This window comes from Schistocerca piceifrons, chromosome 9, assembly GCF_021461385.2.
Source record: "Schistocerca piceifrons isolate TAMUIC-IGC-003096 chromosome 9, iqSchPice1.1, whole genome shotgun sequence".
In the NCBI taxonomy this organism is placed as follows: domain Eukaryota; kingdom Metazoa; phylum Arthropoda; class Insecta; order Orthoptera; family Acrididae; genus Schistocerca; species Schistocerca piceifrons.
In genome coordinates, this window is record NC_060146.1 from 127,583,271 (window position 1) to 128,159,986 (window position 576,716).

The 576,716-nt window shown below is 43.7% G+C and overlaps 1 protein-coding gene and 3 non-coding genes across 4 annotated transcripts; 1 reads left to right on the forward strand and 3 right to left on the reverse strand.

Annotated features, from left to right (window-relative positions):
• Positions 1-18,722: 18,722 nt before the first annotated feature.
• On the reverse strand, positions 18,723-343,391 carry LOC124716751. The gene is made up of 33 exons (XM_047243294.1): positions 343,278-343,391; positions 298,419-298,648; positions 292,808-293,027; positions 274,602-274,959; positions 267,752-267,947; positions 263,585-263,893; positions 256,626-257,031; positions 248,329-248,602; positions 225,418-225,748; positions 215,244-215,429; positions 200,173-200,377; positions 195,772-195,974; positions 185,342-185,856; positions 184,967-185,076; positions 184,465-184,839; positions 175,945-176,270; positions 160,122-160,324; positions 134,814-135,145; positions 125,424-125,662; positions 123,944-124,099; positions 116,637-116,800; positions 111,217-111,404; positions 101,869-102,046; positions 95,776-95,909; positions 77,281-77,507; positions 67,930-68,164; positions 63,478-63,646; positions 56,290-56,404; positions 54,629-54,795; positions 50,995-51,146; positions 45,873-46,083; positions 39,261-39,415; positions 18,723-20,372 (listed from the first exon to the last, which is right to left on the reverse strand). Exons 2-32 carry the CDS (start codon positions 298,581-298,583, stop codon positions 39,265-39,267), a joined length of 7,200 nt encoding a protein of 2,399 aa, XP_047099250.1. The 5' UTR covers positions 298,584-298,648; positions 343,278-343,391; the 3' UTR covers positions 18,723-20,372; positions 39,261-39,264.
• Trnat-ugu lies at positions 144,225-144,299 on the reverse strand. The gene has a single exon. It is a non-coding gene; the product is annotated as a tRNA-Thr (tRNA).
• On the reverse strand, positions 176,842-176,916 carry Trnas-cga. Its single transcript has one exon. It is a non-coding gene; the product is annotated as a tRNA-Ser (tRNA).
• A 152,236-nt stretch (positions 343,392-495,627) lies between the features above and the next one.
• Positions 495,628-495,702, forward strand: Trnaw-cca. The gene has a single exon. It is a non-coding gene; the product is annotated as a tRNA-Trp (tRNA).
• Positions 495,703-576,716: the final 81,014 nt, after the last annotated feature.

Genomic DNA, 576,716 nt, shown 5'->3' on the forward strand with positions numbered 1-576,716 from the left:
TACAACTTGTCTGTGCTCAGACACATATGTTTTTGCTGAAAGCATTTATTAAAATGAATGCCTGTGCTGCAATTTTCAGCATGCATGTATGATGAAAACTTCATTGTCTCTGAGTAAAAGTATTAGTTCATCCACAAAGAACTGAAAAATTGCACAACATAGTTTTGAAAACTGAAATGTAATTACAATTTATTGTGCTGCAGCATGTCAAAAAGCAAAAAAATTACAGAATGAATATGGTAATATGCCCCATCTTTGTTTCTGCATTACAGTGTTGTTTCTCTCTTGTCTGCAACAATTATACATTATTTGATATGAATTAACATTTTGTCAATAATGTGAATGTAATGTTAATATTGATGAGTGGTGGAAATAAAACTTAGTTTAATACATAGCCCATTTCATTTGTCATGAGAGTTCAATAAAATAAAGAAAAAATTTGGCCAGTAGTAATATGCAAAATGGTACACATTTTGATATATCTTCATTCTCCTAACTTCTTTATCTACTATGATGTTGAAGCAGCTATGATTTCTTTAAATGGGCCAATGAACTGCTTCTCTAAAAAGAATATTTTTACACTTTTCTTGTTTCTTTTCTGCAATAGGTTTCACCAAAAATTTCAACAAGATTACCACTGCACTTACTATCTTAAGATGTATTCAATGCTGTTTAATAAGATGGCAGATTTCTTTAAAAAAAAACACCAGTTATGTTCACATTTCAACAGAGTATGGAGGTATGAGTATGAGATGTATTGCAAAATACTTGCCCTTTTGCATATGGCCATTAACATCAAACCATGTTTCAGTATTTTGAATTATTTATGAAACAATGAGTGTGTTGATACATACAGAAAGAATATATAGTTTTGAGGTACAATAGAGAGCAGTGTGTAGACTCCACAGTATTTTATTGTGATAGCTTTGCAACATTTAGAGATATCATCTAACTGCCCCAATGAAGTACTGTGGAATTTAGATAATGTGATAGCCATACTCAAGGGATAGATCCGCTGGGAAAACTGAAGAGATGAAACACAGCTCTGCTGAAACTTGACTGAAATGAGCGATTGTATTGCAGAGATGAAAATGGGCATCCTTTTAAGGCAATGCCTGCCTTATAGTATATGACCAAAGGTAATAACTGAAGAGGAAGTTTGCACACAACCACCAGACTGCTTCACATGGCCAAGAACTATGCATTTTAGCAGAGCTCTCAGCCAGTACTGCATAAGTGCAACAAGGAAGCACAGAAATAAAAGGAAAAGCACAATTTTGAACTGAAATGGTACTACACTTTTCTTATATCATTGTTACTGTTTCTTATTCCCACTGAAGATTATGGAAGATTCTGAGGTGCATAGAATATGCTATTAACAAGTGCTGTGAAATGAAACTCAACTTGCAAAACTTATAAGAGAGCATCAATAAGGAACTGATCAAAGTAGTGGTATTCTATGATAAATGAGGAGAGCTCATTAAATATCTTTATGAATTAGCAGTGTCCAAAGAAATAATCATATCTTAACTTTAGTTTTCAAAAATTACTTTAAAAAAATATTGATTCTTGAACTTTTATGTACTTTTTGACAAAAATATCACGATTGCAGAGAAAAATTGAAATGTTGTTATACTGTACAGTTGTCTATATGAGAGTAATTTTTATGTTTAATTTTTTCTTGTTGGTGGTGAATATGAGCATCTTCCAGTGTCAGGGTCATATACCACCACCAACAACCTGGATCATTACTTGTAACAGTTTAATGTTAGTAATTTTTGTTATAATGCAAAAAGTTACAATTTCATAGGGGTTCCTTATGTCATATATACAGGAAGGTAGCTTCTACAACAGTTCCTGAAAGTGTTAACTTGTTTATATTTATTCAGTTTGTGCAGTGTTAATGACTACTATGGGAACTGCTGTAGTCGCATCATCATCTGTAACAGTGCTGATTCAGATATGTAATAAATACATTTGGATTAAAATCCTAAATTTTATATACTTTACACCTCGCTTGAAAGCATGTGTCATAAGTCTTTCAAAAATATTAATTCAGTTCAGTTCAGAGCTATGTTTTTACTTGCTTTTGTAATTTTCTCCATATCTAAGGTTAACTTCATGTGTCAGCCTTTACAGAATTACTCCTAAAAACACTGAAAGACTGAAAATGTTCTCCAACATCAGACTTTATGTAATACACACTTACTACTGTCATGCAAAGTGAAATGTGATTAATAAAAAAATTTGTTTTAGTATTATTAATTAACCTATGTGTGAAATGGTAAAGAGCAAAATTTTCATAACAGACCAAAGATCTCTCTGTTGTACACTAATTCAAGATGTAAACAAGTATCCAGCCTATCATACAATTTTGGGAGCAGCTTCTCTTGAATATCCTGTACCTCAGCATGATGTACTTTGTTTCTCATCAACTTTTGTTTTCACAATAACAAATGACTACACTGCACAGCCGCTGTAGTACATGATTAATGCATTTCAAAATTACAGTTAGCATCCATTATACTTATAAACTATAATTTAATTTAGCAGTATTTTTCAGAAGATGAATGATATTGCTTTGTTTGGCCATAATACACATGCTGAATTGTTTGTAAATTCTATTACTGCATTGCAGGGAGCAAAAATTAACTATATTTTGTACCTAGATTAGTACAAAATGTCTCAGTAGTACGCTGTCAGCTTCAGGTACAACAAAAAGTTGCCTGAAGAGGTGAGCATCCTTCTAAAAAAATTACATTCATAAACAGCAACTGAAATGTTAACCTGTTCATTGATACCTCAGTACAGTAACAGCATCTGATTATTTATTTTAACAATACATTAAATTATATGCGAAAGCTTTCATGAGATAGAAATGAAGTATACGACTACCAGTTGTCTGAAATGGAGCAACTGGGCCATTGATGGAATAAAAGATGACGAATCTTGAGAGAGTGGAGGTGGCAGCTACTTTAGCAATCTCCAGAAAAGTAGGAAGCAAAAATATTTTGTTAAATATTGCAGGTTTGTGGATGAACAATGTGCCACAGTAGACTCCTATTATGTACTTTCCACATGTCTCCCTCTTGACCTTTGCTTTCAAATGATTAGTTTCCTGAGAAGAATCTGCTGGTTCTGTGTACTTTACCTATGGCACCTTTGTCACAGTAGTTCTAGTTAGGCAGTTAATAATGCGAAACTTTCTTCTAATTAAAGGTAACTTCTAAGTTATGTTCAAAATTATGTTTTCTGTCACTGCTTGGCAGTATACCTTTATATTTATCAACAAAAACAACTACTGTGGATAACCTAAGTCTACAGTATTTAGTTTTATTGTTATAAGCAGTTTTTGATTTAGAGGACCACCTTTTGATTTAGAGGGACATCATCAAGGGATAAGTAAACATTTTCCTCAAAGACAACATCTTGCTACACTCCTAAAGCTGTTCATCAGCATTGTCTTCAGTGAAAGTGATCGATTATTGCCTAATGATTACTTTGTAAAACAGAGACAAAATAACAAAATAAATAAATGCTGTTGAAGCAGCTTAAGTTTGGTTTTTACATTGACAAAAATTTAAACGATCAAATAATTCATCATATTGTATTGGGATAGTTGGTAAAATATGTTCCAGTACTTTGATACAAAAAAATCATTCATCCTCTGAAAAACTGCACATTGCTCCACAATATTAGCAGCACAGTTACATTGAGACTAGAATGACTCATCTTATGTACATTATATGACTAGATGCACTCAGATCTCCACATTTCAAACTGGAAATGGGATTCATGTAATATGAAAAATATATAAAAAAGTAAATATAAATTAAATGTAAGTATATATACAGGCAGTATGATGAATACATTTTACTATTTTATATAAATATATCTTACAAAGTGTTAAATACATTATTTCTCAGTTATCACCTATGACGCAATGCAGCATCATGCAAGCATTCTATATATAAAAACAATGAGGTGTTACTGCCAGAATTATTACTTGGGGAGACATAAATAACAAAATTTTAACAGGAAGGTTGTAACTAGGTGTAGAGAGTATATGCTCATGTGAGGTGACTATCGGAAAACCACCATTAAAACAACATTTTTTTCTGTGAACAATGACTAAAATAAAATTTAGCAGCAACTTAAATATTCCCATATGATAATGTCTGGAACAAGTCATTACAGACTGAGAAACAGTGCTACTATATGCATTTGCATGCTAATTTACTGGAACCAGTGGGGGGGGGGGGGGGGGGGGAAGCAGCATATGAATAAAATGTTAGTATGATTTTAGAATGAAGAGCTAAGGTATACCTTCAAACAAGCATAAATGTATGAACTATTGTTGCACAGTCTTGTTGTTATAGATACTACATGCTGGAAGTTTGTTACATACATAAATTTATAAAAAACAAATAATTTATATTGAGATAGTAACTGGTGTCCTTTCTTATACCTTTATTTGTGAGATTTAAACTGAGGATGGCTCTGACATGAGGATGAAACATCTTTGGTTAACATAACACAGTAATTATAAATACAATACTGTATTATTTATTTCCTGTAGAATTTCATATATGAATGCGATCACAACTAACCTTTTGGTTCTTCTTAATCAATCGGTACGAAAATGACTACTTGTGGAAAATCTAACTGTTACGTTGCAATGACTAATGTATAAAATGAAAATGTGCCAAAAGAATTCAAGACATGCTGTTACAAAAAAGTGTACTTACTGCAAAGAAAATCCTACAATCAGTTATTTTTTGCCAACCAAAATGAGAGTTGCATATTGCTGCATTACTGTCAACTATACATACATTTATGTACAATAACATTTGTAGTCATTAAACTACTCTAAATAGTACAACAAATGGTAAAAGGTAATTGAGAAGCTTACTGTTACACAAAATTCAGTTTCCCTATGACTACTTTATAACACAGTTTGCCTTTCCATAGGACACTTTGGCTAAATGATAGCTTATGAAACCCATATGAGTAACACATTTACAGTTACACATGTAACATGCAAGATTTTACACTAACAGATTATATTAATTATAGACTGACTCTGAATAATGCAGCAGAGTACCATTATGAACAATACACTTTACACATTCGATCTATGCATAACAGTTCTCATGTTACAATCAAAACACAAAATTAGGAACAACATTGTAAAAGTAAATGCATATCAGTCAGCTTATTCTCTTAGTGTTATTGGGCTCATACAGTGCTCCGCATACAATTTTTGATACTAATTTGAATGTCAAATAAATTTTTTTCCTACTTTTCTCTGTATACAAGAAAACTGATAGTAGTGTGTGGGATTATTTGCTGACTCAAGAATGACACAATATTTTGATAAAAAAAAAAAAAAAATTAGATGTAGGCCTAAATGTCCTGATTATGAAGGAAGAGATGTGTAAGAAATAGGCTAGTGGCTTGAGGAGGTGGTGGTGTTTATTTTTGTGTTCTTGGAAACCTGATTTTTGAAAGATTTAGTCTCTTGTGATGTACTATATTATATCTGTTTATCACCCCTTTAAACTGTTGAAGTTAAGTCCATGCATATATTGCATAGATCCTGGACCCAACAGGGAATCTTCAGGAATGGGAAAAGTGTTTTAATAGACAGCCATTTTGAGACTACTATATTACTTTGTTGTGTGTATTTTTCTCAAGTCTAGCTTGACTTGTAAAAGGGCTGACAGATTGCAGAAAATCATCAGTAATTTTGTTAGTTAGGTACCATCAGATACTAGAACTGCTGAAATGTTATATTTTGTAACATCACATCTCTCAGACATTCATCAGTCAGTAGTAGTTATGGTCCATTTGTTCCAAATATTTACTGGCATTTGAAAACGCCTTTACTATGATTAGTAACATGTTTTGATGCAAAAATATGTGCCACACCAACAAAATATTGTTCTGTCAACTGCTGTTTTGAATATTTCTTAAATGGGCACTACTGGAATACACACTCATTCATTCTCTCTCTCTCTCTCTCTCTCTCTCTCTCTCTCTCTCTCTCTCTCTCTCTCTCTCTCTCTCTGCTAGTATGTTTGATCCCTGATTCAACAATATGAGCCCATAACAAAAATAGTACAAATTATTGAAACACTGTTACACAACTGAATAATACTTTTTGATGCACCAATACATGTAACTACTTTAAAGAAAAGAAGCTCAAACTATAACAGGTAAACAGATACAAGCAAAGTGGCTGTGTTAACTAATCTTGAGGCAATGAAGTGATCCAGTGTAATTGTGGTGATGAGAAGTATTATGTGAAGAAATGTTAGAGGCTGTGGAAGACAAGCCTAAGGATAAAAGACTATGGAACACAGTACAACATGTTACTAATGTTGCCTGAAAAGTTCCAGAAGTACAGAAAACTGTTAAAAGGACTCTAGAGAGGGAGAGCACATTAGAAGATAAAGCAATGCAACAAGACAAGCCAGTCATTCCAAGTATTTTTATCACAGTTTAAACCTTCAGTTTTACTATTATTTCAGTATTTTGGAATTGGACATAACATAGTATGTTCTGCCTAACACTTGGGCTTCTCACACCAGATAATGATTATATTGTAGTTAACTACATGACACAACCTAATTGCATAAATATTTTGACCTACACATTTAGCCAATAATTTAATGGATCTTTATATCAACAACACTGACAACAACAACAACAGTGGCAACAATCACAACAACATCAACAACAACAGTAACAATAACAACAGAGATATTACTGATGGCTGCACAAAGCAAATCAGGAGATGGAAAGTGGTTCAGGAAGGCACAGTCAGTATTACTGTAGGAAGCCTGTACAGCTGTGGGAAACCCACACAATTATATACACACACAATGAAGAGTGGGAGGTCCAGGAGCCATGTATTAGTCTTCATCTTTTTTGCTTCAGTCATCTTTGGTATCCTGCTGCCATCGGAGCCCATGTTGGGGCAAGCCGGAGAACACGCGGAGGCTACCTATGGGCAGCTTCCAGGAAAATTAAAAAAAAAGAGTCACTTAAAAAGAGAGGGAGCCCTGAACATGGTCTTCAGCTGACACAAACACTGCTACTGCTGCTGCCGCCGCCGCCGCTTGTTCCGATGTGTTGCTTTTGCATTCACAGTAAAGGCTACGTAGTAATACGATTTCCAGTATTGCAATATGTGAATTAGATGAGGGTGACACACTCTTAAAAAGTTATTTGATAATGACGATACTGAAGCTTCATCATAGTTCACATTTACATTCATAAATATGGTAAGGAAATTTCTGGCACAATGTAAATAACTTAGAAGTAGAGGAGACAACTCACTGAAATGTAAACGTGTCGACTCCTTTACTCCTAAATTATTTACATTTACATCTGTACTTGTTTCAAACACTGCTCTGTGTTGCCTTAAACTGATTATTTTCATCATTATTATTCTGTTTGTGACTCTTTCCAGGAATGAGTGCAGTGGCAGACACATTGTGGGTGTATGTGAAGTAACTTTACTACAAAAACGTGTGCTCAGCCTGAGATGTAGGTTGGCCTAATCAAAAAATGTAGAATACATAAAAAGGAAATAAGCTACGAGTTTGTAAAGAGAGAAAATCAAAGTGACCTGAACAGTCTATGTGAAATGAAAAGGATTCTGTACAGTATTCAAGATTTTGTTAAAGTAAAAGAAAGGCGTAATAAAGTATTCAGAAATTGTTTATTGCCCCAATAATTTTGTTTGAGAGAGGACTAGTTTGAGGTTGCAGTCAAAAACATGCTGGAAGAATTTGCTTAAAAAGGAGGTAAGGCACCAGCTTCACCCATTAGAATTGTCACATTGAAACAAAGTAGGATTTTTAAAATCATAGAATAAAATAATTAAAATTTGAACAGCCAAGCTACAGCTTCCATACTGAGACAGAATCATTAACATATAATTATATTATATGTTGAAACTGAAATTCTTGTTTTTTTAAAACGTTACATACATAGTATTTTTAGAATAGCTCCCTTACAGGATATTGTACTGATCCATTCCTTAGAAAACAATATGACTAATGACATGAACACTGAAATTTGAAATGGTTCCAAGGAATCATATCTTGTCACCTAGAATGCTTAAAATACAGTATTTTGAAATGCTGTGTTGTAGTTGCAGCTCTTTAAGCTTAGTTACTCTTAAAACATCTGTTTCAATTCAAAAACCATTGTTATAATACGTTAAAAAGCTTTGTTGATGTAACTGGACACCATAGCATCTTATAACTGAAGATAGAAAATTTCCAGCTGTCTCCATTCTCCACATGAAGTTTAAGTACTTCCAGTGACTGAGGCAATGGTCAAGCTTGTAACTTTAATTTGATAGTCAAAGTCTCTCACTTATCATGTTGGATACTAGTGTGAAATTACATGTGAGTATTTTTCCGTTCATAATTTTTTTTATTTATCTCTTGCAGTTATTGATATTTTAGATAGGGTGTCCATGATAAGTCTGCATGCAGTTTGTAGATTAATGTAATGTCTATGCTATTTTGTTTCCCAGTGCATTTTAAACGAATCTGTATTTATGTATGTTAAAGAAAATCCCTATGAAAACACTAGGCTTGTGTTTATGCATTACTGCAATGATCTCATTAGTATAATATTGGAGCAGTTATGTACAGTGACCCAAATCCATAAACCAAATTGAAACAGTCCTTTTATGTACTCTGTTTGCAGAATGGAAAGTCCCCCCTACATGCTGATACAGTGCTAACAAGAGGTGTTTCTACAAATGTACAATACATATATCTGAACTTGTGTTTATTTACTTAGCAGTAATTCATTAGATATATAATATTTCAAAAATGTAAGATGATTTAATAAACAGAATATGTAAGTCCAATCTCTATGGATGGTTTTTAAATTTTGTAATTCTCACTTCATTCACAGTATGTTTTATGATATTCATAATGGTTTTTATTCCCATCTCTGACAATGGTAGGATGAAATGTTAACTAGCAAGCACTGCCACCTGTCTGAAAAATTGCATTTTTATTTTTATTTAGGTGTAAAATATGCATTTCACAGTACAACTTTTCCCTAGGATTTGGACTTTGTGCTGAGGAAACTGCCAGATGTAAGGATGAAAAACTGTATATGGAAAGTTAAATTTAAATGGAAAAATCCATGAAAGTGATGTTAAATCATTCTGAAATCTGTCAACTTGTTATTGCATCATGGCATATGGTATCCCACAAAAGTACACTCCACAGGAAACTGAAATCCTGTTGAGGCATTACTTCAAAATACACCTTGATTACTATTAAAAAGTTCTTTTAGACTATTAATGTAGTCTATCATTTTACATTTAATTTTTTTGTATGTGCTTGTTTCAGTAATATCTGCCTTAGCTACAAACGTGTATTTTAGTGTCCCAGTAGAAATAATTATTTTATGAAAGTAGTTCAAGAATGTTCTCCAAGCAGTAACTGGGATTTATGGCAGGCCATAAAAGCTGTTAGTATTACTTCAGTATTCAGATGATCTTGCATGAGAAAACTAGGTAAGATTCCTACAATTTCCTGAAAGTATAACTTCTGGGAAAGCTGATAAAAGAAGATGACAAGATATGGTATGTCCATGGCATTTTCTGAATTACTTTGCACATACGAATCTGTTGGTGTTATTATTTGGTCATGTTTGCTTGGAGACAGGTTCAATATCTACTTTTTGTAGTTCACATCATTACCATTCAATAAAGAGATTGGTGTGGGTGTGGGGAAAGGGGGTGAAATAGGGATACAAGAATGCCAAACAACCATTCTATAATAAAACTACAGATGTCTTGTGGCAAAGCTGAATAACACTGACTCTCAGTAGAATGCTGTTGGGGGTTGAAATTAAATACTTTAAAATTTTATTATTCATCAATAACTTGCAACTTACCAATGAATTATAAATGAGGATTTGAAAAATATTATCATTATAGAAGCAGCAAAGAATATCTTTAAGCTTACTTATTCACAGTTTCTGCAGATAATTTTGCATGCTTTATGGTATCTTTAAAAAAAAAAAATTTCTTAACATTGAGGAATGACAGCCACAATTCACAATTACATCATCTTATGAAACAAGGGGGTAATTAACAGGTGGTGGTGTCTGCACATAGAGATTTGACTTAATAGTAAACAAAACATATGAAAAACATATTGGAAAGGAAAGCATGAATGTATCAAAACAGAAACAAATTTGTATTAACATTCTCGAAATGCTAGTTCCAGATGTTCGAAACACCTAAATGTACTAAATGTGGTTGATCACCAATTTTGTTCCCAGAACTATTTCAAAGAATCTTCTGCGTTTTTATTCACATAACTTAGTTATTTTATCTGTCATTTTATTGGCCAAATTATATTCTAAGAATTACTGGTATGTCTCAACTGTAATGCAGATTGTTCTGGCACATTGAATATCTTTTATGAAAAATTCTTCCCCTGATATTGTTTATTGTTTTTATTGGGCTACACATTCACAGGATAAAACATTTCAAAACATGAAATTAATGCTAACAATTCCCATATTCACTCTCAGAAAATTTAATAGCAAGTAATTAAACAGTATTGTAAGTGGTTGGGTGAAGAGAACTGTGTGCAAATTGAAGAAATACCAGTAAAATGAGAAATCAATTGAATAAACCAAGGTGTAGGTCTAAACCTTTTTAAGTTGGGAATGTCATATTTCATGTCACAGGTGTGATTTATTTTTGTAGGCATTTGCTAAACAATCTGAGTTAAAAGTTTCTTTTGCACAAGAAACATTCATGATTAAACATGCGAGTAGTTGGCAGATTGGTCTCAAATGAAGAGCAGATGCTTAACTTTTGAGTGTTTGTGCAATGAAAGTTTTAAAGATAAATGATACAGAACTATTGTTAATGGTGTCTGCTGTATTCTGTGTTAAATTTTATACTTGTTTCCTAATATACATAAGAAGTTGTACAGTTCTAATGTCGGTATTAAAATTACCATCTTGTTTAATTCAAATTGACATGTTAGTGTTAAAACTGCAGTTGTATAGTTTTGCTGTGATAATTTTTACTCCTGACTGAAATATTTCATTAGATTGAAGGTAATTTGGAAATGTGAGGAGTTTATTTTGAAGTAAAACATTGCAACAGAATTGATGTGCATAACCATTGTAAGAACTGTTTTTCTTCAGTGAGGGTTAACTATTGTACAAAATGTGTCAATGATTGTGACAAATTTTATCAGCTGCCTAAAATATCACAGTATAGTTTCAGAGTTCCCTGACTTTCAAACTAACACACACACACACACACACACACACACACACACACACACACACACACACAGTATCCCTGGTTCTCAAGTTGAGGTAATGAATGCAATCTATGTGAAAATATTATGAGCATACATTGTATTTCTCCCGAAAATGACAGCAGACAAGCAATCATTTACTGCTTCATACAAGTGGAGTGTGTGACTGGCTTTCTTTCATTTAAATTACAGTTACAGGGAACATTAATGTTGCTCAAATCTTATGTGACTGTGCTATGTGGGGTCACTTAAAGTTTGCTGTCGCTTCCTTTTGGCATGTTTTTCATCACAAAACAACTCTTATTGTAAACAATCTTTCTTGATATCAAAGAAACAATGCTGTGGAATGATTATAAGTACAACACATTTCTTTGAATATTTGTATGAGGGTCATACAGAATGAAAATGACCATTTAGTTATACAAAACAGATTATTTATTGGAAAAAAGTACTGTTACATATAAGAAGCAACCTTCATTTTTCTACACAATCTCCTTCTAAATTTGTTGTATCTGGTCACGAACTTCAACATTACCATATTATACTCCACTGCCACCAGTTCATTAAGCCAGGTGGTCAACACAAATCGTTAATGTGACGCTAAGAAAACTATGGTGAGCCATTCAACATAGGAGGTGAGAAATGTCTTCTGGAGGAATTTTGCTTCTTCATGACAATGCTTGCCACCACACTGTTGCTGCACCTAAGAAAATGCTGGATCAAATGAGATGGGAAATTTTTGATTATCCACCCTATAGTATGATTCCTACACCCTACAGTATGGCTCTTAGTATTTTCCATTTATCCCTAAGCTGAAAGATTTGTGGGCAGTAAATATTTTGTAAGTGGTGAAGAGTTGGAGAATGCAGTTACTGACTAGTTTAATGAACTGGCAACTGTAGAGTATATAACATGGGAATTCTGAAGCTCATAACCAGATACAACAAATGTTTAAAGGCAGGAAGTTATGTTGAGTGGTTGGTTGGTTGGTTTTGGGGAAGGAGACCAGACAGCGAGGTCATTGGTCTCATCGGATCAGGGAAGGATGGGGAAGGAAGTCGGCTGTGCCCTTTGAAAGGAACCATCCCGGCATTTGCCTGGAGCGATTTTAGGGAAAACACGGAAAACCTAAATCAGGATGGCCGGACACGGGATTGAACCGCTGTCCTCCCAAATGCGAGTCCAGTGTCTAACCACTGCGCCACCTCGCTCTGTTGAGTGGTGAAGGAAGCTTTATGTATGTTACAAAACTGTTTTTTCTTATCAATAAATATTGTATTTTTAATTTTGTAGAACTAAATAGTCTTTATTTTCTAGCTGACCTTCATATTTTTAAATCCTTGACATTACTGGTTTGACCTATAATCAAATCTCAAAAATGTGATCCTGTATCTGAGTAATATTTTTTTTTAATATTGCATGGTCAGTGATCTACAAGGGCACCGATTCTCCTGCATTGCACATTGGATGCATAACAAACATGAAAAATACTTTAGTGCAGCTACAGCTTTTTCACAGTTTCCTTCTGAGGTATGTGTATGTAATCATTATTATTGTGGTACATGATCCATCAATTGTGTACACATTATTTCAGTGAAGTATAACAACACTGTATGATTTGGTGCCTACACTACCTAACTCCGTTGCTATGTTATGGGTGTGTTCAGTGAAATACTTGTATTAGTGGTAATGCAGTTATGATCCACTTCAACAAGAAAAATAGATTAAAAATTAGTTAGGATTTGTGTGTCCATGTGTGGGATAATCTCCACTGCAAAATATTGATTCACAAGCAGTGACTATTTCGTTTTTCCAATGTCAGTTGCGGATAGTGGATATACGTTTCACAGAAATATCATGAACAGTTACACTAACAGTCATCTGTGAAACATTTTGAACAGGGAATACATTTGAAAAACTGTGAGTTCATTTGCACTTACAGACTTGTGAAACAGAGTGCAAAGCTTGAAATTAGGAACAAATACTACTACTACTACTACTACTACTACTACTACTACTACTACTACTACTACTAATAATAATAATAATAATAATAGCTTTAAAAAACAAGTTGCCCACCACTGGATTAACCACATAAATGATGAAAATGAGGCTGAAAAATCAATGGTTATCTCCAGTTTCTAAGATGTATGGAAATTTATTAGACTTATGTTAGTATTATAATTTCTATTACTTTGAATGTCACGATGTTACTAAACTGTAGCGTATAAACCTGACACATAAGTTACATCATTTTTTGAGATGGGATATATACTTTAATTATTGTACCTTACCATGTTTATGTGTTACTGTTTTCTATTTCTATGTACATGACTTTTCCCATGTCTTTGGTACACCATTCAACATAATATTCTTTGGACCAAACTACATAAATAAATCAAACATACAGCAAACTGTAATGTCCACTCCAGGAAACACGTTAAGTATTGTGACTAAGTTTCCCTCATGAATTGAATATTCCATCAGCTGGGATATTATTAATTCTTGTACCTATATTGTGGCTTCCACCCTCTCAACCATTTTAGGTGAATCACTTGCAGGACTTTTAAGTACTTTACATTGCAGAGTAAATGTGTATTGGTTGAGTAAGAAGAAAGAAATGTTAAGTCTACAGCCTTTTCACTGTACATTGGAAATATTTCATCAAAAATTGGAAGAATAATGAAGAAGCATGAAGTAGATGTGATCTTTCCATCCATCTACAAAGACAGCAGTTTTTCTAGGGTCTGTGAAGGATGATCTGATGTTATGAAGAATGACTATACACAAAATTCCTTGTGAGTGGCATAAAAAGTATATAGGACAAATGACAAGCTCTGTAAAAGAATGTTGCATTGAACAGGAGTGAAACACTCACTCTGCAGTGGTTTAGCATCATATTTCCACTGTCCAGAAAAGTTAGGATACTGGTCACAACTTCATCCTACTTTGTTTCAGTGGTCAAGAAAGCTGTAGAAATACAATTAGCAGACAACTTGCTCAACTGAGACTAGGGTTTCCTGTCTGAAAAATTATGAAAAATCTTTATTTTGCATATGTGATCTCAAAGGCAATCTTGTTTTATATCTACACAGCATGGCATTCCAACATATGCCATTTTTAATCAACAACCAAATACTTTGTAATCACTGTGGATTCATTGATTCTTCAATTGCTTTGTTAGGTTGACAGCCAAAATATCAGTATAAGATTTAATAATAGCCTGCAAGCTCTCCCAACAGATGATGAACTATGTGAAGTATCATTGGTTGGAACCAAAGTAACCACTAACTACCAGGGAAGGAAGAGGAATTAAAACACAGTCTACATCTGGTGGTGCTCTGAAGCATAGTTTGAGTCTGCTTATGAGAAAATTACTCTAAAGAGGAATATGAATTTTTTGTGATCTTTTAGGACTTGTGTGGGTGATATAGGCAAGGTTTTTGTGTTACTCTATAAAACTGCAAACTGTTTTAGAATAAAGAAATCAGTACTATTCTCATGGGTTATTAGGAGATAGAATGGAGTTCTTTTGTTTAAATGTTCAGTCTCCTTGAACGTACAAAACATGTGCGTGCCATTTTACTTGAGGTTGTTTCATTGTACCTTGACATGATATAAACTGTCACCTACAGGCTGTTGTGTAAACTGAGGCAAGAATTCATACTTAGTATCAAGTTGCACATACCACGCTGACACAGATTAGCAACACAAGTGACTTTGCTTAACGTCTCAAAAATATTAAAACCATTCACACCACTCAGTTTTTATCACAGCCAATGTGTAAACATTCAACTGGATGTAGGATTGTAATTTCCATCCTTGAACATTGAAGAACTGTTAAGGTACCAGTGCATATGATATACTGCAGTATGTTCTATGAATTGCTAATTCTGAAGACTCCAAAATGGAAATTTTGAAACTAGTCATTGCTTAATGAATGTTATATGAATTACATAGGCAATTAACTTTGTTTTAGAAATACTCTGCTTACAGAGAGAATCTGAAATGTAAATGTCACCACAAATACTCTCCTTATTAGCCACTATGAAAAACAGAATTACGTTCCTGTAGTACTCTGCCAAAACAGCCACGCAATCATTGTTATAAAACTGTTTGAGCAAAGAAAGAAAACTAATTTTGTGTCATATCCAGAGCAAAACTCTTCTCTGAGGGGCAGAAATTATTAAATAATATAAAGAAGCCATAGATACTCCAGAAAAAAGAAAAAATAGGAAAACAAGGCTTTTTTAACTTGCAAACCTCATGCAATTGTTAATATGACAAAACTGCCCTGAGAACTTAAATGATTTTTTCCTTCATGGAGGTGCACTATCATGGAGGTGCACTATCATCTTGAACTTATTGAAAGGAATTGTTGCCATTTGACTGTAGATTGTTATTAATTTATTTCACAAAATCATGATTTGAGTTCTATAGCCATTGTCAATTGGAATTTGAAATATCAAAAAATGTCTAACTTGCCTGAAATGACATGTCATTCTTGAAATACATTTATCTATTAATGTTCAGGACAGTTCATGAGGCACATCTTTTTCATGGAAGGGAGTCGGAAGCAAAGGGGTATTGGTACACTTCTTGTACTTTTGAGAAAAACAGTGTGTAGCATTTTCTGTTTGCTTCTTGGAACAACAGGTTAATGTACATGATCAGTTTTGCATCACAATTCATAGAAGTCTGTATGCGCTTGTATCCCTTTGTTTTCAGAAAATTATGAATTAAGAAGAATGTGATTCATGCTTTCCCTGTAATGTTTTGTTATTGGTTGTTATCAATTCTAATCAAAAACTGCTATTTTGAGCTATAACAAAGAATTTATGTAATGCTACATGAACACCATTGCTTTTGTGGCTTACAATAAGAAAGAATAAGAAATAATAAGAATGGTCACTATTGAATGTGGTTTTCACCATCTGCTTTACTTCCCTCTATTCATAAACCACAAAAGGGTCAATTAGATAACATACTACACAAAAAATCAGTAACCCTTTATGAACGTAACTGTTTCATGACATACTGTAATTATTTTGTTTTTCATTTACCATAGAGCACAGACTGGTTTTTCACTTTAATTTGTTTGCCACAATTCTACATGCCATACTATGCTTTAGACAAACTTATTTTCTGCGAAATTTCACTTCTACCCCTTTGCTTCTGACCCTCTCATACGTAATGTAAACTATTTTCTTATAACATGTATAGGAAATATTGAGTGCAATTTCGTGTAAATAAGGAATGAGAGAGTTTTTGACTACATATTGTGTAATGATTAAAACTGATTCAGCAGATGTGCACTACACGATTTAACTGTTCAGTCCCTAGTGCTAAGTCATCTTCTCTGGAAAGGAAGACAAAGACAGAGAGAGAGAGAGAGACAGACAGACAGACACACACACAGAGAGAGAGAGAGAGAGAGAGAGAGAGAGAGAGATGGCAGTGCAGAATAGTGAAGGATAATGTACTAACAATTCTTTGGTGAGAGATACACAAGGCACAATGTGGAACTGAATGAATATATTCATACGATGTTTGCAATAGCTAAAATCTTTAATGTGAATGAATGCTTTCCCGGGGTATACAGCTGGTGAAGAGTTCTTGGGCTTCCAGCCAGGTGGTGGTGGTGTCTTCAAACTGCACCTCACCACAAGATGTCACTTGTCGAAACATCGCAGTTTGAAGACACCGCCACCTGGCTGGAAACCCGAGAACTCTTCACCAACTAAAATCTCTTATTCATTAATGCCACATAACTAAAGAGGTGAAAAACTTGTCAAAGAAGGTTACATTGCCATAACATATACAGTATTTGAAAACTGAAACTTAAGTCTTTAGGAAGATTGTTCATGTTACCGTACTCCCCCAGTAACTCGGATAGCACTGTGAATGTGTTTGACTGCTGGGCAAACATATTTTGAAAAATGGACACAGGAATATGTATAATGAACTAATTGTGTAAAAATGATCTAAATTATTAAGAATTTCCATGAATCTGTGAGAACAGCTTTATATGGATTTGTGAATTTTGATCTCATTTGTATTAAGTATTTTAGCTTTTCTTTTACTTGAGGAAAGAAATATTTTGGAGTTACTCTGGCAGACCCACATTTAACAACTAGGAAAGTAATGTTTGTGTGACATTTAACTCATATTTATCTCTGTCAGCAGAGCCTGAGACCCACAACCCACCCATCTGGTTGTACTCATGGTTCTGAACTGTTATCAAACCACTGAATACAAGCAGAGAACCAAACTGAAAATATTTCTTATGACAACTGATAGTTATCTACTCAGCATACAGTAAACCAAGAATATAGTGTGAATCTAATCCTGGGCATAGCATCTGCACTGAGACACATAAGTTTGTAAGGTCTTTAACAAACTATCTTAAAGTGACAGAGATTTCAGTTGCTATTTTGCTTTGGCTATACTATGGCTTTCAGAAATACTACTTAAATTTGAAATGTCTTTTGTTTCTGCATGTGTATTTTATATGAGAGACAGATATGATTATAATATAGATGTACAGCTAAGATGAATTAAATTTGAAGGATGAAATGGTGAGATCTTTTATCTTGTTACTAAAAAAAATTGTTAGCAGAATGTCGGATAAGCAATTTAGACAGAATTAGACTAACTTCTCATTCAGAACTAAACCAAACTTAGATGTGCTAATTACAAGAATGATTTAATAACTTGTTAAATTTTCAACATAAGTAATTATATTAGCTGTAATATACCCATCCACTCTGCTTTTAAAGTCTATTTCAACATATATCGAATGTAAACTCAATCTTATGTAGAATACCAAACAATCAAAGTAGAGTGTTACTCCTGTGTGCCATGCATACTCACTCTTCCTTTTCAAAATTTGCAAGTCACAGAATTTAATATTTGAAATATCTGTATTTGAAGAGTAGAGTTGTTCAATGATATTAACAGGTTAAACATTATCAAAGAATGAGTGTTGTGAACTAGCAAAAAGTGTGGAATCTGCATATAAATGTTTCCTTTATTGTTTCTCCCCTTCTCTAATACCTTTTGTGGAATCAAACTGTGTACACCTGGACTATAAAACATGTCAAGTTTTAACCATGAATAATGGTTGACATTCTTTACCTTTCAGTGTCATGGAAATTTTGGAAGAAGCATGTACAGAGAAAAAAGTCAGCAGTAGCAGCAAGTCAGCAGTAGCAGCAGCAACAGTAGCAGAGTATGTATTAAATTTCTTAACTCACTCTTAAGTAAATGTACAGCTAAAAGGCATGCAAGGCTGAAAAATCTTTTGACCTTTTCATTTCACATTTAACGTCCTTCTGCATAAGCTTTCATTTGTGCTTTTAGAACATTTCACTACTCAACAGGAACTCTAATAGCATTTAGAAAGTGTATACACTGTATACAGAAAAATCTTTTCTTTAAACTAATTGAAGTTGTCCTAAAAATTAAGTTATTTTAAAACCATGCATTAAATTTCAACAAATATCTTTTTTAATGTTACAGCATTATTATTTCATGATTTATTGTCAGAAATCAGATGCTTCCAGGGATAGTTGCGGTGGAGATGAATCTTTTTATGCACATCCTTGAAATATGATCTTAAAGAACTGACCTTAAAGTAAATTTTTAAAATAATAAACTGCTGTGAAATGATCCAATGTTTAAATTAGTCATCAGAAACCACACATTTATAGTTAATGCAATTAATGAACACATTACAGGTTTAGATTGAATTTTACGGCATAAGTTGCACTTATTACCACATTTCTTTTTAATTTACTTTTGTTGATAGTTGCCTTAACCTTGGAAAATATTCTGAAGTGTTGCAGCTTGATTTGAGACCTGTAATGGTGAAGAAAAAAATTTACCCTGAGTTGAATCAACATAACCATTGTGAGATAGACACGTGTAATTTTCTTGTTTTGTATTATGTATGTTTTAGAGGAGAGAGCTGTGCCTTCTACTATACATTTAGTAAAGCGTGTGTTAGAAAAGGATAGGTTAACATTAAACTTTGAAATCTGGTAACCATTCGATATTTAGTAACAAGTAATTTCAACTTTTCCACATTAAACAACTCTCATACACACAAACTGAAAGGGAATATTGTACATTGTTATATCTCACATTGAGATCAGATTATTTGAGCACTTAGTCATGGTAAAGCATAGAAAGAAAAGACATCAATAACAATCAATACATGTACATGCATAATTACATGATTATGTATAAGTATTACTACATACACTGGCACGAGATTTCTCTTCTGTGCCCCTTTGCAACTCTAAGAAATAAACTTCAACTTATCTTAAAGTATTCTATTAATGTTTGCAGTCACGTGAGAACAGTGTATCCTAGGATGTCTGGTTCATGTGACTGTACATTGCTACTAATATATTTGCCTCTTGCATTGTTGTGCCTCAGGTAAATGATGGGAACCATCATTCAGAAATAAATCGCAAGTTCATTACATATGTTACAGTCTGAAGGACTTTAAAATTTAAATATGTTCAATACATTACATGCATGTACCATTTAACATCAAAAACATACAGCTATTTATATTGTCCTGTACAAATTATGCATTGAGTAATTGTTAAACATCAGATTAACAAGTGACGCAGCTCTCGTATGTGGAAACACTTATTATCAGCTGAGTCTAAAGTTATGCAAACATCTCCCCCACTCTGGCTCTTGAGGCAATATAGTCAGTGGCTTCAGTGAGGTGCTGTTGAATAACTGAATAAATATCATGAAATAAAAATAATCCTCTGACAAAGTCAACAAAAATAAACATCTAATCCATATAAACATGACATTAATTTACATCATTAATGATACTGTTTTCTATCACTACGTTATTAAATACAACAATGTTTTCCTCTCATCAGCAACACATAAACTTACATGTATATAACTGTTTGTATTGTCCGTATAATGAGTGGTGTGACTCAAAGCACCAACCAGTCCGGTATAATCCACAGGTGAACTGTGAGCACTTACCTTACTGCATCATTTGATCACCTGCAATAATAAAGTGAACTTCTCAGAAGCTTAAAGACTATGACATGATAACACATTAACTGTTGAGAGCAGTATTTGTATCAAAAGTAGAAAAAGAAGAGTTCAATGGAACAGCAGTCAGGAAAAATACGAACAGTTGATTATCTTGGCTCATTATTCAATTGTTGAATGAATCTTCTATTATCCAGATTTGAGAATTACAAGTAAGTCCAGAATGAGATTTTTCACTCTGCAGTGGAGTGTGCGCTGATATGAAACTTCCTGGCAGATTAAAACTGTGTGCCCGACCGAGACTCGAACTCGGGACCTTTGCCTTTCGCGGGCAAGTGCTCTACCAACTGAGCTACTGAAGCATGACTCACGCCCGGTACTCACAGCTTTACTTCTGCCAGTACCTCGTCTCCTACCTTCCAAACTTTGCAGAAGCTCTCCTGCAAACCAGGTTCGCAGGAGAGCTTCTGTAAAGTTTGGAAGGTAGGAGACGAGGCACTGGCAGAAGTAAAGCTGTGAGTACCGGGCGTGAGTCGTGCTTCAGTAGCTCAGTTGGTAGAGCACTTGCCCGCGAAAGGCAAAGGTCCCGAGTTCGAGTCTCGTTCGGGCACACAGTTTTAATCTTCCAGGAAGTTTCATTGCAAGTAAGTGTTTGCTATTATCCATCAAACGATCCTCACTGTAAACAGCCCTGCATTGCAAAAATACACTCTAAGAATAAAAAAATGATGAACCATGAAGGCACTTATCATAATGGGATAGAAATCAGTACATGTGATGTCCATATTCAGAGAAATGATTTCAGAAAAATTAAATGATTTATTCAATAGAAAGGACTTCACAAATAGAGTGAGTGTCCGCCTTTGTCCCTTATAGAAGCAATTATTTGGCTTGGCATTTATTGATGTAGTTATTTGATGTCCTCTTGAGAGATATCATACCAAATTCTGTGCAATTTGTGCACTAGATAATTAATATCCTGAGATGGTTGGTGCCCTTAATGCTCCAGATGGTTCTCAACTCAGCAGAGATTTAGCGATATTGCAGGCCAAGCTGAAATTCGGCAAGTGTGAAGACAAGCAGTAGAAACTCTCACCATGTGCCGGCAGACATTATCTTGCTGAAGAGTAAGCCCAAGATGACTTGACATGAAGGGCAACAAAACAAGGCCTAGAATATTGTCAATGTATTGCTATGCTGTAAGGCTGTCACCGACAAAAACCAAATGGGTCCTGCTACAAAAAGAAATAGCCCCCCAGACTATCACTCTTGGTTGTCAGGCCATATGGGAAGTGACAGTCAGGTTAGTATCCTACTCCTGCCAGGAGAGTGTCCAAACAAGGCTTCAACCTGGAATCTCATTGTCTGGAGTAGACTTGTATTCAGTGATGAGTTCTGCTTCAAATGGAGCCCCACTGACCAGCTAAGAAACGTCTGGACACACCCCCAAACAGCAGTGGGATAGCAACCTGACTGCCGCCAGCCTTAAGGCCCAACAACCAGGAGTGATGGTCAGGGGTGTCATATCTTTTCATACCAAGACCCCCTCGGGTTGTCGTCCACAACACCCTTACCGCACAGTGGTATGTCGACGATATTCTGCGCCCTGTTTTGGTGCCTTACGCGAGACGCCATCCTGAGCTTACATTTCAGAAAGGTAATGGTGACCCACACACAGAAAAAGCCTCTGCTGGTTTCCTCAAGCTTACCAAACCCTACCTCGGCCAGCAAAGTTGCTGGATCTCTTCGTCTTCTGAGAAATTTTGAAGCATTATGGGCTGGGTCCTCCAACCAGCTTAGGATTTTGATGATCTAAGGTGCCAATAGGACAGAATTAGGCACAAGATCCATCAGTAGGACATTCAATGCGAGGCTGAATAACCGCTTGCGTGAGAGCCGGGGGTTGATTAACACATTACTGACACAGGTGCAGCAATACTATCAGTCTGCTATGTAAGGCAGAGCAGAGAACATCTTCATCAGTCCTTGATGTCTCACATGAAGACGACTGGCAGGTGTCCAGTTGAAATATCGTGGAATTAAGTTTACAATGACCAGCTTGTGATTCTAAAATCTCCTTTAACATTTAATTTGCTGGGAAGTTTTTTAATTTCACAACACCTTATGTATCAACTACATTTACATCTAATTGCTGATATATCCCTTTGTATTGCATTTGGGGTTTCTTCTGATTCCATTCACATACGTAGTGTGGGAAGACTTACTGCTTAAATGCCTCGTGTATGCTGTAATTAGTCCAGTCTTGTCCTGACAGTCACTGAGGGAGTGATAACAGAACTGAAACTGGGCTTTTGAAGTAAGGTTGGTATTTGTTTGAGTTTTTCAGCACTTTTATGAAGTCAAACAAGAGACTACACAAACTGCCATTCAAACACACAATCAATATTTTACAATGTGTTGCATGAGTGTTTTGTAAGTAATCTCTCTTGTGGACTGGGAGCATGTTCCCAACGTCCTACCAATTAACTGAAGTCTGCTGCCTGTTTTTATGAACTACTGAGCCTATTTAATCATTAAAATTTTATATCCCCCAAACTGTTACATCCAGGCTGAGTTGATTGATTCTGTTTGTGACTCATTGATATTGAAGTTATAGGCCACTATTGTCTGCGTTTTTAGATATTTAAAGCAACCTCACAATTTTTGAGATTACTGCTAATATTATCTGCCAGGATATTAATGTACAACATTCTGGTATCTGACAGTGGTTCAGATTCCCTGCCAATGGAGTCTTTGACACTGCACATACAGTGCAAGCAGATGGAACAGTGGGTGCATTCTCTGGGAAAGTTCTGCACTTAAATACATGCATTGTGTCACATATGGCTCTTACCTTGAAAGCACCGGATCAAGCTGTTTGATATGGTGTCTGACTATTGCTTGTTGCACTGTTTCTCCTTTTGGTATTCACTCTGGAACTAATCTTGTCTGCTTACAACCACTTTGCTGTGTTTCAGACACTGGTTTTAGCCATTCATTCACTATGTGAATCAAGTCATTACCAACCACTTGAAACTGCCATTTGTTCTATCACTCACCCCATCACTACATTCTAAGTGATTTTGACCTTTTGATTCTTATGCCAAGTAGGATAGTCAAGTGGCAATGAAGCTGTAACTGAAACTAAACACATGAATGTTGAAGATCCTAGCACACTTCCCTGGGACACACCTGAAGTTACTTCTACACCTGTAGCAATAACTATTTCCAATACACTGTCATTAAACTGTTGTATTCTATTTGTTTGGATAGGCTAGAAGCAGACATAATACTGTTAAAAGAGAAGCTGCTACTGTGGAAAACATGAATATTTTTGCTTTCCTAATTAAAATAACTAGATGCTGTTGCTCTGATATTTGCTTAATGTTTACCTGTTGTTGCTAATGATAGACAACAATGGAAAAAATAGTTGCTGTTTACATTGAATGTTGCAAAAATGCGTAAATGGAAAAAAATGTGTCCTAATGTGACTTCAAAAACAAAAAGAAAGAATATTGTGGAAATATTCCCTGGGTCTACATGTGTTGCCAGAGTCACAAGTGAAACAGAGGCTTTATGAACAATACTTAGCCTGGAAATGATTGATGTAATTGTAAAATACAGAAACACATACATTCAATCTAAGAAAGAGGTGTACAATATTCCAGAGAAAGGTACGCTGAGGAAACTACAAAGTGTGAAATAATGGTATTGTTGGGATTACTGTATCTCATCGGGACTGATAAAGCAAACCACACATATGTCATTGAACTGTGGAGAGCAGATGGTACTGGTATGAAGATTACAAGAGCTGTGATGAGCTAGAGGAGATTTCTGTTCCTTTTACGATGTATCAGTTTCAACAACAAGAGTACAAGGCAAGAAAGAAGAGTAAGTTGCTGCAATAAGATAAATATTGGACGCCTTGTGGTGAACTGCTAGAACGCTTACAGTGTAGGGCAGTGTAGATGAAAAGTTGCGAGCTTTTCGGTGTCACTGTGTTTTTGTTCAGTATATCCCAAACCAACCAGCTAAGTACAGGATAAATAATTTTGTTGAACCAGATGCTAAAACATTCTTCACTAGTAATATTGAAGTATATTGTGGAAAACAACTTAAAGGACAATACAATGTTTCTAATTCTCCCTGTGATACTATAGGAAGGCTAGTTACTCACACTGAATGCTCAGGAATAAATGTTACAATGAATAATTGGTACACTAGCTATTCCTTAGCCAACTCCTTTTTGAAAAAAGTGACTAACACTCATTGGTATGCCAAAAGAAAAAACAAACACGAGATCCCACAAGAATTATTACCTGGGAAAAGTAGGGCCACCAGCTCCTCTTAATTTGGTTTTCAGGATGATATACCACTAGTTTCCTATGTGCCAAAACAAAGCAAGGAAATTATAGTATTTTCAGCTATGCACAATATTGGAACCCATGATGAAGTTGCAGGTACACCAGAGATAGTTTTGGATTACAGTATAACAAAGGGAGGAGTCAACACATTCGATCAAGTTGGAGATGCGTATTCCATCGCATGGGTGACAATAAGATGGCCATCGGTTGTATTCTTTGGTCTAATTGATATAGCAGGGATCAATATTCAAATAATTGTTCATGAAAATGTGGCAAATTCAAAAAAAGAAAAGAAGAATTTTCTTTAATGATTTAGCCTGATGATGAAGCCTGGACTAGTGGAAAGAGCTAATATTCCTTCATTTCCCGCTGACATTGCAACTTTGCTCGTGAAATAAAAAAAATCAACATGTTGTAAGAACTGAGGAGCCTACCACCAAGAAAAGGTGTCAGTGTGTCATGTGGATGAGCTAGAAACACATCTACTGCCATAAGGTGTAACTCATGCCATAGCTTTGTTTGCAAAGGACACGTAAAAACAGTGCATACATGTGAGAAGTGTACAGCATTTTCCAAAAATGCACAAGACAACTAACTGTGTAAAGGGAAGGAACTTGGTGATAACTTCTTCTATAGATGTCCTTTTACATTACAATGAAAGAATGTTTGTGTTCAGTCTGTGCGTAAAAAGTGTTGGAATAGATTGATAATTAGCTGCAGCAATAGAATGAAGTTTCTTATTTGTTTAATCAAATACACTACTGGAAATGGAAAAAAGAACACATTGACACCGGTGTGTCAGACCCACCATACTTGCTCCGGACACTGCGAGAGGGCTGTACAAGCAATGATCACACGCACGGCACAGCGGACACACCAGGAACCGCGGTGTTGGCCGTCGAATGGCGCTAGCTGCGCAGCATTTGTGCACCGCCGCCATCAGTGTCAGCCAGTTTGCCGTGGCATACGGAGCTCCATCGCAATCTTTAACACTGGTAGCATGCCGCGACAGCGTGGACGTGAACCGTATGTACAGTTGACGGACTTTGAGCGAGGGCGTATAGTGGGCATGCGGGAGGCTGGGTGGACGTACCGCCAAATTGCTCAACACATGGGGCGTGAGGTCTCCACAGTACATCGATGTTGTCGCCAGTGGTCGGCGGAAGGTGCACGTGCCCGTCGACCTGGGACCGGACCGCAGCGACGCACGGATGCACGCCAAGACCGTAGGATCCTACGCAGTGCCGTAGGGGACCGCACCGCCACTTCCCAGCAAATTAGGGACACTGTTGCTCCTGGGGTATCGGCGGGGACCATTCGCAACCGTCTCCATGAAGCTGGGCTACGGTCCCGCACACCGTTAGGCCGTCTTCCGCTCACGCCCCAACATCGTGCAGCCCGCCTCCAGTGGTGTCGCGACAGGCGTGAATGGAGGGACGAATGGAGACGTGTCGTCTTCAGCGATGAGAGTCGCTTCTGCCTTGGTGCCAATGATGGTCGTATGCGTGTTTGGCGCCATGCAGGTGAGCGCCACAATCAGGACTGCATACGACCGAGGCACACAGGGCCAACACCCGGCATCATGGTGTGGGGAGCGATCTCCTACACTGGCCGTACACCACTGGTGATCGTCGAGGGGACACTGAATAGTGCACGGTACATCCAAATCGTCATCGAACCCATCGTTCTACCATTCCTAGACCGGCAAGGGAACTTGCTGTTCCAACAGGACAATGCACGTCCGCATGTATCCCGTGCCACCCAACGTGCTGTAGAAGGTGTAAGTCAACTACCCTGGCCAGCAAGATCTCCGGATCTGTCCCCCATTGAGCATGTTTGGGACTGGATGAAGCGTCGTCTCACGCGGTCTGCACGTCCAGCACGAACGCTGGTCCAACTGAGGCGCCAGGTGAAAATGGCATGGCAAGCCGTTCCACAGGACTACATCCAGCATCTCTACGATCGTCTCCATGGGAGAATAGCAGCCTGCATTGCTGCGAAAGGTGGATATACACTGTACTAGTGCCGACATTGTGCATGCTCTGTTGCCTGTGTCTATGTGCCTGTGGTTCTGTCAGTGTGATCATGTGATGTATCTGACCCCAGGAATGTGTCAATAAAGTTTCCCCTTCCTGGGACAATGAATTCACGGTGTTCTTATTTCAATTTCCAGGAGTGTAGTAAATTATCATTATAATACAAGTTTCTTGTATTGTTGTTTAAATAAACTAAAATTAAACTGTGATTTAGCTCATACATGTTTCCGTTGGTAGCATAATGACAGCTTTTGACTACATGTGTACAAAGTGCATCGCACACTCGCTTGTGTTATGAAAATCGGCGCACCTGCTCGAGGGTTAATAAACTTTTGGAAACGTTCGCTTGCTGTGTTTTTTTAGTTTCCTGTGCGTTGAAGTCGTTTAGTAATTTTTGTGCTTTAGTTTTCAGCTGCTGTTTCTCATTGTTTCTAGTGAAATATTTCAGTAAATTTTTCATTCAGTGTTTTAACTTCATTCAGTGTTCCAGTGGCTGCTTGAATTTTTGGTTTTAGCTAATAATTTTGTGAAGTTTTGTAGGTATTGGTATTAGTTGTGGTTTAGTAATATTAATACAAGTAGTTGCTTCCTTAGTAGACAAAGAAGTTTGAGACCACTATTGTTAGTTTTGTAAATAGTTCTACTGCTGTAATTGAACTTAGGTAGTGTAAACATACAGTTCTTTTCAGTAACTATAAAATTTTAGCAGGAGAGAGAAGTGTGGGCTCTGTCATAGGTTTGTGAGTAGTGGGTTACAGTGTGGGATTTGTTCAAAGAATTTTCATTGGGGGCAATGCAGTGGGGAATTCAGTGGGCATTCTAGTGAGATCCTCTCCTGGGAATACAGAATATGTAGTAGAAATAAGCTGATAGAGGAGCCGGAGCATAAGATCTGTGCCCTTCTGGTGTAGTCACAACATGCAAAGGAGGAACTAGATAGGTTGAGGAGGGTGAAGGGTACTGGGGATTGGGGACTGGCAGTTGGCAAGAAGGTAGCTAGGAGGAGGAGATATTCAAACAGCTGTATGTTGCGTATATGCAACAGATTTGATCAACTGTCAGAGTTGAGTGGAGAGGAGCCTCTTGTAGCAGTACGTATAGGGAACACGCAGCAGTCCTCAGCAGTTAGGATGCCTAGATCAGTTGCACAGTCTAACAGAAAGGAGGAGGTTCTGCTGCTAGGTAGTTTGCACGGAAGAGGTGTGGGCCAGCAGCTGCAGGAAGTGTTGGGGAATGAGCACCAGGCCACCAGCATTGTGAAGCCTAGTGCAGGGTTGGCTCAGGTGACTGACAGCATAGGGATGTTGTGTAGGAATTTTACAAAGGAGGGTCAGGTAGTGATTGTGGGTGGAGCAGGGAACAGTGTTGATAGGGATAGGGAATGTGATGTAGGTGGTGACCTGGTAAAGATAGCAATTCAAACTCGTGGCACTAGTGTGCATTTCATGCAACCGTTTCAGTGTAATGATCAGCCTCATCTTAATGCGGCTGTTAGTCACGTTAACAAGGGGCCGGAGAAGGCACTTCTAGCAGATGGCATGGTTCACATTTCAGTGGTGCCAGTTGGGTCTATCAGTAGATCCGGTTTCACTAGGCATGGCCAGCACCTCTATAGTATGGGGAGGGGAGGCTGGCAAAGCTTATAGGTGACAATGTAGTTGGTGGTGGTCGGAACACTCACTCATGTTAAAATTCCTGTAGTAGTTGGTGTTAAAGCTGCACCTTTTTTTAGATTGAAATCAGCTGATATGTATACCTACTTAAAGGAAGTCCCTCTAACTAAGGGCTCACCTTCAAAGGACTTCATGTTTGTGAGTAGAGAAGAAATTAGTGCATCTCATCAAAATATAAGAGGTGTTGGAGATGAAGCTAGTGAATTGCTTATAGATGTTGACTGAAAATTATTGGTATATCGGAGCACCACTTAAATAATTTGACACTTTAGAGGCTTCCTTTACCAAAGTATTCCATTTGAGTCCATAGACGTATCATGGCACTGCACTAAACAGATGTTTGAATGTTGTGCCGTTGCAGTTGAATTTAGTGAAACTGAACTTCTAATTGTTGTTGTTTATAGGTCCCCTAACATACTTTAGAGCATTCCTGCTCAAGCTAGAGAGGTTTCTTGATTCACTTTATAGGAAGTACCAGAAATTAGTTGTATGTGGTGATTTCAGTATTAGTTTTGTACATGACAGTGCAAGAGAAAGGATGTTGGTAGATCTCCTAAATTCAAATTATCTGATGCAGAATATGTTTTTTCCAACTATAGTGCAGGGGAACAGTAGTACAGCCATAGACAATACTTTTATTCATTTTTCATTACTAGATGGGCATTCTGGTACTAAAAGGGTGAATGGCCTTTCAGACCATGATACACAAATATTAACATTAAAAGGCTTTTGTGCTCAAACAAATGTCACTTATAATTACAAACTATGTAGGAAAGTTAATACAACAGCAATAGAGAGATTTTAAAACCTCGTCAAGGAACAAGAGTGGCAGGATGTTTATAGTCCTGATAACACAGATGACAAATATAATGCTTTCCTTAAATCATTTCTTATGTTCTTGGAGAGTTGCTTTCATTACAATGTTCTAAATGGGGTACTAGCAGTAAAACGCAGCCTGGCTGGCTGACTAGTGGGATACGAATATCATGTAGAACAAAGTAGGAATTATATCAAAATTTTAGAATAGTTACAATCAAGCCACAGTAGCCCATTACAAACAGTACTATAAGGCACTTAAAAATGTTATTAGGAAGGCAAAGAGTATGTGGTATGCAAATAGAATAGCTAATTCACAGGATAAAATTAAAACCATATGGTGAGTTGTGAAGGAAGTATCTGGTCAGCAGCACAAGTTCAATGATATAAAGTCAGTTCATAGTAAAATTTTTTCTGTTACTGATAAATGAGATATATTTACAGTATTTAACAATCATTTTCTGAGCATTGCTGGTGAATTAAATAAAACTTTAGTTTCTACAGGGAATCATATAACCCTCTTGGCAAATGTCTTTTTGAGATTGATGTCTGAAATACTCCTCTGTGATACAGACAAGAGGGAGATTGAGTCAATAATTAGATCACTGAAGACTAAGGACTCTCATGGACATGATAGAGTGCATAGCAGAATATTGAAGTACTGTGCTGCCCATGTTAGCTCTGTATTTAGCCATACTTGTAATTTTTCCTTTACGAATGGTCAGTTTCCTGAACAGTTAAAGTAATCAGTAGTAAAGCTACTTTTTAAAACGAGAGAAAGAGATAATGTAGACAATTTTAGACCTATTTCTGTGCCATCAGTGTTAGCTAAAGTTATTGAGAAGACTGTGTATGTACGAATAATTGATCATTTAATATTACACGATTTGCTATCAGATGAACAGTTCAGCTTTGGAAGTCATTTAACAACTGAAAATGGTATGGCCTTGTGACGGGCCTGAAGGGAATCACAGAGATGGGATCTTGATGGCAGATGCTGTATGTAGAGGTGTCAGATAACTGGCATAGACCTTCACTAACATATTCCTTTCGGTCAAGTACTACAATGGTAGATCCTTTGTCTGCTGGGAGAATAATGATGGGTTCATCAGCTTTTAGGGAATGTAGAGCCTGGAGTTCTGCAGAGGACAGGTTAGGGTCATGATGTAGGGACCTGAGGAAGGGTTGTGAGGCAATGCTGGATGTGACGAATTCTTGGAAGGCTTGTAAGGGATGATTTTGAGATAGTGGTGGTAGATCAAGTTGGGATCATGGTCTGAACTGTTCAAAGCAGGGTTCAATGTGAGGTTTCCAGTTGGAAAGGTTTTGGGTTAGGGTTGCAAAGTGATATTTTCAATGGATATTACTTGTGAAGGCAAGGAGGTCCTCCACCAATCCAGCAGGATCAGATGCACGTTTAGGGCTAGAAGTGAGGCCCTTAGATAATACAGATAATTCAGGATGGGAGATAGCTTTAGATGAGAAATTAAGGACACTGTACTATTGTGACTGGTCCTTGAGATTATGGGCTATTCTTGGTCTGGGAGGCTGTGGTGAAGGCTGTGGGATGTTAAGGCGGCTGGCCAAGCTTGGTTTGTAGGAGAGGAGTGGTGGTTGAGGATGTGGCTGTTTATGGAGCTGCAGGAGGACAGGAAGGGGAATACCACTGTTCAGGTACTTCAGGAGAAGGTGTGATAGCTTTTTGAGGCGAAGTCTGGCATCGGAGACTTTGCCTTCTGTTTGTCTGTTTTAACGACTTTCCCAATTGATTTTTTCCTTTTATTTTTCTTTCATCATTTTCCGTATCAATATAGATTGCATAGATTGCCCACTCATTACCTCTTATTAACGATTTCCATGTGAATCTTTCTAATTTTTCTGAGTATTTAAGTTGCTTTTCTTACATTTTTCTATCCTTCACACCCTCTGCTTATTTATTTATGTATTTTTTTTTGCCTCTCTCATGATTTTTAACTCCGCAAACAGTGCTCTCTTGCCATGTTGAATCCCACCTCATATTGCATCCATTCCTTTTGAAAATGTGCTTGTGCACTATCAAAACTAAGGTCCCACATTCTGTTTCTTGAAATCTGCTTGTCCCTTGGAGTTACTCCAAAAGGCCGAACATTGAAAGTCCCCATGTTGGGATGCAATCCTACCATAGCTCAGGCTCTTCTACAGTTTCAACTACAGCAATCCCTTGCTCTTACCCAGCTAATCTGTGGCCTATATGCCACATCAACAAGTTTCCACTCTACTGGACTTCTCTCCTCCTACAAAATCTTGCAGTTATCTGCCCCTCACGTATCCTCGAATGGTATCATCTACCAAGCCAGCTTCAAGCTGCAACAACATGCCAGAATTCACCTAAAAAATCTGTCACACCTTCTCCTAAACTACCTGAACAGTGGTATTTCCCTTCCTGTCCTCCTGCAGTTCCCTAAACAGCCACACCCTCAACCACCACTCCCCTCCTACAAACCAACCTTGGCCAAACTCCTTAACATCCCACAGCCTCCCAGACCAAGAATAGCCCATAATCTCAAGGACTAGTCACAATAGTACAGTGTCCTTAATTTCTCATCTAAAGCTATTTCCCCTCCTGAATTATCTCCATTATCTAAGGGCCTCACTTTCACCCCTAAACATGCATCTGATCCTGCTGCATTGGTGAAGGACCTCCTTGCCTTCACAAGTAATATTCATTGGAAATATCACTTTGCAACCCTACCACAAAACCTTTCCAACTGAAAACCTCACATTGAACCCTGCTTTGAACAGTTCAGACCATGATCCCAACTTGATCTACCACCACTATCTCAAAATCATCCCTTACAAGCCTTCCAAGAATTCGTCACATCCAGCATTGCCTCACAACCCTTCCTCAGGTCCCTACATCATGACCCTAACTTGTCCTCTGCAGAACTCCGGGCTCTACATTCCCTAAAAGCTGATGAATCTATCATTATCCTCCCAGCAGACAAAGAATCTACGATTGTAGTACTTGACTGAAAGGAATATGTTAGTGTAGGTGTACGCCAGTTGTCTGACACCTCTACATACAGCGTCTGCCATCAAAATCCCATCCCTGTGATTCAAACTGACCTGCAGTCCATCCTTAAAACCTCAGGCCCCTCACAAGGACTAATACCTCAATCCATAGAACTTCTCACCCCATCCAAACTACGCACCCACAACTTTTACCTTCTTCCTAAAATCCACAAACCCAATCATCCAGGCTATCCTATAGCTGCAGCTTCAAAGCACCCACCAAATGTATATCTGCCTTATTTGACCAACACCTGCAACCTGCATAGCACAAAAACTACCCTCCTACATCAAAGATACCAACCATCTCCTAGATTGTCTGAAATCCGTGCCCATCCCACTTCCACCATACACCTTGCTTGTCATCACTGATGCCACCTCCCTCTATACCAACATCCCACACATAGATGGTCTGTCTGCTGCTGAACATTTCCTCAGACAGCTGCCCCTGATTCCAAACTTATGACATCCACCCTACTCACCTTAATCAACTTTATACTTACCAACAACTACTACATCTTTTAGGTTCAGACATGCAGACAGATCAAAGGTATGGCCATGGGAACTAGGATGGCTCCTTCCTATGACAACCTTGGGTCACTTGGAAGGGACTTTCCTTGGATCCGTAAGTTTTCAGCCCCTGGTTTGGTTTAGATACACTGATGACATCTTTACCATATGGACTCATGGTGAGGCAGATGTGCTAAAATTCCTGGAATTTCTGAATACCTACTCCCAATTAAATTTCACATGGTCCTATTCCGAATCCCATGCCACTTTTGATGTTGATCTCATCCTCACTGAAGGCCAGCTACACATTTCCATTTACATTAAACCTAACAACAAACAGTACTTATGTCTTGACAGTTGCCATCTTTTCCATGTCAAACATTCCCTCCCATAAGGTCTTGGCATCCAAGCCAAACATATTTGTTTGGATGCAGACTATCACAACACAACACCTCAGCCTTCGCTGCACGTAATTACCCCACCAGCCTAGTTAAAAAGCGTGTTTCCAGGTACATCACATCTAATCCCTATACTGCTGATCCCTCCACAAAACAGTTTCGGAGCACACCTTTGGTGACTCAGTATTCTGCTGGTCTGGAATGTGTTAATCAGCTACTTTGAATGTGTTAATCGGCTACATGCCCTGAAATGAGATCCATTCTGTCTGAAATTTTGCCCAACACACCCAGAATAGCTTCCCATTGCCTCCCAATCTCTGCAATATTCTTGTTAGACCCTATGCTGCTCCTGCACCCATCTCTGTACCCTACGGCTCCTACCCCTGTGACTGTCCTTGCTGCAAGACTTGCCCTATGCACCCTCCTACCACCATGTTTAATAGCCTTTAATTGGCAAAACATATACTTTCAAAGGGAGAGCCACTTATGAAATGACACATCATAACCAGCTATTGTGTAAACCCTGTTCAGCCTTCTACATTGGCATACCCACCATCAAATTATTCATTAGGGTGAATGGGCATAGGCAGAGGGTATATACTGGCAACATGCAATATCCAGTTGCAGGGCATGCTCTGCAACATGACATTTGCAACCCCGGCATCTGTTTCACCACACACGCCATATGGAATCTTCCCCCTGACACCAGTTTCTCAGAACTCCACAAGTAAGAACTGGCACTACAACATGTCCTTTGTTCTCAGCACCCACCTGGCCTTAATTTAAACTAATTTCTTCCGTATCAGCTTTTCTTCACTGTAACTACTCTTTGCTTCACTCCGTTTTAATTTCGTACAGCTTCCATTGTCTTTCCCATCTATTTTTCACTGCCTGCTCCCACCTGCGTTTCGTACAATGCACTTAGCTTCTCACTCTTATTAACTCATCTCTGTCTTGCATATTACCCTGTCTTTCACTGTTAAGCTCTCAGGTTTTCAAATCTCAACAGATGTAGTCCTCAACAATCAGTCTTCCCTTCTCATCCCATATGGTAAGTTTCCCCTGCCCCACAGTTATGGTGACTTTTCCCTTTTCCTAGACTTTTCCAGTCCTTTTCCTTCACCCTTCCTCCTTACCCTTCAACCCTTCTGCCTGAAGAAGGAGCCACTGGCTCCGAATGCTTGCTAATCATGTCAGTCTTTTATGTGTGTGTACAGCTGCTGCTTGGTGAGAAGTTCTTTTATCTATTTGATTAAAGAATTTTATCAATAATTCATTGTTTTCATTGTGATATGATGATTTGTGTGTTGGGACTATCACTTTTTAAAACTGTAATTTATGTCCTTTTTCAGGCAATATTCAATCATGGCCAACTTCACAACTTCCCTTTGTTTAATACGCTGTAAGTGCTTAGTGCAACGGTCAGCAATAGTTGGTCCTGTTTATCGCTACTGCATATGCATGGGGCTGCATGCATGCCAGGAACTCTGACCTGTATGTTGTCTTTAATGTGGTGTAAGATAAATCGTGTCCTGGAGGAAGGCTGGAACACTAGTCTCAGTCCATGTGTCTGCAGCATACATCCCATCTTGCTAGTGGTTGCCACAGAGTGTGGAATGAATGCAGTCAGCTTGGCCTCTTCCATTGATTCAAGAGGCATCTGTCATCGGTGGCACCTGAAAGCTTTTGCAGTCTCTCCTATGCTGTAACCATATTCCCTGAACACACATCCTAACTGCTGATATTCTGACTGTAGATGGTTGTCATCGAAAATAGTCTTTGTCAAGTGTACTAAGGGGTCAGGAACATTTTTTTGTTTACAGGGTGGAGGAAACTATTGGTGCTGGAGTACAGGTCAATGTGCACAGATTTCCTGTACACTGAATGAGCAAGCTGGCCTCCTGTCTGACTCAACTAAAACATGGATGGCGTCCATCCCACAATTAAATTTACTGTTGAGATTAAAAGTGATAGTTTTCCATTCTCAGAAGTTCTTGGATTAAAGACAAAGTAGATCTTATGAGTTCCTGGCATGTATGGCATACCCTGAAAATGCAGTAGCATTTATGTTGGGCAAATTATTCAAACTTTTGTTGAATGCTGCACTGAGCACTTGTGACACACAAAACAGGGACCTTGAGAAGTTGGCCATGGCTCAACATTGCCTAGAAAACAGATGTAGAACACTCTGAAAAGATGAGAGTCTTTGCTCTTGCAACATCATATTCAGGTTCTGTTATAAAGGAAGCAGCCAAAATTAGAACAAACAGTAACAATTTTAACAGAATCAGGGGCACACACTCAGTGATGTGTTGGTATGGGCTTTGGATACCAAGTGAAAGGAAAGGTGGACATGTGATGCTTGTAGGGAGGTGGGAGTGACAGTTTCAAACATGGAGCCAACCCCGTTTGCTACCTGATCTCACTTGGCCCTGCAGTGAACTGGAGCTGCCATGAGCAGTCCAACCCACCTTCCATGCATGCATCACTTCTGCCCTCTCAGGAATATTCCCAATGCTGCAATGACACCTATATAAGCATGTGACCTGCTTTGTATGCATTCCTGTTTCACGTGTTAAGGTCTATACAAAATTTTTGCTAATTTTCTTTTCAAAATTCATGCACATTATCCAAATGGTAGAAACAAATTCCATCCAAAAACCTTCATTATGCAGATCATTCAGTTTGTTGCCTGGTTGCAATGAGTTAATTAGTTCCATCAGAAATAATGGTTATCACAAGTTATTGCCATTATCAAGTTTCCTACATGCAGCCATAGGGAAAATCTTATGAGCTAATAGGCAAATTCAGGAGAAAAGACCACTTCCAAATTAAACAGTTAATTTTCCTATTTTTGGTGAAGTTTTTATAATAACCCAAATATAATTAGTTTAAAAGATTTTGTTAATTATAGATTTCACCTGGTCCAAACTTTCAGTGTCCGTTATAGGTAAAGTACTATAAATTCCTGTGATTTGTTGATATACCTTTGATTGCATGATTTTTCTGAATCTATTGACACCTATATTAATTAGAAAGGGTACTTAATTTTAAAAAATCACTAAATTTTCAATAACTAAACTTTAACATATGAGATGGCTCCCATAGTCATAAATCCTGGATTCCCAGTGTGAAAGCATAAATTAGTACTGCTTACTTTAATAAATGCTGCTGATAATAAATAATATACAAACAAAATATGATGACAAAATTAACAGCCAACAGAATATTAACTTTCTGACCTATAGAATTTGTGAACTATTATAAATGAACAAATTTCAGTAATATCATGGAGCAAGACTTTATAAGGACAAAGTTCATGCCATTTCAGTCAGTCTCACTCTTGTCTTACTTTACTTTTTGTTTAGATTTGTAACAGGCTACATACAGGGCTAATCTTTCATCTGTTTGTTCTTTAGCCCAACCTCAGGAACCTTTCAAGTTGCATCTCCATTCATGTTATCAGAGTTAAGAGAACACGATTTACAGTAATGAATAACAGACAATCAAACTGTATGTTTTGGTTCATTGGAATAATAGTTGTGAATATCGTATCTATTGTGTGACTTTTCTGTGTAACTGTGTGTGTAGCAAACTATGTTACTTTATCTGTGCTGTGTGAAATTTTACTTCTATATTCTGCAAACCACTGTGAAGTGCATGGCAGAGGGCGCATCACATTGTACCAGTTATTTTTCCTGTTCCATTCACACATAGTGTGTGGGGAAAATGATTGATTGAGTGCGTCTTGCTTGCTGTAGTTATTCTAATCTTATTGTCATGATCCCTATGTTGGTAATATGTAAGGCATTTTAGCATGTCCCCAAAGTCATCACTTAAAGACGTTCTTGAAACTTTCTTAGTAGACTTTCTCGGGGTAGTTTGCACTTGTCTTCAAGAGTCTGCCAGTTCCGTTCCTTCAGCATCTCTGAGACACTCTCCCAAGAGTCAAACAAACCTGTGACTATTCATCCTGCCCTTCTCCATATATATTCAGTATCCCCTGCAAGTCCTATTTGGCGTGGGTCCCACACACTTAAGCAATACTCTACAGCTGATCACAAGAGTGATTTGTAAGCAATCTCCTTTGTAGCCTGATTGCACTTCCTCAGTACACTACCACATTCTTCATCCACAACTTAGCCTATGTGATGATTCCATTTCATATCCCTACAAAGTGTTACACCTAAGTATTTGTGTTATTTGGCTGATTCCAACAGTGTCTCACTGATATTGTAGTCACAGGATACTCTATTTTCTTCACTATTTTCTTCACTTTGTGAAATGAAAAATTCTACATTTCTGAACATTTAGAGCAAGTTGCCAAACTCTCACCATTTTGAAATCTTATCAAGGTCTGATTGAATACTTATGCAGCTACTCTCAGATAGTACTTCATTATAGACAACTGTATCATATACAAAAAGCCTGATTTTACTATTAACACTGTCTGCAAGATCATTAATATACAACATGAACAGCAAGGGTCCGAAAATACTTCCCTGGGGCACACCCAAAGTTATGTCTACATCTGACGAAGACTTCCTGTCAAAGTTAACAAGCTGTGTCCTCTCCTCCAAAAAGTCCTCAATCCAGTCACAAAATTCACTTGATAACCCATATAATCATACTTTTGACAATAAGTGTAGATGAGGTACTCAATCAAATGCTTTTCATAAATCAGGAAGCGCTGCATCTACCTGAATGTCTTATCCCAGTGCTTTCAGCATGTCACGTGCGAGAAGCACGAGTTGGGTTTCACGTGAGTGTTTTCAGAATTCATGTTTGTTGGCAGGGAAGAGGTCATTCTGTTCAAGATGCCTCAGTAAGTTTGAACTCAGAATATTTTCTAAGATTCTACAACAAATTGATGTCAAGAATATTTGATAGTGGTTTTGTAGGTCACTTATATTACCCTTCTTGTTGATGGGTGTGACCTGTGCTTTTTCCCAAGAACTGGGCACAGTTTCTTGTTTGAGGGATATATGATAGATTGTAGGTAGGAAAGAGGCTAACTCAGCCACAGGTTCAGTATAGAATCTGAAAGAGATTCCGTATGGTCCTGGAACTTTGTTCAGTTTTAACAACTGCAGCTGTTTCAAGCCACTGACAGTAATACTGTGAGGCTCAAATTGGGGAAATTCTCCTGGGTTTTCCTTTATGAAGGAATTTTTGAAAACAGAGTTAAACATTTCAGTTTTTGCTTTGCTACCCTCAATTTCAGTTCCTGTCTCACTAGCGACTGCACACTAACTTTAGTGCAAACAGACTTCACACTTTGAAATTACAATGAAATCCAGATAATTAGCTGCTTACAGGCATTAATAAATATCAACAGGGATAGTTGAATGTGTGTGCCCCGACTGGGACTCGAACCCGGGATCTCCTGCTTACAACTGTCACCATTGATATTTATCAATGCCTGTAAGCAGCTAATTGTCTGGATTTCATTGTAATTTCATTCTTCAAGAACTGCAAGATCACCAACGATATCTGTTTTTTTGGACATTGCCGAAATATCATTTTTTAAGAAGTAAGAACTATTATGCTCCACATATGTCTGAGCTAGCTACCTGTTCATAAACATTAGAAACTGTAAGAGACCTGGTCATCACTGCTAGAATCTTCCAATTCTGAACTATAGGACTAGGACAGATAGGACTAGTTTACGTGACAGGCAAAATACAGTACCTGGCCAACCCCAGCAGTTAGTGATTTTAACTCCTGATGACAATGGCACAGCCAGCTATTGAAAGCTCCAATGTTTTATTTGAAGTGACATGGCTTGTAAATTGAGAAGATTTTACCACCATAGTGTTTGTTGAATGGATCACCGGGTCATTGACAAATGTGAGTCAGTTGAGTCAAGCACCATTCTTTCAACCTCCAATGTAAGCTTCATTCAGTAACACTTTATTGTCCAATTCATTTTCCAGCTCTCCAATATACTCATCTAACATGCAGTTGAAGAGAACTGCAGATGAGAGTATGTTATGTGACTAATAAATCAAATTTTACGTTAAAATTATGATATAAATAATATATGACTTACGAGGTTAACTAGATGAGTCTGAATCCGAGTCGGCAGCTGGTGCAGCTTCCTTTTCTTCGAGTGTCTCCAACTCTGCTGGTGGAGGCTTGGTAGTCGTGATTGTGGCTGCCACATATGCCCCTGGGCCTTCACCCTGTGTGTGCTCGATACCCACCCTGTGAACACAGGATGATTCTTACAATATTTCTCCTTGTATTAATGAACATGGTGTCCCTTGCCTGTGACAAGTCGAAAGGAAGACAAAGTCACAGCAAACTTTTCAGATCAGTGAAATGAATTTGCACAGACTTATATCAATGTGCTAGCTCTTATTTGTCAACTGTCAAGGCAGCACCAAATGCATCACAGCCAACAAAAACACACTGCAATTAAAGATGGCTAATTTTGAGGTTTTTGTATTAAGACAAGACAAAAAATTAGGAACATTACCAGGGAGAGAATATAACAAGGTACAGAAAAGGAAATGAATGCAATTTCTTCCTTTTTCAGTTTTGGCTGGTGTTCTGCTCTTTGTGTTGCCTTTCATTTTTCCCCTCTTTTTGTAAGCAAACATGACAAAAAGTTAAGTCACCCACAGGAGATGACATACAAATAGTATTGCTCTAGCCACAATTTGATGGGGAAGAGTGTCCAAAAGTTTCTTCACATGTCACATCTCATTAATGATCATACCTTGTACAGCTACCAAATTACATCAATACTGAATGCCATTTTCCACTCACTGTTTGTCATGATCATAAATCATTCTATGATATTAAGGGTGAGTGATTTAGCAGGTTAATGGAGATGAGATTTAATATATGCATGCAGCCTGTGAATATGATTGATAGAACTAGCAACATATTGTTACAGAGGATATTTAAATGAACAACCTGGTTCATGTTCATGGTAACCTAAATGAGTGAGTCCAAGTCTTGGCATGAAAAATTCCCCCAAAACATAAACCACCCAGACCTTGTGTGTTACACACAGCATTTGGCCACTAGTGCATTTCACACCGTGCATCACTTGAAAACAGAGAAAACTGTGATTCGTTGGAACTGATCAACATTTCTCCAGTTTTTGTATTTTTGGGTCCACTGAAGACGCACTGTGAGCAATGGCCTTTTGTGAGGTACCTGACTCACAATGTCCATTGCACCCAATTGCATCTGGAATGTTTGTTCAGAAAATGGAGGATACAGAGCTGCATTAACCGAAAATAGCAATTCCAGTCCGGTTTTAAATCAGCCGTCATTGCCAAGTGCATCATTTTTGCCTGCCTATTGGATACTACAATGCTAAATCAGGTCATTTATCAGATAATACTGAACTATTTGCCATGTATCAGATTTTTTACTAGAAGTTTGCACACTCAGTTGTTGGCATATAATATACTTAAGCCCGGTCCACACACACACGATCTGTCTGCGCAGACATCACTGCAGATGTCTGTACATGCAATAGATTGCTGCAAATGTGGTGTGTTCACACTACACAAACCCCAATCTACTACTCGCCCACCATCTGTCGGTGTAGAAAGCGACTACGCTCCCCGTAAACGTCAAAAATTTAATTAAGTTATTTTGAAATATAGAAATGGAGGAAGTTCTATTGTGGTCTGTGTTCTTAACTTGTGTTGCAAAAAAACATTCATACCAGCTGCAGGAAACAGAGAAAGCGGTCAAAATGGTGTAGACAGTGGCTGCTAAAGCGAAAGCAGTTTTCTCACTTAAATTTACTGCGAGATTTGCAGGGCGAACCTTAAGAAAGCCAAGCAGATCAAAATACCATAACGTTGGCTGGTATACTTGATCTACTCCTACACCAGATGATCTAGATTTCTGAACTTTGGATAACTCTTTTCGGTAAACAGTTCGCAAGGAAATTATTTTTTTGTTACTGTTTCTCTGTTTGCCGAGGCGTCAACTGTCTGCAATTTTTCAATTAGAGCATTGTATAGTGCTGTCTTTTTGTCTCTGTCACTATATTCTTTACTTTTAATCTTCCACAAACATGGGTGTTTTCTATATATTTCAGTGAATTCACTAACAAACTTTCGAGAACACTGACGAGTATCAGCCATTTTAATGTCCTGTGCGCACAAATACAAACACTAGACTGAGCAAACAGCTGTTCCGCACCAGATTTGCAGTGATCTCCTGTCCACACGCTCCAACTTGTCTGTGCAAATGTGGTTTGAACCCACAGATTTGAGAGGTTTCGCTCAAACCTCCAACTCCAACTTCGAGGTTTGCACACACCTCAGGTTGGTGCAAATCTTCTGTCCACTCGCAACAATCTGTCTGCGCAGATGTGATGTGTGCAGACATTTACGCAGACAGATTGTTGCATGTGGATGGGCTTTTAGATGAAGAAATAAACACCAGGATGCTATCTTTGACATTTATGCTTGCACAATTTTATAATGTTCAGTTTATATTCACTTAATACAAGAAAGAAAGTGCTCTGACGAGCACTAATTACAACCACAACCTTGGTTGTGACACATATATTGGAAAATAACAACTTGAGAACGAATTTTACTGTGGATAATACTTGACTGACTTCGACTATGACCACACCTTGTGTAAAAAGACGGAAAACCAATCAAACTGTTATGGACTATAAATTAATATATAATCTGAAATGACATATAACTTCAAAATTCACACAAAAGTTACTACCTTTCATTAATTTACAGCTCATTCCACAGATTAGGAGATGGTGCATAAGTTTTTAGCATTTTTGTTCTGCATGATGTTACTCTGGTTGCTATGGATTTATTTATCAATTGTCATTTTTTGTTTGTAGATCACTGTTGTCATTTGAGCTTACATATTGTCACTTTGTCATTTGGAGACAATGAGTGGAGCTGTGGATGCTAGAAAATGGAGTGCTAAGTGAAGAAATCTGAACACTTTTGACAAGGTCTTCTGCTTCAATTGAATAGGGGTGTGACAGCAGTGGAGACAGCCAGATATATCTGTGCCATGTGTAGAGAGAATGCCATTGGACAAAGCATGGCAAGAAAATGGTTCTCTCATTATAAGGAGGATCGTTTTGACATCAATGACTCTCCACATTCAGGAAGACCTTTGGGGTTTGAAGAAGATAGTATAAACACATTAATCCACAGCTATCCACATAAGTGTACTCAAGAACTGAAAAATGGGATGATCTGTGATCATTCCTGAGTCATTTGAAATTTGCATGCAGTTCAAGAATCACTTGTATGGGTGCTGCATGCTCTAAACAAAATCACAAAAATCAGTAGGTGGCCATATATGCATCTCTTGCTCGTCATCAATTGGCTTGTGAACAACACCGACCATTCATATCCTGTATTGTCACTGGTGTCTTTATGCTAATGTAAGGGAAATTAAGGAATGGCTGACCACAAACAGTAACAGTACCCTATACAAAGACCTGCGCATTTCCACCAAGGATAATGTTATGCACCTGGCGGAACAGTGACAGTGCGATGTACTAAAAATTGCTTCCCCAAGGGCTGACCATAACTGCTGACATTTACTGTCAACAACTGAAATGTCTTGCAGATGCAATCTAGGGATGATGACCAGGAAGGCTGCATAAAGAAATGCTACTTCATGATAATGTCTGCCCTTATTCTGTTAGACTGACAAGGAACAGTACACAGGATTCGGACTGGGAAGTCATTCCACACTCACCATATTCGCCCGATCTTGAACCACAGATTTTCAAGTTTTCGGTTTTCTACTGAACAACCTTCAAGGAGCTTCCTTTCTGGATGAAAATCTACTCAGAATGTGGATTGATGAGATGTTCATCTCAAAATCACATGATTTATACAGTCACAGAAATGAAAAGATACCCTGGTATTGGCTGACTGTCGTAAATAGGGAAGGATAATATATCAAACAATGTAAAATCCTTTCCTTTCCTAATATTCAAAGAGAATATTATTATTGATGACTAAAATCTCAGTTATATGTATCTCTTGGGTTTATTAAATGTATGGAAAAATGCTATGAACATATCTACTAACACAATATATTTGAAAACAATATTTCCAGGGGTATATTGTCAAGGAGTTTTGTAGCTGTATATTTTGCCCTTTTTTGCACTAAAGTTAGAGTCATTAAAGAGTAATGAAGATACTTTTCTTTCTAGTATTGTAGTTGTGAATCAGTATGTTACTCTCATGCTCAGATTGTTGACAACAAATTTCAAAAGTAAATAGATGTACTGTGTGCCTGTGGTTAATAATCCCAACCACTTAAAGAGATGCCTGTAAGACATATGTGGAATAACACCATACCTACTTCTAATTACTTTCTTTCACGCGATGAATATTTTCTACAAGTGAGGAGTTGATGACACTTTATGTACATATATGTAGGTTGGAACTTAAATAGGGGCAACACTGCAGTGGAGACACTATGCAATGGAATCTACTATTGTCACTGATTGCACACGTTGTTGACAAAACTACTGTACTCCTGAGCAAATGGACTCACCAATCCCATGCCACCAGCATGTGCACAATCGAGCGAAACACAGTCACTTGTGAGCGAGTAGTCTAATGTAACGGTGTCACTATTTTTTCGAAACAGGAACAACGGAACTGTATCAAGATTGAACATGCCAGAGTTTGTACAGCACGACATTGTCATCAAGGTCTTCAAGAGGCATGCGGGGAATCGACATTGCCGTACAGAACAGTGGCACATTAAGTAAAAGCCTTCAACAAAGGTCAGCAAACTGTGGCAGACACACATCGGGCAGGTCATCCTAGCATCTCTGAAGAACAAGTGCATGCTGTTGCTGTGTTAGTGGACAGTGATCGATGCCATATGATTTGTGAGCTTGCCCACAAAACCGGTTTAGCACATATGACTGTGCTTCACGTCCTGAAGGAATGCCTGGGCATGCGAAAAATTGCATCATGATGGGTTCTGCATGACTTGATGGAAATGCAGAAATGGATGCGTTACAACACTGCTCAGATGGACTTGGAGCACTATGAGCACAAAGGAGAGGCCTTCTTATGCCATATCATAACATTGGATGAGACATGGGCCATATTGTAAGAGCCAAAACGGAAGAGCCAATCCAACAAATGGTGTCATTATGGGTCGCCGTGAAAGTCGAAAGTGCATCAGAGCCCCAATATGGTGGAAGTTATGGTGATTCTCATGTATGACTGTGGTGGTGGTATCCTAACACCTTACATTCCTCCACTGCAGACAGTCGATGCACAGTATTACTGTGTTTTTGGAGCATCACCTGTAACCAGCTTTGTAAAAGAAGTGGCGAAACTTTCTGTGCAACCCACCCATCATTTTGCACAACAATGCGTGGGTGCATGCAGCGCGAGCTATGACTGCTCTGTTCAGTTGATGGGACTGGGAAGTACTGTACCATCCACCATACTCCCCAGACTTAAGACCTTGTGACTTTGTGGCATTCGCTTCAGAACTGTTCCAGGGATTCGGCAAGCAGTAGACCGCTCGATTCACACCATCAACAGAACAGGCTCAGCTAACAGTATACTACACCTTCCACATCACTGGCAATGGGCTCTACACAATGCTGGTGACTACTTTGAAGGACAGTAACAGGTGCAAAGATGTAACTCTTTTGTATCGGTTGTGAATAAATAGTTCCCACTATTTAAGTTCCAACCCTTGTATGTTCAAATTTTTTCAGAACACTGCGGGAGGGATGTTTTCCCATATGACTCACTTTGCAAAAAGACATTAGGTGAAGCTCTTCAATGTCTGCTGAGAAGTGACTAAGACTGGTCATGTACACAAGTGATGACCATCAGTTACTAGTTGCCAGTAGCCACCACCATGATCAATATTTGGGAATTTTGCACATATGCATGAAGTGTTATGAGTGTTGTAACATCAACTTACCACCACACATCACAGGTTAAGTAACACACATTACAGTATTCCAATAAAAATCCATCAGCTATAGTTCCATTTTTCTCAACATAATAACTAACAGCCATGAAACACAAACCTGAGATAATAATCAACAAAATGAGAATTTATTTCTTTTTATTTTTTATTTTTGTGTGCAACAGAATATATTTTGCCAAGGACAGGTGTAATAAATCTATTTACAGTCTGAAACAGTTATTTTGTGGAAATAAAATGATTTTAATGTTCTCTATTTAGGTTCCTGCATCTGGCACAAATAGTCCTTTATTGTTATTAATTTCAGATGCTGGACTCTAAATTTTTTCATAGTCACTATTGTGGTTAATATAAATTAGCTATGTAGCATGGGATTTAGTAAAACCATTAGCACATAAATGGTGTTGCATATAGGGCCAATAAATTGATCACAGCAAACTCCTGTGAACTCTATAAAGAAATGCCCTAACTCATTGACGCTACTGCCTTGCCTCACTATATTTCTTCATCCACTCATTCTGATATGAAACAATGAGTTTGTTCATGAAACATCAGTAAATCCTCAGACACTTGCTTCAACATATCAGAGAGTACTGCCATTCTATGATAAAAACATACCCACCAACAGGCGCCATCGAAGGTAATAGAAACAGATGTAGAAATGCTTTTGTAAGAGCAAGAGTACGAGCAAGAGAGAAGAGGGCATAGGTATCAGACTGACCTGTATTCGTGTCGGGCGAGGTAGCGCACGTACTTCTCTGGGGGATCATCCTTGGCACCGTTGCAGAGAGATACGGACCGCACCGTCGTGTGGGACACCTGCGTGGCAGGCATGGTGAACTCCACATAGCAGTACTCTGCCAGCTGCTCTGGGATCTGGTCATACGATGTCAGCCCCAAACGGCACACGAACGAGTGTGTCGTGTATGCACCTAAATGTGAAAAAGAGGAGTTGCGTAATGTAATTCACAGCACCTAAACTTCAATTTTCTTAGCACAATACACCAGCATTTGCAATTACTAGTCACAATAGAAACTAAACTAGCAAATGTTTGAAGTATGTTACTGTGAATATGATCTTAAACCTCATAATACATCCTAGTAAATGAAAAATACAAAAGTGTAAGTCTGACATTTTCAAGTCACGTTGAATAATTTCTGCATGATACATTTCATTCAATAAAATTTTAAATTTTGGATATGCTAACACTTTATTCCATCCTCTTCATGAGTAAATACTTTCCCAAAACAAGATATCTGCAGTTTAACAACTTTTTGACAGTTTAGACTGTGTACCGGGCTAGACTAAGTGCCATCTCTTCTTTTCATTGATCAAATGGTCAGTTAATACACTCACACATTACTTCAATCTGCATTTGAAAGACAAGGACTTTAACACAGTTTCTGATGAAACTCGTGACAAGCAATTATGTCTTCATTATTCTGAATACCTTGTTCCAACAATATGTTTACCAAATTTTTAGTAGCAAATTGTAAACTACCTCCATGATGCTGCAGTAAGTTTTGTCATTGTCTGCCGATGCAGAGAGGCTATGCTTGTTTTCAGATTCTTGTATAATACCTGTCTGCTGTTGTATGGAACACAACAGGGTCTGGTCAGTTGTATTAAGTCATACGGTAGGCCTACAAGAACAGGAAGCAGCAATATACAATAGGCTATTTTCTTCTGTTAAAAATATGGTTCAGCTGTTGTTACTCTGATTGAATATATCATTCAAATAGGATTCACAGTCAATATTCTCACAAAATATATGTTAATTTTATGTAATTAAAGTTTAAAAGTAATTAAATATCAAGACTTTGTCACATGATCAACAACACACTTTTACTGGCTGATTCTCTGTTGATATCACAGACTAGCAATCAGACGAAAGCTGTACTTGTGTTATATGAGTGTTATCAGAGGCTACAAGGTTTTTACATGCTTTGTCTGCAAACAGTTTAGATATTTAGTGATGGAAAGTGCAATTAATGCTTTTAAATAACAATTGAAAGGAATTTTGTGAACACATAGTGGAAGCCTTGCGAAAGTTGATGCATTTATGGTCCATCCATTTAGAGCAGCGGTGGACATTCTTTTCCCTGTGCTCCATGCAGTATCATTCAACTCACTCTAAACTAAGGACTTGAACTTCTGTAAATGGGTCAATATATTATAACCAAATTGTAGACTATCAATCATGAGTTACAACCCAAAGCATCATAAAATTATTCTTAGCAAATCTTAGTGCCGATTCCCTGTATAGAAGACACTCAGCACAGACAGTGCTCTGACAAAGCACTCAGTGGTGCAACGGATATTGCAGATGACTGGATAATGTCATCACATGTTCAAGTCCTGGAAAGGTCATATATTTTTAAATGTTTTACACAAAATAGGAAAATAGCATTAGCAAGAACAGAGTGTAGCAGTTTATTTGATGTCGGGATGTATTACATGTAGCTTTACATTAATCATAGTCTGAGAAACAGACAATAGAGGAAAAATACATTTACTTTGCAAATTCACTTTTTTGGAGAGCATGGCTAGTAGTGAAGGTATCACCACACGCCCACACAAGCTGTCAGATGACGAGGTTTTCTAAAAAAAAAAAAAAAAAAAAAAAAAAAAAAAAAAAAAAAAAAAAAAAAAAAAAAAAAAAAAAAAAAAAAGAGTCAAAAGTGTGTAGTCACATTAACAAGAGAACTTCTTTTTGAATGTGATGTATGTGAACAGCTATTGCAAATGCAAGCATATGTAAACAGCAAGGAAAACACAATAATACTCCATTTATGAAGGTTCATAATTTTGATTTGATTTGTGGAGTCATTATACAAATAAGTTAAAACATTCATTCAGGTTGAATTCAAACCAGGATCTATGGACATTGTGTTACAAAATTCAATGGTCTACCACTCTAATACCTGGGTCAAATGACAATTTTCACTAAGAGTTTAATGTCACTGAATGACGCTATCCTTCCTTGTAACAGTGGGAAGCATATCTCAGAGGTAAATTAATGTCAATCACATGGAGCATTTTAGTGGGCTTTGAAACTATTTGAATTTCATTTCTATTTTTATAGCAGAGTACTGAAATTAAAGAGGAAAAGAGCTTGTAAGGAGCATAAAGTGACACTACAATCATTTAAGACGATTTCAAGAAGCAGTCAACTACCCAATATCAATAGAAGTGAAGAGGTCAGTAGAAAGGGGAAAACGAAATTAAACTCCATGGACAGAGGGGGTATGTGATGTTACTTCATATTAAAAAAATCGAGTCAAATTTACAAAGAATTTGGCAGCATAAGTCCACCTACCAGCATGTCATTGCACACTCACTGATTTGAATGCACAAACTGACTCAGGAGGGAAGGATATCACAAAGCCACTGATTCCTCTCCCGAGACAAGCTGGTGCACAACTCTCGCAACTGGTCCTCGATACCATGAATACTATCTCTGACAGGGAGGTGACATCTGAGCTGGCCCCACACAGGTTGCATCAGGGACAGATCTAAGAATTTTGCTGGCTACAGGAGTACTTCTACCTCATGCAGATCATTCAGACACACGTGCCATTTGCGGACGAGCACTGTCCTGTTGAAAAATACTGTCGTGTGACAGGTAACACATTAGGACATTGGGTGCCTGTGATGGGATCATCCTTGACCTAGTCATCTCACTGCTTCCCCACACCACAACACTGGGAGTAACACTGCTGTAGCTCACCAAAATATTGGAAAAATGGGACCTTTCCCTAGGTCACTGCCATAATCACCAGAAAAGGTCACCTAGGGTAGTGAAGAACTGTGGTTAATTGCTAAAGATGATGCAATGTCATTCCTCAGTAGTAGGTGCCTCTACAACAAAAGCAACAATTTGTGTTATGGTGTTCATGGCAGCTTGCACATGGGACAGAAATTCCCTATTCAGTGTGCTACTAGTCACTGACCTATAGTGCAGGACAACACAGAATGTCACAGGAAGTCCTTTACTTGTTCTCAGATCGTGTAAGAGTTATAATGTGCCTGTTACACAATACAGTGATCCCCCTTTTGTGGCTGTTACATGTAGTTGACCAGAATAAAAGTATGATGTGATCAGCTGGCCAAAGGGAGTCCCCTAATGAGGCCACTTTAAAACTCTTTCAGGTGCCAATAATGATGTTTCACACAAGTACACAGCACCTTTGTGTGCACTTTACAGCAATCAGTCAACATCTTTAGCTGTTCACACCTCTTACATTCCCTACCAGGTCTGGCAACAACATTGAAAATTACCACCACTTAATGCACTCTGCAGGGCATTCTACCTGGTACAAATAACTGCAACTCCAATTACCTACATAACCACCAATGGTATGTACATTACAAAGCTACACTGACATCAGACCATATGCTCTGGGTGCTTCACTTTTTTTGGTCAGGCACTGTACATATAAGCAGCCCAAGTGATGGCAAGTAAAAAAGACTGCCATTTAATATCCTTTTCTCCACCACACTAAAATGGCTTAAAATGTTTTGATTTCGAAAACACAGCCTGACATTATCAGGAATCAAAAACAGGGAATTAGAGGCTGTCCACAGCTTGAACAGGACCTCATTACTGTTCTAAAATGTTAAAGTCATACAAATGAGGCAATAATTTGGAAGCAAATGAGAAAGGGTTGCTGCATATTTCACATTTTATTCAGTTTGTATAATGATAAAGAGAGAAACAGAGGGGGTATTTGGAATGGGAATTAAATTCATGGAGAGGAAAAAAAAAGCAGAAACTTTAAGCTTCGCCAACTATAGTGTTCTGTCAGGTGGCAAAAGATTTGGAAAACCCGTCGAAGAGAATGGGTAGTGCCTTGAAAAAAGTTATGAGATGAAGATTAATAGAAGTAAAACACAAGTTATTGAGTGTAGTACAATTAAATCAAGTACTGCTTGACACCAGTATGACATTAGGTGATGTTCATATTAGGAAATTAGATTCTGATAGAGGTAGGTGTGTTTTGGAATTTGGGTAACAAATTAACTATTGATGATAGAAGTAAAGATGATATAGCACATGGACTAGCAATAGCAAAAAAATTTTCCTGAAAAGATAGATGTTGACACCAAATATAAACTTAAGTGTTGGAAAAACTGTGCTGAAATTATTTATTTAGGGCAAAGCCTTGTATGTGAGATACACATGGACAACAAATGATACAGGTAAGATGAGAACAGAAGACGCTTAAAATACTGTGCTACAGAAGAATGTTGAAGATAGATGGACAGATGCACTAACTAATGAAGAGTTACTGAATTAAATTGTGGAGGGGGGAGGATTTATGGCATCATTCGGCTAAAAGAAGGGATAGATTGATGAAACACATTCGGAGACATAAAAAGGTGTAAAAATTATAGAGTAAGATGAAGCAGGTTGACTGAATGTCAGTTGCAGGAGTTATGCAGAGATGAAGAAACTTGTGGAGGATAGAATAGCTGAGAGTGTTTCCATCCCGTCAGTCTTAAGGAAGGAAAATTAGGGTTTAATGTCTTATTGATCATGCTTTCACTGGACAATACACACACAAGCTTGAACTGGGAAAGGAAAATGGCCACACTCTCTCAAAGTAACCATCCAGTAATTTAGATTATGCAATTTATGGGCATCACAGGTAACTTGAATCTGTATTGCCAGACATGGGTTTCGATTGCCAGACATGGGTTTCAATTGTCATCCTCTGCTAGTCCAGTTTCTTACTCCACACCATATTGCATGGTAATTGAGTCTTAAGATTTATGATGATAATGGCACTACATTCAAGCTGAGAGCCTCTGTGTGAGATGGACTCTCAGACACACTCACCCTGACCCTCCTTGGGCAGGCGCGCCATTCTCCACACGATGGAGCGGTGCTGGTGCTCATATTTGGCTTGTCCCGACGTTACCTCTATCAGTGATGGTTCCAGCGTCTCCATGGCTCCCAAGATTCGCTCAATGCCTTTCACCTTGCCTGTCCTGCAACACACACATTGTAAAGTATCAGGGAATAGCCTGAATTTCTAATATGAAGAGACTTATACCAAATATAAATTGTACCACAAGATACAGTTTTGTATTAGTAGTTGGCAATACATGTTTACAGCCAAACTGCATGACATTTCAGTTATTAGAGAAGTAGCTCTGTGTGAACTTGTCATCAATGTGGTAGTGTGAGTAACCCTTTCAATTATGACTTGGCGTAATGCGTAATATAGTGTTTTTATAGCAAAGTTCATCATCTTATAATTTCATTTGGAACAAACAGCTACAATAGGAAGAAAAGAACTAATTTACATGGAGTTAGTAATGGTTTTCTGAGAATATGTTATTAAATAAAAACAGGGCTATTTTTAAAAAAGGAACAGCTTTCAAACATTTATTGCTTCCAAACTACAGAAGATAGAAACACAATTCCAACATTCCTGGAAAGAGGAAAGTTCAAATGTTTATGCTTTCAATGTGAGAACCATGTGCTGCATGACAAATATCAAAATGGTGGCTAATTTCTTTCCACACACGAAATAGCTGATCTCTCGTTATCAAATTCACAGCTTCAACAATCCAATGTTGCAGACTTTCAAGAGCGTCAGGCATAGGGGGGGATAAAAATGCAGACTTTTATGTAACCCCACAGACGAAAGTCACAAGGTGTGGGGTGTGGGTGTTAGATTGGAAGAGGAGGAGCAGAAAATGAACTTCATCACCAGTGTCCTCCCAGGTCTCCAGACCTCACACCTTGAGACTTTATTTGTGGGATTATGTTAAAGAGCACATTTTTATCCCCCAAATGCCTGACACTCTTGAAAGTCTGAGACATTGCATTGTTGAAGCTGTGAATTTGATAACAAGAGACCAGCTGCTTCATGTGTGGTAGGAAATGAGCCATCATTTTGATATTTGTCATGTAACACATAGTGCTAACCTTGAATGCATAAACATTTGAACTTTTCTCTGTCCAAGAATGTTGGGACACTGTTTCCACCTTTTGTACTTTGGAAGCAATAAATGTTTGAAATCTATTCCTTCTTTTTGATAGCCCTTTATTTCCAATGCACTAAACTACTAATTTGTAAAAATTAAATTTAAACATGTTTATATAGAAATTTATTACTGAAGTCTTATTTTTCACTTTGGTGTATACAACACTACAATTTATCTGATCCACAACACTTAGTTTAAGAAAAAGTAAGTAAACACTGTTATGCAAACACACTGGTATTTCATAAACTTTCTGTGTTAAAGGGAAAGTTAATTTAGAAAACAAAAACTGTACTTTTATCAATATAATAGAGGGAAACATTCCACGCGGGAATAATATATTTAAAATAATATAAAACTGTACTTTTGTTACATTTAAATTATAAATTCAGTTTATACCAACACTCACTGAAGTTCAATTTTCAAAGTAAAAGTGTCAATAATTTGAGAAGTTTGTCCTCAAAATTTCGCTTATAGCAACAGTCTGTATAAAGAATTAAGGCATGACAGCTGGAGGTAAGTTGTTACGTAACTGCCAGGTACCTGAACTATGTCATTTGTCTCTTATTACACAGATGCAAGAAGAGTAATTTGTATGACTCTTTCATAGCTTTTCAGATGAAAAGACTAGGTGTCATTTTGTTTGTGATGAATTCTTGTAATATTTTCTGTGGATTGTTTTTTAGAAAACGCGTCGAGAATAATTACAACGAATGAATTTCTTGGAAATTATTGTTTTAATAGGTACGTACTCCAACTCAGGACTACTGGACAATGAAATTTCAGTAGCACCTACAAATGGCATTAGACTCACCAGTACAGAAGTTCTAAGTACCAGTACTAAAATTAAATATTGTAACTAACTTTCAGTTGCCACAAAGGCATAGCACACTCAGACAGTTGCAACTGAGCCTCAAATAACACTAAAAAGTGATCATGCATTGTTAAGATATATGAAATCATATGTAGGTTATCCAAAAGTAAACATTACAGTATATATAATGCAAGAGGTTATGTGGAAATAACAAATATTCCAGATCAGCAAACCAGCTGTTTTGCAGTTACACAAGATGTACAGAATACAAACCAAGTTAAAACACTATTTTGCCACTACCAGAATATATATAAGTGTCATCAAGTATGAGCATACAGAATGGCTACAGGTGGAATTCTGATACTGCTGACAGGCATATTTAAAAGCAGAAAAAGTAATGCCTAACTTTCAAAACTGTCAGTTCTTTCCCCAGATATGAAAAATAAAGTCTGAAGGAAGATCAGTAAAGAAGGGAAGGTAACACACACCCCAGGTTGATAGGGTCTCAGGGTTATTATTATTATTATTATTCTCTCTCTCCCTTCTCCTTACCCTGTCCCTCCTCTGAGGAAAGAACTATCAGTTTCAAGACATAGGAGTTGGTCCTTTTATTTGAAATGTAACAAGGGGGAGTTACTTGTTTTGGTACCATTCTACTAATTAGATTTTTTCCCCTTTTTATCGTAAAATGTACTGGCAGTTACATTCCATTTCTACGTAAAATATTGAAATAATTATTTAGCCCATATTTCACTCAGTCTTATTATTCAAGGACTCGTGTAAGCTATGCTGAGTCAAATGATTCATTTGAATGAGGATTTGGTTACTGAATACATTATCATGGCAGCTCATCATAAAAATGTTGCAATCTAATAGTGGTTTATTTGTTAAAAGATGCAGCTCACTATATAGCCCTAAGTAAGAATTTATTTGTAACTTAAGTTCTGACTTACCTGAAAATACTTCTATTATTTGAGTCTTCTTCAAGCATTTAATTCTCAGATCTGACAAACTTTTGTTGCCGTAATCATTCTGACTCGGGTAGTATGTTTTATTATCCAAATCATTCACTATTTAAGGAATTGAACTGACATGGTACTAACAGTTCACTAAATGTTACTACTTTTATAGTTGTTTTTTAGGCAGCTAAACAAAATTACTGTTGAGTTTAGTAGAACGAGATCACTACCAAATATGACTCTCATATTATTATAAAGTAGGATGTAATAACTGATTTTTTAAATTAACAATAGTCTGCCTTGGCTAAACAATTCATTTCTGGAAACTGCCTGGTTACCATCTCAATATAAGGGTCTGTCACTAGCTATTGTCTGTTTCAAATCTCAATATAAAAGTTCAGCTATGTGAAAGTCCATGTATAGCTACCATGTCCTTCAGGACCTGCTCAGCTATTGAGATGGTTCAAATGGCTCTGAGCACTATGGGACTTAACAGTTGAGGTCATCAGTCCCCTAGACTTAGAACTACTTAAACCTAACTAACCTAAGGACATCACACACAGATGCCCGAGGCAGGATTCAAACCTGCGACCGTAGCAGTCGCGCTGTTCCGGACTGAAGCACCAAGAACTGCTCAGCCACTGCAGCCGGCGAGAACTCAGCTATTCCATTTTCACTGTAAGGTTATCGAAATATTTGTGACTCACCTCCTGTGGGCCGACTTGACAGAACCATACCGGAAGTGCTTCTCAACACGGAACAGGTAGATCCAGCACTCTGGGATGGGGAAGCGCACCATGATGTCTTCACATGGAATCTGGCCCAATTTACGGCTCGAGAAGCCAGGAACCAGAATCTCTGACTTTATCTCAACCTATAGATTGGCACAGAAAAGCACAGACATCAATAATTTATGATCTGCACAGCATTGCATCTTGGACTGTGTACTCTGAGGAATCAAGAAAAAGAAAAGAATGTAAGCATTTGAAATGTGGTGTTACAGAAGGATGCTAAAAAGTAAGTAGACTGACAAGACAAGAAATGAGATGTTCTCAGAAGAATCAACTGAGGAAGGAGTATGTGAGAAATACTGACTGGAAGAACAGGCAGGATGTCAGGACATATGTTAAGCCATCATGGAATAACTTTCATAGTGCAGCACAGAGCCTTAAAAAGCAAAACATTGTAGGAGGAGATAGACTGCAATCTTTTGACCACCCAAAACAACTTTCTGTCCAGAGACAAAATAAAATGCATTCAGCAATTACGTTATCAGTGCCCATATAAAAATTAGTAGAAACAAACGTTGTTAGAACATAGAAAATGTGATGAGTGAAATAAGAAGCATTGTGAAATAAAGTTGCGTTCACTCTCTCCCAATCTCTCTCACCCATGCAACCACACTACCCTACATCCTGTTAGATAGTTTTAAAATAGTTATTCATTCTAAAACTGTCAGTTAAGACACAAGTGAGACAAAAGAAAAGTAAAATATAGTCACAGAAAAAGTATAAATAAAATAACGTTTAGCTACCAGTAGGACACAGCCAGCCCAGTTGCCTTTCTTTCAACATGTTTTGTTACGAGCATATGAGCACAACCCAATATTTTTTTTTATTTGATAGTCAACATGCTCTTCTCAAAACATGTGGAGAAATATATCAATGTACCATTCACACAAACAAGGTGTCGTTAAAAATGTAACACAAAACTAACTGACTGTTCTACACTATAAAGCTCAGGTACTGTGAGAAATGTAACTCATACAGTTACCAGAGCTGACAGTAAATAGATGGAAACACACGGAAAATGTGTACTGATCATTCAGTCAACTGTCTCCTATTGAAGGCTGGTTGAGTACAATGTACACCAATAAAGAGAGAGTAGTAATGCTCCTTGTCTGGGGTAGTCAAGATAAACTGAATTGAAGACGTGCTGCGTTTCATATCTGCAAGCTACAATAACAGACAAACACAAAATACACAATATCAGTAAAGCAGACCCACTACTGTAATTCTACACAAGAATGCAGAGATGAATTAAAATAACTTAAATGTTATTACTTCTTTATTTTCCATCTCAGTGCACTGACAATTTGTGTTATCGGTGACTAGTTTCAGATGTGTTTGTTCATTACCAAACCATTAGCGTGGCAGTTACAAAATGTTTAATAAAATAAAATTTTTACATTTTGGAATACTCACAACCACTCAACTCTGAACGTCCTGTGTCCTAAATGACAGTTCTATAAACTGAGTCACCCATCGTCAGTCCACTAACAGATGACTGTGTTGTGGATACTTTTGCCAATGCAAATGATTGAAATGGCTTGGTACACAGAGTAAAAGGTAGTCATGGAGGAACTCACCTTGTTTCCAGTGACACATATGACGGCCTTGACTTGTAGAGGCAGTTCCCTGTTTCGTGGAGGTCGCACCCGGAACCTCATCAGCTCGATGTAGCATGCGTCAGGAGGTTTAAACCTGTGGGGGTTGGTTAGTGTGTTATATAGCATGCGTTAGTTAGCACAAGCACTATTAAGTAACAAAGTGGTGCCTTCCTGTGAATGAATCTAAAAGATAGCAATCAATATTTAGAAATGAAGGAAATTTGAAGCGTAAGCAATTTGTGTTCTATGATTGTCTGAGGGAACTGTTGTTCCTGTTGTGCATGTAATGAATGAAAAAATTGTACTGTTCATTGTCAAAGTACAGTCTGCCCATTACATATGTTGCTCTGTTAGAAATGAATGCTGAGTTGAGTAAAAATCTTACTGTCTAGGTCACTAAAACTGAACAGTTAATCCTTTACAGAAAGACAAGCGAAGAAAGTATCCTGAAAAACTTCTGTAGGTATTTAAGGAAACCACAGAAAATGTCAATCATTATGAAGATCTGAACCCTCTATCTCCCAAACCACTGCACAGCCTTCCTTGACTCGACTGCCTAGGAAATGCTGCACATAAACTTGACTGTACATGTGAACATTGACTTCTTGTGCCTTAGTAATCATTCTTGCTGTTGCCTTCCTTACAGTATTCCACACAATTTTCAAAAGTCTGCTTGAAATATGATTAGGGGTGAATGTCCCATTGATGAAAAGATGATTACAGACAGTCTCATAAGAGATTAGGGCGTACTTTTGCATTTACTGGCTTGGAAAAACCATAAGAAACTTAAATAAGAATGGTGACACAGGGATTTGAAACTTGGTTCTCCTGGGTGTGACTCCAGTACCTTAACAACTAAGCCACCATAGTCACACATAATTTCAGTGGTGCAAAAGAAGGTATGACAAGAGATGAAGATGGTGGTGTAGTGATCATAATGCAAGTAGAGTGATTATGATGATGATTTGGTGATCACTACAAAGATTTGGTGTTAGTATAATGATCATGTGACAAGCAAGAGAAGTTACAGAAACTGCCATCAAACATTGAAGAAAAATTTATTGCAATGAGACTTGTAATGTGTTTGAATGTGTTATTCACATAACTATGTGGTTTGTTGAATCTTTTAATTCTGAACAGAATAGTGTACCTCCATAAATAACTGTTATTGCTGCCTGCTTGGGCCACATCTTTTGCATCTCACCAGATGGTTTACAGCTACCAGTTCCTAGCATGCACATCTTCCACTGTGAAACTCCGATCAGCCTCACATCCTCTGGCTCGAAGCATTTCATACAAGGGCCTGTTCCACATCTGATTTTCTTGCCTAACGTCAGAGTATGTCCAAGCCCACTAACACCTATGCTGCCCTGTGTGCTCTGACTGGCAGTCATCTCAAAGCTTTATATTAGCTCTACTGTTTGCTCCTCATATGCTCCCCAGAACCTATATGTTGGCCATTCTTTGTTATTTTTCCCCAATTCACACCCATAGAGGAAAACTGTTTAGAGATTTCTGTTAATATCTGGAATCTGACACTGCAATGACATGTATGAGGCTTTTAGACATGTCTTAGTTGTCTGAAGTTGTCTTTTAACTTTCAGATATGTCACTAAACATCTACTATGGTTCTATTTTCTATGACATCTGTTGAGGTAACAGTACCCTTTCTCTAGTCTTCTTCTCCAGCTTAAGTTTCTTAGGTGATGCAGTATTGATTAGGATTTCTACTGATGTTAATTTGTTCTGCACAAGTAGTTTCCCATTTTGTGCACTCAAACATACCTGATATCTCTCTCGAGCTGTGGATGAGCAGTTGCAGATCATATTCAAGATGACAAGTGAAGCCCTTGTGCATCTTCACAGCAATGTCAAGCACCATCAGGAATAATATAAGTGATAGTAAATACCTTTAATTTACTGCCAGTTCCACACTGGTGATGTACAAGTGGTTCTTCAGTGTAATAATATTTTCCAGTATCCCAAAAGTGTTCATAAAACAAAGCCATATGTTGAAGACTATGAAGTCTAAAGCTTTCTCAAAATCCACAGACACTAAGTATGGAAATGTTTGAAATTCTAAACTGTCTGATGGTATTTCAGAGAGTAGTGATGTGGGCTACACAAGATATTACTTTTAGCAATCCATCTGATACGGCTGAATTTACAAATTATGAGTATTTTTGAACTGCAGAAAATTTTCTGTTTTATCACAAGAAGTAACATTGTTGCCATCAATATGCTGTGATAAAGCCATTTAAGGAAAAATGTATCCAGATTAAATTGAGCAGTCAGACATTGGGCACTCATAATCTAAGAAAGTAGTTTACTGGTCAAATATTTTTTGTCATAATGCTAGGTAAAAGTGCAGTTAATAATAAAACTCTGAAATAAACAAAATAGCTGGAATGGCTACTAAAACAAGCATGTTCCATGCTCACCAAATTATTTAGTGCTTATTCACATGACATAGCCATTAAAAAAATGTTAGTCTGATTAATGCATGCTGTTAGTTGTTAGTCCATAATCATGGAAAGTTTGATGGATTATCTATAATCAAACCAAAGAAAACAAAGTAATATAATACCTCATTTATTAACATAAATATTTTTTGCTGAAGGTACATTCTGTCTTCACAAAGAGAGTTACAAATGTGAGATTACAGCAGTCTTTCTTTTAAAAAGGAGAAGTATGCCTGGCACTGCACATTTAAAAATACTTTACCCACCTGTAAATCAGTGACTACCAACACATACCTTCTGTAAGAGCTACTTTCAGATACTAATTTATTCCCTGTTAAAATTTACTCAAATGTATGCATATCTAACATTATGTCACTCTATGAACTACATTCTCACGCAACACCAAGAAATATACAAGTCATTATAGACATTAAGGAGGTCTTTCCAGTCTTGAATGATATTAGTTGAACGTTTTTGCAACTAGCTGAAATGTAAACTGCCTGTAAGAAGGATATTTTCACTTTTCTTGTGAATGTGTTTCTCTATGTCTGAAGGTAACATCTACACTCACAACAATGTTTTCTTTTTTTTTGTCATTTGTATCTTTTCTGTTATCCTCATTATCAGTACAAACATATTTGCAAATCAGTACAAACATATTTCCACAATGAAATTTTTGTACAACAGTTGTCTGTTTCCTTCATGCAAAGAGATTTGCTTATACTATTTAAGTCTCATTGATACACAGTATTTCATGTAATGTCTATACCTTTAATTGAAACACTTAAAGAGTTCTGAAAATAAATTATGTAACTTCTATGTAAAGAACAAATATGAGCCAAAAATAAAGCCTTATAGGATACTGTCTATTTCTCTGTAATCTGAGTATCACTATTAACTTCTGTCCAGAGTAGCTTTGTGCTGAAACTGTGCTCCTACAAACTACTTTTTCTTCAGATTACACTAATATCACTTCTTAAAATTAATGGGAAAAACTGTGACATATCTGAAAGTGGTGTTTACTTATGTAAGTCTGTCACCCTATGCCAGAATAGTATATAACAGATATGTGGATTGCATTATTGAAATTTTGCATTTGTAGCACAATACGATTGGTTTCAAAAGTCCATGCATCTAGTGCAACAACAGCAACAACAGTGCTTAGGCAATGCCAAAAGTGCCAAATCAAACCATGCTCCCAATAAAATATATCCCTCCATTTGTAACATCAAATTTGATGGCACTCGACAGCTGCTTCGAAATGAACTGTTCCCCTCAGCCAAGCAGCTTATCCCATACAGTATTTATTGTATTTTAAGCTACAATTATCATTATGTACTCACTCTCTACATTCAATTCTTGTTTCTGACACCTCATTCTACTTCAGGATGGAGACAAGGGCCTCACTGGTCTTTGTTACACACAATACTGCAGCAAATAAATAGGACTTCATTTGATAACATCTTCAACAGTTGGGTTCACACATGATAAATATGATGGATGATATACTCAAAATGTTGAGATATTGCTATGAACTGCTGCAGCTAGATTACTGAACATCTTTTATCTGTGTTATATACAGAATATCCAATGAAGGAATCCCTGATTTCAAAATTAAATATCTTGTAAACTAATACTGATAGAGGAGTGCAACATATGGTATATTTATTGTAAAAGCTGTAAGAATTTTATACAGAAGTTACAAAAGAAGTTTCGAAAAGCCGCTAACAGATGACACTATAGTCACAGCTCAGAGTGATCAGTTCCACTATTGAAACATGTAAGGAGTTAGTGTACTGAAAGAAGAGGTTGAACACATGCATTCCATTGAACAACGTATTTTTTCAGGTATGGGAAAACTGCAGGTTAGACCACTGCCCCACACAAAAAGGCACAGTTTTCAAACACAATTTAGAGTCCTGATAGGACTCAAAAAGAAGAACAATCATAAGCTCTTCGCCAAATTCCAACAGACAGCATGCTGATTATCAAGTGGGGAATGTTGACCCCAGGAAAACTGTAGTTACTCCTGAAAAAGTCACCATGTTTTCTGAAATTATTCAGCAAAATCCAAGGAACCCAGTCCAAGGAACCCAGTCCAAGGAACCCAGTCCAAGGAACCCAGTCCAAGGAACCCAGTCCAAGGAACCCAGCCCAAGGAACCCAGTCCAAGGAACTCCATTCAAAGAATAGCAGTGGAGGCTGGCTTGCAGCATTCAAGCATGCAGAAAATACTGAGACAGAGTCTACAAGTTTCCATTCAAAATCCAAGGCCACCAAGCCCTATCTATGAGCCCTGTGACAGAAGGCCTCATTTTGCAAACCAGATTCTCATAATGATTGATAATAAATGGCTGTGTTGGTTGCTTTGTATCACAGATGAAGCACATTTTCCCCTGATTGGAGTTGTACGTGGAACTGATGATTCTGGGGTTCTGAAAAATCTCCATTCATTTGAAGTGAAACCAGAATTACTGTTTGGGCATTATTTGCCCTTTTTTCATGTGAGAAATGATCACTAGTGATGGTTACGATGCAATTTTGGGAAAAATTTTTTGCCACACTGCTAGCCAAACCACATCACACCAAACAGGTGTGTCACTTTCTTGGGAACAGAATCATTGCAATGGATTATTTCAAATTTTATAGTGCAGAGATGGACTGACCACCATATCTGCCTGACCTGACCCCTTGTAACTACATTTTTTTAGGGCACACTGAAATACACCGTGTACTGGAATCATCCCTCGATGCTGGATAAACTTAAATTGGTGACCTATGTGGCATCTGAATCCACTTTGTAGACACACAACAGGGTGTGATGGCAAATTGCAAATTTCATTGTTCATTGCACTACCTCCATAATGAGAGTGGTGGACATTTCAAAATGAGTGTGATGTGATTGTGAATATTCCCTTGAGAGGATGAGTTAAATTATGCCCACTCATACTGTCTGAGATGCAAAACATATAGTGCCATGTGTTAGCAGCTTTTCAACCTACTTCAAAAATTCTGTACTGTATAAATTCTTACAGCTTTCACAAAAAACATGGCTTTTGTTGCATTTGTCTGTAAGTTTTTGACATAGTTAATTTTTAAATCAGGGACTCTTTTGCTATACACCCTGTAGATTATGCAAGAGCAGATTATTAAGCCCAAAATAGAAGCAGCTAGAAATTTTGTCCTGCAGTATGACTCTTGGTAAGTTTGTTTAATGTGATGGTGAATGCAATTCTGCTTATGAGAAAGAGTGCATTATGTGTGCCACCCAAAAGTGAATACTTGTCAGTACGACTTGGGTGCACTGGATGAAGAAGATGAAAAGTAGTAGTGATCCTCCTTTGTTTTATTCAGCTATTATCATCACAGATAATTATTTTAGGAACAGTGATGAGCTCTTTTTATTCATTGTTGTTAGCCTGTCTGCATAAACAAATTAAAAAGAAGCAACAAAGATTAACCTGAAAACAACTGCTCTTGCACTTTATCAACATTCCTGATTGCGCATAAGCAAACCATGAACGCTATGCCATCCTGATAAAGGAGTATTTCAAGAGAAATTATCTTTCTACTGTTGAATAATTTATACACAGCAGACATTTGACCACCTGACAGCTGGAGAGAGGGTCTAGCACCCTACGCTGTTCGTAAACTGTATAGGTGAAACTCTTCATTGGAAGCCTGTCTAACTGTGAAAACAGAAAGGTACATGAGAAAACTCTAATTTTGGCTGAGTAAATCTAAAATCAAACCAGATACACAGAAGAGGCAGTTCATATTATTTCAGCACTGACATAGGAGATCAAAAGCACCACCAACAGACTTAGAAGAAACGGGACCACGCTGGGAAAAATGGCTCAGTTCCTAGTACTGTTAACTGAAATTTCTCTTGGTGTCAGCTTATGAAAATTATGTGTTGGAGCATGCAACAGGTTTAACCTTATAGAACTAAGAAGTGGCAGAAATAATAGAACCAAAACCAGAACACTCAAACAATTTTGTAGTGGTCAGCACTAGCAGGGGTACAATATCATACGCTCATTAACAAAACAGCAGTGACCAGAACAAGAATCCAAGGAATGTGCTCTCAAGCACCACTCAACAAAAAAATTGGAAGTAATCCACAGGAAATTAGGAAAAAGGCAGTCTGACACTTTTAATATGGCATGTAGCAAAATTTGGCAAATACACATCAAAATATACATCTTCAACAGGAAGCGTACTAAGAGAGACCATAGCAACTTATAACTTAACCAGGTTTAAATACCTGTATACACACAATAATTATACAGTGCATCAACCATCTTGACCATGACAGAGGAACAAGTTCAGCAGCAAACGGATCAAAATTTGATTGAGGACCTAACAAATCTGGAACCAAACCTGAGAGAAAAAGGATCTACCTAGGAGTATGGACACCTCTCAGCATTCAGGCATAAGATACTTCCATGAGAACCTCCTCCCATCCTGTTCAAGAGTATGTATGTAGCTGTAGATCTTTTATGAAGAAATGCAGCAAAAGGGATCTAGATGGCCCACATGCTTAGAGGGCGTTGTTCATACCTTGAGAAAAGATAATACATTTTTGTAAAATGTTAATGAAGTTTACCAAATTCATCAGTTCACCATCAGAATGGTACATTTTCCAACTTTAACATTTCCATTATGTGAATACTGTCCCACATTTATTCTGGCCCGGACTCACTTGATGATGCGCGACTTCTCGTACTCGTCCTGCTGGACGCAGCTGTGGAACTCAACACCCTCCAGGCGGATCCACTCCTCTGTGATGACGGGGATGATGTCGTGCCGACCCACCACCTCCTTTCCCTGCCGCCAGAGGTCATTCACTCCCAGCTCCACATCTGGCATGCCTGTCACCGACACAACCACCAAATGATTTTCCCTGTATCTGTCATAGAATTTCACTACACAAATGAGCTTGTTAGCAGGCATATAGCATGTGCTGTTGAGCAGAGTAATTTTTGAATTAAATGCCTACGATGCAGTATTCGAGGATAATTTCTTAATTGTCTAAGATTTTACTGTACAGTTGTATGATTTAATCAACTGATGAAAAAACAAGGACAAGTGATATTATTAAGGTGTTCTATAAGTTTTATTAATTTTGTTATTAATGACTACGCATTTTAAAAAGAAGACAAAGTTGAGATTCATGTTCATACAAAAATCATTATTTCAATTTAAAAAAAGGGCACGTAGTAACTATAACTAATTGTTAGGGGGTGGTGGTGTAAAGTGGCCACTCTACAGGAGACCGAGTTTTCACCTAATATTATTATTATTATTATAACTATTATATTATTACTATAAGCTTGCCACTTATACATTTTGAATCTATATAGAATAACGTATCATGCTAAATTTTTAAGTGAAAAAGGAAGTAATATGTAGAATTATATGCATTTTAATGAAGGCTTTTACAGAGAGATCAACAGTGGTGTGTATTAGAACTAGTATGACCACTTCTCAGTGGGCAGGCAGCCGCAGTGTTCTGGATAAAAAACATGTGATAGCCACTTTTCCTGTCCTGGTAACTTTACCCCACAATCTGCTAGAGCATACTTTTTACAACAAGAAAGTATTTTTATAAATTGATGATCTTTAGCAAAGAAATGCTTTTGTTTTACTTTTGAATTTCCTGTCCCCTAGCAGATTCTATTCGAAACTGTGTAAAAGACTTGCACATGGCACATTCTCCTTTTTGACTTCTTCTCGCAATGCACAACAGACATCTAACACCTACAAGGTGTGGACAATGTCACAGCAGATTCCCTTTCACAGATAAATGCTCTCTCAACAGATACTGATTTTGACAAACTTGTGACAGTGCAGGTAAAGGATGTCCTGTTATGTAAACTTACACATGGCAACACAATGGGATTGCACATTCAACCCAGCAACATGCCTAGCTCTTCTAAATGAGTATTATGCAATGTCTCTGAAAACTGCCTTCATCCACTGGTACCACTCACCATGAGATGAGCCATTTTCAATAAACTAAACCGGCTTTCACACCCCAGGATTCGTCCAACAGCAAATCTATTATGCAAGCAAGCACTGCCACCAGTGGTCCATAACAGGACTGCACGCACAGCCATGATTCAGCCATTATTCCATTCCTAAGGGCCATTTTCAGAACGTCCACTTAGTGCTGGGCCCTTCCCTGATTCAAATGGTCTATTGTTGTATTTTTTCAACAATTGACAGAATACTGAGCAGGTTCTGGATTACTTGAATTTTGTACATTGTTGCTAAATCATTTGTCAACCTATACATTTCCCATTTTGGTTGTCCTGCCACTACAACAACAGCCCAAGGCAGACAATTTGAGTAAGTACTTACTGAACACTGTCACTTATGCGGTGCCCTGCACTTCTGAACAGCAGCTCACCAAGCACAAAATAATGGTATTTTAGAACACTGGCACCAAATCCTACAGACTGCTCTCACATGTCATGGAGGGCTATGGACAGATTCCCTGCTATGGGCTCTTCTACATATACCATGACTTACAAAAATCCCTGTGTGTCTCTCAAGGATCTCCTTTATGGGGATACCCTCACTCTTCTGGCATGTGCCATAAAAAATAATTACTGAAGTGATTACGTAGGCTTTCCTGGCGTAATAAGTCACGAAAGTCTCTTCAGGTTTGATGCCAGATTCTAAAATCAACTTGACTCGATATTTCGGCGATCCAACTGATCGCCATCTTCATCTTCAGGAAAATGCTGCTTCTGCTGATGAGTCCCGCTGAGAACTGACGCCAGGTTGCAAATCGACGTCCTATATAGGCCAGCGTTCTCCGGAGGTGTATGAAGAGGAACATAGATCTGTGGCCTTTGTTCCTTATGCTGGAGGCTTATCGTTTAAGATTGGACGAATTTTAAGGAATTCTAACATTAAGAGTGTGTTCCGTCCACCTTCTAAAATTAGGGCTCTGCTCGGCTCTATGAAGGATGATTTGGGGCTTACAAAACCCAGGGTGTATGAAATTCCGTGTCAATGTGGGAAAGGTTACGTTGGCCATTCTATTCGCACAGTGCGTGACAGGTGTGTGGAACATCGCCGTCATACGAGGCTACAACAGCCGGAAAAATCGGCGGTAGCAGAACACTGGCTAAATGAGGGACACAAAATGAAATTTGAAGAAACTGTTGTAGTTGCCAACATTTCCAGTTTTTGGAACAGTGTCTATAAAGAGGCGACTGAAATTAGGTTGGCTGATAATTTAATCAACAGAGACAATGGGTTTCCTCTTAGCAAAACGTGGAATCTTGTATTATCTCGCATCAAAACTGAACGTTCTTCGGTGCGGCCTTGATTGCGATATATCGTTGCTAGCAGTGTTTCACTAAAGGCGGCGCCACCTCCCTGTTTTGGAAGTCAGAAACCGCGATGGGCGGCGCATGCGCCGTGTACTGAACGGTGGCCTATATAGGACGTCGATCTGCAACCTGGCGTCAGTTCTCAGTAGAGATGGGCAAAACTGTTCTTTTCAGAGATCGGATCAGAACTGTTCACTCCCTGAAATGAACTAGCTCTTTTTCATGGCTCACCACTCACTCACAACAGAAAATAAATGGAAGGCACATTGACCTTTAAACTTGGTTTATTCCAGTACTATACCTGTATTTTGATCTTATTTGATCCTATTTTGAAGTAACGCAGATAATGAGTAAGAATTTTGTATTGTTTATTGAAATTCCCACGATATGACAAGTTTTTGATTATTAATATATTTTGCACTATCGTGGTTTTTTGGGCGATCGGAAAATGTAACTTGAGATTTACATTAACAATATATTTGGCTATAATGTATTAAAATTTCATTAACCTCGTACAAATACATCGCAAGCCATATATTTTTAAAGTGAACATTTCCATCCGAAGACGCCTAAAATCGCAAAATCCACACTAAAATAAGAAAAAAATATATAAATTTGACTGTAAGACCAAAGTGCTGCATATAGCCTTCCGCAGATTAAAACAAGGAAAATATTGGTGTATCACTTTTGCTATACGTGTATCGGTTCGCTCGTAATTAAAGTGTAAATTCGAGAGACCATAATAAAAAATCCTATAGTAAGAGGAGCCGTCAGGAACCTAATCTGATCAGTTTAAACAAATAAAAATAAAATAAAAACAAATGATGTATACATAACATAATTATGTAATATATGTAACGGTATTACTAGGAAGAACAATATCCAGTAGAGACGAACTCCGATGCAGAGGCGCCGAGTCAAGCAGGTCGAGACGCGAGCTGTATTACTGCGTGAGCTAAGACCGCAGAGACCAGAGTGACACCTGAGTTGCTTTGCTCAACGCTCTGGCTAGAGTCGAGAACGGTGGGGTGAGCGTTGAGCTGGCGAGTTCCGAGGGTGGGGGGAGCGGTGAACTGCCACCACTCACCCGCTCGGAGACAAATCGTCCGTTCTCTTGCGAGAAGGTTGTTGCAAGTAGTTCTTATGTTCTCTGCTAGGAGGCTCTCTGTCCTGTTGCTCGCATCAACTGCCCAGAGGGCAGGACGTGCGACTGAAATGATCGCCGACGGAGTGCTATGCTAAGGTGCGCCAGACACTGCACGCGGCAGAGGAAGCACAGAGAGGGCACGGCATATGTGAAACACAAAATCCAATGGGGCACTGCACAATGCAGGCAGCCAAGGCAGAAGCAGGGTAGGGGCCGGCGTTGGCTGTGTTGTGTGGCGTGCAGTGTGCTCTGACCAGCAGAGGCCCCACTGATCTGCTCCGACTCCCTCTCTCTCTCTCTCTCTCTCTCTCTCTCTCTCTCTCTCTGCTGTGGGAAACGTTTGGAGCTACCGTTCTTTTTTTCTGAATCACTGATTGTTCACTCCTTTGAAAGATTCAACTCTATGAATTAGTTCAGGAGCGGATCCCCCATCTCTAGTTCTCAGCGGGACTCATCTGCAGAAGCAGCATTTTCCTGAAGATGGCGACCAGTTGGACCGCCGAAATATCGAGTCAAGTTGATTTTAGGATCCGGCAGCAAACCCGAAGAGACTTTCATGACAATGATTACTGAAGCTTGTCTGCAAAGTTAAGGACATGTTGCACACGCGTAGATGTCTACAAAGCGTCCAGAATTAATGCCACTACTGTGAGTGAGTTACCGGCGAGGAAGCCGAGGAAGAAGAGTCGCACGCGGGCGATCTGCTTGTCTATGTGTCCGTGCGCGTCCTGCTCGACGTACAGCTCGTCGACGGCGGTGATCTGCACCTCCTCCGTCTTGTAGTTGAGCGCGCGGTCGCGGTGCGCAGACAGCCGGAACAGCGCCTCCTCCACGCACACGCCGAACTGCTTGATGTCCTCGTAGTTCTGGCAGCCGATCTTGAATAGCTGCGATATCTGCCGGCAGGCGAGAGAGCACGGTGTACACTTTCCTGCAGAGAGGTTTTCATTACGAGGGCAACACTGAAAATTTTTAGGGAATCATACAACGATTACTTTAAAATAGCTGTTGTTGTGGTCTTCAGTCCTGAGACTGGTTTGATGCAGCTCTCCATGCTACTCTATCCTGTGCAGGCTCCTTCATCTCCCGGTACCTACTGCAGCCTACATCCTTCTGAATCTGCTTAGTGTATTCATCTCTTGGTCACCCTCTACGATTTTTACCCTCCACGCTGCCCTCCAATGCTAAATTGGTGATCCCTTGACGTCTCAGAACGTGTCCTACCAACCGGTCCCTTCTTCTTGTCGAGTTGTGCCACAAACTTCTCTTCTCCCCAATCCTATTCAGTACTGCCTCATTAGTTATGTGATCTACCCATCTAATCTTCAGCATTCTTCTGCAGCACCACATTTCGAAAGCTTCTATTCTCTTCTTGTCCAAACTACTTATCGTCCATGTTTCACTTCCATACATAGCTACACTCCATACAAATACTTTCAGAAATGACTTCCTGACACTTAAATCTATACTCGATGTTAACAAATTTCTCTTCTTCAGAAACGCTTTCCTTGCCATTGCCAATCTACATTTTATATCCTCTCTACTTCGACCATCATCAGTTACTTTGCTCCCAAAATAGCCAAACTCCTTTACTACTTTAAGTGTCTCATTTCCTAATCTAATTCCCTCAGCATCACCCGACTTAATTCGACTACATTCCATTATCCTCGTTTTGCTTTTGTTGATGTTCATCTTATACCCTCCTTTCAAGACACTGTCCATTCCGTTCAACTGCTCTTCCAAGCCCTTTGCTGTCTCTGACAGAATTACAAAGTCATCGGCGAACCTCAAAGTGTTTATCCCTTCTCCAAGGATTTTAATACCTACTCTGAATTTTTCTTTTGTTTCCTTTACTGCTTGGTCAATATACATGTTGAATAACATCGGGGAGAGGCTACAACCCTGTCTCACTCCCTTCCCAACCGCTGCTTCCCTTTCATGTCCCTCGACTCTTATAACTGCTATCTGGTTTCTGTACAAATTGTAAATAGCCTTTCGCTCCCTGTATTTTACCCCTGCCACCTCCAGAATTTGAAAGAGAGTATTCCAGTCAACATTGTCAAAATATTTCTCTAACTCTACAAATGCTAGAAACGTAGGATTGCCTTTCCTTAACCTTTCTTCTAAGATAAGTCTTAGGGTCAGTTTAAAATAGCTGGAACTGTGTTATTGTTTCTCAAAATATTCCACTTTACAATCAATACATTTTTTGAATTCAATGAAAACAGTCAGTAAACCAATGATGCACTCTTCCCGAGGCAGTTCAAAAACCAGTGCACTGGCTGCTCTGGGAAGAACAATACTTATTGATACGGAATAACGAACAGTATAACGAATTGAGACGTTGAATGTTTCGCACGCTGACACTTGTTGATGGCCCAGCAATGAAATCTGCAGCAATTTGCGGAACGGTTACACTTCTGTAACGTTGAACGATTCTCTTCGGTCGGCGTTGGTCACATTGTTGCAGGATCATTTCCCAGCCGCAGCGTACGTGAAATGTTCAGAAAAAAATTATCATTCAACGTAACTGTGTTTAAAAACAATATCGGTTTTCATCAGGTTACCTTCCACTCGGAAAGTGGGTGCACTCAGCGACTGTTATGCGATTTATAAATTGTAGAGCGCAGCAATCAGTTGTCTTTTTTTGCAGCTTTATTACGCAAATCTAGATTTCGGCTAGTGCCTAGCCATTATCAACGCACTATTTGGTAATATCGATGCATGTTAGTAGCCTGTTGTTCGGGTGTCACTCACAGTTCTTTGAATGCATCGAGATCAGAAAATAGTGCATTGATAATGGCTAGGCACTAGCCGAAATATAGATTTGCGTAAGAAAACCTGCAAAAAAATGACAACTGATTGCTGCGCTCTATAATTTATAAAACAATATCGGTTTATTATGTATACCAGCATTTGTTCTACGTTAAAAATATTATCAGCTGTGCAACAGTGGAATGATTTTATGTGGGCCTGATTAATTTGGTCTCGGATGAGGAAAGACGTACTTGCACTGCATTTTGGTTGAATATGTGTGTTTACTTCGTCTTAAAATTTGTACGTGTCCCTACATTGCAGAAAAGTAATGACTTTTTTTTCAGAATAACAGAAACTGCAATACAGTGCAAGCCTACAACGATTGTTGTCAGCCATTTGCGTGGCCGCAACGTCTTACTTGAATATTGCCAATATTAAACATCACAGAGCCGCGGCAATAACTAACGAAGTTTGCATTTTGATTATATGATTTAACTTTAGTCTCATTTTAATTTATTTGCAAAGATTAATTATATTATTTAATTATTTAACTTAATTTATTGCAAAAATTAATAGCAGTTTTCAGTAAATTCTTGCGGTTGCCGCATAACAACTATCTAATCTCAGATACGTACATTCACATAAATTATCTTACTCCGCAATGATAAATGCGTCACATAATAGTATTTCTCTACGAGAACCCATAACATTAACGTAACATTAATTTCAATAAAATTGCAATGCAAAAAGAACCTGGGACCATACCGCTCCTTACGTGTTTCATATTGCGGGCATTAAACCTTCAAATAATATTTCCATAAAAAGACTGTGTAACTTGCCCGTGATAAACTGTGTTGTCACTTTAGTGCGTGCTGCGTCATTTGATGTGTAACTATGTGTATGTGCCTACAAATCCTACAGTTTAATGAACTGCACATGTACACACAATTAAAGCACACTAATTGCCATACAGAACGCAACTCTACATACATATTAAAAAACAACACCAGGCTTATTTAATGTCCCATGATTCACCTAATATCGAAAAATCAGTAACTGCAATCGGTTCTAAAAATCGTTAAAAGTTACAATATTAACATGCTGAGTGAATCTTCCGTTGGTTAAAGAACGACATTATAATAAGTGAAAAGCACTAGCTTGCTTTCGTTCTACAGGTACAACCAAAGCAAACTAGCGCTTTTCATTTATTATAAGATGATGATTATTATTATTATTATTCATTTGGCATTGTGTTGTAATTATTGTCGTTATCATTACTATGTTATAGTTTACGATCATCCGGTACTGTGTCGCGTCACGCCTTAATATTAAGAAGGGTGTAGACGGGCACGTATCGCTGGCACAAGTTGACCTACGCACGTACAGATGCGCGTGCAAACACGCAAAGTCGCACCTCATCCCAATTGGCGTCCACCTCCGTATCGTAGCTGTAGCGTTATCGCCTACCACGCAGGGGGCCCGGGTTCGATTCCCGGCAGGGGACTGAGTGTTGTGTGTGTCCATCATCATTGACTCACAAGTCCCAGATGTGACGTCACCTAAAAAGTACTTGCAATACGGCGGCCGAACTCTCCCGAATGGGGCCTCCCGACCAAAAATGCCATACGATGATTCCATTTCCATCGCAACTGGAATGTAAGTTGTAGCTGGGGCTATTATTTACTTCCGTAAGTTGGCTACCCCCTACCGCGTCTTTGGAAGACGGCTCTTCTTGCCGAATGGTATACAGTCTGATTTTGTCCGTTCGATAGTTGACATCATATACTGATGAAAGTGGAGTAAATGCCAAAATCCGAAATTGACGAAATGCATACATGATAGACAACAACGAAGTTAAGAATTCAGTGAGGAGCGGATCTTCAGTTAGCGCAATTTATAAGCCAACATTGCCGTCATTTTCTACTGCTGGTCGCTATGAAGAACACTGTAGCAGCAAGAGAAGCCAAGAACCGTTTGGTAAGCATCCCGCATCAGGGGGATCTCTGAATATAAGTGTTGTGGACTGGCAAGACAGCCAATCCACTAGGACGGGAGGCCGAAAGGCACGCGTTTGAGCTCACGCAGGATGGCGTGAGGTCTGGAACAGGACAAGGTCTTTATAGTACCAAAAATAGTACGTAGCTTCTGGAATACTTAACTTTAATCCATAATTGGTGAACATCGGTCTGACGGTACATGCATCACAAGATAAATAGCGATTGATAATGGCGCCTTGCTAGGTCGTAGCAAATGACGTAGCTGAAAGCTATGCTAACTATCGTCTCGGCAAATGAGAGCGTAATTTGTCAGTGAACCATCGCTAGCAAAGTCGGCTGTACAACTGGGGCGAGTGCTAGGAAGTCTCTCTAGACCTGCCGTGTGGCGGCGCTCGGTCTGCAATCACTGACAGTGGCGACACGCGGGTCCAACGTATACCAACGGACCGCGGCCGATTTAAAGGCTACCACCTAGCAAGTGTGGTGTCTGGCGGTGACACTACAATAAGTGCCTACGATTTTCGGTAAATATTCAAAACTCCATCTGTTCATTCAAAAAATGGCTCTGAGCACCATGGGACTTAACATCTGAAGTCATCAGTCCCCTAGAACTTAGAACTACTTAAACCTAACAAACCTAAGGACATCACACACATCAATGCCCGAGGCAGGATTCGATCCTGCGACCGTAGCGTCTGTTCATTCAAAAATGGCTTTCAATGGAAGTTTCGTCCTCACTTTCCCTAATTAGCATTCTAGACGCTCCTAAAATATTTCCCCTCGCAGCCCACTTTAGAACCCAATATCTGCGTCTTCTTTTTTCCCAATTCAAGCGTTCTGTAACTTTTTGTATTGCAGTTAACGATACGAATCGAATGAACGCGCGTATTAATCCAGTTAGCGCCATATTGAAAAACTGAACTGCACTTGCTTGGACTGAAAATTTTCAAGCGCTCTGAACGGTCATTGGCGCACGTCATTTTTTGTCAATTGGCGCACATAAACATGCCCGTGTAAGCCCCGCCTTACACAGAACTATGCCTTATACCGTCTATGAAAGAGCAAGCCCAACCTCGTCAAGGACAGGCCTACTGAGCGATACCGAATTCTTGAAAAATACTCGTTATTTCATCTACATGATCAAGATGATATTAAAAGTTCCGGTGCACACAGTTTTATTTATATTTGAGGTCAATTTTGTGATCCTTCTGATCGAAAACTTCGACCACAGAGTCGCAGAATGACGTTGTTTCTGGACTTGAACAATCTTTTTTGAAGTGCCAACAAACCGACTGTGTATTTAGAAGATACTACTTCTGAACATTTGATATGAAGGCATTGTTGAAACAAAAATGTATCCTTCTAATGCCAAATTTAACGAGTGTTCATACAGATGTAGTATGGTCTAATGAATTTTCGTGCACATGTCATTCACGCCATTCTTTGTCCACAACACACAGCAAGAAAACAAAACACGTGACCAACTACAATTCTTTTGTCTCTTTACAGCCACATAACCGTCTGTAAGAGAAGCACCAAGATTCTTGAAAATGTCTGACAATTTTTAGTTACTATATTTAATATTTGGTGTAGGTAGTCCCTGTTTGACCAGTTGCTTTTCTCTCAAAACAAATTTCCCCAAACGGATTTTCCAGAGACTTTCCTGCCCACATTTACAATCTTCTACGTTTGTATCTTTCGAGAAGCCCGCTACTTCGTACACATTGGTTCAGCAACCCAACTTCACACACAGAAAAAATATGAAATCACTAAAACTATAATGAATAAATAATAACATGCCCGAATACACTATGAAACACTAAAATATTTACCCTCGTTTACATCTAAAGTACTTTCAGCACTGTAGCGCGCTAAAGAATAGAAAAACACTCGTGTCTTTAAAAGAGCTAGAGAATCGTAGGAACTGCATGACTCCCAACTGCCTGCAACAGCTGCACTGCCCCCCTAATTTCTCTGTGGTGGAAGCTAGAGAAGGGAAAGAACCTTGCAATGGGATGCGCGCGCACCGTTATTCGCTGTGGGCTGGGAAGTTACATGAATGTCGCGTGTAGCTGATCAGCGCCTGTGGCCTTGCAAACTGCCGCCTATCGCACTGACAGTCGTTAATGCTTTTAATTACCTCCGGTTAACTGTGCGTTTTACGATTATAAAGTATGCCGGCAATTGATATTGTAAAAAGTTTATACCAAGAATGTTTAAACGTAAAAAACGAGTGTACAGACCCCCGATTGGTCAGTCTGCAATTTGTCTGCACCAGTCTGTAACAGTCTCCATTAGTCTGTTCCAGTCTATAGTCAAGTTTCAGTCTGCACCTAATGAGATTACCATCTTCCTGTATATAGCCATCAAGATAAATGGACACTTTGCCAAGTATCAGAGATTGTGAGAATAAGATTAACCTACCAAGACCAAAGGACCTTCAGATTGTCAATTGTAAACAGCATCCAGAATCAAGTTAGGTAAGGTCTACGCTTTTTATTACTTTTAATAAATGTGTGTGAAAATTAATGAAGTTCTGTTTAAAGTTGGTCACTGTCAATCTGCTACTCTAAGCGTGCAAGTGGCATTTCTATAGTCTGACCTAACAGCAGAAGATAAACACGCCACGATAAGACCACGAGACATATTGCTGACACTCGCCTACTTCGTTAGAGCGACAAGTCAAATAATCTGATGGTGTGTGTACCAAAGGTCTTACAGTACGCACACCACATTGCCATTCTTCCCCGAGTCACGCTTCATTTCTAAAAAGCTCTTCAGATACATATATTCCTGAAAACAGCTGTTGCCTGAAATTTTCACTCTACTTTTGTCAGGTATGTAATAGTGTTTTCAATCACCCAATCTGGAGTTTCAGATAGTGTCATACAATCAAATACCTGATATCTATTAAAAGAAAGCACATTTCTCTAAGTAATCAAATGCTATGATATAGAAAGCCATTGTCTCTTCCTCAAATTTCGAAATGAAATTAATTATTTCTTGATTAGGATTCCGAGTCTTTAATTTATTCAGATTCATCTTGGTTTGCACGCCGATAAAATTGGCAGTCTTCCCTTCATTCAGACATCTATCAGTGTCGATTAATATATCTCTTATTTCAATTACCGAGACTTTCTTGTCCATGCTTTTTGTATTTTTTCAAACAAAGCCAAGTTTGACCGCAGAAGCATGAAGTATATTTCACTGATAGAACTACTGAAAAAATAAAATTGCTTTAAAGGAATATGAAGCTCAAAAATTCTGTCAACTGTGGGCATTACCGACAGCAATCTTGTTTTGAGTTAGGTAGAAGAGTCTGATGATTGACTTAAGCATATAAACAGAAGTGGACGAAGTAGTAGTTGATGTTAATGACGAAGCAATAATGCCCATTAATTTTCTGTCACACTTCCTATCTTTCCAGTCTTGGATCTCCAGAGAAAAGGAGAGCTCGGCACAAAGACGAAGTGCATGGCGAAAGAATTTCTCCATGGTTTGGCACCTGGATCAAGTCAAGGGACGTGTAACAGACTACTGAGAACACATTAACACTGAGAACGTGTTTTGTGAACCTAAATAGCTCTCTGGCCATTTGATCATCTTCTGTGCGAATGCACACACATTGCCCGAACTCTTACGGGAATCGGTAAAGCCGCGAGTAATGAGTGTAATGGGCGGGACACTATGAATATATAGTGCGGGACAATAAATTGGGAATGGGGAATGTGTGTCTCAAGAGGAGGGGGGGGGGGTGGCGTGCCAGAGCTTAGTCCCAGCAGTCAGTCGCACTATCCTCTGTGTCCTCGGTGACTCACATGGGCGCCGGCACGGTAGCTCAGCATGTTCGGTAAGAGGGCTGCATGCTCTCTGTAGTAATAATAAAAAAAAAAGCAAAGTGAGCCGTGGTAAAAATTGCTGTTTTGAAGAGCGCGCCGCAGCGCGTAGTGTGAAGCAGTCGCCATCCATTTCTGGCGGTGGCGCCGCTGTGGCAATCGCGGCTTTGGTGTCTCCCTCTGGTGGGAAAGGGGAAAGGCTGCCTGTTCACGTGCATTTACGGGGCGCTATGAGCTCGCCAGGAAGTCAGTCTGGGTCTGTCTCTCGTCCGCATTTGTTAGGCAGTTAGTGTCTGTCTGTCGTTCAGAGTGCTAGTATGTCTGTCATTCAGATCAACCTTTAAAGTCGACAAAATGAGAGTCTTTCCACTCCACAAGTAAAAGAACTCAGCGAGTAGTCGCCCGGATTGGATTGGATTGGATTGTTTGGGGGAGGAGACCAGACAGTGAGGTCATCAGTCTCAGATTAGGGAAGGATGGGGAAGGAAGCCAGCCGTGCCCTTTCAAAGGAACCATCCCGGCATTTGCCTGGAGCAATTTAGGGAAATCACAGGAAACCTAAATCAGGATGGCCGGACACGGGATTGAACCATCGTCCTCCCGAACGAGTCCAGTGTGCTAGCCACTGTGCCACTTCGCTCGGTGTGGTCGCCCGGTCGGGGCTTAGTTCCTGCATCTGAGTCTGCGTGTTAGGCCGCCAGTCTGCTCCAGTTCCTCAGGCAATGGTCATTGGCGGTTGGATCGATCGGTTGGTCGGTCACACACTGAGACACAAGACGAGGTCGCCACGTGAGTCCAGTGGGCCGCGGCGTATAGCGAGGGGTAGCGACTTCGCGGTCGACACGAGAGCAACAGGAGTCAACCCACGACATCAGTCTAGCCGGGAGACGGGATACTGGCATGATCAACTTGAACGGATATCTTGTGACGTCCGCCCAGACCAAACACAACGAACAATATCGAACAAAATGAATTAAAAAAAAAAAAAGATGGATAGAGCGTCTGCCATATAAGCAGGAGATCCTGGGTTCGAATCCCGGTCGGGGCACACATTTTCAACTCTTCCCGTTGATGTATAACAACACCTGTGTGCAGCTAAGGGTATTCGTTTCACAGTACTGCTTTAATTGTAAGCCCTTAGAATGTTCTGTATTTCCGTTTACCCTTTACTTTTGATAGCCAGTGCGAACAGTGTTCGCGAATGGTCCGCATTGAAGCTCTGTATAGGGAAAGTACGGCCAACTAGCTAGTGGCCGCCATTTTGGGCCCACTGCGCCGCTGGTGATACATGATGTGTCACCAGCGGCGAGTGGGCCCAAAATGGCGGCCACTGGCAAGGTGGCCGTACTTCCCCTATACAGAGCTTTAGTCCGCAGTGCAGCTACTGGACTCTGGGGTGACGGCCTGTCAGCCTCGGCTCACCTGCGGCGCGTGCTCGACGGGGAGTCCCAGCTTGCGCAGGTCGCTGCCGAACTCCTTGCAGCCCTGGTAGTCGCCCTGGATGGCGTGGTGCGCGAACTGGCTGATGCGCGTGGTCAGCCGCTCCGCCTTGGTCACCTGGCCCGGCCGAACGCCCGGCCGCTCCTTGTAGAACACGTACTGCAGCTTCACCGTGAAGATCTTGCCGTACTGGTCGAACTGCTGCGCCCCTGCACAGTGCACGCAGCATCCACTGCACAACACTGCTAAAATCCATACACATTGTAAGACGTCTATATTTCTATTGGTTATTGTCAAACCACAATTTATGAAAGATGTTTATATTTCATTAATAGGACTAAGTAGGAATTCGCAAACTAGCGGGAACACAGTGGGGATCACATCCACAAACTATTTTCTACTGCTGAATATGCTTCTCCAGTCCGGTACAGGTCATCTCATGCCAGACAACGAAACCTGCAGGCTGATCACCTACCCCAACTCATAAGCTCTACTGCCTGGCTGGAATAGCGCCACCATGGATACGCAGAACAGTGGCTGCCAACAAGGAGAGACTGAAAGTGGAACAGGACAGTGCCCGTCCACTGCATGGACATAATCCACCACAGCAACGGCTGAGATCGCGAAAGAGGTTCCTGAGAACATCCGAGAAGCTCACGATTTCACCAGAGAAAGCAAGGCTGGAGTTATGGAAGAAGTCGACGCCTCATCTGCAGACGCTAGAAGCTGAAGAACTACCACCTGCACACAACGAGAGCTGGCTGGTGTGGAAATCTTTAAACAGATTACGATCAGGAGTTGGACGATCCAGAGACAACCTGAAGAGATGGGGCTTCATAACAGAAGATACGTCCTGTGATTGTGGACAAGAACAAACCACAAGCCACATGCTCCAGCGCCTTTTGTGCCCTACATCCTGCACGAAGATTGATCTCCTGCAAGCCACTCCAAGCGCCTTGGAGGTTGCAAAGTACTGGGCACATGTAATATAAATACAATATGTACATATTTATTGATGTGTATGGTTACTGTAAATTTGTATGTTTCTGATTCGAGAATAAGTAGGAATAATTAATATTTGTCATTTTGGAAATAATTGTGGCAGCACCAAAGTATTGTTGGCGGGAGAGAATGCACATTGATATAATTTTAAAAAGGGCGGGAGAGACCGCGTATGGATACATTTTAAGAAAAGAGCGGGAGAGACCGTGCATTGATACATTTTGTAATGGTAGCAGGGATTGTCTGCACCAGAAAGGATTGTTGGCGGGAGAGACCGCACTTTAGCATTCGAAGGAAGTCAGTAGTAAGCGAGATGTGAAGCGAGTCGGTAGCAGGTCTGATGCGAGAGGTTGAGAGGAGCGGTGTGCCTGCCAGCCACCAGCTATGATTTACAAGAGATTATAAACGGATGTGCAGAGACATCAGCTAACTATTATCATAAGAGGAACTAATACTATTGATTTTTTAGAAACTCAAGACTGTTGAAGGTATGTTTGCGCAATGCTAGTTGTAAGATTATTGTAAAAAGTCCCATTTGAACGTTTGCAAAATCATTTCATTACCAGCCGTAAATATTTGAAGAAACGTTTTCAGAATATAATTAATTTTTGCCAGCAATATTGCATTGCTGATTAGCCACTTATTATGACAGCCCACCAGCAGCTAATAGAGTATAGTAAACCAGAGTAAGTATATTCATGTCGCAGTTCGATGTAGCAGTCAGATGGCGATTCAGTAACAGTAAAAAAAGGTAAGGAAAAGAATTGGGTTATTGCAGGTAACCACTGCGGGCCATGAGGACGACACATTCTGTGTTTCGTCGAAATAATCAGCAAATCACTTTTAATAATCGGCATTTAAATTTGTATGCGAAAATTGCACTTACTATTATTGAGAAAGAGAATTAATTTGAAAGGGAAGATTTCATTTGTTGTTATTAAGCAAGAGATAGAAATCCTAAGGGAAGGTTTCATAGGTTATTGTAGAAGGGAAGGTTGCGTAACAAAAGAGATATTGAGGAGACGGGGAGGTTTCAATATTATAAAAATGTGTGTCACGAGTTCTTTATAGAAGAATTGAAAAACTGGTGAAGCCGACTTCGGAGAAGATCAGTTTGGATTCTGGAGAAATGTAGGGTCACACGATGAAGTACTGACGCTACAACTTCTCTTAGAAGATAGGATTAAGGAAAGGCAAACCTACAGGGGATAGGCAAAACAATGTGAACACCAGTACTTACTTGGGAATGGTTTATTAATAAGGGGTTAGACCCACATTTGACCATAATATAGCTGCGATTTTTCTTGCAATACTGGCATATAATGATTGTGTAGTCTCCAGTGGAATGTTATGCCACTTTTCGATCAGAGCCCCCTCTAACTCCTGTAGTGACGAGGGAGGCGGAAATCTGCTCTGGAGTCTGCGCTCCAGTACCATCCACAAGGGTTCGACAATGTTCAAGTCAGGGAACTGTGCTGGCCAGGAAAGACTCTGCAGTTGCATGCTCCTCATACCACGATTGTACTGTTCTGGCTGTGTGAATGGGTGCATTATCGTCCTGAAATATGGCATCATTGTTGGGGAACAACATTTGATTCACGGGGTGCACCTGATCACCTAAAATGTTCACATAATCGTTGGCTTAACTTGGCCTTTGAGAGTAACGATAGGACCGGCAGAATACCACAATATGGCTGCTCACATCATCACACTTCCTCCTCCATGTTAACCATTGGAATCAAACAATCGGGACTGTAGGCTTATTTTCGCGTTCTCCATACGCAAACCCGGCCCGATGTTGGAAATAACAAAAAAAGCTGATTTGTCGGACCATTTGACGTGTTTACACTGATCAGCCGTCCAGAGTTTATTCTCCTGACACCATGTTTTATACTTCTTTGCGTTGGTTGTCGTCACTTATGTTTTCGGTATTGCAGCTCGTCCATGAATATTTGCATTATGGAGTTCTCGGCTGACAGTGTCGATAGATACGGGGTCTCAAAAATGGCTATTGAGCTCAGTAGTCACTTAAGCCGCCGTAGTTTTGTGGTGTTGTGACGCAATTCATGTGAGCGTACGACGATCTCTGTCATTTAGTTTTGATCTGCGACCACTATTACGTTTACACGATGATGTCTTTCTATGTTTTGTGTAGGCTGTCATAACTGTTGAAACAGTTGCTCTTGAAACATTCAATAAGTTGGATGTCTTGGTACTGATGCTCCAGGTAATTGGGCCTCCACAATCTGCCCTCTTTGGAATTCTGTTAGGCCTTTCATTCAGAGGCGGATGTCGCCGTCAAACACAACCATCCCAATACTGCCACTGTTCACATTATTTTACCCACCCCTGTACATTTATAGCATTTGTAGACTCAGAGGAAGCTTTTGAAAATGTTGACTGGAATACTCTCTGACATTTTGCAGGCTGCAGGGGTAGAATACAAGGAGCCAAAGGCCATTTACAGCTTGTACAGAAACCAGAGGGCAGTTGTAAGAGTCCAGGGACCATGAAGAGGAAGCACTGGTTGAGGAGGGAGTGAGACGTGGTTGTAGCCTATCGCCGATACTATCCAGTCTACACTGAGCAGGCAGTGAAAGAAACAGAAGAAAAATTTGGTTTGGCGAAGTAATTAAATCAGGGAGAAGTAACGAAAACTTTTGGGTTTGATGATGACACTGTAATTCTGTCAGAGACAGTAAAAGACTTGGAACAGCAGTTGAACGGAATGGACAGTGTCTCGGAAGGAGGATGTAAGATGAACATCAAGAAAACCGAAACAGTGATAATGGAATGTAGTCGAATTAAATCAGGTGATTATGAATCAGATCAAGTGAGGCACTTAAAGAGATAGAAAGTTTTTGCTATTCGGGCAGCAAAATAACTGGTAATGGCTTAACTAGATACTATATAAATTGTAGATTTCCAATGGCAAGAAAAGCGATTCAGAAGAAAAGAAATTTTACTAACATCGAATATACACTAATGTGCCAAAACATTATGACCACTCGCTTAATAGCTTGATCGTCCGTCTTTGGAACGAAATACATCACCGATTCTGCGTATCAGAGTCCAGACAGTTCGTTGGCAGGTTTGTAGATGTAGAAAGCTTTAGATGTCTGCACACAGGTCATTTAATTCGCATAAGAAGCGCGCCGCTGATTTACGTATGAGGCGATGGTGCCCGATAGCGACCCAAATGGGTTCCACAGGATTTACATCAGGAGAATTTGGTCGCCGAAACAACTTGAACTCATTACAATCCCCCGCTCAAACCACAGCTGTACGGTACTGACTCCGAGACACGGACAATTATACTCCAGAAAGATGACAGCGCCGTCGGGGAAGACATCAAACATGAAGGGATGCACGTGGTTCGCAGCTGTCAGCACGTCTTCGATTACTACTATAGGTCCCATGCAAGCGCATGAGAATGTCTCCCATAACATACGAGGTGCATTCAAGTTCTAAGGCCTCCGATTTTTTTCCTCCGGACTGGAAAGAGATAGAAACATGCGCATTGTTTTAAAATGAGGCCGCATTCATTGTCAATACGTCCCGGAGATGGCAGCACCATATGGCAGATGGAATTTTACCGCCAGCGGCGAGAATGAGAACCGTTTTAAATACTTAAAGTGGCGACGTTTTCCTTACATGAACAGCGTGTAATCATTCGTTTTCTGAATTTGCGTGGTGTGAAACCAATTGAAATTCATCAACAGTTGAAGGAGACATGTGGTGATGGAGTTATGGATGTGTCAAAAGTGCGTTCGTGGGTGCGACAGTTTAATGGAGGCAGAAAATCGTGTGACAACAAACCGAAATAACCTCGTGCTCTCACAAGCCGATCTGACGACATGATCGAGAAGGTGGAGAGAATTTTTTTGGGGGATCGCCAAATGACTGTTGAACAGATCGCCTCCAGAGTTGGCATTTCTGTGGGTTCTGTGCACACAATCCTGCATGACGACCTGAAAATGCAAAAAGTGTCATCCAGGTGGGTGCCACGAATGCTGACGGGCGACCACACGGCTGCCCGTGTGGCATGTTGCCAAGCAATGTTGACGCGCAATGACAGCACGAATGAGACTTTCTTTTCGTCGGTTGTGACAATGGATGAGACGTGGATGCCATTTTTCAATCCAGAAACAAAGCGCCAGTCAGCTCAATGGAAGCACACAGATTCACCGCCACCAAAAACATTTTGGGTAACCGCCAGTGCCGACAAAATGATGGTGTCCATGTTCTGGGACAGCGAGGGCTTAATCCTTACCCATTGCGTTCCAAAGGGCACTACGGTAACAGGTGCATCCTATGAAAATGTTTTGAAGAACAAATTCCTTCCTGCACCGCAACAAAAACGTCCGGGAAGGGCTGCGCGTGTGCTGTTTCACCGAGACAACGCACCCGCACATCGAGCTAACGTTACGCAACAGTTTCTTCGTGATAACAACTTTGAAGTGATTCCCCATGTTCCCTACTCACTTGACCTGGCTCCTAGTGACTTTTGGCTTTTTCCAACAATGAAAGACACTCTCCGTGGCCGCACATTCACCAGCCGTGCCGCTATTGCCTCAGCGATTTTCCAGTGGTCAAAACAGACTCCTAAAGAAACCTTCGCCGCTGCCATGGAATCATGGCGTCAGCGTAGTGAAAAATGTGTACGTCTGCAGGGCGATTACGTCGAGAAGTAACGCCAGTTAATTAGAAAACAAAATCGGAGGCCTTAAAACTTGAATGCACCTCGTAATACTGCTGCCACCAGCCTGCGTCTGTGGCGTGCTGCACGTTTCGATCAGCCGTTCACTTCGGTGGGGTTTGCGGAGACAATCATCGACCTTGTATACTAAAAATGTGATTCACCTGAAAAGCCGACACTTTTCCACAGATTGACGGACGAATCCCGATAGTCCGCGCCGACTGCAATCTTAATTGATGGTGTCGTTCGGTCAACATATGAACACGTTCTGCTGTGGAGTTCCATGTTCAAAAATGTACGATAGACGGTGTGCTGCGAAACATTTGTGCACGCGCCAGCAGTGTGCTCTTTCGGCAGAGATTCCACAGATGACCATCTATCCTGCCGAGCAGACAGGCCTCCGAACCCCCATGTTCTGTGAGGTGTCATGCACGTTCAACCATTTAGCGCCTAGTGTTAGCATCACTGTCGTACCTCTTTCCGTAGATGCTCATGGCAGTAGCTACGTGTTCGACCATCTTCGCCGTTTCCGGGATACTCGTTCACAGGTTCTAAGCAATAATAATCTGTCCTTTGTCAAAGCCGTTCACCTCAATGGATTTCCCGATCTGTAACCCGTACTTTCGCTGGAGTAGTCCCTCGTCCGTGTCTGCTCCCCTTACATACTTTTGTTACTCTATCACGTGCCCACAGCGCCACCAGGTGGCATCCAACGCCGCTGTCAGCAGTGGTGGTAATATTTTGGCTTTTCAGTGTATATTTAGGTCTTAGGAAGTCATTTCTGAAAGCATTTGTATGGAGTGTAGCTATGTATGGAAGTGAAACATAAGCGATGAACAGTTTATACAAGAAGAGAGTAGAAGCTTTTGAAATGTGGTACTAGAGAAGAATGCTGAAGATTAGATGGGTAGGTCACGTAACTAAGAAGGAGGTACTGGTGGTGGTGGTGGTGGTGGTGGTGGTGGTGGTTAGTGTTTAACGTCCCTTCGACAACGAGGTCATTAGAGACGGAGCGCAAGCTCGGGTTAGGGAAGGATTGGGAAGGAAATCGACCGTGCTCTTTCAAAGGAACCATCCCGGCATTTGCCTGAAACGATTTTAGGGAAATCACGGAAAACTTAAATCAGGATGGCCGGAGACGGGATTGAACCGTAGTCCTCCCGAATGCGAGTCCAGTGTGCTAACCACTGCGCCACCTCGCTCGGTCAAAAGGAGGTACTGAACAGAATTGGGGAGAAAAGAAATTTGTGGCACAACCTGACTAGAAGAATGATCGGTTGATAGGACACATTGTGAGACACAAATCGATCACCAATTTAGTATTCGAATGACGTGTCGAGGATTAAAAAAGTAGGAGACCACGAGATGAATATGGTTAGCAGATTCAGAAGGATGTAAGTTACAGTAGCTATTCACAGACGGAAAGGCTAGAGTAGCAAGGAAAGCTTCATCAAATCAGTTTTCGTACCACATCATGTATGTACCACGTGTGGTTATGAAATGACGAGACTGATGTCACAGAGTAAGTACGCAGGCGCCAAAGATGGACGATCAATAGCTGCGAAGCGTGAAGCCTTATCTCTGGTGTGTGTAGATGAATCAGTGTGGCTGTGGCCTTCGTTTATGTAAGAGTTGTTATTTTGTTTTGCTGGAAAAATGGTAAGCGTAATAATAAAAATGGTTCAAATGGCTCTAAGGACTAGGGGACTTAACATCTTAGATCATCAGTCCCCTAAACTTAGAACTACTTAAACCTAACCAACCTAAGGACATCACACACATCCATGCCCGATGCAGAATTCGAACCTGCGACCGTAGCAGCAGTGCGGTTTCGGAATGAAGTGTCTAGAACCGCTCTGCCACAGCGTGCGGCAAAATGTTTTACAAGAACAGTCCCGTCACTTTATAATCGCACCTCGTATTGTTCCACATTCCCTCTTCCAACCTCTAGCCAGTTTTTAGTTGAACTTTGTACACATATTACTTACTGTCTGAAAGAATTAATTGGGAGTGAGAGCCGCCTACATACCAAAGAGGTGAGGATGGGGTGAATACGAAGTATAGCACAAGATGTGCGAATACCCATACTTTATTAATCCGTCATTTGAGAATGAAAGTAATTAGTGACTTGGAACTAATTTTACACACAATTTCAAACCATTACGGAACGTTTTCTCACTAACAATCCACACAAAACGATGAACGGAAAAGAGTTATCTAGTACGCCATTTTCGTTGTTCGTGCACTAAAACTGTCGCATCGGGCATTATCACGTTTTAATTTATTAATACCTTACTGCTAACTAATTCGTGACGCAATGTGCAGATAGTATTCACATATACCTCTGAATGTACCTGCAAAATTATATCACTGCATGGCAAGTAACTCAGAAGATACGGCGTCATAAACACTGAGATGAGTGAAAACTGCTACAATATGCATGACGTTTAAATTTATTACTTCTTTATCCCTAACGATATTCCCGAAACATTTCGCAGACATTATCCAGATATGTCACCGAATGGTCATACGAAATTATATCGCTGTATGAGACAATTCAGGAAATGTGACGTCACATACATTGAGATGTGTGAAAACGAAATTGCATAGCGAAATTCGCTAGAGATACAGGTGAACTGTGTGTAAAAAATAAGCGTAAAATACTCTGTGAAATAAATGTGACCTGTGCGTACGCGGGCAAAGCTGAGGGAAAGTAAGCTCCTCCTAAAACACTAGATCGATTTCAACCAAACTTATTACCTGGAAACAAATACTGTAGCCATAAGAACAAGCAACCTCATGCTGGGGTAGGACTGGTAACATAGAAAGAGACTGGGATAGGAGCAGATGAACAGGCAGAGACGGGCAAGGAGGAGACTGATACAGAGGAGCCGGGGGGGAGGGGGGGGGAGGAGGAGGAGGAAGTGAATGATTGATTGGTTGAGGGGGGTTATGGGACTAATGGGACTAAACAGCGAGGTCACCAGTCTCGCAGTTCGAAAGTTACGTGAGTAAAATAGAGGCGTCCGCGAAAAGTGGGCGGATCCAGTCAGAGGGGTCAAACCAGAAAGCGAGGAAGTTAAAAACACACACAACAGAAGGCATAAAAGGGTAGGTCAAATCTAAAAACTGGAAAAACACAGGGATGAAAGAGCGGCCTTTGCACGGGGGAGCAGTCATGGTTCCCAGACCCATAAAACACGAAGAGAGGCCGCAACCGTAACCACTCTCCAGGAGGAAAGCAAAACCTTAACACTGGAAAATAAAAACCACTTTTACGAAGGAAACTGGGGACCAGTTCAGCCATCCGTGACTCGTCTGCGAATATTAAAGACAAGGAATTTGGAAGGCTATACTTAGTACGAAGGGCCAAAAGAAGGGGACATTCCACCAATATATGAGATACTGTCAGTCCGGCTCCGCAAAGCCATTCTGGGCGCGGTTTGTTACGCAACAGAAGAACAATGGGTGAGCATAGGCGGCATAAGATAGTGGACTCCTTTCAAAAGGAGCGGAAGGAAGAGCGCCAGACTGCAGTAGTCTCCTTGATTGTGCGGAGTTTATTACTGACGAGGGAAAATCCCCATTGCCCATCCGTCAGATATTCTGGTAAGATGACCCAGATTAATCATGAAAACAGGAAGGTGTACTGAACTGTGAAAAAAGAAACAAAATAGAAACAGTAAATGGTCCAAGCATAAGATGTGCAACATCGAGCGAACTTCACGAATCCGTTGTTGTTGTTGCTGCTGTTGTGTGGCCACGACGACGGACTGCAAAGCGGGAGACCTATGATCTGTGTTCATATCTCACTCGTGTCTTTTCTTTTTTTTTCACAAAATTATGACCTTTCCATCTGGTCACTGTCGTGTCTGTTCTCTTTCTGTAGTCTTGGCAATTGTCATACTATACAATAGTTATAGAATGAAGGAGCCTCCCCGAAGATTGCGAACAGCAAGATACAAACGAGAACCGCAATCGGGCGCACCCCAGGCTAATTCTTCAACAACCAGAACGGTCTTCTGAGAAAATGAAGACCAATAGACCCTATCCAAACGGTCTTTTCTAAGGCCACTTGTGACGATGTCGATAAACATTGAAGCAATATCGAGAGACAAAGAAGTTTTATTATCTGACTTGTGTAAAGAATATCAATGTGATTTCCTCCTGATTCAAGAAACTCATCGGGGCAGTACAAGACCCACACCCAAAATAGATGGAATGAAGTTGACCTTGGAGAGACCACATGAACGGTACGGTAGTGCCATCTTCGCCAGGCCAGGAATTAGAGTCACCTCTGCATCACTGACTGACAGGCAAGACATTGAGATATTAACCGTTCGAACTCCGCAGTATAGCGTTACCTCTGTGTACAAACCCCCAGAATCAGATTTCGTCTTCACTGAGCCTGGAAATTTCAGTTACCAAGACTTTAATTTTGTGTTGGGCGATGTCAAGTGTCAGAGCACTACATGAGGCTATAAAGAAACTAACAGCAGCGGAGTGGAACTAGAGACCTTGGCTGAGGTACACGATCTACTGCTCATATATGACCCGAAACTGCCTAGCTCCTTTAATAGTGGCAGAGGGAAGAAAGGGTACAATCCCGATAATATCTTTGTTAGCAAGAAACTCGCTGGCCAATGTGGAAAACTCATTGTGAAGCCAATTACCCATACGCAACATCGGCCCATAATTTGCACGGTCAATGCAGTTGTTAAGCCTGAACAAGTTCCTTTCAAAAGAAGGTTCAATTTTAAAAAGGCCAATTGGAAGAAATTTAGAGAGCTCATTGATGTAGAAATAACAAAAATCCCCCACAACCTGAGATGTACGACTCTTTTGTCAAACTCGTCCAGAAGGTGTCTAGGAAAACAATACCGCGAGAATGCAGAACACAGTACATTACGGGACTCTCTGAAGACGCAAAGCCACTACTGGAAAGATACCAGAAGCTCTTCGATAACGACCCATTTGATGATGAGACGCTACTAGCAGGCGATGAACTCATGTCAGTCATAACTGAGAACCGCAAAGCCAAATGGTGTGACCTCGTGGAGAACCTGGACATGAAAGTGAACAGTAGGCGGGTTTTGTTGAAGAACCTTAACGGTGAGGCAACAAAGTCAAATGATAAATTTACTAACGTCTCGGCAGATAAAGTCGCCACTGCACTCCTTATGAATGGCAAAACCCACGGCAGAAAGTACAGGGAACCATTAGCACGTGATCCGGCAGAGGAAAATCACCACCTCAAGACACCATTTACAATGTCAGAACTTACTGCAGCCATTTCCAGCTTGAAGATTAACAGAGCTCCTGGTATCGATGAACTTAGAGTCGAGCAAATTAAAAACTTTGGCAGTAATACCCTACAGTGGCTGCTAGATTTCATAAACGCATGTGTAGAAAGGCTCCATATCCCAAAGATGTGGAGGAAAGCCCGAGTGGTTGCACTTCTGAAACCAGGAAAGGACTCTGATGATCCAAAAAACTTCCGACCTGTGTCTCTTTTATGTCACTGTTTTAAGATCTTGGAACGCCTGACGTCGCATAGAAAGCGTCTTGGAACAACAGATCATCCGGCAGCAGGCAGGTTTCCGACCAGGCAAACCGTGCTACGGTCAAGTCCTGAACTCGACCCAACATGTCGAGGATGGGTTTTGAGAGGAAAGAGATCACGGGAGTGGCATTCATTCATAGACCTTTCAGCTGCATATGATACTGTAAACCATCGGAGGCTCCTTAGAAAAGTATATAATGTGAGAAGAGATTACCATTTAACATCACTGATGGGTACTTTCCTGCATAATAGGAGATTTTACGTCTGTCTCCAGGGCAAGAAGAGCAGGTGTAGAAATCAGAGGAATGGCCTACCTCAGGGAAGCGTCCTCGCCCCAGCGATACAAATGACCAACCGGTGCCAAACATCACGCGCCAATTTATGTATGCCGCTGACACTGCAGTTGCAGCCCAAGTTAACAAACTTTATGGATGTAGAGGAGAAATTAACCAGTACCTTGGAAGCTCTCTCCCAGTATTATGAGGCAAACCACTTAAGGCCGAACCCTTCCAAGACGCAGGTCTGTGCATTCCATCTAAAGAACAGGGAAGCAAATCGCGAATTAAACGTAATATGGAGAGGTGATCGTCTCGAGCATTGTAAAACGCCCAAATATCTTGGTGTCACGTTGGATTGCACACTGACCTATAAACATCATTGTAATGCCACAAGGGAAAAAGTCAACTAGAAACAACATCATCAGGAAACCAGCGGATCCTGGGGTGCAAACCCAAAAGTCCTGAGAACTTCAGCCCTTGCGCTCAGTGTGTCAGTCGCGGAACACGCCGCTCCAGTATGGTCTGCATCAACACACGCGAGAAAAGTTGATGTCGCGGTGAATGAAATGGCATGGATTGTTACCGGATGATGCTTGAGGCCAACCCCAGTACACAAGATGTACTTAATCATGGGGATCGCACCGCCCAACATACGACGTGACATCGCTGCCGAAGCCGAAAAAACCAAGCAAGAAAAGGACATGCGTCACCCTTTATATGGACACCAGCCTGTTGACCGACGGGTTTGTTCGAGGAAGAGTATCCTGTCACGTACCCGAGCCCTGGAAGGGTCGGCTGCAGGGAATCGTTTGAAAAGGTGGGAAATCGACCTGAGAAACCCCTATAAAGATGTAAAAGAAGAACTGGCGCCTGGTGGAGACCTACCATACACAGTCTGGAGAACCATAAACCGTATGAGGGTAGAAGTTCCAAAGTGCAAGACAAACCTGCAGCAATGCGGTTTCCTAAAAGAGACTGAGAACACTGTCTGTGTGGCTCTGTCCAGGATCCTCAACACCTGCTTATCTATCCATATTTAGACCAACCCTGCACAATGAATGACTTATGGGAGGCAAATGACAAGGCCATATTGGATGCTGATTTTTGGAAGTTTGAAGTCTAGTTCCGGACACGAAAAGTAAGTAATAGTTATAGAATATGAGTCACGTGGTAAGAATATATTACCGTCGCAATGAAATGTTACGAATAGCGAGAACAGGCAAGATGCCACATAGACCTCTCACAGAAATGAAAACAACAATCGAACGGTTGTGAACTACGTTACAATAAAGGAATTCAAGGGTCAAAACTTCCAAAACGGAACCCAAGACTCATAACATGTGATACTTAAGTAGAACAAATAGGGGATACCTATCTTCTGGATATCCCTTCCAGGCACCTCGCTGTTGTAAACAGAAGTTCAAACTCGACACAGACACAAATCTGAATTCAGTCAACAGGCATAAATGACTAGACGGACAGTTCAAAATTTTGAGAAAAAACTGCAGTGGGCACGAGAGAAATTTGAACACGTATCTCCCCCGTTGCAGCCCAACACCATGACCACATAAACACAACATCACGAATTTTTATGTTCGCTCGACGTTGCACTTCGTGAGTTTGGACCATTCACTTTTTCGATTTTGCTTCTTTTTTCACAGTTCAGTGCACTTTCTTCCTGCTTTCATCCTTTATCAGTGTTCAGTTTTTGACAGCTATCTGCTGGGCTATCTTATGTCTAAATCTGAGGGAGGCGTGATGGGAATTTTCCCCTGTGGGAGCAGTGGCGCACCAGATGTCATTTCATTTTTAGGAAAAAAAAAAGAGATTTGATGTGAATCCGCATATCTGCACCTGGAATCATGAAATGGGATTGAGGGGGGGGGGGGGGGGGTTTATCTGCCCCTCTATCCAAACAGTCAGCCGTTTCATTCTCTGGGATACCCACCAGACTTGGGACCCAGAGAAAGACAACTGAACAGGCGGCATGACCAAGGGCAGAGAGAAGGTTATGGATGGCACAGTCCAAAGAGTGACGAGAGTAGCCTGTAGGCTACTCATTGAGTCAGTACATATTAAAACATTGCGGGGAGTGGCTTGGGTAACAAAATGGGGGCCATGTTAAAGGCTAGCAGCTCTGCTGTGTACACACTACATGATACCAGCAGTATATTGTGTTCCATGCCAGTGGGAGACATGAAAACGTAACCAATCTTATCTATTGTTTTAGAACCATCAGTGAGGAAGAAAACCATAGAGGTGACAGAGAATTTAGGACTCTGGAAGAAGTCAGTCCCAATCTGGTCAAGGCACCACCCAGGATGTGGGAAGAAATACATCGTGCACTTCCCGGGGAGTGGAGACGGAGACCCCTCCCAGAGAGAAGTGACACACATTCCAACCAGCAATCCCACCCAAGGAGGGAGACCTCCCTCGTTTGCAGAGAGGACAGGATACATGGGATAGTCAGAGAATCGTCGAATGGCGATTGCATTAAAAACTAAAAGTTGGCTCCATCGTATTTGTAAAGGGGCAATACCCACTTCTGTGAGGAGGCTGCTACGATACTCGTGCAAAAGGCACCAATAGCCAAGTGCACCCCATAATGATGAACGGGGTCAAGTGGTTTCAGAGTGGAAGAAGCCGCTGAGTCATAAACCTGAAAATCATAATTTAGTCTGGACAAAGATGTAAAGATGGAGAAGAGTAGCATGGTCTCCACCCCAAAATGTGTGGGCCAGGAGGTGGAGAGCATTAAGCTTCTGCATGCATGTAGTCTTTGGATGGCGAATATATGGCAGCCACGTCAGCTTTTTATCAAAAAGAAGGCCCAAGAAACAGGACTGCACTATAATTCCTAGGTTGGTTGCCTAAATAAAGTTCTGGACAGGGGTGTACAGTAGGTCTACAGCAAAAATGCATAACCCGCGTTTTGGAGGGAGAAAACTGGATGCCACATAGAACCCCATTGTATGGCGCCTTGGAGCTGGCATTCAGCAGATGCTACCGAGGGGGAGCTGCACCAGATGCAACAACATACAACGCTGGGGTAACCACAGGCCCAACAGAAAGTAAAAGCCCACTGATGGCGATGAGGAAGATTATGACAACACAGTACCCTGGGAAATATCATTCTCCTGGGTCCGAGAGGTTCTGCCAACTCTAACTCAGAACAGCCGGTGGGATAAAAACTCGCAAATAAACGTCGGAAGGGGACAGTTAAAGAACCACACAGAGTCAAGGCCATGTCATCTAACCTTATGTAGGTCAAAGACCAGAACAAGGTTTCAGCAATTAGTGAAGGCCTGTCAGATTGCTGTTTCCAGTCCGAGTAAACGGTCAGTTACAGATTATCCTTCCCAGAAGCCACACTGATACAAGGACAAAAGATCCTGAGATTCGAGTACTCAACATAATCTAAAGTTAACCATCTTTTTGAGCAGTTTACAAAGTACATTGGTCAGGCTAATCGGTCAGTAACTTTTGAGAGACAATAGGTTCTTCCTGGGCTTAAGGATGGGGATAACTATGCTGTCTCGCCATTGAAAGGTGAAGGTACCCATAAGCGATGTGCAGATGAAGACCCTGTGTAGATGTTGCCTCTGGGTAACGTCTAGTGTTGGATCATATTATGTGGATTGAATGTGAAGAGGTAAAAGCCTGCACGAATTCCCATTCAGTGAAGAGTTCATTATAGGCTTCAGCTTGGTGGGGGTTGAAACAGAAGGGGTTTCTTCAACTTGTCAATTTTGCTAGAGAAAGGTAGCAGGATAAGAAGAAGACGCCGATGCTTTAACAAAGTTTGTTGGGGCTTTTCTGCAAGGACCAACGGATCAGTACGCAGAACACCCTGTAGAATAAGACTCTGGACAGCTGATTGTCGCTGGCGACCCAGAAGGCTACAGAGCTCGGACGGAACCTGCGCTGAAGAGGTACACTTCCTCAGGGAGGAAACATAGCGCTCCCAACTTTCCTTTTTACTCTCCTTAATAAGGTAGCGAGCCTTAGCACAGACACACTTCAAAGCGATAAGGCTGGTTTGCGAAGGGTACTGTTTAAATCATTGCAGCTCTCGTCGTCGGTCCTGGATAGCAACTGGTACGTCCTCAGTCCACCACAGTACTGGTGGATGACGAGGGGGATCTGTGGATAGGGGGGATAGCAATTCCAGCGTCATGAAGGTTAGTGTCAGAGACGTCTTGCACGAACACATCAATACAATCAGAGAGCGAGAGGAGAGGGGGGGGGGGTGGAAGTGCACAGCAGACATATATAAAGGGGAATTGGTTCTGCAGAATGCCCAACATGGGGGCCTGTCTGCCTGGCAGTGGCAGGTGAATGATAGAATCACAGGCAAGTGGTTAGTGTCACAAATATCATCATCATCATCAGGTGACCAGTGTAAGAAAGCCAGAAGAGCAGGGAAGAGGTTCGTGAGATCAACAGCAGAAAAGGTGTCATGAGAGGCACTGAAAGTGGGTAGAGGAACCGTCGTTGAGGAGACAGAAATCGAAGTCTGTAATAAATTCATCAGTTAGAAAACCTCTACCCATCGAAGTGGCACTCTCTCGCAGAGGGTGGTGTGCACTGAAGTCTCTGAGGAGGAGATACGGGGATGGGAGTCGCTGTACTAAGGTAGGCAGTTCAACATAAGTAGCCTAACTGGAGGTAGGTAGACATTCCAAATGGTGATTGCTAGGGTCGTACACACTCGTGCCGCTATTGCTTCCAGGTTGATATTAAGGGGAACGATATCTCTCTTAAAGCCAGAATAAAGGCACTGGTATTGGTGTGGTTGTCTTTATGACCCTTCTGCACACATTAAACGAAGTGTACACCGCATCGCTCCAGATTAGCTTGGAATTTGTAGCTTGAGGTCCCAATTAAAAAAAAACACTCTCTGGACCTTATTCAGTGACTGCTGAGAGGTAATAGACACCAGGACATCACCAAGACGATCAGAAGCACGAAAAGCTGGAGACTGGGCTGGAGATGAAGCTTTGATCAACAGAGAGTCCGACGGAATCTTACTAAGAAACTCCACTTCATCAAATTTCTCATCGATATTTTCCACAAAAAACAATGGCTTTCTGGTGGTGAATGTATCCCCATCTGTCCTAGTACAGATCAGGTAGCGGGGAAAGTGTTTCACATCAACACAACGAGCCTGTCCCTCCTCCCAGGGTACAGCCAGGAAAGGGAAGGCTGCAGGGTCAGATTTTTGCAGCTTAATACGCCTAATGCACGAAGCATCTACCCTGACACCACCCACTCCGCTCAGAGGTCTCCCCATGTGCATCATCAAGCCACATCAAGCGCCACCTGGCACAGTGGACATTGCCAGGAGTTCTGATGCTCCAGGATGACAAGCAATCACTCTTTGGCAGACATGGGGAGGCGACAACTCAGGCACCAGTAGCGATCCCTGTGTTGTCAGGGGGGCTCAGCCAAATGGGTACATAACAGCCTCACCACACAGACTGGCTACACTTGCTGATGGGCTAGTGGGGTGGAGGGGGCTATGGGGGGGGGATGAAGAGAGAAAGGAAGGGGGGAGGAATTCACTCCATAGACGTTAGGGAGGAAGTTTTTCCACAAATGGTTCAGACTAAAGAAAGAAAATTTAGAAGTGAAGGTCAAATCCCAAGGGGGGACCAAAATGGCAAGAAGGATGAAGAGAACAGAGAAGAGGAACAAAACTGCAAGGGACACAGGGAACCATATGGATAGCCATGTAGACATAAATCGTAACCCTGAGAGAGGGGCAGGAGGGAGCAGCGGGAAAGGAGCGAAGACGTGGAGGGGGGAGGGGGGCACAGTAGCCAGGGAAGAAAGAATTAGCCAAAATAGCTCAGCATCCTGTGTGCGCCGCACACGAACTTACCTTGTGGGGGGTTAAGTGATGTGAGGGGGTGAGAGAAAGAGATGGGGGGGAGGGAGGGGGAGGGAGGCAAAGAGAGAGAGAAAAAGGAGGGGGGAGAGAGAAAAGGAGGGGGGGAGATGGACAGAGCGAGGGAGCGAGGGAGCGAGGGAGGGAAGGAGCGAGGGAGGGAAGGAGCGAGGGAGGGAAGGAGCGAGGGAGGGAAGGAGTGAGGGAGGGAGAATGAAGAGATGAAATAATAGAAGACTGGAATAAAAACATACCCAAGCAACGATGGGTACTCAGCTGGTATTAAAAGTGCAAGAAATACTTATAAACGTTTGTGAAATTAGGCTACAGCCACACATGTTCTTTTTCCAGCAGGTTTTGAACTGGAAAGAATGCGACAGTAGTTTTAGAAAGTGTGTCGGCCACACAGGCAGGAAAAGCGGCTGAGTGGTGGCAGTCTGGCAGCCAGGTACATGCACCAAAGAAGCAATTCCTCGAGACCAGCAATGGACTGTGTTTCGTTACGTGGCTATACAGTTTTCATTCCATGTTTATTATTCGTTCATCTTCGTCGACTCGAAGTCAGAAACTATAGAGGAAAAGGTGAATCCACCCCTATACTAACAAGTGAAAAGTCAAGAAACGGAACGTTGATTCTCTTACATTAGGAATTAAAGCAATATCTAAATATACATTTTTATTATTATCGAAAGTCAGTTAATTCACTCGAAGAAACTTACGTACAGCAAAAACTGACATTTATAAGACATATACGGTGGTCAAGGATTGTTCTAGCAGCTGAGATAGCCAGCCACTGTTTTCCAGTTACTTTGATGCTAGAGGCTTTTGAAGACACTTATCTTCCTCCACAACACAGCGATTACCCTTGGTTAAAAAGTTTATTGAGAAAGTTTTCTGTAAAGAAATACAAACTATTGAAGTCAGTAGTGCCGATCGGCAATTTCCTTTAAGCAGTTTGCTCATTTACGGGTATTCCGCGACTTTCGCCACTGCCCAAATACCGGTGATACTCGGCCCAAATGCTTTTCGCGGCCAGCAGACTCACCCACGTCGGACACGGAGTAGCAGGGCTGCAGCGGCAACTCTTGGAATGGATCCTTGTCGTCCTTCGTGTTGAACAGCTGCAGCACCGGGCTGTCGCCCTGGTACACCAGCCGCACGAAGACTTTCTTCCAGAACCTGCGCACACGAGTGAGGCGACATCAGCTATGAACGTAATACGCACAGGACTTCAGTAGCTACTGGGGTTGGACAAAAATATGGACGAGAAATGCATGCTTTAACACAAATGGTGATGCTGGCCAAGCTTGCAAGTTGTGCTGTTGCATCTGACAATGAACGGCATTTGTACCATGTCCTCAATACGTTGAAAGTATCGGTCGCGGTTAGAACTGTCTTCTGAGTAGTAGTTAGTGTGTTATGTCGGAGATGAGCGACTTCAAACGAGGGCAAATTATTGATGGTTGTATGGTGTGTGTTCCTGTAAGCAAGGCAGCCGCAGTATTTTGTATTCAAAGAGACATATCTACGATTTATACGGCATACAGGAAAAGCGGTAAAAGATCATCTGCTAAGTCACAACACGGAGGGATGTGTGCACTGAGTCGTCATGAAATACACTGAAGAGGACTGTGATGAAAAATTATGCGAAAGCTGCATAAGTCACAATGCATGCACGTTTGCTTGCTTGAACTCAATAGTCTGACAGCTACACTGTTTATTAATGTGCCACCATTTCACATTTTCAATGGTTTATCTCACGCTTACATTAACGTGTGAACTTGGGATGTTAATTACCTTAATGTGTTACCTAGACAAATGTATTTCCGAACTTTCATTACTCTACATTTAATGGTAATATTATCTTCGTCAGTGTGTAACGAACACAATGGACCCAAAATTGAACCGTGTGGGTCTCCTTTTGTGTGTTTCTCCCCCCACAAATAAAATTTTCTACGTTTCTGCATTCTGTTTGTGAAGTAGCACACTGAAGCGCCAAAGAAACTTCTATAGACAAGCGTATTGAAACACAGAGATACGTAAACAGGCAACGCCTATATAAGACAAGTATCTGGCACAGTTGTTAGATCGGTTACTGCTGCTACAATGGCAGGTTATCAACATTTATCTGAGTCTGAACCTAGTGTTATAGTTGGCGCACGAGCTATGGGACACACAGTTTCCGAAGTAACGATGAAGTGGGTATTTTCCCGTACGACGATTTCACGAGTGTACATGAATATTACCGATCTAGTAAAACATCAAAACTCTGACATCGATGTGGCTGGAAAAAGATCCTGCAAAAACCGGTATTGATGACGCCTGAGGAGAATCGTTCAACGTGACAGAAGTGCAACCCTTTCGCAAATTGATGCAGATTTCAATGCGTGCGAACAATTCAACGAAACAACATCGATATGGGTTTTCGGAGCCGAAGGCAACTCGTGTACCCTTGATGACTGGACAACACAAAGCTTTACACCTCGCCTGGCCCAGTCAACATCGATATTGGACTGTTGATGTCTGGAAACAAGTTGCCTGGGCGTACGAATCTCATTTCAAATGGTATCGAGCGGCAGGACGTGTATGGGTATGGAGGCAACCTTATGAATCCATGGACCCTGCATGTCAACAGGAAACCGTCCAAGCTGGTGGAGGGTAGTGTGGGGACCCTTCATACGTCTAGATACGACTCTGACAGGTGAGACGTACATAAACATCCTGTCTCATCACCTGCATCCATTCATCTACGTCTACATCCATACTCTGCAAGCCAGCTCGCGGGGTGTGGCGGAGGGTACCTTGAGTACCTCTATCAGTTCTCCCTTCTATTCCAGTCTCGTTCGTGGAAAGAAAGATTGTCGGTATGCCTTTGTGCGGGGGCTCTAATCTCTCTGATTTGATCCTCATGGTCTCTTCGCGAGATATACGTAGGAGGGAACAATATACTGCTTGACTCCTCGGTGAAGGTATGTTCTCGAAACTTTAACAAAAGCCCGTACCGAGCTACTGAGCGTCTCTCCTGCAGAGTCTTCCACTGGAGTTTATCTATCATCTCCGTAACGCTTTCGCGATTGCTGAATGATCCTGTAACGAAGCACGCTGCGCTCCATTGGATCTTCACGATCTCTTATATCAACCCTATCTGGTACGGATCCCACACTGGTGAGCAGTATTCAAGCAGTGGGCGAACAAGTGTACTGTAACCTACTTCCTTTGTTTTCAGATTCTATTTCCTTACGATTCTTCCAGTGAATCTCAGTCTGGCATCTGCTTTACCGACGTTTAATTTTATATGGTCATTCCATTTTAAATCACTTCTAATGCCTACTCCCAATTAATTTATGGAATTAACTGCTTCCAGTTGCTGGATTCGCAGCACATTACACTTGTCTACATCGAGATTCAATTGCCATTCCATGTAACATGCGTCAATTCGTTGCAGATTCTCCTGCATTTCAGTACAATTTTCCATTGTTACAACCTCTCGATATACTACAGCATCATCTGCAAAAAGGCTCAGTGAACTTGCGATGTTATCCCCAAGGTCATTTATACAGGGTGTTACAAAAAGGTATGGCCAAACTTTCAGGAAACATTCCTCACACAAAGAAAAAAAATATGTTATGTGGACATGTGTCCGGAAACGTTTACTTTCCATATTAGAGCTCATTTTATTACTTCTCTTCAGATCACATTAATCATGGAATGGAAACACACAGCAACAGAACGTACCAGCGTGACTTCAAACACTTTGTTACAGGAAATGTTCAAAATGTCCTCCGTTAGCGAGGGTACATGCATCCACCCTCCGTCGCATGGAATCCCTGATGCAGCCCTGGAGAATGGCGTATTGTCACAGCCGCCCACAATACGAGCACGAAGAGTCTCTACATTTTGTACTGGGGTTGCGTAGACAAGAGCTTTCAAATGCCCCCATAAATGAAAGTCAAGAGAGTTGAGGACAGGAGAGCGTGAAGGCCATGGAATTGGTCCGCCTCTAACAATCCATCGGTCACCGAATCTGTTGTTGGGAAGCGTACGAACACTTCGACTGAAATGTGCAGGAGCTCCATCGTGCATGAACCGCATGTTGTGTCGTACTTGTAAAGGCACATGTTCTAGCAGCACAGGTAGAGTATCCCGTATGAAATCATGAAGGTGAATCGAGGAAGTACAGTACATACTGACTTAACTAAAATGAGGTCTAACATGGAAATTAAGCGTTTCCGGACACATGTCCACATAACATCTTTTCTTTATTTGTGTGTGAGGAATGTTTCCTGAAAGTTTGGCCATACCTTTTTGTAACACCCTGTATATATTGTGAATAGCAACGGTCCTACAACACACCCCTGCGGCACATCTGAAATAACTCTTGCTTCGGAAGACTTCTCTCCATTGAGAATGACAGGCTGCGTTCTGTTATCTAGGAACTCTTCAATCCAATCACACAATTGGTCTGATAGCCCTTATGCTCTTACGTTGTTCATTAAACGACTCTGTGGAACTGTACCAAACGCCTTGCGGAAGTCAAGAAACATATCTACCTGGGAACCCTTGTCTATGGCCCTCTGAGTCTCGTGGACGAATAGTGCGAGCTGGGTTTCACACCATTGTCTTTTTCGAAACCCATGCCGATTCCTACAGAGTAGATTTCTAGTCTCCAGAATTGTAATTTTATACTCCAATATAATACGTGTTCCAAAATTCTACAACTGATCGACGTTAGAGATAGAGGTCTATAGTTCTGCACATCTGTTCGACGTCCCTTCTAGAAAACGGGGATGACCCGTGCCCTTTTCCAATCTTTTGGAACGGTACGCTCTTCTAGAGACCTACGGTACAACGCTGCAAGAAGTGGGCTAGTTCCTGCGCGCACTCTGTGTAAAATCGCACTGGTATCCTATCACGTCAAGCGACCTTTCCTCTTTTGAGCGATTTTAATTGTTTTTCTATCCCTCAGCCGTCTATTTCGATAGCTACCATTTTGTCATCTGTGCGACAATGTAGAGAGGGAACTACAGTGCAGTCTTCCTCTGTGAGACAGCTTTGGAAAAAGACATTTAGTATTTCGGCCTTTGGTCTGTCATCTCCATTGTGAAATTGCAGCAGGACAATGCGACATCCCACACATGCAGAATTACTACAGAGTGGCTCCATGAACACTTTTCTGAGTTTAAACACTTCCACTGGCCACCAAAATGTCTGACATGAACTTTGAGTATGTGTGAGACGACTTGCAACGTACTGTTCGTAAGAGAGCTCCACCCCCTTGTACTCTTACGGATTTATGGACAGCCCTGCAGGATTCATGGTTTCAGTTCCCTCCAGCACTACTTCACACATTAGTAGAGGCCGTGCCACTCTTGGGGGCCCTACACGATATTAAGCAGATGTACCAGTTTCTTTGGCTCTTCAGTGTATTACCTAGACAAACGTATTCTCGAAGTTTTATTACTCTACATTGTGTGCTACGATTTTTTTTGTCAGTGTATGAGGAACACAATGGACCCAAAATTGAACCGTGTTGGACTCTTTTTGTGAATCTTCCCCCGTCACTAAAATGTTGTACCTTTCTGCATTCCGTTTTTAAGTATTATACCCTACTGGCCATTAAAATTGCTACACCAAGAAGAAATGCAGATGATAAATGGGTATTCATTGCACAAATATACTAGAACTGACATGTGATTACATTTTCACGCAATTTGCGTGCATAGATCCTGAGAAATCAGTACCCAGAACAACCACCTCTGGCCGTAATAACGGCCTTGATACTCCTCGGCACAGAGTCAAACAGAGCTTGGATGGCGTGTACAGGTACAGCTGCCCATGCAGCTTCAACACGATACCACAGTTCATCAAGAGTAGTGGCTGGCGTATCGTGACGAGCCAGTTGCTCGGCCTCCATTCACCAGACGTTTTCAATTGGTGAGAGATCTGGAGAACGTGCTGGCTAGGGCAGCAGTCGAACATTTTCTGTATCCAGAAAGGCCCGTACAGGAACTGCAACATGCGGTCGTGCATTATCCTGCTGAAATGTAGGGTTTCGCAGGGATTGAATGAAGGGTAGAGCCACGGGTCGTAACACATCTGAAATGTAACGTTCACTGTTCGAAGTGCCGTCAATGCGAACAAAAGGTGACCGAGACGTGTAACCAATGGCCCCCCATACCATCACGCCGGGTGATACGCCAGTATGACGATGATGAATACACGCTTCCAATATGTGTTCACCGCGATGTCGCCAAACACGGATGCGATCATCATGATGCTGTAAACAGAACCTGGATTCATCCGAAAAATGACGTTTTACCATTCGTGTACCGATGTACGTCATTGAGTACACCATCGCAGGCGCTCCTGTCTGTGATGCAGTGTCAAGGGTAACCACAGCCATGGTCTCTGAGCTGATCATCGATGCTGCTGCAAACGTCGTCGAACTGTTCGTGCAGATGATTGTCGTCTTGCAAACGTCCCTATCTGTTGAGTCAGGGATCGAGATGTGGCTGCACGATCCGTTACAGCCATGCTGATAAGATGCCTGTCATCTCGACTGCAAGCGATACGAGGCCGTTGGGACCCAGCACGGCGTTCCGTATTACCCTCCTGAACCCACCGATTCCATATTCTGCTAACAGTCATTGGATCTCGACCAACGCGAGCAGCAATGTCGCGATACGATAAACCGCAATCGCGACAGGCTACAATCCGACCTTTGTCAAAGTCGGAAACGTGATGGTACGTATTTCTCCCCCTTACACGCGGCATCACAACAACGTTTCACCAGACAACGCCGGTCAACTGCTGTTTGTGTATGAGAAATCGGTTGGAAACTTTCGTCATGTCAGCACGTTGTAGGTGTCGTCAGCGGCGCCAACCTTGTGTGAATTCTCTGAAAAGCTAATCATTTGCATATCACAGCATCTTCTTCCTGTCGGTTAAATTTCACATCTGTAGCACGTCATCTTCGTGGTGTAGCATTTTTTAAGGCCAGTAGTGTACAAACCTGGTTAGTATAAAGCTGTCAGTTCCATAGAGCTTACGTGTTTCTAAGAGAGTAACACGTTTTATGGAATCGAACGCCTTGTGAACATCACAAAGTAAATACCAATTGGTGGAAGGAGTGACTGACCTCTGGCCGGTGATCTTCTTCTTGTTGGGCTGACGGAGGTGCATCTCCCAGCCGTCGCCCTGGTAGGTGGTCCTGGGGAAGGGCTCCAGCGGCTGCGACACGTCCTCGTCGAACAGCGGCGTCGGCGGTGTCTCTTGGGAGTCTGTGCGCTGCAGCATCCCGTCCGGCACCTCTGCCCCTGTTTGTGGAATGCGATACGATCACCACGCAGCGCAGAAAATCCGGAGTCTGACGGTGAAACTGCTTCAGACCTACTGGGGACTGTGGAATACGAGGGCTATCCACAAAGTACATTACGTTTTGGAATTAAAAATAAATAATGAATTTGAAATTTTTTTTATTATATACAGATGAAATCCACACTTAAATACTACTTTTCTACATAGTTGCCATTTAAATTAAGGCACTTATCGTAGCGATGGACGAGCTTGGAAATTCCTTCGTCGTAAAATTCGGCCGCCTGCGCCTTCAACCATGTGGTTACCTCTTCTTTTGGAACAGAAAAGGTGTGATTTTTGTGGATTTCCTGGAAAGAGGCACTACAATAAACTCTCAAAGGTATTGCTAAACTCTGCACAACCTCAGAAGAGCTGTACAAAACAAGCGCAGGGGAAAGTTGGGCTCAAAGATCTTGCTGATTCACGACAACGCCCGGGTCCACACGGCAAATGCCACTCGTGAAGTTCTCGAATCTCTTAAGTGGGAGTTGTTTCCTCATCCGCCGTACAGTCCCGACCTGGCACCGAGCGACTTCCACTTATTCCCAGCATGAAGAAGTGGATGGCTATGCAGCGTTTTGATGACGACGCACAGCTTCCACGTGGTTGAAGGCGCAAGCGGCCGAATTTTACGACGAAGGAATTTCCAAGCTCGTCCGTCGCTACGATAAGTGCCTTAATTTAAATGGCAACTATGTAGAAAAGTAGTATTTAAGAGTGGATTTCATCTGTATATAATAAAAAACTTCCAATACTTTATTTATTTTTAATTCCAAAACGTAATGTACTTTGTGGATAGCCCTCGTACTGAGGGTAGTCCCAAAAGTAAGGTTTATTTTTTTATAAGTACATAGACCTGTTTATTTCTACAATGGCTTACTTCAGTTTACGGCTTGAACATTCAGCTGCATTTTTGTAGACGCTGTGGCATTTTTTGTATGACCATGTCATACCAGCTCGCCGCCATGCTGTTCAGAAAGTTATGAACCTTTTCTTTCACCCTGTCGTCAGAGCTGAATCTCTATCCGGCCAAATGTTCTTTATAATATAATAAAATAATGGATTAAGTGATAATAAAATGTTGAAATGCGTGGCTTTTTAAAATGTACTGAATTAATGAGATTAATTTTTCGGCATGAATCACAAGCACAATAAGCTGAGCTATGCCTGGAAATAAGTTCGTAGTCGTTCATATTATTTTTCAGGGCGAAGTAGTTTCTTTCTCCGCTGTAGATTTGTGCTTACCATTCTTTATAATGCTACGTTTGGTCACCGTGTTCACCTTCGAAGTCTTGACCGTGTTCCCATTGAGCTTATCGGATCTTCGTAATTTTCCAAAGCACACTTCAGTTCTTGTAATTATCGTACTATTTTGAACAACAACTCACACGACCTTTCTGTTAAAAAACAATACTGTATTTTTCTAAACGGTGCACATATGAAATACATACTCCTCACTTATTCATAGCGCCCCCAAAATGGCGGTCTACAATTACTCGCTAAAATGGCCTGCTTCTCACTCGTTCACTAGCTGAGTGCGAATCCTTCCTTCCTCCTTCTGGTACAAGAAAACTTCCTCAGTTTTGTAACAACTGAAAATCAAAAATACATGACGGTAGGCATAGGCTCCATGATGGGCTACCGCTTCATCTTCTCTCTTTGCCTTCAAAGAAGACGAAAACATAAAGGAAATGCAATAGGTTTATCACATCTTTTAACCAAGGGAACAGGTTATAGTCACTGGGTGCTGAGTCACGACTATAGGGTGGGTGATTATGTTCCACTGAAACTGTTGCAGGAGAGCAACGGTTTGCCGAGCGATGTGTAGGCGAGCGTTGTCACGGAGAATGTGTACGCCCTTGCTCAACATTCCTCTTCTCCGGTTCTGAATTGCCAGTTTGAGTTTTTTCAGAGTCTCACAGTACCTGTCAGCGTTGACTGTGGTCCCAGTGGGCATTAAGTCGACCAACAATACCCCTTTCCGATTCCAAAAAAAAACTGTTGTCGTGACTTTACCGTCTAACAACCCTACCACAACAAACGTCAAAATTTAATCATGATTGTGATGTTGCTCACGCTGCTAAATACTGCATTTTCGGGCAACAACAAAGTTATTATGTGGCAGGTGTCATTAGAGCACAGTTAATCAAGTCATATCATGTAATAATGAATAAACTAGGCACTCATCTTTTAGTGTTTCCCACGCTGGTCTCGTTGTAAAATCATGACTCAATCGTCGAAAATCTAGGTGGTGATGCTTCCAAGCTCAGATCCAAAGAGGCCTAGGTTTTATTGTGCTATATTCAAAAGTTTTATAGATGTGTTTCACAAACCATTCTTGAAGATTAAACTTTTGAAAGTTAGCACAATGTTGATGTAAAAAATAATCAGCACTCCGAATTTAAGTTACACTTCCTTTTTATTGCTTCTGTTGCAATATCGCGCAACACACAAAACATCACTTCACAATACAAAACATACTTGAAAACATCTTCCTCACTGTTAGAGTTCACATTTTATAAGCTGACTACGTTATGCGTCTTTCCAACATGACGTCCAAGACTTTACTTTTTCAAGGTCCGACACTAACTGCTTGCGCGCCCAAAAATCAGAGTTACAAGTACGTCAAAGATCATAGTGACAAAAGAAAGAATACACATAAGAATAATATCATTGCAACATAAACATATCGATGTATCAAAGTACCTCTACATTAATGAAATCAAATCTGAAAGTTGTCCCAGAAATATGTCAACTACTTTACAGAAATACAGTAGAATATTGCTAGTATCGAGAGGTTCAGGTGAGGCGCCGTAATGGTTACGTAATTCAAGTACCATTACAACCGGCAGACTGTGTTTGTTTGAATTTCTGCGGCTTTGGCGAAGAGGGATGCCGCCACTGGCGTGATTGTTGCTTGGTCTCAGGTGTAAAGTGGTATGCCCAGGTTTCGTCACCCGTGACAATTGAGTCCAGAAAGTTGTCCTGTTCGGCTGCAAGGCGGTGAAGAAATGCGCGGGAAGAATCAACTTGCTGCCGCATGTGGTCCTTAGTCAGCATGCGTGGCACCCATCTTGCGGCACACCTTCCGGTAGTTCAATGTTTCCGTTAAAATTCTGTGAGCAGTGCTTCGGGAAACCTCAGGAACCAACGTGCAGAGATCATCCAGGGTGATCCGCCGATCTCCACACATGCTTTGCTCAACCTTCAACACTGTCTCCTCAGAAACTGACGGTTTCCCGCTCCTTTGTTCGTCGTGAATTTCGGTCCAGCTACAAACACTCTGCACCACTTACGAACATTTTTGACATCCGTGCACGACTCACACTTCCGTCAATTGGCGATGGATTTCAATCAGCGCAGTGTCCTTTGCGTTCAAAAACCGAATAACTGCGCGCAATTTGCACTTGGCAGTAACATCCAACGGGAGCTCCATTCTCAACGGCTGCCAAGCCAAGACTGAGCGCCTCAGGGCGGCGTGCGCATGTTTACACCCAGCGCGTGAAGCACTCTTCATAAGTGTGACCAACTGCCACACAAACAGAGTTCTATACTTATAAAAAAAGGAGACCTTACTTTTGAGATTACCCTCGTAATTTGTGCACGGCTATCAGTGAGTATTTATGAGGGTTCCGTACCACAATCGGTAAGAACGAAACCCTTTAGCACCACTTTGTTGTCCGTCTGTCTATCCAGCCGTTAATAACCCATTTTCTCAGGAACGGGTAGATTTATCTAGTTGAAATTTGAGTCTCATAGTAACGTGTATAGTCGCTTGGCGGTGTAAATACTGAAGATTCTAAGTCAATGCTATCAAAAGATACGGCCATTTATGTCAAGCATTTTGATACTCGGGAACTCACTCAGCAAAACCTATAGCTTACTTCCCGTTGACTTAGAACACTGAAATTTGGCAAGAAGCACAGTTTCATAGTACAAGTTAAGGGAGGAAGTCAGAAAATTTTTAATCTTTGATTGCATGACAAGAAAAAATATTTCTTTTGTCATTTTTTATCTGACTTAAGAATTGAAGTTAAAACCGTCAGTGATAAAACCCGCTACAGTTGTAAGGGCTATTTATTCCTGAAAAGCAAAACGCAGCCCATTTTCAGGACCAGTTTTTATTTGAGAAACATTGAAGTGTAATGAGTTTAGAAGAGAGAAACAATAGGTTGTATTTATGGATTATGCTGTGCCATTTGTAATGCTTAATTCGTTGAGAGAAATTTCAATTTGGTTGCTGATCCTGACAATTACTGACTTTACTCTGGCATGTTTATTACTCAGTAACCTTATGTGCCATGGCTCGAGTTCACTTATGTCGTCAACATTTTGTAGCCCTTTGCGAAGGAAAGTTTCGGCTACTATCTATGTAAAACACATCCTGATAAAAATACAAACACTTGTTAACTTACGTCGCTATATGCATCTTTCGCATACATATATGTTTCTAGGAACGAATGTTACACCTCGTGCTCCCCCATGACACTCCTCGTCTAGAGAACATTCGTATGACAGGCTTTAGGTTATGACATGTTCGATATGCCTGTAATCATTGGCGATGATGTGGTGCACGTGAATAGCGAAATTCTGCACGACCCATTGTAGTGTTGAAACATTGATGCTGTCGATGACGTCCTAAATGGCTGTTTTTAGCAAAGCATTGGTTTTGGGGTCATTGCTGTACACTTTTTTTCTTTACCATAGCCCCACAAGAAGAAGTGGTATGCGTTCAGATCCGGAGTATATGGCGGCCAGTCGAGGCCCATGCCAGTGGCCCCTAGCCAGAATGCGGGCCCCAAAGTGCTCCCCCAGGCATCAAACACATTCCTGCTTCGAACTCCGTCTTACATGAACCTCATCTTCTCGAAATCGGGGTCACTTTGCACAATGGGGATGAAATAATCTTCAAAAACCTTCATGTACCGTTCGGTGGTCACCGTGCCATCAAGGAATATCGCACCCATTATTCCATAACTGGACACTGCAAACCACGTAGACACCCGTTGAGGGTGAAGAGACTTCTCGATCGCGAAATGCGGATTCTTAGTCTCCGAAGTGCGCCAATTTTGGTTATTGATGAAACCATCCAAATGAAAGTGGGCTTCGTCGCTAAACCAAATCATGCATGCACGTACTAATTCACATCATGCCCTGCTGCCTAGCGTGCAGTTTGACCGTCCCAATGCAAACCGTTCGGAAAGTTACAACGATTTTATTTCATATAGTGCAATAACTGTCACACTGTATATGCGTAGGTTTCGGAATTCGCACCTGTGTACAGTCAATGATATGAATGGCACTTAAAAATTTACGTTTTTCTAGCCACTCGTTTCTTTTCGAGAAGCACATGTGTTGACGACAGTTGTTTGATCCACAAGTGAGCTTTTTCCATTATCTTTTCAGAAACACTTCACATTGTTTTACTCACTATAGTTTGATGACTCCGCATTTATTCTGCTACGCTGGACTGGAAACCTTGACCAGCTGCATACCTAAAGAAAATCTTCACCCTCTGCTCTAATGATAGTGCTTCACCTCCTCTTTCCCTGTGCCTATCAGAAAATGATTCAGAATCCATTTAACATTTTCTTCGTTGAAATGATACTGTGTTTTATAATGCCCTCCAGGTGGACATTGACGCGATCTGTTGCAGTTTTCGCGGCGTGCACGAGCTGTCAGTTGACCCATATCTGCACTCCACAGACGGGAGTCTACTGCTAACCAGCCTCCACATTTCAGAAACTATTGCATCCAAAATCAACACATAGCTTCTCTTCATTCATAGAGTTTATCTAACGACGAAGCCAGAGCCTAAGGCGTAGGAAAAGCTGGAGCTCTCGCTTCACATTTTGTTCATAAATTCCAAAGCCTAAACTTCAAAATTCGAAGGAAAAGCATTTGTTTTGCTTTATTCACATCACCGAATGGGTCGTTGGGCACAGAGGGTGAGGCCATCAGACGGTGGTTCGGTGAAGCTCCGCGATTTGCGGGTAGCGGGGAAATCATCCACTGCTGTCAAACCTGACATGGGTCACCGTGCTGATGTTCTCATTCGCGAGGATCGACGCATTGCGAATCAGTAACGACCCAGTGGGTATTTTGATTCAGCATGATAATGCTCGGCCTCACGCGCGTTTGAGGATATCTGAACACATCATGGAACACAGCTGGACAGTGTCTGACGTACCTCCCTCGGACTTGCACTTATTTGGACTATTGAAGAATAGCATTCATGGAATGTATTTTGAGGGCAACGAGGATGCGATCCGCACAGTGAAGAAATGGCTTAGTGACCAAAAGAAGGACTGGTGTTAACACAGTATATGCATCCCTGCTTGTCACTGGAGCAAGGCCATAGCAATGGAAGGATATTACGAGGAAAATTAGGGTGTGCAGATAAAGCGTAAGTCCTTCATGTGCGTAATTTTCATCATCTGGAATAGACGACCGTCTAAGAAAACAATGTGGTTAATTATTTTCTGGGCGAGCCTCGAATGAATTTTATGGATTGAGACTGGAGCAGGGTTGCAGCGTAATTAACTTGTGGCACTGAAGGACATACACTGCAGTTAACTGTACTGCGTCCTTAATTTTATACACTGGACTCAGTAGTGACACCGAATACTTACCTAGCAGCTGCGAAGTACTGATACCACACTGAAATTTATTGAGTCTTTCAGCTAACACTCGGGAGCTGAGTAGAGAACTGGTGTGGAGAAATTTCTCTATGTAAGTGAAGAGTTCACTCTGTACTGTACTGTACTGAGTCCTTTAATTGGCATATTGGATCACAGCAGAGCATAGGTGTAGAATGATTGCCTTGCGGCGGTGAAAGGTCGATACCAATCTGAGTAGTATCGAGATCTTTAGCTGAGTGGTGTCGTAGAATAGTTACCCTGAAGAGTGATTTGAAGTACGAGGTGAGACAAAGTAATAAGACTTATTTTCTTTGCAATATGTGGCAACCCTGCATGCTTGCATAGGCACAATATCTTTGACCTTGGTCTATAAGCAGCTTCTAGGCCAAGTGGCACATCGATGCAACTGCTCAGTCGTGAGTTGTGCTGCAATAAGTTGACAAGTGTTTGTGTCTCTCGTCACGCAAATGGAACGGCATAATACTGCGCAACGGTATGCCACTTCTTTCTGCGTTAAATTGGGTGAAAACGCGATTACAACTTACGGTACGCTTCAGAAGGCTTTTGGAGAGGAGGCTATGTCAAGAGCTCAAGTTTTTCGTTGGCATAAAATTTTAGTGAAGGCAGAACGAATGTTGAAGATTGAGACCGCAGTGGACGACCATCAACCTCACAGACGGATTTCAACTTAGCCAGGGTGTGTGAATTCGTACGATCTGATCGAAGATTATTGGTTCAAATGATTACAGAAGAACTGAACATCAAACGAGAAATGGTTCGTCTAATAATAACTGAAGATCTTGGTATGAGAAAGATTTGTGCAAAAACGGTCCCCAAAAATCTCACACCACAACAGCGAGAAACATGGAGAAATGTGGCAGCCGATCTGTTAGAACAAACGGAAATCAATCCAGAATTGTTGAGCCGTGTTATCACTGGTGATCAAAGCTGGTTATTTCAGTGCGATCCAGAGATAAACGCCTAAGTTCGTAATGGTGCTCAAAGGGATCACGCAGAGCAAAAAAGCTCACATGTCAAAGTAAAAAGTGAAATGCATGCTTGTGTGCGTATTTGATTCCAAGGGAATTTGTTCATAAAGAGTGGGAGCCTCCTGGACAAACAGTTAACCAATATTACTACAAAGAAATTTTGGAAAGACTTCTTAAGAGAGCTCTTCATAACCGTGCCAACATTGCTGATAATTGGATTATGCATCAAGGTAATGTGCCATCCTATACTGCTCTGTCAGTACAGCAATTTTTAACCTCAAAACAAAGTTCAGTACTACCACAGCCACCTTATTCACCAGATATCGCTCTGTGCGACTTTTTTTCTATTCCCAAGACTCAAAACGGCGGTCAAGGGACACCATTTTCAAATAACACAAGACGTCCAAAAAGCTGTGACAAGGCTCTTTGAGATATTACAGAAGATGAGTTCCAGAAATGTTACCATCAATGGCAGAAGCGCTGGAAAAAGTGTGTGCAATCAGAAGGGAACTAACTTGAAGGCTACAACGCTAAACTTGACTAAAACGGTGGGCAACTTTTTTTTTTTTCCAAATCAGTCTCATTACTTGAAAGTCTCTTCGGGTTTGCTGCCGGATCCTAAAATCAACTTGACTCGATATTTCGGCGATCCAGCTGGTCGCCATCTTCAGGAGAATGCTGCTTCTGATAAGTCCCGCTGAGAACTGATGCCAGGTTGCAAATCGACGTCCTATATTGGCCACCGTTGAGTACACGGCGCATGCGCTGCCCATCACGGTTGCTGCCCTCCAAGACGGAGGTGGCGCCGCTCTTAGTGGAGCAATGCTGGCAACGATATATCGCAATCAAGGCCGCACCGAAGAACGTTCAGTTTTGATGCGAGACAATACACGATTCCACGTCTTAGTAAGAGGAAACCCATTGACTGTTGATTAAATTATCCGCCAACCTAATTTCAATCGCCTCTTTATAGACACTTCCAAAAACCGGAAATGTTGGCAACTACCACAGTTTCATCAACTTTCGTACTGTGTCCCTCATTTAAGCAGTGTTCTACTACTGCCGATTTTTCTGGCTGTTGTAGCCTCGTATAACGGCGATGTTCCACACACCTGTCATGCACTATGCGAATCGAACGGCTAACGTAAGCTTTCACACAGTGATACGGACTTTTGTACACTCCGAGTTTCCTAAGCCCCAAATCATCTTTCACAGAGCCGAGTAGTGCCCTAATCTTAGAAGGTGGACGGAACACACTCTTAATGTTAAAATTCCTTAAAATCTCAGCGGTACTCATCAGCAGAAGCAGCATTTTCCTGAAGATGGCGACCAGCTGGATCGCCGAAATATCGAGTCAAGTTGATTTTAGGATCCGCCAGCAAACCCGAAGAGACTTTCAAGACTTATTACGCCGAGAAAGTCTATGTAATCACAGTCTCATTACTTTATTGCCGCACCTTGTATATTAGGTGGCTGAGTAGAGTTGTAGAGAGCAGTTACCTTGCGGCAGGGCAGGCTCTCCACCAGGTGCGGCGACGGCGGTGGCGGCGACGGCGACGCCAGCGTCCTCGCTGCTCTTGTCGAACGGGTTGAAGCGCGACGGTTCTGCCGCCGAAGGGGCGGGCAGCGGGCTCTTGGGGGGCGGGGCCAGCTGCGGAGCCACCTCGTTTGACTCTGCACCCTTAGGCCTGGGAACAGACAGAACAGATCGCGTCACACCCAACAACCACTCCGCAACAAACGTACAACTACTAAAATAATTAATATCCTTAGCACAACTTGAGACATTTTGTCCTATACTGCCGAGCTTCACCTAGCGTGACCCAGAAGATCCATTATCTTTGTCAATCCCAGTCCTAACCATCCAGCCTTCTCTCACCCAACTACTAACTCATCCATTTTTCCCTCAGCCACCTGTTCACTCCTCCAGTCTTCCATCACCCAAAAGCTCCCACTTCCTTTCTTCATTCACCAAAATGCTTGCGCTTCTATCCTTCCTTCGCCAAATTCCTCACTCTTGCTACCTTCCCTCGCTCACCCACTCGCTCTGCCAACCTTCTCTCGCCAAACTGCTCACTTTTCTAACCTTCCAACCTTTCCTCACCCCTTCGTGCACCCTTCCATTCTTTCCTCGCTCATTCTCTCAGTCATTGATCATGCTCTCATCCAACTAACCACTCTTCCATTCGTCCCACATGTAATCGCTCACTAACCAGCCTTCTCTCAACACATTCACTCCTTAGATGAGGTAATCTCCTCAGATACGAAAAATAAGCTATACTGCCGAGCTTCACCTTGCATGCCCCAGAAGATCCATTATCTTTGTCAGTCACAGTCCTAACCATCCAGCCTCCTCTTACCCAACTTCTCTCACTCATCCACTTTTCCGTCAGCCACCTGTACACTCCTTCACCCTTCCCTCACCCAAATGTTCCCACTTCCGATCTTCCCTCACCAAAATGCTCGCGCTTCTGTCCTTCCTTCATCAAACTGTTCACTCTTCCAACCGTCCCTCGCTCAACCACTCGCTCTTCCAACCTCCTCTCACCAAATAGCTCACTTTTCCAACCTTTCCTCACCCCTTCGTGCACCCTTCCATTCTTTCCTCACCCATACTCTCAATCCTTGATCCTTCTCTCATCCAACTAATCACTCGTCCAGTCTTCACATGTATCATTTGAGAAATCTTTCACGCAGTAAGATCGTACAAACATCCCGCTGTGAGAGTCTCTTACAGATTCCCGTATGGAGGACATACTGATAGACATCCCTGGGGTTGTGAAGCAGCTGAATGGGTTGAAAATAAGTAAATCGCCAGGTCCTGATGGGATTCCAATTCGGTTTTACACATAGTACTCTACTGCATTGGCTCCTTAGCTTGCATTTATCTCGAATCTATTGCCCAACGTAAAGTCCCGAGCGGTTGGAAAAAAGCGCAGGTGACGCCTGTATATAAGAAGGGTAGAAGGACGGATCCTCAAAATTACAGACCAATATCCTCAACATCGGTTTCTTGCAGGATTCTCGAACATATTCTCAGTTCGATTATAATGAATTTCCTTGAGGCAGAGAAGTTGCCGTCCATGCATCAGCACGGCTTTAGAAAGCATTGCTCCTGCGAAACGCAACTCGCCCTTTTTCACATATCTTGCGAACCATGGATGAAGGGTATCAGACGGAAGCCATATTCCTTGACTTCCGGACAGCCTCACTGCAGACTCCTAACTAAGGTACGAGCATATGGGATTGGTACCCAAATATGTGAGTGGCTCGAAGACTTCTTAAGTAATAGAACCCAGTACGTTGTCCTCGATGGTGAGTGTTCATCGGAGGTGAGGGTATCATCTGGAGTGCCCCAGGGAAGTGTGGTAGGTCCGCTGTTGTTTTCTAACTACATAAATGATCTTTTGGATAGGGTGGATAGCAATGTGCGGCTGTTTGCTGATGATGCTGTGGTGTACGAGAAGGTGTAGCCGTTGAGTGACTGTAGGGGGATACAAGATGACTTGGACAGGATTTGTGATTGGTGTAAAGAATGGCAGCTAACTCTATATTTAGATAAATGCAAATTAATGCAGATGAATAGGAAAAAGAATCCCGTAATGTTTGAATACTCCATTAGTAGTGTAGCGCTTGACACAGTCACGTCTATTAAATATTGGGGCGTAACACTGCAGAGCGATATGAAGTGAGACAAGCAAGTAATGGCAGTTGTGGGGAAGGCGGATAGTCGTCTTCGGTTCATTGGTAGAATTTTGGAAAGATGTGGTTCATCTGTAAAGGAGACCGCTTATAAAACATTAATACAACCTATTCTTGAATGCTGCTTGAGCGTTTGGGATCCCTATCAGATCGGATTGAGGGGGGACATAGAAGCAATTCAGAGGCGGGCTGCTAGATTTGTTACTGGTAGGTTTTATCATCACGCGAGTGTTATGGAAATGCTTCAGGAACTCGGGTGGGAGTCTCTAGAGGAAAGGAGGCGTTCTTTTCGTGAATCGTTACTAAGGAAATTTAGAGAACCAGCATTTGAGGCTGACTGCAGTACAATTTTACTGCCGCCAACTTACATTTCGCGGAAAAACCACCAAGATAAGAGAGATTAGGGCTCGTACAGAGGCATATAGGCAGTCGTTTTTCCCTCGTTCTGTTTGGAACAGGGAGAGAAGATGCTAGTTGTGGTACGAGGAACCCTCCGCCACGCACCGTTTGGTGGATTGCGGAGTATGTATGTAGATGTAATCGCTCTCTAATCAGCCTTCCCTAACACATTCACTCCTTAGATGTAATCCCCCCCAGATACGAAAAATAATCTACTTTTTTTAGTAGTGTCTGGACCATAGATGCTGCAGACTAGGAGCATTCTGCCTTACCCTCTCTTGTAACTGTTCATCGACTGTTGTATACACATCACTTGTCCCCTCATCTGTCACCGTATCTCTCACTTTTCTTCCTTTATGGATTCGTCATTCACCAGTAATGTTCCCTGTGTGGTATCGATAGTTCCGATGCCACAGCGTAGGTACACGCTAGTAGGTTGGCACTACGAGAGCGGACGAACTACGCCGACCACAGCGCCCTCTAGCCGACGCTGTGGAGCTCAACGAGGGCCGCTATGCTTTCTGCCAATTTCGTCAGAGCAGACGGCCTGGATACATCGCTTCAACTTCCGTGTGTAGGCTTGCTATTGAGACTTTGTACTACTTACGGCGGGAATACGGCTTCGCACCTACGTGCTCATCATCGCGAAGTTATGCAACCTTTTGTTAACTTGTTTTTGCCTATAGTAGATGTGCTCTTACTTTAAACGCAGTACCGAAGTGATTTACCTCACCTGCTCATACTCGCTTCCATCATTCGGCCTATTTTGCAGATCACAGGAACAGACCCACGCGCCGCCTTCCAGGCGGGATTCAGAACCCTGGATAAAACATTAGTCATCAACATAAAAGAGCGCCCTGGTCGCTTTGGAGCACTGTAGGTGGTGTACAAAGGAGTTAGCATGTTTGGATGTGGCGATGGCACCACGGATGAGACTGCCTAATTTCTTGTTGTATCGACTTGGGCAGTCCAACGCGTCTACAACCAACGTTATATGACTCGCAACCACGTAACGTGGGATAAGAATAGCGATCAGAAAATGACGCTAGCTGACAGGGACTGGACACAAGTGCAACACCTAGTGAATGCCGATTGGTTTCAAACCCAACAGGAATTGACACTGTCTGTGAATGTGGCTCCATTTCAATCAGCTTCACAGCGGACACTGCGAAGGGAATTGTGTACACTGGACACTTGGACTCAGGTGCCTCACAAAAAGCAATTGCTCACAGTGGCATATACGAGGGTTGAACTTTAATAGTGTCAACTGTTTATTTACAGCTTGTGCAAAATAGATACGTGTTTCAAAGTTTTATTGACCTTCAAAGTTGTCACCAGCAATGTTGCCAGCGATGTGGAATTCGTAGGATACTCTTAGCGGTGCCAGTTGTGTTGACAGTTCGAACAGCGTGGTCTATTGTCCGACGAATTTGTAGCAGTTCTGAAGCGAATGCCGTGAAGTGTTTCCTTCAGTTTCGAAATCGAGGGCTTGAGTCAGGGGAGTGTAGTAGGTGGTATAGGACTTAGCAGCCCCATCAGTCAAACAAATCAGTAACAGCTTGCACTGTACAAGCTTGAGCATTGTCCTGCAAAATGATGGTCAGGTCCTGCAGAAAGTGTCACCACTTCTGTGTCTGAGTTGGTCGTAGGTTGTGTTCCAAAAATGAATATCAGAGAGACAGAAGTGATGACGCTTTCTGCAGGACCTTACCATCATTTTGCAGGACAATGCTCAAGCTCGTACAGTGCAAGCTGTTACTGATTAGTTTGACTGGTGGGGCTGCTAAGTGCTATACCACCTATTGCACTCCCCTGACTTACGCCCTCGTGAGTGCAACTCGATTCCTAAACTGAAGGAAACCATTCGCTTCATAACTGCTATAAATTCGTCCGGCAATTGGCCGCGCAGCTCGAACTGTCAACACAACTGGCACCGCTAAGAGTATCCTACGACTCCCACATCGCTGGCAACGTGTTATGCACAATGCTGGTGACTGCTTCGAAGGTCAGTAAAACTTTGAAACACGTATCTATTTTGTACTAGTTGTAAATAAATAATTGCCACTATTAAAGTTTCAACGCTCGTAGAACATCTCCAATGGCCACAAGACGCAAGCTGGACAGTAGTTGAATGAAGGCGTGTATTTTGGTCCGATGAGTTGCGATTTTCTGCTGTTCAAATCTTGAAAGGCGACATATGCACAGTCCGTCCATGAAGCGTTTAGCCTGCAATGCGAGGAGGGTGTATCTCAGGCCAGAGGTTGCTCTGTGACGCTTTGGGGTGTTTCTCACTTCGTGATATAGGTCTGTCACGAACATGAACCAGGACGTGTATTCCAACGTTCTCAGTGAGCAGGTGTTGAATTTTCTACTACACCTTTGTGATGAGTATGCTGTGGACACTCCTGTCTTCTAAGATGACAACAGCAGTGTCTGCAGGGCTGCACACTTACACTCAGTTTGATGCACATTTGAGCACACTATTTGACTTCGACTGGGCCGCTAAATAGTTCTATCTTAATCTCATAGAAAATATCTGGGACTACTAGGAACAGCGAATGAAAGATTTAGTAAACTTCCCCACAATTTAATAGGTCAATCTCTAATCGCCAATTACTGGCTTCAGCTTGATATGGCACACATGAAAAAATTGCGGGATCTCTTCTTCACCGATTTGAAGTTATTCTCAAACGACTCCTAGTCATGATTTTTGTCTGATGTGCTTACCGTACCTTACCTCCCGCCCCCTGCCCCAATTACATCCTCACATCCCTCCTGTGTCCCTTCCACTCAGACGCATTCCCCTGGAGCTCACGTACCTGATGAAGATGGAGAAGTCTGGAGCGTCGTCGCTGTCAGCCGAGCCGGTCCTGTTGAAGCGCGCGGGCGTGCCCTGAGGCGGGGGCGGCGGCTCACTGAGCGAGAGGAACGCGTCGAAGCTGTCCTCCGCGCCAAAGCCCGCCCCCGAGGCGTCGCCGCCGGCACTGGCGCCACCTCCGCCGCCTCCGCTGTCGCCCCACACTGCCAGCACACCAGACACACTCGTCGTAACAGTGCACCTTTTTTGCTGCAGCATCCTTGAATAAAATCTTCTTGCTGTTCACATCGAGTCAGATTGGTGTTACAACTCGAGCTTTCGAAGGTTAACACAGTCTTCTTCATCAGGAGATTACTGCCTGGCGGGAGCGAAGCCTGATTCCTGTATAGTGGCGTTAAGGCTTGTGATGGCTGTGGGGGAGCCTTCAAAGGAATTCAACCAAAAATCGCAGAGAAGAGAGGGTGGTCTAGTCCCCTTCCGCGCCTCAACGGAAGTCCTGGTGAGGAGAATGGGAGGGGGGGGGGGGTCATACCGACGCATTACCAATTTTCTGCATGTGTGCATGCGAATCCCGCCCTCCACATGTCATGCCCAACAGAATTTAGAACTCCATGTGATGTCACCTGGCCAATCACAAGCCTAAACGCCACTATAAAGGAACCAGACTTTTCTCCCTGTAGACAGTCGTCTCCTGACGAGGAAGATGGTGTTCGTCTTCGAAAGTTCGAGTTTGAACTCCATTATGACGCAGTCTGAACACTGAGAATTTTTTTACATTTGTTGTAGTTCACCAGCTGATTCGCTAAGTCGTTTTCGAGCCTTTACAAGAGGTATTAGTTGAGAGCAAGCAGCCGGAGTTCCACTATGAAGCCCCTTTGCAGCTGTCAGGTAATGATAACGCTGCCTCACACGAGTGCGGGGCATCTCCGTGTCCTTCAGAGTGATCACTCAACATCTGACACTGCTCAGGCCTCATATACCCAACCAGGCCCGGCAATAACACTATACACGAACAGTACGAATGCAGTCTGGCGGTCATTCTACCTCTCTGAAGGAATCATGTATTTGGTGGCCGATGATGTGTACACCGTAACACTTATATCGATTACAGGTAGGTTTATATTATGTAACTTTCTATCTGTAATTATGAAGTGTTTATTCTTTGTTAAAGTCATTGAATTGTGACAGGAAATTTAAAGTTTGTAATATACAGGGTGCTACAAAAAGGTACGGCTAAACTTTCAGGAAACATTCCTCACACACAAATAAAGAAAAGATGTTATGTGGACATGTGTCCGGAAACGCTTAATTTCCATGTTAGAGCTCATTTCAGTTTCGTCAGTATGTACTGTACTTCCTCGATTCACCGCCATGATTTCATACGGGATACTCTACCTGTGCTGCTAGAACATGTGCCTTTACAAGAACGACACAACATGTGGTTCATGCACGATGGAGCTCCTGCACATTTCAGTCGAAGTGTTCGTACGCTTCTCAACAACAGATTCGGTGACCGATGGATTGGTAGAGGCGGACCAATTCCATGGCCTCCACGATCTCCTGACCTCAACGCTCTTGACTTTCATTTATGGGGGCATTTGAAAGCTCTTGTCTGCGCAACCCCGGCACCAAATGTAGAGACTCTTCGTGCTCGTATTGTGGACGGCTGTGATACAATACGCCATTCTCCAGGGCTGCATCAGCGCATCAGGGATTCAATGCGACGGAGAGTGGATGCATGTATCCTCGCTAACGGAGGACTTTTTGAACATTTCCTGTAACAAAGTGTTTGAAGTCACGCTGGTACGTTCTGTTGCTGTGTGTTTCCATTCCATGATCAATGTGATTTGAAGAGAAGTAATAAAATGAGCTCTAACATGGAAATTAAGCGTTTGCGGACATGTCCACATAACATATTTTCTTTCTTTGTGTGTGAGTAATGTTTCCTGAAAGTTTGGCCGTACCTTTTTGTAACACCCTGTATATACGGAAACAGATAAATGTTTAAAATAATGAAATTGTATCGTATGTGTAAGTTTATAAGATGAATAATGTCTATTGGAAGCTGGTTCATGCTTAGGGTGCTTGCATTGTAAAATACAAGAGGTGTGGTGATGTCCTTCATCAACGGAAGTGGCATGGCGCGATGTAAAAGGTGGTTTTGGTGGTCTAACTTGACGGCTCCTTGGTGTGAACGATACGCAGTCAGTGGCTAGAAGTTGTACGGTACACCTCGACGGTGCCATGAGAGGCAATTGGAGGCAGCTTTGTATGTAATTTTGTCTCGGATGTGGATTTGGCTGTTGCTTGGTACTCTCAGCAGTAAGGAATGGCTCTAGTAAGTTGGATAACCGTCACCAATAAGAAATTTTATAGAGCATTCATTCAAACATCAAGAGCCGTGAGTACAGTTAGCCGCCATGTCGCTTGTCACCACAATTTCGCCACTGCTCGACTAACTTCATGCACACAGAAATGTATCAGAGCATGGACCAGTTGATTTGTGAGAGTGATTTTAATAATAATCCAAATGCTATAAATCTGTTTGGGACCGTATCGTCTATCCTGATCATGAACCTATGGAGGGTACTCTCCTAAGTGTTTAAAAAACCGAGTGTCCTGTTTCAAATGAACTAGTGATTTATTTATGTTTGTCATGTTCAAGGATCAATCAAAGTGAAGCTAGTTAGTATTTTGCTAAAGTACTCCCAGCGTATTGCAAAGTATCGTTTTGCAAAAGTACTGTGCTAGATTGTGTACATGTTACTGTCTAAAATACCTGCTTCACAAGTGATGAAAAAAACAAATGGGTTAACCTCGTTTCAAACATAATTTAGCCCTGAATACTATTATGGATGATTTTTTAAGTTAATTTAGCTCAGTTTTGAATAATTTGCCTTGAAAAGTAATATATAAACTATCCCAAATGAAATTAAGAAGTGACTTTGTTTAAAGTAAATTTTGCTACTGAAATAATCATGGAGTTTGACGAGTGGTACTATACCAGTTTATGGGTCCCCACCATATTCTTCTCATTTTAGAAAGATAACTGGAACATTATTGCTGCTAAGGAAAACAAATATAAGCACAAGGATATGAAGAGTGTAATTGTGGTATCAATTATCTTTATTTGTGGTATTTACATGCCAGTTAAGACAGAGGCTCCTCAGGTCCATCTTTAGTCCTACATATCTTGCATTAACATTTCAGTACTGATCTTGAGTGTAACGTATAGTTTTGGTACAATTTTTTCTTTCTATGATTACTAGTTTGTGCATTACTGGTAACTGCTGCCACCCACAGCTCAGAGTGCTCTGCTGCCCCTTAAATCCTGTGTGCTATGCAAAGGGAAATATTAATGAAATTAACTTCAATAACTAACACTCAGTTATCTTGAACATATTTCCAAATTCATCTGTCTAATTCGGCTGGCGACCGTTTACTGTTTCGTCCGGATATGAATTTTTCTACATTCATTAACCCCAAAATTTGAAGGCTGTTTAGTTTTTGTATTAATTGCAATATCTTCAATATTACAGTCCGATACCTTCATCCATTAGATACACACGCGGTCAAAATTTCCATATCCTCTCAGAGGGTAACATTAGCGTGTTTCACAGCAGGTTAGTGTTATACGTGGCTTTTCCCGTGACAGGACTTGAGGTTAGCTTGTTAGGGAAGAGTGACGTATAACGAAGCTATATTAATATACAACCATGTCTTTAGGTGCTTCACTTTTTTCTCAGGCAGTGTATAGTCTTTACAGTTTGGAAGCACTGTAACAAAAATTTATGAAATCGACGTTTAAAAAGTTTTATTTAGCGCGTACCAGCGACCACTGTATAGCAATTCACACACGTGTCCTACTGCAGACATATTACAGTACATGAAGCAAGGTTGAACACCGAACCATAGCTGGCATCCAGGTAAGTTGTGCGAGTCGATTAATTCATTTCATAGAATGATTCAAATCGGGTTGAAATTAATGCTCAGCCAATGGCATCATTTGTATGTGCATCGTTGGGATTTTATGTGCAAAAGATTGCAAAAACACGTGTCTCGGGAGGTTTTTGAAGAGTGTCACTTCTGTACTTTAAAGCAGTACGAATAGGTTCAAACTTTGCACGAAGGTAAATAAACAGCATAAGTCGAAACTAAATTTTTTATTCAATAATCTTCCTCCGTTGTCGAGATGCACTGGTTTAAAGTCCAGCTACAAGTAGCATGTAGAATTCTTTCTTACGTTGCCGAATACGCGGATGCGGTTTAAAGTGGATGAAATAAACTAAAAAAACGCATTCTTACGGTAAAACTGACTACTCGCATTCAAAAATCTATCTTCATTCGCATTTTATGTCGTAAAAGCATGTTTTTGTGCATTTTTACGCGCACCGCTTCTGTGTTTCGGACTTGGGCGAGTCAGTTGAAATTTTGTAAGAAGGTGGACAAATACATGTAATTAATAGTCGCCCTGTTGTTTTGTGAAAGCTTTATCAGTTACCTCGATGTATGCAACATGGTTCGAAGAACAATTACAAAAATTATCTATATTGGATCAATCGCCACCCGTGCCAACAAAAGTCTGCATCGGTTGTCAGGCTATGGCGGTCTAATGTCAAATATATGGTAGAGTAAAAGTTGGGAACCAGAAGGAAAAATGCTCCTACCATAACACAAATAACGCGAACATGTCCTGGGCAGAGTTAGGGATGTAAATGAAGCGAAGTAGATTTTAAACATATCTGGAAGCTTCAAAGACAATTAAATCAAAACGTCACGAAGTATTTGCGCTGTTTTACGAGTTAACCCTACTTGCAGTGAGCTCTCTTAGCTGCAGAGTTGTTCTTCACCTGTATTTGCAGTTTATAGTAAGATGCTCCTGTGGCCAAAACCCAAAAGATTACGCCATCCGTAGTAAATAATATTTAGTACCATAAGGCTGAAGACCATTGATGTAATAACGAAAAAAGCTTTTTTGGGGGTATAAAATTTCTGCCAGTACATTTTTTCCTAAAACAGCTGTTTTGTTTTCTGGCTGGGAAGGGGGGGGGGGGGTGACTTTTTTCCCCGAGGGAAGCATTTCTCCCCGAAACCTAATCCATGTTACACGTGTGATTAAGAGTGTAAGAGCAAATAGATACAGATTTATGTGCTTTCAGAGAGTGTGAAATGTTTCCACTTTTGGCTGGGATCAAATATATAACTTGAGTTATCTGCTTCGTATAGCTAATTTATTTATGTTGCTGTAGAAAAGGAATGAGTTGAAGTATTGGTATAGGGAACGAAGACTGATCAAGCGGGTCGTAATACCCACATTAATCTGCCATACTTGTATTTGAGTTTCATCGGCGTTTATTTTTGTGTTGAAGTCATTCCCGCAATAAGACAACCCATGGTACAACTGTACAGTGTTGGCAAAGTGCGTGTTTTTAAGAATCGATTACGTAATTACAAATCAGATCGGCACAGAGGCCGAAACCCTGAGAAAAACTGGGGGCACAGTAAGGGCTCTGCAAGGACTTTATAGACTTTATAGACGCTTTGCTACAATGATGTGACTGCCAAAAACAGAAAACAATACAATGAATTTTGACAGACATCAGAACAGTAAATGGCTTTGTACGAATCGTACTATAAAATAATGTTGAAGTAGTATATGAATTTCGTTACAGCTCAGTCTCATTCAGAATAAAAATTGTGAAATATGTAGATGTAATAATACACGCTGTGTTTTAGTGGATTAATAGTAACATATCGAATATAATTTCTTCCTAGCGTTTCCTAGCTTTAGTAAGAATGTACTTCATTTCAGTAATAACTGTTTTTCGAAAATGAGGCTGGTCGACACGATAATGCTTTGCAAAGACTGATTTTAATTTGATTCTGTTCTTTACTTTCAAATAACATCTGATTTAAAATATGTGTTTTAGACAATACTCGTAAGTGTATTTTAGCCCGCCCGGTTGGCCGTGCTGTCTAGCTCGCGGCTTTCCGGGCGGGAATGACCGCCAGGTCCCCGGCACGAATCCGCCCGGCGGATTTCTGTCGAGGTCCGGTGAACCGGCCAGTCTGTGGACGGTTTTTAGGCGGTTTTCCATCTGCCTCGGCGAATGCGTGCTGGTTCCTCTTATTCCGCCTCAGTTACACTACGTCGGCGATTGCTGCGCAAACAAGTTCTCCACGAATGCGTACACCACCATTACTCTACCACGCAACAATAGGGGTTACACTCGTCTGGTCTAAGACGTTCCCTGGGGGGCCCACCGGGGGCCGAACAGCACAATAACCCTGTGTTCGGTGTAGGGCGAAGGAGGGGTGAAGTGGACTGCGGTAGTCGTCGTGGGGTTGTGGACCACTGCGGCTGTGGTGGGGACGGAGCCTCTCCGTCGTTTCTAGGTCCCCGGTTAAAATACAACTGTATTTTTGTGGTTTTAAGAAAATGGTATGGTTTCAAACATTCCTATTAGTTAGCGTGTCTGCTTGAGGCATGAGAAATACATCGTACAGGTTTATTTTATCGTATCAGTTCCTAAAGTGCAGTATTACGTATACTGCCCACATTTGGCTATGCTTAGGATTTCTGTTGACGTTTTATTAGCTTTTCCATTAATTAATGTAAGAGAGATTCTGTTGGTAACAAATGATAAGAAGCGGAAAGATCCTAGCTGTTAAGTTTCAAGTGTGCTGCACATACGATAGGAAGCACCCGAGAGTGGGGGTTCATCTAAAATAGGAGTCATCCCAGACAGACGCGTCATAAACTGTAATGGTACGTTGTGTCATATTGCACGACATGACAAAAGCTATATCTGACGATACGATGGCACGTGTCGTGCTGAATGGTAGGATATCTCATTACTTTACTTCACACCATGCATTATATACTACATGAGATCAGTACTAATACTAACAAAGCACGAATACATCAAGATGTTTTGATTTCAATGTCTTTTAAGTTGCGGGTAAGTCCAAAAGCTAGTTCCCTTCTTTGGCATCCCTAACTCTGCCATTTTTTGTGGTGTGATAGGAGCATTTTTGATTCTGGTTACCATATGTCGCAATATAATGGGAGAATATGGAATGTGGTAGGAATACGACGAGGAGGGGAGAATATGAAAGATTGGCATCCTGCCAACGTGACGTCACTGAAGATGGTGGCTGAATGGTGCCACCCCCGACAAAGTGAGTCCAGCACTTACCGTCATCAGCACTGGTGTCCATTGCAGTGACCCCCATCCCGCCGCCGCCGCCGCCACCTCCGAAGGGGTCGAAGGGGTCCTCCGCGGCACCGCCGCCCCCGCCGCCCACCTGCACCAGCACGCTGTCCGGCTGTTGGGCGGCGCCGGCGCTCTCGAACTTGGCTGTGAAGGCGTCGAAGTCGTCCGCCGCTGCTGCTGCCGCCGCCGTGTCTGCGGCGAAGGGCGAGCCCGGGTTGTAGGCCTGCGGCTGCTGCGGCGCTGACGGCTGCCGGTCCGCCACCGCACCCCCCAGCATGTCGTCTCCGCCCCCACCCCACTGGTCGCCGCCCCCACCAGCAGCCGGCGCCGCTGCCGGGGGCTCGGGGGACAGCTTCCCTGGAGCCGGTCCTACCGGATACAAATCCGTAGTCAGGGCAGCCACAGCCTGGATACATCATTATGAAGGTGATCTCAATGGTCAAGTTGAGCTTAGACACCGTGGTTTTTTAGCCCCGTCCACTGCATCAGTGTTTAAGGATTGCTTACTAATGATTAGTTATCTTCTGTTATCTTTCTTATTATCTTTAATCACCCTGCTCTGGCAATTCGGTACCCCAGGAAAAATAATTTATTTACTTCAGGTTGTCCCTCCATTGGGTTACATAGAGCAGCAATCAGTCGTAGAATTAAGTTGCTTATAGTCAAAACGCAGATCAGATTTCGACCTGTGTTACGTCATTATCAATGCTAAAACAAATATAAGAGTATATATTACAATGTGATTTACAAAAGTTATAAGTCCATCACATCGTTGTCTTTTAATGTTAACATTACATACCAGTGCGGAAGTGTAGCAATTGTTCGTGCTCAAGTGAATGCTTACACAGTTCAACCATTACTGTCGTAAAATTATATGTTGGTTTCACAGTACACATCGGTTTTGCGTATAGCGCCCTCTATGAGCTGCGCCTGAAGTTTATAGTTTTGACGACATTTTTTGTAATATTTATGTTGTATGGAAACTAAGTAGTAACATGAAATTATTATGAGCAAAACTAAATAAAATTACAATTCTTACTTTTTCTCATGTCTGTAATGTGCTAGATGTTTAAAATTACTACAGCACGTAACAATGACAGTTTACGCCTCATGGGCTAAAATTAATTGTAAAACTGATATGGCTACGTAAAGTACGTTATAGAAAGTATTGCATATTTTGTCGTGTTGGGACCTGTCTTAACTTACTTAGTTGTTATTTTCATCCAACAGCAGCTTTCGAAATGTGGTGGTACAGAAGAATGTTGAAGATTTGATGGACAGATCGCGCCACTATTATTATTTATCGTATGGAAATACTCATGCAATTTATAGCTATATTTACACAAGACAAAAGAAATATTTATACATAACAAAAGGAATGTACAAGAGTTATGGTCCCTAATTATATCACAACTGATATCCAGAGAGTCTATCCGATCGAGTGCTGTTGGCGAGGCGTTGGTTATGTCGCTCCAGCCTCCACTAAAACATCTATTGGAACATTCCTCTACAACGTGTTTAACAGACTGCTCTGCTGCTCCACAGTCGCACATCGGGGAGTCTTAGAGTACCAAAGGCCTTAGTTCTTCCATGCCCACATCGCCTTCTGTTGAGTACACACCAGGTTCTTCTAGATAGTTGGAAGCCTGATGTGCATGTAGGCTCTTCGAGGCCACGGTGAAGTATGCTAGTGTCGTTTTTCCATTTCTCCATCCACACATCTTCAGTCTTGAATGGCTCGGGTACTCTAGCTTGTCCAGAATGGTTTTCTTGATTTGTGACGCGTGCAGGGTGAACTGAGCAGTATTTCCTGGGCGGGTAGCCTTTGGGGGAGCTTTTCGTTATTAATCTTTTCCCGTTCGGGGCTGCTGCTTCTTGTCTCAAATGTGGTGGGGCGATGCCACAGAGCAGTGAGGAAGTACTGAACAGACTTGGATGGACAAGAAATTTCTGGCACAACTTGACCAGAAGAAGGGATCGGTTGATACGACACATTCTGAGACATCAAGAGATCATCAATTTAGTATTGGAGGGAAGTGTTAGGGGGTAAACATCTTGGACACCAAGAGATGAATACAATAAGCTGATTCAGAAGGATGTAGGTTGCAGTAGTTAATCGGAGATGAAGAGGATAGAGTAGCATGGAGAGCAGCATCTAACCAGTCCTCGGACTGGAGACCACAACAAAACAACAACATCCAATCTCCTCTGATTTTTCAGAGGAAAGAAATTATCTGATTCCATGCAACCCCCTCTATGGCCTTAACTCTGTCAGTTTGTATATAGTACCGGTTTGTCACGGTTTCTATTTGCGTGCTTTTTTTAAGTTTTAAAATATTCTTTTCTTGCGATTTTTTCATCCATTTTCCGAATTTTAAATCAAGGACGATTCCTGGAAAGCTTATCACGCTAGTCTAAAACCTGGCCCTTTTTGAACATAAATTATCGTTGTACGTCATAGTTTAGAAGTTTTAATATGTATTCTCTTGAAGTACAGAACTACTGATAGCCTTTGGAGAGCTAGCCATGACAAAACACCTCCATCTTGTGTCCAAGACGTATGAGACAGGAAAAATAGCATCATATTTGAAAAATAATGTAATATTTACAATTCCAAAGAAAGCAGGTGAATTTCACCGAATTATGTAGTCCAATGAAATCAGGTGTTGCCGAGGGAAATACATTAGGAAATCAGACACTTTAAGTAGTAAATGAAATGAAATGTCGTGTGGCTAGGGCCTCCCGTCGGGTAGACCGTTCGTCTGGTGCAGGTCTTTCGAGTTGACGCCACTTCGGCGACCTGCGCGTCGATGGGGATGAAATGATGATGATTAGAACAACACAACACCCAGTCCCTGAGCGGAGAAAATCTCCGATCCAGCCTGGAATCGAACCCGGGACCTTAGGATTGATATTCTGTCACGCTGACCACTCAGCTACCGGGGCCGGACACTTTAAGTAGTAGATGAGTTTTGCTATGTGGGCAGTAAAATAAATTGTGGTCCAAGTAGAGATGATATAAAATGGAGACTGACAATACGCCAGAACAGTGCTGACAGCGTTGCAGAAAAAGATAAGTTCGTTAGCACAGAATATAGGATTTACGTGTCAGGAAGTATTTTCTGAAAGTACTTGTATTGACTGTAGTTACATATGGAAGTGAAAGATCAACGACAGACAGTTTACACAAGAAGAGATTAGAAACTTTGGAAATGTGGTGTTACAGAAAAATGTTGAATATTAGATGCCTCGATCACGTAACTAATGAGGAGTACTGAATAGAATTGGGGAGACAAGACGTTTGTGGCACAACTTGACTAAAAGAAGGGATCAGTTGATAACACATTCTGAGACATCAAGGAATCATCAATTCAACATTGGAGGGAAAAGAGAGAGAGCGCGCGAGTGTGTGTGTGTGTGTGTGTGTGTGTGTGTGGGTGTGTGTGTGTGTGTGTGTGTGGGTGTGTGTGTGTGTGGGGGGGGGGGGGAGGGGGTAAAGGTCGTAGAGTGCGATCAAGAAGTCAATGTGAATAATGTGAATAATGTGAATACAGTAAGCAGATTCAGAAGGATTTAGATTGCAGTAGCTGTTCGGAGCTGAAGACGCTAGCACAGGATAGAGTAGCATGGACAGCTGCATCAAACCGGTTTTCGGACTGAAGTTGACAACAGCAATAAAATCAACACGAACGTCCAGTCCTCTCTATGGCCTTAATTCTGTCAGTTTATATATATAACCAGTTTGCCTCGTTTTCGATTTCGGTTTTATTAAAAAAAATTAAATTACTTTACCTTTTGAGTTTTCCGTCCTTTCACTAAATTGTAAATGAAGCATGATTCCTGTGAAGCGCAACACGCTACTCTGGATCCTGACCTTTTTATAAATTTTCGTTGTATGGTTTAGAACTTTTCTTATCTTGAACCATTTTACATCCATTAACGTGCTGGTTTTCGTGGGCAACATTGACACTAATAATAATTTTCATGAATTTATATCGGTTTTAACACATTGTAAGGTATCATACAGCTTGCCCATCAGCCCAACCATCGTGCTGCATGTCTGTCTATCCGTGGATGCGCATGCGTGCTCCACACGAACTTTTTCTACACGTCTCTGTCTGGCGCTTCCGCAGTTCCATCTTGACACGCAACCTGTGAGTACACATCCATTGCGCGCTTGTGTTGGTTAAGTGCGACGTCCTGATTTTTGCCGACTGTTCAAGGCCCTTCCTTGCTAACTCTTAAAATAGTTTTATACTCGATCATTTTGGGGGTATGAACTACAATTTAAGAATGAATAACTGGGTCTTCACCATTACGTTTTTCAGTCCTTCTTAGGTAAAGAAGGGAACGTGAGCCGCTTAAATTTACATAACCTCATAGATGAGCATAAATGGTCGGTTTCTGATTATTTATTCGGTATATGGGGACCCTTCAGCTCACCAGACAGTGTGGCTAAAGGTGAGTGGAATTTATTACCACTTTACGTACCCGATATTTTTATTAGAATTTTTTTCTATTTAGTTTTCGTCCTTTCTATACATCATCGTGCGATTATGTTATTTTATGCTTGACATCTGCTACTTGGCGAAAAATTTTTGACTGTACGTTGGGTCATCCCATTCTCTCTTCTCCATCGGAAAGTGGTTTGCTTTGCGTTTTCATCCCGTATATGTCTTCGTCTTAGTTACTTTTCTTGCATTACACGAGTTTCTGTCAATTTGTATAGATTACACCTGATGATGCAGCTAAAATGCTCTGAAACCGGTCTTGTCTATAAATTAAGGTCTTACAACTGAAGCGGTATTCTCAGAGGGGGACAAACGAGAACAATCCTTGAAAATTACCGTAGCAGAGTATTATCGAAAGATTTATCACAAAACCCAAAGACATTCTGGTCATACACAGTGTGGTCCATGAGAAAAAGTACGTCAACACTGCATACTGTAATGCAATCAAGCCAATGATATAGCAAGAATCCTGTGATTCCAGAGGGGACTGATATCTTCGGTTATAACTTCATATATGTCAATTTTCATAAAAACTAGTTATTTCATACTTAACCTAGATGACTAAATCCCCACAAAATTTACAACTGCAGTTGGTATGGCTTCGTGGCTCTCACCATCTGGGGACATTAGCGACACGTGCTCTTCAGTACCTTCAAGGCGAACTCTGTCGTTAACAACTGCTGAATTATTTGTTGCCCGAATCCAGCGGTTTGCTGGCACTGATGACCTTTTCGTAAATATTACGAATTTTTAGTAATTGTGTGACTGATTTTCTAACAGGCGACATACTTGTTTTATCGCTTGCAATTTATCCCAGTGTAGCATCGGACGTGGAACATCAATCACAGAAGAGTGTTAACTTTATTATATTGGCCCTCTTCGGTACCAATTTCGTCTTTTGTCACTGAAATTAGCACAATGCAGACGGCGCTGAGTTTGACACTAAGATGCAGGATGATTTGCTTCAAGAAACTGATATAAAGACAGACAATGGGGAATTAGTGAAGGGGAAGATGTTCAAGATGATAATACCGTGTGTACAGATGAAAGTGATGTAGCCTCAGAAGCTGAAGGAGGGAACTATAGCATAGCCTCCGGAAAAAAAAGTAATGTAAATTAACTTATCGATATTCATCAATAATGGAAGCGCTCTCTGCGCCCTTAGATGTGCAGTAATTACTATATCTGTATCGTAGTATATAAGAAAGGACATTTTGTTTCTTTGTCTTCTTCTTGGTCTTCCTGGTCTTGTTGCTTCTGATGTCCTATCTGACAGTCGTATAGAGATCACGGTCTGTAAATAATTAATATACTTATCTGTAGCGTTATTATCAATTATGTCAAATATATATGCAATTATTTATGGTAGAATGTGTTTTTGTTGGTAGCAAAGAGTGCCTTCTCTGATCTATGATTCATTTACGTAATAATTAAATGTTGCCCTGGCCATTTTGTGTAAGTTAATCGTTGTAGCGACGCTTTTAATAGTCATTTCTTCCAATAAGTATTAAAGGTAATAATCGTAATAAATACATAACGGCGTCCTGTAATATTTTTCATTTCATTTTTTAGGCCAAAGGTACAGTTTTATGAATAATAATTTTTATTAATGTATACGCTGCCATTGCGCAGAGGCAGCTATCTGGAGCATCAAGCCTCACAGAGAAAGAAATAATTAAGCAGTTTATTTAACTGGTTTATCGCGTAACATAAATGAAAGATTCTTTTTTTAAACCCATCGTAAGACGGATGTCTTCACGTTGGAATACGTATGGTATTTCTGGCGATAGCGCCCTGAGAAAGAATTAGCCGTGGCTTTTAACCAACATTAAAGAGAATTTTTAATAAAACATTTTCATTTCCAATCATCAGAATAATTTTTTTCATTCTCTTTTAAAAGAAGGTTACGCGATAAAAAGAGGAACCCGATGAAGAATCTTTGGATGACTGCCGAAGAAAGCAAAGGGCACTCATTTTGTGTGTAAAGTACTCTGAGTCATATTTATAACAATGTGTAATTAGCGCATACCTTAAATTATGACTTCTTTTTCCCGTAACATTTTGAGCAGAAAAATTGTCAATGTGGGTACAAAACAGGATAATTTGTACTTATTTTGTATGTGTAACAAACAATACACTGACGTGATGGGATAGTGATATGCACATATACAGATGACAGTAGTATCCCGCACACAAGGTATAAAAGTGCATTGTTCTGGCGGAACTGTCATTTGTACTCAGCTGATCTGTGTGAAGAGATTTCCGATGTGATTATGGCCGCACGAAGGGAACTAACTCTGAGAATCTCGAGTTGGAGCTAGACGCACTGGACATTCCATTTCGGAAATCGGTAGGGAAATCTTGACTTCATAATTATTAGAACTTTTATACTAATTTGAATGGTTATTGTGGTGTCACCGCCAGACACCACACTTGCTAGGTGGCAGCCTTTAAATCGGCCGCGGTCCGGTAGTGTACGTCGGACCCGCGTGTCGCCACTATCAGTGATTGCAGACCGAGCGCCGCCACATGGCAGATCTAGAGAGACGTCCTAGCACTCGCCCCAGTTGTACAGCCGACTTTGCTAGCGATGGTTCACTGACAAATTACGCTCTCATTGGCCGAGACGATAGTTAGCATAGCTTTCAGCTACGTCATTTGCTACGACCTAGCAAGGCGCCATTATCAATTGCTATTTATCTTGTGATGCATGTACCGTCAGACCGATGTTCACCAATTATGGATTAAAGTTAAGTATTCCAGAAGCTACGTGCTATTTTTGCTACTACGAAGACCTTGTCCTGTTCCAGACCTCACGCCTTCCTGCGTGAGCTTAAACGCATGCCCTTCGGCCTCCCGTCCTAGTGGATTAGCTGTCTTGCCAGTCCACAAAAGTTATTCGGTGTTGTTATTCAAACTATCCTTGTCCTTGAAGGTGTAGATTTTTTCCCAGCATTGTAGCACGGAGGGCTTGTTAGTTACCTGCGACATAGCCAAAACTCTATTGTACCGACACTGTTGAAGTAATATTACTTTTACTTCTTTGATTTCAAATCTATCTGCTGATTGTAATGATAATGTGTTACACTAATAAAATTCGATTTTTCATAAAAAATTGGTAATTTTTTAGAAACGAGAAGCTAAATTTGGCAAGAAGTAAATAAAATACGAGGTTACATCTTAACAAGCAATGTTTCGACTCTTGAAGAGGTAGTTGTAGCATAATGGAGGTCATCACTTTTGTTCACATTTGTACGTTCTCGAATCACATTTATGTGATCACCGCATATGTTCAACGTCCATGTGCAATCATCATTCACACATGGTAGGTGGCAACACTAACAGCGGAGGATATATACGAGGGTTGGAACTTAACTAACTCGATATTGGCTTTCGGAGCAGTACGGGTATGCAGAGAACCTCGTGAATCCGTGGACACTGCATGCCAGCAGGAGGGGACTTTTCAAACTGGTGGAGGCTCTATAAAGGTGGGAGGGGGGGGGGGGGGAGGCGGAGATGCGCGGTTGGTTTGATATGGGACCCCAGATATGTCTAGATACGACTCTGACAGGTGACACGTACGTAAGCATCCTGTCTGATCAGCTGCATCCATTCATGTCCATTGTGCATTCGGACGCACTTGGCCAATTCCTGCAGGACAATGCGACACCCGACACGTCCAGAATTGCTACAGAGTGGCTCTAGGGACACTCTTCTGAGTTTAAACACTTCCGTTGACTACCAAAGTACCCAAGAATGAACATTATGAGCGTATCTGGGATCCATTGCAACGTGCTGTTCAGAAGAGACCTCCACCCCCTCGTACCCTTACGGAGTTCTGGACAGCCCTGCAGGATTCATGGCGTCATTTCCCTTCAGCACTACGTCAGTCCATGCCACCTCGTGTCGCGCCAATTGTGCGTCCTCGTGGGGGCCCTACACGATATTAGGCAGGTGTACCAGTTGGGTCTTCAGTGTATAATTGTTCTCTTATTTTTACATACTTAATTGGCATTTGTGCCTATCTTTAGGCGAGTCTTCTGAAGTGAAGACTTGTTGATGTTTAACATATGGACTTGTATTCGTGACTCAGATTCTCCTGGAAAAACTAAAGGTTGCTGTTCTTTCCTTATTCGGGTCTACATATTCTGTGAACAATCATTTTCAACCATGAACCTTATCAGGACCAAACTGAGACATGGTCCTATTGCTTATATTACCTAAAATTAAAAACAACATTCAAAACTCATTTACCCAAATATTTCAAGGAATGCGAGGTCACTGTCATGATTTAATTTTATGGATACCCTACAGTCTAATATTGTCCAAAAATAATACGGTTATTAAGTGAAATATCTTACTCGATTTTACGGAGCATTGTGGAGTGTAAAACAATGTACGTTGAAGTTCTGAGAAAGGCATTCTGAGATTGTGTGGACATACCGCTAGGATGAACCTAAGGAAGCAGGCGAACTAAGTAAACAAGTAAGAGTTCACTGTTATTACTCTCTTCACGGAGGCTCTATTTATAAATGGTAGCGGAGAAGACCCGATCCTGGCCTACCTTAGCATTCATATCTCCTATCAACATTTTTATCATTTATTGGACGCTGTCTATAAGCTTGCTCCAGTTCCTCATAGAAGATCTCCTTTTCTTCTGCGGTCTTCTCCTCAATAGCGGCATGTGCATTTAGGAGACTGTAGCTAAAGAATTTCCCCTTTATTCGTATGTAACATATCCCTGGACTTACTGCTTTAAATCCAGGAAAACATGGGGAGGGGTCGACCTCGGCGAATTTGTTTCGATTAGATTGAGGAGGTTCTTGAAAAAGCTAACTTATAAATATCCTAATTAAAGTAAGGCGAGTGCACCACCTACATACACTACTGGCAATTAAAATTGCTACACCACGAAGATGACGTGCTACAGACGCGAAATTTAACCGACAGGAGGAAGATGCTGTGATATGAAAATGATTAGCTTCTCAGAGCATTCACACAAGGCTGGCGCCGGTGGCGACACCTACAACGTGCTGACACGAGGAAGGTTTCCAACCGCTTTCTCATACACAAACAGCAGTTGACCGGCGTTGCCTGGTGAAACGTCGTTGTGATGCCTCGTGTGAGGAGGAGAAATGCGTACCATCACGTTTCCGACCTTGATAAAGATCGGATTATAGCCTATCGCGTTGCGGTTTATCGTATTGCGACATTGCTGCTCGCGTTGGTCGAGATCCAATGACTGTTAGCAGAATATGGAATCGGTGGGTTCGGGAGGGTAATACGGAACGCCGTGCTGGATCGCAACGGCCTCGTATCACTAGCAGTCGAGATGACAGGCATCTTATCCGCTCGGTTGTAACAGATCGTGCAGCCACGTCTCGATCCCTGAGTCAAGAGATGGGGACGTTTGCAAGACAACAACCATCTGCACCAACAGTTCGACGACGTTAACAGCAGCATGGACTATCAGCTCGGACACCATGGCTGCGGTTACCCTTGACGCCGCATCACAGACAGGAGCGCCTGCAATGGTGTACTCAACGACGAACCTGGGTGCACGAATGGCAAAACGTCATTTTTCGGATTAATCCAGGTTCTGTTTACAGCATCATGATGGTCGCATCCGTGTTTGGCGACATCGCGGTGAACGCACATTGGAAGCGTGTATTCGTCATCGCCATACTGGCGTATCACCCGGCGTGATGGTATGGGATGCCATTGGTTACACGTCGCGGTCACCTCTTGTTCGGATTGACGGCAGTTTGAACAGTGGACGTTACATTTCAGATGGGTTACCATCCGTGGCTCTACCCTTCATTCGATCCCTGCGAAACCCTACATTTCAGCAGGATAATGCACGACCGCATGTTGCAGTTCCTGTACGGGCCTTTCTGGATACAGGAAATGTTCGACTGCTGCCCTGGCCAGCACAGTCTCCAGATCTCTCACCAATAGAACACGACTGGTCAATTGTGGCCGAGCAACTGGCTCGTCACAATACGCCAGTCACTATTCTTGATGAACTGTACACCTGTACACGCCATCCAAGCTCTGTTTGACTCAATGCCCAGGCGTATCAAGGCCGTTATTACGGCCAGAGTAGTTGTTCTGGGTACTGATTTCTCAGGATCTTTGCAACCAAATTGCGTGAAAATGTAATCACATGTGAGTTGTAGTATAATATATTTGTACAATGAATACCAGTTTATCATCTGCATTTCGTCTTGGTGTAGCAGTTTTAATGGCCAGTAGTGTAGTTTTGATTTAAAAATCTGTACCTCAAAAGAGCTTTCAATCGTTGTGCCGTTGATATATGGCACTTTTTACTAACGAGTTTGCCGACCACAGGGTTATCCCACCACTTGCCCGAACACACGTCGAATTTTTGACATTATCGATCCTTTTCCTCTCTGAAAACAGGTTACGAGTAGAGGATTGTCTACTCACCTCCAAGGAAGTCGAAATCCGCCACTGGGTGGTCGCTCTCTGCAGTCGCGGGCCCCGTGGGTACGCCCGTGAAGTCCATCACGGCAGACGTGTCCTGCTGCTGCTGAAGTTCTTGGGCCGACGTCATCGGCTCCCCAAAGGCATCGCCCAGCAGCAGGTCTGCTGCTACGGGCGATGCGCCCCCGGAAGGCTGCCTGGGTGGCTGCTGCTGCTGCTGCATCATCACGTCGACGTTGGCGGCAGTGGTGGCTGGGGCGGCGTCGAACAGACCCAGGATGTCCGAAGTGCTGGGCCGCGCTGGCGCCTGGTTCGTCTGCAGGCAAGAGTCTCTGCTGTGGCCACAGAGTCGATGGTTGGTAGGTTAAGGGAACAAACAGCGGGATGATCATTCTGTCGTTACAGTGCTAGTTCATCTGAAGTTAGTGACGTCAGCTAGAAATTTGATCAAAGTGACAATGTGAGACCACGACGGCTGGATCAAGGATTTATTTCAAACTTTGTACGCTTTCGGTAGTTAAGTTGTAAGGCATTCTACTTAACAGATTTCGAAAAAAATCGTGGAAGACATTTTGAGTGTGAGTGTGATGTACCGGTGCGTTGCGACCCTGAACAGAAGCTGGCGACGATCATGTGATGGCGTTGATGTTCCGTAATCGGTGAATCGCTGGATCGAGTCCTGTACAGCCTTTTCTTATTTATATTTATTCAACACTAGTAATTTACACTCAAGCGCCAAAGAATCTGGTATAGGCATGCGTATTCAAATACGGAGATATGTAAACAGGCAGAATACGGCGATGCGGTCGGCAACGCCTACAAAGGCAAGTGTCTGGCGCAGTTGTCAGATCGGTTACTGCTTCTGGAATGGCAGATTATCAAGATTTGTGATTTTGAACGTGGTGTTACAGTCAACGCACGAGCGATGTGATACAGTATCTCTGAAGTAGCGATGAATCGGGGATTTTCCCGTACGAGTGTACCGTGAATATCAGGAACCCGGTAACACATCACATGCCCCACATCGCTGCGACCGGGAAAAGGTCCTCCAAGAACGGGACCAATGACAAGTGAACAAAATCGTTCAACGTGACGGAAGTGTAACCCTACCGCAAATTGCTGCAGATTTCAATACTGGGCAATCAGCAAGTGTCAGAGGGCGAACCATTCATTCAACGAAACATCATCGATTTGGGTTTTCGCAGCCGAAGGCCCACTCGTGTGCCCTTCATGATTGCGCGACACAAAGCTGTTAGGTCTCGCCTGGGCAAGTAGACACCGACACTGGACCGTTGATGACTGAAAACATTTCAAATTGTATCGGACGTACGGGTATGGAGACAATCTCAAGAATCCATGGACCCCGCATGTTAAGCAGGGGACAGTTCAGTTCAAGCTTGTGGAGGTTCTGTAATGTTGTGGGGCGTGTGCAGCTGCAGTGGTACGATTCCTACAGGTGACAGGTACGTAAGCATCCTGTAATCACCTGCATCCATTGATGTCCATTGTTCATTCCGACGGACTGCCGGCCGAAGTGGCCGTGCGGTTAAAGGCGCTGCAGTCTGGAACCGCAGGACGGCTACGGTCGCAGGTTCGAATCCTGCCTCGGGCATGGATGTTTGTGATGTCCTTAGGTTAGTTAGGTTTAACTAGTTCTAAGTTCTAGGGGACTAATGACCTCAGCAGTTGAGTCCCATAGTGCTCAGAGCCATTTGAACCATTTTTAGCCGACGGACTTTAGTAATTCCAGCAGGACAATGCGACACTCCACATATCCAGAATTGCTCGAGGGACACTTTACTGAGTTTAAACACTTCCGCTGGCCACCAAATTCTCCAGATATCAACATTATTGAGCATATCTAGGTCTTGCAACGTGCTGTTCAGAAGAGATCTCTACCCCCTCGTACTCTTACGAATTTATGGACCGCCCTGCGGGATCCATGGTGTCAGTTCCCTCCAGCCCTAATTGAGACATTAGTCGCGTCCATGCCACGTCTTGTCGCGGCACTTCCGCGTGCTCGCCGTAGCCCTACACGATATTAGACAGGTGTACCAGTTCCTTTGGCTCTTCAGTGTTCCGAGTTGGCTCAGTGGCTAGCACAATGGACTCGCTTTCGGGGGACGACGGTTCAAATCCGCGTTCGGCCATCCTGATTTAGGTTTTCCGTGATATCCCTAAACAGCTTCAGGCGAATACCGGGATGGTTCCTTTGAAAGGGCACGACCGACTTCCTTCCCCATCTTTCTCTAACCCGATGGGACCAATGACCTTGCTGTTGGGTCAAATCGGCGAAATCAACCAACCCTTCAGTGTATGATGAAAATATATATGTATTTACATGAACTTTTATTCTGTTTCCAATGTTATTTCGCTGTTTACTAATTTTAATTATTACAACAAATATTATGCTACTTTTGTTTCTATGGGTAAGTTAAAAACTTTATCCAGCGCCTTCAGACTTGCTCATATTTTGTTGACAATGAACGAGAAACCGATTCTCGTGAGGATGCTATTAAAATACTTTGAATCGAACATCGTCAATCTGTGTATCGATTTTTACGAAAATCTTGCGGTAAGCACGGTTTGTATCCAAAGTGTGGAGAAAAAAAGAGAAATTTTTCAAAATGTCAACGTGCTTTGTTTTTCCTTGGAATCACTGTATTCCTTGTGTATGCGCGAAAACTATATTCATTCGATGTAATACATAACACTTTATTTTGACCATGTCTGTGAGAAAAATGTCATACTGCAACTTGATATATCGAAACAACACCAGACGATTAATAGTATGTTACCCTCATATTCTGGCATATTATAATTCGTTGTATTATTCAATGAATTTATTTACACCTTTATTTATCGATTTTGACTTGGACTTTCCAGGACATTCCCTAGTCCTTGAAACGCTTGTGTGCGTTTCGAAGCGTCCAGGTGCAAAGCAGTTCTCGGAACCTTACCCGAATGGATGTACAATGCATTTTGGAAATCACATCAGGTATACATTAACAGGTAAATTTTATGCGTTTGGCCGTTTACTTGTTCATAAATATTTGTTGTCATAATAAAAATTATGCAAACGACCGGATAACATTGGGATTTCTGTAAAAGTTCATGCAAATTCACTTGCCTTTTCAACGTATTAGCTTTCCAATGTAATGCATGAAATAAAATGACTGGTACAAAATTATAAAGTTATTCGTGGCCACTTGTTGACAATCTGCCTGTTGGCCCCAGTCTCGGGTTCTTCGGCTGATGATTGTTCTGACGTTGCGCCAGCACTAAAGTGCGCGTCATATATCTTGGCGGCCGAGTTTAGGTTCGTTCTGCGCATCTGACGTCACAAAACACAGTCAGCCAATGAACAGAGAACGACGTTGCCAGATCTCGACAGCAGTGCAGAGCAGGACGAGTGTCTTCAGTTTTAGAAACGTTCAGTCATAAATAAAGTAATAGAACATAAGCAATGTCTTGATAGCAGACTTTCTTTTACAGAAAGTTTGGAAAAAGCATTCTTTATACCAATTGCTTCATATTCTATTAATTAATTAAACCAAACAAGCAATAAGACTCGTAATTCAGGCGATAGCAAGGAAAGGTGTTTGCTTCAATCTCACGAACTGCTTTTTCGCAATAAAGAACAGCGGTAATTGTTTATTTCCTACTGTACTTCGACGAAGCGTGAGTAATTCATACTCATACCAACAGTGTTTATAAGTAGTTGCGTGAGGTGCTAGAGTCCTTATGGAGATACACTGTTCGATGAGCTGAGGTAGCGGAACGTTTAAGGTGTTAGGCTGCCAAGTGAAAGGTTATGAGTTCAAACCTTGTGCGGTGCTTAATATTTTCTATATTTAAAAACAATATTGGAGTGCCTTACTTCACGAATTTTATTCGTTTGAATTAAATTTCTAGTGCTTTGCCTCTTCATTAACTTTTTCGCTGCTGCAGACACGTGCTCCCCGCATTCCGCGCTGTGCGCGATTTTGTCATCACTGCACTTCTCGCCTGTGCAGACACATGGTGTTCCCACTGCTTTGACACATTTATCATTCGATTTCACAAAAACTATTTGGCCAAAAAATTTGATCTTTACACGTCTTCTTGCCTGATACCTTCCCCCCATAAATGACTTAATTTTGTTTTGATGTGCGGCATTAAATGTAGTAAACCATTGCACGAAATTTTGAAGAGTTTGCAGAGGTAGAAGTCCATAGCGTATACTTTCCGTATGGTCGATTTTAGTTGCCACAATGTTGAGAATGAAATGTGGACAAGATACCTAAATTTCATATAATATTTACTGTATAACAATATCTCATTTAATTTAAGTACCACATAGGTGTCGTATGTAATATTGAGAAATATTCCGTCTTTCGCGACTGTAATAAAAGTTTTATGTACACACGGTGCGTATGGCTTTATTTTAAAGCACTTCCATCGGTGAAAGGTATGGCACATACACAATGGTATTCATGTTCTATTTCTTGTTTTTGTTCCACAGTCGCAGTTTTACCAATGGTATTGAAATATATCCCTCTTCTGCAAAAGCGACTTATTTAGACCAGACGCGTTTCTCTCTTTTGAAGCATCATAAGAGGACTGTATTTTGTGTCCTCCATTGCCAAGTTACCTTTCGTAGTTTTGTGCTGTGGTAGCACAATATTCAACGTTTGTGTTGGCTCATCAGTGTTTTAGCAAATAAATGCTGTATTTGTGTGCCACACACAAAATTATATTTGACATAGCTCTGAGCACTTCACTGACAGACGGTATATTCAAGTCCTAATGTTTTTGTAAGTCCACAGTTTTGTTTAATGTATTTTGTCTACTTCCTTTTGATTGATTGAAGTTCTTTAAAATAAAGGCAAACGTGCCCAGTGTAAGAAAAACTTTTGTTACAGTCGCGAAAGGTGGAATATTTCTCAATATTACATACGACACTTATGTGGTACTTAAATTAAATGAAAGATATAGGTATCTTGTCCACATTTCATTCTCAACATTGTGGCAACTAAAATCGACCATACGGAAAGTATACTCTATGGAACGTTTACCTCTGCAAACTCTTCAAAATTTCGTGCAAAGGTTTACTACACTCCTGGAAATTGAAATAAGAACACCGTGAATTCATTGTCCCAGGAAGGGGAAACTTTATTGACACATTCCTGGGGTCAGATACATCACATGATCACACTGACAGAACCACAGGCACATACACACAGGCAACAGAGCATGCACAATGTCGGCACTAGTACAGTGTATATCCACCTTTCGCAGCAATGCAGGCTGCTATTCTCCCATGGAGACGATCATAGAGATGCTGGATGTAGTCCTGTGGAACGGCTTGCCATGCCATTTCCACCTGGCGCCTCAGTTGGGCCAGCGTTCGTGCTGAACGTGCAGACCGCGTGAGACGACGCTTCATCCAGTCCCAAACATGCTCAATGGGGGACAGATCCGGAGATCTTGCTGGCCAGGGTAGTTGACTTACACCTTCTAGAGCACGTTGGGTGGCACGGGATACATGCGGACGTGCATTGTCCTGTTGGAACAGCAAGTTCCCTTGCCGGTCTAGGAATGGTAGAACGGTGGGTTCGATGACGGTTTGGATGTACCGTGCACTATTCAGTGTCCCCTACGGCACTGCGTAGGATCCTACGGTCTTGGCGTGCATCTGTGCGTCGCTGCTGTCCGGTCCCAGGTCGACGGGCACGTGCACTTTCCGCCGACCACTGGCGACAACATCGATGTACTGTGGAGACCTCACGCACCACGTGTTGAGCAATTCGGCGGTACGTCCACCCGGCCTCCCGCATGCCCACTATACGCCCTCGCTCAAAGTCCGTCAACTGCACGTCCACGCTGTCGCGGCATGCTACCAGTGTTAAAGACTGCGATGGAGCTCCGTATGCCACGGCAAACTGGCTGACACTGACGGCGGCGGTGCACAAATGCTGCGCAGCTAGCGCCATTCGACGGCCAACACCGCGGTTCCTGGTGTGTCCGCTGTGCCGTGCGTGTGATCATTGCTTGTACAGCCCTCTCGCAGTGTCCGGAGCAAGTATGGTGGGTCTGACACACCGGTGTCTGTGTTCTTTTTTCCATTTCCAGGAGTGTATATTTAATGCTGCATAATAACTGCGTTGAACATCGAAACAAAATTAAGTCATTTATGGGGGGAAGGTATCAGTCAAGAAGATAGGTAAAAATCTAATTTTTGAGCCAAATAGTTTTTGTGGAATCGAATGATAAAGAGTGTCAAAGCAGTCGGAACACAATGTGTCTGCACAGGCGAGCAGTACAGTGACAAAATCACCCACAGCGCGGAATGCAGGGAGCACTTCTTCGTAGCAGCGAAAGGGTTAATGCGGCCGTGGTAGCTTTACTTCATGAACTGCGCGCTCCTCCCTACACGTAAGCTTGCGAACTATGCTACACTATGGCGCTGCTTCTATTGGCACGTGCGTCGTGTGCAACTGGCAACGCAGCAATCTCCAGCGTCTAGGCGGGCATGCGCGAGCCGCCAAGATAAAAGAATTGAACTATAGTGGCTGGCATTGTCAAAGTTTCACCCTCCATTGCTGTTTGTCAAAATGGTGTTGAAAACAAATTAATGGGAAAAAGAACTCAAAAAAGAAAAGTACTGGAAACCAATATCACTGGGAACCAAAAAAGATGACCTACAAATCCCCTACTTAGCCTACGCAGACGATCTTGCAATAATGGCAGATTCTAGTGAAATGACAGTCAAACAGATAGAAACCTTAAAAGAGTGTGCAGGAAAAGTTGGCCTACAAATATCTTTTGAGAAAACGGTGTTTACAACAACAAATCTAGAAATTTCTAAGTTACAAACCAAATATGGAGAAATTAAGAGGGTATCATACTTTAAATATTTAGGAGAGATAATTTCTGAAAAATACTCACAACAAGAAAGAGTATTAAAAGCTCGTAGGGGTCTAGGGCTGGTCCAAAACATTTACAATAAAAAATGTGTATCTATAAATACAAAAATTAAACATTATAAGTCGGTAATTAAACCAATAATGCTATATGCCAGCGAAACCTTGACACTCAAAAGGAAAACAGATATGGAAAACCTGAAGAAAGAGGAAAGGAAAATCATTAGGAAAATTCTGGGACCAAGATGGACCAAAGAGGGGTATAGATTACAGAAAAATTCTAAAATTGAAGAATATTCTAACATAGAGATAGACATGAGGAAGAGGCGTCTAAAATTCTATGGCCACATAATGAGACTTCCCGATCACAGACTTACAAAAAAAATAGTAAGATACGTAGCATCCCTTGTTAATGGAGGAGAATGGATCAAAAATGTAAAGAAAGATCTGGAATTAGCCAACATTACTACTGAAGACATGAACAAAAGAAACAATTTCAAACTTAAAGTTGACAAATGGGAGGTCAAACCAGAGACAAAAGCGCCGAGAACTGGAACAAAATGGAGCGAAGAAAGAAAAGCTGAATTCTCGCAAAGAATGAAGACCTGGTGGGCAAACAAGAAGAATAAGAAGCCCCAGAAGTGAACCATCTTTACTTAGCGTCTTCCATGTTGGGAGCTTTACGACTAATAATAATAATAATAATAATAATAATAAAAGAAATCGATCTAGCGGGCCACCGATTACGGAGCGTGAACGCTAACCACATGACCGCCGCCATGTCGCGTTCTGGATCGCATGCACTGGTACATCACTGAAGCGCACAACATCTCCTGCGATTTTCTCGAAATCTGAAAGTGCACAGCGTTTGAAGTAAACCCGTTATCTGAACGTCGTGGACTCCGCTTGTGAAATGATATGTAGGACTGGTAAAATTACCGGAATGCGTGTCAGAGAGCAGGCGACAGTCCCCCAGGTCTCATCTGTGGTGAAGGAAATCCAGTATTCAATGAAAACTTAAATTCTTAACTAGCGAGTTTGTTTATAGATCTTTGTTGATAAAGACTTAGGAATTAAAAATATAACGATTTTTTTCCTTCCTCGTGCATTTTACACTTCACGGAAATGCTCATGGAACATGCACCTTTTGTTGCAAAATACCAGGGCAGGGAATCGAACGCGTACTGCCCACTTGATAGACAAGCTTTCTACCACAGAACCACGAATCCAAGCGAAAGATACCACCGCTTCAGTGCATTAAAGATGCCTGGTAAACTTTAAAGTCTTTTTTATACCGAATTTTCAAGTTCACTGCGTTCAAAGTTATGATCATAGGAAGTGACGATACGACAGCAGACGTGCACACAACCAAATGAATCGGCACAGAAAACTATGAACACAAACGATAGCATCACTATCTCCAACAGACTTCAATGAAACCGTGAATAAACTATTTGATACAGTGAATGTTAGCATTCCTTAAACTTGATTGTGTATAATAATTGTGTGTTGTTTATGGTTGTGCATAATAATTATGTCCGCAACTCGTGGTCTCGCAGTAGCGTTCTCGTTTCCCGAGCACTGGGTCCCGGGTTCGATTCCCGGCGGGGTGAGGGATTTTCACCTGCCCCGAGATGACGGGGTGGCGGTGTGTCGTCGTCGTCGTCGTCGTCGTCGTCCATCCATCCATCCATCCATCCATCCATCCATCCATCCATCCATCCATCCATCCCCATTACGGTCGGAGGAAGACAACGGCAAACCACCTCCATTACGACCTTGCCTAGTACGGCGGTGCAAGTCACCCGCATCGTTCCCCTACGCTCTTGCAAGAAGCATGGGACTTCATTTTCATTTTCCATAATAATTATGTGTTATTTATGGTTGTTCAAAGCAGAGACCAGGCAGAAAAATACGTGACACTTTAGACATTTTGACATGTTTAGCCACCATATTCGGTAGCGGCAGTAGATGAACTAGGAGTTCGATGGACAGTGGGGTTGGCGCAGCAGCAGTCAGCACTTCGACGGCTCAACGAACGAGCAATGCTTCCAAGAAGAACAATGACCAGCGCAGTTCGCACATGAGCGGTCAATGCTCCAGGAGCTGTCAGTATACTAAACTCTCATGCGTGACGTATCTGGCGATGCGGAGGACAGGGAAATGCCCTACCGCGCCAGCATAGAGTTAAAACAAGGAAAGCCGGCACGTGTGTCGACATTGGTCACATTTCTGCCCAACGGGAGAAGCATAGATCGATGACCAAAGAGTCAGTCACCGCCATTAAAACTTCGCAACATTGGCGAAAACACCAAATAAATACCTCTGACAAACGGGCATGAGGGGATCCTCTGAGGGGAAAAGAACAGACAAAGAAACAGATACATGTCCGAAAGAACAGACACCATTTATGACCTGCAGCCGTCTAGGACGACATTAGAATTATATATTAATACCTTCAGCTGCTGACGGGCGTTGATATATATCAGCGGGGACAGTTGAAAGTGTGTGCCCCGACCGGGTCTCGAACCCGGGATCTCCTGCTTACATGGCAGACGCTCTATCCAGCTGAGCCACCGAGGGCACAGAAGATAGTGCGACTGCAGGGTCTATATCTCGCACACGCCTCCCGCGAGACCCACATTCTGACCTTGTATGTCCACACACTACATTCGTTCAAAATGGTTCAAATGGCTCGAAGCACTATGGGACTTAACAGCTGAGGTCATCAGTCCCCTAGACTTAGAACTAGTTAAACCTAACTAACCTAAGGACATCAGACACATCCATGCCCGGGGCAGGACTCGAACCTGCGGACCGTAGCAGCAGCGCGGTTCCGGACTGAAGCGCCTGGAACTGCTCTGTCACAGCGGCCGGCCTACATTCGTAGTGTCCCTACACAACACACTCATTACTCGTGGAAGACATTCTTATCAAGTCCCGCAAGAGTTCGGGTAAATGAGTGTCCATGTGCACAGAAGTAAGAGGTCCTGGCCGGTATTGCCAGAACTATATATTTATATGGATATGGTGTCTGTTCTTTCGGGCATGTCTGAAAGAACAGACACCATTGATGACCTGCAGCCTAAATTAGAATTATATATTAATACCTTCAGCTGCTGACGGGCGTTGATATATACACTCCTGGAAATTGAAATAAGAACACCGTGAATTCATTGTCCCAGGAAGGGGAAGCTTTATTGACACATTCCTGGGGTCAGATACATCACATGATCACACTGACAGAACCACAGGCACATAGACACAGGCAACAGAGCATGCACAATGTCGGCACTAGTACAGTGTATATCCACCTTTCGCAGCAATGCAGGCTGCTATTCTCCCATGGAGACGATCGTAGAGATGCTGGATGTAGTCCTGTGGAACGGCTTGCCATGCCATTTCCACCTGGCGCCTCAGTTGGACCAGCGTTCGTGCTGGACGTGCAGACCGCGTGAGTCGACGCTTCATCCAGTCCCAAACATGCTCAATGGGGGACCGATCCGGAGATCTTGCTGGCCAGGGTAGTTGACGTACACCTTCTAGAGCACGTTGGGTGGCACGGGATACATGCGGACGTGCATTGTCCTGTTGGAACAGCAAGTTCCCTTGCCGGTCTAGGAATGGTAGAACGATGGGTTCGATGACGGTTTGGATGTACCGTGCACTATTCAGTGTCCCCTCGACGATCACCAGTGGTGTACGGCCAGTGTAGAAGATCGCTCCCCACACCATGATGCCGGGTGTTGGCCCTGCGTGCCTCGGTCGTATGCAGTCCTGATTGTGGCGCTCACCTGCACGGCGCCAAACACGCATACGACCATCATTGGCACCAAGGCAGAAGCGACTCTCATCGCTGAAGACGACACGTCTCCATTCGTCCCTCCATTCACGCCTGTCGCGACACCACTGGAGGCGGGCTGCACGATGTTGGGGCGTGAGCGGAAGACGGCCTAACGGTGTGCGGGACCGTAGCCCAGCTTCATGGAGACGGTTGCGAATGGTCCTCGCCGATACCCCAGGAGCAACAGTGTCCCTAATTTGCTGGGAAGTGGCGGTGCGGTCCCCTACGGCACTGCGTAGGATCCTACGGTCTTGGCGTGCATCCGTGCGTCGCTGCGGTCCGGTCTCAGGTCGACGGGCACGTGCACCTTCCGCCAACCACTGGCGACAACATCGATGTACTGTGGAGACCTCACGCACCACGTGTTGAGCAATTCGGCGGTACGTCCACCCGGCCTCCCGCATGCCCACTATACGCCCTCGCTCAAAGTCCGTCAACTGCACATACGGTTCACGTCCACGCTGTCGCGGCATGCTACCAGTGTTAAAGACTGCGATGGAGCTCCGTATGCCACGGCAAACTGGCTGACACTGACGGCGGCGGTGCACAAATGCTGCGCAGCTAGCGCCATTCGACGGCCAACACCGCGGTTCCTGGTGTGTCCGCTGTGCCATGCGTGTGATCATTGCTTGTACAGCCCTCTCGCAGTGTCCGGAGCAAGTATGGTGGGTCTGACACACCGGTGTCAATGTGTTCTTTTTTCCATTTCCAGGAGTGTATCAACGGGGACAGGTGAAAATATCCATATAAGCATATAGTTCTGGCAATACCGGCCTTGACCTCCTCCTCCTCCTGTGCGGATGCACACATATTCCCCGAACTCTTACGGGACTTGGAAAGAATGTCTTCCACGAGTAATGAGTATGTTGTGTAGGGACAATACGAATGTAGTGTGTGGACATATAAGGTGAGAATGTGGGTCTCGCGGCAGGCGTGCGCGAGATAGTCCTTGCAGTCTCACTATCCTCTGTGCCCTCGGTGGATCAGATGGGTTGAGAGAGTGTCACGTAAGCAGGACATCCCGGGTTCTAGTCCCGGTCGGGGCACACATTTTCACCTGTCGCCGTTGATATATATCAACGCCCGTCAGCAGCTGAAGGTATTGATATACAATTCTATGATAAAGAAATGTCGCCTGGACGGACGAACTGATGGTTAGTCAGCTTACGTCTTACTTCATTGGAACTTTTTTTTTTTTTTTTTTTTTTTTTTTTTTAGCCACTATGCTGCTCGACTGAAGATGTCGGCATCACGCCAATAGGTCAACGCGGAAGATACCATCCCAGATGTTACCAGAAAGGAGTTCGCGTGGCACTTACCCAGGTGGCTGTTGAGGACGAAGGGACTGCGGTCTCACCAAATGGGTCACCTGTGAACTTATAGTTTGATGAAATCCGCCAGAAGACGCCGAACCTGAGGGTCACTGATTCGCTTCCGGGGCGGAGCACTCTGCGCCATACCGTGGTCACTTGTTAATAACGCAACAAGTGAATTCACAAGGAGAAAACCGCGCCGCGCCGAAGAGGATCACGGGCACGGTATTGAAAGAACAACACGTCGCGTAGCCCTCCGCTGCAACTCGAGCTGTCGCCATGTCAGCAGTCACTGGAATCTGAAGCTGCGACTCGGCGCCGCACCACTGCCATTAGGAACTGAGTGTGTTAAAACACACTACATTATTCTGTTTGTTCAAAGGTTCTTGTGTGTCAGTAAATGACTGACAGTGGAACCACCAATGTGTTTCACTCACACCTCACCCACTGATCCAAGTAGAGAACCCATTCCACCGCCCACAAAGTGTCGCTTTCCCTCCCACCGTTCCTGAAAAGTAATGACATTTTCTCCCCTCTATCACTGACGCTCAATATCTAGTGTCATAAAGCAGTGACCCGCTACAAACTGGCAACCCATAGTCCATTTCAATTACGCAAACTAAGGCCGTAGTGATAGTAATAATGACCAGAAGTTGATCTACTCTCTGTCAGCGTAAGCACAGACTCAGTCTACAGTATTTCCAGAAACACTACCAACTGCTAACAGTCCCAATTAGATTTGATAATCTGAAGCAAGGAGTTAGTACAAGATTCTCCACTGACTTCATGATAATGACCACAGTGTTAGTTCGCGGCTTACCCAAGACCTACGGCCTCTATCCAAAACCTCACATTGTTGTTGTTGTGGTCTTCAGTCCAGAGACTGGTCTGATGCAGCTCTCCATGCTACTCTATCCTGTGCAAGCTTCATCTCCCAGTACCTACTGCAACCTACATCCTTCTGAATCTGTTTAGTGCATTCATCTCTTCATCTACGATTTTTACCCTTCACGCTGCCCTCGAATACTAAATTGGTGATCCCTTAATGCCTCAGAACATGTCCTACCAACCGATCCCTTCTTCTAGTCAAGTTGTGTCACAAACTCCTCTCTCCCAAATTCTATTCAATACCTCCACATTACTCATGTGATCTACCCATCTAATCTTTCAGCAGTCTTCTGTAGCACCACATTTCGAAAGCTTCTATTCTCTTCTTGTCCAAACTATCGTCCACGTTTCAATTCCATACATGGCTACATTCCATACAAATACTTTCAGAAACTACTTCCTGACACTTAAATCTATACTCAATGTTAACAAATTTCTGTTCTTCAGAAACGCTTTCCTTGTTATTGCCAGTTTACATTTTATATCCTCTCTACTTCGACCATCATCAGTTATTTTGCTCCCCAAATAGCAAAACTCCTTTACTACTTTAAGTGTCTCATTTCCTAATCTAATTCCCTCAGCATCACCCTACTTAATTAGACTACATTCCATTATCCTCGTTTTGCTTTTGTTGATGTTCATCTTATATCCTCCTTTCAAGACACTGTCCATTCCATTCAACAGCTCTTCCAAGCCCTTTGCTGTCTCTGACAGAATTACAATGTCATCGGCGAACCTCAAAGTTTTTCTCCTCCATGGATTTTAATACCCACTCCGAACTTTTCTTTTGTTTCCTTTATTGCTTGCTCAATATACAGATTGAATAACATCGGGGATAGGCTACAACCCTGTCTCACTCCCTTCCCAACCACTGCTTCCCTTTCATGCCCCTCGACTCTTAACTGCCATCTGGTTTCTGTACAAATTGTAAATAGCCTTTCGCTCCCTGTATTTTACCCCTTCCACCCTCAGAATTTGAGAGAGAGTATTCCAGTCAACGTTGCAAAAAGATTTCTCTAAGTCTACGAAGAACCCCACATGAAATGATTAAATTACAACAGCGATAGTGACTACGCCTGGTGGCGCTGATATCAGGTTTGAACATGAGCTAACTGATTAATTTCAAGCCCAATTAACACTTAGATCCACGTTCTAACAGAAGCTTGCGTACTCATCGAAGCTTGGAATAAGAGTGTTATTCCCCAACAGCTTAACAGCCGTCCGGCTGCTGGGCGTGGTCTCGGCCAATCCCCAACATCCACTACAAAAGGCGACACGCTAAGCGAATCACATGGCTGGGAAAAGTGCACGACGCTTATGGCTTCTGTGGCTTGAGAACAAGGGAAGTTGTAGTAAATCTTGGACGCTTCCTCACGTGATCTCCCTTCAACCAATCAAAAGACTGGTTATGAAAACGGCGGGAAGCATGTTGTCGCCTTTGTGACCTCGCTCCCACCGGTCGAGTTTGAAGAAGGTGAACGAATCTCCCTTGTCCCAGGTGAGGGGGATGCCAAAGATGCCATGTTACTGTTCTCATGCAAGTGGCTGCATAAGGAGCCGGCGTGTGGTAGAGAATGAGGCGACTGACCTCAGTAGTTACACGAGCAAGTTAAATGCAATAAAATTGCTGATTAGAAATCCTTCCCCAGATGTCAGCAAATGCCAAGACAATCTGCGTTACATAAAGATTAATTATAAACCCGCAACAGCTAGAAAGTCAAAATATAAAAGATACGTGTCAGTAACATCGACTTTTCACTGATACCTTGTCTCTAATATTGCCGGCGCGTACGGACAGATGATTAGGTTGGTTGTTTCCTCTGAGACAGTGGTTTTTATTACCACACTTGACGTTGTACGAAGGGACTCTCAGCAGGCCAGTCCATTTGAGCTACACTATTGACCACAAACCGTTAACTTGCACACATTGCTCTATGACTGGGTGCACTGCCACAGTGATGCAAACATTTATCTCCAGACTGTTTATGAATTCTATGTAACACCTATTGCTGTAAAATGTGCCCATATGTTTCGGCATTTCTGTTTTTCAAGCACAAAACGGGATCATAGGCTAACCACGAAAAACTCCCTCATACCAAAGCTTAACTCTCTCTGTACTTCACTGTTGGCAATATACACGTTGGCAGGTAACGTTGTTGAGGAATTCGCCACATGCAAACTGTTCCATGAGATTGTGACAGGATGTAGCCTCATTTATCGCTGCAAATCACTCTTTTCCATTCATCCGCTCTTTACACACCACCTCAAGCATCGCTTACCATTGAGTGCAGAAATTTGTGGCTTATGAGGAACTGCCCGACTATTGTATCTCACGCTTTTTAACTCCATACGCACAGTGTTTTACCAGATGGACTGCTGGTAGCATTTCCGGACTCACTTTGGGACCCTCAAGCGATTCCTTTCGTTGTTTTCATGCGATGTTTTACCCCACTGCTTTCCACAGTACTCAATCGTCCTTATCCATCAGTACGTAAGTTCTTGGTTGAGCCTTTGTCGCTCCTCCGCTTTTCCACTTCACAATCACATCGTCAGCAGTCGACGTGAGCAGCTTTAGAAGAGTTGAAATGTCCCTGATGGTACCCTTACTGAGGAGATATCCAATGACTAGTCCATATTAGAAGTCATTGATTTGTCTTGTCTGATCCAGTCTGTGTTATTGCGTCTCCACTGACAAAACAACACTACCTGTCTCCTCCTGTATTGGCGGATCAGCTCTCGTGGCATCTAATGATCAGTTCCGCAATACATATGGGTGCCCTGATACTTCTGATCACTTTTCCTCAGTAACGGCGCAGTCAGCGCGGCGGATCGCTAACCGAAGGTGCCCGGATTGGATTCGCGGCTGGGTCTGGGATTTTCTCCTCATGGGAACTGGGTGTGGTGGTGTTCGCATATTCGTATCGTCATAATTGACATTCCACTATTGAGAAGGCTGTACTGGCACGTACTGAAAACCAACAGATTTAAAAATGCTTTTGATTAGATATTGGAGGTTGTGGGTCTCCACCAAACAAGATCGTGCCAAGCAGAGATAGAGCGCCAGAAGAGCGGACCCCACTTCATTGCGAACGCTGGGAAAGAAGTAGCCTGTACGTCTAATAATTGCAAGGTGCGATCTTACCTGCGCCAGGGATACACTTGTTGGAGGCTGCTCGTCAGCAGTGCCGAAGATGTCCATGAAGTCTTGCTGTTGCTGCTGCTGCACCACGGCCGGGGGCGGCGGCTTCTCGGGTCGCGGAGGCCTCTGCGGCGGGCCGGCGGCCGCCTGCGTTGGGGGCGGAGCAGGCTGCGGCGTAGGCGGCGGCGCGGGGGCGGGTCCCGAAAGGTCGAGGTCGTCGTCGTCGACGCCGAGCAGCAAGTCCCCCGCGAGCTGCGACTGAGGCTGGAGGGTCTGGGGCTGTGGCTGCAGCTGGTGCTGGGGCAGCATCATGTCGGGCGTGGGGCTGGGAGAGTGCAGGTCGCGCATCGGCGTCGGGCTGGGCGTACGCGTCGCCTTCAGCCTGCCAACAGGGGCCACCGGTGATGGTTCAGGCGGTTGCCGCTAGGCGACGCTAGGAAGCGGTTCTAGACGCTTCAGTCTGGAACCGCGCGACCGCTACGGTCGCAGGTTCGAATCCTGCCTCGGGCATGGATGTGAGTGATGTCCTTAGGTTAGTTAGGTTTAAGTAGTTCTAAGTTCTAGGGGACTGATGATCTCAGATGCTAAGTCCCATAGTGCTCAGAGCCATTTGAACCATTTTGAAAACAACTGCAGTGGTTGATGGATAGGGTAAAAGGTCAACCACTCAACTACAAACTAAGAACCTCCAGCTAGAAAGCGTTGATAGAGGTACCAACACAACTTGTTACCATAAAAGACACTATTTTGGTATCCATATCACAATTAAAAGTCGCTGCAGTGGGTGTAGCCTGAGAAATCATGCGATAGCGCCCACACTAGAGAGTGATAAAACCCAGCTGCACGGATAAAACGCAAAACTGAGTCAACTATAGAAGTATCGTCACCTAGGATTAAAGGAAGTGCAGCTGGTACATTGAAGGACTGTCTCAAGGGGGCTAAAAGGGGCGGTGCATCAGAATATGGACCACTGTCAGCCCTGCATTACAGCGACACTTGGGCGGGTCCTCACGGCGAAGGAGATAGCTGTGGGTCAACCGCGTCTGTCCAATTCGGAGATGGCAGAGAACAACTGAGTCCCTACGCGTGCTCCTCAAGGATGAGTTCCATACGTCCGCGGACGACTTCACCAAGCAGAGCTTATTTGGCGTGATCAGATCCACCTTTGCCCCTTATGCAAGCAGTTATTCGGCTTGGCACTAGTTGATAGAGTTCTTTGATGCCCTCCTGTGGGATATAGTGCTAAATCCCGAGATGGTTGAAGGGCCTGCCAAAGATCTTCGCGCAGTGGTAACATCGGTCCCCGTCAGATCACCGAAGCTAAGCGCTGTCGGGCTGAGATAGCACTTGGATGGGTGACCATCGGGTTTGCCGGGCGCTGTTGGCAAGCGGGGTGCACTCAGCCCTTGTGAGGCAAACTGAGGAGCTGCTTGACTGAGACGTAGCGGCTCCGGTCTCGGATACTGACATACGGCCGGTAGAGCGGTGTGCTGACCACATGCCCGTCCGTATCCGCATCCAGTGACGCCTGTGGACTGAGGATGACACAGCGGCCAGTCGGTACTTTGGGCCTTCATGTCCTGTTCCGGAGGAGTTTTTGAAGGGCCTGCTCATTATGCTTCAAACGTTCTCAATTTCAGAGAAAGTGGTAGAGTTTGCATAGCACGAAGACAAGCAGTGGTAAAAATCTTGCCGTGTGTGAGGGATATTATCTTGCTGATATGTAACCTAAGGTTGGCTTGCATGACGGCAACAAAACGAGGTGTAGAATATCTTCGACGTACTGCTGTGCTTTAAGGGCGCCACTCATGACAACCAGTGGAGTTCCGGCACCCGAATCATCACTCCTGGTTGTCTGGCCGTATGGTAGGTGACAGTCTGGGCGACTCTAGACACGTCTAGGTTTCGAAGTGGGACTCATCACTTAAAAAATTAAGCTGATTCCTGTGTTATATTGTTGATAGCGTTTACATACGCTCATGGCTTGTCTTTATTTTATCTGTTATTACTTATATGTTGTACTTTTATGTAATGACACGTTCCATCAACTTTGAGATTTGCTCCTCAATTTGGTCCTGCGGAACCAGACGTGTAAATCAAGAAATGGAAACTGAACTCGGCGGCTTACGGAAGAAGGTCTTCCCGCGCACCACGAACGTAACAGAATAAGGCAAAAATCTTTGTGGGTCACAAAATACCTTCCGAAGCACACAGAGTAACAGGCTTCCCGGAGAAGAGTCTAGTAACTCTATTGCAGTCTATGAGATTCCAGGCCGAAAACGTGTGTGCAGAGGCCCCAGATAGCGTTGGGCTACCAACCCGACTATCTCCCGCCATACGGCTTGACAAGATCTGGGGTACCATTTCATTTCATTGCAGGACCACTGTGGCTGTCAGCCGTGATACCCTTGCGTAACAGCAGTGGATCGACGACATTCGACATTCACACTCAGTTTTGTTGCCTTTCATGACAATCCGTCCTGGACTTACATTTCAGCAAGATAATGCGCGCCCCCCACATGGCGAGAGTTTCTACTGCTTGTCTTGATGCTTGCCAAACCCTACGATGGCCACCCTGAAAGGTCGACGGATCTCTCCCAACTGAGGGTCCGCCCTGACAGCTGGGTGGTCAGCGTGACGGCTTGCCGTCCTACGGGCCCGGGTTTGACTCCCGGCTGGATCGGAGATTTTCTCCGCTTAGGGACTGGGTGTTGTGTTGTCTCCATCATCATTTCATCCCCATCCGGCGCGCAGGTCGCCCAATGTGGTGTCGAATGTAGTAAGACCTGCACCAACGCGGCCGGACCTGCCCCGCAAGGGGCCTCCCGGCCAACGACGCCAAACGCTCATTTCCATTTCCCAATTGAGGACGATTGGAGCGTTATGGGCAGTGCCCTCCAACCACCACAGGATTTTGACGATGTAAGGTGCCAATTGGATAGAATTTGTATGATACCTCACAGGAAATCGAACAATTCTATCAATTCCAGGCCGAAAAATTGCTTGCACAAGGACCAGGAGTAGACCAAGACATTGACTTGCTCAATTTATGAAGCTCTTCCTCTTTGAACAAATCATCCAATTTTTCTGCAATTGTGATCATTTGTTCGTCTCTCCACTAAACGACATCTACCGATTTCCGACCCATTGCGGTATTTTCTTTGTGGTGCTTCGCTTTTTCTTAGAGTGTAAATAATATTTTGCAGGACATCAGGAAAGCGTTTCCTATTTAATACTGATTTTTGTTCATGTCTTCTGCATGGCCTCAAGGAAAAAAATTACAACTGTAATTCCCACTAGTTTAAAGCCGTTCCCAGTACCAGCACAGCAAGGCCATGTGGGCTGATGTTACGATGCCAAATCAGGCAGTCATCTGGGATGTTGCGTCTGCAACTAATGAAAACGCTTTTGTCGCATATTGGTCTCACGTCTCCATAGCTGTCCATCCAGTGCGGTTGCACCTATGTTAAAGCTATGTGCAGCGTCAAGCAACGCAAGCCACCACACTTCGGCAAGACCTATATATGCTTCATAACATGTCCTGCAGAAATCAGTGCATTTTTTGAAAAAATTTAAAATAAAGCTTTGTACGGGTCTCGTTAGATTCTGTGTTACACTGCCTGACAAGATACGTGAAGTACCAAGTAGAAATGGTTAGATATCAACGTAATTTAGTACATGTACACACCATTGATGGTTATGCTAATGATTACAGTTGCAGTTATCTGTTACAGGTTGAACTGTCACCAAGATGCAGTAGTGTTTTTTCCAGGCCTGGTAAGACATAGAAGGATAACAAACAGCATCAGAGATTGAGGGTGGAGCACACATTGGTACCATACAATCATGTGAGACAGCCTTATCAGCACTTGTCAGTTTGAAAGGGGCCTCATTGTATGTCTCCATTTGGCAGCCGATAACAGCTGGAGGTGCCGTGCATCGCAGAGCGACCAAGGAGGTCATTTTCCTCCCCACAAGTTACTGGTTTGTTCCCAGCTCATAGCCAAAGAAGTCTACATCTACATAAACTGGATGATTCAAGAGCAACAGTAAACATTTCAAGAGATGCTAGCACAGAGTAATGAGAATAAAACATTCAGTGTAAGATGTGTCCAACTTTTATCGGTTACGGTCTTACAGTTGTTACAATGTAACCCAAACGGGAACCTTTACTACCAAGAAATGTGACCATTTATGCCAATACATATTCCGTGGAATGTTACGTTTACACTATGTCACCGACGACTTGAACGTGCAAGGGCGCCGACATGGTAGAACAATATACCCATCCTCGTAGGCAAACGACCCTCTTCCAGTAATGCTGAATATTGTTTCAAGGAAGTGTAAGTGAATAATCCCCTTAAGACAGGGGGTCACTTTGTGGAAGCAGAGGCTAGCGGAGGGCTGCACCTTTTCAAATGACTGCATACATCCGTTAACTTTGCAGTTCAGAAAAGGTATAAATTTTTAAATAAAAAATTCTGATTTTCTTACTGGACCGCACAAAAACCATTATCGAGCTGCTAGCAGCCTGCGGGCCGCTATTTGCTCACACTTGCCTTAAGACGATGCCATAACACAACAGGACCAATCAACTTAATTGTAACATACAGTAAAACACATTTACAGATAAGAGTTCTTTAAAATGTGCCTCAACGAAAGGATGTGGATTTCATTCCTACCATCGATGTGAGTTACGAGTGTTAGTGATACCATCACGCATGAAAGTGTCTTTGTCAATAGAAAGTATTGATGAGAATACTTGGATATTTGTAATCAGTCAGCGATAAAATTCCAGTCGCCTTCATTTCCTTCTCGAATGTGTTGAATCGTCGGCCAATGATAAGGGTAGGTGCCGCCCATATGTTATATCCACCATACTCTCGTATGTGGAACATACACTACTGGCCATTAAAATTACTACATCACGAAGATGACATGCTACAGACGCGAAATTTAACCGAAGGGAGGAAGATGCTGTGATATGCAAATGATTAGCTTTTCAGAGCATTCACACAGGGTTGGCGCCGGTGGCGACACCTACAACGTGCTGACACGAGGAAAGCTTCCAACCGATTTCTCATACACAAACAGCAGTTGACCGGTGTTGCCTGGTGAAACGTCGTTGTGATGCCTCGTGTGAGGAGGAGAAATGCGTACCATCACGTTTCCGACTTTGATAAAGGTCGGATTGTAGCCTATCGCGATTTCGGTTTATCGTATCGCCACATTGCTGCTCGCGTTGGTCGAGATCCAATGACTGTTAGCAGAATATGGAATCGGTGGGTTCAGGAGGGTAATACGGAACGCCGTGCAGGGTCCCAACGGCCTCTTATCACTAGCAGTCGAGATGACAGGCATCTTATCCGCATGGCTGTAATGAATCGTGCAGCCACATCTCGACCCCTGAGTCAACAGATGGGGACGTTTGCAAGACAACAACTATCTGCACGAACAGTTCGACGACGTTTGCAGCAGCATGGACTATCAGCTCTGACACCATGGCTGCGGTTACCCTTGGCACTGCATCACAGACAGGAGCGCCTGCGATGGTGTACTCAACGACGAACCTGGGTGCACGAATAGCAAAACGTCATTTTTTCGGATGAATCCAGGTTCTGTTCACAGCATCATGATGGTCGCATCCGTGGTTGGCGACATCGCGGTGAACGCACATTGGAAGCGTGTATTCGTCATCGCCCGCCGTGATGGTATGGGGTGCCACTGGTTACACGCCTTGGTCACCTCTTATTCGCATTGACGGCACTTTGAACAGTGGACGTTACATTTCAGATGTGTTACGACCCGTGGCTCTACCCTTCATTCGATCCCTGCGAAATTCTACATTTCAGCAGGATAACGAACGACCGCATGTTGCAGGTCCTGTACGGGCCTTTCTGGATACAGAAAATGTTCGACTGCTGCCCTGGCCAGCACATTCACCAGATCTCTCACCAATTGAAAACGTCTGGTCAATGGTGGCCGAGCAACTGGCTCGTCACAATACGCCAGCCACTACTCTTGATGAACTGTGGTATCGTGTTGAACCTCCATGGGCATCCAAGCTCTGTTTGACTCAATGCCCAGGCGTATCAAGGCCACTATTACGGCCAGAGGTGGTTGTTCTGGGTACTGATTTCCCAGGATCTATGCACCCAAATTGCGTGAAAATGTAATCAGATGTCAGTTCTAGTCCGTTTATCATCTGCATTTCTTCTTGGTGTAGCAATTTTAATGGCAAGTAGTGTAGATACGTATAGAAATGTTGTGTCTGCTACTTGAAGGCATACATTTTGTCAATGGGTGTGCTTCTCCATCCACATTCTGTTCATTTGCACTTTATGATGATGATGATGTATGGCTGCTATAGGCTGCAACATTCTCTCACAGTTTATTGTAAACTCGAGTATACATTTTTCAGTCTGGTGCCTGGGAAATCGTGTGCTATATTCTCTAGAAGCAGCAACAAAGTTTCAGTTACAAAATCTGTACACAAATACCACATCATTATGCTCAGCATTTGTGAATATGTGTGGTATGCTTAACGGTGCAGTAGATTTGGCCAACACATCAAAATCACAGTTGAAAAACTCAAACATGCAAACGCAAGCTGAAGTTGACAACCCTAATTTTAAAAAAGTGGCAATCGACGAATAAACCCATAACAACTGGGGTACCAAGACACGAAATCAAAACTTATCACTGTAACCAGCTGCATCTGTGTAACCAACAGATGCTGGACGTGTGTTACAGGGAATTTTTTAAATTCAGATTACGCCCCCCCCCCCCCCTCCCGCCGTAATCTAGTTACTTTTCCTCATGAAGCAACCAGCATACGAGCCACTTGGTACAATGCATGGTGGTGAGTATTTGGTACCAACACGTGTTTATCGATTGTCTCCCCTATTTCATTTACGACTGAGGGGAGAAGGAAAGACTGTCTATTCACCTCAGTACGCTTCCTACTCCCACATATCCTATTCTGTCCCTACACGAGACATTACTCTAAATATTGTAATAATTAGAATTGCTTCCACTAGAGTATTATATGCAATTTCTTTTGCTGATGCAATACCTCATTCCAAAAATCAAAATCTTCTCTTCACTTTCCCTAATACTGATGTTAAGTAAGCATCCCACTTGATACTACTTAGTTATACTTCTTACTTGTACTACGCGTAATACTCAGGACCACTAGTCTTGTAATCTCATATTTTCAGGTTCTCTCTCTCTGTTGTAGGAATTGTATTGCTTTTATCCACACTTACAGAGCGCTGCCAATTTTTACTCCAAGTGGGAATTTTGTTCAAGTATTTCTGCAATTCCATACGCTCGTCCAACGATGGTACTTGCATATGGACAATACAATCGTCTTGTATTGCTACCGATACTATGTGATAAATCTGTTTTATATATAAAGCAGTGTTATTTTTTTACGTCTATGCTCTCCTCTGAAACCCCTGCATCCATTTCACCCAAATGTGCTGCAGGAACAGCAGGCCTCACGAGATCCCGCACTGTGGTGTTTGTAACCTCCTACCTATTACAGGAGCGGAGACACAGGCAGCCACTGGGCCGATAACAGTGGCGAAAGTGCATGAATGGGCTTTCAATTGGTTCCTCATCCACTCTGTCCACCATACTTCATCCCGAACGACATCTTCCTGTTTCCTCACTTGAAAATTTGGTTTGATGGGAAGAAATCTTCATCAAATTAGTAAATGATACTTGCAGTCAGTGAGTGTTTTGCAAGGTTTGACAGAACCTATTTTTTTAGATGGGATGAAAAAGCAGGAGGATCGCTGGACCAAGTGAATATTCCTCAAAGAAGACTATGTCGAGAAGTAAAGTGAGTTGTTTATGAAACATTTTTTCTTACCAAGCCACCCTTGTACAAGGTATAGCTGTGATTCAAATTAGTTTCATGGGACACAGCTGTATATGGTAATAAATCCTACCATTATACAAACTCCTGTTGTATTTGGACTTATTGAAATAAGAGTTCTCATACGCAATTCATGGACACCGTATATAGGTATTTACGGTAATTTTGTAAAGTGAAGCTAACAAAGACGACAGTACCGTCCTTCAAAAATATTACTTGAGTTTCCATCCAATACAATGTTTCAGTCATTTATCTATTAGAGACTGTAATAATTTACCAACTTAATTGAAAATGAGCATTTCGATCCATGTCCACACATTAGAATGACTTGTACAAAGTTACCTGTTTTTAATCATGTTTATAATCAAATGTTATTACTCAGATGAAACAAGAATCAAAATTAATTGGGAACTGAATGCCTAATCAACAAAACAAATAGTGTTAAATTGACTTCAAATGCAATCGCAAGAATGAGTAACAGTGGCAAGACTCATTGTAGAGAAACTGCCAATAGATACCACTAGTTTGCAGGACAAGTTACAGCTCGAGAGTTTATTTATTTATTAGTGTCTCTGTATACACATGACCTGCACTCTATAAATAGTGCTGTGTGTGTGTGTGTGTGTGTGTGTGTGTGTGTGTGTGTGTGTATGCGCGCGCGCGCGTGCTTTCACAGCTCTCCTACTTTACCACAGTACAGATTTGAAACGAATTTAGTACACATATTACTTGTTGTCTGGGAACAAGTACTGTGCAGATACTACCATCAAGCTCCCATGCTGGTGGTGGGGGTGAAAGAGGGTTGGTAGCACCTGGGCTTCTAGGCTGTGCTGCATGACAGGCATGTTGTGCAGGTAGTATTGGAATGCATTACAGGGGATATACATGTGCACAGGCAGTGATTTTATATATATATATAGTGAGAGAGAGAGAGAGAGAGAGAGAGAGAGAGAGAGAGAGAGAGAGAGAGAGAGAGAGAGAGAGAGAGAGAGAGGGGGGGGGGGGGGGGAGGAGTGTGCAATATGCTTAGACTTTCGAAGCTCTGGATAAAACGCTATTATGTTAATAAGGCTGTAACACATCATAAAGATTGTATCAACAGAAGTCGCCAGATTGTGTTGCAGTCGAAAGCCCGAGGAAAGTTCAAGGATTCTCGAACCTGGTCAACTACTCGAAGAGACGAAATCAAGCTCAAGCGCAACACTGTTTAAAACACCACATAATCGTCATGAGGTTAGCACTACAAGAAGTTCTACGAGTCATCTGGGGCGTCAAAACAGGTTGATGAAGTTTCAGGTTGTCAGCACGCTAGTTAAGATGGAGCAGCTGGGCCTCACCTGTCTAGCAGGTGCGAGGACGTGGCCTCCATGGCGCCGGTCACGCTGAGGATGAGGTCCTTGGTCTCCTTGGGCGGCTGTGGACGCGGGGGCGGGGGCCGCCTGGGAGCCCTGCCGCCGCCGGGCGTGCTCGTCCGCGAGGAGGGCGCGGGCGGGCAGCTGGCGCTGTCCACGTCTGCGTTCGCGAAGATGTCGGACGTCTCCTGCCGAAACAACACGCGCCGGGCGGAGTTAGCCGAGCTGCCGGCTGCCGGCCTACTAAGTACGCATCCATCATCTCCCTGGTCCCAACTCAAGCTCACAGTAGGGGAATTCATTTCAGTCTACATTAATTTGTCGACAAACGTGTAGTCTGGTTTTCTGAAAACGCTACATTCTCTTTTTCTCTGTGAGTCACTGGACGGATTAAACACAAAGCTGCGAATATTAGGCGTCATCTTGGATTTAACTCAGGCGTTTGATTGCGTTGATCACTGCGAAAGTTGGACCATTACGGAATCGGCGGTGTAACTCATAACCATTTTCTCTCATACTTTAAGAACAGACAGCTGAATTTCATTTTTCCACATCAATGGGAACGGCGTCTGATGGGGCCGTGGTTAATCAGGAGGGCGCCTTAGGAATCAGTGCTGGGACCATCATTATTATACGGTGTCCCTCCTAAGAGTCGTCTCCAGTGTTTCAGCAGGTACTCGCAATTTCGTTTTTCCATTGCACAGTTGGAGTCCGCCCAAACACATAGTCCTCGTCACGTCATTCAGGCGACGATTTTTGAAGTGCAATTGTACGTGCCCATTTGATAGAGCGGTTCCAGATTAGATTAGTGTGGTATTTAATTTATTGGTCCGTTTTAACAGGAACAGTAATACACGATTAACGCCCAGTACTTCAGCAACAACATCACCGTCCTGGGCCGTGCTGACTGCTGCTGCCAAGCACACAGCACTACTGAGTAGCTGGATTCCTCATGATGCTTTTGCTGTGCCATTCTTACACACCGGTGAGATGAATATCTGTCTACACTAATGCTGAGGTTCGCCGATGACATTGTAATTCTGTCAGAGACAGCAAATGACTTGGAAGAGCAGTTGAACGGAATGGACAGTGTCTTGAAAGGAGGATATAAGATGAACATCAACAGAAGCAAAACGAGGATAATGGAATGTAGTCGAATTAAGTCACGTGATGCTGAGGGAATTAGATTAGGAAATGAGACGCTTAAAGTATTAATTGAATTTTGCTATTTGGGCAGCAAAATCACTGATTATGGTCGAAGTAGAGACGATATAAAATGTAGACTGGCAATGGCAAGGAAAGCGTTTCTGAAGAAGAGAAATTTGTTAACATCGAGTATAGATGTAAGTGTCAGGAAGTCGTTTCTGAAAGTATTTGTATGGAGTGAAGCCATGTATGGAAGTGAAACATGGACGATAAATAGTTTAGACAAGAACAGAATAGCTTTTGAAATGTGGTGCTACAGAAGAATGCTGAAGATTAGATGGGAAGATCACGTAACAAACGAGGAGGTATTGAATAGAATTGGGGAGAAGAGGAGTTTGTGGCACAACTTGACAAGAAGAAGGGACCGGTTGGTAGGACATGTTCTGAGGCATCAGGGATCACAAATCTAGCATTGGAGGGCAGCGTGGAGGGTAAAAATCGTAGAGGGAGACCAAGAGATGAATACACTAAGATTCAGAAGGATGTAGGCTGGAGTAAGTACTGGGAGATGAAGCTTGCACAGGATAGAGCAGCATAGAGAGCTGCATCAAACGTCTCAGGACTGAGGACAACAACAACAACAACAACATCAACAACAACAACAAATGGGCACTAAAAATTACGACTTAAATTCATTTTGTTTGTAGTGGAAAACCAATCGACGCTTTCTGTTGACAGTGAGAGTCATATGAAAGAAGTGAAGGGCAGTAACTGTTTGGACCGACGACCATTACACAATTCAAAAACGAAACAGCAAATATCTGCCTAAACATCAGATAAAATGCGCCTGACGACGCTTAGGAGACACATCGAAACAGTCTGTAAAGCTCGTAACAGTGCTGAGAAACGACTGTTAAGAAAAAATTCGACAGGTTTTGCGGTTTCCAAGTCAATAAGCATTGTAGTTGCCTAACCAGGCCGTTGCGCCTGCAAATTCAGGCGGCCCGCCACATAGTTAGTGTCAGTTGTTCTCATAGCGTAAATGATAGCGCACGAGACTACTCAGCCTTCAGCTCTAATTCGATGCTTACTGCAGTCCCCAGCTCGTGGTCTTGCGGTAGCGTTCTCGCCACTCGCGCACAGGGTACCTGGTTCAATTACCGTCGGGGTCAGGGACTTTCTCTGCCTCGAGATGACTAGGTGTTCTGTTTCCATCATTATCATCATCATCATCATCGCAAGTCACCGAAGTGGCGTCAACTAAAAAGGACTTGCAATACGGCGGCCGAACTCACCGGAATGGAGCTTCCCGGCCAACAATGGCAACAGACACATTACGTAGCTCCTCCCATTTATGTATTAAAAATTACATCGTTCGTATCACCACCCATGGCCACGCGGCAACGAATAATGCGTTCACTGAAGTCCTCGATGGCGCATCCACAAAGATGTAATGTGATGCTGTTAATAACCCTTTTAATTGCATCCTTCAGTTGGGGTACTGTTTGTGGTTTGTTCAATTACATTTTTGATTTCACAAATCCGCACAAAAAGTCACAAGGAGTATGATCGCATGATCTGCCAGGCCATCCCTGGTTGCCACGCAATGAGATAATTTTTTGAGGAAACTTTCCATTCAGCAGACCGTCTCACAGAATACCTGACATCTCGCACCATCTTTTTGAAACCGTAAATCGTCACTTTCATCAATAAGAGGGGAAAAACCAATCAGAAAGCATGTTTCGGTAACGGTCGCCATTCACAGTGACGGCAGCCACGTCATCATTTTAAAACAAGTACGGACCTATCACTCCTCCTGCTCAAAACCCACAACAGTCATGCGTTGTGGATGCGTCTCATCTTTCACAGTCACTCGCGGATTTTCGTTACCCCAAATTCTGCAGTTCTGTTTATTGACGCACCCACTGAGAAAATTATTCTTTTTGTAAATCCCGTTCTCCGCTTGTCGAGCCAAGGACCATGGAGCAAATTGATATGTCTTCCCACGATCTGCAGGCTTCAATTTTTGCCTAATTCAATTTTATGCGCATGCATTTTCAGATCTTTTTGAAGGATTTCATACAGTAAACTTCGTGATAAATTCACTTGGTGAGTTCGTCGGCGAACGGTTTGGTTCAAATGGCTCTGAGCACTATGGGACTCAACTGCTGAGGTCATTAGTCCCCTAGAACTTAGAAGTAGTTAAACCTAACTAAGCTAATTACATCACAAACATCCATGCCCGAGGCAGGATTCGAACCTGCGACCGTAGCGGTCTTGCGGTTCCAGACTGCAGCGCCTTTAACCGCACGGCCACTTCGGCCGGCGGCGAACGGTTTTCTGGAGCTTACTGGTACACCGTCACGCACAACAACAATGTTTTCCTGTGTTCGAACAGAATGCGGTCGTCCAGTTTTCTTAACGTTTGAGACAGAATCCGTTATCGCAAACTTCCGAACAACTTTAGAGCTGATGATTCGATTGGAGCAGCGTCACGTCAGCGTGTCACACGCAATTCACGGACGGTTGCCGTTCACTGTTTTTGTAATAACTTTTTATCACTTCGATCTGTCGCTCAGTTATCTGCTCCATGACGAAAATAAGCCTCACACAACAATGCTCACCACACAAAATCTATCAGGCTACTGATGGGAAGGATCGCGGGTAACAAGCATGAAAAAAACCAAGGCTGTTAACCGTCGTATGACGAAAATAGCGCAAAATGCAAATTAGTCATTTTCCGGACAACAGTTACAACCTTTTCAGCCTTTTACTGTTCACCATTTCTTTATATATAGCCAGTGATGAAGCCTGTAATATGCAATGAGAAACCATTCAATACAAAACAAAGAGTAATATACAATGTTAGAGAGCTTTTGCGAGTGATACGTTTCGTGTAAACCGCCGAGAGTCAGTTCGCCGGCAGTGTCCGAAAGTGGAGCGAGGTCTCAGCGTTGTTCTGCGAGTTTAGGTCTCTTGTGTAGGCGGCAGCCTCCATCTCTAGAGAGCTGCTCGTTGTAGATCTGAGACTGATGACCGGTCATATTGCATACCAGATTTGTGCGCATTTCACAGTTTGTACGCTATCATATCTTCGTAATATGCTGGGTGTATCCGATTTTATAAACGGGAAACTCAAAAAGCTTTTTTTCGTACTCGTTCAATATGCCCCCCATGAGATGCACGGCGTATGTCAAGGCGGTACCCAAGTAGTTCTCACACTGCAGCCAGCATGTCTTGAGTTACAGCTTTCACAGCTGCTGTTATGCAATGTCTCAGTTTATTCATTGTTGTTGGTTACATAAGCACATAAGCAGTCTTTTATGGAACCCCACAAGAAATAATCATATACAGTCAGGTCCGATGACCTTGGAGGCCAGTAATGTAAGGCTGAATCATTTGTCCAGTGCGACCGATCCATCGTTCAGTAATCCTTTGATTTAAAAATTCCCCTCCTTCCAGATGCCAGTGTGGCGGTGCCCCATCCTGTGGTAAATGAAGTCGTTCGAATCAGTCTCCAACTGTGAGAAAAGAAAGTTCTCAGGCATATCGAGACATGTGCTTCCTGTAACAGTGTTCACGCCAACGAAAAATGGGCCATACGCCTTCCGCGTGAAACTGCACGAAACACATTAAGTTTTGGAGAGTCCGTCTCATGTTGTACAGCTTCGTGTGGTTGTTCCGTACCTCATGTTCTCGCATTATGACGGTTCACCTTTCCATTTAAATGGAATGTTGCCTCGTCATTAAACACTAAGTGTGGAAGTAAACTGTCATCCTCCACCTTGCGAAGAACGAAATGACAGAACTCCACACGTCGTTGTTTGTCACCTTCAGGAAGAGCTTGCAGTAGCTGAATTGTGTGTGGTTTCACGAGAAAATGTCGTCGCAACACAAACCAGACGGACATCGGGGGACATGTTGAGCTGTCGAGCTTCACGGCGAACGGATTTCTGCGGACTCCTAGTGAAACTGTGGCGGACGCGTTCGACGTCTGTGTCAGACACTTCGAGACGACCCGGCGATTTGCCTCTACACAAACAATTGTTTCTGGGAATTGATCGTGCCATCGTCAATGCTCTGTGCTGTAGGAGGATCCACCGCATACCTAGTACGAAAGTCACAGTTAACGTAGAACAGAACGCTTTCTGTTGTCCCGACACCATTTTTACTAGAACTGAAGTGGGTGCACACTGGTGCTACCTATCGGGAACCGTGTAAAGTTCGAGAGTTTGCTCTTCCCAACAGTACGTTGTTCACGCACATATCTCAAACAACATAATAGTTATGATTTTTTTCAATCGGATAATTCTTTTTGATACAACCTATATTTTTCCGCAGTCATTCATACGAAAAATAAAATTACCCACGAAACTGCGTGTTTTGAATCATAATATGTGCTCGTCGCATGTTTCTCAGCGAAGAAATTGCTTGTTTTACCTCCAAAAGAAACAGCACTAACAGCACATTTCGGAATTCTTGACTTAACCAATGCAACGCAGCAAAGGACATAAAGCAACACACAAAAGATTACGGGCTAATGAAAATGCGCCTACAGTATGGCAACAAGAAATAGACCTTTATCATTTTATACGCCCGCTCGAATGGAGGCAACAAAAAAGACCCTAAATAAACAGAAAAAATCTGTACAACATTACAGACTCTGATGGCCAAGATGCCCAAAGACGACGTAAAACCTCTGAAAGGTGATTTCAGCTCAGAAATCGGCAGAGAACAAATGCCACCAGAGAACTGTGGGAAAGTTTCCCGCGCACAAATGTACAAACAAAAACGGCATGAGACTCATCGAACTTTGCCATCAGAACAACCTGAAGATTCTGTCAACGTCCCTCAGGAAAACCCCGCGAAACCTGATAACATAGGCAACCTATACAACTGACGGTGGAATTCCAACCCAGTCCAGAAAGAGACTTTCAAGTTCGCAGAGGCGCGAATGTTGAGTCAGACCACTACCTAAATCCAATGAAAATCACCGAAAAAAAAAATCAGAAAATAAATTTGAGAAGATAAAGATCATAAAACGGAACAAACCAGAAATGCGGATGGTAACAAGCAAATACATGAGAAGAATTCCACACAAATATCACAGAAATATCACAGAAAAAACAAAAGAACCAACACCACAGAAAGAAACACCACCCATGGTGGGACTCAGAATGTGAATATGCACTAAGACGACTCAAACTAGCCTTCTAGGAATACTACAGTAAAAAATCCCCGGAAAGCCTATATCGTTTTAACGAGTCCAGAAAACTCATTACGCAAACCAAGAGAAAGTACATGAAGGAACAACTGGAAGCTTCAGAGGAAAACTGCCGCAACAAGCACGCGAGAGATTTCTTCATGACTTTCGCAAGGAAACATCCGCGGCACCACATCTCAAAACTTACGCTTCAGGAAACAAGATGCCGGCCGAAGTGGCCGTGCGGTTAAAGGCGCTGCAGTCTGGAACCGCAAGACCGCTACGGTCGCAGGTTCGAATCCTGCCTCGGGCATGGATGTTTGTGATGTCCTTAGGTTAGTTAGGTTTCACTAGTTCGAAGTTCTAGGGGACTAATGACCTCAGCAGTTGAGTCCCATAGTGCTCAGAGCCATTTGAACCATTTGAAACAAGATGTTACGCTCGCATTAACTAATCAACAAAGTTGTTAAGAACTGGCTTGTTATTTCTCTGATTTCCTTAACTGTCCTGGAACCTGAAACAAGATTATCAACGCAGGAGTGCCACTCCACACACCCAGAATCACTTTAACCAATATGTCAAGAGATCCACAAATATGTACTTAAATAAAAAAAAGACAGGACATCCGATGAAGACGCCATCATAGCAGAACTACTACGAAACGGAAGACCAAAGTCCTTACAGGAACTTATGCAAATAATCACTACCATCTGGCAAACATTTACTGACGAATGCAAATGTGCACTTGTCCACCTGCTTCAAAGGGAAGAAGATAGGGTGAACGTGAACAAGTACAGAGGGATCTTCCCGCTGCAAGTAACCTACAAAATTTTCTCAGCGTGCTTACAGCAAAGAACGCAAGAACAGTTAAAACACAAAACTAAAGAATAGCGGGAGGTCTTCCTCCCCGGACGTTCGTGCAATCATTTGTACTTTCATAGATTTCGAGGAAGTCTACGATTCTGTTCACCGACATTCCTTGTTCAACATGTTGTAAGAATGGGGCGTCGACCTAAAAACACCTTGACTAATCAAATAGACACTGGCTGGGAATATATCGGAAGTTAAATTCATGATTGAAATCTCTGGTCTCTTGATGACAAAAACTGGAGTAGGTCAAAGCGAATCAAATGGAGTAGGGCGAAGCGACGGATTATCCCCATTATTCAGCTAGTCCAGGACGAAGTAATGAAGGAATGGCAATAAGAACTAAAAATCCAATGACATTGGATGATCCCTGGACAGGATAGAAATATCAGCTTTCGCAGAGGACCCGACCATACTCGCAGATAACGAAGCAATAGCAACCAGAGAAACGGAAATACTGAAATAATGTGCATAAAAAATTGACCTGCAAAGCTTTTTCCAGAAGGCTACATTCTTCTGCTCAAAATTAGACAATAATTAGACACAAAATACGGCAAAATAAACTGAGTTATACATGTCAAATATCTAGGTAACCTCCTGGAACCTAAACGAGAAAAAAATCGCACAGAATACTCGACTACAAGAAATGAAGAGAGCATGCGGCGAAACAAGGCATATCTATAGGAAATGTAAGACTACTCAAACAAAGGTCAGACACCACAACAAAATAATCAAGCCCGAAATACTGCATGTAAATGAGACACTAACACACCATACGAAAAGCGACATGGCAACCATACTGAAGGAAGAGCGCGAAATCATGAGGAAAATAGACTAAATCTCACAAAAGAGGGTTACAGATCACATTCTACGAGATCCACAGACACGATGTCAAACCTAGTACCTGATGCCAGAAAAATAAGGTTTAAGTTCTACAGGTACATCAGCAATCTACCACCAAGATTCGCCAACAAAATTCTGATACACATACAAGGGTTCAAGTGAACAATACCATGGACAAGACAAGTCACACTTGACTTAGAAAAAGCACAAATCAAACAGTTATTGAAAACAGAAACGTACACAGAGACAAGATACACAATTGTAGTGTTAGGGCAGAGAATAAAGTCCCGAAGCAACCAGGGCGAAGTGGGCTGAAGATAGACTTCGTGACGAAAAACTGACATAATCGTGGAAGATCAGAAAGAATGCTAGAATGAGGCAGGAAGCTTTGTGTAATCCAACAGGATCTCGACGGAAATTTTACACACACACACACACACACACACACACACACACGCACACACACACACACACACACCTCTTCCCCGTCTCTGTACATCCTCTCCACCTCCACACACTGTCCATCTCCTTCCTTTCGCCCTGTCCATCTGTCCCTCCCCCCCCCCCCCTCCCTGTCTACCCGTCTCTTTCTTCTCCCATCTCTGTCCATCTCCTCCTCTTCCCTCACTCTGCCTGTCCATCTCCTTCCTTCCTCCTTTCCTCTCTCTCTCTCTCTCTCTCTCCCCCTCCCAAGTGTTCACCCTTCCACACAATAGAAGGCTGGAGGTTCTTATCGGCACAGTATTTCTTTCCAGATTTAACTAATATGTCCACCAAATTTGGTTGAAATCGTTCCAGGGATTTAGCATGCGTTCTGTACCATTCTTTGTCTTCGTACACACATCACATATATTTCAAATATATTTGACATTTTAATCATACGATTGTAGACGTAGTTCACTTGTACCTCTAGAGAATTTAGCCGTGCAACTTTATTTTCCCGCAGCTCAACGTTTAAGACGACGTGTCTCCTAAGGTGTGTGTCGTACGATGATAAAATTTTGTTGATGCATCCTGTGGGGTATATCTGGGTACGGTCTGCGAAATGTGTTGTGGAAAGAGATTGTAGTGAAGAAGTAATGAAAGCATCATGCGTAATGCTGCAGTTTTTCAGGCATCTCGGTGTTTACGATGTCGTATCTCCTGAACTGTGTGTCCTACAATGATATTTTTGCAGGTACGTTCAGCGGAATATGTGGATACACTCTGCGAAATGTGTCGCGAATAGAGTTAGTAGTAAATACACTATGTGACCAAAAGTACCCGGAACCCTCACAAACATATGTTTGAATATGAGGTGCATTGTGCTGCCACCTACTGCCAGGTACTTCGTATCAGCGACCTCAGTAGTCGTTAGACATCGTGAGCGAGCAGAATGGGGCGCTCTGCGGAACTCACGGACCTCGAAATTGGTCAGGTGATTGGGTGTCACTTGTGGGTGGTTGGTTGGTTGGTTGGTTGGTTGGTTTGAGGATTAAAGGGACCAAACTGCAGAGGTCATCGGTCCGGTGTCACTTGGGTCACACGTCTGTACGCGAGATTTCCACACGTCCCTAGGTCCACTGTTTGCGGTGTGATAGTGAAGTGGAAACGTGAAGGGACACGGACAGCACAAAAGCGTACAGGCCGATCTCGTCTGTTGGCTGACAGAAACGGCCGACAGTTGAAGAGGGTCGTAATGTGTAATAGGCAGACATCTATCCAGACCATCACACAGGAATTCCAAACTGCATCAGGATCCAATGCATGCACTATGACAGTTAGGCGGTAGGTGAGAAAACTTTGATTTCATGGTCGAGCGGCGGCTCACAAGCCACAGATTACGCCGGTAAATGCCAAAAGACGCCTCGCTTGGTGTAAGGAGCGTCAACATTGGATGATTGAACAGTGCAAAAACGTTGTGTGGAGTGACGAATCACGGTACACAACGTGGCGATCCGATGGCAGGGTGTGGGTACGGCGAATTCCCGGTGAACGTCATCTGCCAGCGTGTGTAGTGGCAACGGTAAAATTCGGAGGCGGTGATGTGTGGCCGTGTTTTTCATGGAGGGGGCTTTCACCCGTTGTTTTCCGTGGCACTGTCACAGAACAGGCATACATTGATGTTTTAAGCACCTTCTTGCTTCTCAGTATTGAATAGTAAATCGGCGATGGCGATTGCATCTTTCAACACGATCGAACACCTGTTCATAATGCACGGCCTGTGGCGGAGCGTTTACACGACAATAACACCCCTGTAATGGACTGGCCTGCACAGAGTCCTGACCTGAATCCTATAGAACACCTTTGTGGTGTTTTGGAACGCCGACTTCTTGCCAGGCCTCACAGAGCGCCATCGATAGCTCTCCTCAATGCAGCACTGCGTGAATAATGGGCTGCTATTCCCAAGAAACCTTCCAGCACTTGATTGAACATATGCTTGCGAGAGTGGAACCTGTCATCAAGGCTAAGGGTGGGCCAACATCATACTGAATTTCAGCATTACAGATGGTGGGCGCCACGGACGTTTATATCATTTTCAGCCAGGTATCCGGATACTTTTGATCACATAGTGTAAGTATTACATTAAAACGCCGTAGTTCATGCGGGAGTTTTTCTGCGTCAACAGCAAAAATGTAGTACGCAATAAACGTTTCTCCTTTCATCATTTTGTTGGAGTCATCTGCGAGAAAAAGTTTATGAAAGGTTTGAAAGAATGTGTAAAATTTGCTGTAAGTGCTCTCATTGCCGAATAGTGCATGAGCATCGTGGGCTACACATTCTTTTTCACACCCCCCCCCCCCCCCTTTGAGAGGGTGGTGCTTCTTATCCCCACATCGATTCTTTCCAGACAGCAGATGATACGTGTACCAAGTTTGCTTGAAATCCGTCAAGTGATTTAGGAGGCGTGTGTGTGTGTGTGTGTGTGTGTGTGTGTGTGTGTGTGTGTGTGTGTGTGAGAGAGAGAGAGAGAGAGAGAGAGAGAGAGAGAGGAATGCCAGTTTCATCGAAGTTTTAAAATTTTGTTTTAACAAAGGCGTGCAGGAAAGTAATGGCTCCAATTTTTTCACGTGAATACTCTTAAAGCAGACTTTATTGACATTCTACATCTTTATTATTAGTCCCTAGATTTTTATTTTTCAACACTATCTCCCTGGTGAATACCATGTTTCTCCCAATGAGAGACCAGTCTGTTGACTGCGTCACGTAGAATGACTTCGTTGACGGTGCAACAACCTCACTTCTGCTTGCACAGCTTCATTTCTATCCAAGGGAAGTCCCCAAAGGAGTTCTTTAACCTACGAAAAAAGATGGGGCCAAGTCGGGACTGTACGGAGGATGATCGATGACAGTGAACCCTAGGCCTCGGATTGTTGCTCATGTTGCAGCACTCGTGTGCGGTCCGGCATTGTCATGCTGAATCTGAGCGTGCTCCATGTGTGGACGGACTGTTCGCATTCGTGTTTTCAGTTTGCTGAGGGCCTCGCAGTACACAGGCAGAATTACGTTACACCCCGCCATGCCCTCTAGCGGCACAGGGTTAAGACTTGCGTCAGAAAGGTGGTAAAGCCGGCCGAGTAATATCAATGACATGTAACATCTTACGCGATCTTGGAAAGATAATAGAAAATTCTCAAGTATTAGTTTTCAGGACATCCTCGTATATGCAGACAATGTCACCATTTTGGCAGCGGTTGAGAATGACATGCAAAGACGAATTTACATTCCAAGCAATGTATCTGAAGAGAACAATGTGACGGTATCTGCAAAGAACACTAAAAAGGAATGGTTTTTATAGAATCATACCCCGTAGATGAAGATGAAATGGGAGATATGATACTGTGGGAAGAGTTTGACAGAGCACTGAAAGACCTATGTCGAAAGCCCCGGGAGTAGACAACATTCCATTAGAACTACTGAAAGCCTTGGGAGAGCCAGCCCTGACAGAACTCGACCGTCTGGTGAGGAAGATTTATGAGATAGACGAAATACCCTCAGACTTCAAGAAGAATATAATAATTCCAATAAAAAAGAAAGCAGGGGTTGACAGATGTGAAAATTACCGAACTACCAGTTCAATAAGCCAAGGCTGCAAAATACTAACACGAATTATATTAGAACAAATAAGCCCTGGGTCACAAATATTAAGTCAAAATTGACCAGGTTTCGACGCTACTATGAGCGTCGTCTTCAGAATTTAACTGTTCTAAAACATATTAGATATATAATATGTGATATATACCTAATACCTATACATATTATGCACCTAATATGTTTTAGAACAGTTAGTTTAATTCTGGAGACGACGCTCATAGTAGTGTCGAAACCTGGTCAATTTTGACTTAATATTTGTGACCGAGGGCTGATTTGTTGTAATATAATTCTGACACGGTCACTGAACCTTGGCATCTATGTTCAAAGTTTTAACTAACACGAATTCTTTACAGACGAATGGAAAAACTGGTAGAAGCTGACGTAGGGGAAGATCATTTGGGATTCTTAGAAATGTTTGAACAGGTGAGGCAATACTGACCCTACGACTTATCTTAGAAGATAGATGAAAGAAAGGCAAACCTACGTTTCTAGCACTTGTAAACTTAGAGGAAGCTTTTGACAATATTGACTGGAATACTCTCTTTACAATTCTGAAGGTGGCAGGGGTAAAATACAGGGATCGAAAGGCTATTTACAATTTGTACAGAAACCAGATGGCAGTTATAAGAGTCGAGGGGCATGAAAGGCAGGCAGTGGTTGGGAAGGGAGTGAGGCAGGGTTGTAGCCTCTCCCAGATATTATTCAATCTGTATATTGACCAAGCAGTAAAGGAAACAAAAGAAAAATTCAGAGTAGGTATTAAAATCCTTGGAGAAGGGATAAAAACTTTGAGGTTCGCCGATGACATTGTAATTCTGTCAGAGACAGCAAAGGGCTTGGAAGAGCAGTTGAACGATATGGACAGTGTCTTGAAAGGAGGATATAAGATGAACATCAACAAAAGCAAAACGAGGATAATGGACTGTAGTCGAATTAAGTCGGGTGATGCGGAGGAAAGAATGCTGAAGACTAGATGGGTTGATCACATAACTAATGTGGAGGTATTGAATAGAAGTGGGGAGAAGAGGAGTTTGTGGCACAACTTGACAAGAAGAAGGGACCGGTTGGTAGGACATCTTCAGGGGATCACAAATTTAGCACTGGAGGGCAGCGTGGATGGTAAAAATCATAGAGGGAGACCAAGAGATGAATACACTAATCAGATTCAGAAGGATGTGGGTTGCAGTAGGTACTGGGAGATGAAGCTTGCACAGGATAAAGTAGCATGGAGAGCTGCATCAAACCAGTCTCTGGACTGAAGACTACAACAACCCCATAAGAAAAAAAAGTATGGCTAACAATACAGCACCTGAGCACATCAGTCATCTTAATTATCAGTGATGTGATAGGCGTATGACAAAGATGTACGCAAAGGAGTAGTAAAATTTGGAAACTTGACACAGAAAACAAGGCAAACGAAGTTTTATCAAGTAATGGACGTCGCCACATTCTACGAAGCTGTGATGAGTTGTGGAAGTATGTACCGCAGCAGACAGATCAAGAAACAGCGAGCATTAAGAAAGAAGTGTATTTGATGTAGAAAAACAAAACTGAAGACAGAGGAAATGCAGTGAACATCTCGACAGAACGCATAGTTGCAGACATCCTCACAAGGTCAAACGTTGTAATCCAGTAGGCCGAAAAACCCTGGAAAGGCGGAGGAAGACATGGGCACTGATAACAATGGAAGGCCTCATTCAGTGTTTCCGAAAACTGAGATTCACAAATTGAACACGGTACTCATATCAACATGGAACAAATCGCCCTGGAAATGCGACAATTCGAAAGAGAATGTTAAGTTTCACGCTCATTAATTGCTGAGTGTAATATACAACGATTAGGGAAATGTGAACTAGGTATTCTTCTCTAAAAATTCAATGAACAAGAACTCGTTATTGTAGACCCACGAAAGAATGAGTTTATGTCAATTGCTCTTGACGAATGCACCCTTTACTGTTTGGTACGGCAAAGATGCATTTATGAATCGACAAGCAGAAGTTCAACACCGACCAAAAACTTATATTGCACACAAATTTTAAATAATAATGACTACCAGAGGATTCATCTTCTAGCAAGAACAAAGATTTTCTTTCGATTGATCCCCAAACGTGGTTCATCCCAGCTGTGGCACCGTCAGTGCTTTTTTTCGTTTTATTGTGTTGAAATACTCTATATACATACGAATTTTATGTGGATTAGGAATATCTTGACATTTTATTTTGTTGAAAGTAAGTAAATACTGTCAAAAGTAGGCAACACAATCTATAAGTAAGAAATCGTAACAGTTTTCAAAGCCTAAGCTTCACGAAATTTTATAGACATCCAAAGGTCATTTGAAATGTAAAAATAACAACGAAAACCCTTTTAGTAGGCAAATGAAAACGAAATACAGCTCAGGCCATGTTGAATACAGCAATCCTGAGAGCAAGGAAGCGGCATGTGACACTATTTTACGTATGTAGCTCTAAGGTTATATTCTAAACAAAAATCCAATTCAGACGTTACCGTAATGTCCCTGTATTGCAGATGACACGCTGCACCTGTGACTGATTTTTGTTGGCAGCTGTAGGGCACACACAATTTGAGAAAGGCCGTTTCCGAGTAGGGCCCGCGCACTGCGGGTTTTGAACAAAATTATGTGTGTAGACAGTTCATTCATTCTGGGAATTGAGAATCTCTACGATTTTTGACTCATCAACATTGATACTGGCAAGATACTAACCCAAGGATTCTGGGACTGTAGAACGTTTTAGTTTCAAGTTCGATGTCGCATAACAAATAACAGAACTGTGTTTTTAGTATGATACAATTACAAATTAACAATTTTCTGATTTCCTTTGTGTGTACTGTGAAATCTTTTTTCTTGGAAAATGTCATTACACTACGTCGAGAGTAAGTTCCCCAAACATTTTAATGAGTCATTTTGCGAGTTTCAAAATACGTGACATAAATGGCCGTATCTTTTGATTTCACTGATTTAGAAGCTTAACATTTTTACACCACCAAACGGCTACAGACCTCAGTAAGTGACAAATTTCAACTTGAAACATCTAACACTTCCTCAGGTAAAGAGTTTTGAACAGTTAGGTGGACGGATGGACAAAGTAATCCTATCAGAGTTCCATTTCTATCGAATGAGGTACAGATCATAAAAAAGGTATAGTACATATGTAATCTGAGGTCAACTAGTTTACTGCACATATAATTTGTATGTATATATTTCAGGTTTCAGTAAGCAAGGAAAGGTATAACCCACAGGAGATACCACCACTGTGGTGTACATATTGGGAGTATTAGAAGAAAAATGAAAAATCATGTTCTTGTAACTAAATTTGTTATTTATTATTACAAATTTTAAATGTGAGATATCGTATGATGATGTTATGTGACAGGAAATCTAAGTGCGCTTGCTCGCATCTGTTCTACTTTTTCTACCATGTGACAAAGTGTTGTCGCGGGCCGATTTAGTCGCGGGCCGATTTAGTCGCGGGCCGATTTAGTCGCGGGCAGATTTAGTCGCGGGCAGATTTAGTCGCGGGCAGATTTAGTCGCGGGCAGATTTAGTCGCGGGCAGATTTAGTCGCGGGGCCTATTCCCCCGGAATCCCCAATCCCTGTCATTAGTTTTTTTCCTGCAGCTGGGTGTGTAGGCGGCGCCAGCACGGCAGACACTCACCTTGCAGAAGTCGCCCGCATCGTCCGCCAGGAGGTCCGCCGCTGGAGGCTGGTGAAGGGCGGCGACCGGGGGCGGCGCCGGCCTGGGAGGCGGCTGGTACTGCTGCGGCTGCGCGACAGGCGCCGGCTCCGCACTGCCCCCGAAGAAGTCGAGGGCGCTGGCGGCGGACGTGGTGACTGCGGAGGCAGGCTCCGCGGCCGCGAACAGGCTGCTGTAGTCGCTGCCGGCGCCAGAGCCGAATGAGTCCGCCCCCGCCGACGCGGAGGACGGCGCTGTCGTCACCGCCACCGACGAGAAGAAATCCAGGTGGTTGATGTCACCTCCTGCTGAAAAAGGGCACCGCATTAACTCCAGTAGCTATACCAAAAAGTCTTCTGACTAGCAACAAATCTGCACTGGTCTTCCAGAAGGTCTGATGTTGAACTGAAACTATGTGTGAATGTGTCACGAGTAATGAATGTCTGTGCCAGGCAGGGACTCTGATTTTGATTTACATTTCACAGGCAGTCTTAAATTTCAGGATATGTGAGTACGCATCCAGGCTTTTATAGTCACTACGTTTTCCTCCTACTGCTCCCCGACATGCATAGGTGGTACTCCACTCAAGTATACATCCACCAGCAGAATTGATACGGTGGTGCACTGCCGTTTACCACCCTGCCATAAAGGTCACCCGACAACTGTACTTATTTCACTGACACAAAATAACTGGAGATAATAGGCATGAAATCACTGGAGATGCAAAACACCCTATTCCTAAATCTTCTCCACCAACATGTCCGACACCTTACATCCACATTCAAATACTTTGAAAGCATGGCTGTGGTTCCAGAATGAGATTTTCACTCTGCAGCGGAGTGTGCGCTGATATGAAACTTCCTGGCAGATTAAAACTGTGTGCCCGACCGAGACTCGAACTCGGGACCTTTGCCTTTCGGGGACAAGTGCTCTACCAACTGAGCTACCGAAGCATGACTCACGCCCGGCACTCACAGCTTTACTTCTGCCAGTATCTCGTCTCCCACCTTCCAAACTTTACAGAAGCTCTCCAGCGAACCATGCAGAACTAGCACTCCTGAAAGAAAGGATATTGCGGAGACATGGCTTAGCCACAGCCTGGAGGATGTTTTCAGAATGAGATTTTCACTCTGCAGCGGAGCTGCAGGATAGCTTCTGTAAAGTTTGGAAGGTGGGAGACGAGATACTGGCAGAAGTAACGCTGTGAGTACCGGGCGTGAGTCGTACTTCGGTAGCTCAGTTGGTAGAGCACTTGCCCGCGAAAGGCAAAGGTCCCGATTTCGAGTATCGGTCGGGCACACAGTTTTAATCTGCAGGAAGTTTCATGCCTGTGGTGTTCCATTTACGTTACTTATATTGTCAGCCATTGTTCCACGTCCACATGAAGGACTTGATTTCACAAGTTGTAAGTACTGTCACCAATCAATGACCTCAAAGGTCTTTGGTTACGAAAACTAGAATCAGCCATTTTACATACCCAATGCACCATCATCCTATTCTAAAACACTAAGTATTGAGCATGCCATGTCCCCTGTTTTTCCTCAGATACTAAGTAATGTGTGTACTGTGTTCGGCTGAAGTTGCTCCTAACATCCCTGATTTATGCTCTGTATGTCAGCCAGGTATCGAACATAGGCCTTTACTTGAGGAAGAAATTTCTCAGAATGTACGTTTGGAACACAGCATTATATGGTAGTGAAACTGGAGCAGAGGAGAACAGAAGCATTTCAGATGCTGTTGCTACAGAAGAACGTCGAAAATTAGGTGGGCACATATGGTAAGGAATGAGGAGGTCCTTGGAATATAGTCCAGGTAAACCTCTTCCCGTCTCAGGATCCATCAAACACCAAGGGGTTAGGTTAGATAGAACAGTCGACACTAATATCGTTCGTTTTACATTACTTTTCAGTGTCACCTGCTTTCCACGCCTGCACCCACCCCAAGGGCTGTAATGAGTGTGTGTTCATACCAGTATTAGCGCTCAGCCCACCGGGTAAAATATTAGTGGTATTCCCCTTAACTAGTCACTGGTTCCCTCATCCTTAGCCCCCACCTCTAATAGTCACGCATCGGCTCACTCCGTCCTTTCTTCACGGATTCCCGCATTGACTATGCAAGCTCACTGGACAAAACCAACTCTTATAAATTCCACATTGGTCACTTTGGAGCGCTGTAGATGCTGCAGAGATGGCACCAGGAGACTATGTGATTGTCCACCGCTGATGTGTCGTGATAGTGAAGTGTTGTGTATGCATATGTGTCAGTCGTCTACGTGGTATCAATATACAGGGTGCAAATTTTGACAAACCAGAATAGCTCGAAAAATAAGCTTCACACGAAAAAATGTGAAGAATCCAAAGTTGATTATTTTCGAGGGCTAATTCTGCTGGTGCTAAAACTAGCCCGCTACCCCAACCCTCTGGGGTTGGGGCGGGAGGCAACTTTAAAATTTCAAATGGGAACCCCCATTTGTTTTGGATCTTGGTAGTTGGCGCTGTAATTCAAGAAAATCCATGTTCTCATTTTTGCGTGGAAAATGGTTACGGATAAATAAATACTTATTTACTTCATAAATTTTGATTCGCTAAAACTAAAACTCTCCCTCTCCACATAGGGTGGGATTTGAGAGACCACGAAACAAATCTTATCCGAATCTGCGGAAAAAATTAATATTTGGATCACCATTTGTAAAACTCTAATTCCTCTCTCTCAAACCCCACCCTGTGGGGAAAGGAGGAGTGTTTTAGTTTCAGCGAATCAAAATTTATGAAGTAAATAAGTATTTTTTATTTATTCGTAACCATTTTCCACGCAAAAGTGAGAACAGGGATTTTCTTGAATTACAACGCCAACTACCAAAAATCAAAACAAATGTTTAAGACAAAATGTACGTAGTTTTTTATGTAGACTCTGATTCTGCAATAAAAAATTGGGTTACCATTAGAAATTTTAAAATTGACTCCTGGGGGCTGGGGTGGCGGGCTAATTTTAGCACCAGCAGATGTCCACCTCGAAAATAATCAACTTTGGATTCTACACATTTTTTGTGTGAAGCTTATTTTTCGAGTTATTCTGGTTTGTCAACTTAAAATTTACACCCTGTATATTTATGTCGGTCGACGTGCAGATGTGACAATGATAGAACGGTTCGTACTTGAATGCGCCCATGACTACACTGTCAATGACGTTGCTCAGTCCGCTGTCATATCAACACGGGCTGTCCAGCGCATCTACAAAGAATGGTTTACCACTGGCAACAATGTAACACGGCTCGCGACAACTAGGTTCGTAAAGAAGATCTTAACGGACAGAGACCGGAAACGAAGTTGACGGCTTATCAATGACAACAGGGTTGAAACTAGGCATAGTTTGCTGCTGGCAGTCTCTATTAAGCAGCTTCCGAGGAAACACCGCAATGGGATTTCGAATCGGATGCCTTGCAAACGGCTGTTGCACACAGTTGTATAAAAGGCTGCTCGTCTACAGTGGGCAAAACAAAACGGTACCTGTCTGGAGGCGTGTAGAGTGGTACAACGCCTCTTCTCAAATCATGCGAGACCTCCAGATGTCAGACACTCAAATCGGTACCAAACGTTGTGTGTCGATAGTGTGTCAACCAAAGTACCAATTAGTTTGTACTGTGTGCTGTCGCTCAGTAGAAGAGTACAGGGAAATCATTTCTGTGAGCTCTGAATATGAAGATCTCTGGTAGGTATACAGATTATCAACGGATTTCTTTCACTTATATCAGACCAGCTCCTGATGTAATTATACCACCTTAAAATATCATTGCATACTACTAATGATATGAGTACCGCCGTCTGGGAACACCTATTATATGGGAACTAATCATTAATGAGTCTTATAGGTGAATATGGACCAAAGTGAATAAACGTGTGGAAGCTCTACTTCGACAAGCTGAGGTCATTAGAAGACTAGACACGGTTTTTACATTAGTATCATGATGTCTCGAGGTAGCGGATAGTGAATGAGATTTTGCCCAATATACTTCTATACAATATCTGATCAAAAGTAGAGTACAGGATGGGCGTATGGGAAGGCGGTGGGCGTTTTGGAAAGAGCAGGTCAAAATTTAGATGGTCATTTATTGGCGAAAGCATGTTAAAAAGTGGGTCACACAGCCAAGCCTAGGGAGGTGAGGGTGAGCCGGAGCGTAGAGTTTAGCAAAACACAGTTTGCGAAGCTAACGAAAGTTGGTGTCTGCCAAAACTAAGTCTACAGTGCTGCAGCACTGGGAGAAGCGAGAAGGTCTACACTGCTACAGGGCGTGCGTCCGACTCGCGGGTGAGCAAGAATACAAGAGAGCGGGCCCAGCGACAGGCGGCCGGGTATATTCGACGCACCACGCAGCTTCCTCCGCCCTGATTGGTCGGGGCAGAGAAACCCGCGGGGGCGGCAATGGGACTTTACAGAGCGTTGCCTGCTAAGCGACGCTTGGGGCGGCGTTACCTTGTCAGCACATTAGGGTGGCGCGTAATCAAGGTGCCCTTCCTCGGTACTGACTTCCTGTTACTAGACCGTGGGACGAAAAAATTTACAGGCAGCTAACACTGTCGGCCGTGGCTTGGCCGTAATGGAAAAATGAAGTTACCCTTTGAAAGCTCATATAATAAAGTAAAATCTCCTACCGTCTGGCTCATCCTTTACAGTAGCCGGAAAGCCCTACGTTATGCCAGATATCAGGAGAGGTGGACTCTCCAGTACAATAGGGGCCGCAGGAGGGGTTGGGGGAGTGGGTGGCGTTTGGTACTGTGTTGCCAGTAGGGAAGCAGTAACAGAAGACTCCATTGATCAACAGATATCAGTGACTTCGAAAGTGGGTTAGTTACTGGATGTCTGCTAGCACAATGACTGCGCTTAGGAAGTTAAAGCATGGTACAAAGATCAAGCAGCTCCTCATAAGCCACATTTTTTTCTTAGTGCTAGGCGACGCTTAAGGTGGTGAAAAGACCACACACCGCTGGACACTGGATGACTGGATATAAATTATTTGGAGTGACGAATCACTGTACCCTGGGGCAGTCTGATGGAAGGATTTGGGTTCAGTGAACACTTGTAGGACATTACCTGTCATAATGTGTAGTACTAACAGTGCACTGCAGAGGAGATGATTTTACTGTATAGGGAGTGATTTCTGAGGTAAAGGTACAGTCCCCTTAACTGAACTTCAGAAAACGCTAGATGTGGCAAGATATGAACAAATTTCACCATATTGTGTACTGCGTACAGCAGAGGAATAGTTCAGAGACGGTGACTGATTGTATTAGCAATGAATATTGCACCCTCCTCATAGTGCCACATCCGTTTGGAAATGGTCTGTGGAGAATAACATTCCTGAAATGGACTGGTCTTCCGAGAGTTCCTAACTGAACCCAGTGGAACACCTTTGGGATGAGTTATAATGTCGACTTCTCTCCAGACCCCAGCGTCCGACATCACTACCTTCTCTATTTTCGGCTGATGAGGAGGAATGGGTTGCCATTCCCCCCACAGGCATTCAGCCACCTGACAAAGATCCCCCACTAGAGATGAAGACGTCGTAAAGGCGAAAGGTGGACTCACGCCTTATTAATGTCCACTAATGCACTGATGAGCCAAAACATTATTACCACCTGCTTAATAGCTTGTTTATTCATCTATGGAACAAAATACTCGTACATCGCTGATTCCGCATATCGGAGCTCCGGCAGTTTGTTGCTAGGTTTGTGGCTGTTGGTTGGTTGATTGATTTGGGGGAGGGGAACAAACAGCAGGATCACTGGTACCATCGGATTAGGAAAGGATGGGAAAGTAAGTCGGCTGTGCCCTTTCAAAGAAGCCATCCCGGTATTTGCCTGCAGCGATTTAGGGAAATCATGTGAAAACCTAAATCGGAATGGCTGGACACGAGTGTGAACTGCCGTCCTCCCCAATACGAGTCCAGTGTGCTAACCACTGCGCCACCTCGCTCGATTTTGTGCAGGTACGTGGCTTTAGATGTCAATGCACAATTCGCGTATACAAAGGGCTGCTGATTTGCGTACACGGTGATGGTGCCCGATAGCGACCCAGATGCATTCCATACGATTTACATTACGCAAGTTTGGTCGCCGAGACATCAACGTGAGTTCGCTATAATGCTCTGTAGCAAGGTTCTGGCCCCGACACACAGACCGCTGAAGGATGACAACGTCGTCGATGACATCAAGCATGAAAGGATGCATGTGGTTTGCAGAATGTCTTCAATTACTGCCACAGGCCCCATGCAACAGCAGGAGAATGTCTCCCATAGCGTAATACTGCTCCTACCAGCCTCCCTCTGTGGCGCGCTACACGTTTCGAGTCGCCATTCACCTGGATGATGGCGTTTGTGACGACGACCATCGACCTAGTGAAGAAAAAATTCCTTTCGCCTGAAGAACCGACAGATTTCCACTGATCGACGGTCGAATCCCGATGGTCTTGTGCCCACTACAATCATAACTGGCGATGTCGTTTGGTTAAGAAGTGAAAATGTCGGGGTAGTCTGCTCTGGAGTCCAATGTCAACAATGTACGATGAACGGAGCGCTCTGAAAGACTTTTTTGTGAAACAGCATTGTGCTCTTTCGGCGGAGATGCCACAGATCACCATCTATGCTACTTTACGTTGTAGACAAGCCTTCCAACCCCCACGCTCTATGGAGAGCCGTGACCCTCCAACCCTTTAGTGCCTAGTGGTTGTTTCACTGTCCTATCTCTTTCCATAAATGCTCACTACTATTCGAGTAGCTTTGCCATTTTCGAGACACCTGTTCACAGGATCTGCCTAATAATAATCTGCTCTTTGTCAAAGTCAGTAATCTCAATGGATTTCCCCATTTGCAGCCAGTATCTTCGCTTGGGTGATCTCCCTCCCCCCCCCCCCCCCCCCATCCCATCCGTGTCTGCTCAAACTACACTACTGGCTATTAAAATTGCTACACCACGAAGATGACGTACTACAGACGCGAAATTTAACCGACAGGAAGAAGATGCAGTGATATGCAAATGATTAGCTTTTCAGAGCATTCACAAACGATGGCGCCGGTGGCGACACCTACAACGTGCTGACATGAGGAAAGCTTCCAACCGATTTCTCATACACAAACAGCAGTTGACCGGTGTTGCCTAGTGAAACGTTGTGATGCCTCGTGTAAGGAGGAGAAATGCATATCATCACGTTTCCGACTTTGATAAAGGTCGGATTGTAGCCTATCGCGCGATTGCGGTTTATCGTAACGCGACATTGCTGCTCGCGTCGGTCGAGATCCAATGACTGTTACAGAATATGGAATCGGTGGGTTCAGGAGGGTTATACGGAACGCCGTGCTGGATCTCAACGGCCTAGTATCACTAGCAGCCGAGATGACAGGCATCTTATCCGCGTGGCTGTAACGGATCGTGCAGCCACTTCTCGATCCCTGAGTCAACAGATGGAGACGTTTGCAAGACATCATCCATCTGCACGAACAGTTCGACGGTGTCTGCAGCAACACGGACCATCAGCTCGACGACAGTGGCTGCGGTTACCCTTGACGCCGCATCACAGCCAGGAGCGCCTGCGATGGTGTACTCGACGACGAACCTGGGTGCACGAATTGCAAAATGTCATTTTTCTGATGAGTTCAGGTTCTGTTTACAGCATCATGATGGTCGCATCCGTGTTTGACGACATCGCGGTGAACGCACATTGGAAGCGTGTATTCGTCATCGCCATACTGGCGTATCACCCGATGTGATGGTATGGGGTGCCATTGGTTACACGTCTCGGTCACCTCTTGTTCGCATTGACGGCACTTTGAACAGTGGACGTTACATTTCAGATGTGTTACGACCCGTGGCTCTACCCTTCATTCGATCCCTGCGAAACCGTTCATTTCAACAGGATTATGCACGACCGCAGGTCCTGTATGGGCCTATCTGGATACAGAAAATGTTCGACTGCTGCCCTGGCCAGCACATTCTCCAGATCTCTCACCAATTGAAAACGTCTGGTCAATGGTGGCCGAGCAACTGGCTCGTGACAATACGCTAGTCACTACTCTTGATGAACTGTGGCATCGTGTTGAAGCTGCATGGGCAGCTGTACCTGTACACGCCATCCAAGCTCTGTTTTACTCAATGCGTAGGCGCATCAAGGCAGTTATTACGTCCAGAGGTGGTTGTTCTGGCTACTGATTTCTCAGGATCTATGCTCCCAAATTGTGTGAAAATGTAATTACATCTCAGTTCTAGTATAATATATTTGTCCAATGAATACCAGTTTATCATCTGTATTTCTTCCTGGTGTAGCAGTTTTAATGGCCAGTATGCCCACAACGCCACAAGGAGGCATCCAACGTCGTGGTGGTCAGTGGTCATAATGATTTGGCTTGTCAGTGTAAGTGGTTGGGTAATTTTGATCGTGTTGACATACATTGATAAACATATTTATATAAACTCTTGCTTTGTTCCAAGGTTGTAATGTGACACTCGACCCTACCTCCAGTGGCAGCAGAGCTGAACTGTGCGAAGGGGTTGGTGGAGGATATGGCGCCACTGGCCCCGCTGGGCGCGTCGTCCAGCAGGAAGGGCGACGAGACGGCGGTGTCGCCGCTGAGGAACGGGTTGTCCCCTGCAGGGCCGGCAGCAGCCGTGGTCGGCGGCGCCGGCTCCGATCCCGCTGCAGAGAAGTCGAAGTCGCTGAGGAATGGGTTGGACGACGTGCTGGTGGGCGCGGTCGTGGTCGTGGTCGTGCCGAAGATGCCGCCGCTGCCCAGGGGGTCGCTCGCGGATGACGCCGTCGGGAAGTCGTCCATCAGGAACGGGTTGCCTCCCTTGCTGGCCGTCTCGAAATCCATGGCTAGCGGCTCTTGTGCTATTGGGTCCAATATATCTTACTATAGTCTCACTCAAGAGCTTTCAGGAGAGGTATCCGCTTCTGGACAAACGTCTGCCTTCCTGTAGGTCTGTATTCTGTCAGCAACTTACAGCTATGGTATTACTAGGAGGAACTGGTGAGTCTGCTAGACCAAGATGACCCCTGATGATATTACATTTGACGAGATAGGCATGTGCTTTGATTACCAGTTGTATTAGAAAACGTTGTTGTACACTGATAGTAGCAATCACACAGAGCCTATTGTTTAGTAACAAAATTTGGGACCAAAGTTTTGATTTTACACCATTCTACTGTTTCCTATGTTTAATTTTCTTACTCTACTACTTGTCCTGTTGCGTAGGTATAGCACCGTAACTTATGAGAGGTGAATTTTGACAATGACTGTTCAACTAGGTAAAACGGAGATGAATGGTCGAGTGCAGAGAGATTTGGAAATACTGGGAGGGTTGGGTGCTTCAGACGGACCACTTGTCACTACCCGATGAGTTCAGATTCCAGCGCTCTGAGCTCGGCGCGGCCCGGGGCCACCAGACCGTCGACAATTGAGGTGTCGAAGGGGTCGTCAACGTCGCAGCCGTCGACGGGTGGCGCGGCGGATTCTGGGAGGGAGTCTGTCGGCGTGAGCGGCTTGTGGGCGAGCTGGGACTCGGCAGGTGGCAGGTTCAGCAGGTCGGGCCTGTCGGGTGTGGCGGGTCGCTGGTCTGGGTGAGCCTCCTGGGACTGCTCGGGCCGGTCTGCGTCCTCCTTATGATCACTGGCCCTGGGGTCGAAGTCGGGGTCGGTGTAGCTGCGCTTCAGAGGCCCGCCGATGAGTTCGCTCTCGAGCACCTTAAGCTCGGCCTTCCCAGGCAGCAAGTTGCCAGCGACTGCTGAAGTGTCGAACGGGTCGTCTGACACTGGGAGTGCTGGTTGTCCTCTGGATATTGGCGTCAGTGGCTTGGCTGTTGCTGCTGCGTCCTCTTCCTCGACGAGCAAGAGGTCTGGCCGCGATCCCTGTTTTGGTCCAAACACAAATAATAATAATAATGTACAAAAATATCGAAAGTATTCCAAATATTTTGTTCCTAACTATATAATTACGAGAATAATCAGACTGAAAATATCCACTCCAGTTGTGACTTTTTAATGATAAACACCGCCAGTTTCGGAAAAATTATAATACCATCTTCAAGCGTACATATTTACTGAAACAAGGGAGGAAATAAAATGTAAGTCAGTGTAGTATACATGGAATTGTAAAAAAGTAACTAGCGATGGTAATTCACTTTCAAACATAATTAAGAATGTACGAGCTGGTCAGTCGGTTTGGAAAAGAGTGAATACAGTTTTCAGTTTTAGTTTTAACTGCTTGTGAGCATTCGGACTAGTCTGCTGTCATACTTCATTTCCCTCTCCTGCGATTTGCTGTCTCTTCTTTCTCAGCACTCATACCGGTTGTTAGTTAACCTTTCACGCCACGCTAGCCGCTCATGGCACAACTCTGCACCACACTTCAATTCAGCCTGTTCCACAGTGCATTCCAGTGCCTATGGCATGCAGCCACCTCGCAGCTAACTACGTGGGTTCCTCTTTCTACTGGCCGGTTGTAAGTATTTCAACTTTTGTTCAGGTTTTCACTCACATACTATGTGGCCACGTACAAATGAGTTTCCTTTCTATTTACTATCAAAAACAGTCTTGATCACAATTTATTTATTACGGTCACCGGTTTCGACCACTACGGTGGTCACCTTCAGACCTACAAGTCGTATGCAAAGCTTTAGAGGGCTACACACATTAAAGAAAATACACAAAGTTATAAAGCTATAAAACGATGAATTACCAATGAGTAAGAACCTCCTCCTGCTGGAGAATCACTACTGGGGTAAACCAGTGCACGTCTTACTACACTCCTGGAAATGAAAAAAAGAACACATTGACACCGGTGTGTCAGACCCACCATACTTGCTCCGGACACTGCGAGAGGGCTGTACAAGCAATGATCACACGCACGGCACAGCGGACACACCAGGAACCGCGATGTTGGCCGTCGAATGGCGCTAGCTGCGCAGCATTTGTGCACCGCCGCCGTCAGTGTCAGCCAGTTTGCCGTGGCATACGGAGCTCCATCGTAGTCTTTAACACTGGTAGCATGCCGCGACAGCGTGGACGTGAACCGTATGTGCAGTTGACGGACTTTGAGCGAGGGCGTATAGTGGGCATGCGGGAGGCCAGGTGGACGTACAGCCGAATTGCTCAACACGTGGGGCGTGAGGTCTCCACAGTACATCGATGTTGTCGCCAGTGGTCGGCGGAAGGTGCACGTGCCCGTCGACCTGGGACCGGACCGCAGCGACGCATGGATGCATGCCAAGACCGTAGGATCCTACGCAGTGCCGTAGGGGACCGCACTGCCACTTCCCAGCAAATTAGGGACACTGTTGCTCCTGGGGTATCGGCGAGGACCATTCGCAACCGTCTCCATGAAGCTGGGCTACGGTCCCGCACACCGTTAGGCCGTCTTCCGCTCACGCCCCAACATCGTGCAGCCCGCCTCCAGTGGTGTCGCGACAGGCGTGAATGAAGGGACGAATGGAGACGTGTCGTCTTCAGCGATGAGAGTCGCTTCTGCCTTGGTGCCAATGATGGTCGTATGCGTGTTTGGCGCCGTGCAGGTGAGCGCCACAATCAGGACTGCATACGACCGAGGCACACAGGGCCAACACCCGGCATCATGGTGTGGGGAGCGATCTCCTACACTGGCCGTACACCACTGGTGATCGTCGAGGGGACACTGAATAGTGCACGGTACATCCAAACCGTCATCGAACCCATCGTTCTACCATTCCTAGACCGGCAAGGGAACTTGCTGTTCCAACAGGACAATGCACGTCCGCATGTATCCCGTGCCACCCAACGTGCTCTAGAAGGTGTACGTCAACTACCCTAGCCAGCAAGATCTCCGGATCTGTCCCCCATTGAGCATGTTTGGGACTGGATGAAGCGTCGTCTCACGCGGTCTGCACGTCCAGCACGAATGCTGGTCCAACTGAGGCGCCAGGTGGAAATGGCATGGCAAGCCGTTCCACAGGACTACATCCAGCATCTCTACGATCGTCTCCATGGGAGAATAGCAGCCTGCATTGCTGCGAAAGGTGGATATACACTGTACTAGTGCCGACATTGTGCATGCTCTGTTGCCTGTGTCTATGTGCCTGTGGTTCTGTCAGTGTGATCATGTGATGTATCTGACCCCAGGAATGTGTCAAAGTTTCCCCTTCCTGGGACAATGAATTCACGGTGTTCTTATTTCAATTTCCAGGAGTGTATATATAATGAGTCTCCACCCACTTCTGACGGAATGAGATCATTACTAACCAATGGGTTACAGGTCGAACAACAATGTTAAATTTCTTAGTTAAAACAACGTTGTCAAGAAAGAAAAATAAACACACACTAAGCTTATTTACCAGCTATTGTCAATTAAGAAGCGTTAAAAATATTTAAACATGTAGGATAAAGAAACTCCATTTTGCCAGTACATGGGTTGCCCTCTGAAGGCCTGTTAGTGAACCATTTTGAACCACCGGTTGCCATGGTGAAGCTGGACGCCGTTCCAAAGATGAGGCACCAGGCTTCTTTCCACTGAAGTTGGTGTAAAGTCGATAGGCAAAGTAGTGGTTGCCATGGTGAGGATAAACGCCAGTGCAAAATACTATGTAATGACTGTGAGAAACAGTATATTGGCTAACCTGGCCGTAACTTTCTAACACGTTTTAAGGAACATACTACTGATACTGCTCTTACCAAATCAATATTTGTTCAACATCTTAATGGTTCAAATGCCTCTGAGCACTATGGGACTTAACATCTGTGGTCATCAGTCCCCTAGAACTTAGAACTACTTAAACATAACTATCCAAGGACATCACACACATCCATGCCGGAGGCAGGATTCGAACCTGCGACCGTAGCGGTCACGCGGCTCCAGACTGAAGCGCCTAGAACCGCACGGCCACACCGGCCGGCCAACATCTTAATGGCTACAATCATTCTGAGGGTTGCAATTCTAACAATTTGAAAATATTACATACTGTTCCAAAAGGACTATTGCTAAATACTTGAGAAGAAATTGAAATCTATTCACTTCACAAAAGTAATCCGTTATCTGTTTTAAACGAACAACTTCAATTCAAAGACAAACATTTCTTGGAGCTTTTCGATGATCTGCTTTAGAATGTTCACTCTTCTGTCCGTCGTTTTTAAAATTATTAAGACCTTTAGGAAATATTTCATCTTTTACTTTGTAATTTTATGTCACCAAACATTATTTTATGCCAGACTGTGTGTTTTTAGAATGTTTCCTTACATGCTTTTAGACTGCATATTGCTAATTTACACTACAGCTCATAATATTACAATTCTAAATTCTTTTCATTTTCATTATTTTTATTTGTTTATAAGACTGGCATGCAACATAAGAAATAGCAATGCCTTTTTAAAAATTGTCACATAAAAAGAATGGAATCTACATACGAACTTCATTGACAATATTTCATAAATATGCACAAATACTGTGCCCTCCTGATTTTATTTTTTTTTCCTCTTAGTATTGATCTGTAAGAATTATTATGTAATCTATGTAAATGAAAGTCTCTTATTACACCAGTAAATAGTATCTGTGCAGCATGTACCATGCATGTCAGCTAGAGATTATTGCAGCCTACTCATTGAAAACCGTTTCAATAAAGACATGTTGCTGCTCAATAGTACATCGTCTGACGTGACAGTCTTTGCCATTCCACTTTCGCAACACCTTCGTTAGAAAGAAGGCTGCTGCCACATCTTTGCACTGGCGTTTATCCTCACCATTGCAACCACTAGTCTGGCTATCGGCCTTACAACAACTTCAGTGGAAAGAAGCCTGCTGCCACATCTTTGAAACGGCGTCCAACTTCACCATGGCAACCAGTGGTTCCAAATGGTTCACTAACAGGCATTGAGAGGGCAACCCATGTACTGGCAAAATGAAGCTCATTTGTCTTACATGTTTAAATATTTTTAATGCTACTTCATTGAAAATAGTTGTTAAATAAACTAAGTTTAGTGTGTGTTTATTTTTCTTTCTTGACAATGTTCTTTTAACTAAGAAATTTTACATTGTTGTTCGACCTATAATCCATTGGTTACTAATGATATCATTCCGTCAGAAGTTGGGGGAGCCTCCATTATATGTAGTAAGACGTGCACTGGTTTACTCCAGTAGTGATTCTCCAGCAGAAGGAGGTTCATTGGTAATTCATCGTTTTATAGCTCTATAACTTTATGCACTTTCTTTGATGTATGTTACCCTCTAATTAAAGCTTTGTGTAAGACTTGTAGGTCTAAAGATGACCAATCGTTTTATAGCTCTATAACTTTATGCACTTTCTTTGATGTATGTTACCCTCTAATTAAAGCTTTGTATAAGACTTGTAGGTCTAAAGATGACCACAGTAGTGGTCGAAACCGGTGACCATAATAAATAAATTGTGATCAAGACTGTTTTTGATAGTAAATAGAAAGGAAAATCATTTGTACGGGGCCACAGATTACGTGAGTGAAAACCCGAACAAAAGTTGAAAGCATTACAAACGAGTAGTAGAAAGAGGAATCCACGAAGTCAGCTGCGAGGTGGTTGCATGCCTAGACTCTGGAATGCACTGTGGAACAGGCTGACGTGAAGTGTGGTGCAGAGTTGTGTCAGCGGCTAGCGTGCCGGGCAAGGTAAACCAACCGGTGTGAGTGGTTATGAAGAAGAGCCAGAATGTCGCAGGAGAGGGAAATGAAGAACTATGACAGCAGACTAGTCCGAATGCTCACAAGTAGTTAGAACTAAAACTGAAAAGAAGGTGAAAACAAAAAAGATAGTAAATCTATAGTGCCATAATGAAGTATTAAAAATGCTACATTTGCAGTAAACTACTAGTACTAATGTCATATGAGTACAAATATAATAGTTTGGTGACAATACATGCATAACAAAGAGATTAGAAAAAGAAGTGGATAGTTCCTGTGAATTATTATGGGTGGAGGTTACACTAAACAACCGAACTAGGTTAATAATTGGCTGCTTTTACCGACCTCCCGACTCAGCAGCATTAGTGGCAGAACAACTGAGAGAAAATTTGGAATACATTTCACATAAATTTTCTCAGCATGTTATAGTCTTAGGTGGAGATTTCAATTTACCAGATATAGACTGGGACACTCAGATGTTTAGGACGGGTGGTAGGGACAGAGCATCGAGTGACATTATACTGAGTGTACTATCCGAAAATTACCTCGAGCAATTAAACAGAGAACCGACTCGTGGAGATAACATCTTGGACCTACTGATAACAAACAGACCCGAACTTTTCGACTCTGTATGTACAGAACAGGGAATCAGTGATCATAAGGCCGTTGCAGCATCCCTGAATATGGAAGTTAATAGAAATATAAAAAAAGGGAGGAAGGTTTATCTGTTTAGCAAGAGTAATAGAAGGCAGATTTCAGACTACCTAACAGATCAAAACGAAAATTTCTGTTCCGATACTGACAATGTTGAGTGTTTATGGAAAAAGTTCAAGGCAATCGTAAAATGCGTTTTAGACAGGTACGTGCTGATTAAAACTGTGAGGGACGGGAAAAACCCACCGTGGTACAACAACAAAGTTAGGAAACTACTGCGAAAGCAAAGAGAGCTCCACTCCAAGTTTAAACGCAGCCATAACCTCTCAGACAAACAGAAGCTAAACGATGTCAAAGTTAGCGTAAGGAGGGCTATGCGTGAAGCGTTCATTGAATTCGAAAGTAAAATTCTATGTACCGACTTGACAGAAAATCCTAGGAAGTTCTGGTCTTACGTTAAATCAGTAAGTGGCTCGAAACAGCATATCCAGACACTACGGGATGATGATGGCATTGAAATAGAGGATGACACGCGTAAAGCTGAAATGCTAAACACCTTTTTCCAAAGCTGTTTCACAGAGGAAGACCGCACTGCAGTTCCTTCTCTAAATCCTCGCACAAACGAAAAAATGGCTGACATCGAAATAAGTGTCCAAGGAATAGAAAAGCAACTGGAATCACTCAATAGAGGAAAGTCCACTGGACCTGACGGGATACCAATTCGATTCTACACAGAGTACGCGAAAGAACTTGCCCCCCTTCTAACAGCCGTGTACCGCAAGTCTCTAGAGGAACGGAGGGTTCCAAATGATTGGAAAAGAGCACAGATAGTCCCAGTCTTCAAGAAGGGTCGTCGAGCAGATGCGCAAAACTATAGACCTGTATCTCTTACGTCGATCTCTTGTAGAATTTTAGAACATGTTTGTTGCTCGCGTATCATGTCATTTCTGGAAACCCAGAATCTACTATGTAGGAATCAACATGGATTCCGGAAACAGCGATCGTGTGAGACCCAACTCGCTTTATTTGTTCATGAGACCCAGAAAATATTAGATACAGGCTCCCAGGTAGATGCTATTTTTCTTGACTTCCGGAAGACGTTCGATACAGTTCCGCACTGTCGCCTGATAAACAAAGTAAGAGCCTACGGAATATCAGACCAGCTGTGTGGCTGGATTGAAGAGTTTTTAGCAAACAGAACACAGCATGTTGTTATCAATGGAGAGACGTCTACAGACGTTAAAGTAACCTCTGGCGTGCCACAGGGGAGTGTTATGGGACCATTGCTTTTCACAATATATATAAATGACTTAGTAGATAGTGTCGGAAGTTCCATGCGGCTTTTCGCGGATGATGCTGTAGTATACAGAGAAGTTGCAGCATTAGAAAATTGTAGCGAAATGCAGGAAGATCTGCAGCGGATAGGCACTTGGTGCAGGGAGTGGCAACTGACCCTTAACATAGACAAATGTAATGTATTGCGAATACATAGAAAGAAGGATCCTTTATTGTACGATTATATGATAGCGGAACAAACACTGGTAGCAGTTACTTCTGTAAAATATCTGGGAGTATGCGTGCGGAACGATTTGAAGTGGAATGATCATATAAAATTAATTGTTGGTAAGGCGGGTACCAGGTTGAGATTCACTGGGAGAGTGCTTAGAAAATGTAGTCCATCAACAAAGGAGGTGGCTTACAAAACACTCGCTCGACCTATACTTGAGTATTGCTCATCAGTGTGGGATCCGTACCAGATCGGGTTGCCGGAGGAGATAGAGAAGATCCAAAGAAGAGCGGCGCGTTTCGTCACAGGGTTATTTGGTAACCGTGATAGCGTTACGTAGATGTTTAATAAACTCAAGTGGCAGACTCTGCAAGAGAGGCGCTCTGCATCGCGGTGTAGCTTGCTCGCCAGGTTTCGAGAGGGTGCGTTTCTGGATGAGGTATCGAATATATTGCTTCCCCCTACTTATACCTCCCGAGGAGATCACGAATGTAAAATTAGAGAGATTAGAGCGCGCACGGAGGCTTTCAGACAGTCGTTCTTCCCGCGAACCATACGCGACTGGAACAGGAAAGGGAGGTAATGACAGTGGCACGTAAAGTGCCCTCCGCCACACACCGTTGGGTGGCTTGCGGAGTATCGATGTAGATGTAGATGTAGATGGTGATTCGTGGTGGATAAAACAATATTCGTAAAAGACTGTTATATACGACATTACTATCATTGGCTAGAAATGATGAGCAGTGAACGGAATAAAGATGGAAATGAAAGAAAAAAAAGAGGGAGGGGAAAGGTTACTACTATTACCAGTTTGCTTTCAATAACAATATTCAGTACAATTCTAATCTAAAAGAATGAACAACAATAAGGAAACCGAAAATACTTTTCTTCCAGTTCCATGTATACCACACGGACTTATACTGTATTTCCTCTCTTATTTCAGTAAATCTGTAAACCTCAAGTTGAGAATTTAATTTTTCCGAAACCGGTCGTGTTTACAACAAATGAAGTCACAACTGATGCGGATATTTTCAGTCTCACCATGCAGCTTAGTTGTGGATTTTCTGCTAACAAAACGCTATGCGATTAGGAGAACAACCCAGCTGTGCTCACTGTTTGGTTTTAAGACGTGTGTGTACCCAGTTCTTGAAATTTTAACTTTGCGTGGAAAACTTCAAGAATACACTGAAATACCTCTACTTACTCGCAACTAGCTGCGACCTGCCTGCTTTGTATTGTTGTTGACGAGCAAATTCCCGATTAAACTGTCCAACTCCGTTTTGTGTACAACACATTCAAATTTGTGATTACTTTACAAATGAGATAATGTTTTAAATATTTGATGTTGAGCACATAAGCGAGAATACTTTAGGAAAACTTTGAATTACGTTTAAAGTTGGCTGGAAGACGTTACATACTCCATTCGTGAGTCTCTGAAACTAGTCGCTTCAGTCTGACGACAGCTACAAGTGGACTACACGAGTGTAGAAAGGAGAGCGAGGCACGTGTTTTACAACTGAATAGTGGAGACAGTACCGATACGTACGCAAAAGCTGGACATGACGATAATTATATCTGCAATTCACAATAAATTAAATGTCTGGCGGAAGATTCATCGAACCACCTTCAAACTGTTTGAAATGCAAGGGATTAAGTCCCCGCAGTCGCACTATCCTCTGTGCCCTCGGTGGCTCCGATGAATAGAACGTCTGCCATGTAAGCAGGAGATCCCGGGTTCGAGCACTGATTTTCAACTGTACCCGTTGATATATATATCAACGCCCGTCGACAGCGCAGAGTCTTTAATTATCATTTCATTCTAGAGCGTTGTACGGTCACCGATGGTATCTGTTCTTTCGGGCATGTTCGAATTGCGGTGATCATTTATACCTATGTAGACGGGCGCTAACAAAATATTTTCGCATTCCGGGGAGCAAGTTGGTGATCGAAATTCTGTGAGACGACCTTGCCTCGATGAAAAACGCTTTTGTTTTGGTGTTGCCATCCCAGTCCGCGTATCATATTTGTAGCACACTGTCTCCTACCTCGCGATAATACAAGAGGAGCTGTCCTTCATTGAGTATTTTAGTCAGCTCTATCTGACGCAGATCCCATATCGCGCAGCAACAATCCACATGAGGGCAGACAAGCGTCGTGTAGGCCGTCTCTTCAGTACCCCTGTTGCATTTTCGAAGTGTTCTGCTGCTAAATCTCAGTCTTTGGATCTCCTTTTTCACACATTATTTATATTATCGTTGCAATTTAAGTTATTCGCAAATGTAATCCCCCAGGTATTTAGTTCAATTCAGAACCTTTGTGTGATTCGTCCTGTAACAGAAATTTAGCAGATTTCTTTTAGTACTCATGTAAATGACTTCACACTTTTCATTATTCAGAATCAGTCATTAGATTGGACATGAATGTACGTACGTATGTATATTATGCATGTATAAAAAATTCCGAAGACTGTTGTAAATTTGTTAAACAAGAGTACAATCATTTCTTTTGCACTGGCTGAAGTTAGTTTGTTTTCAAGCCAGAACGTAGACTATAGCACAGAACGTTTTCCAAGCTTCACTCTTCCTCTTATGGAGCAAATTTGCAATTTTATACACTGTATCAACTCTTTTTCATCTTACAGCGTCCAGTCTTACGAAGCATAGCTATGTTATACGTCTCCTGATTCATAGAGATGATCATTTTTGCTCTCTCACTGCTACACTGAAACTGCATGACTGACTGCTATGTCATGCATGTCATAGCTTCACGCTCCTGCACGAGTCGACGACTAGGAAGCAACCGTAGAGTCACCATTCTCACCCTTGTCATAATCGCGGCAGTACAGAGACACAAGAAGTTAGTATTGCGATCAAGTAACCATGGCGCCTTGATTTGGAATGCATGCAACCCTCAACACTCGCTCGGTTTCTCATCTGTAGTTCAAACTCTGGGCGGCGATTACAATAGAGCTGTGAGGCCTGAACACTGACCTGTATGGGAGAGAGAGCCAAGGGAAGGCTGTCGGGTGGCTGGAGAGCCCTGGCTCTGGGGCCGCGGTCTCCTGTGACGTCAGAGAAGCGTCTGCGGAGGGCAGAGTCCGCTGGAGGTGGTGCTGGAGTTACCAGCTCAGAGCGACGCCTTCCAGCTGCTCCTGCCGCGGTGGTCACCGGCTCTGGACTGCTGTGCTCTCCTCCTACGGGAAACACGTTTCTATTGTATCCCAACCCACACACTGTGCACAAATGATGGCAAAACTTAAAGCCCAGAGCTGTTGGTAAAAACAACACATGGTGCTATTAGAAATTCAGACATGCAAGAGCCAATCATACACATACACTCAAAGATAAAAAGGCAAGACGCACCACGGACGAATTATGCTAAACCGTTGCAAATCGGTAGATTTGATGTTCATGTTGAGACTGACAACCGGTTACAGTTTCAGAAAAATTGGCTGATTTAGCAAGAGAAAATGGTTCACAAATTGAGCAAATCAGTAATGTGTTGGCTCACTTCTGGGAGTTACACAACCTGTTATTCAGCTCCGCGTTGATTGATAAGAGTTGTTGGGTGTCCTCCTGAGGATATAGTGCCAAATTCTGCCCAACGGGCTCCTTATATCCTCAAAATCCCGAGCTGGTTGGAGGACTCTCCCAATAATGTGTCGGAAGTTGCAGCATTAGAAAATTGCAGCGAAATGCAGGAAGATCTGCAGCGGATAGGCACTTGGTGCAGGGAGTGGCAACTGACCCTTAACATAGACAAACGTAATGCATTGCGAATACATAGAAAGAAGGATCCTTTATTGTATGATTATATGATAGCGGAAGAAACACCGGTAGCAGTTATTTCTGTAAAATATCTGGGAGTTATTTGGTAACCGTGATAGCGTTACGGAGATGTTTAGCAAACTCAAGTGGCAGACTCTGCAAGAAAGGCGCTCTCCATAGCGGTGTAGCTTGCTGTCCAGGTTTCGTGAGGCTGCGTTTCTAGATGTATCGAATATATTGCTTCCCCCACTTCCCGAGGAGATCACGAATGTAAAATTAGAGAAATTCGAGCGCAAACGGAGGCTTTCCGGCAGTCGTTCTTCCCGCGAATCATACGTGACTAACAGGAAAGGGAGGTAATGACAGTGGCACGTAAAGTGCCCTCCGCCACACACCGTTTGGTGGCTTGCGGAGTATAAGTGTAGATGTAGAATGCTCCAAAATATCTTAATTGGATAGAGATCCAGCGACCTTCCTGGCCAAACTACGGTTTATTAAGCACAAATACAAGCAGTAGAAACTCACACAGAATGAGGGTAACAGGCAGAGAGACAGCTGTCACTGCATTCCTGTCAGTAACTTAAGGGACCGAGTTGACGTGACAAAAATCTCCACCTCGGCGAGAAAGCAAGTTTGGCTGCCACACGTCTATCCTCTCTACTTGCTGCCGAGGCTGCAAAACAGTCGATGCAGCACAGCCCAAAGGCCAAATAGTTCAAATGGCTCTGAGCACTATGGGACTTAACATCTATGGTCATCAGTCCCCTAGAACTAAGAACTACTTAAACCTAACTAACCTAAGGACAGCACAAAACATCCAGTCATCACGAGACCCAAAGGCCAGAACGATACAATTGTGACCTGGATTATATCACACGTAGTCTACTGCTGCGCCGCTTCCATGTTCTACGCGATCAAAAATGATGTACTACCATAACAGGGCTGGGTTATGAGGCCATAAATACTGCCTGCTCTGCCTACGAAGAATCTATCAATTTACGCAGCCAGCACTGAGAGGTACTCCACGTCAGTCGTCGACTTGATGAGCGTCATCCAGCCTCATGTACGAGGGCTGCCCACAAAGTAATGCACCGTATTTTTTTTCTCTGCCGAAAACAATTCTACGCATGTGAAACGTTACGTACGTATTATTTGAAGTCTCCTCAGTGAGCGCGCCATGTTCCCGTCACATCAGACAGATAGCATAGCTGCAGGACAGTTTCAAAATGGCGCCTGTAGGTAATGTACGCTACAGGCAAGGTAAGGTGCCTTCATTTAATTTCTCACTGCAGAAAAATAAACTGTGGGTAATATTCACAAACGCTTGTCTGAAGTCTATGGAGCATCTGTTGCCGACGGAAGTACAGTCAGTCGCTGGGCACGGAGGGTGAGGTCATCGGAAGGCTGTTCGGCGGAGCTCCACGATTTGCAGCGGTCGGGGAGACCACCACGGCTGTCGCCCTCTCGGACTTGTTTGGGCCGTTAAGGGATGCCATTCGTGGAAGACATTTTGAGGACGATGAGGACGTTATTTACACTGTGAAGCACTGGTTCCGCCACAGTGACAAGGATTGGTATCAATAGGGCACACACGCCCTATTTCGCGCTGGAGGAAAGCCATAGAACGGGACGGAAATTAAGTAGAAAAAATGGATGTTTTATCTAAACACCATCCTTTCATGTATGATTTCATTATGTTCAATAAAGAAGTATTGAAAGGAAAAAAGATGCGGTCCGTTACTTTCTAGGCAACCCTCATTCTACTAGACCGGTAGTCATCACCCTGAGGGTTATTACAACTGAGGGGAAAAACGTAATTTTCTGAGGCATAAAAACAAGAGTTCAATTGTGTTTCAGTCATGGAACTAATGTATACGTACATTTACAAACGACCCCGCGTATACGTACATTTACAAACGACCCCGCGTATACGTACATTTACAAACGCCCGCGCCTATATCTTTGACGCCATGTAGTCTCGTTGAGTGACGTTTACGGACGTGGGTTCCTATTCAAAATACGATGTACTCACTCCCCTCTACAAGCCCTAGAAGGCTGTAACGGGAATTTTCGACTAACCTGTATATTAGAATATGAGTGGACCCACAACTGAACCATTTGTGACTCCCTATGTCTGTTTCGTTTTCTTTTCTTTTCGGGGGCAAAAACAACTGGGGCCACACGTGCCCACGTCAAAACCATTGAACACGAAAACAGAGAGGAGTTAAAAACGACTAAACGTCAATCCCAGTTGACATAAGAGAAGACAGCTAAAAACAGGGACGTGGAGAAAGTGCTACTAGAGGCACCTTTCAGAAACGGAGGTCCAAAACTAGAAATTAAATAGCCTTCGCCATATTGCTTCGGTGGATTAAAAGTAAAACGCGGTCGTCATCCCATGCGTCATTTGCTAAAATGGCCTGTAACTCAGACAGCAAATCCAAGCGGGAATGTAAACGGTGAGAAAATGTGCATTCCGTCAGGAAATGGCGGACAGTTAAAACTTGGGCGCAATGTGTACGAAGTGGTCGGGTAGTGTCACTCGTCAGATGACGATGGCTAAAAAGGCAGTGCCCAGTATGCAGCCTAGTTAAGATTACCTCCTGCCGGCGGGAGGGCCGAGGGAGGTCGTCCAAGCAGCTGGGAGAGCCTTAATAAGCCAGAGTTTATTCCCGTGGAGGGAGGACCATTGGCGATGCCAAAGGGACACCACTTCCTGACTGACGGCAACAGAGAGATCATTGGAGGGAATATAGGAACTCGCGGGCCGAGGTAGGAGGACTGCAGCCTTGGCAGCAGCGTCAGCAGCCTCGTTTCCTCGCACACCGACATGACCAAGAACCCACAGAAACATCACACTGGCTCCACCAAGAGTGAGCAGGTGACAGTTTTCCTGGACCCGCTGCACTAAGGATTGGGCAGTGTACAGCGCACATAGACGTTGAATGTCGCTGAGTCTGAGCAGAGGACACAATTGAAAAGGCTTTGTCGCCGGATGTACTCCGTGGCCTGATACAGGGTGAAGAGTTGGGCTGTAATTAGTGAGGAGTGTGCCAGAAGCTGATATCCAAAGACACAGATGCAAGTGACGAAGGTGCACCCGATGCCACAGTCAGTCCGAGAGCCATCAGTGTATACAAAGCTACTATCGCGAAGTTCCATGCCAATGTCGTGAAACTGAAGGCGATAGACCGAGGCTGTAGTAGTGGTCTTAGGAAGAGAATAAAGTCTAAGATTAAAACGGGCTGCTTCACGAAGCCAAGGTGATGTAGGGTTCGCACCCACCAGGAAAGTTGCAGGTAGTATGAAGTTAAGCCGAAATAGCAAGTGCCGAAAGCGGACTCCAGGAGGTAACAGAAAAGAGGGATGCGCCCCATACTGGCCATCAAAGGAATCATCGAAGAAGTAAGCATAGGATAGGTGGGCACGCATGAAAAACGTCATGCATACGTGCTGAGGAGAAAGTCACAGCGGTAGGACAGTGGTAGTTCAGCAGCTTCAGCATACCGACTAACTCCGTTTGTGATTTCTCCCCACCGTTCCGATTTACCTTTGCGATTTTTTGAATTCTAAATTAACACTTGTGCTGCAAACTGCTGCGCTGTGAGAGGAAGCACACGTTACCTGGCTGCTGCTGGCCCGCCTCTGCCTTCTCCTCCCCCCTGGGGTCGAAGTCCGGGTCTGAGAGGCTGTGCCGCAGCGTCGGCTGCTGTGGTGCTTGTTGCCCCTCTTCCAGCAACTCGTTCTCCAGCAGGCGCAGCTCCGCGCGGCCGGGCGCGATGTTCTCTGCGAACGATGTGTCGAACGGGTCTGCGATTCTCGCGATGTCCTGAGAAACAGCGCGAGGCAACCACATAAACATTCCGCACACGCTCTACACACCATTGCACTAAATACCGTGGACACTGTCTTGTAAACACCTCATTTAAACACATTCTTCCTGCCCTGTTTACAACAAACTGACACAGCATTTCCCTGCCGTTGCGGTCTTCGGTCCAAATCCGTTGTGGACGCAGCTCCACACCATAGCCCATCCTGTGCAAGACTCTCTCACTCCGATTAACTACTGGAATCCTCATCCATTTGAACCAGCTTACTGTGTTCTGCAGGGTGACCATTATTGAACTATATGAAAGAAAATCGTCATAACTTCTGAAAGGTTTGCGTTGGGCTTTCAAACTGCACAGTTGACCGCGGGGCATGATGGAAATTAGTATGTGCATGCGCAAGTGTCTTGTTGTCGTCAAATTCCACGTGAAAATGTCACGGTACAGCTTGCCTGCACGTATAGCACTTGTGAAGACCTCCTATGACAGCAATAACAGCCCGTCTGCGGCTCAGAGGAAGTTTGGGACCGAGTTCACGCTGAAGACAATCAAGAATTTGATTCCCAAGTTTGAGAGAGGGGGTAGTGTTCGTGATGACAGTGTTGGCGCTGTCAGTCGTCCAAAAAGCGTGAGAAGGCCTGCAAACATCGAGAAGACATGCGCTGCATTTCAAACCAGTCCCAGGGTATCGATCAGACAAGGTGCACAACAGGTGGGAATCAACCGGTAGACACAATGACAGACTGTTGTTGAAGACCGTCCCCATACAAAATTCAAATCCATCAGCCATTAAGCCCCAAGGCTATGGAAAAGCGGTTGTATTTCGCTAAAACTATTGTCCAAAGAATTGAAGAACCAGACTTTGATGTGAATATGTTTGATTTAGCGAGGAAGCCCGGTTTCATTTCGATGGGTTCGTCAATAAGAAAAATTGGCGCGTTTGGCGACTGAGAATCCGCATCTCGCGGTCTAAAAGTATTTTTATCCTCAACGGGTGACCGTGTGGTGTGCCATGTCCAGTCACGGAATAATCGGTGCGATATTCCTTGATGGCACGGGGACTATCGAACGGTACCTGAAGAGTTTTGAAGAGGATTTCATCCCCGTTATCCAAAGCGACCTGATTTCGACACGATGTAGTTCATGCAAGACGCAACTCGACCCCATCGAATCAGGAGAGTGTTTGGTATCTTGGAGGAGCGCATTCTGGCTCTGGGGTACCCAGAGGTCATTGGCCTCGATTGGCCGCCATATTTTACGGAACTGAACACATTCGACTCCTTTTTGTCGGGCTATATTAAAAGACAAGGTGCACAGCAGTAACCCCAAAACCAATGCTGAGCTGGAGGCAGCCATTCGGGAGGTCATCAACAGCATCGATGTTCCGTCACTTCACCTGATCATGCAGTATTTCGCTATTCGTCTGCGGCAAATCATCGCCAATGATGGCAGGTATATCGAACATGTAACCTATATCCGAATATATGTTGAATAGAGTGTGCGCAAGCAGTAGTTTGTAACTAATTTACTTTTTTTTTCATACAGTTCAGTGATTGTCACCCTGTATCTTTGATCTCCCTCAAAAATTTTTACATTGAAACGCCAAATTGATGATTCCTAAATGTCACAGGATGTATTGTTATCACCCTGTATCCCTTTTAGTCATTAATGATGATTACGATGTATTGATGTAGTGTCTCTATCTTCACGTTACAATGTTCTCCAGGTATTCAGAGGCATGTCCGAAGGAACAGACACTGTTCTGACAATTAAAGCTGTGATAAATATTACGAAATCGATTCAATGCGAAGCCACACTGACATCAGCTGTTTTTGACACATCTGTACCGTAATGGGACGCGAAATTGCCGCTTGTCGGCAGCAGTAGCTCCCAGGAACTTCCATGTCATCGAGTCCACAAGCCTTACCCTCAAATGCACGCACGCACTCACGCCTGCGTGTCTGAAGGACATTGCAATGTGAAGATACAGACAGATAAACACATCAATGATGTATCCATGCCTTCTCCGCCTATAATGACGATTACTTCTCGCTCTGTGCAGGGATCACGTAATGTGCGAGCGTTTGAGTTGTGGACTCCATGGAAGTTTGGGTCTATCCTGGATGCGTGCTTGCGTAGTCGAAGTTGTTAAGGCGAACGCTCGCCATGAAGGTTCGAATTTCGGTCCGGAATAAATTTGCATGTGGCAAACACAGCTGATGTCAATTCGGATTCGCAAAATTGGACACTGTAAAGTGAAGATATAGCACTATGTAAATCCCGACATCGTAACCATCGTTGATGACTAAAAGACGTACTGGTTGATAGAATACAACTTGTGGCATGTAGTAATTGTCAATCTGATACTGCTGACGTCAGTAAGGATTCGCAATATGTCTCCATTTCGTAACAACTCTTTTAGTCAAGTTCTCTCAACGTGCCTTCGTTCCTAAATCGATTCATTACCTCTTCTCACCCTTTACGAATATAACCTGCAGCATTATTCCACCTGAATTGCTAATCGCCAATGTTTCATTTCCGTCCAAGGATACACTCCATACAAATACCTTCAGGCAAAGACTTCTTAATGCTTAACTTTACATTAAATGTTAACAAATTCCTCTTATTCCGAAAGGATTTTCTTGCGATTGCCAGTCTATATTTTATATCCCCTACGCTTAGGCCATCACCGCTTATTTTGCTGCGGAAATAGCGAAGGTAATCTACTACTATAGTGTCATTTCCTAATACAATTCCCTCAATATTTAATTCTACTACGTTCTATTATCCTTGTTCCACTTATGCTGATATTCGCCACCTCTTTTCGAGACAATATCCACCGTGTTGAACTGAGCTTCCTATTCCTTTGCCGTCTCTGACAGAATTACAGGTATAATGCTATCGGCAAATGTTAAAATTTTTTGTTTATTCTTCGTCAACTTCAGTTCATCATCATCATCATCATCATCATCATCATCATCATTTAAGACTGATTATGTCTTTCAGCGTTCAGTCTGGAGCATAGCCCCCCTTATAAAATTCCTCCATGATCCCCTATTCAGTGCTAACATTGGTGCCTCTTCTGATGTTAAACCTATTACTTCAAAATCATTCTTAACCGAATCCAGGTACCTTCTCCTTGGTCTGCCCCGACTCCTACCCTCTACTGCTGAACCCATGAGTCTCTTGGGTAACCTTGCTTCTCCCATGCGTGTAACATGACCTCACCATCTAAGCCTGTTCGCCCTGACTGCTACATCTATAGAGTTCATTCCCAGTTTTTCTTTGATTTCTTCATTGTGGACACCCTCCTGCCATTGTTCCCATCTACTACTACCTGCAATCATCCTAGCTACTTTCATATCCGTAACCTCAACCTTATTGATAAGGTAACCTGAATCCACCCAGATTTCGCTCCCATACAACAAAGTTGGTCGAAAGATTGAACGGTGCACAGATAACTTAGTCTTGGTACGGACTTCCTTCTTGCAGAAGAGAGTAGATCGTAGCTGAGCACTCACTGCATTAGCCTTGCTACACCTCGCTTCCAGTTCTTTCACTATGTTGCCATCCTGTGAGAATATGCATCCTAAGTACTTGAAACCGTCCACCTGTTCTAACTTTGTTCCTCCTATTTGGCACTCAATCCGTTTATATTTCTTTCCCACTGACATTACTTTCGTTTTGGAGATGCTAATCTTCATACCATAGTCCTTACATTTCCGATCTAGCTCTGAAATATTACTCTGCAAACTTTCAATCGAATCTGCCATCATAACTAAGTCATCCGCATATGCAAGACTGCTTATTTTGTGTTCACATATCTTAATCTCACCCAGCCAGTCTATTGTTTTCAATATATGATCCATAAATAATATGAACAACAGTGGAGACAGGTTGCAGCCTTGTCTTACCCCTGAAACTACTCTGAACCATGAACTCAGTTTACCGTCAACTCTAACTGCTGCCTGACTATCCATGTAAAGACCTTTAATTGCTTGCAAAAGTTTGCCTCCTATTCCGTAGTCTCGTAGAACAGACAATAACTTCCTCCTAGGAACCCGGTCATATGCCTTTTCTAGATCTATAAAGCATAGATACAAATCCCTGTTCAACTCATAACACTTCTCCATTATTTGTCGTAAACTAAAGATCTGGTCCTGACAACCTCTAAGAGGCCTAAACCCACACTGATTTTCATCCAATTGCTCCTCAACTAATACTCGCACTTTCCTTTCAACAATACCTGAGAAGATTTTACCCACAGCGCTGATTAAAGAGATACCTCTGTAGTTGTTACAATCTTTTCTCTTTCCATGTTTAAAGATTGGTGTGATTACTGCTTTTGTCCAGTCTGATGGAACCTGTCCCGACTCCCAGGCCATTTCAATTATCCTGTGTAGCCATTTAAGACCTGACATTCCACTGTACTTGATGAGTTCCGACTTAATTTCATCCACCCCAGCTGCTTTATTGCACTGCAATCTATGGACCATTTTCTCCACTTCCTCAAACGTGATCCTATTTCCATCATCATTCTTATCCCATTCTACCTCGAAATCTGAAACATTACTGATCGTATTTTCTCCTACATTGAGCAACTCTTCAAAATATTCCCTCCATCTGCCCAAGGCATCCACAGGATTCACCAGCAGTTTTCCTGACCTGTCCAAAACACTTGTCATTTCCTTCTTACCTCCCTTTCGAAGACTGCTAATTACACTCCAGAATGGTTTTCCAGCAGCTTGACCCAATGTCTCCAACCCGTTTCCAAAGTCTTCCCAAGATTTCTTCTTGGATGCTGCAATTATCTGTTTGGCTTTGTTTCTTTCTTCAACATAACTTTGTCTGTCTACCTGAGTTCTAGTATGTAGCCATTTTTTATACGCCTTCTTTTTCCTTTTACAGGCTGCCTTGACTGTGTCATTCCACCAAGCTGTTTGCTTCCTCCTACTTTTACACACCACTGTTCCAAGACATTCTTTAGCCACTTCTAGTACTGTGTCCCTGTACCTTGTCCATTCCTTTTCCAATGACTAATTGACTACATTCAACTAACTGGTACCTTTCTGAGATCGCTGTTATGTACTTGTGCCTGATTTCCTTATCCTGAAGTTTCTCCACTCTTATCCTCCTACATATGGACCTGACCTCCTGCACTTTCGGCCTCGCAATCCCAATTTCACTGCAGATTAAATAAAGATCAGTGTCATCAAAGAATCCTCTGAATACACGTGTGTCCCTCACAGCCTTCCTGAATTCCTGATCTGTTATTATATAGTCAATGACAGATCTGGTTCCCCTGCTTTCCCAAGTATACCGGTGAATGTTCTTATGTTTAAAAAAGGAGTTTGTGATTACTAAGCCCATACTGGCACAGAAATCCAAGAGTTGCTGCCCGTTCCTGTTTGCCTCCATATCCTCTCCAAATTTACCCATAACCTTTTCATACCCTTCTGTTCGATTTCCAATCCTGGCGTTAAAATCACCCATGAGCAGAACACTGTCCTTGTCCTTTACTCTAACAACTACATCACTGAGTGCTTCATAAAAACTATCAATCTTATCTTGATCAGTCCCTTCACAATGCGAATATACTGACACAATCCTAATTTTCTTGCTAGACACTGTCAAATCTATCCACATCAGTCGTTCGTTTACATACCTTATTGCAACTACGCTGGCTTCCATTTCTTTCCTGATGTAAAGCTCTACACCCCATTGTGCTATTCCTGCTTTGACTCCTGACAAGTAGACCTTCTATTCTCCCACATCTTATTCTTTCTCACCCCTTACCCGAATGTCACTAACAGCTAAAACGTCCAGCCCCATCTTACTTGCAGCCTCTGCCAGCTCTACCTTCTTCCAAGAGTAGCCCCCATTGATATTAATAGCTCCCCATCTCATTACCATTTGTTTGCCAAGTCGTATCTTAGGAGTCCCTGGTTTGTCAGAGGTGGGACTCCGTCACCTCCAAAGGTCCGAGGCATTTTGCTCTGATTGTTGCCAGCATCATATTTAAAGTACCAGGGAAGCAGGTTGCTAGCCTTACTTGCCCTGAGTCCCATTGGGTTTTACCCCTAACGGCTGAGGGACTAACCGGTGGATTTGGTAGTCTTTGCCGTATGAGCACAAAGATGACCACAACTCAGAATATGTCCGAGATGCCCAGCCTTATTCCGAAGTAACTGGTATCCCGACTGTCGCGACGACTTACTTGGCCACTCATACGTTGCCCGTGGTTCATGAACTAGGACATGACTACAGGAACCCACACCATGAACCATCTTCCATAAATTATTTAGTTTAGATTACTGCTTGCTCTACATATGTATTTAATAATAATACATTAACTGCAGCCAGTCATTCAAGTTCAAAGTACAATTATAATAATGCAGCCGGCCGGAGTGGCCGTGCGGTTCTCGGCGCTACAGTCTGGAGCCGAGAGACCGCTACGGTCGAAGGTTCGAATCCTGCCTCGGGCATGGATGTGTGTGATGTCCTTAAGTTCGTTAGGTTTAATTAGTTCTAAGTTCTAGGCGACTGATGACCTCAGAAGTTAAGTCGCATAGTGCTCAGAGCCATTTGAACCATTTATAATAATGCAAGGAAGTGGATATTTAATACACTGTGATGTGCATAGACACTTATTGTTTCTTTTAGTGTAGAGTTCTAGAGAGTAACGTTCGTATATTCGGTTACACACATGTGCGCGCGAGCGCGCATGCTTTGCATTTGCTTCGTGACGTGTTGTTGAAGATATGGGAACCCTTTACTGCATTTGTTAAGTTCTCCAAGTTTTCTTTTGTCCATGTTCGGTGAATTACGGCTCCTGTACTGAAAAATACTGTGTGGCGTTTATGACAAATCTCCACTTACGTCTCCTTACATTTTTATTCCTGTGTTTTGACATTTAGCACAGGAAGGTTCATGTTGCTGTAAGGTAGCGACAAGCGTACACATCGCGTCACGTGACAGGCGGTGTCAGAGCGCGAGAAAACCGAGATAACAGAGCCGTATCGTGCTGGAGCCTACACAGGTAGTGGGGATTCACCCGCAAGGCTTGGCGTGGAGCAGTGTAACTTTCATCATTTACACTTAGTGCTTAAATGTTAATACACATCTTCAACCGTGCTTCTGACTGACTTCCACTAATATATTAAAAATGATTCCAGTAACTTTCAATTCACGTGTAGAAAAAACCAAATACAAAGTCCAGTCATTGTTGATAGTCATTCATGAAAACTACGGACAAAACACAGGCGCGCCGTCAGCGGGTAGCTGGCAATCTGTTAAGGTTGCTTACTACTCGTATGTGATCATTTTCGAAGGAGGCAATACGTGAATCCGCGTGCAAATGTGATGTCGCGTAAAAACGAAATAATTTATTAAAAATGCCTCGATGGCATTGTTGTGCGAGCCTGGGTAGTCTCGAGTGAATTCTGCGATGGTGTGGAGCTTTTTGTTATGACTTTTGCAGGTCTCTAGAAATAATTAGCATCCGTAACCTCTGCCATAATCAATGTTAATAGATGGCGGCCAGCATTTTTTCCTTTATTTTTTGGTTCAATAAATAGAACAAAAATCCTAGTAATCCGTAATTTCATTTTTAATGGCACTGAGTTCTTTCCCAGGTGTCACTCTCTTATGCACTGTTCACTGGATTCACGTGAAAGCCTGCGACCAGCGGAGAGCAAAGCCAGTCAGGACAACGGTTACGAGACATCGTTACAAGATAAGAGGTATAGGTTGCGCAGGATCGGTGGCGGATGCGCAATTACCAGTTTTAGTCCAAACAGCTGGGCGAGTCCATTCGTTCGTTCACAAGGGGAGGCCGACATGCGTTTGTTACCTTTCGGCCAGTCGGCAATGACAGAATCAACACGCTCGCTCTGCACACTTTCTCAAACGATTTTACAGAAACTATTCGGTAAAAAATTTCATGTTTGCTTTACTTGTAACTTTATATGTCAGGTCCATTATGATGTGCACATCATTTCGCTAATGTTCATAGTTTCAGTGATATTTACCTGGAAGTAAGACACTACGGGAAATTCGGAAAAGTTTGCAATGGAAAAAAGGGGTCGCTATGATTTTGCGTCTGATGCATATTACGTAATATGTTGCTGCGTATAAAATTTAGCTGACATATTAAATTTTTCTTTAAAATCATTTGGAAGTCTCTGTCACGAATCTCGAGAAAGCACATTCATTTGCGATTGCACCGAGCCAACGATAAATCCAGAGTGAAATATTCACAACGTTCCCCATATTTCATAAACGGTTTGAGGTATCGAAATGAGATTTTGGCAAATGCTTCCTCAGCAGACTTCACATCTAGCGGCCACAGAATTTTACGTGCACTGTACGCAAATTCCCACCCGTTGCGCAGAGGAAAGAGAGAGCGGGCATTATTTATTGAAATCCACCGTGTTTGTTCATCCTGGCACATCCTTTTGGTGCGAAGGAACCCGCCACGTAGCTTCTCAGGATTAAAATTTGATTTCATCGTGAGACAACTGATAGTACGAATATTGAAGGCATTAATTATTTTTCTTACATTACCCTCATAAATGCCATAACCGGATATATGTCTTCTCGTTTTTCCACCAAAGTTTTCAGTAGTCTTTCCGAAGTGCTCATGTTTGACCGTAGCAAGCATTCCGTAGCCGGCCGGTATATGAGTCTGGATTGCATAGTTTTGGACACTCCGATCACTTTCTTTATACAGGACACCCACCCTCTTTTTAATGATATTGTTCCACTGTGAGATGTGGACCGGTGATTTTTATGCTGTGCGTTGGTACTGGCGAGAGTCTGGCTCTGAACAAAGCTACTGCTCTACAGAGTGATTGAAAATGTATGCATCAAAATAAGAGTAAAACAAAGTTTTGACTGAAACTGCTTTATTTCCGAGTTATGATGCACAATGGCGTTTGCGGCAGACGTTACACAATGAACCAATTCAGGACTTTAGCGTGTTGGACTCGCCCGCATACTGACTGATGCTTTGTCGACGGTCCCCTTGCACGTTTCAGAGTACCCCAGAGTTGCTTATCCCGGTAACTGGGCAGACCGTGCAGGACGAATCACCTCGCTCGCCTCATTTCCGGATCTTAATCCCTGGACTTGTGCCTTTGGGGTCGTCTCAGAGAGCTTGTGTATGGCGTTGCAACAAACTACAGCAACGAACTTAGAAATAGCTTTGCAACTGTACAAGAGGAGATGAACGGAGCCTGCAACATACTGGCAGAGGAAGAGAGTCGGGAACGTCACCGCCCTCGCCTTTATGGACATCATTTTGAAAAATTTTGGAAATTTATGGAAAGGTCTCATGAGACCCAAACTACTAAGGAAATCGGTCCCTAGACTTACACACTACTTTAACTTACGCTATGAACAACACACAGACCCATTCCCTAGGGAGGATGCGAACCTTCAACGCGGGGTTGCCGCGCGGACCGTGACAAGACGTCTGAGACCGGGCGGCTACCCCGCGCGGGCCGTGACAAGACGTCTGAGACCTGGCGGCTACCCCGCGCGGGCCGTGACAAGACGTCTGAGACCTGGCGGCTACCCCGCGCGTGCCGTGACAAGACGTCTGAGACCGGGCGGCTACCCCGCGCGGGCCGTGACAAGACGTCTGAGACCGGGCGGCTACCCCGCGCGGGCCGTGACAAGACGTCTGAGACCGGGCGGCTACCCCGCGCGGGCCGTGACAAGACGTCTGAGACCGGGCGGCTACCCCGCGCGGGCCGTGACAAGACGTCTGAGACCGGGCGGCTACCCCGCGCGGGCCGTGTCAAGACGTCTGAGACCGGGCGGCTACCCCGCGCGGGCCGTGACAAGACGTCTGAGACCGGGCGGCTACCCCGCGCGGGCCGTGACAAGACGTCTGAGACCGGGCGGCTACCCCGCGCGGGCCGTGACAAGACGTCTGAGACCGGGCGGCTACCCCGCGCGGGCCGTGACAAGACGTCTGAGACCGGGCGGCTACCCCGCGCGGGCCGTGACAAGACGTCTGAGACCGGGCGGCTACCCCGCGCGGGCCGTGACAAGACGTCTGAGACCGGGCGGCTACCCCGCGCGGGCCGTGACAAGACGTCTGAGACCGGGCGGCTACCCCGCGCGGGCCGTGACAAGACGTCTGAGACCGGGCGGCTACCCCGCGCGGGCCGTGACAAGACGTCTGAGACCGGGCGGCTACCCCGCGCGGGCCGTGACAAGACGTCTGAGACCGGGCGGCTACCCCGCGCGGGCCGTGACAAGACGTCTGAGACCGGGCGGCTACCCCGCGCGGGCCGTGACAAGACGTCTGAGACCGGGCGGCTACCCCGCGCGGGCCGTGACAAGACGTCTGAGACCGGGCGGCTACCCCGCGCGGGCCGTGACAAGACGTCTGAGACCGGGCGGCTACCCCGCGCGGGCCGTGACAAGACGTCTGAGACCGGGCGGCTACCCCGCGCGGGCCGTGACAAGACGTCTGAGACCGGGCGGCTACCCCGCGCAGCTCATCATTTTGAACTTGTACTTGAGTGCACGTGCAGTAAGTAGGTGTGTTGAATGTCGGGTGCCTTTGTGTCATTGCTTTCTGTGAAGAAAGAATCTTCCGTCGTACTTGTGTTCCCGACTCCACCACGTAACTCTGAAATAAAGTAGTTTCAGACAAAAAAAAAACATTATTTAACATTTTACTCTTACTTCGATGCATACATTACACCCGTGAAATGTGTACAGTTATTTCTGGATCACCCTGTGTTCAGAGTTATTCTTATTAACGCTTAAAAGCCACCGAAGCGATGTGGATGACGCTGAGACACGTGATATTTGTCACATGAGATAGCAAATGTCGGGAAATACGCCAAAAGTCGATGACAAATGTTGAAATGTGACCTCACCGATGACGTACCTAGGCACACGTACAACGCTTGATTTTATCTGTCTGTCGCACCTGATTATCCCAATCCCACCCAAGTATTCACATTAGTGTGGCTCTGGGTCCATGTGCGCGACTTCAGTGCCTGGAGTTCAGGGCTCGACTCTTGCATCTGGCAGGCAGTTTTTTTTTTTCATTAAGTAAGTTACGTGTTTACATAGAGGTAAGATTTATTATTTACAGTTTTGAACATAGCTGTTACCACCCGTATACTACTTCAACATGGGATTAAACAGCAATCTGGTTGCACATAAACGGTAGGTACATTGACCTAGGTTTCGAGACCTACTGGGGTGCCTTTATCAAAATGAAATGTTACTAAACCGTAAAACTACATTGTTAAAAAGCGTTAGTCAAAATTTGGAGCAGCTATACTAAAATCGATAGTAAAATAAAACGTTTTATTTTATTTTTGACTTTTGCATAGCTCCTCCAAATTCTGTCTATTGCTTTTAAGCAACGTAATTGTATGATTTAGCAACATTTCACTCTGATGACGACACCCATAGTAGGCGTCGAAACCTAGGTCAGTGTACCTACCGTTTATGTCCAACTGGTTGGCTGTTGAGTCCTATGTTGAAACCAGATTTGTTATTTAATTTACTGGTCTCGTGGAATCGCATATTTATTCCAAAGTACGCTACAACAAAAGACTACGGTGTTGCCTCCCAAGTAAATGAGTGTAAGCTTCCGAATTGCGTTGATACTAGTGAATGAGCTAAGATTTGTTTACTAAATGATGTTTTTTTAAAAAAAAGGACAAAAGGAAAGAAACACAAATTAAGAACACCTTTTTAAGTTCATCCATTACGGATATTTTATAATCGTGACTTAACAGAACGAAAGTAAGTTATATAAAATTGCGACCAGTCCCTTTTTTGAATGATTATGTTTTATTCCATGAACCGGTTTTCGAACCTTTTCAGGTTCATCTTCAGATGGTTTCTGGAAGTTATATCATTATATCCAGCATAATGCTGGGTGCTGGTTCTATGACAAAAAGACGGAACACGCTTTAATGTACCGGCATGACTATTGCTTATCTGTCGATATGGATGTAAATTTCGTTTTTTACTTACTGCAACAGTATACACGGCTATTTCCGTTAGTGCTCATACGTCTGCCTCCATTTTCATGTCCAGTTGTTATATCACTACACACACTTTCACACAAACTACATTAATTTACACGCTGACAGCGAGACTTTGCCAGCATCCAGCATGTGCTCTATAACTGTTGCTTATTACAAAGATTTTGATAAAAGATATGGCGTAGCCCTACTTTGCGCAGAGATGTAATTTGTTCTTTTTTTACATGTATTAAAGTCGATGTAAGGGCAAATATTTTAATTAGACTGGCGATAACATGAGAGCACAAACTAAAATAAGTAAGTGAATTACTACAAGAACAAACTTCAGGTGATCTGATGTCTTATATCCATTTGTATATTATCGTATAATACAGGCAGTTGATAAATATTTTAATCATGATTGGCATTAACATAAATGCCCAGGAATCAATGATACAAAGTTATTGTTTATGCAGTGAGATACAGCTGTTTGTATTAGTAGGACCTTTATATTTAAAGTTTTAAATTAATAGCAAATCTTCAAATGAACTGTTGAGTTATTTCTGTTGTTACATTAACATGATCTTGGATATTAGTAAGAGTAGATTTTGTTCATTTTAGCAAAAGGTATATGTATAGAAGTTATAGCGTTTGTGATGGACTAAAGCTGTTTGTATGACCGTACACTTTGTATTTAAAAACCAAGAACAAACGTTCAAGTCAACTGTTGACTTATTTTTGTTCTTACATTAAAGTTATCTGGAATATTGATAAAGGCAGCTTCTGTTTGTTCCACCTAGAAGTAATATGTACAAAAGTACTGAAGAATGCCAACAAAAGGACGATACTTGACCTTCATGAAGAAACTGAAATATTTATCTACACAAATACAGCACCTGACTACCTACTCAATGACCAAATCGAACTGAGAAACAAATTTTTCCTTCAGAACTTTGAAGATCTACCAGTTTCAAACAAGTAACCACTCAACAAACCCTACAGCGCCTCCCCACCCACCCCCCTCCTTACATCCTAACTATATTGGCGGCAATGTAATATCCTACCACAGAATGAAACCTGTACTATATTTCTAAATGGTAAAGCCCTCTACAGTTAACGTAATTCAGTACTTTTCTACAAGAACATCTTTTACTTGAGTGCAACGAGGACGATAATTTTTTTTAAGTTCTACGTTTACACTTTTATCAAAAGGTGTTCGAAATTTGCACCGTTTGCACGAATTCAAGTATTGCATCGCTAAATAATCCCTTCACGCACAAGCCCAACCACTGCACGTGCGACGAGGTATGTAATTTGGTGCCATCACATATTCAACACTTCTCATTCACTTTTCGGGGTACTTCCCGACATTTGCCACCCGATGTATCTTAAATTACTTGTCTCAGCGTCATCTACAGCGCTTCGGAGTTTCTTTAACCGTTATTATGAATCACCCTGTATCCATTACAACATGAAGGATAACCTACTAACCTGTCCGACACTACTACTAACCACCACCACCACCACCACCACCACCACCACCACCACCACCACTTACGCTTTCATGTCATTTGACTCTTGGAACTGTACAAGTCATAAATAGCCTTCCACTTCCCTTTATTTAACGGCACGAGTAAAATGTTGGTTGGTTAGATCGTCGACTTGGCTACGGACTTCGATCACTCAACATCAGTACCTTCCCTGGCTTCGGCTCCTGAGGAAGGACGGACTGCCGCTCCTCCACAGACATTTAGTACATCAGTGAAGACAAATGGTTCAAATGGCTCTGAGCACTATGGGACTTAACTTCTGAGGTCATCAGTCACCTAGAACTTAGAACTACTTAAACCTAAGGACATCACACACATCCATGCCCGAGGTAGGATTCGAACTTGCGACCGTAGCGGTCGCGCAATTCCAGACTGAAGCGCCTAGAACCGCACGGTCACTCCGGCCGGCAGTGAAGACACCTAAATGAAAGTGTCTCCAGCCGAGTTCAAGCCATCATAAAGGCCAAAGATGGACATACGTTGTAATGAAACATTACGACGCAGAAAGATACAATATCTAAAAGTCTGCACCAAAGATTAAACTGAGAGGAATGTAGAATATAATCTCTGGAATGTTCATATTTGATTTCTTTTGTTTCATACTCCAAGAAGGAGTTAAAATACACTCTCGCTTGTTACCTAGTAGGGCACTGGCGTACTTTTTGGTGTGTGCTGAAGGCAGCCATCTTGTTAGTATTTATGATTTGTGCGACGAGCATAGCAAGTCTTATTGTCTTGTGAATAAAAAATAGTGAAAAGCATCTAAGTTTTAAGAACATTATTTAAAGCGCCGTAGCATTTAATTCCTTTGTTTCCACCGTCTTCGTGAAGGAAACCGATGCCGCCATAGGAAGATATGCACGGTCAACAAAGAGAAGAACATCGATAGCGACTAATGAATTAATATTGTGCCAGAAGGACTAATTGTACGTTTAAGGTGAGAACTCTGAATAAATCAACAATAATGTCGAATTCAAAAATATTATTAATCGGAATTGTAAATTATATTACAGGCAAATTTCGCGCAGCATCGAATTTGTCCGCATTCAAGCCGGTCAATACAGTTCGTAAAAAAGCCTTTCAAAAATTCCAAAGATAAAGTTCCATATCCATATTTTCTTTTCAAAAATCAATAAATATTTCGCCACATTGTGTGATTCGATAGTGTACGGTCTGAGGCCATATGATGGAAATTAACGACGTCACAATGCGTCAAGACGTAGTGTAAGATCTGTAGATTATGACAGTTGTAGCGAGGGTTTGCTCACGAGCGTCCGGTAAGACCCTCGTGCCAGCCAAAGGAGAGTACTCACGTCTAGGATGGTCTTGGGCTCCGGGTAGTAGGGGGTGAGCGGCTTGGCGATGGGCGCCTTGTCTTCCTCGACGGCCAGGAGGTCCGGCCGCTCAGAGGGCGTGGGCAGGTCGAACGAGACGACCTTGGTGGCCGCACCCAGCAGGTCAGGCCGCTTCTGGACTGCAGCCTCCGCTTCTACCACCACCTGCAACAAGCGCACCCTCCCTCCAACAAGTGAACGAGAGAAGGCAGGGTGTTGGCAGGAGCACAGCTCGCTAAACGAAATCTGTGTCACTGTACACAGCTGTGGCCTATATTGGCTCCAGAAGTCACCGTGTTAAAAAAAAATCCGAAGAATTAAGGAATTGACAATCGTTTTATCCATTTCGTTACTAAGAAACGCAGTGAGCACAGGACAATTAGCCTCTTTCACACACAGCCACAGCTTTGTTAAGAATCATTAATAAAAGACTGGAAAATCTAATGGAGGAGAATCTGCCAGAGGAGTAAGTTTCTTTAATTTACCTCTATGGTCAAAATCTTTTTTGTTTAACAGATTACCGGTTTCGGTCTTTAATGAATATCATCAGATCCGTTTCATAAAAACGAAGTCCTAATGTACTGCAGCCATAGTGGCATCGTCAAATGTTAAATGCGGAATCAGCACCAGCATCGTCAAATACATATAAATCACATCACATGCACGAGTCATGTTGTCAGTAAAACAGGCGCAACATGGGCACAAAAGACGTAATAACGACCATGTCAAATATGGAGGAGACGCAAGGGCGAATTTCGGCGAGGGGGAGCGGGTGCGCTAGGAGGAAAAAACACAGAGAGAGAGAGAGAGAGAGAGAGAGAGAGAGAGAGAGAGATAGAGATAGAGATAGAGATAGAGATAGAGATAGAGATAGAGATAGAGATAGAGATAGAGATAGAGATAGAGATAGAGATAGAGATAGAGATAGAGATAGAGATAGAGATAGAGATAGAGATAGAGATAGAGATAGAGATAGAGATAGAGATAGAGATAGAGATAGAGATAGAGATAGAGATAGAGATAGAGATAGAGATAGAGATAGAGATAGAGATAGAGATAGAGATAGAGATAGAGATAGAGATAGAGAGATAGAGATAGAGAGATAGAGATAGAGAGATAGAGATAGAGATAGAGAGATAGAGATAGAGAGATAGAGATAGAGAGATAGAGAGAGAGAGGGGGGTGTATTTTAAAATTAGGCACACAAAGCCTCTAAGAAAATGGTCAACCTCTTGATACAAACAAACAAAAAATTAATAGCAATAGGCACAAATAGAAGGGTAAAGGTAAGGGTAATGAAGAAATACGAAAAAATGCGCACAGCTTTAAATCCGTAGGAAGCAGGACAGAAATCGACTGGAACAGCAATACAGAGATAAAAACCACTATAGCAAGGCAAAAGAGGCATTTTGTGAAAAAGGAGAATTATTTTCAGCAACGAGTACAAAGATTTGAGGAAAAGACTAATAAAATGTTTTGAATGGAGTGCCCTCATGTATGGTGCTGAAACGTGGAATCTGAGAAAGAAAAATGGAGCATAGCTAGATGCTTTTGACACGGGGACATGGTGGAAGATGGAAGGAATAAGCTGGATGGCCAGAGTGAAAAATGAAGTACTGAGAGGAGTGGGAAAGGAAAGATAATTACCGTATGCAATGGAAAGAAGGGTTGTAAGCTGAACAAATAGTTTTTGGTAACCGGTTCCAAATGACAGAATTCATACATTCATTTAAATTGTGGGTTTTCCCATGAAGACATTTCCTCAGCAAGGTATCTTTACATACGTATCTATTTGTTCAGCTTACAACCCTCAAATTTGGTGTTTATGATACTATTTTATGCTTCAATGATGGTGTAATTAGAAAACTGGGTGTTTTGAAATTATTGGGCATAAAATCTAGGGGAAATACTCCAAAATCATTGGTGAAAATAGATAAAGAGAGAATCCGCAAAGCGGATATTGCGCAAAAAAAAAGCCAGACAGAAAAGAAGAGGGAACAAGAGAAGAAAAGAAGATCAGTATGATGATGATGTTCAGTATGGTGCAGGAAAATATTATATTAGTGGTAAGTAATTCTCATCAAATATCCAAGAATTGCAATATAAAAGCATTACATGGATTTTTCTCAGAACTACATTGTTTTTTACTTTCAGCTGCCATTATTTGATGAACTAATGGGGTTAGAAACATGAAATTTGGTCAATTTGTACTACAGATGGTAATAAGTTATTACAAGTAAATTGAGAACCACCAAACAATCAGAAACTTTTTGAATAATTAATGTACAGAAAAGTTACATTTTACTAGTGAAAGAATAAAATATTTTTCTTCAAAACCGTAAGAGGTAGTATGTTTATTTTACTTGTAAACTGAGATATATGTTATATGTGTGCAGTAAAAATTACGTTGCTTTATCACTTATAGTTCTTTTGAAAAGTGTACCTACACAAAGGGCAAAATAGCATTGGCAAAATAGGGATAAAAATTCTCTTCCGTCTCCCCTTAAATACACGCTGTAACGGTCGTGAGCGTCAGCTAGCTTTGAGATGGGACGTGCAGAGTTAATGTTGGTCAAGAATGCCTTTAAGGCGGCAAAAACGCCATTATCAACACCTCACTGAGTTTGAACGATGTCGTTTAACAGGCTTACGAGAAGCTCGATGTTCCTTCTGCAATATCGCAGAAAGATATGGCAGGAATGTAGCCACTCTATGTGATTGCTGGCAGGAGCGGTCACAAGAATGTACCATCCCAAGAAAAATGCGCTCCAGGCGGCTACGTGTCACTACCGAGAGGGAAGGCCATCGTGTTCGGCGTGTAGCTCTGGTGTATTGTTCTGCATCTGCGGCAGCAATATGAGCAGCAGTTGGCGGCACAGTGACACAGCGAACTGTTACAAATCAGTTACTTCGAGGACAGCTCCGAGTCAGACGCCCCACAGAGTGCATTCCACTGAACCCAAACCACCGCCATTTGCGGCTTCAGTGGTGTCAAGCGTAAGTTCATTCGACGGCAGCCGGTATGTTTTTCTTTTCCTGATGAAAGCCGATTCTGCCTCCGTGTGCATGTGCGTGTGCGTATGCGTGTTTTAAAAGGAGGCCACTAGACAGCCTGCAAACAACCCGCATGGAACTCCATCCCACAAACTGACATCCGGCATCAGTGCAACACAAGTGTCGGAAGTTCCATGCGGCTTTTCGCGGATGATGCTGTAGTATACAGAGAAGTTGCAGCATTAGAAAATTGTAGCGAAATGCGGGAAGATCTGCAGCGGATAGGCACTTGGTGCAGGGAGTGGCAACTGACCCTTAACATAGACAAATGTAATGTTTTGCGAATACATAGAAAGAAGGATCCCTTATTGTATGATTATATGATAGCGGAACAATCACTGGTAGCAGTTACTTCTGTAAAATATCTGGGAGTATGCGTGCGGAACGATTTGAAGTGCAATGATCATATAAAATTAATTGTTGGTAAGCTGGGTACCAGGTTGAGATTCATTGGGAGAGTCCTTAGAAAATGTAGTCCATCAACAAAGGAGGTGGCTTACAAAACAATCGTTCGACCTATACTTGAATATTGCTCATCAGTGTGGGATCCGTACCAGATCGGGTTGACGGAGGAGATAGAGAAGATCCAAAGAAGAGCGGCGCGTTTCGTCACAGGGTTATTTGGTAACCGTGATAGCGTTACGGAGATGTTTAACAAACTCAAGTGGCAGACTCTGCAAGAGAGGCGCTCTGCATCGCGGTGTAGCTTGCTCGCCAGGTTTCGAGAGGGTGCGTTTCTGGATGAGGTATCGAATATATTGCTTCCCCCTACTTATACCTCCCGAGGAGATCACGAATGTAAAATTAGAGAGATTAGAGCGCGCACGGAGGCTTTCAGACAGTCGTTCTTCCCGCGAACCATACGTGACGAACAGGAAAGGGAGGTAATGACAGTGGCACGTAAAGTGCCCTCCGCCACACACCGTTGGGTGGTTCGCGGAGTATAAATGTAGATGGAGATCCATGGTTGCATATTTGCAGTCAGCACTCTAGCGGTTACGCTGCTTATTAATTTAGCAGCATTTCATATTTGTAGTGGCTTATGTCGCACTTATATTAACCTGTGATCTTGTAATGTTAATATGTAAAGACAGTAACTGTTCTCGAACGAACAGATACCATTGATTACCGTGCAGCTTCGCGGCTTCGAGAACAGTTACTGTCGCCATATATATATAGTTGAAGGCTACCCAGCCATTGACCTTCGTCTGTGCGAATGTGCACAGGTTGCCCAAACTCTTACGGGAATCGTCACCTTAGTGTGCGCGAGTAATGAGTGAAGGGGCAAATATCTATTAGGTACATTACGTACGTATATTGTGGACAGTTGGGAATGTGGGTCTCATGGGAAGCGTGCAAGCGACAAGTCCGTGCAGTCGCACTATTCATCTGTGTCCTCGGTGGCTCAGATGCTGGCACAGTAGCTCAGCGTGTTCGGCCGGAGGGTCTAGCTATCTGTAATAAAAAACAGAGTGAACGGATCAACGAACAACTTGAGCAAGTGTCATCGGACGCTCGCCACCAACAAAGTTAACGAACAATATAGAACGAAATGAGATTTAAAAGAAAAAGATGGAAAGAGCGTCTGCCACGTAAGCAGGAGATCCCGGGTTCGAGTTCCAGTCGGGGCACACATTTTCAGCTGTTCCCATCGAGTCACATCAACAACGCCTGTCGGCAGCTGAGGGTTTCAATTAATTATCATTTATTGTCATGTTAATCGTTTAAATGTGTGTCCTAGACAAATGCATTCCAGAAATTCCATTACTCCACTTTTTTCCCCGTCAGTGTAGAAGGAATGTTCCTATTGGAACCTATGTGGCAGAATGTGCTAACTAATCGTTGTCAAACGCAGCGCATAGAAACAGGTCTCTTCCGGGGCTCATACCTTGGGTTCCATTGATGACAGGAATACAGCACCAAGTATTCTGGATTTCACTTGAACTAGGGTCAATTTTTACACATCTTAGCATCACTAACCTACAGTACAGGGTTGAAGAATGACCATTACACACTTCCTCTTCCTTAGGCTAATGTAGCAAATCGCTTTTTTTCTTCTTTTTATGTGGTCTACGGTGGGCCTTAAGGGCCTTATGGAGCCACCATTATTTCATGGACAGCTCCTTAGAAACCCCTCCCCTCCTCCCCCGCCCCCCCCCCCAAAAAAAGTTTTTCCCATTTCTTCATATCAAACCCAGGCTATGGATTCCAAAACGGCTATGCACAGCGTTACGGCGTAAAGTCAAGCGCCGGAGCACCGGCACGCCAGTAGGGAACGATAGAGAAGAGGTGGCCGTGAGAAGACGTCAGCCAATTTTATGCTAACCAATCCCTCTCCAGGACAACAATGTGACATCAGCGGCCACTATGTTAAAATGACATATATATTCCTAAGATTCCAATCTCGAACTGTGTAGAAAATGTTTTTTAATACCTTTATCCGTTTCTGTGATACAGAGGTTCAAAGTCACCCTGCCCGTGCACGTAAAATATGCACGTAAAATCCGATGTGAGGCAAAACTTAGTTTGTAAACTGGTGTAGCACACAGAAATATTCTGTAAAGTGTCTGCGTTGTCGTCAGAAGAGTTCTGGGAATCCTATGTTGGTGTACTGAAGAACATACAAAATTTTTGTGGACTTAAAACTCGGTCTGACGAGCAAATTTAGTACTGCATTATTTCAGTGTCACTTAAATTAACTATCAAAATTTTACTGACCCAAGAAGTTCTTTTCACATGAGTGACACTCCCTGCTGTGGCAGGAAAAAAAGAGAATCAGAGGAAATTGCTCCTATCGGAGCACAAGAAAGGCGAATATGCTCCTGTTTAAAATACTGACTGAAAAATGGGGGTACCAACTGCGTCATTCTACTTTTTTCAGCATCTTTAAACATTTTTCCAAAAAAAAAAATTTTTATGCTGAGAGGTGGAGGTAATGGTAGTGGGAAAGAAACGGAAAGGTAATGAGTACTGGAGAGGACATACAATCGTTGTGGTATAGATAGAACGAAGGAGACAACAGCAGTGTCAGAGAAAGAGAGGAACACAGTGGCAGTGTATCACAGTTGACAGTTACAGAACAGACCTGGGAAAAGAGTGGTAGAAGGATAGAGAGACATAGAAAGTGCAGTTGGATGAGAGCCAGCGATAATGAGACACAGAGATGACAATGACAACGAGGAAGAGAGAGATAGTGACAGTAAGAAGAGTAGCAGTCTGGGAATGAATGAATGAATGAATGAATGAATGAAAGCACTAAGAGGGCAAGAGGTAGTGAGAGTAGGTGGTGGTGGTGGTGGTGGTGGTGGTGCTGGTAGTAGTAGTAGTAGTAGTAGTAGTAGGAGGAGGAGGAGGAGGAGGAGGACAGAATGAAGGGGATTGTGGCTGGGACAGGAGTCAGTGACAAACACACACAGAGATAATGACAGTGAGTTGGACTGCATGAGTGAGAACGGGCTAATGGGAGAGGGTGGGTATGAACGACTTACAGCTATGGACTAGTGCGTGTTAGCGATTTACAGTTAGGGTAGCTTGTGGGAGTTTGAAGAGTTGAATGTTAAAAAGAGCACGAATATATTTGTATGTCAAAATTTTTCGGGAAAATTTTTAGAGGTACATAGGAAGGAAGAATGAGGCTGCTTGTACCCCACTTTTCAGTCAGAGTCAAACAGCAGTAGATTCGACTTTTGTGCTCCAATGGGAGTAAGTTTCCGTTGCTAATTGTATGTCCGGAAACCAATATCCGTCGGTGTATGGGCCAATCTTTCTCCTCAGTCCCTTCTGTCTGTTCCGCAAAAGTAGACATTATAGGTAGTGCTGCATGCGGTTAGTACGCATCCTGGCATCTCTCCGACAGTCTTCGCAGCGACTCTCGCACTGCTTGTGATACACCTGGCTCCATTTGGATTGCATCACATTCGTTCTTCACACGCTCATGCAACGTCTCCACATTGTCAATGGGTTGTGCATGCACCAATGTCTTCAAATGTAGCCATAGCCGGAAGTCTAACGAACTGAGACTCGGTGAATGGGATGGACACGCTACCGTACCTCCTGACCAGTTCATCACCCATCAAACGTTGCAGTAAGGTACTGTAGTGCCACCCGTGGAAAATGGGGTATTGCCTCGTCGTGCGCAAACCACAGTCGTACTCCTGCAAGATTAATTACCTCTGGTGATTCATCGTGCACAAATAGGTGATACGCGGCGCCCATTAAACTGTTTCGCCCTATGGGTGTCACCGACAATTCCGTGCTTACATTGATACTGTTGCGATTCTCATGCCTCTCACGATTTTGCGATGATTTTCGTCTGTCCACTTGTGCGCATTGCGGTTATTTACTATGCCCTTTCTTGTGAATTACACCTCATCTGTCCATGAAGTGCGAATCTTCACCCGCCCATATCTCGACAGATATTGGTTTCCGAACACATCATAATAGGAAAATGTCCCCTTGTTTTCACCAGTATTACCACATGTAAAAATATGTGACACTTTTTGTTAGACAACCTGTATGCTGTAGTGAAAATCAGTACAAAGGCCGGGTTCCGACACAAGTAGTAGTATAATGTCTGAAGCAAACATGTATCGAATTCATTATGAAAGTAATAAATACACATAACACAAACAGTCATGACGGAATTACATATTTTCTTTAATGGTAAAAGTAACAAAATAAGGCGTTTGCATTTCCTAGATGGAAATTGGTATAAAGGCATTCACTGTCCTGTTGTGTTACTGCATTGTTAGCACTTCCTCCTATCTCCGTTCTTCCTAATTGCCTCAAAAATCACCTTCGGCGTTAATATTGTTAGAGTTTGTTGGTCTTACCTTGAAAACGTCGCCCAGTCTTCTCTGTCGCTCTTTTAAGCTCACTTACAGACTCAAATTGCCTTCCATTCTGATAAACACTCCTTACTAATATTCCCCAAAGGTTTTCCACGGGGTTCAAATTTGGGCTACATGCATGCGATGGTAAGATATTGATATCTTTATCTTGATACCACGGTCTGTAACAGAAACATCTTCAAACGCTTTATCTTGTTGAAACATTAGACTTTCGTTCGCTAGGTCCTCATACTTTCTAATCAGTTGTCTCTAGCAACTTCACGCACGTGTTATCATTCTAGTGTTCGGCCAGGCAATGTGTGATTTTTACCTTTAACGCAGAGGCCTGCCAAAACCGTAACACTTCCACTACTGAAATTTCTGCTCATTCTTACCTGGTGCTCTTTTCTCAGATCATGCCAATAAAACTGGAATCCATCCAGACCATCTAAATTAAACGCCTTCTCATCAATGAACATAATTTTATCCCATTCTGAACCCCACGGCATATGTTTTCAGCAAACTCCTATCTAGACCATTTATGATTAGATGTTGGAGCAGGCTCCTAGCAGACGCTTCTTGGCTGGAGGATGTTTGTCATTTGACGAAATATGTCCTACGCGTATGGAAATTACTGGCAACTCTAAATCAGCAACAAGTTGACGCGAATAACCGTTTGTGGCCCTTGATTTGTGCAAAATTAACAGTTTCGATGCCTGAAATATTCTACTTTTCCCATATTTTCCGTTCTGTCCATATCGTGCTCCCAGTCTAACGAACTGTATTTGAACAGTTCAACATCATGGGAATTTGACAACTGGAGTGTCCCATTTTCGTGTAAGGACCAATTTTTGCTTTCTCTTCACATGAAAACTGTTTTCCGCATGACACTGTAACAATCGTGGTTTATGTACAAAACACGCAATATCACTAATCGTATCTGCTTCCTATATGCAGGGCTCCAGGAACATATTTCTGAGTTTCAACACTTCCAATGGCCCCCTAACTCCCCAGGCACAAACATTATTGAGCATACCTGGGATGCCTTGCAACGTGCCGTTTAGAAGAGATCTCCAACACCTCGTACTCTTACGGATATATGGACAGTTCCGTAGGATTCATAGTGTCAGTTCCTTCCAGCACTACTTCAGACATTACTCGAGTCCATGCCACGTCGTGTTGCGGCAGTTCTGCGTGCGCGCGGGAGCCCTACACGATATAAGGTCGGTGTACCAGTTTCTTTCGCTCCCCAGTGTAGTATGGCCGTGAAATGTGTAAATGAAATTTTCAGTTCGCAGTGACATTGATATTAAACTTTCTGGCGATTTAAAACTGTGTATTGGATGAAGACTCGAACTCGGGATCTTTTCCTTTCGAGGGCAAGCGCTCTACTGACTGACTGAGCTACCCAAACACTACTCACGACCTGTCCTCACGGCTTTACTTTCGGCAGCACCTCATATTCTACCTTTCGAACTTCACAGAAACACACCTTCGAAAGAGTAGCACTCCTGAAAGAGGGCTCGCCCCGACTTCGAGTCCCAGTGCTGTTTGGCAAGAAGTTCCGTAGCAGCACATTGCTGCAGAGTGAAAATATTATTCTGCTAACATCCCCCAGGCCGTGTTTAAGTCGCATTTCCACATTATCGTTTCATATAGGAGGGCTTGTCTTGCAAGTTTCACAGCCAAGCTTCTGTTATGTCTTGAAGGTAGGAGATGAAGTACTGATGGAAGTAAAGCTGTGAGGACGGGTTGTCACTCATGCTTGGTTAAGTTGGTTGATCACTTGCTCACGAAAGGCGATGGTCCCGAGTAGGAGTCTCGGTCTGGCACACTGTTTTAATATTACATACATGGGAATGTGTTAATGTAGAACCGATTTAAGCTGGTAAAAAATGAGTTCCAAGTTTGGCCTCCAGGCGCAAATCTAGCACTGTAAAGCACCTCGTGGATGTCTGCGGTGCCGATATTCAACAAATTGAGTAAGCGGCAGTCTGTAACAAGATAAACAGTATACCTTTCTCACTCTTTTGACCCCTTCTTTCCACGGCCCATTCCTACCCAAGACATGTGGAAACATTTATATATGGTTCTCTTGCAGACAATGCCACACTTGGCCAAAATTTTAACTAACTTTTTCCAACTGTTCTGTATTAAGAAATTACAACACATCTACCATGTTTCGCTGCATATGACAACACACTGGGCCTTTATGTGTAGCTGCACTTGAACCACCCAGCACCTGAAGTAGAAGGCTGGGCCTTGCTTACCTCTTTGACTACGGCAGTGGCTTGCTGCTGCGCTTCGTCCTCGGCCGCCCTGGGGTCGAAGTCGGGGTCGCTGAGGCGGCGCTCGGGGGCGGCGGTCACGCCTCCCAGCAGCTCCTCCTCCAGGTAGCGCAGCTCCGCCTTGCCCGGTGCTGCGACGCGCTCTACCACGGAGGTGTCGAAAGGGTCCTCCGCGAAGCAGCTGACTTCCTCCGCTTCGTCTGCGGCGCCGGCCGCCGGCTCGATGGGGTCGTGGCCGAGCTTGGAGAGGTCTGTGGTGCTGCCACCCAGCAGGTCCCGGTGGCTGGGCGTCAGGGAGTTCAGTTCCTCCTCGCTGCAACAGTTTGCTCATTGTAAAAGTATCTCTGTGTGTGTGCGTGGGAGGGGAGGGGGGAGCGGGGTGCATGCATGTTTTGTGTTATGTTCAAATGTGAGTCGCCATGTTCAGCAGCAGCTCTTTGGGTTGGAGTTGGGTTGTTTCGGGGAGGAGACCAGACAGCGAGGTCATCGGTCTCATAGGATTAGGGAAGGACAGGGAAGGAAGTCGGCCGTGCCTTTTCAATGGAACCATCCGGGCATTTTCCTGGAGCGATTTAGGGAAATCACGGAAAAGCTAAATCAAGATGGCCGGGCGCGAGATTGAATCGCCGTCCTCGCGAACCGTGTTCACATTTGTGTCGCCGGCTTTTTTATTTGTGCCTGTGTTTTTCTGAGTGTGTGTGTGTGTGTGTGTGTGTGTGTGTGTGGTGAGGGAAGTGCTCAACGGCGAATTATCAGAGTCTTCACAGAAATTAGTAGAAATGTACATAGGCAAAGCGTATAAACTGTTGTAAAACAATTCACTAATTTTAATACACTCATGGAAATTGAAATAAGAACACCGTGAATTCATTGTCCCAGGAAGGGGAAACTTTATTGACACATTCCTGGGGTCAGATACATCACATGATCACACTGACAGAACCACAGGCACATAGACACAGGCAACAGAGCATGCACAATGTCGGCACTAGTACAGTGTATATCCACCTTTCGCAGCAATGCAGGCTGCTATTCTCCCATGGAGACGATCGTAGAGATGCTGGATGTAGTCCTGTGGAACGGCTTGCCATGCCATTTCCACCTGGCGCCTCAGTTGGACCAGCGTTCGTGCTGGACGTGCAGACCGCGTGAGACGACGCTTCATCCAGTCCCAAACATGCTCAATGGGGGACAGATCCGGAGATCTTGCTGGCCAGGGTAGTTGACTTACACCTTCTACAGCACGTTGGGTGGCACGGGATACATGCGAACGTGCATTGTCCTGTTGGAACAGCAAGTTCCCTTGCCGGTCTAGGAATGGTAGAACGATGGGTTCGATGACGGTTTGGATGTACCGTGCACTATTCAGTGTCCCCTCGACGATCACCAGTGGTGTACGGCCAGTGTAGGAGATCGCTCCCCACACCATGATGCCGGGTGTTGGCCCGTGTGTGCCTCGGTCGTATGCAGTCCTGATTGTGGCGCTCACCTGCACGGCGCCAAACACGCATACGACCATCATTGGCACCAAGGCAGAAGCGACTCTCATCGCTGAAGACGACACGTCTCCATTCGTCCCTCCATTCACGCCTGTCGCGACACCACTGGAGGCGGGCTGCACGATGTTGGGGCGTGAGCGGAAGACGGCCTAACGGTGTGCGGGACCGTAGCCCAGCTTCATGGAGACGGTTGCGAATGGTCCTCGCCGATACCCCAGGAGCAACAGTGTCCCTAATTTGCTGGGAAGTGGCAGTGCGGTCCCCTACGGCACTGCGTAGGATCCTACGGTCTTGGCGTGCATCCGTGCGTCGCTGCGGTCCGGTCCCAGGTCGACGGGCACGTGCACCTTCCGCCGACCACTGGCGACAACATCGATGTACTGTGGAGACCTCACGCCCCACGTGTTGAGCAATTCGGCGGTACGTCCACCCGGCCTCCAGCATGCCCACTATACGCCCTCGCTCAAAGTCCGTCAACTGCACATACGGTTCACGTCCACGCTGTCGCCGCATGCTACCAGTGTTAAAGATTGCGATGGAGCTCCGTATGCCACGGCAAACTGGCTGACACTGACGGCGGCGGTGCACAAATGCTGCGCAGCTAGCGCCATTCGACGGCCAACACCGCGGTTCCCGGTGTGTCCGCTGTGCCGTGCGTGTGATCATTGCTTGTACAGCCCTCTCGCAGTGTCCGGAGCAGGTATGGTGGGTCTGACACACCGGTGTCAATGTGTTCTTTTTTCCATTTCCAGGAGTGTATATAAAAATAAATGTTGGTTTGTTCCTCTTCTAACATTTCTATACCGCTCATCCAATTACGATGAAACTTCGGTGAATTATTGTGTGTATGGCTGCAGACATTTCTGTGGGGGCTAAGAACCACCCACCACCAACACAGGTGATGGTGAAGAGATGTTGACATAAAATCTTAACCCAATAATGTCTGAAGCTAGTTCAATGAAATCTTGTACACACATTTCCCGTTATTTGCATTAAAAACTTTGACGTAATTTACCCAACCACTCCTAGCGGGTGGGGTGAGATGTCATATGTACAACGATTCGATAATGACCCTCTCTACAGGGCTATTACAAATGATTGAAGCGATTTCATAAATTCACTGTAGCTCCATTCATTGACATATGGTCACGACACACTACAGATACGTAGAAAAACTCAAAGTTTTGTTCGGCTGAAGCCGCACTTCAGGTTTCTGCCGCCAGAGCGCTTGAGAGCGCAGTGAGACAAAATGACGACAGGAGCCGAGAAAGCGTAAGTCGTGCTTGAAATGCACTCACATCAGTCAGTCATAACAGTGCAACGACACTTCAGGACGAAGTTCAACAAAGATCCACGAACTGCTAACTCCATTCGGCGATGGAATACGCAGTTTAAAGCTTCTGGATGCCTCTGTAAGGGGAAAATCAACGGGTCGGCCTGCAGTGAGCGAAGAAACGGTTGAACGCGTGCGGGCAAGTTTCACGCGTAGCCCGCGGAAGTCGACGAATAAAGCAAGCAGGGAGCTAAACGTACCACAGCCGACGGTTCGGAAAATCTTACGGAAAAGGCTAAAGCAGCAGCCTTACCGTTTACAATTGCTACAAGCCCTGACACCTGATAAAGTCAAACGCTTTGAATTTTCGGCGCGGTTGCAACAGCTCATGGAAGAGGATGCGTTCAGTGCGAAACTTTTTTTCAGTGATGAAGCAACATTTTTTCTTAATGGTGAAGTGAACATACACAATGTGCGAATCTGGTCGGTAGAGAATCCTCACGCATTCGTGCAGCAAATTCGCAATTCACCAAAAGTTAACGTGTTTTGTGCAATCTCACGGTTTAAAGTTTACGGCCCCTTTTTATTCTGCGAAAAAAACGTTACAGGACACGTGTATCTGGACATGCTGGAAAATTGGCTCATGCCACAACTAGAGACCGACAGCGCCGACTTCATCTTTCAACAGGATGGTGCTCCACCGCACTTCCATCATGATGTTCGGCATTTCTTAAACAGGAGATGGAAAACCGATGGATCGGTCCTGATGGAGATCATGATCAGCAATTCATGTCATGGCCTCCACGCTCTCCCGACTTAACCCCATGCGATTTCTTTCTGTGGGGTTATGTGAAAGATTCAGTGTTTAAACCTCCTCTACCAAGAAACGTGCCAGAACTGCGAGCTCGCATCAACGATGCTTTCGAACACATTGATGGGGACATGCTGCGCCGAGTGTGGGAGGAACTTGATTATCGGCTTGATGTCTGCCGAATCACTAAAGGGGCACATATCGAACATTTGTGAATGCCTAAAAAAACTGAGTTTTTGTATGTGTGTACAAAGCATTATGAAAATATCTCAAATAATAAAGTTATTGTAGAGCTGTGAAATCGCTTCAATTATTTGTAATAACCCTGTACAATCAAATCCATAGTTTTCATGGTTGACTTATTGGCAACAGTCACAATAACGCGCAAGGGTTGAGGGCAGGGCGGGGGTAGAGGGCATGCAAGGACAGTGGCATACTAGCATTTCTCTATAAAGCCTGAAAGAATTTCTGTCAAACGGAGTATATGTAGCACTTGCTATCTAGAAAAAGACAGTAATATGCCCCAAGCATCCCTGTGTTTTGGTGTGAAAGGGTTTACAGAAAAACACTCAAGAAAGTTTGGAGGAATTTTAACCAAATTTAGTATATAACTGAATCATTATGTCTATAAAAATACTGTGGGAGTAATCTATACGCCCACAACCCTAAGGGGGGACGGTAAAGATGAGAAGGTGTGTAGAACCATCAGAAAGCAACCTGTGTTTCTTTCCTGCAAATCGTTGACTTTTACTACTTTAAAAGCATGAAGCGCAATCTGTCTTCTTTGCATCACGGTTGGGACAGCCGAAAAATGTTTGTTTTTGCGGAAGACTGAAAGACCAAAAATACTGCGAAGCCTCAGTTTCTCTTGGTGCAGATACTGTGTAACTAACTTATCAGATTGCAGCTATATGAGGATATAAAAGGTTAACGCAACCCACGAAGTGCAGTAGCTAAACAAAATTGTCATTTTGCACAGGGCATCTGCAGCATCCAAACTGCAGACACTTTTTGACGATGAGCTGACTGATGATTTAAATTTGTATTCCGCCAATTGAAGATGGGTGAAAGCCCAAATCGCGTATTGATATACATAAAAATACACGAAAAAGTGGCAGCTGCTATATTTCTTTAATTAACATTAAAAACTTCTCGCTGAAATTTTAGGACGGCGTCAGACATGTCACAAAACTTTAAAAGTAGTACCATATTCGTGTCATTGTTAAAATAGTGGGTAAAACTGTCCTTGTAGAGTACTTGTCCGCAAAGGCCCCGAGTATGAGACCCGGTCCGGCAGACAGTTTTAATCTGCCAGGAAATTTCGTATCAGCGCACACTCCACTGCAGAGCGAAAATTTTACTCTGAAAACTGACCGTATATTAGCTTTTGGCTTCTTGTCTGACATAAAACAGTCAACTAAAATGTGATCCACTGTAATTTGTCCGTCATAATCACCAAACACTGCATGGTCCTCTCCCTGGAGCAAGAAGCCATGCGTCATAGGGCAGGGCCCTTTATGAAGACGAGTGATAGGAACCTCGTTCCGCTTGTGTGGGTGGGACTTCACTGAGCGCACTTCACTGTTTATCGCTTCCAGCCGACTCCCTTTCCCTCTACGCATGGCACTGTACCTCAACAGTGCGGTGAATACTGAAGTGACCGTATACCATTTAATGGCAGGGATATCCCATGTGGGGTTTGGCCGCCGTATTGCAAGTCTTATTAGTTGATGCCACTTCGGCGACTTGCGTGTCAATGATGATGATAATGAAGGACACACAACACCCAGCACCTTGCCGGGAATCGAACCCGGGCCCCCTTGCTTGGTAGGCGGTAACGCTACGCTACGAAGGCGGACAACAGTGAGGTATGGGATGGCACACTGAAGTATCTTATTATAGTACAAAGCCTCCTTGGCTACTACATCCCCTTATACACATGTGTCCCAGTACCCAGCACAAAGAGACCTCCTTCACCAACTTTCATAGGTATAGTGGGCGTCTTGGGTGTTCTGGACTAAGTTATAAAGGGCACTAAGGGAGTCTAAACAGAACAGGAATGTAGGAGTCGCTACACCTCTCAACGGTTCCGGGACCTTCACGATCGCGCATAATTTGGCTTAGAACACAGTGAATTCTTGAGGTAACCAGATCTTGTGGATACAAGCAGGGAAGCATCCAACTGAGACCCGATATTTAGACTCAACTGTAAAGACAGTTATATAGTCGTGAGGCAGGAGTGCAGCCCCTCCCATATCGCACTAAATTTAAAATTAATCTCGTCTTAATGCCGGTATTACTCTCGTACAAACATGAACGCCCCCTAGCAGAACTAGAGGAATACATAATTTAAAGTGCAACAGTTGTCCTGCATTCTGTGTAGCCTTACAAAAAGAACTTTCCACACACACTACAGAGAACACATTGACGCTTTCAGGCTCAACCACTTTACCAAATCCACAGTACCTTATCATATGTAGCTGCGTACACGCGCGCGCACACACACACACACACACACACACACACACACACACACACCGCAACAGTAACTGTACTCCACACAGAACATAATTGTGATATTTTAATACTGTTATTTCGTTCCAATCGTATAATACGGAACTGTTCCGCATGATAAACATACATGGTGACAGTTGTTAAACTTTATTAAGTAAAATCGTCTTAACTTCTGAAGGGTTTGCTTTACAACGTTCGAACTGCACGACTGGCCGCGGGGCACGATGTGAATTAGTATAAGCATGCAAGGTTTGGTTTAGCGACGAAGCCCACTTTCATTTGAATGGGTTCGTCAATGAGTAAAACTGGCGTGTTTGGGGGACAGAGAATCAGAACTTCGAGATCGAGAAGTCTCTTCACTCTCAAAGGGTGACTGTATGGTGTGCAATATCCAGTCACGGAATAATCGGTGCGATATTCCTTGATGGCACGGAGACTACCGAACGGTACGTGGAGGTTTTGGAAGATGATTTTATCCCCATTATTCAAAGTTACCCTGATTTCGACAAGATGTGGTTAATGCAAGATGAAGCTCGACCCCATCTAAGCAGGAGAGTGTTTTATGTCCTGGAGGAGCACTTTGGGGACCGCATTCTGGCTCAGGGGTACCCAGAGGCCACTGGAATGGGCCTCGATTGGCCGCCATATTGTCTGCATCTGGAAACATGCATCCCCTTGTTGTGGGGCTATATTAAAGACAAGATGAACAGAAATAACTCCAAAACCATTGCTGAACTGAAAACAGCCATTCAGGAGGTCATCGACAGCATCGATGTTCCGACACTTCAGTGGGTCATGCAGGATTTCGCTGTTCATCTACGCCACATCTCCAATGATGGTGGGGATATCGAATTATGTCATAACCGAAATCCGAATATCTGTAGTGACGTTTACATTTTGAATAAAGTATGTACACGCCGTAGTTGGAAACAATTTTTTTTTCCATATAGTTTAATAAGTGAAGCAGCAACCGAGTAACAATCGCTTCAAATAATGTTTTGTCGTCACTGCCTGTCAATCATTTCCATCGAAGACCTACAACAAATAAAAGACGATTTTCATCCAACTCCATGGAACAAGAAAACTTTCAATTTTAAAAGGCAGATTTTTCTTATCTAACTGAAAACACAATTGTAATGTTTAACTTAATTTAAGCAGTTCTTTTATTTTCAAAACGTAAGTAAACTATGTTGTTAATGTGGTTACAACTGGCACAGAGAGCTCTGAAATTTAGAATTTTCCGGGTTAGTCTGATGATTAGGATAACCAGAAGAACACGAAAATTCACCCAATAACACTTCTTCCACACTAATGCTGCTTATGCCAGGGAATAAAAATAGAACTACTCCAGTTAGGAAACCTGCTATCAATAGTCGCTCTGAAACTTCCTGGCAGATTGGAACTGTGTGCCGGACCGAGACTCGGTATCAGTGATTTCTTTGATAAAGACTTTACCTAAACTGTCAGATTCCATATTGAAACAAATTGAAGACGCTATGAAAGTTACAAATATTGGTTTTCCCAATAAGGAAGTGCTAATGCTGTATTGTTTGCTGTGAGAAGTGAGATACATGAGAGACTGTGACATTGGTCGAAAACGAAGTAATTTCATGCAAACTCACAGGAAATAAATTATTCCTCTGTAGGTATTTTCCAATTTTCATTAATTTGGTTCAGTTTCCTGCGCCTGTACACTTAAATAATAATTTTTCGTAACTTGGTTAATTAAACAGTACAGTTCAGTAGTTAATGAGGTTTTTCATTTGCAAAGATGCTAAAAACTGGTCGTAATATTAGTTTCATATTCTTATCATGTGGCATGAATACAGAATCTTTCAAAGAAATGTTTATATGACAGTAATGGATTGAATTTACTATGTCATATTGTTCTCGTCACACATGTACTGACACCTACTTTCCCATCATAGTATAGTTTTCCTATTATAGATTATAGTAGCAGTTGCCATTATAGTATATATGGTATAGTATTATGGTAAGTTTTGTAGTTAAAATACGTGTTATAGTAGCTTATGACGTTCTAGTCGCAATAGTGCTAGTGATGGAACTAGTCACTCTACGTTCAACTTTTTTTTTGTGAAGGTAACAAAACAAGGGAGAAAGAGCTACATATTTCCCCTATGCGATGATTCAAAGCAGAGTGGGCGGAGCCTGTCAGCATCTTAAATAACCCAAAATATTAGCAGACTGCCGTCTACGATTGCTTCTTGCTAAGTATTTTTGTGTGTGCCTTCAATAACTGTTTTAAATACTAAAAATTTCACTGCTTACATGAATAACGTAGTGTCAGGAAGGTAACTGCAAACGTTTCTCTGTTCTTGAATGTGTATTTGCTCTAGTAATGGGACGCATTTGGTTTCCTTTCCATGAACCATGGACCTTGCGGTTGGTGGGGAGGCTTGCGTGCCTCACGATACAGATGGCCATACCGTAGGAGCAACCACAACGGAGGGGTATCTGTTGAGAGGCCAGACAAACATGTGGTTCCTGAAGAGGGGCAGCAGCCTTTTCAGTAGTTGCAGAGGCAACAGTCTGGATGATTGACTGATCTGGCCTTGTAACATTAACCAAAACGGCCTTGCTGTGCTGGTACTGCGAACGGCTGAAAGCAAGGGGAAACTACAGCCGTAATTTTTCCCGAGGACATGCAGCTTTGCTGTATGATTAAATGATGATGGCGTCCTTTTGGGTAAAATATTCCGGAGGTAAAATAGTCCCCCATTCGGATCTCCGGGCGGGGACTACTCAAGAGGACGTCGTTATCAGGAGAAAGAAAACTGGCGTTCTACAGATCGGAGCGTGGAATGTCAGATCCCTTAATCGGGCAGGTAGATTAGAAAATTTAAAAAGGGAAATGGATAGGTTAAAGTTAGATATAGTGGGAATTAGTGAAGTTCGGTGGCAGGAGGAACAAGACTTCTGGTCAGGTGACTACAGGGTTATAAACACAAAATCAAATAGGGGTAATGCAGGAGTAGGTTTAATAATGAATAGGAAAATAGGAATGTGGGTAAGCTACTACAAACAGCATAGTGAACGCATTATTGTGGCCAAGATAGATACGAAGCCCACGCCTACTACAGTAGTACAAGGTTATATGCCAACTAGCTGTGCAGTTGAAGAAATTGATGAAATGTATGATGAGATAAAAGAAATTATTCAGGTAGTGAAGGGAGACGAAAATTTAATAGTCATGGGTGACTGGAATTTGTCAGTAGGAAAAGGGAGAGAAGGAAACATAGTAGGTGAATATGGATTGGGGCTAAGAAATGAAAGAGGAAGCCGCCTGGTAGAATATTGCGCAGAGCATAACTTAATCATAGCTAATACTTGGTTCAAGAATCATAAAAGAAGGTTGTATACCTGGAAGAATCCTGGAGATACTAAAAGGTATCAGATAGATTATATAATGGTAAGACAGAGATTTAGGAACCAGGTTTTAAATTGTAAGACATTTCCAGGGGCAGATGTGGATTCTGACCACAATCTATTGTGTTATGAACTGCGGATTGAAACTGAAGAAACTGCAAAAAGGTGGGAATTTAAGGAGATGGGACCTGGATAAACTGAAAGAACCAGAGGTTGTACAGAGTTTCAGGGAGAGCATAAGGGAACAATTGACAGGAATGGGGGAAAGAAATACAGTAGAAGAAGAATGTGTAGCTCTGAGGGATGAAGTAGTGAAGGCAGCAGAGGATCAAGTAGGTAAAAAGACGAGGGGTAATAGAAATCCTTGGGTAACAGAAGAAATATTGAATTTAATTGATGAAAGGAGAAAATATAAAAATGCAGTAAATGAAGTAGGCAAAAAGGAATACAAACGTCTCAAAAATGAGATCGACAGGAAGTGCAAAATGGCTAAGCAGGGATGGCTAGAGGACAAATTTAAGGATGTAGAGGCTTGTCTCACTAGGGTAAGATAGATATTGCCTACAGGAAAATTAAAGAGACCTTTGGAGAGAAGAGAACCACTTGTATGAATATCAAGAGCTTTGATGGCAACCCAGTTCTAAGCAAAGAAGGGAAGGCAGAAAGGTGGAAGGAGTATATAGAGGGTTTATACAAGGGCGATGTACTTGAAGACAATATTATGGAAATGGAAGAGGATGTAGATGAAGATGAAATGGGAGATAAGATACTGCGTGAAGAGTTTGACAGAGCACTGAAATACCTGAGTCGAAACAAGGCACCGGGAGTAGACAACATTCCATTGGAACTACTGACGGTCTTGGGAGAGCCAGTCCTGACAAAACTTTACCATCTGATGAGCAAGATGTATGAAACAGGCGAAATACTCTCAGACTTCAAGAAGAATATAATAATTCCAATCCCAAAGAAAGCAGGTGTTGACCGACGTGAAAATTACCGAACTATCAGTTTAATAAGTCACAGCTGCAAAATACTAACGCGAATTCTTTACAGACGAATGGAAAAACTGGTAGAAGCGGACCTCGGGGAAGATCAGTTTGGATTCCGTAGAAATGTTGGAACACGTGAGGCAATACTAACCTTACGACTTATCTTAGAAGAAAGATTAAGAAAAAGCAAACCCACGTTTCCAGCATTTGTAGACTTAGAGAAAGCTTTTGACAACGTTAACTGGAATACTCTCTTTCAAGTTCTGATGTTGACAGGGGTAAAATACAGGGAGCGAAAGGCTATTTACAATTTGTACAGAAACCAGATGGCAGTTATAAGAGTCGGGGGACATGAAAGGGAAGCAGTGGTTGGGAAAGGAGTGAGACAGGGTTGTAGTCTCTCCCCGATGTTATTCAATCTGTATATTGAGCAAGCAGTAAAGGAAACAAAAGAAAAATTCGGAGTAGGTATTAAAATTCAAAGAGAAGTAAAAACTTTGGGGTTCGCCGATGACATTGTAATTCTGTCAGAGACAGCAAAGGACTTGGAAGAGCAGTTGAACGGAATGGACAGTATCTTGAAAGGAGGGTATAAGATGAACATCAAGAAAAGCAAAACGAGGATAATGGAATGTGGTCAAATTAAATCGGGTGATGCTGAGGGGATTAGATTAGGAAATGAGACAAAGTAGTAAAGGAGTTTTGCTATTTAGGGAGTAAAATAACTGATGATGGTCGAAGTTGAGAGGATATAAAATGTAGACTGCAATGGCAAGGAAATCGTTTCTGAAGAAGAGAAATTTGTTAACATCGAGTATAGATTTAAGTGTCAGGAAGTAGTTTCTGAAAGTATTTGTATGGAGTGTAGCCATGTATGGAAGTGAAACATGGACGATAACCAGTTCGGACAAGAAGAGAATAGAAGCTTTCGAAATGTGGTGCTACAGAAGAATGCTGAAGATCAGGTGGGTAGATCACGTAACTAATGAGGAGGTATTGAAAATGATTGGGGAGAAGAGCAGTTTGTGGCACAACTTGACTAGAAGAAGGGATCGGTTGGTAGGACATGTTTTGAGGCATCAAGGGATCACAAATTTAGCATTGGAAGGCAGCGTGGAGGGTAAAAATCGTAGAGGGAGACCAAGAGATGAATACACTAAGCAGATTCAGAAGGATGTAGGTTGCAGTAGGTTCTGGGAGATGAAGCTTGCACAGGATAGAGTAGCATGGAGAGCTGCATCAAACCAGTCTCAGGACTGAAGACCACAACAACAACAACAACAGCTTGCTTTAGTCTCGCGGTTAAGGCGCTCAGTCCGGAACCGCGCGACTGCTACGGTCGCAGGTTCGAATCCTGCCTCGGGCATGGATGTGTGTGATGTCCTTAGGTTAGTTAGGTTTAAGTAGTTCTAAGTTCTAGGGGACTGATGACCACAGAAGGTAAGTCCCATAGAGCTCAGAGCCATTTGAACCATTTTTTTGTAGCTTGCTTTTGTTGTTTCCCATAAGCAAGGAGAAAAGGGTGATGTGAAAAAGATGCTTTCGTAATCCATTTAATTCCACTTTTACTGTATTGACATCGATAGCAAACGAAACAAACTTCGAAACCAATGCTTGTTTTCTTCCTTGTACTGTTTCTTGTTCGTTAGATTTTCAGTTTTCAACTCGTTTGCACGGCGTTTTTAATGTTCACGGCTACGGAAAAATTACGAGGAAAGAAGCAAAGCATGCTATCGTATCTTGTGCGCGTCAAAATGTGATTCCTTTATACTTTGGATTAGATCGGATCGACGAGCGCACCCATACAGGACGCAAGCTGGCCTTTTTTGATGAAACACTTACGTCTTCACACAAGCAAAGCACCAGATGCTATTTGCGATATGACCAAGAAAATCAAGATATGCCCTATGGTCAAAATTGGGCACGGGCTGATCAGGGTGCCACCACAAGGAATTATTGCCGCGGTGAACCGTGGAGGTATGAGTGAGGTGAACCTTATGTTTTGGACGCCAGCTTCAAGTCTAGCGTTGTCAACACTTTTTTACCTTCATGGTTTTTTAAGTCGAATGAAACAATATAACTAGTCTCTGCGACCACGTGAGCTGTATGATGTTTTTTCACTCGTTCTCCGTGTTCGCGTGGTTCCACTTTACGTGAAACAAGCAATTAAAAAGAGTCTGACACGCCAGTTATGAAGTGTTTTCACTCGGGCTCCGCGTTTGAGTACTTTAATTTACATACATTTTCAGCCTTTTCGGTTATATCATGACTAGGGCTGTCAACTTTTTTATTTCAAGGAGAGGTGGATAAAAAGTATATTTGTAAAAATGAAGTATTTTCCAAATGTATGTATTTCTTTACCTAGGTACGAATTTTTCGTACTATTGGCATCAAGTATGGATTTTTGGTTGGTTCTAGAAGGTTAATAACTGGTACTACATAATATTTTTTAAAAAATAAATGGCTTGGTGCTTTTTAATTAAATTTTTGTAGCTCCCATTGGTGTGCATACATCATTGCAAATCCTATTTCGGTAAATGCCGAAATGACGTGAACGGGAAGGATATAACTTGTTTTGTAACTTAATCACTTGCCTTTTAAGCATGTCACCTGTCGAAAGTTGTTGGTTTTTTTTTAGGGAAATACTTATTCATTTTCTTCGAATTTCTTTTAAGTAATGGAATTTCCTAATATGAATCTCTCTTGCAGATACTGTATATTGTACTGGATTTATCTTTAAATCCAGTAATATGTCTTCCATTTCCACGCCACAGAGCGGTTCGGTCTTCCTATCCGAGTACAATGTTCACTGTTAAGAGAAGGTCTATACATAAACAAGGACGAAAAACGGAACTAAAAGCTACTTATTGGCAGTCAATGAAAAGTAAATACGTGAACGGCAATAACAGTGTCAAGCGAAAACAGAGTGCAATCACAACAATGATTTAACAATGTCTAAACGATCGAATGTTTGTGCTCAAAACTGTAAACGCCCGACTGCGTCGATTGTTTTCATCCGGTTTCTTCCCCAGACTGGTTTCGCTCGAAACAATACATGAATAATTCAACCCATAATTAAAACTACAATCGGATAAGCTACTTATTATTGGGTTCTCCCCATCAATAGGTCTACATACGGCTAACGCCACTTGTCAAATATAGCGGGTTATATCTTATTTTTAACAAATTCCCATCAAGAGGGCGATACTACTTGTATCTACGTCGCTTTCATTAACTTCTTGCTCAATATGTTTCCTCTCAAATGCCCAGTGTGCAACCGCAGAGAAAATACTGGTCTGCAAGAAAAATGACAATAAAATGGTTGAATACTTTCACTCACTTGCGAAAATACACAACTACCAGCGTGCACAAATACCTTGATTGCGAATACATGACTTTTCATTCGGAGTGTTAGAGATGATTTCCCATTCTCTTCTGAAACATGCAGTCTATCTCTGCGATGTCCTCAAGAGAAAAAAAAATTAATGAAATAATCGTAAACGCCTGCCGCTTGGCATGCGCTGTTGCTCCAAATACCTGGCATGTTGTCCACCAGATCTCTCTCCTAAGGGGCATGAGTCGATTTCTCTCCTGTTTTCTGACAGGAATTTGAAATTTCGTACTTGCAGGGTGCAGCTGAGTCAGCCCATGACGTTTCATGGGACTCAATGTAACCAGTAAACATCGGTTTGTTTCTCGTTTGAAACAGAATGGTTTCTGAAGTGGAATTTTATGTGCTCATACGCTAAAACGAAATAGTTAACAACGCCATGCCGTGCCGACAGGCCAATGTCATTTACATGGCGGCGAGAAGGGGCTTAAAGGTATGACCTACGACAGAAAATATTAGCAAAGTATAAAGCAACATTCAGAGAAGTAATGGCATCTGCACGGGGGTGTAAGGTTTTGGGGAGGGAATGTCCTTGTTTTTAATAGCTTCAAATACATTAAAGACTCGCAAATACCAAGTCACAGTAGGGCTATTATATATATATACTCTCACTTCGGTTTACGCTACTGATCCATCTGTCATCACAACCTCGTTATAAAAAACATTAGTTTACTGTAGAACTATTCAAAACATCGTTCCTCTCAAAGTATTGACATCGGCATGAGATCTACATAGTTTTCGCAAACAGCACGATATAAGCTACCAACAGTCAAGAAATAAACGACGCATTATAAAGGCGTGCGTCCTACAATCTGGAATGTACAAATAAAAACATCCCATACGTCACACTTCAAAGAGTTTACCGATGGTTCGCGTTATTCATAGACTTAAAATTGTCCCTTATTTTCCCACTGTAGCCTAGTACTTTCTAGTTCTTAATACGTATAAAGGCGTTAGTAACAAAACGTCCCCACCAACAACCGGGCCGAGAGGAATGTTCGTTGCGAGTCATCGGCTTTGGTCAGCGACGGAATGCTAGTGGCTGCTGTCGCGTCACCTTTTGGTGGATATATTCACAATCTTTTTGTTAGTTGACGAAGCCAACAAATGAGGAAAAAAATTTTAGTTGCGGTGACAATGATCTGTAGCTTAGCCCGTTTGAAGGAAAAAAAAAAAAAAAAAAAAAAATCACTAACATCACGTAATAGTCGCCGTATTGTTTACAGCCTTTGTTGGACGTTTACTACTAAAGTGGTAAAATTCTACGACTACTATCGAATATTCCATTATATCATACTGCCTTACCGTATGCGCGTGTATAACCTATGGTTGATATAGGGCTGCTCTATCGCATTAGCAGATAAACTTCCACTATCCATCAGCGCACACTCCGCTGCAGAGTGAAAATCTCATTCTTCCACTAAAATGTTTTTAAAGACAAAACAGTTTTCCGTAGACACTGTGGTCCACTGAAACACCACATGAGTAAGCTTTTTTTTAACTGACTGCTACCACACATTGCAAAACCTTAACTGCAAATATATGCCTAAAGCCTAGACAAGACAAGACTCAGGTGAGACAGCCGGAATATACAGGGTGTTATAACAAGTATTCCATATTTTGAGACGTGGTAAATATGGATTGTAAAACGTATAACTGAAATGCTATGAGCACTTGTTCATCTTCGCTATTGTGAAACATCTCTTCTACGCCAAACTCGTGCACTTGTTTCGAACCGCCTGCATGTGAAAGTTAACTGCTGGCTACGTTACAGATCACTTTGGTACCATAGAGTGTATTTCGAACCCACAAGGATGACTGTTTATTCGCAATAACAGGGGAATTTGTCATTTGTCTGCTCCATTATGTAGATCGTAAGCGCTTTAAAGCCCATGTTTACCAGACATTTTCGCGTAGTTTTGGTGCATACTACCACCTCTCAAACTATGGGATCTTTTTAACATCCTGTGCAACTATCAGCTTCTGTGACTACCAATACTTATAATTCACGTTCCTGACAGCCTATAATTTTTGACCAAAAACTGTTCGGAGCGAATAGATTGCTTCTGCTAAAATACTTACTTTTGTCTGTGTGCTGTTTCCTTCCGTTCTGCCGAGCTGAAGCAAACATTGCTAACAAACAAAATTATAACCTCGTTCAGTGGCAGTTGTTGCTTATAGACTCCTGTTTTTACTTAGCCGAAACAATCACTTCCACTATCACGCGACTGAGACGTCGTAACTTTGCACCACCTATGCAACGTGGGCCTTAAACCCTGACTGTTTCCCGTAATTTCTACGTAAACACCGAGGGTAGCCGAGTGAGGGCAGTGTAGTCCCAAGTTACTCTGGTGTGAAAGTTGACAGCTGGCGCAACACTAGGGCTCCAAGCGGCGAGAAAGCAGTCACAGCGTCATAAGCATAATTATTTTCTGTTTAATTAACGAAATAGTCGCTACATTCTTGGGTTCCGAGCGTTTGTAAATTTCCAAGAGACATGAATTATCGTGGAATACATGTAAAAACAGCTAGTCACAGTGATTCAATGACATAAGCTACAACTTACTTACGAATATATGTATAATTGCAGCTTTCCCCGTTGAAAGCAAGGGAATATAAACCATGTTTCATGCATGTGAAGCACATATTTCTGATGCTGTCTGCTGTTGTTATCACAGAAATTTTTTTATGGAATCTAATGATTTGCGTATTTTTACACATAATTCGAATTTCTAATACACGAATATTTTTATAAACGTGTATTTTTGCTTCAAGAGTGAATGTGTTAAAGATTCTGGCCATTTGTGGGTCAGATTTAGCAATAATTGTTGAACTGGTTTCTTCTGTGCTGGAAAACAGCTCTATTGTCTTTGATTATTTATTTTCACGTCTGTATGGTTTTTCCTAAGTTACAGGTGTGGTGGCTTATATGGTACGTTACATAATATATGTATTAAATTCCATACACCGTTTCCTACGTTCCACATACGTTGATTTGGCTGAAAGTGTAGCGAACAAAATTCCGCTTTGTTGGGTTGGTGTTCGTCGTCTTTCTCCGAAATAACAGATCTTTTCGTGTTTACTAGCAATTTTGGATATTAAAGGAAAACGACATTATGCACTAAATATCTGAACGCTACATGAAAAAAATAAATAAACTGTCTTGTAATATGCCGTTTCGTACCTCCGACGGTCCTTAGTAAACTAAAGAATGAAAAAGGGGGTGTCGTTTTTAGTTACTGTCGATCTTGAATCTTGAAGGCGCTACATGCACGCGCTATTGTAAAAACTACGTTACAAATCAGTATAAGCACTAGTATTCGCACTCATCCGACATCGTACTCAGAAGCGTCGCTTGCTAGCCGCTTGGGGCGCTGCTATCGCTGCGGGTAAAAAAAAAAAAAAAAAAAAAAAAAAAAAGGCTCTAATGTCTACTTTTGTTTCTCTGTTACGTAACCAACGAGTTTAAAGTAACATTCTGGACAATTATTGACGCTATCGTTGCCGTCGAAGCAATTTTTATTCATAAATAATTTTTTTTCATTTCTTCAGGAGACGACTGTTCTCAAAATTTTCTGTTTCACTACGCAGCAGAATTTTTTCTGTTAAAGGCTGCTTCACCTAACGTTAGTACAGTGACCTGGGATTAGAATTAGTTTAGAGTAAAAGGAATTTCATCAAAGGTTCCCAGAATCGTGTCCTAGCCAATAAAACTAAACCGCTTGTTATGGATGCAATCATCGTCATCATACTTAAATAATAGAGGAGAGTGAGAGAGAAGATTTATGTGAGTCAACGGTGACGCCAAGAAAGAAATAAAGACACAGTTGGTAATCTGACGAAGACATCCGTTCAGAGTGAAATACTAGATTTACATCTACATGAATGGTCTACAATTCACATGAATGTGCCTGGCCGCGGGTTTCATGTGTATGTTAATCGCGTTCTTTTCAATTTCTGTTGTAGTTCGAGAGATTTTAGTTTTTGTATGCTTTTCGCCGTTCTAGCCCCACGTCACACAGATTGAAACAGTAAATCAGAAAAATGACTGCACGTGAACGGAATAGTCTGTGACATTACGTGAATTCTATTTCGATTCACTGAACCTTGCTTGAAATCGCCTTTCAGTATCATTGGAAATTGTATAAATAATAATTTGATTCAAAAGATCATTTGCAATTCTGATGTGTGGACTGAGTGACGCCGTAGGGATGACGTCACAAAACACCACAATAAAAGAAGATGGCTCAGGTGAACGTAGTCAGTTTTCAGTGAGGTTCAGCAATTGCTGGCAGAGGGGAGGGAGAAGCAGGTGAAGGTTTGGTTTGACAGCTCCAGGTGACATTGTTTATAACGTTCTTCTCCGAGCACCGGTGTGGTGGCAGCACTGGTGCTGGCCATATTCACGTGGAGCAAATGCGTGTTTTATTTGTGCTGGAAATTAATAACAGTAAACAAACTTTACACACAGTGTCTGTTTATTATTTGTAAGTATAAGGTCACCTCAAGCTTTTGACAATGTTGACTGGAATACTCTCTTTCAAATCCTAAAGGTGGCAAGGGTAAAATACAGGGAGCGAAAGGCTATTTTCAATCTGTACAGAAACCAGATGGCAGTTATAAGAGTTGAGGGGCATGAAAGGGAAGCAGTGGTTGGGAATGGAGTGAGAAAGGGTTGTAGCCTATCCCCAATGTTATTCAATCTGTATATTGAGCAAGCAGTAAAGGAAACAAAAGAAAAATTCGGAGTGGGTATTAAAATCCATGTAGAAGAAATACAAACTTTGAGGTTCGCCGATGACATTGTAATTCTATCAGAGACAGCAAAGGACTTGGAAGAGCAGTTGAACGGAATGGACAATGTCTTGAAAGGAGGATATAAGATGAACATCAACAAAAGAAAAACGAGGATAATGGAATGTAGTCGAATTAAGTCGGATGATGCCGAGGGAATTAGATTAGGAAATGAGACACTTAAAGTAGTAAAGGAGTTTTGCTATTTGGGGAGTAAAATGACTGATGATGGTCGAAGTAGAGACGATATAAAATGTAGACTGGCAATGGCAAGAAAAGCGTTTCTGAAGAAGAGAAATTTGTTAACATCGAGTATAGATTTAAGTGTCAGGAAGTCGTTTCTGAAAGTATTTGTATGGAGTGTAGCCATGTATGGAAGTGAAACATGGACGATAAATAGTTTGGACAAGAAGAGAATAGAAGCTTTCGAAATGTGGTGCTACAGAAGAATGGTGAAGATTATATGGGTAGATCACATAACTAATGAGGAGGTATTGAATAGAATTGGGGAGAAGAGGAGTTTGTGGCACAACTTGACAAGAAGAAGGGACCGGTTGGTAGGACATGTTCTGTGGCATCACGGGATCACAAATTTAGCGTTGTAGGGCAGCGTGGAGGATAAAAATCGTAGAGGGAGACCAAGAGATGAATACACTAAGAAGATTCAGAAGGACGTAGCTTGCAGTAAATACTGGGAGATGAAGAAGCTTGCACAGGATAGAGTAGCATGGAGAGCTGTATCAAACCAGTCTCAGGACTGAAGACCACAACAACAACGAGATCACCTCTGACGTAACATCGAGATGGGTACACAAAAACCCGCTCAAAACAGCTACAAAAAGGATTTGAGTTACTACTAAAAGTGGATGTGCCAAAAATCAAACAAACGTAGTTCTGAAATACCTTGTTGAAAGGCTACTTACTGTCGCATGAATGAACGGAACAAACCGGGTTTCACACGATCGATAGTGGCGGACACCGTGTTGACTGCTACATAGTTGTTCTGTCTGCGGAAAATTCGTCATATGCAAGCGGAACAGAAAAAAATGCGGAAGGGGACCGTTATTAATGGTTGGGGATAGTGTGATCAATTAGTAACGGCCTAACGCAGCTCGGCTCGGAAGGCGTGACGTAATAGTGGCGAGCCTCGTCGACAATGTCGACGGCGACACTCCGACAGTCTGTGGAATTGTGACGTCGAACTGCTTACGACATGAATGAATGAAATATCTGACATTCCTTGTAAACAATGACTCGTTACCAGACTTGGTCACGTGCTAAGAGAAGTGATCCACGATATGCAAACACACGTCTATCCTGGAATAGGACGTGACGTCTCTGATAGATGCCCTGCCGGCACTCTGTACAGTCCATTCCACTACTTAATCAGCGTAGGACAGTTTAGCCATATATTTTAACTTTCATATTTTGTGTACATCATTCCTTTTGAGAGACGTCAGTAAGTATTTTGTATTTATTAAGACTATGTGTAATGAGGCTAAAGCGTTTTTCTTCCAGGCAGAGCATATACAGGTGGTCGGAAATTCCCGTTAGAGACTTCTAGGACTTGTAGAGGGGAGTGAGAACATCGTATTTTGAAGAGGAACCCAGGTCCGGCAACGTCATCTAACGAGACTACAGAGCGTCAAAGTTACAGGCGTCGGCGTCTGTAAATGTACGTATACACGAGGTGATTCCGTGATGATATTACAGACTTTCTAGGATTATGGAGAACGATAAATGTATTAATTTGAAGTAACGATCCCTGTACCGGAAACGAACGACTAGAATGTTATGTACGAAAACCGTTCCGACACCTCTGACAGTTGAATACATGTCCCGGTTCTTGTGTTGCGAAGAGTGTAGGGTTGGTAACTTTCAGTGGTGGTAGTGTGGACAAAAACGAGAAAAAATGTCCGATAAATGTGGGCTCTAAAGTGCGTACCTTAACCGCTGTGAACACTTGCTCAGTAGAGATGGGTTTCACATTAGTGAAGATGAACGAATGGCCATAGCTCCTCATGTATTCCCCAAGGTCAAATCTACATTAAAAGGAACAAGATGTCAGTCCGTCGTCGAAACAGTGAAAGAAAAAGGGGCACACGTTATCAAGGAGCTCACAGAGGAAGAAGTCTTGCACTATTAAAAGAAAGTGTAAAGTTGACAGCCGTCCTTACGATCTTATTTATTGTGTAGCTGCCAGGTTTGGCGCTTCAGTGCGCCATTTCAGGCTGTAGTTGATGCTGAAGGGGTTGACATGATCCATATGCATATACCGCATCAGTGGCCAACATAACTGGTTACACAGCTATCTGTGCACTTTGGTATCAGCACTCCAACCATCAACTGTCAACCAAGGTTGCGAAGTTGTTTAAGATAGTCTGCGTAACCAGTTACGTTGCCCACTGATGCGATATATACATATGGATCGTGTCAACCCCTTCAGCATCAACTACAGTTTGAAGGTGGCACACTAAAGTGCTTAAATTGGTAGATACAAGTAAATAAGATCATAAGGATTGCTGTAGGCGTTTCATTTTTTTGCAATAGTGAACGGCCGCTGTCCCCAAAACCTCCAGTCAAAAGGACAGACATACAAAAAGTCTAGAACTGTTTCCATCAAGGGAAAATTCTCATGGAGCGTTGTACGGGTAGAGGAGGCGAGAGTGTCGAGGGTGTCAGTAACGAAATATGTGTGTTTCTGAAACAAAGTGCCTTACAACAATAGTCCCGTTATTTTATAACAATACCTTGAACATCCTACCCCCATGAACCATGGACCTTGCCGTTGGTGGGGAGGCTTGCGTGCCTCAGCGATACAGATGGCCGTACCGTAGGTGCAACCTCATTTGAGGGGTATCTGTTGAGAGGCCAGACAAACGTGTGGTTCCTGAAGAGGGGCAGCAACCTTTTCAGTAGTTGCAAGGGCAACAGTCTGGATGATTGACTGATCTGGCCTTGTAACATTAACCAAAACGGCCTTGCTGTGCTGGTACTGCGAACGGCTGAAAGCAAGGGGAAACTACAGCCGTAACTTTTCCCGAGGGCATGCAGCTTTACTGTATGGTTAAATGATGATGGCGTCCTCTTGGGTAAATTATTCCGGAGGTGCAATGGCAAAGAAAGCGTTTCTGAAGAAGAGAAATTTGTTAACATCGAGTATAGATTTAAGTGTCAGGAAATCGTTTCTGAAAGTATTTGTATGGAGTGTAGCCATGTATGGAAGTGAAACATGGACGATAAATAGTTTGGACAAGGAGGGAATAGAAGCTTTCGAAATGTGGTGCTACAGAAGAATGCTGAAGATTAGATGAAGATAGATCACATAACTAATGAGGAGGTATTGAATAGAATTGGGGAGAAGAGGAGTTCGTGGCACAACTTGAAAAGAAGAAGGGATCGGTTGGTAGGACATGTACTGAGGCATCAAGGGATCACAAATTTAGCATTGGAGGGCAGTGTGGAGGGTAAGAATCGTAGAGGGAGACCAAGACATGAATACACTATGCAGATTCAGAAAGATGTAGGTTGCAGTAAGTACTGGGAGATGAAGAAGCTTGCACAGGATAGAGTAGCATGGAGTGCTGCATCAAACCAGTCTCAGGACTGAAGACAACAACAACAACAACCTCGAACATCCTCCAGAGCACTCCCGGATCATTTGTCGTTTTATTTTTTCAGTTCTTTGCAGGAGTTCGTTTGAAGCGAACTGAAACTTGTTCTCGGCAGGAACTGCCGTTTATTGCTCAATGCTACCTTTACACGATATAAATTACTGTGCAATGTATTGAGCAAGCGTCAACATTTTTAATTCTTTGCGGTACCCTCGAATATACTGCGTGAAACGTCAGTACCGCCCTAGAAAGGCCAATATCCGGGTTTCGTCAGATCATCAAAGTTAAGCGCTATCGAGCTTGGCTAGCACTTGGATGGGTGACCGGATGGTTGAAAAACTGTGTGAGCACTGTTGGCATGCGGGGTCCGCTCAGCCCTTGTGAGGCATACTGCAGAGCTACTAGATTGAGAAGTACCGGCTCTGGTCTCGTAAACCCGGGAGAGCGGTGTGGTGACAACATGCCCCTCCACATCCGCATTTAGTGACGCCTTCAGGCTGAGGACGACACGGTGGCCGGCCGGTACCATTGGGCCTTAATGGCCTGTTGGGGTGGAGTTTAGTTTAGTTGAGCGCTTGGGAGCTCCCCCTGAAAACTGGCGACCCCAACTGTGACACTTACCCCGGTGAGTGGTCGAGCTTCTCGCCCGCCGGGTCTGTGACGTGTATGCTGACGCTGGAGAGCACCGAGGTGTCCTGGTTGCCCTGCAGCAGCTGCTCCTCGAGCACGCGGAGGTCTGAGCTGCCGGGCAGGATTCCCTCAGCGAACGAGGTGTCGAACGGGTCGGGCGCCACCAAGTCCTCGGCGAGTGCTCGGAGCTCACTCTCGTGGAACGTCTCCTGCTGGCCGCGTGCGGGGGCGGCGGATGGGGGCGGCGGTCTGGCCGGCTTGCTCTCTGCAAACAAAGCACACACATACTCTTCAATGACCAACTTCCTTTCTTCGTCTTTCTTTCTAAATTTTCCCTTTCTTTATTTTTAGCCAATATACACTGTGCGATCAGAAGCATCCAGACACCCATTGGTGGAGGAATGGTAACCTATATTCCTAAACAGCAGATAACAGTGACGGTACTGATGCTGGAGGCTACGATCTCAAGTCGACGTTCTCACTCATCACTAAGGTGTTCCATTGGGTTCAGGTTGGAAATCTGCGTGGATCAGTCCATATCAGCAATGTTCTCCTCCTCAACACGTTCTCACACAGATGCTGCCTTCCTACGGGGTGCACTATCATACTCAATCAGTTACTGTCTCTGGAAAGTTCCCCTACCATTCACAGTATCCAATTCACTTCCTCGTGTATCGTTTTGTTAAGTACAATAAGGGGACAACCCCGTAACCACGAAAACGATCTCATACTACATTGAGGAGCCAAACAAACTGGTACACCTGCCTAATATCGAGTAGGGTCTCCGCGAGCGTGCAGAAGCGTCGCAACACGACGTGGCATGGACTCGACTAATGTCTGAAGTAGTGCTGGAGGGAATTGATACCATGAATACTGCAGGGCTTTGTATAAAACCTTAAGAGTACGAGTGGTGGAGGTCCCTTCTCGACAGCACGTTACACGGCATCCCAGATATGCTCAATAATGCTCATGCCTGGGGAATCTGGTGGGTAGCGGAAGTGTTCAAACGCAGAAGAGTGTTCCTGGAGTCACCCTGTAGCAATTCTGGGCGTGTGGGGTGTCGTATTTTCTGCTGGAATTGAAGTCCGTCGGAATGCACAATGCATATGAATGGACGCAGGAGATCAGACAGGATGCTTACGTACGTTTCACTTGTCAGAGTCATATCTAGGCATATCAGGCATCCTATATCACTAACTGCGACGCACACTGCAAGCTTCTACCACCTTGAACAGTCCTCTGTTGACATATAGAGTCCATGAATTCATGAGGTTGTCTCCATACCTGTATACGTCCACCCGCTCTATACAATTTGAAACGAAACTCGTCCGACCAGGAAACATGTTTCCGGTCACCAACAGTCTAATGTAGGTGTTGACAGGCCCAGGCGAGGCGTAAAGCTTTGTGTCGTGTTGTCATCAACGATACAAGAGTAAGCTTTCGGCCCAGAAAGCCCTCATCGATGATGTTTCGTTGAATGGTTCGCACGCTGATGCTTGTTGATGCCCCAGCACTGGAATCTGCAGCAATGCGCTAAAGGGTTGCACTTCTGTCACGTTGAACGATTCTCTTCAGTCGTAATTGGTCCCATTCTTGTTTCTGGCCGCAGCGATGTCGGAGGTTTGATCTTTTACCGGATTCCTTATATTCGCGGTACACTCGTGAAATGGCCGTAAAGGAAAATCCCCACTTCATCGCTACCTCGTAGATGCTGTGTCCCGTCGCTCGTGCGCCAACTATAACACTACGTTCAGACACACGCAAATCTTTATAACCTGCTATTGCAGCAGCAGTAACCTATCTGACAGTGCGCCAGACACTTGTCTTACAAAGGCGTTGCCGACCGAAGCGCCGTATTTTGCTCGTTTACATTTTTCCGTACTTGAATACGTACGCCTATAGCAGTTTCTTTGGCGCTTCATTGTATAACACCACTTCTCCATACTTCACTATCGGCAGCACACACTATGGCAGGTAACGTTCTCCAAGTATTCTCCAAACACAAACTCTACCATTGGCCTGCCACAGAGTATAGGATGATTCATCACTCCAAATCACTCCAGTAATCTACTCTCCAGTGCCATCGCTGTTACACCACATCAAGCGCCATTTAGCATTGACTACAGAAAAATATTGCTTATGGGGATCTGCTCGACCATTGTACACAATACTCCTCAACTCATGCGCAGCCATTGCGCAGCCTCGATCGCTGGTAGCAGTTTGAAAGTCACGAGGGATTCCTTCATGCAACTTGTCCCAGTCACCAATACTCGACAGTTCCTGACTGTCGGTATACAAGGTCTGTCTGGTCTTGCTTAGCTAGGGTTGTTATTTTAGCCTTGGGCAGGGTTGAAATGTCTCTCATGAACTTGTCCCTCAGGTGATACCCAATGACTGGGACACGTTCGAAGTCACTGAGCTCTCGTGACCGACCCATTTTGCTGTTACTGCTTCTCTGCTGGCAACACAGTACGCGCAGCCTACTTTTATGTCGGCGTGTCTGTCTCTCATAACAAATACACTGAACAACTAAAGGAACTGGTACAGCTGTCTAATATCGTGTAGCATCCCCCCGCGAGCATTCAGAATTGCCGCAACATGATGTGGCATGGACTCGACTGATGTGTGAAGTAGTGCTAGAGGGAATTGACACTATGAATCCTGGAAGGTTGTCCATAAATCCGTAAGAGTACAAGGGGGTGGAGATCTCTTCTGAACAGCACGTTACAAGGCATCCCAGATATTCTCAACAATGTTCATGCCTGGGGAGTTTGGTAGCCAGCGGAAATGTTTAAACTCAGAAGAGTGTTCCAGGAGCTACCCTGTAGAAATTCTCGGCGTGAGGTGTGCCGCATTGTTCTGCTGGTATTGCCCAAGTCCGTCGGAATGCACAGTGCGCATGAAGGGATGCTGGTGATAAGACAGGATGCTTGCGTACGTGTCACCTGTCAGAGTGGTATCTAGACGTTTCAGGAATCCAGTATCACTAACTGCGACCCACACTGCAAGCCTCTACCATCTTGAACAGTCCCCTGTTGACATGCAGGGTCCATGGATTCATGAGGTTGTTCCATTACTGTATACGTCCACTCGCACGATAAAATTTGAAACGACACTCGTCCGAGCAGACAACAAGTTTCCGGTCACCAACAGTCGCCCAGGTGAGGCGTAAAGCTTTGTGTCGTGCAGTCATCAAGGATACAAGAGTGGGCTTTCGGCTCCGAAAGCCTTTATCGCTAATGTTTCGTTGAGTGGTTCCGCATTGAAATCTGCAGCAATTTGCGGAAGAGTTGCGCTTCTGTCACGTTGAAGGATTCTCTTTAGTCGTCGTTGGTCCCGTTCTTGCAGGATCTTTTTCCGGCCGCACCGATGTTGCAGATTTGATGTTTTACCGAATTCCAGATGTTCAGAGAACACTCGTGAAATGATTGTACGGAAAAATCCCCACTTCATCGCTACCTCGGTTATGCTGCATCCCATCGCTCGTACGCCGACTATAACAACACGTTCAAACTCACTTAAATGTTGATAACCTGCCATTGTAGCAGGAGTAACGAATCTAACAACTGCGCCAGACACTTGTTGTCTTACATAGGCGTTGCAGACCGCGGCTCCGCGTTCTGACTGTTTACGTATCTCTGTATTTGTATAGGCATGCCTACACCAGTTTCTTTGGCGGTTCAGTGTAGTATTCAACTCATAGTATACGACTGGATTTTTTGATCAGGTGGTGTACACATATTTTTGTCAACTGACATTAGGGGATGGTCGCGTAATTTCGGGCAGCAGACTGCCGAAGACGAGAGATCCCTCTAAACCCTGGCGCTAGTTGCAGCACCTGCCACATCAGTGCAGTGTGTACTGTAGAGCAGTGTTCCGCAACCTTTTATTACTCCCGGTACATCCACGTGGCCCTGGAGTCAACGTGGCATACAAAAATGTCTGTACCCTGAAAATCGTGTGGATCTTAATACACTCATGGAAATTGAAATAAGAACACCGTGAATTCATTGTCCCAGGAAGGGGAAACTTTATTGACACATTCCTGGGGTCAGATACATCACATGATCACACTGACAGAACCACAGGCACATAGTCACAGGCAACAAAGCATGCACAATGTCGGCACTAGTACAGTGTATATCCACCTTTCGCAGCAATGCAGGCTGCTATTCTCCCATGGAGACGATCGTAGAGATGCTGGATGTAGTCCTGTGGAACGGCTTGCCATGCCATTTCCACCTGGCGCCTCAGTTGGACCAGCGTTCGTGCTGGACGTGCAGACCGCGTGAGACGACGCTTCATCCAGTCCCAAACATGCTCAATGGGGGACAGATCCGGAGATCTTGCTGGCCAGGGTAGTTGACTTATACCTTCTAGAGCACGTTGGGTGGCACGGGATACATGCGGACGTGCATTGTCCTGTTGGAACAGCAAGTTCCCTTGCCGGTCTAGGAATGGTAGAACGATGGGTTCGATGACAGTTTGGATGTACCGTGCACTATTGTGTCCCCTCGACGATCACCAGTGGTGTACGGCCAGTGTAGGAGATCGCTCCCCACACCATGATGCCGGGTGTTGGCCCTGTGTGCCTCGGTCGTATGCAGTCCTGATTGTGGCGCTCACCTGCACGGCGCCAAACACGCATACGACCATCATTGGCACCAAGGCAGAAGCGACTCTCATCGCTGAAGACGACACGTCTCCATTCGTCCCTCCATTCACGCCTGTCGCGACACCACTGGAGGCGGGCTGCACGATGTTGGGGCGTGAGCGGAAGACGGCCTAACGGTGTGCGGGACCGTAGCCCAGCTTCATGGAGACGGTTGCGAATGGTCCTCGCCGATACCCCAGGAGCAACAGTGTCCCTAATTTGCTGGGAAGTGGCGGTGCGGTCCCCTACGGCACTGCGTAGGATCCTACGGTCTTGGCGTGCATCCGTGCGTCGCTGCGGTCCGGTCCCAGGTCGACGGGCACGTGCACCTTCCGCCGACCACTGGCGACAACATCGATGTACTGTGGAGACCTCACGCCCCACGTGTTGAGCAATTCGGCGGTACGTCCACCCGGCCTCCCGCATGCCCACTATACGCCCTCGCTCAAAGTCCGTCAACTGCACATACGGTTCACGTCCACGCTGTCGCGGCATGCTACCAGTGTTAAAGACTGCGATGGAGCTCCGTATGCCACGGCAAACTGGCTGACACTGACGGCGGCGGTGCACAAATGCTGCGCAGCTAGCGCCATTCGACGGCCAACACCGCGGTTCCTGGTGTGTCCGCTGTGCCGTGCGTGTGATCATTGCTTGTACAGCCCTCTCGCAGTGTCCGGAGCAAGTATGGTGGGTCTGACACACCGGTGTCAATGTGTTCTTTTTTCCATTTCCAGGAGTGTATAATTACGAAAGTAATCAGTTGTTATTATTATTGTTATTAATATAAAAGAGGAATATACTCATGCCTTTCTCATCAACTTTCTCATTAAGTTTAATTCATTGAAGAAAATAGACATTTATAAAACGAATTTTAAAGTAAATAACTCTACTTTCAATGTGATACTTTACCTTGCTTAGCTGCACACAGACTGCTGATTTGTCGCGGAATCATTGACAAAGCGACCGTAATTTGAAAAAATGCTCAAATGTTTGTGAAATCTTATGGGACTGCTAAGGTCATCAGTCCCTAAGCTTACACAATACTTAACCTAAATTATCCTAAGGATAAACACACACACCCATGCCCGAGGGAGGACTCGAACCTCTGCCGGGACCAGCCGCACAGTCCATGACTGCAGCGCCTTAGCCGGCCGTAGTGGCCGAGCGGCTCTAGGCGCTACAGTCTGGAGCCGCGCGACGGCTACGGTCACAGGTTCGAATCCTGCCTCGGGCATGGATGTGTGTGATGTCCTTAGGTTAGTTAGGTTTAAGTAGTTCTAAGTTCTAGGGGACTGATGACCTCAGCAGTTAAGTCCCATAGTGCTCAGAGCCACCTTAATTGGTCAGCGATTGATTTGAATTTCTCTCTCCCTCTTTGATGGTTTAATTTGTCAACGTTGAGAAACCCACTTCAGACATATATGGAGTTGAAAATTTTAACAATGCGTTAACTGCCTTCTCACAGATAGCCGGGTTTTCACTGCGTATTGATAATCAAAATACGAGACAAGAAAAAGAAACCACGAACGAATTATCCAAATGGAAAGGAAATCGGTAGACGTATTGTACATCTACAGACAAACAAATGATTACAATTTCAGAAAAATTGGATGACTGATTGAAGGGAAAGAGTTTGACAAATTGAGCAAGTCACTAACACGTCTTCAGACACTTATCCGATCTGATACCTCATTTATTGTGTCTTAACCGGTGAGTCCTGCTTTAAACTGAGCTTTGATGATCACCGAAAATGTATCTGGAGGGGCTCCAGACGGTGGTGGGATATGAACTTGATTGTCACCCAAAATACAGCCTGACAAGCAGGAGTGAGGGGCCATTTCTTTTCATAGCAAGGCCCTTTTGGTTGTCATCTGCGGCTCTCTTAACAGTGCAGTGGTACGTCGATGATACTCTACTCCCCTTTTTGTTGCCTTCATAGCAAGCCACGTTGGACTTATATTTGCCGGCCGAATTGGCCATGCGGTTAAAGGCGCTGCAGTCTGGAACCGCAAGACCGCTACGGCGCAGGTTCGAATCCTGCCTCGGGCATGGATGTTTGTGATGTCCTTAGGTTAGTTAAGTTTAACTAGTTCTCAGTTCTAGGGGACTAATGACCTCAGCAGTTGAATCCCATAGTGCTCAGAGCCATTTGAACCATTTTTTTTTGGACTTATATTTCAGCAAGATAATGTTTTCGGTGCTTTCCAAACCCTACGTTGGCCGGCAAGGTCACCAGATCTCTCCACAAATATGAACGTTTGGTACATTATGGGGAGGGCCATCGAACCAGCTCTGGATTTTAACGTTCTAACGCACCAATTTGACAGAATTTTGCACAATATCCTTCAAGAGGACATCTAACAACTTTGTCAATGAATGCTTAACCAAATAACTGCTTGCACAAGGACCAGAGGTGGACTAACGTATTACTAACTTACTCAATTTGTGACATTCTTCCTCTTAAATAAATAGTCCAATTGTTCTGAAACCGTAAACATGTGTTTCTCTGCAGAGGTATGTCACATCTACCAATTTCCTTCCCATTCGAATAATTTCTTCGCGGTAAGTCGTTTTCTGTCTTACAGTATATTTCTGAATGTTCTTTCTTTGTGAATACATATATGCCGTGTACAACTATGTGTTGCTGTAAAGGCTGGCTGGCTATTCACACAAGCAAATAAATAATTTACGAAAGACACAAAGCCCACAAAGCACCAGATCTTGTTGTACAGCTGACGCTAATGGTATCATGAGAGATGTACACAACTACTATTTAAGACTATATACTAACATACGAATAGCAGCAGAATATGAAACGCAACTATTGAGTGTCGGCAGGCTACAGAAGAGTTTTAGACAACATAGAAAGAAGGATCCTTCATTGTATGATTATATGATAGCGGAACATACACTGGTAGCAGTTACTTCTGTAAAATATCTGGGAGTATGCGTGCGGAACGATTTGAAGTGGAATGATCATATAAAATTAATTGTTGGTAAGGCGGGTACCAGGTTGAGATTCATTGGGAGAGTGCTTAGAAAATGTAGTCCATCAACAAAGGAGGTGGCTTACAAAACACTCGTTCGACCTATACTTGAGTATTGCTCATCAGTGTGGGATCCGTACCAGATCGGTCTGACGGAGGAGATAGAGAAGATCCAAAGAAGAGTGGCGCGTTTCGTCACAGGGTTATTTGGTAACCGTGATAGCGTTACGGAGATGTTTAATAAACTCAAGTGGCAGACTCTGCAAGAGAGGCGCTCTGCATCGCGGTGTAGCTTGCTCGCCAGGTTTCGAGAGAGTGCGTTTCTGGATGAGGTATCGAATATATTGCTTCCCCCCTACTTATACCTCCCGAGGAGATCACGAATGTAAAATTAGAGAGATTAGAGCGCGCACGGAGGCTTTCAGACAGTCGTTCTTCCCGCGAACCATACGCGACTGGAACAGGAAAGGGAGGTAATGACAGTGGCACATAAAGTGCCCTCCGCCACACACCGTTGGGTGGCTTGCGGAGTATCAATGTAGATGTAGATGTAGATGTAGAAGCAGCTGCTGATACATGTTGCTGGACACAGGACCTCGTGAATTGGACAGTCTGAAATCTGCCTCCGAGACGTGCCACCGACTGACCTTTGGTGGTCGGTTCTTCGGCGTCGTCGTCGAAGGCGGCCCAGGAGCTGGGGCTGTCGCTGGCGAGGACGATGTCGACGTCTGGAGAGATGGGGAAGGCGCGCGGCTTGCGGCCCTGAGTTTGTGACTGGGGGAGCGCGGGCGGCTGGTCTGTGAGCCCGGCGACCTCGCTGTCGAACGAGTCGTGCGCGGTCTGCTCGCCGAGCACCGCCGCAGCGACACTGGTGTCGAACGGGTCGCGCTCGAGGCCGAGGCCGAGGTCGAGGTCTAGCTGCTGGTCCTGGTCGGCGCCGTCCGCCGGCGGCTGGTAGGACGCCTTCCGCGAGACCGACTCTTTGGCGAGGGCCGCGAACTCGTCGTCGAGGTCCTCCTCCTCCTCGTCCTGGCCGTCGGGGAAATCTACAACCTGCCAAACGACAGCATAACTTACCCAGGTATCATCTACAAACACACTAGACATACAAGTGAATCGTCAACTGTTGAAAGTAAATAAGTCAAAATTTTCAACTTTCGTTTTTTTCTGAATATTATATTTAATTCTAGGCCTTTAGGCAATCTACACTTATATCTACAACAACGTACCTACTCCGCGAGGCACCGCACGGTGTGTGGCGGAGGGTACCCTGTACCACTAGTATTTATTTCATTTCCTTTTCCATCCAGAAAGAGAGCGAGTAACAAACGACAGTCTACATCTGTATACGGTATATACTCCACTAGCCACCAAGCGGTGTGTGGTGGAGGGCACAATTCGCGCCAAAGTCATATCCCCCCCCCCCCTACCTCTGTTCCACTCACGGATCGCGCGAGAGAAAAAGACTGTTTGAACGCGTCAGTACGAGCTCTAATTTCCCTTATCTTTGAATGGTGATCATTGCGCGATTTGAGAGTTGGTGGTAATAATATATGCTCTACTCCCTCGGTGAAGATCGGATTTCGGAATTTAGTGACCACCCCCTTCTGTTTAGCGCGCCGTCTATCTGCAAGAGTGTCCCACTTCAAACTTTCTATGAGATTTGTAACGTTCTCGCGATGGCTATTTGTACGTCACGAATCTTCCCGCTCTTCTTTGAACTTTCTCAATCTCCTGAATCAGACCCATCTGGTAAGGGTCCCACACAGACGAACAATACTCCGAGACTGACGAACTAACGTATTGTAAGCTATTTCCTTAGTTGAAGGACTGCATCGCTTCACCATTCTACCAATAAACCTAAATCTAGAGTTCACCTTACCCGTTACTTGTGTAATCTGATCATTCCATTTGAGATAATTTCGAATAATCACTCCCAGATACTTGACGGACGTTACCGCTTTCAAAGACTGGGCATTTATTTTGTACTCGTACATTAAAGGCGATTTTCGCATCATCCGCAAACAGCTTAAGGCCGCTGTCAATACCACCAACCAGATCGTTTATGTAAATCGTAAAAAGCAGGGGAACTATTACGCTGCCCTGGGGCACACCTGAAGTTACGCGTGTTTCTGCTGAAGTCACCCCGTTCGGGACGACATACTGCTTCCTGTCTGTCTACATGCCTTCATATCAGCCCTGATTTCTTGTACCTTATCTTCGTGGTCTTTACGCGAAATGTATGTTGACGGCAGTGGAACCGTTCTGCAGTCAGCTTCAAATGCCGGTTCTCTAAAGTTTCCCAATAGTATTCCTCGCAAAGAGTGGTACATTCCCTCACGGGATTTCCCTTTGATTTCCCGAAGCGTCTCCGTAATACTTGAGTATTGCTCGAACCCACCGGTAGCATGTCTAGCATCCCTCTTCCGAATTGCTTCAATGTCTTCCCTTAATCCGACCTGATGTGGATCACAACACTCGAGCAGTGCTCAAGGATAGATCACCCTAGCGTGCTATATGAAGTCTTCTTTAAAGATGAACTACACTTTCCCAAAATTTATCCAATAAACTGAAGTCGACCATTCACCTTCCATACTAAGACCTGTACATGGTCGTTCCATTTCATTCCGCTTTGCAACGCTACGCCCGTATACGAGGCGATCAAAAAGTCTCTCCGCAGTGCCGTATGGTTGTTAGCCGCGCGTGCCGTACGATTGTTTGCCTGCCTGTGTTACTTCCCTTCAAGTGGACTCTCCCAACATTCCACTGTTTCGTTTATCTTAGCCAGCGTCAATAGTATCGCTGGTCTGTGTCGTTACGTGTTGACGTGGACGTTTAAGTTTAGTTATTTTGTTCGTTTGTTTCGTTTTTGTCACTGTTACAATGCTAACCATTGAAGAACGTGTGTTTTAGTCGAACAAGTGTCCAGAGCTTGCGGTAAATACACAGTTTCAGTTCGTCAAACATTTAATTCAGTTTTTCCGGAGTCAACACTGACACATCGCGATACTGTGCGAGATTTGATTAACAAATTTCGAAGTACGGGTTCAGTGACAGATGCACCGAGAAGTGATCGTCCTAGCGTTTTGTCTGACGATAAACTAGTCGATATTTCCGATAAAATGTCCATGAGTCCGAATAAGTCAGTAAGAGAACTCGCCCAGTAAATCGATGTTGGTGTCGGAACGGCCCACACAGCTGTAAGGAAAAAATTAGAACTTTTCCCGTATAAAGTGACACTCGTGCTGAAAAATACTGATCATGGCAAGAGACTGCATTATTGTCAATGATTCAAAAATTTCGTTCAACAAAATGGCAGGGATATTCTTAATGAAACGTTTCTCACTGATGAGGCGTGGTTTCATTTATCCGGGTATACGAACTCGAAAAATTCTCGTATGTGGAGTACTGCAAATCCACTGTGTTTTCATGAGGAACCACTTTATTCTGAGAAAATAGGAGTTTGGATTGCAATTTCTAGACGTCGGATTGTGGGTCCCATATTTTTCAACGAAACTATAAACACACAACGATACTGCAGTGATATTCTGTACCCATTCATAGGAGAACTTGTGTTAAGTGAAATACTGAACGGTTATTTTCAACAGGATGGTGCAACCGCACATACAGCTCGCGTTTCACTGTCGCTGCTTGCTGATGTTTTTGGTGATCGCAAAATTTCACAGGGACTTTGGCCTCCACGATCGCCTGACCTAACACCACCTGACTTTTTCTTCTGGGGTGCAGCGAAAGTAACTGTCTATAAAAACCGTCCAAAACCCATCGATGAATTGAAAACTGGAATATCCACTTTTCCTGCTTCTGTTACAGAAGAAATGTTACAGCTTGTGTTTGGAAACATGATTAGACGAATTGAATTGTGTATTCAACAACAGGGGGGGCCTTCCAACATTTAATTCAAATGGCTCCAAGCGCTATGGGACTTAAAATCTGAGGTCAGAAGTCCCCTAGACTTAGAACTTCTTAAACCTAACTAACCTAAGGACATCACACACATCCATGCCCGAGGCAGGCTTCGAACCTGCGACCGTAGCAGCAGCGCGATGCCGGACTGAAGCGCCTAGATCCGCTCGGCCACAGCGGCCAGCCTGCCATTTAATGTGAAATTTGTAAGTAAAAATGAATATTCAATAAATTAATAACTCGTATTTCACTGAGTTTCATTTCGGTATATTCACTGCGGCATATGGCACGCGCGGCTTACAACCACACGGCACTGCGGAGAGACTTTTTGAACACCCCGTATTTAAAAGACGTGACTGTGTCAAGTAGGACACTACCACTACTAGATCTACATCTACGTGATTACTCTGCTATTCACAATAAAGTGCCTGGCAGCGGGTTCAATGAACCACCTTGAAGCTGTCTCTCTACCGTTCCTCTCTCGAACGGCGCGCGGGAGAAACGAGCACTTAAATTTTTTTTGCGAGCCTTGATTTCTCTTATTTTATCGTGATGATCATTTCTCCTTATGTAGGTGGGTGCCAATAGAATGTTTTCGCAACCGGAGGAGAAAACTGGTGATTGAAATTTCATGAGAAGATCCTGTCGCAACGAAAAACACCTTTGTTTTAATGATTACCGCTCCAATTCGCATATCATGTCTGTGGCATTATCTCCCCTATTTCGCAATAATTCAGAACGAGCGGTCCTTCTTTGAACTTTACTAATGCTGCCTCCGAACATTACGGGTTTGCTTTTCCTATTCATCCCCATTAATGTTTTGTACTTTTAGAGCTAGCCGCTGTTCATCGTACCAACTAGCAATCCTCCCACAGCCACTCGACTTCAAAACTTTCCCGTGCACCACAGCATCATCAACAGACAACTGCAGATTATTTCCCATCCTATCTGCCAAATCTTTTTTGTGTATAGATAACAACGGCGGCCCTATCACACTTCTCTGTGGCACTCCTGACTACACCCTTGTCTCTGATGAGGACTACATACTGGTTTCTGTTACTTAAAAAGTCTTCGAGGCATCCACATATTTGGGAACCTATTCTATATGTTTGTACCTTCGTGTCAAATGCTTTTCGGAAATCTACCGGAGAAATATGAAACCTGCATGTTGCCCTTCATCCACAGTTCGCAGGATATCATGTGAGAAAAGAGGAAGCTGAGTTTCGGACGAGCAATGCTTTTTAAAAGTATGTTGTTCGTGGAAATAAGTTGTGTGGTCTTGAGGATATTTATTATATTCGAACTGAGAATGTGTTTAAGAATTCTGCAGCAAACCGATGTTAAGGATATTGGTCATTTATTTTGTGGTTCCATTGTTTTATCCTTCTGATAAACAGGAAATAGAAATCGTTTGGTGATGAAATGAAACATGTCATGGCCCTACAAATGATAGAAACGAAGATGGTGTTTACGCTTTTCGTAGTTGAAACCAAATACGTTACTGACTTATTACGCGTGATGAAACTGTTTGACTGCAATATGAGTATATCGTTGATAAACTTGCTCTTTTCCTTTCTTGTGGCGCTGACAATCCTTGTCAGTGTTCATTGTCTTTCAGGTGAGCAATAGTTGAAATATTACTGTAGAAGAATAATAGTACTGACTATAGCAGAAATAAAGTAAATAATGCTGCTACAAGAGGACTGCCTTATCGAAATTGCAAAGATAATTATGTTCCAGGGAAAGCAGTTGGAGAATCATGCAAGTAAATATTAATCTTACTTGGAACAACAGCATGAAAATGCCAGAGATGTAAGTAGAAGTAATATTTATTTTTATCTACAATACAATTCTTTTATTATTAATTTCCTTTCAGATGGAGATTGAAAAGTGATGCTTCTGTTGAGGTAAATCGACGTAATGACGTTTTGGAAAAATTTCTTCATCTTCCTACCAAATTTGCCCAGCATTTAACATCTGAAGCAACTTATTGAAGCAGAGGAAGTATATCAGAGGCGATCTCTGGGAAATCCGATCCAGAATTTTGTGAAAAGTGCATCATTGTGTTGCAGCGTTTCTTTATCATATAACACGTGGAAGTGAAAGCAAATAGGTTTGCCAGGAAGCTTTCTTGGATGTACATGCAGTGACAAACTCGTGTCTGTAAATTACTATTTAAGGATACGTCACCTGTTGATAAACGTGGGAAAAATCCGAACACCAAAAACATACCAGAACAGAGCTTTGCACTGATTCATACCTTTCCTGACAAGAACCTCACATTATTCACAAAAGGTAGTAATCAAACAGCTTTTAGTGAATTTTCGTGCTTATGGACTATCGTCTCAGTTATGTGACTTGATTCGTGATTTCCTGTCAAAGAGGTCACAGTTCGCATTAAAAGACAGAAAGTCATCGAGTGAAACAGAAGTGATTTCTGGCGTTCCCCAAGGTAATGTTATAGGCTCTCTGCTGTTCCTTATCTATATAAATGATTTAGGAGACAATCTGAGTAGCCGGCTCAGATTGTTTGCAGATGATGCTGTTGTTTATCGTACAGTAAACTCATCAGAAGATCAAAACAAATTGCAAAAGATTTAGAAAAGATACCTGCATGGTGCGAAAATTGACAACTAACTCTAAATAATGAAAAGTGTGACGTCATCAACATGAGTGCTAAAAGAAATCCGTTAAACTTCGATTACACGATAGATCAGTCTAATCTAAAGACCGTAAATTCATCTAAATACCTAGGAATTACAATTCCGAACAATATAAATGAAAGAAGATATAGGAAATGCTGTGGGAAAGGCTAACCAAAGACTGCGTTTTATTGGCAGAACACTTAGAAAGTGTAACAGATCTACTAAAGAGACAGGCTGCATTACGCTTGTCTGTCCTATTTTGGAGTACTGCTGCGCGGTCTGGGATCCTTACCAGATAGGATTAACAGGGTATATCGAGAAAGTCCAAAGAAGAACAGCACGTTTTGAACTATTGCGAAATGGGCGAGAGAGTGTCACGGACATTATACAGGATTTGGGACGGACACCATTAAAACAAAGACCTTTCTACTTGCGGCGGAATCTTCTTACCAAATATCAATCACCAACTTTCTCCTCTGAATACGAAACTCTTTTGTTGACGCCGACCTAATATAGGGAAAGACGATCATCGTAATAAAATAATGGAAATCAGAGCTCTCACAGAAAGATTTACGTGTTTGTTTTATCCGTGCGCTGTTCGAGAGTGGAATAATAGAGAATTATTGTGAAGATGGTTCGTTGAACCCTCTGCCACGCACTTCAGTGTGATTTGCAGAGTATCCGTATAGCTTTAGATGTAGATAACATTCCCATAATCGGCTGGCGTGACCACAGTGCCGGCCTGAACCCAAGGTAACACCTCTGCAACGAGTCAGAACATGACACTGCTCTAGTCCAACATCACTACCTTCTTGGGATTCGGCTTTTGAGGAAGAATGGGTTGCTGCTCCTCTTCAGGAATTCAGACACTTCATTGAAAGTGTTCCAGGCCATCGTAAAGTTTGGATGCACTCAATATTTAATGTCCAGTAACAGATGATATGTTGTGTAACTACAAGGGACCCAAGAGCTAGAGAGCACTGTGTGGTGGTATGGCGATTTGAACTCAAGTAGGTGGGTAGTAATGTAAGACTTACCTGTACTTTGACGCTGGGCTCAGAAAGAGCGGCTGATGTGGTAAGGACCCCAGTGGAGTCGGGCGCTGAGATGAGGTCAAACTCGGCGACCAGGTCGCGCAGGTCACCTCCGGGTTGGTGGTCGTCTGCTGCTGCCTTGTCGTGGTCGTAGTCTGGCGCGGTGGTCGGTAGGGGACTGGGGGAGGCGGACGCCCCGAGGGCGTCGATCAGCAGGGGGTGTGGCGACGGTGACGGCTGCGTCTGTGGCGCGGGGGCTGTGGGGGGCGCGGGGACGTCGTCTAGGTCGTCGAGCAGCGACTTGGGGGCGGGCTAGAGGGCAGAGAACAAGGGCCACTTGCAGGGGCCAGAGTTGCCAAATCGAACTGGCAGAAAACTGGGAGCTGATGCACTTAGAAGTTAGGATATAAAAACAAGGCATAACATTTCAATCATTAGATAAGCATTTCCTTATAACATTTACTACCTGACAAAAAAGTGAAGCCCCTAGCAGACATGATCAGACTTCAGTGTAACTTCGTACATGGGCACACCATTGGTGCGTGTGTAAATGTTTGGAGTTGCAGTTCTCTGTGACAGGTAGGACAGCCACCAGGGTGCATTATTGCTGTTCATGTTCCGCGTTGTTACCAGAACTGGTACAGGGTCAGTGTCAGATGTTGAGCGATCACTGTGAAGGACATGGAGAAGCTGTGTACTTGTTTGAGACAGCATTATCAGCACCTGAGAGAGTTTGAAAGAGGCCTCAGTGTACGTTCACACCTGGCCCGCTAGACGAATCGTGCAATAGTTTTGTGGGGCATTTGGATGTGGCAGTGGCCCAGAGTTGGATTGTGTGGGAATGTGGGGGCAGGCATACTTCCCATCGACCACCTCTGATCAATGCAAGGGACGAACACCGTATTGTGCACCAAGGATATTGTAACTCCTTCACACATGTGCCTGGTATCTGAGAACCAGTAATGGATTCCCTGCCACATTTCGTGTCATTCCGCACTACTGCTCGGAGATTAGCAGCATCTGGTCTAGGAAACTACCGTCCCATTTGTAGGCTGCCATTAACACCGCTACATAAATAGCTACGTTTGGAGTGGTGCTCTGACAAGGAACCATTGACTGGTGACGAATGGCGTCGTATTGTATTCATCGAAGATCGGTGCTTCTGCACTGCCTCAGATGACTATGGTCGAGTATGGCAGCAATCTGGGAAGAGTTCCCAGTCTTTCAGTGTATTGGAGGCACAACCAAGTTACTCGTGACGTCATGCTGGGAGGGTTGGGGGTTGTTTGGGGGAGGAGACCAGACAGCGAAGTCATGGGTCTCATCGAATTAGATGAGGAAGGAAGTCGGCTGTGCCCTTTCAAAGGAACCATCCTGGCATTTGCCTGGAGTGATTTAGGGAAATCACGGAAAACCTACATCAGAATGGCCGGACGCGGGACTGAACCGTCGTCCTTCATGTTGGGAGGATCAATTGCGTATGGCTTCAGGTCTTGACTGGTAGTGATTGACGGTGTTCTGACGACACAACGACGCATCTCGGATATTCTGCGTCCTCAAATTTTATGTGCTATGGGACCGTATTGAGGAGTCAGTTTTCAGCAGTAACATGCTCCACAACATATGGCATGTGTCTCTATGAACTTGGTGCACGTGTTGAGGTACTATTGTGGTCAGCAAGATCTCCAGATCTGCCCCAATAGCACATGTTTGGGACCAGCTCGGATATCTATTACATCCCAGTGTCAGTATTCAGGATACCAAGCACTGGTTACAACAATTGTGGACCAACATGACTCAGGAGAGGCTATAACGTCTTTATGACACGTTACCCAATCGAATGAGTGCTTGCATCTAGGCCAGAGTGTATGCAGTACCTGTTGCAAAAGCTTTTATTGTCTTGTCGTCTGTACTGTCGAATACCTGAGTTTCACTTTCAAATGTTCAAATGTGTATGAAATCTTATGGGACTTTACTGCTAAGATCATCAGTCCCTAAGCTTACACACTACTTAACCTAAATTATCCAAAGAACAAACACACACACCGATGCCCGGGATCAGCCGCACAGTCCATGACTGCAGTGCTTTAAACGGCACGGCTAAGTTTCACTTTCATACAAGACTACACTCCAAGCAAACATTTTCAGAAAAAAACTTCCCTACACACAAAGGTATAGTCGATGTTAACGTACATCTTTTTTCAGAAAACAATTTTTTAATATTGCCAGTGTACATTTTGTATGTTGTTCACTTCTGCTCACAGCAGTTATTTTGTTCCCGAAATTTCTAAAATCTTCTTTTATCTCTAGCACCTCATTTCCTAATCTAATTTCTTCAGAATGATCCTATTTAATTCGACCTCAGTCCATTACAGGTTTCATTGTGGTCGTCACACCTTATAATCTTTATACATGTGTGGTGTCTTCTTTCGAACATGTCCGTAAGAACAGACAAATGTATATCTTTGAGTGGTGATGACACGACTGATGCATAAATTTATATGAAATAGGGAATCGCAACAGAAAGGGCAGGAATGGGTAGCAATTCGTGACTTCCAGTTGCACAAGGGATGGTGGTAATGCAGACTTCCAGGTAAAATCTAAAGCAGTCATTACTGTTGTCAACGTGAAGTACTGTGAGTTAATGGAACACATTTGTTTCCAAACGAAACATGCCGCATAAGAGGGCTATTCAAAAAATTCCGGAATTTTGTCCACAAAATTTTTCTACCCTTACCTATTACTTATAGTGCGTGGTCTCCTTCGAAATACTCTCCTCCACGAATGATAAACCGCTCGCATTGCCATTCCAACTTCCGGGAGCAGTCTTGGTACGCCTCTTACTGCATCGCGCGAAGCGCCGTCTGCGAAATTTCTTTTATCTCGTCTATCGTTGCAAATATTCGTCCTTTGAATGGGGTTTTCAACTAGGGAAATAAAAAAAAATCCGCAGAGGCCAGGTCTGAGGAGTATGGAGGATGATGTAGTACAGTGATTTCGTTTTTTGTGCAATAGTCACGTAACCAGAGGGATGAATGTGCGATTGATTTATCGTGATGCAAGAGCCATGAATTGTCTCGCCACATTTCGGGCCATTTCCTTCTCACATTTTCTCGCAGGCGTCGCAACACTCCCCGATAGCACCATCGATTAACAGTTTGTCCCTGTGGCACGAATACATTATCAACTAATCCTTCAAAGTCGAAGAAAACTATCAGCATAGTTTTGAATTTGACTTGACCTGATGAGCTTTTCTCGGTTTTGGAGAACCTTTCCCGATACATTGTGAAGACTGGACCTTGGTCTCAACATCATAGCCGTTGATCCACGTCTCATCACGAGCTATGATGCTCCTAAGGAAGATTTCGTTCTCATTTGCGCGACCCAAAAGGTCTTCACAGATTGTGGGGCGAAGGTCTCTCTGTTATTGACTCATGAGCCGTGAGACGAACTTGGTGGCTACACGATACATTCGAAGTTGCTGTGTCAGGATTTCATTACATGATCTAACTGGTATGTTGCATTCTTCTACAGTCTCTCGGACAGTCAGTCTTCGATTGGTACGCACAGTTTCGTTGACGTTCCTGACTTGAGCGTGGTCGGTAGACGTCGAAGGGCGTCCTGAACGAAGGCCATCTTTAACATCCGTCTGGCCATTTTTGAACCGTGTGAACCATTCGCAACACCGAGTGCGGCTTAAGCAGTCATCACCGTAGGCTTCTTGCACCATTTGATGCGTTTCTGTAAAGATTTTCTTGGGTTTCACGGAAAATATAATGCAGACGCGTTGCCCCTCTAACTCTGCCATCTCGAAATTCGCAAACTGTTCTATTCAGCGTTCTACCCAATACAGCACTGAACAACGCCTAACAGAAATACAACAATTAAACTTCCGGCAGTTACCGATTAAACACAGGCGTGGGCAGGGATGCCAACCGCATTTCGCTCCAGCACACCACTGGCACGAAATTACGAATGTTCCAGAATTTTTTGAACGGACGTCGTACACAGTCGACATTTTCACTGTTGTGCAGATATTTCTTCAGTGCAGTACAGATGCAGAGATAAATGGGGGTGAGAAATCAAGGTGTAATTACTCTGAGGCGTTGGCGTACACACACACACACACACACACACACACACACACACACACACACAGAAATGAGTTACCTCGACTGGGGCGCCCTCTGAGGCGGCGGCGGGGGCGTTTCCGTTCTCGTCGAAGCTGGCGAGCAGGAGGTCGACGTCTGCGGCGCGCGGCTGGCGCTTGGGGGAGGGCGAGGGGCGCTTTAGGGCGCTGCTGGCTGGCGGAGCTCTGCCCGCGAGGACCTTCACCACCGCCGAGTCGAGCACGACCGCCGGCCTCCTGACAACACCGCAGCCAGCGTCGCTATGCTGCTACACAGCTGTCCAGTGCACGGCCAACAAAACTCCTCCAGGCCGGGTAATCCGTTTATTCTACACTCATGCTCATAAATTAATGATAATGCTGATATATGGTGAAACAACGCTCTGGTGGGCGGTTTGCGGCTTTAAATCACCTCGGGGTATGACCATGCGGAGCATTTGACCTGCGGTCGCGCATGGCGGAGCTGACAGCAGTCCACATACGCAGAGGTGTGTTGATGCATGTTACAGTACGGTGCAGCGAGTAAGTGTGCAGACGATTTCAGACGTGCTAATGGTGATTGTGTGTTGAAAATGGCTCAAAGAACAGATAGTGAAGACGTTATGAGTGATAGAATACTAGGGCTGGTCAAAAACAGCAGGTCGTAGCACAGGCCCTCCGTGTGCCACAAAGTGTGATCTCAAGATTATGGCAACGATTCCAGCAGACAGGAAACGTGTCCAGGCGCTACAGTACGGGACGTCCACAGTGCACAACACCACAAGGAGACCGATATCTCACCATCAGTGCCCGCTGACGGCCACGGAATATTGCAGGTAGCCTTGCTCGGGACCTTACCGCAGCCACTGGAATAGTTGTCTCCAGACACACAGTCTACGGACGACTGAACAGACATGGTTTATTCTCCCGGAGACCTGCAGGGTGCATTCCACAGACCTCTGGTCACAGAAGAGCCCATAAAGCCTGGTGTCAAGAACACAGTACATGGTCATTGGAACAGTGGTCCCAGGTTATGTTCACGGACGAATCCAGGTATAGTCTGAACAGTGATTCTCGCCAGGTTTTCATCTGGCGTGAACCAGGAACCAGATACCAACCCCTTAATGTCCTTGAAAGGGACGTGTATGGAGGTCGCGGTTTGATGGTGTGGGGTGGGGTTATGATTGGTGCCCGTACACCCCTGCACGTCTTTGACAGAGGAACTGTAACAGGTCAGGTGCACCGGGACGTCATTTTGCACCAGTATGTCCGACTTTTCAGGGGTGCAGTGGGTCCCACCCTCCTCCTGATGGATGATAATGCATGGCCCCACCGAGCTGCCATCATGGAGGAGTACCTTGAAACAGTAGATAACTGGCGAATGGAGTAGCCTGCCTTTTCTCCAGACCTAAATCCCATCGAGCATGTCTGGGAAGCTCTCGGTCGCCGTATCGCTGCACGTCTTCAAACCCCTACGACATTTCAGGAGCTCCGACAAGCACTGGTGCTAGAATGACAGGCTATGCCCCGGCAGCTGCTCGACCACCAGATCCAGAGTATGCCAACCCGTTGTGCGGCCTGTGTACGTGTGCGTGGTGATCATATCCCATATTGATGTAGGGGTACATGCGCAGGAAACAGTGGTGTTTTGTAGCACATGTGTTTCGGGACAGTTTTCTCAACTTATCACCAATACCGTGGACTTATAGATCTATGTTGCGTGTGTTCCCTATGTGCCTGTGCTATTAGCGTCAGTTTTGTGTAGTGCCACGTTGTGTGGCACCACATTCTGCAATTATCCTTAATTTATGAGCATGAGTGTAAGTTATGATAAATGAGCAGGAACCAGTCTAGCAATAAAACACAAAATCGGAACTTGCTACTCTGATTACGGAGATGTAGCACAAGGCGTTCGCCAAGTTTCAGTACTTAGACTAATCGCGTTCATTCAATACATAAACGACTAATCGTTGTAAAGAGTGTCCCATGAAGAACGTCGATTATTAAATGCCTGCTGCTTCTGTCCTAGTACATTGACAGCAGTGAATGTTGCACGATTTTCATCTGTTTTATTTGTGCTTAAAACGGGAAGCCACGATGTTGGAACCACGGATTTATTTCGAACTTTGTACACCTTTAATAGGCCCTTGGAATGAGATAATGTGCAAGTGGTGTAAGGCGGCAGAATAAATGAAGGTCAGATTCGCACCTTACGTGGGAGCTTTATACACTGCAATGGGAAGGTGAATATGGCACCTAACTTAATTCGGCGGTAATGAGCAAATTTGCGTAGCATTATTTAATGCAAAAAGAGATGACATTCAATCGACGGTAATTAACACACTGTTCCTGTAATGTCTATTTCAGCAGAAGGTGAAACAAGCAGCGAGAGGTGTTTTAGTTTGGAATTCAGAGGGACGATGAAGAGGCGAGTCCGCGCTACAGGGGGTACCACGGAAACCACTTAAAGGGGAGTCCCAGGCGCAAGGTCAACGACCGACCAGGTGAACCAGACGGGGAGAGCGAGTATAACAGCCCGTCTGAGGGAGGACAGGACAGAAAGCTTTCAGAAGACTGCGTTTCGGAATTCCAAATGGATACAACACGACACCAGTGATGCATTTTCGATCACATGTCCAGCGAGTGGTACACACGTGAGAGAGTCAACTTATGCATTTAGGCGTCTGGAATGGGCACAAAACGTCCAATTGGCGGAAACGTGCTAGGAAGGAGAAAAGAGCCGAAGTTTGACGCAGTGTAATGGTAGGGACCTTGCAATTGGTAGAGAGAGTTTCCACAAAATGAGAGGAACACTCCTATTGGTAGAAAAAAGCCGTGACGTGAAGATGGAAAGAACCCAGTTGGGGAGACAATTCGGCTGTGAGGTAGACAAGACGGAAATTATAGGGAACTCTTCTCTGAACTGGCGTCAAGTGCAGAACGGAGCGCATAACGCTCTGTATGACGCAGAGGAGTACTTTTGTGTGAACACTGCGTTCACAGCAGCTGATATCCAGCTATAAATTAGTTGTTGCATCGTTGTGGAGAAACGAACCAGCCAATTAGTTAATTGTTCTTGCGAGAAGTGAGAGGGAATTATAATATGCACGCTGCTCCAACCGTGCGCGAGTATATCGCCACATTCTAAGACTAGGGATGAGGATATGTTCTCTCGCATAACGAGAAACATATGGAAAGTTTCTGCTGGAAAATTCAGCAAAGGTTTAATTAGTTTTACAGGAATTTCAGCGGAAGAGAGCGGCCTAGCAGACGACAGCCCATCGCAGCTTAAGGTAAATACCGCGCGGAGAGGCGAAAATTTGTTGGTTCACCAACTTGTGTCCACTGTAAACTCGAGCGATCTTGGGTAATCTTCTGCTCAATTTGTCACATAACTAACCATCCACCATAGAGTTGACTGTCATCCTAAAAATAGGACCGAACTTTGAAACGGAATCGGACAATTTTCGTAGTACTGCCCAACATCAAAACGCAAGTGTAGGAACAATTTTGCAAAGAAACTACCAGTTAATCTTTAATATTGTCGTGTTTAGGATAATTTAACTTTCTGAGAGTTAATATTTAATATTCTTATGTTTAGGCTTATTTCACTTTTCGATGCTGACGAGATGCATTATCCTGAAAACTGTTTTTTGTTGTCACACTGAAAACTGTGTAAAAACGCGTATTTTTGTGCTAATATTGCGACATTGAACATGTCATTTCAAGTTATACAGTTGTCTTCAATCCTAGAATAAGTAAACCACAAATATTGAACCTTACAGAAGTAACATGCATTACTCTGGCTATCCTGAGAAGGTCCAAGAGAAGTCTTACACGCCTACTATGTAGCTGATGTATCTGTGAGTAAGTGCCAGACGTTAGAGTTCATGGTGGCCACGTGGTTAGCGTTTGGACTTCGTAAAACGAAGGTGTATGAGGCAGCGGTTCGACTCCCGCTCAAACCTTCAGTTTTGTAGTACAAGCGTAAATTCTTTGAAGTTCGAAATATGTGCACCTACACTATACGTTCTTGCTTCATTAGCAACTTCTCACCATTCCGCATGTTAAGTGTTAAGCGCTAAATGGGGCCTGCCTCTTCTGTAGCTCGAAGCGTCAAGGTGCAAAGTAGTTCCAGGTATTTTACCATATTGCATGTATAAGGCATACATTTTCAGGGAAACTCTGTCCGTGTCTTCGTTTACTTGTCGATAGTTATAAATATGTTTGCTCTGCTAAATTAATTTAATTAGTAAGTAGTCAAACAACACGAAATTCACTAAAACTTCATACAAATACTTGTCTTTTTTTAGTTATATTACATCTCAAATGACGTATAGTTTAAATAATATGACCAGTGACGAAAAAAAAATTTAAGTTTGAGTGGGAGTTGAACCGTCGGCTCATACACGTTCGTCTTACGAAGCTCGAATGCTAATCAGGTAGGTAATACACGTAAGCCTACTATTGCAGTGTATGGTAGCTGCAGTTATGTATGAAATACGATGTTCCTCAAATGCCCTCCGCGTCTTTGCTGGCAGACTCTCATTCTCTCGATGCAATTTTACTTTCCGGCATATTTGCACCTCTAGTTCTGAAAATAGACTCTGAATCTCGGCGTTTAGTTCTGGAACTGATCGTGGGTTGATGACGCACACTCGAGATTTCGAATACACAGAAAGAACTGTCATGTCTTAAAACTCGTGTCGTGGGTGGTCAGTTCACGTTAACATTCTGTAAAACTACACGGCCAGCGAATTTCTCTCATAACAAGCCCAGTGTTGCAATCGATGTGTGATAAATTACACAATCTTGTTGAAACCAAACCTCTTCAGAATTCACACGATCCAGTTCAGACCACATAAATTCTCTTAACACACTGCGGTAGTGTTTCCCGTCCACCGTTAATGCGTTTCCAGCGCTATCTTCGAAGAAGTACGGCCCAGTTACGCATCAGACCAAATACCACAACACACAGGCATCCTAGGTATTAAAGTGCGCGTCATTTATGACGGCGACCGAGTTTAGGTTCGTTCTGCGCATCTGAAATCACAAAACACAGTCAGCCAATGAACAGAGAACGACGTTGCCAGAGCTCGACTGCAGTGCAGAGCACAGACGAGTGTCATCAGTTTTAGAAACGTTCAGTCATAAATAAAGTAATTGAGGAAAAGCAATGTTTTGACAGCAGACTTCCTATAAAAGAAATTTTGGAAAAAGCATTCTTTATACCAACTGCTTCATATGTTATTAATTAATTAAACCAAAGAAGCAATAAGCCTCCTAATTCAGGTGACGGCAAGGAAATTCATTCTCACTAACCGCTTTTTCGCAATAAAGAACAGCGGTAATTGTTTATTTCCTATTGTACTTCGACGAGACGTGAGCAATTCATAGCCATACCAACAGTGTTTGTAGGTATTTTTCGTAACTCTTTAAAGAACTTCACGAATTCTGTTGAACGAAGAGCTGCGTTAGCGTAATGGTAGCCGGCTTGGTAGCTCAGCGTGCTCGGTCAGAGGGTTAGCTACCTTCTGTAACAAAAAACTAAGTGAACGGATCAACAAAGAACCTGAACGCCTGTCATCGGACGCCTGCCACGAACGAATTCATCGACCAATATAGAGCAAAATGAGATTAAAAAAAATAAAATAAAATGAAATGGTCATGGTGTTTGGTTGCTATGCAAAAGGTTCTGAGTTCAAATCTGGTTCGGTGTTTAATATTTTCTTTATTTAGAAACAATATCGAAGTGTCTTATTTCATGAATTTTATTCGTTTGAATGTAATTTTTTGAAATTTCTAGTGGCAACTAAAATCGACCATACGGCAAGTATACGCTGTAGACTTTTACCTCTGCAAACTCTTCAAAATTTCGTGCAATGGTTTACTACATTTAATGCTGCACAATAGCTGCGTTGAACATCGAAACAAAATTAAGTCATTTATGGGGGAAAGGTATCAGTCCAGAAGATGTGTAAAAATCAAATTTTTGGGCCAAGTAGTTTTTGTGAAATCGAATGATAAGTGTGCCAAAGCAGTCAGAACACCATGTGCCTGCACAGGCGAGCAGTGCAGTGATGACAAAATCGCGCACGGCGCGGAATGCGGGGAGCACGTCTCTGAAGCAGCGAAAGGGTTAATGCAGCCGTGGTGGCTTTACTTCATAAAATGCGCGCTCCTCCCTAACGCAAGTTTGCAAACTATACTATACTATGGCGCTGCTTCTCTTGGCGCGTGCAACTGGCAACGCAGCAATCTCCCGCGTCTGGGCGGGCATTCGCGAGCCGCGAAGATGAAAGAATTGAACTGTGAGCCGCTTCAGATGCATTAGTCCTCTGTTATTGAATGACTACCGTTTTCTTGGTACTAAAAGCCACATCCTCATGTGAACGTCTGTATAACAATAAATCCAGATGGAATAACAACCCTAAAAGCTATTAAAATTTTTTGCATGAGAATATTAAAATGTGTATTCACATAACTAAAACATTAGAGCTGAAAAACTAGGAACTTTGTACCCAACATTGTACCGAACATTCTTTGTCCGTCAGAACAAAACATCACCAAAAGGCAGTATGTCATAGAGTAAAATCTTTATGTTACTATGCACTCAAGACTTGTGTTCTTTATCGTACACAGTTTACATTGATAACATCACGGTGGAGTGTCTCACCAATTGGTTACATTTTTTTAGGAAGTAAATCTGGAAACTTTCCTGGCAGATTAAAACTGGGTGCCGGACCGAGACTCGAACTCGGGACATTTGCCTTTCGCGGGCAACTGCTCTACCATCTGAGCTACCCAGCGCGACTCACGCCCCTGAATCTCGAAATTGCATTTGTCACACATTTTTTATAGCTCTTCATGAGCTGAAGATGAACAAGTAGATGTGTAGGAGAGGTTGCTTACTTTTTGAGATCCTCCTCGGCCTGCTTCGCGATGCTCTCCACGTAGGAAGTGTCAAACGGGTCGTCGGCGCCTCCGGATACTTCTAGCTCCGGGCTGTCCGGGATGTAGGCGAGCTTCACCTCTCCGCTGGTGACAGCGTCCACATAGGACGTGTCGAACAGCCCATCGTCGTCCTCTTCCTCCTCCTCCTCTTCAGAAGATTCCTCGGCGGCCGACTCCTCAAGAAGGTCCCCTGTGTCGGGCGCGGTTAGGAGGTCCTTTGGGGCGGTGGAAGCTGCGCCTGAGGTTTCACCAGTGGCAGCGGGGGCTGCTGTTGTGGGCTCAGTACTGGCTTCTTCTGGGTCTGGGCCACCTGCTCCTGTGGACAGGGCAGCTGGCACCAATTCTACATCTACAATATGCAATCTACAATCTACATCAACAGTCTACATCTACAGGCTAAATCTACAGTCTAAATCTACAGTCTACATCTATCTACAATCTACATCTACAGTCTAAATTTACAGTCTACATCTATCTACAATCTACATCTACAGTCTACATCTACAGTCTAAACCTACAATCTACATCTACAGTGTGTGAGGTAACGAGCGAGTTGTGGCGCCCAGGAAGTATTTTATGTTCGGAATTGGGGTGGTCGCACAGGACGCTCGTCAAAGCCGCGGCCTGGCAGCGACCGCGTAGTGTTGGACGTTAGCTTAGCAACCGCGTGATGTCGCACAACGGCCGGTCCAGCCTCGTGGCTTGGAATTCCATTGTGGCGCTGTATCGACGAAGGAGGCACGCTGGGAGTGCCAAAGATGGCGGACTTTGTGAAACCTTAATGACGGACATTTCACAGTTCATATAGAAATTAATAATAGCCGGGTGAATCACGATACCTCGAAAAGAAACATGAACATTACTATTATCTGCACGACGATTCTCTTGGTGTTATCAGATTTTCAATTTCTTTATTAGTTTAAAGTTTAGTATCTGATGGTAAATTATACAAGTAACACCCAGTTTCCAAAATACAAACGCTTTATCCGATTTTGTCGATCGCCATGTCTTTAGAAAGCTATGTAAACCTAAATTGGTATGAATTACAGGCATGTACATGAGTTATTGGAGGTCAAAGTGGGCGATTACTATCTATCGCGTCAGGCCATAAGTACTCCACAGTTACACGAAAAAACGGTAGCAGCATGCTTATAAATATATTTATTCATCTATGTCTTTGTTTATATCCGATATATACTATTCATGAAGAAATTGGTTAAATATTTACTGTGTTTTAGAAAGCACAGAGACATTAGGCTACTGGCCTATCTTTTGTTGCTATTCCTTTGATCTATATTTAATTTGTTTCTGTATTTAATAACGTGTGTTAGACGGTGTTTATGGTCGGGACGTAGGAATTTTTATTTCATTTCAAGTATTTAAATGTAAATCCAGTATTTCGTATGTGCTTAAATATGTTTGTGAGTGTACGTTGGCTTGGAGACATGGAGGGAGCACTCTAGCCAATCACAGCACTCGTGAGTGGTGAGACTGTATGGAAGAGGGGGAGGGGGATCGTTTCGAGAGAGGACACGAGGTGAGTTCTGAACAGAGCGGCGCGAGGGACAGTACGGGACAGGACATGGGAGTGAGTGCTGGATACAGACAGTACAGCGCGGCGGACGCACAGTTGGCGGAAAGACGTGGACAGCACAGCAGTTTGCGCGTGGTCGCGGGGGATAGAAATACTTCGGAGTGCCGACCTGTGCTCTTGTGTGATTTCCATGGCTTCGACAGCGAAGACGTAGTGCTCATTTAGAAGTGAATATCTCGCAAACAATCTTGTTGTTCACAACTAACTACGTTAAGAACGAATCTATTGTTTCCATGTTATTCAACTTATATTTTATTTAATTGCTGGACCTTCGACACCAATAAGGGTTTTGCAGAAATATACCGCATTCTCAAAAGTACTTCTACTATCGTACTCATCATTCAAAGACGTTAAGATAGTACCTGCAGATTTTATTTAATAGCAATCTTTCATTTAAAGATTTATATGTTACATTCATAATTCTCAATTGCCGAGTGATAGAAACCTTCGACCATTCGTTTCATGTGTGTATTCTTGTCGTATACTCTAGACTCAGCTGTATGTGGCCTGTAATGTGGCAACTACGTATCCCAGCCCCTAGACAACGAAACCAGCCAAGACTTTTAATGTTCCAACTCTGAGTCTGAGGGTGCATAGTTGAGGGCCACCACATCACACCACATCATTTCATCATATACACGTGAAAGCCCGCAAGTGGTAGAAAAAAAAAGTGGGAACACCGAAAGAAGGGGATGCTTCAACACAAATGCAGATGCTAGCTTAGCCTGCAGGTTGCGCTGTTGTATTTAACCATGAACAGCACCTATGCAATGTCCTCAATACGTTGCAGGTGTCAGTCTGACTCAGAACAGCGTTCTGTGTAATTTCGAGTGCACTGTGCTGGAACTGAGTTCGAACGTGGGTAAATTGTTGGTGGTGGTATGGTAGGTGCTTCCGAAATCAAGGCAGCCGAAGTGTTTGGTCTTTCAAGAGACACTCTGTCGAAGATTGACACCGCATGCAGGGAAACCGACAAAACGACGTCCGCTGAATCACAATGCGGGTGGAGGTGTGTGCTATCGTGAGAGACGGTCATTAACTCTCTCAGCGCCAAGCCCGTAGATTGTGCGGGCCACACTCCCTCCCAAGGGTGCCAAGCCCGTAGATTCCACGGGCCAGCGTATTTTGTTGATTAAAAAGCGATTCGCTTTGCCTTCATATCTCTGGCTGTCGATGTACGATATTTAAACTGTTATTAAAGCGATTCGCTTTGCCTTCATATCTCTGGCTGTCGATGTACGATATTTATACTGTTATTTATTAGTTGCAAGAATAGATGGCGTGAATGTGCGTCTTGTTTCCACGATATTTCGTTCGTTTTGCGTCATTGTTTTCATCTGCGAATAGAAATCATGATTGGTATTCTGTGTAACAGAAATGGCCCGCCGTGGTTTATCTGATGAAGAAATTGCCGGCTTCTGAATTTTGTTGACAGATAGATAGTGAAGATAATTCGGGCGACACAGGCGTCTTTCAAAGGGACGGTTATACCATGTGTTCAGGCACAGAACTGTAAAATAATGAAACTTCCTGGAAGATCAGCGCACACTCCGCTGCAGATTGAAAATCTCATTCTGGAAACATTCCCCAGTCTGTGGCTAAGCCATGTCTCCGCAATATCCTTTTTTTCAGGAGTGCTAGTTCTGCAAGGTTTGCAAAAGATCTTCTGTAAAGTTTGGAAGGTAGGAGACGAGGTACTGTAAGAAGTACAGCAGTGAGGACGGGGCGCGAGTCGTGCTTGGGTAGCTCAGATGGTAGAGCAATTGCCAGCTAAAGGCAAAGATCCCGAGTTCGAGTCTCGGTCCGGCACACAGTTTTAATCTGCCAGGAAGTTTCGTATCAGCGCACACTTCGCTACAGAGTGAAAATCTCATTCTGTAAAATAATGGCGGAAACGGTATTTTCATTTGCTCTTAACAGGAGTAGTGAATGCATTTAGTTACAGTGTTCCTTTCAGACCAAGAAAATGATAATATTTGACTTCATTACAAATTTTCCCAACACCTCAAAATAACGAAATTGGACCTGTGGGCTGAGTTACACAGAGACATTTCCTGTAACATTTACCACCCACAAGCAAAAAACATGTCTCCCGTGTATGTTATGTTTGTTCTTCAAAATCAAAGAAAGAAAGTGGGAAAGCAAACAGACAAGTTATTGGTGAGAACAGTGCTGTCTGACGTTATGTATGCAACCCTGTTTTAAAATAGTTTATACGAAAATGGGGCATCAATACAAGTAGAAAGTGCTATTGTATTTAAATACGATATTCATCACTGATCAATATGTATTCTTGAACTCATTTACTCCATAAATGTACGTCTTTTTTTAATTTTACGAAAACAGTGTCATGTATAATAACATAATTTGTCAATGTTATAAAAGACATGGTTTTGTTCATAATTGCATATTTAAGAAGACAAAATGGGCTTAAAATGGTGTTAATTTTGTATTTATATGTTCGATATTTTCCAAGACATAAATTTTTGAACAGAGGTGAAATTACCTTGATTCTGCGGACATTGACAAATATTGTGCGGGTACTGAGAGCCTTAAAGAGGATTCCGACGAAAAATAAGAGGACGACAGCCGCGAAAATCTCTCAAAAATTGAATATCGCAATAGCGATATCCTTTCAGCGCCGAAATAACACGAAAAGAGCTCCAAAAGCAGGAAATTGAAGAAGAAGTTGGAATTCCATAACCACACATTAGCGATGGGAATGCCCGTAATAGGAAAACATGGCGCCGAAGCCATAAAAAACTGGACCATGAAGTAGTGGAAGATTGTCATTTGGTCGGATGAGTCTTCTCTCTCTCCATCTTCTGGCTGAGTTAACATCTCAAGAGTCAAACATGGCGGGCGTTCGGTGACGACTTGGGCAGTTATTTCTTGGTATTCTACGAGATGGTTACTTTGCAAGCTAACTTTACCGCCAAGGATTCTGGCCATTCAAGTCCACCCCACAGTACAATATTTGCTCCCAAATGGTGATGTTGTGTTCCGAAACGATAGTGCTCACACAGTTCGCACCGTCCAAGGATGATTTTGACAACACGACGATGAATTTTCGCATCTCCCTTGGCCATCACAGCCAGCAGATCTCAGTAGTATTGAGCCTTTGTGGTTTACTTTGCAAAGAAGCGAGCTTCATCATCATTTCCTGCACTTGACACTATTGTGTACGAAGCATGATATTACGATTCCATTAAAGATCCTACAGGCCCTGAATCTATTCATTCCGTGACGACTGGAAGCACTTTTCAGTGCTAATGTTTATCTTACCATATCAGACAAGTTAATATGATGAGGTTTTGGTGTTTTCAAATTTTGTCTACCACCTTTACAGTCTACATCAACACTCTGAATCTGCACTCTGTATCCATCTACAGTCTAAATTTACATCTACACTTTGAGAGCCACCTTATGGTGTGTGTCAGTCTGTACTTCATGTTCCACTTTCACTTTCCTACTCAAGCTGAAAATGTTGCGCGTGAGAACAACTGTAGTCAAGCCTCTTTGTGAGTGTGTATCTCCCTAATGTTACTTTACATTCGACTGAACGGAGGTATACATTATTGCAGTATCTATAGTGTCAGAGGACTTCAAGGGTACCTCTTCATTCCTTAGTAATTTGGACTTTGGTATCCTACTTAATTGCGCATTGATTCTTCCTGATTTGTTTCTAAAGCTTCAGCCTACTCTTTATCGTTTCGAAATTGTGATCTGAGTCTGCTGCTGGATACGCCTTACAATCCACTATATGATTTTGGAATCTCTGCCTGAGATTGATGTAATCTAACTGAAATCTTCCCATATCTCCTGGCCTTTTCCAAGTATACCTCTTCCTCTTGTGATTCTTGAACAGAATATTCGCTATTACTAATTGAAATTTATTGCAGAACTCAATTAGTCCATCTCCTCTCTTATTCTCAGTACCAAGCTCATATTCTCCCGCCAACCTTTCTTCTACTCCTTCCCCTCAACTGCATTCCAGTCCCCTATGGCCATTAGATTTTTATCTCCCTTTACGTACTGAACTACCCTTTCAATATCCTCATATACTTTCTCTCTTAATCTGCTTGCGACGACATGAATACCTGAGCTATCGTTGTCGGTGTTGGTTTTGCTGTCGATTCTGATGAGAACAACTCTATCACTGAACTGTTCACAGTAACACATTCTGTGCCCTACCTTCCTATTTGTGAATCTTGCTATTCCAAGCCCCAACTCGTAGAAGGTTACTCTTTCTGTTGGTTATTCAATCTTTTTCTCACAATATGTGTCTTTAATGCAGTGGTTTCCATTGCGTTCTGTATCCTCATGCCGTCGATCAATACTGATTCTTCCGCCTTTATGGGCAGCTTCCCACCTGAAGGGCAAGGGAGTGCCCTGAACCTCTTTCTTTTCCTGCGTCCTCTTTGACAAGGCCTTTGGCGGAACGAGGGTGACTTCTTATGCCGGAAGTCTTCGGCCGCCATTCTTGATGATTTTTGCATAGAATTTTAACCATGATGCACAGAGCCTCTCTAGAGCTGCATTTCTGTGTCCCTTTCACACTTACTAAACTAACGTGTCATGAAATGTGCTGCTCTTCTTCGGATCCTCTGTCGTCCCTCTATCTACCATTCTCGTGAGAAATTCCAGACTTTCAGCAATACTCAAGTTTTGATATAACGAGAGCCTTGTAAGTTACTTCCTTTGTGGGATACCTCCAGTGAATCTAACTTCCCATCTACCTTGCAGACGATTAGTTTTATGTGACTTCTCCAATTTAAATCGCTCCATACATACACTCCCAGGTGTTTATGTACGTGACTGTTGCGAATGATTGTGCAGCGAGAGAGCACTCAAACAACAATAGAAATTTCCACCTGTTTATGGACAATGTCTTGCATATCTTTATGTTGAGCGCCAACAGCCAATCCCAGCACTTCTCTACAAACATCTTCTCTTCCTACTATTGTAAGTACAACAGCATAATGTATGACCAGCATCTTGGAGCTTCCGACGTTGTCTACTAGGTCTTTTATATATATTAAGAGCAGTAGTACCCCTTAGAGAATGGTGGAAGTGACGCGCAAACCATGAAGTAAATTCTTTATAATCTGAAACGTAGAAACCTAATTTACAGTAAACGTCCTGTAAATGTTGAAGATCTTCTTACTTGCGTGCTTCCTAAGAAAAATTGAAGAGGAATTTGGCATAACGCAAGAAACTTTTTTGTAGCTTTGCTTTCATCTAGACAAGCTTCAGCACTTTTTGTGCTATATCCAGTGGGTTTATTTGCTTATTTTCTTTGAGCAAAATTGTTATTACATGTTAACTTCTGAGGAAACTTTTGGTTCAAAATACTTACATTTGTAAAATGAGCGATTATTGTCAAATATTTTACATTAGCTTGCATACAGTACAGAATTGAGAATGTATCATTCAATTGAGGCATTCTGTGTTGTTCATTTACGACACGTCTGAAATTCTAGTTTTATAGTATATTTCGAAGTAAAATAGATATATGAGTTTTTTCCATACGTCACGTGAAGCTACTGGTTGTTTGTGCTGGTAGCTTTAAGTTGATTGAGATTGGAAATAAAAATTAAAAAAAAATAAACAGTTTGAAGTTTGCAGAGGACAAGCTGTAACCTGTGTGGAATATCTAAAACAACCAGCGTAAACAGCCAATAGCTTCATGTGCGGTAAGTAAACAAATGTATACATCCACTTTACTTCGAAATTTGCAATGAAAGTGGAACCTTTAGACATATCGTAAAAGAAGAACATAGACTGCCTCCACTCATTAACACATGTCTCAACTGTGTATTGTATGTAGACTAATGTAATATATTTGACAATAATCGCTCACTTTACAAATGTAAGTAATTTGTACAAAAAGTATCGTTAGAGGTCAACATGTAACAACGATTTTTCAGAAAGAGAATGAACAAATAAATCCACTGAAGGTAACACAAAAAGAGCTAAAACATGTCCCTGTGGCCGGCCGGAGTGGCCGAGCGGTTCTAGGCGCTACAGTCTGGAACCGCGCGACCGCCCCGGTCGCAGGTTCGAATCCTGCCTCGGGCATGGATGTGTGTGATGTCCTTAGGTTAGTTAGGTTTAAGTAGTTCTAAGTTCTAGGGGACTGATGACCACAGAAGTTAAGTCCCATAGTGCTCAGAGCCATTTCAACCATGTCCCTTTGAAAATAAAACTACAAAGCGGTATCCTGCATAAGGCGGAGTTCCTCTCCAGTTTTTCTGGTGTGCAGTATTTGTGGTGTAAGAGGTAAGAGATTCGCCTGAGTGTTAGTCATCACCAAGCTCAGTGGCGGTGCCCTGCCTTGAGATGCAAAGCATTATGCTGACACCTCGTGTTCTGCCCACCTTGAGCACGACTGTCATTCAGGCGGCCAGATGAGGTATGGACACACATGGGTCGCGACCGACTGAGAGACGAGGGCAGCAAGTGATCAGGAGCCCTCAGTCTTCCAACACTACGCAGATGCGACCCATGCCAGCAGACCCGTTACCAGACGAGACAGCATCACACCGGTCACAATGCCTGCCCCAAGTTTGGTTCACATACGTGTTAGTGCAGAGCGGTTATCGACCATCTCATAACTAACTAAGTAACGTGAAATCCATGTTGTTGTTGTTGTTGTGATCCTCAGACAGGAGACTGCTCTGATGCAGCTCCCCAAGCTACTCAGTCCTGTGCAAAGCCTCTTCATCTCTGCATAATTACTCCAACCCGTATCCATCAGAACCTGCTTACTATATCCGAAAGTTAGTTTTCCTATACAGTTTTTACCCTCCACATTTCCTTCAATTACCAAACTAATGATTCCTTGCCGCCTCAGAATGCGTCCTATTAAACAGTGTAAGTAGGCTGTTTAGGTTTTTATATTGGTAACGCCACGTAGAGCTCTGTATGAAAATCACTGGCTGTGCTGTGTGCAGCCTGTGGCGGGTTTGCAATGTTGTTGGCTATTGTAGTGTTGGGCAGCTGGATGTTAACAGCGCGTAGCGTTGCGCAGTTGGAGGTGAGCCGCCAGCAGTGGTGGATGTGGGGAGAGAGATGGCGGAATTTTGAGAGCGGACGATCTGGACGTGTGTCCATCAGAAAGAGTAAATTTGTAATATTGGATATATTATGACTTTTGAACACTATTAAGGTAAATGCATTGTTTGTTCTCTATCAAAATCTTTCATTTGCTAGCTATGCCTATCAGTAGTTAGAGCCTTCAGTAGTTTGAACCTTTTATTTAGCTGGCAGTATTGGCGCTCGCTGTATTGCAGTAGTTCGAGTAACGAACATTTTTGTGAGGTAAGCGATTTGTGAAAGGTATAGGTTAATGTTAGTCAGGGCCATTCTTTTGTAGGAATTATTGAGAGTCAGATTGCGTTGCGCTAAAAAATATTGTGTGTCAGTTTAGTGTTGATCAGAATATGTAAAGAACGAAATGTCTGAGTACGTTCAGTTTTGCTCAGCTATCTGAAAATCAAATAATGCAAGAAATTTATCAGCACAGTGATTCAATAATTTTTCTAAGGGGACGTTTCAACAGATCTTTCTATCAGTGAAGTTGTGAAGCAAATTTCTGTCTTCCTCACTTCAGTTCAGTGACTGCTCATTAATTATTCGCTCCATGCACATAATTTTCAACATTCTTGCTTACTACCACATTTGCAAAGCTTTTATTCTCTTCTTGCCTGAAGTGCTTCTCATAGTGTTACACTTCCTTATAAAAATACACTCCACACAAATTCCTTTTAGAAAACACTTCCTAACACTTAAGTTCATATTCTGAGCATGTAACTGCAATGTGCAGGAAGGCATCAACGTCCTTACAAAAATTTAAAAACCTTCTTCCCTCTTGACGAGAAAAACACATGAACTTCCAATTATTGATTACGGAGAAGTTATCTGACAAGGTCTTTCTCAGGAAAGCTCACGAAACCTGGAATGGGTTATCAATGCCAGTGTTCGTTTTATCTGTGATGTTCGATTCTTTGATCATGTTTCATCATTATACACACGGCTGTCCTGGCTGCGTGCAGACAAGTGCAGAGGTTTCCGTACCCTCTGATGTCTTACCAACGAACACTGGCCCACATATGTCTCCTCAACCTTAACGCTCTTGTCTGAACAACATGGCAGGAAACACCCGTTCCCAGCAGAGAAAAATCCTTTCTGTCACACTCCGTCGTTCAGAAACTTTCTTGAAGTCCTCAGTAGGACTGCCATAAAAATGGCTCTGAGCACTATGCGACTTAACTTCTGAGGTCATCAGTCGCCTAGAACTTAGAACTAATTAAACCTAACTAACCTAAGGACATCACACACATCCATGCCCGAGGCAGGATTCGAACCTGCGACCGTAGCGGTCAAGCGGTTTCAGACTGAAGCGCCTTTAACCGCACGGCCACACCGGCCGGCAGGACTGCCATAACCTCGCACATTATATTAGAGAAGTGAACAACATCTCCAGCTTCAGGAGACAGTTAATAACGTATCTAGTACAGCAACAATCATGATTACCATTGTTTCAGTATGCACCTATTACCCTTGTACATCCTTCTTTCCAACCAGGTTTTCTTCATTTCCCAGCACTGTTCGCTGGAGCAGTCTCCTTAAATCTCCTTTCCCCATGACTGACTATATCGCAAAACATCCGTATATTGTATACCTATACATTCTTTTTGAAAAGCTGCCATCATTATTGTTATTATTGTCATTCTTTTTTTATTTTTTTTATTCCGATTTTGGCCGTCTAGGGACCGCGTTAAACAACTATTTTTCAATGTACATTTCTCCTATTGCGCTCCTCCTCTTTTCTCTTCTGCCAATATGTCTTCATCCTCTCTCTGTGCTGCTCCCTTCGGTCTTCTGTCCACACTGTTCCTCCAGTTCTTCTCTTCTTCACTTCAAATCCTTCAAAATGTTGAATTTTGTCTCTCATTAAGTCTCTGTTGGTTATATCATCTTCTCCTATACCCATCCCCTCTAAGTCTGCTTTGACTTCTTTGAACCAGGTAATTTGGGTTCTGGGGTTCTTGTCAAAAACATGAATATTTTCTTTGTCAGCCTTTCATCATTCATTCTTTTCAAATGGTCGCAAAAGTTTACTCTCCTCTTCCTCATAGTATCTCCCACTTTCAATTTTGTCATACACTTCTCTATTACTTCTAAGCTTCCAAGTCCCATTCTCAAACCTCGGCCCAAGTACTCTTCTAATAATTTTTCGCTCCTTTTTTGCTATAGCTTCCATTTCCTTGTTAGTGTCCATTGCTAAACATTCAGATGTATACAGACACTCTGGCTTAATCACAGTGTTGTAGTGCCTTATTTTTGCGTTAATTGATACTGACTTCTTGTTGTACACATTCTTTGTTAGCTGGAATGCCATTTCCATTTTTCTTGTTCTTGTTTTATTTCCTTCTTTATCTGAAGCATTGGGCTGGATGATTTCCCCTAAATATTTGAAATTAGAAACCTTCTTTATCTGGCCATACTTTGTAATCATATTGTTCGGTGCCTCTTTTACATTGGTTAGGTACTCTGTCTTTTCAAAGGAGATTTTCAGTCCTGCTTTTTCTGCTGTTTCATTCAGAATATTGATCTGTTTGACTGCTTCTTCCAAACTTCCTGCCAGAATCGCTAAGTCATCAGCAAAAGCGAGGCAATCTGCTTCTAATCCATCCTTTATTCTTCCTAATCTGATTTTTTGTATTCCTTCTTCAGTCGTTTTCTTCCTCCACTCTCTAATAACTTTTTCTAACACACAGTTGAATAGGGTAGGTGACAACCCATCTCCTTGTCTTAATCCTGTTCTGATTTTGAATGGTCTGGATACCTCACCACGGAACTTTACTTTTGCATAGGTATCCGTAAGTGTTTCTTTGACGATTGCGACTGTTTTCTTGTCTGCTCCAAACTCCCTAAGGATGTTAACCAAGGTTGTTCTGTCAACGGAGTCGTACGCCTTCTTGAAGTCAACAAACATGATAAAGATGTCTTTTCCTCTTAATCGTCTATATTTAATAATTAACTTCAAGTTTAAAATTTGCTCCACACAAGATCTTCCCTTCCTAAAGCCTGCTTGGTATTCACCAATTTCTTGATCAAGTTGTTTCTCCAATCTGTTTTGTAGGGCCTTAGATAGAATTTTATACGTTACCGGAAGTAAAGATATCCCTCTGTAGTTATTTGCATCGGTTTTATCCCCTTTCTTGAAGATGGGGTGGATTAATGCAGTTTTCCATTCTTCCGGTATACGTTCCGTTCTCCAAATCTCATTGATTATTCCCAGTAGTTTTTCTTGAGTTGTATTATCCACACTTTTCCACATTTCTGCAATTATCATGTCTTCCCCTGGTGCTTTATTGTTCTTAAGGTTTTTAATGATTTCTCTGATTTCTATGAGGCATGTGGGTTCAGAATTATTGTTCACTGTGTTTGGGGTGTTGGCTGGTAATTTTTCAATAGGTTCCTGACAGTTGAGGAGTTGTTCAAAATATTTTGCTAATATTTCACAATTTTCTTCCTTATTCATTGCCAGTTTTCCACTGGTATCTTTAAAACATAGATTTGGTGCTACATATTTTTGTAGTTTCTGTCTGAATGTGCGGTAAAAGGATCTGTTATTGTTTCTCTTAAAATCTTTATCCATTTGTGTAAGTTGGCTCTTTTCAAATAGTCTTTTTACTGATCTAATGAGTTTTGCTGTAGAAGATCTTTGCTGTTTGAACTCCAGGTAGTCCTTATCACTTTTGGTTGAGTGCCATTTCTTCCATTGTCATTATTATTATTACTATTAATATTGTCATTATCAGTGGTAGCAGCAGCAGTAGTTGAATTACTGCCACTATTAACTTGATTAGTTCATTGTTAGTACTATTTACGTACACTGTCATAATAGACACTTAAATCATTTTAATACTTCTTGTCATACTAAAATCGTTATTTCTTAGATATCTATGAACTAAAAAAGGAACTCTACGTATCAAACCATGGACGAAATAGGAAAGGGCCAAGTGCCCATAATTACATCAGGTTAAATAAATAAATACACATATAAAAACAAATGTATTCGATGGTAACATATTCTTTCTGCAGAACCCTATTCTTGCCATGCTCTCTCCTTCATCGTCAGTTACTTTGCTGCCCAAGTTATCAGAAACCATTGACTAGTTGTAATTTCTGATATTCCAATGTAATTCTATGAACATCATCTGATTCAATTAAACTACATCCCGTTTCCCTAGTTTTACGTTTCTTGATATTCACCTTCTACTCTTTTCCCAAGACACCATTATTGTGATCAGCCATGTTATTTCCTGTCTCTGAGTGAATTTCAGTACCATTAACGAACCCTAAAGTTTTTATTTCTGCTCCCTAAATTTGAATTTCCTCTTCAAATTTCTCCTTGATTTCCTTTACTGTGTGCTAACTGTACAAACAGAATGATACCAGGGTTAGGCCCTTACCACCCCCTTCTCAATTATGGATTCGCTTTCATGTCCTTCGGCTCTTGTAACTGCGCTATAGTTTCTGAAAAAATCGTAGATAAAACCTTCACTTCCTATATTTTAACGATGCTATCTTCTGAATTTCAAAAACTGTATTCCAGGATCATTGCCAAGCGTTTTCTCCAAATCTGTTAATACTGTAGATGTAGGTTACCCCTTTTAAAAAATCCATCTCCGAAGATTGGTTGTTGAGTCAATACTGTCTCACGTGTACCTGCATTGCTCCAGAATTCAGACTGATCTTCCACATGGCAGGCTTCTACAATTATTTCCATTCTTACGTAAATAGTTCGTGTCAGTATTTTGTAGCCACGAGTTTTCAAACAAATAATTTGGTCATATTCACAGGTGCTGACCTGTCTTCTTTTTAATACAAATTATTACATTGTTATAGCAGTCTGAATTTATTTCGCTTGTGTCATATATCATGCATACAAGTTAGAATAGTTTTGCTGTGGCTAGTTCTACGTGGTCTACTGCAGCGAATTTGTTTCGACTTAGTTCTTTCATAACTCTGCCAAATTTTTCTGTCAGTGTCTTATGTCCATCTCATCTCTATTTCCTTTCTTTTCTTTTTCTGTAATATCCTCTTTGAGTTTGTTTCCTTTATAAAGACCTACTATTTATTCATTTATACAGACCCTCCATTTATTCCTTTCACTTTCCATCCTTCCCTCCTTTGCTTGGTACTGGCTTTCCATCTGAGCTCTTAGTATTCATATAGTCGCAACACTTCTACAAAGGTCCCTTTAATTTTCCTATATGTTGCATCTACCATTCACTTAGTCATGCGGTTTCTACAGCCTTCCATTTATCGTCTAGCCATTCCTGTTTTACCATTTTACAATGTCATCTTTTAGTCGTCTGTATTCCCTTTTGCCTACTTCATTTGCTGCATTTTTACATTTTGTACTTTCGTCAGTCAATTTCAATATCTTGTGTGTTATCCCTAAATTTATTTTTGCCCGTCTGTTGCAGGGCAGTAAAATCCAATGGAATGCAGTATTTCTGTATCCGCAGGACCACCTAATTCACACGTCCCATTTGCTAAAGTCTTTTATAATGGTTTTGGGCTAATAATGTTAGGCCGTACCTCAGGTGAGCTGCGGAGAGTAAGCGATTTGCTCAACTGATGCACTGTCCACCTGCTCACTACATAGGACAGTGCTAGTTAGCCATCCATCACATGTCCCCATCCACGCTACCTCATTTCAGTCACTTTCATGATGAACGCACTTTAGATTCACGTGAAACAATATGTTTCCAGAGACCTTTTAAAGTCTCAGACATCTATGATGTATGTATGCAGACTGAAGTGACGAATGAAAATTTGTGTCCGCAGCTCGTGGTCGTGCGGTAGCGTTCTCGCTTCCCGCGCCCGGGTTCCCGGGTTCGATTCCCGGCGGCGTCAGGGATTTTCTCTGCCTCGTGATGACTGGGTGTTGTGTGATTTCCTTAGGTTAGTTAGGTTTAAGTAGTTCTAAGTTCTAGGGGACTGATGACCATAGATGTTAAGTCCCATAGTGCTCAGAGCCATTTTTTTTTTTAAATTCGTATCTAGGTCCGTATTTGAACCCGAAGTTCCTACTCTGTAGACATATACGCTAATCACTACGCCACCCTGGCACAGTGGCTTTGCACAGCTGCATGGACTACCCTAACACGGTTCCCTCCTCATTCACACCTCAGCTCACTGCTATGCTGTTCATTGCAGTCAGGAATCAGTCCCTGTAGTTTTTCGGTTTTATTAATGTTTGTATACGTTAGAGATATTTGAGACTTGAAAAGGTCTCTGGAAACATGTAGTTTCATTTGGTTAAAAATACCTATGCCTGGTTTTCTGGCAGCATCCTCCGGTTTGTTTGATTCTGAGGTGCTATTACAAAACAGTTGGAGAGCCTTTGCAATGCTGTTTGTGTTTAGGTGAAATACCTCCGGACTGAGTTGTCAATGGGAATTTGGATTGAGTAGGGAGGAGTGTTAGGGTAGGCCATGCCATTGGGCAAAGCCACTGTGCGAGGATGGCGTAGTGGTTAGCGCATCTATCTAGTGAGCAGGAGGCCCTTGTTTGAGTCCCAGCGTTGGTACAAATGTTCATTTATCGTTTCGGTCTGCATATGTACATCACACTTTAGACTATGACTTACGTGTACTCACTGCAGCCACCCTCTTCAAATAGTTGCACTGATGAGTCAATTCAGAGAAACTGGGGGTAGACTTTCGGTTATTTCATGATCCAACTTGAAATGATATGGCTGTGGTATCAGTTTTAAGATTCCGCTAAATGTGTTAGCAAGACCCTTAGCATCAGCTTTTAACTTACACTTCTACTGTGAGCAACCAGGAAGCAACCATTAAGCAACTGATGTTTAGCCTCTGAGGTGCTATTTCAGCATTGTACAAGTACTTCAGCCCTGAATTCTAATAGTTGGAAGGAAAGAGAAGGAAAGTAACGCTATCATTATATAGAATTCAGATTCTTTTAACCACGATAGTCTCCAAATACTTCCTTGAAGGACGTGATAGGCTCCCTGCTGTTGCCTTACTAAGATTTAACTGTCATCGTTTATCGCCTTCAGAATATTTCTGACCATTATTGTTATCATTATTACTACTTCTTTGTAGTGTCATCACCATCATCATCATCACCATACACCCAGAGCCACCTTCATTACATAGTAGGCCTAATACTCAAAGCATCATAATCATAAGATTTCCTGTAAAAGTCCATGAGAGCAAATCAGCCTTCCAAACGTTTCTATAATTTCCAGAGTCTTTTATCAGAATTAATCTATGACTGAGAAGTTCAAATCAGAGAACGGCACACTCTAGGCACGCACTCGTCATCTTTACATCTTTATTATTAAAAATCATCAAAATGATCACTAGTATCACCAAAAGAGAATTACTTTTACATGTAGTCAATCACAGTCACATACATGAAATATTTGTGTTAATGACACGGCATTTTAGCAGTGTGAATATAGGGTTACGATTTATCTCACAGTCATCTGGCGAAACTTATGTTATTTCATAAATACACTGTGTCTGTGATGTCAGTCAGAAAGTGAAAAAAGTTGTCAGTTAACACCTCTCATCCAAGCTGGCCAAGCTGCACCAACTAGAAAGACTTACATGAAGCTTCACAAGAAAACGAACTCAGGATCATTATCGTCTGATCAACATTCTCTGACAATTATCATCATCCACCATCAATATCATTATCTGACAGTTATCATCATCCACCATCAGTATAATCCTGTCACCAGAATCGTCCTGTTATTAACATCATTATCAGCATCATGCTATCATCAGCATTATCCTGCCTTCAGGATAATCCTTTCATCAGAAGCATCCTGTCATCACTATTATCCTGTCATCGGCATCATCCTGTCATCATCATCAGTCTGTCATCACCATCATCATGTCATCAGCATCATTCTATTACAGCATTAGCCCGCTGTCAGCTTCATCTCGTTGTCAGCTTCATCACGTCATACTCAAACAATAGACATAGACTACACTTAGATTACACAGACAGAAAAATAGATACATACACAGCAATAAGAGACGAGGAACAATGGGCACAATTAAACGCACTTACAAACAGTATTTCAAAAACTACACATGAAGAGTATATGCGGACACGGCATTACAGACATGCCTATGTACAGCGTAACAACAATATCCAGAGGATGGACAGCGATACCCACAGTGACAATGAAAATAGTGACAATGAGGAGGAACAGGAGGAGGAAGCTGAGATGTGACAGTAAATAAGCAAAAGTGCTGGCAATCTTGCCAAGAAAACAGCACATGCTGTACATGGATGGGCACCTAAAGCAGTTAATACATAGGATTAGTAATAAATAGGATAAGCAACATTATTTCTCTACTAATAACTATTTGATTATGTGTGTGTGTGTGTGTGTGTGTGTGTGTGTGATGGCACTAAAAAATCTCTCATCTATCCTATTCTTCTTAAAAAACAACAAAATTTTATTTATATTTCAACCTTAAATTATTGTTATTTTGAAAACTATCATTCTTTGTAAATGTTGTAGATAAAACAAAAGGAAAGAAAATTGTAAAAAGATGAAAAACGAAAATTGTAATATGTACATCCTGTTTTAAATATCAGGTAACAGATTTATAATTTGGCAATAAATAAATAAATAAAACGTCCTGTGACCTTCTATGCTTCATAACATTCTCACAGTCATCACATTGTCAGTTTCATCACACAGTCAACTTCAGCACACTCTGAGTTTAATTACAGCTTGATCACACCGTAAATTTCGTCGCTTTGTCAGCTTTCTGCATCATCTGATTCATCACATTGCCAGCTTCATTGCATTGCAAGCTTCGTCACATTTTCAGCTTTATCATATTCTCCATCATATTGTCAGTTCCATCACATCAACAGCTTTATCACATCGTCAGCTTCATCCCATTGTGAGCATCATCACATTTTCAGCTTCATCACATTTTCAGATTAATCACAACATCAGATTCATCATGCTGTCAGATTCATCACATTGTTAGATTCATTACATTTTCAGTTTCATCAAACTATCAGCTTCATCACAACTGTCAGATTTGTCTCATTGTCACCTTCATCCCATTGGCAGCCTGATCACATCGTCAGCAACTTGTCAGTATCATCCCATAATCGAGGTTATTGCATTACTCAAATATATCACTATGGGATTTCGTTACTAGCATTTCTGATCCTTAACAACATCCAGTCATCATTAATTGTCATGATGATGAGTACAATGAGAGAATGATGAGAGTCCCTGTCTCTGTTTGGAGGTGACACCCAAGTGATCATATTAGTGCCACAAGAGGAGGTCGTCCCAACAGTGCTGAGAGCGGAACAGACTAAGAGGTGAATGCCCAAAGTGAACTTGGGACGACAGCAGGAGGTCAGAGGCAGCAGCCCTACCATTGACCAGTCCCAGTTTTTAGAGGAATCCGTGTTATTGGCGAGTCGTAGAGGCAGATAACAAAGACGCTCCTGGCAAGAGAGCCGTCCTTACCTTCCTCAAAGCCGACCCACTTCTTGGCGCCGCCCTCAGGCTTCTTGGACGGCTGTTCGTCCTCGCCCTTGTCCTTCTGCTTGGCCTCGGACTCGGGCTTCTTGCGCTGGAAGTAACTGGTGGAGCGGATGCGGTCGAGATCGTCCTGGGTCTTGCGGAGGACGGTGTCGACGCCGGCGGTCAGCGCCTTGAACTGCCGCCACTCGTCCGCTTCGGCGCCCTGTGCACACCACCACCACAGCTGCCGTCACCAGCACCAGTACGCGGTAGGCAGGCCCACTCCCCCTGTCCCCTCCCCCACCCCACCCTCACGCTTACTTCCTGGTTGTCATGTGGTCTGCCGTTACACATATTTACCCTCCCAACTACTGTGGCTAGCCACGACTATCAGACTGAATGCATCACCACTGCCAACTATGACCACCCGACATTGGCCACCCGACACTGCCCTAGTGAGATTTTTCAAGAGTGAGACCAGCCTGAAGACCACCACTCTGTACCCTCCCCCAATGAAACTTCACTTGATTCTCTCTTTCAGACTACGAAACTCAATCTGATATTGATCTGTTCTATGAGTAGGGTATAAACTACATGTTAGGGAAAGAAAATATAATCTTGTTGCATCAAAAAATAAAACTACAATCATGGTTCATCATGAGAATATATCCCAGTTGCTCAAAAGTAATAACAAATAATACCCAACTTAAGCAGGTCTCCAGCTATGATATGAACAGTGATTAGAACATTAGATATACAGATGTCAGTCAATATGCTGAATGATAAAAGAACATTTCAAAACGAAATTAAGCTTTCATAAAACTATGTGACTCGTGACGTGGCATGGAGGGGAACTAAGATACAAGCAAGTACGAAAGCAGAAAAAATGTAGGTAATACCCGAGAGTAATGGACTTCAGGCACCATTACTGCCTTCCGCTTCCAGTAACCGTAAGGGTTACACAGGGGCATTGTACCAGTGCTCGGTAAGTGTTGGCCCCGAATGTAGGACTTTTCGCATAGTTCGCCATATCGGGTTGAAAGCTGATTTGCTTGATTGGCGACTCCATAGAGTGCTGTGTGCACAACGACCATATATGTGAAATTAGAAGGTCAGCGTTGGCCGTAATTTTTATGGTTTATTGACAGCAAAATCGATTTTCAATCACATAATGATCATCTGTCGAGGGACATGAAAGGAAGCAGTGGTTGGGAAGGGAGTGAGACAGGGTTGTAGCCTCTCCCCGATGTTATTCAATCTGTATATTGAGCAAGCAGTGAACGAAACAAAAGAAAAATTCGGAGTAGGTATTAAAATCCATGCAGAAGAAATAAAAACTTTGAAGTTCGCTGATGACATTGCAATTCTGTCAGAGACAGCAAAGGACTTGGAAGAGCAGTTGAATGGAATGGACAGTGTCTTGAAAGGAGGATAAAGTTGAACGTTAACAAAAGCAAAACGAGGATAGTGGAATGTAGTCGAATTAAGTCGGGTGATGCTGAGGGAATTAGATTAGGAAATGAGACACTTAAAGTAGTAAAGGAGTTTTGCTATTTGGAGAGCAAAATAACTGATGGTGGTCGAAGTAGAGAGGATATAAAATCTAGACTGGCATTGGCAAGCAAAGCATTTCTGAAGAAGATAAATTTGTTAACATCGAGTATAGATTTAAGTGTCAGGAAGTCGTTTCTGAAACTATTTGTATGGAGTGCAGCCATGAATGGAAGTGAAACATGGACGATAAATAGTTTAGACAAGAAGAGAATAGAAGCTTTCGAAATGCGGTGCTACAGAAGAATGCTGAAGATTAGATGGGTAGATCACATAACTAATGAGGAGGTACTGAATAGAATTGGGGAGAACTTTGTGGCACAACTTGACTAGAAGAAGGGATCGGTTGATAGGACACGTTCTGAGGCATCAAGGGATCACCAATTTAGTATTGGAGGGCAGTGTGGAGGGTAAAAATCGTAGAGGGAGACCAAGAGATGAATACACCAAGCAGATTCAGAAGGATGTAGGTTGCAGTAGGTACTGGGAGATGAAGAAGCTTGCACAGGATAGAATAGCATGGAGAGCTGCATCAAACCAGTCTCAGGACTGACGACCACAACAACAACAACAACAACAACAACAACAATGATCATCATTAGTGCTGTAGTGTACAAATTGAAACTCATAGGCCCTGGTATCAACTCACTGAGTTATTGAGATCGTTTCAAAGCTTTAACTACTGATAATAACTTGACAGCAGTGCCTATGAGTTTTAATTTGTACACTACACCACTGAAGATAATCATTATGGGATTGAAAATCGATTTTGCTATCAATAAACCATCAAAATTACAGCCAATGCTGACCTTCATTTTAAAGCTGATTTGCGCTTTCTGCAGTGCAGGGTCGTTATTTGGTTTAACTTTGGTGTAGCACGTGACTTCCACCTAACGTCCTGTAGCGGCTTTATTTTTATACACTGGATGAATTCCCGGTGGCAGTTTTGTGACAAGACGCAGTTTCTTTGTAGCCACGGTATGGAATGTCATTTAACAACTCCTACTGTAGACGTTTAGCAACTACTTGTTTGGATGTGGACATGGACATGTTATTTATTAATCATTTTTATTGATTTTTCAGTTTCTAAATAGTAATCTCTGATTTTTTTAAATTTCTTAACTGTTTAATGGAGTAGGTTGCAACTGTTTTTTTTTTCAGGTTTCAGATACAGTGGTCATGGGGATAAGCCCCCAAAACCACGGTAGTGTATAGTGATTGCTGTCATACAAAACTTAGGTCGATAACAGTATTTTACAACTGTGCCGCATTTGTTTATCATGAACATGTACATTCAGTCTCACCTTGTCATCGTCTCATTTTTTCTATTTCTTTTGTAATTCCTAAATAATAAAGTCAGTGGTTATATTTTTAACAGCATAAATTAAAATAATCTTTTTAACGTTCTAAAAATGCATGTAACTGTTTCTGTGCTGGCATAAGCTGTCGCCAGCACACCGGTCGGCAAAGATGTAGCAAGAAGTAGGCGCTGGATCAAACGCTCCTGTCAGGAGAGAGGCCAAAGGCAGACTCGCAAGCAACACGCCGCCAACGCCCTCTCGACCGCAAGTATGTAGATCGCCGCTGCTGACCGGAGGGCTCAGTCTCACTCACTGACGCGTCAACTCGCACTTCAAGTCGGCGTCTGTCATACATCGCATAGTGAGACTTGTTCTTCTCCAGCAGCGAGGGTAACGTGGACTAGTATTGAAGAGCTTTTACCACAACACATGGACGGTGCTAAAGTTAAGTAGCAGCTATCTGTTTAAGTAAATAAAGTAAGTAAATTAATACATGTGTGCAGTTGTGTTGTAGAAAGAGGATACTGGCCAGCAAACAACATCATCTTCTATGATTCCTATGGTACAGAACTCTACAGTGTCAATGAGGACACAAGAGTTTCACTTTAGTAATTATACAGGGCGTCCCAGCAGGAATGGTCTACACTCAGGAAGACGCAGAAACGCTCATTTGAAGCAAAAAGCTTCATTTGGATTTATGGTCTATCCGAATTGTTTCCAACATAGAAGACATTCAATGTATATTTGTTTTTGGAGTACTGCTGTGCACGAATGTGTTTTACACAGCCAACGTCTTTGACGTTTTATCCTAGTCCAACCTACCTCGTTGCTTTCAACTTCTTTGCTCGAGTTATCTTCCTGCAAAAGGAATAGCAGTGGACCCAAAATAGCACACTTTGTGATTCACATTGTGATTTCTCCCCAGTAACTAAAATTTTCTATCTTTCCAACATTGTTCGCATTATTCAGTACCTCTTTGTCCTCCCCCAGTAGCTGAATGGTCAGCGTGATGGATTGCCAATCCTCTGGGCCTGGGCTCCATTCCCAGCTGGGTCGGGGAATTTTCTCTGCCCGTGGACTGAGTGTTGTGCTGTCTTCATCATCACCCTATCATCCTCATCGACTGCAGGTCGCTGAAGTGGCGTCAAAGTGAAAGACCGGCACCAGGTGGACGGTCTGACCAATGGGGGGCCCTAGCCATACGATTAAATAAATAAGTACCTCTTTCTACATTCTGTTTGATAGGTACAATTCAAATTCTGCGTATCAGGGATCCGATAGTTTGTTGGTAGGTTTTGAAGGTACGTGGCGTCAGATGTCTACGCACAGGTCAAGTGATTCGCGTTCATAACGAGTCGCTGATTTGCGTAAACGGTGATGGCGCCCGATAAGAACCCAGATGGCTTCCACAGAGTTTACATCAGGCGAATTTCGTCGCCGAGATTTCAACGTGAATTCACTACACTTCTCCTCAAACCACTGTAGCCCAGTTCTGGCTCCGAAATACGGACAATTATACTGCTGAAATCTGACAGTGCCGTCGAGGAAGACATCAAGCACGAAGGGACGCAGGTGGTTCGTAGCTGTCAGCATGTCTTCGATTACTACCGCAGGTCCCATGCAATATCAGGAGAATGTCACCACCCATCGGATAATACTGCTCCCGCCAACCTACGTCCCTGGCGCGCTATACGTTTTGAGCCACCGTTCACATCGATGACAGCGTTTGTGGAGACGTCTATCGATCTAGTGTAGCGAAAATGTGATTCACCCCAACAGTCGACATGTTTTTATTAATCGACTGTCGAATCCCGATAATCACATACCCAATTCAATCGTAATTGACAATGTCGTCCGGTCAACATGTGGACACGTAGGTGTAGTCTACTGCAGAGCTCCATGTTCAACGAAGTACGATGAACGGTGTTCTCCGAAAACTTTTGCGTGTACCATCATTGTGCTCTTTCGGCAGAGATGTCACAGATCACCATGTATCCCACTTTACAGGCCAGAGAAGCCTCCAAACGCCACGTTCTGTGAAGAGTCGTGGAAGTCCAACCATTCAGCGGCTAGTGGTAGTTTCACTGTCCTACCTCTTTCTGTAGATGCTCATGACAATAGGATGTGAATATTCGACCAGCGTCGCCGTTTTCCAGACACTCGTTCACAGACTCTGCATAATAATAATCTGCCCTTTGTCAAAGTCGTTTATGTCAATGTGTTTCCCCTTTTGCAGCCCACATATTTCCTATGGTGATCCCCGTCCATGTCTGCTCTGCTGGCCCACAACACTACCAGGCAGCAGTAAGCGTCGCGATGGGCAATGGTCATAATATTATATTTTGCCTTATCAGTGTATGTCGACAGAAGTCTTTTGCTTCAACTGAGCGGTCCTGTCATATCTCTCAATATTACCATTCCTGCTGGGACAGTCTGCATTGTATCAGTTTTATGTATCTTTAAGACCTATAGATGAAGAGTCCGATGTTGTTCTATACAGCTAGCTACCGCCTGCCCCTCCTCGGCTATACGGTACGCAATAATTATGAAGAAAGATCGTTAACACAGTGCGAGGCCAGTATTGGTCTCATTATTGAACCCTGTGGAACACCGACTGTGTTTTCTCTCTGCTACGATGATGCGCCATGCCTTTACGTATTACTGAAACGCTGTAGAACTACTCCCTACGCCCTGACCACGACCCTGCCCCGCAGTACGGGCCTGTGAACCACGACATGCTGCAGACGGCCACACGGACGCACCTGGTCCTCCTGATCCGGAGCGCCGTCCTCCTGCTGCTGCTGCTGCTGGTGGGTGCGGCGGTACTCCTCGAGCTCGGCGGCGTCGAAGAGTTCCTCCTCGCGGCCCTTCTTCTTGCCCTTCTTCTTCTTCTTGGTCTTCTTGAGGCCCTTAGTTAGCTTGTGCATATTCCGCCGCCGTCGCCGTCGCCACTGCCGCCGCTCGCCCCTCTGCTGCTACCCACAAGGCCCTTCTGCAACATAAAACGCCCGGCACGGCGCACTCACTACCCATCTCCATCTCCGGGGACGCTCACAAACATTGCTCCATGCACCAGACAGCGTCTATAACAGAGCGGAATTGAGCTCCGTATACTAGCTTTAAACTCGCCAGCGAGTCCTACGGCGTCGTCTCTGAACTAATGGCCACGCCTCTGTACGCTCGGAGACTCGACTCGTCAGCCTCTGGCACACTGGGTCTCGTCTCTTGGGTCTGTTTACGGTGCAAGATGACTATACCAGCTTAGAAAGGAGAACGGATACAAGAGGTTGAATGTATAACAGAGGATCCGCAGCATTCCCTGCTACACGCACAACCGTTGGGCATGACGACATGCAAACCATGCATGGAAGACAGCAGGCTGATTCCATATTACTAGATTTGTTCAAATGGCTCTGAGCACTATGGGACTTAACTTCTGAGGTCATCAGTCCCCTAGAACTTAGAACTACTTAAACCTAACCTAACCTAAGGACATCACACACATCCATACCCGAGGTAGGATTCGAACCTGCGACCGTAGCAATTGCGCGGTTCCAGACCGTAGCGCCTAGAACCGCTCGGCCACCCCGGCCGGCTATTACTAGATTCCCAAAAATCAATAACAAAAGAAGAGCAGCACGTTTTGCGTTATCGCGAAATAGGGGACAGAGTGTCACGGACATGATACAGGATTCAGGGGGGACACAACTGAAACAAAGGCGTTCTCCGTTGCGGCAATATCTTCTCACTAAGTTTCAATCGCCAACTTTCTCCTCTGACGGCGAAAATATTTTGTTGACGCTGACCTACGTGGGGTGAAGCGCTCTTCATAGTAAAATAATGGAAATCAGTGCTCGCACGGACAGATATAGGTGTTCGTTTCTTCCACGCGCTGTTCGACAGTAGAATAATAGAGTGTAATTGTGAAGGTGGTTCGACGAACCCTCAGCGAGGCACGTAACTGAGATTTGGAGAGTATCCATGTAAAACTTTCTGGCAGATTAAAACTGTGTGCCAGACCGAGACTCGAACTCGGGACCTTTCCCTTTCGCGGTCAAGTGTTCGCAGAAGAGCTTCTCTGAAGTTTGGAAGGTAGGAGACGAGGTACTGGCGAAATTGAAGCTGTGAGGACGGGTCGTGAGTCGTGCTTGGATAGCTCAGATGGTAGAGCACTTGCGTACGAAAGGCAAAGTCCTGAGTTCGAATCGCGGGCCGGCACACGGTTGTAATCTGCCAGAAAGTTTCGTATCAGCGCACACTCCGCAGCAGAGTGAGAATCTCATTCCAGTATCCATGTAGATGAAATACTTGATACGGTGCCCCACCGTAGACTGTTAATGGAGTTCCGGACATGTGAGTAGCTCGGCGACTTATTAATGGAGTTGTAAAGCTACCGTAGGCTACCGTAGCCTATCGTAAGTAAGCGTAGACTACAGTGGTTCTCCTAGTGGCTTTGGTCAGGTAATGTCATACCCGCATTACTTTTAAGTTAAGTGTGTTGCACACCTATCGAGCTTTCTTACCTATGCGATCAGCGTCTCACTAGATTGCTCTAAAAACCGAAAGCGGAGATGCCTCTCGAAACTGAGTGAGGATATATAAAGGGCCAGGTACCTTAAGAACATTTTTGTTCTATATAATTATGCTCCTGCCTCTTACTTGAAAATAAACAGTATTCATAGCAAAATTGAAATTGTCGATGTTTAATTCAGGTTTTCTTCGGAAACTTGATTTGTAACACGAAACACAGAAATGTTGTAGTAAAAATTAAAAAAAAACTATATAGCATTATCACATAGCGCTAAGAAACGCAGTTTCCTCAACAAAAAGGCGAAATTAAAAAAAAAAAAAAGCTAAACAGAATATATCAAACGCCGCTTCAGTATTTCGTCATGCTTGTGTGAAGCATATTTCTCTTATCGATAAACGACTTTCACTTTTATCAATAATAACAGGAAACGTCTGCCTTTGATCATTACGAAGAAAGTTCTGTTGAGTACAAAATAACGACATATTTATATATATGTTTCTGCATGTAAACTGTACTTGTATCAAAAGTAATTGCTTTGGTTAAATAAAAACGCAGAAGTTACGAACTAATTTTTATTAGTTATAAAATGGAGCTTGTATCCTCTAAGCGTATAAAATTAAAATACACAATGATGTACATTTCTAATTATGTGCAAAACGCCGCGCGGGGTAGCCCTGAGCGCTGAAGGGCTTTGCCACAGTTCGCGCGGCTTCCCCCGTCGGAAGTTCGAGTCCTCCCTCGGGCATGAGTGTGTGTGTGTGTGTGTGTGTGTGTGTGTGTGTGTGTGGTTCCTTAGCGTAAGTTAGTTTAAGTTAGATTAAGTAGGGTGTAAGCCTAGGGACCGATGAAAAAAAAAATGGTTCAAATGGCTCTGAGCACTATGGGACTTAACTGCTGTGGTCTTCAGTCCCCTAGAACTTAGAACTACTTAAACCTAACTTAAGGACATCACACACATCCATGCCCGAAGCAGGATTCGAACCTGCGACCGGAGCGGTCGCGCGGTTCCAGACTGTAGCGCCTATAACCGCTCGGCCTCTCCGGCCGGCAGGGACCCGATGACCTCAGCAGTTTGGTCCCATAGGAACTTACCACAAAATATGTGCAAAACAAACAAAAAAAGTACAACTAAAGAGAAGTCGCCGGTTCCCAGTTTCTCTCTCACACATTCCTTTAAATTTCTTTCCCCACCAATGGTACCAGTACTACCGGTAACCCTATCATTTTCTACGCCACTTGCGTAGTGCACAAAAATTATCCAACTGTAGTTTTGGTAGAGCACTGCTCTACTTCTTAAGTAACAGAATGTTGTATTGGACATGGAGTGTTCATCAGAGACAAGCTTATTGACAGGACTGCGTCAGACAGATGTGATGGGACTGTTGCTGTTTTTTGTATGTGAAAATTATAATCTAGCGAATAGGTTGAGTAGCAGTCTCCAGCTGTGTACTGTCGACGCTGCGGTGCGTGGGAAGGTGTCTTCCCTTCAGTGACTGTAGAATGATACCAAAATCACTAGTTGGTGCGATGAATGGCAGCTAACTGTAAATGTAGAAACATATAAGTTGAGGCAAACGATTAGGAAAAACAAGTCATAATGTTCGAATACAGCATTAGTAGTGTGTTTGACATGGTCACAGCGATTAAATATCTGGGTGTAACGTTGTAAAGCATATACAGGGTGGTCCATTGTCTAGCTTGCAGGGGGAAACCAGATGGCGCTATGGTTGGCCCGCTAAATAGAACGCGTACAAAAAAATCTGTCATCGTCCCGTAATTTCTCTTGTGCCCAGTGGCAGGACTGTACACGACGTTCAAAGTCGTCGCCATGCAATTCCTGGTGCATAGAAATATGGTACGGTTGCAATCGATATTGATGTATCATTCTCAACACCGTTTATGAGATTCCCGATTCTCGCGCAATTTGTCTGCTAGTGATGTGAGGATTAGCCGCGACAGCAGCTAAAACACCTACTTTGGCATCATCATTTGTTGCAGGTCGTGGTTGTCATTTCACGTGTGGCTGAACACTTCCTGTTTCCTTAAATAACGTAACTATCCGGCGAACGGTCCGGACACTTGGATGATGTCGTCTAGGATGCCGAGCAGCATACATAGCACACGCTCGTTGGACATTTTGATCACAATAGCCATACATCAACATGATATTGACCTTTTCTGCAATTGGTAAACGGTCCATTTTAACACGGGTAATGTATCACGAAGCAAATACCGTCCGCACTGACGGAATGCTACGTGATAACACGTACTTATACGTTTGTGACTGTTACAGCGCCATCTGTCACAAAGCGAAAAAAGTGGTCCAACTGAAACATTCATATTTCTTTGCGTACTACACAAATATGTAATAAAAATGGGGGTTCCTATTTTTAAAAAACGCAGTTGATATCCGTTGGACCTATGGCAGCGCCATCTAGCGGGCCAACCATAGCGCCATCTGGTTTCCCCTTCAAGCTAGACAAGTTTCGTTCTTTGCAGTTTTTTCGTTTGACGGTTATTTCGTGAGATAGTTGACCCGGTCACTATCAATGGACCACCCTGTTTAAGGTGACTCAGATTCGCCTACCGAAGGCGTTTTACGCAACCAGCACCACGTCTGCATCAGGAACGGTATACAGCGACAGCCATGTAATCGACATATGTTCACTCTCAGAGCTTTGGGCGACTGTTATCAAAGGAAATCACACTGCAAAAAATACGAGTGAGGACTGACGAAGAGGTGCACAGTTATTTTGGACCAATATATACCTTACTTCTGACATATTTATCTAAGTGTCCAATCGGTGCAGTCATACAGGTTTTGGATGTCTCTGTAAGTTTAGAATATTTAATCTTCCCTTTTTTTGTGTCATCAGTCTACTGACTGGTTTGATGCGTCCCGCCACGAATTCCTTTCCTGTGCTAACCTCTTCATCTCAGAGTAGCACTTGCAACCTACGTCCTCAATTATTTGCTTGACGTATTCCAATCCCTGTCTTCCTCTACAGTTTTTGCCCTCTACAGCTCCCTCTAGTACCATGGAAGATTCCCCCATGTCTTAGCAGATGTCCTATCATCCTGTCCCTTCTCCTTATCAGTGTTTTCCACATATTCCTTTCCTCTCCGATTCTGCGTAGAACCTCCTCATTCCTTACCTTATCAGTCCACCTAATTTTCAACATTCGTCTGTAGCACCACATCTCAAATTCTTCGATTCTCTTCTGTTCCGGTTTTCCCACAGTCCATGTTTCACTACCATACAATGCTGTACTCCAGACGTACATCCTCAGAAATTTCTTCCTCAAATTAAGGCCGGTATTTGATATTAGTAGACTTCTCTTGGCCTGAAATGCCTTTTTTGCCATAACGAGTCTGCTTTTGATCTCCTCCTTGCTACGTCCGTCATTGGTTATTTTACTGCCTAGGTAGCAGAATTCCTTAACTTCATTGACTTATTGACCATCAATCCTGATAAGTTTCTCACTGTTCTCATTTCTACTACTTCTCATAACCTTCGTCTTTCTCCGATTTACTCTCAAACCATGCTGTGTACTCATTAGACTGTTCATTCCGTTCAGCAGATCATTTAATTCTTCTTCACTTTCACTCAGGATAGCAATGTCATCAGCGAATCGTATCATTGATATCCTTTCACCTTGTATTTTAATTCCACTCCTGACCCTTTCTTTTATTTCCATCATTGCTTCCTCGATGTGCAGATTGAAGAGTAGGGGCGAAAGGCTACAGCCTTGTCTTACACCCTTCTTAATACGAGCACTTCGTTCTTGATCGTCCACTCTTATTATTCCCTCTTGGTTGTTGTACATATTGTATATGACCCGTCTCTCCCTATAGCTTACCCCTACTTTTTTCAGAATCTCGAACAGCTTGCACCATTTTATATTGTCGAACGCTTTTTCCAGGTCGACAAATCCTATGAAAGTGTCTTGATTTTTCTTTAGCCTTGCTTACATTATTAGCCGTAACGTCAGAATTACCTCTCTCGTCCCTTTACTTTTCCTAAAGCCAAACTCATCGTCACCTAGCGCATTCTCAATTTTCTTTTCCATTCTTCTGTATATTATTCTTGTAAGCAGCTTCGATGCATGAGCTGTTAAGCTGATTGTGCGATAATTCTCGCACTTTTCAGCTCTTGCCGTCTTCGGAATTGTGTGGATTATGCTTCTCCGAAAGTCAGATGGTATATCGCCAGACTCATATATTCTACACACCAACGTGAATAGTCGTTTTGTTGCCACTTCCCCCAATGATTTTAGAAATTCTGATGAAATGTTATCTATCCCTTCTGCCTTATTTGACCGTAAGTCCTCCAAAGCTCTTTTAAATTCCGATTCTAATACTGGATCCCCTATCTCTTCTAAATCGACTCCTGTTTCTTCTTCTATCACATCAGACAAATCTTCACCCTCATAGAGGTTTTCAATGTATTCTTTCCACCTATCTGCTCTCTCCTCTGCGTTTAACAAATGGATGGTTCAAATGGATCTGAGCACTATGGGACTTAACATCTATGGTCATCAGTCCCCTAGAACTTAGAACTACTTAAACCTAGCTAACCTAAGGACAGCACACAACACCCAGCCATCACGAGGCAGAGAAAATCCCTGACCCCGCCGGGAATCGAACCCGGGAACCCGGGCGTGGGAAGCGAGAACGCTACCGCACGACCACGAGATGCGGGCTGCGTTTAACAGTGGAATTCCCGTTGCACTCTTAATGTTACCACCGTTGCTTTTAATGTCACCAAAGATTGTTTTGACTTTCCTGTATCCTGAGTCTGTCCTTCCGACAATCATATCTTTTTCGATGTCTTCACATTTTTCCTGCAGCCATTTCGTCTTAGCTTCCCTGCACTTCCTATTTATTTCATTCCTCAGCGACTTGTATTTCTGTATTCCTGATTTTCCCGGAACATGTTTGTACTTCCCCCTTTCATCAATCAACTGAAGTATTTCTTCTGTTACCCATGGTTTCTTCGCAGCTACCTTCTTTGTACCTATGCTTTCCTTCCCAACTTCTGCGATGGCCCTTTTTAGAGATGTCCATTCCTCTTCAACTGTACTGCCTACTGCGCTATTCCTTATTGCTGTATCTATAGCGTTAGAGAACTTCAAAAGTATCTCGTCATTCCTTAGTACTTCCGTATCCCACTTCTTTGCGTATTGATTCTTCCTGACTAATGTCTTGAACTTCAGCCTACTCTTCATCAATACTATATTGTGATCTGAGTCTATATCTGCTCCTGGGTACGCCTTATAATCCAGTATCTGATTTCGGAATCTCTGTCTGACCATGATGTAATCTAATTGAAATCTTCCCGTATCTCCCGGCCTTTCCCAAGTATACCTCCTCCTCTTGTGATTCTTGAACACGGTATTCGCTATTACTAGCTGAAACTTGTTACAGAACTCAATTAGTCTTTCTCCTCTTTCATTCTTTGTCTCAAGCCCATATTCTCCTGTAACCTTTTCTTCTACTCCTTCCCCTACAACTGCATTCCAGTCGCCCATGACTATTAGATTTTCGTCCCCCTTTACATACTGCATTACCCTTTCAATATCCTCATCTTCAGCTTGCGACGTCGGCATGAATACCTGAACTACCATTGTCGGTGTTGGTCTGCTGTCGATTCTGATTAGAACAACCCGGTCACTGAACTGTTCACAGTAACACACCCATGCCCTACCTTCCTATTCATAACGAATCCTACACCTTTTATACTATTTTCTGCCATAGTTATCCAAGTGTCTCCAGTGTTTCTTTGTGTAAAAAGCAGTTAAGTCATACAGGTTTTAGATGTGTCTTGTAAGTTTATTCTGATACAGTACTTTAGTAAAAGGTTCCGAAACGTTGCTGTGTGCAGTATATTTCACCTTTGGAAAGAACAAAATTAACAGGAGATATTAAAATGAGAATGTGGTAGTAACAACATAAACCCATGAAAAAATTAAAATATGACTCGCCACATTAAAGTAGTTTCATAAATAAAATTTTACAACAGGTCTATAATGTCTTCGTATACTTTGCCAGTTATTCTGCGACATTTTGACAATGTGCTTTACATCTGCAGAGCGAACTGGACAATAACATTTTCTGTCATGTGTAATGTGCGGTTGCATAAAACGAATCGGTAGGGGCAGCTAAACTGTGTATACTTGTATGACAGGCTGAATACACATGGCGTCCCAGGAGGAGTGGTCGGTATTCAGGAATACGACAAGAAACATCATTCAAAGCAAAGAAACTGCAGTAAACATGGACTGCAAAATGCGTGCCTGAGGAGGTTCAATAGTGTTAACCACATATGCTCTATTGAACAAGTGCTCATAGCTGTTAAGATTTTAGAATCCATGTTTACTGCACTTCTTTCCTTCGATTGATCGTACCCGTCGTATCCTCGAATATTGATCATTCCTCTTGGAGTAGCCTGTATTACTGAACCGCTATCTTAGTATTTGGTTCGCTTTCGTAGTTCGCAGTCCCATTTGCAGGTATCCCACATAACGGTTTCCATGGGCAACAAAACTATGATTTTTTCACTATTTCAGTTCTAGCAGCACAGATAGAGTATCCCGTATGAAATCATGATAACGTGCTCCATTGAGCATAGGTGGAAGAACATGGGCCCCAATCAAGACATCACCAACAATGCCTGCCCAAACGTTCACAGAAAATCTGTGTTGATGACGTGATTGCACAATTGCGTGCGGATTCTCGTCAGCCCACACATGTTGATTGTGGAAATTTACAATTTGATCACGTTGGAATGAAGCCTCATCCGTAAAGAGAACATTTTCACTTAAATGAGGATTGACACATTGTTGGATGAACCATTCGCAGAAGTGTACCCGTGGAGGCCAATCAGCTGCTGATAGTGCCTGCACACGCTGTACATGGTACGGAAACAACTGGTTCTCCCGTAGCACTCTCCATACAGTGACGTGGTCAACGTTACCTTGTACAACAGCAATTTCTCTGACGCTGACATTAGGGTTATCGTCAACTGCACGAAGAATTCGTCCTGGAAATCTGTCTCGATACAAACGTACCGCGCCAAGGCTATTACCCCGTGCTAATCCATACATCAAATGGCTATCTGTCAACTCCGCATTTGTAAACATTGCACTGACTGCAAAACCACGTTCGTGATGAACACTAACCTGTTGATGCTACGTACTGATGTGCTTGATGCTAGTACTGTAGAGCAATGAGTCGCATGTCAACACAAGCACCGAAGTCAACATTACCTTCCTTCAATTGGGCCAACTGGCGGTGAATCGAGGAAGTACAGTACATACTGACGAAAGTAAAATGAGATCTAACATGGAATTAAGCGTTTTCGGACACATGTCCACATAACATATTTTCTTTATTTGTTTGTGAGGAATGTTTCCTGAACGTTTGGCCGTACCTTTTTGTAACACCCTGTACAGGCGCATCTGAAACTTCCTGGCAGATTAAAACCTTGTGCTGAACAGAGACTCGAACGCGGGACCTTTGCCTTTCGCGGGCAAGTTTCATATCAGCGCACACTCCGCTGCGGAGTGAAAATTTCGTTCTAGGTGCATCTTTCTAAACTGTCACGCTCGGCAATATCTTGCTGTCTCCAAACACCATAGCGCCGGGTCACAGCGCATTATTTACTTTCGGATGACTCTTCTGGTTCCTCTCAGACACACTTGTGGCCACCGCCCTCCACTCTTGCGTTACAGGGCCAAGCGGTGGTAGAGCTGTCGCGCTTCGTTCTTCCACCCTAGGGTCGTCCACATGCCTTACTCTCCATGCTGTTGCGTCTTGTCTGTCGGCTATGCATTTCTTCGTGAGTAGAAGTAAGTCTTTGCGGGGAAAGAGATGAATTCGGACTGGCGGCTGTGGAGAGAGACAGTAAAAGTTTCCGTGTGGGCGAAGCCAAGCTCATCTCGCTGAGTGACGCGTGCCCAGGCGTTATGCCACAGATGCCGCTGCGCGCTATTTCTGCCTCGACTTGCGCTTTTCGCCGTGCATTAAGAGCTCTCTCCGAATTGCTCCCACCGTAGGCGTGTTGACTTTTACAACACCCCAATAACGAACAACGATGGTAGCTGCATATGTTTACGCCGAAAAACTCGTACTTTATTAAGAAGGGCATGCACGTGCGTTAAACAGAAGACTTGTGTTAATCACTTCGGTAGCTGGCCGCTATGGCCGAGCGGTTCTAGGCGCTTCAGTCCGGAACGGCGCTGCTGCTACGGTCACAGGTTCGAATCCTGCCTCGGGCATGGATGTGTGTGATGTTCTTATGTTAGTTTAAGTAGTTCTAAGTCTAGGGGACTGATGACCTCAGATGTTAAGTCCCATAGTGCTTAGAGTCATTTGAACCATTTTTGAATCAGTTTGGTGCAAAATATTACACTCCCTGGCAGAAAAGGTAAAGCGGGCAGAAAACGGGATCGGATGTCAATGTAATTTTGTACACGGACATATACAGATACACACACACACGCACAGAGAGAGAGAGAGAGAGAGAGAGAGAGAGAGAGAGAGAGAGAGAGAGAGAGAGAGAGGAGAGAGAGAGAGCTCAGGGAGCTACAAAATGAACCAGATGTAGTTGCGGAAGCCAAGACAAGAAGACTGAGATGAGCCGGCTACGTCTATAGAAGAGAGCAGGGACCTTTACTGAGAGAAGTCTCAGAGAATAAACCGGAAGGACGAAGACCTCTAGGCAGGCCGAAAATGAGATGGAGAGATCAGGTTGCCAAGCATCCCAGGTACTGGGAGCAAGGAAAGAAGATGCCAGAGACAGAGTACTGTGGAAGAAGCGACTTCACGAGGCCAATAACCGGCTACGGTTTGTGGGGCCAGGAGAGTAAGAGAAAGAGTAAGTACACACCAGCGTAGGGTATTTAAGTAAATGTTCAGAGTTGCAATTATTTCTATCTGGAAGAACGGCCGCCAATGTGCAATAGCGTGTTTCAGTTTAGTGTTGTTACCAGGCCTGGTATGGCGTTTAAGAGGCGTGAACAGCGTCGGATGTTGACTAAGCGCTGTGAAGGAAACGGAGACGCCGCGTACCAGTATGAGACAGCGTTATCAGCACCTGACAGAGTTTGAATGGGGCTCCATGGTGTGTGTCTCCATTTGGCCAGCTGGTCGAATCGCGCAATGTCCAGATTTGGCAGGCATTCGATTGTGACAGTGGCCCGATTCTGGAGTGGATGCCAAAATTAGCCCTGGCATACTCATCGTGAAGGCTCCAGTCGACCACGGCTGGCCACCACACAAGGGAGGATCGCACCAGCCACATCGTAACAGTTTCGTATCTGCGCCTCCCTGCGGAAACAAGTAATACACTCCCTGAAACATCCGGTGTCATCTCTCGCCATTGGCCGGAGACTACTAGCAGCCGGTCTAGGGTATGTGTAGGCATTTGGAGTGGTGACCTGGAAGCACGGACAATTGACGAACAGCGTCGTATTTGTTTTCAGCTATGAATCGCGATTTTGCACTACTTCGAATGGCCATCATTGCCGAGTATGGCCGTGACCTCACGAGAAGTCCCAATCTTCCAATGTCGGAGAATCATTGCGGAGTTGCTCCTGGCATCTGATGTGGGGAACCACTGGTATGACGTCAGGTCACTGGTGATAGTGATTGAGCGAACTCTAAAGGCCCATCGCCATATCACGGACACACTGCACCTTCGTGTGTTACGTCTCATGCGAAATTATTGTGGCGTTATTTTTCACCAGGACAATGCTCGTCCAACCCCAGATCTGTCCCCTACAGAAAATGTGTGCCACTGGCTTGTTATCAATTCTGGCCCAGTACCATTGTCCAGGTTATTGAGGACCAGTTGCAAGAGCTATGGACCAGCTTACCCTAGGACACAGCGACTTTATGACGCTATATCCTAGTAAATCAGCCCATGTGTCAAGGTCAAACAGGGTGCAACGTCAAACTGATAAATGTGCTCATACTGGTAATTTCAATGAAAATTTCACTCGAATTTGTAATCACCATAACAACACATATCCTCTCAACCCATCAAGTTTCGTCGATTATCCTGCTGAAATGTACGGTTTCGCAGGGATCGAATGAAGAGTAGAGCCACGGGTCGTAACACATCCGAAATGTAACTTCCCTGTTCAGAATGCCACCAATGCGATTAAGAGGTGACGGAGACGTGTAACCACTGGCACCCCATACCATCACGCCGGGTGATACGCCAGTATGGCGATAACGAACACACGCTTCCAATGTGCGTTCACCGCGATGTCGCCAAACACCGACGCGAGCATCATGATGCTGTAGACAGAACCTGGATTCATCCGAAAAAATGACTTTTGCCATTGGTGCACCCAGGTTCGTCGTTGAGTACACCATCGCAGGCGTGGTCTCCGAGCTGATAGTCCATGCTGCTGCAAACGTCGTCGAACTGTTCGTGCAGATGGTTGTTGTCTTGCAAACGTGCCCATCTGTTGACTCAGGGATCGAGGCGTGGCTGCACGATCCGTTACAGCCATGCCGATAAGATGCCTGTCATCTCGACTGCTAGTGATACGAGGCCGTTGGGATCGAGCTCGGCGTTCCGTATTACCCTCCTGAACACACCGATTCCATATTCTGCTAACAGTCATTGGATCTCGACCAACGCGAGCAGCAATCTCGCCATACGATAAACCGCAATCGCGATAGGCTACAATCCGACGTTTATCAAAGTCGGAAACGTGATGGTACGCATTTCTCCTCCTTACACGAGGCATCACAACAACGCTTCACCAGGGAACGCCGGTCAACTGCTGTTTGTGGATGAGAAATCGGTTGGAAACGTTCCTCATGTCAGCACGTTGTAGGTGTCGCCACCTGCTCTGAAAACTAATCATTTGCATATCACAGCATCTTCTTCCTGTCGGTTAAATGTCGCGTCTGTAGGACGTCATCTTCATGCTGTAGCAGTTTTAATGGCCAGTAGTGTACAACCATGGATTACGCGACAGCGAAATCCGATAAATATTTCCTATTGTAATGGATATGGTGAACATTCCTGCACCTGTGTTGATCACCAGTTCCGTTTAGACATGAGTACAGGGTTATTACAAATGATTGAAGCGATTTCACAGCTCTACAATAACTTTATTATTTGAGATATTTTCACAATGCTTTGCACTAAAATGTAAACTTTCACGGCCGGAAATATCATGTCCATTATAATTATCCGGGCTGTTATGCCGTGGTCGGTTGATGAATTCTGCGGTGATTCCACTGACAGTGTGTGTGTTGGACCTTCCATCAAGCTACGGACCCCCTTGAAGATGTCTCCCGCAGTCGGAGACGAAACGGTGGGAATCACCACAGAATTCATCAACCGACCACGGCATAACAGCCCGGATAATTATAATGGACATAATGCTTTGCACACACATACAAAAACTCAAAAAGTTTTTTTAGGCATTCAAAAATGTTCGATATGTGCCCCTTTAGTGATTCGGCAGACATCAAGCCGATAATCAAGTTCCTCCCACACTCGGCGCAGCATGTCCACATCAATGAGTTCGAAAGCATCGTTGATGCGAGCTCGCAGTTCTGGCACGTTTCTTGGTAGAGGAGGTTTAAACACTGAATCTTTCACATAACCCCACAGAAAGAAATTGCATGGGGTTAAGTCGGGAGAGCGTGGAGGCCATGACATGAATTGCTGATCATGATCTCCACCACGACCGATCCATCGGTTTTCCAGTCTCCTGTTTAAGAAATGCCGAACATCATGGTGGAAGTGCGGTAGAGCACCATCCTGTGGTACGTTTAGCTCCCTGCTTGCTTTATTCGTCGACTTCCGCGGGCTACGCGTGAAACTTGCCCGCACGCGTTCAACCGTTTCTTCGCTCACTGCAGGCCGACCCGTTGATTTCCCCTTACAGAGGCATCCAGAAGCTTTAAACTGCGCATACCATCGCCGAATGGAGTTAGCAGTTGGTGGATCTTCGTTGAACTTCGTCCTGAAGTGTCGTTGCACTGTTATGACTGACTGATGTGAGTGCATTTCAAGCACGACATACGCTTTCTCGGCTCCTGTCGCCATTTTGTCTCACTGCGCTGTCGAGCGATCTGGCGGCAGAAACCTGAAGTGCGTTTGTCTACGTATCTGTAGTGTGTCGTGACCATATATCAATGAATGGAGCTACAGTGAAATTATGAAATCGCTTCAATCATTTGTAATAGCCCTGTATAAAGCGTGTCGGACACATTAGTGGCGTCACAGTGTGGACCTTAAGATGACGAGAAGCACAGCAGCAGAAACGTCGTGGCCATTCAGCACGACCACCGAGTTGGATACTTCTTGATGCAATAATTTACCAACAGCCGCATGTATTGTAGAAATTTATTTTATTTTATGAATTTCTATGTGCTACCAGTTTCGCTATTACATCGATGCCATCTTCAGGCCCCACTCGTCATAGTCGTAAAATCGCTATACACGGAAGGGGCCATATAACTGGATCCGTGAATCAAATCGTCCTGCAACAGCTCTTGGTGGCCCCCAAGAGCTTTTATGTGCTACCAGTTTTGGCATTACATTGATGCCATCTTCAGGCCCCAAAACTGGTAGCACACAGAAGTTCATAAAATAAAATAAATTTCTACAATATATACGGCGCCTCAAACCGCATGGCCACTCCGCACAGCCTAATTTCTCTACACATACTTCTCGGATTTTGTTACAGTTTATCTGGCTGAAAACGAAACATCATAAATGGTTTCGGAAACCCACTGTGCATTATGAAATAGATTCGCATATCGTCAATATGTATTAGAATCAGTTACAGACAGTTCGACAAGGAAGTGTACGCCATTATCTGTATGAAATAAAAGACACTATCATAAATGTATGTTTATATAAAAATGTATGTTATTAATAATTGTACAATTACCTAATAGTTAATCCAATCGGCACAATTATAGATTATATCTTACCACCTTTTTGGCGTGCTTTTCACGAGATTTTGTGCATATTTTCTCGGTAACGATCTCCATATCGTCCTGATTTCATATGACAGCTGTTTCAAAGAATATACTGGATTTCCTTTAAGCTTCATCTTATCATACGACCAAAAATTTTCGATCGGATTTGCATCCGGAGACATTGTTGGCAAATCCATTGTGGGCAGCCCATTATCCTGACCCACATCACAACTAATACCTTTGACTTCCAAAGAATTTTAGCAGTAACTCCATATGAAAGCTTTGTTCCCTTTGGATGATTTACAAGGAACACTGCCTCGTGACGCTTCAGATATTTTGCACTCATTTTAAACTGCAACCCACAAAACAAAACATTGAACTTTCACACTGTGTACATGTACACTGTGCAAATGCGTATTGAGTACAGATTCGAGACCATTACCAGAGATGTCCCTGCGGACGTTACATTTAAAATTGTGATGTACACTTTCTTGTGGAACTGACTCTACTTGTGACAAATGTACACGGATTTCCCGCTTGTGAGAGCGGTCACCTTAATCTCTTGTCATGAGTGGTCGCCTGAACCACTTTTTTGTGATTGTTATCATCATTTGCTCTAGGCGGATGCCACATAACACCTCTTCGATTTGATCGTTGAATACGTCACTCAGTTTTTTTTAGTACAGAGCCAGCAGCCGGCCACTGGCCGAGCGGTTCTAGGCGCTGCAGTTTGGAACCGCGCGACCGCTACGGTCGTAGGTTCGAATCCTGCCTCGGGCATGGATGTGTGTGATGTCCTTAGGTTAGTTAGGTTTACGTAGTTCTAAGTCTAGGGGAGTGATGAACTCAGATGTTAAGTCCCATAGTGGTCAGAACCATTTGGACCGTTTTTACCGTGCCAGCGCAAATTTTTTTCCACCACCAGGATTCGAACCGGCTTACCTCCGAGTCGAGCGCCACCGCACAAGCATGCATTAGTGACCTCAGGTACGGAGGTGGGTAACGACCTCGGCTATCCGAGCACGGCCCCAGTGCCTGTCCAAACCTCAGTATGTCGGAATCGAAATGCTGGCACGCTCGCGAAACTAAGCACAGGCACACAAATGTTATTCCGTATGATCATTTGAACCCCGCCAGGCGTGTTTATACCATCTATCATGACAGTGTCTGCATTTATGGAGTCACTACATTAGTTACGATACAATGTTCTTCAGAAACGCATGCGTGTCTGTAGGAACAGACACTGTTTCACGATTTGCAGCTGTGTAAATCACGACGCGGATTCACGTATTAGCGTCGGGTACTTGGGAGAAATGAAAATTCGTGCCCGGCCAGGTTTCGAAGCCCCGTTCAGGAAGGACACTACTGGATAAACACAGACACTTTCACCATTAATAACACTTCGTATTTTCATAAGCAAAAATCCGTCACGGTGACGAATTTAAGCCCAGCCAGCATGAGAACAGAACACACACATGTGAACTACGACTGAAGAGAATGGAACCCACAGCTCTGATGTGGAAATTTTCAGTTGTAGTCTGCCACGTTTGGTGGGTAGCAGATGGTGTTTACCTCGATCGTGATGAAGATTCCGATGCCGCTCCTCTTGTATCAGGTGTCGCGCAGATAGGAGGCCGCAGACGTCACCTTACTGGCCAGTGCTGTCGTATGAGCAACGCTGGCACCCGAGAGGCCGTGACGAACGGGCGACCGCGGACCCGGCAGCTGATAGCGCGGGTCGCTGGGTCAACACAGCACGCCTCCGACTGCCCGTGTTGCCTCAAAGCGTTAGCCCGCTCCGGCGCTCTCTCTTCTCACCTCGCTCTCACAAACGACACCGCAAACACTGTGCTACGCACTGCTCTTCTTCCTTTCATCTACCAGTGGCGCTCAATAGCTAATGTAACACAGGCTGGTTTTATTCAGGATTCCAGTACACCATTTTATTCCCCACTCTTTTGCCTACAAAAAAACCGGGCACTGCGACCGAGCGCTTCTAGGCGCTTCAGTCCGGAACCGCACTGCTGCTACGGTTGCAGGTTCGAATCCTGCCTAGGGCATGGCTGTGTTTGATGTCCTTAGGTTAGTTAGGTTTAAATAGCTCTAAGTGTAGGGGACTTATGACCTCAGATGTTAAGTCCCATAGTACTTAGAGCCATTTGAACCATTTTTTGACTACAAAATGCAACATACACTACTGGCCATTAAAATTGCTACACCAAGAAGAAATGCAGATGATAAACGGCTATTCATTGGACAAATATATTATACTAGAACTGACGTGTGATTACATTCTCACGCAATTTGGGTGCATAGATCCTCAGAAATCAGTACCCACAACAATCACCTCTGGCCGTAATAACTGCCTTGGTATGTCTGGGCAATGAGTCAAACAGAGCTTGGATGGCGTGTATAGGTACAGCTGCCATGCAGCTTCAACAGGATAGGTCTGGAGAATGTGCTGGCCAGAGCAGCAGTCGAACATTTTCTGTATCCAGGAAGGCCCGTACAGGACGTGCAACGTGCGGTCGTGCATTATCCTGCTGAAATGTAGGGTTTCGCAGGGATCGAATGAAGGGTAGAGCCACGGGTCGTAACACATCTGAAATGTAACATCCACTGTTCAAAGTGCCGTCAATGCGAACAAGAGGTGTTCGAGACGTGTATCCAATGGCACCCCATACCATCATGCCGGGTGATACGCCAGTATGGCGATGACGAATACACGCTTCTAATGTGCGTTCACCGTGATGTCGCCAAACACGGATGCGACCATCACGATGCCTGGATTCAACCGAAAAAATGACGTTTTGCCATTCGTGTACCCATGTTCGTCGTTGAGTACACCATCGCAGGTGTTCCTGTCTGTGACGCAACGTCAAGGGTAACTGATAGTCCATGCTGCTGCAAACTTCGTCGAACTGTTCGTGCAGATGGTTGTTGTCTTGCAAACGTCCCCATCTGTTGACTCAGGGATCGAGACGTGGCTGCACGATGCGTTACAGCTATGTGGATAAGATGCCTGTCATCTCGTCTGCTAGTGATACGAGGCCGTTGGGATCCAGCACGGCGTTCCGTATTACCCTCCTGAACCCACCGATTCCATATTCTGCTAACAGTCATTGGATCTCGACCTACGCTAGCAGTAATGTCGCGATACGATAAACCGCAATCGCGATAGGCTACAATCCGACCTTTATCAAGGTCGGAAACGTGGTGGTACGCATTTTTCCTCCTTACACGAGGCATCACAACAACGTTTAACCAGGAAACGCCGGTCAACTGCTGTTTGTGTATGAGAAATCGGTTGGGAACTTTCCTCATGTCAGCACGTTGTAGGTGTCGCCACCAGCGCCAGCCTTGTGTGAATGCTCTGAAAAGCTAGTCATTTGCATATCACAGCATCTTCTTCCTGTCGGTTAAATTTCGCGTCTGTAGCACGTCATCTTCGTGGTGTAGCAATTTTAATGGCCAGTAGTGTATTTTCCGTTCAGTTCGACGGCTTTACACTTCCTTTCTGGGCTGTATGCCCGCACGGCATCACTGTGCGACGTCGGCTTGCTGCATCAATAAACTTCCCATCGTTAAGGTACTGCTTCCCACAGAGTGGATACCTCACTGGTCAAACAGCTGGAAGTCGGAAGCTGCGAGATCAGCGCTGTGGGGTCGATCAGGAAGAACAATCCAGTGAAGTCTTATAGACTCCTGGGGGTGTGCAGACTTATGTGAGGCCTTGCATTGTCATAGAGAAGCAGAAGTTCGTTTGCATTGTTGTGGTGACGAACACGCTGAAACCGGCTCTTCAATTTCGTAAGGGTAGCACATTCACTTAAGAGTTGATCCTTGCACCATGAGATAGGAGATCAGTAGAATAAATCCTTCAGTACCAGAAGACGTCGCCATGACTTTGCCGGCTGAGGTTGCCGCTGCGTGGACTGCCGTTTTGTTTCCTGTTCAAAGTGATGAACCCATGTTTCATCGCCTATGGCGATGTTCGACAAATTCCGCGCAGGTAATCCTTCTTTGCTCTTTATGGTCTTCTGTTAGCTAAGAACCCACTGGGTCGGCCGCTGTGGCCGAGCAGTTCTAGGCACTTCAGTCCGAAACCGCGCTGCTGCTACAGTCGCAGGGTCGAATCCTGCCTCGAGCATGGATGTGTGTGATGTCCTTAGGTTAGTTAGGTTTAAGTAGTTATAAGTTCTAAGGGACTGATGACCTCAGATTTTAAGTCCCATAGTGGTCAGAGCCATTTGAATCATTTGAACCCAACTGCTGGACATGTGAGTCAGCACTGCCAACAGAGATATTAAGTTGTGCAGCGAGGTGTTTGACTGTGATCCACAGATCACCTCTAATGAGAGTGTCCGCACGTTCCAACACTGCAGGAGTTACAGCTGTGTTCGCCCGGCCAGCACGCTGGAAATCGGACAGGTTTGCGCTACCTTTTTGGAACGATGAGACACCAAGCCTAACGACTCACCCGGCCTTTATTCACTACCAGGTCTCCGCAAACATTCTGCAACCACCTATGAATATCTGCGATGCTCTACTTTTCCACCAAAAGAAGCGCCGGCACGAATAGGAACTCCACGTAACTAAATGGGCTGAAGAGGGAGTATTCCACGACGTCCCACAACAAATTCCACATTTTTCAATCGAAGCTTGCCGACAAAAATGTGTTGCATTACTTATTGAACTCCCCTCGTACATATACATACAGAAATTGGACGAAAAATATCGCGAGAAATGTGTGCTTAAACATAAATGCAGCTGACACTGTTGTACGAGGGTTGGAACTTAAATAGTGGCAACTATTTATTGACAAAAAAATGACTCTGAGCACTATGGGACTTAACATCTGAGGTCATCAGTCCCCTAGAACTTAGAACTACTTAAACCTAACTAACCTAAGGACATCACACACATCCATGCCCGAGGCAGGATTCGAACCTGCGACCGTAGCGGTCGCGCGGTTCCAGACTGTAGCGCCTAGAACCGCTCGGCCACTCGGACCGGCCATTTATTGACAACCGATACAAAAGAGTTTCATGTTTGTACATGTCACTGTCCTTCAAAGTAGTCACCAGCTTTGTGTACAACCCGTTACCAGCGATGTGGAAAGCGTAATATACCGTTAGCAGAGCCTGTTCTGTTGATGGCGCGAATGGAGCGGTCTACTGCCTGTCAAATCTCTGAAACAGTTCTGAAGCGAATGCCACGAAGTGGTTCCCTCATCTTCGGAATCAAATCAAAGTCATAAGGACTTAACTCCGGGGAGTATGGTGTATGGTACAATACTTCCCAGTCCCATCGACTGAACAGAGCAGCCACAGCTCGCGCTGTATGTGCCCGCACATTGTCGTGCAAAATGATGGGTGGGTTGCGCAGGAAGTGTCGCCAGTTCTTTCGAAAATCTGAATGCAGGGGATGCTCCAAAATCGAACAGTAATACTGTGCACTGACGGTCTGCCGTGGAGGAACTAATGCGTTACGATAACACCATCACAGTCGTACACGAGAATCACCATAACTTTCATCATAGTGGGGCTCTGAGGCAGTTTCGACTTGCGCGGCGACCCATAATAACGCCATACGTTGGCGTTTCAGTTTTGGCTCGTACGCTGTGGCCCATGTCTTATCCAGTGTTACGATACGGCGTAAGGAAGCCTCTCCTTCGCGCTCATAGCGCTCCAAGTGCGTCTGAGCAGCGTCGTAACGCATCCATTTCTACATTTCTGTCAAGCCATGCGGAACCCATCGTGATGCAATTTTTCGCATGCCGAGGCGTTCCTTCAGGATGCGAAGCACCATCGTATGCACTAATCCGGTTTCGTGGGCGAGCTCACGAATCGTATGGCGTCGATCACTGTCCACTAACGCGGTAACAGCATGCACTGCTTCTTCGGAGACGCTAGGACGACCTGCCCGATGCATGTCTGTCATAGTTTGCCGACCTTCGTTGGAGGTTTTTACCCATCGTGCCACTGTTCTGTACGGCAATGCAGATTCCCCGCACGCCTCTTGAAGACCTTGAAGACACTGTCGTACTGTACGACCTCTGGCACATTCAATCTCGATCCAACTCCGTTGTTCCTGTTTCGAAAACAGTGACGCCGTTAAGTTAGACAGCTCGCTCACAAATGACTGTTTCCCTCGATTGTGCGCACGCCGGTGACGTGGGACGGGCGAGTCCATTTGCTCGGAGATAAGGTAGGTATGTCAACAACGTGTGCTATCAGTAGCAATAGTAGATTCCAGCAGCAGTGTTGCCACTATGTAAGTTCCAACCTACGTATTTCTCCAGGAACGGCACTGTGCAATGTTCTCAGTAATGTTGCAAAAGTGAGTCGTAATCAGAACGGAGTCCTGTGTAGTTGTGAGTGCATTATGTCGGACGTAAGTGAATTCTAACTTGGGTAAATTGTTGGTGCTCGTACGCTGAGTGCTTCCGTAGCAAACGTAGCCGAAGTAATTGGTTTCACGAAAGGCGCCGTATCGGAGGTTCATACCATGTAAGGTAGCTATAATTTCACACCTTACAAGCACCCATCCACATACGTTGCCGTGATCTACAAACACAATTAGGTATCATGTGATAGGTTGTACATCGTATATATGTATACGCCTTGTAAATAATTGTTAACGCTTATTGCATGAAAGGTGACGGAGTGTCTTTATTGCCATACTAGTAGAGGTTGGAGTGACAGTGGAAATGAAATGGCAGGCGGAAGCTCTGGGTGGAAGGCTCACACAGGTGTGTTGGTCCTGCTTAAACACAGGAAGTAACTAGACGGACGTTGTGACACCTGAGCGCTGGGGCACAATAGAGTCGCGACCGGCCGGTTTTGTAGCCGGACGGGAAGGATTATACTTCGGAAACTACGAAAATCTTGGACGCAGCTGAGAGGAACGAGGAAGCGGCACCTCGGAAACCTCGCAGGTTGGGTTATTTCCACGGATTTTTACTCAGAAGCGTACCATTGTACGAGTGTAGGTTTTTCCTCTCTAACTTTCCGCGCTGGACGACAAAAGATTAAAATATGGTTGGCAGGAGAGGGAGATTATTCCATGATTTCTGGAATATGATTCGTTTACGGAATTACGATGGTGTGGAGCCGAGCCTTGCTGGGAAGCCAGCGGTGGAGAGACGAGGTCTTCCGTTGTGAGCTCCCGTGTGTGACGGTCGCTAGATATCAGCTTTGTTGGTACAGACGGACTTACTGTCTTTGCTCTCAGGACAGTTTATAGTTAGAACAGTCACTGTACTGTTGCGAACCAATACGATTCTGGACTTCACCTCCGGGTTGGAAGTCGCCGTTGAGTACACAGCGTTCAGTAATTGAGAGCACTTCCTCTGCCTATACTTAACGTTGGGACGTTATCTGAACTCCGTCCTTGTGGTTGGGAGTTTGCGTTTCTCGTCTGTAGAACACAGAGAGGAGAAGACAGTATTACAGTATATTCGTTAGAGGACCGCCTTCTCCCGTCCTAGAGTTTGAATGAGTTTATTTGTGGCTGGAGTTCTTCCATCGACGCAGACGAGTACGAGAACCATCACATCGACGCACCGGACGCAGTACATACGGTGATATCGCACATTGCTTCTGCTTATCAGGGCTATAAAAGCTAAACAGCCGTGATCACGTTAGTTTATTTCCACTGAGGTTCCACTCCACCGCAGATCATCTTCGAAAGTTGTGTCTTCTAGTGTTTGATACGTGGATGATGTCAGTCATTTCGCGTTATTGATGTTAGTCATAATAAGGGGCATAGTTGGGCAATTGCTTAGTAGATTTACTTAGGAAATGTAAACTTTGTAATATAAAGGTTTTTTTTTAATCTACAATAAATATATAAGCAGGAACAACGTTTATCATTTAGTAGTATTAGTTGCCTTAATAATTCTTTTATGTTTAGGTTGTAATTTATATGTTAAAGTCCATTAAGAGATCCTAATATCTGCTTCAGGGGGTAGTCAGACAGGGCCAAATCTTTATTTTAGCGTTTATTATTTTTCGTTGCGTACTTTTATTTTTACACCCGCCTGGAGTAGCATCTTGGATAGATGTAGGGAAGCCGTGAAAACATCTGCTAAGTCACAACATGGACAAGAGTATGTGTTGAATGATCGTGACAGTTCGGCATTGAGAACTACCGTGGCGAAAATAGGAAGACAAATGCAGAAGTTACTGCGGGACTGAATGCCGCAGTCACGAAACTTTTCAGCAACAGAACAACACGAATGGAGCTCCATAAGCAGGGAATTGCTGCCCCAGCTGGAATTACAAAAGCACGCATGAATGATGCAAATGCTCTTAACAGGAAAACGTGATGGCGAAGCCATAAAACCTGGACTGTGGACCAACGGAAGAAAGTCATTTGGTGGCATCAGCATTCTCTTAGACTGTTTCCAACTTCTGGCCGAGTTTACGTCGCAAGAGTGAAACATGGCGTGGGTTCTGTGAAAGTTTGTTCAGCCGTGTAATGGTATTCCATGCTCTCCGAAGTTGCTCTGCAAGGTCGAATTACTGCTAAAGATTTTGGGACCATTTTGGCTGATCAGGTGGACCAAAATGGTATAATGCGTGTTCCACAATGATGATGCTTTGTTCCAGAATGATACAGTTGACACATTTTGCATGGCGGGTTTTGTAAGTACGAAGATGAACTGTCCCATCTCACCTGGACGACAACCTCACCGGATCTTAATGTTATTGTTTCTGGTCTGGTTTGGAGTGAATTGTGTGCGATCACTATATACCTCCAGTATTATTTCCTGAACTTTATTTTGTACGAATAATCGTGTAAGGTTCCCTTGAAAACCATACACGACCTGTACTTATGCATTCCTAGACGATGGCAGTTATAAAAGTCGAGGGGCATGAAAGGGAAGCAGCGGTTGGGAAGGAGGTGAGACCGGGTTGTAGCCTCTCCCCGATGCTATTCAATCTGTATACTCAGCAAACAGTAAAGGAAACAACAGAAAAATCCGGAGTAGGTATTAAAATCCATGGAGAAGAGATAAAAACTTTGAATTAAAATCTTCTGGATTATTAGACCGCGTCATGTTTAGAAGAAACAACGCCCACGAAAGCATGCAGACTGACAAAAAACTTTGAAGTTTGCCGATGACATTGTAATTCTGTCAGACACAGCACAGGACTTGGAAGAATAGTTGAACGGAATGGACAGTGTCTTGAAAGGATGATATAAGATGGACATCAACAAAAGTAAAACGAGGATGATGGAATGTAGCCGAGGGAATTAGATTAGGAAGTGAGACACTTAAAAGGAGTTTTGCTATTTGGGGTGAAAAATAACTGATGATGGTCGAAGTAGAGAGGAAATAAAATGTAGACTGGCTATGACAAGGAAAGCATTTCCAAAGAAGAGAAATTTGTTAACATCGAGTATAGATTTAAGTCTCAGGAGGTCATTTCTGAAAGTATTTGTATGGATTGTAGCCATGTATGGAAGTGAAACATGGACGATACATAGTTTGGAAAAGAAGAGAATAGAAGCTTTCGAAATGTGGTGCTACAGAAGAATGCTGAAGATTAGATGGGTAGATCACATAATTAATGAGGAGGTACTGAATAGAATTGGGGAGAAGAGGAGTTTGTGGCACAACTTGACTAGAAGAAGGGACCGGTTGGTAGGAAATGTTCTGAGGCATCAAGGGATCACCAATTTAGCATTGGAGGGCAGCGTGGAGGGTAAAAATCGTAGAGGGAGACCAAGAGATGAATACACTAAGCAGATTCAGAAGGATGTAGGTTACAGTAGGCACTGGGAGATGAAGAAGCTTGCACAGGATAGAGTAGCATGGAGAGCTGCATCAAACCAGTCTCAAGACTGAAGACCACAACAACAGACGAATTAGTTGGGAAGGAAAACATAGGTACAAAGAAGGTAGCTGTGAAGAAACCATGGGTAACAGAAGAAATACTTCAGTTGATTGATGAAAGGAGGAAGTACAAACATGTTCCGGGAAAATCAGGAATACAGAAATACAAGTCGCTGAGGAATGAAATAAATAGGAAGTGCAGGGAAGCTAAGACGAAATGGCTGCAGGAAAAATGTGAAGACATCGAAAAAGATATGATTGTCGGAAGAACAGACTCAGCATACAGGAAAGTCAAAACAACCTTTGGTAACATTAAAAAAAAGCAACGGTGGGAACATTAAGAGTGCAACGGGAATTCCACTGTTAAATGCAGAGGAGAGAGCAGATAGGTGGAAAGAATACATTGAAAGCCTCTATGAGGGTGAAGATTTGTCTGATGTGATAGAAGAAGAAACAGGAGTCGATTTAGAAGAGATAGGGGATCCAGTATTAGAATCGGAATTTAACAGAGCTTTGGAGGACTTACGGTCAAATAAGGCAGAAGGGATAGATAACATTTCATCAGAATTTCTAAAATCATTGGGGGAAGTGGCAACAAAACGACTATTCACATTGGTGTGTAGAATATATGAGTCTGGCGACATACCATCTGACTTTCGGAAAAGCATCATCCACACAATTCCGAAGACGGCAAGAGCTGAAAAGTGCGAGAATTATCGCACAATCAGCTTAACAGCTCATGCATCGAAGCTGTTTACAAGAATAATATACAGAAGAATGGAAAAGAAAATTGAGAATGCGCTAGGTGACGATCAGTTTGGCTTTAGAAAAAGTAAAGGGACGAGAGAGGCAATTCCGACGATACGGCTGGGTAAGAAAAATCAAGACACTTTCATAGGATTTGTCGACTTGGAAAAAGCGTTCGACAATATAAAATGGTGCAAGCTGTTCGAGATTGTGAAAAAAGTAGGGGTAAGCTATAGGGAGAGACGGGTCATATACAATATGTACAACAACCAAGAGGGAATAATAAGAGTGGACGATCTAGATTGAAGTGCTCGTATTAAGAAGGGTATAAGACAAGGCTGTAGCCTTTCGCCCCTACTCTTCAATCTGTACATCGAGGAAGCAATGATGGAAATAAAAGAAAGGTATACTTCAAAAAAGAGACAGCATTGGTCGTATATTTTTTACTATTGCAAAATCGATTTTCTGTCACTGAGTGACCATCTTCAGTGCTATATTGTATAACTTAAATTGGGATGCACTGTTGTCACTAAGCTTACGGCAATCACATAGAGTCTATGTGATTGCCGTAAGCTTAGTGACAACAGTGCATCCCAATTTAAGTTATACAATATAGCACTGAAGATGGTCACTCAGTGACACGAAATCGATTTTGCAATAGTAAAAAATATACGACCAATGCTGTCTCTTTTTTGAAGTATACCTGTTACCTGGTCGTAGTGCACAAGACAACATGGAGTCGCCAATCAATAAAAGAAAGGGTCAGGAGTGGAATTAAAATACAAGGTGAAAGGATATCAATGATACGATTCGCTGATGACATTGCTATCCTGAGTGAAAGTGAAGAAGAATTAAATGATCTGCTAAACAGAATGAACAGTCTAATGAGTACACAGTATGGTTTGAGAGAAAATCGGAGAAAGACGAAGGTAATGAGAAGTAGTAGAAATGAGAACGTCGAGAAACTTAACATCAGGATTGATGGTCACGAAGTCAATGAAGTTAAGGAATTCTGCTAGCTAGGCAGTAAAATAACCAATGAAGGACGGAGCAAGGAGGACATCAAAAGCAGACTCGCTATGGCAAAAAAGGCATTTCTGGCCAAGAGAAGTCTACTAATATCAAATACCGGCCTTAATGTGAGGAAGATATTTCTGAGGATGTACGTCTGGAGTACAGCATTGTATGGTAGTGAAACATGGACTGTGGGAAAACCGGAACAGAAGAGAATCGAAGCATTTGAGATGTGGTGCTATAGACGAATGTTGAAAATTAGGTGGACTGATAAGGTAAGTGGACTGATAAGGTAAGGAGTGAGGAGGTTCTACGCAGAATCGGAGAGGAAAGGAATATGTGGAAAACACTGATAAGGAGAAGGGACAGGATGATAGGACATCTGCTAAGACATGAGGGAATGACTCCCATGGTACTAGAGGGAGCTGTAGAGGGCAAAAACTGTAGAGGAAGACAGAGATTGGAATACGTCAAGCAAATAATTGAGGGCGTAGGTTGCAAGTGCTACTCTGTGATGAAGAGGTTAGCACAGGAAAGGAATTCGTGGCGGGCCGCATCATACTAATCAGTAGACTGATGACCAAAAAAAAAATTATTAGCGAAGACGATGTCCTAACTCATCCCAAAGTCGATCCATTGGGTTCAAGTTCGGACTCTGGGTAGGCCAGTCCGTTTCAGGAATATTACTGCTCACAGATTCTTCTTTATAACGGGCTGCATTGAGGTCCTCACACAATCATTGTCTCGGATATCTTTGTCTACCGTACGCAACACAGAACATTTGTAACGTCTGGTATTCTTTCACTGAGCTCTCTTGATCGACGTGTAATGCTGTTACTGCTGTCCACTGGCTATACAATATTCCTCACGTCTTCTTTTGTACCGGTGACTCCGCCTCTCGTGACATGAAGTGGTCAGCTCCGAATTGCATTTGGGTGTCCAGATACTTTTGATCGTCGCACAGTGTAGTTTGCTGTTAACGTTTGTTGCCTGATTAATGCAGCTCTTCATCTTGTTGTAAGGATCAGTGAATCAGGGGTAGGCGAAAAATTATGGCCGCGCGGGATTATCCGAGCGGTCTCAGGCGCTGCAGTCATAGACTGTGGGGCTGATACCGGCGGAGGTTGGAGTCCTCCCTCGAGCATGGGTGTGTGTGTTTGTCCTTAGGATAATTTAGGTTAAGTAGTGTGTAAGCTTAGGGACTGATGACCTTAGCAGTTAAGTCTCTTAAGATTTCACACACATTTGAACATTTTTTGAAAAATTATGGAATAGCCTCTGATCGGCTTACGGCATGCCTCCGCATGAGGAAGACTGTCCTGTCACTTTAATAAGAAAAGATGGAGGCCATGTAACTCCCAGGGTGATGCGGCTGTTCCTTATTTACGTTCCACCGTGAGTGAAGTACGTATCAGTCGCCCATGCAATATATGCCCGGCGCTATCTGAGTTCAATAACAGGCACCGGGATCAATACCGTGGGTAACTGATCACATGTACCCAGCAAACGATAAGATTGTGAAGTTCCCGTTGTCACAACACAGAAACCACTGCACGATTTTCATCTCTAACCGGTTAAAATAGTATTTCAGACTCAAAGAGCAAATATACTATAGTATAATGCTGCGCCGCATTTACTCCCGTGACTTTTTTTTTTTTATTTCGCAAGAGCCCCTATAACAAGTAGGTTTTGTGTTGCTAGTTTTTACAAGGGACTGGTCCATCCGATATGTCTAAAACTATCCTGGAATTTTTCTATAAGAAAGAATACATCGAATGAAATGAACTGCTCAATTTTAGCTGCTAAGACGTACTGCAAGAATTTACGTAAATAAAATAAAAAACAATTAAAATTACTCATTTTTGCCGCACGAAGAACGGTTTACAACATCTTTTTGTACAGCCCTTCTTGCTTAGGGCGCGAGTCGGTGAATAAGCAGACGCAGACGTGACGAGAGAACGTAATGCGATCTCCAAAGTGCACCATGTGTGATTATTAAGGACTTGAACCAAACCAAAAATGCCTCAGTTGTAAATTTGTGGTAAGGTCCTATGGCACCAAACTGCAGACGTCATCCGTCCCTAGGCTTACACACTACTTAATCTAACTTAAACTACCTTACGCTAAGGACAACATAGACACCTCTGACGAAGAGTGGGGGGTGGGGGGGGGGCGCACGAACAGTGACAAGGCGCCCTAGACCGCACGGCTACCCCACGCGGCCAAGATGCCTCATATCATTAATTTTATGAATAAATTGCAGGACGTATTGACAGCTAAGCGGTTGCAGATACGTTCGTTACATACGTGTGTAGAAAATCAAGGCAGTATATAATATTATATTACAGACGACTTCCATCAATCGGAACTGTCATTTGTTGACATGAAATATCTTACAACAATTTCTGCAGCACTGCACTTACGTGATTTTTTAAATAATATATGTTTTGCTGACAATGAAACAATTCCTCGTTTGTGTGGTGCAGTCACTACAAAAATTGGTTGAAGAAACAAACATTTTCTTTACATCAAGCACATGTGAAGAAGAAACACTGCCTACACTTGTTCGTCACCTCCTAGAGCATTGCTGCTTAGTGTGGAATGCGCGTGAGATAGGATTAACAGGAGACTTTTAAAAACGTTAAAGAACGGCACCTCGTATTGCGTAATCGTGAAATAGGGGATAGAGCGCCACGGATATGTCCCAATTGGGGTGGCCGTTATTAAAATAAAGGCTTTTTCGTTGCGGCAAGAACTTTTCATGAAACTTTGATCACCAACTTTCTTCTCTGTATGCGAATATATTTCGTTGGCTCCCACACATACAGGGAGATATGATCATCACAATAAAATAAGAAATATCCGAGCTCGCACGGAAAGATTTCGGTGTTCGTTTTTCCCCGCGCGCTATTCGAGAGTGGGATGGCAGAGAAATAACATGTGGTTTGATGAACCCTCTGCCAGTCATTTAATTAGAAACTTCAGAGTAATCATGTAGGCGTTAATGTACAGTGAAAAGCCAAAGAAACTGGTGCACCTGCCCTAATATCGTGTAGCGCCCCAGCGAGCATGCAGAAGTGCCGCAGCATGTCACGGCATGGACTCGACTAATGTCTGAAGTAGTGCTGGAAGGAACTGACGCCATGAATCCTGCAGGGCTGTCCATAAATCTGTAAGAGTACGAGCGGGTGGAGATCTCTTCTCAGCAGCACGTTGCAGGGCACCCAAGATATGCTCAATAATGTTCATGTCTGGGGAGTTGGGTTGCCAGCGGCAGCGTTTAAACTCAGAGCCACTCGGTAGCAATTCTAGACGTGTGGAGTGTCGCTTTATCCTGCTGGAATTGCCCAAGTCCGACGGAATGCACAGTGGACATGAATGGATGCAGGTGGTCAGACAGGATGCTTACGTACTTGTCTAGACGTGTCAGGTGTCCCATGTCTCTCAAACTGTACACGCCCCACAATATTACACAGCCTCCAGCAGCTTGAAGAGTCCCCTGCTGACTTGCAGAGTCCATGGATTCAAGATGTTGTCTCCATAGCCGTAAACGTCCATCCGCTCGATACAATTTGACTTTTCCTACCAGGCAACATGTTTCCAGTCATTAATAATTAAATGTCGGTGTTGACGGGCCCAGGACAGGCGTAAAACTTGTACAGTCATCAGGGGCACACGAGTGGATCTTCGGCTCCAAAAGCCCATATCGATAATGTTTCGTTGAATGATTCGCATGCTGACACTTGTTGATGGCCCAGCATTGAAATCTGCAGCAATTTGCGGAAGGGTTGCTCTTCTGTCACTCTGAACGATTCTCTTCAGTCGTCGCTGGTCCCGTTCTTGCAGGATCTTTTTCCGGCCTCAGCTATGTCGGAGATTTGATGTTTTACCGGATTCCTGGTATTCATAGTACACTCGTGAAATCTTGATAACCTGCCATTAGCAGCAGTAACCGATTTAACAACTGCGTCAGACACTGTCTTATATAGGCCTTGCCGATCGCAACGCCGTATTTTGCCTATGTACACCTATACCACTTTCTTTGGCGCTTCAGTGTATATGTAGAACTCACCCAAAAAGAAAACAAGATGATGAAGGACTGATAAACTTGCAGCGCTCCAAGCGGCCTGGCTACGAACCAAGGTGAGACAGGGCTTTCTGTGGCTTTGAAGCTGTCACAGACGAGGCTGTCCAGGCGCGAGATGACAGGCGGTCGCTTCATAGGCGCCCCAGCGTCCGAACGCCTCCACCCTCCCCCCTGTAGCTAATGGCAGGGGCCGGAAACAGGGAGAGCGCAGGGTCAGGGCTCCCCTAGGATGTGGGGGGATGGCAGTATTAAGAGGGGAAGCAGATCTTGTGCGTCAGATCGGATCGATCTGCTCCATCTGCCGCCACTCTGCTCGCGCTAGGCAGCAAGCAAGTCCCTACGTCAGGCTTCCAGCCAGGGGGTCGGCTAGAGCGACAAAGTAGTCTCCAAAATCCTGACCGTAGTAGGTACATGTCTAGGAACATTAGTATCAACATCCTTCAGAAACCTGAATAACCATTTTTTGCACAGCGAAAATTGCTGGAAAGTACCTACAGGGATGTGTTATACTGCCGACTCGAGTACTGTGGCTAGCTGCAAAAGGTGCTTAGTTGGCGCTAATGGCCCGATAGAGGTCGTCCCACAGAATCTCGATTAGGTTAATGCTCGCGGATTTTGGTGGCCAGGAGAGTATGATAAACTCATCCAAGGGCTCTTCGAGCCACGCACGTACTCTGCAAGCTGTGTGAAATGTTGCACTGTCTTCCTGGTAGATGCCATCGTGCCGCGAGAAAATAAACTGCATATAGGAGTGGATATGGTCCCCGAGGACAGTTGCATGCTTGTGTTAATCTATTGTGCCTGGCAGATCGCCCAGGAATGCCAAGAAAACAGTGATCAGAACATAACGATCCCTCCTGGTTGCAGGGTTGCTTTCACACGTTAGCCGTACACGCCAACAGCCTTCAGTCCGAAGGAGCATAAAACCTGATTCATCAGAAAAGGCCGCCAGTCGCCATTCAGTGGATGTCCAGTTATGGTTCTTTTTACTCATCAGTCTTCCGATTGGTTTATGCGGCCAGCCATAAATTCCTCTTTCATCTCAGACTAACACTTGCAACCAACGTCCTCAATTATTTGCTCGAGGTATTCCAATCGCCATTTTCCCCTGCAGCTTTTGCCATCTACAGCTCCATCTAATAACTTGAAAGTTATTCCGTTATGTCTTAATAGATGTCCTATCATCCTGTCCCTTCTTCGTGTAAGTGTTTTCCATATAGTCCTTCTTCGCCGATTCTGAGGAGATCCTCCTCATTCCTTACCTCATCAGTCCACCCAATTTTCAACATTCTTCTGTACCACCACATCTCAAATCCTTCGATTCTCTTCTGTTCCACTTTTCTCACAGTCCACGTTTCGCTGTCATACAATGCTGTGTTCCAAACGTAAAATTTTAGAGATTTCTTCCTCAAACCAAGGCCGATATTTGATATTAGTGACTTCTCTATGCCAGGAATGGCCTTTTTGCCATTGCTAGTCTGCTTATCATGTCCTCCTTGCTCCGCCTGTTGCCGGCCGTTGTGGCTGAGCGGTTCTAGGCGCTTCAGTCTGGAACCGCGAGACCGCTACGGTCGCAGGTTCGAATCGTGCCTTGGGCATGGATGTGTGATGTCCTTAGGTTAAGTCCCACAGTGCTCAGAGCCATTTGAACCATTTGACGGAACAATTAAGGCAAACAAGAAGAAGGGAGAATAAAAAAACGTTGAAATTTTCGCATAACACAGACGCAAAGGATATAGAAGAGCAGTTGAACGGAATGTGTACCGTCTTGGAAAGAGGTTGTGAAGTGAATGTCTACAAAGCTGAAACAAAAGTAATGGAATGTAGTCGAACCAATTCAAGTGATAGTGTGGTAATTACACTGTCTGACAACAAACGTGAACATGGTATGATGTCAGTCTAAATGTACACGCAAACGCCATCGCCGGGTATGCAAATGATTAGAGTTGCATTTCTCTCTGAAGGGTAGATCAGCCACCAGCTCACTAATGTTGCACTGATGGGGCATATAACAGCAGTGAGCAGTGCAGAAATTGAATGATCACTCTGAATAACACGAAGATGTGTACTCATGTGAGGCAGCGTTATCAGCAACTGACAGAGTTTGAAAGCAGCAATCACAGAATTGCCACATTTCTGAGGCATCCGCATGTAACACTGGCTCTTTGATGGCCAGCAGGGGAATGCGAAGACAAGCATTCCTGTTGTCTGGGTTCCGCTAGACCACGTCTCACCAACACGAGGGACGGTGGCTGTAGTGTGCAGTCTCTTCACGCGTGTGCCTGTTGTCCGAGAACAGGTAACGGATTCCGTGCGATATTCTGTGTCATCCCACACCATAGGTCAATGAGTAACATCAGCCAGACTAAAGAATTACTGTCCCTATGCGTAGACCACAACATAAACGATTGCGACTCGAGTGTTGACACGACCAGAAAGCATGGACTCCTAAAGAATAGCGTTGCATTCACTGCGTTCAGCGGGGAATCGCGTTTCTTCACTACCCTAGACGGGCATCATCGGCCTGTATGGGAGGGATCTGGGAAGAGGACCCATTCTTCCAATTTTTTGCAGAGGCGCAGCGGTGGTGTCAATGGTAAGGAGAGCCATGCCGTATGATTTCAGGTCGTAGCTGACATTGACTGTAGGAACACACAGCCTGCGTCTCCATATGTTATCTCTTATGAGACATTTTTCAACAGGACAATGCTCGTCCATACATGGCACCCACCTCGGAACTGTGTTATGTTGACGTACTCTCATGGCAGGCAGGAACCCCGTATCTGTCTCCGATGGAAAACGTGTTGGACCAGCTCGGACGTCAGCTTCGTCCTAGTGCCAGTTTCCAGGATATGTAGGACCAATTATAAATAGTCGTGGGCCAGCTTGCCCAAGCAGAAGACACAACTGCATGACACCCTTCCTAAACGAATCGGTGTATCCATCCAGGCCAGAGGTGGTGCAACGTAATTTTGATAAGAGGGCTCACACTGCCCAGTACATTGTAAATGTGACTCGATTTTGCAATCACTGAAATACACATAGCCTCTCAAGCCATGAACTTCGATTTTGTTTCTCACTCCCTTCCTCGGTGCATTATTTCTTTTTCTGGTAGTGTAAATTAGGGATGACGATAAAAAAGTAGTAGGTGATTTTTGCTATTTGAGCAGTAGACTAGTAGATGACGTCTGAAGTAAAGAAGATATACACTTATGCTCATAAATTAAGGATAATGCTGATACATGTTGAAACAACGCTCTGGTGGGCGGTTTGCGAGTTTAAATCACCTCGGGATACAACCATGCTGTGCATTTGACCTGCGGTCGCCGCACGGTGGCGCTGACAGCAGTCCACTGACGTTATGCGGGATAGAATACTAGGGCGACTGGAGGCTGGTCAAATACAGCAGGTCGTAACACGGGCCCTCCGTGTGCCACAAAGTGTGATCTCAAGATTATGGCAACGATTCCAGCAGACAGGTAACGTGTCCAGGCGCTACAGTACGGGACGTCCACAGTGTACAACACCACAAGAAGACCGGTATCCCACCATCAGTGCCCGCAGACGGCCACGGAGTACTGCAGATAGCCTTGCTCAGGGCCTTACCGCAGCCACTGGAACAGTTGTCTCCAGATGAGATATGAGGGGAACAGAGTGGCCTGCTTGTTCTCCAGGCCTAAACCCCATCGAGCACGTCTGGGATGCTCTCGGTCGACGTATCGCTGCACGTCTTCAAACCCTTACGACACTTCATGTGCTCCGACAGGCACTGATGCAAAAAGGGGAGGCTATACCCCAGCAGCTGCTTGACCATCTCATCCAGAGTATACCAACCCGTTGTGCAGCCTGTGTACGTGTGCATGGTGATCATATCCCATATTGATATCGGGGTTCATGCGCACGAAACAGTGGCGTTTTGAAGCACATATTTTTCGGGACGGTTTTCTCAACTTATCGCCAATACCGTGGAGTTACAGATGTGTATCGTGTGTGTTCCCTATGCGCCCATACTATTAGCGCCAGTTTTGTGTAGTGCCACGTTGTGTGACACCACATTCTGCAATTATCCTTAATTTATGAGCATGAGTGTACATATATACGCGTCACGTCACCATACGGTGCCTGGCGGAGGGTACCCTGTAGCTCTATTAGTCATTTCCTTTCCTGTTACGCTCTCAAATAGAGCAACGGAAAAACGACTACCTATATGCCTCTGAATAGGCCCTAATTCATCGTATCTTCGCACAAGACGAAATGTATGTTGGAGGCAGCAGAATCATTCTGCAGTCAGCTTCAAATGCCGGTTCTCTAAATTTTCGCAGTAGTGTTCCTCAAAACGAAACTCGACTTGCCTCCAGGAATTCCCATTTGAGTTCGCGAAGTATCTCAGTAACACGCGTGTTGTTCGAACCTGCCGGTAACAAATCTAGCAGTCCGCCTCTGAACTATTGTGACATCTTCCTTTCATCCGACCTGGTGCGGATCCCTAACAGTCGAGCAGTATCAAAATAGATCGCACTTGCGTCCTATTGGCGATCTCCTTTACGGGTTTCGCAAATTTCGCCCATTCTCCTTCCCCTCCACAACGCCCAAATGCTCGTTTCATTTCATTTCGCTTTGCAACGTTATGCCCAGGCATATAAACGACGTGAGTGTATCAATCAAATCTCTACTAATGCTGCATCTGAATATTACGAGTTCGTTGTACGTACTCATCCACCCTCTGCCATGCCGGACGTTCCCTGCTCGTCAGTAAACGAAATTTGCTCGATCTTTGATTAGCTGTGGATACTCCATCGAATCTCAACCTGACACTTATACTACCAAAATTCAGCTTGGGCAGCTTGTTGATATCCCATTTCCGAAGTCACTAAACAGTCCTGAACAACTAGTTGTGCTGGTAACTGCTTCTCTTCTGAACACAATAGTCTCCACCTCCTTATATACTGGCGGGCCTGCCTCTCATGATATCTAGTGATCAATGATGCATTTCATAGGAGCGCCCGGAAACTTTTAATGAGATTGTTTATCAGTTCCTCCTACATACATTTCTATACGACTCAAGATGTAGAAAATCCGTGAAATGGCTCTGAGCACTATGAGACTTAACATCTGAGGTCATCAGTCCCTTAGAACTTAGAACTACGTAAACCTAACCAACCTAAGGGCATCACACACATCCATGACCGAGGCAGGATTCGAACCTGCGACCGTAGCAGTCGCGCGGTTCCGGACTGAAGCGCCTAGAACCCCTCGGCCACAGTGACCGATTAGAGAATCCCTGATTTATGAAGAGAGATTCCGACATATCCGCAAGTAGTATCCGCGAAACAAGTGGGAACAAGCGAAAATGATACTAGTCGTGTACATAGCTTTCGCCACACAGCACGTAGTTCCTCGCTGAGTACAGTCGCAGATGTAGACTGGTGTCCATAATTAAAGGTATAAACGAAAATTTTGCAAGGCTGAGTTTATTTTGCCAAAAAACAGAATAAACAGGCAATAGTAAACTAAAAAGAACGTAAAGAATATAGAATGCAAACAACATGCATAACGGACAACAAAAATTTTCTTCGTTTCTTCCAACTTAACGGATTTGGATACAGCTGGTTAATGTGGTCAGTGTGGGTTTTGACCACTTCTTGCAGCAATATAGCCCTGACAACGATAGGACATGCTGTGAATGATGTTATCAATCTGATGTTGAGGCAATAACGCCCATTCTTCCCGCAGAGCTACTCGCAAGTCTTAGAGAGTGGTTGGTGGATGGTGACGTGGTGCAACCCGTCTCCCAACTCCACCCAAGATGTGCTCTGTGGGACTCAAACCGGGAGAGCGAACAGATCTCGCCAGGCGTGCAATATCTTTCGTTTCCAAGAAAACGTCAACCACCAGTGCTCTATGAAGTCGAGCATTATCTTCGATTAATACAAAGTGTGGGTACACAGCACCTCGCAGTATCCGTACATGAGGTCCCAAGATCTCGTCACGATACCTGAAACCAATTAAACCTTTCCGATTCGCCAGTACAGTTTCATGACGATATTTTCGAGTGACCAACATAACGCCTGCCCACGTCCGAGTCTCGTGGTCTAGTGGCTAGCGTTGCTACCTCTGGATCACGGAGTCCCAGGTTCGATTACTGACCTGGCTGGGCATTTTCTCTGCCCAGGGACTGGATGTTTGTGTTGTCCCCATCGTTTCATCATCATCATTCGTTCCAGACTGTAGCGCCTAGAACCCCTCGGCCACCGCGGCCGGCACAGGCGCTGATGACCGCGCAGTTGAGCGCCCCACAGACCAAACATCATCATAATGCCTTCCCACACCATTACCGATCTTGCTCGATATCGTCCTTTTTCCGCAATGTTTAGGTCTCGAAATGGTGTTCCACATTCCCTTCAGATACGGAACAGTCGATACTCTCCAGAACAAATTGGGACTCATCTGTGAAGAGGACATTGGCTTACTGTTCGACCGTCGAGGTGGCACCTCAACGACTCAACTCCAGACGTTTCGTTCTGCGAAGACGTGTCAGACATTCACATACAGCACTTCTCCGACAGTAAAACCTACTCTGCCGAAGCCTTCTGAACACCGTTTGATACAACACGCCAGTGGATGCTGGTAGGTAAGATGCCAGCTGCCGTGCGGTACTAAGGAAGTACCGTCGTGCCCTTACAGCGAAATAACGGCCCTCTCTTTCTGATTTCATACGTGGTCGGCGCCGCTCTGGTCTCCGCAATAAAGTTTCGATCTCTACAAACTGTCACCACATCCGAGAAACTACAGAAATATTAACATGGAAATGTAAATGAGCGTTTGGCGTCATTGGCCGGGAGGCCCCTTGCGGAGCAGGTACGGCCGCCTTAATGCAGGTCTTATTACATTCGACACCACATTGAGCGACCTGCGCGCCGAATGGGGATGAAATGATGATGAAGACAGCACAACATCCAGTCCCTGAGCGGAGAAAATCCCCGACCCAGCCGGGACTCGAACCGGGGCCCGTAGGACGGCAATCCCTCACGCTGACTACTCAGCTATCGGGGCGGACGACGATTCACATTAAACTATCGGACCACATCAATTTGTGACTGTCCTGCTTGAAATCTTCGTGTGGCAATCCATCACAGAGAGCCTAGTAGGCGTCTTCTCTGTGCCGTAATGCTCCGTCTGTGACTGTACACACAGCGACTGGATGTGGGACTACAAGACAAACACTACCCCGTTTGATAGGTGCCCTGATGTCATCGTTGGTGTGGTTCTCCGCTTACCGGAATGCCATCTTCCGTGCAGAACGCGATCGTACGGACATCTATTGACAGTTTGTGTGTTGTGTGGTCTCCAGTTCTGAGACTGGTTTGGTGCAGCTCTCCATGCTACTCTATCCTGTACAAGCTTCTTCATCGCCCAGTACCTACTGCAACCTACATCCTTCTGAATCTGCTTAGTGTATTCATCTCTTGGTCTCCCTCTACGATTTTTGCCTTCCACGCTGCCCTCCAGTACTAAATTGGTGATCCCTTGATGCCTCAGAACATGTCCTACCAAACGATCCCTGCTTCTAGTCGTGCCACAAATTTCTCTTCTCCCCAATTCTGTTCAATACCTCCTCATTAGTTATGTGATCTACCCATCTAATCTTCAGCATTCTTCTGTAGCACCACATTTCGAAAGCTTCTATTCTCTTCTTATCCGAACTCCTTATCGTCCATGTTTCACTTCCATATATAGCTACACTCCATAGAAATACTTTCAGGAACGGCTTCCTGACACTTAAATCTATACTCGATGTTAACAAATTTCTCATCTTCAGAAACGCTTTCCTTGCCATTTTTTATCCTCTACTTCCACCATCATCAGTTATTTTGCTCCCCAAATAGTAAAACTCGTTTACTACTTTAAGTGTCTCATTTCCTAATCTAATTCCCTCAGCATCACCCAATTTAATTCGATTACATTGCATTATCCTCATTTTTCTTTTGTTGATGTTCATCTTATATTCTCCTTTCAAGACACTGTCTATTCCGTTCAACTGCTCTTGCAAGTCCTTTGTTGTCTCTGACAGAATTAGAATGTCATCGGCGAACCTCAAAGTTTTTATTTCTTCTCCCTGGATTTTAATTCCTACTCCAAATTTTTCTTTTGTTCCATTTACTGCTTGCTCAATGCACAGATTGAATAACATCGGGGGTAGGCTACAATCGTGTCTCACTCCCTTCTCAACCATCGCTTCCCTTTCATGCTCCTCGACTCTTATAACTGCCATCTGGTATCTGTACAAATTGTAAATAGCCTTTCGCTCCCCGTATTTGACTCCTGCCACCTTCAGAATTTGAAAGAGAGTATTCCAGTCAACATTGTCAAAAGCTTTCTCTAAGTCTACCAATGCTAGAAACGTAGGTTTGCCTTTCTTAATTTATTTCTAAGATAAATCGTGATTATATCGTCAATTAGACACAGGACGAGGAAATAGAGGTTTGTTTCTTTAATTTTGGACACCAGTGTAAAAACAGAGGACACTGCTGAGATGAGTTGTCAGTGGGGAGGCCATCGTGTGAGTTTGTTGCGCAGCGGGTCGGCTAGGTAGCTGGACATCGCACACAGAGCGCGTGGGTTCTGCGCATGCCCCACCGGAACGATCGCCGCTGCGGAGGTCAGGCCGGATCAATACAGCCACAGGTGGCGGGGGCGTTCCATTCAGGCGCCGCAAATGCCACTGGCGTGGGTTTCCCACTCAGCGAGCGCAATCTGAATGTGAATGAGCGTCAACTCAGGCGAACGGCTGTCTCGGCTCACGACATTTCATTAGCAGCGTTTTCAGCTGCCACTGCATGACAAAAAATGAAGCACCCTGAAGACATGGTCGGATGACCGTGTAACTTCGTACACGTACTCGCAATCAGAGGGTAATTAAATGCCTGATGTTAAATGCTGTGTGACAGGTAGAACGGATACCGGAGAGCACAAGTGTTGTTCATGCGTAGTTCTGTTTCTGGGCGTGAAAAGCGGAAGATATTAAGTGGTCAGTATGAGGAAGACGAGCCGGCCACTGTGGCCGAGCGGTTCTAGACGCTTCCGTCCGGAACCGCTCTGCTGCTGCAGTCGCCGGTTCGAATCCTGCCTCGGGCATGGATGTGTATGATGTCCTTAGGTTGGTTAGGTTTACGTAGTTCTGAGTCTAGGGGACTGATGACCTCAGATGTTAAGTCCCATAGTGCTCAGAGCCATTTCAGTCATTTCTGAAGATCACGAAGACGTCGCGTCTGTGGCAGCGTTGTCGGCACCTCACATAGTGTGGAAGAGATCTCATTGTGGAGCTCCCTTTAGCTGACTGGTCGAATCGTGCGATATCCACTAACACTCCTGTAGTAATAAAAAGACACTCCTGTAGTAATAAAAAAAGGTAAGTTGCAGTATTTGCAATATAAATATAATTTAGGACCCACTAACGTATTTAGGCAGTGGGTTAAATACGTATCATGTAGCTTCTGAATAAAGAATTTTAAAAAAAATTCAGATTTCTGGGGAATTGCGTTGTGGCAGCGGCCCAGTGTTGGACTGCATGGGAACGGGAAAGCTGGCATACTCGTCGTCAGGGTTGCCAGAGACCACGTCTGACAACTACAAAGGAGAATCGTGGTACTTTACACCAGGCACAATTTACCCGCTCCACGTCTGCGCATGCCATCCGAAAGCACGTAATGGACTTCCTCGAGGACTGTGTCTCGCCCACACCACTGGTCTTAGACTATCGACAGCCAGATTAGGGAATTACGATCCCATGTATAGACTGCTGTTGACATCACAGCACAAACGGCTGATCGGACAGCATGGACTATTGACGAATGGCATCACACTGTGTCCCAGCGATGACTCTTAACTTCTGAACTGTTCTAGATCAGCATGGTCGGCGAGTTCAAAGCCTTGATGACCAACTTGTCGGTAAAAATCGGATCTAATACAATACCATGACGTCAGCTTTCCCAAAATTTGCTTGATTTTCTTTCCAATTTATTCTATGCTTGTTTGTCGTCCTCTAACTCTCTTTCTCCCACCACTGCATTCTCTTGTTCACTTACATTTCTCCCATAAACTGTTTGTTTTGCAATTTAACCAGTTTCCTATTCTTTTCATGTCCCTTCTTCTTCCTCCCCTTATCAATGTTATATACCCAACCCCCTCTTTCCCGTCCCTTCTTTTCCCTCTCTTATCCTCCCTTCCCACTCTCTCCACAGCCCTCCCCCCCCCCCCTACCAACCTACCTTCTCCCTTCTCCATCCTCGTATCATAATTTTTCGCTTCCTTAATTTTTTCCATTTCGTTTATATATTTGTTTGAAGACTTGCGCATTCTATTACTATTTTGTTACCATTTTACTTGTCATTTTATTGTTATTTATATCTTACCAACCATTTATACAACTGTCACTCACATTTTATAATTCTCAGCATTTTTCATTTCTCACTTATGTAATAGGAACTGTTTTTATAGTCTCATTACTTAACTTCTCGATTTAATATCACTTCCTGTTGGGTATTTTATTACATTTTAATTTTATCAGCTTATATAAGTCGTTTAATTATCCTCACTACTATCACCACCACTTGGCCCTTTCCATCAACTTCTGCTTTTACCTCACTTAACTCAGCATCCACCACGCCTCAGCACACATTTCACTGGTGGCAGTATTCGTTTATTAGTGAGAACGCCGGCCTATCTACACCGTTTGTTATTGGCGCTTGGTGATTTCTTTTGCTTACCTTATCCTAAATACTCAGCTTAGCGTGTATTTCATGGCTTTCGTTCCTGCGTGGTCTTTTTTTATCGTTTCAGGATTTTTATCTTCAGTTTGACGGTTGGGTTTTCGCTTCAACCGTTTCTCCATAGATTTAATATTAAGGTGAGTACCACCATGGCTTTTAATTCTGACTAGTGCGGCCTCCGCTGCCTTTTTTAGATTGCATCCTTGTAGAGTTATTTTATTCTGCCACTTAATCGTTTAGATAGGTTTGAGCATCAAAACTTTCATGTAATGATTACTTTGTCACGTTTTGCAGTTGCTGTGAGGATGCACTAAGAGCACGGCACGCGTTATTGATCAATAAATATTTCAAGAGTGACTGTGTTTCATTTGGAATATGGAGCAACTATTGCTGCCCAGGCCAGGGCAGAATGAAAGAATTTCTCCCTAATAAAAGTCTTGCTCATCTTGTTGCCACATACACGGATACCACTCCATTTTCCGAACGAACCATGCCTGCACAATGGGCACTCTGCACTTAAGCAGACCATTGTACCAGTGTACTGGAACCAAAAGCTGTGTTTGACCTGTACTTTGGCTGTGATTGTTCAAATAATTGCATTTTGATGGAGTACCTCTTCAAACATAAGGTCGCAAGGTTCATCTACACCGACGCTTCGAAGATTGCAGAGGGATGTGGCTTCGCTTACTGGGATAGCAGATGTCACAGTGGAATTAAATCCGTGCTCCCTAAGAGAAACACGGTTATGACAGTCGAGCTGCGTTATCCTTTCAGATTCTAGATTAGCACTGGAACTGTTAAAACATCTGCACAGCGTACAATACAACGATCAAGTAACATATGACATTATGAATCTGATCTCTGTATGTCCATCTAAATTTCCAATCGGTATTTCACTTGAGCAATCAGTTTCAGTGCTACATTACGCCATGTTCAGCTCCCTGCTGGGTATGTAGGAAGATTCCCATCTTTGGTCCAATCAAACTAGGAGCCTGTGTGAAAAATTTATGGATACCAATCACTGAATGCTGTCCCCATTTTGACTGAACCAGAGATGGAAAATTTCCTACATACCGCTCATGGAACCTGAAGATGGCGTAATGTAGCGCTGAAATTTTTCTCAAATAAAATAACAACTGGAAATTTAGACAGCTGGAAGGTGCTTAGATTCGAAATTCTACCATGAATCTGATGTTAGCAGGCCTCTACGATGAAGCAAGGGAGCCCATGGAATTACCAGCTACAGATCTTTCAGGCTTTATTAAATCAACAGTCAGAGCGAAGTGGAAAATAGAATGGCGAGAGACCTCCAAAAATAAAGGCAAAGATTTTGCCAAAGTAAACCCGGTGCTGGTTCTTAACTTCTGACACAGGAAAAATGGACTTTCCAGAAGACTCTAGAACATCGACAGATTCGATCAGCATGCGAGTGCTATGTAGATGCTTCATCAAGTCAAATGGGAATCCTTGGAGGGCAGATGACGCTCTTTTTAAACAATACTGAGAAAATTTAGAGAAAAAGTTGACTGCAGAACGATTCTACTTCCACCAACTTACACTTCGTGTAAGGACCATGTAAACAAAAACTAGGGCTCTTGTGGAGTCAATAGACAGTCATTTTCTCAGCTTGCAGGTGGACTGAGACAGGGTGTGCCTATTAGTACTACAGGGTACCCTCCGATGTACGCCATATGGTAACCCATATGGCAACTTGTGAAGTACGTATGTAGCTGTGGAACACTATAAGACGTCTCATATTCAACGACAGCTGTTACAGGAAGCACTTGCATAGTATTGGTCTGGTCGTGTCTTCATCGTACGACTATGGGGAAGAAGAAGATGTCATATTTATTGGTTGCGCGATTGCACGAAAGGTACAACGCTACAAGCCACCTCCTAAAACGTCTGATCACAGATGTTGCCATATGCCGACATATGTTGCCGTACTGCTCTACTTGAAAGACTAGAGAATACATCTCATTTTATATGCTACTTTTTCTGAGAAAAGCTCATCTTCTGATATGATTCTGCTGTAATTTTGCGTCTTTGATGATGTGCAACGTATTACCTGCACGGAAAGCCGTATGTGTTGAAGTGCAGCTTCCATGGTAGGGGGATGATTGGTGTGCTGGCTAGCCTGTATGTGGTTTTTAGGCGGTTTCCCACATCCGAGTTCGTGAATGCCAGGCTGGTACGCAAGTCCCGCCTCAGTTACAAGATTCGCAAAGACTTTGAGAACTGTTGCTCACTTCACTTGAACGCAGACAGTTGCGGTACACGTATTCGGCCCTGGGAGCGATAGGTGCACGAATGCGATAACGCAGATCTGGTGTCTGGTACACTTGATTTTTGGTGAACCCACGCAGAAAAAAAATCAAGCGGCGTCTGGGTTTCTAGGGGGCCAAGCAATCGATAGACTATCTCTCCCAATCCATCGATATGGGAACTCGTGACCCAAGAAGCCTTTTATTGTGGAGGTTTATCGAGAATGAAGTATACCAGACACCAGTTCGTGATCTACCGGGTCTGCGTCACCGCATACGTGCAGGTATCGCAAGTGTTACGCCTGCAGTGCCACAAAACAGATGGAGAGATTTTCAAATAACTTCCAAGAATTCAACCAGGTAACACTTTCAGGCGGTCGCTGAAAATGTCACCTGGCTGAATTCCCAGAAATTATTTGAAAGTTGTATACGCCAGGAGAAACTCAGGTCTCACAGATGGAGAGAATTTGAAGGCTGATTAAGTGTCTATTGCGTATATCGAGTTCTATTAGGTGTGTAGGAACATTTTGAGTTACCATATTTGTAGGAATATTCCCTCAATAAATATCTCAACTTCTTTTCAAGTTTTTACGTTTTATATTATTAGATGTTTATCGATCAGACATTTCCATCCTGTAGTTTTATGAATCAGGACACAAAGGAATTAAAGAAAATAGCTGGCAGTGGACACTGATTTATATCAATGGAGCATGTTGGAAATTTGTGCTAGACTGGGATTCGTACCCAGGTCTCCTGTTACTAGGCAGATGTGCTGACCACAATAGCATTCCAACAAAGTAGTCACCGCAACTGCACGTAATACCCTATTGTGCCTGCTGTCAGACACAAATTCTCGACTTGTACCACACATACCACAAAAAATAGAAACCACATATATAACCAAGGCGATGATGGCCAGTGATCCCTTCAGTGCAGATGCATGACGAGCTCGAATTCCTACTGGAATTGGCAATGTTCCGTGAGCAGCGAGGATAACAGACAAGGGGCACTACATCAGCAGTGTGTGGTAGAATTATGGATTTGTGGGAAGCAATCTAGGGTAGTCCGTGCATTAGCAGTTATCACTGTGCCCAGTGGCACAGTGGTCAGTGCATCTACCTCGTAGGTAGGAGACCTTTGTTTGAATCCCAGTCTGACACATATTTTTTACTTACCCCATTGATATAAATCAGTGCCCACTGGCAGCTAATGTCTTTAATTCCTCTGTGTCACAGCTATGAAAGGCAGAGCATTGATGACGATGATGACAGCTTACCGAAAGTCTTTCTTACAATTCATCATTCACGATTGGAAGAGTAAACTGTAGTAGTACCTGGAATAGCGTACTACCTTACACGCATAGTGATAGGTGGCTTGTAGCAGTAGTTGAGAGGGTACTCACACATGGACCAGGCGCTGGCGGACAGCAGGTAGCTCTTCCACCATTGCAGGACGTAGTGGCCGGGCAGCGTGACGCGTCGCTCGTCCACTGCCCACTGCATCCTGGAAGGGACTGTCGCCGGGGTCTGGTCCCCGTCCCGGGAGCTGTACCTGGGGCAAGGCCAGCACGCTTGCGTCGACCCGGGGGCTGCCGGTGGTGGGGGCGGTGGTGGGGGGCGGCTGGGGGCGGGCGCCCGTGCACGGATCTGCCCTAGCGCAGAGGCTAATCCGCCAGAGTACGGGGGCGGGGGCGGTAGGGGAGGGAGCGACGTCACCCGGCAGCTCCACCCTGCCCAGGGACTGTGCCACTTTGCCAGTCGGCCCGGCGAGGGGCGGTCGTGGGCCGCGAGCTGTTGGTCGCGCCCGCCTTGGTCGATACTCGACGGGGGAGAAGGAAGGAGGAAGGGGGGGGGGGGGGGAAGGGATGGTGCGTAGGGGGCTCCGGACTGCCGGCGTGGGATCGATAGGAGGCGGCGGTGAGTCATGTGCCCGGACAACAGATGGCTCTGTGCGCACGCTTGTACTAGGAACTGCCATAACGGCGATAAACAGAAACTGCGAGGTTGACAGAAAATAATGAGAAGGAATTTGTATATACCTAAGTTTTTATTATATTTATTTATTTTCAAACAACCATTTCTGCACTTCAACGTAGTTCGTTCCGACAGCTATACACCGATGGAGTCTTTGTTCTCAGTCTTGGTAGCAGCGCTGAAAAGTTTCACGTGGCAAGGCCTGTCTATTATTAGCATTGCCAACCCTTTGTTTTATGTTTTGCCTTTCCACAATTTTTCGCCGTTTTACAATTTAAGTCACCGTTTTATCGCCTGCTTTTATTGTTTCTTACCATTTTCTTACGTTTTAAAAAGTCTGTAGGCTGCAGAGCAGCGTACTAAGCTGCTGCCACCCCGCCCCCTTAGGGGGGAATCGAAATTCAATAAAGGAAAAAAAAAACATGCCGATCACATTCGTTTGAATTTTCACCAGAGTCCCAAAACGACGTCCATTTAAGACATTTTGTCAGTTTCGGGAAAAGAAAAAGCTCATAAGCAATCAGAGGAGGTGAGTAGGGACGGCTGTGGAACAGCAGAAATGCCTATTGAGGTCAAAAATTCCGTGAGTGCAGTTTCCGTGTGATATGGGGCGTTGTCATGGTGCAGCATCCACTTGTCTGACATGTCCTGTGTCACTCGATTTGCCCTTTTCCTGAGTCATTCAAGGATGTTTTTGTAAAACATTTGGTTGATAGTTTCTGCTGGAGGAACAAAATTTTTATGCACGATACTCCTACTATCAAAAAAGCAAATCAGAGTTGTTTTTATCTTTGATTTGCTTCTTCGAGCTTTTTTCAGCGAGGAGTGCCACTCGTCACTTTGCCAGCTCGCTTCAGGATTTGTCGTTGTTGTTGTTGTTGTGGTCTTCAGTCCTGAGACTGGTTTGATGCAGCTCTTCATGATATTCTATCCTGTGCAAGCTTCTTCATCTCCCAGTACCTACTGCAACCTACATCCTTCTGAGTCTGTTTAGTGTATTCATCTCTTGGTCTCCCTCTAATTTTTACCCCCCACGCTGCCCTCCAATACTAAACTGGTGATCCCTTGATGCCTCAGAACATGTCGTACCAACCGATCCCTTCTTCTAGTCAAGTTGTGCCACAAACTTCTCCCCAATCCTATTCAATACCTCCCCATTAGTTATATGATCTACCCATCTAATCTTCAGCATTCTTCTGTAGCACTACATTTCCAAAGCTTCTATTCTCTTCTTGTCCAAACTAGTTATCGTCCATGTTTCACTTCCATACATGGCTACGCTCCATACAAATATTTTCAGAAGCGACTTCCTGACACTTAAATCTATACTCGATGCTAACAAACTTCTCTTCTTCAGAAACGCATTCCTTGCCATTGCCAGTCTACATTTGATATCCTATCTACTTCCACCATCATCAGTTATTTTGCTCCCCAAATAGCAAACCTCCTTTACTACTTTAAGTGTCTCAGTTGCTAATCTAATTCCCTCAGCATCACCCGACTTAATTCGACTACATTCCATTATCCTCGTTTTGCTTTTGTTGATGTTCATCTTATACCCTCCTTTTAAGACACTGTCCATTCTGTTCAACTGCTCTTTCAAGTCCTTTGCTGTCTCTGACAATGTCATCAGTGAACCTCAAAGTTTTTATTTCTTCTCCATGGATTTCAATACCTACTCCGAATTTTTCTTTTGTTTCCTTCACTGCTTGCTCAATATACAGATTGCTTCAGGATTTATCACCTGTTATTATGGAACTGAAACATTCGTGGTCATTGGGAGTCCTCTCAAGAAGATCGACACATATATTTCTTTGTTTGTCCTCTCGCTCAGTTGTGAGGTTTCTCGCCACCATTTTGGCAAAAACGTTTCACACGTGCTAAACTTTGGTCAAAACTTGATGTACACTGCACGTATTTAAGTTTAATAGGTCAACCATCATCCTTATTGTTGTACGTTGGTCTCATCTCACAAGAGCACATACACTGTTTGAAGTTTCTGGTCTCTGTGAGCGAGTTTCATCTTCCAGCTGTTCTCGTCCTTCGAGAAATGCTTTGCGCCAGCGAAAAACTTGTGCTTTTGAGAAGGCCTGTTTCCACTTTTCAGAAGTCACACTCACAGATTCCCCAAGTTTAATACACAACTCGATGTCAAACGTCGCTCTAAATTCCGCTGTTGCGTTTTCGTAACACGCAACAAAAACACAGCTTCACTGATGGCACTCTGAGGAATCGTGTGATGGCTGTACGGAATTAGCAACTGGAAGAGATGAACACACCGGTCTACAGAAGAAGAACGACACAGCGTTGTCACATCGCTCGCAGTATTGTCCGTTTCATTACTTTTGTCGCACACCACCTGTGTGATGCTGTATTTGAATAGTCATTCAATAAACTTCGCTACCTGACAAAGGTATCCACAAACGTTTTTTGTAATGCGGAATTGTCCACTACTCGACCATCATCGGATGACGCGCTTGTTCCGAACAGTGTTATCTCTGACGTCACGAGGAGCGCAAGCGCCAGTATAGAAGGAGGCTGTGAGTATCACGTGGCCAGTAGAGAAGCAGAGACAGCAGAAGTAAGTGGTCAGGACAGCTCAGTGACTGACCGTGGTCTAGTCAGTAACGCCACCTGTGTGCGTTTACTCGGCAGCGTAAAGTGTTTTACAGACCTTCCAAGCGTCTCACCCTGAAATGGCTGAAAGGTTGTCAACCTAAATATTGGTACAAGAGTTGACAATAACTTGGATACAGTCTCGAAAAGTGCTGGAGTATTCGATCCGCCAGGAAAGATTCAAGAACCACTTTTCAAAATTTTTTGCTGCTTGCATGTTTAAAGTCAGATATTTAACACATTGACTAATTTGTATTGTAATCAAACGTCTGAAACAGTTTTATTCATAGGAGTTCGATTCTTTAAAAAATCGAGGGCTGGCAACTTATTGATTGCTTTGTAAGGTAACAACACTCTACTTTGTCTCTTTGTCTGTTGATGGATTTGAGGCCACAGCAACACACACATCGCATCTACTTACAAGGAAGCACGGCTCTACGTCTACGAACACATTAGGTTCGTGTATATGGTTCAAATGGATCTAAGCACTATGGGACTTAATATATGAGGTCATCAGTCCCCTAGACTTGGAACTACTTAAACCTAACTAACCTAAGGACAACACACACACCCATGCCCGAGGCATGATTCGAACCTGCGTCCGTAGCAGCAGCGCGGTTCCGAAATGAAGCGCATAGAACCGCCCGGCCACAACGGCCGGCCGTGTATATAGGAGCATTCATATTTTCTGCAACGATATTGTGCACTTCTTTGTCGACATGTCAATTGCTCGTATGAAAAACGTCATCACGTTTATTGCGAAAGGTCTTAGGCTCACTACTGAATAGGTCGTTGTCACACTCAATGAAGAAAAAAGATTTTGGCATCCTAGATTTCTAGTTAAAAATCATTGGCGGGTAACATCTAGGCCCTCCCTCGAAGTGATCAACGTAGCGCCAGTACTGAGTGTAGGACGAACCGGCGGTGCCTACTGGGAGCAGGGTTGTCGAACGGAGATCTCGGCTGTGTGCCGATTACGACTCTGGCTCTGGGAAGTGCGCCTGCAGAGCATACATCCGCCTGCGACAGCCCGTGCCATCTCACAATATTGCAGTCTCGCGTTCTTGACTGTAAATTCAAACGGGGATGTTTCAGCACGTTCACGCCGCCCTGCACCAGCGGTGGGGCACGCTAGGACCTAGCATCGGATGGTGGCTCGCGCTGGACTGGATCAGTTATGCTACCCGCAATACAGTAGCGTATGACGCATTACCTATCAGACAGGCGCAACGAAAAGCTATGAAAATACACTACTGGCCATTAAAATTGCTACACCAAGAAGAAATGCAGATGATAAACGGGTATTCATTGGACAAGTATATTATACTAGAACTGACATGTGATGACATTTTCACGCGATTTCGGTGCATAGAACCTGAGAAATCAGTACCCAGAACAACCACCTATGGACGTAACAACGACCTTGATATGCCTGGGCATTGAGTCAAACAGAGCTTGGATGGGGTGTACACATACAGCTGGCCCTGCAGCTTCAACACGATACCACAGTTCATCAAGAGTAGTGACGCGCGTATTATGACGAGCCAGTTGCTCGGCCACCATTGACCAGACGTTCTTGATCTGCAGAATGTGCTTGCCAGGGTAGCAGTCGAACATTTTCTGTATCCAGAAAGGCCCGTACAGGACCTGCAACATGAGATCGTACATTATCCTGCTGAAATGTAGGGTTTCGCAAGGATCGAATGAAGGGTAGAGCCACGGCTCGTAACAATCTGAAATGTAACGTCCACGGTTTAAAGTGCCGTCAATGCGAACAAGAGGTGACCGAGACGTGTAACCAATGGAACCCCACACCATCACGCCGGGTGATACGCCAGTATGGCGGTGACGAATACACGCTTCCAATGTGCGTTCACCGCGATGTCGCCAAACACGGATGCGACCATCATGATGCTGTAAACAGAACCTGGATTCATCCGAAAAAATGACGTTTTGCCATTCGTGCACCCAGGTTCGTCGTTGAGTACACCATCGCAGGCGCTCCTGTCTGTAATGCAGCGTCAAGGGTAACCGCAGCCATGGTCTCCGAGCTGATTGTCCATGCTGCTGCAAACGTCGTCGAACTGTTCGCGCAGATGGTTGTTGTCTTGCAAACGTCCCCATCTGTTGACTCAGGGATCGAGACGTGGCTGCACGATCCGTTACAGCCGTGCGGATAAGATGCGTGTCATCTCGATTGCTAGTCATACGAGGCGGTTGGGATCCAGCACCTGAACCCACGGATTCCACATTCTGTTAACAGTCATTGGATCTCGACCATCGCGAGCGGTAATGTCGCGATACGATAGACCGCAATCACGATAGGCTACAATCCGACCTTTATCAAAGTCGGAAACAAAACAACGTTTCACCAGGCAACTGCTGTTTGTGTATGAGAAATCGGTTGGATACTTTCCTCATGTCAGCACGTTGTAGGTGTCGCCACCGGCGTCAACCTTGTGTGAATGCTCTGAAAAGCTAATCATTTGCATATCACAGCATCTTCTTCCTGTCGGTTAAATTTCGCGTCTGTAACGCATCATCTTCGTGGTGTAGCAATTTTAATGGCCAGTAGTGTAATATCAGGCAGGAGCAACGAACAGCTGTGTAAATAATTTTGGCTAACTCTTCAATGAGAGAACTTTCTCAAAAAAATGTGAAGTGACATAACTTGTGATTAATTGTGTAAAGTGGAACGAGCATGTGAGGGAAATAGTAAGAAAGGCGAATGGTCCACTTCGGTTTATTGGGGGATTTTAGGAAAGTGTGGTTCATCTGTAACGGAGACCGCATATACGACGCTAGTGCGACCTGGTCTTGCATACTGCTCGAGTGTTTCACGTCCGCACCTGGTCGCATTGAAAGAAGAAATCGAATCAATTCAGAGACGGGCTGCTAGATTTGTTACCAGTATGTTCCATCAACATGCAAGTGTTACGGATGTGCTTAAGGACCTCAAGTGGGAATCCCAAGAGGTAAGAAGAAATTAATTTCGGAGAACACTACTGAGATAGTTTACGGAAACAGCATTTGAAGCTGACTGCAGAACGATCCTACGGCAGCCAACATTCATTTCTCCGACATCGCTGCGGCCGGAGAAAGATCCTGCAATAACGGGACCAACGACGACAGAAGAGAATCGTTCTGCGTGACAGGACTGCAACCGTTCCACAAATTGTTGCAAATTTCAATGCTGGGCCATCAACAAGTGTCAGCGTCCGAACCATACATTGGAACATCATCGACATGGGCTTTCGAAGCCGAAGGCCCGCTCGATGACTGCACGACACAACGCTTTACATCTTGCCTGGGCTCGCCAACATCGCCATTGGACTGTTAATGACTTGAAACATGTTGCCTGGTCGGATGAGCCTCGTTTCAAATTGTATCGAGTGGATACGGCTGTGGAGACAACCTTATCTACATCTAAATCTACATGGTTACTCTGCAATTCACTCTTAAGTGCCTGGCAGGGGATTCATCCAACCATTTTTATACTACTTCTCTACCATTACACTCTCGAATGGCGCGTGGGAAAAAAGAACACCTGAATCTTTCCGTTCGAACTCTGATTTCTCTTATTTTATTATGATGATCATTTCTCCCTACGTAGGTGTCAACAAAATATTTTCGCTTTCAGAAGAGAAAGTTGGTGATTGAAATTTCGTAAACAGATCTCGCCGCAAAGAAAACCGCCTTTGTTTCAGTGACTGCCACCCCAACTCGCGTATCATATCAGTAACATTCTCACCCCTATTGCTCGATAACACGAAACGAGCTGCCCTTCTTTGCACTTTTTTGATGTCCTCCGTCAATCCTACCCGGTAAGGATCCCACACCGCGCTTCAATATTCCAGCAGAGGACGGACAAGTGTGATGTAGGCTGTCTCTTTAGTATGTGTGTTCTGCCAACAAAGCGCAGTCTTTGTTTCGCCTTCCCCACAATATTATCTATGTGGTCTTTCGAATTTAAGTTGCTCGTAATTGTAATTCGTAAGTATTTAGTAGAATTGAAAGCCCTTAGATTTTTACGATTTATCATATACCCAAAATTTATCGGATTTCTTTTAGTACCCTTGTGGATGACCTCGCACTTTTCTTTGTTTAGTGACAATTGCCACTTTTCGCACTATACAGAAATTCTTTCTAGATCATTTTGTACTTGGAGTTGATCGTCTGATGATTTTACTACACGATAAATTACAGCCTCATCTACAAACAATCTAAGGGAGCTGCTCAGATTATTACTTAGATCATTTATGTAAATCAGGAACAGCAGGGGCCCTATGACACTACCTTGCGGAACGCAAGATATCATTTCTGTTCTAATCGATGATTTACCGTCTATCAATACGAAATGTGACCTCTCTGAGAGGAAATCACGAATCCAGTCACACAACTGACACGATACTCCATAAGCAGGCAATTTGATTAATAGTCGCTTGTGAGGAACGGTATCAAAAGCCTTCTGGAGGTCTAGGAATACGGAATCGATCTGAGATCCCTTGTCGACAGCACTCATTACTTCATGGGAATAAAGAGCTAGCTGTGTTGCACAAGAAAGATATTTTCTGAATCGATGGACGCTGCATTTTAGCAGGGAACTGCTCAAGCAGGTGGAGGCTCTATAATGGTGTGGGGCGTGTGTAGTTTGAGTGATATAGAGCCCCTGATACGTCTAGCTACGGCTCCGACAGGTGACCCTGTAATGTCCCCACAGCAAATACCCTCTACCACGCACCAATTAATCATTTTCAGTCAAACCATCCACAACAAATCCCCTTTGGAAAAGTTATCTGATCTGATTTTCTCGTAATATATGCGGCGACAGCTCGTCGACGCCAAAGTATTTTCTAGTGCATTTATTCTCTGAAATAACAGAGATGCATATTTGCATTCTCCATAGTTGTTAGAGGGGTAACTAGGACAGCTTCTGAGTAGCTGTTGAGGGATTGACGTGTTCCTGAGAGATACATATTCTGCTTTCCTTCTCGCTAAAGCGAGCCAATTAACATTTGTGCCGCTAGCGGTTTGTTTTGAAGAGAAAGAGATTGTAAAAGGAAAATAATTAAGGCGTGGAATCACCGGAGATCTGGACATGTAATGGAGATGGATTTATACACGATTTCCTCCATAAATAAGGTTTGTGATTTTTTTGTTCTGGAGTGAATGAACGAATGAGTTTTTTCTTAATCATTTGTTGATCACGTTGGCCCTGTAATTAGTGGGAAGTTTCAGCTGTGTCGAAGAGAGCCTGCAATCACTGAGTCTGTGTTAAATCGTCCAAAAAGGCTTCGTACACATCTGAAATTCGCAGTCTTTCGTAAAAGGAACAAATCGTCCAAACGATTGATTCTCCCGACTGACTGCAATGTTTAACAATAATAATAAATGTAAAGATCTCTTACAGCAAGCCAGCCGCTGATTACCAGGACGAAGGACTCCACCAAAGATTCTATTTGGCTGATCCTGTCTGACCACCTTCATCCGTCCATGTCCATTGTACATTCATGCGGACGGGCAATTCCAGCAAGACAATTCGACACCCCACACGTCCAGAATTGCTACAGACAGGCTCCAGAAACATCCTGAATTTAAAAACTTCCGCTGGGCACCAATTCATCATACATGAACATTATTGTGCACATCTGGGATGCCTTGCAACGTGCTGTTCAGAAGAGACCGCCACCCCTTCGTACTCTTACGGATTTACGGACGGCCCTGCAGTATTCATGGTGTCAGTTCCCTCCAGCACTGCTTCAGACGTTAGTCGAGTCCATGCCACGTCGTGTTACGGTACTTCTGTGTGCTAGCGAGGGCCCTACACGATATTAGACAAGTGTACCAGTTTCTTAGGCTCTTCAGTATATTAAATTTCTACGTAGAACTTTTCCCTGCAAACGAAGAGTCACATGAGAGATATCGTGGAAGAAAGGGAGAGAAGGCAGAAGGACTGGTGGAAATTAAAAAGGGACAGAGTTAGCAGCGGATTAAGGAAGACGGAGAGCGGAGAAGATCCAGGTGACACGTGTCGTAAGACAGACAGGGGGAGGGCGGCCGAGTGTTCCAGAAGAGAAGCTGCGCGGCTGGCGCGTATTGATCGGCCAGGGGGTCGCCATGGCTACAGGTGCCCGGGCGGGCCGGAGGCTGCGTCGCCATGGAAACCGACGGAACCAGGCCACGTCCCCCGGGCCGCCGCCTCCGGCAGCTAATGAGCTTCCGCCGCTGTCGGAGGTCGCCGGCGCTACCTGGGAAATTGCTTTGCCAGCAAGTCGCGAAAGAAGATCGATCCGCAATACTTCTGCAATGGGGCCGCCAGGCGGTCACCATCGGAGCGTAACAGCTCCGTGCACTCGCACAGGAAAAAGACGACGTCTCCGCGAAACGTTGACTGAGGAAACTCAGAGACCCAACGGTCGCGCCAGACTGGAGAAAGCTTCTACTGCATCTCGCAATAACACAGGTTCACGAGGGTGACCCCTGCCATGAATCTAATAAGGGTGCAGTGGAATACGCTGTTACGCTCTGTTGGGGCATATCGAACTACTCCTACATCTACATCTACATCTACATTTATACTCCGCAAGCCACCCAACGGAGGGCACTTTACGTGCCACTGTCATTACCTCCCTTTTCTGTTCCAGTCGCGTATGGTACGCGGGAAGAACGACTGCCGGAAAGCCTCCGTGCGCGCTCGAATATCTCTAATTTTACATTCGTGATCTCCTCGGGAGGTATAAGTAGGGGGAAGCAATATATTCGATACCTCATCCAGAAACGCACCCTCTCGAAACCTGGCGAGCAAGCTACACCGCGATGCAGAGCGCCTCTCTTGCAGAGTCTGCCACTTCAGTTTGCTAAACGTCTCCGTAACGCAATCACGATTACCAAATAACCCTGTGACGAAACGCGCCGCTCTTCTTTGGATCTTCTCTATCTCCTCCGGCAACCCGACCTGGTACGGATCCCACACTGATGAGCAATACTCAAGTATAGGTCGAACGAGTGTTTTGTAAGCCACCTCCTTTGTTGATGGACTACATTTTCTCCCAATGAATCCCAACCTGGTACCCACCTTACCAACAATTAATTTTATGTGATCATTCCACTTGTTCCGCACGCATACTCCCAGATATTTTACAGAAGTAACTGCTACCAGTGTTTGTTCCACTATCATATAATCATTCAGTAAAGGATCCTTCTTTCTATGTATTCGCAATACATTACATTTATCTACGTTAAGGGTCAGTTGCCACTCCCTGCACCAAGTGCCTATCCACTGCAGATCTTCCTGCATTTCGCTACAATTCTCTAATTCTGCAACTTCTCTGTATACTACAGCATCATACGCGAAAAGCCGCATGGAACTGCCGACACTATCTACTAGGTCATTTATATATATTGTGAAAATCAATGGTCCCATAACATTCCCCCGTGGCACGGCAGAGGTTACTTTGACATCTGTAGACGCACTCCATTGATAACAACATGCTGTGTTCTGTTTGCTAAAAACTCTTCAATCCAGCCACACAGCTGGTCTGATATTCTGTAGGCTCTTACTTTGTTTATCAGGCGACAGTGCGGAACTGTATCGAACGCCTTCCGGAAGTCAAGGAAAATAGCATCTACCTGGGAGCCTGTACCTAATATTTTCTGGGTCTCATGAACAACTTCTCCTGGGGGTGGGGGGGGGGGTGGGAGGGGGGGGGCGTCATTGGTATTAATGGGGCTGTGTCCACTAGAAGACAACAAGATACAGGAAGAGGAAGCATGGCGCTGTATAACCAGAGGAAAGATTGATAAGACCAGGTGTGGTGTGCGTACTGTAAGACCCACAGTACAAGCACCATCAGATTATTTGACTTGTCGCTCTAACGAAGTAGGCGAGTGTCAGCAACATGTCTCGTGGTCTTATCGTGGCGTGTTTATCTTCTGCCATTAGGTCAGACGATAGAAATGCCACTTGCACGCTAAGAGTAGCAGATTGACGATGACCAACTTTAAACAGAAATTGATTAATTTTCACACACATTTATTAAAATAATAACAAGCATAAAAATTACTTAACTTGGTTCTGGATGCTATTTACAATTGACAATGTGAAGTTCCTTTGGTATTGGTACGTTAATCTTATTCTCACATATATCTCTGATACTTGACAAAAGTGTCTATACATTTATCTTCATGGCTATGTACCGGAATATGGTAATCTTATTGGGCGCAGACTGAAACTTGACTATAGACTGGTACAGACAAATGTAGAACTCGTACAGACTGTTGCAGACAAATGCAGACTGACTACTCGGAGGTCTGTACACTTGTAATGATACCTCGCCCGTTCATGTATCACTGCACGAGTGTGATCCGCAAGGAGAAAGGGTTCTACGTTAGCAGCAATCTCATTGGCTGTGTTACATATTAATACGCGGATCGGCGGAAGCAGAATTTGGTCCGTCTCTATGGCAGCGCCATCTCGTAGTGCGGAGACGGACGAGCGCTGCGCCTGTGCTGTTGTGCTTAGCGGGGCGCGCTCTAGTGGGAAAGTTGTGTACGCGCTGACAAAGCGGAACTATGTACACAACACCAAGTAAATCACTGGATGTAGGTAGGTGACAAGGGGGAGGAGATACCGCAGGAATCATGGGAAAATGAAGGAATGGGGAGAAGGGTATTTCAACTGCTACCTAATATTAAGGAAAGATTAGAGGTGGGTTACTTCGAACCAAGTAGAGGTCTGCTGCACTTTCTTACAGGGCATGGACCATATCCGACATACTAATGTTGATTTGGAAAACGGGTTACAGCAGCGTGTGACTGTGGCGCTCAAGACGGCAAACCCGAACACATCATCTATGAATGTCCAATATATGACGATGTGGCGAATGAATTGAGACATCAACTACCGAACAGAGACACCTGTTTCCTATTACGACGTGCTGACACCTATCATGTCCTAAATACGCTGCCAAACGAGGTATCACATAAGATCATGAGGGAATTTATTAGGGACCAAAATGGTCACTAAACAAAAAACCGACAGGGACTGAGGTGCATCTGCCCAGTACCGCCGGGCGCGGAATGGCCGCTCGCCGTTACGACCGAGATCCGCCGCGCTCCAGGATAAGGCAGGTAGGTGTATCAAAATTCATCAACAGTAACAGCACTTCCAATTAGATACTAGGTGTTAGAAATACAATTTATAATGTAGTTATAAACTAACAATACTAACGAGGTTAGGGACTGCAGCGATTTAAAGTAACTCGGCCAGTTCAGTGCCAGGGGCACGCCCACTGGGATTAGCTCGGTGGGCAGGCCACAAAGAGTAGGTGTGTAGAACAACTGACACACTTGTAACGCTGCAGAATAGACTATCATTTAGAATAGATTAATAGATTTCAATTAACCTTGTCCATAGAAATTGTGCCAGACACCAATTAAGTAGAAGCTGCATTTGTTATTGTATTAACTAAAGGCCCACTAATTAGTTTAGGTGGTGGGTTATTTTGTATATTTATCATTGTATTGTATTGTATTAATAAACATTAAAAAAACTTAAGGACAAAACTAGAGAGAAGAGGACTCTATCAAAGACACTCATTTCTCGCTCGCCCCATTTGTGGGTGGAACACGGAAGAAAATTATCCTCTGCCGTGGAGTACAGTGGGTTGCAGATTATGTAGAAGTACATATATATTGTATCCTACATCCGAAGCAACTCTGACGACTACGAATGATATATGCCGATCTACAAAACATTGGGTAATTTCAAAAGGAGGCACCCGTTTTGTATCCCGCGTGGATAGGTGGTTCGTGGGTCTGCTCCTGTGAACTGCTTCTGTAATATAGGCTGAGAGTGAAGGAAGCGAGTAGACCCGCCAGGTTAGCCGAGAGCGCTAATGCGTTGCTCCTGGACTCGGGTAGGCGCGCCGGCCCCAGATCGAATCCGCCCGGCGGATTACCGACGTCGGCCGGTGTGTCGGCCAGCCTGGATGTGGTTTTTAGGCGGTTTTCCACATCCTGCTAGGTGAATACCGGGCTGGTCCCCACGTTCCGCCTCACGCGCCTCGCAGACATCTGAACACGTTCGCATTACTCCATGGGTTACACTCGACACAGACAGCTGGGGTACACCGATTCTGTCCCAGGTGGCGGCAGGAAGGGCATCTGGCCACCCCTTATAACTAACCTTGCCAAATCCGTTCCTAACCGTGCCGATCCTGCGACACTGCGGGACAACGCACCAGTAAAAGAAAGTGAAGGAAGCGAGCAGGAGAGGTGAAGCACTTCCGTACTGCAGGTAACTTTAATAGAGTCAAAAAACACAAGTAAATATCAAATGCATACATAACTTTGGCTAGGATGAGCACGTAGCTATGAAACTGTAGTCCATGTCTAATCCTGTGAAGTGAGGATGACTGTTCTGTATAATCTCAAAACTAACAAACTCGCTGCTGTCCAAACGTTAACTGAACGTAACTAATACAAAGACTCAAGCAAGCTAGCCCACACGGTAGAAGATGCGATATTTCTAGGCTGTCTGCTCTTGAGGAATTGGGACAGAAATCCACACGGCGCTCGCTGAGCTCCACAGCATCGGCCAGTGGGCGCTGTGGTCGGCGTAGTCAGTCTTCTCTCGTAGAGCCAACTTACGAGAGCGTGCACCTACTTTGTGGCATCGTAACTACCGACGCCACACCCGCATGCCGAACGAGAAGAGACACACTTAAGCAATTCGCTCGTGCTGAACTCAGATTGTCGTTTTCTCAAAAATGGTTCAGATGGCTCTTAACATCTTAGGTCATCAGTCCCCTAGACTTAGAACTACTTAAACCTAACTACCCTAAGGACATCACACACATACATGCCCGAGCTCGATTCGAACCTGCGACCGTAGCGGTCGCGCGGGTCCAGACTGAAGCGCCTAGAACCGCTCGGCCACTCCTGCCGGCGGCTAGAAGTTCGACAAGGGCATTGGTATATAGGAATTCACCAAGTATTTGTCATTTAAGCCTTAAATCTCATCTAGGAATCGGATATGGACCGTCAGTCCATAATTATCTGCGTGTGATGCTTGAGACAAGAACAGAAAATGATGACGAAGGTTACGCATTAGTAATGTTAGTATCTGATGGGACAAGATGTCTGAGAAAATCATTTGAAGTTACAAAGGAAACAGACTTACACTGCAGACTGTTCTGAGGACATATTTGAGTTAAACATGGATGAATCATTGTGTGGTGTAACTTCGAGATTTTTAAAAAAATTATTGGTCTTATTTTGATTATTTTTAAGTGAAGAGAAGGAAATGTATTTTTCGTGTCTCACTTCATATTAAATATGTATACAGTTTGATTAATAGAAACTGGACAGATCACTTTCATCTGAAATGTATTTTTCGTGTCTCACGCCATATTAAATATGTATACAGTTTGATTAATAGAAACTGGACAAATCACTTACATCTATGAAAAACTTGAAGAAATCATTCATATCATTTACATACACTATGTGATCAGAAGTATCCGGACACCCCCCAAAACATACATTTTTCATATTAAGCACATTGTGCTGCCACCTACTGCCAGGTACTCCATGTCAGCGACCTCAGTAGTCTTTAGTCATCGTGAGAGACCAGAATGGGGCGCTCCGTGGAACTCACGGTCTTCGAACGTGGTCAGCTGATTGGGTGTCACTTGTGTCATACGTCTGGACGCAAGATTTACACACTCCTGAACATCCCTAGGTCCACTGTTTCCGATGTGATGGTGAAGTGGAAACTCGAAGAGACACGTAGAGCACAAAAGCGTACAGGCCGACCTCGTCTGTTGACTGACAGAGACCTCCGACAGTTAAAGAGGGTCGTAATGTGTAACAGGCAGACTTCTAACCAAACAATCATACAGGAATTCCAAACTGCATCAGGATCCACTGCAAGTACTATGACAGTTAGGAAGGAGGTAAGAAAACTTGGATTTCATGGTCGATCGCTCCTCATAAGCCACACATCACGCCCGTAAATGCCAAACCACTCCCCGCTTGGTGTAAGGAGCGTAATCATTGGTCGATTGAACAGTGGATAAACGTTGCGTTGAGTGACGAATCACGGTACGCAATGTGGCGTTCCGATGGCAGGGTGTGGGTATGGCGAATGCCCGGTGAACGTTACCTGCCAGCCTGTGTAGTGCCAACAGTAAAATTCGGATTTAATTTATTTTAATTTGTGGTAATATCTTATGGGACCAAACTGCTTAAGTCACCGGTCCCTAAGCTTACACACTACTTAATCCAACTTAAACTTACGCTGTGGGCAACACACACAAGCCCATGCCCGAGGGAATACTCGAATTCCGACGGGGGGAGCCGCGCGAACCATGACAAGATGCCCTGCCGGCCAGAGTGGCCGAGCGGTTCTAGGCGCTACAGTCTGGAACCGCGAAACCGCTACAGTCGCAGGTTCGAATCCTGCCTCTTGCATGGATGTGTGTGATGTCCTTAGGTTACTTAGGTTTAAGTAGTTCTAAGTTCTAGGGGACTGATAACCTCAGCAGTTAAGTCCCATAGTGCTCAGAGCCATTTGAACCATTTTTTGAACAAGACGCCCTATACCGCGCGGCTACCCCGCGTGCCTAAAATTCAGAGGCGGTGGTGTTACGGTGTGGTTGTGAGTTTCATGGAGGAGGGTTGCACCCCTTGTTATTTTGCGTGGCACTATCACAGCACAGGCCTACATTGATGTTTTAAGCACCTTCTTGCTTCTCACTGTTGAAGAGCAATTCGGTGATGGCGATTGCATCTTTCAACACGATCGAGCACCTGTTCATAATGCACGGCCTGTGGCGGAGTGGTTACACAACAATAACACACCTGTAATGGGCTGGTCTGCACAGAGTTCAAACATGAATCCTGTAGATCACGTTTGGGATGTTTCGGAATGCCGACGTCGTGCCAGGCCTCACCGACCGACATCGATACCTCTCTTCAATGCAGCACTCCGTGAAGGATGGGCTGCCATTCCCCAAGAAACCTTCCAGCACCAGATTGAACGTATTCCTGCGACAGTGGGAGCTGTCATCAAGGTTGAGGGTGGGCCAACACCATACTGAATTCCAGCCTTACCGATGGAGGGAGCCACAAACTTGTAAGTCATTTTGAGCCAGGTGTCCGGATACTTTTGATCACATAATGTATCTCTCACATATAATTCTGTACAGTCCAATTGCATCTCTTATACCTTTCGCTTTCTAGATCCACACTGTTACTCTGCAATACTTTTTCCAGTCTTTCGTGAAGTCTTCCATTTATCGGCCTTTGTAAAACGTTTGCTGCATGTGAAATCAAGCCTATGGTTCTAAAATTCTCATACATTACTGACGAGAGAAGGTAATCTGACGATTCACGTTTCTCATTACCTTATTACACAGATAAGTTAGCTCTTTCACATCACTGCTTCGAAGCCTCTTAAACAACTCTACTTTTAATCCAGCACTTCCACTTGCTTTATAATTCTTCATCATTCTTAGAGCCCTTTATACATACTTCTTCTTCCAAGACACAGCATCCTTTATCAACTGTCGACTCCTCTTCTAATTCAATACGTTTGGTTTTTGAGCAGCTTGATATAGTCACTTTACATATTCTTGCCACCTTCCCAATACTTCCTGTGGTTTATAAACAACTGTCTTTCTGTTCTCATTCTTGTCCTGATTTTCTTTGTTTCAAAGAGTATGTCGGCAGCTAATCTATACATCATTCCGTGTCTTCCTTCCTTTTCTATTTCTTGAACGGCAGCATAACTAATAAACAATATAAGATGTCTGGTCAGATTGTCTCCCAAATCGTGTACACGGCAGTGGAAATCAGTATAAAGGCTTCGATATTTGTAGGAAAATTAAAGTTGTCGGTTGGAGTAGCTGCGATCAGTGTACATGCAGAGCCAGTATACCGACAGATTAAATGGAGTGGTATCGCATTTGATGCCAGTAGTACAGTATATCACAAGACATCAACGATTCAGATGGTAAAGAGTGGAAACTCGGTGTAAAGGCAGTCGGCTCTGTGTGGTGTTTGTGTATCCGTGCGTGCCTGTACTGCAGACAGGAAATAGACACCATTAGTGAAATTGTATGTTGTGTACATAAACCATGGCAGAACAGGCGGAAAATAGTTATGTGATGAAGAAGCCAAAATCGGTAGGTACAAGGAAATGGAACTCCATAATCGTCAAATCGCCAAGTAGTTGAACCGTTCAAGAATAGTTATTGATAATGTTGTTACACTGGGCGCACATACGGACTGTGCGGAAAATGTGGGCAAAGTAGAAAATTATCTCAGGCGTCGAAAGGGTTACTTTTGTCCAAAGCAAGGGCCACAAACCGTTATTCTTCTAGAATTATTGCTGAATTACAGTTACCAGTAAATGTCAGACGTGTACCAAAAATTTTGTCGAATAATTAAAATCTGCGACTGCTCAAGCCCACTCTAACCCCTAAACATAAATTGGTTAGATTGGAATTCGCTGGTAAACGTTTGTCCTGAGCTTCAGAATTGGGTAAAGTGATCTTCGGTACGAGAAGAGGTTTAATTTAGGTGTACCAGACGGACTTCAGTGTGACTGGCATGGCCTGAGAACACAGCAGCAGGTAAGACTGAATAGAAACTATGATGGTCGAAGTGTTATGGTTTGGGCAGCCTTATGTGCTTAAGGTAAGTCATGCATTGCTTGGCTGAACACTATTATGAACTTTAATATTTACACTGAGATGCTGGAGACAGTGGATTAGAATGTATGAGGACCTAGTGGATGAGAGTCTGATATTTCAACAAAATTGGGAGTCTGCGGATGTTCCTGCTATAAAAGTGATTTGAAGATAAAGATACCGGTGTCTTACAGTGGCCTTCACCTAGCCTGGATTTGAACCCCGTGGAAAACCTTTGGGGAACACGCGCAAGGCGTGTTTATCGCAATGGAAAGCATTTTTAGGCCGTAGTACTCTGAAAAGAGCGAGAGGAATTGGCTACAACTCCACTGCAAGAACTACAAACCGTAACAAAATCAATGCCGAAGAGAATTAATTAGGAAGCACGGAGGTTAGACATAGCACTAACAATGTAATAATGCAACAGGGCAGTGAGCGGCTTTATACCAGTTTCCATCGAGGAAATGCACATGCCTTAATTTGTTACTTGTGTTATGCAAAAAAAAACTAAACTAAACTTCTCCCGCACAGGCCATGAAGGCCCAAAGGTACCGACCGGCCGCCGTGTCATCCTTAGCCCACAGGTGTGTGGTCAGCACACCGCACTCCCGGCCGTATGTCAGTTTCCGAGACCTGAGCCGCTACTTCTCAATCAAGTAGCTCCTCAGTTTGCCTCACAAGAGCTGAGTGCACCCCGCTTGCCAACAGCGCTTGGCAGACGGGATGGTCACCCATCCAAGTGCTTAACTTCGGTGATCTGAAGGGGAACCGGTATTACCACTCCAGCAAGACCTGTTATGAAAGCAACTATGTAATTCCGTCATGATTGTCTATGTCTTATATGTACCAACTACTTTCATAATAAATTCGATACATGAATACTTCAGACATCATACTACTACTTCCATAGGAATCCTGCCATCGCAATGATTTAGGCTTCTGTAGAGGGTGATTTTCCTAAATTTGGACAAAGTGCCGGAAACAATCCCAGAGTGGATAAAGAAATAAACGGATTTGGGTGACAATGCGTTCCAAGACAGGTACACACACCTGACGGTGGACGTAAAAGATCTTTGACAGCGTAGGCTTCACTAATTGAAAGCACACATGAAAACACACCAGAGTTGACCGAATATTTTGCCTGTACTAGTGATTTAGCTCCACACTGGAGAGGTCGCACATTGCCCTTCGTACCACCAAGGGCATGTCTTCCAGCAGTGGAGGCAGCGTCACCCTCAGGAAGTGCAGACAAGCCTCGCGGGTGGGGCGTTGTGGAAGGATGACCGGTCCCAGTTCCCGCCCACTCATTGTGGCTGCACCGATACTGATGGTTCGCGGCCATCGTACTGTGGAGATTCTCTGTAGGCAACAGGTGGGTGTTGACGATACCACCCCTCACCTGCCTGATGCTCATGCTGGGGTCACTCCCAAAGATATTAATCTCCACCCTGAAGTGGATGTGCCTCCCCTGGAACTTATTTCCGGCCATATGTCCATATCTAAATTCCTTCTTCTCCTCTGAAGCACTATTTCCTGCGGTTCGTCTGCATTCACCAAAATCGCCCTGTATAGATGAACAACAGAGGAGCACCCATAAAACTTCTTTGGAGAACCCCAGAAGTCTCTATTGATTCATCATGGACAGGGGACATTGGCTGGTTAAGTAATCGCCAATATCAATGAAATTCTCCAACAGCCGTGTAACTAAGATGTTATTTTATTTTATATTGAAGGCTACAAACTTCGGCGTTCCACTATGCCATCTTCAGGCCCCATATCCATCTCTCCAAATAATCGATAGTGTCATATCGTGCCATAAATCCTGGGCTGAATTCACTCGTTTCACTAATGCTTCATTCGAAGACTTAATAGTAACTGCAGCTATCAAAATAGGGATTTTGACATACCGGTGTCGTTAGAGAGAAGGTACAATCTCGGCATTGTACAGGATGAGGAAGGTAATCGGCTACGTCCTTTCGAGAGACAAAATTCCAGCATTCGTCTTATTTGTTTTATGGACACCAATGAAGAACTCTAAACTAGGTGGCCATTTGGGGACCTCACACCAGTGCCTTAATCGCTGTGAGATGCCACACTATGGTGTACCTTGAGCTTCTGCACCGAGCGACATGACAGCACAATCGATTCAAAAGGTAACTGCACATATTAGGCACAGTAGCGGAACATAAAATAAACTTACTGGTAGGGATATGGTGGTTGCTACCACTAATAAGAAGACCATTCTGAAAATTATCGGTGGGAAGCGTAACATATGCAGAGACAAAGTGCTGCGGGAACTGCAAAAACAAAATATTTTGCGATAGTACTGCTACTTGCAAACGTGTTGTGATGCAAAAGAAATCAAAAAAGATGATTGAAAAATATGTGCTGCTGACTAACGGATACAAGCCCGTTCGGTTAGCCGTTCGGTCTAAGGCACGGCTTTCCGTATTGAGAAGGAGCGCCCGTCCCCGGCACGAATCCGCTCGGCGGACTTCTGCCCTGGTCCGGTGAGCCGGCCGGTCCGTGAATGGTTTTTAGGCGGTTTTGCATCTGCCTCGGCGAATGCGGGCTGGTTCGCCTTATTCCGCCTCCACTGTACTACGTCGGCGATTGTTGCGCAAACAAGTTCTCCACGACGCGTACACCACCATTACTCTACCACGCAAACATAGGGGTTACATTCGTCTGGTATGAGACGTTCTCTGGAGGGGGGTGGTGGGGGGGTGGGTGACCACCAGGGGCCGAACCGCACAATAACCCTGGGTTCGGTGTGGGGCTGCGGAGGGATGAAGTGGACTGCAGTAGTCGTCGTGGGGTTGTGGACCACTGCGGCTGCGGCGGGGACGGCGCCTCGCCGTCGTTTCTAGGTCCCCGGTTAACATACAATACAATACAATAGATACAAGCAATATGATCTTAAAAGTCTTCTCTTACTGCGATTCCTTTACATCCACATCTAAACACCTCCGTGAAGTGCATGGCAGAGGGTATGTCCCGTTGTTCAAAAATGGCTCTGAGCGCTATGGGACTTAACTTCTAAGGTCATCATTCCCCTAGAACTTAGAACTACTTAAACCTAACTAACCTAAGGACATCACACACATCCATGCCCGAGGCAGGATTCGAGCCTGCGACCGTAGCGGTCGCGCGGTTCCAGACTGTAGCGCCTAGAACCGCTCGGCCACTCTGGCCGGCTGTCCCGTTGTACCGTTCCATTTATGTGTAGAGCGCGGGAGGAGGAGGAGGAGGATATTAGTGTTTAACGTCCCGTCGACAACGAGGTCATTAGAGACGGAGCGCAAGCTCGGATGAGGGAAGGATGGGGAAGGAAATCGGCCATGCCCTTTCAAAGGAACTATCCCGGCATTTGCCTGAAGCGAGTTAGGGAAATCACGGAAAACCTAAATCAGGATGGCCGGAGACGGGATTGAACCGTCGTCCTCCCGAATGCGAGTCCAGTGTGCTAACCACTGCGCCACCTCGCTCGGTAGAGCGCGGGAACCATGATGTTTACGGGGCTGTAGTATGTGACTGGAGTCATCATTTAAAGCCGGTTCTTGAAACTGTAGGAAGGCGCTCTTGGGATAATTTATCCCTGTCTCAAAGAGTCTGCAGTTCAGTTTCTTCAGCATCTCTATGATGCTGTCCTATGCGTCAAACAAACCTGTGACCATTCATTCTGATTTTCTCTGTATACTTTCAATATCTCCTCTTAGTCCTCTTTGGTACGATCCCATACACTTCATCAATATTCTGTGAAGGGTCGCACAAGCGTTTTGGAAGCAATTTTATTTGTATACTCATTGCACTGTCCTACTGTTCAACCACTGCCACTTGCTTATTTGGGACTGAGCGTATGTTATCACTCCCTTTCATGTTCCTATGAAGTGTTACGCCCAGGTATTTGTATGGGTTGACGACAGTGCTGTAGTTGGGAACGTACGGTCTGGTACGACGCACCCCCTAAAATCCAAACTCGTTATAACCGTACCGGTTAAGCTTCCTTTTTAAAACCGTAAACTGTAAATTGTCGAATGTATCTCTAAAAGAAATATCGGAAATCATTATTTACTTGTTCAGAGCTATCTCGCGGCACAATTTGGATCTAAAATAGAAGCGAATGTTATTCCCTTGACTAACGCTTCTTCAATCGACCGGGTGTATAATACATGCTGAGCTTTTGACAACGTTGTCAGCTTTGCTTATTTTGGAGGAAAGCGCTTGGTTGCATGTTTTCAGTGCTACGCTGTGCAATTGTTTGAATTGGGTCGATTTCATTAGTTACTGTTTGTATGAAGCGCGTGTGTGTGTGCACATACAGGGTGTTTCAAAAATGACCGGTATATTTGAAACGGTAATAAAAACTAAACGAGCAGCGATAGAAATACACCGTTTGTTGCAATATGCTTGGGACAACAGTACATTTTCAGGCAGACAAACTTTCGAAATTACAGTAGTTACAATTGTCAACAACAGATGGCGCTGCGGTCTGGGAAACTCTATAGTACAATATTTTCCACATATCCACCATGCGTAGCAATAATATGGCGTAGTCTCTGAATGAAATTACCAGAAACCTTTGACAACGTGTCTGGCGGAATGGCTTCACATGCAGATGAGATGTATTGCTTCAGCTGTTCAATTGTTTCTGGATTCTGGCTGTACACCTGGTCTTTCAAGTGTCCCCACAGAAAGAAGTCACAGGGGTTCATGTCTGGCGAATAGGGAGGCCAATCCACGCCGCCTCCTGTATGTTTCGGATAGCCCAAAGCAATCACACGATCATCGAAATATTCATTCAGGAAATTAAAGACGTCGGCCGCGCGATGTGGCCAGGCACCATCTTGCATAAACCACGAGGTGTTCGCAGTGTCATCTAAGGCAGTTTGTACCGCCACAAATTCACTAAGCATGTCCAGATAGCGTGATGCAGTAATCGTTTCGGATCTGAAAAATGGGCCAATGATTCCTTTGGAAGAAATGGCAGCCCAGACCAGTACTTTTTGAGGATGCAGGGATGATGGAACTGCAACATGGGGCTTTTAGGTTCCCCATATGCGCCAGTTCTGTTTATTGACGAAGCCGTCCAGGTAAAAATAAGCTTCGTCAGTAAACCAAATGCTGCCCACATGCATATCGCCGTCATCAATCCTGTGCACTATATCGTTAGCGAATGTCTCTCGTGCAGCAATGGTAGCGGCGCTGAGGGGTTGCCGCGTTTGAATTTTGTATGGATAGAGGTGTAAACTCTGGCGCATGAGATGATACGTGGACGTTGGCGTCATTTGGACCGCAGCTGCAACACGGCGAACGGAAACCCGAGGCCGCTGTTGGATCACCTGCTGCACTAGCTGCGCGTAGCCCTCTGTGGTTGCCGTACGCGGTCGCCCTACCTTTCCAGCACGTTCATCCGTCACGTTCCCAGTTCGTTGAAATTTTTCAAACAGATCCTTTATTGTATCGCTTTTCGGTCCTTTGGTTACATTAAACCTCCGTTGAAAACTTCGTCTTGTTGCAACAACACTGTGTTTTAGGCGGTGGAATTCCAACACCAGAAAAATCCTCTGTTCTAAGGAATAAACCATGTTGTCTACAGCACACTTGCACGTTGTGAACAGCACACGCTTACAGCAGAAAGACGACGTACAGAATGGCGCACCCACAGACTGCGTTGTCTTCTATATCTTTCACATCACTTGCAGCGCCATCTGTTGTTGAAAATTGTAACTACTGTAATTTCGAAAGTTTGTCCGCCTGAAAATGTACTGTTGTCCCAAGCATATTGCAACAAACGGTGTATTTCTATCGCTGCTCGTTTAGTATTGCCGTTTCAAATATACCGGTCATTTTTGAAACACCCTGTACGTACATCATAATTCCAAAGTGATAACGAGCTTGCTTAAATGGATAAATAGTGACAAATGAAAAACTCCAAATGATAACGGGGAAGTTGAAGAGTACAGTGCTAGCTGCGGCCAACCAGGCCCTTCGAAAAGAACAAGCATCTCAAAGGGCGAAGATTTGGAGGAAGGAACTCAAGAACGTAGGAGGTAATTCAATTATTCCTTCTGGTCAAGTAAGTTCAGTGATTATAGATTATCCAAAATACTGCTACTAGCCTCAGGAAAATTAAAACTGAAAGCAGCTGGTTAACAATAACAAAAACAAAAAGGCTGGTTGTTCTTATTGTGTTGAAGCTAGCAGGCATGATTTGGGCCCACATCAAGGTTCAGGATTGAAACCAGCTAAACAGTGGATTGATAAGAGAAGTCATAAAAGCGCAGGGCAGGCTAAGGTCAGTGCAGAGTACAAACCTTTAGAAAGAGGAATAGATAAAATGATAGGTAATCAATGTGACAAAACTAGGCTGTTTAGGACAGCATATAAAGACTAAGACTGTTGTGTTGGCAGAAGAGCCAACACCGTGTCACTAGAGGAGGCCGAAATGCACGCGTTTTAGCTCACGCAGGCTGGCGTGAGGAGGGAAGGACTATACTGACGTGAGGTCTGGAACATTACAAGGAATTAGAATTCAGAAAGCGGACCTAATTAGTTTGATACTTTAATCCATTAATGATGAACGTCGCTCCGGATGGTACATGATTCACAATATTATCTGTTTCAGAATACATTCATAGTAACTGAATATGGCGCCTTGCTAGGTCGTAGCAAATGACGTAGCTGAAGGCTATGCTAAACTGTCGTCTCTGGAAATGAGAGCGTATGTAGTCAGTGAACCATCGCTAGTAAAGTCGGCTGTACAACTGGAGCGAGTGCTAGGGAGTCTCTCTACACTAGACCTGTCGTGTGGCGGCGCTCGGTCTGCAATCACTGATAGTGGCGACACGTGGGTCCGACGTATACTAACGGACCGCGGCCGATTTAAAGGCTACCACCTAGCAAGTGTGGTGTCTGGCGGTGACACCACAAAGACCATTCAATGATTTTCAAATAGACATTCAAGTCCAGGATCTTAAGGGTTTGGATGGGAAGAGTCTTACATTTGAAGTTCAGTTGTACCAATATTACTGATCATATCTCTACAGTAATGAGGAGGAAAATAGCTAACCACCTTATAAAAAATTATATTAAAATAACTGTTACGGTAGACGAGTCCACTACTTGCAATAATTCACCAGTACTAGCGTTTAGTAAAACGTTGAATGGGCTTCCAGACCATGATGCACAAATTTTAACACTAAAAGGCTTTTGTGCTCTAACAAATGTCATATATAATTCCAAACTATGTACGGAAGTTAATCCAACAGCAATAGAGTTTTTGAAACCTCGTCTAGGAACAAGAGTGGCAGGATGTTTATAGTGCCGATAACATAGATGATAAATATAATGCTTTCCTTCACACATTTCTCCTGCTCTTTGGGAGTTGCTTTCCATTAGAACGTTCTAAACGGGGTACTAGTAGTAATGGGCAGCCCAGATGGCTGACTAGTGGGATAAGCATATCACGTAGAACAAAGCGGGAATTATATCAAAATGTTAGAAGTAGTCACAATCAAGCTGCAGTAGCACATTACAGACAATATTGTAAGGAGCTTAAAAATGTTATTAGGAAGGCAAAAAGAATGTGGTATGCAAATAGAATAGCTAATTCACAGGATAAAATTAAAACCATATGGTCAGTTGTAAAGGAAGTGTCTGGTCAGCAGCACAAGGTCGACGATATACAGTCAGTTCACAGTACTGTTACTGATAAATCAGATATATTATCAGTATTTAACAATCATTTTCTGAGCATTGCTGGTGAATTAAATAAAAATTTTGTTTCTACAGGGAATCATATAACTCTCTCGCCAAATGCCTTTCCGAGATTGACGTCTGAAATACTGGTCTGTGATACTGACAAGGGGGAGATTGAGTCAATAGTTAATTACTGAAGACTAAGGACTCTCATGGATATGATGGAGTGCCTAGCAGAATATTAAAGTCTGTGTTGCAGATGTTAGCCCTGTATTTAGACATATTTGTAATTTTTCCTTTAGGAATGGTCAGTTTCCTGAAAGATTAAGGTACTCAGTAGTAAAGCCGCTTCATAAAAAGGGAAAAAGGGAGAAAAGGATAATGTAGACAATTTTAGACCTATTTCTATGCCATCAGAGTTATTGAAAAGGCTGTGGATGTAAGGATAATTGATAATTTTATATCACACGGTATGTTATCAAATGTACCGTTCGGCTTGTTGACTGCGTTTTCTTAAACTCATGGCTTGACTTTTTTCTGGCTCATAAACATTTTATTTTTATCTGTTATTAATTTTATGTTGCAATTACATGTACTGACACGTTCCATGATCTTGGAGATTTGCTCCTCAATTTGGTCCTACGGAACGTGACGTATAAATAAATAAATAAAAATGTTCCATGTCAGAAAACACTGTAGTTCATTCAGTTTTTTGGGATCTGATTAAAGACATGAAATCCAGTTGAGTCAAAGAAGCCCTTTTGCAGAATCTGAGTTCTTATGGTTTTTCTCATTTTTACCTCAAACATAACTTTGTTGGATCTGCAAGTGACGGAGTCTCGGTAACGTTAGAAAAGAGAAATGGAGTTGCTGTGGTGGTACATAACATGTTTCCTCACTTCACTGTTTGGGACTGTGCTAACCCCAGACTTGAACTAGCAGTACATGACACGAGAAATGAGGCTGAATGTGGTACTGATTTCCATTTTTTCTTTGATAATCTGTATTTTGCCTATAGAATGTAGCCTAAAAATTAAGCTCAGAGAACTTGCAGCAGATCTTGAGGAAAAACTGAATAAATTTGGGAAAATATTCACTATTATTAGAGTTGCCTCAAGTGCTAGAACTTTGAAATCTGTTTGGAACAACTATAGATCTCTTTTCAATCATTTGACAGAAGCTGCTGCTCATAAATAAAGCTCTCAGGTTTATCTTTGTTTCTTGAAAGAAGAGACATGACTGTTACCGAAGTAGACAAGACTATAAAACGTAGAATTCGGGTGCTGGAATCCCTGGCGTCTTCGCCAGGTTCTCATGCTGAGGACGCAACTAAAGCAAATAGAAACAAAGTCTTTAAAGACACTGCGTTATACAACAACCATAAACTTGTTCACGTAAACGGTGGCCAGTAACCGAAGTCTTGCCGAAAATCTCAAACACAGACTTGTTACCAATCCTAGCCGTGCATCCCATAGAGAGTCTCAGACCGATTAAAGCAGCACAGAAAATGAAAGGAAGCAGAAGGCTGAAGTATTAGTCGAAGATCTTGCTCTTGTAGAGACAAAGCACTGGTTGAAACATAGGAGTGTCTCTAATAAGTGTGAGGTTTTCCGACTTCAGGACAAGAGAAAATACATTCAGGCATTCAGGGAATATGTGGGTACAACGTGAAACCTAAAGTCCTTGAGCAGTTACTACAAATAACTGAATCAATTTCAATTTCCCCAAATAAATGCGGATGAGCATTTAGTGCTATGAATAACATTCACCCTGAAAAAAAGGAGCAGTTTGTTGCTAGAACGAACCGAAAGATTAATTTTCCTAAAACGTGTTGGGCCGCCATTGGAAAAAGTTAATCCAGAAATTTATGTGCATTCTTGGCTCCGATCAGGACGAAGATCAGCTGAAGAAACAGTGTGCCGAAAATGAGACCCGCTCGACGAAGTCCAATGCGAGTGATTTTTGGCGAGTGCTGCCTAAATTATTTTTTTTTTTGTAACTACAGCACTGGTGCACAGACTTAGTTGTGATTCGTTGATAGTCATACGATACTACGATTTTTTCGTTTTACGAACTGCAGAGTTTTACGCTCCTGGAGACCTAAAGCAAGTTTTTAATCTTAGGACGACATTGAAATCTCATCATTATACGACTGAATACTTGTGCAGCCTTTCTAAGAATGTACTTCATTATAGGTAACTGCATCAGCTACAAAAGGTCTGAGTGTACTATTAATGTTTTCTGCAATGACATTAATATAGTGCATGAATAGCAAAGGTCCCAACACACTTCTCTGGAGCACACCCGAAGTAACTTCTGCATCTGCAAATGGCTCACATTATCCTATCAAAAAATCCTCAAGACAGTAACAAATTCTGCTTGAGGTCAAATGTTTCTCGTAAGTCGAGAACTACTGCATCTATCTGACTGCCTTGATCCGCGGTTTTATACCGGTAAACCCTCCACATCCGAATGAAATCCGTCTACCGGTGTGGTATTTGTGTCGAAACAATAACGGACACCGAGGAAGGCAACATAGACGTACGAGGACCGACAATAAAGTAATGAGACTGATGTGAATAAAATGTTGCTTACCGTTTTAGTCAAGTTTAGTGTTGTCTCCTTTAAAGCAGTTCCCTTCTGACTGCACACACTTCTTCTAGCGCTTCTGCCATTGATGGTAACATTTCTGGAACTCATTTTCTGTAATATCCTCCAAGACCCTCGTCACAGCTTTTTGGACATCTTGAGCACCGTTTTGACTCTTGGAAATAGAAAAAAGTCGCACGGAGCGATATCTGGTGAATAAGGTGGCTGTGGTAGTACTGAAATTTGTTTTGAGGTTAAAAATTGCTGTACTGACAGAGCAGTATGGGATGGCGCATTATCGTGATGCAGAATCCAATTATCAGCAATGTTGGCACGGACACGAAGAACTCTTTTCGAAATCTTTCTAAAATTTCTTAATAGTAATATTGGTTAACTGTTTGTCCAGGAGGCACCCACTCTTTATGAACAATTCCCTTAGAATAAAAGAAGCACACAAGCATTCATTTCACTTTTGACTTTGACATGCGAGCTTTTTTTCGTCTGAGTGATTCCTTCGATGACCATTGCGAACTTTAGCGTTTTACCTCTGAAAAAAACAACTTTCATCACCAGTGATAACACGGCTCAACAATTCTGGATTGATTTCCGTTTGCTCTAACAGATCGGTTGGCACAATTTTCTGTGTTTCTCGCTGTTGTGGTGTGAGATTTTTGGTGACAATTTTTGCACAAATGTTTCTCATCTTCAGTTATTATTAGGCGAGCTGTTTCCTGATTTATATTCAGTTGTTCTGCCATCATTTTTACGGATAAATTTCGATCAGATCATACGACTTCACGTACCCTGGCCAAGTTGACATCCGTCCGTGAGGTTTATGGTCGTCCACTGCGGTCTTCATCTTCAACATTCGTTCTACCTTCACTAAACATTTTATGCCAACGAAGAACTCTTGACATAACCTCGTCTCCAAAAGTCTTCTGAAGCTTACCATAAGTTGCCGTGGCGTTTTCACCCAATTTAACGCAAAAAGAAATGACATACCGTTGCGCAATATTATGCGGCTCCGTTTCCGTGACGAGAGACATAAACACGTGTTAACTTATTACAGCACAACTGACGACTTAGCAGTTGCATCGATGTGCCGCTTGGACTATAAGCATCTTATAGACCAAAGTCAAAGATACTGTGCCTACGCAAGCCTGCAGGGTTGCTACATCTTGCAAACAAAATCAGTCTCATTACTTTATTGTCGCACCTCGAATATATTGATATAATGGGCATATTACTGTTTTCTTTTTGATGTTAGTGTTGTGATCTTTCCGTCGGGCGAGGGCGTTATGCGCAACGCTACTACACATGGATAGGCCGTGTGTTGGCACCGCGTTTCTCTCTCTTCCTTTCTCTCATCCCTTACACATTCGGAATAGCTCAAGCACAACAATGCACTGGAAAAACTCTCACCACAGTCATGCACGGGGCACACATGCACCTTCCTACCTTAGTAACAGGTTGGATAGAGGCTTTTGAAACCATTCCTCAAAAGCAGCATCTAATCAAACTGCTTGCCTATGGACTATCGTCTCAGTTGGCTGCTGGATTTGTGATTTGATGTCAGTTCGTGCCAAAGTCATTCGGTCAAAGAGAAGTGATATCTGGAGTTACCCACGGAAGTGTTAGACACCCTCTGTTGTTTCTAACCTATGAAGAACATTCAATGAGTAATGCAACACATTTTTACTGAAAGCAGGTTGATTTTATTCAGAGTTCCAATACACTCTACTATTACCCTCTCTTTTGGCTACAAAACCTTAATCTTGAACATGATGTCTGTTCAATGTGACGCCCTTATACCTCCTTACTGGCACCACTCTACTACTCGAAGTTGGAGCCAACGTCCTGCTGCCTCAGTAACCTCCCCATCCTCCACGTATTGTCTCCTGAGGAGTGCATCCGTCACTGGGCTCCTTCATTGGGTCAAACAGATGAAAGTCGGAAGGTACGACGTCCCGGTTGTAGGGTGGATGAGAAAGAATAGTCCAATGAAGCTTTATGAGCTCCTCTTTGCTCGCCAGATTTGCGTGAGGCCTTCCGTTGTCATGGAAAAGGGAGAAGTTCGTTTGGATTTTTGTGGTGACGAACACGCTGAAGCTGTTTCTTCAGTTTCTTGAGGAATGCACACTTCAGAGGTGCCAGCCGAAACTGGGACATCGGACAGGTTTGCGCGACCTCACTGCGATGATGAGTGACACCTGGTCCAACAACCCACCGTCCTTTGTTTACTGCCGAGTCTCCCTAGACATTAAACACGCGCCTATGAATATATGCGATGCTCTGGTTTATCACGAAAAGAAACTCAATGACAGGTACTTGCTTGGAACATTACAGATCCTATTTTTCTTATCGAAATTTTATGAAGCTACAAGGACTGAAGCGGGAGTATTCCACAATTTTTCACAAAAAAATCCGGACTTTTTCAACCGAAACTGGCCGAGAAACGAATTATGTTGTATTGCTTATTGAATGCCCCTTGTACATGTACGACTTGGTAGACAATACGAGTAGCCTTCTAAGATCGTTTGGAGATGTCGCTGTCATTTACCGTCTAGTATCAAACCATCAGTATGAACTATAAAATGATTTATACGTCTGTACGGTGAGAAAAGTGCCAGTTAACCTTGAACAATAAAAAGTCTGAGATCATTCGCATGAGTACTAAAAGGAACCCGTTAAATTACGCTAGCACTACAAATAATACTTATTTAAAGGTTGCCATTTCAAATAAATACGTAGGGACTAGAATTACGAACAACTTAAACTAAAACTTTCTGGCAGATTAAAACTGTGTGCCGGACTGAGACTCGAACTCGGGACCTTTGCCTTTCGCGGGCAAGTGCTCTACCAGGAGAGCTTCTGTAAAGTTTGGAAGGTACGAGACGAGATACTGGCAGAAGAAAAGCTGTGAGGACGGGCTGTGAGTCGTCCTTGGGTAGCTCAGTTGGTAGAGCACTTGCCCGCGAAAGGCAAAGGTCCCGAGTTCGAGTCTCGGGCCGGCACACAGTTTTAATCTGCCAGGAAGTTTCATATCAGCGCACACTCCGCTGCAGAGTGAAAATCTCATTCTGGAACTTAAACTGAGCCACTACATAAAAAATCATTAGGGGAAAGTCCAAAAAAAGGTTGTGTTTTATGGGCACAACACTAAAAAAAAGTAACAACTCTATAAAGAGACTGCCTATCCCTTAAATTTCGCTAGCACTACAAATAATACTAATTTAAAGGTTGTCATTTCAAATAAATACGTAGAGACTAGAATTACGAACAACTTAAACTGAGCCATTACATAGAAAATCATGGGGGAAAGTGCAAAAAAAGGTTGTGTTTTATTGGGAGAACACTAAAAAAAGTAACAACTCTATAAAGAGACAGCCTGTCCTACGCTTGTCGGCCCTCTGCTAGAGTAATGCTGTGCAGTATGGGATCATTATCTGATAGGGTCGACGAAAGACACTGAAAAAGTTTAAAGAAGGGCAGCTCATTTTGTATTATCGCGAAATATGGGAATGTCACGAATACAGTACGCGAGGTGGGATGGTAATCATTACAACAAAGGCACATTAAAACAAAGCCAAGCAACTTTCTTACACGAATGCGAAAATACTTTATTGAATTCCGCCTACGTAGGGAAAATGACCATCGTAATAAAATAAGAGAAATCAGAGTTCGCACAGACAGATTTGGATGTTCATTCTGCCAATGTGCTATTCGAGAGCGGGACGGTCGAGAAATAGTCTGAAACTGCCTCTGTGCACCCTCCGCCAAGCACATAATTGAGAGCTGCAGGGGAGTCATGTAGGCGTAGAACATCAGACCACCTCTACTAAGACTTTGTTCACACAGTAATGCAATGTGGGACAGACTTAGAAAAAGTGTACTTTTATAGTGGAGCAGGTGGTACGAATGCTTTGCCATAATCAATGCGCAGCTCCCAAAGGTTAATCTATCAGCTGAAAAAATGAAAAGCTCCAAAACGAATAGCTGTTCTGAATCTCTGAGATATATCAACATTCCTGTTTATGCACGAATGGCCAGCCATAACGTACACATTAAATGAAATCATGCTTCATGCAAGACTTTTTTTAATTGAACAGTAGCATTTATGGATCAGGACTTTACGGTTTCAATCTACGACTCTTTCAAATGAGCCTTCAAAAAAGAAGAGATAAAATTAAGAAACTGGACCCTAAAACAACATTAAAAAATCTTGTCATGCAAAAAGTTGGTAGTACGAAAATAGTAATGAAAATGTTGTTGAGTAACAGTTGTTTACACGAGTGTATGACCAAGCCTGATGATTCGATGAATGTGTACAATTTTTCTCAGATGTGATAAAACGAACGCTTTATTCGACACGTACATGAGTTCCGACATAAAACATGGCAAATATGTAAGTATTGCTGTTAACAGAGTGCGTCAAACGCATTACAACTTAGCAGACGACCCATAGCAGCAACATAGAAACATGATATCGGTAACCTCCAAAGCTCTGGGAAACATTACGTTCAGACACCTCTTTACATACACAATCGCCGGCCGGGGTGGCCGAGCGGTTCTAGGCGCTATAGTCTGGAACCGCGCGACCGCTATGGTCGCAGGTTAGAATCCTGCCTCGGGCATGGATGTGTGTGATGTCCTTAGCTTAGTTAGGTTTAAGTAGCTCTAAGTTCTAGGGGACTAATGACCTCAGAAGTTAAGTCCCATGGTGCTCAGAGCCATTTGAACCACAGAAGTGACAATTAGACCACATAAGGGTCTTTGATCGATTCAATCACTATATCAAAATGCAACATGTAAACAAGTTAAGTATGTAAAGGAGACATAAAAGATATTTAGGAAACTCCACGTAAACCTGAACTCCTGTTTAATTTTCTACGTCGTGTATGTAAATTGAGCGCCCTTCCTTCTGATCCTGGATGGGTCTGGTCTGTCTCTTATGAAAACTAATTACGATCAGAAAATCAACATTCTTGATCATATACTCGATTGAAAGACGGAGAGTCAATCATGTTTCTGTCATTGCTATCGCACTTTGGCTGGGCGTGACAAGAGGAATCTAATACGAAAAATAATGAAAGATCCTACACTCATTGCACGCAAATCATAAACTAAGCTTTTAAAGGAGTCTGGAAAGGAGTTACATCCTCAAAAGCTTAGCAGAACATTGAAAAGTAATAATGATTACAGTGGAAGAGTGGCTAGGAAGAAACCGTATGTAAATGAGCAGAAGCGAAAGAAGAGATTGGAGTTTACTAAGCAATTTTTTTCGAAGGAAGAAAACAACGGGACGACGTTTTTACCGACGGAAGTAAATTTAACATTTTTTGGTCGGATGGACGAAGGATGGCGTGGCATAAGAAGAGTGAAGAATTTAAAGTCGCAAGTGTTAAGCTGACTGTACGGCATGGAGGTGGCAGAGTTCTTGTCTGGGTCTGTGTGTCCACATTTGGACTGGGCGAATTAGTGTCCATCGACAATATTACGCACAAGTAAGTCCACCTGAACATATTAAAAACAGTACACACAAAAGTGCTGAAAAAAGGGGACATCAAACAGTTTCAAGTTCAACCAGGACAATGACCGAAACATAAGGTTCGCACTGTGCAGGAATGTTTGTTGTACAATTGTCCGAAAGCCTTACAACCACCTCAATTACCAGCCCTCATCCTTATGAAGCCTGTGCGTTGAGAACTAGAACGACATATTAGAAAATATTAATATCTCCCAAAGAAACTCTGAAGCGTCGGTTAAAAGGACTATTTTAAAAAGATCATTAGCGGTATGCCGCAGCGTTTGAAAGAAGAGAATCAACCGAATGGCCACCCTACAAGATATTTTTCAGAAACTGTTTCCTTGAAATGATTAGTTTTGAAAAAAGTGTCCCAATATTAGAGTAACGTGGCAATAGGACCGAGTTTTGTTTAAATCGTGGAGTTATAGAACATCTTACATTGATAAAGTTTATGCTACTGTTTACAAGACATATATCTTAAGACAACACTTGGTTGTGTTTTTTGTTTGTTTTGTTAAGAATAAAGTTACGATGGGAAAAGTTTATGTTACTATTTACAGGACGTATAACCTAACATAATACTTAGTTGTGTTTTTCGTTTATTTTTTAGTAATAAAGTTGTGATGCTGGAAAGTAAAAATCTCATAGTGTCCGAATACTAAGGTTACTCACTGAAAGTAACTGCACGACAAAGAAACAAAATGAAGACATTTCATACAACAGTCGTCTGTAAGAAATTTATACAGTTGGAACTTCAACAGATTGGAGAGTGCCCTCGATTTATGTCACTGAACTATGGGAGAAGTCGCTTTGAGGAAGAGAATAAGACGTAACAACCGAGTGCTGCGTCGCGCTTTAAGGTTGTTTGCACTTACACAGAGAAGCGACGCGACTGCAGTGGGTTGTTTCTCGCCGGGCAGGGCTGCCAACTGGCGCGCAGCCAACTGCAGTGCAGCGGGCGCTGCTCGCTTGTTCAGAGCCAGAGATACTCGCAACGCGCTCGCGTGACTGTCGACCGGAGGTGTCCGCTTTTTTAGCGCCTGCAGGGCTATCGACATACAGCGTGATATCACGCCAGAATACTAAAGCCTGGAAACGACGACGGTGCACCAAAGTTTCCCAGCGCAGGACTCGAAGGCCTTATCTATACTTGGCTACTGTGTGTGGCAGAAGGCATTCTCTCACTGGGCATGAACGCGTTCGTAGACATGGAGCTGTCCGAGTTCTGTGAAGTCACAGCGTGGAATGTCACGTTCCAGTGGACATTCAAAGCGTGAAAAGAAGAATCTGGTCGGATATTTTCCTCATGGAGAGAAATGTTACCGGTGTATGATACATCGCTTTTACGTCACAAGCAGAACGTAGGCGAAGCCATATTAGATTATGTAATACGGTGCTAAACATTGTATCTGGTGCATTTTATACTATAACACTTATGCTATGGCCGGCCGTGGTGGACGAGCGCTTCTAGGCGGTACAGTCTGGAACCGCGCGACCGCTACGGTCGCAAGGCTCGAATCCTGCCTCGGGCATTGATGTGTGTGATGTCCTTAGGTTAGTTTGGTTTAAGTAGTTCTAAGTTCTAGGGGACTGATGACCTCAGACGTTAAGTCCTATAGTGCTCAGAGCCATTTGAACCATTTTTGAAGGGACCGATGACCGTAGCAGTCTGGTCCCTTTAATCCCACAAACCAACCAACCATTTTTGAGCTTATGCTATGTATACGAGCTGTTTCAAAGCACCGTCACACTGAACAGCTTTAAAAAACGCTTCGTTTTCGGTACTACAAGTTGTTATGATAAAATGACGGAAAACTACGTATCGGTAGTCAAAGGCTTCTCGCACTTGCTGCTTGTGTGCTACGAAAATATGCCAGTTCAGTGCTACAACACAATGATGATATATCAAAAGTGCATACTTTTGGTATTATTTCCTATAGTTAAATGTCAAATAATGATAGCTATGGCTAAATCCTGTTGAAATTTGTAAAAATTGTACACCATGTACTTTGATGCTGCTGTTGTTTTGTAATTGTAGCGCAATTGATAGTGTCATGAACTATCAAGGGAAACGTAGCACTTGCAAATTTTTTCAGTCTTATTTTTTGAAGAGAAATTTGTTAACATCGAGTGTCAGGAACTCCTTTCTGAAAATATTTGTATGGAGTGTAGCCATGTATGGAAGTGAAACGTGGACGATAAATAGTTTGGACCAGAAGAGAAGCTTTCGAGATGTAGTGCTACATATGAATGCTGAAGATTAGGTGGGGAGATCACATAACTAATGAGAAGGTATTGAATAGAATTGGGGAGAAGTTTGTGGCACAACTCGACCAGAAGAAGGGATCGGTTGGTAGGGCATATTCTTAGGCATGGAGGGTTCACCAATTTAGAATTGGATGGTAGCGTGAAGAGTAAAAATCGTAGAGGGAAACCAAGAGATGAGTACACTAAACAGATTCAGAAGGATGTAGGTTGCAGTAGGTACTGGGAGATGAAGAAGCTTGCACAGGATAGAGTAGCATGGAGAGCTGCATCAAACCAGTCTCTGAAGACCACAACAACAACAACATTTTCTAAATGGTTTTGGGTTATCCTTATTAATTTAATACAAGTATGATGTGCAAATCTGGCGCTCTGACTGCAAGAAAGGCGTACAGAATGGATTAGAAACAGGACGTGGACAGAAAAGGTTCAGTATGCGCACTGGAGACGCCGAGGAGTTGATGTACTGCGCCAGATTTGCACCCCTGGTCAAACTTGGATCTGATTTTCTTTCCTGCGTAAGTCGGTTCCGCATTAACGCATCATCATATCTATCACATTTCGCTGGCGTACGATAATTACATCCCACACTGGACATCTGTCACTAGCTGCATTTTTATGGTAAAGGGCAGTCAAATGAAAACGGAACGCCTGCCATAATGGGTCCATGGAATGTTTCCATTCAAAAGTAATAACCACCGACCTTTACACCACTGGGAGACGATAGGGTCGTAGAACACAGTCGGCCGTTGACGGAGCCACAGCCGCACCTGGTCTTGCACTTCCTCACCCGACTGAAACCGACGTCTTGCTTCAGGTTGAAAAAGACGTGAAAGTCACACGGTGAAAGGTCCCGGTAGTACGGACGTGTTGCAGCATTTCCTTACCAAATCGCTAAAGTGCAGACGTTCTACTATTAGCAGTAGGCCGCGCGGGGTAGCCGCGTTGTTTAGGGCGCCTTGTTATGGACCGGGCGGCTCCCCCAGTCGGAGATTCGAGTCCTCCCTCGGGCAAGGGTGTGTGTGTTGTCTATGGCGTAAGTTAGTTTAAGTAGTGTTAAGTAGTGTGTAGATTTAGGGACCGATGACCTCAGCAGTTTGGCCCCATAAGATCTCACCAAAAATTTCCAAAATATTAGCAGTTTACGGGCGGGTGTTATCGTGCACCATTCCGACAGTCAGAGGGCAAACATCAGAGCTAATAGTGGAAACATCACACACCTCTCTCTCGCCAAACAAATCCGAAGCTGTACACACAAGTTCTGGTGCAGTACACTACTGGCCATTAAAACTGCTACACCAAGAATAAATGCAGATGATAAACGGGTATTCATTTGACAAATATATTATACTACAAAGGACATGTGATTACATTTTCACGCAGTTTGGGTGCATAGATCCTGGGAAATCAGTACCCAAAACAGCCACCTCTGGTCGTAATAAAGGCCTTGATACGCCTCGGCATTGAGTCAAACTGAACTTGGATGGCATGTACAGGTACAGCTGCCCATGCAGCTTCAACACGATACCACAGTTCATCAAGAGTAGTGACTGGCGTATTGTGACGAGCCAGTTGCTCGGCCACCATTGACCGGATGTTTTCAATTGGTGAGAGATCTGGAGAGTGTGCTGGCCAGGGCAGCAATCGAACATTTTTGGTATCCAGAAAGGCCCGTACAGGACCTGCAACATGCAGTCGTGCATTATCCTGCAGAAATGTATGATTTCGCAGGGATCGAATGAAGGGTAGAGCCATGGGTCGTAACACATCTGAAATGTAACGCCCACTGTTCAAAGTGCCGTCAATGCAAACAAGAGTCGACCGAGACGTGTAACCAATGGCACCCCATACCATCACGTTGGGTGATACGCCAGTATGGCGATGACGAATACACCCTTCCAATGTCCGTTCACCGCGATGTCGCCAAACACGGATGCTACCATCATGATGCTGTAAACAGAACCTGGATTCATCCGAAAAAATGACGTTTTGTCATTCGTGCACCCAGGTTCGTCGTTGAGTACACCATCGCAGGCGCTCCTGTCTGTAATGCAGCGTCAAGGGTAACCGCAGCCATGGTCTCCGAGCTGATAGTCCATGCTGCTGCAAACGTCGTCGAATTGTTCGTGCAGATGGTTGTTGTCTTGCAAACGTCCCCATCTGTTGACTCAGGGATCGAGACGTGGCTGCACTATCCGTTACAGCCGTGTGGATAAGATGCCTGTCATTTCGACTGCTAGTGATACGAGGCCGGTAGGATCCAGCACGGCGTTCCGTATCACCGTCCTCAACCCACAAAGTCCCTATTGGATCTCGACCAACGCGAGCAGAAATGTCGCGATACGATAAACCGCAATCGCGATAGGCTACAATCCGATCTTTATCAAAGTCGGAAGCGTGATGGTACGCATTTCTCCTCCTTACACGAGGCATCACAACATCGTTTCAACAGGCAATCCCGGTCAACTGCTGTTCGTGTATGAGAAATCGGTTGGAAACTTTCCTCATGTCAGCACGTTGTAGGTGTCGCCACCGGCGTCAGCCTTGTGTGAATGTTCTGAGAAGCTTATCATTTGCATATCACAGCATTTTCTTCCTGTCGGTTAAATTTCGCGTCTGTAGCACGACATCTTAGTGGTGTAGCAATTTTAATGGCCAGTAGTGTAGTAACACCTACCGCACACAGCCAATCGGATGACGACTATATTTCAACTGTATTTCGGCGATTTGGTTGGGAAACAGTGCAACATCTTCCGAATCTTTCACGCGTGATTTTCGCATCTTTGGCGATGAGAAGAAAAGCACGCATGGACGTCGGTTTCAAATCAAATGGTTCAAATAGCTCTGAGCACTATGGGACTTAACATCTGAGGTCATCAGTCCCCTAGACTTAGAAATACTTAAACCTAACTAAACTAAGGACATCACACACATCCATGCCAGAGGCAGGATTCGAACCTGCGACCGTAGCAGCAAGCGCGATTCCGTACTGAAGCGCCTACAACCGCTCAACCACAACGGCCGGCTACCTCGGTTTCAGTCGGACGGGGAAGTGCAAGTGTCGTTGTGGTCGTGGATCCGTTAGCAGCCGGCCGCATTCTGCGAAACAGCAAGTCGTCGTCACGTCAACTAGTGGAATAACTGTCTTAACGCGTATAGTGATTACTTTTGAATGGAACCATTCCATAGTCTCATTGTGGCGAATGTCCTGTTTTCATGTGAGTTGCCCTCTACACATATCTGTATTCAGAGGCTTCTCGTATATGATTCTTGCATACTTTAAAAGTACTTCACGTTCTTAGGTGCGGCTGTTATGTTGAAACTGTAGCGTGATGGTGGAGTGAACTATGAAAGGAGAGGTAGCAGCTTTATGTCTGTCCATCTGTTATTTTTATTCATCTTATACGCTGAAGCGCGAAAGAAACTGGTATATGCATACGTATTCAAATACAGAGGTAGGCCTATGTAAACAGGCACAATGCGGCAATGTGGTAGGCAACGCCTATATAAGAGAATAACTGTCTGGCGAAGTTGATAGATCAGTTACTGCTACTACAATGCCACGTTATCAAGATTTAAATGGGTTTGAACGTGGTGTCGGCGCATGAGCGATGGGATCTCCGAGGTAACGACGAAGTTGGGATCTTTCCGTACGATCATTTCACGAGTGTGCCGTGAAATTCAGGAATACGGTAAAACCGCAAATCTCCGACATCGCTGCGGCCTGAAAAAGACTCTGCAAGAATGCCTCCGCAAATTGCTGCAGATTTCAATGCCCGGCCATCAACAAGTGACAGCGTGCGAACCATTCATCGAAAGGACGAGTCTCGTTTCAAATTGTATCGAGTGGATGGACGTTTACGGGTATGTAGACAACCTCATGAATCCATGGATCCTGCATGTCAGCAGGGGACTGTTCAAGCTAGTGGAAGCTCTGCAATGGTGTGGGGTGTGTGCACTTGGAGTGATATGGGACTCTTGTTACGTCTAGATACGACTCTGACAGGTGACACGTAGGTAAGCATTCTCTCTGTTCACCTGCATCCATTCATGTCCATTGTGCATTCCGACGGACGTGGGAAATTTCAGCAGGCCAATGCGACACACCACACGTCCAGAATTGCTACAGAGTGGCTCCAGGAATAAGTTCAAAGTCTTCCGCTGTCCACCAAACTCCCCAGACATGAACATTATTGATCATATCTGGGATACCTTGCGACGTGCTGTTCAGAAGATATCTCAACCCCTCGTACTCTTACGGATTTATGGGCAGCCCTGCAGGATTCATGTTGTCAGCTCTCTCTAGCACTACTCCAGACATTAGTCGAGTCCATGCCACGTCGTGTTGCGGCACTTCTACGTGCTCGCTGGGGCCCTACACGATATTAAGCAGGTGTACCAGGCTCTTCAGTGTTTTTTCTAAATGCTTTTGGGACTTCTTTATCAATTTAATAAAAGTATGATGTGCAATACTCGATGTTATTTATTGTAAATAATGTATCTTATGCAGGCGAGCGACTGGAATGCTTCATCATTGGCAAGAAATCTTGACATGACTCTCAGTGTATGTCATAAACCAAACACAAGCTACACACTGGAATTTTTGATTTTATGAAACTTCGTGTAAAACATGTAAACCTGCGCATTTTTCTTGGTTTTACGGACTGCTTCATGTTTCTCTCTTGTTGGTAAATATCTTTCTCAATAATGATGAATAGCATCCTAAAAAATCTTCTCTTCCATTCGAATGAAACTGCGAAACGTATCTCGATCTTGAGACTTATGTGATGTTGTACATTACTTCAGAGTGGTGGTAGTCAATACAACATCGAGAATATGGATATTAAGGATAGCGATTCAACTGAGTTAAAGTATGACCTCTACTAGTTCGTATCTCACATCGTTGTGCACCATACGCAGTTTCATCTACCAGCTATTCGCTGTTCGAGCAATTCGAAATTTTTAGAAATATTCTATTTCGAATAATCATCCCTAAGAAAAGTAAATAAGAAACCATTCCGATGGTTTCGGTTTGTGAATGATAAATTATGGTTCGATCACATGGCAAAAAAGCTTTAGAAGAATTTGTTTGTTCTCTATGTAACATAAATCCAAAAATTCCGTTTATTACGGAGACGGAAAATTACAACGAAATATTTTTCTTGGGTGTTTTAGTTATGAGACATGCCAATGGAAGACTAGAACATAAAGTTATCCAGAAAGTCATGCATACAGACAAACAGTTACACAGGAACTCCAGATATCATCCACAACAAAAAGAAGGGTTGCTAAAAACTTTGTAGGCAGAGCCATGAAAATTTGCATGTAGAACACCTGCACACCGGAAACAAAAATTGAAACAAGTTTTGTAGAAAAATGGCTACTCAGCAAAACAAGTAAATAGAGTTCTATCACCAAGTAACAGTAGGTCGAAGGACAAAGGAAATAACCGACTATGGAAAAACATCTATTCTCTCGCATTTTTTACGAAGTAATTCATTAGATAAGGAAGATTTTACGCAAAGATACCATATGATCGATATTCAGACCAACAAAGAAAATATGACGTGCTCAGCTCTGTAAAAGATAAATGCCTTTGTCTGTCGGATAGCGGGTCATAAAAAATTTTGCGCGTGGCAAGGTGTAAATTGTGGTTACCAAGAGAAGCGAGTATACCTGGCTGCAGGAGCGTATGGATCTTTGTCTACTGGGAGGAGGAGGAGGAGGAGGAGGAGGAGGAGGACGAGGGGTGGGGGAGGGGGGGAAGGAAAATCACCTGCAGAAAAGCATGCTTTTCAGCCAGAAAATAGTCTCCGAAACCAAAATTTCGTCTATAATGATGAACTGTTATCGAAAACTCTATAGACAATCCATCAGAATATATAAACATAGGTATAATTTTAACAGAAAAGAAGGAAGCCATGAAAACTGGTATATGGACAGTATATCTACAGTATCGATATATGAGTTGTCTTTGACAGATGAAAATTTGATAATAAAGTATTACCTCTGAAAAGGATCATCTCTACCTATCAAGTATAAACTTCTACCACGCCTCTTTTTGGCAGTATTTATGTCGGTCTTAGACGTGTGACTAGTCAGTCGGCACGACTCAACGAAATCACGAGCAATGCCGAGGATGTCCAACGCAGCTGTCGACGAAATATTGGGAATGAAAATGTTTCACGCATTGAGACCGTACAAAATGGAAAATTTACCAGCAGTAAGGCATTTGGTCGTGAAAGACTTTATTATATGTGATTTGGAGAGTAATCAAGTAGATGTGGTTGCAGAAGGCAGATTGTGGGTGATGTGGGGTTGTGCAATTGTGCTGATACAGAGAGGATGGCGACAGGTGTGGAGAACTGCATGAGATAAACGTTAATGTTGATGAATAAGACCACAACAACAAAGAAATTAAAACTATTAGGGTCATACGGCTTCCTTACCATACGCGTGCAGAAATTTTTTTCTTAAAATCTTTCGTTCGCAGTAGTGGCTACTACGGAATAGTCGTACATCCAGTGGTCTGGCGTATCGCGGTTAACTCTAACTCAGTGACGCCTGCACGCAGACCGCCCGCAGCACAGAGTCATCGCGTGTGCTGAGCTCCTCCAACACAGCTGGATTACGCTTTCCGTATCTCATTCTGTTAGGTGCACGAAAATCACACAGCCGCACCTCATAGCCTATTTACATAAAAACGGATGCGCACGCGCGAGTTTGTTTGTGTGTGCATAAACCTGAAACACCCGGGGCAGTGTCAATGTTTGTGTGTTTCAACATTAAACTGAAACATACGGGGCAGTACACGTATGATGTAGTGTCATTAGATAATTACCAGGGGAGCAATCCACATCCCTACCGCCTCTATTTGTGGGGGTAGAACAGTTATGAACTGTCAGTATGACGGTGGAATGTATGGAGCAGTTTCAACGAGACTTAGTGCTGTGAGAAGTGTACTGCTGGGTGAAGATATCCCTAGTACCACTACAGGTGGAGATGTGGGCGGAATCTAGATGGCGTGCGAAAATGATCAAAAACGACGAATATGGCTGGTGAATCTATATAATTAATACTTCATAGGCTGATTGCTGTCAGTCTCGACTGACGTATACAATAGTCGTACAGTAGGGAAGGTGGTGGCACGTAGAGGATAACTGTGGAACGTTCGGACAACATCATGTAACGCGATCACTATCAATGAATCACAGGGACAACATGCGACGAGATACCCTAAAGATTACTAAACATATTAATTATATTTGTAACATTTTTCATAGATCTTATTCTGCACCATCCGCTTCAAAGTCCATTGGGAGGCAATATACCGTCTCTGCTGCTTTTAACATGCATAACGAAGGGATCGGTTGGTAGGACATGTTCTGAGGCATCAAGGGATCACCAATTTAGTATTGGAGGGCAGTGTGGAGGGTAAAAATCATAGGGGGAGACCAAGAGATGAATACACTAAGCAGATTCGGAAGGATGTAGGTTGCAGTAGGTACTGGGAGATGCTTGCACAGGATAGAGTAGCATGGAGAGCTGCAACAAACCAGTCTCAGGACTGAAGACCACAACAACAACAACAACAACGAAGGTCTGTCTTTGTTATCGTTTTCAGTACCCACAACGCTTTCACTTGGATGTCCTCTATTGTATCAAATCTTCGCAGTTTCAATCTGATTTTCATCTTGGGGGAAAGAGGAAGAAGTCACATCGATCCATGTTTGGCGAGTTCTCAGTTAAACATTCCTGAATAATGTAGGACGTATGTAGTCGTGCAATCACCCAGTAACTCGTTGCCGCGGTTCTAGGTGCTTCAAAAAAATGGTTCAAGTGGCTCTAAGCACTATGGGACTTAACATCTGAGGTCATGAGTCCCCTAGACATACAGCTGCTTAAACCTAACTAACCTAAGGACATCACACACATCCGTGTCCGAGGCAGGATTCGAACCAGCGACCGTAGCAGCATCGGTTCCGGACTGACGCGCCTGGAAACGCTCGGCCACAGCGGCCGGCTTGGCTCTTGACTCCAGAACCACGCGGCTGCCACGTCGCAGGTTCGAATCCTGCCTCGGGCATGTTCAATAGGAGCATAAGGTATGTTTAGAAAGTTAGTGTACCAGATTTTCATACTTTTTTTCGAAAAAATGTATTTGAAAAAAATTAAAGGATACGGTAGATACACTTTTTGAGAATTTTTCGTGTGTTGCTCTGTTAGCTGTTTTCGGACCCATCCTGCGCACAGTTTCCGGTAGCAGAGCGTTTCTGTAAATGGAGAGTTATAGCAACATCGCAGAAATTTCATCCACTGACAATCGGCAGTCTTCACGAACAATTATCTCAATTTTTTGCACCAACTTATCGGTCAAATTGGAAGTTCCTCCACTTGTCTCAAATAACCAGTCAAAATGGAAGGTCTTCCACTCCTCTGTTCGTCATGAGCATTTGTTCTGCCTCCACTGAACTCCCAGACCACTGAAACAGACTCGTTATGTTCACAACAGCTTCGTTGTACACCGTTTTGATTCGCAAAAAAATTCAGTAGATGTTATTCTGACGCGAGTAGGAAGCGAATCATCATGCGTGACTCGAAACATAGCATGATTTCTTACCGACATCTTTCACGAGCAATCAGTGTTGCCAACCCTAAAAAAACCACACCTCGTTATGGTCACAATACATTTATCTGCTGAACATGTCTTGTATCTTCATTCACAGTTCCTTCCACATACTGTGTCAACCAGAGCTCCACCGACACATTTTCAGAGGAAGTTCAGTGTACCTTTTGAGTGTTTTCCTATAAGAGACCTACGTTCTCTGGCGATCTATAATGATGATTCATCCCGTTTGCTACCTTAGTTATCTTTGTTTCTGTGAAAATAACTTTACAAAAGTGGAAAAGCCTGTAATTACTGTAACGAAAAACACAAAAGAAGAGCAAAGCAACATCTCTCAGGCGCAAACGTAGTGGTTGCCGTCCTGCGGGGACAGCTCTGCATAGCGCCGATGTGCCGCTGCTCCTTTGGCATTCAGAGAACCCACACACGAGGTGTATATCTACCAGCGCTTCAACTGTAAACCCACCCATGATAACGTCGAGTATCGCTGTTGACCTACAACTAACGTCAGACATGCCGGAAAAATAAACCCGAACAGTACAGAATGCAAGCTTGAGGGCGAATAATAAAATGGAACTACTGTGTTTCCGAACAGGGCACATAGTGCATGCCATTGACATTTTCACTCTTTTGTAGTGTTTTCAGTGCAATACAGACACAAAGCGCCGGCCGCGGTGGTCTAGCGGTTCTGGCGCTGCAGTCCGGAACCGCGGGACTACTACGGTCGCAGGTTCGAATCCTGCCTCGGGCATGGGTGTGTGTGATGTCCTTAGGTTAGTTAGGTTCAAGTAGTTCTAAGTTCTAGGGGACTTATGACCTAAGATGTTGAGTCCCATAGTGCTCAGAGCCATTTGAACCATTTTGAACTGACACAAAGATAATAGGGGCAAGAAAATAAAGTCTTTAAAGAGCCGCCAAAAACCGTGCTTCTCTTGTACCAAAATACTAAAAAGATATGCCCGAATTACCACTGGAAGTTTGTCGATGGCATTGCGTTCATTTTCTATACCTTAGACATAACTCTTTGCTTGGTAAGTAACGTCAAACAGTTCATTAGTATATACATGAAATGCATTCGCAGCTGCGAATATGGACAAACATCAGCTGTATGATGGAACGACGACGATGAAAATTTGGGCCAGATCGGGGCTCGAACCCGGATTTCTCACATTTCGCGAGCGTTGCCTTACCATTTGGCTACCCTTGCACGATTCACAGCCAGTCTCAAACTCCCATGTGTCATCAACCATGCGTTTACAACCTGTATTCGTACATTCACTCTGTATATTCCGATACAGGGGAGACATTTTACTTGAAAGTCGCTTGCCCGATGTCGGCGGATAAATACAATATTGTAGTGCCTGTGTTACTCTGAATTACGATTCAAAGTTGCTTTGAACAGCAGCACCGATAGGTTTACTGACGAAACTCGCTCGCCCGGTGTCGGTGGATAAACACTATAATGATGTGCCTGTGCTATTCCGATACAAAGTTCCTTCGGACATGCATGTAAATTCCACTCTACAGCTGATGGTCGTCCATATTCGCAATTATGAATACATTTAATGTATTTCATAAAGACTGCAGTTGCCGCAGCGCGTCTTCCTTTGGACATGCATGCATGTCCGAAGAAACTTTGCATCGTGATTCGTAATAACACAGGCACTGCAATATCGTGTTCATTGCTATAGTTATTTTTAGCCTGTGATTGTTGTGCTAAGACAAAATTTAACTGTGCCTGCATAACGAACTGACACGACACTTACCTGAAGCGACAACTCCGACGTACAATTGGTGCCACTACAAAATTATAGCACCGTGTTGCGCTTATCCCATAAGAAACTGGGCGAAATATTTTCAAAACGAGCTGCGTTGACTATGTGTCTTATTATTTTGCGCGAAAGGAAGAACCACCGGGCTGAAACGTTGTGCGAAACCCGGCGCGCCGCTGTGCTATCGACCTACGAGTCGGGTTTTGCGAGGCGCCTCGCGGCACTGCCTATCCTCAGGGGCAGCTACGTCACTAAGCCAGGCGTGACGTCATAGCTTGGCGCCCGAGCACGTGTCCCCCCCTCCGTTCGGGCGCTCGTAGAGTATGAGTGAGTGCGTGCGTATCTCGGGGAACCAGGACAGGCCAGGCAACCGGGTCTCTTCTCTCCCAGCGCCGAGTGCGTCAGAGCCTGCGTAACGATGCGTCACTGATATTTTATGGCGGAGTCGGCCTTGCAAGGACGAGAACTGGTGGCGCGCCAGGCGGTGGAACCGAGAACTACGTCGCCCCGGAAAGTTCAGCGGGTCAGATGGAATGGCGACAGCTAACTGGGGCACTGGGCAGAAAATTTGCACAGTTACTAATTACTCCGTCCGTATATAGAATTTGTGCGGTAATTTCTTCGACTAGATTCAGTCTTAAGAGACGCGATGTCATCAGATGCCGTGCCTGCCGGGATGTGGCATCACGGTAATCAAATTTTACGCGGGTTATATTATTAGGTTCCGAAAAGCCTTTGACACAGTGCCCCATTGCCTATTGTTAACGAATGTGCGAGAATATTGAATAGATTCTCAGATATCTGAGTGGCTCGAACACATCTTAAGTAGCAGGGCCCGGCACGTTGTCGTGGATGGCGAGTGTTCATCGGAAAAGACGATATCATCAGGAGTCTACCAGGTTAGAGTGGTAGGACCGCTTCTTTCTCCATTCACACAAATGGCCTTATGGAAAGGGTGAGCAGCAATCTGCGACCATTTGCTGATGGCGCTGTATAGTACGGAGGAAGGTATCGTAGTTGGGTGAGTGTGGAAGGATACAGGATGATTTGGATATTATTTCTATCTGGTGTAGTTCGTTCTGAATGCAGAGAGATGTAAGCTACTGCAGAAGAGTAGGAAAAACAATCATCTAGGGCTAGAATACAGAATTGGTAGTGTGTGGCTTGACGCAGTCACTTCCATTAAATGTGTAGGTACAACGTTGAAATCTGCTATGAAATGGAATGAGCACATAAGGTCGTTAGAAGGGAAGGTGCATGCTGGACTTCGGTTTATTGAGAGAATTTTTGGAAAGTGTAGCTCATCTGTAAAGGAGCCACACACAGGACACTAGTGTGACCCATTCTTGAGTACTGATCGAGTCTTTGGGATCCAGACCAGGTCAGGCTAAAGGAAGACATCCAAGTAATTCGCAAGCATGTTGCTAGATTTGTTACCGATAGGTGCAAGTGTTACAGAGATCCTCCGAGAACTCTAATGGGAATCCCTGGAGGAAAGCCGACGTTCTTTTCGCGAAACACTGTTGAGAGTGTTTACTGAATCGGCTTTTGGAGCTGAATGCAGAATTCCTCCACTGCTACCAACGTACATGATGCATAAGGACCGCGAAGACTAGATAAGAGAAATTAGAACTAGTATGCATGCATATAGAAAGTCGGTTATCCAACGATCTATTTGCGAGTGAACAGAAAATTAGTAGTTGTGGTACAAGGTATCTTCCACAATGCACCGTATAGAGCGTTGCAAAATGTGTATGTAGATGTAGAAATACTGTGAAAATTTAGACATTAAGATGGATACATGAGAGCGAAAATTTAAACACGAGGAAGGAAGATGGTGACATGAGAGTGAAGATATACTTGCTGAGATGGAGAATGTTACATCACGAACACCTTGACATATCACTACCAAACTGATATTCCAGTATTTTCATACCTGTGGGATATGCTAATTAAAATTTCATCGCTATGTGAGACTATTTTCAGTGCCGAAAAAACTCAGGCTTACCGAGTCTCTTCAGCCTTTATGGGAATGACTGGCGAGAGAAGCTCTGAAAGGATGCGGAAACTTCAGGATAGGAGGACACCTCATCAATACCATCAAGTATGCAGATCACCTGGTAGTGCTTGCTAAAAATCAAAGACAACTGCAACACATGATGAACCAGTTAGTGGAAACTGGAACGAAATATGGCATGAAAATCAACATCGAAAAATCGAAAGTGATGCGGATATCAAAAAGGGACAAACCTTTGAAGATAACCATCGACAGCCGAGAACTGAAACAGTTCAAGTACTTGGGAGATTTGGTGACGAAGGACGCCCAATGCGCCAGTGAAATTCGATCAACAATCGCTACGGCCAAAACTGCATTCAATAAAATGAGGAATCTGATGACCAGCAAGATAAGCTTGGAATTAAGGAAGAAACTGGTGAAGTGCTACATCCTGAGCATTGCACTGTACTGAGCAGAGATGTGGACCATGAAAAAAATGGGGAAAGAAACCTTGTTAAGTTCTGAAATGTGGTGCTGGAAGAGAATGGAGAAGATCAAAGGGACCCTTCGGGTAACGAATAACAATGTACTGAGAAGAGTGGGAGAGAAGAGAGATAATCTGAATACAATTCATCAGAGGAAGCCCAACTGGATGGGACACGTACTTAAACACGGAGGACTCATACACGAAATAATTGAAGGGAAAGTTAAAGGAGCGGTAGGGCGAGGAAGAAGAAGAATTATCTGTTGGATAACATGGAAAGAGATACAGCAGCTTGATGGAAGAAACTTAAGACAGGGAACATTGGCATCATATATTCTCTGTACAAAGGCAGAGATCTGCCACTAGGCAGAATAGTACGTAATAAGAATACAAATGAAGAACGGTGTGAGTACGTGATGGCTATTGGGATTCTAATGTTACTAGAAGTTTTCAGACAACGTGCAAGTGCAGTTCATTGCCATCTTCCAGGCTTTGAGGAAAGGTGAATCATTGCCTTGACGAGCGTTGGAATATCATATAGATATACCACGCAGACAGTTGGCTGTAGGGCAGTCAGTAGAAAAAAAGTGAAGATGGGATGGACTCTGGATTAGAGTGTGGCAACAAGGCTAGGCATGGGTCCTTCCAGAATGACTCCACCACGGGAAAGTAGGAAGTTTGTCCAGATGGCTCTGAGGCATAGCGGATGATAACTGTGGTATCGTGCCACACCAAAGTCGGCAACGCGAATCGATACCACAGACATTAGCGAGTGCTCGCTGCAGTCCGCAACAACCAATGAGAGACATTCCAGAAGACCATGCCTCCCTCTCAGAGTAGCAGTGCTGAGGTCAATATAGCGTCGAGCATGCAACGGCTCAGCCCCGGTTTGGCAGTCAACATCGTGGTGTAGGACTAACGAGTGATTCAAAGTTTCTGATGAAATGTACCTTCGTAAACGTTGCACTTTGCCTTGCAAGAGAACTGTTTATCAATCTGTGCATCGAGTGATGCTCTCATAGTCAATGACGCTTGAAAATTATCAAGCAATCCTGTTGCAAAGAAGCGTGTCAGAGATAGGAAAACGTTTCACTGATTTATGTAATAAAATGAATTAATGTTTCATGTGTTCTAGTTCGATGAGGCTTCTCCCAGAGCAATCAGAGAACCCACATCTACGGCCGGACGAAAGTAGTTTCTTCTTGTCACAACAATAAGTTGAAATCCTGGCAATGTATCGCCACGAGCTATCGATGAAAGATTGGTGGAAGCTGAGCTCAAATATCGAGTTGCTAAACGTTATTCATCTCTTAAACCACACCACAGACATCTTGCATGGTATAGAGCCAGAGTCAGCTAGGACGTTGAGTGGCATTCTGTGGAGTTCGGCAACGACCGTCGGTTTCGTTTGTGGTGTTCAGATGGACGCCAATGTGTCTCAACGATCTCTTGAAACTCCACAAGAAGCAATGATCATGGAGTGCCATACCACTCTCAACTCCTGAAACTGCTGAGTGGAGGGCTATTGGATGTGGCCACATAATTGATTTGGTATTTGTCGAAGGGAGGTTAAATCCTCACAAGTATGTGTAAAGACCAATAGTAAGCACTACCGTTGTACCCTCCAGGGCTAGGGAACTGTATGGGATACTTCAGCAGAATAACAAAAGACCCCACTCTACAGTTCACACCACAAACGCCTTGAGTGGCATGCCGGTTGAAAATGGTTCAAATGGCTCTGAGCACTACGGGACTTAACTTCTGAGGTCATCAGTCCCCTAGAACTTAGAACTAATTAAACCTAACTAAGGACATCACAAACATCCATGCCCGAGGCAGGATTCGAACCTGCGACCGTAGCGGTTGCGGTTGCAGACTCTGGCGCCTAGAACCGCTCGGCCACTCTGGCCGGCGGCCTGCCTGTCCACGACACGTCGCCCGTAAAGTAGGTCTCGGATGCGATGGAGAGACTTGTACTTTCATACTAGCCACTAGACAACAGTCTTCAACAATTGAGACAGAGTGTGATCTGTGTCAGTCACACCATGATTTTGGAGATCACCTCAGAATGGAGTGAAACTAAAATCAATTCTTACCTATTATGTGATGATCACCACCACAGTGTTTGATGAACATCTGTATTGACTGCCAAGGTTCCTTCGACTATGCTGCAGAATTTTCCCTGGGAAGCCCTTACACACCCTCCATTAAGTCCTGATCTCCTCCTGTGCGATTTCTATATTTTTGGAGCCCTGAAGAAACACATTCGTGGCTGCCCATTAGCTTCGGACGAAGAGGTGCACGCCTGTGTACAATTTTGGTTCCATAGGCGACCGGTATCAGTTTTCCGTGAAATGCACTGGTGGTCTTGCCTTACAAGGGGTTAAGTATATTACCAGTTACAGCGATCACTTTTGAAATAATAAACAGTTTACTTACTTTTTTTCATCTATCTTGTTTTCCCTTGACTGCCCCATATACACTAAAGCACCAAAGAAACTGGTATAGGCATGCGTAGTCAAATACAGATATAGGTAAACAGGCAGAATACGGTGCTGCGGTCGACAGCGCCTATGTAAGACAACAGGTGTCTGATGCAGTTTTTAGATCGGTTACTGCTGCTACAATGGCAGGTTATCAAGATTTAAGTGAGTTTGAACATTGTGTTATAGTCGGCGCACAAGCAATGGGACGCAGCATCTCCGAGGTAGCGATGAAGGGATTTTCCCGTACTATCAGTTCACTAGTGTACCGTGAATACCAGGAATCCGGTAAAACTTCAAATCTCCGACACCGCTGCGGCCTACAAGAACGGGACCAACAACGACTGAAGAGAATCGTTCAGCGAGACAGAAGTAAAGCCCTTCCAGAGATTTCTGCAGATTTCAATGCTGGGCCATCAACAAGAGTCAGTGTGCGAACCATTCAATGAAATATCATTGATATGGGCTTTCGGAGTCGAAGGCCCACTCGTGTACCCTTGGTGATTGTACGACACAAAGCTTTACGCCCCGCCTCGGCCCCTCACCACCGACATAGACTGTTGATGACTGGAAACATGTTGCCTGGCCGGACGAGTCTCGTTTAAAATTGTATCGAGCGGATAGACGTGTACGGGTATGGAGACAACCTCATGAATCAGTCACCGTTCAGTCTACAATTCCAGGATATTTCTCAAGTGTTTGGGACCCATACCAGATAAAACTACCAGTGAATAATGAAAGTATACAGAGAATCGCAGCACAAATGGTTTGTTTGACTTGCGGAAGAGGGTCACAGATATGCTGAAGCAACTGAATCGCCAGAACCTAGAAGACAGACATACACTATCCCAAGAATGCCTCTTACAAAGTCTCAGGAATGGGCTTTGAATGATGACTCAACGAATGTTATACTACCCTCCGCATGTCGCTCCCATACGGATCGTGAGGACAACATCAAAGACATTTAAACATTCTTCCCACGCTTCATACCTGAATGGAACGGGGCAATAGCTGGCACAACGGGATCTTCCCTCTGCCGTGCATTCCTAAGATGTTTTTAGAGAATGGATCTAGACGCAGAAGTTCCATATCAGCGCATACTCCGCTATATAGTGAAAATTCATTCTGGAAGCAATCCCTGGACTGTCTCAGTTCTTGAAGACTGCTGTCTAGTGGCTGGTCTGAAAGTACAAGTCTCTCCATCACATCCCAGACTTACTTTGTGGGTTATCCTGGCGAAGCATCCCATACAGTTCCCTAGCCTTGAAGGGTACAACAGTAGTGCTTACTATTGATCTTGCCACATCCTTGTGAGGATTTAACCTCTCTTCGGCAATTCCCAAATCAGTTATGTGGCCACATCCAATAGCCCTCCACTCAGCAGTTTCAGGAGTTGAGAGTGGTATGGCACTCCATGATCATTGCTTCTTGTGGAGTTTCACGAGATCTCTACGGTCACATGGGCGTCCATCTGACCACCGCAAACGGAACCGACGGTCGTCGCCGAACTCCATAGAATGCCACTCAACGTTCTATCTGACTCTGGCTCTAAGATACATCTCCGCCGTGTCCTTTCCTCCAGGAGTGCTATTCCTACAACGAATGTAGGAGAATTTCGGAAAGGTTTGGAGGGTATGAGATGAGATGCTGGAGGAAGTGAAGCTGTGAGAACGGATCGTGAGTCGCTCTCGGATAGGTGAGTCGGTAGAGCACTCTCTCTCAGAAGGCAAAGGCTCAGGATCGAGTACCTGTGCGGCACACAGTTTGGACCTGCCAGGAAGTTTCACAATAGCGCACACCACGCTGCAGTGTGATGAAAGATTAATTCTGAACAGAGTATAGCTTCTCCAGAAGGGTGTACCGTAGACAACCTAGGGTGATGTGCCGCGTCTCGTCGACAGCGACATGCAGCCTTGGTGCAGCAGGGTCCGTACCACGCAGTGCATGTGTACCCATCTCATCAGCAGCACTAAGGAAGTGCACACGTGTTCACAGCTTCTGGTTGTACAAATATTGTGAGCCGTGGCGGGTCTGGCGCCAGTAGTATCTCTGACATGAGTACAATCGATTTCCTAGTGCAGGGGTTTGTCTTTGGGTTTGGGCCGGCTCGAGATACAAGGGGGTGCCGACCGCGTGTAGGGGAAGAGCACACATCGCTGTGAGATCGGAACGCGGCGGTGCTGGAGTCGGCGATTGGCTTGGCGGACAGAAGCGAAGACGGCGTGCCTGAGGCCGGGCGGCGGTTGTCACGTTGTTGTACTGGAGTCGGCGGGAGCTGGCCGGCGCTGTGCATTCTCCAGCAACCTCGTCAGCTGTGGAAGTGCCCGCTTCCTTGGAGGGACACGCTGTTATGGTCTCGAGAATTGATGGTCTGGCATCTTCGCAAAATCGCCCCAGAATCAAGACACCCAGTTTAGTACGTTAATTACTAAGAGCGTTTAGTTAACTGTGATTGTGATCGCGCTTGGTACAGTAAGACGTTGAAAATGGCTCTGAGCACTATGCGACTTAACTTCTGAGGTCATCAGTCGCCTAGAACTTAGAACTACTTAAACCTAACCAACCTAAGGACATCACACACATCCATGCCCGAGGCAGGATTCGAACCTGCGACCGTAGTGGTGCTCGGCTCCAGACTGTAGCGTCTAGAACCACCTGGCCACTCCGGTCGGCAAGACGTTGCAAGACGTGTGTGCTGTTTGTTCGATTCCATTTGAGACCTCTTACTGTGTGCTTGTTCAAATGGCTCTGAGCACTATGGGACTTAACAACTGAGGTCATTAGTCCCCTAAATTTAGAACTACTTAAACCTAACTAACCTAAGGACATCACACACATACATGCCTGAGGCAGGATTCGAACCTGCGACCGTAGCAGCCGCGTGGTTCCGGACTGAAGCGCCTAGAACCGCTCAGCCACCGCGGCCGGCTAAGTGTGTGCTCTGCTTCCGCATAATATTGATGTACTTGCAGATGTGTGTCATTAAGTTCATTTCTCACTCTTAGTGTTTGTTTATGAAGTACAGTTTTACTTAAAAGAAGCACTTGCGAGTGAAATTAGTTGTTGTTTAGCCTTGATTTTATAGAGTTAATTTACTAGTCAATCGTAAGTGTTAAAGTTAAGGAAAGTTTTTCTGTCTCCTGTTGTCGGGTGTGGTCTGTGTTTCAGTAAGCTGAGGCAGTGGGCAACAGAAGCACTGGGCTTCCCTTTAGATTACAAGTTTGGCTTACGGGCGGTGGACTTCGCCTGAACTCGTGTGTTCCTCTTCGGTAGCGTTTGCTTGGTTCGCATTTTGGTGGCCTACTCGACGTGGGGTTGCAAACGGAGCCACGTCTTGGTTCGAAGTTAAGTATTACTTCTTTCAGTCGGTTCCACCGTTCGTTGTTAAACTTCGGCCCTACAAGCTTGGACCTTGCTTCTGTTGCTACACATTTATCATTGTACGAAGTTGTAATTTTCTATGCCCTAAACGTCCATCTTACAAGTCAATCGACACTTGAATTATTTCGGGTTCGCCCTGCAAGACTGCCCAGCCTACGATTAATAAATATGTTTTAAATAATCGTGTTAAAGCTGAGACTGTGTATCCACTGTTATTTTGCATGTAATGTTAAAGTTGAAATTGAAAGGGTCTTAAATGTGTCTTAACTAGAGTTGTTTGTTAAAGTTATGATTAAATTCACCCTTAGTGGGTTCTGTCAATTTTGGTGGGAGATCTTGGGAGATGATTTATTAACTTGTTTATGATTTTATGTGATGAGAGTTTCTTAAATATTTTGCTTGACTGGCGGTTCTCAGTGTCTACGGGAGATAATTTATTAACGTTTTATGTAATGTAAGTCTCTTAAATAATCTTGCCCGAGAGGCGCCTGTCAAATTTTATGTGATTGTTTTGGTGTGATTGTTTTGGTTCGCTAATAAACCCATTGGAATTGAAATGTTCACTTCGTTGGGTCAGACCTTCAATCCCCTTTAAAGGTTAAACAAACAGGTGTTAAGCGAAAACGTACCATATTGCTTTACAAACTTCAGAGAAAACGAAAAATAACGAGACTGCAGCTGCGTAGGTTGGATCTGGTCTTGCGGCGTAAGTCTTGACTGATGACGGCATTGTTCACTGCAGAAACTCCTGCACTCATGTTTGCACAATCCACACCGCCTCGCCCCCTTTTCTTTCTTTCTTTTCTCGCATCACGTGAGCGTGCTCAGTTCCGAGCTTTAATCTTGCCCCCGCTGCGATTATAATGGACCCTTTGATCTCCATTTTTCAGACTCTCGGCAATGGCGAGCACCTATACAGTGTTCCGCACACGCCTCAGACGGTCTGGTTCACCACTCACGCTCTCCGAATTTTCTCCTGTCATCCTCTATCGCATTCGAATATTAACTGCTCCAGATAGCCGTAGTTAAAACTCATTAATTTTGTTTAGAAACAATTTGCGAGGTGCGTTTTTACAGTAAGTACCGTTTTGAAACATGGCCGCTGTAGCTTTGCGGTCCCCCTACTGCGCGTGCTCGAAAAGTGCTTTCAACTGTTCGCTGTCCACATACTCCATTACGGTAGCTTTCGTTTGCATGAACGCTTATTGATACCTGTTTAAAATGGCTAAGACGATCGAAAATTCCTCCAATTGTAAAATATGAAGTGTTATTCGTTTCATAAATTCAAGATTCGTGAAAGCCGTCTAAATCATCCGAACAATAGTGAAATGTATGGAGAAAAAGCTATTAGCGCTGGAATGGTTATACAATGCAGAGCCAAGGAAACTGGTAGACCTGCCTAATATCGTGTAGGGTCCCCGCGGGCACGCAGAAGTACCGCACCACGACGTGGCATGGACTCGACTAATGTCTGCAGCAGTGCTGGAGGGAACTGGCACCATGAATCCTACAGGCCTGTCCGTAAAGCCGTAAGAGTACGAGGAGGTGGAGGTCTCTTCTCAACAGCACGTTGCAAGGCATTCCACATATGCTCAATAATGTTCACGTATGGGGAATTTGGTGGGCAGCGGAAGTGTTTGAACTCAAAAGAGTGTTTCTCCAGCCACTCTGTAGTAATTCTGGACTTGTGCGGTGTCGCATTGTCTTGCTAGAATTGCCCAAGTCCGTCGGAATGCACAATGGACACGAATGGATGCAGGTGATCAGACAGGATGCTTACGTACGTGTCACCTGTCAGAGTCGTATCTAGACGTATCAGGGATCCCATATCAGTCCAACGGGACACGCCCCACACCGTTACAGAGCCTCCACCAGCTTGAACAGTCCCCTGCTGACATGCAGGGTTCATGGATTCATGAGTTTTTCTCCATACCCGTACACTTCCATCCGTTCGATACAATTTAAAGCGAGACTCGTTCGACCAGGAATCATGTTTCCAGTCATCAACAGCCCAATATCTGCGTTGACGGGCCCGGGCGAGGTGTAAAGCTTTGTGTTGTGCAGTCATCAATGGTACACGAGTGGGCCTTCGGCTCCATATCGGCGATGTTTCGTTGAATGTTTCGCACGCTGGCACTTGTTGATGGCCCTCCATTGAAATCGGCAGCAATTTGCGGAATGGTTGCACTTCTGTCACGTTGAACGATTCTCTTCAGTCGTCGTTGGTCCCATTCCTGCAGGATCTTTTTCAGCCAGCAGCGATGTCGGAGATTTGATGTTTTACCGAATTTCTGATATCATAGTACACTAGTGAAATGGTCTACGGAAAATCCTCACTCCATAGCTACCTCGGAGACGCTGTGTCTCACCGCTCGTGCGTCGGCTATAACGCCACGTTTAAACTCACTTAAATCTTGATAACCTTCCATTGTAGCTGCAGTAACGGAACTTAAAAACTGCGCCAGACACTTGTTGTCTTATATAAGAGTTGCCGACCGCTGTGCCATTATCTGCCTGTTTACATATTTCTGTATTTGAATACGCATATGGTCGTGCGGTAGCGTTCTTGCTTCCCGCGCCCGGGTTCCCGAGTTCGATTCCCGGCGTGGTCAGGGATTTTCTCTGCCTCGTGATGACCTGGCGTTGTGTGATGTCCTTAGGTTAGTTAGGTTTAAGTAGTTCTAAGTTCTAGGGGACTGATGACCATAGATGTTAAGTTCCATAGTGCTCAGAGCCATTTGAACAATTTTGAATACGCGTACTTATAACGTTTCTTCGGCGATTCAGAGTACACTGCGCGGAAGCACCAAGAAGATAGGAGAAGTTAGGGCCCATACGGAGCCATATAGACAGTCGTTTTTCTCTCGCTCTACTTGCGAGTGGGACAGCAAAGGAAATGAAAGCAATAGTACAGAGTAACATCCGCCACGCACCGTACGAGGCTTGCGGAGTATGTGTGTAGATGTAGATATGCAATAAATGGCTCAGAACGTTGGTTGCAAGTGCTGCTCTGAGATAAAAAGGTTACAACACGAGAGGAACTGATAGCGGTTCGTATCAAATCAGTCAGAAAGGTGATGAAAAAAAAGCACCTGTTGAACAACAGAGAATTAGATATGACAAAGCGCATGCAGCAGGTGCCTTTAGTGTTAAAATGACCACTGGCTGCCCGACATCGGTTACGGCACTGTGAAATACGCACCTGATTGTGTCGTAAAAGCCGGCCGCTGTGGCCGAGTGGTTCTAGGCGCTTCAGTCCGGAACCGCGCTGCTGCTACAATCGCAGGTTCGAATCCTGCCTCGGGTTTGGATGTGTGTGATATCCTTAGATTAGTTAGGTTTAAGTAGTTCTAAGTCTAGGGGACTGATGACCTCAGATGTAAAGTCCCAAACAACTGAGAGCCATTTGCACCATTTGTGTCGTAAAAAATACAAGAAAATAAATGAATACGAGTCAACGGGTTTGAGAATGCTTTGTTGCAGTGTCGCTGTTAGGTAATTCACCACTTCTGATTGACTGTAATGTGTTTATATTTTCGGTGGTTATGTGAAAACGATGGGAATTATCACTGAAAAGCTTGAGGTGCTCATTCAGACACCTTATGGCGTTTCTACATAAGCAGTGACCGCGCTCCCAGAGAGCTCGCCTGTAAGCTGATATCGCAGCTATGCTCCAGTTTCATCTCGAATGCCAAGTACTGAGTGATTAATTAGCCTGTTTTAAATTCAGTTATAATGCAAGAGAAAGCCATGCCATCGCGCCGGTCGATTTTGCACCTACTTTATTCGTTTAATCACTGTAAATACTAGAGAGTTGTGACATTACGTTTCTGGCTAGAACGATCTTGCGAAGTGATGTTTCTGCCGAGATGAAGGCACTCAGTAGAAAATGTGAACCGAAAACCCCTCTGGCAAGAAGGGACTCGACCAAAAGAGGCACCGCAGGGGCAGTACTAAACTAGAGCATACCTTAAAATTAATTTTAAAGCACGTTTCCATCCGAAAGACAGCTACAAGTTTTCTATCGCTCTAGCCACCAGCAGAAATATATGTAGAATCAAGAAGCAGTCAGGCGAAGAGAAACAAAAAATTACATCGCTAACCAAGCGACCAGACGAGCATATAGACAGGAGTGCCATCCTAGCTCAAATGGTTCAAATGGCTCTAAGCACTATGAGACTTAACATCTGAGGTCACCAGTCCCCAGGACTTAGAACTACTTAAACCTAGCTATCCTAATGATATCACACACATCCATGCCCGAGGCAGGATTCGAACCTGCGACCGTTGCAGCAGCGCGGTTCCTCCCTGAAGCGCCTAGAGTCGCTCGACCACAGCGGCCGGTGCCGTCCTAGCCTGCAGGCTTCTTGTGTTAGTTTTACCAAGTGTGACTGAACTTGATGATGCCACACTAACTCTGGTATGTTGCGCTGGTTACAATGACGTCGTGTAGTAGTGCATCAGAAAGGGCAACCCCTTTGATGTCCTTGTTTATTGTGATGGCTCCCTTGCCATGCTGCCGAGTGTAAAATACACGTAGAACTGTCAGCATATTAGCAGCAAGCAAAGGCAAAATGATTAAAGTTTTAGCAATAGCGTCAGAGTAATTTTGAATGTATAACAGCACCACCGCCTTGCTACTCATGGCAACTCTTTTGAATGTGCTTACGCTGAAAATTATTTTACCTCAAGAATTCGTTCCTTATTCACAGCAGAACAGGTGGGTTGAAAGGGGGGATAGCTGGTGTCCAGGATGGCACAACAGCTCAAGGTGGGAGCTTGTATATACGAGATGCATTCAAGTTCTAAGGCCTCCGACTTTTTCTTTTCCGGACTGGAAAGAGATAGAAATATGCGCATTGATTTAAAATGAGGCCGCGTTCATTGTCAATACGTCCCAGAGATGGCAGCACCGTACGGCAGATGGAATTTTACCGCCAGCGGCGAGAATGAGAACTGTTTTAAATACTTAAAATGGCGACGTTTTCCTTACTTGAACAGCGTGCAATCATTCGTTTTCTGAATTTGCGTGGTGTGAAACCAATTGAAATTCATTGACAGTTGAAGGAGACATGTGGTGATGGAGTTATGGATGTGTCGAAAGTGCGTTCATGGGTGTGACAGTTTAATGAAGGCAGAACATCGTGTGACAACAAACCGAAACAACCTCGGGCTTGCACAAGCCGGTCTGACGACATGATCGAGAAAGTGGAGAGAATTGTTTTGAGGGATCGCCGAATGACTGTTGAACAGATCGCCTCCAGAGTTGGCATTTCTGTGGGTTCTGTGCACACAATCCCGCATGACGACCTGAAAATGCGAAAACTGTCATCCAGGTGGGTGCCACGCATGCTGACGGATGACCACATGGCTGCCCGTGTGGCATGTTGCCGAGCAATGTTGACGCACAACGACAGCATGAATGGGACTTTCTATTCGTCGGTTGTGTCAATGGATGAGATGTGGATGCCATTTTTCAATCCAGAAACAAAGCGCCAGTCAGCTCAATGGAAGCACACAGATTCACCGCCACCAAAAAAATTTTGGGTAACCGTCAGTGCTGAAAAAATGATGGTGTCTATGTTCTGGGACAGCGAGGGCGTAATCCTTACCCATTGCGTTCCAAAGGGCACTACAGTAACAGGTGCATCATACGAAAATGTTTTGAAGAACAAATTCCTTCCTGCACTGCAACAAAAAAGTCCGGGAAGGGCTGCGCGTGTGCTGTTTATCAAGACAACGCACCCGCACATCGTGCTAACGTTACGCAACAGTTTCTTCGTGATAACAACTTTGAAGTGATTCCCCATGCTTCCTACTCACCTGACCTGGCTCCTAGTGACTTTTGGCTTTTTACAACAATGAAAGACACTCTCTGTGGCCGCACATTCACCAGCCGTGCTGCTATTGCCTCAGCGATTTTCCGGTGGTCAAAACAGACTCCTAAAGAAGCCTTCACAGCTGCCATGGAATCATGGCGTCAGCGTTGTGAAAAATGTGTACGTCTGCAGGGCGATTACGTCGAGAAGTAACGCCAGTTTCATCGATTTCGGGTGAGTAGTTAATTCGAAAAAAAATCGGAGGCCTTAGAACTTGAATGCACCTCGTATAATGATGAGGCAAAACATCATGACCAGTTGCTGTATAGCGTGTTGGTCCATGTTTGGAACGCAAGACATCAGTGCTTCTGGATGGTATTGGTTCTGCCGTGGCGCACTAGAACATCAGGCGCCGACGGCACCCTACAGACCCTATTTATCGCATGGGATGCGGTGAGCTCAACCCCCACAGTGCAGAAGAAGTGGAACTCCACAACCCCGGAACTCCACAGCCAGGTCACCAGGTGGCATACACAAACATTGTAGAGGTCGTTGGTTATCTGCACCTCCACGTACATCCGCCATTTCACATGCCGAAAACAGACCTTCAGGCAAGGCGGTTGTTAAAACCAGCACATGAACTTGGACACCATTCTGCCACAGTCAGCAGCCTGAAGATTCTGGCTACGCTGTGCCAAAGACTGGGGCACCGACTTCTGGGGGGCACCCCAGTTCCTCAGCTGGCACACTAAGTTATCAGTGATGTGCTCATTGAGACGTGGTATAAATTAAACTGTTGTTCTCCTAGCTGACAAAAGACCTGTCCTTGTCAAATTTAGGTATGTCATTACTGTTGTATTTTAATAACTCTTCAGCAAATAACACCACAACAGTTGTTAAGATTTTTTTTTCTTTTTGATTGAAGCTTAAATTTGGAATTTGATTTTAAACATGAAGTGAGAAACTTCTTTTTCCGTTTTGAAAAAAAATGTTCAAATGGATCTGAGCACTATGGGACTTAACATCGGAGGTCATCAATCCCCTAGAACTTAGAACTACTCAAACCTAACTAACCTAAGGACACCACACACATCCATGGCCGAGGCGGGATTCGAACCTACGACCGTAGCAGTCGCGCGGTCCCGGACTGAGGCGCCTAGAACCGCTCGGCCACCGCGTCTGGCTTTCCGTTTTGAAAGAAATTTATTAAGACTTCAAGACTCTGCTCATAAAAGAGCGTGTGACTACAGAAAGTTAACTCACTGCTTTTAATATAAAGCTCTTAAGACTTTAAGATTGTGTTCACTGTAGTGCGTGTAACTCTTTCAAGTATCATGGAGCTTACTAATTTTCTTTGTGATTCTGGAAGTCTAAGTGGTCCATTATTTAACAACCATCATTTACTTTGTTTCACTTATTGAAGAACTAGCATCCATTTTGTTTCACTTAGTGAGGAACCATTCATTCTTTCCTTACACTATGAAGAATATTTTTGTGGGAATTGTGTTCAACAAACTTAAGTTTGTTCCCTATACCTGGGCTGCTTACTTGTACCGATCAATTCGATAAGTCCTTCGGGATTTCTAGGCGTATAATGCAACAGATATCTATGCACATGGCATGCAGTTCCAGTATATTTCAGGCCAGTACTTTTTGTGCACATGAAGCTAGCTCCTTATAGCATCCCACTTATGTTCCATCGGGTACAGATGAGGCGAATTTGACGGCACACCATCATGCTCCTTAAATTATTTTACCACGATTCTGGCCTTGTGACATGGACAGTTACCTTGATGCAACATGCTATCGCAGATGGGGACGATACCGAGCATGAAGGGATCCAGCTGGTCTGCAGTGATGTTCACATAGTCCACAGGTCACGATTATTACCACAGCTCTCATGTCATGGATTGCAGGACTCTTCCCGCCGGAGGTTCGAGTCCTCCGTCAGTCATAGGTGTGTGTGTTGTTCTTAGAATAAGTTAGTTTAAGTAGTGTGTAAGTTTAGGGACCGATGACGTCAGCAGTTAGGTCCCTTAGGAATCAACGCACACACACACACACACACACACACACACACACAGAGAGAGAGAGAGAGAGAGAGAGAGAGAGATCTCATACAAGCCCAGGTGAATGTTCTCCATATAGCATAATACAGCTACCACCAGCCTGCATTTGCGGCGTGGTGCATATTCCTAGCAGCCTTTCGCCCGAATGACAGCTTATCCAGCCACAACCGTCGACCTGGTGTGACGAGAATCGTGATTCGTTCGACGAAGTGACAGTTTTCCACTGATGCACAGTCGAGTCTCCTTGATCTTGTGTCCTCTGCAATCATAACTGATAATGTCGTTGGGTCATCATGGAAGCACGCAGGTTTCCAAGATACACGTCCTGGACACCGGGACATAACAATCTACCATCTGCAGTACCCGCTTACGTCAGTGTGTTTTCTTGTCTGTGGCCTTTATCGTCGCCTAATTGGAAAGGTTTTTCCTATCCTCAAACCTGAGCCACTTTCTAGTAGTTGTGTGTGGACTATAGTGTCGTTTCGTGTTGGAGATGATGAGAGAAGGGAGTGGGTAAAACCCAATGCTGGCACATACCCTACACATGTCGAAGAGCACCAAGGAGGCCCGTGGGCTTAAGGACCCCATCAGACTGACGGATCACCATCAACAGCCCTCACTCCATGAGTCACTGCGGTTTGGCCGGCAGGAGTGGCCGAGCGATTCTAGGCGGTACAGTCTGGAACCGCGTGACCGCTACGGTCGCAGGTTCGAATCCTGCCTTGAGCATGGATGTGTGTGATGTCCTTAGGTTAGTCAGGTTTAAGTAGTTCTAAGTTCTAGGGGACTGATGACCCTAGAAGTCCCATAGTGCTCAGAGCCATTTGAACCATTTGAAGAGGTTTGAACTGAATCCAGGACACTAGCGCCAAGACTGGTGATCAGTGACTTTATGCCATCACTCATCCTGTCCCTTCTGCCGTAAAGGCAAAGAGAAAACTGTTAGAAGCACGCATGGGACCGAGACAGTCACCAATCCAGGTACTGGCCTCGCCCAGCGGTGCTTGGAACCCTTGTATCCACTTTGGCACGGCCCAATCCAACGGACAATAATTTTTATACTGGTAGTATAGTACGGGCTAGTCAGAGTCGCGCTGTTGCGCTACTACAGCCGTGAGTCAGCAGATTCGCTCCGGCCAAGACGGGCTGCAGGGAGGTCCGCGTAATCTCATTAAGCGGCACACGGGGGGAAGCCCGACCAGTGGCGGCGCGCCTCGACCCATTCTTGGCGATAAAGTCCTCAGACAAGTTCTGTTTACAGCTGCAGCCCGATTGATAGATGATACGATGTGTTATCACCAGTTAGGATCCTATGCGACTCAGACAAGGCTTTTTATTTAGTCGCAATACTCTTAAAGGGGAAGTCGTCTGAAATTAAACTCTCCGAATACGCCTACACCTACATGATTACTCTGCAGTTCACAGTTAAGTGCCTGGCAGACGGTTCACTGGACCACCTTTAAACTAGTTCTCTACTGTTCCACTGTCGAACAGCGCGCGGGAAAAAGGAACACCCAGAGCTTTCAGTACGAGCTCTGATTTCTCTTATTTTATTACGACGATCATTTCCCCCTTATGTAGGTGGGCACCAACAAAATATTTTGACACCCTGAGTAGGAACTGGTCATCGAAAGTTCATGGAAGGTTTTGCTGAAGCGACAAACACCTTTGGTTCAATGACTGTCATACCAATTCGTCTATCACATCCGTAGCACCTTCTCCCCTATTTCGCGATAATACAAAACGGTCTTTACTCGAACTTTTTCGATGTGCTCCGTCAATCCTATCTGATGAGAATCCCACACCGCACAGCAATACTCCAGAAGATGATAAACTAGCATAGTGTAAGCAGTCCCTTTAGTAGATTTGTTGCCATCAATTATTCAAAATGACAGTGACAATCGCATTATTTATTTTGCCGCCAACCGGTTTCAAACCGCGATGGGGTCATCTTCAGAGCAATTTACACCTTTTGGTCGCTCGCTGGAGTCGTCACCCTGCCTATGCACGATTGTAACTATGCATGCTTGGCTATCTGCATTATCTTAAATAACGGCCAACAACACGTGGGCAGACGGTAACGCCCTCCAAGCTAATCAAGGGTAGTTATATGATTTATTTAAAATTCAGGTAACTGTTGTCCCATTCATTTTTCACATCATTTGTGTATAGCGCAGAGCCCTCTATCTTTTGTGATAGGGACGCCGTTGCCATAAGCGATAGTATATATATCAAGCGCTCCCTAGCCTGTGTGGTTGGGACGCTGTCGTCATGGTAACCGCTTTGTATAAGTCGTCTGCTGTAATACCATCTTTGCGCGGCGTTCGTTGTTCTGTAACGGCGTACCATAACCATTCTTCCGTCATGTAGTTGTCAATCCATGTGGTCTGCTGCGGCGTTATCTTTGCACACCATGCGTTACCGTGGTGTGTTCTGACTGCTATCCATAAAAATTGATTCTAGTAATTAGTAAAAAAGCTTCAAAATCAGTGTATTCTTCGTTATAAAATTAACATATTAGGCAGGGTGACGACTCCAGCGAGCAACCAAATCGTGTAAATTGCCCTGAAGATGACCCCATCGCGGGTTGAAACCGGTAGGCGGCAAAATAAATATTGCGATTATGACTGTCATTTGAATAAATGATTACAAGTAAATTAATCGCTGTTTATCTCCATACAACTATGTTGTCTATGTTCTGTCAATAAATCGTAGTCTTTGGTTTGCTTTCCCTATATTATCTATGTGGTCGTTCCAATTTAAGTTATTCGGAATTGTAATCTGTAAGTATTTAGTTGAGTTTACAGCCTTTAGATTTGTGTGATTTATCGTGTAACTGCAATTTAGAGGATTCTTTTTAGTGCTCATGTGGATAACTTCAAATTTTTCGTGACTTAGAATCAATTTGCGCTTTTTGCACCATAGAGATATCCTGTCTAAATCATTTCCCAATTCGTTTTGATCATTTGATGCCATTACTTGACCGTAAATGGCAGTATCAACTGCAAACAATCCATTAGGACTGCTCATATTGTCTGCTAAATTGTTTATGTAGATCAGGAACAACATATGAAAAACACATGAGAAGCGAACTGCTCAGGTTAGAGGTCGCACTGCCGCGGGTTGCGAAAGCTGACCTCTGCTCCAGGTCAGCAGAGTGCTGCAAAACATCCACTGACGGCCGTCAGATCCCGATTCTGTCCACCAATCTCCGAATCCCTCGAGACTCTAGCCCCGAATTCCCGAAAAATTCATTCCTCTTGCCTACCTTCCAATCTCTCGAAAATCATAAGTGGAAAGTGTAAGAGGATATCCTCCTGTATCATTACTTTTCCTCTACAGTGGTTGTCGATACCAGTATTATTTTTCAAATTTTGGTCGGGGCAGTATTATCTCAGTTGCTTTGCTGAAAACTTTCAGATAATTTTACACAATGTTATATTTCAAGCTAAAATTTGTGAAAATGAATTACTTTATAAAGTGTTTTACTCTTGATGTTATAATCGATAAGTACTAGTTCTGAATGTACAGTTAAAATTATCTTTTTAGAAACACTTGGAATTACGAATTACTGGCAAGATTAAAATTTCTATTATTAATTACGCAATACTGTACTGGTTTCAATGTTTATTTCTGGATTCATTTATGAAATAATAATCGAAAGTAATAATGTAACAGAAACTAGTAGGAATTCCTTTGTTAAGAAAAATTGTAAACCCTTTGGAATATGGTTATTTCCGCAGAGTGTAAGAGTCTTAGGCACTCCTCTGATGTGATCAGACGTATTTTTGTACTTTTGTGTGAACCATGTAATTTCGACTTCGTTAACGTGAAAAATTAAAAGACTGTATGATACACTAAAATGTGACAAAATATATTTACGTAAAAACAAAAATTCTGCAACAACAATCTTCAAAAGTATTTAGTTCAACTCAACCGTGGGGATCTAAAACGTGAGAATAGAGATACAAAAAAATTATCGACGAATTGGGGAAAAGAAAGAAAACTTCCGCTCAATTTGTATACAAGATGCGTATATGACCTTTATGAAGTTGGTACCAGACTGGAAGCGTGTTCTTCGATTTCCGTCCACAACTTGCGCTAGACATGCCGACGCGATCTCATTGGATGAAGAGAAATTTCGGAGCCAAAAACAGATTTCGCTCCCATGCTCCTACTGGCAGCAGAGCATCAAGTTGTAAGACGGAAGCACAGAGAAGCCAGATTATCGTACCCACTTTATATCCAGGCTGCGGCAAGGCCGACGCGATGATCATCTCCCACACATTTCACCACACAAAGGCAATGACTGACGCCATCGTGTGGCCACCAACAAGTAGGTGTAATTGACACAATGAGTTTTACCGATGGGCTGTCTGTTGCTACAAGAGGGCATACCAATCCTTCTCTGTTACCGCCGCTTGTGAAGCGTTCTCTCCGAGTAAACAGTCCACAAAAGCGCCTAAGTGATGGAAAACTATGTTGGCCGTGACATGAACTGATGTCGCATAGCGATATGTCAAAGTAATGTTACACTCTATCAGAGCAATTGTACTTCTTTGAAATACTGTGTGGGTTATAATTAAAGTGTAGAGGTTCAATGGAAAATTTGGAAATTTTTGGTAAGGTTCTATGGCACCAAACTGCTGAGGTCATCGATTCTTAGGTTTACACACTAACTAAACTAACTTACGCTAAGGACATGCCCGAGGGAGGACTTGAACCTCCGACGGGGGGAGCCGCGCGAACCGTGACAAGACGTCTCAGGCCGCACGGCTACCAGACTCGGCGAGGTTCAATGAGGGGTGTAAATATCGTATGACATCGAAACTTGGTAGATGTGCTAATGAGTTAATACCGAACCCATTTACACTGAAAAAAATTACAGTACTGGCCATTAAAACTGCTACACCAAGAAGAAATGCAGATGATAAACGGGTATTCATTGGACAAATATACTAGAACTGACATGTGATTACATTTTCAAGCAATTTGGATGCATAGAACATGAGAAATCATTACCAGGACCACCTCTGGCCGTAATAAAGGCCTTGATACGCCTGGGCATTGAGTCAGAGCTTGGATGGCGTGTACAGCTACAGCTGCTCATGCAGCTTCAACACGACACCACAGTTCATTAAGAGTAGTGACTGGCGTATTGTGACGAGCCAGTTGGTCGGCCACCATTGCCCAGACGTTTTAAATTGGTGAGAGATCTGGGGAATGTGCTGGCCAGGGCAGCAGTCGAACATTTTCTGTATCCAGAAAGGCGCGTACAGGACATACAACATGGGGTCGTGCATTATCCAGCTGAAATGTAGGGTTTCGCAGGGATCGAATGAAGGGTAGAGCCACAGCTCGTAATACATCTGAAATGTAACGTCCACTGTTCAGAGTGCCGTCAATGCGAACAAGAGGTGACCGAGACGTGTAACCAATGGCACCCCATACCATCACGCCGGGTGATCCGCCAGTATGGTGATGACGAATACACGCTTCCAATATGCGTTCACCGTGACGTCGCCAAACACGGATGCGACCATCATGATGCTGTAAACAGAACCTGGATTCATGTGAAAATATCACGTTTTGCTATTCATCGTTGAGTACACCATCGCAGGCGCTCCTGTCTGTGATGCAGCGTCAAGGGCAACCGTAGCCATAGTCTCCGAGCTGATAGTCCATGCTGCTGCAAACGTCGTCGAACTGTTCGTGCAGATAGTTGTGTCTTGCAAACGTCCCCATCTGTTGAGTCAGCGATCGAGACGTGGCTGCACGTTCCGTTACAGCCATGCGGATAAGATGCCTGTCATCTCGACTGCTAGTGATACGAGGCCGTGCGTTCACCGCGATGTCGCGAACACGGATGCGACCATCATGATGCTGTAAACAGAACCTGGATTCATCCGAAAAAATGACGTTTTGCCATTCCTGCACCCAGGTTCGTCGTTGAGTACACCATCGCAGGCGCTCCTGTCTGTGATGCAGCGTCAAGGGTAACTGCAGCCATGGTCTCCGAGCTGATAGTCAATGCTGCTGCAAACGTCGTCGAACTGTTCGTGCAGATGGTTGTTGTCTAGCAATCGTCCCCATTTGTTTACTCAGGGATCGAGTCGTGGCTGCACGATCCGTTACAGCCATCCGGATAAGATGCCTGTCATCTCGATAGCTAGTGATACGTTGGGATCCAGCACGGCGTTCCGTATTACCCTCCTGATCCCACCGATTCCATATTCTGCTAACAGTCATTGGATCTCGACCAACGCGAGCAGCAATCGCGATAGGCTACAATCCGAACTTTATCAAAGTCGGAAACGTGATGCCAGTCGAACAAAGGCTACACTTTGGCAGTTTGGTTGGGAAATGCTACAACGTCCTCTGTACAGACAGGATCTTTCACCCTGTAATTTTCACACCTTTGGCGACCTGAGGGAAAACGTCGATTTCAGTCGGTCGAGGAAATGCAAGAATGGGCGCGTTTGTGGACCTGTCAGTGGCCGACCTCATTCTACAAAACAGGAACTGATCGTCTCGTCTCCCTAAGGGATAAACGTCCGTGACTGAGTTGTGTCAGGTATTCGGTTTTAATTTGACCGTCTCTCATATAACTATCTGGTACACTGATGAGAATGCAGTGTCATAGCAATAACTCCTTGATCGAACGCTACCAAACTCTTATTGAAGTATTTCAATAGCAGTGGGACACAGTGATTAAAATTTCAGCGATATGCGAGCTTATTTTTAGTACAGGGAAGAAACGATTACAGTGTGTCACCAAGGACACTTGGGAACAGATTACTGAAAGCTAGCTGCAGATCTCCAGTTTCTATGCATTCTTTACACCTCACACCGTACCACAAACAGCAGAGGCTTCCGTAATCTAGAACCAGAATCAATGGAGTCACGAGCGCCATTCTGTGGTGTTCAGTGACTGGTCTCGCTTCCGTCTATGGTGCTCAGATAGACTCCGTTGTATCTTTAGACGACATGGCGAAAAATCACAGGAAAAAGTTATTCTAGAGACTCACGCTTTTTCAATTCCTGAAATTATCCTGTGGACATAGCAGTAGGATTAATTCGTCAATTCTTGAATGTTGAGTGAACACTTGTTAGTGCGTGCCTGAATGATAAACCTTGATGTCATATCCTTCACACGCAGGTTACCAAATGGCATATTCCAACAGGACATCGCACTCTTCTCATCATACCCTTTCCACTGGTGACTCTGTTTTATAGTATTTATTCGAAAGTAACAGGTAGAAACATGGTCGCAATGGATGTTTGAGCTGTAGATGCCCTTAGACGGCCCTTTGGTCAAGCCAAATGCTCTTGATGAGGACGAAAACTCAAATATCCATTTACGTGATTTTCGTAAAGTAAGTTGTCAACAACTATAGTTTATTTTATTTTATAACTATCGTTTTCCACGTGGCGTCATCCATGTATGCATTTGACACATATTTTGAACAATATCCCCCCTTCACTTTCTGTGTCCACCTCTTCCTCCTTCCTGGGTTGAGATAAGTAATATTATTGACTTGGTACATATGTACCGTGCATTTGTAAAAATTTTTATGGGGTCTTGCCGCTGTAGGTGTTGATTTTAGGCTTCGACTATGCCTATTTAGGCAAGCTGTTTTATATTTGTTCTGAAGAAGGCGTGGTCACCCACGCTGAAACCTAGGTAAACACCAGGTAGTTTGTACAATCGAGGCGGATTTTTCATAATTATTTCCATTCTCAGTCAAATGTCTGTTGTTATCTGAGATCTGATGTTGCTATTCATATTAGGCAAGACGTGAAGGCATGAAACTGATGTTAACTTTAGACTGCCAGTGACAAATCGAACTGTGCCATTTAGTTGGACTTCAATCTTGTTGATGTGACAGTTTTTAGCATGCACTGGAGTGCATTATTCGACAAAAGAGTACACGACAGATTGTGCTGCTGTACGTAAAGTGTCTGCTTGTGCTCCCAAACTGGTTCCAGCCAGGTTGTTATCAGTTGTAATTTTTTGTCCAGTCATTTCCACACCTTTCCTAAATGTCACAAGATGACTAACTATGTTGTTGTTGTTGTTGTTGTGGTCTTCAGTCCTGAGACTGGTTAGATGCAGCTCTCCATGCTAATCTATCCTGTGCAAGCTTCTTCATCTCCCAGTATCTACTGCAACCTACATCCTTCTGAATCTCCTTAGTGTATTCATCTCTTGGTCTCCCTCTACGATTTTTACCCTCCACACTGCAGTCCAATGCTAAATTTGTGATCCCTTGATGCCTCAGGACATGTCCTACCAACCCATCCCTTCTTCTAGTCAAGTTGTGCCACAAACTTCTCTTCTCCCCAATCCTATTCAGTGCCTCATCATTAGTTACGTGATCTACCTACCTAATCTTCAACATTCTTCTGTAGCACCACATTTCGAAAGCTTCTATTCTCTTCTTGTCCAAGCTATTTACTTTCCATGTTTCACTTCCATACATGGCTACACTCCATAAAAATACTTTCAGAAACGACTTCCTGACACTTAAATCTATACTTGATGTTAACAAATTTCTCTTCTTCAGAAACGCTTTCCTTGCCATTGCCAGTCTACATTTTATATCCTCTATACTTCGACCATCATCAGTAATTTTGCTCCCCAAATAGCAAAACTCCTTTACTACTTTAACTGTCTCATTTTCTAATCTAATTCCCTCAGCACCACCCGACTTTATTCGACTACATTCCATTATCCTTGTTTTGCTTTTGTTGATGTTCATCTTTTATCCTCCTTTTAAGACACTATCCATTCTATTCAACTGCTCTTCCAAGTCCTTTGCTGTCTCTGACAGAATTACAATGTCATCGGCGAACCTCAAAATTTTTATTTCTTCTCCCTGGATTTTAATACCTACTCCAAATTTTTCTTTTGTTTCCTTTACTGCTTGCTCAATATACAGATTGAATAACATCGGGGAGAGGCTACAACCCTGTCTCACTCCATTCCCAACCACTGCTTCCCTTTCATGCCCCTCGACTCTTATAACTGCCATCTGCTTTCTGTACAAATTGTAAATAGCGTTTCGCTCCCTGTATTTTACCCCTGCCACCTTTAGAAAGAGAGTATTCCAGTCAACATCGCAAAAGCTTTCTCTAAGTCTACAAATGCTAGAAACGTAGGTTTGCCTTTCCATTATCTTCCTTCTAAGGTAAGTTGTAAGGTCAGTATTGCCTCACGTGTTCCAACATTTCTACGGAATCCAATCTGATCTTCCCCGAGGTCGGCTTCTACCAGTTTTTCCATTCGTCTGTAAATAATTCGCGTTAGTATTTTGCATCTGTGACTTATTAAACTGATTGTTCGGTAATTGTCACATCTGTCAACACCTGCTTTCTTTGGGATTGGAATTATTATATTCTTCTTGAAGTCTGAAGGTATTTCGCCTGTCTCGTACATCTTGCTCACCAGATGGTAGAGTTTTGTCGACTGGCTCTCCCAAGGCCGTCAGTAGTTCTAATGGAATGTTGTCTACTCCGGGGGCCTTGTTTCGACTCAGGTCTTTCAGTGCTCTGTCAAACTCTTCACGCAGTATCGTATCTCCCATTTCATCTTCATCTACATCCTCTTCCATTTCCATTATATTGTCTTCAAGTACATCGCCCTTGTATAGACCCTCTATATACTCCTTCCACCTTTCTGCTTTCCCCTCTTTGGTTAGAACTGGGTTTCCATCTGAGCTCTTGATATTCATACAAGTGGCTCTCTTTTCTCCAAAGATCTCTTTAAATTTCCTGTAGGCTGTATCTATCTTACCCCTAGTGAGATAAGCCTCTACATCCTTACATTTGGCCTCTAGCCATGCCTGCTTAGCCATTTTGCACTTCCTGTACATCTCATTTTTGAGACGTTTGTATTCCTTTTTGCCTGCTTCATTTACTGCATTTTTATATTTTCTCCTTTCATCAATTATATTCAATATTTCTTCTGTTACCCAAGGATTTCTATTAGCCCTCGGCTTTTTACCTACTTGATCCTCTGTTGCCTTCACTACTTCATCCCTCAGAGCTACCCATTCGTCTTCTGCTGTATTTCTTTCCCCCATTCCTCTCAATTGTTCCCTTATGCTCTCCCTGAAACTCTGTACAACCTCTGGTTCTTTCAGTTTATCCAGGTCCCATCTCCTTAAATTCCCACCTTTTTGCAATTTCTTCAGTTTTAATCTACAGTTCTTAACCAATACATTGTGGTCAGAGTCCACATCTGCCCCTGGAAATGTCCTACAATTTAAAACCTGGTTCCTAAATCTCTGTCTTACCATTATATAATCTGTCTATTGCGCCTACATATTTAGAATGTGCATTATGGTTTAATTGTCCTCCACAGAAACTAATATTAACCATTATGTTGGCGAGCTTGTGTAGAAACCTTACATCTATGCTTTACTGGAATTGGGAGAGAGAGACACTATATATTATTATTTTAGCATATCTTCCTCCTGTGAGGGAGTTTCTTCTAGTCAACAACGAAACTGACTGGACAATATTAGTGTGTGACTGAAAGATAGTACACCAACTGCTAAAATGTTAAGCACTCAGAAGGACAGGAGGCAACGAAATGCCTCGTGATGACTGGGTGTTGTGTGATGTCCTTAGGTTAGTTAGCTTTAGGTAGTTCTAAGTTCTAGAGGACTGATGACCATAGATGTTAAGTCCCATAGTGCTCAGAGCCATTTGAGCAACGAAATGAAATTTCATTGGTTGACAGGACATGAGTCAGATTTACAAAGAACTTGGTAGTATGAGCCCATTTATCACTATTAAGATACACCGCCTTCATTCTGGATGTATGGAACGATTTGATAGCAAAGCATGGATAAAGCTGTTGTGTCCTCTCCTGAGTCAAGATGGCCAGCTACTGTTGTAACCGGTTCTTGATATCCTGGATACCTGGACTAAGATGGAGTATACACTGTAGTTTGTTTGACACATCTTCTATCAGAAATAGATATGGTGAACTTTCTGGCCACAAGAGTACCTCAAAACATTCAGACAGGTCGTAAAGATACATACTATGTGTGGACATGCATTGTCCTGTTGAATAATGGCACCAGAATGCTGCCACATGAGGTGATACATATAGTGATGCAGGTTGTCTGTGATGTACCATAAGCCGTCAGTGTCCCATCAGTCACTACCAGCAATGACCTGAAGCCATACCCGATGACTTCTCATGCCATGAAGCCAGAAGTAACGCCACTGTGCCTCCCACCGCAGATCGTCACCATACTCGCAGACAATGGGATCTGAACTAGTGTAGCACCACTATTCACTGCTGGAGAAAATTGGACGCCACTCATCAGCCATCCACGGTACCACTCCAAACGTAGCCGTTTGTGTTGTGCTGTAACCTATGGGTGAGTCAGTAATTTCCCAATCTGGCTGCAGCTAGTCTCTGATGAGGTGACACAGAACGTTTGGGGAGTCCATTAACTATTCTCAGATGATAGGCGCAGCTGTCAAAGAGTTACAGTGTGGTTGCTATACAATACGGCGACCCTCTGTTGTGGTGGGCAGATGTCCGTCGCAAAGCTGAATATGCCTGTCGTCACTTTCTCATGCAGTCCAACATCAGCCCATCATCACCCTTGAAAGCCGCGAAAATCTCGATACTGTACGATTCGACCAGTCAGGCAAATGGAGTCCCACAATGACGACCCTTTCAAACTCTGTAAGGTCTTGATAACGCTGTCTCAGACAAGTACACAGCAACTCTGCGTCCTATACGGTGATCACTCAACATGTGACGCTGTTCACTTATACACTGAAGTGCCAAAAAAAAAAAAAAAACCAGGTATAGGCATGCACATTCAAATATAGAGGTATGTAAGCAGGCAGAATACAGCGCTACGATCGGCAACGTCTATATCAGAAAACAAGTGTCTGGCGCAGTTGTTTGATCCGTTACTGCTGCTACAATGGCAATGGTTATCAAGATTTAAGTGAGTGTGAACGTGGTGTTATAGTCGGCGCACGAGCGATGGGCCACAGCATCTTTGAGGTAGCGATGAAGCGGGGATTTACTCGCACGACCATTTCACTAGTGTACCGTGAATATCAGGAATCCGGCAAAACACTGAATCTCCGACGTGCTGCGACAAGAAAAACATCCTGCAAGAACTGGATCAACGACGACTGAAGAGAATCGTTCATTGTGACAGACGTGCAACCCTTCTGAAAATTGCTGCAGATTTCAATGCTGGGTCATCAATAAGCGTCAATATGAGCTTTCGGAGCCGAAAGCCCACTCGTGTGTCTCTGATGACTGCACGACACGAGGTTTTACGCCTCGCCTGGGCCCGTCAAAACCGACGTTGTTCTGTTGATGACTGGAAACATGTTGCCTGGCCGGACGAGTCTCGTTTCAAATTGTATCGAGCGGATGGACGTGTACGGGTATGGAGATAGCCTCATGAATCCATGTATTGCTCATGTCAGCAGGAGAATGTTCAAGGTGGTGGAAGCTCTGTCATGGTGTGGGGCTTGTGTAATTGGAGTGATATGGGAGACCTTATAGGTCTAGATACGTAGGCATTTTGTCTGATCACCTGCATCCATTCATGGCCATTGTGCATTCCGAAGACTTGGGCAATTCCAGCAGGACAATGCGACACCCTCTCACGTCTAGAATTACTACAGAGTGCCTCCAGGAACACTCTTCTGAGTTTAAACACTTCCGCCTGTCAACAAACTCCCCAGAGATGAACATTATTATGCACATCTGGAATGCCTTGCAACGAGCTGTTCAGAAGAAGTCTCCTTTCCTTCGTACTCTTACGGATTTATGGACAGCCCTGCAGGATTCATGAGGGCAATTCCCTCCAGCACTACTCCAAACATTATTCGAGTCCATGCCACGTAGTATTCCGGCACTTCTGCGTGATCGCGGGGGCCTTCATGATATTGGGCAGGTACACGAGTTTCTTTGGCACTTCAGTCTGTATCCGTTCCGGACCTTGGAACAGTACTAAATACGAACAACACTAATACAGTAATGCATTGGACTGGCCGTTCTACCTGTCACAGAGAACTGCGAGTCTAATCATTCACATAACCCCCGATCGTGTGTACGTGTAAAAAAATACATTGACATCTGTCAATGTCTTCTGTGTGATGAATTTTTTTGCCAGGCCGTGCAGCAGATCGATACTGAACGTCAAGCATTTAATTATGCAGTACTGCAATACTGTAAATGTCACGAATGTTTCTGATTTTGAGAACGTTAATTCTTTTACCTTGTACGTGGGTGTGTGGTGTGTGTGTGTGTGTGTGTGTGTGTGTGTGTGTGTGTGTAAATCTGCACGTTTTTTGAGGGAGAGCGAACGAGTCGGTCTGAATGAGTTACGTGAAGAGGAAGAGGGAACGAAAGAGAAAGGTGAAACAATAGCACAGATTTATAGGGGTGATATAGCTATGATGTGCAGAACGTCATTAATGGCTGAGAGCTTTCAATGAAGTTACGGTAGGCGACACTGAGTCAGCAGCCTGCCACATGCAGAACACAATTTCGCTAATAGATTATGAAAAGAGCGAGCTTTCGAAAGTATGGTCACGGTTTGGCTCATGTCACGCTGCTCGCTGCGGAGAAATTGCATTTGGCAGCGCCATCAGGCTCCTGCCTCTAAACGCAATTTCCCGTGCTTCGCTGGCCGGGAAAACTCGATTAACGAAGTCGATGCGGGGAAAACAGAACGCGCGGCTAGCACACTCTCTCCCATGAATATTGCCGGAGAGCGGAGCTAGGACGTGAAGAGTACACCTCGCCGACGGCGGTCACTACTGGGCAGGTGAGCCTTTTAACTTGACCCTGAATAATGGATAAAAACTCTGCATAGGACAGCTTATAAGCAACGTTTCCCCATTTATGTTCTACTACATAAATTACACATTTTTCGAGTTTCAGCGAGGAACTTAGTAGATAAAGTTTTACATCCAATTCTATGCTGTACGAGTCTCTATGAAACGCCTGCAAGGGGGTGACTTCTATAATGATACACGCGGGACCTGGTACAAGAAATAATAAATAAAAGTAAAAAAAAGTAAAAAATTTCATCTAGCAGTAAAGCGCTCGCCATGAAACCGAAAGTTTGCGGAACGAATTCCAGTCCGACCACGGATTGTTTCGGTTTGCCTTGCCTTTGCGAGTATCAAAATATGGGATGTAAATCGCCGAATCTTTTGACTGCATTGACTTAGAAGTTTACATTTATTACACCTCCAAGAGCCTATAGACCTTAGAATGTGACACAAATTTCAGCTTGATACGAGTATTTGTTTCTGAAGAAAAGGGGTTTTAACAGACGGGCGGAAGGACAATCAGATACCGAACGACAAAAAATGTATGTATGATGTAATTACATATTAACAGTTTTCGGATTTTTATCTTTCTTGTACGATGAAACCTTGCTTCTTGCCAAATTTCATGTTTCTAGGTCAATGGAAAGTACCCTACACTGAGTCTGCGAGTATCAAACTATGTCACACAAATGGCAACGTGTTTTGATTGTACTGACTTAAAATATTAAGTTTAGTACACTTCCAAGGGACTATAGACCTTAGTATGCGACGTAAATTTGAAGTCTATACGTGTTTACCCGTACCTGAATAAAAGAGGTCATAACAGATGGACGGACAGAGAGTCAGATAACAAATGACAAAAAAAGATTTTTTCTTGTGGTATAATAAAATATTAACAATATTTCGAATTTTTTTCCCTTTGTTTCTCTGTGAACCTTGCTTCTTGCCAAATTTCATGATTCTAGGTCAAAGGGAAGTACCCTGCTAGTTTTGATGAGCGAGTCTGCGAGTCTCAAAATATGTAACAAAATTGGAGTATCTTTTAACTGCATTGATTTAGAAGCTTACGTTTCTAGCACCTCCAACGGACCATAGACATTAGTAAGTGACATAAATTTCAACTTGAAACGTGTATCTGTTTCCGTGGGTAATGGGTCTTAATAGGCGGGTTGACAGGCACATAACAAATGACAATTTTTTTTTTTCGAGTGATATAGCTACATATCAATAGTTTTCGGATATTTATCTTCATTTGTACCGAAAAACCTTGCTTCTTGCGAAATTTCATAATTTAATTCAATGAAAAATACCCTATAGTAGTCTGCGAGTACCAAACTATGTGATTTAAATGGCCATATCTTTTGAATGTATTGACTTAAAATATTAAATTTACACATTGCCTACGGACTGTAGACCTTAGTATGCGACATAAAATTGGAGTCTATACGCGTACCCTTTCGTGAAGAAAAGGGGTCTTAACAGATGGACGGTCAGTCAGATAACAAACGACAAAAAAAGATTTTTCTGCGCGATATGATTACAGATTAATAATTTTCGATTTTTTTTTCCTTTATTTGTACGGTGAAGCATTGCTTCTTGCCAAAACTTTGTGATAATAAATGGCTCTGAGCGCTACGCGACTTAACTTCTGAGGTCATCAGTCGCCTAGAACGTAGAACTAATTAAACCTAACTAACCTAAGGACATCACACACATCCATGCCCGAGGCAGGATTCGAACCTGCGACCGTAGCGGTCGCTCGGTTCCAGACTGCAGCGCCTAGAACCACACGGCCACTCCGGCCGGCTTCGTGATATAGATTAACGAGAAGTAGACTATAACTTGATGCCTCTACTAGTTCATGTGAAAAAGGGTTCTTAACAGTCAACCAAACAGATAGACAGATGGTCAACAAAGTGACCTTACATGGGTTCCGTTTTAATCGACTGAGGTACGGAACCCTAAAAGTTGCAAGAATCCGATCGCTGTGCTGTCCGCTTGCGAGTAAAGGGAGGCGGCTTTTGCGGTGGACCCAACACGGAACCGTGCGGCAGGCAGCGCCGCCCACAGGCGGGTCAGACACGCTCTGACGTGAGCCCGTATCGACTGGCGTAGGTCGAACCGATCGGCCGCCGTCACAGCCGCGCCTGCTATCAGCTGAAGTCTTGTCAGCGCAGGGAGCTAGCTGTTCGTGAGACAAAACACGGCGAGCGGAAAGCTATCAGCAAACTGTCCAGAAACCTGACAGCTGTTGTGACAAGCGAAGCAGTGTCTGATAAGGGACTCAGCCAGTGTCGTAGCCTCTTCCCCATGTTGCTCCATCTGGTTCTCTCAGACGCTCAATACTTACTGTGCAATACGGTAAGACCTCTGTAATTGGAAGTAATTGGGAGTGAACTTGAATTTGGGAATACACGAATTAGATGAAGAGTGAATTTTTTAGAGATCCTTCATTTAAAAACAGAGCCAGTGTTTCATGCTCGCGGTATTGTTACAGAAGACAAAGTTATTTCATCAGTTAACGTATTACATTCTAAGGCAAAAAAAAAAGAAAAGAAAAAGTAAAAAACGATGCGCCACGGATGAATTATCCGAATTGGACGGAAATCGCTGTATATGATGTACATATACACCATTTTCAGAAAAACTGGATGGTTTATTCAAGAGAAAGAGCTTCCCGATTTGAGCAAGTCAATAATACATAGGTATATTTCGAGTCCTTAGGCAATTACTTATGTGGCTTGGCACTGGGTGCTAGAGGTACTGGAGTTTCCTCGTAAAGGATACTGTGCCAAATGCTGTCCAAGTGGCACGTTAGATCGCTAAAATCCGGAGCTGGTTCGAGGGCCCAGCCTACATTGCTCCAACCGTTCTCGACTGGGCAGAGATCCTTCTACCTTGCTGGCCAAGGCAGGGTTCGGCAACCATAAAGACAAGCAGCAGAAAGGCTCGCCATGTGCAGGTGGACATTATCTTGGTGAAACGCAAGACTGGGATGGCTTGCCATGCAGGGCAACAGAGCAGGGTGTAGCATATTGTCAAGGTGCCGCAATTCCATGGATGAAAAGAAATCTCACCCAAGTTGTCAGTCCAGGTTGTCGGTCCATACGGCGGGCGATGGTCAGGTTGGTATCCCACCTCTGCTGGGTCCTCTCCAGACACGCCTGAAATCTCATTAACCGGAGCCGAATTGTCTTCATTGAAGAGTCCAGATTCAGAATGGTTCAAGTGGCTCTGAGCACTATGGGACTTCACATCTGAGGTCATCAGTCCACTAGAACTACTTAACTAACCTAAGGACATCACACACATCCATGACCGAGGCAGGATTCGAACCTACGACCGTAGCAGTCGAGCGGTTCCGGATTGAAGCGCCTAGAGCCGCTCGGTCACAGCGGCCGGCAGTCCAAATTCGAAGTTAGTCCTGATGACTACCGAAGATGTGTCTGGGGAAGTCCCAGAGAGACATAGCAACAAGATTCACAAGCTGCGACATGGTCGCGAATTGAACAGTGACTCGGAAGCAGAATAACTTTCCTTTACTTCACGTTTTTGGTCAACAAATTTTTATGTCGCCGGACTACAGGTGTCGGTCCATAATGACCATCTACAGATCTGTTTTATATTAGGACATGTTTTTATAAAACAGTTCTGAAGATGGTCATTATAGACTGAAACCGGTAGTCTGATGACATTAAAATTTGTTGACCATAGATGTAAAGTAAAGGAAATTTAGCAACATGATCGTCGCCCGACATACGGCCAAAAAAAAAAAGGACTAATGATCTGGGGTACCATCTCATTCCATAGCAGGACCCCTTTCGTTGTCATCCGCGGCACCTTAACAGCACAACGGTATGTCGATGATATCGCCCTTCATGCCAAGCAATCCAGGGCTTACATTTCAGCAAGACAATGCCCACTGGCACACGGCGAGAGTTTCTATTGTTTGTCTTGGTGCTACCTTGACCAGAAAAGTCGACAGCTGTCCCAGACTGAGAACATGTGGACCTCCATGGGCAGAATCCTCCAACCAGCTCGGGATTTTAACTATCTGATGTGCCAATTGGACGGAATTTGGTGCGATATTCCTTACGAAGACATCCAGTACGTCTAGCACTCGATGTCAAGCCGAATAACTGTTTGCATATGTGTTATAAGTGAATCACCGTCTTACTGACTTACTCAATTCGTAAAGTTCTTTCTCCTGAATAAATCATCCAGTTTTTATGAAATTGTAATCATTTGTTTTTCTGTACCCGTACAACGCATCTGTCAATTTCCGTCCCATTAGGGTAATATCTTCGTGGTGCCTCACTTATTTTTTTGTTTTACAGTGTGCTTAGAGTTTATGTTAGAAATAGATTCTAAACTGCTGTACAGCTGTTAATACTGTACTTATATTTTCGAAAAAATGAATCAGTAGTTTATTGTGAAGAACGCCTGTTTTAGCAACAATGACTTCCGTCTTCGCAGAAGCGTAATGTCAGCTGGTGTCACTACATTCTGTTGCTCCACGTACCGAAGTGGTAATTCTGATGTTGTCGTTCCATCAGTACGTCTCACTTTGTTGGCACCAACATCGTCCTCTTTCTTTTTATCACTAGAATTTCTGTTTCCTTTATTTACCATTTCCACAATAGCTCTGTCGGTCACTTCTCAGTAATCGTCTTAGTTCAACTAAATTTTCATTACATTGTAGTCTGTAATGTCACATCCACAACGAAATCATTTTCGTTTTCTTCTTATACGCATTGCAGCTTTAATTACGTTTCGGTTTCATTACTTTTCTCTCAGAAAAGTTACCGAGGCCTTTTTAGTGTTTCTGATTTTTAAATGAGCTCAGTCTTCTGCAACCCAGTAGACAACGTTCTTCAAATTATTATTATTTTTGTTTTTTGTTTTTCAGGGCAGCTTCTATAGACTGAGGCTCATTTTCTGTGGAGCGGAGATGTGATTGCAACTTCCCCCATTACATGTTTTTCAAACACGCAAGCGTTCCTTGGTCCATTGGCTAGAGAAGGATAGTAGCATTGGGAGGTACAACAATTGCGTAAATGACTCCACTATGAAGTTCTTCAGCTTCGGGGTGACATCCTGCGTTGTCTAGTGTAAGTGAGTGGTACTTTCTTGCTTGTTATTTTTTCTTGTTTCTGGTACATATGTGACAAAAAACCACTCCTTAAAAATCGGGGCACTGGCTGACTGGGGGCGGGTAAAACAACAATAGCGGGCCCACATGTAAACATTGTATGCGCTCGCAACTCGGCTGCTCATCACACACACTCCCTCCGTATTTCCGATTTTATCCGCTATATTATTTTGATTACTTTTAAACATAGTACGGTAGTCATCCGTCATTCACATTTGATTAAATGGAAGCTCGGATTGTAGGAGCTGGAAATACCGAGATTTCATTGTATTGAGATTGCGCAATAATATTTACCGTCTTTAATCGGTATCGACGGTTTACGCAGAGCTTAAAAAATATTGACTCTCAGGCACTATATGGCGCATTATGTTTTATCGTGTGATGGTGGTATTGCACAATATACTTCCGTTCTAACCGACATCGAGAGAAATGCAATTCGCTCCGTGCGAATTTCCGCAAACAACTGAAACACTTAAATGACAAAAGCTTAGAAACAGGTTCAAAAGATCGATATGAAATCATAATTTGCCACTTTTAAGTAATGGAGTTTCTGATACCTCGTAGTTCACTATTGCAGAGAAGTTTATTGTACTTCTCAGAATCGAGATCAAGTCCGCTGTCATTCTTGCGGCAGTTGTTACAGCACGTACATAACATTATGTATGATGTCAGTCGGCATAACTGTTTTATTTCGTTTGCAATCGTTGTTGCAGTGAAGAAATACATAGAGAACTGTTGCATCGGTAGTTGGGGTGACCAATAAATACACTCCTGGAAATTGAAATAAGAACACCGTGAATTCATTGTCCCAGGAAGGGGAAACTTTATTGACACATTCCTGGGGTCAGATACATCACATGATCACACTGACAGAACCACAGGCACATAGACACAGGCAACAGAGCATGCACAATGTCGGCACTAGTACAGTGTATATCCACCTTTCGCAGCAATGCAGGCTGCTATTCTCCCATGGAGACGATCGTAGAGATGCTGGATGTAGTCCTGTGGAACGGCTTGCCATGCCATTTCCACCTGGCGCCTCAGTTGGACCAGCGTTCGTGCTGGACGTGCAGACCGCGTGAGACGACGCTTCATCCAGTCCCAAACATGCTCAATGGGGGACAGATCCGGAGATCTTGCTGGCCAGGGTAGTTGACTTACACCTTCTAGAGCACGTTGGGTGGCACGGGATACATGCGGACGTGCATTGTCTTGTTGCAACAGCAAGTTCCTTGCCGGTCTAGGAATGGTAGAACGATGGGTTCGATGACGGTTTGGATGTACCGTGCACTATTCAGTGTCCCCACGACGATCACCGGTGGCGTACGGCCAGTGTAGGAGATCGCTCCCCACACCATGATGCCGGGTGTTGGCCCTGTGTGCCTCGGTCGTATGCAGTCCTGATTGTGGCGCTCACCTGCACGGCGCCAAACACGCATACGACCATCATTGGAACCAAGGCAGAAGCGACTCTCATCGCTGAAGACGACACGTCTCCATTCGTCCCTCCATTCACGCCTGTCGCGACACCACTGGAGGCGGGCTGCACGATGTTGGAGCGTGAGCGGAAGACGGCCTAACGGTGTGCGGGACCGGAGCCCAGCTTCATGGAGACGGTTGCGAATGGTCCTCGCCGATACCCCAGGAGCAACAGTGTCCCTAATTTGCTGGGAAGTGGCGATGCGGTCCCCTACGGCACTGTGTAGGATCCTACGGTCTTGGCGTGCATCCGTGCGTCACTGCGGTCCGGTCCCAGGTCGACGGGCACGTGCACCTTCCGCCGACCACTGGCGACAACATCGATGTACTGTGGAGACCTCACGCCCCACGTGTTGAGCAATTCGGCGGTACGTCCACCCGGCCTCCCGCATGCCCACTATACGCCCTCGCTCAAAGTCCGTCAACTGCACATACGGTTCACGTCCACGCTGTCGCGGCATGCTACCAGTGTTAAAGACTGCGATGGAGCTCCGTATGCCACGGCAAACTGGCTGACACTGACGGCGGCGGTGCACAAATGCTGCGCAGCTAGCGCCATTCGACGGCCAACACCGCGGTTCCTGGTGTGTCCGCTGTGCCGTGCGAGTGATCATTGCTTGTACAGCCCTCTCGCAGTGTCCGGAGCAAGTATGGTGGGTCTGACACACCGGTGTCAATGTGTTCTTTTTTCCATTTCCAGGAGTGTACAATCAGACATATGCAAAATGGTAACACATACATAAGTTTCTTTACAGTATGTACACTTAATAATTGAGCTGTACATAACTTTGAATGCTGTAGTTTCTTCTGCAGTTTTACACAATTAGAGTGATGTCCTTCATAGAACCAAATAGTGTTGAATGCTGATGCGCTTGTATACATCTCTGAATATTAGTAACGCTACTTTAACGTTTAGACATGAAACATTCTTAGGGCGATGCACCACAAAATTTCCGCTTAGTGACAGCAGCTAAGTACTGGTATATGTTTGTGTAATTACGTAATTTTTTTTCTTCATCATGAGAGGTGACAAGGTGTTCTAGCTGACTATGAGCGATACTGCAATCCGAAAGTCGGAAGACATTGTACTATTCCTTTGATTAAAATTGAAATACAATGAAATGTAAAAAATGTTATTTATACTGCTCTGTCTGAGCTAGCGAGCGGATCATTAAAAAGTTCTTCTTTTTTAAAAGTCTTCCTCGTATGATTAGTAGTGACAGGAGATGATTATGAAGAGAAGTAATGTGGAGATCCGAAGCACTGAGCAGATATAATGAAAAAAAAAATATCATTTAGTTTCAAAATACTTCGACAGTTAAAAGTTTTAAGTGAAGATTCTCATACTGACGTCTTATAGGAAATACATTCTTAGGCATTACGAATACGAAATATAAAACAATATCTCTGATTTTAGCGAATTTTTCTATTGCAAAACGGACGTAACTCATTACGTGGTTGTGCGGATTTGTCTGGTCATTAAAGATTTCGGTGACGTGTTATATGAATAATGTTTCAACGCCAGCTATTGAGAGAAGTTGCGAGAGAATTTTATATGTCTTATAAAATAACAACATACATCGCTATGGAATCGCTTATCGGAGTTTTAATATCGTTGCTTCGATGAGACTTCAGTAAAAGATACCTCTAATAGACTCCCGATTTCATAAATCCTAATAGGTATTTTTTTTTTGTCATCAGCCTACTGACTGGTTTGATGCGGCCCGCCACTAATTCCTTTCCTGTGCTAACCTCTTCATCTCAGAGTAGCACTTGCAACCTACGTCCTCAGTTATTTGCTTGACGTATTCCAATCTCTGTCTTCCTCTACAATTTTTGCCCTCCACAGCTCCCTCTAGTACCATGAAAGTCATTCCTTCATGTCTTAGCAGATGTCCTATCATCCTGTCCCTTCTCCTTATCAGTGTTTTCCACATATTCCTTTCCTCTCCGATTCTGCGTAGAACCTCCTCTTTCCTTACCTTATCAGTCCACCTAATTTTCAACATTCGTCTATAGCACCACATCTCAAATGCTTCGATTCTCTTCTGTTCCGGTTTTCCCACAGTCCATGTTTCACTACCATACAATGCTGTACTCCAGACGTACATCCTCAGAAATTTCGTCCTCAAGGCCGGCATTTGATATTAGTAGACTTCTCTTGGCCAGATATGCCTTTTTTGCCATAGCGAGTCTGCTTTTGATGTCCTCCTTGCTCCGTCCGTCATTGGTTATTTTACTGCCTAGGTAGCAGAATCCCTTAACTTCATTGACTTCGTGACCATCAATCCTGATGTTAAGTTTCTCGCTGTTCTCATTTCTACTACTTCTCATTACCTACGTCTTTCTCCGATTTACTCTCAAACCATACTGTGTACTCATTAGACTGTTCATTCCGTTCAGCAGATCATTTAATTCTTCTTCACTTCACTCAGGATAGCAATGTCATCAGCGAATCGTATCATTGATATCCTTTCACCTTGTATTTTAATTCCACTCCTGAACCTTTCTTTTATTTCCATCATTGCTTCCTCGACGTGCAGATTGAAGAGTAGGGGCGAAAGGCTACAGCCTTGTCTTACACCCTTCTTAATACGAGCACTTCGTTCTTGATCGTCCACTCTTATTGTTCCCTCTTGGTTGTTGTACATATTTTATATGATCCGTCTCTCCCTATAGCTTACCCCTACTTTTTTCAGAATCTCGAACAGCTTGCACCATTTTATACTGTCGAACGCTTTTTCCAGGTCGACAAATCCTATGAAAGTGTCTTGGTTTTTCTTTAGCCTTGCTTCCATTCTTAGCCGTAACGTCAGAATTGCCTCTCTCGTCCCTTTACTTTTCCTAAAGCCAAACTGATCGTCACCTAGCGCATTCTAAATTTTCTGTTCCAGTCTTCTATACATTATTCTTGTAAGCAGCTTCGATGCATGAGCTTTTAAGCTGATTGTGCGATAATTCTCGCACTTGTCAGCTCTTGCCGTCTTCGGAATTGTGTGGATGATGCTTTTCCGAAAGTCGGATGGTATATCGCCAGACTCATATATTCTACACACCAACGTCAATAGTCGTTTTGTTGCCACTTCCCCCAATGATTTTAGAAATTCTGATGGAATGTTATCCATCCCTTCTGCCTTATTTGACCGTAAGTCCTCCAAAGCTCTTTTAAATTCCGATTCTAATACTGGATCCCCTATCTCTTCTAAATCGACTCATATTTTTTCTTCTATCACATCAGACAAATCCTCACCCTCATAGAGGCTTTCAATGTATTCTTTCCACCTATCTGCTCTCTCCTCTGCTTTTACCAGTGGAATTCCCGTTGCACTCTTAATGTTACCACCGTTGCTTTTAATGTCACCAAAGGTTATTTTGACTTTCCTGTATGCTGAGTCTGTCCTTCCGACAATCATATCTTTTTCGATGTCTTCACATTTTTCCTGCAGCCATTTCGTCTTAGCTTCCCTGCACTTCCTATTTATTTCACTCCTCAGCGACTTGTATTTCTGTATTCCTGATTTTCCCGGAACATGTTTGTACTTCCTCCTTTCATCAATCAACTGAAGTATTTCTTCTGTTACCCATGGTTTCTTCGCAGCTACCTTCTTTGTACTTATGTTTTCCTTCCCAACTTCTGTGATGGCCCTTTTTAGAGATGTCCATTCCTCTTCAACTGTACTGCCTACTGCGCTATTCCTTATTGCTGTATCTATAGCGTTAGAGAACTTCAAACGTATCTCGTCATTCCTTAGTACTTCCGTATCCCACTTCTTTGCGTATTGATTCTTCCTGACTAATGTCTTGAACTTCAGCCTACTCTGCATCACTACTGTATTGTGATCTGAGTCTATATCTGCTCCTGGGTATGCCTTACAATCCAGTATTTGATTTCGGAATCTCTGTCTGACCATGATGTAATCTAATTGAAATCTTCCCGTATCTCCCGGCCTTTTCCAAGTATACCTCCTCCTCTTGTGATTCTTGAACAGGGTATTCGCTATTACTAGCTGAAACTTGTTACAGAACTCAATTAGTTTTTCTCCTCTTTCATTCCTTGTCCCAAGCCCATAATATTTTCCTGTAACCTTTTCTTCTACTTCCTCCCCTACAACTGCCTTCCAGTCGCCCATGACTATTAGATTTTCGTCCACCTTTACATACTACATTACCCTTTCAATATCCTCATACACTTTCTCTATCTGTTCATCTTCAGCTTGCGACGTCGGCATGTATACCTGCCTAATAGGTATACATAGCAAAAAAAAAAAAAAGACAGAGGAACTCTGAAGAGTATTATAGTGTTTGTGACTCAGAATATAATCGCTGACTGATTGTGCTATACAAATACATTCTGAAGTGACTTAGAGTAATTTTAAGGCCGGCATATGCTTTACTTTACATATAAGAAGCTACGCTAGTGTGTGATTAATGATTGAACTGGTCTCTGGTATCATACCAGAGATATTAAAACGGACTACAGTCGAATAACGTCAACTTCTATTGTGTTTCAAAATATTTGCAAATGCAATCCACGATCTTTTACGTCGTATTTTACGTGTAAGGCTTTTCTTACTGCTTTTAGTTCGCAAAAAGGAACTGCAGCCCACTAATGTCAGGAATATGAGATTACGAAATAGAGGATTGCCTGTTTGCACTGAGAGCAAGTATTCCGGTGTTATAAGACCACTTGCGGCTGGCGACAATACGCTCTTAACATTATTAAATTAAGGAATCATTACAAGTACTTATCCGCTAGGTGAATTTGTCACTAGCAGGAACGACTATTCACGTTGGTGTGTAGAATGTATGAGACTGACGATATACCATCAGACTTTCGGAAAAACATCATCCAAAGAATTCCTAATACTGCAAGGACTGCCAAGTGCGAGAATTATTGCACAATCAGCCTAACAGCTCATTCATTCAAGCTGCTGACAAAAATTACATACAGAAGAATGGAAAAGAAAATTGGCGATCTGTTACAGGACGATCAGTTTGCCTTTAGAAAAGGTAAAGACACCAGAGTGGGAGTTCTGAGGTTGCGGTTGATAATGAAGTAAGTCTGAAGAAAAATCAGGACAAGCTCAAAAGATTTTTCCACCGGGAAAAAGTACTGAATAATATAAAATGGTGTAAGATGTTAGAAATTCTGAGAAAAATAGAGATGAGCTATAGGAAAAGACAGGCAGTATAAAGTGTGTACAAGAACTAAGAGGGAACAATAAAACTAGAAGACCAAGAACAATGCGCTCGAATTAAAAAGGGTGTAAGACAGGTATCAAAACTGAAGAAACTGCAAAAAGGTAGGAATTTAATGAGAAGGGATTTGAACAGACTGAAAGTATCAGAGGTTGTAGAAAGTTTCAGAGGGAGCTTTAGGGAACGATTTACAAGAACAGAGGAAAGGAATACAGTAGAAGAAGAATGGGTAGGCTTGAGATATAAAATAGTAAGGTAGCAGCCGATCAAGTAGGTAAAAAGACGAGGGTTAGTACAAATCCTCGGGTCACACAAGAGATACTGAATGTAATGATGAAAGGAAAAATTATAAAAACGTAATGAATGAAGCAGCCGACAGGGAATAGAATTGTCTAAAAACTGAGACTGACAATAAGTGCAAAATGGCTAACCAGAAATAGCTAGAGCACAAATGTAGGGTTTTAGAAGCATATATCACTATGGGAAAGATAAATTCCGCTTACAGGAAACATACATTTGGAGAAAAGAGAACCATCTATATGAATACCAAGATGGAACATCAGTCCTAAGCAAAAAAGGAAAAGCAGAAATATGGAAGGAGCATATACACTATGTGATCAAAAGTATCCAGACCCTCCCAGAAACATACGTTTTCATATTAGGTGCATTGTGCTGCCACCATCTGCCAGGTACTCCACATCAGCGACCTCAGTAGTCATTAGACATCGTGAGAGAGCAGAATGGGGCGCTCCACGGAACTAACGGACTTCGAACTTGGTCAGGTAATTGGGTGTCGTGCCATACGCCTGTACGCGAGATTTCCTGGAAATTAACAAAAACCTTGCTCACAGTCCAGATCTCATCCTAAATGACCAGACACAGCTCAACACTTCCCCTCTCCTAAACTTCATATAACCATCTTTGTTGTTCATTACTTCCCACACTCTCTCTTCCAACGTATTCCCATTTTTCTGTATTCATTAAGTTGTTTTGTTTTCTTGAAGTTGTCTTTGTATTCCACATAGACTGTAGTTTCAATAGTTAAGGCTTTCTTTTAACTGGTACTTGTATTACTGTCCATGTTTAACACCCCTTGTAGTTGTCTCAGATACTGTTCGTATTTTACTTTGCTCATTTATTTAATGAAAACTGTTACACAGCCACTGCTTTGATTATAATGTTAATGTTAAAATGCAGTACCACCACACTCTCAAACTGTAGGTTCCGTCACACACTTCCATTTTCCTGCATTTATTTATTTCTGTTTATCTTATTGATATTGCTTAATTTCCTTACGTATTCTGTATTTACACTGATAACTGCCTCTTCTTTTAATTTGTTGTATATCACTCTCCATGTTTCATACCTCCTGATGAAGCCTTGTCTAGTGCTAATTTTATTTTATTTTATTAGTTTAGTTTATTAATAGAAACTGTTATGTAGGCATGCTATTCCTATTTTGTGCTAAAGGTTTTCCTGTCAACTCCATTGTTATTCATGTACAGTTCAGTTTTCACTTTTTCATTGCAAAGATGTTACTTACTGTATGTTCCTACATCAGTCTAGATGTGTTACTTCCCTTCCAATGTTGTCTGCTAACATTTAACTTCTTTGGCGATAATACTCAGTAAATGTCTGAAGATGGCCTTGTAAGCCGAAAACCGGTTTACAATAAAAGTAATATTGTAGAACAAAAGCAAACTGGTGCTTTTCATTTATTATAATGTTGTTCTACCAAGAACCTACGGAAGATTCTGTTAATATGATTTCCATACTCCTAAACACCACTAGGTCCACTGTTTCCGATGTGACAGTGAAGTGGAAACGTGAAGGGACACGTACAGCACAAAACTGTACAGGCCGACCTCGTCTGTTGACTGACAGATACCGCCGAAAGTTGAAGAGGGTCTTAATGTGTAATAGGCATACATCTAGATGATGGCTCTAAGCACTATGGGACTTAACTTCTGAGGTCATCAGTCCCCTAGACTTAGAACAACTTAAACCTAACTAACCTAAGGACATCACACACATCCATGCCCGATGCAGGATTCGAACCTGCGACCGTAGCAGCAGCGCGGTTCCGGACTGAAGCGCCTAGAACCGCTCAGCCACACCGGCCGGCGGCAGACATCTATCTGGAGCACCACACTAGAATTCCAAACTGCAAAAGGATCCACAGAAAGTACTACGACAGTTAGGTGGGACGTGTGAAAACTTTGATTTCGTGGTCGAACGGTTGCTCATAAGCGGTATCACGCCAGTAAATGCCAAACAACGCCTCACTTGATGTAAGAAGAGTAAACCCTGGACGATTGAACAGTGGAAAAACTTTGTGTGGAGTGACAGATCATGGTACACAATGTGGCGATCCGATGGCAGGGTCTGGGTATGACGAATGCCCGGTGAACATCGTGTGCCAACGTGTGTAGTGACAACAACAAAATTCGGAGTCGGTGGTGTTACGGTGTGGTCGTGTTTTTCGTGGAGGGGGCTTGCACCCCTTGTTGTTTTGCGTGGCGCTATCACAGCACAGGCCTGCATTAATGTTTTAAGCACCTTCTTGCTTCCCACTGTTGAAGAGCAATTCGAAGATGCTACTGATCTCCCATGGTACACAAAACAGGTGATATCACTGTTGCAAAATCAGCGAAAAAAGCATGCCAAATTTAAAAGAACGGCAAATCCCCACGACTGGCAAAGTTTTGCACGTACTTCAATGCGAGATGCTTTGAATAACTTCCACAACGAAACACTGTCCCGAAATCTGGCAGAAATCCCAAAGAGATTCTGGTCATACATAAGGCACACCAGTGGCAAGACGCAATCAGTACCTTCACTGGGCAAAAACAACGGTGAAGTCTCTGATGACAGTGCCACAAAAGCAGAGTTATTAAACACGGTTTTCCGAAACTCCTTCACCAAAGAAGACGAAGTAAATATTCCTGAATTACAGTCAAGAACTACTGCCAAGATGATAAACATTTCATGTCCTCGGTGTAGCAAAGCAGCTTAAATCACTTAATAAAGGCAAGCCCTCCGGTCCAGATTGTATACCACTCAGGTTCCTCTCAGAGTACGCTGTTACAATAGCTCCATATTTAGCAATTCTATACAACCGCTCGCTCACAGAAAGATCCGTGCCTAAAGACTGGAAAATTACTCAAGTTACACTAATACCCAAAAAGGGAAGTAGGAGTAATCCGCTGAAATACAGGCCTATATCACTAACGTTGATTTGCAGTAGAGTTTTGGAACCAATACTGTGTTCGAACATTATGAAGTACCTCGAAGAAAACGATTTATTGACACATAGCACGGATTTAGAAAATATCGTTCTTGCGAAACACAACTAGCTCTTTGTACTCATGAAGTAATGAATGCTATTGACAGGGGATATCAAATTGATTCCATATTTTTAGACTTCCAGAATGCTTTCGACGCCGTTCCTCACAAGCGTCTTCTAACCAAACTGCGTGCCTATGGAATGTCGCCTGAGTTGAGCGACTGGATTCGTAATTTCCTGTCAGAAAGGTTACAGTTCGTATTAATAGACGGAAAGTCATCGAGTAAAACTGAAGTAATATCCGGCGTTCCCCAAGTAAGTGTTACAAGCCCTCTATTGTTCCCGATCAATATTACTGACATACGAGACCATGTGAGTAGTCCTCTTAGATTATTTGTCGATGATGCTGTCATTTATCGTAAATTCATCAGATGACCAAAACGAATGGCTAAATGATTTAGATAAGATATCTATGTGGGGCGAAAAGTGGGAATTGACCCTGAATAAAGAAAAGTGTGAAGTTATTCACATGAGTACTACAAGAAATGCACTAAATTTCGATTACGCGATAAGTGACACAAATCTGAAGGCTGAAAATTCAACTAAATACTTTGGGATTACAATTAAAAATGCCCTAAATTGGAAAGATCACACAGATAATGTTGTGGGTAGAGCAGACCAACGACTGCGGTTTATTGGCAGAACACTTAGAATGTGCAACAGGTCTACTAAAGAGACTGGTTGGTTTGGTTGTTTGGGAAAGGAGACCAGACAGCGTGGTCATCGGTCTCATCGGATTAGGGAAGGATGGGGAAGGATGTCGGCCGTGCCCTTTCAGAGGAACCATCCCGTCATTTGCCTGGAGTGATTTAGGGAAATCACGGAAAACCTAAATCAGGATGGCCGGACGCGGGATTGAACCGTTGTCCTCCCGAATGCTAGTCCAGTGACTAAAGAGACTGCTTACACCATGCTTTCCCGCCCGATTCTGGAGTATTGCTGTGCGGTGTGGGATCCGCATAAGATAGCACTGACGGATGACATCGAAAAAGTGCAGAGAAGGACAGTTCGTTTTGTATTATCGCGAAGCAGGGGAGATAGTTCCACAGACATGAAGCGTGAATTGGAGTGGCAATCATTAAAACAAAGGCGTTTTTCGTTGCGACGGGATCTTCTCATGAAATTTCAATCATTAGTTTTCTCCTCCGATTGCGAAAACATTCTGTTGGCACCGACCTACATACAGAGAAATGATCATCGCGATAAAATAAGAGAAATTAGGTCTCGTACAGAAAAATTTAAGTGCTCGTTTTTCCCGCACGCCGTTCGGGAGTGGAACGGTAGAGAAACAGCTTGAAGGTGGTTCATTGAACCCTCTGCCAGGCCCTTTCTTGTGATTAGTAATCACGCAGATGTAGATGGAGATCGCATCTTTCAACACAATCGAGCACCTGTTCATAATGCAAGGCCTGTGGCAGAGTGGTTGCACGATAATAAAATTCCTATAATGGACTGGCCTGCTCAGAGTCCCGACCTGAATCCTACAGAACACCTTTGGGATGTTTTGGAACGCCGACTCCGTGCCGGGCCTCAACGACCGACACCGATACCTCACCTCAGTGCAGCACTCCGCGAGGAATGGGCTGCCATTTCCCAAGAAACCTTCCAGCACCTGATCTAACGTATGCCTGCGAGAGTGGAAGCTGCCATCAAGGCTAAGGGTGGGCCAATACTATATTGAATTGCAGCATTACCTATGGAGTCGGCCACGAACTTGTAAGTCATTTTCAGCCAGGTGTCCGATACTTTGGATCACATAGTGTAGAGGGTCTATACAAGCGGTACTTACAGACGATATTATGAAAACGGAAGAGGACGTAGACGAAGATGAGGCGGGAGATATGACACTGCATGAAGAATTTGACGGAGCACTGAGAGACCTAATCGAAACAAAATCGCGCGAGTAGACAACATTCTGTTAGAACTACTGCTAGCCTTGGGAGAGCCAGCCATAACAAAACTCTTCCATCCGGTGAGCAAGATGTACGAGACAGGCGAAATACCCTCAGACTTCAAGACGAATACAATAATTCCAACTCCAAAGAAATCTGATGCTGACAGGTGTGAAAATTACCAAACTATCAGTTTAATAAGACATGGTTTAAAATACTAACACGAATTCTTTACAGAAGAATTAAAAAACTGGTTGACTCCGACTTCTGGGAACCTCAGTCTGGATTCTGGAGAAAAGTAGGAACACGTGAAGCTGACCCTCCAGCTACTCTTAGAAGAGCAGTTAAGGTAAGACAAACCTACTTTTATAACATCTGTAGTCTTAGAGGAAGATTTTGACAGTGTTGACTGGAATACTGTCTTTGAAATTCTGAGGATACCAACGATAAAGTTCAAGAAGCTAATGGCTATTTACAGCCTTTACAGAAACCAAATGGCAGTTACAAGAGTCTCGGGGCATGAAAGGGAAGCAGCGAGTGATAGTGGACTGAGACAGGGTTGTAGCTTATCCCCGATGCTACAATCTTTACAATGAACAAGCAGTAAAGGAAACAAAAGAAAAATCTGGAGTAGGAATTAAAGTTCAGGGAGAAGAAGTAAAAACTTTGAGGTTTGCCGATGACATTGTAATTCTGTCAGAGACAGCAAAGGACTTGTAAGAGCAGTTGAACGTAATGGATACTGTCTTGAAAGAAGGTAATATAATGAACAACAACAAAATCAAACCGAGGGTAATGGAATGTAGTCGAATTAAATCAGGTGATGCTGACGGAATTAGGTTAGGAAATGAGACACTTAAAGTAGTAGATGAGTTTTGCTATTTGGGGAGCAAAATAACTGATGATGGGCGAAGTAGAGAGGATATGAAGTGTAGACTGGCAATGGCAAGAAAAGCATTTTTGAAGAAGAGAAATTTGTTAACGTCGAGTATAAATTTAAGTGGCAGGAAGTCTTTCCTGAAAGTTTCTGTATGGGGTTGAAACAAGAACGATAAAGAGAACACAGAAAGAGAATAGAAGCTTTCTAAATGTGGTGTTACAGAAGAATGCTGAAGATTAGGTGGATAGATGAAGTAACTAATGAGTAGGCACTGAATAAAAATTGGGAAGAAATGAAATCTGTGGCACAGCGTGACTAGAAGAAGTGATCGGTTGGTAGGACAACCTGAGACTTCAAGGGGTCGCCAATTTTTGTACTGGAGGGAAGCGTGCGTGCGGGGGTGGGGGGGGGGGCAAAAATCGCAGAGGGAGACCAAGAGGTGAACACAGTAAGCAGATTCAGAAGGATGTGGATTGCAGTAGTTACTCGGAGATAGGAGGCTTGTACAGGACAAAGCATCAAACCAGTCTTTAGACTGAAGACCACAGGACAAGGATGTAGTCTTTTGCCCCTACTGTTCAATCTTCACATCCAACAAGCAATGATGGATATAAAAGAAAGGCTCGAGAGTGGAATTCAAATTCAAGATGAAACGATATCACTGATAAGGTTCCCTGATTACAGTGATATTCGAGTGAAAGAACTGGAGAATTACAGGATCTATCGAATGGAATGAATAGTCCACTGGGTATCAAATATGGATTGAGAGTAAATCGAGGGAAGACGAAAGTAATTAGCAGAAATGGAACAGCGAGAAACTTAACAACAGAACTGGGGATCATGAAGTAGTTGAAGTTAAGGAATTCTGCTACCAAGGTAGCAAAACAACCCATGATGGACGGAGCAAGGAGAAGAATCGGCGAGTTATTTCGTTTATAATTTGTTGTTGCTGTTGTAGGCATAGGGTGGAAACATATTTGGAGTAAGGATTCAGATGCATAGAATCGATTTCGTTTCACCACCATACATTGCCACCGTGGTCACGTGATTTCGGGAGGCATAGGTTTGTCGGTAATGCAGCCTATAAATTTTGAATGTCATTATACCGCTAGTACAGATAAATTCCCTTCGTAGGTGCCGTGGGGTCAATAAAGGCGTTCTAGCGACACCACACAATTTGCATTTGATACCTGTAATAAACTGGGCTCTTTACTTTGAAGAGCAAAATGAACGGGCACCACGCACGGCACCGTCACGCCAGGGCGTGTTCACGTTGTCCGTCATGTCGCGTCAGTTCGCTTAGCCCAGCACCATACGGCCCAAATGAGCGTATGAGCCACCATTCGTGATACAAAAAGTCAGAGCATAGTATCAGAACTGAAGAACTAACAACGGTAAAGTTTATTGACGGCGAAAGCAACAGTTTTGTTTGGTAATGTGCTGATGAGTGAAACAAAACTTCAAAACATCACCGTCTACTTGCTAGCGAAAACATATACATAAACTAGAGTTGTGCACTACCAAAACTACGTCGGAAATGGTAGGACAACCGGTAGTATTGGGAGAACTGGTAGAAAAAGAAAAATACATGTGTAAGAGAAAATAAATGTGTAAGAGAGCCCACAACTTCTCTTCGTTTTGTTTTTTCTTTTTTTTTTGCGGTTTGTTTTGCACATCATTAGGACTACACATCATTCATTGTTAGACCATTGTGTATTTTATGGACCATTATGTATTTTATATCCTTACAGAATATAAGTTGCAATTTATAAGTAATGAAAATTAGTTATCGCCTAACTTCGGCGGTTTTATCCAATCAAAGCAATTACTTTTGATACAAGTAAGGTTTGTTATTACTTTGTATTTCATTTTATTCTCAGTAGAAAGTTCTTCATGATGATGAAAGGGAATACTTTCCTTTTCTTATTGCTAAAAGCGAAACTTGTTTATGAATAACATAAACATGCGTTATACACGTTCGACGAGATATTGAAGTGATGTTTGATACGTTTTTGCTTTGCTGTTTTCTTTTTATTTGTTTCACCTATTTGTTGAGGAAATCGCGTTTTCTACCGCTATATGATAAACCTTCTTTATTTCTGCGACAGCATTCCTCAGCTGCACATTACAAATCAACAGTTTTCGACTAAAACTTAAATTAAACGTGGTTTGAGTTTCGCTATAAATACTGTTTATTCTTAAGTGACAGACAGGAGGCTAACTATGTAGAACAAATATGTTCCGTAGGTTGCCCGATCCTTTATATATCATCACTCAGTCTCTAGACGGTTCACCGCTTCCGGTTTTTGAGGGAATCTAGTAAGACACTGATCACATACGTAAAGAAAGCGAATGTTCTGAGGTGACGCCCAGAGGGTACACAACTCACCAAACTTACAGGTAACGTGGGTACGACCTTAACTGACAAAAGCTACTAGGAAAGTTGCCACAGTCTACGCGTACTTCCGGTAGTCTACCGTAGCCTGCGGTAGTTTTATAACTTCAATACAAACACATCAAACAACAGCTATAAAAGAATAAATGTAGCTTGTTTACCTTATCCGTTATGTTTTATTTTCCCTTGGGTAACTAATAACGTAATAAACAACAGTATTTTTCTCCTTCTTAAAGCTGACCTTTTCACTTAAAATGTTATTAAATGAAATTTTTTCCTTAACTTTTGTTATCATTTATGTGCGTTATGGGCATCAGCTCTGTTCCGTAAATAATTTTTCGTTTTATGATACATGAGCTCGTTTATATAAAAACGCCTAGTGCAAAAAAAACCAAGTTGTCATGGAACATTTGCAGTTTACCATGAAAACAAAGCGCAATGATAAAGTAAAGATTACGAAGACACAAAAGCAGGAGATCCGCTACCGTAACATGAGTGAACGCGTCAAAAATACAGTGCGTCCGTAAAGTCATGGTAGAATTTTAATCTGTCACAGAAAAGCAGTGAAACAAGATAGAAATGTGATACTAAACTGAAATGAAAGAGAATCTCTCCAGGTATGCATATCCGTTGAGTGAAGTCTCCTGTGGCATCTATTTGTTGGCCTACACATATCTAATCCATATTCTTCTTCATCCCATACGCGTGTATGGACATATGGTGTAGCAGAACGAATAGCGTCTGCGAAGCTCTGTTTTAAACCATTAATGCTGTTGATACCTTCAGTGTATATACTTTACTTCACATAATCCCAGTAGTAAAAATTTTAATGATGTTAGGTCCAGGGATCGTGGTGGCCATGACCTAAAACCACCCCTTCCTATCCACCGCTGGGAAGATTTTTTTTGTATCGAGAAACTCGCGAACATAACTGGCGTCGTGCGGTGGAGCACCTTCTTGTTCAAAGATGACAGCTTCAGGAAATTGTGGCACTGCATAATATTGTAAAATGTCAAGATGATTGTGTGACGCTGCAGTCTGTTCCGCAAAGAAGATGGGCCTACATCTTTATTATGCATCAGGGCACACCACACGTTCACCTTAAGACGTGTTACATTTCTACTCAGTGTAGGCACGAGGGGATTCAGAGTCCCATATTGTGAAGTTATAGCGATGAATATGACAAAGACATAGTATGTGGCCTCATCGCTAAACGCAATCTCTTTCATAAATCGCATATCGTAGTCGATCTCATTAAGGATATCTGTAGCAAACTCGAATCATTTGAGACTTTCAATCGTTTGATACCGTGAAAATATTGCAATTTATCACCCAAGAAACGGAGACTTTTTTTTGTAAACCTTATGAACTGTAGTCCTTTTAGGCCTGATTCTCGAACAGAAGGACACAACGATTTTTCGGGGTCGTTAGGCGGTTATTCAATGTAGCTTCTACACATGACGGAAGCATACCCGAAAGGGGTTCGTCTAAAAAATTGCCGGTATTCTGTTTATGCCACCAACTAATGTTATTTCAATGTAGTGGCTCTTCGAAGTACAACTGGCAATATTCACGTTGGACATTGGTAACGGATTAGAACATAGCAAGCCAAAAAATACAACGATCTTTCCTCTCTAGGTTAACATCTCGACTCACGTGGCCCGATCCGCTGCTGTTACATGGTTCGTAGTGTTGCGTCATCGCCTGCGTGGACACACCACTGATACTGTCCAATGTAGCACAAGTTTCAGCCTTTCGTTTCGTTTCTGTTAGCCACAACGAGCGTTCATAGCAGCATCATGACTTACAGGCGCACTGTAGTTTAACTTCCGATGTTAGCAGACGACGAAACTTTCTTCCCGAGAAACCGTGACGTGACGTGACGGAGACGTGACGCGCCGTGACGTGACGACCTGTGTGAACGAAGCTTTTTGAAATATATTGTGGAATGTTTTGACCTTATGTGACAGCCAGTGTGAATTGACCTTAAAGAAATAGCGTCGTCCCGAGATCACGTGACATGTGCAGAACGCACAGCTCACTTCAGAGACATTTCTACTCTATGGTTGTAGTTCACGAATCTTTGCTGCCTGCGGCTGAGGCCCCGTTCGATTTAAATCTTCACGGAAAGCTTCTCGGACGTGTCTGAGCAGCTCTGCACAATTTCTGGTCGTGTCTTGCAAGGCAAGCAACTCAGTCGCAATACACATTCGCTTCGCCGAGTCCCGACCGCCATGTACGGACACACCCTATACCTGATCATACCACGGCCACTTCTGCCTTATCTAGAATTTACTGCGGACGTCAATTCGAGATGTCTTTAATAGTTTCCACAATGAAACATTGTCTCAAAATATGGTAGAAAACCCAAGGAGATTCTAGTCATATGTAAAGTACACCAGTGGCAAAAACAGTCAATACCGCCACTGCGCGATAACAGTGGAAATGTTACCGATGATGGTGCCACTAAAGCAGAGTTACTAAATACAGTTTTCCGTAATTCCTTCACGAAAGAAGCCGAAGTAAATATTCCAGAATTCGAAACCAGAACAGCTGTTAGCATGAGTGACATAAAAGTAGATATCTTAGGTGTTGCGAAGCAACTGAAATCACTTAACAATTGCAAGTCTTCCGGTCCAGATGGTATACCAATCAGGTCCCTTTCAGAGTTTGCAGCCACAATAGCGCCTTTCTTAGCAATCATATACAACCGCTCACTTGAAGAAAGGTCTGTTCGTAAAGACTGGAAAGTAGCACAGGTCACACCAATATTCAAGAAAGGAAATAGGAGTAACCCATTGAATTACAGACCCATACCACTGACCTCAGTTTGCAGTAGGATTTTGGGGTATATACTGTACTCGAACATTATGAATCACCTTGAAGAAAATGACTTATTGATACATAACTAACACGGATTCAGAAAATATCGTTCTTGTGCAACACAGCTAGCTCTTTATTCCCATGAAGTAATGAGTGCTGTCGACAAGGGATCTCAGGTCGATTCCATACACCTAGATTTCCAGAAGGCTTTTGATACCGTTCCTCACAAGCGACTATTAATCAAATTGCATGTATTTGGGGTATCGTCTCTGTTGTGTGACTGGATTCGTGATTTCCTCTCAGCGAGGTTCGTAGTGATAGACGGTAAATCATCGAGTAGAACAGAAGTGATATCTGGCGTTCCACAAGGTAGTGTCATAGGCCCTCTGCTGTTCCTGATTTACACAAATGATCTAGGTCATTATCAGAGTAGCCCCCTTAGATTGTTTGCAGATGATGCTGTAATTTACCGTCTCGTAAAATCATCAGACGATCAATTCCAAATACAAAATGACCTAGAGAGAATTTCTGTATGGTGCGAAAAGTGGCAATTGGCACTAAACAAAGAAAAGTGCGAGGACATCCATATGGGAAGTAAAAGAAACCCGATAAATTTTGGGTATACGATAAATCGCACAAATCTAAGGGCTGTCAAATCGACTAAATACCTAGGAATTACAATTACAAGGAACTTAAATTGGTTCAAAAAATGGTTCTGAGCACTATGGGACTTAACATCTATGGTCATCAGTCCCCTAGAACTTAGAACTACTTAAACTTAACTAACCTAAGAACAGCACACAACACCCAGCCATCACGAGGCAGAGAAAATCCCTGACCCCGCCGGGAATCGAACCCGGGAACCCAGGCGTGGGAAGCGAGAACGCTACCGCACGACCACGAGATGCGGGCACTTAAATTGGAAAGACCACATAGATAATATTGTGGGGAAGGCGAAACAAAGTAAATTTTAGGCCCAGATGTATAGATTGCCGATAGGGGTTGCTGCCACCGCTCTCTCTCTCTCTCTCTCTCTCTCGCTCCCTCTCTCCCCCCCCCCCCCCCCCCCCCACACACACACACACAAATGGGCATCGACTTAATATGACGAGTGGTCAGCAACAAAAGATGCTTTTCATTCTCCGTTTCAACTCGTGCCACTCAATTATAACTCCGTGACGTGCTGTTCATCAGGAGTACAGCAGTATGCATCCTACAAATATGGTACGCGCTTTTTTATTTCTGGGTATTCGTCAAAGACTTCGTCTTTTTCCTCCGCTACATACAAGTTTGGATGAAATCAGACCCGCCATAGCAGTAGTGAGTGTAATAACTTCCAGACGTACTCGCAAAAGTATGCGACGAGTTTGACTGTCGTCGTCTTTTGCATCTATGCCTACCGTCTTTTCTTGAGATTCTTCGCAGTTCAGTTTTCTAAGGTACTAAAAATTCTTTCTGGAGTAATAGAACTCACGAACCCTAGCATCGACGCAATACGATTCTCACTCCCTCTTTCTGATACATAATTTCAAAGTTAAACTCTTGCAAAAATACTGCCCGTGTAATTAGATGGGTGTTCAACAATGTGCCTTGCATCAAAAATTCAGTGTCTCAGCGATCAGTATGAACGTTTACTTAAGTCTGGGTAATAGCTACCGATACTTCTAGCAAATCCGTAACATAGCTAACGTTTCGTTCTCTGTGATCGTGTATCTCTACTCACAAGGAATAGGTAGTCTCCTAGCAAAAGCTATTGTTCTTCGAATTATTTGCTTGTCTCTCTCGTGAACCTCACGTATCTCTGCTCGTATCCCAAGCTGAATCCAATATAACACACTTCGGATGGTTTAGAAAGTCGACAACTCTCCGGACCTCTGTGTCCAACGTGACTATCTTTTCTGGACTCGTGCGCTGAGGAAGAATGTTGCCATCAGAGTTCAAGCCGTTATAAAGGCAGAGGGTGGACATATCCCATATAAATGTCCACTAGTTTATATCTGGATATTTCCTTCCAAATTGCTAATTCATATGAAGTACGGATATATTGAAAGGCACTTAATAGATGCGATGGATGATAGAATTATGGAGTACCCCAAGAACTAGTAAGAACAATAACCAATAGCAAGGCTTGTAAGATGGCAAGTTGATACGTTGAGATTCGTGAGTTCCATCCGACTCAAGAAAGAATTTTTGGCATCTTACAAAAACGAGCTGCGAAGAACCACATGAAAAGAATGTAGGTAGGCACCCGAGGAAAGTGCCCCTCTGTCTCCACTCCTTTAAAAGAGAAAATAAATAAAAAGAATCTTAACCATCACTTTCAAAAAAGACATCTGGGACACTGATGCAGCGCTTGGCTTGATAAACACCACCTGTACTTTCTTTAAAAAAAAAAGTAGGAAATGTGTGTGCTCTCTGAAGAGAAACTTTTTTGGAACAGGAGTACCATCACACTGTACGATTCTAGAAATGACGATGCAGGGGCAGTCTCCGTGTAGAGCTGCTTATCTTGTGAATTATCATTATCGACGCTTTCTTCCATTGCACCATTAAGAACATCTTAATGGAGTCTCCCGGCCTGGCGGTATTTCTGTCCTTACTCCAAGCCGTTTTCCTCTGTTAGCTCAGTTAATTAGTCCAGACACTGCGAAGGGGAAAATTTGCATGCACGGTAATGAAGTAATTTCTTCTGTCTTTACGGTCGAAGCTGCGAAATCAGATTTAATTGTGAGATAGGAAGGGACTGCGCTTATAGCAGAAGCGCGTGCAGCGGGCATATTTCTGTAATGCTGAAAAGAAGTGCTATATTTGAGTCGCTAAAAAACTAATGGAATTATGTAAGGTAGATCGAGGAACTCGTTTTAGTCACGTATTAAATAATGCAGACAAATTTACGTGGTTACACGGTTATGTAAGTAAGTAATGTATGCATTCCCTTCTTTTATAAGCGTTTCGTACCGCAGTTTGTAAAAACGGAACCCTTACTCGACCACTTTGTTGTCCGTCTGTCTGTCTCTCTTTCTATTCGACTATTCAAAATCCTTTTTCTCAGAAACGGTTAGACTATCAAGTTGAAATTTATGTCACCTACTAAGGTCTGTGGTCCCTTGACGGTATAGTAAACGTTAGCTTCTAAGTCAGTGCAATCAAAAGAAAACGGCGATTTGTGTCACTTATCAAAACCTGTATGGTGCTTCCCGTTGACGTGCAAACATCATATTTGCCAGGGTGCAATGTTTCACACTACGACCAAAGGAAAGAATCCGAGATTTCTTAATTCGTAATTATATCACACGAAAGCAAATTTTTTTGCCATTTGTTATCAGACTGTCGATCTGTTGGTCCCCTTCTTCTCAGGAACGGGTTGTCGTATCAAGTTGAAATTTATGTCACCTACTAAGGTCTATGGTCTCTTACCGGTATAATAAACGTTAGCTTCTAAGTCAACGCAGTCAGAAGATACGGCAATTTAAGTCCCATATTTTGATACTCCCAAACTCATTCATCAAAACCTACAGTGTGCTTTCCATCGACCCAGAATCATCAACGTTGGCAACAAGCAAGATTCCACAAAGAGAAAATCAGAAACTTGTTAATATGTAATTACACCATACGAAAAAAATTTCTTTTGTCATTTGTTATCCGACCTCAAATTAAAACATTCTCGAAAGTATTGAAATTCGCGGTACCGACACCTTGACAGTATTATTGTCGATAACAGGCAAAAATCGTCCAGATCCTCGATTCCCAGACTGGCTGAACTGTCGATATACGAGCGTTGGAACTTTAATAGCGGCAATTATTTATTTACAGCTCTTACGAAATAGATAGGTGTTTCAAAGTTTTGCTGACATTCAGAGCTGTCACCAGCATTGTGTATAACCCGTGGAAGTCGTAGGATACTCTTAGCAGTGCCAGTTGTTTTGACAGTTCGAGCGGCGCGGTCTATTGCCCGACGAATTTGTAGCAGTTCTGAAGCGAATGCCGTGAAGTGTTTCCTTCAGCTTAGAATTTGAGTTGAACTCACGAGGGCTTAAGTCATGGGAGTACAGTAAGTGGTATAACACTTAGCAGCAAGATGGTCGTAGGTTGTGCTCCAAAAATGAACAGCAAAGAGACAGAAGTGATGACACTTTCTGCAGGACCTGACCATCATTTTGCAGGACAATGCTCAAGCACGTACAGTGCAAGCCGTTACTGATTTGTTTGACTGATGGAGCTGCTAAGTGCTATGCACCTACTGCACTCCCCTGACTTAAGCCCTCGTAAGTTCAGCTAGATTTCTAAACTGAAGGAAACACTTCACGGCATTCGCTTCAGAACTGCTACAAATTCTTCGGGCAATAGACCGCGCCGCTCGAACTGTCAACGCAACTGGCACTGCTAAGAGTATCCTGCGACTTCTACATCGCTGGTAACGGGTTATACACAGTGCTGGAAACTACTTTGAAGCTCAGTAAAACTTTGAAACACGTATCTATTTTCTACGAGCTGTAAATAAATAGTTGCCACTATTAAAGTTCCAACCCTCTTACATAATAAAGATACTACGAAGCCCCCAGTAAGAGAGTCTGCTCGCATCTGGCCATTTTTTTTATTTTACGGTGGTTATTTATTTTGGAGAGAAAAAAAAAGCAACTGCGTTAGAAAAAGGTGGGTCAGGGGAGCTTACGATACGGTCACTCTCAGCATTTAATAAAGAAAAATGGGATGAGCAGGATACACGGAGAGGGCAATGGTATCATCAACATAACCGTTACGAGCCTTGAGAAACGACCAGTTGATGACGTCACTAACAACAAAATATCTCAGCGTTACAAAAACCGGCAAACTAAGCCCTTTCCACTGGAATAGGGATTCATAGGACAGGATTTTCCAGTTATTAACGTCTTAAGATATTTTAAACTTGAAAAATAACATGCCACACTGGGAAACTAATTGTTTTTATCTGCAACGCAGAGTGACGGTAATTGTGACAAGGCCACTTGTCAAATCAGATGTTAGTTAGTTAGTTAGTTAGTTGCGTGTTCCATTGATCAATCGCACAGTACGGAAGTCGTTATGATGTGGAACGTGTCAAGTGCACAAGAAATGAAGAAATGCACATATGACACAAGATTTTTTAATATATATATATATATATAGACTAATGACCTCAGCAGTTGAGTCCCATAGTGCTCAGAGCCATATATATATTACAGTACAGTGTTAAAGATTAATATTTCTCTTATTTACCCCATTCCCTTAAATGGCACAACATGGATGTATATACTGCATTAATTGATTTATTTATTCCTATTCAAGAATTCATCTATGGTACAGAAGGAGTTGTCAAGGAGATATGATTTCAATTTATTTTTAAACCTATTACTGCTGTCTGTCAGACATTTTATTTCATCTGGTAATTTATCAAAACATTTTATAGCAGCATATTTTACCCCTTTCTGTGCCAAAGATAAGTTGAGTAAATGATAGTGTAAGTCTTTCTTTTTTCTGGTATTATAATCATGAATGTCACTGTTATTTTTAAACTGGCCCATGTTGTTGACAACAAATTTCATTAGTAAATGTACTGCGAGGCTGTTGTAAGAATTCTCACTCTTTTAAAAAGATGCCTACAACACGTGCAACTATGAACCCCAAACATTATTCGAACCACTTTCTTTTGAGCAGTGAATCCTTTTTTTTTCTAAGTGTTGAACTACACCAAAATACTATTCCGTATGACATCCGAGTGTGAAAGTATGCAAAGTATGTTAGCTTACTAATTGCTCTATCCTCAAATTTGGCAATTATTCTGATTGCAAAAGTTGATGAACCTAGTCGCTTTAGAAGATCCAAAATATGAATTTTCCAATTAAGATACTCATCTATATGTACATCCAAAAGCTTAGTATGCTCTACCTTGTCTACTGACTTCTGGTGATGTGTTATATTTATTGAAGGAACTCTACTTTTTGCAGCTGGAAATTGGATGTACTGTGTTTTTTCGAAGGTTAGAGCAAGCCCAGAATGGCAGTAACGCGATCTTCGATACACCTAGCATCTCCGAGAGACATGTATAGAACACGAGAAGAACTGTCGCCACGTCAGTGAGTCGCAGTCCCCACTAGAGCTAGTAAACAACTTTGAGAAAGGAAGTATTACTGTGTGTCGGCATCTCACAGACGGCGAAGCTGGTCGACTGTTAGCGTGCTACTGTCTTGAGCAACTACAGAAAGTCCTTGAAGAATGGTCAAACGACGAGTATAAAGGTAGATGTTGGACGTCCACACTCATCACGGAAACTTGTCTCTATCCATCCTGATTTAGGTTTTCCGTGACATCCGTAAATCGTTTCAGGCAAATGCCGGGTGGTTTCTTTGAAAGGGCACGGCCGATTTCCTTCCCAATCCTTCCCTAAACCGAACTTATGCTCCGTCTCTAATGACCTCGTTGTTGACGAGACGTTACCACCAATCTCCTCCTCATCACAGAACGTGGAGCTCAGACGCTCGCCCACTCTGTAAAACAGGATGTGCGGAAATCAGTAGCAATCTGTCGAAAAAGTACGATGCTGGTGTAGGCACATCCGTTTTGGAGCATACTGTTCACCGCACATTCTTCAAGTTTGGGCGCCACCGCACCCCTACATATTTCCGTTTCCACCCAGTTACATCGTGAATTACAACAATTAGCACGGCAACATCGAGGTTGGACAGTGGAAACCTATCGCCTGGTTGAATGAAGCACGTCTCTTCTTGCACAATATTTGTGATTGTTTCCGGATGCGCCGTCATCCAACCGGACAGCAGCTCAAAGCAAGCACCGCAACACAGACGCAGGTCGGTGAGGGCATGTTATGCTTTGGGGGCATTCATCTCGGAGGTGATGATATCATCTGGAGTGCCCCAAGGAGGTGTGGTAGGTCCGCTGTTTTCTATCTACATAAATGATCTTTTGGATAGGGTGGATAGCAATGTGCGGCTGCTTGCTGATGCTGTGGTGTACGGGAAGGTGTCGTCGTTGAGTGACTGTAGGAGGATACAAGATGACTTGGACAGGATTTGTGATTGGTGTAAAGAATGGCAGCTAACTCTAAATACAGATAAATGTAAATTAATGCAGATGAATGGGAAAAAGAATCCCGCAATGTTTGAATACTCCATTAGTGGTGTAGCGCTTGACACAGTCTCGTCGATTAAATATTTGGGCGTAACATTGCAGAGCGATATGAAGTGGGACAAGCATGTAAGGGCAGATGTGGGGTAGGCGGATAGTCGTCTTCGGTTCATTGGCAGAATTTTGGGAAGATGTGGTTCATCTGTAAAGGAGACCGCTTATAAAACACTAATACGACCTATTCTTGAGTACTGCTCGAGCGTTTGGGATCCCTATCAGGTAGGATTGAGGGAGGACATAGAAGCAATTCAGAGGCGAGCTGCTAGATTTGTTACTGGTAGGTTTGATCACCACGCGAGTGTTACGGAAATGCTTCAGGAACTCGGAGTCCCTAGAGGAAAGGAGGCGTTCTTTCCGTGAATCGTTACTGTGGAAATTTAGAGAACCAGCATTTGAGGCTGACTGCAGTACAATTTTACTGCCGCCAACTGATATTTCGCGGAAAGACCCCAAAGATAACATAAGAGAGATTAGCGCTCGCACAGAGGCATATACGCAGTCATTTTTCCCTCGTTCTGTTTGGAACAGGGAGTTGTGGAACGAGGTACCCTCCGCCACGCATCGTATGGTGGATTGCGGAGTATGTGTGTAGATGTAGATGTAGATGTAGGTCTCCATCGGATCTATTCTAGAAATCTTGCAGATGCGGACAACGTGAGTATTATTGCGAACTATTTGTATCCCTTCATGCTTGATATCTTCCCCAACGACAGTGGCATCTTCTGTCCATGTCACAAAGCCAGTGCTTTGAGAAGCGTAACAGTGAACTCACTTCGATGTCTGCGTCACCGAATTCGCCCCATCTGAACCCGATGGAACTCATCTGCGATGCCATCGATCGCCACCTCCGCACCACGAACCACCGGTCATTAATTTACGAGGACTTCGTGACCTGTGGTTAGACATCTGACGTCACACACCTCCAGAAACCACGCTACTGTTCTGCGTTCCAGAGGTGGGCCAACACTGTATTAACCTGGTCGTCATATCGTTATGCCTCATCACTGTATCTCGAAAGATGCAGCTGAGGATCATCCATTGTCTGTAAGAAGAGTGTTCAAATGCAAAGGTACGAAATGTAACAACGAAGGCGGTTGAAATTTGCGTATGCCACTTTGGATAAAGTAATAAGACATCTAGGGACGCATAACATGCGTCATCACCTCCCATTAAAAAACTCCGAGTTGTGGCTCCAGCACGCAACATGCTGCTCACCGTCTTTTTCGACGTCCGATGTTCAACACTCATTGAATTCCCCGAACATGGAAAAACCATTAACAGTGACAGGTACTGTGAGACACTCCGTGGCTTAGGCAAGTCCCTCAAGCGCGAACGGCCTGGGTTGCCCACGGTGGGCGTGATTCTGCTCCGCGATCTACATCTACATCTTCATCTACATTGTCACTGTGAGATTCACACTTAAGTGCCTGGCAGAGGGTTCATCGGACCATTTTCATACTACTCCTCGACCATTCCACTCTCGAATGGCGCGTGGGAAAAAGGAACACCTAAATCTTTCCGTTCGAGCTTGATTTCTCTTATTTTATTATGATGATCATTTCTCCCTACGTAGGTGGGTGTCAACAAAATATTGTCGCATTCATAAGAGAATGTTGGTGATTTAAATTTCGTAAATAGATCTCGCCGCAAAGAAGACCGCCTTTGTTTCAGTGACTGCCACCCCAACTCGCGTATCATATCAGTGACGCTCTCATCCCTACTGCGCGATAACATGAAAAGGACTGCCCTTCTTTGCACTTATTCGATGTCCTCCGTCAATCCTACCTGATAAAGGTCCCACACGCCGCAGCAATATTCCAGTAGAGGACGGACAAGTGTAGTGTAGGCTGTCTCTTTACTGGGTTTGTCGCATCTACTAAGTGTTCTGCCAACATAGGGCAGTCTTTCTTTCGACTTCTCCACAATATTAGGAGGCCAGTGTGGCCGTGCGGTTCTAGGCGCTTCAGTCTGGAACCGCATGACCGCTGCGGTCGCAGGTTCGAATCCTGGCTCGGGCATGGATGTGTGTAATGTCATTAGGTTAGTTAGGTTTAAGTAGTTCTAAGGTCTAGGGGACTGATGACCACAGATGTTAAGTCCCATAGTGCTCAGAGCCATTTGAACCATCCACAATATTATCTAATGTGGTCTTTCCAATTTAAGTTGCTCGTAATTGTAATTCCTAGGTATTTAGTAGAATTGACAGCCCTTAGACTTGTGCGATTTATCGTATACCAAAAATTTATCGGATTTCTTTTAGTACCCATGTGGATGACCTCGCACTTTTCTTTGTTTAGTGCCAATTGCCACTTATCGCACCATACAGAAATTCTCTCTAGATCATTTTGTAATTGGAATTGATCGTCTTATGATTTTACTAGACAGTAAATTACAGCGTCATCTGCAAACAATCTAAGGGGCCTGATCAGATTATAACCTAGATCATTCATGTAAATCAGGAACAGCAGAGGGCCTATGACACTACCTTGTGGAACGCCAGATACCGCTTCTGTTCTACTCGATGATATACCGTCTATCATAACGGGCATTCGAACGTCTCCTACACAAAGTACAGCGGCAAATTCAAGTGAGACCAACTTCAGCATCCACCCTACAACCTGAACATGTCGCCCTGCGACTTCCATGTGTTTGGTACGCTAAAACTACATCTCAAAGAGAAGCGCTTAACTCGAGCAAAGTGTAGGACTGGTTCCTGTCACAGCCACAGGAATTCTGGGAACAGGGAATCCTCCGTCTCGTGAAACAGTGGGATAGTTGTGTTCTGGCCTATGGTGATTACTTCTGAATAAAGACTTTAGCTATACCCACAGTGCTGTTACGCACCTTTTCTTTTAAACACTCCTCATATAACGTTGACCGTAAAAAGGTTTTGACACGCTGTAATTATCTTATCGGAAGATGTTGCTGTGGAGAAAAAACCGTCTGAGAAAAACAGAATCATTCCTGCTGTACATCATCGCGTAGTAACGTTAGAAAAGAAAAAAAAGTAACCATTTCATGAGCCCCTTGAAACAGCTCCCCTTGCTGAAATCAGGGGTTAAACGGTAGATCTTGCATACAAGACTTTCAGTACGCATTAATCACACTTAAAAGAGTAAAGTATGTAACGCGGACTCGGTTCCTAAGGCCCTTTATTTCTGTTTTATAGTTCATTCTCTTTACCACTTCAGAGACGTTACTCATTAGAAACAGGCAGAAACAGATCGTAAACACATAACAAAGGAACGACTTCCACATTAAATGTTCAAACTGCACTTCGTTCTCACTGTACATGCATTTAGCCACCGCCAAACTACATCGCATTTCCACTGAAGTATCCCTGCTTTATTACACATGGCTTCGCAACCTTGCACAACCCGAGCAGGAAGGACCTCAGCGTCCTAAGAGCCGACGGTAATGAACACTGAAATGTGGCGTAGCTCCTTAGCGCATGAAGTACTTGTCTCCTCGCACTGGTAAAGGCACATTTCCTAGCAGATCGCACTTCAGCAGTATTCCAATATTCTTTACCACGCCATTCAAAAGGCGGAAACGACGCACTATGCACGAGATATTCAGAACTCCAAGAAAAGAGCAAAGCCATCTGCGGTCTTTATTAGGCATGAAACGCTTAAAGTTTACGAGGATGAAGATATTCAACTCCCTCATAATGGTAGCTGTGAGACAGATGATGTTCAGTTCAAATTATTGGCCACTAAATTCAACGGATTCTTTGTGAGAATGGGGGCAAAAGTTGAAGAAAAAGTGGAGCATCGAAAGTAAATTCATTAGGCTTACTTATACAGACATACCACACTCCATCAACAAGCTTTAGTTTTGCCACAGCAACTATTAAAAAGACCATAAAGTTATTAGGCCACTGAAAAGAAGTAACTCTTCTGGTTTAGATGGTATTTCAGTTATAAAACATTGAAACACCTTCGCGATCAGTCGTTGAATCGATGTGTACTTACTGAAGCAAGTGCTAACACCATAGTATACATTCATAAAAGTGGAGTTAGTGAATCATCTGTAATTGTTGACTCATGTGCTTTCTTCCAGTTCTAAAGAAAGCAGGTGCTGACAGGTGTTAATATTACGGAAATATGTATTGCAGAATTGCTTACAGAAGAATGGAAAAACTCGTAGAAGCAAAGCTCGAGGAAGATCTGGATTCCGCAGAAATGAAGGAACATGCTAGGCAATAATCACCCTATGACTTATAATATGGATTAAGGAAAGGTAAACCTACTTTTGTAGCATTTGTAGACTTAGAGGAAGCTTTTGATAAGTTGACTGGAATACACTCCTTGAAATTCTGAAGGTACCAGGGGTAAAATACAGAGAGCGAAAGGCTATTTACGACTTGTACAGCAACCACAACGCAGTTGTAAAAGTCAAGGGACTTGAAAGGGAAGCAATTGTTGAAAAGGGAGTGAGATAAGGTTGTAGCCTATCGCCGATGTTATTCAGTCAGTATAGTGAGCAGGCAGTAAACAAAATCAAAGAAGTATTTGGAGAAGGAATTAAAGAAAATAGAAAAAATAAAAATTTTGACATTTGCTGATGACATTGCAACTCTGTCAGAGACCGCAAAGGATTTGGAAGAGCAGCTGAAGTGAATGAATAATGTCTTGATACGAGGATATATAAGATGGACATCAACAAAAGCAAAACAAGGATAATGGAATGTAGCTGAATTAAATCAAGTGATGCTGAGGTAATTAGATTAGAAAGCGATACACTTAAATTAGTAGATGAGCTTTGCTATTTTAGCAGCAAAATAATTGATGATAGCCGAAGTAAAGAGGATATAAAATGTAGACTGGCAATGGCAAGAAAAGTATTTCTGAAGAAGAGAAATTTCTAACACTGAACACAGATTTAAGTGTTAGGAAGACTTTTCTAATGGTATTAATCTGGAGTGTAGCCATGTATGGAAGTGAAACATGAAGAATAAGTAGTTAGACAAAAAGAGAATAGAAGCTTTCGAAATGCAGTGCAACAGAATAATTCTGAAGATTAGATGGGTAGATCACTTAAATAATGAAGAGGTACTCCATAGATAGGGGAGACAAGGAATTTGTGGCACAACCTGACTAGAAGACGGGATCGGACTCATTCTGAGACATAAAGGAAGCATCAGATTAGTATTGGGGGGAAGTGTGTGGAGTAAAAATCGTAGATGGAGACCAAGAGATGAATACAGTAAGCAGATTCAGAAGGATGTAAGTTACGGTAGTTATTCGGAGATTAAAAGGCTTGCACAAGACAGTGTAGCATGGAGAGCTCCATAAAATCAGTCTTCGGACTGAACTTCACAAAAACAACTGCCTCCTTCCCGTATTTTTCGAAAATTTTGAGAAGGTAGCTTACAGCCTTCTAGTAACAACCTTCTAATGAAAGCTCAGTTTGCTTTCTACACAGGTTTCTCTATAGAGATAGGAATACTTGATATCACAAACTCAGCTCTGCTAAACCTAAACGAAGAATTAGCGTATTTGGAACTTCTGTAATATAGTCGGGGATTCCGACAGTATAGACGATAAAATTCTCCTGAGGAAACTCAAGTGGTATATCATATAGAAATTACCCGTCTTGAATGCAGTCTTATCATAACAACAGAAAACATTGGATAATACTAGCAGATGATAACACGGGTATAAGACTCGATTCACAGCGGGGAAACTGCTCGCGTGCGTACACGCATCTTAAGACGACCGTCGATCGCTTTTAACGTCCAGTTTTCATGGCTGCTTAACTCTGGAAATCGTTCTTAGTGCAAACGTCCAGCGGCATGGCGACTACCATTGCTTGATCCATACATCAAACGGTACATCTGCCAAGTCTGCATTTGTGTACACTTAATCTACAATGCAAACTTTATAAGTTACCATAGGGTCTGTGGAGTAGGATACCTTGTACGAGTGCTAGTCATTTCCTTCCGCATTTCAGTCGCACATAGACGGAGGGAGAAAGGACTGTTTTTATGCCTCCGTATGAGCGCTAATTTCTCGTCTCTTATCTTCGTGGTCCCTAGGCGCAATGTGTGATTGAGGCAGTAGAATCGTTCTGCAGTCAGCTTCAAATTCTGGTTCTCCAAGTTTTCTCAATAATGCTTCATGAAAAAATCGTTGTCTTCCCCATTTGAGTTCACGAAGCGTCTCCGTAATGCTTGCTTGTTGAAGCTACCGGTAACCAATCTAACGACCTCCCTTGGAATTGCTTCAATGTCTGTCTTTATTTCGACCTGATGGGGATCCCAAACACTCGAGCTGTTCTACACTATGTGATGAAAATTACACGGACACCTGGCCTGAAATGACTTACAAGTTTGTGGCTCCCTCGATCGGTAATGCTGGAATTCAATATGGTGTTGTCCTTGATGACAGCTTCCATTCTCTCAGCCATACGTTCAACCAGACGCTGGAAGGTTTCTTGGGAAATGGCAGACTATTCTTCATGAAGTGCTGCACTGAGGAGAGGTATTGATGTTAGTCGGTGAGGCCTGGTAAGAAGTCGGTGTTCCAAAACATCACAAAGGTATTCTATAGGATTCAAGTCAGGACTCTGTGCAGGCCAGCCCATTACAGGGATGTTATAGTCGTGTAACCACTCCGCCACAGGCCGTGCATTGTGAATAGGTGCTCGATCGTGTTGAAAGATGCAGTCGCCATCCCCGAATAGCTCTTCAAAAGTGGGAAGCAAGAAAGTGTTTAAAACATCAATGTAGGCCTGTGTAGTGCCATGCAAAACAACAAGGGGTGCAAGCCCCTCCACAACACCACCGCCTTCGAATTTTACTGTTGCACTACACATGCTGGCAGATGACGTTCACCGGGCATTCGCCAATGCCACGGCCTGCCATCGGATCGCCACATTGTGAACTGTGATTCGTCACTCCACACAACGTTTCTCCAGTGTTAAGTCGTCCAATCTTTACGCCAAGCGAGGCGTCGTTTGGCATTTACCGGCGTGATGTGTGGCTTATGAACAGCCGCTCGACCATGAAATCCGAGTTTTCTCATCTCCCACCTGTCATAGTACTTGCAGTGGATTCTGACGCAGTTTAAAATTCCTGTGTGATGGTCTGGTTAGATGTATACCTATTACACATTACGACCGTCTTCAACTGTCGGCGGTGTCTGTCTGCAACAGACGAGATCGGCCTGTACGGCTGTACGTGTCCCACCACGTTTGCACTTCACTATCACATCGGAAACACTGGACCTAGAGATGTTTAGAAGTGTGAAAATCTTGCATGTAGACGTATGACACAAGTGACACCCAATCACGTGACCACGTTCGAAGTCCGTGAGTTCCGCGAAGCGCCCCATTCTTCTCTTTCACGATGTCTAATGACTACTGAGGTCACTGATATGGAGTACCTGGCAGTAGGTGGCAGCACAGTGCAGCTAATATGAAATCATATGTTTTTGGGGGTGTCTGGATACTTTTGATCGGATAGTGTACAAGCGATTTTTCTTTACAGATCAACCACTTTCCTACAATTCTGTCAATAAACTACAGTCGACCTTATAGCTTCCACACTCGATCTGTTGTGCACATTCTACATCTACATACATACTGCGCATGCTACCATCCGGTGCATGGCGTAGGGTAGTCTGTACCGTTACTAGTCATTTCCTTTCCTGTTCCACTCGCAAACAGAGCGAAGGAGAAAAGAATGTTTATATGCCTCCGTATGAGGCCTAATTTCTCGCACCTTCTCTTCGTGGTCCTTACGCGAAATGTGTGCTGGCAGCAGTAGAATCGTTCTGCAGTCAATATCAAATGCCAGGTCGCTATAATTTAGTCAATAGTGTCTCTCGAAAAGACCGTCGCCTTCTCTCCAGCGATTCTCTTTCGCGTTCTCCAAGGATCTCCGTAACACTTGCGTTTTCTTCGAACCTACCGGTAATAAATCTAGGATACCGCCTCTGAAATGCTTCGACGTCGAGCAGTAATCAAGAGTAGGTCGCACTAGCGTCCAATATGCAGTCTCCTTTATGGAGGGTCCTTCACAGATGGTCGATGCCTTCCCAAATTTTGCCTAATAAACACACCACGAATGCTGCATTCCAACATTATGGGTTGGCTTTTCCTACTCATCTGCACTAACTTACATTTTTCTACATTTCGAACTAGCTCGCCGCACTACCTAGGATGTCTGAGTCATCTTGTATCCTCCTACAGCCATTTCATGCCGCTTTACAACGTTCGGCTACATATGCAATCGACGTGACAGTGTATTTCCCAAACCAGTGACTGAAATGCAATAATTTTAGTACAGTAGATTAAGGTGTGTGTGGCTAGGGCCTCCAGTCGGGTAGATCGTTCGCCTGCTGCAAGTCTACATCTACATTCATCTACATTTATATTCCGCAAGCCACCCGCCGGTGTGTGGCGGAGGGGAGTCTTTCGAGTTGACACAACTTCGGCGACTTGCGTGTCGATGGGGATGAAATAACGATGATAAGGACAATCCAGCACCCAGTTCCTGAGCGGAGAAAATCTCCAACCCAGCCGACAATCGAACCCGGGCCGTTAGGCATGACATTCCGTCGCGCTGACCACTCAGCTACCAGGGGCGAAGAGTAGACGTGTAATGCCCAATAAAAATTCCTTGTCCATTGCTACAGTGGTTTCTGAAACACAGAACAGCCAATTAAGAAACTTTAACATTGTCGATGCACGGCATTTCAACTCCCCATAAAGCTAATAGCCCAGCAGGTGCGCGGTCCGGACTCAGTGGCACACATCTGGGGCAGAGGCAGCTCCGGCCTTCACACGGCATGAGAGCTCTCCACCGTGGAGAGGCTACGGGGTGCCGTACAAAGGGAGACCCGGCGATAAAGTTAAAGGAGAGGGCTGGGAAGCTAGGCGGAGAGGGGGCAGCAGCGGCCAGGCGCAGACAGCTGGGCCGCCGTATTGATTCACGCACCGGCTGCAGTGCGTACGCGCATACTGCCGGGTTTCCAACACATGCGGGAGTTGCGTCCTCAGAATAGCAATGAGCATAAGTCCTCCAACAGGGAGAAACTGGAACTGATGCGTGTTGTGCGCATCTCAGACAGACGCAACTCACTTTACACATTACAATAATTACTTATACTATACTGGGCATACGTGAAAAATATTAATAATAACAGCCGACCGTTGTGGCCGAGCGGTTCTAGGCGCTTCAGTCCGGAACCGCGCTGCTGCTACCGTCGCAGGTTCGAATCCTGCCACGGGCATGAATGTGTGTGATGTCCTTTGGTTTTTTTTTTTTTTTTTTTTTTGGTCACCAGTCTACTGACTGGTTTGATGCGGCCCGCCACGAATTCCTTTCCTGTGCTAACCTCTTCATCTCAGAGTAGCACTTGCAACCTACGTCCTCAATTATTTGCTTGACGTATTCCAATCTCTGTCTTCCTCTACAGTTTTTGCCCTCCACAGCTCCCTCTAGTACCATGGAAGTCATTCCCTCATGTCTTAGCAGATGTCCTATCATCCTGTCCCTTCTCCTTATCAGTGTTTTCCACATATTCCTTTCCTCTCCGATTCTGCGTAGAACCTCCTCTTTCCTTACCTTATCAGTCCACCTAATTTTCAACATTCGTCTATAGCACCACATCTCAAATGCTTCGATTCTCTTCTGTTCCGGTTTTCCCCACAGTCCATGTTTCACTACCATACAATGCTGTACTCGAGACGTACATCCTCAGAAATTTCTTCCGCAAATTAAGGCCGGTATTTAATATTAGTAGACTTCTCTTGGCCAGATATGCCTTTTTTGCCATAGCGAGTCTGCTTTTGATGTCCTCCTTGCTCCGTCCGTCATTGGTTATTTTACTGCCTAGGTAGCAGAATTCCTCAACTTCATTGACTCCGTGACCATCAATCCTGATGTTACGTTTCTTTCTGTTCTCATTTCTAATACTTCTCATTACCTTCGTCTTTCTCCGATTTACTCTCAAACCATACTGTGTACTCATTAGACCATTCCGTTCAGCAGATCATTTAATTCTTCTTCACTTTCACTCAGGATAGCAATGTCATCAGCGAATTGTATCATTGATATCCTTCCACCTTGTATTTTCATTCCACTCCTGAACCTTTCTTTTATTTCCATTATTGCTTCCTCGATGTACAGATCGAAGACTTGGGGCGAAAGGCTACAGCCTTGTCTTACACCCTTCTTAATACGAGCACTTCCTTCTTGATCGTCCACTCTTATTATTCCCTCTTGGTTGTTGTACATATTGTATATGACCCGTCTCTCCCTATAGCTTACCCCTACTTTTTTCAGAATCTCGAACAGCTTGCACCATTTTATATTGTCGAACGCTTTTTCCAGGTCGACAAATCCTATGAAAGTGTCTTGATTTTTCTTTAGCCTTGCTTCCATTATTAACCGTAACGTCAGAATTGCCTTTCTCGTCCCTTTACTTTTCCTAAAGCCAAACTGATCGTCACCTAGCGCATTCTCAATTTTCTTTTCCATTCTTCTGTACATTATTCTTGTAAGCAGCTTCGATGCATGAGCTGTTAAGCTGATTGTGCGATAATTCTCGCACTTGTCAGCTCTTGCCGTCTTCGGAATTGTGTGGATGATGCTTTTCCGAAAGTCAGATGGTATATCGCCACACTCATATATTCTACACACCAACGTGAATAGTCGTTTTGTTGCCACTTCCGCCAATTATTTGGTTAGTTAGGTTTAATTAGTTCTATGTGTATGGGACTGATGACCTCAGATGTAAAGTCCCATAGTGCTTACAGGCATTTGACCCATTTTTAATAATAACGGATTGATTACCTCACGCGCTTTAGTAACGGGACACAGTATTTAGAATTAGTAAGCTAACTGCTTAGCATTTTTAACTGTAATATAACACAGATGTATCTACACCAGTTCTCTCTCGAAAGCAGCACATCAGCGAAGGTCTGAAAGAATATTAAAGGCCATGTTGTTCTCTTTCTCCTCACTTAATGCAACGAGTGACAAATAGAAGAAGTGCGACAAAGATTGTAAAAATCGCGAGCGAAGTATCCATGGATTAGGTAGAACAAAGTTTTTTATAATGACAGATTACGAAATTATACACTTGATATTACACCAGCTCTGATTTCTGTTAAATATAATGACGCAGAAAAGCAAATCTTGTATAACATAGTTTGGACTGCAGAGCTGAGACAGAATCTGGGAACAAAACTTGTAATGGGATTAGCATCGCTCGTAAAATAATAATAGAAGTGTTTCAAACAGCTTTCTGCTTACTTTGGCCCAAGACTCGCAGAATAACTTAGGGTGTGTGACGTCTAATATTTTAGCACTTCAGAATATAACCAATGTCAATTAACATACTCTAAGACAAAAAAAGGAAAGAGGCAACACGAAGGAATGATCTGAATCTATAGGTGTGATTTACATATCCAGAGAAACAAATGATTACAAATTCAGAAAAATTTGATGATTTATTCAATAGACAGTGGTTCACAAATCGAGCACACCAATAACGCGTTGGTATACCTCTGGCCATTATGCAGCCAGTTATTCAATTTGGCATTAATTGACAGAGTTGCTGGATGTCCTGCTGCGAGACATCGCGCGCAATACTGTATCCAATTTGCGCGTTGGATCATCAAAGCCCAATCTGATTGGAGGGCTCTGCCCATAATGCTCCAAACAGTTCTCAGCTAGGGAGAGATTCGGCGACTTTACTGGCCGAGACAGTGTTTGGCAAACACGAAGGCGAGCAGTAGAAACTCTCCCTCTGTGAAAGCGGGCACTATCTTGCTGAGATGTAAGTCCAGGATGGATTCCCATGAAGGGCAACAAAACGGGGCGTAGAATATCGTCGACGTACCGCTGTGCTGTAAGTGTACCGGGGATAAAAACCAAAGGGATCTCGCTATGAGATGAAATGGCACCGCAGACCATCACACCTGGTTGTCGGGCCGCAGGGCGAGCGATAGATTGAAACTTCCTGGCACATTAAAAATGGTTGCCCGAGTTCGAGTCTCGGTCCAGCACACAGTTTTAATCTGCCAGGAAGTTTCATATCAGCGCACACCCCGCTGTAGAGTGAAAATCTCACTCTTGATAGTCAGGCTGATACCCGACCACCGTCTGGAGCGTCTCCGGACACCTTCTCTCTCGTCATCGGCCCTCATTTCAAAGCGGGACTCATCCTTGAAGACGAATGTACTCCAGTCAATGAGATTTCAGACCGAATGTGCTCGGCACCACGGCAACGGCCTTGTTGGTGTACAGTGGTTAACGGTAGTCGGCGCAAGGGGGTGCTGTCAGCTCAGCTGCCTTTCTGGGAGCCGTCACTTAATGGTCCTTGAGGTCATTGAAGCATAGGATGCACGTCGGCTAGATAATAACGGTGAATCCTGGGCTCCGAGTGCCTCTTTGACAATTGATCGGTACTCAAGTTCTGTCGTCTCTCTAGGGAAGTGTCCAGGCGTCTCGGAGTGAACCAAAGCGATGTTGTTCGGACATGGAGGAGATACAGAGAGACAGGAACTGTCGATGACATGCCTCGCTTAGGTCGCCCAAGGGCTACTGCTGCTGGTGTGGATGACCGCTGTCTACGGATTACGTCTCGGAGCAACCCTGACAGCAACGCTTTTCGTGCAGCCACAGGACGTCGTGTTACGACTCAAACCGTGCGCAATAGGCTACATGATGCGCAACTTCACTCCCGACGTCCATGGTGAAGTTCATCTTTGCAACCACGACACTATGGAGCGCGGTAAAAATGGGCCCAACAACATGCCGAACGGACAGCTCAAGACTGGCATCGCGTTCTCTTCACCGATAAGTGTCGCATATACCTTCAACCAGACAATCGTCGGAGACGTGTTTGGAGGCAACCAGGTCAGGCCATAGACACACTGTCCAGCGACTGCAGCAAGGTGGAGGTTCCCTGCTTATTTGGGGTGGCATTATTTGGACGCGATGTACGCCGTTGGTGGTCATGGAAGACACCGTAACGGCTGTACGATACGTGAATGCCATCCTCCGACCGATAGTGCAACTATATCAGCACCATACTGACGAGGCATTCGTCTTCATGGACGACAATTCGCGCCCACATCGTGCACATGTCGTGAATGACTTCCTTCAGGACAACGACATCGCTCGACTACACCGGCCAGCAAGTTATCCGGACATGAGCCCTATCGAACATGCCTGGGATAGATTGAAAAGGGCTATTTGTGGACGACGTGATCCACTAACCACTCTGAGGGATCTGGGCCGAATCGCCGTTGAGGAGTGGGACAATCTGGATCAACAGTACCTTGATGAACTTTTAGATAGTATGCCACGACGAATACAGTCATGCGTCAGTGCAAGAGGACGTACTACTGGGTATTAGAGGTACCAGTGTGTACAGCAATCTGGACCAATACCTCTGGAGGTCTCGCTGTATGGTGGTACAACATCGAATGTTTGGTTCTCATGAGCAAAAAAAGGGCGGAAATGATTTTTATGTTGATCTCTATTCCAATTTTCCGTACAGGTTCCGGAACTGTCGGAACCGAGATGATGCAAAACTTTTTTTGATGTTTGTATTTAAGCTTAACGCTGCAGTTCGCTACAATGGCGTCTGTAGGTCATTTGTGTGCGCTTCTAACGGAGGAATGGAGCTCTATCTCGAAAAAATGAATACGTACCGCCTTCCTCTACGGAAGGGAGTACATAAGATGGCAGGCAGAGGCGTACATTTGTCGGTGACTTTACGGTATCTCAGACCGACTTTACTCACTAAATCGCTACATAATATTTCATTAGATAATTTACATTTCTACACACGAGGAAGGCGGTAAAATGTGCGGGATGTTAGAAAACTGTCAAATATCAGGGCTGGAAAACAATTCGAAGGATACTTTTCTACATCTACATCTACTTCATACTCCGCAAGCCACCTATTGGAGAGTGGCTAAGGGTACCTCTGGTGCCGCTAACTGATCCCACCTTTCCTGTTCCACTCGCGAATGGCACATGGGAAGATGATCGTTGGTAGGTGTCTGTATTGCCTCTAATTTCTCGAAATTTTTATTCTTTTTTCGCGAGACGTACGTGGGAGGAAGATATAATTTGTCCGTCTCTTTCTGGAAAGCGCTCTCTTGAAATTTCAGTAGTAGACCTCTCTGCGGTGCATAACGACTCTCTTGTAACGACTGCCAATGGTGTTTGTTGAGCATCTCTGTAATGCTCTCGCGTCGACTAAACGAATCCGTAACGAAACGAGCCGCTCTTCGTTGGATCTTCTCTACCTCTTCTGGCAGTCCTATCTGGTAAGGCTCCCAGATTGACGAGCAACACTCAAGAATAGGCCGAACAAGGGCCTTGGAAACCGCTACCCTCGTGAATGAGTTACACCTCCTTACGATTCTGCCAATGAATCTGTCTAGCATCTGTTTTTCCTACTATTTGTTTTACGTGATAAGAAGCAGAGAGTAATGACAGCATCAACAGGTTGGCTGGTTGATTTGAGGGAAGGAGATCAAATTGCGAGGTCATAGGTCTCATCGGGCGGGAGGGATGGGGAAGGAAGTCGTCCGTACCCTTTCAAAGGAACCATCTCGGAATTTGCCTGAAGCGATTTAGGGAAATCACGGAAAACATAAATCAGAATGGCCGTACGTGTGTTTGAACCGTCGTCCTCCCGAATGCGAGTCCAGTGTGCTAACCACCGCGCCACCTGGCTCGGTCCATCAATATGGCTTTGCCCTTTGTGCCTGATGAGAAGGAGAGGAAAGGGGTCATAGCTATGTGAGGCGAGCTACACGCGGCCGTCGCTCCAGCTTGTTCGATTTCTAATTTCCTTTTAAGTCATTAAGGGGCGGAAACTGTTTTATTCATTTTCAAATAACTTCCGGGAATTCAGCCAGGTAACACTTTCAGCGACCGCCGATATTTCGGCGGGAGAACACCCCGCCATTTTCAAGGCAAACTGCAACGGACAGGCGGCGTACATGCAAATTTAATACCTCGGTTCTCCGACAGAAGCAGGAAAGATAACACAAACACACTGAACACTAGTGCCACCAAAGATGGCCAAAGTCAGAGCTATCGATAGTGAGACTATGAATTCGCAGGTGAGGTAGCATTGAGTCTGTCCCTCTGTTTCTTGACAAGGGAGAGAGCCGGATTCCAAACAGAGTTTAAACAGAAACCTCCATCCCTGTTAACAAGGTTGCTCGTTAATTTAATCTCAACTGCCTCCCGAATCACACTGTCCCAATAGCTGGACGTGCATGCCAATATCTCGGTGTTATTATACAACATGGGGTGACCAGTATCCAAGCAATGTTCGGCAATAGCAGATCTATTAGGCTGCTGCAATCGTGTGTGCCGTTTATGCTCAGTACATCTGTCCTCCATGGTCCTGATAGTTTGACCAATATATGCCATGCCGCAGCTACAAGGGACACGATATACACCCGCCTTACGCAGTCCAAGATCATCCTTAACGGAACCCAAAAGTGCTCTAATTTTAGATGGAGGTCGGAAAACACATTTCACATCGTATTTCCGTAAAATACGACCGATCTTATTGGACGTGTTTCCTACGTAAGGCAAAAAGGCAGTAGACTTAGGTGTTGACTCAGAATTATCATCAATCACCCGATGTCCAGTTGGTCGATAGCGCAACGCACGTTCAATCTGTCTATCACTGTAACCATTTTGACGAACGCACGTTCAATCTGTCTATCACTGTAACCATTTTGACGTTGCGCTATCGACCAACTGGACATCGGGTGATTGATGATAATTCTGAGTCAACACCTAAGTCTACTGCCTTCTTGCCTTACGTAGGAAACACGTCCAACAAGATCGGTCGTATTTTACGGAAATACGATGTGAAATGTGTTTTCCGACCTCCATCTAAAATTAGAGCACTTTTGAGTTCCGTTAAGGATGATCTTGGGCTGCGTAAGGCGGGTGTATATCGTATTCATTGTAGCTGCGGAATGGCATATATTGGTCAAACTATCAGGACCGTGGAGGACCGATGCACTGAGCATGAACGGCAGACACGATTACAGCAGCCTAATAGATCTGCTATTGCCGAACATTGCTTGGATACTGGTCACCCCATGTTGTATAATAACACCGAGATATTAGCATGCACGTCCAGCTATTGGGACAGTGTGATTCGGGAGGCAGTTGAGATTAAATTAGCGAGCAACCTTGTTAACAGGGATGGAGGTTTCTGTTTAAACTCTGTTTGGAATCCGGCTCTCTCCCTTGTCAAGAAACAGAGGGACAGACTCAATGCTACCTCACCTGCGAATTCATAGTCTCACTATCGATAGCTCTGACTTTGGTCATCTTTGGTGGCACTAGTGTTCAGTGTGTTTGTGTTATCTTTCCTGCTTGGGTCCGAGAACCGAGGTATTAAATTTGCATGTACGCCGCCTGTCCGTTGCAGTTTGCCTTGAAAATGGCGGGGTGTTCTCCCGCCGAAATATCGGCAGTCGCTGAAAGTGTTACCTGGCTGAATTCCCGGAAGTTATTTGAAAGTTGTATACGCCAGGAGAAACTCAGGTGTTTTATTCATGTGTAGCAACAATAACGCTATGAGCTGTGTGTATCAGTTTAACTGCAACCCATTTCGGTGATACAATCCACCATGTTCGTACCCCCATATAGATAGAGCAAACATATCATTATTACGTTATTTGTTAACCAGATTATACTGAACTAATTTAAATTACGTATGTCCGTGTGACCACCATAGTGTCAAAACAGCAAAAGACATCAAGTAAACGAAGTGCCCTCTGCCACACACCGTAATGTGGCTTACGGAGAGTAGATATAGTGTAGATGCGATTTAATGGAGACAGATTACCAAAACAAGCAATACAATACCTTCCGACAAAAAGCGGAGTGTAGAGAGACCAGGAAGAAGATGAAGCAAAGTGTGAAGCTGGGGCAGGCAGCCACTTAATTCCTTAAGTGTGGATGGAAAATGAGTACAGTCCTTTCCAATTTTCAATATTTCCTCATTCGTACTTAATATACATGAATGTAAGCGCTGCATTAAAAAAATTAATTCTTTTTATAACCGTTGAGCTGAATAACGCGATTTGACATAAGGTCTGGTTTTCAAACATTTGATAGCAATAAAAAAAACGTGTCTTGGACAACAAATTATATAACTGATTAGCATATGCAGTCTATATGTCAAAATATATATCACAAAATTATTCATTCAGAGATAAAAATCTTGGTAGCGGGCACAAAATATACTGCAATGTGTATTACTAAACAGTTAAAACTTCCCCTTAATATGAATGCTTAATGAAACTTTTTCTCGTCGGCACACGTCACTAAATGATGAAAGCAAAAGGCTGAATGCTTGCTTCGCTTTCGCTGTTCATGCAGAAAATCTGGAGCACGAAACATGACGTTTCAATTTGTAATTTCTTTGTTGCTAACTCTCTTCGCAACATATTTTGTAAACAGTACCCACATATATGTCTCTGAATGTACCTGCAAAATTACATCGTTGTACGATACATAGTTCAGGAGATCTGACGTAAAAATATTGATATGCGTAGAGTCTGAAATCCTTACGAAACTTTTTCTCGTCGTCACGCGTCACTAGTTTTTGCTTCAAAGGAGTGAAAATTACCGAGACTATATTCGTTGAGTTTTTGATAATGAAAGCGCTTAGTGACTTCCAGCAACCTATAAACGTAATTTCAAACTCCTTCTAAAACTTCTTCATGCCTCCGTGCTTCACGCGAATATTTCAGATATGAACTCATTCATCAGATGTCTTAAGCTATTTTATATGCGTGAATTCTATTCTTTTAAGAGGGTGGCGGGCGTTAATAGTTCTTACTGATCCCACGACTGTTAGGCCGGCAGAATTAGAAATAAGTTGAAACAAGACTCGTGGTTCTATGTATTGACTTTCTATTCTGGTTGTCTCAATGACCTTCACTTGCGTAACTGCACTATTTCGGAAACGTAATTGAGCTTCGAATAAACGGGTCATTAAGGTAAGAACTGCTATTTTCCGAAGCAGCTTTGTCCCATCTCTTCATCATAGAGAAGGGTACATTTTACGTCCCGTGAAGTCGCTTGCGCGTGTCGCCATATTGGCGCGATTCTCCGGCAGCGATCGTGTAGTTTTGTCTCTGTAATTTTAGAAGTAAATTAGTGATATTTCTCTGAAAGTTCCCCTACTTGCAATATCTCACTGTTACTGTAGTATTCAACATTATCCTTTATAGTTTGGTTTGGTTCAGTTTATTTGAGACAACACATAATAATACCATTAGGTTTATAGACTGTTTAATAAAATCCTTATTGACATATGGCTGCATGTTGACCTTTTACAGATCAATTTCTATTAAAATATTAAATATCTGGTATATTTACACAACTGAGGATTTTTATAAGTTACAAATTTCTTAATAAAATTCTTTTAAGGCCCCGAAGGAGTCCCCAGCAGAAAAGTTTTCGGCTTTTCTATCTGATGGACTCTTCTTCTCATTAAGTAAGTGATTAAAGACTGTGTTAGAAGCATTACTGACAGCTTCCTGAGGTAAATTCAGTTTTAATAATGAGTGATTAGTGATAAAGGTCATATTTATCCTCCAGTTTTGAAACTAAGCAGATTGGTATTCCATCTTAAATGATAATCAGTTATTTCATGGCAAATCTGTAGCATCATATAGTCACTGCATCACATCCAGGTAATATATCGTGGTTACTGCAATGGAAAGAGTAATTCCTTATTGAGCGAGAACAGATTGAGTAAATTTTGGTAAATGAAAGAAAATCTCCGATGTGCGATGGACACATTTTTGAAATCAAAAGTACATTTTTTGCAATGAACAGTGATAGACACTCCAGTTAGTCAAATGTAATTCCTATGGTCATGAAAAAAAGAGGTCGTCCTTTTCTGTATACCCAATAACATTCGCATCACTTCAAAAATGAGTTTAGATTACAGCTGTTTACTTTCAACAGATACCTCTGGGTGACAGTGCTAAATAGTTTTAAATAAAATAGGTGCCAAAGCATCCATAATTGCAAACTTAAATTTATTACAAGCACCATATGGTTAACTATAACATTCATACCAAAAATACTTCCATATCATCATTCATTCTTCGTGAACGTTGTTTATGTATGTGGATTCCGCATCGGGCAGCGTTGACAATGATGAATTAATACTCTGGGTGGCAAATACTTGTAATAACCTTGTGATTAATGGAACGACAAACTGAAAATCCCTTTTCCGGCTTCCTGTGGTTGTATAATGTGTGAAGGAAGATGTCTACAACATGGCAGTAAGTTCTTCCTAAAGCCAAGAGTCATTATTTATTTCGATCATAAACACGCATTAACAGTCATCTCTTGTTCTTCTTTATTTATTTTAACAGACAATGGAAAGTGTGCGCCATTACATCATATGTTTTTGTTGTTTCCCTCCGACATGAACCTGAGCTGTTTTTGTTGTATGGCCTCTAAAAAAGGATAATTTTGTGAATAGGGAATTTTATTTTTATGTGTGGAAGATATCACGTCGTACAGGTAAGAAATTTAGAAGCTTACTGCCGCTAGGTTCTCATGCAATTTTTTAAAGACATATTTGCACAGAAAATTATTTTTGAGTCAAACAGTGGAATGCAAAATATGTTTATAAAGACAAATACAATATTAAAAAATTACTGGTAGATAATGTATGTTATAACAGAAAAATTAAAATCAAGAGTGGCTGCAATGAAAATCCAGTTACGTTGATAAAAATATCATTCTACGTCTCAAATGTGGCCAAACATGATATAGCTACAGTTATGGTTTTAAGTATGAGTTGTGACTAGAATTGGAAGATAATATGCCGGTGTAATGTATCATATCACCATAAAAAGACAATGGGTCTTTTCCATATCCAATCAAAGGAATGGTTGGAACAATAATGTTATTGTATAAAGAAGTTAGAATCATTGTTTCTGTGTTAATGGCAGAATGTCAGCTGACCACATTTTGCTTTGGGCAAACTTAATGCTAAATCTAGTTGTTGGAACTTTTAGTTCATGCTAACATCTATTCTTTGTATTAGTAATTTTGGTTGCTTCTGTTGTTTTTGGAAGATTCGGATGACAAAAGACAATGGCTTTTGGAATATACAGTTTTCAACTGATTCAACTAAATGAATCTTAAGTTGGTCATATTGTTTAGTATAATGATTTCTCAATGAGACCTACATACAGTAGATATTGGTGCAACGGCTTGCTTCTTAATTTTCCTCAGTAAATAACATTTGTTTTTATCCCATTAATGCAAGTATAAATTGCTCTACACAATTTTTAATAACTCTTTAATGGAAATTCAGATTCACAACAAACATATGAAAGATATACTGCATGCAAGTTACCTATTTCTCAGGTAAATCAGAGTGACAGAGTGACCACAATATATGTTACCTGTAGACAAATATTTTATTTTTATTTTATTGACCTTGGCCCACGTCGAGAATTCAGTTGAATTTAAGAGCAGCATCTGTCACATTGTTCCAAAAGAGAATTTCGCACTTCGAGTATTTTCAGATCCATTTGCAATTTGAGGTGAAGTAATTCTAAAAAAAAAGGGCACAATGACATGCTACTACTTGACAACGGAGTCCATGTAGCGTATATTCCCCCCCCCCCCCCCCTCAATCCCATCAAAAGACGTCACGTGTTACTGAATAGACTCATGAAACTCAGGTTAGAATCGTGAACTGTAGTTACAGTTGTACCCGATCCGTAGCTACAGTGGGCTTGTACCTGTAACACTAGCTGTTCCTTCTAGCGGCTGTCAGAAGTCAAAAACCACGCATCAGTAGCTTTCACAATTTTAAAGTCAATAATAACCGAACGAAAAAAAAGCAAAAGGAAAACAAATGATCTAATTTATTAGTACATCTGGGTTAACTCGTCAACAAATCCTTGCTCGTGCGTCTGAATTAAGGTTTTTAGTGTTTTCGAGACTTAATTCACGTGAAAGTTGGGTTATTTTATTTGACGCGGCAACTAGGAATTTCTTGCTCCATCTTTCTCAAACAGTGCTGCAGCTCCATCACAAATGTTAGCTCTATCGACTACCTTTTTAAAATGTAAGCTTGTAACGAATATTAAAGATACCGTCACTCATTTCACAGCTGTTTTTGGAGGAGCGCTCATTGCAAGTCGCTTATAGTATTGCAGGTCCGTAATCAGCAGAAACTTAACTAATTTTTGTCACATTCTTTCTTTGAATGTTCAGTAGCGACAGGCTGCTATATGTGCACGTTAGCTATTAGGCATTCATAGGGGGAAAATATCGAAAGAGTAGAACATGGTGATTATGCGGTGAACCAACATAAACAGTAATCGAGGAACAGCTTACACGCCAAACATGCAACTCGATCTTAAAACATCACCGAAAAACATTACATTGTAACTGCTTCTTACAAACAGAATAAATATGCTATGATAATTGTTTCTTGTCATATTCGATATGTCCGTTGTGAAGATGTTTTCAGCGACTGAAAGTAACAACTGATATATTTTATTTAAGAGCATTGGACATATACAGTATTCTGAGCCGTGTGGACGGTTTCAGTATTTCACGGCCACCACCGAATCTTGTAATACCAGTCAGTAGTTTCTTCTGAACGATGCAAATATGAAGCAACTAGCTGGAGATAACATCAAAGGCGACTATGACGATTTACGTACGTACCATATCCGATACCGAGAAATGTAAATTGCCATGAAAATCTAAACTGCCCGTGCAGCTAAAAAACTATTAAAAAATATCTCCATGATTTGGTAGCACTTGCTTTTCATAGCGTGGGAGTAATTTCTGGAACACCTGTCTTCCTTAGGTAATTAAAAATCTTTATAGAGTCATGTAGACAAAGGCATCGTTAGGTTGGTATATATATGTTAGATATACATAACTGTAACCCTACGACACTATTATTTGCACGTTATCAGCGCATCATACGCAGTTCAGACGAAGAAATAATGGATCTACTGTATAAATTTCACCTTGTTGCTAAAGAATATAATATGATGATACCTACAGAGAAAACCAAAACACTAGTCTATTATAGATCAAAAATTGTCATTGGTAACAAAATCATTGAGAAACTCTTGCAGTTAATATACGACGGTTGGAACTTTAATAGTGGCACCTATTTATTTACTGTTCGTACAAAATAGATACGTGTTTCAAAGATTTACTGACCTTTAAAGTAGTCAGCAGCGTTGTGTATAAACCGTTGCCAGCGATGTGGAAGTCGTAGGATACTCTTAGCAGTGCCAGTTGTATTGACAGTTCGAGCGGCGCGGTCTATTGCCCGACGAATTTGTATCAGTTCTGAAGCGAATTTTGTGAAGTGTTTCCTTCAGTTTAGAAGTCAAGTTGAAGTCACAAGGGTTTAAGTCAGGGGAGTGCAATAGATGGTATAGCACTTAGCAGCCCCATCAGTCAAACAAATCAGTAACAGCTTGCACTGTACGTGCTTGAGCAATGTCCTACAAAATGATGGTCAGGTCCTGCAGAAAGTATCATCAGTTCTATCTCTAAGCTGGTCGTAGGTTGTGTTCCAAAAATGAACAGCATAGAGACAGTGATGACACTTTTGCACGACCTGACCATCATTTTGCAGGACAATGCTCAAGCACGTACAGTGCAAGCTGTTACTGATTTGTTTGACTGAAGGGGCTGCTAAGTGCTATACCACCTACTGCACTCCCCTGATTTAAGCCCTCTTAAGTTCATCTCGATTTCTAAACTGAAGGAAACACTTCACGGCGTTCGCTTCAGAACTGCTACGAATTCGTCGGGCAATAGACCTATTTCCACGACTTCCACATCGCTGGCAACGGGTTATACACAACGCTGGTGACTATTTTGAAGGTCAGTAAAACTTTGAAACACGTATCTCTTCTGTACGAGCTGTAAATAAATTGTTGCCACTATTAAAGTTCCAGCCCTAGTATTTAGTCATTCACATAACGTATCGAAAATTGGAGAATTCCTTCATCGAACCTCCCTGACTTGTAAGTTTCTTGTGAACAGAACAACGTACGAGGGGACACAAAGGAAGGAAATAAACGTAACGTAAGCTAACTGCAGTACTGTTTTCTACATCTACATGATTACTCCGCGATTCACAGCTTACTGCCTGGCAAAGCGTTCATCGAACCACCTCCAAACTACTTCTCTGTCGTTCAACTTTCGAACAGCGCACGGGAAAATAAAACGATTAAATCTTTCCGTTCGACCTCTGATTTCTCTTAACTACAGTGGTCTTTTCTGACTATTGAGGTGGGCGTCAACAAAATATTTTTGGATTCGGAGAATAAGTGTAGTGATTGAACTTTCGTCAACAGATCACACCCCAACGAAAAAGGCGTTTGTTCTAGTAATTGCCACCCCAATTCGAGTATCATACACGTGACACTATCTCCTCTATTTCCCGATAATACAAAAAGAGCTACCCTTCTTTGAACTTTTTCGATACCCTCCCCCGTCAGTCCTAGTACCACTGCTAGTCTTTTCCTTTCCTGTTGCATTCGCAAAAAGAACGAGGGAAAAATGACTGTCTATATGCCTCCGGATGAGCCCTAGTTTCTCGTACCTTATCTCCGTGGTCTGCACGCGCACTGTTTGTTGGAGGCAACAGAATCGTTCTGCAGTCAGCTTCAAGGGCCAGTTCTCAGTAGTGATCGTCTAAAAGAACATCGCCTTCCCCCGGAGATTCCCATTTGAGTTCCTGAAGCATCTCCGTAACACCGGCGTGTTGTTTGAACCTACCGTTCACAAAACTAGCAGCCCGCCTCTGAACTGCTTCGAAGTCTTCCTTTAATCCGACCTGTTAAGTATCACAAACACTCGAACAATACTCAAGAATAAGTCGCACTAGCGTCCTATAAGCAGTCTCCTTTACAGCTGAACCACACTTTCCCAAATTTCTCACAATAAACCGAAGTCGACCATTTGCCTTTCCTTCCACAATCCTCGTTTATTCGTTCCATTTCATATCGCTTTACAACGTTACATCTAGATATTTAAACTACGTGAGTGTGTCAGGCAGAAAAATGCTATTGATGTACGCGAACGTTACTGCTTCATTTTTCGTACTCACCCACATTAAATTACATTTTTCTACATTTAGATCTATCTGTCATTCATCATTGACTAAGTCATCTTATATCCTCCTACAGTCACTCAACTTCGACACATTACAATACACCACTGCATCATCAGCAAGCAGCCGCAAATTGCCCCCCTGTCCGCAAAATCATTTATGTATACAGAGAGTTATCCTACTTAGTAAGGATCCAATGCCGTGCAGCAGTACGCCAGAACAGGACGAACAAACTTTGTGTAAGCGATCCCTTTAATAGACCTGTTGCATTTTCTAAGCGTTTTGTCGATAAATGTTTCGTTTGTTTTCCTCCCAACATTGCGCTTCAGTCCGGAACAACGCGGCTGCTACGGTCGCAGGTCGAATCCTGCCTCAGGCATGGATGTGTGTGATGTCCTTAGGTTAGTTAGGTTTAAGTAGTTCTAAGTCTAGGGCACTGATGACCTGAGATGTCAAGTCCCATAGTGTTTGGAGCCATTTGAACCTATGTGATGTTATTCGTAGTAATCAATAGGTATTTAGTTGAATTTATTAATTTTAGATTTGTAGCATCGTACAGATATTTTGTCAAAACATTTTTCAATTATTTTTGATCTTCTAAAGAGTTTATTAGACGGTAAACGACAGTAGCTTCTGCAAACAATGTGAGAGGACTGCTCAGACTCCCTTCTTAATCATTTTTGTAGATTGTTCTGCGGGAGCGAAAACTGGATTTTAACGTCTGACCGAGGAAAAAGAAAGAAAGAGAGTTTACCGAAATGAAGTTCCTGTGAGGGTCAGCAGGCTATTCCCTGCTTGACCACAAAAGAGGAGAAGACATATGAAGCATCGTTCATATGGCACGGAAATATAGCCACTGGCTACAGCACAACTGGAATGCAGGATATCCAAAGTAGCTCGGCAATACATAGCAACAGAATTAATTTCACTTATATGGAATGATTAGAGATAATGACAATGAAATCGACGAAGGTGCAACGACATGAAACGATCTCAGTGAAGCAACGCTCAGAAACGTTGATTAACACGCTCTTCTTCTTCTTCTTCTTCTTCTTCTGCCGATTAGGATTTCTACTGTTCGTCTGCCTCATTCCGTGGATGTCCTGGGTGATCGTCCGGGTGGCTGTTTCCCTTCCCATCGTCCATGTTTACAACTTTCAACCAGTCTTGTGGCGTCCATCCTCTCCATATGATCCCTCCAATTTTCGTTTGTTGTCTTCACCCATTTATCTTGTTTCCCACACCATTCTCTTACCTTGTCTTACACCTGTTCTTTTACCACGCATGGTTATGCCTTGTACCTGTCTTAGTACCTCCATTTCCACTGCCGTTACCTTTTGTGTTGTTTTTTACGTTTCTGCTCTAGTTTCTGGAGCATTTGTCACAACAGGAAACACCACTGTTTTACATACTTTTATTTTTCCCTCAGTTATAAATCTGATTCTCCATACAGTATTTTGCAGGCATCCAATTACCTTTACTTTGTCACTTGGTTATTCACTTCTACGTTTAAGTCTCTATAGCTGGTGACACCTTAGATAATTACAGCTCATCGCTTGTTCGACTGACGCACCGTCTACTTGTAATTTTCATCGCACAGGCGTTTTTGATATTACCATACCCTTAGTTTTGTTACATGGAATTTTCTTGTCATACAGCTTAGTTGTTTTATTAAATTGGTAACGTTACCTTATCTGCTACCAGTACGGCATCATTAGCATAACATATAATATTTGCAACTTCATTTCCAAATTTATAGCCCTGTTTCCTTCTTACGGCATCAATAATGTGCTCCATTACTAAGCTGAACAGGAGTAGACTTAATGGGTCTCCGTGTCTCTTTATTCTAATTCCGTTCGTGTGTTTTGATACTCGTTTTATTACCTGTTTATATATGTAGGTGGAAGGGACAAAATACAGGGAGCGAAAGGCTGTTTACAATTTGTACAGAAACCAGAAGGCAGTTATAAGAGTCTAGGGACATGAAAAGGAAGCAGTGACGTTTGGGAAGGGAGTGAGACAGGGTTGTAGCCTCTCCCGGATGTTATTCAATCTCTATATTGAGCAAGCAGTAAAGGACTTGGAAGAGCAGTTGAACGGAATGGACAGTGTCTTGAAAGGAGGATATAAGATGAACATCAACAAAAGCAAAACGAGGACAATGGAATGTAGTCGAATTAAGTCGGGTGATGGTGAGGGAATTAGATTAGGAAATGAGACACTTAAAGTAGTAAAGGAGTTTTGCTATTTGGGGAGCAAAATAACTGATGATGGTCGAAGTAGAGAGGATATAAAATGTAGACTGGCAATTGCAAGGAAAGCGTTTCTGAAGAAGAGAAATATGTTAACATCGAGTACAGATTTAAGTGTCAGGAAGTCGTTTCTGAAAGTATTTGCATGGAGTGTAGCCATGTATGGAAGTGAAACAGGGACGATAAATAGTTTAGACAAGAAGAGAATAGAAGCTTTCCAAATGTAGTGCTACAGAAAAATGATGAAGATTAGATGGGTAGGTCACATAACTAACGACGAGGTATTGAATACAATTGGGGAGAAAAGGAGTTTGTGGCACAACTTGACTAGGAGAAGGGATCGGTTGGTAGGACATGTTCTGAGACATCGAGGGATCACCAATTTAGTATTGGAGGGCAGCGTGGAGGGTAAAAATCGTAGAGGGAGACCAATAGAGGAATACACTAAGCAGATTCAGAAGGATGTAAGTTGCAGTAAGTACTGGGAGATGAAGAAGCTTGTACATGATAGAGTAGCATGGAGAGCTGCATCAAACCATTCTGTGGACTGAAGACCACAACAACAAGCAACATATGTATACTGCTGGTGCGTGGAGTTACGACAACACTGTGTCACGGATGGCGCAGTGGTTACGCACCTGCCCAGTAAGTGGGAGATCCCGGAATCAGTAAAAATCCCGGTCCGGTACACATCTTCGCCCGTCGCCGCTGATTCTATGTAATGTCCCGATCCAGCTGACATCTTCCGTCTGCTTTACTTTCTCTCTCCCTCCCCCTTCCACCTTCAATTTACGAACGTCATCCATAAAGCTGCTCATTTGACTGCTTGCCTTCCTTTCGTTGACTCGATCAACATTGGAGAGGAATTGCTTTTCTGTTCAAAAATGCTCCGGGACCGCCATGTCTAAATGTAAAAGGGCAAGAACAACTTATTGATCTCACTTATGATACTTCACTGAAGAGTAAATTTAATGGTGTCTTTGTTGAAGTGCTGAACACATATTAATAAGGAATATTCAACGTTGACCCAAAATGCACTGACGATCCTGATTCCTCTTCCAACAATATACTTGCTCTGAAGTTGCACTACCGTTCAGAGGTAAATACAAGCAAAGAACTGCCAGTGATTGTTTCTGCTGTTCCACCACGTTTTGAGAAACTCTCTCATCAGAAGACAGCTCATCCATCACATTGAAATTGAAATTTTTAATTCTCTTGTAACCTTGTTTGCTGATTTGTAAATACTGTTCATTTAATATTTTTTCAATAAACTAATACGTGTCAAACAATTTGTTCAGTATTTTAGTTCTAACAGTTCATGTAGTTTTGGTTTCTATTGCTTAAAATACGTCTAAACTGAATTTGGTATAAAAAGATGACATTTTTATTAGTAAGACTAGTAAGACAGGCTAGGGAGGGCTGACATTATTTTTCCTCGTGAAAGGGAGGGGGGGCAGAGGAAATATGTCTGAGAACCACTGGTTTAAACGACTGCTTGTGTTTTTTTACACAAGCAGTCGTTTAAACCAGTGGTTTTGGATTCGACTCCCAGTTTCGCAGAAATGTTAATTAGTTTCCTTTAACATAAACACTTCGCAAGCGACTATACATAGCATGGCGTAGCGTACATTCCAAAAAAATCACTGATTCTTTTTACTTATTTTATTTATGTTTTTATTTATTTTTCTATCCCATTCGCGTGTCTCGGGAGGGGTAAATGACTCTGTGTATGTCTCTGTACATGCCTAACCTCCTCTTTGTCTTATCACAGCATGGGTGCGAAATTTTTACCCAACAGCCTTTCTCGGGTACTTATGTTGCCTTTTTTCAAAGGATGTCCGTTTACGTTGCCTGAGCATTTCTGTTACACTTTAGAATGGGTTGTACCGGCCTGTTACGAACCTAGCAGCGCGTCCCCCAAGTCATTCGATATCTGTTGGCATACCTAGTTCATATCGGCTTCAAAAAGTGTAGTAAGCTTTAGAATTGGTCACACTTGCGTCTTGTACTCGTCAATAGTCTTTTGTAAGCATGAGTCCGTAGATGAATTAAATTTATTGAGGGAGTCGTTTAGCTGCGTTGGCTCTTTTTATTTTTGAGATAGTCAATTCCCCACTGGGCATTTCCAAGCTACATAGCACAGAAACGTATAGCATTTTATATTCCACGCATCTGTGTGGAGAAAGTAACATCTGGCGGTGTCCATAGAAAGGTTACTTGAAACGTTAAACTAAACTATTTTAATTCGTAGCACGTCGGCGTCGTGACAAAACTGCATAATGGTCCATTTTTCTCTTAGTGCATACGCAATTCACGTCTGTCACACATTGATTCCTCCACAGATGTGTGGAATATAAAATGTTATACGATTACTTTGTTTCGCTGCAATGGCGAAATTAGGTAACAGCTAAGGCATGAAATAAAGTTTTTTTTCCATTCTGTGACAGGCTGATTGGTACAGCAACCGGTTTTCATAGTTATATAAAGAAGCAGTCAGGGTTGCAAAGTTATTTTTATTATGAATAACACGTTTCACCTCGTTAAGGCGTCCTCAGGTTTATATATATGAAGATGGTATCTGTTCTTTCATTTAAAGGAAGAACAGTCGAATGAGATACTCTGAAACAAATCCAAGTGTATGCACTTAAAAGGGTAAAGATCTTGGATAAATGTGCGAAGAAAAAAAAAGAAAAGAAAAAAGAGAGAAAGAAAAGCTTTGCAACCGAGACTGTCTCTTTATACAAAGAAATAAAATGTTTATTTTGAAAATGAAAATAGCCTAAACACAAAATTATGTTTCCTCAGTAATGTGTTCTATACGACTGCGATTTCCTTTACGAATGCATGTCACATGTTCAGCCAGAAACCAGTACACCACACGCGTAGGAGATTGCAAGACCCATAGAGGCCTAAAGCTCCAAGTCCTGACGCTGGTGATGGTAGATTTTTTTTTTTTTTTTGTGGTGTGGTATGGTTTTAAAATCAGGCTGCAATGGTACCAGCGCAAGAAGACTGCTAGCGCAGTACAGCAGCGAGTGGTAGTCAGATACAGACATACACACACGCAAACAGACACACGCACATGCACACACATATGCTAGAGACGTGTAGGTACTCACCGCTGGGGCAGGTTTACGCCGTGGGGCGGGACGGACATGGTGTCATGGACGCGGGCTATGTACCGGGACCTCCCTCCGCGCGACGGCTGCTTCCAGGCTTCTGGGTGCTCCGAGACGGTCGAACACTCGCTCACCCCGACCTGATGGAGGTGCGTGGGCGGTGGAGGCGCTGCGCTGCACAGTGGTGGCGTGGCGGTCGCGCTGCGCCCTGTGACGTCAGCCGGTGCTCGCGGGGAGGGGGTAGGAGGTAGCGATGCCAGCGCCGCCCTAGCGGCCAGACGGCGATGCCGCGACGGTGCTATCGATTGGGGATGGTGGGGCGACGACAGCGCACATCTGCGGACAGACGGGGAAACTGGCAGGGGCCTTAATCCTGTGTGCGACCAGCTGGGACGAATAGTGTCTGCGGTTTCGTGGTGATTATCATATGGCGAAGAATAAAGCTTTGTGACCCACTAGAGATGTCTAGATGCAAAGTTTCAGCCCTATGAAACATCAACACAGGGGAATTTCATGGTGTTAGATCTCCACCAGCACCGACTCTTACATCAATATATAATTTCTTGATTTTTAGCTTTTATCCTGTTAGTTCTTGGTGTTCCCTAAATTTCAGAGATATGTCGAAACTCTGTCGTTGGGACTGAAGCAGCCATGTCAACAAAATTAAGTATCCATCTAAATGACACAATGAGAACTGTAACAGGAACTCTTAAATCCACACCAATACCAAGACTGTCAGTTGTCACCAATACTGCCCCTCCATATCTCTGACGACAACAAGCGATACACATGAATGGCCTAAACTGAAAAGGTCCAGAAGACTATCACTTAATGAAACACTCAATAAATTTACAGCACACCCAGCCAAGCTCTAGAGAACCATTCTAGGTAAACAATGGCCATCTCGCCCCAGAAAGCTATAATCTAAGAGAGGAATGTAGAAATCAGTGCACTTCCTTCCACGGTCATGAGAAGATAGGTAAAATAGATCAGACCATCCAACCTGTGGAAGCGAACCTCAAAGAAAATTTTGGCTCCTCCTCAACCGTTTCAGAAATAGCCACACAGTGACCATATTCACAGAGCATGGGTACGAGAACCGTCTAATTACTGGAGCCGTACTTGTCGACCTCTCATCCGCATTCGACACTGTAAATCACAAACTGCTGCTCACTAAAATATACGCTATGACTAATGATTTCGGGCTGATACAAATTATATCAACTCTCCTCAGCAACAGAAGGTTCATCGTAAACCCAGGAGGGAAGCGAAGCCGATGGTGTATCCAGAAAAATGGACTACCCCAAGGCAGTGTCCTCGCACCCACTCTTTTCAACATTTATGTGAATGATCAACCAGTTGCACCAGGGACTTGGAGCTTTGCTTACGCGAGCGATCTTGCAATAACCCGTGCAGGGTCGGAACTTTAACGACATAGAAATTAGCCTTACGAATGCCCTCAGCGGTCTAACGCCATACTACGAAGCCAACTGCCTACGCCCGAACGCAGCAAAAGCATTATCCTGCCTATTTCATCTTCGAAACCGAGACGTCAAACATACCCTAAACATCACGTGGAACAACCAACGGATCGCGTTCAGCAGCACTCCTTGTTATTTAGGCGTCACCCTTGATCGCACACTTACTTACAGACATCATGTAGACAAGGTCAGGGGCAAACAATCAACAAGAAACAACCTCCTGAGTAAGCTCACCTCCACAAAACGGGGTGCCGACCCACATACTTTACGTACGTCGGCACTTGCACTCTGCTACTCGGTTGCTGAATACGCTGCCCCAGTTTGGGAAAGATCAGCGCATGCGAAACGAGTGGATCCTCTGCTGAACGATGCCTGTCGCGTAATCACGGGATGCCTAAGACCCACCCCGGTTAGCCAACTTTATTTGCTTGGTGGCATAGCTCCACCCAACATCAGACGAGCTATAGCAAGCGAAGCAGAGCGCCTCAAGCAGCTGCGCGACCAGCGCCATCCTCTCTTCGGACAAAACCCTCCACACACACGTCTAAAATCAAGACGGAGTTTCCTCACCTCAGTTCAACCGATCGAAACCTCAAAACAAAAGGCCAGATTGTCAAAATGGCAAGCAACACTGCCTACGGGAGACCAGGCACCTCTAATCTCACCCAACGAACAATTGGCCTCTGGAAATGAACTAAAATGGCCATTATGGAGAACCCTCAACCGCCTACGAACTGGGGTGGGCAGATGCAACGCAAACATTTGTAAATGGGGATACCGAGACGGGACGGACACGTGCCAGTGCGGACAGACCCAAACAATGGACCACCTCCTGGAATGCAGCAACATGGGGGAAGTGTGCAGGAAAGAAGATCTGGCAAACGCTACGGCAGTGGCAGTTAAATGCGCTGAATTTTGGCGGGACGTGATATGATATATATATACTATGTTTGTCTTTATATTGTAATGTGACTCCCCATTTTGGGTTTGTTTTATCTATACATATGTGTATTGTATTTGTATTTGTGTGTATATGTAATATGTGTGTTGTCTATGACTTGGACATGATTAAATAAATAAATAAAAGTGACCATAATAACTGTACAAAAATGGAGAATGACCGTTGATGGCCAAAATGACTGTGGAACATCGGAACAAACACTAGATCACATTTTGTAAGAGGATCCAAAAAGAAAATTCATTGGTACATGAAAACACTTCGCAGACGCAGCACCTGTAGCAATGAACTAGTTGTAGTCTTTGGGTATACAACTACTGTAGCGCATGTATTGGTTGATTGGGTGAATAGCTGTTGCTATGTCTGGAGTCTCTGTCATCTCTCCTTGTAAGAGGCTGAATTAATGGCACCAACTATCATTGTCCCCTAGCAGAGCACACTTGCTGGTCTTCGCCTAGTAAAGAACTGATTAAAAGGACAGCAGCGAAGCTATAGGCCGAAGCAAATCTGTATCGTCTGGCAATGCATCTATTCAGAAATGCAGGTAGCCTTGTCAAATGCTCCCCAACGTATCACTCACAATAAAACAGCCGCTAGATGAACAATGGACGTGCAACGGACCAATCAAAACAACAAGATATCACATAACAATAATGTCTTCAGTATGAAGACCAGTCCCTAAACACAGAGCTCAATGAATTAATGTTAACCACTATAACAAAGAAGCTAGCCATGGATCAAGAGTGCGGTCACAGTACCAGTGGTCGGACAATAGAGCTTACCATGCTACATGTCGATATGCAGCGCCGACATCTCCCGGTGCAAACATCGCAACACCAAAAAATTATTAATGTAGAGCAATGAAATTTCGAGAATACATTTATCTAGGTACCATATTCAAGTGGATAACATTGCAAGATCACAGGTTAATGTGAAATGCTGGTACAATAAACGGTGTAACAGCCAGGATGTTGAATGCAAGCATGCAAACGTCCATGCATTGTGTTGTACGAGTTACGGATCTACAACTACATCTACATGGATACTCTAGAAATTACTCTTAAGTGCGTGGCAGAGCGTTCATCGAACCACCTCCACAATAATTCTCTAGTATTCCAATCTCGTACAGCGCGCAGGAAAAAGCGAACACCTATATCTTTCCGAGCGAGGTCTGCTTTCCTTTATTTTGCTGTATTACGATGATCGATTATGCCTATATACGTCGGCGTCAACAAAATATTTTCGCATTCGGAGGAGAAAGTTGTTGATCGAAATTTCGTGAGAAGATTCCTCAGCAACGAAAATCGCCTTTGTTTTAATGATGTCCATCCCAAATCCTGTATCATTTCAGTGACACTCTCTCCTCTATTTCGCGATTGTACAAAACGTGCTGCTCTTCTTTGAACTTTTTCGATGTACTCTGTTAATCCTATTTGGTAAGGATACCACACCGCGGAGCAGTATTCTAAAAGAGGACGGACAAGCGTAGTGTAGGCAGTCTCCTTAGCAGATCTGTTACGTTTTCTAAGTGTCTTGCCAATAAAACGCAGTCTTTGGTTAGCCTTCGCCACAACAGCTACGTGTTACTTCCAATTTAAGTTGTTCGTAATTGTAATTCCTAGGTACTTAATTGAATTTACGGCCTTTAGATTTCACTGGTTTATCGTGTACCCGAAGTTTATCGGATTCCTTTTAGCACTCACGTGAATCACCTCACACTTTTCGTTATTTAGGATCAGTTGCCAATTTTCGCACCATAAAGATATCTTTTCTAAATCAGCTGCCGAGAATTCTTCCGGATTGTATCGCCGTGGTCCATGGTACTTTTCTATCCCTGACGTTTCGACCAAAGCTACGTTGGACATCTTCAGAGGTGCTCCTGCTTATGCTGAATTTTGTCGACTGACAAGTCGGACGTCGAAGAATGGCCTAAATACCGTGGAAAGTGGGCGTGGTTTGGATTTCACGTGATAGCAGAGATAAATCTTGTCAAGGATAAAATATAACTATCGATCATAGTACGTCAAAGATAAAAACTTCTTATCGATTCTGTAGCGCCACCGTCCTTATATTGCTGAGTTTTATAGCTTCCTCTTTTCTGTTAAAATTATCCCCATGTTTATATATTTCGATTGCTTCTCTATATAGCCGTGGATAATAGTTCGTCATAGGACATAAAACTTCAGTTTTCTAAATCATTTTGCAATTTCTTTTGATCTTCTGATGATTTTACTGGTCGATAAACGACAGTGTCATCTGCAAACAACCGAAGACGACTGCTCAATCGTTTCTATAGATAAGGAACAGCAAAGGGTCTATAGCACTACCTTGTGAAACGCCAGAAATCACTTCTCTTTTACTCGATGACTTCCCGTCAATTACTACGAACTGTTACCTCTCTGACAGGAAATAACGAAGCCAGCCAGTTAACTGAGACGATATACCACAAGCACGCAATTTGACAATAAGCCGATAATGTGGTACAGTGTCAAAACCCTTCCGGAAATACAGAAATATGGAATCAATTTCTCAATAGCACTGAACACTTCGTGCGAATAAAGAGCTAGTTATGTTTCACAAGAACGATGTTTTCTAAATCCGTGTTAACTGTGTGTCAGTAGACAGTTTTCTTCGACGCAGCTCATAATGTTGCCACCCGTTTTGGCCGAGCGGTCCTAGGCGCTTCAATCTGGAACCGCGCGACCGATACGGTCGCAGGTTCGAATCCTGCCTCGGGCATGGATGTGTGTTATGTCCTTAGGTTAGTTAGGTTTAAGTAGTTCTAAGTGCTAGGGGCTGATGACCTTAGTCCCATAGTGCTCATAGCCATTTGTACCATTTTTTTGTTAAGTTCCATAGTGCTCGGAGCCATTGGAACTATTTAAACTCATAATGTTCGAACACAATATATGTTCTAAAATCCTGCTGCATATCAACATTAATTAAACGGACATGTAGTGGATTACTCCTACTACCTTTCTTGAATATTGGTGTGACCTGTGCAACTTTCCAGTCTTTGGGTACGGACCTTTCGTCGAGCGAACGGCTGTATATGATAGTGTGTAGGATGGATTTCCATGCCTGCTGCACTTGGTCGGTCAAGACAGGGACGGTTAATGATGGTTGTGGATGACGCTGGAGTTGTCCGATGATGTCCCATATGTGCACGATTGGAAGCCAATCTCGTGATCGAGCAGGCCAAGGCAACATGTCGACACTCTGTAGAACATTTTGGGCTACAACAGAGGTGTGTGGGCGAGCGTTACCCTGTTAGAAAACACCACCTGGAGTGCTGTTCATGAAAGGTAGCAAAGCAGGTCTAATCAGCAGATTGACGTACAAATTTGCAGTCAGGGTGAGTGGTGTCATATGAAATCCAGGTGTTGGTCCATGTGTCTAGAACGGAAACAGGTTGGTTGCAGGCCCTCAGCAGGGGCTGACATCTCTTCTCATGAGAATGTGAATTAATGGCACCCTAACAGATCACGCACTTGCTGGTCGTCGCCTAGTAAAGAATTGATTGCCGGCCGCTGTGGCCGAGGGGTTCTAGGCGCTTCAATCCGGAACCGCGGTGCTGCGACAGTCGCAAGTTCTAATCCTGCCTCGGTCATGGATGTGTCATTTCCTTAGATTAGTTAGGTTTAAGTAATGTCTACGGGAATGATGTCTTCAGAAGTCCCATAGTGCTTCAAGCCATTTGAATCATTTGAACCTCGCCTGGGCCCATCAACTCTGTGACTGGACTGCTGATGACTGGAAACATGTTTCCTGGTCGTACGAGTCTCGTTTCAAATTGTATCGAGCCGATGGACGTGTAGGGGTATGGAGACAACATCAAGAATCCATGGAACCTACATGTCAGCAGGGGATTGTTCAAGATGGTGGAGGCTCTGTAATGGTGTGGGGCATGGTGTGCAGTTGGAGTGATAGGGGCCTCCTGATACGTCTAGATACGACTCTGACCGGTGACACGTACATAAGCATCCTGTCTGATCACCTGCATCCGTTCATGTCCATTGTGCATTCCGACGGACAATTCCAGCAGGACAATGCGCCACTCAGCGCCACCAGAAATGCTACAGTGTGGCTCCACAAACATTCTTCTGAGTTTAAACATTTCCGCTGGCCACTACACTCCGCAGAAATGAACACTACTGAGCATATCTGGGATGCTTTGCAACGTGCTGTTCAGAACAGATCTCCATCCCCTCGTACTCTTACGGATTTATCGACAGCCCTGCAGGAGTCATGGTGTCATTTCGCTCCAGCACTACTTGAGACATTAATCTAATCCATGCCACGTCGTGTTGCGGCACTTCTGCTTGCTCGTGGAGGCTCTGCACAGTATTAGGCAGGTGTACCAATTTCTTTGGCTTTTCAGTGTAGCTAAAGTTGTGACCACGAGCCTATCCTACCCCTGATAAATAGCTGTTCACTTGGAAAGAAGTCTTTCGAGACGGCATTGTTGTGCAAAACATTCTCGCTACGTCAATTCAGGGTACATCCTCGAGCATCCGACGATTTCCTCCATCCCCACCGTCAGGAGTCACTGACTTGTCAAAATCGCTGCTGCGTTGCCCAATATAGCCCAAAGAAGGCTGCTAATTGGTCGGTAATTACGTAATGCTATTGTAGTTGGTATCAACGTCTGCGCTGATGGCGGCACCGTTCCCGCTGTAGCGTAAACATTGCGACGAATATCTCTGTGTCTTCTCTATACCGAGAGCTCGCTTCCATGCACTGTAAAGATTATATCCGCCGTCATGGTTGAAGGTTTTCCATACATTCTGATTTCTACAGCCTCCTTAATTATTGAGTCCCACTGTGTGGGAGCCTGGGACAAAACTTCTGTTTCGTCAAACAGTATTTTATGTTTGCTTGTGAGGCTTTGCTCAGCAACTACGGAGTTCTCCAGCTCATGAATTTAACAAGCCGTTGGTATTCTGCACAGCGGTCGGAAATAGTGCAGACGGACTAGCCGTTTTAACTGCTACCGCATTCACATCATATGTTGTAAATTCTAGGATTACTGAGGCAAAAGTGTCAACAGGGCGTAGCATCTGCTTTATCTACTTAGGAGTCGGAAAACAGATCTGAAACCTCGTCTTCACAGAACTTTGCCTATTTTGCTGTATGTAGCTCCACAGAAGGGAATAAACGCAATCGGCGGCTCATCACGTGAATGTTCAACATTTTCACGTTTCCTTTTCTTGATGAACGCTCAGTTGATGTCACGCGAGCCACAACCGTTCTTTCGGTACATATACCTCAGATGATTAATTTCGGTAGGGAAGTGGTGTTGGTCAGAAACGGTTTTTGCTCTGTTTACCATTGTGCGTAAAACTGCTCTCGTCTGTACTGGATGGTGAAAACTCTGGGCGCTCTGATATAAATCAGTGTACGTCGGCTTGCCGTACACTGGGTGGCCGAGGCGTCCATCCGACTTCCATTGTACCAGAACACCTAAAAAGGGCAAAAATTACCAATGGCCTGCGATACAAGATCATGCAAATAGGTTACCATCGTACCACCCATCACAATCCCAGGTATTACCATATAAGAGTGTGTAGCTGCCGCCATGAATCCAACCGCATCAAAGACATGCTTCCTTTTCCTCGCTATGAGAATCCGTCCTGATCGTAACTCTTTATCAAATCTCGATTCTTCGGCGTTAATTACTTGATCTGGTGAAAGGCGTTTTTCCTCAATGGGACACTTGATTTCTCTACACAAATTGATAAATTGTTAAATGCTTTTTATTCCAGTCTTTGATCACAATATGAATTCTTTAGACGATGACCGGTTTCAGTCCGTAATGACCATCCTCAGATCTTTTTTACGCCATGTTCTAAAGTGATAAGGCCATAATGGCATCCTCAAAACATATAAACGTAATCAGCACAGTATCGTCATATAGATATAAAATAAGGTGTAGAATAGGCCACATTTTTGGGTTTGACGATCGACGTTGTTTCAACCTGTTTTAAAAGATTTTTAATACAGTCTTCCTCTTTGTTTTCCTTTGTTGTGCCAAGATTGTTGTATTTTTCTGGCGAGGTGTCACATCCATTGCTAATCCAGTAAAACACAGACGGGGAGGATCAAGATTTCCATCTTTTTCCCTTGGTTGTTTTGTCCGCAACTTGTAAGCATCAGCCAGATATCCTTCTGGAAAATTAGTTTGTTTTCTAGGGGGTGATGAGTGATAACACGAACCGCTGCTTCCCTGGTAATCCGCCACTGGTGGCATTATTTCATCCCTCACTGCCATGGCACTGTCATTTTCTTCATCTGATGCCTCTTCATCTGCTAAACGTGTACTAACCTCTGCTATTACAGCATCCTCTTCTGTTAACTGTTGATTTATTTTTTCATAAATAACACGCTCTTCTCCTCTAGGTAGGTCTTCTGCAATACCAAAGTACTCCACCAACAGTTTCACAATTACTGCCTGTCTCATTGCCCATAGTTAAACTCATACTAACTCTTCAAACACACTTCCACACCACAAAAATAACCTAGTCTACTCAAACAATAAACACAAAGCCACCTGACGTATCGTGACCACTGTGCTTCTTGCAAAGGAATAAGTAAATCGAGGGTTTTTAGTAGAGAGGGAAAACCTATTACAGCCCCATCTACTCCTTGTTCTCCTGTCAACACCGTTGCAGCACACGTTTCCCTCTATAGCCAGTAACAAAAAATTTGTTTTGTTCTATTCTCAGGAACAATTACCGCGACCTCACCTTGTCGGACTCATACCGGCGGAAGTACAACGGCAAGGAAGGAAGCCGGTACACAACTAATGTCACACTGGCCCCTAGATCGGCAAAACACGCAACCCGCAACACTAGACTCGTACTCGCTCCGTGTCTAATCTCCAATGTGGACACTCCATGCGAAATTTATTGCGAAAAAACTTAGAATCACAGAGGTAACAAATTTAAACGTATTGCATGATGAGGCATCTTTTCACGCATCTAACTGTTAATGACGACATATCTCGGGGACTATAACAGGTAGATGGTTCCTCTCCCCACAGTGATTGTTGCCTTTCGTGGACTATAACAGGTAGATGGTTCCTACCCACACTGTGACTGTTGCCTAACTGTAAGGAATGTGTGTACCCAGTGTGGTTGAAATTGGTCCACTGGTTTAGGAGACGTGGAACACACTCATACATACATGCATACATTTTTATAATATGTGTGGATTACTGTATTTATTTATAAAGTTCTTTTGGATCAAGCAAGCCACTAAACAGTCCATTTTTTATTTTTGGTCCTAATTTGCCTTGCAGTTCTTGAAGACAGTGAAAACAGTAAACTACTCATGCTTGTCACTGGCATTTCGTATATGAATGTGTCATTGCATTCATTGATTGGGCAACCGACTCCGTCTTTTCTCAGCCCAAAAAGATAAAGTGCGATGTGCGCGCAGTTCTTTCACAAAATTTGACTGATCACCATTATAAACAGCAGCTGCGGGGATAATAGCAAGCTTCGCCTTTACGTCAACTATGAATTTTTCTATAGCATTGTCTATTACTGGCAGCTGCTCTACACATTTACGTGAGGTAAACTTGGTAATTTTGCAACTTCCTGTCATGTACTATTTCTTGAACATGCGTAGCCAGGTCGACGAAGCATGTAAATTAGCAATGTTCATATCAGATGTAATTCGGAAGGCCCAGTCTCACAGATCCCCATCGGTAATGGTACATAGCCTCTCACGAGGAGTTCTAAATATTTCGAAAACTTTTTAATTCTGATGGTTACAGTTTCCGTTTTGGCGCATATTTCTTATTTCATGTAATTCATTCTTCCATTTGTACGGTTCACACTCCGATTTTACGAAACGGAAACGCCTTTGCACACTCCTTCGCTCAACGAATATTCCACTGCCTTTTCTTTGTCGCTGAAAGCTGTTGCTGTATTTTTTTTTTTTTTTTTTAGGCTTGGAAGGTATTTTTCTTCAGAACTGTTACTTGCACAATTGACGTGGTCCGAACCATAATTTATGGAATCGTCACAGTTATTTCTTATTTATTCTAACGTCTCCACAATTTCAAACTAAATGTCGATATCATTGGAATGAATGCCAAGGAAATCAACTAACACATGACACATATGTACGTCCACAGGAGAAGTAGGTGATTTCGGCTAGTGACCACGTTCTTCATATTTCATTATTGCTAAATTCAGAACATTGGATTCCACATTACTATGAAAGTGGAAGAAAAAAAGGTACTATTAAAGGGCATACCTTACGGAAGCACAAAAAATATTAATTCAGCTTTATCTGTATTGTCAGTACTTACGAATACTGCAAACAGCAACTGATAATTTGTAACAGATGTTACTTGAGTGGCTAATTCGAGAGGATAGTAACTGTGCACTGCAGTGTCAGAGAAACTATCAACGAACGGTAACCTGAAACTTCCTTTACAAATTACGATCGGGTTGAGTTTGTGTCATGTTTCCTGTTTAGAAATGTACCGCCGACTTCGGCTTTGTGTGTGTATGTGTGTGTGTGTGTGTGTGTGTGTGTGTGTGTGTGTGTGTGTATGTTTGTGTGTGTGTGGGTTTGTATGTATGTATGTGTGTGTGTGTGTGTGTGTGTGTGTGTATGTTTGTGTGTGTGTGTGTGTGTGTGTGTGTGTGTGTGTGTGTGTGTGTGTGTATGTTTGTGTGTGTGTGAGTTTGTGTGTGTGTGTGTGTGTGTGTGTGTGTGTGTGTGTGTGTGTATGTTTGTGTGTGTGTGAGTTTGTATGTGTGTGTGTGTGTGTGTGTGTGTGTGTGTGTGTGTGTGTCTGCGCCCAGTTACTCATCCGCAATTGCTACACCGCCAGTAGGGGTGTACATTTCTACCGCCGCCTGGCGCGCTACGAATTTGGCAATTATCAGCTTTTTTTTTAATACTTGCAGTGCCTCTGAGCAGCTAAAATTTTGACAGGGCACTTCTTTCGTTTATTTCTTCCTGTGAAAATAATTTCAGGGTACGTTTCGACATGTCTTAATGGACCATTTCTTTGTTAGTCGAATGTCAGTGTAACATTGTACACGCACCTACCATTAGTAGGTATGTAAAGTATTAGACTTGCAACTCCCTGCAACATGTAGAACTGCCACAGAGTGCATTAATGCTGTTCATCGTTGCTTTTGCTACCACACATGGTACGGTACATATAGCCAGTGACAACATCAGACGTTCAGTGATCACTGTGGACTAGCAAAGACGCCGCATGATTTTGTGAGACAGCGTTATCAGCACGTGACATACACTCACGCTCATAAATTAAAGATAAAGATGATACATGGTAAATCAACGCTCTTGTGGGCGGTTTGTGGGTTTAAACCAACTCGGGGTATGACCATTCGGTGCATTTGACCTGCGGTCATCGCACGGTGGCGATGGCAGCAGTCCACATACCCAGAGGTGTGTTGGTGCATGTCAGAGTATGGTGCAGCGAGTAAGTGTGCAGGCGTTTTCAGACGTGCTAATGGTGACTGTGTGTTGAAAATGGCTCAAAGAACACATATTGATGACGTTATGGGGGATAGAATACTAGGGCGACTGGAGGCTGGTCAAACACAGCAGGTCGTAGCACTGCTCCTCCGTGTGCCACAAAGTGTGATCTCCAGATTATGGTAACTATCCAGCAGACAGGAAACGTGCCCAGGCGCTAGAGTACGGGACGTCCACAGTGTACAACACCACAAGAAGACCGATATCTCACCATCAGGGCCCCCAGACAGCCACTGAGTACTGCAGGTAGCCTTGCTCGGGACCTTACCGCAGCCACTGGAACAGTTGTCTCCAAATACAGTCTACAGACGACTGAACAGACATGGATTATTCGCCCGGAGACCTGCTAGGTGCATTCCACTGACCCCTGGTCACAGGAGAGCCCGTAAAGCCTGGTGTTAAGAACACAGTACATGGTCACTGGAACAGTGGTCCCAGGTTATGTTCACGGACGAGTCCAGAGTTAGTCTGAACAGCGATTCTCGCCAGGTTTTCATCTGGCGTGAACCAGGAACCAGATACCAACGCCTTAATGTCCTTGAAAGGGACCTGAATGGAGGTCGTGGTTTGAGTGTGGGATGGGACCATGAATGGTGCACGTACACCCCTGCAAGTCTTTGACAGAGGAACTGTAACAGCTCGTGTGTATCAGGACGTCATTTTGCACTAGCGGGTCACACCTTCCTCCTAAAGGATGATAACGCACGGCCCCACCGAGCTGCCGTCGTGGAGGAGTGCCTTGAAACAGAAGATCAGGCGAATAGAGTGTCCTTCCTGTTCTCCAGGCCTAAACACCATCGAGCACGTCTGGGATGCTCTCTGTCGACGTATCGCTGCCCGTCTTCAAACCCCTACGACACTTCAGGAGCTCCTACGGGCACTGGTGCAAGAATGGTAGCCTATACCCCGGCAGCTGATCCACAGTATGCCAACCCGTTGTGCAGCCTGTGTACGTGTGCATGGTGATCATATCCCATATTGATGTTGGGGTACATGCGCAGGAAACAGTGGCGTTTTGTAGCACATGTGTTTCGGGACGGTTTTCTCAACTTGTCACCAATACCGTGGACTTAACAGACCTGTGTCGTGTGTGTTCCCTACGTGCTTATGCTAGTAGCGCCAGTTTTGTGTAGTGCCACACTGTGTGGCACCACATTCTGCAATTATACTTAGTTTATGAACATGAGTGTAGTTCGAAAGGGGTTTCATTGTGGCTAATAAATGAGAAGCACCAGTTTGCTTTTGTTCTACAATATTACCTTTATTGTTAACCGGTTTTCGGCTTACAAGCCCGTCTTCAGACATTTACTATTATCACCAAAGAAGTTAAATGTTAGCAGACAACATTGGAAGAGAAGTAATACATCAAGACTGAAGTAGAAACATACAGTAAGTAACAGGTTTGCAATGAATAAGTAAAAACTGAACAGTACATAAATAACAATGGAGTAGACAGGAAACCTTTAGCACAAAATGGGAATAGCATGCCTACATAACAGTTACTACTAATAAACAAAACTAATAAAATAAAATAAAATTAGTACTTGACAAGGCTGCATCAGGAGGTATGAAACATGGAGAGTGATACACAACCAATTAAAAGAAGAGACAGTTATCACTGTAAATACAGAATACATAAGGAACTTAAGCAATATCAATAAGATAAACAGAAATTAATAAATGCAGGAAAATGGAGGTGTTTGACGGAACCTACAGTTTGAGAATGTGGTGGTACTGCATTTTAGCATTAACATTATAATGAAAGCAGTGGCTGTGTACCAGTTTCATTAAATAAATGAGCAAAGTAAAATATGAACAGTATTTGATGAGACGACTACAAGGGGGGTTAAACATGGACAGTAATACAAGTACCAGTTAAAAGAAAGCCTTAACTATTGAAACTACAATCTATGTGGAATACAAAGACAACTTCAACAAACAAAACAACTTAATGAATACAGGAAAATGGGAATACCTTGGAAGAGAGAGTGTGGGAAGTAATGAACAACAAAGATGATTATATGAAGTTCAAGAGAGGGGAAGTGTTGAGCTGTGTCTGGTCATTTAGGATGAGATCTGGACTGTGAGCAAGGTGTTTGTTAATTTCCAGGGCTTCCAGCAGGTTGAGTTTACGGCCTTTGTTTGCTAAGTGAAGTACATGGGACACTGGCTGGTAGTTGTGACCCTCACTCAGTACATGCTCAGCAAATGCAGAGTCTGAATTCTGCAACCTCCAGCTGCGTTCATGTTGTGGATCTTCATTAAGCCTGCTGGTCGATTTGTCCAATACCCAGATTTATGGGCGTCTCAGAAGTGACAGTGGCCCAATGTTGAACCGCATTGGAACTTGAGGAAAATTTGGAAATTTGTAGTAAGTTCTTATGGGACCAAACTGCTGAGGTCATCGGTCCCTAAGCTTACACACTACTTAATCTTACTTAAACTAACTTACGCTAAGGATGCCACACACACCCATGCCCGAGGGAGGACTCGAACCTCCGACGGGAGGAGCTGCGTGGACCGTGACAAGACGCCCGAGACCGCGCGGCTAACCCGCGCGGCGTAATTTGAGGGCAGGCATACTTATCGTCAAGGATTTCGGTCCACCGCGCCTGACCACCACAAAAGTGGATTGCCTTACTTTGTCCGAAGCACGTTGTAACCAATCTGCATACACGTCTGTCATCAGAGAACATTTGGTGGACCCCTTGAATCTGTGCCATCCTGCACCATTTGTCAGAGAGCAGCAGCAGCCGAACCATGCAATATCCATTCCGTACATGGGCTGCCATTGACACTGTGGTGCAGAGGGTTGAGTTTGGAGGGATGACATAACCGGGAGGCAGAGACTGATGGTGAGTGCTCAGCGACGAATTGCGATTCTGCACTACCACAGATGAGCACCGTGGGCGAGAATGGTGGCGCCCTGGGGAGAAGTCCCATTCTGAGACTGCTTTGGGGAGGATAGGCGGTCCTGACGTCACGGTGTGGGGAATCATTGGGTATGACTTTAGGTCACGGCTGGTGGTGACCGAGGAAGCCTGACAGCACAGTGATACGTGACAGGCATCTTGTTTTCTCATGTTACCTCTCCATGACAGTATCTAGGTGTCATCTGGACACTGCTCTCACCTACCTCTATGAACTGCCTGCTTGATGTTGAGGTACTCCCATGGCGATCAAGTTGTCCACTTCTTCCGCAACAGAACACGTGTACAATCAGCCCCGACGACAACTCTGCGCCTGTGTCATTATCCACGCTATAGAGAACCACTTACAACACTTCTGGGCCCGTCTGAGCCAGGAGAAAATACAAAGGCCTTATGACACTCTTCCAAACCGAATCAGTGCACACATTCAGGCCTGAGAGGGTGCAACTTCATACTGATAAATGGGCCCATTCTGTCAAGCATTTTGTAAATTTAACTCAAGTTTGTAATCACTGAAATAACACGAAATACCGTATCAAACCATGAAGAGCTATTTCATTTCATCCTCTCGTTCTGAGTGCTTCACTTGTTTCGCTAACCAGTTTATATTTGAAACTTCCTGGCAGATTAAAACTGTGTGCCCGACCGAGACTCGAACTCGGGACCTTTGCCTTTCGCGGGCAAGTGCTCTACCAACTTTTTTTTTTTTAATCCAATGTCAGGCTTACCACCTTTGCTGACATACATTTTGTTGTACTATCGCATAAATAGTTGTAGACACTATTTATGCGCTAGTACAACAAAATAAATGTCAGCAAAGGTGGTAAGCCTGACATTGGATTAAAAAAAAAAGAAATAAAAAAACAAAAAAATTTAAAAAAAGTTGGTAGAGAACTTGCCCGCGAAAGGCAAAGGTCCCGAGTTCGAGTCTCGGTCGGACACACAGTTTTAATCTGCCAGGAAGTTTCATATCAGCGCACACTCCGCTGCAGAGTGAAAATCTCATTCTGGAAACATCCCCCAGGCTGTGGCTAAGCCATGTCTCCGCAATATCCTTTCTTTCAGGAGGGCTAGTTCTGCAAGGTTCGTGGGAGAGCTTCTGTAAAGTTTGGAAGGTAGGAGACGAGGTACTGGCAGAAGTAAAGCTGTGAGTACCGGGCGTGAGTCGTGCTTCGGTAGCTCAGTTGGTAGAGCACTTGCCCGCCAAAGGCAAAGGTCCCGAGTTCGAGTCTCGGTTGGGCGCACAGTTTTAATCTGCCAGGGAGTTTCATATCAGCGCACACTCCGCTGCAGAGTGAAAATCTCATTCTGCAGTTTATATTTCTTTTTATTTTCAGCTGATTTTACTCACACAACACTATAAATAAGTTTTGCAAGAAATATATTACAGTAAGGTAGAAAGCCTCCCAGAATGCTCTTGATTCTGTCATAAAAAGTGCTGTAGTTGAAAGCATAATTCGAATTATGGCCAAATAATTAGTATGAGAAATCCGACCACCACACACTGCCCATGTTTTAATTCGAGAGAAATCAGCTGGAAATTATTTTAAATTCAACGGAAGACGCAGTGAAACCATAATTTAACCAAATTATGTGGTGTCTGCCAGAGGCTGGAGCTGCTGAAGCTATGTGGCTGAATTAAAAATTGCTGCAATTTCCATTTCGTGTCGCACGCAGAGGTAGACATAGATCTAAACACCGCCAAGCAGCTGCTACACTACTAGCACACGTCGCACAGACCGTGACTATCTGCAATCTCTAACAGAGTTGTGATAATTTCATTACCAGCGTTTACATAAAGTACAACTGCTACCAAACGCCTCATAGGCAGTGGCTATCTGAAATCTTACACTGTCGTGATAAATTCACCAACGTTTACACAAAGTTCAACGGCTAACGATCGCCTAATAGGCAGTGGTTATCTGTAATGTATTACAGTGTCGTGATAATTACGTTACCAGTGCTTAAACAAACTGTTAATGTTTGAAAGACACGCATTTATTGGAGTAATATCGATAATTTTTAGCTATGATGTTTGCGAACATAAAGTCAAGCAAGAAAACACAATAAGAGTTAGCGCGATCTATTAGTGGACTGTCGCAAATACTGAAAAGAAATACGTGTGGTGGAGACTGTTATTAAAACTATGAATTAAGTTTCATCAGTTGCAAACATGTATGAGACTTTGTACCATTCGTCCTTCTATAAAAAATCTTCGGCTATTAACGGTGACAAAAAATAATGGAATAAAGAGAAAGATGAGTGAGCTATATTGCCTGCATGAATCATGCTGAAGAGGAAGATCAAGAAAAGAAATTCTCTCAGCGTTATGGTTTTGTCACACAGCTGTACGTCAAGAAATTCTTTATGTGAATCAGTTTTAGTTCTGGAATACACGATCATTCACTGTCTCAAGGAACAGTTATAAACTGAAATGTCTAAATACGTATTCGGTACCGCGAAATGTGAGTGATCAATAGTTACGAAAAGGTTGATATAATTAGCTTGCCTTCACTATTTACATACAACCACGAGCAGTTTATTATATCACTATAATTACATAAGAAAACTGAATAATACACGAATATTCGTGAATTTACAATATGTTTATTCCTAGATATTTACACTCATCAGTGTCCTTTAACGTAAATGTAAATTCAAAAAAAATAAAAAATAGCTCAAATGTTTTATTAAATGCTTTGTGCTAACGTAAAAAATGAACTCGATTAGAGAAACATTTGACGCATCTTATTTGCTGTGCGTGACGCGAGCATTATTCAAGAGCGCGTCAAATGTTTCTCCAGTTTATTTTATTTTTTACTTTAGACAAATCATTCCACAAAATATTTGATTTTTTTTTCAATTCTTTTTATTTGTAAGTGTTATCCAGAGAGCATGATGTTATTGATACTTCCTTTGCTTTCCGAGCCTCTTTTGTCCTTCAGTTGACCTGCATTTATTACTTGATTCGGAGGAAACCATTTTGATAGCTAAATATCACACGAAAATACCTTTTTATGCCAAAATTGCTATATCTTGAAGAGATGAACTTTCTGGCACTTTATTTACATAGATAGCAGCAGTTCTTCGTGAAATATTTCAATTTTCCCTCAAATTGCTAACTAAGTTTTTGTCGGCTAACCTATTTACGTTAAAGCAATTTTTTTTTTCAAAATTATGCCTCACGCCGTTCAGTCTTGTACATTTCTCACTCTTCGTTTTTCTGTGAAAATACAAAAAAGTTCCGTCACATAAAATTCTTAATTACCCTGATTCAAGCAAATAAACACTTTCTCGTAAAAGTAGCCTCACCCTAATCATTATGATACCTTATTTGTCCATTTACCACTGTTTGGACGAAATCCCATCGTGTAATTTATAGAGTCTGCTTCTCGCTCCGCTCAAACACTTGACGAAAATACAGGGTGATTCAAAAAGAATACCACAACTTTAAAAATGTGTATTTAATGAAAGAAACATAATATAACCTTCTGTTATACTTCATTACAAAGAGTATTTAAAAAGGTTTTTTTTCACTCAAAAACAAGTTCAGAGATGTTCAATATGGCCCCCTCCAGACACACGAGCAATATCAACCCGATACTCCAACTCGTTCCACACTCTCTGTAGCATATCAGGCGTAACAGTTTGGATAGCTGCTGTTATTTCTCGTTTCAAATCATCAATGGTGGCTGGGAGAGGTGGCCGAAACACCATATCCTTAACATACCCCCATAAGAAAAAATCGCAGGGGGTAAGACCAGGGCTTCTTGGAGGCCAGTGATGAAGTGCTCTGTCACGGGCTGCCTCGGGTAGTTTGGTTTTCAGCCTAGTCAACAGCGCCTCAAGCGAACAAATGTACAACTAAATGAAACTTTATAGCTCCCTTAATTCGCCGACAGATAGTGCTTAGCTCTGCCTTTTGTCGTTGCAGAGTTTTAAATTCCTAATGTTGTGGTATTCTTATTGAATCACCCTGTACTATGGTTGGAACTTTAATAGTGGCAACTATTTATTTACAGCTAGTACAAAATAGATACATGTTTCAAAGTTTTACTGACCTTCAAAGTAGTCACCAGCATTGTGTATAACCCGTTGCCAGCGATGTGGAAGTCGTGGGATACTGTCAGCAGTGCCAGTTGTGATGACAGTTCGAGCGGCGCGGTCTATTGCCTGACGAATTTGTAGCAGCTTTGAAGCGAATGTCGTGAAGTGTTTCCTTCAGTTTAGAAATCGAGTTGAACATACGAGGGCTTAAGTCAGGGAAGTTGCCACTTTTAAAGTCCCAACCCTCATATTACGAAGGAAGGGAAACGTATTTTGGGGACGGAAATACACTCCTGGAAATTGAAATAAGAACACCGTGAATTCATTGTCCCAGGAAGGGGAAACTTTATTGACACATTTCTGGGGTCAGATACATCACATGATCACACTGACAGAACCACAGGCACATAGACACAGGCAACAGAGCATGCACAATGTCGGCACTAGTACAGTGTATATCCACCTTTCGCAGCAATGCAGGCTGCTATTCTCCCATGGAGACGATCGTAGAGATGCTGGATGTAGTCCTGTGGAACGGCTTGCCATGCCATCTCCACCTGGCGCCTCAGTTGGACCAGCGTTCGTGCTGGACGTGCAGACCGCGTGAGACGACGCTTCATCCAGTCCCAAACATGCTCAATGGGGGACAGATCCGGAGATCTTGCTGGCCAGGGTAGTTGACTTACACCTTCTAGAGCACGTTGGGTGGCACGGGATACATGCGGACGTGCATTGTCCTGTTGGAACAGCAAGTTCCCTTGCCGGTCTAGGAATGGTAGAACGATGGGTTCGATGACGGTTTGGATGTACCGTGCACTATTCAGTGTCCCCTCGACGATCACCAGTGGTGTACGGCCAGTGTAGGAGATCGCTCCCCACACCATGATGCCGGGTGTTGGCCCTGTGTGCCTCGGTCGTATGCAGTCCTGATTGTGGCGCTCACCTGCACGGCGCCAAACACGCATACGACCATCATTGGCACCAAGGCAGAAGCGACTCTCATCGCTGAAGACGACACGTCTCCATTCGTCCCTCCATTCACGCCTGTCGCGACACCACTGGAGGCGGCTGCACGATGTTGGGGCGTGAGCGGAAGACGGCCTAACGGTGTGCGGGACTGTAGCCCAGCTTCATGGAGACGGTTGCGAATGGTCCTCGCCGATACCCCAGGAGCAACAGTGTCCCTAATTTGCTGGGAAGTGGCGGTGCGGTCCCCTACGGCACTGCGTAGGATCCTACGGTCTTGGCGTGCATCCGTGCGTCGCTGCGGTCCGGTCCCAGGTCGACGGGCACGTGCACCTTCCGCCGACCACTGGCGACAACATCGATGCACTGTGGAGACCTCACGCCCCACGTGTTGAGCAATTCGGCGGTACGTCCACCCGGCCTCCCGCATGCCCACTATACGCCCTCGCTCAAAGTCCGTCAACTGCACATACGGTTCACGTCCACGCTGTCGCGGCATGCTACTAGTGTTAAAGACTGCGATGGAGCTCCGTATGCCACGGCAAACTGGCTGACACTGACGGCGGCGGTGCACAAATGCTGCGCAGCTAGCGCCATTCGACGGCCAACACCGCGGTTCCTGGTGTGTCCGCTGTGCCGTGCGTGTGATCATTGCTTGTACAGCCCTCTCGCAGTGTCCGGAGCAAGTATGGTGGGTCTGACACACCGGTGTCAATGTGTTCTTTTTTCCATTTCCAGGAGTGTAGAAACGGAACGGACATAGGTAGGATTGCCAGCGTTCGTTGACGCGATAGGCCTTCAAGGTGAAATGAAATGTCGTGTGGCTAGGGCCTCCCGTCGGGTAGACCGTTCGCCTGGTGCAGGTCTTTCGATTTGACGCCACTTCGGCGACCTGCGCGTCGATGAGGATGAAATGATGATGATTAGGACAACACAACACCCAGTGCCTGAGCGGAGAAAATCTCCGACCCAGCCGGGAATCGGACCCGGGACCTTAGGATTGACGTTCCGTCACGCTGACCACTCAGCTACCGGGGCCGGACAGGCCTTCAAGGTGAAAGGAAATAATAGAAGAACCGTCGTTCGACTGCCTCACACGTAAGGCGTAGCTGAAATCCTAGTGATCAATTGCCGAAACATTCGCAAAAAAGTTCCGGAATTTGATGCGCTCCTAAATTAACTAGGTGAGCTCATCTAACTCTGGGCTGAAAACGTGAAGGCGATGGGGTATCAGCTAATGGTAGTGGAAGCACCCTCCACCATGCACCGTCAGGTGGACTACGGAGTACATATATAACGTAGATGTAGAAGTATGTGACAGGCGTGTACTACGTCAGGCGATTAGAGTGCGCTATGAAGTAGCGCGGTGTTTGCCACGTGTTCGCGTGAGACTGGGACAACAGCACGTGACTGAGTTTGAAACGGAGGATATTTTGAGTTTGGCTGTGGCCGAACAGACGAAACGTGAAATATCCAGGCGTTTGGGGCGTTTTAACGTGACATGGCACAGTGTCGGCTTGAGTGAGAAGGCGAGGGAAACAAAACGCGGCGTCATCGTCCTGGCCGCCCAATTCTGACGTCGCCAAGTGACTATCGCATTATCGCGTCCCAGGCGTATTGCGATTCCTTCACAGCTGCACATGGATGATTCTCGTAACACTACACCGAGGACTAGCACTGTCTCCATGGTCGATTACACCAACAGCAACCACGTCAGTACCTTCCAGCCCGCAGCTCGTGGTCGTGCGATAGCGTTCTCGCTTCCCACGCCCGGGTTCCCGGGTTCGATTCCCGGCGGGGTCAGGGATTTTCTCTGCCTCGTGATGGCTGGGTGTTGTGTGATGTCCTTAGGTTAGTTAGGTTTAAGTAGTTCTAAGTTCTAGGGGACTGATGACCATAGATGTTAAGTCCCATAGTGCTCAGAGCCATTGAACCAGTACCTTCCACCGGGATCTACGTCTACATCTACATGGTCACTCTCCAATTCATAAGTGCCTCGCAGAGAGTTCATCGAAGCATTTTCTTACTACTTCTCTACCATTCCACTCTCGAATGGCGCGTGGGAAAAAGGAATAACTAAATCTTCCCGTTCCAGCTCTGATTTCTCTTATTTTATTATGATGATCATTACTCCCTACGTGGGTGGAATAAAATATTTGGGATTGAAATTTCGTAAACAGATCTCGCCCTAAAGAGAACACCCTTTGTTTCAGTGACTGCCACACCAACTCGCGTACCATATCAGTGACAATCTCACCCCTAGTGCGCGATAACACGAAACGGGCTGCCCTTCTTTGCACTTTTTCGCTGTCCTCCGTCGATCCTACGTGGTAAGGATCCCACACCGCGCAGCAATATTCCAGCAGGGGAGGGACAAGTGTAATGTAGGCTGTCTCTTTAGTGGGTTTGTGGCATCTTCTAAGTGTTCTGTCAATAAATCGCAGTCTTTATTTCGCCTTCCCCACAATATCATCCATGTGATCTTTCCAGTTTAAGTTGCTCGTAATTGTAATTCCTAGGTAATTAGGCTAGCGCGCCTTCCTCTTCCATATGCCAGACGAAGCTCACCCATCTTTTAGAATTTTATCATCACCTTCTTCAAACCACTTAATGACTTCCGGACCCTCGTCAGGCCTTGCAATCGGCGACTTTGTCTCAATGCGGCACTGCAACTGATGCCGTTAACATAAAACATTTTCACTAACAGCGCACAGTCTCTCTTCTCGATAACTACACTGTTTACTTAGGTTATCGCTTCAGAAATGACAATGTGGATGTCATACCGTCATACGAGCGGTGTACAGTGCCACATTGCACCTGATTGCCAAAACTGGAACTAATTTGCTGTGTAGCGCAAATCGGTTCCACATTAACACATTACCATATCTGCCAAGTTTCGCTGTCATACGATAATTACTGCCCACACTGGATCTTCATGAGTAGCTGCACTTTAGTTATAACCATCCGGTACAAGGTGATGGTATGCTCACGTACGAAATTCCTTCACCACAGAAGACGAAGTGAACATTCCAGAATTCGAGTCAAGAACATCTGCCAACATGAGTAAGCTAGAAGTTGGGACTGTTTCGGATGAGGAGACCAGACAGCGAGGTCATCGGTCTCATCGGATTTAGGAAAGGCTGGAGAAGGACGTCCGCCGTGCCCTTCCAAAGGAACCATCCCGGCATTTGCCTGGAGCGATTTAGGGAAATCACGGAAAACCTAAGTCAGGATGGTTGGACGCGGAACTGAACCGTCGTCCTCCCGAATGCAAGTCCAGTGTGCTAACCACTGCGCCACCTCGCTCGGTTATAGTAGATGTCCTCGGAGTAGTGAAGCACCTTAAATCACATAATAAAAGCAAGGCTTCTGGTCTAGACTGTATACGAATTAGGTTCCTTTCGGAGTATGCTGATGCATTAGCTCCATACTTAACGATCATATACAACCGTTCACTCGACGAAACACCCGTACTCAAAGACTGGAAAGTTGCACAGGTCACACCAATATTCAAGAGAGGTAGTATGAGTAACCCACTAAATTACAGGCCCATATCATTAACGGCGATGTGCAGCAGGATTCTGGAACATATATTGTGTTCGAACATTATGAATTACTTCGAAGAGAACAGTCGATTGACACACAGTCAACAAGGATTTTAAAAAAATCGTTCTTGGGAAACACAACTAACTCTTTACACACACCAAATGTTGAGTGCTATTGACAAGGGATTTCATATACATTCCTTATTTCTAGATTTCCAAATGCCTTTTGACACTGTACCACACAAGCGGCCTGTAGTGAAACTGTGTGCTTATGGAACAGGGCCTCACTTATATGACTGGTTCCGTTATTTCCTGTCAGAGCGTTCACAGTTCGTAACAACTGACGGCAAGCCATCGCATAAAACAGAAGTGATTTCTGGCGTTCCCGAAAGTAGTGTCATAGGCCTTCTGCTGTTCCTTATCTATCTAAACGATTTAGGAGACAATCTGAGCAGCAGACTTAGATTGTTTCCAGATGACGCTGTCGTTTATCGTCTAGTAAACTCATCAGAAGATCAAAACAAATAGCAAAACGATTTAGAAAAGATATATGTGTGGTGCGAAAATTGGCAATTGGCCCTAATTAATGAAAAGTGTGAGTCATCCACATTAGTACTAAAAGGAATCCATTAAACTTCAGTTACACGATAAACCAGTGAAATCTAAAGGCCGTAAATTCAACTAAATAAGTAGGAATTACAATTGTGAACAATTTAAATTGGAAATAACACAGAGAAAATGTTGTGTCGAAAGTAAACCAAAGACTGATTTATTGGCAGAACACTTAGAAGATGGAAGAGATCTGCTAGAGAGACTACCTACTCTACGCTTGTCCGTCCTCTTTTAGGGATCCTTACCAGATAGGATTAATGAAGTATCTCGAGAAAGTTCAAAGACGAGCAGCGCCATTTGTATTCTCGCGAAATAGGAGTGTCTCATTGACATGATAAAGGGTTTTGGTGGACATCATTAAAACAAAGGCGATTTTTTTCGCGGCGAAATCTTCTCACGAAATTTCGATCGCCAGTTTTCTCCTCCGAATACGAAAATATTTTTTTGAAGCCGGCCTACGTAGGGAGATCACCATAATAAAATAAGGGAAATCAGACCTCTCGCGAAAAGAGATAGGAGTTCGTTTTTTCCGCGCGCTGTTCGAAATTGAAAATAGTACAGAATTATTCTGAATGTGGTTCGATGAATCTTCTGCCAGACACTTAAGGGTGATTTTCAGAGTATCAATGTAAGATTAGATGTAGACGTTTCCGAATGGGGAGGAAATCGGCGGATGTGACATACATCTACAGAGAAACAAATGGGTACATTTTAGAAAAACCTGTGTGATTTACACTACTGGCCATTAAAATTGCTACACCAAGAAGAAATGCAGATGATAAACGGGTATTCACTGGACAAATATATTATACTATAACAGACATGTGATTACATATTCACGCAATTTGGGTGCATAGATCCTGAGAAATCAGTACTCAGAACAACCACCTATGGCCGTAATAACGGCCTTGATACGCCTAGGCATTGAGTCACACAGAGCATGGATGGCGTGTACAGTTACAGCTGCCCATGCAGCTACAACACGATACCACAGTTCGCCAAGAGTAATGACTGGCGTATTGTGATGAGCCAGTTGCTCAGCCACCATTGAACAGATGTTTTCAATTGGTGAGAGATCTGGAGAATGTGCTGGCCAGGGCAGCAACCGAATATTTTCTGTATCCAAAAAGGCCCGTACAGGACCTGCAACATGCGGTCGTGCATTATCCTGCTGAAATGTAGGGTTTCGCAGGGATCGAATGAAGGGTAGAGCCACGGGTGGTAACACATCTGAAATGTAACGTCCACTGTTCAAAGTGCCGTCAATGCGAACAAGAGGTGAGCGAGACTTGTAACCAATGGCACCCCATACCACCACGCCAGGTGATACGCCAGTATGGCGATGACGAATACACGCTTCCAATATGCGTTCACCGTGACGTCGCCTAACACGGATGCGACCATCATGATGCTGTAAACAGAACCTGGATTCATGTGAAAATATCACGTTTTGCTATTCATCGTTGAGTACACCATCGCAGGCGCTCCTGTCTGTGATGCAGCGTCAAGGGCAACCGTAGCCATAGTCTCCGAGCTGATAGTCCATGCTGCTGCAAACGTCGTCGAACTGTTCGTGCAGATAGTTGTGTCTTGCAAACGTCCCCATCTGTTGAGTCAGCGATCGAGACGTGGCTGCATGTTCCGTTACAGCCATGCGGATAAGATGCCTGTCATCTCGACTGCTAGTGATACGAGGCCGTTGGGATCCAGCATGGCGTTCCGTATTACCCTCCTGAACCAACCGATTCCATAATCTGCTAACAGTCATTGAATCTCGACTAACGCGAGCAGCAATGTCGCGATACGATAAACCGCAATCGCGATAGGCTACAATCCGATCATTATCAAAGTCGGAAGCGTGATGGTACGCATTTCTCCTCCTTACACGAGGCATCACAACAACGTTTCTCCAGGCAACGCAGGTCAACTGCTGTTTGTGTATGAGAAATCAGTTGGAAACTTTCCTCATGTCAGCAGATTGTAGCTGTCGCCACCGGCGCCAACCTTGTGTGAATGCTCTGAAAAGCTACATTTCCATATTACAGCATCTTCTTCCTGTCGGTTAAATTTCGCGTCTGTAGCATTTCATCTTCGTGGTGTAGCCATTTTAATGGTCGGTAGTCTACACAAGAGAAAACAGAACTTCACAAATTGAGCAAGTCAATAACGCGATGGTCCGCCTCTGGTCCTTACGCAAGCAGTTATTCGGTTAAGCACTCATTGACAGAGTTGTTGGACGTCCTCTTGAGGGATACCGTGCAAAATCTCGTCCAATTGGTGCGTTAGATCGTTAAAATCCCGACCCTGTAGGAATTGCTTCCGCAGCGGTTTTCTCTTCAGAGCGATTCACTTTCTTTTATCCGTCTTTCCACAGATAGGTCACACAGATCCCAGCCCACCTGCCGGCCGCTCGCCGCCCACAGGAGCAGCACAGCTCGCGTCACCCCACATCGACCTGCGCCCTCAACGAGTTTTGGACGCGCGGCTCGGCAGAACGCTCTTTGATCTTCCCAGCGTCTAGCGCCCGCAGCTAACGCGTGACCTTTGACCTATTGCGGCGATAACGATTTTGCGCCAAATAGAGAAGGGCCGAATCGTGGTCACCGGAACGGAAGACAGCCCTCAAAGTGATGGACGATGCCTAGAGGTGCGAGCGAGGGAAGAAAGGGTGAGAGCAGGACGAGCAAGTGGTCCATCCCACCCTGCGAAGTACGAGGTGCATTCAAGTTCTAAGGCCTCCGACTTTTTTTTCTCCGGACTGGAAAGAGATAGAAACATGCGCATTGTTTTAAAATGAGGCCGCGTTCATTGCCAATACGTCCCAGAGATGGCAGCACCGCACGGCAGATGGAATTTTACCGCCAGCGGCGAGAATGAGAACTGTTTTAAATACTTAAAATGGCGACGTTTTCCTTACTTGAACAGCATGCAATCATTCGTTTTCTGAATTTGCGTGGTGTGAAACCAATTGAAATTCATCGACAGTTGAAGGAGACATGTGGTGATGGAGTTATGGATGTCTCGAAAGTGCGACAGTTTAATGAAGGCAGAACATTGTGTGACAACAAACCGAAACAACCTCGGGCTCGCACAAGCCGATCTGATAACATGATCGAGAAAGTGGAGAGAATTGTTTTGGGGGATCGCCGAATGACTATTGGACAGATCGCCTCCAGAGTTGGCATTTCTGTGGGTTCTGTGCACACAATCCTGCATGACGACCTGAAAATGCAAAAAGTGTCATCCAGGTGGGTGCCACGAATGCTAACAGATGACCACACGGCTGCCCGTGTGGCATGTTGCCAAGCAATGTTGACGCGCAACGACAGCATGAATGGGACTTTCTTTTCGTCGGTTGTGACAATGGATGAGACGTGAATGCCATTTTTCAATCCAGAAACAAAGCGCCAGTCAGCTCAATAGAAGCACACAGATTCAATGCCACCAAAAAAATTTCGGGTAACCGCCAGTGCTGAAAAAATGATGGTGTCCATGTTCTGGGACAGCGAGGGCGTAATCGTTACCCACTGCGTTCCAAAGGGCACTACGGTAACAGGTGCATCCTACGAAAATGTTTTGAACAACAAATTCCTTCCTGCACTGCAACAAAAACGTCCGGGAAGGGCTGCGCGTGTGCTGTTTCACCAACGCACCCACACATCGAGCTAACTTTATGCAACAGTTTCTTCGTGATAACAACTTTGAAGTGATTCCTCATGCTCCCTACCCACCTGACCTGGCTCCTAGTGACTTTTGGCTTTTTCCAACAATGAAAGACACTCTCCGTGGCCGCACATTCACCAGCCGTGCTGCTATTGCCTCAGCGATTTTCCAGTGGTCAAAACAGACTCCTAAAGAAGCCTTCGCCGCTGCCATGGAATCATGGCGTCAGCGTTGTGAAAAATGTGTTCGTCTGCAGGGCGATTACGTCGAGAAGTAACGCCAGTTTCATCGATTTCGGGTGAGTAGTTAATTAGAAAAAAAATCGGAGGCCTTAGAACTTGAATGCACCTCGTAGAACGTAGAGGTGGTGGAGTGGGAACGTGGAAGGTTACCCACGACACCTCTGCCGAAGTCGTCATCTCTCTGCGACAGATATTATTCAACCCACTCAGTATAACAGTGTGGTGTGTGTACTGTAAGACCTTCGGTACACACACCATCAGATTATTTGACTTGTCGCTCTAACGAAGTAGGCAAGTGTCAGCAATGTGTATCGTGGTCTTATCATGGCGTGTTTATCTTCTGCCGTTAGGTCTGACGATAGAAATTCCACTTGCACACTTAGAGTAGCAGATTGACGGTGACCAACTTTAAACAGAACTTGATTAATTTTCACACACATTTATTAAAATGATAACTAGTATAAACATTACTTAACTTGATTCTGGATGCTATTTACAATTGACAATCTGAAGTTCCTTTGGTATTGGTACGTTAATCTTATTCTCACATATATCACTGATACTTGACAAAAGTGTCTATACATTTATCTTCATGGCTATGTACAGTAATATGATAATCTTCTTAGGTGCAGACTGAAACTTGACTATAGAGTGGCACAGACTAATGCAGACTGGTACAGACTGGTGCAGACAAATGGAGACTGACTAATCAGAGGTCTGTACACTCCTTATAATACCTCGCGCATTCAGGTATCACTGATCGAGTGTGATCCGCGAGGAGAAAAGGTTCTACGTTAGCAGCAATCTCATTGGCTGCGTTACATATTAATATGCGGATCGGCGGAATCAGAATTTGGTCCATCTCTAAGGCAGTGCCATCTCGTAGTGCAGAGACAGACGAGTGCTGCGCCTGCGCTGTTGTGCTTAGTGGGGCGTGCTCTAGTGGGAAAGTTGTGTATGCGCTGACTTCGTGAAACTATGTACACAACAAACAGCTACCTCAGGAGATAGCTGGTTTCGCGGAGTATGTGCCACAGGGAACTGTAGTAGGACCGCTGTTATTGGTTTGGTACATAAGTTCGTTGCATTTCTCCTTAAGTCTAATAAACACTACAGATGCGCACAACAGAGACTTCAGTCTTCAATAATAATTCCCCTTCACTGTTTCAGCAGTCTCTCTGGGGTATGTTTTCAGTTCCGCGACTTGTGTAGTACCCAAACAACCAGCTCCCAATATCATACCTTTTTGCTTTATTTATTTTCTCTGGTTTTTAATTTGTATGAACGTTTTCGTGTCCTCAGTAATAATAAATTTGTACACTGCCGCAGAAAACGGCAGAGATACGCTTTTGATGGTTCAAATGGCTCTAAGCACTATGGGACTTAATCTGAGGTCATCAGTCCCCTAGACTTAGAACTACTTAATCCTAACTAACCTAACGACAGCACACGCATCTATGCCCGAGACAGGATTCGAACCTGCGACCGTAGCAGCCGCATGGCTCCGGACTGAAGCGCCTAGAACCGCTCGGCCACAGCGACCGGCTAGACTTTCGAAATTATCCTTGTAACAGAAGAGCAATGTCCGGAGAATATTCAATTTTTTAACAACTTTTGTTTCAGTCTCGCTTTAGAGTACTTATGTTTTAGATCTCACAAAAAAGGACGTGCGTCAACAATGTGTGTACTAAATGCTATGTGTGTATAAACATGCAAGAAAATATAAATATTAAAAGTTATCATTGCCGCAAGAATATTTTTATTTATTACGCCAGTATTCGTTCACAAGCACGGCTTCTGCCTGCAATCGTAAGAAGAGGCAGTAATTTCTTCCATCCTGCAAGACATCTTAAAATATATATGTGCTAATCATCAAGATTTAGTGGATGATGATCGGCAAGCACAGAAAATTAGAGGTAATCATTCAGTGTAGGCTTTCACGGCCGGTATTGTCTTCACTTAAAACTTCCCGGCTGATAAGCCGTGGTCGAAGTACCTCCGAGGATGTCTCCCGCAGTCGGAGACGAAACGTCAGGGGAGAGTTTTATACTTCGACCACGGCCTATCAGCCCGGAAGTTTTAAGTGAAGAATTAGAGGTAAATTAATTATGTCAGTGCAACGTATTAGTGACTTCTATTAAATATTTATACATGTGTAACAATTGAATAATTGACTTTTTGCTAAGCACCAAGTTTGCTGCAAAATCAGACATTCTAAAAATCTATGTCGATAGAATAAGAGAAATTATCCTAGATACATTATTCATTTTTGTGCCTTCATTATTTGTACGTTGCACTGTATTTTCCTAACGCTGCGACGAAGACTGTTCATGACACCAACTTAGTTTCAACAAGAATCCACGCTTTACTTCCAGTACTGCAAGTAGTAATTATCTCTCAGTACTTAAATTTCACTCCGATTCATACTCTTTGTGTTAGCTGTTGGGCTGCCTCCCAGCACAGTTATTCCAAAATCTGCCTACAGACTAACCCAGACTGTAGAAATCAAGTACTTTTGAGCCGAAGAACTCGTCGAGTCATGTTCGGAGCGCCCGCTCGGCTAGCCGCGCGGTCTAACGCGCTGCTTCCCTACCGGGAAAGCGTGCCGGTCCCTGGCACGAATCCGCCCGGTGGATTAATGTCGAGGTCCGGTGTGTAGGCCATGTGGATGGTTTTTTAGGCGGTTTACCATCTGCCTCGGCGATTGCGAGCTGGTTCCCCTCATTCCGCCTCAGACTATGTCAGAGGTTGCTGTGCAAACACTGTCTCCACGTACATGTACACTATACGTACTCTACCATGCAAACATTTGGGGTTACACTCGTCTGGTATGAGACGTTCCCGGAGGATCCACTGGGGGCCGAACCTCACAATAACCCTGGATTCGGTGTGGGGCGGCAGCGGGGTGGGTGGACTGCTGTGGCCTGTTGCGGGGTTGTGTACCACTGTGGACTACGGCGGGACGAAGCATCTCCGTCGTTTCTAGGTCCCTGGTTCAATACAAAATACACACATGTTCGGAGCGCATTTTCATCCGGAAAGGATGTTGTTCGATAGAGAGCGTAAAGGGTGAAAATTTCGGGGCGCAAGTTCCGGTGAACTCCTGTCTAGAAGAATTCTACGAGGGTGAGTCAAATGAAAACCTTAAATATTTTTTAAAATATTATTTATTGTGCAGAAGTTGCACAAAGTTTTATCACTTTTCAACATAATCTCCCCCACGCTCAATGCAAGTCCTCCAGCGCTTACAAAGTGCATAAATTCCTTTACAAAAAAATTCTTTTGGTAGTCTGCGCAAACACTCATGCACCGCGTGGCGTACCTCTTCATCAGAACGGAAATTCTTACCTCCCATTGCGTCTTTGAGTGGTCCAAACATGTCGAAATCACTTGGGGCAAGGTCTGGTGAGTATGGTGGATGAGGAAGACACTCAAAATGCAGGTCTGTGATTGTTGCAACTATTGTACGGGCAGTGTGGAGCCTTCCATTGTCATGTTGCAAAAGGACCTCTGCTAACAGCAATCCACGTCGCTGATTTAATTACAGACCACAGATGATTTTTTAGGAGATCTGTGTATGTTGCACTGGTAACAGTGGTCCCTCCAGGCATGTAATGCTCCAAAATGACGCCTTTTTCGTCCCAAAAGAAAGTCAGCATAACCTTCCCTGCTGATGGTTCGAAACTTAAGGAAACCATTACCTTCTCGTTCAAAGCGCCGAAGAAGTTCTTCACAAGCATCAACGCGTCGTTCTCTCATTTCAGGAGTCAGCTGCCGTGGCACCCATCTTGCAGACACTTTGTGAGACTGGATCACATCATGCACAATGTGGTGTGCTGACCCACGACTAATCTGTAAACATGCTGCAATGTCATTCAGTGTCACTCGGCGGTTTTCCTTCACTATGGCTTCAACTGCTGCAATGTTGTGTGGAGTCACACTCGTTGTGCCTGACCTGGACGAGGAGCATCTTCCACTGAAGTCACACCATTTGCGAACTTCCTACTCTATTCGTAGAGTTTCTGCTGCGACAAACATTGCATCACCGTACTGAACCTTCATTCGTCGATGAATTTCAATAGGTTTCACACGTTCACTACGCAAAACCCAAATAACAGAACGCTGTTCTTCCATGGTGCAAGTCGCAAGTGGGGCCGCCATCTTTATACTGATACTGCGACGGTATGTGTGTATCTGCACTATGCTGCCAGCTACAGGCCATTCTGCACGCTGTTTGTAACACGCTTACCAACTTACAGGATAACGGCGCGAAGTTTTGATTTGTTATTACAAATTTAACGTTTTCATTTGACTCACCCTCGTACGAGGCGTTACGTTTCAGTAGCATAACTTCCCGGAGTCTTCCTGGTCGTTCTTCGATTTCGTCTGCAAGATCAAAAATGGTTCAAATGGCTCTGAGCACTATGGGACTTAACTACTGTGGTCATCAGTCCCCTAGAACTTAGAACTACTTAAACCTGCCTAACCTGAGGACATCACACAGACCCATGCCCGAGGCAGGATTCGAACCTGCGACCGTAGCAGTCGCGCGGTTCCGGACTGCGCGCCTAGAACCGCTAGACCACCGCGGCCGGCCTCTGCAAGATCACGCCGTCCCTGTTCCAACAGGTGCACAACATTATCTTTAGTGAGTGCGCATTGGTCTTTGTACGGGCAGTCACTGCTTCCTTATGTTAGCTTGAGGACACGATTTCTCGTCGCCAGTAATGATACAGGACGGGGATAATCGGTGTTATTCACGAGTCAATTGAGCCAGCAGAGATGCCCATATTACCACCCACTGATTTTTTTTATTTTGGCTCACAGCATGCGGTACCCACACGCCCGATTTTTGAACGTTCCCCATTCCAGACAAATATTGCACTATGGTGGAATGGTGACAGTTCATCACATTTGCCAGTTCTCGAGTACGCTAACATGGATCGCTGTGGGTTAATGCGTTTAAACGATCTTCATCAAACGCCAAAGCTCTGCGTGAACTCGGAGAGTCTATATGTTACGGTAGTATCTGTTCCCGAAAGAACAGTTACCATAGATGACCATGCAGCTTTGCTAGAAATGAAATGATAATTAAATGGACACCCTAGCTGCAAACAGGCGTTGATGTACTTCATTGGGGACAATGTTGAAAACGTGTGCCCCAACCAGGACTCGAACCCGGGATCTCCTGCTTACATGGCAGACGCTTTATCCACCTGAGCCACCGAGGACACAGAGGATAGTGCGCCTGCAGGGACTTATCCCTTGCACGCTCCCCGTGAGACCGACATTCCCAACATGTCCGCATCATTACATTCGTAGTGCGCCTAATATACGTTTGTCCATCATACTCATTACTTTGTTAGGCGCACTACGAATGTAGTGGTGTTGACATGTTGGGAATGTTGGTCCCACGGGGAGCGTGCACGGGATAAGTCCCTGCAGGCGCACTATCCTCTGTGCCCGCGGTGGCGCAGGAGCCGGCATGGCAGCTCAGCGTGTTCGGTCAGAGGGCTAACTACCCTTTGTAACAAAAAAACTGAGTTAATGGATCAACGACGAACTGAAACGGGTGTCTTTCGACGTCCGCCCAGAGCAGATACAACGAACGAAAACGAACAAAATGATATTAAAAACATAAAAAAATAAAAAGGTGGATAGAGCGTCTGCTACGTAAGCAGGAGATCCCGGTCGGGGCATATATTTTCAACATGTCCTCAACGAAGTACATCAACGCCTGTTTGCAGCTAGGGTGTCCATTTAATTATCATTTCACTTGGAGAGTCACCAACGTAAATACGATCCTCCTTAAAACGAGAAAATCATTTTCGTACCGTGCTCTGTCCAATGGCATTATCCTCTGCTGCTATCACCCCTTTATTGAACTCAAACAGAAGAATATGTCCGACATGTTCATATTTCTCCTCTTGGCATTACACTTATAACCTCCACAGTCCCAACCACTATCTCCAAATGACAAAATGACAATATATAAACTCAAATACCAACAGTGAACTACAAATAAAAAATGACGAATCGATAAATCAACCCATAGCAACCGGAATACCAACACGCAAAACAAAGGGTTTTGTAACATATACTGTATTCAAACATTATGAAGTAACTCGAAGAAAACGATTTATTGACACGTAGCCATCACGGTTTCAGAAAATATCGTTCTTGTGAAACACAACTAGCTTTTTATACTCATGAACTCATGACGTAATAAATATTGTCGACAGGGGATGTCAAATTGATTCCATATTTTTAGATTTCCAGAAGGCTTTCGACACCCTTCCTCACAAGCATCTTGTAAGCAAACTGCGTGCCTACGTATCGCCTCAGTTCTGCGAGTGGATACGTGATTTCCTGTCAGAAAGGGCACAGTTCGTAGTAATAGACGGAAAGTCATCGAGTAAAACAGAAGTAATACCCGGCGTTCCCCAAGAAGTGTTATAGGCCCTCTATTGTTCCTGATCTACACTCCTGGAAATTGAAATAAGAACACCGTGAATTCATTGTCCCAGGAAGGGGAAACTTTATTGACACATTCCTGGGGTCAGATACATCACATGACCACACTGACAGAACCACAGGCACATAGACACAGGCAACAGAGCATGCACAATGTCGGCACTAGTACAGTGTATATCCACCTTTCGCAGCAATGCAGGCTGCTATTCTCCCATGGAGACGATCGTAGAGATGCTGGATGTAGTCCTGTGGAACGGCTTGCCATGCCATTTCCACCTGGCGCCTCAGTTGGACCAGCGTTCGTGCTGGACGTGCAGACCGCGTGAGACGACGCTTCATCCAGTCCCAAACATGCTCAATGGGGGACAGATCCGGAGATCTTGCTGGCCAGGGTAGTTGACTTACACCTTCTAGAGCACGTTGGGTGGCACGGGATACATGCGGACGTGCATTGTCCTGTTGGAACAGCAAGTTCCCTTGCCGGTCTAGGAATGGTAGAACGATGGGTTCGATGACGGTTTGGATGTACCGTGCACTATTCAGTGTCCCCTCGACGATCACCAGTGGTGTACGGCCAGTGTAGGAGATCGCTCCCCACACCATGATGCCGGGTGTTGGCCCTGTGTGCCTCGGTCGTATGCAGTCCTGATTGTGGCGCTCACCTGCACGGCGCCAAACACGCATACGACCATCATTGGCACCAAGGCAGAAGCGACTCTCATCGCTGAAGACGACACGTCTCCATTCGTCCCTCCATTCACGCCTGTCACGACACCACTGGAGGCGGGCTGCACGATGTTGGGGCGTGAGCGGAAGACGGCCTAACGGTGTGCGGGACCGTAGCCCAGCTTCATGGAGACGGTTGCGAATGGTCCTCGCCGATACCCCAGGAGCAACAGTGTCCCTAATTTGCTGGGAAGTGGCGGTGCGGTCCCCTACGGCACTGCGTAGGATCCTACGGTCTTGGCGTGCATCCGTGCGTCGCTGCGGTCCGGTGCCAGGTCGACGGGCACGTGCACCTTCCGCCGACCACTGGCGACATCGTCGATGTACTGTGGAGACCTCACGCCCCACGTGTTGAGCAATTCGGCGGTACGTCCACCCGGCCTCCCGCATGCCCACTATACGCCCTCGCTCAAAGTCCGTCAACTGCACATACGGTTCACGTCCACGCTGTCGCGGCATGCTACCAGTGTTAAAGACTGCGATGGAGCTCCGTATGCCACGGCAAACTGGCTGACACTGACGGCGGCGGTGCACAAATGCTGCGCAGCTAGCGCCATTCGACGGCCCACACCGCGGTTCCTGGTGTGTCCGCTGTGCCGTGCGTGTGATCATTGCATGTACAGCCCTCTCGCAGTGTCCGGAGCAAGTATGGTGGGTCTGACACACCGGTGTCAATGTGTTCTTTTTTCCATTTCCAGGAGTGTATATTAACGACATAGGAGATGATCTGAGTAGCTGTCTTAGATTGTTTGCAGATGATGCTGTCATTTACCGTCTTCTATAGTCATCAGATGATCAAAACAACTTGAAAATGATTTAGATATCTGTATGGTGTGAAAAGTGGCACCTGACCCTTAATAAAGAAAAGTGTGAAGTTATTGACATGAGTACTAAAAGAAATCAGCAAAATTTCGATTACGCGATAAGTCACACAAATCTGAAGGCTGTAAATTCAACTAAATACTTAGGGATTACAATTACAAATAACCTAAATTGGAACGATCACATAGATAATATTGTGGGTAGAGCAAACCAAAGACTGCGATTCACTGGCAGAACACTTAGAAGGTGCAACAGGTCTACTAAAGAGACTGCTTACACCACGCTTGTCCGCCCTATTCTGGAGTATTGCTCTCCGGTGTGGGATCCGCATCAGGTGGGACTGACGGATGACATCGAAAAAGTACAAAGAAGGGCAGCTCGCTTTGTATTATCGCGAAATAGGGGAGATAGTGTCACAGACATGATACTTAAATTGGAGTGGCAATCATTAAAACAAAGGCGTCTTTCGTTGCGACGGGATCTTCTCATGAAATTTCAATCACCAGTTTTGTCAAATGGTTCAAATGCCTCTGAGCACGATGGGACTTCTGAAGTCATCAGTGACCTAGAACTTAGAACTACTTAAACCTACCTAACCTGAGGACATCACACAGATCCATGCCCGAGGCAGGATTCGAACCTCCGACCGTAGTGGTCGCGCGGTTCCAGACTGTAGCACCTAGAACCACTCATCCACTGCGGCCGGCCCAGTTTTGTCCTCCGATTGCGAAAACATTCTGTTGGCACCCACCTACATAGGGAGTAATGATCATCGCAATAAAATAAGACAAATCAGGGATCGCACAGAAAAAATTAAGTGCTCGTTTTTCCCGCGTGCCGTTCGAGAATGGATCGGTAGAGAGACAGCTTGAAGTTGGTTCACTGAACCTTCTGCCAGGCACTTTATTGTGAATAGCAGAGTAATCACGTAGATGTAGATGTGTAGATGTAGCTCTTATGCAGCAGGCAAATAATTTTTATATACGAGTACATAAATAGTATGGCGGACAGGGTGGCCAGCAATCTGCGTTTGTTTGCTGATGATGCTGTTGTGTACGGGAAGGTAACGTCGTTGACTCACTGTAAGAAAAATGAGTTACTCAAAATTGCTAGTTGTGATGAATGGCAGCTAACTTCAAATGTAAAAATGGTTCAAATGGCTCTGAGCACTATAGGACTCAACTGCTGAGGTCATTAGTCCCCTAGAACTTAGAACTAGTTAAACCTAACTAACCTAAGGACATCACAAACATCCATGCCCGAGGCAGGATTCGAACCTGCGACCGTAGCGGTCTTGCGGTTCCAGACTGCAGCGCCTTTAACCGCACGGCCACTTCGGCCGGCTAACTTCAAATCTAGAAGAATGCAAGTTACTGCAGGTGAGTAGGAAAAACAAACTAATAATGTTCGAATACGGTATTAGAAGTGTCCTGGTTGAAACATTCAAATCGTTTAAATACCTTTGCATAACATTACAAAGCGATATGAATTGGAACGACCGTACATTGACTGTGGTAGGGAAGGCGAATGGTCGACCTTGGTTTACTGGGAGAATTAAGGTAAGTGCGGTTCATCTGTACAGGACATTGAATATAGGACGCTGGTGCATCCTATTCTTGAGTACTGATCGATTGTTTGGGGTCTGCACCAGGTCGGATTAATGGAAGACACCGAAGCAATTTTCAGAGGCGTGCTGCCAGATTTATTGCCAGTTGGAGCGATCAACAGGCAAGTTTTATGGACATGCTTTGGGAACTCATACGGGAATGACTGGAGTGAAAGTGACTTTCTTTTCGAGGAACGCTATTGTGAAAATTTAGAGAATCGGAATTTGAGATAGACTGTTGCCGCTGACATACACTCCACATAAGGACCATGAAGATAAGATACGAGAAATTAGGGCTCGTACAGAGCCATGTAGACAGATTTTATTTCCCTCGCTCTATCTTCAGGTGGAACAGGGAAGGAAGAGACTAATAGTGGTAGAGGGTAGCCTCCGCCACGTGACGTACTGTGGCTTGCTGAGTATCCGTGTACTCTATGTGATCAAAAGTATCCGGACACCCCCAAAAGCCGGCTGGTGTGGCCGAGCGGTTCTAGGCGCTTCAGTCTGGAACCGCGCAACCGCTACGGTCGCAGGTTCGAATCCTGCCTCGGGCATGGGTGAGTGTTATGTCCCTAGGTTAGTTAGATTTAAGTAGTTCTAAGTTCTAGGGGACTGATGACCCCACATGTTAAGTCCCGTAGTGCTCTGAGCCACACCCCCAAAAACATACATTTTTCATATTAGGTGCATTGTGATGCCACCTACTGCCAGGTACTCCATATCACCGACCTGATTGGTCATTAGACATTGTGAGAGAGCAGAATGGGGCGCTGCGCGGAACTCACGGACTTCGAACGTGGATGTCAGTTTTGTCATACGTCTGTAGGCGAGATTTCCACACTCCTAAACATTCCTAGGTCCACTGTTTCCGATGTGATAGTGAAGTGGAAACGTGAAGGGACACGTACAGCACAAAAGTGTACAGGCTGACCTCGTCTGTTGACTGATAGAGACCGCCGACAGTTGGAGAGGGTCGTAATCTCCAATAGGTAGACCTATCAGAACCATCACACAGGAATTCCAAACCGCATCAGGACCCACTGCAAGCACTGTGACAGTTAGGCGGGAGGTGAGAAAACTAGGATTTCATGGTCGAGCGGCTGCTCACAAGCCACACATAACGCCGGTAAATGCCAAACGACGCCTCGCTTGGTGTAAGGAGCGTAAACATTGGACGATCGAACAGTGGAAAAACGTTATGTGGAGTGACGAATCACGGTACACATTGTGGCGATCCGATGGCAGGGTGTGGGTATAGCGAATGCCCGGTGAACGTCATCTGCTAGCGTGTGTAGTAAAATTTGGAGGCGTGTTGAGGTGTGGTCGTGTTTTTCATGGAGGGGGCTTGCATCCCTAGTTGTTTTGCGTGGCACTATCAGAACACAGGCCTACATTGATGTTCTAAGAACCTTCTTGCTTCCCACTGTTGAAGAGCGATTCGGAGATGGCGGTTGCATCTTCCAACACGATCGAGCACCTGTTCATAACGCACGGCCTGTGGCGATGTAGTTACACGACAATAACATCCCTGTAATGGACTGACCTGCACAGAGCCCTGACCTGAATCCTATAGAACACCTACGGGATGTTTTGAAACGCCGACTTCGTGCCAGGCCTCACCGACGGATATCGATACTTCTCTTGAGTGCAGCACTCCACGAAGAATGGGCAGCCATTCCCTAAGAAACCTTCCAGCACCTGACTGAACGTATGGCTCTGAGAGTGGAAGCTGTCAGCAAGGTTAAGGGTGGGCCAACACCATATTGGATTCCACCATTACCGATGGAGGGCGCCACGAACTTGTAAGTCATTTTCAGGCAGGTGTCCGGATACTTTTGATCACATAGTGTAGATGCAGATGTAGATGTAATATAACTGCAATATTAATGACCTCAAAATATTTCTTTTCACCACAAAATTTTGACCCACGAATAAAAAGCAACGTGGTCCAACTTCTATTGGTGAAATATTAGGCAGCAAATAGATTTTGATAGCGGAACGATATAATGAAGGGCCTCCTCTAGGTGTTAAAGTTGTGCAAAATTAAAACCAAAATATTCAAGTATTCTGGCGCAGCCTACAAGTGAGGTTTGACCTTCTCTTATAGGAAGAACATGCGCTATTCGGATGCAAACTATGAATCACAAATTAAACGAATATCTACGTCTTCAGAACTACAGCAAGTGTATGGAAGACCTTAGCACGTCATTGCTGTTCTCTGAAGTCGAGAAGCATTACAACATCTGTATCAAAACTTGTCCCAAATGTCGAAAAAGAATGGGGCAAAGCACTTTTGCCGCTGATTCATGGATTCTTTTACTAAGATTGAGCATTCAGAAAGACATCTAGCTATGAGCATTATGTGTGGAAATTCCAACTGGGGAGAAAAGGTTCTTAAAGTTTAAGAACACATACCACCAGGAATGATGTCCCTTTGTTATACGCGATAATTTTGAATTCGTACTAGTTTCTGTCACTTGTTGTGGAGGTAACCCAGATGCCTTTACCACTTTCACAGATCGTCATATACCATATGTGGCAGCATATCAAATTTTATGCTCATATGATCCCAGACACAACAAAGTTGTCTCAAACGTTCGGGACAATCGTTCTAGATGGTTGCTCTCTGAGCACCGAAAACTTGCGTCGGATATTGATGGTTTTTATAGTAAAAACTTCTAAATGACCAACTAGCAGGCAGTTAAATGACATATTTGTGGCCGGCCGCGGTGGTCATGCGGTTCTAGGCGCTGCAGTCCGGAACCGCGGGACTGCTACGGTCACAGGTTCGAATCCTGCCTCGGGCATGGATGTGTGTAACGTCCTTAGGTTAGTTAGGTTTAAGTAGTTCTAAGTTCTAGGGGAGTGATGATCTAAGATGTTAAGTCCCATAGTGCTCAGAGCCACATATTTGTGACATGCCTTGGAAAAGTGGGAGCTCCACTTTGAGATCACTGTCATCCCTGTTAAGAGAAGTTCCGCGGTGCAGCTGACAGTGGGAGCTATTTGAAGTACGTACTGCTGTGACACGCACCCATCTTCTTCTATAGTTTGAGTGGCTGTGATGCTCACGTTCTTGTTGAGCACGTGGGTGCTTCCAGGTTGGAGAATGATAAGGAGAACATCATATCTGATAATGCAGAAAAATAAATTCCATTGTCCAAGTGAATGACACCAAGAATGTTGCTCTGTTTCCTTACGATTTATCCAAGCGCCTCTTCAGACGCCTACTCAGTCGATGTATCATGAGGATTTGCGCATCATGTGAGCTGCATTTCCCAATGGCACAAAGTTTCAGCTTCCAACGAAGAACAGGGTCTTCCCATGTGAATCAATGGACTCGAAAGAGAGACTCCGTGAAACCACATCCCGCCGGGAGGAGGTCATATTAACTAGGCTGCCTTTTTAGCCATCGTCATTTGCTAAGTGGCGCTACCGCACCACATTGTACGCATTGCGCCCAAATATTAACTTTCAGGCACTTCCTGCTGGAATGCCCTTTTTTTTCAATTTACGTTCCAGCTTGGGTTAGCCTTCCGATTTATCAGTCGTTTTAGCTAATGACGCGGGGGCTGTCGACCGCTTTTTACTTTTTATACACTGAAGCCATATGGCGAAGGGCATTTAATTTTCCCATTTGGACGTCTATTTCTGTATGGTAATATTTAGCCCTTTTTCCACATGCCTGTTTTAAGCTGTTTCCTATTCTGTCCATTCACGACTCTAACAAGCCAGTATGGGCCACGGCACATTATACAGACACGCTCGTCGCACCTGCCACAGTGATCCTTACTGTTTATCACAGTGTTTCTTGCCTGTTGCCACACCAAGGGACATCATACAGGTACACCCGCTGCAAGTACCACAGTGAACCCTACTGTTTATCACACAGTGTTTCTTGCCTGTTGCCACACCAAGGGACATCATACAGGTACACCCGCTGCAAGTACCACAGTGATCCCTACTGTTTATCACACAGTGTTTCTTGCCTGTTGCCACACCAAGGGACATCATACAGGTACACCCGCTGCAAGTACCACAGTGATCCCTACTGTTTATCACACAGTGTTTCTTGCATGTTGCCACACAAAGGGACATTGTACAGGTACGCCCGCTGCAAGTACCACAGTGATCCCTACTGTTTATCACACAGTGTTTCTTGCCTGTTGCCACACCAAGGGACATCATACAGGTACACCCGCTGCAAGTACCACAGTGATCCCTACTGTTTATCACACAGTGTTTCTTGCCTGTTGCCACACCAAGGGACATCATACAGGTACACCCGCTGCAAGTACCACAGTGATCCCTACTGTTTATCACACAGTGTTTCTTGCCTGTTGCCACACCAAGGGACATTGTACAGGTACGCCCGCTGCAAGTACCACAGTGATCCCTACTGTTTATCACACAGTGTTTCTTGCCTGTTGCCACACCAAGGGACATCATACAGGTACGCAGGCTGCAAGTACCACAGTGATCCCTACTGTTTATCACACAGTGTTTCTTGCCTGTTGCCACACCAAGGGACATCATACAGGTAGGCCCACTGCAAGTACCACAGTGATCCCTATTATTTATCACATAGTGTTTCTTGCCTGTTGCCACACCAAGGGACATCACACAGGTATACCTGCTGCAAGTACCACAGTGATCCCTACTGTTTATCACACAGTGTTTCTTGCCTGTTGCCACACCAAGGGACATCATACAGGTACACCCGCTGCAAGTACCACAGTGATCCCTACTGTTTATCACACAGTGTTTCTTGCCTGTTGCCACACCAAGGGACATCATACAGGTACACCCGCTGCAAGTACCACAGTGATCCCTACTGTTTATCACACAGTGTTTCTTGCATGTTGCCACACAAAGGGACATTGTACAGGTACGCCCGCTGCAAGTACCACAGTGATCCCTACTGTTTATCACACAGTGTTTCTTGCCTGTTGCCACACCAAGGGACATCATACAGGTACACCCGCTGCAAGTACCACAGTGAACCCTACTGTTTATCACACAGTGTTTCTTGCCTGTTGCCACACCAAGGGACATCATACAGGTACACCCGCTGCAAGTACCACAGTGATCCCTACTGTTTATCACACAGTGTTTCTTGCCTGTTGCCACACCAAGGGACATCATACAGGTACACCCGCTGCAAGTACCACAGTGATCCCTACTGTTTATCACACAGTGTTTCTTGCATGTTGCCACACAAAGGGACATTGTACAGGTACGCCCGCTGCAAGTACCACAGTGATCCCTACTGTTTATCACACAGTGTTTCTTGCCTGTTGCCACACCAAGGGACATCATACAGGTACACCCGCTGCAAGTACCACAGTGATCCCTACTGTTTATCACACAGTGTTTCTTGCCTGTTGCCACACCAAGGGACATCATACAGGTACACCCGCTGCAAGTACCACAGTGATCCCTACTGTTTATCACACAGTGTTTCTTGCCTGTTGCCACACCAAGGGACATTGTACAGGTACGCCCGCTGCAAGTACCACAGTGATCCCTACTGTTTATCACACAGTGTTTCTTGCCTGTTGCCACACCAAGGGACATCATACAGGTACGCACGCTGCAAGTACCACAGTGATCCCTACTGTTTATCACACAGTGTTTCTTGCCTGTTGCCACACCAAGGGACATCATACAGGTAGGCCCACTGCAAGTACCACAGTGATCCCTATTATTTATCACATAGTGTTTCTTGCCTGTTGCCACACCAAGGGACATCACACAGGTATACCTGCTGCAAGTACCACAGTGATCCCTACTGTTTATCACACAGTGTTTCTTGCCTGTTGCCACACCAAGGGACATCATACAGGTACACCCGCTGCAAGTACCACAGTGATCCCTACTGTTTATCACACAGTGTTTCTTGCATGTTGCCACACAAAGGGACATTGTACAGGTATGCCCGCTGCAAGTACCACAGTGATCCCTACTGTTTATCACACAGTGTTTGTAGCCTGTTGCCACACCAAGGGACATCATACAGGTACGCCCGCTGCAAGTACCACAGTGATCCCTACTGTTTATCACACAGTGTTTCTTGCCTGTTGTCGCACCAAGGGACATTATACAGGTACGCCCGCCGCTCGCCCCACATTGATCCCTACAGTTATATCACGCAGTGTTTCTTGCCTGTTGCCACACCAAAGACATTATACAGGTACGCCCACCGCACGCGCCACAGTGATCCCTATGGTTATATCATGCTGTGTTTCTTGACTGTTGCCACTGAGACCCCTACGCAAACGATATTACTCTCAGTCGTTAATTGAAGCCCTCTACTGATGGGTGTAGTTCCAACTACCAAACTATACAGGAGACAGCCGCCGGTGCTTCTCCACTCGAAAGGCCATTAATTCCCATCGTGCAGCCATAATCACGCCGGACACCTTTCCACTTGAATCACCTGAGTACAAATGACAGCTCCGCCAGTGCTCTGCCCTTTTATACCTCGTGTACGAGATACAAGCACCTTACGTACATGTGCATATCGTTATCCTGTGAGTTTTTTGTCACGTCAATCTAAACTGCCCGGAGTACAACCAAAACAGGGTGACTTGTTGTCGACCAGTGTCTCTGGCAGCCACCACAAGAGGCACTGAGGCGTAGCGCCGTATACCGATCCTGCCTTGGAGGCGGTTAAGTGGGAGATGTGTCTCAGAGCTGGATACTGACAGATGGTGACGCGAGACTTGACGCGCACGTAGTTTACGTATCAGCCGATAGAGGACACTATTGGATAGGGGACTGTGATTTAGTTTCGATTGTGCCCACTAGAGTGCACTAAAGTAATAGAATGTTTTTCATAAACTGTTCTAGTATTTTCATAAAGCGTTATTATGTCTATTTTGTAAAATGTCATAAATGTGTTTTAGCAGTATGAATGATGCGTGAGTGTGGTTTAAGAATAATATGAAAATAATTGTTTACCGAGTTATGTAGTGGGATTTAGTGTGGAAACATTTCGAAGAAGTATGGATGTGGACAAAGGGGATTTTTGTAGAATAGATTTGTAAAGTAAGTTTACGGTAAAGGGAAAGTTAATTCAGGTATAAATAACAATAATAGATAACTTTATGCATAAACAAAACTTCAGCATATTAGATAATTACGTCGGCAAAAAGCACAGCCGTTAGGTTTACTATTTTGCGATTGGTTATTGATGAAGAGCGCGGACTGACGCGGGAGAATGTTGTTTTGCTATTGGCTGTTGAGTAAACTGACCAATGGTAAAGCAAATATTCTTCTCGCACCTTTCTCTGCTGGTAGAGAAGACTTAGAATATTCTAGAGAGGAGTCGGAGCCTAGCCATGAAACAGTCCGGACGTGTGTACTAGTAGTTCCGATGGAAGTGATAAGTTACCGGATCCAGCAGTGTTTCATACATCAAAAGTGTTGTAAAGTGACGGCATAGTTATTCCGATGGGTGTGTAGAAATTTCGTAATTTTTAAGTGAATTTTGTGACGAGAAAAGACATAAATTCCGCGTGGCCTATTGAGCAGGTCGGTGGCTAAAAACTGTGACTGCATTAGCTACCGACAGACTTAATATTTGACGAGCATTCTCAATCAAAGACAATCCGCAATTTTTGTAGCTCTTACGTTTTCGGGAAATGCAACACCATAAACTTGCTAAAATGAGTGAAAGGAATGGTGAGTGACTGTGTTAAGTCTAGCACGAGCTTGGCAGTGATACTTGTTCACCTAAGTTTCAGAATATATTAATTGAGGGCAAAATTTCCAACCTTTCATTTCGTGTGAAAACTTTCTCCCGAAACGTAGATTAGTGACTTTAATTACAGCCTGATTCACGTCGAAGTACAGTAGGTTTCGCTCGGCTTCCCTGCTGATGATCTGCTGAGACAATGTTCACCGGTAGGTGCAGGTTCGTCGTAAAGGCACGGCATGAGCCGCGCCTCCGCAGCACCAAGTGCATCAACGTTCGTAGTGCTGCAATCGCCACTGTAGGCTGTGTCCGCAGTTCACGTGCTCCACAAAGACATCCTTCCGCCTGCCGCTTTAAGACGCCGCTCAGCAAATGGCAGGCAGCATTCGCTCAATACACGCTCCGGATTTAAAGCTGCCCACACTCGTGTTTGAGTGCATCTCGTTGCAGCATCCGTCTCACAGCAGTTCCAACGACGACACAGCCACCATCCAGGACTTGTTTTCTATGTTATGTTCGAAGACATTATCAGTTTAGAGTCACTGAGCTTGTCATTCGAGACAATCTGACAGAAACCTTTGATATCCCAGCAGAAGTGTTTAACCCTTAACTGCCCGAATTTTTTAAAATTGGATATTTAAATTTATTTTCAATTTTTTGACTTCTTGTGCATCTAAGTAGTGCATATAAACTATTATTTGACTCTTCTCTGTCTTAATTTGTCTGTAACATAACGTGTCCATATGTACACGCTGGGTACTCAGATGCATATTGGAAATATTTTCTGTGATATTGAAATACATTTGAAGATATGTTTCATTAATCAGATTTTTAATACAAGTAAGGCAAAATTTGAACAAAATAATTCACAATCATTTGTTTTACTGACTTTCATGGTACACTTCAAAGCATTCTAGACAGTCCTACATCACATTTCCCACATTTTGATCGAACAGCTGATGATTTCTGTTTGCAGTACAAACCTACACCTCTTCTTCTCAGTTTTCTTGATATAGTGCTTTATACCATCATATCTCATATCACTTGGAACACGCGATTTGTATCCACACATAGGACTGATAGACGGCCTGCATGCTCCTTCTACGGGATTCGTATATCTTTTTAGGTAAACTTATACAATTTCTCTTCTGAACTCAGGTTAAGAAGTCCTAACTCCCGTTCCTTTCTTCAGCTGCCACACATTATGTACAGATACGTCAATCAGCCAAGAAAGTAAAGCCCAGTACCACTTCTTGCTTCGAATGTTTATTATGCACATGGCAATGTTTTCATCCATCCTATCCACTCCTCCATTGTGTTTATTATAGGCTGTGATAATTTGAGGACGTTGTACTTGAACTGTCCTCTTCTCCTTTGCGGAATATCTTTTTACAAATAATACGGGTTCAACTCCTTCACAGGTAGAAGCTACAGTAACCACTGAATTGTCCACCCATTTTGTGACTATAACACGATCATCCTTGCAAAGTGAGGATTCAAAATACCCCCTTTCCTTTTTAACTAGCGCCTTCTTTGAGGAAATTGGGGACGATTTGGGAACTCTGTTTTCTCTGATAGTGCCTGTTGCTCCATAGCCCTTTTCTCTCAGGGATGACAGAACGGAAAAACCTGTAAATAGGTTGTCAAAGAAAAAGTGGAATGGCAGTAGCTTTACATCCAGTGTCAAATCATGTATCATCTGAACGAGTCGGGCAGTAGCCTTACCAAACTGTGCTTCATATACTGTATTTGGATTGGGTGATTTTCCTTGATAAACGGAAAAATTTACCAGATATCCAGAAGTAGTGCATAAACACAATGCTTTATATCCAAATCGAATCGGTTTCCACCTGATAAATTGCTTGCAAGAGTGTCTCCCAAAATATTTTGTCATTGATTCATCGTAAGACAGATGTTGCTGAGGAACAAACAGCTCATTACATTTGTCTCTTACTATTTCAACAAACGGTCTAATTTTCCACATCTTGTACTTTTCATCAATTTGTTATTGTCGTTGCAGTGCAGAAATCTAAGAATTTGTTCAAAACGATTTCTCCTCATGGCATTGCATACAAAATCGTTTCGTGTGTCTAAATTGGAATCCCAGTATAATCTCTTATTAGAGAGAGAGTTGTAACTACTTAGAATGAGGATCCCCAGAAAACACCTCATTTCTTCACAAGTTATATTAGGATTTGGAAAGTTCTTGAAAAGTGCGTAGTTGTTTGACTCATCAACTAGGAATTGTATCAGATCGTCATCAAAGAATAATTCGAAAATTTCCATTGCAGACTTATCAACATACGTGTCAAAGCATGGATCAGAAAAAGACTTCAAATTTGAAATTAGTGCACCATGAACCCAGGATTTTTGCTTATTTCTGTTCCTGTAATCTATATTTCTGAAATCTGTTTCTGTGTGTGTGTCTGTTAATCTTATTTCAGCTTCAGCCCTGAGTTGTCTAGGATTGAGATTATCTGCTATTCCTCCTTCATCCTCATCGCCCGAATCCTCATCCGTGAGGACTGCTGGATCAGGGGGCGTGATGTAAATTCCATCAGCCTGAGGAGCGTTTGAATCCTCAAACAGGACGTCTAAAACATCCTGCACAGTCAAACCAGGCTCTAAAGATTCTGCCAGACCTGTGTTATGATTTGAAAAGAGAAAAAGGAACGATATCATTTTTGATCCTGCAACTACCCAGAGTGTCCATATGGACACGGCTGAAATAAAATCACTTCATAAACAGAAAGTGAATCGTTGGATAACAACTTTTCTAAAATGAAAATCTCTGCAAACAGTTTCACATGCCAGAATGAAGAAGTTCTTTACGAAACATTACTTACTTTACATCAACATGCTCCATTGCGGACGTCAAAGCACTCCCAGGCTGTCACAATCACAGTGTAAATGGTAACAATGAAGTGTTAACACAATGTACGTAAAATTCAAACCCTCCCTGAAAACAATATGTGACCGCCAACGCTAAAATAATTGTAAGCCAACAATGTAGTAAAAAGAAAACTAGTTAATAATTGTGTCCATATAGACACGCTGGGAAGTTATGGGTTAACATAGACCTTTTATTATCCAACAGAACTGGCAGTTACATTCAAGAGTGTAATTGTTCAGGCAACTCAAACGAGAACTGTAAAAGTTCTAATTTATGTTGGTTTTAAAAAATCTTTTGCTCCTTGTCTACTGGGGAGCCCACCCTTTCTGTCGTGTACTGCTAGTTGTCATTCCATATCCACATGGTGGAATAAAACATTAATCAATTGTTCGTGAATTACGAGGTACGCTTCAAGTCGTTTGCCTGCTAAACTTGCTGAAATAACTAGTGCCACTATAACAGAGTTAAATTTTAATAAATGAACTCATGAATTTCAATGGCATTTCTTGCTTCGCATAGCCCACTCGATAGAATCAATGCCAGCTACATTCATTGTATTTATATTGCAGTTAACAAGGCAGTGATGTACTCGCAAATGTGTAATTTTTGAAAAAAAATAAAAAAAAACATAGGACCTGGGACATGTTTTGCAAACACTGTACAATCATTCCCTAGGTTACAACTGTTCGGTCAAAAGCTATTCAGGTAAAATTTGATAGTCCACTTACTGCTTCGACCTCCTACCCTCCCCCTCCCCCCCCCCCCCCCCCCCCCGCAGAAAAAGAGACTAATATAAAAAGGATAATAGCATGTATGTATGTATGTATGTATGTATTAAACGGGGACCTAGAAACGACAGAGAAGCTTCATCCCACTGTAGCCGTCAGTGGTTCGTAACCCTGCAACAGGTCACAGCAGTCCACCCACCCCACCACCACCCAACACTGCACCCAGTGTTACCGTGCGGTTCGGTACCAGTGGACCCCCACCCCGGGTACGTATCATACCAGACGAGTGTACCCCAAATGTTTGCGTGAAGGAATAATTATGGTGTGCGCGTACGTGGAAACGGTGTTTGTGCAGCAATCGCCGACACAATGTAACTGAGGCGGAATAAGGGGAACCAGACCGCATTCGCCGAGGTAGATGGAAAACCACCTTAAAAACAATCCACAGGCTGGCTGGCACGCCGGACCTCAACACTAATCCCCCACCTAGCGAGATGACGCAGTGGTTAGCACACTGAATTCGCATTCAGGAAGACGACGGTTCAAAACTGCGTCAGGCCATCCTGATTTAGGTTTTCCGTTATTTCCCTAAATCGCTCCAGGACAATGCCGGGATGGCTCCTTTGAAACGGCACGGCTGGATTCCTTCCCCGTCCTTCCCTAATCCGGTAAGACCTTTGACCTCGCTGTTCGGTCTCTTCCCCCAAACAACCCAAACCAACTAATCCCCCGGGCGGATTCGCGCCGGGGACCGGCACGCCTTCCCGCTCGCGAAGCAGTGCGTTAGACCACACGGCTAGCTGGCCGGGCATGGTAGCATAGCCCATAAACTTTTGCCTGGCACATATTAATTTTCTGGAAAAGTGTCTACTTACGAATTAAATACATATAATTCATCTGATTAAAATACTGGGATATTTTAATCAGATGAATTAGCCGTTTAGAGTGAATTTCTGCTTGCATCTTTCCTACTATGTACTTCGCTTTATAGCAGCATAACTGTCAGCAAAGGGCCTGGAAGAACAGTTGAACGGAATGGACAGTGTCTTGAAAGGAGGATATAAGATGAACATCAACAAAAGCAAAACGAGGATAATGGAATGTAGTCGAATTAAATCAGGTGACGCTCAGGAAATTAGACTAGGAAATGAGACACTTAAAGTAGTAAATGAGTTTTGCTATTTGGGGAGCAAAATAACTGATGATGGTCGAAGTAGAGAGGACATAAAATGTAGACTTGCAATGGCAACGAAAGCGTTTCTGAAGAAGACAAATTTGTTAACATCGAGTATAGATTTAAGTGCCAGAAAGTCGTTTCTGAAAGTATTTGTATGGAGTTTAGCCATGTATGGAAGCGAAACGTGGGCGATAAATAGTTTGGTCAAGAACAGAATAGAAGCTTTCGAAATGTGGTGCTACAGAAGAATGCTGAAGATTAGATGGGTAGATCACATAACTAATGAGGAGGTATTGAATAGAATTGACGAGAAGAGAAATTTGTGGCATAACTTGACTAGAAGTAGGGATCGCTTGGTAGGACATATTCTGAGGCATCAGGGGATCACTAATTTAGTATTGGAGGGCAGTGTGGAGAGTAAAAATCGTAGAGGAACACCAGGAGATGAATACACTGATTCAGAAGGATGTAGGTTGCAGTAGGTACTGGGAGATGAAGAAGCTTGCACAGGACAGAGTAGCATGGAGAGCTGCATCAAACCAGTCTCTGTACTGAAGACTACAACAACAACAACAACAACAACCGTAGATGGTTCAAATGGCTCTGGGCACTATGGGACTTATCGTCGGAGGTCATCAGTCCCCTAGAACTTAGAACTACTTAAACCTAACTAACCTAAGGATATCACACACATCCATGCCTGAGGCAGGATTCGAACCTGCGACCGTATTGGTCGCGCGGTTTCAGATTGTAGCGCCTAGAACCGCTCGGCCACCCAGGCCGGCGTAGCGATCATTAGTACAAATTTTGTATTTCGCTATCTGCCATTCTACAAATTTTGTATTTCGCTAACTATCTGCCATTCTCCTTATTCGACGCGAGAAGACCCTACTCTGCCCGTGGTTGCCGTCGTTCCTGGGAAATCGTGCCTCAATAACAGCACAAGCTGGTCCTCTCGCTTGCTTCGCTTCCCTCTGCTCTCTCTCGCTGACAGATGACACGTGTATAACACCAACACTGCCGGCCAGTTTACAAATCGCTACGTGCACTATGCCACAATCAAGCTGATTCGTCACATATGAAAAACTGAGGTGAGAAACCTCGTGATAAGCACATATACAGATGGCGGTAGTATCGCATACACAAGGTACGAGAGCTATTCATAAGGTAAGGAACGATGGGTCGCGAAATGGAAACCAAAGTGAAAATAAAAACTGCTTTATTTGCAACAGTTAACTACAGCTTCCAGCTACTTAACTCCATAGTCGCCGATCCTACTTAGACGTTTGTCTTAGCGTCGTATCAACTTTCCAATACCCTCGTTATAGAAGGCAGTCGCCAGTACTTTCCGCCAATTCTCTACGCTGGCCTACAGCTCCTTGTCTGTGCCAAAATGTTGTCTTCATAGCCAGCGGTTCATGTGAGCAGAGATGAAACTCAGAGGGAAACAATTACGGGCTGTATTGTGGGTAATCAAACATTTCCAACTGGAAAAGATGCAGGAGCATCTTCATTGCCGCTGCTGAAAGTGGCTGAGAAATGTCTTGAAGAAGAAAACGCACGACAGTTATGTAATGTTGGCTGCATAGCTTCAGGCGAAATTTCTCAACTGATCCTCGTACTTGGTGGGACACACTATTGTTCTAGGCATCTTTATGTGCTCCCTGTGTGCTCAGAACTAGAAAGAACGACGTAACGCGATCGACCGGCATACTAGAGACACTGCCCAACATACCTGTGCAAAAGTTCATCGGATTTTCACTGTGGTTTCCATTTCGCGACCGATCGTTCCTCACTTTCCGAATAAGCCTCGTATAAGAGGGCAGAGCATTGGCGGAGCTGACATTTTTACTTGGGTAATTCATGTGAGAAGGTTTCCGACGTGATTATGGCAGTGCGACGGAAATTAACAGAATTTCAACGCAGGATGGTAGGTGGAGCTACATGCATAGGACATTCCATTTCGGAAATCGTTAGGAAATTCAACATTCTGAGACCCAGGCTGCCAAGATTGTGCCGACAATATCACATTTCATCCATTATCTCTCAACACGGACAACGCAGTGGCCGACGGCCTTTACTTGACTACCGACAGCAGCGGCGTTTCCGTAAAGTTGTCAGTGCTAACAGACAAGCAACACTTCGTGGAATAGCCGCAGAAGTCAATCTGGGCGCGCGACGAACGTATCCGTTAGGGCAGTGTGACGTTAATGGGCTGTGGCAGCAGACGACCGACGCGAGTCCCTTTCTTAGCAGCACGACATCCCCTGCAGCAATAGACGACCTGAAAACCGTGGCTCGATCAGATGAGTCCCGATTTCAGTTGGTAAGAGCGGTCGATAGGGTTCGAGGATGGCGCAGACCTCACAAAGTCATAGACCCATGTTGTCAACAAGACACTGTGCAAGGTGCTCGTGGCTCTGGCCGTAATAACGGCCTTGATACACCTGGGCATTGAGTCAAACCGAGATTGGGTGGCGTGTACAGGCACAGCTGCCCATGCAGCTTCAACACGATACCACAGTTCATCAAGAGTACTGACTTGCGTATTGTGACGAGCCAGTTGCTCGGCCACCACTGACCAGACGTTTTCAGTTGGTGAGAGATCTGGAGAATGTGCTGGCCAAGTCGGCAGTTGAACATTTTCTGAATCCAGAAAGGCCCGTACAGGACCTGTAACATGCGGTCGTGCATTATCCTGGTGAAATGTAGGGTTTCGCAGGGATCGAATGAAGGGTAGAGCCGCGGGTCGTAACACATCTGAAATGTAACGTCCACTGTTCAAAGTGCCGTCTATGCGAAAAAGAGGCGACGAAACGTGTAACCAATGGCACCCCATACCATCACGTCGGGTGATACTCCAGTACGGCGATGACCACGCTTCCAATGTGCATTCACCGCGATGTCGCCAAACACGGATGCGACCATCACGATGCTGTAAACAGAATCTGGATTCATCGGAAAAAAATGACGTTTTGCCATTCGCGCATCCAGGTTCGTCATTCAGTACACCATCGCAGGGGCTCCTGTCTGTGATGTAGCGTCAAGGGTAACCGCAGCCATGGTCTCCGAGCTGATAGTCCATGCTGCTGCAAACGTCGTCGAACTGTTCGTGCAGATGGTTGTTGTCTTGCAAACGTCCCCATCTGTTGACGCAGGGATGGAGACGTGGTTGCACGATCCGTTACAGCCATGCGGATAAGATGCCTGTCATCTCGACTGCTAGTGATACGAGGCCGTTGGGACCCAGCACGGTGTTCCGTATTACCCTCCTGAACCCATCGATTCCATATTCTGCTAACAGTCATTGGATCTCGACCAACGCGACCAGCAATGTCGCGATACAATAAACCGCAATAGCGATAGGCTACAATCCGACCTTTGTCAACGTCGGAAACGTGATGGTACGCATTTCTTCTCCTTACACGAGGCCTCACAACAACGTTTCAACAGGCAACGCCGATCAACTGCTGTTTGTGTATGAGAAATCGGTTGGAAACTCTCATCATGTCAGCACGTTGTAGGTGTCGCCACCGGCGCCAGCCTTGTGTGAATGCTCTGGAAAGCTAATAGTTTGCACATCACAGCATCTGCTTCCTGTCGGTTAAATTTCGCGTCTGTTGCACGTCATCTTCGTGGTGTAGCAATTTTAATGGGCAGTAGTGTAGTTCATCTATAGGGTTTCATAAGTGAATTTTCGAGTATCAATACATGAGGTATAAACCGTTGTATCTTTTTATTGCGTCGACTTAGAAGTTTACATTTTTTCACCGCCAGAAGCCCGTAACGCCTAGTATGCGACATACAAAAGGTTCAAATGACTCTGAGCACTATGGGACTTAACTTCTAAGGTCATCAGTCCCCTAGAACTTAGAACTACTTACACCTAATTAACCTAAGGAAATCACAAACATCCATGCCCGAGGCAGGATTCGAACCTGCGACCGCAGCGGTCTCGCGTTTCGCCGGCCGGAGTGGCCGTGCGGTTCTAGGCGCTACAGTCTGCCTCGGGCATGGATGTGTGTGATGCCCTTAGTTAGGTTTAATTAATTCCAAGTTCTAGGCGAATGATGACCTCATTTTTGGTCTCGCGGTTCCAGACTGTAGCGCCTAGAACCGCTCGGCCACCCTGGCCGGCGGTATGCAACATACACTTCAACTTGATAAGTCTGTCCTTTCCTGACAAATAGGAGTCTTAAAAGTGCGACAGAGAGAGACAGAGAGGGAGAGGGAGGGAGAGAGAGAGAGAGAGAGAGAGAGAGAGAGAGAGAGAGAGAAACAGATACGGACAAGAAAGTCATCCTATATGCGTTTCGTTTTTACCGATTGTGATACTAAACCCAAGAACTAAAAACCTTAAGCTATTTCTTTGCACAGTTCACACCACTTTGTAAGCATACGTCATAGCGTGGCGCAAGTGTCCGTCTGTGTAGTCCACCATGTTCTACCATATTCTTTGAGGTCGTCATCGTTGTTGAATTTTTGACCATCAAGGAACTTTGTTAGGTGCAAGAATAAATGGAAGGTGCTAGTAGCGAGGTTATGCTGTAGAGCAGATGGTCAGACTAGCTCCAGCAAAAGTCCTGTAAGAAATGTCGAAAGTTCTTCGCAGCGTGAGGTCGGGCATTTGCAAAACAAAATTGTTTGTCGTTTTTCTGTAATAGCTATTCTGTACGGCGTGACAGTTTCACAAACGTCTCACACTAAACTCTTGCAGTGATCGTTGGGCTAACGGTAAAAGCAGTAGTCGAATGCCGTGTCTACCTCAAAAGACTCTGCACTGCAGTATCGATGGCGTTTTCGTCGACCGCGTCCAGCACGCCCAACGCCGCACACGGCTACGCAGGACAGGACGCTTTTGAATCTTCCGCCAACGCGCCGTCGCACAACAGGCCAACTCGCCTCAAAACCTGGACACGATAGAAAAGTGGATACAAAATCCTACAAGACTGTGTTCTTTTTAGATTCTCTGGATCGTTGATCAGGAATCCGAAGTCGGAATCAGAAACTTCAAAACGGAGGATACAATTTGATGGATCAAAAGTCATAAATTTAGCGGATTAGAGTAAAACTTCGAGTATAAAGTACTACGAGGCCGATGATAATGAATTAGAAGTCGAAATAGCCGTACTGAAATAAATCATTCAACATTATAAATTTTTAAATCTAAATCACAGTCACATTCGTCGTTTGTATCGTTATTGCTTTCAGAAGGACCCGTATAGCGATGGTTCGAAAAGCAGATCTTGTACTCCACGTGGCACCTGTTTATGCTCTTCAGTTATTATTTGCTGGATTTGGGGTAGGGAACCTGGGGTCGGAGAAGCCAGCTAAGGAGATAACATGAATAAAACCACATTACTGTCTACTTTTTTCTTTATATTAGTTACAGTTAATTGCAAATACCACCATTGACACAATGAACGTAGCATTTGTACTGAGTCTTACAAAATGAGCTGAAACTGACAACCAACAGCCTCAATGCGCGCATGACATAGGCGAGAAGATTCTAACGCACCCTGACAAATATCCCTGGTGTGTTTCGAATCACATCACAGGCATCTAAAAGTCTGGCAACTAATTCTATTTCCGTATCCACTGGGGTCTCGTGCACAAGTGATTTTAGACATCGCCCATAGGAAATAATCAAGCGGATTCACGTCAGGCGACCTCGTAGGCCATGGAATAGGACCTCCTCTTCCAATCCAGCGACCAGGAAATACTTCCTAGTAATCAAGCTCGTCCTCCTAGATTGTTTGCAGGAAATAAAGAGTTTACATGTAAATAAACGGCACAGCACGTGTAAAATTGTACGCATGTTAGCTGTAAATAAGCTGGAAAACAGTAATGCTAGACAAAGCTGTAGACAAGTTTCTTTCCATATCTCCTTCAGCTGGCTTCTCCAGCCCTAGGTTCCCTACCTCAAGTTGTTCAGGGGAACATTCTCTATGTCCTGTTACATTTTTGCACGCTCTTACGGAAACACTCTATATACAAGGTGGCTCACTAAATATTGCCACCTATGATAACTCCGAAACTATGATAGGAGCTGAAATGTTGCATGAGACAACGGGGGCCGTAATATGACGTTGGTTTTTTGTTGCTAGGTGGGGTCGCTTTACGAAGGTCAACCTTTTTTTTTTTTTAATCGGATGCTATAGCTTGGTATTTATTTTCTGATAGCGGCTACCGTGACGAATCCAGTGATGTGTAACAGTGAGGTCTTTGAAGGTCAAAAAAGGTCAAAAACGTGGCAAGAGCGTCCATTTACAGAAAGTGTTCCTAGTGATGACCATTGGTATCAATGCAGTGCTGCAGTCTTCTTATCATGGATTAGTGGTATTCCTTTTCACTTCTTCATTTATCGAAGCACACGCTGTGCCTTTACATGCTCCTGGCTGAGTTTCAGGCCCGAGGTAATGTTGTGCAGAGGATAGTTTCTCCGCAGATGATGTTCTATAGGCTAAAAATTCAAGAACAAGCTTGCAGGTGTTGCACACACAGACAGAAAAATCCTTTATAACAACGTAGTTGATAAATCTGTAGACACAGTAATAATCACAAAACATATCGGAGTAACAATTCAGGCTGACCTAACATGGAACGAAGGCGTGAATTTGGTTGTGGAAGAAAATAGATTCGAGGGTAAGATTCACCGGAGGAATCCAAAGCAAATACAATTCATTCACAATTTTTTCAATAGAGATGGGGCCCCTCCACGACCGCACCAACGTGGTGACCAAACCAAATGTTCTACTGTCACCTCCGTCAACATGTTAGTTAATAGGTGGATCACAGGATGCTGGGCTGTGATGTTATCCGTGCGTCTGGGTAAGACTACGCATTAACACAGTCCATCAGGTGATAGATAGTGGACGAAACGCGAATGAGGGTAGTAATTTGAAGAGCAGAGGGAAAAAACTGCCAAGGCTCGTGCCGTGGGAAAAAAACCTCCGCGATAGTGGGATGTGTAGTACGAGCAGTAGTGACTTACTAGCTGCGATAGTTCATGCAAGGTTGGTTTTATTAGTATGGGTATCATGCATCATTACCGTGGCAAGCGACGGCGATGTATCCCAGTTGCTGCAGCCGCTACATTCCTGGAACAATCAAGATCGTTATATAGTAGTGGGAGATCGGCCATAGATCATCTCACTGTGTGGGGAGTTTCGTGGCGGCGTTCGTAGCGACAAGCAATTCGCTGTAGAAACGGCTTACGAAGTCACCGCCACACTTTTAATAGCGGGCCGACCGGTCCGCTGGAACAGTGAACAGAAAGATGAAAACCCAAACACTCTGATTAAATAAAAGTCGGTACTTATCTTTATTAACGAAGATACAGAAACACAGTAGTGAACTCCGTGTCTACAGAAATCTGTCTAGTTCGAGTCGGAGCGGCTAGGTCAGCGTCGGCTGACGACAAACAACAACTCTGCTGCGATGAACACACAACTGACTAGCAAGTACACAATTCGGTGGCGAGTATACAACTGAGCGGCGAATACAGAACTGTCCTAGCGCTCGCGACTCCAGCGCTTAAGAAACCAGAAGCCAGCGGTGGCGCGCGCAGACTTGCGGCGATTTCCTGTCTCGCTGGCGCTGCTTATGCGGACGGCGTCCGGACTTTGATGCTGCCAACCTTTTGGCAGCGGGCTCGGGTGGCATTACTGGCTAGGATATAACACTCCTCCCCCCCAAATCGCCGCACCGTCGTTGAATAATGACGTGGTGAGCGTCGACGGCGGGGGAGGGGTCTGGCCGCAGGCGTAGCAGAAGAGACCGGGGCGGAGACTGTTGTCGGTGGCAGTCCCCGGTCCGCACCCCAGCATTGGCTGCGCGGGGCCTCGGGAAACACCGACTGAAAACCGAGGTCAGGGTGAACGCCTGTGACCACGGGCGCAGCTTCTGGTACTGGACGCGACGGGGCGTCGGGACCCACGAAGAGAGGCAGCGTCTCCTGACGCTGCGTCGACGGCTGCTGAGTGGGCGCCGGACAAGGCGCTGCGGTGTCAGACTCCTTGGGGGTGCCCAAGGAAAGCGGCTGCAGGACAGGCTGCACAGCCACCGCTTGGGAAGGCGGCCCGGCTGAGAGGTCGACGTCCATCAGCTCCGAAGGCGGTGGCGACTGAAAGAGGGACCGCAGGCGCCGGAGCGACCACCTGGGGCGCTCCCGGATGAAGCTGCGCGGGAGGCATCAACGGGACGGGCTGTCGGCGTGGTAGCGGCGACGGCTGCTGCTGCTGCCCTGGGGGCGGCAGCGAAGTCGGAAGGTGCGGCTGGAACCCGCCGCGGACCTAATCTGTGGACAAAGAACGAGCGGCAGAATCCGGGCGGCCAGCGCGGCGCAACTGGTTCTGATGCCTCCTGTGCACCCCAGTAGCACCTTGAACAGTATAAAAACCGCGACCCTGGACACTTATCACGGTACCACGTTCCCAACGACGGTGACCGTGATAAACTCTGAAAAAAACGGCGTCGTTGCGCTGAAAACGCGTGCGATGCTCAGAAGCGGCGGGTCGATTCGGGGGGTGCAACAACCGTAGTAGGGTGCGATGACGACGGCCGTGGAGAAGCTCCGCAGGCGAAGGGCCGTCGCGTGGCGTGGTCCGGTACGACGACAGGAACGTGATGAGGGCCTGCTGACGAGAGTGCGTAGCACGAAGGCGGTCCATATGATCCTTGAATGTGCGTACAAAACGTTCCGCTGCACCATTCGATTGAGGGTGGAACGGCGGAGTAAGAACATGGCGAATGCCATTGGCAGAACAAAAACTTTCAAATTCAGCAGAGGTAAATTGTGGACCATTGTCAGACAATAAAACTTCTGGAAGACCCTCAATACAAAAAATTGAAGTCAACGCCTGTATAGTTTGTGCAGACGTTGTAGACTGCATGGGCACAACAAACGGAAAATTACTAAATGCATCTATCACGATGAGCCAACGAGAATTCCAATATGGACCAGCGAAATCAATATGTACTCGCTGCCAGGGACCGGCAGGGCGTGCCCACTCAAAATAGCGTTGAGGCGGAGCAGCTTGGCGTTCGGCACACGTCGAACAATCTGTAGACATCTGCGTAATCTGCTTATCAATGCCGATCCATGTACGATGACGGCGGGCAAGCTGCTTGGTGCGGACCACTCCCCAATGACCTTGATGCAACAAGTCGAGGACCTTGGATTGGAGCACTTGGGGAACCACTACACGAAGCTGGTCATTCTCGGTGCGTAACAGCAAAACTCCGTGCGAAACAGACAACAGATGACGTCGCGGATAATAGCGACGAACCACAGGATCCGATATGTCCTTTGCCTTGGACGGCCAACCACGTTGAACAAAACGTAATAGTAAACTCAGATGAGGATCCGTAGCTGTCTCACGTGCCACCTGACGATAATCAATCGGAAAATCCCGGAGGGATTGATGCTCATCGGCGTCAATCTGATGGCAAGAGTCGTCAGAGGAATCGAAGACATCATCCGCAGCAATCGGCAATCTAGAAAGCGCGTCAGCGTTTGCATGCTGAGCTGTAGGGCGATACAGTATCTCGTACTGCCGTACTGGTATTGTGATAACAAAAGAGCCCAACGTTGTAGTCTCTGAGCTGTCCGCTGAGGAACTGGTTTAGACGAATGAAACAGTGACGTCAGGGGCTTGTGATCTGTTACTAAATAGAATGGTCTACCATAGAGGTAGTGATGGAATTTTGTGACACCGAACACAATAGCCAACGCTCCCTTGTCCAATTGGCTATAATTACACTGAGCTTTGTTTAGCAATTTAGATGCGAACGCAATAGGACGTTCGGTGTTACCGACTCGGTGAGACAACACAGCACCGAGGCCGAAAGAAGAGGCATCACAAGCTAACACCAGAGGCTTGTTAGGGTCGTAATGGACCAGACAACGATCATTCAATAAAGCCTCTTTAAGCTGCTGAAAGTCTGATTGGCAATCAGCTGACCACACAAACGGAACATTCTTACGGCGGAGACGATGCAACGGTGCAGCAATCTGTGATGCATTAGGTATAAACCTAATATAATATGTCAATTTGCCAAGGACTGCTTGCAATTCATGCAGATTTCGAGGGGCGGGCAAATCACGAATAGCTGCTAAATGTGACTGGGAGGGATGAATGCCTTGAGCATTAATAACATGTCCCAGATACTCCATCTCCGTAAGGAAAAATGAACATTTATCGATGTTGCAACGTAGGCCTGCCTGAGACAACACTGTAAACAAACACTCCAAATTACGGAAATGTTCAGCAGGCGTCCGACCGGACACAACAATATCGTCTAAATAGTTGCAACACGATGGCACATTAGCCAGAAGTTGTGACAAAAAACGCTGAAAAACAGCTGGAGCTGACGCACAACCAGAAGGCAAACGCAGAAAACGGAACAACCCCAACGACGTGTTTATGACAAAATACTGTTGTGATTGCTCGTCGAGGGGCAATTGCAAATATGCTTCACGGAGATCAATTTTGGAAAAGAAATGAGCTTCCCCTAACTTATCCATCAGCTCGTCCGGTCTAGGCAAAGGAAAAGAATCAATGACAGTCTGAGGATTAACTGTCGACTTAAAATCAGCACACAAACGTAACTTGCCAGACGTTTTCTTTATAATAACTAAGGGAGAAGCCCACTGGCTCGCTGAAACGGGCTGAATAACACCGTTGTTTTGCCGACGACGAAGTTCATCTTCTACAGGTGCCCGGAGGGCGTGAGGCACTGGACGAGCACGAAAAAATCGAGGCTGAGCATTATCTTTTAACGTAATATGAGCGGCAAAGTTCGCAGCACAACCTAGTTCGTCTTTAAATATGTCACTGTATTGTTTACACAAATCGGTTATGCTGTCTTGAGGAACAACAACAGAATTAATTTGCAACACATTGTCTTGGATAGACAGGCCAAACAAGTCAAAACAGTCGAATCCGAAAATGTTTACACTGTCTGTAGCGCGGAGCACTGTGAATGAAACTGTTTTTGTATTGCCACGGAATGTGGCTGGCACGCTACATACACCTAACACAGGAATTTGTTCTCCACTATAAGTAGCCAAAGAATGTTTTGCCGCTGAAAGTTTAGGGCGGCCGATAGCCGCATACGTAGCACTATTTATGAGAGTCACAGACGCACCAGTGTCTAATTGAAAATTGAAGGTCTTATCCTGGATGCGTAGCTTCACAAATAGTTTATTACACTGTCTCTGGATCGGTGTAGTGGAGGCGGAAGACACAAAATCAGCGCGTTTAGCGCGTGTTCGCTGCTTACGACAACTCGTGGGTTTGGCGGGTGGAACAACAACTCCCGCTTCACTTGCAGTCTGTACATTACTTTTTACAGCGTTTGAATTACGCTTGGGTCGCATAGCAGAGGGCTGGGTGGGTGGCTTATTGCGAACAAGTTTATTACCCACACGAACCGTGGAAGAGTCTTTAAACGCGACCTTCTGGGCGGGCTGGCTTTGAAGAACATGAATATCCATGGGCTGGGCAGCACTAGAATTGTTCTTGCGTTTACGCAAACAATCAGTCTGGATGTGTCCGTTCCTTTGACAAAAGTGACAAACCGCGTTTCTTAACGGGCAACGTTCACGAGGATGAGCAAGAACACACTTAGAGCAAGACTTAACTCTATCATTTTGCACACGCGGCTGACGAATGTGTTTAACATGACGCGGCCGGCTAGTGTTTACAGTCTGACTCTGCCGGTGGGGCCGCGGGCGTGACATAACTTGCTTAGCACAGGCAATTTGAGAAATACATGGCTGATCTAACTCACACTCAGCATAGTGAAATGTATCTTGGGCTTCAATGATGTTCATCACAGTCTCTAATGACGGGTCAGGCAACTTTAAGATAGCAGCACGAATACGAGAATCTGCAATGTTTTGAGTAATAGCGTCTCGTAACATGACATCACTGTAGGAAGCTCCACACCCACAATTAAATCGGCACTGACGGGTGAGGCCCCGTAAATCTGTTAACCACTGTTTATTGGATTGATGTGGCAGTTTCTTTAATCTGAAGAACTTGAATCTGGCTGCTGCCACATGAACTCGCGACTCGAAATACTCAGCAAGCTTGTTAACAACAACGTCATAGACTAAAGCTTCTGGCTTGGATTCCGGGAACAACTTACAAAGTAGTCGATAGACTTCCACGCCTGCAGTGGAAATTAAATAAAGCTGCCGCTCAGTACCCGTGATTTTGTAGACTGCCATGTGCGCCTGCAACTGCGCGAAATATTCTCGCCATTCTTCTCTTGATGCATCAAAAGCACGGAAAGGTGGTGCTGCCTGTGCTTGTTCCTTTTGTGTTGGAGGATTAGCCGCTTGTTTGGCGATTGCTTCCACCAGACTTTGTATTTGCTGACTCAGTAACAAGATCAACTGTTGTAATTCGGCAGACATAGTGAACACAAATTAAACCAGCCCCCAAAATTTTATCGCTATAATTAGTATAATCAGAAACAAGTTGAACCACCCCTGCACACGAGTTCGGAAGCCCTCGTCGCCAGTTTTGTGGCGGCGTTCGTAGCGACAAGCAATTCGCTGTAGAAACGGCTTACGAAGTCACCGCCACACTTTTAATAGCGGGCCGACCGGTCCGCTGGAACAGTGAACAGAAAGATGAAAACCCAAACACTCTGATTAAATAAAAGTCGGTACTTATCTTTATTAACGAAGATACAGAAACACAGTAGTGAACTCCGTGTCTACAGAAATCTGTCTAGTTCGAGTCGGAGCGGCTAGGTCAGCGTCGGTTGACGACAAACAACAACTCTGCTGCGATGAACACACAACTGACTAGCAAGTACACAATTCGGTGGCGAGTATACAACTGAGCGGCGAATACAGAACTGTCCTAGCGCTCGCGACTCCAGCGCTTAAGAAACCAGAAGCCAGCGGTGGCGCGCGCAGACTTGCGGCGATTTCCTGTCTCGCTGGCGCTGCTTATGCGGACGGCGTCCGGACTTTGATGCTGCCAACCTTTTGGCAGCGGGCTCGGGTGGCATTACTGGCTAGGATATAACACTCCTCCCCCCCAAATCGCCGCACCGTCGTTGAATAATGACGTGGTGAGCGTCGACGGCGGGGGAGGGGTCTGGCCGCAGGCGTAGCAGAAGAGACCGGGGCGGAGACTGTTGTCGGTGGCAGTCCCCGGTCCGCACCCCAGCATTGGCTGCGCGGGGCCTCGGGAAACACCGACTGAAAACCGAGGTCAGGGTGAACGCCTGTGACCACGGGCGCAGCTTCTGGTACTGGACGCGACGGGGCGTCGGGACCCACGAAGAGAGGCAGCGTCTCCTGACGCTGCGTCGGCGGCTGGCGAGAGGGCGCCGGACAAGGCGCTGCGGTGTCAGACTCCTTGGGGGTGCCCAAGGAAAGCGGCTGCAGGACAGGCTGCACAGCCACCGCTTGGGAAGGCGGCCCGGCTGAGAAGTCGACGTCCATCAGCTCCGAAGGCGGTGGCGACTGAAAGAGGGACCGCAGGCGCCGGAGCGACCACCTGGGGCGCTCCCGGATGAAGCTGCGCGGGAGGCATCAACGGGACGGGCTGTCGGCGTGGTAGCGGCGACGGCTGCTGCTGCTGCCCTGGGGGCGGCAGCGAAGTCGGAAGGTGCGGCTGGAACCCGCCGCGGACCTAATCTGTGGACAAAGAACGAGCGGCAGAATCCGGGCGGCCAGCGCGGCGCAACTGGTTCTGATGCCTCCTGTGCACCCCAGTAGCACCTTGAACAGTATAAAAACCGCGACCCTGGACACTTATCACGGTACCACGTTCCCAACGACGGTGACCGTGATAAACTCTGAAAAAAACGACGTCGTTGCGCTGAAAACGCGTGCGATGCTCAGAAGCGGCGGGTCGATTCGGGGGGTGCAACAACCGTAGTAGGGTGCGATGACGACGGCCGTGGAGAAGCTCCGCAGGCGAAGGGCCGTCGCGTGGCGTGGTCCGGTACGACGACAGGAACGTGATGAGGGCCTGCTGACGAGAGTGCGTAGCACGAAGGCGGTCCATATGATCCTTGAATGTGCGTACAAAACGTTCCGCTGCACCATTCGATTGAGGGTGGAACGGCGGAGTAAGAACATGGCGAATGCCATTGGCAGAACAAAAACTTTCAAATTCAGCAGAGGTAAATTGTGGACCATTGTCAGACACTAAAACTTCTGGAAGACCCTCAATACAAAAAATTGAAGTCAACGCCTGTATAGTTTGTGCAGACGTTGTAGACTGCATGGGCACAACAAACGGAAAATTACTAAATGCATCTATCACGATGAGCCAACGAGAATTCCAATATGGACCAGCGAAATCAATATGTACTCGCTGCCAGGGACCGGCAGGGCGTGCCCACTCAAAATAGCGTTGAGGCGGAGCAGCTTGGCGTTCGGCACACGTCGAACAATCTGTAGACATCTGCGTAATCTGCTTATCAATGCCGATCCATGTACGATGACGGCGGGCAAGCTGCTTGGTGCGGACCACTCCCCAGTGACCTTGATGCAACAAGTCGAGGACCTTGGATTGGAGCACTTGGGGAACCACTACACGAAGCTGGTCATTCTCGGTGCGTAACAGCAAAACTCCGTGCGAAACAGACAACAGATGACGTCGCGGATAATAGCGACGAACCACAGGATCCGATATGTCCTTTGCCTTGGACGGCCAACCACGTTGAACAAAACGTAATAGTAAACTCAGATGAGGATCCGTAGCTGTCTCACGTGCCACCTGACGATAATCAATCGGAAAATCCCGGAGGGATTGATGCTCATCGGCGTCAATCTGATGGCAAGAGTCGTCAGAGGAATCGAAGACATCATCCGCAGCAATCGGCAATCTAGAAAGCGCGTCAGCGTTTGCATGCTGAGCTGTAGGGCGATACAGTATCTCGTACTGCCGTACTGGTATTGTGATAACAAAAGAGCCCAACGTTGTAGTCTCTGAGCTGTCCGCTGAGGAACTGGTTTAGACGAATGAAACAGTGACGTCAGGGGCTTGTGATCTGTTACTAAATAGAATGGTCTACCATAGAGGTAGTGATGGAATTTTGTGACACCGAACACAATAGCCAACGCTCCCTTGTCCAATTGGCTATAATTACACTGAGCTTTGTTTAGCAATTTAGATGCGAACGCAATAGGACGTTCGGTGTTACCGACTCGGTGAGACAACACAGCACCGAGGCCGAAAGAAGAGGCATCACAAGCTAACACCAGAGGCTTGTTAGGGTCGTAATGGACCAGACAACGATCATTCAATAAAGCCTCTTTAAGCTGCTGAAAGTCTGATTGGCAATCAGCTGACCACACAAACGGAACATTCTTACGGCGGAGACGATGCAACGGTGCAGCAATCTGTGATGCATTAGGTATAAACCTAATATAATATGTCAATTTGCCAAGGACTGCTTGCAATTCATGCAGATTTCGAGGGGCGGGCAAATCACGAATAGCTGCTAAATGTGACTGGGAGGGATGAATGCCTTGAGCATTAATAACATGTCCCAGATACTCCATCTCCGTAAGGAAAAATGAACATTTATCGATGTTGCAACGTAGGCCTGCCTGAGACAACACTGTAAACAAACACTCCAAATTACGGAAATGTTCAGCAGGCGTCCGACCGGACACAACAATATCGTCTAAATAGTTGCAACACGAAGGCACATTAGCCAGAAGTTGTGACAAAAAACGCTGAAAAACAGCTGGAGCTGACGCACAACCAGAAGGCAAACGCAGAAAACGGAACAACCCCAACGACGTGTTTATGACAAAATACTGTTGTGATTGCTCGTCGAGGGGCAATTGCAAATATGCTTCACGGAGATCAATTTTGGAAAAGAAACGAGCTTCCCCTAACTTATCCATCAGCTCGTCCGGTCTAGGCAAAGGAAAAGAATCAATGACAGTCTGAGGATTAACTGTCGACTTAAAATCAGCACACAAACGTAACTTGCCAGACGTTTTCTTTATAATAACTAAGGGAGAAGCCCACTGGCTCGCTGAAACGGGCTGAATAACACCGTTGTTTTGCCAACGACGAAGTTCATCTTCTACAGGTGCCCGGAGGGCGTGAGGCACTGGACGAGCACGAAAAAATCGAGGCTGAGCATTATCTTTTAACGTAATATGAGCGGCAAAGTTCGCAGCACAACCTAGTTCGTCTTTAAATATGTCACTGTATTGTTTACACAAATCGGTTATGCTGTCTTGAGGAACAACAACAGAATTAATTTGCAACACATTGTCTTGGATAGACAGGCCAAACAAGTCAAAACAGTCGAATCCGAAAATGTTTACACTGTCTGTAGCGCGGAGCACTGTGAATGAAACTGTTTTTGTATTGCCACGGAATGTGGCTGGCACGCTACATACACCTAACACAGGAATTTGTTCTCCACTATAAGTAGCCAAAGAATGTTTTGCCGCTGAAAGTTTAGGGCGGCCGATAGCCGCATACGTAGCACTGTCTATGAGAGTCACAGACGCACCAGTGTCTAATTGAAAATTGAAGGTCTTATCCTGGATGCGTAGCTTCACAAATAGTTTATTACACTGTCTCTGGATCGGTGTAGTGGAGGCGGAAGACACAAAATCAGCGCGTTTAGCGCGTGTTCGCTGCTTACGACAACTCGTGGGTTGGGCGGGTGGAACAACAACTCCCGCTTCACTTGCAGTCTGTACATTACTTTTTACAGCGTTTGAATTACGCTTGGGTCGCATAGCAGAGGGCTGGGTGGGTGGCTTATTGCGAACAAGTTTATTACCCACACGAACCGTGGAAGAGTCTTTAAACGCGACCTTCTGGGCGGGCTGGCTTTGAAGAACATGAATATCCATGGGCTGGGCAGCACTAGAATTGTTCTTGCGTTTACGCAAACAATCAGTCTGGATGTGTCCTTTCCTTTGACAAAAGTGACAAACCGCGTTTCTTAACGGGCAACGTTCACGAGGATGAGCAAGAACACACTTAGAGCAAGACTTAACTCTATCATTTTGCACACGCGGCTGACGAATGTGTTTAACATGACGCGGCCGGCTAGTGTTTACAGTCTGACTCTGCCGGTGGGGCCGCGGGCGTGACATAACTTGCTTAGCACTGGCAATTTGAGAAATACATGGCTGATCTAACTCACACTCAGCATAGTGAAAAGTATCTTGGGCTTCAATGATGTTCATCACAGTCTCTAATGACGGGTCAGGCAACTTTAAGATAGCAGCACGAATACGAGAATCTGCAATGTTTTGAGTAATAGCGTCTCGTAACATGACATCACTGTGGGAAGCTCCACACACACAATTAAATCGGCACTGACGGGTGAGGCCCCGTAAATCTGTTAACCACTGTTTATTAGATTGATGTGGCAGTTTCTTTAATCTGAAGAACTTGAATCTGGCTGCTGCCACATGAACTCGCGACTCGAAATACTCAGCAAGCTTGTTAACAACAACGTCATAGTCTAAAGCTTCTGGCTTGGATTCCGGGAACAACTTACAAAGTAGTCGATAGACTTCCACGCCTGCAGTGGAAATTAAATAAAGCTGCCGCTCAGTACCCGTGATTTTGTAGACTGCCATGTGCGCCTGCAACTGCGCGAAATATTCTCGCCATTCTTCTCTTGATGCATCAAAAGCACGGAAAGGTGGTGCTGCCTGTGCTTGTTCCTTTTGTGTTGGAGGATTAGCCGCTTGTTTGGCGATTGCTTCCACCAGACTTTGTATTTGCTGACTCTGTAACAAGATCAACTGTTGTAATTCGGCAGACATAGTGAACACAAATTAAACCAGCCCCCAAAATTTTATCGCTATAATTAGTATAACCAGAAACTAGTTGAACCACCCCTGCACACGAGTTCGGAAGCCCTCGTCGCCAGTTTTGTGGCGGCGTTCGTAGCGACAAGCAATTCGCTGTAGAAACGGCTTACGAAGTCACCGCCACACTTTTAATAGCGGGCCGACCGGTCCGCTGGAACAGTGAACAGAAAGATGAAAACCCAAACACTCTGATTAAATAAAAGTCGGTACTTATCTTTATTAACGAAGATACAGAAACACAGTAGTGAACTCCGTGTCTACAGAAATCTGTCTAGTTCGAGTCGGAGCGGCTAGGTCAGCGTCGGCTGACGACAAACAACAACTCTGCTGCGATGAACACACAACTGACTAGCAAGTACACAATTCGGTGGCGAGTATACAACTGAGCGGCGAATACAGAACTGTCCTAGCGCTCGCGACTCCAGCGCTTAAGAAACCAGAAGCCAGCGGTGGCGCGCGCAGACTTGCGGCGATTTCCTGTCTCGCTGGCGCTGCTTATGCGGACGGCGTCCGGACTTTGATGCTGCCAACCTTTTGGCAGCGGGCTCGGGTGGCATTACTGGCTAGGATATAACAGGGAGTATGTGGAGCTTGTCTGCATGTAGTGTACGGTACGGCTCTCCTGTGTGGTGCCAGTTATTCGGCAAGTGTGTTCCAACTGGATATCCAGTAATGGTGACTGATTAACAGGGGATCACCTGTACCGTTGTGTTTGCGTGTACTTGGCCATAGATGTTACGTCCTAACAAGTATGTCTTTTGGTCTTTTATGTTTCCATATATGGTAGTGGTCGTAAATACCCAGATTCAGAATAAACGGATTCTGCGAATGTCTGGAGTTTCTGTATATTCTTTTGGTGAGTTTGTGGGTTACCTCCGTGAGGTCCGCCCTGGTAGCTGAGTGGTCAGCGTGACAGACTGTTAATCCTAAGGGCCCGGGTTCGATTCCCGGCTGGGTCGGAAATTTTCTCCGCTCAGGGGCTGGGTGTTGTGTTGTCCTAATCATCATCATTTCATCACCATCGACACGCAGGTCGCCGAAGTGGCGTCAAATCGAAAGACCTGCACCAGGCGAACGGTCTACCCGATGGGAGGCCCTAGCCACACGACATTTCCATTTATTTACCTCCGTGAGAGTCTCAAGTCGGTACCCCCGGTGAAGGTCCGCGATGCGTGTGTATCGTGGAGCATTGCTTATGATTTTGAGTAGTTTGTTTTGTATGATCTGCAGACGGCGCAGGCGTGTGGGCTCACCGTATCCCCAGACAGGAGCTGCGTACGTCATTAGGGGTCAAATAAGTGTCATGTACATGGACCTGCCCACTCTTCTGTTCCGTGCCGCCCGGAGAGGCCGAGCGGTTCTAGGCGCTACAGTCTGGAACCGCGCGACCAGAGTAATTTCCGGTCCAGCCAAACAATGAGGTATTTGACTTTCCCGCGGAAACATATTGGGCGTGTATGTAGAGTTATTGGTCTGCAGTACCGGTGTTTGCGCAGTTGCTTCGGTCTTCGATCTAGTGAACAGAACGGCTTCGCACTTGTCGACGTTTACTCTAACACGCCATTTCTCTAACCGAGGCTCAGCCACTCTGAGTGCGGTCTGTAAGCGTGACGTAATGTTTGACGGTTTCCAATCTTGCGCGAGGATGGCTGTGTCATCCGCGTAGATTGCCATCGTTGTGTTATGTGTGGCTGGGAGATCGTTTATGTAGAGGCTAAACAGTAGGGGCCCTAGGATGCTTCCCTGGGGTACTCCCGCGTGTATACCGTGTCGTGTTGATTGTTTTCCCTGCGCGTCAGTGTTGAAACTCCTATCTGTGAGGTATGAGTGTACGAGACGCACCAGCCCGTTGGGGAACCTCGCGTCGCTGAGTTTGCGAGTGAGGGCAGAAAAGAAGACGCATCAGAGCACTTAGTCAGCCAATTCTCGTGTACCGATCGCCTGTTGGGACACTTTGGCAGGAGAATCGGTTCACGGCTTCGTTTAGTGGGCGCCTGAGCGTCAGGGGCTGCTCATCAACTTCACTGGCAGACGCTACAAGAGAGGCGCCCTGTGTCGCGGGGTTATTTGCTGTTAAAATTGGAAGAGTACCAACTGAAAAGTAGCTAGTAAAAATTATCGGCATCGAGAGATGGGTACTTGACACCAAGAAGTAGTGATACTTTTTTTAGCACCAGACGGACAAAATATTCCCTAAGGAAACATTCCGGAAATACGGCAGGGAACAAGGAAGAAGTATCGAAGGCAATAGTTCGTGGGAACTCCCTAGTGGATGCATTTTTCATGCACCCATTGATCTAGGATATTTCTGGTTGGCTGTCCGTGCTGCGCCTGGCATATAAAAATAATTCATGGTCACTTGTCCGGGCCACGGACAGTGATAAATGTCGCGATTCCCAATGCAGCGAACATGCAGAAGACGACTGAGCTGTTAACTAGGATGCAGAAAATATTATCTGCACAAAAATATACCGTTTGGATACGCACGAAAAGGCGATTCCCTAGTCAAAAATCTTCTTAATTATGGCGGACCGTATACGGTATCTGATAAAAAGTAACGGAAAACCTCTATACCATAAGGAATTGACCACTATGTGTCTCAAAAGGCAGACCTGACAGTATAAACGGAGACGAGGAATATTGTGCTGTCAGTAGAGAAGCAGTAATAGAAACTTGGGTCAGTCACGAGAGCTCAGGGACTTCCAACGTGAGTCGGCCGCTGTGGCCGAGCGGTTCTAGGTGCTTGAGTCCGGAACTGCACTGCTGCTACGGTCGCAGGTTCGAATCCTGCCTCGGGCGTGGATGTGTGCTTGGGTTAGTTAGGTTTCAGTAGTTCTGTCTAGGGGACTGATGACCTCAGATGTTAGGCCCCATAGTGCTCAGAGCCATTTGAACCATTTGAACTTCCAACGTGAGCTAGTCACTGGATGTAACCTGAGTGAAGATCTTTCAGTGACATTTCAACCCCTAGAAAGCTGCCCATGCGACTGTTTGTGATATGGCTGTGAAGTCCAAACTTGAAGGAACAAACACATTTCAACCGAATAAAGACAATTCAATCAAGGCAGGCAGACTTCATGTAGTAATGGACAGGGACTGTTGAGAATTGCAGATGGCAGTCATAACAATCGCTTAAAAGAGGCAATCACTGTGTGCTGGCATAAGCTGTCGCCAGCACTGTAGTCGGCAAAGATGAAGCACAAAGATCGATAGTCGGTTTTGGATCAAGCGCGCCTATCATGTGAAAGGCCAGAGACACACCCACAAGCAATAAGCCGCCTACGCCCTCTCGACAGCATGCATTTAGACTGCTGCTCACTAACTCACACTCTAGTTTGGCATCTGTTGTCCTTGCAGAGAGGCTACAACAGTGCACAGTGCACAGCGACCTATAGCGGGACCAACAGTGGGACTAAAGTTTTTAATAGCAAGATTACCGATATTGTCTGCAAAAGGACTATTACTGGTGAGATTTTACCACAACACATGGACTCTATTGATGTTAAGCATTCTGTTCATGTAAATAAAGAACCATCTTAATCCATGTTTGCATTTGTGTTGTAGAAAGAGGATACTGGCCACCGATAACAACATCCTCTCCCTTGCCTCCTTACAGTACAAGACCCTACAATGGCTACGAGGACACCACATACTCATCAGTTCCAAAATGGAACCAGCAGTCCAGCTAAGATGATGGCTGTGCAAGGGAGTTAAAAAGAATGTGATACAACGCTTGAGCAGCTGCTGATAAGCCACACATTCCTGCAGTCTGTGCTAAGAGATGATTGAGATAGTGTAGAAAGACTGGAGAGTGAATCACGGCAAATGAGTGATTTGAAGTGATGAGCCACAGTATGTCCTACGATAATCCAATGGTGTTCATACATTAGTCCAAGTCAAACAGACTGCATTACATTCTCCTATACAAACTGGATAACGCGTGTCGTGCTCCTGGCTGTTAATCTAATGGTGGATAATGCAGAGTGTGCAAATTTGATCGGCACAGCGCAATAATTCCTATGAGATCAAATGTGGAACGTTAAACATTAAGACGAACACTTACAGATTGCATAAACAAGAACTGGCAATTGAAATGCGAATGAAAAGAAACAAAACTATTTAATTTTATCTCACTAATATTGATTGCAATTTGTTGCAATAATATTGCTGTGTCGGAAATTAATGGTTTCCAAAGTTACAATAATTATACAAAGAAATGATTTAATAAACGAAACCAAAAATGAAGTCTTATTCTGAATTTTATTATTGAAAAGAAATCAAATGAACGTTTCAGTGTGACAGTTTACAATTACGTAATATTAAACACCATAATAAGTTACTGTTGCTTATGTATAATGAACTTTTATGTCACTGATTGGAACAATATAATTCGTGGTGTCAAAATAGCTTCCACTTTGCTGATTATGTAGCCTGGTCGCCTACGTCCACGTCCATGAGCCTTGCGCGTGTAATCCAATGTTAGATTCGTAATAGGCGCCCACGGTAGAGGACCATAGCAAGAACGAACATAAGACACGGTTCTTTCCATTAACGTATGATGTAATACGATGTCATAATATTTGTTACACAGTTTCCCCACATTTTCCATTACTATTCGATCGTAGCACTGCACTCCTCCCTAATAGGCCATGAAGACCCAAAGGAACCGACCGGCCGCCGTGTCATCCTCACCCAAAGGCGTCACTGGATGCGGATTTGGAGGGGCATGTGGTCAGCACACCGCTCTCCCAGCCGTATGTCAGTTTCCAAGACCGGAGCCGCTACATCTCAATTAAGTAGCTCTTCAGTTTGCCTCACAAGGGCCGGGTGCACCCCACATGCCAACAGCGCTCGGCAGACCGGATGATCACCCATACAAGTGCTAGCCCAGCCCGACAGCGCGTAACTTCGGTGATCTGAAGGGGAACCGGTATTACCACTGCGGCAAGGCCGTTGGCGATTCAATATATGACAAGAAAATATACCATTGTACCAACACATTCACAGTACATTCACAGCTACTGTCCAGTGCATCAATATAGGACATAAAAATGTTTGGCCATATTTGAATTCAGAGTCCGTGGTACGCACTAAACAGTCTGTGCTGTCTGCAATCGAAAACGGTTTCTTTACGGCGTGCAAACAGCTTAGAGGTACACACATTAAACTTCTATGCTTAATGAGTCAAAATCCAGTTCCAGCTAATCAGCAACGTGACACGTTAAGTCAGTAGCTCTGTAACTGGTATTTTCACTGGCCACGAGCAGAATGCCTAGTAGTACATGCACGGCACAACAAAAAAATGGTTCAAATGGCTCTGAGCACTGTGGGACTTAACTTCTGGTCATCAGTCCCCTAGAACTTAGAAATACTTAAACCTAACTAACCTAAGGACATCACACACATCCATGCCCGAGGCAGGATTCGAACCTGCGACCGTAGCAGCAGCGCGGTTCCGGACTGAAGCGCCTAGAACTGCTCGGCCACCGCAGCCGGCCACGGCACAACAATCACATCCACTCTCCTCTTCTCGCTCCACTTGGTTGGTGCGTTTCTCTGTTGACCTATCGATACGGTTCCATACCTCAAATCCGCTTCACATAACATTTTCACCAATTCTAATTACATCGATTTACACTGGTATATAAATTCACAATTTCATCTTACTATGTCTCTGAAAACTGAATTCAAATAATATGTTAACAAATAAGAAAGCATACTCCATCAGAATAAATGAAAATAGTAATCACATTTATAATTGCATCACACAAACAGAAAAATTATTATACTAAGGAATAACTTTAAAAAAATTATCTAAAAATAATTCGTTCTCTGTATCAGGAAAATAAAGCAAAGGAAAGAAATGAAAAAAGTCTTTATCATTCTGTAATGTTTTCTTCACAAACGAACAAACGGTGACAATTTTGTCATGACTGGATCCGACTCTCCATGTTAGTCTATCCTGTGCAGACATCTTCGTGCCTGCGTAACTGTTGCAACCTACATCCATCTTAACCTCCTTAATGTATGTAAGCCCTGGTCTCCCTATACAGTTTCTACACCCACACTTCCTTTCATTACTAAATTGACGATCTCTTGATGTTTCACTGCGTGTTCTACCAAACGAACGCCTCTTTTAGCCAGGCTTTGCCACAAATTTCATTTTTCCTTAATTAGATTCAGTACTTCATTCCGTACTCGATCCATCCATTTAATTTTCAGCGTGTTACACCACATTTCAAAAGTATCTGTTCTCTTCTTTCTGACCTGCTGATCGTCCATTTTTCACTTCCGTACAAGGCGGATACAACCTAACACCTAGTTTCAGAAAAGGCTTTCCAAAACTCAAATATGTATTTGCCTAGCGACCCGCTCTACTTTCCCACGCATGGCACTAAGTACCTACTTCCGGACGACTCGTCTGATGTAGAGATAGTTTTGTTTACTAGACAATGCATAGTTTTTTTGTTTTCTTTATGCGATTGAGAAAAAATTATAACACATTATGAAACGTGGGACTTAGGGAAAGGAGGAAAGGTGTGGATGGGGCCTAATCAGTTACCGTTAGTTGCACAGAAAACACATACACTTTATTTAAAAGAAAGAAAAGACTCAACAATCATTTTTAAAAAATTTTGCTACACTCGCACCTGTAAGCCTTGTTAGAAGAATTGCAAGTTATTGCCGGCTGAAGACCACAAGCAATATTACACACAATCAACGGCTGAAGGCGTGATTAAGAAGCTTCAAAATTATTCGTCGACTGAAGGCCAGAAGCAATTTCAAAAATACACAACGACTGAATGCCTGAATTACCAGCAAGGTGCACAAATACACGTCAAAAATACCAAAAACCCTTTTAACAGTCTTAATAACTAACAAGCTATAGTGACGGCTGAAGGCCTTATTAAGAAAAAAATTGCAAATAATTTGTCAGCTGAAGGCCACAACCTGTGTTACAAACAATTAATGGCTGAACGCCGGAATTACAAGTGGGGAAGGCAATAACATTGTAAAACATTAGGGCAAATTTTAAACAATTATGATAACTTGTCCAAATAAGACGGAGTGATCCACAGACAGTGCTCCCTGGATCGACCTGAGGAGGGAGACTACAGCTGTGTAAGCGGTGAGACAGGCAGCCAAGAGTTGTACTCACGCAACAGGATGGCAACTCACACTAGCGGTAGCTTAAGCGCCGACCGACCGACTAACCAATCCGCCTAACGTCCGATCACTGGTACAACGATGGAATATTTTTAGGCAAGGGCGAAGAGACGGACAGCACCACGTCTTCAGAAGCACACCCAAGGCCGAAGGAAACACTAGAACGAAGGTAGACCTACCAAAAACATATGCACAGTACAAATCAAGAGGCTGTCGAACTACATGCCGCGTTGGACAGCATCAACACGACGAGGAAAGGTACACTGCCGGAAAAGTACGCTAACCTCCAGGGCAGGTAATTGGGACGTTAGCGGCCACAAGGCAGAAAATAACACTGGTTGCACTTCACTATTAAGAATAATACTAAATCCAAACTAACATCAAGGGGTAGAAGGTGGCTAATAGCTTCCACCAACCTGGCAGACTGCACTTGTTGCGGTTGGTCTCACCGACCATGGGAGCAGCAACTCACAGACAACAGCGAGATCTCCAACAGTTGAAGTTTCAGTACTGGACGCGGTTCACTCAACTTCGAACGTCCTGGGCCCGGACGTCGGCTATAGCCCCTCGGTCCGACAGTGCCTGCACGCCGCCAGCAGTCCCGGGCTGCCCTCCGTCCGAAGCTGAACTACCGACACCAGTACGGAGGCAGCATTTAAATAACTGGACATTAAAAACCACACAAGATACACACGTATCCGCAAGACAATTCCACAATGTCACAAAAAATACTAAAACCAGTCACTGTGAAACAACACAGACGAATTATAAGTCGGTACAAAAATAGAGAATCCAGAGGCGTTCGGAAAACCAAATGCACGTCGTCCGCTGCGACGACCGACCGAACGACCAACCAACGGTCGTCTCCATTCAAGTCAGGCACGGGAAACATCCCAGTATCAATCATGGACTGACAACTTATTGCCATGAGGACACCTATCGAAGACACACACACAAACAGGTTTTTGTATCCCGCCTGGAAGGCGGCGCGTGGGTAGGAGCAGGAGCAGGAAAATTACGTCGGTACTGCAGTGAGTAAAGGTGGTTTACTGGTGCAAAAAAGAATACATAACTTTGTACAGATGCGAAGTCTTAGACCCGTCGTACGTAGAGCAAAGCTGAAGCGAAGTGTCCTGGCTGGCTGCACCTGATGAAATGGGCTGAAGCAGTCGCGGAGCTCGTAGACCTCGACAGCACCGGCTAGAGGGCGCTGTCGTCTGTGTCTCTCGTAGTGCCAACATGAGAAACTATGTGGCATCGTTACTGTCGATACCACACAGGTGAAAGCTGCACTACTCGAATACGACGGTCCATTCAACTGAAACCCGCTGAATCCGGTCCTTGACGTGGTCGTACACTCTCGCGACCACATCCTTCCGTCGGACAGTGCATGAGTAAAGGTAATGGCGCCACTATGTTCACTCGCCTTGTCTGTCCGTGAGTGGCAGCAGCAGCGCTTGTCGATAGCGCTTACTGTGGTACCATTTTTGGAGCGGGCTCTAATATGTACGGGTCGTCGTGTGTCCAGGGAGTTGTGCTCGGACGGAGCAGCAGTGAGTTCCGGACAGTCAGTACTAGCCGACCGCTGTCGACACTCATGCACACTAAAAAAACGAGACGCCACTATCGCTATTACAAGATGCCAAGCTATGAACGGCATGAACGCGAGCCGCACACGGCTCACATGGGTTTTTCCATTACTAACAAATGAAAGAAAGAACTAGCAAACTACAATACTCCTGGCCGTAATGTAGCAGCTCCAAATAGAGTCGGTGCCGCAAGCAAAAGATCTTCTTCTGTGCTAGAGGCAGTGGGTGCTCCATGGTCTGCGTTTCCCCGCAGTCACAGATGGTGCTATCCACAGGGAAGTGCCATTTCTGGAAGTTACTACCGAGCTTCCAAATGGCTCTGAGCACTATGCGACTTGACATCTGAGGTCATCAGTCGCCCAAAACTTAGAACTAATTAACCTAAGGACATCATATACATCCATGCCCGAGGCAGGATTCGAACTTGCGACCGTAGCGGTCGCTCGGTTCCAGACTGTAGCGCCTAGAACCGCACGGCCACTCCGGCCGTCCCGAGCTTCCAACTCCAAACCGAAGATGGTTGAGTGACCGACCACACGATGCAGTTCTGTTCATGCCCCGCTGGGAGGATTTCCGAATCGAGAGGTCAGGTAGAGTTATTCTTAAATTTTTCACTGCTATAGCTGCTGTTGTCTGCAAATTTGGCGATCTTTTATAAACGTTATTGAAAGTCATTACGGAGAAGAGCGATCATTTTCAACCAAATGAAATGAAATGATCATCTGGCATTGTCGGCCAGAAGGTCCCATTCTGGGAAGTTTGGCCGCCGCGTTGCAAATCTTATATCAGGGGACCCCATGTTGGACGACTTGCGTGTCGGTGATGAGGAGATGATGATGACAGCAACACCAGGCCCAGTCCACGAATGGAGAAATCTCCAAACAGCCAGCGAATTGAACCCGGGTCCGCTGCATTTTCGGCAACCACGTTACACTCACCTAAGCACGCGGAGACACCATTTTCAAAAAAAAATTGTTAGAACAATTTAAAACATCTGGTAGGTCGCTGCATAATAGTCACTTGATGTAGTATGACTTTTTTTTTCCATTACGGGTTTCTGGCGCTGCCAATCTCCAGATGATCTGCATTGAGAACAAAGTGAATATTTTATACAAAGCTTTAAAACTGATGTCAGTTGTGAATAAACATAACATGAAGACACATGATATTCATAGAGAGTTTCTTGTGACCTCATTTTTACATTAGGTGTAGTTCGGAGTAGGCATTAAAATCCATGGAGAAGAAATAAAAACTTTGAGGTTCGCCGATGACATTGTAATGCTGTCAGAGACAGCAAAGGACCTGGAAGAGCAGCTGAACGGAATGGACATGTTCTTGAAAGGAGGATATAAGATGAACATCAACAAAAGCAAAACGAGGATAATGGAATGTAGTCAAATTAAATCGGGTGATGCTGAGGGAATCGGATTAGTAAATGAGACGTTTAAAGTAGTAAATGAGTTTTGCTATTTGGGGAGCAAAATAATTGATGATGGTGGAAGTAGAGAGGATATAAAATGTAGACTGGCAATGGCAAGGAAAGCGTTTCTAAAGAAGAGAAATTTGTTAACATCGAGTATAGATTTAAGTGTCAGTAAGTCGTTTCTGAAAGTATTTGCATGGAGTGTAGCCACGTATGGAAGTGAAACATGGACGATAAATAGTTTGGACAAGAAGAGAATAGAAGCTTTCGAAATGTGGTGCTACAGAAGGATGCTGAAGATTAGATGGGTAGATCACATAACTAATGAGGAGGTATTGAACAGAATTGGGGAGAAGAGGAGTTTGTGGCACAACTTGACAAGAAGAAGGGACCGGTTGGTAGGCCATGTTCTGAGACATCAAGGGATCACAAATTTGGTATTGGAGGGCAGCGTGGAGGGTAAAGGTAGGAGGGTAGAAGGAGACCAAGAGATGAATACACTAAGCAGATTCAGAAGGATGTAGGCTGCAGTACGAACTGAGAGATGAAGAAGCTTGCACAGGATAGAGTAGCATGGAGAGCTGCATCAAACCAGTCTCAGGACTGAAGACCACAACAAACAACATAGACGACTGTTTCAAAGCTTTGTTTTCACTTTTTTCCCAATGCAGATCATCTGAAGATGGAAACCAAACGGCCTTGCCGCACTGGTAACGCCGGTTCCCGTCAGATCACCGAAGTTAAGTGCTGACGGGCTGGGCTAGCACTTGGATGGGTGACCATCCAGTCTGGCGAACGCTGTTGGCAGGTGGGGTGCACTCAGCCCTTGTGAGGCAAACTGAGGAGCTGCTTGATTGAGAAGTAGCGGCTCCGGTCTCGTAAACTGACATACGGCCAGGAGAGTGACGTGCTGACCCCTCCATATCAGCATCACGTGACGCCTGTGGGCTGAGGATGACACGGCGGCCGGTCGGTACCGTTCGGCCTTCATGGCCTTTTCGGGCGGAGTTTAGAGTTTTAGTAAGACACTGATCGCATACGTAAAGAGATCATTATGGGGTACCCGTCGACAGGTATGCAACACACCTAACATACAGGTAATACGGGTGCGACCTCAACTGACCGAAGCTGCAAGGAAAGCGGTAGCCTACGATAGTTTTACGACTTCAGTTATGATTACAGTTCAGAGAACAACGTTAGTAGCTGAATATAATAAGTTCCACACGTCTTAAACGATTTAAGCAGTACGCACCAGTGAAGTACGTATGTTACTTGCTGCATTAATATTATTTAACTGGCGTTTGGAATGACTCGCCGCACCTGACTGCAACGCCAATTCAGTGTGCGTTACATTTTCTGTGTGATCTTTTGCCGCAATTCCCTTTTCGGCCCTGAAACTTGTGAGCTTCATATCTGACACATCCTGCTTTGCAAGCTATTTAAGAAGTCAGCAGTAACTTGCGCCGGCCTCCTAGTGGTGGGAGCTCACCGCGACCTAGCAGTGTAGTTTGGAGTTCTTGATGATTCCAAATTCTAGATTTCAGTGGCATCGTCTTCACAGTGGTGATGGACTAACTCATCACTGTTCAGCCTAAGAATACCCCAAACATAAGGACAGAAAGTGTAGCAGAGCCCGTTAATTTCTTTGCTACTGGCAGTCTTGTAAGGATTGTGCTATCTTTGATGTTATGATGTAACGACATCCTTACATATCACTGAATTCTGGAATTTCCTATGAAGGAAACATTGTCCTCCCGTACAACGTCAACAGTTCCCCACAAATACTGGTCACGTGCCGAGTTAGTGTGAGCGGTTCGTTGTTTGGCTTTCGCATGAAGCAGTTGGTCGCAGTCGCGACTCGGACAGATGAATTTGCTACAAAGAATAATCAAGAGTTGAAAGTGTTACTTAGGTTCGTAGTGTTTGAGTAATTCAGTTATTTGGTGGAAACGTGCACGCGATAGTTTTGAGATCTGTGAGCCGTGCTGCGGCTCGTGTTGGTGCTGTTTGTAGATTTCTGTCCTCTGTTGGAGGCCAGACTGTATTGTTTAGTTGACATGGTTGCGGTTGTTTTTCTTCTCGTGTTGACTGGCGCAACTTGGTTTTGCAGGCGTTGCCTGTACGCTAGTGGTAGCAGCGGCGGTTATCGATATGTAGTAACTGTGGCCCTATCTTTGGGGTGACGTCGTACTTCTTCCGGGTGGTGTTAGTAGGCTGTTCGGTTAGGGACTCAGGAGGAGCCAGGTCCGGGTCCGCTGGCAGCGCCCATGGACTGCCAGATCGAGAGGTGTGGTCACGAGGGTGCACGATCTCGTCGTAAACCGGATCCTTCAAGTTTTAAGTTGAGTGCATTTGGATTCAAGTAGAGAAACCTCCACCATTGTGAGATCTTGCGATTCTCCAGTGACTTGGGTTCGTGTTGCTGCTCTTAGGCCGGCCGGAGTGGCCGTGCGGTTCTAGGGGCTACAGTCTGGAGCCGAGCGACCGCTCCGGTCGCAGGCTCGAATCCTGCCTCGGGCATGGATGTGTGTGATGTCCTTAGTTAGGTTTAAGTAGTTCTATGTTCTAGGCGACTGATGACCTCAGAGTTAAGTCGCATAGTGCTCAGAGCCATTTGAAGCATTTCAGCTGCTCGTAGTGTTGCCGAGGCGAAGAGCAGCGAGTGGAGTGCTTGGAAAAGGCGGATCTGATTAGCTCTCCTGGACTTCTAACTACTATTTATTGCGTTCAGTTTGTTACTATCTGTGAAATTCAACCATAATTGCCGTTCTTGGCGTTAAAGGCCTTGAGCCGTGACTGTGGTTACTTGCCTTAAAGTTCAAATTGGGATCATACTGGATTGCTTTTAAAATATTATTTGCTGTGTCTGTATTTTATGCTCTGTTGTTAAATTGTAAAGCGCCGAAAGCACTATTAATTACACAGTTGTTTATTCCTTTATTAAGAACATGTGGTATCTTTATTTATTGCTCAATATGTAACCACTGATTTAAAATAAATTGCGTGTAACTGTAAAAGGCAATCCATAGTAAATGATTACGGTCCCGTCCCAATCGTAACCGAATCCTGCCTTCCCTTGACCACCAGGTTTCAATCTGTAGTTGAGACAGTATCGTCTTCGTGAATAGGTAACTTCCGTGGAGGAACATACTGACAGTAGAACATAAATGAAAAAGGCTTCCGTTATCAGTGATTAACTGTCTCATTAATGCGAAACCGCAGCGTAGCAATGGTTACTTCAGTACGAAAGTGGAACTGCCTTAACTGTTAACCCAGGAATGGAAGACTTTACGCACTGTTAAAGAAGTGTGTTACGTGCTAACGGGACAATAAAACAAAGTAACTTGAATTGGACTGTTGTTCTTTAAAAGTGAACTTTCCCATTTTTCAGCTGAATAACTTTAACCTTCAGGCAAGAGCGCTTAACAGTCCATGGCACAATAGTTCCAGGTTAAGGCATCGATTAGGCATAAAAACCGCTGCTGTTGTACTTTTTACAGCGGTGCGCCCGCTGGAGGCTTAATATTTGAAAACTATCAGGTACATGCTCACCTTTATTTCCTAACAAGTATTCGCTCAGTAGACCTAAGGCCACCAAATCCTAGTCCTACAGCAGCAAAAAATACGTTAGGAAACTAAAGAGACAGGAACAGCAGTACATTGAGGTGATACAAGTCACCGGACAGCGATGTACACACATACAGGTGGCGGCAATATCGCTTACACAATGTACAAAGGGCGTTCAAAAAGTTTTGCACAGTCTTCTCTAATTGTTTTATTTTTTGCAGGCGGAGAAGGAAATTTTTTGTGAACATACTTGGAACATTTACCTATAAGTCGGTATATAAAGGTATTTTCTTTTATTTACAGGTGAGCCATAATAGACCACGAAGTAGATGTCAGATTGCGACAGTGGTCGGTAATGGAAATGAGCGTTTGGCGTCATTGGCCGGGAGGCCCCTGACGGGGCAGGTCCGGCCGCCTTGGTGCAGGTCTTATTACATTCGACGCCACATTGGGCGACCTGCGCGCCGGATGGGGTGAAATGATGATGAAGACAACACAACGCCCAGTCCCTGAGCTGAGAAAATCCCCGACCCAGCCGAGAATCGAACCCGGTCGGTGACTAAGCTCCTCTTCAAGACCAGCGATGACTGCCACATCAATTCACAGCAAGTTGCTCCCTGTTTATGGGGAGGACACAATGGATCGCAGCAGTATCCAGCGGTGGTTGCAGAGGTTTAGAGAAGGTGTTTCTCTCTACTGGACGGCAGTGAGTGATGTGAATAAAGAGACCATTGATCAAATCATCCAAAATGACAGATGTCTGACGACACGACAGCTTGCTGAAATGACTCGTTTGTCATTGGGTAGTGTGGTACCACTGACGCAGTCACTAGGGTACAGAAAAATCTGTGCACATTGGTTACCGAGATTATTGACAAGAGAAATGAAAACGATGAGGAAGAATGTGGGCCGGTCGCTTTGGCCGAGCGGTTCTAGGCACTTCAGTCCGGAACCGCACTGCTGCTACTGTCACAGGTTCTAATACTGCTTCGGGCATCGATGTGTGTGATGTCCATAGGTTAGTTAGTTTAAGTAGTTCTACGCCTAGGAGGAGGGGGCGGCTGATGACCTCAGATGTTAAGTCCCATAGTGCTTGGAGCCTTTTTTTTTTTTTTTTTTTTTTTTTGGGAATGTGAGCGAGGGTCCCACGAAGACCTTTACTGAAGAGTGGAAACAGTGATTTGACGGCTTCATTATCCAAGATGAAACTTGGTTGTTTTTGTCCGAACCTGAGAGCAAAACCCAGTCCATGGAGTGGCGTCATTAGGGTTCCACTCGGAAGAAGAAAGCAAGACTTTCACGAACAGCAGGCCGAAAGGTGATGGCCTTCTTCTTCTGGGATCAGTTTGGAGTCATTTTCATTGACTTTTTGGAACCTGTCTCCACTACTAACCGGGTTCGTTACTGTTTGTCATTGGACACGCTACGAAGTGCCATCAAGACAAACAGAACACAGGGGTAGCTCTTCAGACTACACCATGACAATGCCAAACCCCATACAGCCCTTATGACAGAGGAGAAAACCAGGAGAATGCATTGGAAAATTGTTCCTCATCTTCCCTACAGTCCGGACTTGGCTCCGCCTGATTTTTATCTCTTTCGTCATCTGAAGGCCCACCTGCACGGTAAAACATTTGATAGTTAGAAAGGCCTTATTTCCTGTGTCAAGCGATTGTGTAAAAGTCAATCCCCTGAATTTTACCAAAGTGCATTTACATCATGAAAAGAACGTTGGACCAGGTGCGTCACAGCTGATGAAGGCTACATTGAGTAGGCTCAATGAATAGCTAAATGTTCCAAGTACGTTCACAAAAAAATTCATTCTCCTCCTGCAAAAAATAAAAAAACTTAGACGACTGTGCAGAACTTTTTGAACGCCCTTTGTGTAAAAGGGCAGTGCACTGGCGAAGTTGTCATTGGTACTCACAATCATTTTGTTTATATGAAAAGCTTTCCGACGTGATTGTGGCCTCACGACGGGAATTAGCAGACTTTGAAAGCGGAATGGTAGTTGGAAACAGACGCATGGCACAATCCACTTCGGAAATCGTTAGGGAATTCAATATTCCGCGATTCGCCTTGTCAAAAGTGGGCCGAGAATACGAAATTTCAGACATTACCTCTCACCACGGACTACGCAGTGGCCGACGATCTTCACTTAACTACCGAGAGCAGCGGCGTTTGTACAGACTTTCTGTGCCAACAGACAAGCAACACGGCGTTATGTAACCGCAGAAATCAATGTGTGACGTACGACGAACGTATCCGTTACGATAGTGCAGCGAAATTTGGAGTTAATAGGTTCCTGATCATTTCAGTTATACCCTAGACGACTGGGAAGCCATGGACTGGTCAGGTGTGTCCCAGTCTCAGTTGGTAAGAGCTGATGGTAGGGTTCGATTGTGGCACAGACCCCACGAACCCATGGACCCAAGTTGGCGACAAACGCACTGTGCGAGTGGTGGTAGCGCCATAATGCAGTGGACTGTGTTTACATGGAATGGACTGGGTTTCCTGGTCCAATTCAACCGATCATTGAGTGGAAATGGTGATGTTCGGCTACTTTGAGTCCATTTCCAGCCATTAATGGACATCATTTCACAAACAACGACGGAATTTTTATGGATGACAACGCGCCATGTCACCTGACCATAGTCGTTTGCGATTGGTTTGAAGACCATTCTGAAGAATTCGAGCCAATGATTTGGCCACCCAGATCACCCAACATGAATGCCATCGAAAATTTATGGGATATAATCGAAAGATCAGTTCTTGTACAATACGCTGCACCGGCAAGTCTTTCGCAGTTGTGGACGGCTGTAGAGCCATCATGGAAACACGTTGACTTGCTTTTGCTGGGCAAAAAGAGGTTGGACGACTGTAAGGAAGTATCTCATTATTTTTGTCATCTCAGTGTATTACACTTGTCTCCGCGACAGGACACAGTTTACATTTTATCATCGTAGCAACAGAGATAAACTATGTGATCAAATGTATACGGATATCTGGCTGAAAATGACTTACAAGTTCGTGGCGGCCTTCATCATTAATGCTGGAATTCAATATGGTGTTGGCCAACCCTTAGCCATGATGACAGCCTCCACTTTCAGAGACATATGTTCAGTCAGGTGCTGGTAGGTTTATTGAAGAATGGCAGCCCATTCTTCACGGAGTGCTGCACTGAGGAAAGGTATCGATGTCGGTAGGAGAGACCTGGCACGAAGTCGACTTTCCGAAACATCCCAAAGGTGTTCTGTAGGATTCAGGTCAGGACTCTCTGCAGGCCAGTCCATTACAGGGATGTTATGGTCGTACAACCACTCCGTCACAGGGCGTGCATTATGAACAGATGTTCGACCGTGTTGAAAGATACAATCGCCATCCCCGAATTGCTCTTCAACAGTGGTAAGTAAGAAGGTCTTAAAACACCAATGTAGGCCTGTGCTGTGATAGTGCCACGCTAAACAACAAGGGGTGCAAGGCTCCTCCATGAAAAACACCACCACACCATAATCCCACTGTCTCCGAATTTTACTGTTGGCACTAAACACACTGGCAGATGACGTTCACCAGGAATTCAGGAATTGGCCATACCCGCACCTTGACATCGGATCGCCACACTGTGAACACAACGGTTTTCCGCTGTTCTATCGTGCAATGTTTACTCTCCTTACACAAGCGAGGCGTCGTTTGGCATGTACTGGCGTGATGTGTGGCATATGAGCTGCCGCTCGACCATGAAATCCAAGTTTTCTCACATCCCGCCTGTCGTAGTACTTGCAGTGTATCCTGATGCAATTTAAAATATCTGTGTGATGGTCTGTATAGACGTCTGCCTATTACACATTACGACCCTCTTCAACTGTCGGCGGTCACTGTCAGTCAACAGACGATGTCGGCCTGTATGCTTTTGTGCTGTACGTGTCCCTTCACGTTTCCACTTCACTATCACATCGGAAACAGTGGACCTAGGTATGTTTAGGAGTGTGGAAATCTCACGTACAGACGTATGGCACAAGTGACACCAAGTGACACCCAATCACCTGACCTAGTTCGAAGTCCTTGCGTACCGCGGAGCGCCCCATTCTGCTCTCTCAGGATGTCTAATGACTACTGAGGTCGCTAATATGGAATACCTGGCAGTAGGTGGTAGCACAATGTAACTAATATGAAAAACGTATGTTTTGGGGGGTTGTCCGGATACAGTAAACGTTACACTTCAGATGTGTTACGACCCATGGCTCTACCCTTCATTCGATCCCTTCGAAACCCTACATTTCAGCAAGATAATGCACGACCGCATGTTGCAGGTCATGTACGGGCCTTTTTGGTTACAGAAAATGTTCGACTGCTGCCGTGGCCAGGACATTCTACAGATCTCTCACCAATTGGAAACGTCTGGTCAATGGTGGCCGAGCAACTGGCTCGTCACAATACGCCAGTCACTACTCTTGATGAACTGTGGTATCGTGTTAAAGCTGCATGGGCAGCTGCACCTGTACACGCCATCCAAGCTCTGTCTGACTCAATGCCCAGGCGTTCCGCGGAGCGCCCCATTCTGCTCTCTCAGGATGTCTGAGGTCGCTAATATGGAATACCTGGCAGTAGGTGGTAGCACAATGTACCTAATATGAAAAACGTATGTTTTTGGGGGTTGTCCGGATACTTTTGATCACATTGTGTATGTTACATTTTGCATTTCATATTGTCAGTTACTTTGCTGCCCAAATAACAAAACTCATAGAATACTGTATTGTCTCATTGCCTAATCTAATTATATTAGTATAACCTGCCCGCATTCCATTACTACTGTTTTATTGTAAATCGTCTTATAACCTTCTCGTTGAACTGCTCTCCAAGTCCTTTGCCGTCTCTAAATGAACTTCAATGACGTCAGAAACTGCTAACTTTTAACTTCTTCTCCCTCAACTTTAATTCCCATTCTAAAATTCTCCTTGGTACGCTCTAATCCTCGCACAGTGGACATATTGAAGTTTCGGGATGAAATTACAATCCTGTCTCTCCCGTTTCTCAACTATCGGTACTGCTTTTCTTTCATGACTTTTGCCTTTTTTAATTGCTCTCTGGTTTTCGTAAAAGTAGTAAATAACTTTTCATTCCCCATGCTACATCATAATTTCAAGGGGCATATTCAAGTCAACATTGTCCAAATCTTTCTCTGAAGATACAAATGTAGGTTTTCCTTTTTACGGTGTAGCATCTAAGACAAGTCGCAGGGTCATTTTCGTCTCGCATATTCCTGCACTTCCCCAAACCAGATGAAAGGAAAAGAAAAACTAACAGCTACATATCAGGGAACAAGTGTAGTGCTTAACTAACGAGCAAGCGACAAATCTGAGCGTAGCACTGTTTCACGACTAGATTATTTGGTGCTTCCGCTGTAATGGGTGAGCATCACATTAAACCACTGAGGCCGCAAGCAGACCGTATGATCGCCTGCAGCAGCGATGTACTGCAATACAGTAGAGTTTGGCAGGTCGCCACCATGAATAATTCTAGGAGTGGCGGTGCGGTTAGACAATGTGGAAAGAAAATTACGATTATAGTCGACTATAAGAAATGTCGAGATCAAAATAATATAATGGCTCAGTCTTTCCGAACGTTCCCTTTTCGAGGATTAAGCCGCTGTACAAGATGATACTAAACGACTAAAATCCTTACAAACAAAAAAGGCAGTTAAATTATTCCCTCAAAACGCCTGCTAAACAGGGTACAAACACAAGCAAGATTTAGCAAACGAAGGTAGTGCGCCGTACAGGATAGAACTTGAAGTGCAGCGTATAAGTTAGGGAATTAAGAAACAAGCGGACAATCGTGGTTTACGTGGCTTTTAAGAAGGTGCATGACTCGACAGAAGGATGTAACATCTTACCAGGGGACCTTTCGGACTGGCTCTCTTCTGTTTCCTTCATACTTATAGGACATCAGTTTATTAAATCAGTTCGACCTCAAAAACTCTCAAAAAAACGCCCGTGCAGATTAGATTTCAAGGCCCTGTTACGTGTACAATTAATATATTAATTGAAGGATGTGTTATGCTTAACCTTGGCACTTTTTAATGGTCGCTCAGTGCATATATTGAACAATTTCGGGGACAGGCTGCTAACCTGTCCCACACCCTTCTCGACTATTGCTGCCCTTTCAAGCCCGCTTTATTCAAAAGAAGAAGGATCATATCAGATGCATGCTTCAGTTTTGCATCGACATTTGAAGAGTGGAAATGTAAAACACTCTAAGGGCCATTTTTTCAAAAACGCTTTCTCTCTGACGTTGTGTTGTCGGCACTCTGTTACAATCTCCTGGAGCGTTCCAAGTGACAAACGTGGGGAAAATGTTTCAGGCATCCATTACTAGACGGTGCATATACTTTGTGCCAAGTAGTGCTGCCTCTTGAGCTGCTAGTGCCATACGGCAAAGTATCTTCAATTTAACTGATTCACAGTTTGTGCGGTAAGCAGTGTGTGTGTGTGTAAGGTTTTATTGTACGAATAAAACATCTCTGTAATGAAAGGAGATATTTTCTGTTTCAAAATTAGTAAAAATGTTCGAACAGAAGGGAAAGCAAGGCCTTTGCTCCGAACGATCTACACAAGACTGTTGAGTTTCCTAAAGCTATGAACCCATTCCGTGTGATTCCAACACATGCAACTGACTTCTTTGATTGTAAAGATGCTGCTGAAAAATTGTTGTCAGTGGAGGCATATAGGATCCCCAAATACCCTATGATCCAGCCATCTCAAATAGCTATTAAGTAATTTTCTATGAAACAGAAGAATGAAAGAATGTCAAAATACTCAAAAGAGCAAAGATCATGGCAGATGAATGCCATGTCATTCCTTATCTGAAAGACCAGCCATGTTTACCAGTATCAAAACAGAAAAGCTTTCTGACGATGTTGCCATTTCTTTCCCGATACCACAGGAACTCTTACAGTAAACATTGCAATATCTGATCCCAAGATTGGAATTGTGTAATTACGGTAAACTCTTTTTAAAAATGTAAAAGACATGAGAAATAGTTTTTCTTAATTAGTCTTCTACTAGCTAAAGCATTAGAGCTGTATTTCTGTACTTGTACGAAGGCTATTCGGAAAGTAGGGTCAGATAGGTCGTGAAATGGAAACGACAGTGAAATCTGATGACGCTTTACACAGATGTGTTGGGCAGTGTCTCTAACATACCTGCCGATCGTGACACATCGCTCTTTACAGTTTTAAGCACACAGGGAGCACGTGAAGATGCCTAGAACAACAGTGTCTCCCGCCAAATATGGGTGCCCACTGCGAGGTTCCGCCTGATTTCATGCAACCCCACATAACGTACCTGTCATGCATTTCTTTCTTCATAATAATTCTCGGCCACTTAGTGTAGGGACAATGAGGTTGCCCCTGCAGCGTCTGCAGTTGGACGTGTTTGATCACCCATGATACCGGCCAGACTTGACTCCCTCTGAGTTTCATCTCTGCTCAAATGAACCGCTGGCTATGAAGGCAACATTTTGGCACAGACAACGGGATGTAGCTCACTGTAGAACTTTCTTGGAAAGCATAAGCGGCTGCCTTATATGACGGGGGTACTAGAACGTTGGTACAACGCTACCACAAACATCTAAGTCAGACCGACGACTATGTAGAGAAGTAGCTGGAAGCTGCAGCAAACTGTTGCAATAAAATATTTTCAGTTTCACTGTGGTTCCCATTTCGCGACTGATCGGATCTTACTTTCTGAATAGCCCTAGTACAACCACAAATAAAACATAGTGACTAAGTACACTATTGGCCATTAAAATTGCTAAACCAAGAAGAAATGCAGATGATAAACGGGTATTCATTGGACAAATATATTATACTAGAACTGACATGTGATTACATTTTCACGCAATTTGGGTGCATAGATCCTGAGAAATCAGTACCCACAACAACTACCTCTGGCCGTAATAACGGCCTTGATACGCCTGGGCATTGAGTCAAACAGAGCTTGGATGGCGTGTACAGGTGCAGCTGCCCATGCAGCTTTAACACGATACCACAGTTCATCAAGAGTAGTGACTGGCGTATTGTGACGAGCCAGTTGCTCAGCCACCATTGACCGGAAGCTTCCAATTGGTGAGAGATCTGTAGAGTGTCCTGGCCACGGCAGCAGTCGAACATTTTCTGTAACCAAATAGGCCCGTACAGGACCTGCATCATGCGGTCGTGCATTATCTTGCTGAAATGTAGGGTTTCGCAGGGATCGAATAAAGGGTAGAGCCACGGGTCGTAACACATCTGAAATGTAACGTCCACTGTTCAAGGTGGCGTCAATGCGAACAAGAGGTGACCGAGATGTGTAACTAACGGCACCCGATACCATCGCGTCGGGTGATACGCCAGTATGGCGATGACGAATACACGCTTCCAATGTGAGTTCACCGTCATGTGGCCAAACACGGATGCGACCATCATGATGCTGTAAACAGAACCTGCATTCATCCGAAAAAATGACGTTTTGCCATTCGTGCACCCAGGTTCGTCGTTGAGTACACCATCGCAGGCGCTCCTGTGTTTTTCAGCGTCAAGGGTAACCGCAGCCATGGTCTCCGAGCTGATAGTCCATGCTGTTGCAAACGTCGTCGAACTGTTCGTGCAGATGGTTGTTGTCTTGCAAACGTCCCCATCTGTTGACTCAGGGATCGAGACGTAGCTGCACAAAAAGAAAACTGTGTTATTAGCACGTAGGAACAACTGACCTTCCTCGTATGCCGCTTAGAACATTCTTAATAAATTATTCATTCTCTCGTTTGTCTCATTGTTTTCTACAACGATGAGGTGAGCAGCACAGTTCTGTGGTAGAAAAATACCTTTCAATTCTTTAGGTCCTATTTATTGAAAGACATAAATTGTCTTTTTTCATTCTGCTGAGTAATGTGAGATTTGTTACTTACAACGTTTGACACGCCCACTCTTTATCTATCCAACATTTTAACTCGTTGTATTTGAGTACAATAAAAAATCTTAGTTAAAAAAAGAAGCGAATTTACAAACGTAGCCGCCATCAGCTGTTTGCATAACCATAAAGTAGATGGTCTGAATCCTGCTGCTAACACATTTTTATTAACAAATGAAAATGTCAGTTTCCAAATACAGAATCATAATGTGTTAAGAGAAACTGCATTTTCTACTTTCAGTTATCAGTCTCATGGAATATGGAACAAAACTGAAAATTCAAATGAAAAATAAAGTATCTTTTTAGCTCTGAAGAATGAACAATATTATTAACGTATATAATTTTTTTTTCATTTAACAATAAGGCATTTCGCATGTGTGTATTATACTCTTTTTACTTTCAAACGGCAAGATGATATTTTTATCAAAAAGTTCTCACTCAATATTCGTTAATAACACTTCCATTTGCTAATAAATATGTAATTTACACAAAAGTAAAAATACTTGTTACAAACGTGATTTAACCCAGCAGTAAACGACCGTGATACCATGTTACTGTTCTGTGCGCGCCGAATTCAGCCATATTGTGCTCTAGTTATAGACATGGCCGGCATAAAGGACGAAACCGCTCGTCGTGTTTAAACGAATGATTATTCGCGATCTTGACAGTTCCATTAAGTGATAATTTGTAACAAATCGCTAATTTATCGCAAACCATGTTATCGAAAATTATGAAGACATTACAACACTAGGATCTTATGCTACGCAACCAGCTACTGACGACTTCAGAGGTCAGCCGAAAATATGAAAGCACAGCGAGAAATGTGTGCTTGGACATAAATACAGATGCTGGACAGGACCGCAGGTTGCGATGTTTCGGTTGTCCCCAAACAGCACCTGTGCAACTCCCTCAATACTTCGCAAGTGTAAGTCGTGATCGGAACAGCGTTCTGTGTAGTTGTGAGAGCATTACGTCGTTGCTAAGTAAAACGGTTAAGGGAACATAGTTACACAAGCAACAAAGGAGCATGTGCTCGTATGTTGGGTGCTTCAGTAACCAAGGCAGCCGAAGTGTTTGGTATTTCAAGAGGCATCGTATCGAAGATTTATACCGCATACAGGGAAACCGGGAAACATCATCCGCTAAGTCACAATGCGGACGAAAGTCTGTGTTGAGTGATCGTAGCAGACGATCACAAGAGTATTTTGACGAAAAATAAGGACACGACAGTTGCAAAAATCACTGGGGTACTGAATGTCGCACTCCGTAAACCTGTTAGCGCCAAAACAACACGAAAGGACCGGGAATTTCAGGACGAGGTGGAAGTCCAAAACTACTGGTGGGGGAAGCAGGAAACAGCCGCTGCAACTCCAGAGGCTGCGAAGCTTGACACGAACCTACACATGTTATAAACTGAAGTCCCCCTTCACGATTTTCTGTTAATACATGGAGCCTAACCTCAATAACTACTGTGTGAATTTTGGTATGGTTAGACTGATAAATGAGGAAAGTTTGTGTATATCTATACATCTCGTAAATTAACGTTCCCATGCACTTTCGTTATCTGTATGTGGGCAGTAATGTCTGAAACTATTGCAGGGCATTTGACACGGTTTTTGCTAGCAGACAGACTCGATCACGAGGAAGGTTTGCATATAAGACTACATCTTACCAAAAAAAAAATCGGCCAGCTGTAGATGCTTAGTACTATCAGTGCGAAATCAGGGTGATTTGCTAGTTTTTCTGTAATAAAAAGTCGACGTTTGTCGAAATACCATTTACCATGAAAGATCTTAGTCATGGAATGAACTCAATGAAAAACGGGAAAGCAGCGGGAGTCGACGATATATGCGTGGAACAGATCAAACAGCTCGGACCTAGTACCAAGCAATGGATCCTGCAGCTCTTTAATCATTGCTTCAAAACGTGTAAGATCCCAAAGATGTGGAGGAAATCAAAGGTAGTGGCGCTACTAAAACCTGGGAAAGACGCAGGTCAACCGAAGAACTACCGCCCAATAGCACTCCTGTGCCATCTGTACAAACTGTACGAACGAATAATCCTAAACCGCATAGCAAATATCGCAGACCAAAAGCTCGTTCCCCAACTGGCTGGATTCAGACCCGGGAAATCATGCACCAGTCAAATCCTAGCACTCACAGAACACATAGAAGAAGGGTTTGAAAACAAACAAATAACAGGTGTAGCATTGGTGGACTTAAGTTCTGCATACGACACCGTCAACCACAGAAAGCTCATGGAAAAACTGCACTGTACATTTAAGGACCATCAGTTCACAAAAATCATTGAATTTCTGCTGCAAAACAGACAGTTCTATGTAATGCTGGACGGAAAAAAAAGCCGATGACGTCGACAAAAGATCGGTCTCGCCCAGGGCAGTGTGCTGGCCCCCCTACTATTTAACCTATACACCAATGATCAGCAAACACCGGAACGCACTACCCATTTCTTGTATGCCGATGATCTGGCCATTACAGCGCAAGGAAATAGCTTCGAGGAAGTAGAAGGGAAATTAGAAAGCTCGCTACACGTAACGTCTCAATACTCCCTCAAACCAAATCCATCTAAGACACAGGTTAGCGCTTTCCACCTCCGCACAAAACAGGCAAACAGGAAGCTGAACGTCACCTGGAATGGCAACAAACTGGACCATATGGACAAACCAACATACCATGGTGTCGCGCTGGATAGATCACTGACGTACAGATATCACTTTGAAAAAACCTGCCAAAAAGTTGCTGCCAGGAACAATATTTTAAGAAAACTAGCAAATAGTAAATGGGGAGCTGGTCCGACTGTATTACGAACAACTGCTCAAGCGCTTTGTTTCTCCACGGCAGAATATGCATGCCCTGTATGGTCTCGATCCACACATGCCAAAAAAGTCGCTACAGTCCTTAATTAAACATGCAGGCTAACAACAGGATGCATGAAACCCACTCCACTTGGGAAAATATACAAAGCAGCCGGATTCTCATCTCCTGAATCCCGAAGAATTGCGCACGAACATACAGAAAAATGTAAACAGATTCTCGACGAGCGCCACCCGCTGCATGGTTCTTCATGTGGACGTAGCAGACTTAAATCCCGCAAGAGATTTCTCACTAGTGAATTGAACAAGCCTCCGAAGGACTACCCTGCCTCACGAGAAATACCCAGCGGCAGTACATCAAGCTGGAAGATTTGGAGAACACTGAACCGCATCAGAACAGACGTAGCACCAGTTAAAGCAAACCTAGTCAAATGGGGCTTCAAGGACGAAGGAGACAACAAATGCGACTGTGGTGAAGTTCAGGATATGGAACACCTTCTACAGTGTTCCATCTGCCCTGTTCGTGTACCCTTGACGAACTATGGCTTGAGAAGAGAGAAACATTGGACTTGGCCCGACATTGGGCTGAAAGGCTTTGAAACATATCTCCGGACACGAAAAAGTAAAGTAAAGACGTTTGTACTACTATGCATCTGTAGGCGCTACGGGCGAAGCTATGGAGCAACATTAAACGGTGAACACAAAAGAAAGACTGTTTGCTGTCGCAGAGATCTGTCTACCAAAGACGAGAACAGCGGAGAGTTTATTCAAGTAATGGGAATAATTTAAGCAAAACTAATACAAGCACGATGAACAGCAGCTACATACAGCAGGAGAAACTATTTCTGCGTGACAGCGCTTCTAATTGTAAACTCGTTTTGCATTTGAAGCGCGACACATTGATTCTGTTTTACGCCCGGACGGCACCGACAGTAATTCAATCACAGAGGCGTCATTACATTATCCGCTCGGACACGCAACAGTAATTACGTCGAACGAATTTTACGAGCAGCAAATCTGGCTGCCTCACATCCTGTTCCTCCGGCTGAAAACTGAAACAGACGTGCCGAACGTGGTTCGAAACACGAACGTGTTGCGCACTATCTACATGTTCGTCAGTATTCCTCGAGCCAGAGGAAGGGGGTGTTTAGTTGCACCTTTGTCGTCCCCTCCCACTTGGATTCGCTGTGGATGGGAAAAAAGGCTATCGGTATCCCTTCTGTTTGAGACTGTGAGGCTACAATACAGATGTGACATTAACTTTTTCCACTAATTTTCTCTCATTTTATCTGATCGTGTAATAGCAAGGCTGTTGATTTGTTCTACAGATGCAAAATTACATCTTTAACTGAAACCAAGTATGTTGTTTCAACTGAAATATTGTTTTGTATTTGTATGCAAACAACTAGTTCTAATACCTGGCGTTGCCCAGGTCTGAATATATTGCACACTTGATGGCATGAGGCCCATTCTCAGTACCAGATATTCACAGACGTGTATTCCATTAACCATATGATGTGTATAGTGCACACTAAATTAATCAATCAACGATGCAAGAAAATATTGTTATTTAAATAAAACACGTTATAAGCACAGTTACTTAATTTAATTAGCAATTTAATTTTTATTGTATTTACATAACTATAGTTTCATTTTTTCACAACACTCTCTTATACACTGTATTTGTTTTTTTATTGTTTGGACGATAAATGAACAAATTTTGAGGTGATCCAGCTCGTGAGCAAGTGACGTACAATTGGAGGAAAAGCTATATCGGAATGTTTGGTCCTGTACTTTGTTAATGGTCACGCTGGAAGGTAACTTTACTGGAAATAGCAATCACCTTAAACTGAAGGGCAATCCACATGATATTGCAGGCATTCGCGGCATAAAAGATATATAAGATTAGATATAAGACTAAATGCGAGTCATGCAGCTGTTACTTTATAGGGCAGACGGGTAGAGAAATTAGAAAACGGTTAAGGGAACATAGTTAGACAAGCAACAAAGGAGCATGTGCTAGTATAAATGGAAAACTCACTTACTGTACAGCACTTCGAGAATAGGAGCAATAATTTAGATATATTAGAAGAATTAGAAATATATATTAACAAATCTCGATTGTCTGATTAACGAACAAACTGTAACTAGCCGGAAGTGGTTTTTCGAAATATTTGATGGATTGTTTCTCGGTCTAAATGAGTAAGATAACTACCTTCCTGAGTCACTTCGGCATATCATGTACTTTAAAGTCTTCTCAAAGCCCCTTGTTATTACACCCAAAATATCTTCATGAAGTAATAAACTGATTACAGTGACCCGATGTGAGCAATGTAATAAACTTCATAAAGTAACCAATCCATGACATTTTATGTATGAACGTAATATGTGCTTCCGTCTTATTTTAAAACACTGTTTGTCAATTAGACAAACACGTTATCACCTGACGTGTATGTGTTTTTATAAAGGGTCTAAAAAACTTTCATTTTTAGTTATTTGTATCGCCATGTCTTCTGTAGCACAGACAGTTCAGCTTCACACTGCAGTTCTACCCTAAGGCCTGTAAGGTTCCTATCTGGCATCAGGTTTTTTGTCTATGGAGCTTAAGCTTCAGTTGACAATACATGACTGGTATGTCAAAGTAGTATTGTATATATTGGACATCCACAGTTTATTACTTTTGACTATTGTTTCACTGCAATGACCGTAGTATGGGGACAAAGAGAGAGCTGGTGCGTATTGTTTATAGTGGGTTGCCCACATCAGGGGCAGCTAAGCACTTAGGGTCAAACCTGTTGTTCTCCTTTGATTGACAGGTGCTTAACTTATTGTTCTGCTAAAAGGATCCTTTCTTTTGATTGACAGGTCCTTAGCCTATTGTCCCCTGCCCCTCCCCCATCAGGACACCTTCAACACACAAACTCCCCCTTGCTGGTCCAGATACACTTTCAGGTCTGAGTTATTCGAATAGCCCCCTATCACTTTTATCAATTTGATTGACTACTTAATTAAATTGATCAATTAACCAACTCCTCCCACTATAGTAAATCCCCTCCTTTCCCACCCTCCCTACTGGAAATTGGTGGGAGAAAGACTCAGTTGATCAGTCATTTGGAGGGTATTCGATTGCAGTGTATGGAATATTGTTTAAACAATTTATACAGTGTATGGAATATTGTTTATTTATGGCAGTGTATGGAATATAGTTTATTTATTTAACTAAAGAATTCGTTTGGAAATCGGTTTCACTGTATGGAATAATGTTTAAACAATATTCCATACACAGTGTAGGGAATATTGTTTAAACAATATTCCGTACACTGCAATCGAATCCATCCAAATGACCAATCAACAGGGTCATTTTCTCTCCAATTTCCGGAAGGAAAGGTGGGAGGGGGTTTACCAGAGGTGAAGAGGTAATTAAATGATTAATTTAATTAAGTAGTCAATCAAATTGATAAGAATAAGTGACCTGAAAGTGTACCTGTAGAAGTGAGGGGGAAGGGGTGGTTGGAGGTTTCCTGAATGGTGGGGGAGAGGTAGGGGTGGAGGGACAATAGGTTAAGGATCTGTCAATCAAAGGAAAGGATCATTTTAGCAGAATAATAGGTCAAGGACCTGTCAATCAAAGGAGAAAAATAGGTCTGCCCCTGAGTGCATACCTGCCCTTGATGTAGGCAACTAGCACTAAG

Bases quoted from the DNA above. Each gene is read 5' to 3' on its own strand.
- LOC124716751 (XM_047243294.1), bottom strand. From the start codon at position 298,583: ATGCACAAGCTAACTAAGGGCCTCAAGAAGACCAAGAAGAAGAAGAAG. The intron at 160,325-175,944 runs GTGAGTGTCTGC...TTGTTTCGGCAG, and splicing joins ATGCGGGCGACTTCTGCAAG to GAGACGTCCGACATCTTCGC. The intron at 102,047-111,216 runs GTAACTGCTCTC...TTCCACAAACAG, and splicing joins AGAGCCTGCCCTGCCGCAAG to GGGCAGAGGTGCCGGACGGG.